The sequence below is a fragment of the Salmo trutta genome, chromosome 31 (assembly GCF_901001165.1).
Source record: "Salmo trutta chromosome 31, fSalTru1.1, whole genome shotgun sequence".
Lineage (NCBI taxonomy): Eukaryota > Metazoa > Chordata > Actinopteri > Salmoniformes > Salmonidae > Salmo > Salmo trutta.
This window is the reverse complement of record NC_042987.1, coordinates 22558998-23135713: the sequence shown is the minus strand read 5'-3', so window position 1 is coordinate 23135713 and position 576716 is coordinate 22558998. Positions and strand designations below refer to the sequence as shown.

The window sequence follows — 576716 nt, the reverse complement described above, 5'->3', positions numbered from 1 at the left end:
TCCCTTTGTAGTCTGTAATAGTTTGCAAATCCTTGCACATCCAACGAGCATCAGAGCGGTGTAGTACGATTCGATCTTAGTCCTGTTGTCACTTCCTGACCAGCAGATGGAGCTGTTGTAGTAGTTTTGGGGTCAGGACGTGGCAGTCTTGTGTGTGTGTGATTGTTCTGTGTTGGTCTTGTGACTCCTGATCAGGAACAGCTGGGGATCGTTGTTCCTGATTGGGAGTCATATATGTAGGAGTATGTTTGTCACTTGGTTTTGTGGGTAGTTGTTTTTGCACTGCGTTGGTGAGCCTAGAAAACGGTTTAGTGTTGTGGGTATCATTTATTGTTTTGTCAAGTGGATGCTTTACTCTTTTTTTTGTTAATTAAAATATGAGTATCCACAACTCCGCTGCATTTTGGTCTTCCCTGCAACACAACGAAGGATTTTGTGACACCTGTATTGAGGCTTTGCCTGTTTGATGGTTCGTCGGAGGGCATAGCGGGATTTCTTATAAGCTTCCGGGTTAAAGTCCCGCACCTTGAAAGTGGCAGCTCTACCCTTTAGCTCAGTGCGGATGTTGCGTGTAATCCATGGCTTCTGGTTGGGGCATGTACTTACAGTCACTGTGTGGACGACGTCATCGATGCAGTTATTGATGAAGCCAGTGACTGATGTGGTGTACTCCTCAATGCCATCGGAAGAATCCCAGAACATATTCCAGTCTGTGCTAGCAAAACAGTCCTGAACACCAGTCCTGAACACCAACTGTTCCCGAGTGATGACACATTCTGTCTGTTCTATACTGTGTCAAAGAATCTTCAAATCCTCACCTTCCCAACATCTTGTAATTGGTACCAATCTGACTGTCAGAAACGGGAAGCATCCAACACAATTTAGATTAAAAGTCTCTCATTTTCCAAGAGACGTGCTCAAGGTGGGCTGCAGATGACAGGATTTTCCTCTGCTTTCTCATCCTGAGACCCTGTATGGAATGTATGGAATTTAATGGGATGTTTTCTCCTTTCCTTGAAAGCGATTTGTCTTTGCAGCCTTATCTTGATATTCATTATGTTTGCCACATAACTGTCTGGGTGATGAGGTAGAGCAGCATGTCAAAGCAAAATGGTGTATGTGTGCATGCGTGCATGACATATGTGAGTGCGTGTGTGTGTGTGTGTGCACATAAGAGAGAGTGTTTAAAATATATGTATTGTAGTGTATTAATGTATTTTTGGTTCTCCAACATCATTTATGTATCCAGAGTGATTCTCTGAGTCGATTTCCTTAAACATTGATCCACTATTTTATTCCAAAGCCTAAAAGTCAACGCCATTCTCCTAACTCAAGTTGTCCTTATAAAACTGCCACCGTTAACATCCTGCATGTCTTGTGAAAACGTCCAGACGTGACCTGAGTCTCTCAGCAGCTGTGTTTGACATGGACAGAGTGCATGCTATGGCTCCAGGCACAGACCCTCTCTCTTTGATTAATCAAGCACTGTCACGACCCACAGAGGGCCACCGTACCCCCTCAGGCCTGACCATGGCCGTCCCAAATGGAATCATATTCCTCATAGTGCATGTAAGTACTGCACTAAATAGGGAATAGGGTGCCATTTGGAACATACCCACCAGAGGTCCAGCTTGTCAATGATTTGATGACGACTGACATGCCCTGCTAGTTGATCAGCAGCATAAAAAGTACATACATAGCTGAGCTTAATCACTCAAACTGCACCCAGGCCCGGACCAAACGCCCATGGCAAGCCCACCATTGTCACGTGTGTCACACTTTAAGGGCAATGTGATCTATGAATAACAGTGGGCAAACTCCATCTTTCTGATTGTATCTAATGATTATGGAAGTTGAGTGATGTTGTAGCACGTTAGAACTCACTTGGCCCTGAAAGCTTGAACTGAGTGCAGTGATGTGTCCTCTTGTTTGAGTGATGGCCATCTACTCTTACTCATTGATATACAAACAAAGTGAGGTGTGTCTTCTGATTTAGTTTTATATCTCGATCCCATTCTAAGATATGGACTACATTATGTGGGAGAGTAAAGGGTGACTTTGTGTGTATATTTCTCCCCCTCATCCGGTTGGCTCATAAAGCCATGTCTCATTTCATCAAAGCCAGCTCCCCGCTACTGGCTATTCCTCAGTTGCCTGTTGAGCTTTTAAATTGCCTGTGTATGCACACGACTCAGCAGTATGAAGGAATGGTAATTTGAATGCTTTTTAAGAGAAAAAGTGGCAAAGCTTTGCATTTAATAACGCAACTTGCTCTTCAGAGTTGTCTTTGAAGATGCCAGCAGGCCAGCAATGCCCAAAGTGCATTTGAGAGGACAGCATAATAAATAGAATGGAATGCAGTGCCAGTTTTGAGGGAAATGCAATGTGTGGATATATCAGATATATATCCCAACCTGAGTCGTGATGATAACTCACATTTGTATTGAAAAATAACGTCTATAATTTCTCTGTTTTGTAAATGCTGACAAGATTTCAAATGTTGTTTGAAACAATATGTGTTATTCAGTTATGTCAATAAATCCTAATATCCAAAGCCCACAGTAACTATAACTATGCCCTTTTCAGGGAATTCCCCATCAGAAGAGTCAGAGGAGCGTGACAAGGAGCCCCGGACCCTGACCTACCCAGCATACATCGCCAGCCTGCTGGACTCCGGTGCCAAACGCATGGCGGTGGGGGTGCGCATGGACTGCAGCAGCCAGGGCCAGTGCCCGTACTCCTGCCACCTCTGCCATATGAGCCCTGGGCCTGGGCGTCCAGCCGAGCCTGTCCTGCTCCAGATGACTAAGGCCACCCCGCTTTACGAGCTGGTCTCCAACAACGAGACCTACCAGGCACTGAAAACCTTGGTTTACTTTCTTTTTCACCGATTTTTGCAGACATAGTCAAATCTTCATGATCAGAGTGGATTCCTAAAAGCGTAAATAAACTAAAGTGATACTGCCAAGAGCAGTGTGCACATTGTTTTGTCTTTGAAGATATCATACAATGATTCCCATGCACCTGCAACAAACAACCTATGTGCTTTTCCAATTATTTTATTCAGAACATAAAAGAACATTAACCATCAATAATGTGATGTCAATTTATACATTTAATCATGCAGTGAGAGAACCCCTTGTTTTGGGAGTGTACCACAGCAAAACACATAGGCTAGTTGTTTGGCAATGGCGGTCGCAAAATGTGCTGCTCTCTGACTTGAAAATGTTGGGAAATCGTGTAGTGTATACCAGACATAAGACTACATCAGTATGTCAAACTTCAAAAAGATAAACTAGAGCAGTGGTTCTGAACTAGTTTTGCCTCGGAACCCAAACTGAACCAGGTTTTCTCAGTCGCGACCCGATAATCGCATCATGAAAACTCCTCGCCAAAATACAATCTGGAAAACTATTTTTAATGCTTTATTGATAGTAAATGTAGCAATTATATGACAATGTAAAATAGGAAATAATTATTGATTAAGAATGTTAGTAAGCTCACTGGTTTGAGACCACAACATCAACCAAATACGCTAAATAACGCTGCTAATAGCTCTATATGATATACTGTGATTGAAGAAATGTTTTTAGGACACTAAATGATTTCATCACTTTCTACCTGGTTTTAGTCATTTAAGTATTTTTTTATTAAAGAAAAACTGACACTGCAACCCATTCAAAACCTCCAATCCACCAGTTGAGAATCGCTGAACTAGAGGAAGACTGCATGACCCCCTAGAGGGGCAGATGATATTGACAGTGTTTGCTCCATCCTATCTTTTTGCAGGCACTGCAGGAGGCCATGATGAGCATGCTGTGGTGTTCTGGGAAAGGTGACGTCATCGATGACTGGTGCCGTTGCGACTCGAACGCATTCGGGACGGATGGCCTGCCAACATGTGCCCCTCTCCCCCAGCCTAGGTTAGTCACTCAAAACAATCAGTTTACACAACTTGATAAACACAAATAAGATTGTATGTATTGATATCTGAATATGAGCTTTTCTTGTCATGATTTGTGGAGTTAGGTGTCACTCTCTTTATTTCTCTACCAGGCTCAGGTTGTCCCACTCCTATGAGCCCAGTAGTTCATTGGTCATCATGGAATGGAATCACACTGAGCCACTAATTGGGGTGCGGATTGTTGATTACCTCATCAGCCAGGAGAAGGTGACAGGGAGGACAGACCACTCCAAAGTGGAGACAGGTACATCCCTTGAGGAATTATGGTGTTTATGTTAATTTCATACATTATGTCCATGTTTAAATACACAAACAGCTGTGTATGGTTACTTAATGTAGTGGCAAGGAAAGGCAACTTCAAACTACATGTTACCACAGCAAATTCTAGATGCTTTGAATGATTTAAATTTTTCCTGTTGTAGTTTTGCATGTAACCACAAGATGGTGGTCAATGGTAATAGTAGTGTGGTCTGCATTCACTTAGAGCACCTGAACATTTTTAAGCTTGAAATAGGTTGCTTTTCTGACAAACATATGATGAGAAAAATGATTGACCAATGAAACTGATGAGTCTGACATACTGAAAATTACCTATGAAGTACAAATCACTCAAAACTATAACTTTTAGTTTTTAGTGTTTTTAAATCCTTATGGAATGATTGGTGGATTGATTGATTGCTTCAAAGCACACACCTTGAATGTCAAACATGGGTGTTGGAATGGAGCTATGCAGACAGTACCGATCTGGGACCACCTAGGAGAAGGGGAAAGATATCTGGAAGGAACGTTGTCAGCAGGAGTGGTTCTGATTTAAGCATTCAGTCTCCTGTCAGATTAAACCCCCCAAAAAGAATGTGGTGAATAACCTTCAGATGAACGTACTAGAACTCCAGTGATCCTCTCTGGGCCTCTTCTCTCTGGAAATGCTCTCCATTTTATCTCACAGATCCAGGCTTGTTTTATCCAGGCATCTAATGTGATACACATACTGTTGCCTAATGCTCAAGGCCATACTGTGTACTATGGAATTGTTCATAACGTAATATGATCGAAATCTATAGCTACAATTTTAACATATGCGTTTTGTTAGGCGAAAATCATTTATGTTGTGCTATGGAATTGTTCATAATGTAATATGATCGAATCCTATAGCTACACTTCTAACATATGCATTTTGTTAGACGAAAAACCCTTGTTGTTCACTGTCTCTATAGGTTTATTTGTATAATAAAATATTGGACTTGAATATAAGTCCATAATATATTTTGGCATCAATATGGTATCATCTAGCTTGTCTTGATGCTAACAGGTTTCATTTAGTATTAATTAAAAGTGACATTGATTGCATGGAGCCACCAGCCAAAACAGAACAAATCCATCAACATGTGCAGATGGGAATGTTTTCTTTCTATCGATTGAAACATTTGTCTATGTTAGATTTTTGATGAATTATCTGATTAGTTTTGCACCTGCTGCATATCCCAAGTTATCCAGTCGATGCAACGCCACAGTGACACATTTCAACAAAAGTTATTGACGTTACACAGATCCTCTTGTTTTATTGGCTATATGGCCCTCAGGCTTTGGAATCATTCATCCATGTCCAAAGGGGATATATCCTTTCCTTTTTCCCATCTGTCCAGTTTGTTTAGAAGTTGTTTATGGCTTCCCCTCTCTCCGGGCTATACTGCCCATCCCAAACCCCAACTTCAAACATCTTGTGGCCACAAAAAAAATCAAAAGAACAATGTTATATCAAGTCCAAATGTGGGATTGTAAAAAAGTGATCGATGAGGAGGTGCTATTGTAAGGGCTAAGACTTACTGGAAGGGAAACCAGTTTTTTGTCTTTCTGTGGACTTAAGCCCTTCATCTCTGTTAGGCCTGGATTTGAATGAAACTCAAAACAGCTTCTTTGCGGTGTTTACTGGAAAGATCTGAACAGATTCCATGGAATGTAAAAAGAGATGACTACAGAATCTTACCCCTCTTTTTGTAGAGACTCATATTTTTCAATTTTTCAAAAGAGAACCCGGACAACCATTTACTTCATTTACACAAAACAATGGGGTGTTCCTCACGTTGTACTGTACAGTGGTCACTTTCACTCCCCCATAGCCTTGGATTACATTATCCTATATTATAGCTAGATACATATAATATATCATAGCTAATGACTGTAGTCTGGCCCTCTTGACAGGGGCTGGTTGTGTGCTAATCTCACACATAATGGGATTCAGGCACACAACTTGACATCATACCCCTCTCCCAGATGTTGAAGCTGACTAAATCGGAAGTCTGCTTTCAGTCATCACAACTGGGCCAGACTCCATGTGAAAACAAACAGCCGGCCCAGCCAGGCTGATGTCACTGCTTTGATCACCCAATAACGACAGGGTTTACTCAGGGGTCAGTGGGACATGACATCCAATCCGTAAACAGATTACGCGCACCCATGTGCTGCTTGGGGCAGAGTGCCAAACTTCCTCCCCAGCAGGACAAGAGAGCCCCTGAAAGGGATGCATGCCGGTGGTGGAAGACAAGGTTTCATACACAAGGAATGTTTCCATGAGCGCTTTGTCGGCCGTTGAGCTCACCTCATCTGTTGGGCAAGGTCAGGTGCTAGGGCAGGTGCATTACGGAAGCTGGCACTGGATCTAGGTGGCCTCATAGACCCACACATACCCAGAGATCAAAAGTCCAGCTGTGAGTAGCGTAGACACTGGCCCCTCACCTGGGCAGGGCCAAACTCCGACAGAGTTCATGAGAAGTCAAGGGGCTAAGGTCTTTATTGAAGTACACAGTGTTATCCCTGCCACCCAGGACCTTTATTTCAGGCGGTGTCAGAGGAAGGCCCAAAATATTGCCAAAGACTCCAGCCACCCAAGCTATAGACTGTTCACTCTGCTACTGTCCGGCAAAAGGTACCGGCTCTCAGACCAACAGGCTCCGAGACAGCATTACCCCCAAGCCATACGACTGCTAAATAATAAAATAATGGTACCCAAACTATCTGCATTGACTCTATCTTGCACTGACCCTACGCACACTCACAAAGACTACATTGACACTCCCACATAAAACACACACACACATTCACATACACTACACACACACACACACACACACACACACACACACACACACACACACACACACACACACACACACACACACACACACACACACACACACACATACACACTTTCACACTCATCATTTGCTGCTGCTACTCTGTTCTCTATTTTACTTGTATTATTATCTATCCCGATGTCTAGTCACTTTACCCTGCCTTTATGTACATATCTACCACAAATACCTTGTACCCCTGCACATTGATTTGGTACAGGGCCCCCCCCATATATAGCTACATTTTTGTATATTGTACTTTATTCCTCTTGTTACTGTTTGTCTTTTATTATTATTATTATTATTTTTAAACTGCATCATTGGGAAGGGCTCATAAGAAGCATTTCACAGTAAAGTCTACACCAGTTGTATTCGGCGAATGTGACAAATAGAATTTGATTTGATTTTACATATAGTCTATATGTTTAACTTGTGAAAATGACGTGTGTCTGCTTTTTGGTTCAATGAAACTCTTCTCTTACCGTCCACTATTGCAACCTATGTTGTGGCTCCAGAACAGATAAAGAGTAACAGCTTTGATTTAGTTTATTTGAGTTTAAGTCATGATGATCTACTTCATTGGAGATTTACAGCGAAATGACAATCTCAACATACAACTAACATTGATGAGGTGAGAGATGTCAAACATAGCAATTCCACAAAAACAACCCTTAAGCTCATAACCACTTTCAGGCCGAGCTCTGACAAGTGGCAACAACACACTCTATTCCCAGACAAATATTTACTTTACAAATGAAGTTGAAAGTCAGTGGTCCAGAAGGGATATTAGGACAGCCAAGAGACAAGGGCGTCCTCACAACAGAGCAGGGAGTTGGACCGCACCATCAAAACCTCCATGTGTTATATGCAAACAAAAGTCATGAGCAAAACACACAGATGTCAGTCCCGCCATGCTACCATGTGGTAAATGGTTCAGACTGCTTTAGACTGCTGTTGAAGCCACTCAGAAACAGAATGAATGCAAGTGTGGTGAGGCTCTATGCATGGCGGGAATTGTTTGAGCCAGAGGAAATACAATTATTTCTAACTGTTCACAGAACTCTTAAGGATCGAAAGGTTTGTCATAAACATATGTTTAATATTGAGTGGTGATAATTTGATTCTTATTCATGATCTACTGTATGACATTAGTAAAGCACTCTTTAGACAGATGAGAAGACCAATACATATTCAGTTCACAATCCGGCACCAAAAACAGATCAACCAATTTGAGTAGATTGTATAAGGTGAACGTTTGCCCCCTCTCAGTCTCCTCTCGACCATATTCACTTTTACGTAAATGAGACCATAAACCATTATGCATTAGGTTATGTTATACATTGTCATTAATCAGAAATCAACTGGGTTTCATCTAACAGTCATGTTATGCACTCCAACAGTGTCATTGCCCTTTTTAAATCTTTTTCACATCATATTTGGGGTTTGGCAGTTTCCGATTCAGCTTTGGAACACATGCAAGTTCAAATTCTATCAGCTTCAGTTCAATGTTGAAATATTTTGCCGGATTTCAAGAACAGGCAATTTATCACATCTCTAAGGCCATAATCGAAGGCAATACAGTATAAATTGTAAGCGGTAAGCGGTTCTATGACGTAAATGGCAGAGGCAGTGTTCTTATCAAAGGCTTTTTTGTGAGAAAGTCTACGCAGATTGAAATGTTCTTCCTCCCTCTATCCAAGCAACTTCACTTTTAAAAATGACACCCCCTCCCCCCTACTTCAATTAGGGCTTTATTTCCTCTGTTTCTCTGAAAAAGACAATACGTTCCATGTGGGAGATCAAGTCTGTTAATCATTTTTAGCCAGGAAGTGCCAAGAAGCAATGCTCTACAAACTGTTGTTGTCCATCTCTTGCCTTTTGTTAATCAAAGTAGACAACAAGAGCCAGATGTTATTTGTTGAGTCTTTACGGAGCTGCCAAGTCTGCTGGTACCTAGCAGTTGCTGTTTTAATAGAACTGGTAAAATTCCCAGCGTTTTGGACATGGGGGAACTTATGTGATGGATTAGGGAATTTTCAGGTTTAATTGTTTACCTGTTTATTAAACAAAAGAGTCTCTGTTTGTGTGTGTTCAGGCACTAGGTCTTTCTTTCACTCCCCGTCTTCCCCTTTAAATCACTCATTTCTTTTTCTGTCTTTTATGAAAAAATTGCGGACAGTGACACGTTCAGAATCTGCACCTTAGCAGAATCAATGTCTATGTTCATGTAGCGACGATTGAGACTTTAGTTGGAGATTAAATGTGACACTTTAGTACAGAATCCAAGTGGATTCACGTGGGAATGCTCCAGGACCAGACTACTGATATCTAATGTGCCAAAGTAAACTCTCTCTCGTGTTGCTTCTTCGTCGTCATCTAGCCTATCTGTTCATGGGATGCACCTTTTGTCACAATATTGTTTTGAACATTTGTTTTAGGACTGATGCCTGACTGAGCGTTCTACTCAATGCAAACGAATTGCCCCTTGGGGATTAATAAAGTTGTATTGTATTGTCAATTGATGCTGATGAAGATTTCATCAAAAGTGCATTACAGTGGCTTGGAAATACAATTGTATTTCTAAAGGAGGCAGATAATTAGTAGAAAAACCTTTTGTCATCATTGTGATGTCGCCAGAATGACTTTAGATGCAGTATAATGTTAGCTAGTTAGCTACGATTGAGGGGAGACCAGTGGATTTTAGCTGGCTAATGTTAGCATTGCTAGCTATTTTTGACTAACTTTGCCAGCTAATGACAACATTGCCATCTGTCTAAAGTAAATTTGAAGGCATAAAAATAATGGCAAAATTGTTTCCTACAAAATATTTTCTTACTTCAGCAATGTCATCGTATTTCCAGGCCACTAATGAAACAGACCTTAACCCTCATTCAGAATGACTGGCCATCAGTCAACTTTTGGGCACTACTATAGCAGAGAGCGACTTGAGAACGTTCATAACAATGGCATGATGCTACTGAGTGACGGAGGTGCAACCCAGGAATTCCCTTGTCAGACTCGGATTAGTCACTACTCCTCAGTAGCTCTTTCCCATTATAATGCATTGTTTGATAAATAAATAAATAAATAAATGTGTTGAATGGGTATGAAAGCAACTACACATGTATTCCCTTATGCAAAATATGGCAGGTTGGCATGGTCCTGGTCCATCTATAACTTTCTTATGCAAATGTCTCAAATCACATATGTTAGTAAAAAATATTTTTTTAGGAATACCACTCCACATGCTATCTGACTCTGTCTCTCTACAAGATATCATGGGCTTGTCAGAATCTATTGTCAAGGTAGATCTGGGCCAACGGAAGGAATGATATCAGCTTCAGCGGATGTGAGAGGGATAAATGCACTTTGGTTTCCTCTGAATTCATCGAAAATCACACAATACTTGGTGATTTGTATAGAAGCCTCGCATGTCACTAGATCAGGTTGCATGTGAACCTCTGGTTAAAGCAATTCAAAATAAAATTGCGAGAGGATTATTTCATACCGCTTAGGATTCTTACGTTTTGACCAGTTGACAAGATAATGAGGCCTTGGACAATGACAGCACAGTGGACTCATCGTTAGCTCATTATTTTGAGCATGTTCCCACACAGTTTAGCATAGACAACACAACGCTGATCATTAGCCACTCGCAATGGATTTGAACTTAGTTGAGTTATTTTAGATTATCCATACCCTCATGTATCCCTCTGCATATGTAATACACACCTGCAGTACTTTGTGCTTTATAGTATCTTTCCAACTACTAGGTTACTTTTAAAGACAGACAGAAATGTACAGAACCATGATGTTTGAGGCAGCTATTCCTTTAAAGCGGCAAAATATGTCACTTTTTGGGCGACCCGACCAAATTCACATAGAAATATGAGTTATAGATCTGTCATTGCCATTGAAAGCAGGTCTAAGAAGCAGTAGATCGGTTCTATGTGCCTATTTATATGCTTCCCGTTCTTAAGTTTAGTTTTTGCATCTTTTACTTTCAATTTTGTACACTAGCTTCAAACAGCTGAAAATACAATATTTTTTGTTATGGAAAATATATTTCACAGCGGTTTAGATGTGAAATATACACTATATTTGCTTATTTCGTCACAAAAACTGAAATTAGGCAAACTATTACATTTTTTGCAAACAGGAAATGCCGGAGCAATTTCTGCATAGTGAATCTTTAAAGACAAACGTTCAGATAATTAGTAGGAAAACCTTTTGTCATCATTGTGATGTCGCCAGATTGACTTCAGATGCATTATAACATTCAGTAGCTTGCTAAGATTGAGGGGAGACCACCAGATTTTAGCTAGCTAACGTTAGCATTGCTATTTTTGACAAACTTTTCTAAATAATGACAAATTGCCATCTGTCTAAAGTAAATTGAAGACATAAAAATGATTGTCATTCAGCTGTGGTTGTTTACATTAGCATTATCTGATTGCTCAGAGAAACCACTGTTCCAAAAAGTTTTAAGTGAATTATGGGTTGACTCAGCTTCTGAGGTTTTGCAGTCAGTTTTGCAGAATTGGTCCCTCTAGCCAATATAATTCACTCCAATACTTAATGGATCGGACAGGTGCTGAAGATGGCTGAGCGTTCTTCACATCGGGTCCCTAATTACGACTGGATTCCCCATATGGACCATCTAGACAAGAGAAGAGTGTGAGAGAAGGCATGGAAAATGATCAATCAAGCAATAACTCCCAGTATGGTGAACTTAATTAATTATGATAACTGGCAATAGAGCTCGACAGCTTAAAAAACTAAAATGAGTTACATGTGGTTCGTTCAGCCATTCCTATGGGGGAAATTAATGGGGACAGAATGGGGTTTTGGGATAAACACCAAAAATATGGTCTTGAGGTTAACACAGGCTTAGGAGAGTTAAAACATTTTGTTCCATGAGATAATATCAGTCCGTTAACATGACCTTTTATGAATTAAGCCTTTATGTGCTTGTTTTGATATAAATTCACAAAAAAGTAACGTTAGCTGACGAAGATTATATCATAGAACAAAATGTGTAAGATGTTTATCACAGACCTTATTTTCGTTGTTTATCCAAAAACCCTCCCAAAAAAACAGTAATTTCCCCATAGGCTTTGGCCAACGGAGTTAGTCCCTACAAAAATACCCCATTACTATTGCTCTCTATGGCAACAGTGATGGTTATTTCAATCACTGGATCTTGTCAATGGAGGGTAATCTGCAGGGGATGATCCTGGAGAGTGAAAAAGAAATGCAACTGCCCTGGTCCTAAAGAATGTCACGGAAATATTTTAACACCACAAGATTTTGGTTGATCCCACTATCCCAGTTCTCTTACAACGAGAAATATGATTAAGCTCTGAATCTGGACCATGATGAATAGAGGATTATGGGAGTCTTGTTGTGTAGCATTTTTTGGACAGAATGTTAGATTTATAAAGAGATGGTGCATGTAAAACACTATTTTGAAGGATAACTTTAGAAGGATCATAACTGGGCATTGCTAAGCAGTGAATAGCCTGATATGAAGTAATAGATCACTTTTGATAGCTATTACGAGCAATCCAAGTGGTATGAGAAAGTACCTGTCAGGACTAAAGCCATATCGATTTATTTTTTGCTGTCTGTCAAAAATCAGGAAGCCAATAGCGCTTTTCAATTCTGATCTCCATAAAAGGACTGCACACAATGTTGTACAGTTGCATGTTGTGTGTAGGCAGGGCTTTGTAATTCGATTAAGATAGCATGAATGTTTTAACCCTTTCCTGCAGTCAATGACCAAAAGCGTCCTCTTTGACCTCATGGGTAAAAATCCCAAAATCCGCAATATCTGAACCTTTGTGTATTTCATTTTGCTAAATGGACAATCACATTATTATTACATAGCTATGCGAATATGTAATGTAATGCTTGTAATGCCCCTTACGAAAAAAGATTGCAGTCAGAGTGTAGTATAACTGTAGTACACCACAATATAACTGCAGTTAGAGTGCAGTATAACTGCAGTATGCTGCAAATACTGCGTCCAAAATATAACTTTTTTTACTGCAGTAATTTTGCAGTGTAACTGCATTTAGAGTGCAGTATAACTGACGTGCACTGCAGTGTACTCCAAAATACCACAGTCGACTGCAGTTACTGCACTTTTACTGCTGTTTCAAAACTGCAATCTTTTTTTGTAAGGGGCCGTGTGAGACTGTTGACTGTATTAGCCGTCTACCAACTCAAAACAGTTGTCTTTTCCAACAACTCCCATTTTAAAACTGAAGGATTTAAAGTGTTTATTTCAGGTTGAATATCGAACAACCCTGGTCCTTCACACAGTTCATTGGCGGACTAGCAAACACAACAGCTGCTAGCTGCATTTCTTTCACTTTTTATTTGTTTGCTTCGTTTCTCACTGGCTGGCTAGCAAGATCACCAATTCAATATTTAAAAACATGTCTACATAACTTATACATTCCTGATAGTTTATTTGTTCATCTAAACAACTGATGGTGAGAAGCTCATTTTAGCTAGTTAGCAAGCATACACTGATACATCATCTTACTTTGTGAACATTCCCTTCTGTTGTATAGGCCTACTGCTTTCGGCAACTGTGCGTCTTTGTCAAAACATTTTATAGTTATCAAACGTATCGGTGGCACATTTGCCATCTACCCGCCAAATATGTCCGTCAGCTTTTTTGGGGGGGTGCAAGAATACAACGTTTTAGTGTGTAAAATTTTTTATTAATTAAAGTCTGCTTTAAATGCCAGAATGTCCTACTGCATTCTTCTCTTCATCTAGTGTGAATTTGCTGCACACTATACAGTAGATAGGTTAGCTGACAATGTCACGAAAATGATGCACGTAATTCAATGGGGCAGAAGTCCATGTGTTGTTGTGATTCTGGATTGCCAGATAGCTAGCAACAATGACAAGAAGCTGCCATGTGGGGAATCGTAGGTGGCTTGTTTCAGCTAGTTTTATCTTGTTCTTGATATCATGTCTTGTTTTGAGGTGTTTTGACTGATATCATGTCTCTGCTAATATGGCCAAAATTCGCTAACTAGCTAACCAACAACTGTAACAATGTATTTGAGAGACAAAAAATCAAATCAAGTACTCATAGTGCAAATGCATTTATATTTTCAATAAACATTCGAGACGAAATGTAGTTTACAGGTTGTCAACAATCTAAGCCAACCCCGTCTGTTTTGCCACATCGTTGCACATGCGTCAGTTTTGTTGCTAAACAATGAACCAATCTATCGAGGAGAAAACATTTATTTTCAGACCCACCTTTGTTAGATAAGGGGACAGGCTGTACCAAAATGAATAAATGGCAGGGAACAACCTTCTTGTCAGTTTGGATAAGCCTTGAATGTTGATATTTGTTGCTCACAGCATACATTTTTACTAAACAGTATGTTCTAAATCATATGTAGTATGGTTAGTACATTTAGTTATATGAAGTACCCTAAGCTAGAAAGATTTTTAACTAAACAAATAGATCTAGCTCACATAAAATATCTGCAGCACATTGCCAAAATATATATTTGTTCTCCATTTGACCATATCTGAAAAATGTCATGGCTACGATGTCAACAATCAGGTCTGCGCATAGTCATATTTGATTCTTTTAGTCAATTTTTGTATCTTTTTGAGAGACAACCCTTCAGAGGAAGCATCAAAAGTAGTTTTAGAGTGGTTTTATATCTCAAAGTATATGACAGATGGTTATCTACAGAATGTTGTCATGAAGTGCAAATTTAAACAAATATGAACTCTTACTGTATTCTTAATCCCATAAAAGAATAGAAACGTTTTACATTTGTTTTCTTAGAACAAAGCAGCATCCAAACCTCTAACCACAAGGCAGATAGTCTAGTGGTTAGAGGCCAGTAACCAAAGGTTGCTGGATTGAATCCCTGTCGTTCTGCCCCTGAACAAGGTAGTTAACCCACTGTTCCCCTGTAGGCCGTCATTGAAAATAAGAATTTGTTCTTAATTAACTGACTTGCCTAGTTAAATGAAGGGAAAAAATATGCGAGTACAACTTAAGCGCAACTTAATGTATTTCCACCGTTCCTTCCCAATGGGCTCTAAACAGTACTTTCTTTACGCTAGACAGATATTCCAATTCTAGCAATTAATATGCTAAGTGGTACAATCCTTCACAATGTCACTTTTCATTTCCATCTTTCTGCGTTTAAACCCACGCTCCTTTGTAGGTCTCTGTGCAAGTTAAATATTTTTCAGTGACAGCGGTCTTTTTTCTGTGATGTTTTCACTGTTACCTGACCCAATGTTTTTACCAGTTGGTGACCCATACGGGTTGAGCAGGATTCAGGGAGGTCATACAGGATGACCACCTCAGAGAGTATCTTTCCCAGTGAGCTGAAATGCATAGCCCCATAGCAAATGCCCTTTGACACATGCAACCCAGCTGGAAAAACACATTTCCTGCCACTCCGTAATGAGAACAAGCATGGTACAGTGCATTTGGAAAGTATTCACACCCCTTAACTTTTTCCACATTTTGTTAGTTACAGCCTTATTCGAAAATGTATTAAATTTGATTTTTTTTCCTCATCAATCATATTCACAAAGCAAAAACAGGCTTTTAGAAATATTTGCAAATGAACACTACTGGTCAAAAGTTTTAGAGGGTTTTTATTTATTTTCACTATTTTCTACATTGTAGAATAATAGTGAAGAGATCAAAACTATGAAATAAGACATTTGGAATCATGTAGTAACCACAAAAGTGTATTTTATATTTGAGATTCTTCAAATAGCCACCCTTTGCCTTGATGACAGCTGCACACTCTTGGCATTCTCTCAACCAGCTTCACCTGGAAAGCTTTTCCAACAGTCTTGAAGGAGTTCCCACATATGCTGAGCACTTGTTGGCTGCTTTTTCTTCACTCTGTGGTCCAACCTATCCCAAATCATCTCAATTTGGTCGGGTCATCTTATGCAGAACTCCATCACTCTCCTTCTTGGTAAAATAGCCCTTACACAGCCTGGAGGTGTGTTTTGGGTTATTGTCCTGTTGAAAAACAAATGATAGTCCCACTAAGCCCAAACCAGATGGGATGGCATATCACTGCAGAATGCTGTGGTAGCCATGCTGGTTAAGTGTGCCTTGAATTCTAAATCAATCACCAGCAAAGAACCATCACACCTCCTCCTCCATGCTTTACAGTGGGAAATCCACATGCGGAGATAATCCGTTCACCCAAGCCACGTCTCACAAAGACACAGCGGTTGGAACCAAAAATCTCCAAATCTCCATCTCCACTCCAGACCAAAGGACAAATGTCCACCGGTTTAATGTCAATTGCTCGTGTTTCTTGGCTCAAGCAAGTCTTTTCTTCTTATTGGTGTCCTTTAGTAGTGGTTTCTTTGCAGCAATTCAACCATGAAGGACTGATTCACGCAGTCTCCTCTGAACAGTGGTTGAGATGTGTTTATTACTTGAACTCTGTGAAGTATTTATTTGGGCTGCAATTTCTGAGGCTGGTAACTCTAATGAACTTATAATCTGCAGCAGAGGAAACTCTGGGTCTTCCTTTCCTGTGGCGGTCCTCATAAGAGCCAGTTTCATCTCATGAAGCTGGTTGAGAGAATGCCAAAAGTGTGCAAAGTCATCAAGGCAAAGCGTGGCTATTTGAAGAATCTCAAATATATTTTGATTTGTTTAACACTTTTTTGGTTACTACATGATTCTATATGTGTTATTTCATAGTTTTGATGTCGTCACTATAATTCTACAATGTAGAAAATTGTAAAAATAAAGAAAAACCCTTGAATGTGTAAGTGTTCTAAAACTTTTAACCGTAAGTGTATAAACAAAACTGAAATATGACATTTACTTAAGTATCCAGACCATTTACTCAGTACTTTGTTGAAGCACCTCTGGCAGCGATTATAGCCTCAAGTATTCTTGGGTATGACCCGACAATCTTGGCTCATCATTATTTGGGGACTTTCTCCCATTCGTCTCTGCAGATTCTTTTAAGCTCTGTCAGGTTTGATGGGAATGTCTCAGCACAACTATTTTCGGGTCTCTCCAGAGATGTTTGATCGGGTTCAAGTCTGGGCTCTGGCAGGGCCACTCAAGAACATTCAGAGAATTGTCCCGAAGCCACTCCTGCACTGTCTTGGCTGTGTGCTTAGGGTTGTTGTCCTGTTGGAACGTGGACCTTCACCCCAGTCTGAGGTCCTGAGCACTCTGGAGCAGGTTTCATCAAGGATCTCTCTGTACTTTGCTTCGTTCATCTTTCCCTCGAACCTAACTAGTCTCCCAGTCCCTGCCGCTGAAAAACATCCCCACAGCATGATGCTGCCACCACCATGCTTCACCGTAGGGATGGTGCCAGGTTTCCTCCAGATGTGACGCTTGGCATTCAGGCCATAAAGTTCAATCTTGGTTTCATCAGACCAGAGAATCTTGTTTCTCATGGTCTGAGTCCTTTAGTTGTCTTTTGGCAAACTCCAAACTGCTTGTCGTGTGCCTTTTACTCAGTGCTGCAAAGTTCTTAAGTAAAAATACTTTAAAGTACTACTTAAGTAGTCTTTTTGGGTATCTGTACTTTACTTTACTATTGATATTTTTGACATCTTTTACTTCATTACATTCCTGAAGAAAATAATGCACTTTTTACTCCATACATTGTCCCTGACAACCAAAAGTACTTGTTACATTTTGAATGCTTAGCAGGACAGGAAAATGAAAGCAGAACACGTGGTCATCCCTACTGCTCTGGCCTGGTGGACTCACTTAACACGAATGCATCTTTTGTAAATAATGTCTGAGTATTGGAGTGTGCTCCTGGCTATCCATACATTTTAAAAACAAGAAAATTCTGCTGTCTGCTTTGTAAAATATTTCTACTTTTACTTTTGATACATAAGTATATTTTAGCAATTACAATTACCTTTGATACATAAGTATATTTAAAACCAAATACTTGAGACTTAAAAAAAATAAAAAATACTTGAGACTTTTACTCAAGTAGTATTTTACTGGCTGACTTTCACTTTTACTTGAGTAACTTTCTATGAAGTTATCTTTACTTTTACTCAAGTATGACTTTTTCCACCACTGCTTTTACTGAGGAGTGGCTTCCGTCTGGCCACTACCATAAAGTCCTGATTGGTGGAGTGCTGCGGTGATGGTTGTCCTTCTGGAAGGTTCTCCCATCTCCAAAGGGGGACTCTGGAGCCCTTTCAGAGTGACCATCGAGTTCTTGGTTAACTCCCTGACCAAGGCCCTTCTCCCACGATTGCTCAGTTTGGCCAGGCGGCCAGCTCTACGAAGAGTCTTGGTGGTTCCAAACTTCTTCCATTTAAGAATTATGGAGGCAAATGTGTTCTTGTGGACCTTCAATGCTGATGAAATGTTTTGGTACCCTTCCCCAGATCTGTGCCTTGACATAATCCTGCTCTACGGACAATTCCTTCGACCTCATGGCTTGGTTTTTGCTCTGACATGCACTGTCAACTGTGGGACCTTATATAGACAGGTGTGTGCCTCTCCAAATCATGTCCAATCAATTGAATTTACCACAGGTGGACTCCAATCAAGTTGTAGAAACATCTTAAGGATGATCAATGGAAACAGGATGCACCTGAGGTCAATTTTGTGTCTCATAGCAAAGGGTCCTAATACTTGTTTTTTTATTATTAGATTTTTTTACACTTTTTTTCTCCCCAATTTTTCATGGTATCCAATTGGTTACAGTCTAGTTACAGTCTTGTCTATTCACTGCAACTCCCGTACGGACTCGGGAGAGGCGAAGGTCGAGAGCCGTGCGTCCTCCGAAACACAACCCAACCGCACTGCTTCTTTGACACAATGCCCACTTAACCCGGAAGCCAGCCGCACCAATGTGTCAGAGGAAACACCGTACACCTGTGCGACCGTGTCAGCGTGCACTCCGCCCGGCCACCCACAGGAATCCCTAGTGCGCGATTGGACAAGGACATACCTGCCGGCCAAACCCTCGCCATAACCTGGACGACGATGGGCCAATTGTGCGCCACCCCATGGTTCTCCCGGACGTGGCCATTTGCGACAGAGCCTGGACTCATACCCAGAATTGGATGGGGCGGCAGGGTAGCATAGTGGTTAGCGCGTTGGGCTAGTAACCGAAAGGTTGCAAGTTCAAATCCCCGAGCTGACAAGGTACAAATCTGTTGTTCTGCCCTTGAACAAGGCAGTTAACCCACTGTTCCTAGGCTGTCATTAAAAATAAGAATTTGTTCTTAACTGACTTGCCTAGTTAAATAAAGGTAAAAACAATTAAAATCTTGAGTGGCACAACTAGCACTGCAATGCAGTGTCTTAGACCACTGCACCACTCGGGAGGCCCCAGTTTTTTATTTTTACTAAATTTGCAAAACATTCTAAAAACCTGTTTGCACTTTGTCATCGTGGGGTATTGTGTAGTGTTTCTGTGGAGACGTCGTGTTGGCTGCTGACAGTACGCATACATGTTCCTAATGTGCCCCAAACTGAAAATGTAAAAGCCTTAGATATTAGCCTATGGATTTGAAGAATTACAAAGTACTATACGAAAATGTTGTCTTGTCTCCTTCAAGAACTGTTGCTATGAATTACTTGTCAACACATGATGTCACTGATTATTTGATGAATTGGATTTCCTCCCGTACAGAGACGATGTTGAGCTTTGTGGATGACATCCTGTCTGGGGCCAAGTCTCCGTGTGTGATGCTTGGGGATATCCCTGACCTCTTGACCTCCTCCGTGAGCATGATCATTCGCTGCCTGGAGCCAGACACCAATTACATGTAAGTTGCTGTAGTATTATCAATGGATGCTTATCTCTTGTGGGGTTTCTTCCCAAAACGCTATATATCAATTTTCAGAAATGTTGGTAAATTAGCTTTTTATTGTTTTACAGTTGAAACAACAACAAAGTAATCACACCGCCTCTGTTTTGATAATAAGCCTGTAAAAATGTAGCCACTCTCAGATTAATAGACAGAGATATGAATGAAAGGACTGGCCATCCATGATATTACATGTAATGTTTTAAACACGTTTTGAGGCCATACAGTATTTCTTTACATTTACAATATTTACAAACATTGGAGAATAATAAGCTTATATTGTGGGATCTCATGGGGTATATGGAAAGATAAACAAGGTGCTTGACTCCACCTTACAGTATATAAACTTAAATTGGGTGCTGGATCCTCCGTATATAATCCAAAGAACAGAAATAGGACAGCACTCTGGTAAATAATCTTAAATTGAATTATTTTTATTCATGAGGTGTGACAGTTGAACTAAGCTCATGAGGAATTTATAAGTTGTATTCAGACCCCTTGACTCTTTCCGCATTTTGTTACGTAACAGCCTTATTCTAAAATTGATAAAATATTTTGTTCAATCAATCGACACACAATACTCCATAATGACAAAGCGAAAACAGGTTTTTATGATTTTTTTTCACATATAATAAAAAAAAAGAAATATCACATTTATATATGTATTCAGATCCTTATGAGACTTGAAATTGAGCTCAGGTGCATCCTGTTTCCGTTGATCATCCTTGAGATGTTTCTACAATTTGATTGGAGTCCACCTGTGATAATTTCAATTGATTGGACATGATTTGGAAAAGCACACACCTGTTTATATAAGGTCCCACAGTTGACAGTGCATGTCAAAGAGAAAAACAAGCCATGAGGTCGAAGGAATTGTCCGTGGAGCTCCGAGACAGGATTGTGTCGAGGCACAGATCTGGGGAAGGGTTCCAAAACATTTAATCAACATTGAAGGTCCACAAGAGCCTCCATCATTCTTAAATGGTAGAAGTTTGGAACCACCAAGACTCTTCCTAGAGTTGGCCGCCCGGCCAAACTGAGCAATCGGGGGAGAAGGGCCTTGGTCAGGGAGGTGACCAAGAACTCGATGGTCACTCTGACAGAGCTCTAGAGTTCCTCTGTGTAGATGGGAGAACCTTCCAGAAGGACAACCATCTCTGCAGCACTCCACCAATCAGACCTTTATGGTAGAGTGGCCGGATGGAAGCCACTCCACAGTTAAAGGCACATGACAGCCTACTTGGAGCTCGCCAAAAGGCACCTATAGGACTCTCAGACCATGAGAAACAAGATTCTCTGGTCTAATGAAATCAAGATTCAACTCTTTGGACTGAATGCCAAGCGTCACGTCTGGACGAAACCTGGCACCATCCCTACGGTGAAAAAAACGATTTAATCCATTTTAGAATAAGGCTGTAACCTAACAAAATGTGGAAAAAGTCAGGGGGTCTGAATACTTTCCGAAGGCACTGTATATCATTAATTTATAAGTCCAAAACTGTATGAAGCAACGACAGATTGCCCGTTTAGATAACGTATGAAAGAGATTGGTGTGTTTTTTTCACTATCTAATCATGTCAGGGGTTTTTCAATGACATTCATGTATTTGTTGGAAATCTATCACTTGATTCAAGAGAGAAATAATCTTTTTTTTTTGCAAAACACTATATAGCCGCCTACCTCTCAGAGAAATAAGTAATACTGCTAGGTTTTACACAGTCAAATGTAACAAATTACTACATAAAAACAACAATCTGTACAAATGATACATTTGTGACATCAATATAAACATATATATATTTTTTATGAATCAATGCAGTAATTTGAGATCTGTATGTAAAACCTTTACATTTGACAGTTTAGTCATTTAGCAGATGTTCTTATCCAGAGCGATATTCAGTTATTGCATTCATCTTAAGATAGCTAGGTAAGACAACCACATATCACAGTCAATATAGTATATGAACATTTCATTCCAGCTTAACAATGGATATATAGATATGTTGCCAAAAAAAACAATTTTAATACCCACCTAAATATATGAATAAAAAATCTGAGAAAATGTATATTTTACACACACATGAAGGTACCCATAAGCTAACACAAATGCGAAAAATTGGGGGATTTGGAAATAAAATCTTCAAATGGAAAATACTATATCATCATTATCACCATTCAGATAAATACGTAAAACATACTTAACCAACTTGTAAACACATTGCTTGCCTCCTTAGAACTTGATTTAGCAAGCAGTGACTTGAATGTAAGATCTCCAAGAAAAAGACAACAACAAAAAAGGGAAAAGGGAAAATTATTAATTTGAGGAATTGCACAATATGAAGATTGGTTAATGGATAATATCAAACTAGCTAGCTATTCTTCTTAGGGTAAATGCAGATCCTGAGAAAGCATATCTCCTATAACTTTTACACCATATTACAACACTATTGTGTATTGCACTGAGGGAAGCCCTGCCCTGGATGTTTCCGTGGATGTGTACATACGTGTCGATGTTATCCTATGGAAACACAGTCTACATGAAGGGAACAACGTCCAGTTTGTGCAAGGTAGAGCCTGGAATCACTCCCCAGTCATGTGTATGTACTTCTTTAAGGTTCAAATTGGGGTGTTTTAAATATGGTTCAGACAGCTGGGGAAGTAGCTCATGCTTTGGAACAGCTTGAAAGTGCGTAAACGGAGCACTTAATGCTAATAGCAGAAACAAGAATCACAAGATCAACAGATTAGGTGTGCAGACAAACATGACAGAGAAAGGCCTTGTTCGTGACAAAAATGTGGACTATTTGAGATGTTATTTCAATATACATATTTTTCTTCTTTTTTTTTATCACGAAATTCAACATTTACCCTGGATTTATATTATAATGACTTCTAATGTTTATAAATGGCTAAATAATGAACCCGAAAACAAACTATTTGGGAGGTATTGTGTATTTTCCCCCCAAAAATTGAAAAAAATGATATTGTTGAATTCGATATTAGGAAGAATCAATTCACTTTCCGGGAACAGTGTGGAGTTAAGTGAGGTCATTGCCAGGTGTAATGAAAGCATCTTATGGTTATTCTGTTTCTGTGCTACTGGACATTACAGTCTGCATTGCTCCGGTGGTTGTAGTAATGCAAGATGATATTGTGGTGATGTAAACTCACCGCTGAGGCAGTCCCATGTGAGGTCAATGTTGTGCTGCCTGGTGGCCAGTGTATAATGACCGCATGGAACGCTTGACTGTGTGTTTAGGGTCAGTCAGTGTAATGAATTGGGCCATGCTCTGAGAGTTCTAAGTTCCTCCGGCACCCCTCCACCTCCCCCTCCACCTCCCCCTCCACCTCCCCCTCCCTCCTCTGGCACTCACACCCAGCTCCCTAACTCCACACATGCAGCCACTTACCTCACACACGCTCTGTAAATGGGGTAGACACACTGAAAAGATTACAAAAAGGAGGGATTGGGAGAAACCCTCAGCTTGAGCACATTGTCTCTTCAAATGGTTCTGATGTATAGGAATATCCCAACCAAAAACATATGCGCTTTATCTTTACATAATTTTGCTTCTGGTCAGTCTCCTTGTTGGCAGGCTATTCAGCACAGTTGTTACAACAGGCAAATTCTGTTATTTTCAAAATATTTCCTTTTATCATTAAATCTCTCTATACCTGTGCTGTACAGTTAGCGAAATGCTTGATTACTTCTTTAGAATATCTGTTCATGTGTATTCGCAAAATCTTTCAGTTCAGCTTTGAGAATGTAAAAATACCAGCTCTGTAGGTTCCAAGAAGGAAACCTAATTTTACACATTATTTTATTTCTCTTATTGTCTTGACACTGGACAGTGACCTCAGTGCCTTATTGGCCAGGCTGTATTGTATTGTATTCATAACCATGGATACATACAGTACATTTATTTGGGGTAGACACAATACACTATTTCACAGATACCACTGCAGGTGGTAGTTGTTAATGTTTCCTTCCACTAGATGGCGTTATGTTTCAAGTAAATGTTAACATCCACGCACTTGTTTTGTAAATTTTGCCTATTGTCAGATTTTATTAGCAGGTTTATCACATTACAACAGTAAATCAGAAAATGTAATGATTTTGTCACAATAACATTGAATGCATCTAGTTTCCACCACTTAATTCAGGGTCATTTTTATTTTTATTTTCAAAGCCTGAAGCACTAGTTAGCAGTTGCACACATTATTGCTGTAGCATGTACTCCCATTGCAATGAACTAACACTAGTCATATATGTTGGTTTTCAGGTTTAGGCTCTGGGCAGTGGACAACACAGGCCGTCGCTCCAGTCCTAGTGAGGTCACCATCAAGACCCCCTGTCCTGCTGTGGATGACGTCAAAGCACTAGGTGGGATTTCTCATGCATGGATGGACAGTTTCCGTATCTGTATCTTGGTTTTTAGACACATCTTCTAACAGTAGTTACCAATCTGAAAACTTGTAGAGACACACATGTCAAGAATTTCACTACACACGCAAAAACATCTGCTAAATATGTGTATGTGACCAATAACATTTGATTTTATGTCTTGGCTCCCCATACAGTACTGAGATCAGATCTGTGTTGTTGCAGAGATTTCAGACAAGATCTACAACTTGTTCAATGGTTACACAAGTGGCAAGGAGCAGCAGACGGCCTACAATACGCTGATGGAACTGGGCTCTCCCACCCTGCACCGTGTGCTCTACCACTACAACCAGCGTTACGAGAGCTTCGGAGAGTTCACCTGGAGATGCGAGGATGAACTGGGGCCCAGGTATGAACTGGGGCCCACCTGGAGATGCGAGGATGAACTGGGGCCCAGATCTGATCTCTCTCTCTCTCTCTCTCTCTCTCTCTCTCTCTCTCTCTCTCTCTCTCTCTCTCTGTCTCTCTGTCTCGCTGTCTCTGTCTCTGTCCAAGAATATCATGGCATATTGGTTAGTAAAGCACAAATACCTCCCGCCAGACTGTGTAGTAGCATCACAATCCGTCCCTACATGGGTGGTTGTTGAGACTCTTGACATTTTAAGTAATTTTGGATGTGTTTTTAACACAGACTGGTCTATAATAGATTCCAAATACAGGCTTTGATTGTAGACATAGTTTGTGTGAATTGGGTAAAGTGGAAATTAATTCAAAATGATTGGAGACAATTGTACCCCTGACATTCGTCTGTCAATTTATAGCAAGCAGGAAGGCCTCCGCTATCCCCTTACTGGTTACTCAGTGCAGATAAGTATTATAATGTGAAATTGTAGCTAAATGCTTTATAAACAGAGCCATGTGTCCGAAATAAAACGTGTAGGTATGGTTGCTGGTAGATGCACGGTGAAGCAGGTGAAACTGATTAAGACGTCTTCGACTGCAAACTCAGAATCAGGGCCTTAGTTTCAAATTAAAGGTTGTTTTTAATCGAGCCCATATTGGAAGCGTTGATGTAATTGGTTTGCTTCTGAAGTGTTCCATTAAAATACACTTACATTAACAGCCCCCAATTTTCAGAGGGATGATTCATGTCAAGAAAGCACCAAAGTAAGTGCATTTGAGGTGAGGGTCGGGGGACTATAAACATGGGTTTAGATTAACCTAGTAATCAATTGGACATTATCTCACTAAACACCATTATAGTGCTAAGGAGGGTGGCTGCACTGGCTGGGTCATTCCACGAAATGAGTGCCTTTTGCATGCACCAATATTGAATTTTAAAAGCCTGTTTTATTAAACGCAGTGCTCTTTAATATAGACCACATGGAGAATTCAATACATATGATTTTTTTATATGAATAAAGGCTTGCTAAAGTGCCAAACTTTCATTCAATCATTTTGGCATGTCTCTCCGTCAACCATGTGTCACTTCTAGGAAAATTTCAACCAGTGGAGGCTCTTCAGAGGAGGAAGGGGAAGACCATCCTCCTCAGTGAATTTCTGAAAAATGTAAATAGTAAAACATTAAAAAAGTTATCCTTTTTAGATAAAACTGAACTAAATATATTCACGTCACCAAATAATTGATTAAAAAACACTGTTTTGCAGTAGCCTCAACAGAACTCTGTAGGGTACCACCATGGTGTAGCTGGAGGACAGCTAGCTTCCGTACTCCCCTGGGTACATTGAATTCAATACAAAATCTAGGAAGCTCATGGTTCTCGCTCCCTTCCATCAACTTACACAGTAATTATGACAACCTCTGGAGGACGTCCTCCAACCTATCAGAGTTATTGCAGCATAAACTGACAGGTTGTCCACCAAATCAAAGGATCAGGGAAAGATTCTAGTACTGAAAGCATAAGCTACAGCTAGCTAGCACTTCAGTGCATAAAATGCGGCGAGTAGTTGACTCAAAAAGAGAGAAAGACAATAGTTGAACAGTTTTGAACAAATTAATTTTATCCAAAATTAAGGAGAAGCAAGAGAGAGATAGTATATATTTTTTCACTTACTTAGCTAGCGTGAAATACAGCTAGCTAGTTCGGCCTAATCAAAAACCTGGCTCAAACAGAGAGGGATGCTATGTTAGCTAGCTGGCTATAGCTATCCAACACTGGAACTCTTCCAAGTCAAGGTAAGTTTTTGGTTTTATTAATTTGTTGCCACCGGGGCCCGCCGGTGTAACTGCTAAACTGCTTGCTGCTGACTGTACACTGTACTGCATGATTGTAGAGGGTTTACTAACGCGTTAGTTCTAGTAGCTATGTTGACTATGACATGACAACGATGTAGGCTTTGTGTAGCGGTTAGCGGTCATGATATGAAGGTTTGGCCTGAAGTCCACAAGCGAAGAGAAAAGGTGAGAGGAGGAGAGCATGTAGATAGATATCTACCTTTTAAGTTGCTCCATACTTTAAGACTATTGTTAGCTTGTTAGCATGTTGGGCAGGATTTTCCATGTTGTTATGGTGTGTTGTGATTGTGTAAGCCTGCTGTCTCAGGAAATGTCATTGTGCTATAGGCGTTACTGAAGAGATGTATTTGTAATGTATTCTTTAGAATTAGAATAAGAATAACATGATTAGACACGGTTTGCAATGGAACTTATGGGTTGGGTGCGTTGGGCTCCTGGAGAAGACCAGGAGGTTCCTATAATTGGAGACCGCCCATCACTTGTTTACTTGTTCCATACCCCCTGCCTCTCTAGCAGTTCTGAAAGGATCAGTGTACCATTTCAATCAAAACAATGAGATTTTGGTTTCCACACACACCAATACAAAGCAGACAACATTGCCTGTAACAGGGCTTGTCTCCAGAAATGACTTTCCTTGTTATGAAATCCTCCAATTCACTGGGGTTACCCTGTCACAAACAATGTGGACCATTAAAATTTTCATTAGCTAGTCAAAATACAGATAATAGTCACCCACTCAGCCCCTGACTAAATGTAAACTTGTTTCAGCAGAGTAAACAATATGTTAAAATAAACTGGTGAAGTAATGAATCTATCTTTATAAAGCAGTGGAAATATTCCACTCCCAACTTTTGTACGTATCATATCTCACTGACGAGTTAGGTTGGCCACTGTCAGAGAATGTTCTTGTTTCTTTTTCCTGCAAAATTGTGTGATGTTCAAGCCAAACATAAACTGACAAAGTCTGTCTCCTGAGCCCGACACTTCTCTCCATGTCCCAATCTTGTCATCGCTACGTTACTACCCATCACTAAAGGCATGAGGCTGGATGTTGACTTAGAAATGTTAGATGTTGGCTTGGTAGGAGAAAATCTTATCATGAGTATTACATTCCCCCTCAGTCTCCTTGCCTTTACAGCCCGAGAACTGACAGTTATTTTTATGACACATCCTAATCAGGCAATTGCCTGCGATGCTAAGTATTGTTATGGTTGGATTTCGCTTGATGAAATGATAAGTGGAGCTCATGTTGTTGTGATTTTTCATTTTTTTGTTAAAAAGGGCCTTATTTCATCAAGGCTGTTTAGGAGTTATAGAGATTTTCCTCAGACATTTTCCTGTCTTACCAACACATATACCCCATAACTGTTTGTTGGGTATAGACACCAATGTATGTACTAGTACTGTACCATAAAAGTCCAACAGTTTACGTTCACGCAACACATGAAAATGCATGCATTCATAAAATGTATTTAAATGGACAATAAAGTTCGTATCGCATCATATAGTATATCTGTGTAACACAGAGACAGAGTCATCATAGTGGTGGTTTCCTAGCATCATGGATGCTCTTTTGGTCCAGTCCCTGGTCTCTGTGGCTGTCTGAGTCAAGAAGATTCGAAAGAGGGGCCCTGACAGAGTGAGATATCTCCAAAGTGTACCTCGGAAATGTGAGGCCATTTTCCACTTCTATACATGCTGTGTCAGAACCGTCTCTGGATTGTAGGAGGGGTGAAGTCAGGCGCAGGAGACAAAACTACGTGAAAACACACGTTTAATGAATGAGTCCAAATATGCCACAACCCAAGGCAGGGTACAAACTCAAAAGGACAAGAAAAATCCTAACTGAGTTGGGGCGCAGCCCGGCAGACCCTCATGCCTAAGTACAGCATAGCGGAGTAAAAAAGAAAATACCCACCCTACTAAGGATGACACACTAACAATCCCACACAACCCCAAACAAAAAACAGACAGATGAAATAACCCCACTAATGACTTAACCCAAAACAGGTGCTAACCGACACAGACATAACCAAACGAAACAGAGAAGGAAATCGGTGGCAGCCAGTAGGCCGGCGACGATGACCGCCGAGCGCCGCCCGAACGGGGAGAGGCGCCACCTTCTGTGGACGTTGTGACATGCTGGGATTTATGGTGACAACCGTTGCTATTTGAAGCCCAAATAGTTATTTCTAGACAAATTAAAGCATAACAAACCTGAAGGTTTTTGTTTTAAGCAAATAAATATCTAAATTCCTTAAACCACTGAAATGTGGCAAGGTATTAGAAAAAAATATATTGTAGCGACGCGCTTGGACAGTTGTGTGGTTTCACAGGGTCCAGCATGCCAGTCCCCCTACTGTCTGCCAATCAAGGGAATGTGTCAGTGCCAGACATCCTTGTGGTTTGTAGAACAGCGGGGGGCTGGGCACTACATGTCTGTTATATTGCCATGCTTGCATTGTTATCCCTCTCTTCATGACCGTGAGTCGAATACCTGTTATTGTTGAATCAGATTTATTTGGCGGAGGCTACGGCCAGACAGTTGCCTGTGTGAGTTCTGGGTTAATCAACCGTTCATTTCGAGAACTAGGGAACTGTTGTGGACATTCTCTCATTGATGATCTATCGAGGTCATTACAATACATTTAGAAGGATGATATAAATGACAGCATCCCTACTACAGACACACTGATTATTTAGTAAAGACTCAATATGTCTGTGAATTTTTACATCGTTCAAAGTACTGTTATATTATTTTCTCAAGAGTTCTCTGCAGATGATAAATTGTGGGAATTTAAGCTGATGTTCTGCCCTATTTGACTAGCATATGCAAATTGGATGTTGCTTAGTATCTCTATGTAAACATAGCATAGGCTTCAGACCAAAGGGGGCTGGTGGGAAGAGCTATAGGAGGATAGGAAAAAGGGCTGGGATGGAATCAATGTTGTTTCCATGTGTTTGATGTGTTTGGTACCATTCCATTGATTCTATTCCAGCCATTACAATGAGCCTGTCCTCCTATAGCTCCTCCCGCCACCCCCCTCTGCTACAGACACAGTAGTATCCAATATTCAAGGGAGAACTGATGAACCTGCCCCTAATTTGAAATACAATATCTTAATATGAGGATGTATAATATTACAATCACCGCTTAGCTTTCCCCTGTTGAATGCAAATACATGGAAATATGACAGTCCATTACAGTATGTCAATGAAACAGTGATATTGTCCTTTTTTGGAAAGTCTCACCCTGTGACACTTAAAGAACAATAACAAGCTGTCCTCATTCCACCCTGCGCCTGGTCTAACAACAAAACAATGAGTCAATCAGATGAGTCACAGTGAATAGCAAGTTAAGAGGTACAGTATGTCCGAAAACATTGGATTCTGTGGATATTCTTAGGAATGCTTTGAATGTAGGTTTTGGGAGAGATGACAGTATTAAGAGAGAATAATGTGCTTTTCATTAATAACAGAGTATGAGTCTACCCAAAAACGTTTTGTGGGTCGACAAAAACGTCTCACTATTTACATTTCAGTTTGGTGGTCCTGGTTTGGCCAGTGAGTGAGGTGAAGCCATGTCTGAGGAGTGAAACACTCTTTCCATCCTGTACAGTTACTGTTTCTGTCAGCCACTTATCCTGGAGACAGCTTCATCACTTCCAGTGGCTGTGTTGATACAGGCAGCCCAATTCGGATATTTTTTCCACTATTTGGTCTTTTGAACAATCACATCAGATTATTTCAAATCAGATATTTTTCAGAGCTGATCTGATTGGTCAACAGACCAATTAGTGAAAAAAATATCAGAGTTGGACCACCTGTGTAAATGCAGCCAATGTCGTCACTGATATCTGAACATGGGTAGACCTTGTACAGGTTATGAAATGGATGAATAACAGTAAAATATTGACCTTAGAAGTTAATCAATTATTTATTCCACCTCATGTCCAGTCTCTTCCTAAATGTTTAGAATCTGTCGTATTGTGATGTAGTGTCAAAATGATGGTGAAGACGCAACGTGCGATTTATGAGTGACCCGCTCTATCCAACTTTTAATTTGCATCATTTAAAGTGAGAACACCAAATACTTAGATTTTACCTCAATCCAGACAGAATTCCATAATTTGTGTATTAGGTATTTCCATCAATCTTTTGAGATAATTCTACAAGAAATCGAGTTCCACAATAGGCGAAACGGGGTTTAAAAAAAAAACTTTGTAGATCCACTGCTGTTCTATCGTTCGTGTGATGATGTGCAATGATATCAGAGGGAGAAAAAAAACAGTGTTCGTTGTTTGAAGTAACGTCTTTGTTGTAATATCACAAACTGATGTGGCAGTTTCACCCCCCCATAGATATTGGTTTCACCGCTATGGATTCTAGCTTTAAGACATTTTCTTTTGTGTTAGGGCCCTGTCTATGTACAGTTTGTCCTTGGAAATAATTAGATTTTGAGGTAAATTGTGTATATTACTAATGTGTTAACAATACGTCATAGTTATCCATGTTAAGACACCTGTGCATTTTATGCCTATACTGTATAGCACTGTGGCAGGTAATATTATAGGAACCTGATTTCAAGGTAGTGTGTGTATGCTGAGGAGTGTTGTGTTCTTTTGTAGGAAAGCTGGTCTGATTCTCTCCCAGCTGGACGACCTGAGTGGCTGGTGCAGGGGTCTTCTCCAGGAGCCCAAGATTGGCCTGCGCAGGATGTCCCTCAAGTACCTGTCCTGCCGCTACACAGACACCAAGGCCTTTGGTCTCAACTGGGTGGACCTGGGCCAGGATGTGCGAAAGGCCTGCGACGAACAGAACCTGCCAGTGATGTACAATGATTATGGGGAGCCCAAAGAACGTTGAATGTCACACAGCAAATAATGGGTCTTGAGGAGTTGTAAGTGTGTAATTGTGCTTTTGGGATTATCATCATGTCTGCTTTTTAATTATTGTGTGTTCTAACCCTTATTTATTGTTATAGGAACCTGATTTCAAGGTAGGGTGGGTTTGAGAGGTGGGGAGGGTTTATTTAAAATATTATTAGAGCAAGATATAACAATAATGCACATGTACAGTAACAAAGTGTACATGTACCTTTCTCAATGCTTAATTGTATTTAGACAGCACTTTTTGGACGTTTGGAAGTTTGGAAGTTGCACCAACAATCCTGAACCACAAAAATGTATATATTAGGATTATGAAGATTTAGTTATTTACTGTAACATGTTGAATGTAGTATTCAAGTATAAATTCATATTTAAGCTGTTGTACAGGTCTTTTGTATTTAGACAGTCAGTATATACATTAGTTGTCATTTCAGAAGGTTGGGAGGTCATGTACAGTGTGGCTCTAAATGTTTTAAGTTAAAGTTGCCAAACCCAAATGACAGTATTTGCTACATCAATGAATTCCTAATCATTCAGAAATCAACAAATGGCTATCTTTGAATCAGCATTTCTATTACAAATGAAAGATAACAGCAAATCAATGTTTTATATTGTTTATCCGTAGTATGTTTAGAAATTTAAATTTGTATGTGAATATACATGATGTGATCCTGTAAAAACACTAATACCTTTGATACCTTTGTTTTACTATAATACGTTTTCATACATTTAAAACAATAGCATTTCAAAGCAGCACACACTTGCAATTAATATAAACCAAATGCCGACTGTTTTCTTAAAAAAACAATTAGGCTCCTCACACACTTTGATAATGCAATAGTTATCCCCATAACATGGACTTGAAAACAAATGCTTGTAGATATTTTCATAGGTTCACCAATGCATCAAATAACAGCACAGTGGTTAGCTTCTGTAAATATTGGATTACAAATTATTTCTATTATAACATTGATAACAGTGGACCTCAGCTGTAAGGATATGTCTTTATGAGAAAACCATTGGTTGACATTGGTAGGTATGCTTTTTTTGTTTCAATTTGCACATGAGAGGTGTGAGCATTCATTATGTATACATGTTTTGTGTATGTTTGCATTATTTTTATTCTGAGACTGTTTCCCAAAATAATGGAGAGGTTTGTTTTATCAATACAATGAAGTGGATTACAAAAATGGACAGATTATAATGCTTAACAAATGTTATTATCCATCAGAAGTGCAACAGAATTGTTACCATACACAACATAAATCTGATGGAAACTAAAGCTGATGAAAACTAACAAAAATCAGCATGTTATACTATTATGTCTATGTGGCTAATCTAATGTTCCCTTTTCTCCTTTGATCTTTGCTATTTCACAGAATAATAAATAATATATTATGAAATGTTGGAATGTTGGATGTTCCAAAAAAAAAGTTTCCTGATCAGTCACCACGTCTAGGCCTAGTTCATTTTCAGTCAGTTAACTCAAGTCAATGTCACACTGATTGGAATGTTTCTTGGGGATTGTAGAGCCTCAAACGCGATGGTTTAAACCAAATAACAACACCAAGACATGTTAAGTCTCGGCTCAGCTTCTCACTTATACACTAAGTGCACAAAACACAAAACACCACCTTCTTAATATTGCATTGCACCCCTTTTTGCCCTCAGAAAAGCCTCAATTCGCCAGGGCATGGGACTCTACAGATGTGGGGGGTAATAGTCATTTACGGGGCAATAGTCATTTAGACAGGTTACCTTGGCGTTCTTGGGCACAAGGTATGGTGGTTTGCTTGAAACATGTAGGTATTATAGACTGAGTCAGGGAGAGGTTGAAAATGTCAGTGAAGACACCCGCCAGCTGGGCAGTACATGCTCTGAGTACGCATCCTAGTAATCTGTCTGGCCCCGCAGCCTTGTGAATGTTAACCTGTTTAATTAAAGGTCCTACTCACATAGGCTACCGAGGGCGAGATCACACAGTTATCCGGAAATGCTGGTTCTCTCATGCATGGTTCAGTGTTGCTTGCCTCGAAGTGAGCATAGAAGGAATTTAGCTTGTCAGGTAGGCTCGCGTCACTGGGTTTCCCTTTGTAATCTGTGATAGTTTGCAAGCCCTGCCACATCCGACGAGCATCAGAGTCAGCGTAGTAGGATTCGATTTTAGTCCTGTGTTGACGCATTTCCTGTTTGATGGCACATCATGACCTTTGGTTGGTGGACCATTCTTGATACTCACGGGAAACTGATGAACGTGAAAACCCCAGCAGCTTTGCAGTTCTAGTTCCTACTACCATACCCCTTTCAAAGGCACTTAAATATTTTATCTTGCCCATTCACCCTCTGAATTGCACAAATACCCAATCCATGTCTCAATTGTCTCAAGGCTTAAAATACTTATTTAACCTGTCTCCTCCCCTTCATCTACACTGATTAAAGTTGATTTAACAAGTGAAATCAATAAGGGATCATAGCTTTCACCTGGATTCACCTGGTAAGTCTATGCCATGGAAAGAGCAGGTGTTCCTAATTTTTGTACACTCAGTGTATATCCTTAGGGGCACACGATGCATGCAAGATACTAAAGAGCTAAATGCCTTCAATGCTCGCTTCGAGGCAAGCAACACTGAACCATGCATGAGAGCAGCAGCTGTTCCAGACGACTGTGTGATCTCACTCTCGGTAGCCTATGTGAGTAAGACCTTTAAACAGGTTAATATTCACAAGGCCACGGGGACAGACGGAATACCAGGATGTGTATTTAGAACATGCGCTGACTTTCATATGTGGCGCCGACAGATATGGTAGCTCTGCTTCTAGCTCCTAAGTAACTTTACAGTATTTAGATTTTTGGATGGAATGTTTACGGACATATTCAATCTCTCCCTATCCTCCCTGTTTACCCTGCTATCATCCAGAAGGCGAGGTCAGTGCAGGTGCATCAAAGCTGAGACCGAGAGACTGAAAAAAATACAGACTACACACAAAAGACAAAGTGCCACAAGTTAAAGATACAATTGAAGATTAGAAACAACTCCAGTTATCACTAACAGTGCTGTCAATCAGAGTCGTAAAAACAGGCAAAGACACTAAATCCCCTAACTTTAAAATCTTCTGAAGCATGTTCCAGGATGAAGGGGCATTATGGGAAAAATATGTTTTTCCCATCTCAGTTCTAGCCTTAGTAACAGACATGGACAGCAGCGACTGTGACCAAAGACTATATTGAGTGACTGAGCAGAAATACGAAGGGAGTTGTCCCATCAATGCTTTGTACACAAAATTGTACCAGTGCTTTAGCTTCCTGGTGGAGAGAGAGGTCCATTGCACCATAGCATACAAATCACAGTGATGGGTAAGTGATCAAGCATTTGTAATAAATCTTAAAGCAAATGTGTCCAGAGTTTTCAAGGTACTTGCTGAGGCCTGCATATTGACAATATCACCATAATCCAGCACTGATAAAAAAAGTGCTTTGAACAATATATTTTTGGACTAACATTGAAAAGCATGATTTGTTCCTGAAATAAAAACCCAATTTCAACATCATTTTCTTGGTCAAGATATCAATGTGCTGTTTAAAATTCAACTTTTCATCTAGCCAAATCCCAAAATACTTATAGGAGGGGACCCTATCAATTTTCTGGCCTGTTATAGTTCAAATCTGCAAGTGACTCCATCTGTTAACTTTCAGGGAAGAGATAACCATAAACTTTGTTTTCCTTTCATTAAGCACAAGTTTCAATTGGAAAAGCTGCCTTCGAATAACATCAAAGGCCAACTGTAAGTCCTGAAAAGCCTTCTCAATATTAGATGCTCTAGAATAAATAATTGTGTCATCAGCATATAAATGGAGATTTGCTGAGTCAACAGTCTTCCCTTTATCATTTATATACAGTGTAAAAAGGATTGGACGTAAAATTGAGCCCTGGGGAACTCCTTCTGTAAGCCTTTGAAACTCAGATTTCATACGCTCCTGAGCTGCCCACTGTGTTCTGTCAGAAAGGTAGTGTTGGAACCAATCCAATGCATCAACACTTAAACCAACCTTTTTTAGTCTATACAACAGCAGGGCATTGTCAACAATGTTGAAGGCCTTCGATAAGTCAATAAAAAGTTAAACACAGTGATTTGTCATGTCCTGAGCATCTAGAATATCACCTACAACCTTACAGCAGTAATTGTGCTATGCTTGGCTCTAAAACCCGACTGGAATTGAGATAAAACTGAGTTATTATAAAGAAAGTCTTTGAACTGTGAGTTCACCAGGTTTTCCAAAACTTTTGCCATCACTAGCCGGCTTCCACCCGGTTAACGCAACTCTGCAACTTAGAGGCTGCTACCCTATATACATAGACTTATATATATACTGTTTTCTATTATACTGCATTTTTGTCAATGCCACTCCGACATTGCTCGATCTAATATTTATATATTTACTTTTACTTTTATATTTGTGTGTATTGTTGTGAATTGTTAGGTACTACTGCATTGTTGGAGCTAGGAACACAAGCATTTCGCAATGCCCGCAATAACATCTGCTAAATATGTGTATGTGACCAATAAAATTCGATTTGATCTGATTTGACTAGCTGGCAAGTGTCTTCACTGACATTTTCAATGTATCTCTGACCTGGTCCGTAATACCAACTTGTTTCAAGCAGACCACCATAGTCCCCATGCCCAAAAACGGCAAGGTAACCTGCCTAAATGACTATCTTCCTGTAGCACTCACATCTATACCCATGAAATGCTTTGAAATTATGGTCATGGCTCATATAAACACCATCATCCCAGACACCCTGGACCCACTCCAAATCTCTATTGCACTCAATACTACCCCCACCCACATGGACAAAAGGAATACCTATGTAAGAAGGCTGTTCATTGACTACAGCTCAGCATACAACATAGTCCCCTCCATGTTCATCACCAAGCTTTGGACCTCGGGCTTGAACACCTCCCTCTGCAACTGTATCCTTCACTGCCTGACGAGCTGCCCTCAGGTGGTGAGGGTAGGGAACAACACATCCGACACGCTGATCCTCAACACAGGGGCCCCTCTGGGATGTGTGCTTAGTTCCCTCCTGTACTCCCTGTTCACCCACGACACCAACAGGTATGACCAACGATGATGAGGCAGCCTTTAGGGATGAGTGGAACACAGGAAACTGCGTGGAACACAGGAAACGGACAGGTGAGCGTGCCCCCATCCACAGTGATGGGGCTGAAGTGGAAAGGATTGAGAACTTCAAGTTCCTTGGTGTACACAATTTACATAGTCCACACACACCCACACAGTTGTGGAGAGGGCACGACAGCGCTTATTCCTCCTCAGGAGGCTGAAAAGATTTGTCATGGGCCCTCAGATCCTCAAAAAGTTTTACAGCTGCTCCACTGAGAGCATCTTGACTGGCTGCATCACCGCTTTGTACAGCAACTGCAAGGCACCCGACCGCATGGCGCTACAAATTGTGGTGAGTATGGCCAAGTAATTCACTGGGGTCGAGCTACCTGCCTGCCATCCAGGACCTCTATACCCGGCGTTGTCAAAGGAAGGCCGCAAGAATTGCCAAAGACTCCAGCCACAGACTGTTCTTTCTGCTACTGCATGGCAAGCAGTACCAATGCAAGTCTGGAACCAGGAGGACCCTGAACAGCTTCAACCCCCAAGCCATAAGACTGCTAAACAAGCCTGCAAAATAGCTAATCAAATAGCTACCCGGACTACCTACATTGACCCTCTTTTGCACTCTCTTGCACTGACTCTATGCATACACACACTGGACCCACAAACTCACACATACTTACACTGACGTCCAAACACACACACACACACACTACACATGCTTACGCACACATCATATGCGCACACATGCATACTGACGCCACACACACTTTCACACTCAGCACACACGCTCCTGCTGTCTATTATCTATCCTGATGCCTGGTTACTTTACCCCTACCTATACAGTTGAAGTCGGAAGTTGAGATACACCTTAGCCAAAAACATTTAAACTCAGTTTTTCACAATTCCTGACATTTTATCATAGTACAAATTCCCTGTCTTATGTCAATTAGGATCACCACTTTATTTTAAGAATGTGAAATGTCAGAATAATAGTAGAGAGAATTGTTTATTTCATCACATTCCCAGTGGGTCAGAAGTTTACATACACTCAATTAGTATTTGTTAGCATTGCCTTTAAATTGTTTAACTTGGGGTCAAATGTTTCAGGTAGCCTTCCACAAGCTTCCCATAATAAGTTGGGTGAATTGTGGCCCATTCCCCCTGACAGAGCTGGTGTAATTGAGTCAGGTTTGTAGGGCTCCTTGCTCGCACACACTTTTTCAGTTCTGCCCACTAATTTTCTATAGGATTGAGGTCAGGGCAGGGCTTTGTGATGGCCACTCCAGTACCTTAACTTTGTTGTCCTTAAGCCATTTTGCCACAACTTTGGAAGTACGGTTGTTGTCATTGTCCATTTGGAAGACCCATTTGCGACCAAGCTTTAACTTCCTGGCTGATGTCTTGAGATGTTGCTTCAATATATCCCATAATTTTCCTACCTCATGATGCCATCTATTTTATGAAGTGCATCAGTCCCTCCTGCAGAAAAGCACCCCTACAACATGATGCTGCCACCCCCGTGCTTCACGGTTGGGATGGTTTTCTTCGGCTTGCAAGCCTCCCCTTTTTTACTCCAAACATAACAATGGTCATTATGGCCAAACAGTTCTATTTTTGTTTCATCAGACCAGAGGACATTTCTCCAAAAAATATGATCTTTGTCCCCATGTCCATTTGCAAACCATAGTCTGGCTTTTTTACGGCGGTTTTGGAGCAGTGGCTTCTTGCTTGCTGGGCGGCTTTTCAGGTTATGTCGATAGAGGACTCATTTTACTGTGGATATAGATACTTTGGTACCTGTTTCCTCTAGCATCTTCACAAGGGCCTTTGCTTTTGTTCTGGGATTGATTTGCACCAAAGTACGTTCATCTCTAGGAGACAGAACGAGTCTCCTTCATGAGCGGTATGGCGACTATGTCGTCCAATGGTGTTTATACTTGCGTACTATTGTTTGTACAGATGAACGTGGTACCTTCAGGAATTTGTAAATTGCTCCCAAGAATGAACCAGAATTGTGGAAGTGTACAATTTTTTTCTGAGGTCTTGGCTGCTTTCTTTTGATTTTCCCATGATGTCAAGCAAAGAGGCCCTGAGTTTGAAAGTAGGCCTTGAAATACATCCACAGGCACACCTCCATTTGACTCAAATGATGTCAATTAGCCTATCAGAAGCTTCTAATGCCATGACATACTTTTCTGGAATTTTCCAAGCTGTTTAAAGGCACAGTCAACTTAGTGTATGTAAACTTCTGACCCACTGGAATTGTGACACAGGGAATTATAAGTGAAATAATCTGTCAGTAAACAATTGTTGGAAAATTACTTGTGTCATGCACAAAGTAGATGTCCTAACCGACTTGCCAAAACTATAGTTTGTTAACCTGTTGGGGATAGGGGGCAGTATTTGCACGGCCAGATAAAAAACGTACCCGATTTAATCTGGTTACTACTCCTGCCCAGTAACTAGAATATGCATATAATTGTTTGATTTGGATGGAAAACACCCTAACGTTTCTAAAACTGTTTGAATGGTGTCTGTGAGTATAACAGAACTCATTTGTCAGGCCAAAACCTGAGAAGATTCCAAACAGGAAGCGCTCTCTCTGACTATTTCTTGTCCTTCTTGATCATCTCTATCCAAAACAGGGGATCGCTGGCATAACGTGACATTTTCTAACGCTCCCGTAGGCTCTCAGAAGGCGCCAGAATGTTGAATGGTGGCTTTGCAGGCCATGGCTGAAAAACAGTAGCGCATTTGGTAAGTGGTCGATCTAAGAACAATGAGCCTGGGGCGTGTGCCAAAGCCGACAACATGTTTTTATTTTTTCGTCTTTGAACGAAAACAGGGTTTCCCGGTCGGAATATTATCGCTTTTTTACGAGAAAAATCGCATAAAAATTGATTTTAAACAGCGTTTGACATGCTTCGAAGTACGGTAATGGAATATTTTGAATTGTTTTGTCACGAAACACGTCGGATAGTGTCTTGAACGCACAAACAAAACGCTGCTATTTGGATATAACTATGGATTATTTGGAACCAAACCAACATTTGTTATTGAAGTAGAAGTCCTGGGAGTGCATTCTGACGAAGAACAGCAAAGGTAATCCAATTTTTCTAATAGTAAATCTGAATTTGGTGAGTACCACACTTGGTGGGTGTCAAAATAGCAAGCCCGTGATTGCCGGGCTATCTACTCAGAATATTGCAAAAGGTGCTTTCACCGAACAGCTATTTTAAAATCGTACACCGCGATTGCATAAAGGAGTTCTGTATCTATAATTCTTAAAATAATTGTTATGTTTTTTGTGAACGTTTATCGTGAGTAATATAGTAAATTCACCGGAAGTGTTCGGTGGGAATGCTAGTCACATGCTAGTCACATGCTAATGTAAAAAGCTGGCCCAGAGAGGTTAACAAGTTTGTGGAGTGGTTGAAAAACGAGTTTTCGTGACTCCAACCTAAGTGTATGTAAACTTCCGACTTCAACTCTACATAGCTACCTCAATTTTATAGCCATGTCATTTTTTACTCATTACTCTTATTCATTATTCTGTTATTCTTATTCATTATTCTTCTGTTAAATCTGACAATTAATCTTGATGGTTGTACAGTCGTCTCAATTAAAACTGTGAAGGACCTCGGCGTTACTCTGGACCCTGATCTCTCTTTTGAAGAACATTGTCACGACTGATTTGGACTGGCGGATAGGCGGAATCAAATGCAGGAGACAGAGGTGCTGGAGGTGAGTGTCTTTTAATACAACTGACACACACAAACGCCGAAAAGCACAGGGCGCTATACAAAGTTCACGTATTTTGAACTGCGCCCATAAAACACAAAATATAATTAGTGGGCGCAAGGAGCGCAGCCGGTAAATCACTCGACAAAACTGTCGGTAACACAATGTAGACAATAAACAATCCCGCACAAAATCCCAACTGAAAACACACATTAAATAAGTCCCCACTAATGACATACACAAAACAGGTGCGGAACAGACAGACAAAACTAAACGACACAGAAACAATGATCGGTGGCAGCTAATAGGCCGGCGACGACGACCGCCGAGCGCCGCCCGACCGAGGAGGGGCGCCACTCTCGTTGGAACCTGTGACAGTACCCCTCCCCTGACGCGCGGCCCCAGCCGCGCACCGACGCCGGCCTCGGGGACGGCCCGGAGGGCGAGGCGCCGGCCGATCCGGTCGGCGACGGTGGAAGTCCAGCAGCATAGAGGGGTCCAGAACGTCCGCCGCCGGAACCCAGCACCTCTCCTCCGGACCGTACCCCTCCCAGTCCACGAGGTACTGCAGGCCCCCTACCCGACGTCGGGAGTCCAGGATGGCTCGGACTGTGTACGCCGGGCTCCCCCCGATGTCCAGGGGGGGCGGGGGGGCCTCCAGCACCTCACTGTCCTGCAGCGGACCAGCTACCACCGGCCTGAGGAGAGACACATGAAACGAGGGGTTAATACGGTAATACGAAGGAAGTTGTAACCTGTAACACACCTCGTTTATCCTCCTCAGGACTTTGAACGGCCCTACAAACCGCGGACCCAGCTTCCGGCAGGGCAGGCGGAGAGGCAGGTTCCGGGTCGAGAGCCAGACTCTATCCCCCGGGTTAAACACGGGGGCGTCACTGCGGTGGCGGTCAGCGCTCTCCTTGTGCCGTTCGCTCGCCCTCCTTAAACATTCCTGGACCGTGTTCCAGGTCTCCTGAGAGCGCTTCACCCATGCCTCCACCGCAGGAGCCTCTGTCTGGCTCTGTTGCCATGGCACCAGGACCGGCTGATAACCCAGCACCACCTGGAAGGGTGACAGATTAGTGGAGGAGTGGCGCTGAGAGTTCTGGGCCATCTCAGCCCATGGCACGAACTGCGCCCACTCCCCTGGCCGGTCCTGGCAATACGACCGCAGGAACCTGCCCACATCCTGGTTGATGCGCTCTACCTGCCCATTACTCTCGGGGTGTTGAAACAGGCCCTGACGATTATTTTATACAACGTTTGACATGTTTGAACGAACCTAACTAACCGTAAACAGTCATTTTGCGTTAGACAGGTGCCGCGCACGGAACAACATTTGATTACAGCCTTAGGACGCGCTAACGACAGGAAGCTAATGGAACATAAAGCATGGACTTTTTCGACCGAAAATACATTTGTCATGGACCTGGGACATCGGGAAGTGTTTTCTGATGAAGACAACTAAAGGTGAGGGATTATTGGCGATATTATACAATATCAGATGTTACTTGCTCAAATGTTCAAAGATGGCGCCGAGCTAGGTTTTCGAGCTCAATTTCTGGGTATCGCATCCCATTTGATCTCAAAGTGTGATTACCCTGTAAAGTTAATTTAAAATCTGTTTTGACAGGTGTTTTCAAGAGATATTCATCTATAAATCTTAGATTGACAATATATATTAAAAAAATCGTTTTCGAATAGTAATTTATAAAATTGTAGCACTGTTTCCCGGGACGCATTATATGGGAAAATAGTTAGTCAACCTCAGGTGCCGATGTAAAATGCTGTTTTTATATAGAAATATGACCTTTATTGAACAAAAGATTGCATGCTGTGTGTAACATGATGTCCTAGGTGTGTCATCTGATGAAGTTTGTAAAAGGTTAGTGCTGCATTTAGCTGTTTTTTGGTTATATGTGATGGGTGTGCTTGCTCGGAAAATTCATATGATGCGACTTTTACAATGTACTCCTCTAACATAATCTAATATTGTGCTTTTCCTGTAAAACCTTTTTGAAATCGGACAACGAGGGTCGATTCAAGAGAGGTGTATCTATAAAACGATATGAGACAGCCCTATATTTGAAAAAAAAAAATATTGAATTTCGTTATGCTAATGTCGCTAGGAGTTTTCGCTGGAAAATGATCCCGCTAACGGGATGGTAGGCTGAAGAAGTTAACCCATACGGCATGACGAGGTACTCATAATGGAAGGGTCGCGTCGGCCTGGAGGTTTATCGCACAATCCCCTCGTCGATGGGGTGGTAATAGAGTCGCCTTCGTCTTACTGAAGGCGATAGCCAAATCGGCATACTCTGAGGGAATGTGCACGGTGGAGACTTGGTCTGGACTCTCCACCGTAGTCGCACCGATGGAAACTCCTATGCATCTACCTGAGCACTCCCTCGACCACCCCGTAAGAGCCCTCTGTCTCCACGAAATCTGGGGGTTGTGTGTGGCTAGCCAGGGGATTCCCAGTACCACTGGGAACGCTGGGGAGTCAATGATGAACAGGCTGATACGCTCCACATGACCCCCCCACGTCTGCATAACCAGTGGCACGGTGACCTCCCCTACTTGGCCTGACCCTAGCGGTCGACTATCTAGGGCGTGCACAGGGAAGGGGTGGTCCAGCTGAACCCGGGGAATCCCTAACCTCTCAGCTAACCCATGGTCCATAAAACTCCCAGCTGCACCTGAATCGACTAGCGCCTTATACTGGAAGTGAGGGGAAAAATTAGGAAAACAAACGGAGGTGTACAAGTGGTCGACAGGGGGCTCTGGGTGTGGTTGGTGCGGACTCACCTGGGGGGCCGAAGCAGTGCTCTGCCTGCCCTCCGAACTCCCGGAGGGACCTCTCCAGCACCGGTCCACAGTGTGTCCTCTGCGTCCACATCGGGTGCAGGAGAGACCCCCCCCTCCGGTCCTCCTCGGTGCAGCCCCCCCTATCTCCATGGGCTGTGGAGCGGGAGGACTGGTAGGTGGAACGAACAGGCCCCGACTGGAACGTCCCCGGGCAGCCAGCAGGTTGTCCAATCTAATGGACAAATCCACCAGTTGGTCCAGAGTGGAGGTGTTGTCCCTACATGCCAGCTCCCGGCGGACGTCCTCGCGAAGGCTGCACCTATAGTGGTCTATTAGGGCCCGCTCGTTCCACCCCGATCCAGCGGCGAGAGTCCGGAATTCCAACGCGAAATCCTGAGCGGTCCTCGTCTCCTGTCTCAAATGGAATAGTAGCTCACCCGCCGCCCTGCCCTCCGGGGGATGATCGAAAACCGCCCGGAAGCGGCGGGTGAACTCAGGGTAGTCACCCCGGGCCGAGTCTGGACCATCCCAGACCGCATTGGCCCATTCCAGGGCTCGACCCGTGAGACACGAGACGAGGACGCTCACCCTCTCTTCGTCGGAGGGAGGTGGGCGGACGGTCGCCAGGTACAGTTCCAGTTGGAGGAGGAACCCCTTGCACCCAGCGGCCGTCCCATCGAACTCCCTGGGAGGTGAAATCCGGATCCCGCTGGCACCCGCTTCAGTGGATGTAGGTAGGGGCGCAGGGTGAGGGACCGGAGCTGGTCCTGCTGGGGAGGCACTTCTCTCCCATCTCTCCAACCGGGCCAACACCTGATCCATGGCCGAGCCTAGGCGGTGGAGGAGGCCGGCATGCTGGGAGACCTGCTCAGCCATGGATGGCGCTTCTGCTCCTGCTGACTCCATCAGTTTTTTTTGTGCGGGATTCTGTCACGACTGATTTGGACTGGCGGATAGGCGGAATCAAATGCAGGAGACAGAGGTGCTGGAGGTGAGTGTCTTTTAATACAACTGACACACACAAACGCCGAAAAGCACAGGGCGCTATACAAAGTTCACGTATTTTGAACTGCGCCCATAAAACACAAAATATAATTAGTGGGCGCAAGGAGCGCAGCCGGTAAATCACTCGACAAAACTGTCGGTAACACAATGTAGACAATAAACAATCCCGCACAAAATCCCAACTGAAAACACACATTAAATAAGTCCCCACTAATGACATACACAAAACAGGTGCGGAACAGACAGACAAAACTAAACGACACAGAAACAATGATCGGTGGCAGCTAATAGGCCGGCGACGACGACCGCCGAGCGCCGCCCAACCGAGGAGGGGCGCCACTCTCGTTGGAACCTGTGACAAACATATCAAGACTGTTTCAAGGGCAGCTTTTTTCCATCTACGTAACATTGCAAAAATCAGAAACTTTCTGTCCACAAATGATGCAGAAAAATTAATCCATGCTTTTGTTACTTCTAGGTTGGACTACTGCAATGCTCTACTTTCCGGCTACCCGGATAAAGCACTAAATAAACTTCAGTTAGTGCTAAATACAGCTGCTAGAATCCTGACTAGAACCAAAAAATTTGATGATATTACTCCAGTGCTAGCCTCCCTACACTGGCTTCCTGTTAAGGCAAGGGCTGATTTCAAGGTTTTACTGCTAACCTACAAAGCATTACATGGGCTTGCTCCTACCTATCTTTCCGATTTGGTCCTGCCGTACATACCTACATGTACGCTACGGTCACAAAACGCAGGCCTCCTAATTGTCCCTAGAATTTCTAAGCAAACAGCTGGAGGCAGGGCTTTCTCCTATAGAGCTCCATTTTTATGGTATGGTCTGCCTACCCATGTGAGAGATGCAGACTCGGTCTCAACCTTTAAGTCTTTACTGAAGACTCATCTCTTCAGTGGGTCCTATGATTGAGTGTAGTCTGGCCCATGAGTGTGAAGGTGAACGGAAAGGCTCTGGAGCAACGAACTGCCCTTGCTGTCTCTGCCTGGCCGGTTCCCCTCTCTCCACTGGGATTCTCTGCCTCTAACCCTATTACAGGAGCTGAGTCACTAGCTTATTGGTGTTCTTCCATGCCATCCCTAGGAGGGGTGCGTCACTTGAGTGGGTTGAGTCACTGACGTCGTCTTCCTGTCTTGGTTGGCGCCCCCCCCCCCTTGGGTTGTGCCATGGCGGAGATCTTTGTGGGCTATACTCGGCCTTGTCTCAGGATGGTAAGTTGGTGGTTGAAGATATCCCTCTAGTGGTGTGGGGGCTGTGCTTTGGCAAAGTGGGTGGGGTTATATCTTTCCTGTTTGGCCCTGTCCGGGGGTATCGTCGGATGGGGCCACAGTGTCTCCTGACCCCTCCTGTCTCAGCCTCCAGTATTTATGCTGCAGTAGTTTATGTGTCAGGGGGCTAGGGTCAGTCTGTTATATCTGGAGTATTTCTCCTTTCTTATCCGGTGTCCTGTGTGAATTTAAGTATGCTCTCTCTAATTCTTTCTTTCTTTCTCTCTCTCTCTCGGAGGACCTGGCCCTAGGACCATGCCTCAGGACTACCTGACATGATGACTCCTTGCTGTCCCCAGTCCACCTGGCCGTGCTGCTGCTCCACTTTCAACTGTTCTGCCTGCGGCTATGGAACCCTGACCTGTTCACTAGACATGCTACCTGTCCCAGACCTGCTGTTTTCAACTCTCTAGCGACAGCAGGAGCGGTAGAGATACTCTCAATGATCGGCTATGAAAAGCCAACTGACATTTACTCTTGAGGTGCTGACTTGTTGCACTCTCGACAACTGTGATTATTATTATTTGACCATGCTGGTCATTTATGAACATTTGAATATCTTGGCCATGTTCTGTTATAATCTCCACCCAGCACAGCCAGAAGAGGACTGGCCACCCCTCATAGCCTGGTTCCTCTCTAGGTTTCTTCCTAGGTTTTGGCCTTTCTAGGGAGTTTTTCCTAGCCACTGTGCTTCTACACCTGCATTGCTTGCTGTTTGGGGTTTTAGGCTGGGTTTCTGTACAGCACTTTGAGATATCAGCTGTAAGAAGGGCTATATAAATACATTTGATTTGATTTGATTATTCACTGTGCATTCCTCGTTACAATTTATTTTTTTATCTTTACATTTATCTTGTTGGAAAAGGACCCGTGAGTACCGTAATTTCCGAACTATTGAGCGCACCTGAATATAAGCCGCACCCACTGAATTAAAAAATATATATTATTTTGAACATAAATAAGCCGCACGTCTATAAGCCGCAGGTGCCTACCGGTACATTGAAAGAAATGAACTTTACACAGGCTTTAACGAAACACGGCTTGTAACAAAAATAAATAAGCTTTAACGAAACACGGCTTGTAAAAAAAAAAAATTGAAAGCGGGAAAAATCCATATATTAGCCGCGTCATTGTTTAAGCCGCGAGGTTCAAAGCGTGGGAAAAAAGTTGCGGCTTATAGTCCGGAAATTACGATAAGCGTTTCACTGTTAGTCTACACTTGTTTACGTAGCATGTGACAAATAACATTTAATTTGAGATGCATATGGTATGTGTCCCCTTATGTTCAGAGGGGTGTGGAGATACAGAAACAGTGAGAAACTGTAATAAACACTGATTTTATTCAACATCAAGTGTAAAATACAGTATAATATCACATAGAACAAGATTACACAATATCTGCATGGAATATTTATTGAGAACTGCTACATCTAACAACAACTCTCTTAGCAGAAAGTATTAAGTCAGGTACTTATGATATGCATAAATATGTATTATGTGATATGATGTTATAATACTGTAGTCTTCCTTAACTACATCTACGAAGTTAGAGATTGCCCAAATATATTATTCTATACAAATTAGTCATCTTTACAGATTAGTTATTGTGTTGTAATCCTAAAAGCTACAATATTAAAACAGTTTTTATTTTTGTCTAAGAAGAGATTACCTTCATTGCTCCCTAATAGGAAAACAAAATGGAAATATATCATATCCAGGGGTGAAGTTCATCTGGTGTTGTTTCATTGTGAGCCAGCCTTGGCCCTGTTCACACATAACGATCCATCGTTCATAACAGTCCTGCTTCCAAGTATTTGGCTTTACTCTTGTTCTCCTCGGCATTTGGATCACGGCAAGTACATTCATCCTGATCACAGTTGGCCCCAAACGGAATGACCTGTCAATCAGTCAAGTAACCAGGGGATTAGAAACAAACAAATCACAACCAGAGGTCATTTCCCCAACTTAACTAATACATACACAATGTAATTGCATACATTTAACAATGCAATAAACTTCAAACTATGCCCATAAGAAGCCAGTTGTTTGTCCTACCTATCCAATAGTTTGCATAGTATTATATGTGTGAGCTCTACACATGTTTTATTTCTTCACAATTTTAAAGAGAAACAAATGTCTCCAGAGAGATAAAGGAAGGGAGTGATGTCAAATGGTTCACCATGGACTCAACGGTGAGAAACCTTGAGTATCGGGGGAGGGAATACACCACAGAGGTGAACGGATGAACACATGTTAAGAATCAACAACAGGGGTTGCCAGGTCTTGTCTAGGAAGCAAGCCATCACCACAGGTTGCAAAATAAACCCAGATGCCCTGCCTAGCAGTCTGTTGCAAGAAATGTAAACATGAGAGGCTAGCTAAATGCTGAGGCTAGCCTAGCATTGATTTCACTGATTTTTAATGGAGGTAATAGTTTTATTGAAGACTTAGCAACTGTTCCAGAAGGTTAAGAAGAGAAACACAGATCAGAGACTGCTCTCTCCCATTAAACGTGTGTTTGTTTGGCAACAAACTGTTTCCTAAGCCCTATGTTGGTTCATTGATGGAGGCAGTGGTGAGCCAAATGATATAGTGCACTATGTAGGGAATAGGGTGTCATTTGGGACAAAACTATACTCTGCTGCTTTTGCTTTGTTCTAACGACCTCTGGACAACAGGGGCTGGATGTTTTCCTGCTTGCGTCAAACAAAAGCCAAATCTTGGACTGTTTTGTATGTACTTCTGAGTAGTTGCTAACCAATGTTTATCATGACTTCACAAAACTGCTTTGAAAATTGAATAAAATGTGTTTTACATAACTAATTAATTGAATGAATGGATTGCACTGTACAAACATGTAGAGCACATCGAGGCTCATTACACGTCTCTCCTTCAACTGGAAGTGAGTGGACTGAATCATCTTCCTAGTCTACTATCCAAGTCTTCTGCTGCTAGCTTGGACCCAAAACCAGGCTCTACAAATCAAAGTGGCCAATCAGAGAAGTGCCTTGAAGACCAGAAGCATTTCCATAGGCTGCATAAACACCAGTGCTCCACAGTTCCGCTGGACCCACAGTGGCAGGATGCTGTCGCTTACGTTTTATTTCACTTTCTCAGAGCCTTATAGTTTAACTGGTGTTTTACAGTTGCAGAAGACCACGGACACTAAGCCTTCCCCTCATAAAATACTATTTAGCTGCTGATGTATTTATGACAGGCACTCCGTTGCTGAGCTTACTCATTCAAGGGGGAACCGGGAATAGCTGTGCTACCGCCATGAGTCATAGCTACAGACATGATAGAGACTAATGACCTCCAGTTAGCTGGCTGCAGCACTCCCAGGAATGAATAGGCACCATGATTATACAGTAAGCAAAATAGCAGGTATGTGGGAGAAAAACATTCCCACCGCAGTAGACTGACTCTCACATGGAAGTGAGAGTCCCTGCCCATCTTCCGAAAACATCTGAAACCCTACCTCTTCAAACAGTATCTTAAATAATCCTCCTCACCAAAAAAAACTTAACAAGCACTTGCACTTGACCTCCCTCCCCTTTTAGCTCTGATTCTACTGATAGCTATGATATTGAGGAAAATGATATTTTCTAGGCTGTGTGTGATATGTGGTTGTCCCACCTAGTTATCTTAAGATAAATGCACTAACTGTAAGTCACTCTGGATAAGAGCATCTGCTAAATGCCTAAAATGTAAATGTAAAATTAAGTATAGAAAAAAATTGGTTAATTTACCTTTCTGGTTGAGAGTGTGGATGGACAGCAGTCCCCTCCATCATACTCGCAGTAGGCCCGGTTGTTGATGGTGTCACACCAACCATCTCCCCCAAAGGGCTGGAAAAAAGGAAACTCTTATTAAAAGGTAGCATCCAAAAGATGGCATCAAAAACGAGGCAACTTCCTACTTGCAGGAGTCAACATCAACAGAATTCAACCAAACCCACACTGTGAAGTGCCAATAGTGGATACCATTGCCTTTTCATGTAATTAATTAACACCTAGTAAAGAGCTGATCCCTGACCACTCTGAGCTGTGATTCAGTATTTTGCATGTGAGACAGAAATAGGGTACTGCGTTTAACAATTTTTGCAGTACTTTGGGGAGTTCTGTCTAACTCGGCAATGGCACGCAATTGTCAAATTTATGTTACATAAAAATCTTAAATGCGTCATAATGAAAGCCTTTAATGTTTTTTAACTTAACCTTAAAGTTGCTGTGCCAAAAATAAGAAAATAAGAGGTGACTGCCAAAGATACTGTTGGCTTTCCCCGGGCCGATGGAGTCATTTCAAACACTCCAGGTTGTACCTGAATCCACATCACAGTAGAATGGCAGCTGCTGGGGAGATTTCTGCAGTTTCTCCCCTGCTCAAAACTAGCCCCCACTCCAAAATAATTTTCCTTGCCTTTCGAAGCTGCCAAGCCGTAAATAAATCTATTTAATTGTTTTGTTTTTTACTAAATACTTTGGCCGGTAATTAAAACAGACTCTTTGGCAAAATTTGTTGATACTCCCTTTGTAAGACAAATAGGCTTTTAAACTGGCTCATGGACCATATTGGTTTCAGGTGCATTTGTAATACAATACATTTCAACTATGGTGCCTAACATAAAGCTGTTGTTTTGCAACATTTACAGTTGAATTCGGAAGTTTACATACACCTTAGCCAAATACATTTAAACTCAATTTTTCACAATTCCTGACATTTAATCCTAGTACAAATTCCCTGTCTTAGGTCAGTTAGGATCACTCTTTATTTTAAGAATGTGAAATGTCAGGATAATAGTAGAAAGAATGATTTATTTCAGCTTTTATTTCTTTCATCACATTCCCACTGGGTCAAAAGTTTACATACACTCAATTAGTATTTGGTAGCATTGCCTTTAAATTGTTTAACTTGGGTCAAACATTTCAGGTAGCCTTCCACAAGCTTCCCATAATAAGTTGGTTGAATTTTGGCCCATTTCTCCTGACAGAGCTGGTGTAACTGAGTCAGGTTTTTAGAGCTCCTTGCTTGCACACGCTTTTTCAGTTCTGCCCACACATTTTCTATAGGATTGAGGTCAGGGCTTTGTGATGGCCACTCCAATATCTTGATTTTGTTGTCCTTAAGCCATTTTGCCACAACTTTGCAAGTATGCTTGGGGTCATTGTCCATTTGGAAGACCCATTTGCGACCAAGCTTTAACTTCCTGACGGATGTCTTGAGATGTTGCTTCAATATATCCACATAATTTTCCATCCTCATGATGCCATCTTTTTTGTGAAGTGCACCAGCCCGTCCTGCTGCAAAGCACCCCCACAACATGATGCTGCCACCCCCGTGCTTCACGGTTGGGATGGTGTTCTTCGGCTTGCAAGCCTCCCCCTTTTTCCTCCAAACATAACGATGGTCATTATGGCCAAACAGTTAAATTTTTGTTTCATCAGACCAGAGAACATTTCTCCAAAAAGTACGATCTTTGTCCCCATGTGCAGTTTTCATACAGTCAATTAGTATTTGGTAGCATTGCCTTTAAATTGTTTAACTTGGGTCAAACGTTTTGGGTAGCCTTCCATAAGCTTCCCACAATAAGTTGGGTGAATTTTGGCCCATTCCTCATGTCGATAGAGGACTCATTTTACTGTGGATATAGATACTTTTGTACCTGTTTCCTCCAGCATCTTCACAAGGTCCTTTTGCTGTTGTTCTGGGATTGATTTGCACTTTTCGCATCAAAGTGCGTTCATCTCTAGGAGACAGAACGCATCTCCTTCCTGAGCGGTATGATGGCTTCGTGGTCCCATGGTGTTTATACTTGCGTACTATTGTTTGTATAGGAGAACGTGGCACCTTCAGGCGTTTGGAAATTGCCCCCAAGGATGAAACAAACTTGTGGAGGTCTACATTTTTCTTTTGAGGTCTTGGCTGATTTATTTTGTTTTTCCCATGATGTCAAGCAAAGAGGAAATGAGTTTGAAGGTAGGCCTTGAAATACATCCACAGGTACACCTCCAATTGACTCAAATTATGTCAATTAGCCTATCAGAAGCTTCTAAAGCCATGAGATAATTTTCTGGAATTTTCCAAGCTGTTTGAAGGCACAGTCAACTTAGTGTATGTAAACTTCTGACCCACTGGAATTGTGATACAGTGAATTATAAGTGAAATAATCTATCTGTAAACAATTGTTGGAAAAATGACTTGTGTCATGCACAAAGTAGATGTCCTAATCGACTTACCAAAACTATAGTTTGTTAACAAGAAATGTGTGGAGTGGTTGAAAAACGAGTTTTAATGACTCCAACCTAAGTGTATGTAAACTTCCGACTTTAACTGTATGTTACATATTGTAACAACTTCTAAACATGAGAAAGTAGTATATTCCTTCTGGTTGTAATGTATCTTTGACATGACCCCTTAACATTGGTTAAATAAGTACAATCAGAAGTTAGACTATTTAAATCTTTAAAGTCTTTGGTCTTTAATGATCTAACATCACTACTTGACCCCTTTCAGTATAAAGCAAGACAATAAAATACTGTAACATCAACAGTATGAACACCCATGCTTTCCATAAAAAAATAATCAAAGTTGACACGCTTGACTCGTCCAAATGCCCATTTCTATCAACAATTTACCCACACCTTTCTTATCACCCAAATATTCTCAATAATAATTTTCTCAATAACAAAAGAAAGAGGCATGACTTTTCCACTTGTGAGTCATTGTGTTTTTTATTTGATAAAGGTGCCATTAATGTAATTTAAAAAGGTGATAAGGGGTCATAGACAAGACTGATGGATCAGACTTCCACGGAGTGCTCCAGGAATCTGGGAAATAAGGCAGAGAGAGACCTCCCGACTTCTAACGGCCCTGTGTAAACTGTCAGTAAATTTAATAGTACCGCCTCTTAGAACATACTTGGAACTCTGATGACTGCTGGATTACGGTGTCAGTGTAATGTACCAAGTTTAAAGGTGTTTATGATGCCGTGTCTGCACCAGTAGACTTTGGAGGGGAGGCCGACTTTTCCCCAGAACCTTGGTGTTTTCTCTTTGAAAAATCCATTGTTCTAGTACACTGTAATTCCTACAGTAGACTAGATGCCATACAGTGTGCTATCTGAGGGACAACTCATCCGTTTGATAGCTTGCTGAGCTATTTGAGTTACAACAGCGAATAAATATATCCTCTATCGGATAGACAACCTGGCTGTTTACTCATGTTCCTGGCTTCTGTCTAAGAGGGGTTCTTAGGGATTCTAGTCCATTGCATTTTTTGACTTGCGTCATCCAAATTGGTATTTAAAGAATCCAGAATTTACTTTAAATGAACCCCTTTGTTATGTATTTCATATAAACATATTTCTCAAGAAACATAAACACAACACAACTGTTTCCATTAAGACAAAAACAGTTTGAAGAAACATAAATTAACACAATTCAACTGTTTCCAGGATGACTCAGTAATTCGACAATACCAAAACAATGTGGACTAAGTTAATCATTAGCGACACCAAGGGTGGAGATTCCTCATAAACATTATCTCTTCATGCCATGAAAACAATTTAACCCTAACCCTAACCCTAAACATCCTGTTGGAGTGAAGGAAGGGGTTACGCTCGGAGAGAGCCGACTGACTTAGTTTAATGCTAAGTGAAAGATACAACAAACTAAATAAACTCCATAGCAACAACTTTTAATGTTTTGGGAAGGAAAGGGGATAACTTGTCAGTTGCACAACTAAATGCATTCAACAGAAATGTGTCTTCAGCATTTAACCCAACCCTTCTGAATCAGAGAGGTGCGGAGGGCTGCCTTAATCGACGTCCATGGCACCCGGGGAGCAGTTGTTGTTGGGGGTTAACTGCCTTGCTCAAGGGCCCACATTACCGCTTCCTGATTGGGACTTCCTCAGAGCTCACTCACTAATTATGTTCTCCTCTAAATTCCTTCGCAAATGTAAAGTCATGTTTAGCGGTTCAAAACAAACCTGAAACATTAATGTGTGTCTGGCAAATGTAAAATTTCAAAGTACAGTTACCTCTCAAGGTATTGTAAAATTTGACTATTTAAAGACATGTTCTTGAACTTTGGTGACTACTAAATATTTTTTAAACCTCCTGCTTAGGGCTGGATGTGTGAATGTGTAGTTCATACATATGTAATCTATCAGCAGAGTTACTATCTTACCTCAATTAGCCATAAAATCCCTTATTCGAATGTGACTGTTTTTCTTGAAGCTGTGCTGTGCCAATTTCAATACATTTTCCCCCATAAGGGCCAGCCCTATAGCAATTTGAGTTCTACCAGTGAGCTTCATCCCCTCGCCATGTGAATGACAGTTAGCAAGTGGCACATCATGCACCCACAGCAGAGCGAGAGAGAGCAATGACGGTGCACATATCTGCACATACTGTACAATGCCATCGGAAAGTATTCAGATCTCTTGACTTTTTCCACGTTTTGTGACATTACAGCCTTATTCTAAAATGGATCAAATGTTTTAAAAATCCTCCCCATGAAAAAATTGTTTTTTAGAGATTTTGACAGTGCACGTCAGAGCAAAAACCAAGTCATGAGGTCGAAGGAGTTGTCCGTAAAGCTCTGAGACAAGATTGTGCCGAGGCACAGATCTGGGGAAGGGTACCAAAAAACTTCTGCAGCATTGAAGGTCCCCAAGAACACAGTGGCCTCCATCATTTTAAATGTAAACAGTTTAGTACCACCAAGACTCATCACTTCCTAGAGCTGGCCGCCCAACCAAACTGAGCAATCGGGGGAGAAGGGCCTTGGTCAGGGAGGTGACCAAGAACCCGATGGTCACTCTGACAGAGCTCTAGAGTTCCTCTGTGGAGATGGGAGAACCTTCCAGAAGGACAACCATCTCTGTAGAACTCCACCAATCAGGCCTTCATGGTAAAGTGGCCAGACGGAAGCCACTTCTCAGTAAAAGGCACATGACAGCCCGCTTGGAGTTTGCCAAAAGGCACCTAAAGGACTCAGACCATGAGAAACAAAATTTTCTGGTCTGATGAAACCAAGATTCAACACTTTGACCTGAATGCCAAGCGTCACGTCTGGAGGGAACCTGGCACCATCCCTACGGGGAGGGATGGTGGTGGCAGCATCATGCTGTGGGGATGTTTTTCAGCGGCAGGGACTGGGAGACTAGTCAGAATCGAGGCAAAGATGACCAGAGAAAAGTACAGAGAGATCCTTATTGAAAACCTGCTCCAGGACCTCAGACTGGGGCGGGACATTCACCACCGCACAAGACAACGACCTTAATAAACACACAGCCAAGACAATGCAGGAGTGGCTTCGGGACAAGTCTCAATGTCCTTGAGTGGCCTAGCCAGAGCCTGGACTTGAACCCTATCTAATATCTCTGGAGAGACCTGAAAATAGCTGTGCAGCGACGCTCCCCATCCAACCTGACAGAGCTTGAGAGGATCTGCAGAGAAGAATGGGAGAAACTCCCCAAATTCAGGTGTGCCAAGATTGTAGCGTCGTACCCAAAAAGACTCAGGGCTGTAATTGCTGCCAAAGGTGCTTCAACAAACTACTGAGTAAAAACAGTACTGAGTAAAAAACTAAGTACTGAGTAAATACTTATGTAAATGTAATATTTCCGCTTTTTTATTTCTATACATTTTTTACATTTATAAAAAACAGTTTTTGCTTTGTTATTATGGGGTATTGTGTGTAGATTTCTGAGCCAAAAAAACTATTGAATACATTTTAGAATAAGGCTGTAACCTAACAAAATGTGGAAAAAGTTAAAGGGTCTGGGGTATGAATACTTTCCGAAGGCACTGTATGTGCCGTAAAAAGTATACAAAAGTATAAATATATGATGTTATTTATAACAAGTATTACTCACACTGCAAGTTCAACTTGTGAACGAGAGAACAGTTTATACTGGCTGTCTAAATGTGGAGCACATGGGGTAGGCTAAATAGTTTGTTTTTGAAGGGCTGATTGGCTAGTCTCGACACACCCTCATTACATTATTCAGTTTTTTCTCCTACTGTCCATTCAGCCTTTGCTTGTTTACTTTTTGAAAGTAAACAAGCTGTTTCAACTGTTTTGCTATTGAGATTTATGCATTTTGTGCACCACGATTAGAAGAGGAAAATGTTGGCCTAGATAATGAAGGTCTACTTGTGGTAAAGTCTATGATGCCTTAAAGGGATTCTTCGGGATTTTAGCAATGAGTCAGAAGAACTCATGGATACCATGTTTATGTCTCTGCATCCAGTATGAAGGTCGTTTTGTGAGCCAATGTCAACTAGCTGTCACGTTCGTTGGAATGATCGGACCAAGGCGCAGCGTGAGTAGCGTTCCACATCTTTTATTAGAAAGTGAAACTAAGCAAAATACAAAAACAATAAAGAATAAACGAAACGTGACGACAATGCAACTACACATAAACACAATATCCCATCACCCACAAGTGGAAAACATGCTACTTAAGTATGATCCCCAATTAGAGACAACGATTACCAGCTGCCTCTAATTGGGAATCATACACAATCACCAACATAGTAAAACAAACCTAGAACCCCACATAGAAATAATAAACTATACTAACCCCCCAGTCACGCCCTGACCTACTCTACCATAGAAAATAAAAGCTTTCTATGGTCAGGACGTGACACTAGCATTAGTGCAATGACTGGAAGTGTATTGTATCTACTGTACTAGCATGTTAGCAGTTACCATAGACGTCCAGTCATTGCGCTAAAGCTAGTTAGCAATTGCGCTAATGCTAGTTAGCAACTTTCTTCAAACTGCACGCAGAGACATAAAAATGGTTTCCACAAGCACTGAAGTATTCCTTTAACTGACCTCATCATCCCATTTTGAAAAGGAGCATCTGGATGAGATCTGTCAGGGAGCATTTGTAACACATGTGGAGTGATATAATTTACAATGTTGTCATGGAGTATCTGGTTATAAACAACTGAAGATTGAAGGAAAAAATTGTTGGCAGGTAGATTAAATATTTTAATACCATGAGACATGAACAGTTAATGTGTTCCATAGATAGTTCCAGTTTACACTAAAGTCTGGTGGAATAAAAATGTTCTGGATAATAATAGTGTACTATGACAGCTAATAAATTAATGGGAAAATATATCAAAATAAGCCTGCCTTTGAATTTGATCCCTGAAAATAGACAAAATCTAAGGAAACGATGAAAGAGAAATGGAACACCGTCAGCCTCAGAAATGACGCTTTGTCGCCAGTGATCAGTTTTTCAACAAATAAAGCCTGAACAAGGTAGAGAGAGAGAGGTTCATAGTTTGCGGTGAACCTTGCCATAGTTGGAGCACACTTGGGGCCCATTTCAATCCCCTGCAGGTGAAGGAACTGCACTAAGGTTCATTTAGAACTGCTTAATTAAGGAATGTTTTTACTTTCAATGACGGTGATATGTGCTTGTCTTACCTACCTTAGTTGAATGCATTCTGTAAGTCACTCTGGATAAGTGCCTGCTAAGTGACCAAATTGTAAATCAAAATCTAAATGTAAATCTGAAGAGTTAACCATGTTAAAACCCAGAAGCTGTTCCTCTCGTGGACAATGGATTTTGACGTAAAACAACACCTTCCCTTAGAATACAGCATAAACACTCTCAGTGAACCCACAATGTATTTTGCTTTATCTGCAATTAATTGAATGTGGGTCTTGGTGGTAATATTCTCGGTTGAGGTAGGACTATGTACAGTATGATAATATGAAGGGTCTATATATTGCCATGGTTTTATTTACTAAAACATGTAATCCCTTTTTCTGCAATAAATGTAGAGCAAGTCTGTTCAAATAATATTTTCTGAGATCAAGCTTAGGCTACTTTAAAGAAAACACCATTGTTTTGATGTTAGGGGTGATTATGATCAGGTAAGAAAATACTTTTTCAAAGCATGTATTGCTCGGGAACAGAGCAGCATAGATTGGCAAAATATATTTACATGTGCTACCTGTCCCAGACCTGCTGTTTTCAACTCTCTAGAGACAGCAGGAGCGGTAGAGATACTCTGAATAATTGGCTATGAAAAGCCAACTGACATTTACTCCTGAGGTGCTGACCTGTTGCACCCTCGACAACTACTGTAATTATTATTATTTGACCATGCTTGTAATTTATGAACATTTGAACATCTTGGCCATGTACTGTTATAATCTCCACCCGGCACAGCCAGAAGAGGATTGGCCACCTCTCATAGCTTGGTTTCTCTCTTGGTTTCTTCCTAGGTTTTGGCCTTTCTAGGGAGTTTTTCTTAGCCACCATGCTTCTACACCTGTATTGCTTGCTGTTTGGGGTTTTAGGCTGGGTTTCTGTACAGCACTTTGAGATATCAGCTGATGTAAGAAGGGCTATATAAATACATTTTCATTTGATTTGACATGTCTCATCTTTCATCATGTTGGTACAGTATAATACTGTAGCAGGCACCAGACCTGGGTTCAAATACTATTGGAAATCATTACAAATAATTGATATGTGCTTGTCTGGCATAATGGACCAATAAAGTAGTCCCAAAACTGCAAACCAAACCCATCTGGCACTCCAGGGAAGCTAGAGAAAACTCAACATTTTAGAGCGATAGTATAGTATATGAACCCTATCTGGCAGGCACTATGCTGTATAGAACACAAGGGCAAAATAGCAGACGGGAAGCCCGGGTGTATTTATGTTGTTGTTGACATTTTAAAATACATTTCCTGCAATTCTACACAGTTTGACCTGACTTATTATGCCTCTCTTCAGGGGTATTTTGTGGGGTATATGGATGGGCTTGAAAACACAGTACAAGTGGAAGGATAAGTGGAAGGCCCTCCAACCCCCCCCAAAAAAATTTATAAAAGATTTGCAGTTTTATAATACTATTCTACACATGTTTTTGGAGAGACATTTAGCCGTTTTAATGCTAATTTCTTGCTACTCTATACAATTTGTAATGAAGAAGAGAGAAAATGGTGGGGTTTTAAAGTAAGTGTCCAGTGAAAATTTTAAAAGTTAATATTCTATTAACTCATACCCAAATAATGTTGTTGACTCATCCTATACCCGTATTTGTGGCCAAAGCATAAATCGGAGAAAAAAAAAACACTTAAAAAAAAAACAAACTCAAACTTGTATCTCAAACAGACCGTTTCAAAAATGCTTGCTATTTCCTGATAACAGATAAGCGGTCTACTCGCATGAATATTTTTTATGACAGGTATACGCCCACACCATTCTATTGTTGGGGTACTCCCACACCAATCCAACACAGAAAAGCTGCTTTTTAACATACTTATTTAAAACATTTTGTAAGGAAAACAATTTCACTCATATTGTAATTAATTATAGGTCATATTTAATAGAAATCTGGAAACACTGGACAGCTACTTTACAAGTTGACTTTGGGAAAAAATAACGACTTTAAACTGTATAAGTCATCAATGCACAATAATAGTAGGTCATTTAATGCTTAAAAAAATGATAATATTGACAAGATATTTGGCTACAGAAGTGCCATTTCTTACCAATCTCTACAGCTGCCATCCAAAATGACATCAACACATACTGGAGGAGTTACTGGCTAGCTACAAGTGGCTAGCTTAGCTGATGAACTAGCTACGTCGGTCACGGCGCGCATGACCAGAAAGACACATCGATGAACCATCAAATGCATACCACATTTGAGAAAGGGGAGGAGTTGGACCGTTGTTCGTGCCCAAAGTCGATTGTTAAAGCAAATTTCCTGCAATTCTACACATTTTGCCATTGATTATGATGTGTTCATATGCTATATGCTATCTGACGTGTTTTGGCTGGGGCACCCCAACCCAAAAAAATGTATTTGTTTATTTTAAAGAAATTATTAGGGGGGGGGGGGGGGTAATCGACCTGTTCTGAATATTGGGGGGCACATGTCCCCCCATCCCTGGTGGCAATTTTGCCTATGATAGAACACTCACCTCACATGACTGGATACATTGTATGAGTTTGGGGTCAGGATGCCATCTCATCATTCCTGTGCAGACGATGTCCTGTAATGTAACATTGATTGAGACGTTGTAATTAGTCATCAGTATCAATATCAAGCTCTATAGATCTAAACCGATTTCAGTTAAACTAGGCTTACAGGAAATAGTATGTCTGTACACAGGACTTTCTTTTTGGTGATACAAAATGTCAATGACTACACTTGATAAAGATCTCTAACTTTAAATCCAGCTCCAACTTTACACTACTGCTCCCACCAAACCAAAAACATTTAGTCAACAAGCCCATATTTGGTGTTATGAAGTGATCTAGCCAAAATGGCACTGTCATCTTGAGTTCTCATAATGGTCTGTGGCATTTTATTTCTACCTTAATTGGAACGACAGCGTACTAATCATATTGATTGACTGACAAAGACTGTAGGAGTAACAGGATACTCCTTTGTGTCCCAAAAGTTGTCTGGTTAAGGGATACAGTCATAATGCCTTGGATCAAGATGACGTGCCAGTAATACAGCTCAAGTTATATAAATCAGTTCCAAACTATTTGGAAGGCAGTTAGGTCTGCTGGCTCAGTGAAGGGCCACCCAATAGAGCAGGGGTACTCAACTCTTACCCTACGAGGTCCGGAGCCTGCTGGTTTTCTGTTCTACCTGATAATTAATTGTACACACCTGGTGTCCCAGGTCTAAATCAGTCCCTGATTTAGAACAATGAAAACATGCAGCAGAACAGCTTCGAGGTCCAGAGTTGAGTTTGAGGGCAATACAGGGTCAAATGATAGGGCTGTTTACACTAGCGTTCATGTCAAAGCGATCCTTTGAGATGATATTGGGCAGGTTGCCCTTCTTAAGAAAACAACAGTATATTTCACTCTGACACATCATTCAAATTCCTAGACATTCCGCCATGATGATTGCGTGTTCCACAGATTCTTGATGAAAGGCGCCTATTTATAATAGTATAACCCCTTATGTTACATATCACTTTTTTTGGTCCATCCGATTCTTTATACCATCGTATCTTGCCATCTGTATGTCAATCTTGCAGAAATCACAATAAACATTTGATCATTACAGAGTTCACAGTAAGGCTAACAGTGCCCTAACTTAGCAGGAAAGAAGCAGGAAGCTTGCACTTGGTTCTTTATATTGAATAATATTAATACATAGAGTAAAATAAGGAAAAGCTCAATTTGCAGGAAAAGCTCAATTTGAAGTACAGACAACCACATGTTTTAGTCCATTACTTATCGAAATTAATAATTTGGGCGAGCCTCAGACCTGTTTGTGAAGCTCTAAGGATACACAAGGGGGATATCAGCCAATACTAATAACATTTAGTAAATAACAAAGCATCAAAGCGTTTGCATCAGTCAAACACCTTACCTGAACCCTGCCTGGTAGCATCCAGTGCTTGACGTTGTCTGCTGCGGTGCCATTGGCTAAAACAACTGGGTCATGCAGGGCCGCACTGCATGTTGGGTAGCAAACTGCACCTGCAGTGACACAAAGTAAGCTTTCCTTCTACCCTGATTTGCATCTGTTGAATTTATTGATGTGCAAATAAAAAAAGTTGAGACTAATCATCTGTGGTTCAACAGCTTGGCAGTTCGGCTTGCAAAGTGTTTTACCACCTGCTACCTGCTATGGCTCTGTTATATTTTCCAATGCCTTCTGGGATGCTACAGAACGCTCCACAGTTCATAATATCTAAACAATTAAGAATACTTACGTCTGGGTAAAAATATACATGTATATATATTTTTTAAGGTATAGTATTACATAATCATGAGATGTTAAAACATGTTCTGTTACATCGTAGAAGCTTCATGACCAAACAAATACCAACAGAATGGATGCAATGCATTGTCTAAAATAATACTGACAGTCTATTGATTACTACAGTACAAAACACTGCTGTACTACATTAAGGTACTACTGTAAGTGTAATGAGGAGTGTCCTCAAGCTGGAGAAGTTGAGAAGGAGACTTACCAACATTGAAACCCTCGTCACAGGCAAACTGAACCTGATTGACATCAGGCGGAGGTGGACAGGCTCCAGCTAACCTTGTACACATTGTGAACTCCTCTGTCCACCTGCCATCTTTAGTGCAGCGAATCGTGTGCTGTCAGGAGAGATAAAAACTGAATGAATAAGATAGTACTTTATTAATGGGATGGGATGATGTTCAAGCTCAGAAAGTGGACCTAGATCACATCTTTTGTTTACGTTTTCCGAGGCGTGGGGACACAGGAGGGTACAGAGGCTGTTGTAGTGCCTGCCATTGGTGCAGGTGTACATGCCCTCAAAGACAGCAAGCAGAGATGGACAGGGAACGGGTTCACAGCCCCCCTCCTCCCACTGGCCCCCCTCTACACACTCCACCTTCAGAAACCTCCTGGGAACGCAACACACACACACACACAACACACATGCAGACACACACACACAAAATTATGTTGTTTCAAATTTAATTTAAAACATCTCAAAGGTAATAATAAACAAGATCATTTAAAACCATTTTTATAGTGCTTTTAGCTTTTAACACGTTGCATTAATAAGGTGCTTAAGATTTTCACATATCTTAAAAGTGAGTTGAAAAACTCATAAAGAAGTCCAGGTGCAAAAATTATGTTCTCATATTAGTTTGTACATGCAGTTAGTCCTGTAGAACATGCTGAGCAGTCTTAGAAGGTCCAGCTAGATTCAAGAACATTGTCTTTGACAGCCAATATTGTCCAATAGTCAAGGGATAATGCTGACTCCAACAAAGGGAGGAAATAAACTCGCACCAGCGGTTTACTAATGGGAAACCATCTCATTAGAAACACGTGAATTACACCGATAATGAGGTGAAGTTACCCAATTAATTCAACTGGAAAACAATAATGAGGCAAGTAACCATTGATATGGAATTTATTGGAGGTTTATGTTGCTATGCTTAGAAACCGTACACAGGTATGCAAGGTCGATGGATCTAAAAATACATTTAAATGTACGAATTGTGCTATTTAAACTCAGGATCCGTGGGGGAAATAGGTGATGCATTCATTGTTCCTTGTTTCATAAAATAAAAGCTATTAACACGGTTCTATAACATGTTTATGGAGCAAAAGAAAAGTGATACATAACACATTACTCACTTTCTTGACTTTGTGTTTAGGCTGGCCATAACATAGTAACCTGGGTTACATTTGTAACGGCATACGGTACCCACATCATGTCCTGTACCATTACACTGGGGTACTAAGAGCTTGGCGTTAGGTACTGTAGGAGGCTCTGGGCATTCTATCTTACAGTAGGCTTCAGGGAAGGACCATAGACCATCATCTAGGCACACCAACCTATCACTGTCCCCTGCAAAACAAATAAAGGCACACAATCAATTCAAACCTCACACAGAATTGTATATCATTTAATGGCAATGATGAGTAGAGGTTCGTTAATAACTCTTAATGAATCTGACATCTGGAATCAGTCCCTTTGTTCAATTGCTAAGAGAGAAGGTGAGTTTGTGGACTATTAGTGATTTCAATATGATCAAATGTACCGTATGTGTCCATACCTGCCGGTGCGTAAAGCTCAATTATCTAAGGCCCCCACACAAGTTTATGTTGGTATGTATATGTCATCATAATACTCTAAAAGTTGTGTTCATTTTATTGGTCTATAAAATGTAATGAATCTTTGACATGGTTTAAAGTTTTATAAGGTCTTTAAGCTTTGCTCTAGTGTTGCAATCATTAACAAAATCCAATACACATGTGGGATCTTAATTTGACCTTCCTTTTGCAGGATAACTTTCCTGCAGTGTAGGAAATGTATAACTTGTAGTGTATTTGAGGTTTAAAAGGCTTCTGAATTTTGTAATTTCTACTTTGAAATTTCACACTTGATTTTCCCTTATGAAAAATGTATCAATTCCTACAAACATTTCCATTAATTATAATCCACATAATAATTCACATGTCCTGTTGCTGCAGGATTATGTCCTGCTGTAGCAAACTAGCTAAAATTCAAATCCTACACCTGTACAGCTGTATGAGGAACCGCTGAGTATTTAGTAATGCATGTCAATGGATAAATACGAACTAGGATCAACATGCATGTTGGGTCAATATTGGTAATCCATCAAACAATTCAGTAAGGGCTCACTGATTGACCACAGCTTAACAAAGTACTGTCAATTACAAGCTAGGTTGTGGTATACACTGAGTATACAAAACATTAAGAACACCTACTCTTTCCATGACAGACTGATCAGGTGAATTTAGGTGAAAGCTATGATCCCTTATTGATGTCACTTGTTAAATCCACTTCAATCAGTGTAGATGAAGGGGAGGAGACAGGCTAAAGAAGGACATGGATTATGTATGTTTGCCATTCAGAGGGTGCATGGGCAAGACAAAATATTTAAGTGCCTTTGAACGGGGTATGCCAAGCACACAGGTTTGTGTCAAGAACTCCAACGCTGCTGAGTTTTTCATGATCAGGTTTGTGTATCAAGGTGTGTATCAAGACTGGGCTACCACCCAAAGGTCATCCAGCCAACTTCACACTACTGTGGGAAGCATTGGAGCCAACATGGGCCAGCATGTTGGTAGGGGGGAGGGGTGGGGGGGGGACTCAGTATTAGGAAGGTGTTCCTAATGTTTGGTATACTAAGTGTACATCTTTTGGGAGTTGCCATCTAGAACCTAGAAGCCAGGAGTAAAACCCTGTTGTAGAACCTAGAAGCCAGAAGTAAAACCCTGTTGTAGAACCTAGAAGCCAGGAGTAAAACCCTGTTGTAGAACCTAGAAGCCAGGAGTAAAACCCTGTTGTAGAACCTAGAAGCCAGGAGTAAAACCCTGTTGTAGAACCTAGAAGCCAGGAGTAAAAACCCTGTTGTAGAACCTAGGAGCCAGAAGTAAAACCCTGTTGTAGAACCTAGAAGCCAGGAGTAAAACCCTGTTGTAGAACCTAGAAGCCAGGGGTAAACCCTGTTGTAGAACCTAGAAGACAGGGGTAAACCCTGTTGTAGAACCTAGAAGCCAGGAGTAAAACCCTGTTGTAGAACCTAGAAGCCAGGAGTAAAACCCTGTTGTAGAACCTAGAAGCCAGGAGTAAAACCCTGTTGTAGAACCTAGAAGACAGGGGTAAACCCTGTTGTAGAACCTAGAAGCCAGGAGTAAAACCCTGTTGTAGAACCTAGAAGCCAGGAGTAAAACCCTGTTGTAGAACCTAGAAGCCAGGAGTAAAACCCTGTTGTAGAACCTAGAAGCCAGGGGTAAACCCTGTAGTAGAAGCTAGAAGACAGGGGCCCTGAGGTAAATGAAATGGCAGGCGGGCACTAAGCCAGAATGTTCTTGCCAGCATGAGCCCCACTCGGCCCTGCTGGCGACTCCAGAGATAGAAACCCTCTCTTGTTTGCCTTATTTCCTATCCCCACCTGTCAGCAACCAGCTATGGCTGCATGCTACTTTCCTATTTACACAAAGCCTAGGGCCTCCGTCCACTGGATGTCGACCAAGACCAACTGCCAAGCTGTTCAGTTCAGTCCCAGGGCCGGCTGAACAGCCTTGCCTCACAACAACCTCTAATAGGTTAGAGCAGAGAAACACAGACACACTCCTACGCCATGATGCCACATGAGGTTAGACTCCAAGCCACTCTGTGTACAACATGAGGTAATACACTCGTGGAAAAAAGGGTTCCAAAAGGGTTCTCGGCTGTCCCCATAGGAGCGCCCTTTTTGGTTATAGGTAGAACCCTTTTTGGTTTCAGGTACAACCCTTTTGGGTTCCATGTAGAACCCTCTGTGGAAAGAGTGCTACAAGGAACTCAGAAGGGTTTTACCTGCAGCCAAAAAGGGTTATTGTTCTCCTATGGGGAAAGCCGAAGAACCATTTAAGGTTTAGATAGACTGAGACCCCTCAGGTATAACATAAAACAGTAATGACAGCCTCATGGTCAAGTTAATTTCTCTGAGAAAATGTTAGAATGTGCCATTCATGTTGTGTAAATGAGTGAATGAATATCAACTTCCCACTTCATGAAAATAAATGGACCTATAATCATCTGAACCTATAAACTGTTATGAAAACAAAGCACTGCATGTAAATTTGTATCATTATAATTGTACTGTTGACCATACATACCCTGAAGTATGGCAGGGGGGTTGCAGGTGAAAGAGCACTGCTTGCCAAATGTTGTTCCCCAAGGGCAGCTGAAGACAGCGAAGTAGACGTGAGACTGGTCAGGGGGCCCACAGTCAATTAGCTGACAGCTCACAACACGGTCCCATGCTCCATTTAGACACTGAAGCTCCGTTTCTTGCTTTCAATGGAAGATTAATACATTACCATTACACAGACATGATGGGATATGGCATGCTACTACAGTAATACAAATATACTGTATACTACTGCTGCTACTTGTAATAGTTCCTCTACGATCTATATTTCGACAGTCATTTGAGGCTAGTAGTATTTCATGTTACTTTCAAATGCTCTCAAATTCAATGTTGATGTGTAGGCGATAAAGTGTAGGGGTCTTATAATATACATTTTATATATGATTTCTATAATGCACAGTTTCCAGAGTGATTTCTGGAAGTTTTAGGGTTGTGTTTACCTGATGGGGTAAGACCCTAGTCTAATCCTAGAGTTGTGCTTACCTTATGGGGTAAGACCCTAGTCGAATCCTAGTGTTGTGCTTACCTGAAAGGGTGGATTACCCTTGCCACTGAGCACAGCGAGGATGAAACCTGGATGACAGTGGACAGTGCAGTGAGAGGTCTCAGTCCTCTCTGTCTCGGGGCTGCAGGTGACAGAGGCATGCTCCAGCTGAGGAGGACTGCATGTGTCCATCTGGCAGGGCCGCCGTGAACAGCTGGGCCACCACGATCACACACACACAGAGGGAGAGAAGAAACACAAAGGGAAAAGTATGAGCTGAGTAGTGTTGATTATTTGAATCCTCAACAGATATGGTATCACATAGCACACTCTTAGTGTATGTGTGTGTGTGTGTGTGTGTGTGTGTGTGTGTGTGTGTGTGTGTGTGTGTGTGTGTGTGTGTGTGTGTGTGTGTGTGTGTGTGTGTGTGTGTGTGTGTGTGTGTGTGTGTATACACAATTATGCTACTCAACCCCGCACCTTAGAGGCTGCTGGCCTATATACATATACATGAAATCACTGGTCACTTTAATAATGGAACACTAGTCACTTTAATAATGTTTACATACTGCTTTACTCATCTCATATGTACAGTATATACTGTATTCTATTCTACTATTCTTTAGTCAATGCCACTCCGACATTGCTCGTCCTAATATTTATATCATTCTTAATTCCATTCTTTTACTTTTAGATTTGTGTGTATTGTTGTGAATTGTTAGATACTACTGCACTGTTGGAGCTAGGAACACAAGCATTTCGCTACACCCGCAATAATATCTGCTAAATATGTGTATGTGACCAATAACATTTGATTTGATTTGATTTGTTGCGTGTTTTGTTGCGTGTATGTGTTTGTGTGTGGGTGCGTGTGTGTGTGCTATTATATGTGTTGGTATGCGATTGTGTATACCTGACTGAGAGTGTGTGTGTACACATATGTGTTTGTACATGTACGTATGTGCATGCATGCATGCGTGCATGTATGTGTGTGTGTGCATGTGGAAGCCCTATGAGACCCCACCCTCAGCGCACCCAGTGAGGGCAAATGCGCTGAAGTGACACGACGTGCGCAGAGCGACTCCCGTCACAGCAACGAAGGGCGAGGAGAAGTTGAGGATGACAGCGGTGGTCAGGAAGAAGGGTTGACTCAGGTTGTGTGTCACGTTCACCACTAGAGGATTCTGCTGGCACGACAGCTCAAAGGAACCTGAGGACAGACACAGTCCCTTTTTCAATGAATCTTTCCTCAATTCCTCATCTTCTTCTGAAAACATATTGAACAAGAAGGTCCAAGGGGAGGGACCTTGGACCTTATCCTCAACTACAGTTGAGAAGGAGCCAAGGAGATGGGATGCGAGGAATTGAGATAGTGCCCCAGACAGGAATAACACACGGATGCTTACTCAGTACACTTTTTAAATATCATATGGTCATCACTGTAACCAGCCATCATGACTTGAGATGTCCCTAGCCTTAAGCCTAACCCTACATACTGCATATGTGAAGACATCTTGAGGCATCTTTGAATGTTAATTCAAACAGTCAGTCAGCTCTTTTGTCTGTCAAAACGAACAGGCAAACATCCTTTGAGGGTCGGTAGTTCAAGTTCATACCCAGGGAGTGGTTTCTGCCACCAGTATCACACAGTTGGATGGTGACTGTTTTTCTGCACTGCTCTCCGGGCCAGGCTCCGTCCGAGGCCAGATAGATGATGACAGACGCGGCGACTCCAGGTTGCGTAAATCCCACCTGGGCAAACAATTAGAGTTATTATGACAACAACCAAATGAGTTCAACTGTTCAATAATCGGTTCCTGAATGTCCCCCACTTCAATGGTAATTAGATTGCATGGTAATGAAAGTATGACACCAGAAACAGGACAATACTGTGACAAACGTGGCATGACAAATTGGGAGAAAGTACAAAGATGTGCCGTGAAACATAACAAATGACCGTTGGAACGTTACTTTAGAGAGGGTTATAAATAGTTTGTCAAAAGTTTGTCAAAAGTAGTGCACTATAAAGGGAAAAAGGTGCCCCAAGTATCCTCTGTGGTGGACTGGAGTACTCAACCTTTAGCCATACTGTATCTTCCTCATCATAGTAGGTCTGAGTGTACGACTGGGCCGTGCATGGAACCCATATGTCATGTGACGGCTTCTCATTCATCTCCAGGTACTGGGGCTTGCACAGCTTTAATACAAGGGGAATCATACAGTAATTATTGAAAACCTTCGGTCACACTTTATTTGGATAGTCCCATGATATACAGATGGTTATACTATCAACAAACTATCTGTTCATAAGCAAATGCTTGCTAAGGTTACGGTTACGGTTAGGTTTAGAATAAGGGTAAAGGTTAGGGTTGGGGCTAGGGTAAGGGTTAAGTTTAAGGTTAGGATAAGGGTTAAGGTTAGGGTTTGGGTTAGGGTTAGTGGACAGTTAGTTGAAATGTTGTTGACATCAGGAGTCCCATAGGGCGGCGCACAATTGGCCCGCCATTGTCCGGGTTAGGGGAGGGTTTGGCCGGGGGGGATTTACTTGACTCATCACACTCTATCGACTCCTTGTGGTGGGTCGGGCACCTGCGAGCTGACTCGGTCGTCAGTTGAACGGTATTTCCTCCGACACAATGGTGCAGCTGGCTTCCGGGTTAGGCGAGCGGGTGTTAAGAAGGGCGACTTGGTGGGTCATGTTTCACAGGACGCATGACTCTATCTTCGCTTCCTGAGCCCATTGGGAAGTTGCAGTGATGAGACAAGATCGTAATTGGATCACAATTGGATATCACGAAATTGAGGAGAAAAATGGGGTAAAATAAAATAATATATATATATAGACAGTTATTGAACATCTACAAACCATCTACAAACCATCTACTTGGGACTATCCAAATCAAGTGTTACCAAACATTCAAAACACTCAGTACTGTCACATTTACAGAAAGATAACATCTGTATCCAGGAGGTGGGGGACAGGGCAGAGGAAAGCACTGCTACCTTGCTAAGCGAGGGCTCTCCGGTGGCTGCCAGGGCAGGGCAGCTGCTTTGGTCCTGATGGGAGGCTGCTGCGGTGGAGGCCCACTGGTCACTGTACCCATGTGGGGTGAAGTAACCACAGTCATGTATGCTGGAGCCCCTCTCAAACTCCTCACACACACCATCACCCTCAAAGACGTAGCACAGGCTGGGTTCACCTAGGGGAAACAATGGGAAAGATATGTGGTGAACAAGCTTGCGTCCCAAATGGCACCATATTCCCTTCATAGTGCACTACTTTTTAAACGGGACTCAGAGGGCTTTGGTCAAATGTAGTGCACTATATACAGAATAGGGTGCCATTTGGGACTCAGACCAAAGGAACAGTCTGCTGGGGAGATTGCATTGTATTACAATAAGTAGATGCTGTCATCAGAAAACATTCCCGGAAAGATGTAGTTCAATAAAGAGGTGTGACAATGGTTCACAGAGAATAAAAGAGCAAAGCACTATGTAATACACCAAACATTTATAATGTGTGAACTTTAACATCAGAGGCTGGATTTGGCCCTGTTAGTTACATACAGCTGCATGGGTAGGAGAGTTTAGTCACTGACAAGGTGTTGAATTGGCATAAATAATCCAAGGAACTATGTCTCAAAAATAAACAGTCTAGACAATATGGAATCAAACCACATTATCATCATAGCAGGTTGTTTGGATATTGTGCACTGACCATAATATACAGTACAAAAGACAACAACCCCTGTGACAATGATAAATGTGTTTTTACTTCAGTTGTTTGTCAAAGCAATATCACTTTCAGGATAATACGAGTTGATGTTTATGCTTCAGATACATTGACATCATGATCCAGTCTTGTATTGTAGGAGTTAACTTGTCAAGCATCAGAATACCCAAACATGGAAGCAAATATGTGCATGACTGAGTGAGAATGAGGCACTATCTTGAATGGTGCAATGATTCCATTTTATAAATTGCAATTTAGAATCTGTTTTTTTGCCAAAGTTCTTTTCCTGCTAGTCATGCCTTTTATTCCCAAAGAAAATATAACACTTTCAGTCACGGCATCTCTGAACCTTCATGGAATAGATTCATTATTTCTCCCTTGACAAAACTGGGGGGGGGGGTGTTGACGTACTAACTAAGTAATAGATTCCCAAATATGCATCCCAAATGGCACCCTATTCACTTTATAATCCACTGCTTCATTTCTGTATTTATTATTATGTATGTAATAATTTATCCTTGTCTTGTCCCCAAAATCATTGATGATGCTTGAGGTGATGAAACAATTTCCCAAGTTGGGGTTTAAAGTAATACTCTACCCTACTCTACTCTACTCTGGTCAAAATAGTGCACTATGAAGGGAATAGGCTGCCATTTGAGACGTACACAAATACAGTTTGTGAGAATAAATCATGTAAATCCATTGAATTATCTTAGTTACTCTGTAACAGTTAGGACTACTTCCTTGTGATTTATATTGTGTGTCAAATGACAATTTTTCTACTAAGAAAACACATTTCTTTAACTAAGAGCATGATGAGTAGTCCTAACTGTTAAAGGAAGTGTACAAAATAATCCCTCAGCATGGTGGATACAATTATAGGCAACACCACAACTATGAGGTTGACATTTGCTGTTACTGTGCAATGTCTACTTTTAGCATGCCAAGTCTCTGAATGAAAACCAGAGACAAGGCAGTGTCAGCTTGACAGCATTGTTTTGTTGTGGATATCAAAACAAGCTAGCTGTAGTAAACTTGCCAGGGCAGGAAAAATACCCTTCACAATTCACATCTCTGGGTGAGTGTCGCTTTAGTCTTTGAGTTCATATGATTTTGTTTTGAAATATATTAGATTCATGTATGCATAATGCATAGTTTGGATAAATTGAGATGGTTAAGCGCAGAATGACAAAAGATGACAGTATTTTGTTTATTTAATTAACCCGTTTTAAAGTGGTAGATCAGCTTTAATATTGCAGATAGATTGTTGCTTCCATCAATGTAATTGTCTGCATTATTTCCAATCCACAACATATATATCTAATTGGAGTAAACTAATGGACAACAACACTTCGGCTTCTACTTCCAGCTTATACATACCATATACTGTACATTTTACGGACACAATGTATTTTACAATAGTTATCTTTTGTTTGTTTTTAATCCCATCCTTCAGCTACCCTCAACCCCTCCCATCTACAGTGCCTTTGGAAAGTATTCAGGCCGTTGACTTTTTCCACATTTTGTTACGTTACAGTCTTATTCTAAAACGGATTAGATGAAAAAAAAAATACTCAGCAATCGACACACAATACCACAATGACAAAGCGAAAACAAGTTTTTTGATTTTAATGCAAATGTATTACAAATAAAAAACAGCTGGCCTCCCGAGTGGTGCAGTGATCTAAGACACTGCATCGCAGTGCTAGAGGCGTCACTACAGACCTGGGTTCGATCCCAGGCTGTATCACAACCGGCCGTGATCAGCAGTACCATAGGGCGGCGCATAATTTGCCCAACATCGTCTTGGTAAGGGGAGGGTTTGGCCGTGGGGTGCTTTACTTAGCTCATCGCGCTTTAGCAACTCCTTGTGGCGGGTCGGGCACCTGTAGGTGGATCTCGAGTTGTCAGTTGAACGGTGTTTCCTCCGACACATTGGTGCAGCTGGCTTCTGGGTTATGCGGGCGGGTGTTAAGAAGCGCAGTTTGGCGGGTCAGGTTTCGGAGGACACATGACACAATCTTAGCTTCCTGACCCCATTTGGGAAGTTGCAGCGATGAGACAAGATCAAAATTGGTGAAAAAAGGGGGTAAAAAACAAGAATACCTGATTTACATAAGTATTTAAACCATCTGCTATGAGACTCAAAATTGAGCTCAGGTGCATCCTGTTTCCATTGATCATCCTTGAGATGTTTCTAAAACTTGATTGGAGTCCACCTGTGGTTAATTCAATAGATTGGACATGATTTGGAAAGGGACACACCTATCTATTTAAGGTCCCACAGTTGACAGTGCATGTCAGAGCAAAAACCAAGCCATGAGGTCGAAGCATTGGTGTAAAGTTTTTACGTAAAAATACTTTAAAGTACTTAAGCTGTTTTTTGGGGGGTATCTGTACTTTACTTTACTATTCATATTTTTGAATATTCAACTTTTCCTTTTACTTCACTACATTCCTAAAGAAAATTATGTACTTTTTACTCCATACATTTTCCCTGATACCCAAAAGTACTCGTTACATTTTGAATGCTTAGCAGGACATAACATTTTTCCAATTCACACACTTATAAAGAGAACATCCCTTGTCAATCCTATGGTGCCTGATCTGGTGGATTCACTAAACACATGTTTTGTTTGTAAATGACGTCTGAGTGTTGGAGTGTGCCCCTGGCTATCTGTAAATTTAAAAAACAAGAAAATTGTGCTATCTGGTTTGCTTAAAATAAGGAATGTGAAATGATTTATACTTTTACTTTTGATACTTAAGTATATTTAAAACCAAATACTTTGACTTTTACTCAAGTAGTATTTTACTGGGTGACTTTCACTTTTACTTCAGTCATTTTCTATTAAGGTATCTTTACTTTTACTCAAGTATGAGGTTTGGGTACTTTTTCCACCACTGGGTCAAAGGAATTGTCCGTAGAGCTTTGAGACTGGATTCTGTCGAGGCACAGATCTGGGGTAGGGTACCAAAACATTTCTGCAGCATTGAAGGTCCCCAAGAACACAGTGGCCTCCATCATTCTTAAATGGAAGAAGTTTGGAACCAACAAGACTCTTCCTAGAGCTGGCTGCCCGGCCAAACTGAGCAATCGAGGGAGAAGGGCCTTGATCAGGGAGGTGACCAAGAACCCGATGGTCACTCTGACAGAGCTCTAGAGTTCCTCTGTGGGGATGGGAGAACCTTCCAGAAGGACAACTATCTCTGCAGCACTCCACCAATCAGGACGTCATGGTAGAGTGGCCAGAGGGAAGCCAATCCTCAGTAAAAGGCACATGACAGTCCGCTTGGAGTTTGCCAAAAGGCACTTAAGACTCTCCAATCATGAGAAACAAGATTCTCTGGTCTGATGAAACCAAGATGGAACTCTTTGGCCTTAATGCCAAGCGTCACATCTGGAGGAAACCTGGCACCATACATACGGTGAAGCATGGTGGTAGCAGCATCATGCTGTGTGGATGTTTTTCAGCGGCAGGTTCACCTTCCAACAAGACAATGAGCCTAAGCACACAAACAAGACAACGCAGGAGTGGCTTCGAGACAATTCTCTGAATGTCCTTGAGTGGCCCAGCCAGAGCCCGGACTTGAACCCGATCAAACATCTCTACAGAGACCTCGAAATAGCCAACCTGACAGAGCTTGAGAGGATCTGCAGAGAAGAATGGGAGAAACTCCCCAAATACAGGGGTGCCAAGCTTGTCATATCCAAGAAGACTCGCGGCTGTAATCATTGCCAAAGATGCTTCAACAAAGTGCTAATAAAGGGTGTTAATACTTATGTAAATGTGATATATATATTTTTTTATTATTTATAAATTAGCAAAAATTTCAAGAAAACTGTTTTTGCTCTGTCATTATGGGGTATTGTGTGTAGATTGATGAGGGAAAAAACTATTTAATACATTTTAGAGTAAGGCTGTAACGTAACAAAATGTGGAAAAAGTCAAGGGGTCTGAATACTTTCCGAATGCACTGTATCTCTTTTTATTTTTTATTTCACCTTTATTTAACCAGGTAGGCTAGTTGAGAACAAGTTCTCATTTGCAACTGCGACCTGGTCAAGATAAAGCAAAGCATTTCGACACATACAACAACACAGAGTTACAGATGGAATAAACAAACATACAATCAATAATACAGTACAAAAATCTATAAACAGCATGCGCAAATGAGGCAGGATAAGAGGGGTAAGGCAATAAATAGGCCGTGGTGGCAAAGTAATTACAATATAGCAATTAAACACTGGAATGGTAGGGTGTGCAGAAGATGAATGTGCAAGTAGAGATACTGGGGTGCAAAGGAGCAAGATAAATAAATAAATACAGTATGGGGATGAGGTAGATCGGATGGGCTATTTACAGATGAGCTATGTAGAGGTGCAGTGATCTGTGAGCTGCTCTGCCAGCTGGTGCTTAAATCTAGTGAGGGAGGTAAGAGTCTCCAGCTTCAGAGATTTTTGCAGTTCGTTCCGGTCACTGGCAGCAGAGATCTGGAAGGAAAGGCATCCAAAGGAAGAATTGGCTTTGGGGGTGACCAGTGAGATATACCTGCTGGAGCGCGTGCTACGTGTGGGTGCTGCTACGGTGACCAGTGAGCTGAGATAAGGCGGGGCTTTACCTAGCAGAGACTTGTAGATGACCTGGAGCCAGTGGGTTTGGCGACGAGTATTAAACGAGGGCCAGCCAACGAGAGCATACAGGTCGCAGTGGTGGGTAGTATATGGGGCTTTGGTGACAAAACGGATGGCACTGTGATAGACTGCATCCAATTTGTTGAGTAGAGTGTTGGAGGCTATTTTGTAAATGACATCGCCGAAGTCGAGGATTGGTAGGATGGTCAGGTTTACGAGGGTATGTTTGGCAGCATGAGTGAAGGATGCTTTGTTGCGAAATAGGAAGCCGATTCTAGATTTAATTTTGGATTGGAGATGCTTAATGTGAGTCTGGAAGGAGAGTTTACAGTCTAACCAGACACCTAGGTATTTGTAGTTGTCCACATATTCTAAGTCAGAACCGTCCAGAGTAGTGATGCTGGACGGGCAGGCAGGTGCGGGCAGTGAATGGTTGAAGAGCATGCATTTAGTTTTACTTGCATTTAAGAGCAGTTGGAGGCCACGGATGGAGAGTTGTATGGCATTGAAGCTCATCTGGAGGTTAGTTAACACAGTGTCCAAAGAAGGGCCAGAGGTATACAGAGAGCGACATCATTGATGTATACAGAGAAGAGAGTCGGCCCGAGAATTGAACCCTGTGGCACCCCCATAGAGACTGCCAGAGGTCCGGACAACAGGCCTCCAATTTAACATGCTGAACTCTATCGGAGAAGTTGGTGAACAAAGCGAGGCAATCATTTGAGAAACCAAGGCTGTTGAGCCTACCAATAAAAATGTTGTGATTGACAGAGTCGAAAGCCTTAGCCAAGTCAATGAATACGGCTGCACAGTAATGTCTCTTATCGATAGCGGTTATGATATCGCCTGAAGACCATCCAGTTTATATTTTTAACTGTGCTGTTTCACAAAAGTTCTGAACCTGCATACATCTTATGGACACAGTATATTTTACATTAGTTGTCTTGTTGTTTTTAGTCCCACCATTCAGCTCCACTCAACCCCTCCCATCTATCTCTGAACACCATCCAGCTTTGTTATATTTGACATATATTTTTCAACTGTGCTGTGATGTTTCACCAAAGTTCTGAACCTATTCTCATAGTTTCTACAAATTGTAAATTAAAGATACATTTTTTTTGCTAAAAGTATTAAAAGTACAAATGACAGTATTTGTGATATGAAATCAGTGCATGGAGCTAGTGCATGGAGCTAATGAAGATGTTTGTGTTTTGCTTTTCGTGTATTGATGTTAACATTGACGTATATTTTGATGTGTATAGTGTATATTGATGTGTAATGATGTGTTTGATGTTTATACAAGGCTCATCAATAAAATGTAAAACTCCCTGTCAGTATAAATGTTAAATAAAATAACAATTAATTCAAATGTGTGTGATAAGTGATTACTCTTTACTTAGTTACTTACTTAGTTTACTTAGTTTGTTTTGTTAAGTTGTGACCTGTCTCTGTTGCAAGACGTACTGTAATGAATTCACCCCTGGTCTAGGTGGGTTTCTGTTGTGGTCATTCCACAGACTGTAGACTGAGACCAGGATTAGGAGAGTGCTCTTGTCTGTTCTTCACTCACCATTGCAGTTGAAGCCTGACTCCATGTGGCACTTCTTAGAGCAGCCATCACCATCCAACAGATTGCCATCGTCACAGTCCTCTGTCCTACAGACACAGAGACAGCAAGGATCAGTCATCTCCATAGTCCATACACTTTCATTACAAACACACATATCCTTTGATTTCACTACATTCTCCACTGAGAGAGACCAATAAGTATGACCTATATGAGTATACTGTAGTTTGGCTTCACTTGCACACTTGATAATGTACTGTAGGCTCTGCCCTAATTTATATGTTCTCTGTTACCAGGAGTTGCATGGCAAGTGGTTTAGGAACACAAGGAGTGCACAAAGGACAATGCCCATCGCCCTCTGAGTGGCCAAAATGTATCTGTCTATTACAGTATTCAGAGGACTGACTATTGAATATGATAGAATAATACTATAGTATCCATGTTTGATTTCTATCTGAAAGTTGTTCACTGAGGATAACTCTGATGCTATCTATATGGATGTATTATATATGTGGTACCTTGTATCTGTACAGGGTGACCTCTGAATTACTCTATGCAAGAAGGTTTTATTGTCTTCCCAGGAATTCTGTCTTATTTACGTTGGTCTCATACCTGACACAAGCCTTTAATTTCTGTGACACCCTGTGGAGATTGGGCCTTGGTGGTCAGGTTACTCTGTAAACTTGGTATCAATTGATTGGTCAATGGTGGTTGGTTTTGGGTTGAAAGGTTACACCTCAGGTGTTATACATTTTATTACATGCCTTTGTTATCTCTCATCCTGTATCCAGGATTCCTGGGCTACTAAGCCTCTGGCTTAATAGGCATCTCTTTGTTCATGCTTTGTCTTCTAAGTTAGACTCAGAAGTATGCTTTCTAATGCTTGTTAATGCTTTGTAACTTAATCTGTATGCCTTGTATGTGAATCCATTCATTGTAAAATGTTAATTTAACATCCTCCTTTGATATAGACAATTGTATTTGTATTTGAAACTGTCCAGAGTAATGAAGGTGGACTTGTTTACCATGATTACAACATTACTGTGTATCAATTAATACTATTAATGAATGCATATACATATTATGGACATTTTCATTCTACTGTTGGTGTGGTCTACAATGGATGAGAGAAAAAAGAACATACAGTGCCTTCAGAAAGTATTCAGACCCCTTGACTTTTCCCACATTTTGCTGTGTTACAGCCTGAATTTAAAATTTATGAAATTTAGATTTTTTGTATTACTGGCCTACACACAGTACCCCGTAATGCCAAAGTGGAATTGTTTTTTGTTTTAATCTTTACAGTTTTTTAATGGAAAGCTGAAATGTCTTGAGTCAATAAGTATTCAACACCTTTGTTATGGCAAGCCTAAATAAATTCAGGAGTAAAAAGGTGCTTAACAAGTCACATAATAAGTTGCATGGACTATGTGTGCAATAATAGAGTTTAACATGATTTTTGAATGACTACCTCATCTCTGTACCCCAAACATACAATTATCTGTTTGGGGTTTCTCAGTCAAGCAGTGCATTGCAAACACAGATGTAACCACAAAGACCAGGGAGGTTTTCCAATGTCTCACAAAGAAGGGCACCTATTGGGAGATGGGTAAAAATAACAATAAAAGCAGACATTGAATATCTCTTTGAGCATGGGGAAGTTATTAATTACACTTTGAATGGTGTATCAATACACCCAGTCACTACAAAAATACAGGCTAATTCAGTTGCCAGAAAGGAAACCACTCAGGGATTTCACCATGAGGTCAATGGGGACTTTAAAACAGTTCCAGAGTTAAATGGCTGTGATAGGAGAAAACTGGGGATGGATAAAAACATTGTATTTACTCCACAATACTAACTTAATTGACAGAGTGAATGAAAGGAAGCCTGCACAGAATAAAACTATTTCAAAACATGCATCATGCATCTTGTTTGCAAAAAGGCACTAAAGTAATCCTGCAAAAAATATGGGAAAGCAATTCACTTTTGTCCTGAATACAAAGTGTTATGTTTGGGGAAAATCCAATACAACACATTACTGAACACCACTCTCCATATTTTCAAACATAGTGGTGGCTGCATCATGTTATGGGTATGCTTGTAATCGTTAAGGACTAGGGAGTTTTCAGGATAAAAAAATTAACTGAATGGAGCTAAGCACAGGCAAAATCCTAGAGGAAAACCTGGTTCAGTCTGCTTTCCACCAGACACTGGGAGATGAATTAACCTTTCAGTAGGACAATAACCTAAAACACAACGCCAAATCTACACTGGAGTTGCTTACCAAGAAGACAGTGAATATTCCTGAGTGGCCGAGATACAGTTTTGACGTAAACCTGTCTGACGTAAAACTGTCTAAATACATGTTTTCACTTTGTCATTATGGGGTATTGTGTGTCGATGGGTGAGAAAAAACCCCGATTTAATCCATTTTAAATTCCGGCTGTAACACAACAAAATGTGGAATAAGTCAAAGAGTATGAATACTTTCTCAAGGCACTTCATCTGGGATGTGAATACTGTGTAAACTGACTGACCCCTGGAGAAGTCCGTCACCGCAGTAGGCAGCTCCATGGGTGTAGAGGAGAGGTGGGGAGAGCTCACTGAGAAGACCGTCTGCTTCCACCTGAACTCTGTACTGGTACTCCATGTCCTTTTCAATATCACTGTATGAACACATCAAAATATGCAACATTCAAGTATAAACAGCTTTCTAACTGCCTTTTTATCTCATGGAATTGTATTCCTTTAGTACTAAAGACATAATTGACATTTCAGATTATTTCCAGGTGGAATTGTTGCATAGAGATACAAACTAACTAAACTATTCTTTAAGGAATACCTGGGATAGGATAAAGTAATCCTTCTAACCCCCCCCCCCCTCACCTCCAAAAAAGATATAGATGTACTATTGTAAAGTGGTTGTTCCACTGGATATCATAAGGTGAATGCACCAATTTGTAAGTCGCTCTGGATAAGAGCGTCTGATAAATGACGTAAATGTAAATGTAAAATGTCTAAGCCGATAGCTATTATTGTCAAATAACCATTTTGAACAGCAAGGTTATATGGAAACGACAGTGCACATAGATACACAATAAGAAACAGATTGTTCTTGTGTATCTGTGTCCAGAGTCACGTAGTCATCTAAGCTTGCTGTAGGAAGCAGTGACCTTAAACCTAAACAGGAGGTACGGTGGGTACACTGATATCATGCCTCCTGTCCCAGAGCTATTGACCTGTTTTAGTCAGCTCCAAACTATAAAAAGAGCCTACCTTTGATTTCCGGGCAGCCCTCCTAGATTACCATTGTCTCCGGCCAGCTGTAAAGAATGCCTACAAAAATGCACATCCTCTACTCTCTCAGACGTGTCTGATTTCCTCCCGCTACAAATTACCCTTATTAATTATGGATCAACTCTAAGAGCCCGCTCTGTCTAGCACACCACCGGAGGAGCCTGTGTGTGCTTTTTTAAGGGCTTAGACTTAGGGTAGTTTTGGGAATGATACAATCAGTTATTAATGTACAAGTCAAATGTTTATGAGCCACTAGTTAGCAGAAACTAGGCTATGAGGGTCAGGGGAAAATAATACATCCATGGACTCACAACATAACTTTATCCTACACCTATCTCACACATTCCCCCAAATTTTTTTTTTTTACTCCTAATAGACCAAAAATGAGAGTCAAATATTTAAGGATTAGGATATCAAGTGCAAAACCATCTTGTTTTGCCAGCTATACCTCTTGGTGGCAGTGTAGACTCACAGTCACAATTCTTAGCCTTTCTTTAATTTCTCTCCTGCAATGCACTCCACTTCTCTCTCTTTACCCCCTCCTCCAAATGACAGGCCTCTCACTTATCATATACTAACCATGATGAGCATACAGTACAGAGCCTTCAGCGAGAGGAAATGGCTGAGCAACAGCTCCAAAGAGCCACAGGTGTTTGCTGTTTTTGCTGGTCAAATTTGGTTTATATTCCAGAGACTGCCTTCCCCCAAACACAACCTCTCTGCCCTCCTCTTCCCGCCACATAACTTAATTCCCCTTGGTTTTTACATCTTTTTGCACTTACAGCCACTTGTGGAATTTTTAAAGATGAAACCAAATGTATTCCTCAATGTGACCTCTTAAGCACATCCACCTACTCCTGCAAGTGCTTGAAAAGCAACAATATTCCAGAAAGTGTTAGTGGAAAATTACAAAATCATTCACAAAAAAAGTTGTATGACACTGATACCAAATACAAGCTGACTAATGAATAAAAGTAAGCTGGAACAGAATTTAAAAAAAATATATAAGATGGGAACTGAGGGGACTGACTTATGTTTTGTGTAATGCAAAACTGGATGCAGATAATCAATTTAACACCTTTTCTCACTGCACGAGATTAAAATGGTTTGACGTACACCGAAATGCCGGAATCCTCTGAAAACGTTTTATTAAATAATGCCCTTGATGTTGATTTGTATCAGTAGCTAGTGCTAAAAGGAATGTTGAATACATTTGGTTCTGTGTTGTGAAAACTGTGTCACACCGAAATACTTGATAATGACACAAATCTCAGTTTCTGGGGCTACAGACGATTATCTATGGTCTTTGTAAGTGACATAAATTATACTTTGATCGTGATTTTTTTTGTGTGTGTGTGTATATTCTTAGGTCAACTTCTTGGAGCAGTGGTACATGACCTCAAAATAATACATCTGTGTCCACACAGGAGAAATTTCCAGACTAAGGTCAAAGTATTTGCCGAATTCCAGAGTGTGCGGCTACATACAGTACAGTAGTTTGGACACACCTACTCATTCAAGGTTTTTTTTCCGCTATTTTATACATTGTAGAATAATAGTGAAAACATCAAAACTATGAAATAACACATATTGAATCGTGTAGTAACCAAAAAAGTGTTAAACAAATCAAAATATATTTTATATTTGAGATTCTTCAAAGTAGCCACCCTTTGCCTTGATGAAAGCTTTGCACACTCTTGGCATTCTCTCAACCAGCTTAACCTGGAATGCTTTTCCAACAGTCTTGAAGGAGTTCCCACATATGCTGAGCACTTGTTGGCTGCTTTTCCTTCACTCTGCGGTCAAACTCATCCCAAACCATCTCAATTGGGTGATTGTGGAGGCCAGGTCATCTGATGCAGCACTCCATCACTCTCCTTCTTGGTCAAATAGCCCTTACACAGCCTGTAGGTGTGTTTGGTCATTGTCTTGTTGAAAAACAAATTATAGTCCCACCAAGAGCAAACCAGATGGGATGGCGTATCGCTGCAGAATGCTGTGGTAGCCATGCTGGTTAAGTGTGCCTTGAATACTAAATAAATCACTGACAGTGTCACCAGCAAAGCACCATCGTACCACCTCCTCCATGGGAACCACACATTCAGAGATAATCTGTTCACCTACTCTGCGTATCACAAAGACACGGTGGTTGGAACCAAAAATCTCAAATTTGTACTCATCAGACCAAAGGACAGATTTCCACCGGTCTAATGTCCATTGCTCGTATTTCTTGGCCCAAGCAAGTCTATTCTTCTTATTGGTGTCCTTTTAATAGTGGTTTCTTTGCAGCAATTCGACCATTTTTGACATGCGTTTTTCTGGATTTTGTTGTTGTTATTCTGTCTCTCACTATTCAAATAAACCTACCACTAAAATTATAGACTGATCATTTCTTTGTCTGTGGGCAAACTTACAAAATCAGCAGGGGATCAAATACTTTTTTCCCTCACTGTATATCTGTCAGTGTCAATCTTACTGTACCTGTCTGTAAATGTAAGCAGAGTTTGCTGGACCAGATCGCCTGAAAACGGCGGTTGCCGGACAACTCGGTAGATCAGAGGCTGGCAACTGGAGCAGAGAGGATTATGGGGGCCAGAAGTAAGCAGAACAGCGTCAATCTCCAGCTTCTCATCAAAGGTGCTCAGTTTGACAGCTGCCACCCTTTTTTCGGTGTGCACATGTAGGGTGAGGGGCACATCACAGAAGACGTGCTGTGGACCCATGTCTAGAGACTCGTCTGTGTCTGTTATTAGCTCGATGTTGGTAATCACCTGGTTATCTGTAGAGACAACATGGTTGATAATTATAAGCTGTATAATCAAGCCGTTTCAGAGTAGTGCACATGCTTGGCCCTTTATTTATTCATAAATACCTAGGACAAATAACTGGTATAACTTCACATTACCTGCTCAGAAGAATAGCCAAACATTATCATTCAGGTAGACACAACGTGTGGCTTGTATTGTGGAGAGTTTCAGCAATGCTAAATGTACACTGTTGGAGACCACTAGAATGAACCCGGGACCCACCGGCTGAGATGTAGGTGACCCACACAGTGAGGCTGTCAGGGACCACAGGGTGGAGGAAGCGCAGCATCAGGACGCAGCCCTCGGTTTCAGGGCAGGGAGACGTCACGTTGGCATCATACAGGCTGAGTTCTGGACTCCAGGCCTGTAGGCTGGGCTCACAGGGCTGGTATACATCTGGTGGGCCTGTAAACGCACACGCACACACACACGCACACACACACACACACACACACACACACACTGGTCTTACAATATATACACCTACTGTAAATGCGTCCCAAATGGCCCCCTATACCCTTTATATTGCACTACTTTTGACAAGGGTCCATAGGGGTCTGGTCAAAGGTAGTGTACTATATAGTGAATATGGTGCCATTTGGAATGCAACCAAAGAAAGGGAAAAGTTACAACAGATATAGCAGATAGGCCTACAACTTTTTTCTACATCCAAGCCTTCTCAACTGATGACATGCACAGTACCTGCCCACCCACACTGATAAAATGCAGAGAGCTAGAATTCATTGGTTTCAAAGGTAGGCACTCTGTTGTCTTTAATTAGTGCAGTATCTGTACTAAAGTTGTGAAATGATTTGAATCACTGAAAAACCACTACTGTACTATTATTAAAGAGGGCTAGTAGAGAGTACAAGCTATGTTCTGAGTGAGAATCATACAGTAGAGAGAGACTGGGAAAATCACATGACCTGGTTTTGGACTGGACTGGTATTTTCCTAACCACCCTCTAGAACACAACATACCCAGGTGCAACTTTACACAGGAAAGGAATCCATTTCTTAATTGGGAGAGACAGGGCTCACAAAACAATTTATAAAGCATGTTAATTTCCTCTGTGGTAAAAGAGGAACAGGAGCAGGTCGTGTGTCTCAGCAGAGCACTGAAATAAACTGCCGAATGGAGAGGGTTAGAAGGAGAGAGCCTGCAGCAGTAGCCCCAGCCAATGCCTGAGCGTCCTCAGCTTCCCCAGCTTCTGCTATCTGCACCCAACGTGGCTCCTTCACATGTGTGGATTTGTGCAGGGTAAACATCAGCACGCCAAGACAAACCATAAAACTAAATTGGTCAGATAAACAGAGAAAGGCCTCAACACAGGCCCAGATTAATCACTGTATCAGATGTGGCAAACGGCTCCCACAGGAAAGCCTAGTAGGAAAGCCTAGTGCTTCAAGATCTTAGTGTATCATCCTTCCTACTTTCAGCAACTTAACCATGTCACTACTTTTCCCCTTTCTCAAGATGAAATAGACTCCCCAGATCTGGAAATTAATGCTTGGGTTTCAGTGGAGGAACACATCAAAGGGAGGATATGTTTCTGTGAAAAGAATGACGTAGTCTAGATACAGTATTTTACCTGAAATAAATGTTCCTCTCATTTGAGTGTGCCAGAGCGCAGAATAACTGATGAATTTACGAACGCTCAACACCGGTTGAATATGGCTGGTGTCAGTAAATGTCGGCAAAAAAAGCGTAATTAAAATGTTGCCAGGAGCACAGTTACAATCACCAACACTCTGGATAACATGAAAACAGCTTAACCAGCTCTGCTAGGGCGAGTAAAATGGTCAGAGTTTGGGTGGGGGTTAAAGCTTAAGATGATTCTTATGGCATTGCACACAGTCAGTGTGAACTTTATTTTACTATTCATATTTTTGACAACTTTTACTTTTACTTCACTACATTCCTAAAGAAAATTATTACTCCATACATTTTCCTGACACCTAAAAGTGCTTGTTACATTTTGAATGCTTAGCAGGACAGAAAAAGTGTCCAATTCACACACTTATCAAGAGAACATCTCTTGTCATCACTACTGCATCTGATCTGGTGGATTCACTAAACACATGCTTCGTTCGTAAATGATGTCTGAGTGTTGGAGTGTGCCCCTGGCTATCTGTAAATAAAAAAACAAGAACATTGAGCAATCCAGTTTGCTTAATATAAGGAATGTCAAATGATTTATACTTTTACTTTTGATACTTAAGTATATTTAAAACCAAATACTTTTAGAATTTGTCAAATTTTGCCAGAAAGTTGTTTTCATTGCAAGTTAAAGCTTACTGGCTGGCTCGCTGGCTAACATTAGGTTTATGATCTGTGTGTAGTAATGTTATCTCAGAATGCCATTTCGCATTGCTAGTTATAGCCTAATGTTAGCTAGCTAACTAGCTAACATTGAACCTATTTGGTTAACTTTAGCTAGCTATGACAATCAGATTGTATTGCTAGTACTCTATGGATTGGGATTATGGTTCATTGTTTCACTAGCGAGCTTGCTAGCTACATGTCTAAACAAAATACCCCAAGTTAAAGCTTGCTGTTAGCTAGCTAGCTGACGTTAGATGGCTGGCTCGCTAGCTAACATTACGTTTATGATCTGTGTGTAGTAATGTTATCTCAGAATTTCCTTTCGCATTGCTAGTTATAGCCTAATGTTAGCTAGCTAACTAGCTAATATTGAACCTTTATCTTGGCCAGGTCGCAGTTGTAAATGAGAACTTGTTCTCAACTAGCCTACCTGGTTAAATAAAGGTGAAATAAAAAAATACAAATAAACTTTAGCTAGCTTTGACAATCGGTTTGTATTGCTAGTGCTCTATGGATTAGGATTATGGTTCATTATGGTTCATCGCCAGATGATCACATGACCCATCAAGTTAGCCAGGTGTGTCTGACGGTGATTACGGCTATCTATTGTATAATAATGCCAAAATATTTGTGTCTGGAATTTGTCTTTCAGCATCAGTAGAACACGCCTGACTGTCCTCCACCAGTCATACAAGGAGAATGGTCTAATGCCTCCCATCAAAAAAGAGAGATGGCCCAAGCAAGCACAGGTTACACCTGAAGCATGAGGACTTGCAGCGAGTGGTGAACTTCATCAACAACTACGCAGAGGATAATGCAATATTATTACCAGGACACCACCCAGGACACAAACACTTTGGTGGAAAGCTGCTGCCATCCCATGTGACAAAAGCAGCAGTGTGGCGTCTCTACAAGGAATCGATGACAACACTTGGTATGTAAAGCATAAACAACATGTTTTGATTATTTAATTGAACTACAACATGATTGGCACTCCTTTTATTGATCTTACATTATTTATGTATTTTCCAGAGGTACGTGTAGTCGGGCTGTGTGTTATCATTTTAACTTCCAATTTCCAAGATGATGTTTCTGTATGCAGTGCTGCTGCTCTGCACATTTGTAGGTAAATGAAAGTTACCTGATAATGATTTATAAAAAAATGATATGATATATGATATATCTTAATGTAATATCTTAATGTTCTTTTGTTGTTTGCAGGTGCACTATCCTTCTGACCCTATGCAGCCAGGTCCCATCTACTTTTTAACTCATCGCAAGTGTGGCTTGTTTGGTGTCTGCTGTGAAGGAATACCACAACAAGTCAACTACTTGATCGATGAAGGCATGTCATCCAGCAAAGGCAGCAGTGCAGTCATCAACTACATGCACCATTTCTTCACCAACTACAGAGTTTGGGAAGCACTTGTGGCTCTGAATTGTGATAACTGTAGTGGCCAAAACAAGAACAAGTTTGTGCTCTGGTATTGTGCCTGGCGGACCACGCTAAAGCTCCACCACAGTCTGGACCTTCACTTCCTGATCACAGGCCACACCAAGTTTTCCCCCGACTGGTGCTTTGGCCTCATCAAGCAGCGCTTCAGAAAGACCAGAGTGAACACTTTGTCTGAGATTGCTGATGTTGTGAAGGACAGCACTGTGACAGAGGTCAACATCCCAAAGCTGGTTGGACTGGAGGATGGTACGGTGCTGGTGGAAAGCTATGGCTGGTAACAACACCTAATCCATACTTCAGGCAGCTGCCACAGTTCAAGCAGTACCAGCACTTCAGGTGAATATAATCTTCATTGCATTGTATGAGGTTATTCTTCTTATCTTAAGTAAAACTAAATGCATGATCTTCAACAGATCACTGCCCGCCCGTCCAGCATCACTACTCTGGACGGTTCTGACTTAAAATATGTGGACAACTACAAATACCTAGGTGTCTGGTTAGACTGTAAACTCTCCTTCCAGACTCACATTAAGCATCTCCAATCTAAAATTAAATCTAGAATTGGCTTCCTATTTCGCAACAAAGCATCCTTCACTCATGCTGCCAAACATACCCTCGTAAAACTGACCATCCTACCGATCCTTGACTTCGGCGATGTCATTTATAAAAGAGCCTCCAACACTCTACTCAACAAATTGGATGCAGTCTATCACAGTGCCATCCGTTTTGTCACCAAAGCCCCATATACTACCCACCACTGCGACCTGTATGCTCTCGTTGCCTGGCCCTCGCTTCATACCCGTCACCAAACCCACTGTCTCCAGGTCATCTACAAGTCTCTGCTAGGTAAAGCCCCACCTTATCTCAGCTCACTGGTCACCATAGCAGCACCCACCCGTAGCACGCAATCCAGCAGGTATATCTCACTGGTCATCCCCAAAGCTAACACCTCCTTTGGCCGCCTTTCCTTCCAGTTCTCTGCTGCCAGTGACTGGAACGAATTGCAAAAATTGCTGAAGCTGGAGACTTATATTTGCCTCAATAACTTTAAACATCAGCTGTCTGAGCAGCTAATTGATCGCTGCAGCTGTACATAGTCCATCTGTAAATAGCCCACCCAATCTACCTACCTCATCCCCATATTGTTTTTATTTGATTTGCTGCTCTTTTGCACACCAGTATCACTACTTACACACCATCATCTGCTCATCATCATCTGCTCATCTATCACTCCAGTGTTAATCTGCTAAATTGTAATTACTTTGCTACTATGGACTATTTATTGCCTTACCTCCTCATGCCATTTGCACACACTGTATATAGACTTTCCTTTTTTCTATTGTGTTATTGACTGTATGCTTGTTTATTCCATGTGTAACTCTGTGTTGTTTCTGTCGCACTGCTTTGCTTTAACTTGGCCAGGTCGCAGTTGTAAATGAGAACTTGTTCTCAACTAGCTTACCTGGTTAAATAAAGGTGAAATAAAATAAAACAATATAAACAAATTAAAATCCGGACGCTTATAAGAAATCCTATGACAACCTCCGATGAGCCATCAAACAGGGAAAGCATCAATACAGGACTAAGACAGAATCCTACTACGCTGTCTCTAATGCTCATCAGATGTGGCAGGGCTTGCAAACTATCAAACATTAGAAAGAAAAACCCAGCTGCGAGCTGTCCAGTGAAGCGAGCTTACCAGACGACCTAAATGCTTTCTATGCTGACTTCGAAGCATGAAACACTGAACCATGCGTGAGAGCACCAGCAGTTCCAGATGACTGTGTGATCTCGCTTTCGGTAGCCGACGTGAATAGGACCTTTCATTAAGCAGGTTAACATTCACAAGGCTGCAGGGCAAAACTGATTACCAGGACGTGTACACAGAGCATACGCTGACCAGCTGGCGTGTGACTTCACTGACATTTTCAACCTCTCCCTAACCCAGTCCATAATACCTACAGTTGCAGTTGGAAGTTTACATACACCTTAGCCAAATACATTTAAACTCAGTTTTTCACAATTCTTGACATTTTATCATAGTAAAAATTCCCTGTTTTAGGTCAGATAGGATCACCACTTTATTTCAAGAATGTGAAAAGTCAGAATAATAGTAGAGAGAATGATTTATTTCAGTTTTTATTTCTTTTGTCACATTCCCAGTGGGTCAGAAGTTTACCTACACTCAATTAGTATTTGGTAGCATTGCCATTAAATTGTTTAACTTGGGTCAAATGTTTCGGTTAGCCTTCCACAAGCTTCCCACAATTCTGGGGTAACTGAGTCAGGTTTGTAGGCCTCCTTGCTCGCACATGCTTTTTCAGTTCTGCCCACAAATTTCTATAGGATTGAGGTCAGGGCTTTGTGATTGCCACTCCGATACCTTGACTTTGTTGTCCTTAAGCCATTTTGCCACAACTTTGGATGTATGCTTGTGGTCATTGTCCATTTGGAAGACCCATTTGTGACCAAGCTTTATCTTCATGACTGATGACTTGAGATGTTGCTTCAATATATCCACATAATTTTCATTCCTCATGATGCCATCTATTTTGTGAAGTGTACCAGTCCCTCCTGCAGCAAAGCAACCCCAGAACATGATGCTGCCACCCCAGTGCTTCACGGTTGGGATGGTGTTCTTTGGCTTGCAAGCCTCCCCCTTTATCCTCCAAACATAACGATGGTCATTATGGCCAAACAGTTATATTTTTGTTTCATCAGACCAGAGGACATTTCTACAAAAAGTATGATCTTTGTCCACATGTGCAGTTGCAAACCGTAGTCTGTCTTTTATATGGCGGTTTTGGAGCAGTGGCTTTTTCCTTGCTGAGCGGCCTTTCAGATTATGTCGATATTTTAATGTGGATATAGATACTTTTGTACCTGTTTCCTCCAGCATCTTCACAAGGTCCTTTGCTATTGTTCTGGGATTGATTTGCACTTTTCGCACCAAAGTACGTTCATCTCTAGGAGACAGAACGCGTCTCCTTCCTGAGCGGTATGACGGCTGTGTCGTCCCGTGGTGTTTATATTTGCGTACTATTGTTTGTACAGATAACGTGGTACCTTCAGGCATTTGGAAATTGCTCCCAAGGATGAACCAGACTTGTGTAGGTCTACAATTTCTTTTCTGAGGTCTTGGCTGATTTCTTTTGATTTTCCCATGATGTCAAGCAAAGAGACACTGAGTTTGAAGGTAGGCCTTGAATTACATCCACAGGGACACCTCCAATTGACTCAAAGTATATGTCAATTAGCCTGTCAGAAACTTCTAAAGCCATGACATAATTTTCTGTAATTTTCCGAGCTGTTTAAAGGCACAGTCAACTTAGTGTATGTAAACTTCTGATCCACTGGAATTGTGATACAGTGCATTATAAGTGAAATAATCTGTCTGTAAACAATTTTTGGAAAAATGACTTTTGTCACGCACAAAGTAGATGTCCTAACCGACTTGCCAAAGCTATAGTTCATTAACAAGAAATTTGTGGAGTGGTTGAAAAACAAGTTTTAATGACTCCAAACTAAGTGTATGTAAACTTCCGACTTCAACTATACATGTTTCAAGCAGACCACCATAGTTCCTGGGCACAAGAATGCCAAGGTAACCTGTCTAAATTACTTTCGCCCCGTAGCACTCACATCTGTAGCCATGAAAAGCTTTGAAAGGCTGGTCATGGCTCACATCAACACTATCATCCCAGACACCCTGGACCCACTCCAATTCGCATCCAGCCCCAACAGATCCACAGATTACACAATCTCTATTGCATTCCAACTGTCCTCTTCCACCTTGACAAGAGGAACACCTATGTGAGAATACTGTTAATTGACTACAGCTCAGCATTCAACACCATAGTGCCTTCCTAGCTCATGACTAAACTCAGGACCCTGGGACTGAACACCTCCCTCTGCAACTGGATCCTCAGTTCTTCCTGACCGGGCCATCCCCAGTTGGGGAGGGTAGGCAACAACACATCTGACACACTGACTGTAAACATGGGGGCACCTCAGGGGTGGGTGCTTAGTCCCCTCCTGTACTCCCTGTTCACCCACATTTGCGTGGCCGCGCACAACTCCAACACCATGATTAAGTTTGCTGACAACAAGACCGCATATAGAGAGGAGGTCAGTGACCTGGCAGTGTGGTGCCAGGACGACAACCTCTTCCTCAACATCAGCACGAGCAAAGGAGCTGATTGTGGGCTAAGGGAAATGGAGGGGCCATGCACGCCCCATCCACATCAACAGAGCTGTGTGGAGGGGGTCGAGAGCTTCAAGTTCCTCAGTGTCCACATCACTAACGGATTTACATAGTCCACACACACCAACACAGTTGTGAAGGCACGACAACGCCTCTTCTCTCTCAGGACGTTGAAAAGATTTAGCATGGGCCCTCAGATCCTCATAAAGTTCTACATCTGCACCATTGAGAGCATCTTGACTGGGTACATCACCGCTTGGTATGGGAACTGCATGGTATCCGACTGCAAGGCATTACAGTGGGAAGTGCGTACGGCCCAGTACATCACTGGGGCCGAGCTCCCTGCCATCCAGTACCTAAATACCAGGTGGTGACAGGAGAAGGCCCTAAAAATTATCAAAAACGCCAGCTACCCAAGTCACAGACAGTTCTCTCTGCTACCGCATGGCAAGTGTTACCGATGCACCAAGTCTGGAACCAACAGGACCCTGAACAGCTTATACCCCGAAGCCATAACACTGCTAAATAGCTAACCAAATAGATACCTGGACTATATGCATTGACTCTCTTTGCACTCATCACATATGCTGCTGCTACTGTTATCTATCGTGTTTCCAAGTCACTTTACCACTACCTACAGTATATGTACTGTACATATTTACTTCAATTACCTCGTACCCCTGCACATAGACTTGGTACTGGTACCCTCTGCATACAGCCAAGTTATCATTACTCTTTGTGTATTTATTCAATGTGTTAATATTTTCTATATTTTTCTCTCTGCATTGTTGGGAAGGGCCTGTAAGTAAACATTTCACTGTTAGTGTACACCTGTTGTTCATGAACCATGTGCTAAATAACCTTTGATTTAATTCTAACTTGATTTTGATTTCTCTATCTCTTTTCAAAGCATAAATTCCATCTGAGAATTTCCGCATATTTTCGTAGGATTTTCTAAACGTTTTATAACACGTCATGTCAAAAGACTGGGCTTCTGTACACTCAAATAATCTTGATTGGGGTAATAGGGAAGTGTTACATAAAGCATAAGGTTTCAAAGCTCTACAGGACACATCGTTTTTATGACAGTTTAATGTTCCACAGCACCCAACATTACCAAAAGTTGACCCTGCCAAGCAACGTGTTTTTCTTATGGCTAAAACAAAATAAGTTATTTAGCCTGGCAATTATCATTTAATGATTATCGTATTTTTCTCCAGACAGTCTTTATCCTTGCACGCACCTTACCCACAGAAAGGCAGAAACTAAACTGTAACTGAATGTTTTGTGTATGTTCAAAATAGACACTAAAATCATAAAGTAATTTATATCAGACAATGAATACATGCCTACTTTATTATGTGTTTTGGGTGTCAGAGACATGCCACTGAGTGTGCAAGCTCTGAGACTTATTTCCTAGACTGTTTACTAGTGGCCAATGTAATTATCATAGTATATGCCTTTTATCAGACACTTTTATCCAAATGTATTTACAGAGGTGCATGCATACATTTTGTTATGTGTGGCCTCATCAGGAATTGAACCCACAACCCTGATGTTGCAAGTGGCATGCGCCACCAATCTGAGCCACACAGGCCCATGAGTGACTAAAGAAAAATACTGACCAGTAGCCTCTTCAGGTGTCCAGTATCCGGAGGAGTCACAAACCCGTGGGGAGGTGGCCTCATAGGCATACTGATGGAACACACCATCTGCCTCACAGTCCCTGCAGTTTACACTGTCCACTGTAGGAGAACTGTCAATAGAGGTGCTCAAATTTAAGTATCAGAAAATATTTGAAATTGTCATAATCATTCATGAATATCTATTTCTGCATCCCAAATGGCACCCTATTCCCTTTATAGTGCACTATGGGCTCCCTATTGGCACTGGTTAAAAGTAGTGAACTACATAGGGAATTGAAACCATTTGGGATGCATCCTATCTCATTACTGTTGATATGAGGAAAAAATGTAGCTACACAATTATTCTACCTTTGATGAAGTGGCCCTCTTACAGGTGGAAGCCAATGAATGGAGACCGAGTCTGAGCTCTGTCCAATCACCATGGGCTTGAGAGGGATGGGGGTGGGCCTTCTCCCGCTCAGCCAGTTCCCGTAGACTAGATCCATATAACAATGCATCCGAGCCACTTGATTTGGTGTGAAATGGTTGGTGCAGTTATCATCTCAAGAGAAGAAGTGAAAGTAGAGTAGAGTCAATGTTCCCAGCGGAAATCATCTAACATTAAACAGCCAAGAGATTTTGATCACTCAAGTTTGATGTGGATGAATTATCAATACTAAGCAATCCCTAGTCCAAATGCAATACACTTGGACGTAAGCTAATACTGTATATACAGTAGACCTTTGTGGTCTTGCAGTAGGAATACAGCACCACAGCCTCATTCTAGGGATGTGTCCCAAACAGAAGCCTATTCCTTTTATAGTGTACTACTTTTGACCAGGGCCCATAGGGGCCTGGTCAGAAGTAGTGCACTATGAAGGGATGAACTGGGATACAGCCTAGCTTATGTTGACAGCATTGCAGAGAGGTTACAGTAGACCTACCTGTGTAACTCATGTAGTTGTTGTACGGTGTGTCCTGGTAGAGTGTTATCCCACAGGTGTCGTTTACATGGCCAGGGTCATGGCAGGCCTTTGACTTTGGTGTAGGAGCTGTGTCTGCACATAAGTCTCCTGTCTCCATGGAGGGAGTGGTCTCCTGACAGGGGTCATCACAGGACTCCCGCTCACTGACCCCCTTGAAGACATGATACAGTCCAAAGATATGGCCCATCTCATGGATCATTGTGTTATTGTGTCCGACAGTGCCAAAGTAGGATGGATTGAGCACCATTCCACCTGTGGATAGGATCGGATGATATCGTTGTCATGTTACTACTCTAACAAAACTCAACAGGTGGTGAGATAGCTGAAATAGTCTGCCTTTGTTGCTTCCCAAATAGTTAGGTGGTATTTCTTAGAGCCCGTAAATAACTTCTATCCCAGACGATGGATCTAGCTCCATTATCACAGTGGGACATCAATTTTTTGGGGCGAAGATGAATCAGACACAATCTCTATTTATGTCTATTTCATTCACTGTGTCAATGTTTTTTGTGTGTTTATTTACTAGCTAGTCAAGCTTGCCATCTCAAGCAAACAATCGAACACATTTTGTCTGACAAGCTTCTGAATAATAACATGTAACATTTCGTTTTATAACCAACTAATGTCATAAAAACCTTAAACGATGTGACATTTATAACCACTTAGACATGAGGCAACCCTTCAGCAGTTTTAACTCAGCATGTATGAAACAAGTATAGTGCTATCCCCAGAAATAATTTGCATAATTTCTTATGATGTAATTTATGGAATATGGAAGCAGTGGTTATTGCCCATTATTAACTTTAAGAGCTGGAATAGAATAAAAATGCTATTTGTTTTCTAATTAGAAACACTATTCAATTTGTGAGGACATCCGCTGGGCCCGTTGAGACAACTTCACTTTAATAGCACATTTATAGCCTGTAAATATTGACAGATGTATTTCAGGGTTCTGCTTCAACATTTACTTCAGTGGAGAATATTTTCTGGTACAATTGAAGTTAATTGGTAGAGGATCCTCTTGTCAGATGAAGACTTCCTGACCGTAAGTCCTGATGGGACTCATTAAAAAGGTTCTCATAGTTTGTCCTAAGACATAAATCATCAGGTCTGGGTAAACATACAGTGGGCTCGAAATGATTGACACCCTGATAAAGATGAGCAAAAGTGACTTTACAAAATAAATTATTCAAATACTGAGCTATATTATATGCAAAACAAATTGGGAAATGATTTTATTTTTATACTAATACAATTGCTCAGAGAAAGAGATGTTGTTTAACAAGTAATACTTTTTTCTCAAAAGTATTGACACCCCTGTTTTCAATGCCTTTCAATACCTCACCTTGGATTTGAAACTTTGATCTTATGGGGCTATTTTGCTTCCACTGGTCCTGGGGCCAAGGTCAACGGCATCATGAACTTTACCCAGTACCAGGACATTTAAAACCAAAAACCTGGTTGCCTCTGCCAGGAGGCTGAAACTTGGCCGTAAGTGGATCTTCCAGCAAGACAATAACCCACATCAAAATACACAAATAAATGGTAAATTGGTAAAAAAATATCTACACATTGCAATGGCCATCTCAGTCTCTGGACTTGATACCCATTGAAAACATGTGCTTTGAATTGAACAGGGCAGTCCATAAGTGCTGACAAAGGATATCCAGGATCTGGAAGGATTCTGTATGGAGGAACAGTCTAAGATCCCTCCCACTGTGTTCTCCAACTCATAAAACATTTTAGAATAAGGCTCAGTGCCCTTATTCTCACAAGGTTTTGAGGTATTGAAGGGAATTCATTTTATGATTTTGAACCCTACCTTTTTGAGAGAAAAAAGTATTACTTGTAAAAAGTATTACAAAACCTCTTTCTCTAAGCAATTGTATAAGTATAAAAGTATACAATTTCCCCAATTTTTTGAGCATACAATATAGCTCAGTATTTTTGCTCATCTTTATCAAGGGTGTCAATCATTTCGGACCCCACTATATATATTCCTGTGTCATCTGATATACAAGCTTGACAGTTTGTTACAAAATAAGACTGTGAAAAGTAACTACACAACTGACACTACAAAGTCTCTCTTCTCTCTTACAGTCGTGGCACCACTGCGTCTTTCCCCGTATCATTCATGGCTTTGAGTGAAATATCCTAAATTCTGGGAGCTGTGGGGTTCAAAGAGGGGAGGGAAACCTGCAAGACGACGGTCCATCAGGGACACATCAGAGAAAGCCCAGCCCAAAACACTGACTGGCTTGTTGGTGCAGTTCAACCCTGAGGACGAAGAAAAGGACATCTGTGCTGGAATACTCCGCACGCCATCCCCAGGGCCCATAATGAATGTGCCAGGAGGTAAGACACAACCCAGAGGGAACACAACAACAAACCTGATTGAACAGAGAATAATACTTTAAAGGGGTTTCACTCCCCGGCCAAGCACTCTTTGTGAGTGATTTAAAGCTCTTCAGTAGATGGAAGAGAATACACAGAAGAGAATAGAAGACTAAAGGATAATTTACAAGAAGCAACTTGACTGTAACATAGTACAGTCTTTTTTTATTTGGTAGGGCAATTTCTTTAGTAATACACAGCCAAAATAATACCAGCCAAACCAATTAGAAAAAGACCTTCCCACTTCAGGTAAAGTTTGGATTTATGAAAGAGCTGGATGTGAGGAGAAAACTCTTAGCTTTAATGAGTACTTAAACAGTCAAATGGGCTGGCAGCGATGTATAAATGGCAAAAAGGCATTACCCTGGCATTTCTGGTTTTTGTTTGGTTGTTGTTGGGATTGTCTTTATGCCCTAATGATTAGGAGGCAATCTGCCGGGAAATCTATGCACGCTACAAGTGTTTTCTTTTATACCCAGGATTAAGGCTCATTAATCTTGTTACGGCTAATACTGAGAACAAAGAGTGGAGGGCAAGAGATGAGGATAGTGAGGGGGAGAGTGAAGAAGGAAGAGAGTGAACGAGTGGGAGGGAGAGTGAGAATGAGAGGGGGAGAGAGAGAATCTTAACCAGATTTTGAAGACAAGGGCAATGCCTACCTGCACCTCTTCTGCTTTTTACTTTGGTGTAACTTTTACTGACCACAATCCAGTGGACGTTAATGTAATCCAGTTTGGCATGTTTTAGCATGCATATAATTTTGAAGGGATTGTGTAGCTCAATGACTTTTGTGTTTGATTCGGGTAAAGACAGAAGGAAGGGGTATAGCAGTAGCTTACCCTGATGGTTCAGGGCCTCCTTTGCCCATGGCCAGGTTGCAGCCCCTGCTAACTCTTCACGGGCTGAGTTGTTGGCAAAGAAAACATTGAGGGTGTCTGTGCTGCTCAGGTGCAACACCTCTTTCAGTTCCTTTACACTCATATAGGCTCTGCAGCAGGGAGAAGAAGTATATGGCATTAGCATTTATTTTTTCTTACATTCCCCTCTTTTAATCTGGGTCAATTTGAAAGTTTGTTTTCACAATCCTTACTCTAGAATATGTCACGTAAGTTTTCTTTTATGCTGTTATAACAGGAAATCCTTTGCACCTATCACTGGCCCATTCGTTTGAAATGCCCTTTTGAAACCTGCCAAATAGTCTAGCCCATTAATTGAACCCCCTACTGTTTCTTGGATGTGTACCACCCAAGAACTGACCAAGTGTAGCCTGCCTTACATTCAAGTTTCATTAAACAAGCAAAAGCTGTGCCAATCTGCTCCAATTTATCATTAAGTCAAATGAGCTTCATAATGCATATTCATAACATATGAAATACAGATGGATTGTTTTTAATAAATTATTGATTGTTTATGTTGAATTCTACATGTTGAAGCACTTTTTTGGTTGATATAATCCATTCAGTATAGCTTTGGACAACATTCAGTCTGTTGAGAAGTCTAATATTCATAAACAAACTTCTTACAACACTGGCACTCCAAAAAAATACATCTGGAAAGGGGGTATTACATTGCCTACTTCCTTAAAAAAGTGTTATACCGCACAAATTTTATAGAATTATGTTCAAAATCGTCTGTGTTTCTTGGATAATCTGAACTGGGACTGTAGAACCGTACTCAAAGGCCATGTATCTTTTTTCCATTCTGTTCATGCTTCATTTAAACTCTGATTCTTTCATTGTTGGAGAAAAAGTGATTTTTGAGAACCACCCAGTTTGCCTTGCAAACGGATTCAAACCACCAATTCTGGATCCCCTCAGCAGCAGGGGAATATCCCAGCATTAATGGCTAAAATGTCCTCCTCGTTTTTCCTTTCACTTTCTTGTGTTGCCAAAATCTTCATGTACCTGGCCATTCCTCATGGCTGTCTCTCTGTCTGCTTGAACAACACATTTGTGTAGTGACAGCAATTGGCTAGGGATTGAGTTCTATTGCCGAGCTGCAGATACCTGGACCATAACTCAAACAGAAAAATACCAAAAATCCCAGAGCCAAAGATAAAATTGTACACTCCACAGATGCCATCAAAATGTCATCCCTGCATTAATTATTCTAAAACTCTGGATTGCAGTCAACAGATTGCACTTTTCCAACCAGCTCAGGTCAAGAGCCTTTTAAAGACCTGCGCTGCAGATATTCCAGAGAGCCCTGTTTTATGAAGCATTTGCATCTCTGGTGGATTCGCAATTCATACAGTTTTAGTGAAGGGTAAGAGGTAGGAAAAACTTTGGCAAGTAATAAAGAGAGATTACATCATTGCAAGCTATAAATCAGAAGTCAGTTCTACGCTCATGCCTTCCTCACACTTAATTTTATATCTGTCTAGGGACCTAGCTTTTTAGCTGCTGTTGTTGCTCTTTAAAGTACAAATACCATCCCTCCCTCACTGTGCAAAACAACACACTGACTGACTGCACTCCAAATGTATTATTAGTGTCCAGGTAATCTCAGCAACAATATTGCTTCAAATGAGAATATAAAGCCCAACAATCAGTTTGGGAATGGAGCCCCAATTTAACATATACAGTTGAAGTCAGAAGTTTACATACACCTTAGCCAAATACATTTAAACTCAGTTTTTCACAATTCCTGACAATTAATCCAAGTAAAAATTCCCTGTCTTAGGTCAGTTAGGATCACCACTTTATTTTAAGAATGTGAAATGTCAGAAAAATAGTAGAGAGTGATTTATTTCAGCTTTTATTTCTTTCATCAAATTCCCAGTGGGTCAGAAGTTTACATACAATCAATTAGTATTTGGTCGCATTGCCTTTAAATTGTTTAACTTGGGTCAAACGTTTCGGGTAGCCTTCCACAAGCTTCCCTCAATAAGGTTGATGAATATTGGCCCATTCCTCCTGATAGAGCTGATGTAACTGAGTCAGGTTTGTAGGCCTCATTGATCGCACATGCTTTTTCAGTTCTGCCCACTAATTTTCTATAGGATTGAGGTCAGGGCTTTGTGATGGCCACTCCAATACCTTGACATTGTTGTCCTTAAGCCATTTTGCCACAACTTTGGAAGTATGCTTGTCCATTTGGAAGACCCATTTGCGACCAAGCTTTATCTTCCTGACTGATGTCTTGAGATGTTGCTTCAATACATCCACATCATTTTTATTCCTCATGATGCCATCTATTTTGTGAAGTGCACCAGTCCCTCCTGCAGCAAAGCTCCCCCACAACATGATGCTCCCACCCACGTGCTTCACGGTTGGGATGGTGTTCTTCGGCTTGCAAGCCTCCCCCTTTTTCCTCCAAACATAACAATGGTCATTATGGCCAAAGAGTTATATTTTTGTTTCATCAGACCAGAGGACATTTCTCCAAAAAGTACGATCTTTGTCCCCATGTGCAGTTGCAAACCGTAGTCTGGCTTTTTTATGATGGTTTTGGAGCAGTGGCCTCTACCTTGCTGACATACCTTTCAGGTTATGTCGATATAGGACTCGTTTTACTGTGGGTATAGATATACTTTTGTACCTGTTTCCTCCAGCATCTTCACAAGATTCTTTGCTGTTGTTCTGGGATTGATTTGCACTTTTCGCACCAAAGTATGTACATCTCTAGGAGACAGAACGCATCTGATTCCTGAGCGGTATGACGGCTGCGTCATCCCATGGTGTTTATACTTGCGTACTATTGTTTGTACAAATTAACCTTCAGGCGTTTGGGAATTGCTCCCAAGGATGAACCAGACTTGTGGAGGTCTACAATTTTTCTTCTGAGGTCTTGGCTGATTTATTTTGATTTTCCTATGACGTCAAGCAAAGAGGCACTGAGTTTGAAGGTAGTCCTTGAAATACATCCACAGGGACACCTCCAATGAACTCAAATGATGTCAATTAGCCTATCAGAAGCTTCTAAAGCTATGACGTCATTTTCTGGTATTTTCCAAGCTGTTTAAAGGCACAGTCAATTTAGTGTATGTAAACTTCTGACCCACTGGAATTGTGATTCAGTGAATTATAAGTGAAATAATCTGTCTGTAAACAATTGTTGGAAAAATTACTTGTGTCATGCACAAAGTAGATGTCCTAACCAACTTACCAAAACTATAGTTTGTTAACAAGACATTTGTGGAGTGGTTGAAAAATGAGTTTCAATGACTCCAAACTAAGTGTATGTAAACTGTATATAATCTACAGGAAATTGTAGCTCATTTTAAGCAGTCTATGATACTTTGCAACGCATAGGAAGCTCGGAAATGCACAGTATATCAAGATATATAATCAGTGGAGGCTATTGAGGGGTGGACGGCTCATAATAATGTCTGGAATGGAGTAAATGGAATGGAATCAAACACATGGAAACCATGTGTTTCATGTATTTGATACCATTCTACTCATTTCACTCCAGCTATTACCATAATCCCGTCCTCCCCATTTAAGGTGCAACCAACCTCCTGAGCTATACAGTACCAGTCAAAAGTTTGGACACACCCACTCATTGAAGGGTTTTTCTTTATTTATACTATTTTCTTTGTAGAAAATACTATTTTCATTGTAGAATAATAGTGAAGACATCAAAACGATGAAATAACACATATGGAATCATGTAGTAACCAGAAACGTGTTTAAATCAAAATATATTTGACATTTCAGATTCTTCAAAGTAACCACCCTTTGCCTTGATGACAGATTTGCACCAGCTTGGCATTCTCTCAACCATTTTCATGAGGTAGTCACCTGGAATGCATTTCAATTAACAGGTGTGCCTTGTTAAAAGTGAATTTGTGGAATTTCTTTCCTTCTTAATGCATTTGAGCCAATCAGTTGTGTTGTGACAAGGTAGGGGTGGTATACAGAAGATAGCCCTATTTGGTAAAAGCTCAAATAAGCAAAGCGAAATGACAGTCCTTTACTACTTTAAAACATGGAGGTCAGTCAATCCGGAAAATGTTAAGAACTTTGAACGTTTCTTCAAATGCAGTCACAAAAAAACATCAAGCGCTGTGAGGAAACTGGCTCTCATGAGAACCATGCGTTATATTGGCATCGAACATGTCACCCTCCCGAGGAGAGGGGGTGACCTTGATAATTTATTGTTAAAACGAGAGGCTGCCTGGATCTTTAATTTAAAGACACTTGCTCCCTTCGGTCTCAACATAGACTTTGATCTGAAGCCATTCTTGTGATTATTGTGATTTTGCCATTGTAATTGTTTGTTAGATACTTTTTAGACTACAAATGCTATGATCATATGTTATCCATTTGTTTGTCTTTTTGTATGTTCCTTGTATACCATTTTTTTAATATTTCAGTTAACCAATGATATTAGGCCATACTTGGCCATGATTACAAACACCTGTGTGTCTCTTGACACTATATAAATGACTCATCTCTCAGTGTTTGTGATGATACCCTGATGAAGACAGCTTAGCTGTCGAAACGTTGGTTATTAAAATTTTTGCATCTGAGCTCTTAGAGTGTGCGGCTTTCCTTTATTTTCTAGTGTTCTGCTCCGCTAGCCAGCACCTCGCCTTTATAGGTGTGCGTTTCTTTTTTCTAGATTCTCATGAGAACCGCCACAGGAAAGGATGACCCAGAGTTACCTCTGCTGCAGAGGACAAGTTATTTTGCGTTACCAGCCTCAGAATTTGCAGCACAAATACATGCTTCACAGAGTTAACAGACACATCTCAACATCAACTGTTCAGAGGAGACTGCGTGAATCAGGCCTTCGTGGTCGAATTTCTGCAAAGGAACCACTACTAAAGGACACCAATAATAAGAAGATACTTTTTTGGGTCAAGAGACTCAAGCAATGGACATTAGACCGGTGGAAATCTGTCCTTTGATCTGATGAGTCCAAATGTGACATTTTTTCTTCCAAACCCTGTGTCTTTGTGAGACGCAGAGTAGGTGAACGGATGATCTCTGCATGTGTGGTTCCCACCATGAAGCATGGAGGAGGAAGTGTGATGGTGTGGGGGTGCTTTGCTGGTGACACTGTCAGTGATTTATTTAGAATTCAAGGCACACTTAACCAGCATGGCTACCACAGCATTCTGCAGCAATACGCCAGCCCATCTGTTTTGCGCTTAGTGGGACTATCATTTGTTTTTCAACAGGACAGTGACTCAACACACCTCCAGGCTGTGTAAGGGCTATTTGACCAAGAAGGAGAGTGATGGAGTGCTGCACCAGATGACCTGGCCTCCACAGTCACATGACCTCAACCCAATTGAGATGGTTTTGGAAGAGTTGGACCGCAGAGTAAAGGAAAAGCTGCCAACATGTGCTCAGCATATGTGGGAACTCCTTCAAACTGTTGGAAAAGCATTCCAGGTGAAGCTGGTGGAGAGAATGCCAAATAGTGTGCAAAGCTGTCATCAAGGCAAAGGGTGGCTCCTTTGAAGAATCTAAAATATTAAATATATTTTGTTGTTTAACACGTTTAACACTTTTTTGGTTACTACACGATGATTCCATATATGTAGTAACCAACTACATGATTCCATATGTTTAATTTCATAGTTTTGATGTTTTCACTATTATTCTACAATGTAGAAAAAAGTACAAATATAGAAAAATCCTTGAATGAGTAGGTGTGTCCAAACTTTATATGTATATAGATGGTCTATTGATCTCTCAAATCTGTGAAATGGATCAGACAACATTCGCAAGTTTAGTATTCCTACCTACATGCTGTGCACTATTAAACAAAAAATATATTATGGCAATACATCATGTATTTTGTTTGAAACGCAAATAAGCCTGCCTGTCAAAATGAATAGAACGGAGCGGAGGAGACTTCTGCTTTCATTGTTTAGCCATAATAACTGTATACTTTGGCTTCTCTTTCCATTCCCAGTTTCACTTGCTTTCAGAAACTGTTCCAGAGTTTAAATTTGTGTGCCTTGAAGACAGACACTTAAGGCCTCTTTAGTAAATCAAGATATCGCTAATTAGGCGTTAAGCTCCCAAGGTCTCTGTAGAGCCTCAATATCATTACCGTCATTATCGTTAAAAACTCACAACATGCACAAAGTCCCATAAATACAGGGGCAGGCAGCAAAATACATTTTTGGTTGCGGTAGCTAAGGAAGGCTAAGGATGACAGAAACCAATTGTTTTCTTTGGCAGAACTAGTAAAGAACATCATTATAAACAGATTAATTTAATTTGATATTAGATAGAAGATTGCTCTGCACCCCAAAATGCATAAAGGTATTGCTTGTGACTCATTACTACTGTATATCTAAACGGGACAACTGCCCAACGCAGCAACTATTCATATTTTTTTCCTACTTACTAAAGTAATTACAGATATAAGAGCACAGGTATAAGAGTACCCAATGTAAAGTTTTACAGGAAAAACTCATAGACCAGTGATTTCCAGGAGCAGGGTTGAAGATTCCTGCCCCAAAAATTTTTTAAGAAAATATCTCACCTGTCTGGGGACTCTGGGTCGAAGCAGGTCTTCAAGACATCCGTGCCTTCTGGATCACAACAGTCTCCTTCATCGAAGTCATAGTGGATGCTGTTGCACTCTGTGTTGCAGACCCCGTCCCTCCTCTTCCAGTTGTAGCAGGGCCCCAGGCGCAGACAGTCCCCACCATCGTGGCCCGTCAGTGGGTGGTCACACTCCGCATCACAGTGCCTGTTACCAATCTTACTGATCCAGCAGTTGCTTAGGATGAAGCGCTGGCGTAGAGATGTGTTCTGGATGGTATGCGTGCTCAGCTCCAAGCTGATGTTGTGGGACCGGAAGGCTTCGACAAGTGCCTGGTGCTGCTGCTGGATCTGGGCCTGGGAGACGGTGGGATGACTTCCGTCGTCGTTACAGATGTTGACAATGCGGTAGCGGATCCTCTTCTCTGTGCGCAGCTGCCAGTGGTTATTGTAGCCGAGGATGATGTCTGTGTTGTCACAGGCTGTTAATCCACAGGGAGGGGGCACAAAGGGGGACACATGTTCCAGCTCAGGGATAGGGATAATGACTATGGACGGGTGGTAGCCATCCTTATGAGGACTCCAATGTTGCTCTACCTCAGAGAAGTCAGCCCAGAGAGCGAGGTTTGGTTCCCTCTTATCAATCTGAGAGCGCCCTTTCAGGAGGTCCTCGTGAGTGCGAGGAAGCACCCATAACACAATGCCCCCGATGTGCCCTCGGAAGTTGTGCCCAAGGACTGACTGGTCCCCACCGAGAAGAAGTGTTCGACAGGTCTCCATGAATGGGCTGTAGAGGTTACCAGACTGCAAACGGCTCTCCGCAACCTTGGCACCATCTATGTAGAGAGTCATATTGTGACCATTGTAGCTGGCCATCAGGTGAGTCCAGGAGTTAGGGTGGTAGCGCTGATGCCCATAGATAGTCGTTGCTTTGGGAGCACGGTCGGTACGAAGTGTAAAAAAGAATCTGGCATCTTTTCTCCCCCCGGGTTCTACTGTCCGAATACCTACTGACCATCCTTTCTCACTTAGGGAGTAGGAGCAGTTGTCAAAAACCCCTACACAAAAGGAAGACAAATATTATTTTGTAAAAAGGCATAAACATTGAGCATCCTCTTCCAATGTAATTAAAGCCAAATTACCCAGAGAGTTGAGGGGTTGAAGGTATTTCCCTAAACGAAGGCACTGATTCACAGCTGTTTTTCAGAAAGAGAGACTCACATCTGGCTTCCAGATGTTCTATGCCGGGACAGCTAAAGGTCAGGGAACCCCTTCACCTTCCTTCCATACACACTGTACACACAAAAACGTGGACATTTTTGGGATATTGAAAAGAAAGCTGGGAAATTGTATTAAAATATCCCTCAGGAGGGTTGGCCAATATCATGGTTAAGCATTTAATTCACTCAAAGTAGTGGTTAGAACACAGCATCTCTGCCAAGTAAAAGTTTTGATACTGTATTATTATCTGGCAACAATAGAGAGGCAGATTTATACGAGTAGAGGATAAAACTAGTCTGTAATTGATCTGTTAAAATGTTAATTTTGCCAATCAAACCCAGTTCAGGAATTAATTATTTTAATAGAAAAAATATGTGATAATATAATTGTGGAATAAACTAATTTGTGAAATGTCACATAAGGGTCACTAAAGATTGAGGCCAAAGCTTGTAGGTCATGATGAATATATGTGACATGTGACGAGGATATACAAATAAAATAAAAAGGGAAACTGAAAGGAGGTGGAAACATGAGCACTTCCCAAATGAGGAGTGCAGCTTCACTCTTAGCAAAAAAGGTGCTATCTAGCAGAACTCTTTGAAAAACCCGTTTTGGTTCCAGGGAGAACCCTCTTGATTCCAGGTAGAACCCTTTTGGAATCAATGTAGAACCCTTTCCACAGAGGGTTTTTATATTGAACCCAAAAGGGTTCTGTCTGGAACCAAAAATGGTTCTACCTGGAATAAAAAAAGGTTATCCTATGGAGACAGCCGAAGAACCCATTTGGAACCATTTTATCTAAGAGTGTATCTACAGTCCTACTAAACACAACTATTAAGTGTTGCTATTTTCAGAATTGCAATTGCATAGATAGATAGGTTGGTAAGAGGGATTCTATTTTCGATGATTCTTGAGCAGGAATTCAATCTGATCACACTTGTAGGCTATGCACTTTTTAAAGGCACTGTTCCCGCGTTCGCGGAGACCGCATTCACGGTAAACGCTGCATATGCCGGTTCAACCGGAAAATGACCTTTAAATGGCACATAGCTGACAAAGCGCGATCGGATTGAATCCTGGCCTTAATTGAGCAATTGTACCCAGCTGCTTCCTCCAGTCCTGGTTAAAAGACAAGGATGAAAACCTGCAGGCATTGTGGCTCTTGTGGACTTGTGGTTACCTAACCCCCTTCAGTAGCATGTTAGTTTAACATATGAGAGGTCCCTGGTTCAATCATTGATCCTGGCTATTTCCCACATCATTCAATAAATTACATCCCAATCCAAATAATACTGTGATTCTTTTCTTGATTTTCTACATTCATGCAGTGAAATAATGAATAATTAATTGCCTATATCATATTGCCTTCAAGCCTTAGCCTTATTCTGCTGTTGGACTAGAGTGGGTATATCGCCTGCAGGATACGAGGAGATTACACTATCAATAACAATTGTATCTATATTGAACCTCCACATAAACCTTGCAATTCAGTTTACTCCTCCTGTTTGAAGTTTTAAACTAAACTAGACATCTTTGATTTATCCCACCTCACAGACAGCAGAGGAAACGGCAAAACTTCAAGGCTTGTAAAAAGGAATTTAGTTTTGATATTAATCCAATGATTGGGACAACTTAAAATGTACTAATTGAACTTTTCATCACATGTGGCTATGGATCTATTTGCTGGCTAGCCTATGACTAAGCATTAACCCTCTCAAAACGTGACGTCAAAACAACATGCCTGCAGGTGGCGGCCACTAATGTTGTTTCAACGTCATTTGTCAACGTATTGTGACATGGAATCTACATTATGTGGAAAATACATAGGATTTGCAAAAAGTCATCAACTGTTGTTTTGAGCGGGAACTTTCAACCACAGAATTATGTCATCGTGGTAACCTATTTTCAACTTAATACAAACCTGGTATAAAATATGTTGGATTTGTACCTTTGAAACAACGTCAGAACGTCAAAGTTATATCCATTATCAGAAAAAAACTATTGGCTGGGCAGCACTTCCTATTGGAGAGTAGATTTATCTACATTTTGTTTCCCATCCAGGGTTTTTACCAAGCCCAGCCCTACTTAGATGTGATATTTGTCACTGACTGCTATCAATGTGCTATCGTGAGAATGATTATTGAGAGATCTCATAATAACTAAATAGATCCATTGTTGCTATCGAAGTCATTCCAAATGGTAGGTTTAACTGAGCAAATGAAATGTAACTATACTCTCTATAAGTCATATATAATAATAATATTTAGGCCTATATAACATTTGCAAAGTTATCAACAGCTATTGTTTTACTTCAACCCAGGGTTCAACTAAAAATAGACTATACATATAGGCCTAGAGTTTTTTAAGCTTTGGTTGATGTCAAATGTAATCTTCAAGTTAATAATGAATAGGTTAGATTCAAGCCTCCATTTCAATCAACATTTTAAGTTAAATAATAGGATTAAATCAAATCAAACTTTATTTAACGTGCCTTTAAAGTTTGATTTGATTTGATTTAGTCCTATTTTAAATTTTTGGTTGAGATAGAGATGCGATTCCAACATATCAATTATTCATTTGTAGACTGGAATTAAAGTCAGACTAAGTCAGTGGCACAAAATATACATCTCCTTCAAACGTTAATATTTGGTTGTGTTGACAACCAAACAAAATTCACATTCACTTTTTCAATACAGTAAATAGCCTATTAACTTGTCGACATGTTAACTATGAGATGTTGGATTCACATCCCCAACTAAACCAAAAATAAAAGTGAAAGAATAGGATTAAGGCAGTGGCTCTGATTAAACTATCCAAGGATTAGATACATCTGCTTTAAATCTTGATATTTGGTTGCATTGTCAACCTAACATTTCGATAAGACTTATGTAATACAGTAAATAGCCTATAGTTAAGGCTATCTTACAAACAAATTTTATTGAACCTTAAAATGAGTAACGCATCAATGGCCACATGTTGAGATAACAGTAACTAGAACAGTATTAGTATGTAATTATAGAAAGCCTGCATGTTCAAGAAAGCATGCAAAGGTTGCAGGTCTGTGGAGATCTACCACAGGTTGGTGGAACCTTAATTGAGGAGGACGGGCTCGTGGTAGTGCCTGGAGTGGAATAGGTGGAAAGGTATCAAATACATCAAACACATGGTTTCCATGTGTTTGATGCAATTCCATGTGCTCCATTCCAGCCATTAGTATGAGCTGTCCTCCTCTCTGCAGCTGTCCTCCTCTCTGCAGCTGTCCTCCTCTCTGAGAGCTACACAGTATAAATATCTGTGTAGAATCTCGAACTGCATTGATCATTTGCACTATGTACTTTTAATGTAAACTACAATCCAGGTAATTTGGTTGTGCTATTTGATGAAGAACAGTAATAACACATTAAGTTGTTGTATAAATACAAAATATCTAACATTGTATCCCATTTGAACTTGTTTGTGCTTTTAAATGGTTGAAAGTCCAGTGATAACACATTTAGATGACAACTAAACCAAAAATCAAACTTTTTTTCCATTGGAATTTGGTTGTGGTTTTAGATGGTTGAAAGCATAGTGATAACATTGGGAATTCAACAAACTTCTGTCTGTCTTATTGAGTGGTGAATAAAGGTTAACATCTCATTGATCAATGTCTCGACCAAAAATGACCCACATTTCGACGTTAAAATTACGTGGTGTGCCCAGCGGAATTTCACCCCCTAATAACCCATTTGCACCACATAACGGCTGATTTCCCAATTCCTCTCATCTTCCCAACCATGTCACGTGTGGTCTTCACATTGAATTTGATCCTTTTTAACAATTTTAACACTTTAACAATTAAGTGTAACCTTTAAATTCATATATTAATGATGAATTAAACAAACCCAGACATGTTAAGTCTGAAATGCAAGATAAATTGTGTCTGCAGTGTATTCTGAGAGAGAGAGAGAGAGAGAGAGAGAGAGAGAGAGAGAGAGAGAGAGAGAGAGAGAGAGAGAGAGAGAGAGAGAGAGAGAGTCTTTTGTGGAATATCACTCACCTGCTATGATGGCTGGATTAGTCTGCCCACCCTCTGGTTTGACCCACAGTTCAACACTGAACTTGGCCCGAGGAAGCTCAATACCAGCTGCTGGATTGACCCTCAGTTGTTCCTTCTGTCCATTAAAGTACAAAGCAGACATCCACTTAGGGTGGATATCTGGGATCTGGGCACCCCACAAGATTCTGGCGGGACCGGGGTTAGGTGGTCCCTCCTGATCCCCAGGGTAGTCCTCACTCTCAGCAGAATAGTCACTGTGCTGTCGAAACGTAGAGAATATCCCCCGGGAGTTTACTATGCTTTCAGGGAAAGCTGCCCGACTGTCTTCACCATTGGAGACTGCCGGGCTACGGCGGACCCTTCTGTGGAAGGTGGGCATGTCAGTCGGAACTCTCTGCTGCTTCTTGAGCGGCAACTGCTTGTGTGGGCCCTCAGAGCGCACACCATCAACCTCTGGTTTGTCATTGTCACTGTTTGAATCCACTGTCACCTCAGGCTGACTGGGAAGCTTTCTACTGGAGTCAAGGTGAGGAGAACTGACCATCCCCATACTCTTAACATGGCTCTCCTCCTTGTCTTTGGGTAGCACTGCCTCCGAGTTTCCCTGATTAACCTTCTTCTCACCATTGCCCCAATGAGAGGCACTATGCAGTCCTGGGTTAGAATTAGCATCAGAATTGCACCCACCTGAACAAGAGGACTTCTCGAGAGGACCTATATGATAGAGACCACTTTGCCTTGTGGTGTATCTCCTTGGGTGAGCCACTGGAGGGAGATGTAGAACTGATGCTGAGTATGTTACTTGTCTCGGCTGTCTAGTGGACCTGCACTGTTCACTTGCTAAGTGAGCCACTTCACTATCAGCTCTCTGAGCCAATGTGCATTTGTACTTTTGGATATGATCTGATTGAGCAGAGTTTAGCAACCATGTGTTGATCATTATGAGGACAACAGCCAGTAGTCTGAGACACAACATTTTAGAGTTTAGATTTGGAATTGATGTTTTGGAATGTTTTCAGTTTATTCCTTCTAAGATATAAAAGTTGAATACACTAGCAACAAGATCCGATTTGATTAAAACACATATACCATTAAATGATAACTGGGTAACTCTGTATATTTCTAAAATAATAGTATTCAAATAAATCCAAGGATTAAAACTTTTTAAACAGATAGCCTATGTTTTGCATAAGCAATTGCCTATTTTGGTTTGGGCTGGTCTATTTAGTGCACTGCATTCAATGCCCTTTATTAAACATTTACTTAGACTAACACTTTAATTCACATGTGTTTACAAGGCAGGTTTGTCGCACCTATTTTCCTCAGATGCCAGTTTTACTTCTAGACTTCAAAACGCAGCTAAATAGAATGCACTCAAAGGGGGGAACTGTAGCAGTATGTTACGTTGACAGCGCAAAATCTTCAGGCTATTGCATATTGAGGTTCAATTTATATTTGGTTTATAAACGCTTCTGGCTATTTTACCGGTCAAAGGAAAACGTCAACTTGACTCACATCTAGCATCACCTGCGCGCATCACATCAACTCGCCTTTGAAACCTGCTACACTGTGAACGGGTCATGCCTATTAAGGAAAGTGACGATCAGAGCAGCCTGCCATGATACCGCCTGATTGAACACAAATGATGAAACTATTGTATTAGGCTACTGTATTTGCAGCAACAATTTAGAATTTTGAATGAAATTTTGAAATATGTCGACGTGTTTGTCCAAATAATTCAGTGGGAATTCTATTGTCACTGGTGGGTTTTCTCTTTATCTTCTTTCAGTATAGGCCCATTCAAGTAATGCTTTCAATGTTTTCATCCATACCTGGCAAAATAAAGGTTATTTCAGGTCTTGCCACCAATCTCCCCCTTGTGCGCTGTTTTCGATAGTGCCCGTTGTTGTTAACCTAACATTCACCCAGTGAGTAGAATGCAGGGGTGGCCAAAAATAATGAACAAGCTGGCTGATGCTTTTAAGACAATATTAATAATGCAAGGGCTATACTGTAAAGTCATATACAGTTAAGGTAAGCTTTATTGAAAGATTAACCTCAGGTGAAATTAAATTAAATGCAGTCATTAGACGACACAATGGCAGAAATATAAGTAAGCTAACCATAAACTATTGTCTATTGTTCTTTTACTTGCTATTTCCTTTCTCTGCATTTAGTTGCAAAGTAACAATACAAGGTATGAGACAAGAGATGAGAGCAAGTAAATGGGAATCAGACTAAATGCTGATCCTGGTAATAGACTCTCCAAAGAAAAAGAGTTCGTTAAATCACCTTCAAGCGCGCGTAAAGTCCTCTTGTATCCCCATTTGAAATTGTTAATATATTTTCTGCGCTGATGAACCGCCAGTCTCGCCCTCTTCCACAGCCTATTCACAAGATCAAAACAACGCGCTGAAACGTTTTATCTGTTACTTTCAGACTGACATCACTAACCCTGCCCCTACACACATACAGTAAGTGAGGAAAGTAAACCTCTCTATTCAGGCAGTCACTCTACACACAGTTGACGTCGAGTTGTATGCACTGTCCGTCCTCCTTAACGGTATTCTTTGAGGCACTTTTATGAATAGGCTAGTGCACAACAGCCACTGAACAGTGATTCTGTCTGAGTCTCACACCATCTGAACACCACTCTCTCACACACGACACATCTGCTTGACACATGAGAAAAGTAGTTTACAGACACAAAGGATAAACCTATGTATTTAATTCATTGGAATTTAAACGAGCATGCCTACATAGCCTAAATTGTTATGTATGCAGGTAAAGTTGGTATTATAAAAACTAGGGGTGCTCATGCTTGGAATCAGTAGTGCTATATAATGCGATGCACCTGCAAACTGAGCAAACCAGAGTTGGGGGTCTTGAGGACGCTTGAAAACCTCTACAGCAGAAACCTGAGCTTTTTTTTACTTCCTCTTTTTTTTACAGCATTAATACATAAGATAAACAAAAACAATTTTACTCTGATCTTGAGATTTATTTGCCAAGTCAACTCTAATTGCAATGGAAAATACCACTTGCATGCAGTTGTAACTTGCCTAATATAAACCATGTCCCAAACTTGAAATGAATTAGCTTGTTGCCACTGTAATAGTGTAAGAAGGGCTTTAACTTTAATGAGGAATATATGCATAATCTTATGTGGGAGTCTCTCTAAAGGTAACTGTGTTGATGACTTTGCCTTAGTACAAAAATATGATTATAATATTTGAGATAGGACATTCAACTACAAAAATGGACTTGTACATCTTATTAAATGTGGGGCCCTTAGGTTGGCCCCTTTTTTTCCTTCATTTTTTTTACTGCCATTATGTGTGGTTGAATTTGTGGGTTTTCTTCTCATGGCCCTGTTGTCCAGGAATGAACTGTTCTTTAGAACTTTGATAAGACCAAGTAACTAACAAATGAGATGATAATGGTTTCAAAACTGTTGTAAATAGGCCTACTGTAATTGTATCTGGATATTGAAGCTGCTTTGCATTGGCCATATTGATGGGATTGTGGTCCACTCTACTGGCAATCTTTCAGGAATGACACTACGGGTCTGCTATAGGAAGTCCCTGAACCATCTCTCCATGCTCACTTCTGATCGTGACCTGATCACGATCACCTGTCGACACTTCGACCACTAATATTGCATGGGGCGGGTGACATGATTCTTTAGATTTGAACAAACTCATTTTGTTACAGTTTCTTTATTCAATTCAGCTTATTTCAATTTTTCCTGCAACTAAGCAATTGGTTAACAAACACGTAGTAGCCAGCTTGCATGCAGCCTTGCAAGTTAGTTTGAGTGAGATTCTTACTGATTAGGCTATAATGTATTTTTTCACAGTGAACAATGCCATTGTAATAATAAAATATTTCAGCTGTGCAGGTGTGTGTGCTACCAGTCCAACAGAGCTCGCAAAGTAATAGAATTTGGACCATATCACTCATGTAACTAACTTACTAGAAATCATACCTCTTTATTGATCAAAACGTAGAATTTCAGCTGTTTTACGTCTAAACGCACCCATTTTTTCACCCCCACTGTTTTTGTCAGATTCAATTTGCAAACAGCCCAGCTAGAAGCAACTGGCGGTTATGGCAGGGGCCCCTTAAGGGGTAAAAAGGTTCCTAACAGTGGGAGGCAAGAATTCCGCAACCAGCCTGAGGATCTGCCTGCAAAACATTCCTGCTTTTTATCGAAGTGCTTTGAGATCCAGCTGCAACGGTGTAAAAAAAAGTGAATGGCTGCTGCCGGGCCTCATCCCCCACTGCAAAGGACCTCTAGGAGATTATCCTTCATTTGAGCTTGCCCAACCCCAACCCCTATCTGAGTGACCAGAAAAGGAATGGGGGAAAATCCAACCTGATGTGCTGGATGGACAAATGGAGAGAGGGAGGGGGGGGGGACCCTTTCAAGAGCATTGGTAGAAAATGAAAGAGGGGGCCCACAATTGTTTGGAGGCAAATGTAACTTAAAGCCCCCATGCAGTCTTTCTATTTTTAAATCATCACTTTATGTCTAACAATTCATAGTGTGTGTTTATTTTTTTTATATAACTCAAAAATATATGTTTAATCATTTATTTCCCTAAGCCACTGAACTGCTCAGTCTGTTAGGAAAAATATTTGAATATGAAATGTGATATTTACATTCACAGCCCTGATTGGCTGATAGGATGGTCTAGAGCCCAACCCCTCAACCCTTCAAAAAAAACAACAACAAAGGCACATCGTATTCTACCTGTCAGTTGGAGCTGGACTTGGACCCTGAAAACAACGAACTTCCATAGGTGAGTTGGCTACCTTGTCATGTCATCATTACAGAAAGCATACATAATGCATCTTAATTTGCTATATCATTGTTGTACAGTTTTCAATAGGTCACCAGAAGATGCAGGGCCAGAACAGCCTGTTTGCATGGTGGACCATCCTGGCCTAAACTCATTGCATTTTGCAATGAATAGACGTCAGATTATATGGTATAATCTTCAGTATCATCACAAAGTCTATTTAATAATTTTATGAAATAGACTTTGTGATGATACTGGAGATTTTAACGTATTTAAAAAATATATGCGTAAACACTCTTCAATTACACATTTTTTATGTTTTCTGCTGTTGAAAGTTGAACAAAGAAACCAGACTGCAATGAAAGGTTGTTGTCATTCAAGATAAATTCTCTTGTCAGTTATTTACATAACATAATAAACAGTCCGTAAACAAGGTTAGAATGAAAGTTTGTAAGTATTTGTTTTACATGTGCTCAAGGTGTTTCTTTGAGAGGAAAACAGATCATGGTGAAAGTAAGAGGGTGTTAGCTAAACATAATCGAATAGGAGGTATAGAGAAGCAACAGAGTAGTCATCTATAAAATAGAATCAAGTAGTGGTTTTATTTACATTGTCATCACAAGCTTTCTCCAACACTGACATTACTATAGTCAACTATAATCACATCCTATGACAGGAAAGATGGAAGAGTTAGTGTTTCATACTTATTGCACCCACATTATTACACTTAGCTTCTTAACAAGAACATACTTGGCGGAATCTGTTGTGCTATGTGATGGTTGGAGTGAAAATCTACCGAAGAATATATCTCCAGGAGGATGGTTGGTGAACACTGCCCTTACACACTGTACAAATGTGTTTTGAAATTGTCATACAGTCAATCACAGATAGCCCTGCCCGTTGACAATTCCTACAAATTGGTTATAGGGCATGGGTCAACTATTACACTCTCTGAAAAAAGTAATATATACAGTAGAAGTTGGAAGTTTACATACACTTAGGTTGGAGTCATTAAACCTCATTTTTCAACCACTCCACAAATTTCTTGTTAACAAACTATAGTTTTGGCAAGTCGCTTAGGACATCTACTTTGTGCATGACACAGGTAATTTTCCAACAATTGTTTACAGACAGATTATTTCACTTATAATTCACTGAATCACAATTCCAGTGGGTCAGAAGTTTACATACACTAAGTTGACTGTGACTTTAAACAGCTTGGAAAATTCCAGAAAATTATGTCATGGCTTTAGAAGCTTCTGATAGGCTAATTGACATCATTTGGGCTCAATTGGAGGTGTGCCTGTGGATGTATTTCAAGGCCTCCCTTCAAAATCAGTGCCTCTTTGCTTGACATCATGGGAAAATCAAAAGAAATTAACCAAGACCTCAGAAAACAAATTGTAGACCTCCACAAGTCTGGTTCATCCTTGGGAGCAATTTCCAAATGCCTGAAGGTACCACGTTCATCTGTTCAAACAATAGTATGCAAGTATAAACACCATGGGACGACGCAGTCGTCATACCGCTCATGAAGGAGACGCTTTCTGTCTCCTAGAGATGAACGTACTTTGGTGTGAAATGTGCAAATCAATCCCAGAACAAAAGCAAAGGACCTTGTGAAGATGCTGGAGGAAACAGGTACAAAAGTATCTATATCCACAGTAAAACGAGTCCTATATCAACATAATCTGAAAGGCCGCTCAGCAAGGAGGAAGCCACTGCTCCAAAACCGCCATAAAAAAGCCAGACTACGGTTTGCAACTGCACATGGGGACAAAGATCGTACTTTTTGGAGAAATGTCCTCTGGTCTGATGAAACAAAAATAGAACTGTTTGGCCATAATGACCATCGTTATGTTTGGAGAAAAAAGGGGGAGGCTTGCAATCTGAAGAAAACCATCACAACCGCGAAGCACGGGGGTAGCAGCATCATCAGTCAGGAAGTTAAAGCTTGGTCGCAAATGGGTCTTCCAAATGGACAATGATCACAAGCATACTTCCAAAGTTGTGGCAAAATGGCTTAAGGACAACAAAGTCAAGGTATTGGAGTGGCCATCACAATGCCCTGACCTCAATCCAATAAAAAGATTTGTGGGCAGAACTGAAAAAGCGTGTGTGAGCAAGGAGACCTACAAACCCGACTCAGTTACACCAGCTCTGTTAGGAGGAATTGGCCAAAATTCACCCAACTTATTGTAGGAAGCTTGTGGAAGGCTACCCAAGTGAAACAATTTAAAGGCAATGCTACCAAATACTAATTGAGTGTATGTAACCTTCTGACCCACTGGGAATGTGATGAAAGAAAGAAAATCTGAAAGAAATAATTCTCTCTACTATTATTTTGACATTTCACATTCTTAAAATAAAGTGGTGATCCTAACTGACCTAAGACAGGGAATTTTTACCAGGATTAAATGTCAGGAATTGTGAAAAACTGAGTTTAAATATATTTGGCTAAGGTGTATGTGAACTTCTGACTTCAACTGTATACAACATTTTTCCCATAGCAGTACAATCTTGGGTCTATACAGTATATTACTCTTTTTCAGTACATGTGGTGGCTAAATCATGCCCTTTGGAAGATTTATAAGGAGTTGTCAATTGACAGGGGCTACTCATCTATCTTTGATTGGCTGTATGACCAATACAAGACATTGGTAGTCATTACAGGTATCTGACCTATAGGAGCTTTGTCAGTTGGTGCTGGGGCTATCTGGGCCGTAAGAACAGAGTGGTACTGCAGTCTGTGTAGTCCATTAGGGTCCAGCTCCGGGATGCCCAGGGAACCCATCCTGGATGGGTTGGGGAGCTTGTCTGCAGAAAGAAATGGACAGACAAACAAAATATGAGTTGCACTACATCGGAACCACTTTGATATCCATACCATAATTTGCTAGATTGAAACGGAATATTCACTGCCCTCTCCCACCTTACCTTGTGATTATAGAATGCTGTGACAGAAAAAATATTGGTAAGTGGTAACCCAATCAACAGCCAAAGGTACATTTTTTATTTGGGGATAGAGCTGGGTGATATTTTTCACAGTTTTGATGGTATGATGTTATTTGACGGTATTTTATGTTTTTTTTATAATAAAATATGCTTTATGAGCAGTGCATGACCCTAGGGTTGCAAAACATAAATTATATGTGATTTCAATGGGGATTTCTCCATTCTGATTGTTTTATACTGTTCAATCCAACTTCAAACAAAAATAATTGATAGCATTTTCATACATTTCTGAAAAAAGTTATGTATAGAACGTTTGCCCCATAGCAGAACAACCTTAGGTCTATATATCATTTTCACAATTTCAGAGTGGTATTTCGAACCTCATAGTGTAGAAATAGCATCAAGAACAAAAAAAACTGAAAAATCATGTTTTTAACTGCACTGGGCCTTTATTAATAGGTAATTTACCAAGTCAAATTATGTTGCTTTGCAAACACAGCAAAACTAGTGAAAAACCATTGAAATCAACAGTAAAGGGATAAAACATGTGTAGCAGGTGTGGGCTACTTGTTGTTGTGTGAATAATGAATGCATTCTGGCTGTTTGTTGTAATTAAGAATTCGCTACTTCAGAGAGGTATAGTGTCTCTGTTGTGTTTCAAATGCTAATTATGGTAGAAAGAAGGACACAAGAACAACAATAAGGTACTAATATTGTTTTTGTATGAGATGACAGAGAGTAGGTTCTATCTTGATGATGATTAAGTACCATAAACTTTCGTTTCTAAGCACCTTCTCACTTTATGCACTTTTGTACCTTTCACTTTTTAAGCATCATGGCCAAAAAAAAATTAAAAAAATTGCACCTCTAGCCTCTGTTTTAGGATTTTCCCCAACCTTTTAACAATAAAACATTGCTTGGCATGAATTTGCTACAGTAATATACAAAAATATCATAAATACAGATAAATGAATGCACATACAAATCAGATAGGTTGTTTTGAAAGGGAAGGAACAGGGAAGGATAAACATTTGCCATGGTGGTCCTTGAGAGAAACGAATGTATTCTACAAGATATCCAGTATTTTTCCTCTGCCTGAGTATGCCTTTTTCCATCTTAATTGAATTACACAGGGAACTGTTCATAAATCTGTTCCACAAGTGAAAACATTGGAAACATTATTTGCTGTGAATGCTGTGCAGGCCTACATGCACAATACTCCACTTTGACTGAATGAGAGTAGATATGGAAAAACAGGTCAACCAATTGCTTCTAATGTAAGAAAATAGATGAATGAATAAAGAGATTTTAGTATGAAGAGTGGATGGACAGAGATGGTTTGCTTGTCACGTGAATGAGCCTTGGTGAGGAGTGTGACAGAGGTGATCATGCCCTCTGCTGTGTGCTGTCAGAACTTCATGAGGCAGGTATGGTCACCACCACTAACTCCACAACTTGTCAAGACAACTTTACATCCAAAAAAACATATAGTGCCTTCAGAAAGTATTCATACCCCTTGACTTATTCCACATTTTATTGTGTTACAACTTGAATTCAACATTTATGAAATCGATTTTTTTCTCTCACACATCTGCACACAATACCCCATAACGATAAAGTGGAAAGAAAAAAATGTCATGCATTTTTGCAAATGCATTGAAAATGAAATACAGAAATACATTTACATAAATATTCACCTTTGGCAGCGAATACAGCTATGAGTCTTTCTGGGTAAGTCTCTCAGAACTTTGCACACCTGGATTGTACAATATTTGCAATTTTTTTTTAATTCTTCTGTCTAGTTTGTTGTTGATCATTGCTAGACAGCCATTTTCAAGTCTTGCCATAGATATTCAAGCCGAAGTCAAAACTGTAACTAGGCCACTCAGGAACATTCAATGTCATCTTGGTAAGCAACTCCAGTGTATATTTGGCCTTGAGTTTTAGGTTATTGTCTTGCTGAAAGGTACATTTGCCTCCCAGTGTTTGTTGGAAAGTATACTGAACTAGGTTTTCCTCTAGGATTTTGCCTGTGCTTAGCTCTATTCCGATTATTTTTATCATAAAAAAACTCCATAGTCCTTGCCGATGACACACATATCCATAACATGATGCAGCTACCACTATTCTTGAAAATATGAAGAGTGGTACTCCGTGATGTGTTGTGTTGGATTTGCCAAAATATACTGTATAACACTTTGTATTCAGGACAGTTCATTTCTTTGCCACATTTTTATTGTGTACAGGCTTCCTTCTTTTCACTCTATCATTAAGGTTAGTATTATGGAGTAACTACAATGTTTTTGATTCATCCTCAGTTCTCCTATCAAAGCCATTAAACTCAGTAACAGTTTTAAAGTCACCTTTGGCCTCATGGTGAAATCCCTGCACGGTTTCCTTACTCTCCGTAAACTGAGTTAGGAAAGATGCCTGTATATTTGTATTGACTGGGTGTATTGATACACCATCCAAAGTGTAATTAATAACTTCACCATGGTCAAAGGGATATACAATGTCTGCTTTTTTTACCAATCTGTGCCCTTCTTTGCGAGGCATTGGAAAACTTCTCCGGCCTTTGTGGTTGAATCTGTGTTTGAAATTCACTACTTAACTTAGGGACCTTACAGGTAATTGTATGTTTGGGGTACAGAGATGAGGTAGTCATTCAAAAATCCTTTTACATTTTAGTAATTTAGCAGACGCTCTCATCCAGAACGACTTACAATTAGGGTTAAGTGCATTATGGGGTATTTTGTATAGGCCAGTGACACAAAATCTCAATTGAATGCATTTAAAATGTAGTCTTTAACACAAAAAAAATGGGGAAAAGTAAAGGGGTGTGAATGCTTTCTCTAGGCACTGTCAAAATCTAACCTTTGCAGATATTTACAGACTGAATTTTGTGGAAAGTATATACAGTACCAGTCAGAAATTTGGACACCTACTCATTCAAGGGTTTTTCTTTATTTTTGCTCATTTCTACATTGTAGAATAATAGCGAAGTCATCAACACTATTAAATAACACATATGGAATCATGTAGTAACCAGAACATTGTTAAACAAATCAAAATATATTTTATATTTGAGATTCTTCAAAGTAGCCACCCTTTGCCTTGATGAAAGCTTTGCACACTCTTGGCATTCTCTCAACCAGCTTCATGAGTTAGTCACCTGGAATGCATTTCAATTAACAGGTGTGCCTTGTTAAAAGTTAATTTGTGGAATTTATTTTCTTCTGAATGTATTTGAGCCAATCAGTTGTGTTGTGACAAGGTAGGGGTGGTATACAGAAGATAGCTCTATTTGATAAAAGACCAAGTCCATATTATGGCAAAAACAGCTCAAATAAGCAAAGAGAAACGACAGTCCATCACTACTTTAAGACATGAAGGTCAGTCAATGCGATACATTTCAAGAACTTCGAACGTTTCTTCAAGTGCAGTCGCAAAAACCATCAAGCACTATGATGAAACTGGCTCTCATGAGGACCGCCACAGGAAAGGAAGACCCAGAGTTACCTCTGCTGCAGAGGATAAGTTCATTAGAGTTACCAGCTTCAGAAATTGCAGTCCAAATAAATGCTTCACAGGGTTTAATTAAGTAAATGCTTCACAGAGTTCAAGGCAAAGGGGTGCTACTTTGAAGAATCTAAAATCTAAAATATATTTTGATTTGTTTAACACTTTTTTGGTTACTACATTATTCCATATGTGTTTTGATGTATTCACTATTATTCTACAATGTAGAAAATAGTAAAAATAAAGATAAACCCTTGAATGAGTAGGGTGTCCAAACTTTTGACTGGTACTGTATGCATACCAAATAATAAAAAGTCAATTACATACTTCACAAAAACACAATACTATCCTAGATGTAAGTACAAAACCTGATATAAATGATTTTATACATTTGGTTGCATCTCCTATTTTATTGGTGTGGGTGCATTCATTCAATGCAGGCAGGGTTCACCTTCGTAGCTATAACGCACTACTCCTGCGTAGTAGGGGGCAGTAATGAATCTTTGCCAGGAATGTAGGTTCGTTTGGTGTCAGACATCTGGGTAACCGAGGAGATCCAGGAGATGGTTTCTAATTCCCTAAACGTAGACAGACAGCAGTGAAGATTGTATAATTCTGGCAACTTTGTTATGGTCAACTTGTTGACAAAAGCTTACAATTTCATCTAAAGAAGTTAGCTAACAGCGAGCTTGTGTGTATTCGTACATTGTTATTTTATCTTAGCTCGCTAGCACACATTAGCTGGTAAGCTAACATTAGCTAGCTAGCAAGCTAACTAAATAGCTGAGCCCGGATGCGGTGAACTACAACAAGTCTTTGGCCTTGGAAGAGTTGGGCATCAGACTTGAATTATGTCAAGCAACCGTCAACAGCAAACTGGCGGTGGAGCGGGGCCTGGGACAAGTAGCAGCAGTACCGGTGGCACAACCAATGCTAACGGTGCCGCCAGCGTAGGCGGTAACGTCAGTGCGAATGTGAACAATTCTTCAAATGTTGTGCCCTCACGGACTCTGGCTACAACTGGCGATGGATTGCTCGTACCTGCAGCGGCTGTTCAGTCTCCAATAAGCTTAGCCACACTTAGCAGACCCAGTTCATCCTCTTCTGGCACCAGCAGAAAACGTCCTCTCCACCAAGCACCTCTCTACAATGGTCTCTTGAATTCCTACGAAGATAAAAGCAACGATTTTGTGTGGTGAGTTTTCCTGCAAAATGCTAGCTACTTGGCGAACTTGTTTAGCTAATTAGCTTGCTGACTAGGTTGCTAATTATATGTCGCACGCTAGCTCAATTTGAGTGCATTCTTGTTTGCAATGTCCGTTTGGCAGCTAGCTAGCCTGGTAGCTACAAAAGCTCAGAAATGCATATCATTAAACCAGACTCATTGGTTGTTCTCACTTATTTATTCTCACTTCAATAGTTGAACACTGTCAAAGTAAGATTCATTTCCCTAATTAACCAAATTAAGTTGTATTGCATTTTCTTTTCAGCCCGATCTGTTTTGAAATGATTGAGGAGGCACACATGACAAAATGTGGACACAGTTTCTGGTAAGCAAACTTGATGACATTGGCAAGGCTACAGTACATCCATTTAATTTCTATAGCTTTTAGTACCATTCATCAATATTAACTAGAATAATCTTTCCCTATGCTGGTTTTCCCATTCTATTTCTGTGTTCAGCTACAAGTGCATTCGCCAGAGTTTGGAGGACAGCAATAGGTGCCCAAAATGTAACTACATCATTGACAACGTGGATCAGCTCTATCCAAACTTTCTTGGTAGGTTTGTCTCTTGATATAGATTAGGTTTCAAAACAATTTCCTACATATGTTGGTGGCTGTGGTGTAGCTAGCTTCCCTACAGCTTTGTCACCGGCTTTGTCCCAAATGGCAACCTATTCCATATTTGGTGCACTATTTTTGTATTGGCCCTGGTCAAAAGTAATCTTTGAACCTTTCCAATACATCACTCCTCCGCGATAGTAATTCTAACTCTTGTTTTGATTTGTTACAGTCAATGAACTTATTCTCAAACAAAAACAGAGATCAGATGAAAAACGGCTGAAGATGGACCATCCGGTAAGTGCTTCAGCTGATCAGGTCTCATACACATACACTTGCACAAGAAACCAGACCTGGGTCAAATGTTACTACAAAATGCAGACAACATTATGGGCCAGTTTCTCAGACACAGATTTAGCCTGGTCTTCAATTTAAAAGCAAGCTCAATGGAGAATCTTCATTGAAAAAGCTTCTTAGTCCAGGATTCTGCTTAGTCTGTCCAGGAAACTGCCATTAACTTTACCCTAGCAATTGTTGGTGTGTATGAGGTCTAATCGTGAAGGAACCCAACAGTTAACCCAATATCCCAAAAGTACCTACCTAATTGTATATTTGTCCTGTTTTTAGAATGGGTCAAGATGGCAAGTGTTTCAAGACGTCTTGGGCACAGACCAAGAAAACCTAGATCTTGCTAATGTCAACTTGATGCTGGAACTCCTTGTACAGAAAAAGAAACAGCTGGAAGCGGTATGCGTATTTTGTTTAAGCACTATATATTTAACCAGCAGAAAATGAATGGTGGGCGGACAGCGGGACACTCGCCCAATGTTAACTTTTTTATGCCTTTCCCTAACCTTTACCATAACCTCACTGAAACTATACCACATTAACCATAACATAACCCCTTATCGAACCCAGGTGTGCATGCTCGTGCAGCGACCAGCAGCAAGGTATTTCTTCTCATGTGCTCCTTGCTGCAAAACCAATTGCCCTCTGGGACAAATAAAGTTGAAACTTGAACCCCCCCCAAAATAACTGCAGATCAAATATACACTTTCTTTTGTTTATTCATAACATTAAATTGAATTAATCCTATTAAGTGGATATGGGCTTTGTAGTCATACCTTGATTGACCATTAACGCTGTCTGTTTATTCCCATAGGAATCACAAGCTGCTCAACGTCAGATCTTAATGGAATTCCTCAAAGAAGCAAGAAGAAATAAAAGAGAGGTGTGCCCCATATCTGTTTGGGATCTCATCTTATGTTTCAGTATTTACTTACAGTAGTAATCTATGTGAGGAAATAACCATTAGTTATTGAGTGACATTGTGTTTTACCATTCAGCAACTGGAGCAGTTGCAGAAGGAGCTAAACTTTTTGGAGGAGGATATCAAGCGTGTTGAGGTAAAATAATATACATAACTAGCTATCCTAACATTTCTGTCTTCCTGAAATGGATTACAAGTCAGAGGTCTGGTTTCCCTGACACAGATTAAGCCTAGTCCTGGACAAAAACTCTGTGTCCCAGAAAAACCGCCCCAGAATGTTCAGAAATGCAGGTAAAGGCTGTCTGTTGAGGAGTTTTAAAAATAACTAAATACATTGTGCATTTTCTAGGAAATGAGTGGACTGTACTCACCAATGAGTAACATGGATCGTAACTTGGACAGCACGGTGCCCAATTTCGAGGCTCCCTCACCTGCACCCAGGTAAAACAAAGTTCTGTCCTGTTCTTTAGTCTTGTGAAAGGACCAAAGTAATTATCTGACTCAGAATATACATTTGGGATCTTTGTATGAATATCCTTTAAACGTTGTGAAAAGGTTGAGCTTTTACAGGAGACACTGATATATATTTACGGTAACAAACAAATTCTTGCCTTTACAGTAGTCTTATCGATTCGACAGAGTATGTGAGTCAACCACCAGGTTTTGGTGGAACTTCCCAGGTAAGTCTTACCCACTTTAGGTTTCTGAGCCATAGGCTGCAACCCTGTTCTCCACTCTTCTAGTTATGGATTTAAAAGCATAGGATTGGTGTAAGCATTGGGTGGAGTGTTGTTAAATCCATGCAAGAAAGTGTGCAAGTTTACACTTTGGGAGAAGGTTGGAGAATCGAGAAGCAGCCATTGTGAATCATTGATGTTGGTGGTTCAGGTTCACATTCTGCAGATGCATGTGTTTAGTGTCTGTCTGTGTCTTTTCAATTTTACCAAAGGGTAAGAGACAAACGTGGTACAACAGTACTCTGGCTTCACGCAGAAAGAGGCTCACAGCGCACTTTGAAGATCTGGAGCAATGCTACTTCTCTAACCGGATGACCCGATTAACAGGTACCCTCTAGGTTTATGTCGACTTTTACTTAAAAGGCTTCTCTGGGTAAAGTAATATCCTTGTATTCCAAAAGAGGAAGGGTGATGGCATCTCCCACAAATGACTGTAACAACAACCCTCTAGGTTTAACTTTTAGCTGACTGAGCTGCATTATCTTGCAGAATCTATTTTAGGCTTGAGGCTCCTGCCCTCTGGCTGACTTGCACTCGCAAGACATAAGGACGAATCTGATAATAAACTAAAACATGGTTTACTTTCTAATGGTGTTCAGGGTTAGATATTTATTGTTTGTCTTGTTTTAGATGACAGCAGGAACCTAAATCAACTGGATGATTTCATGGAGTGTCTCTCAAAGTTCACACGGTACAACTCTGTGCGGCCGTTGGCGACCCTGTCTTATGCTAGTGATCTCTACAACGGCTCCAGTATTGTCTCTAGGTAATGTCAACCCTCAACTGTCAAACACAAATCCTTGATGGCTTAACCTCCAACATCGTTTTAGAGAATTTGTCGGTACAACCGCAGGCCACGTGTAACCACGCCAGCCCAGGACCTCCACATCCGGCTTCTTCACCTGAGGAGTGGGAGTGCTGAGGAGTATTTCGATCTGTAGTAAACTCCTTCTGTGGGGAAAAACTCACTCTGATTGGGTGGGCCTGGCTCCCAAATGGGAGATCCATAGATTAGGGCCTAATGAATTTATTTAAATTGACTGATTTCTTTCTATGAACTGTAACTCAGTAAAATCTTTGAAATTGTTGCATGTTGCGTTTATTATTTAGCACCATCCTAATGGTTAGTATCCAATTTGACCTACAGAGAGCGCTCTTGTATCACAATACATCTTCCATTTGCTACCAGAGGGTAGCAGAAGGCACCACTGTGTCTGTTGCTAGCTCTATCTCTTATCTACCTCTATCTCTATGGAAAAGTACTAATGCAATCTGATAGGAGACTTAGTGTGGTCCACAGTTGGCGCCTCATTCCCTATATAGTGCTGGTCAAAAGTAGTGCACTCTATAGGGAATAGGGGGCCATTTAAGATGCTACCATGCTTCTTATGAAATAATGCTTCATTGCACGCAACTAAATTCACCATTGTTACTTGTTTGATGCGACTTCTTATTGGCTATTGAGGTTGATGTTTTGCCCTCTTGTCTCTGCAGCATTGAATTTGATCGTGACTGTGATTACTTTGCCATCGCTGGCGTCACCAAGAAAATCAAGGTGTTTGAGTATGGAACGGTGATCCAGGATGCTGTGGACATTCATTACCCTGTCAATGAAATGACGTGCAACTCCAAAATCAGGTGACCTTTCAACCTGTCTTAACGTTGAGAATTACCATCTCTGTATTACAGTAGAAATGACACACTTTTAAACAATGTTCATTACCTTAGTGGGTTCCCTATTCTGGGTATTGTTTTAAATGCTGTTATAGATTTTATGGATCTCTTTACTTTATCTAGGATATTCATTAATCCTCATAGAAACATGGAAGAACAGGTCTCGGCTCTTACATCCCCATGCGTTTTGTATTTCAGCTGTATCAGCTGGAGCAGCTACCACAAGAATCTGTTGGCTAGCAGCGACTACGAGGGAACAGTCATCCTGTGGGATGGTTTCACTGGCCAAAGGTCAAAGGTCTATCAGGTATGCACCTGGCGCGCTCATTCCCTGAGGTTCCCCCCTTTCAAATACAGCTACTCTAATACAATGGAACAAACAAACCACAGCTGTGAAGATTGTTGCTGCTAAGGCCTCCTACTATACCCAGAAGCTTTTACCTTTGTTTGATTTTCTTTGGACATCAATCCATTACTAAATGGAAACAGACACTTTTGCAGATGTACTGTATGAAATACATATTTCCTCCAGTCTGTCTTCAAAGTAAACCTTTGCTAATGTACCCCAGTATTCTTGGGCTAGTGAGATTTTAGCTATGGTGGCATTTACACTGCTATAGATTGAAATCTATTCCGTTATAAAAGTCAGTTATGTTTGTTTCACACCTGTGATGTTCCTCCAGGAGCATGAGAAAAGATGTTGGAGTGTCGATTTCAACCTCATGGATCCCAAGCTTCTAGCCTCTGGTTCTGATGATGCGAAAGGTAATGTTGAAACGATGCAGTTTTTTGTTTGCACTTCTCCCAAGGTCCTAATAAACAAGATGCCTGCTGGGTTTAAAGGGAACATATTGCTAGTCTCAACATCTCTGGTGTTTTGTTATTAATCTAGGATTGCATCTGTTTTTTGTTTCTTTCAGTGAAGTTATGGTCTACCAACCTTGACAATTCAGTCGCCAGCATCGAGGCCAAAGCAAATGTGTGCTGTGTAAAGTTCAGTCCGACATCGAGGTATCACCTTGCTTTTGGATGTGCAGGTAGGTTGACCTGTGATGCTACTACTTCTTCCAAACCTCCTCCAAGGTCTTGATTTGGGTGAAGGATGAGTTGAAACATGCATTGCACTTCATAAAACATTTTTGGGGTGAAGGAGTAATTGAAACATGCATTGCACTCCGTAATTTCTGTGTTTTCTCCCAGACCACTGTGTCCACTACTACGACCTCCGCAACACTAAACAGCCCATCATGGTGTTTAAAGGCCACAGGAAAGCTGTTTCCTATGCTAAGTTTGTCAACGGAGAGGAAATTGTATCTGCGTAAGTCAACTCAATCAAATTACGTTCAGAGATGTCACACTTTATATTTGACCATATTGTAAAGGTTCCCCAAAATGTCACAGCATTTTCCTATTAGGTCTCTGATATGATAAAGACCATATTTGGTAGTCAAAGTGCATGTTCTGCTGACATAGTTCCTCTTCTGTATCACACAGCTCAACAGACAGCCAGCTAAAGCTGTGGAATGTAAACAAGCCCCACTGCTTGCGCTCATTCAAGGGCCACATCAATGAGAAGAACTTTGTTGGCCTTGCCTCCAATGGAGACTATGTTGCGTGTGGTAAGTGGGACCACATTGACAGCAGCATGCTGTGTGGTGCTGGAAAAGTCCTTCAGTGGATTGTGAAAATACTTTCTCAGATTGTGTCAATCAGATTGACATTCATATATGGCTTTAGATTTAATGTCTTTGGGGACAGTCTATTGATTGACCAATCGTGGATGTGTTCAGTTGTTTAAGAATGCATTTTGGGTGCTTTCAAATGTAGTGAGTACTTTGATATAGTGAGTACTTTGATATGATATGGTACTAAAAGATCTGATAAACTGCCAGATTTTGGAGTTCAATCATTCTTCTCTCTGCAGGAAGTGAGAACAACTCACTTTATCTCTACTACAAGGGGCTGTCCAAGACACTGCTGACATTCAAGTTTGACACTGTGAAGAGTGTGTTGGATAAAGACAAGAAAGAGGATGACACCAACGAGTTTGTCAGCGCTGTATGCTGGAGAGCTATGCCTGACGGGGTGAGCGAGAGAACTGTGTGTCAGTCAGATCAGTGGAGATTCATGTCTGATATCCTCTTTATATGTCTGCGTTACAGTTAAGCCTCTCGAAATGGCTGCAAACTAAATATTTTCTGACAACAAATGCCTCTCTTGTGACCTTAATAATGGTCCCAGTGTAGGGTCTATAAGAAACTAGGGCATTCCTCCAGGCAGAAGGACACCACTGTCCAGTGGAGCATGTTATTACTCTCTCACATAAGGACAAGTAACTGCCACACAAGAATGGCTCAAAACACAAACAGTTTGGTCTAAGATAATGTTCATAATCCCAAACGCATCAACCCACCTACAATATCCATGGTTGGTAAATAGAAAAACACAGGGTTGAATACCTGGCAACAGTCATACACCATGTCACTGCATAAATTAACCACCTTTTGAAAAACCCTGATGAAGGCTATGGGTCGAAACGCGTTGGTTTCAACAATACTGAAGCATTTTAATAACGACCTCTCCAAGAGTAGCTGAATTTCCTCTTCAGTTTGCTCCTTAATTCATGGACCTTGTTTGGCGAGTGAGGTAGCAACATCGTTCCTTTCTCTTTGCACTGAATTTCCCTGACCAGCATAGCTCAGTTTAAAAAATAAAATAAAATCCACCAAATGAGAAGTTAATTACCAGATGATATCGTTTCAATGTTGTGGATACATTTATACAGACTCTTTAAGGCCACATTTGTCATTTAGTAAAAGCATAATCAAGAAATTGAATAATAATGGTGTCAATCAACCATGAGTACTAATTTAACAGTTTCATGGTTTGTGTCCTCTCTTGTAGGAGTCCAATGTGCTGATTGCTGCAAACAGTCAAGGAACAATCAAGGTTTGTTTTGTAATTGTATTTTACTCGGCCCGGTTTCCCAATAGTGATGAACTTAAGCTTACGAGTGTTGAAGACAGCTGAAGATGTAACATGAGTTTCCCAGAACACCATGCAGAGAGAACGGTTGCTAAGTGCGTCGTTGGAGCAGGAGTTGATACTGTTGGGATCAAAAGAAAGGGAGCGCTGCTCTCAGATCAGCTTTCTCCATTCAAATCTTACCTTAACATTTATAATTATTTCACAGTACTGATGATGAATCAGCTAATGCTTACCCTATAATAGTGTACTAAATCACTGATTTGGCACATCATTGCACACGTTAGGCTACACTTCATGACATATGTTGAGACACATTTCAGACAGTAGCCTCCATGTAGCAAAATAGAACAATTGATTGAACATGAAATGTATTTCAATGTGATTGAAATAGGCCTATAGTCAAATGTTAATTCAAGATGACTGCATTAACATTTTTCATTAGAATTATCATTTTATAATACATTGTTTGTATCAATTGCAAAGACATTGGCAACATTTGTTAACTTTGTTCTGAAGTTATTGGCAGTCACAGAGAGAGAGATGGATAACAAAGAGATGTACCATCCCGGATATTTAACAATGCTCCTACTAAGATTCTTAGCCTTAAGATGCTTTTGGGAAACCGGGCCCTGGACTCTGCTTATGTATTTAGCATTGTCTTTCTCTGGTTTGGGAACTTGGGGGTTAAAGTTCTCCGTCACTGCGACAGATTTCTGTCATATGGATTCTGGAGAGGTCGTTTTTGAGATCAGTGTAGTTCCGTGATAAACATATCTGGGGGGAGGGGTGGTTTAGAGATGACATGGCCTAATACAGAAGAACAAAATATATTTCCTCTTTTGTACTCTATTGCTCCTCTTTGACATCACAACTTCCCATCAAACCAACTCATGAATGCCCTACTCGAAGTTTGTCTAAAAACACTATTTTGCTCTTTACCCTTTAGTGTGCGTACTTTACTGTATGTATACTTGGGTTATCACTTTCCAACAGGAACATTTAAAAAAAATCACTGGAGGATGTCATTAAGTTTGTCATTGGATTTTTTTGGAGTGGCTGTGTGAAGTGTATCAGGTTTTTCAGCCTAGGAAAAATGTAGGCTACATGGTTTATTCTTTCTGCTCAACTGTATTTTTCTCTCTATAGGTACTTGAGCTTGTTTAAGGTCCATCAGATCTCATCAAAGCCTCTGGAAACTACGGCTCCATTTCTTTCATGGCCAGTCCGGGGTTTGGACCGTATAGTTTCTTGGTTGAATAGAAACTTTGCAATTCTAGATCTGAGGTGCTGACCAGATTGGGAGATTGAATAAAACCAAAGTCATTTGATTTTAATGAGCAAGAATACTTTGGAAAAGACTGAGTACATCATACACTAGGATTGTGGATGTATGTAATTCAGAATGAGATTGAGGGCTTTTCTGCACAGAAGAAGATGAAGCTTTTGAAATCCTCTATTTGAATTAAGTTAATGACTAATAGAACATCTCTTAACATGATTTGAAATTTAATTGAAATGTGTTCTTTTTAATAAACTTGTAAAATGTATTTCATTAAGAAAAATGTACATCAGCAAGAAGCTAAGTTGCATTTTTGAAGGCCAAAGCACAAGTCAAAATAAAATGCAAAATGACTCATTGTATGAATGCATTTTCAACCCAATGTATACATCTGTCATCCTTTTCAATAGTCTTTGGTTTACCCCTATGTTTAGACTTTGTTTGATGTTTCAAGCAATGGCAACATCTTTTAACTGGACTTGTTTTCATTCTGCAATCAAGCTTTCAGTGGCATGGCTTATGGTCAAGAATTTTGAGTTTGAAAATGCAACAGAAGATTGACTAATGACTTCGAGACATTTCACTCATGTTACAGTATATTTCTCTTTTGTCAGTAAACATGTATTTGATAATACAAATCCTGTCTCCAAAATACTTTCATTTTGTATTAAATCATGATACATGTTGCAACCAGAACACATCCAACACATGAAATCAAGTGGATTTGCTAGAATGCCAAGATGTTCCTATTTTCTGAGAAATGACCAAGAGATGTTCTGTATTTGTATACCTAAATAAATTATTTGCAGATAACTTTTGTCTTTGCATTGAGTTATTCTTGGTTTAAAAAGGAGGAATGTAAGACTGAAATTGAGTAGTCTAATGTTCCCTGACTTTCACAGTTGCATCTTATCTTGATTACTTTGATATCTTCACAATTTGTACGAGACAGCTTCCTTGAACAATCAATTTAACATGAGTTATTTGCAGGACTGTTTTCATTGTCACCCCTTGAGTTCCTGTCTAAGTATTATATACAGAAAATCATTTCATTTTCCGTTTCATCCTACTTTGACTCTATTTCATTATTTGTACGTGTTTAGTTATACCCCTCAATTCCCATGGCTTGTAACTTAAATTATTAACTGAGTGAGCAGCTTCTTTCTTTTGCTGGTATAAGAGTCATACATTGTCAGTTATCAGAAGGTGATTAACTTATGTAACACATGACTATCCCTTTTATCAGATATTTTTCCACCATTCCACTCCAGCACAGCTCCTCTAGCTCAATTTTCTCCCCATGCAGCACCATGGTATCAGCCATCCTCCTCTCTTACTGTAACCCTATAGAGTGGACTTACTGCAATCCTTTAAAGTGGACCCTGTGCCTGAAAATGCTCCTCAGGAGTCCTTCATGTAGCACCGCCTCTCTGTGGGTGAGCTTACAGCGCCCCCCGGAGTCACAGCCTGAGAACATCATTATATTCCATTTTAGAGAGAGAAAATAGGACCCAGCTGTCAATCACACCATGGGGCATCTCTCTCTCATCTCTTTCTCTCAATTCAGCAGACTTTGTTGACATAAATGACTTACATTGTCAAAGTACACACACTATATATTCAAAAGTATGTGGACACCCCTTCAAATTAGTGGATTCAGCTATTTCAGTCACACCCGTTGCTCAGGTGTATAAAATTGAGCGCACAGTCATGCAATCTTCTTAGACAAACATTGGCAGTAGAATGGCCTTACTGAAGAGTGCGGTGATTTTCAACGTGGCACCGTCATAGGATGCCATCTTTCCAACAAGTCATTTGTTCAAATTTCTGCCCTGCTAGAGCCGCCCCGGTCAACTATAAGTGCTGTTATTGTGAAGTGGAAACGTCTAGGAGCAACAATGGCTCAGCCCTGAAGACGTAGACCACACTAGCTCACAGAATGGGACCGCCAAGTGCTGAAGCGTGTAGCGAGTAAAAATTGTCTGTCCTTGGTTGCAACACTCACTACCGAGTTCCAAACTGCCTCTGGAAGCAATGTTAGCACAATAACTGTTCGTCTGGAGCTTCATGAATTGGGCTTCCATTGCCAAGCAGCCGCACACAAGCATAAGATCACAATGCCAAGCGTTGGCTGGAGTGGTGTAAAGCTCGCTGCCATTGGACTCCGGAGCAGTGGAAACGTGTTATCTGGAGTAATTAATCACGCCTCACCATCTGCCAGTCTGACAGAGGAATCTGGGTTTGGCGGATGCCAGGAGAACACTACCTACCCGAATGCATAGTGCCAACTGTAAAGTTTGGTGGAGGAGGAATAATGGTCTGGGGCTGTTTTTCATGGTTCGGGCTAGGCCCCTTAGTTACAGTGAAGGATAATTTTAAAGCTGCAGCATACAAAGACATTCTAGACGATACTGTTGCTCCAAAATTGTGGCAAAAGTTTGGGGAAGGCCCTTTCCTGTTTCAGCATGACAATGCTGAAGGCCGAATCACCCAACATCAGTGCCCGAACTCACTAATGCTCTTGTGGCTGAATGGAAGCAAGTCCCTGCAGCAATGTTCCAACATCTAGTGGAAAGCCTTCCCAGAAGATTGGAGGCTGTTATAGCAGCAAAAGGGGGACCAACTCCATATTAATGCCCATGATTTTGGAATTACATGTTTGACAAGCAGGTGTCCACATACTTTTGGTAATGTATTGTATAACAACAATGATGGGACCAACAGCAATAAGGCATCAATAATAATAGTAGATCAATAATAATAATACATTAAAGCAATAGTAGTAGGCCAGTCTCAACATGACTAAAAAGCCACATGGCATGGTATGAAAGCCAAAGCAAAATGACAAATATTATTGACATTACATTGCACTTTTCACTAGTCGTCCCTCAGGTTGGCAGGAGGCATATTTTGGCTTTTCACCCAATAAATATTAAATTTCTTCTTAATCTTTTATAGTTGAAAAATCTTTGTACTGAATAATATTTTTGAGAAAGAAAGATTCTCTTAGGTCTGATTATAGCGTCCCAGTGTAATAGGAGATGAAGCTCTGTTTCTACTTCTCCCTGGGGGCAGAGAGCACAGCCTGCCCTCCCCCAGGCAGCCAGGTTTGCCTGTGACGACCGTTCTCTATGGCCAAGATAAAGCAAAGCAGTGCAACACAAACAACAACACAGAGTTACACATGGAATAAACAAACATACAGTCAATAACACAATAGAAAAAGTCTATATACAGTGTGTGCAAATGAGGTAAGATAAGGGAGGTAAGGCAATAAATAGGCCATAGTGGCAAAATAATCACAATTTAGCAATTAAACACTGGAGCGATAGTTGTGCATTAGATGAATGTGCAAGTAGAGATACTGGGGTGCAAAGGATTAAACATTATTTATTTTTTAAATAACAGTATGGGGATGAGGTAGTTGAATGGGCTATTTACAGATGGGCTGTGATCTGTGAGCTGCTCTGACAGCTGGTGCTTAAAGTTAGTGAGGGAGATATGAGTCTCCAGCTTCAGTGATTTTTGCAATTCGTTCCAGTCATTGGCAGCAGAGAACTGGAAGAAAAGGCGGCCAAAGAGGAATTGGCTTTGGGGGTGACCAGTGAAATATACCTGCTGGAGCGCGTGCTACGGGTGGGTGCTGCTATGGTGACCAGTGAGCTGAAATAAGGCGGGGCTTTACCTAGCAAAGACTTATAGATGACTTGGAGCCAGTGTGTTTGGCGACGAATATGAAGCGAGGGCCAGCCAACGAGAGCATACAGGTCGCAGTGGTGGGTGGTATATGGGGCGTTGGTGACAAAACGGATGGCACTGTGATAGACTGCATCCAATTTGCTGAGTAGCGTGTTGGAGGCTATTTTGTAAATTACATCGCCAAAGTCAAGGATCGGCAGGATAGTCCATTTTACGAGGGTATGTTTGGCAGCATGAGTGAAGGATGCTTTGTTGCGAAATAGGAAGCCAATTCTAGATTTAATTTTGGATTGGATATGCTTAATGTGAGTCTGGAAGAAGAGTTTACAGTCTAACCAGACACCTAGGTATTTGTAGTTGTCCACATATTCTTAGTAAGAACCGTCCTGAGTAGTGATGCTGAACGGGCGGGCAGGTGCAGACAGCGATCGGTTGAAGAGCATGCATTTAGTTTTACTTGCATTTAAGAGCAGTTGGAGGCCACAGAAGGAGAGTTGTATGGCATTGAAGCTCATCTGGAGGCTAGTTAACACAGTGTCGAAAAAAGGACCAGAAGTTTACAGAATGGTGTCGTCTGCGTGGAGGTGGATCAGAGACTCACCAGCAGCAAGAGCGACATCATTGATGTATACAGAGTGTGACGTAGAAGTCCGTCACTGGCCGCGGGCAGCATTTGGTACTTTAACGCACACACATTCATTACTTCTCCCTGCTCCATTATCAGACAAGTTAACAATGTGGGTCGACACACAAGTTAACTTCTCTATCTTAGTACATACATTTCAGTTACTTCAGTAACCGGTTATGGTATAAAGAAATAAACAGACAGGTGTTCATATTTAATATAAGCAATATTTATTATACTTAGATGTTATGGATGAGCAGTTGTTTGTTCTGTTCCTCTCTCTCTCCATCTCTGTAGCTTCCGGCTATGCTGGATAAGGACCCGAGCTAAGGGAATTGGGCTTACTTTGTAGTGCCTGTCCGGAATGGCTCATTAATGTAAATGGGCATATTGGAAGACACTGTCAGTAGTGATGTCATTTTGTAAATGTTATATTGTGATGTTTCATAAACGTGTTGCAATGTATATATTTTGGTATGTTTAGATAAATGGAATCTGTAGGTTGAATAGGTAATTGCTTAATTAATTAGTGTTAATTGTTCTGAGGGGAGGGGCTACCACTACAAAAGGAGCCTCTCTTTCAGTTCATAGGGAGGCATTTTGGATTGAGCTGTAGGTGGGGCAGCATTGTTTTTAGCTGACCCATAAGGTTTGATGGCAGTACTGTTGTTTTTGTTCCGGAATCACTATGTAAATAAACACCTTTGCACAGAAGAACTTTTGCGGCTCCGCCATATTTTTATTTTTTATGGAGGTTAGGTTTTCCAGTTTAGCCTTCTGGCCTACTCTACGTGACATATGGTGTCAGAAGTGGGATTTGAACCCACGCCTCCAATGGAGACTGTGAGACACAAGGGACATCAGAGATGGAGGTAACTCTGGGGGTTATGTGTCTGGGAGGAGGGAGGTAAGGGATCATGCAGTTCGCTCTGATGGGAGGGGTCTGACCTGTTTTTACTGCCGACAGCAGGGGCACAAGGCTTCAATGTGTCCGCTACGTAAATCCAAGCTCTCAGGTTACTGTTATGTGCCCAGAGAGGGGGATGGTGTTCAGAATAGACAGACTGGGGAAGGGTCAGTCTTGGTACCTGTAAAAGTGAATGGTAAAAGCCTTACTGCAATGATTGACACCGGCAGTTCCCTGTCGTTGATCAGAAAATGTAATGTACCTGTTAATGACATTGATTACGGTCACCAGACACTGATCCAATGTGTCCATGGTGACCAGTCACAGCAGCCCACAGCTGAACTCACAGTGGAGATTCAGGGTCAGAAATACCTCCTCAAAGTTGGGGTAATGGAGAAGCTACCTTTTGAGATGATTTTGGGGAGGGATGTGCCTGTTCTCTCTGATCTGTTGGGAAGTGTGGGGGGTCAGCTATATGAGCAGTCAGTTTGCCAGTCTGATGTTCAGGTGTCATGTTCAGTTGTCACTCGTGCCCAGGCCAAAGCTGGTTTACAACCTCTGCCTGACTTATGTGATAGTCTGTGTGAGGGGGGAACCAAAGGGCCCAGAAAGTCACGCCGCCAGCGGCGTCTTGAGAAGTATGTGGGAACCCCTGTACCTGTTGCTGATGTGTCTGGGTTAGAAGTGCAATGGGAAGTTCCACAAAATTTTGCTACACTGCAGAAGTCTGATGCAACCTTGAAAGGTTTATTTGATAAGGCCTTAGCTGGGGACAGCCAATCTTCATGTGGGAGAATATACACAGTAGACAACCACATACTCTACCTTGGGTCAGAAGCAGATAGCAGGAAGTTAGTGGTGCCATCTACATGTAGACCACTTGTTCTCAACCTTGCACATACAGTTCCATGGGCAGGCCATCTAGGGCAACATAAGACCTATCTTAGGCTAGGCTCCCGTTTCTTTTGGCCCTCCATGTATACTGATGTACAAACATACTGCAAAACATGCCCCACGTGCCAGAAAACCAGTGCTGTCCGTAGGTCTGACCGGGCTCCTCTATGTTCACTGCCAGTTATCTCTACCCCATTCAAGAGAATTGCAATGGACATTGTTGGACCCTTGGAGAAGAGTAGTGCAGGTTACCAGTACATATTGGTGATCTGTGACTATGCCACCCGGTTCCCAGAAGCCTTCCCACTCCGTTCCATAACCACTCCAAAAATAATCAGTGCTCTTGTTCAGCTCTTTTCTCGTGTAGGAATCCCAGATGAAATCCTGACGGACCAAGGCACAAACTTCACTTCACGACTGATGGTTCAACTCCACCGACAGCTGGGCATTAAGGGCTTGAGGACCACTCCCTACCATCCCCAAACGGATGGGCTCGTAGAGAGATTCAATCAAACGCTCAAGAACATGCTGAGGAAGTTTGTGGCTGACACTGGTAAAGACTGGGATAAGTGGTTACCCTTTCTGCTTTTTGCTTACAGGGAGGTGCCTCAGGCATCGACAGGTTTCTCCCCATTCGAACTCCTCTATGGATGGCCAGTGCAGGGACCACTGGACCTGCTGAAGAAGTGCTGGGAAGGTTCCCCAGTAGCTACCTCAGGACAGGGGATTGTCCAGTACGTTCTCCAGATGCGAGACAGGCTAGAGCGGTACCGAGAGGAAGCTAGGGCAAACCTTCAGCAGGCCCAGAAGCGAGGTTATGACCAGCACGCTCGCCACAGAGTTTAAGCCAGGACAGAAAGTCCTGCTCCTCCTTCCCTCGTCTACCAGCAAGCTCCTTGCGCAGTGGCAAGGGCCGTACTTAATCGGGAGGAAGATGGGTCCGGTGACCTACGAGGTGCTGCACCCGGACAAGGGTAAGGAGAAGCAAACCTACCATGTGAACCTCCTCAAGGCCTGGGAGGAGAAAGAGGAACTCTCCAAGGTAAAATCCTTTCTGGTCCGCAGAGTCGAAGAAGAGGATGAGTCAGATGGGGTCACAGAGGCATGGAAAGGACGAGCTGAGGTCATACTGGCTCACCTAGAAGAAGACAAGCAAGATGAGCTGAAGCAGCTGTTTGGCAAGTATCCGGCCCTCTTCAGTCAGAGGCCAGGAAGAACCAAAGTCCTGGAACACGTCATTCGTTTGAAGCCTGGCCAGAACCCTGTCCGCCAGCATCCTTACCGTGTGCCTGAGAGGCTGGTGGTAGCCCTCAAAGAAGAGGTCCACACCATGATAGAGATGGATGTTGTCGAGCCATCATCAAGTGAATGGAGCAGCCCTATTGTCATTGTCCCAAAGAAGGATGGCTCTTTGCGTGTCTGCATGGACTTCCGTAAGGTGAATGCCATCTCCCAGTTTGATGCCTACCCCATGCCCCGCATTGACGACTTACTGGAGAGAATCGGTAGAGCTCATTACATCACCACATTGGATCTCTGCAAAGGGTACTGGCAGGTGCCCCTGGACAAACAATCCAAGGCCTACACTGCGTTCCGGACACCGATGGGCCTGTTCCAGTTTAAGGTCATGCCGTTTGGCCTTCATGGAGCCCCTGCGACTTTCCAGAGGCTGATGGACAAGGTCCTCCAGGACTGTGATGATTACTGTGCTGCTTACTTGGATGACGTGGTGATCTACAGCCACTCCTGGGAGGAGCACATACAGCATCTTAGCAGAGTCCTGGGGAAGATCCATGATGCAGGCCTCACGCTTAACCTCCTGAAGTGTGAGTGGGCAAAACAGGAGACAAAGTACCTGGGTTACCAGCTGGGTAAGGGTGAAGTTAGACCTCAGGTGGACAAAGTGGAGTCCATCAGGAACAGCCCTCAACCCAGAACCAAGACACAGGTGAAGTCCTTCCTAGGTCTGGCAGGATGGTACCGGAGATTCATTCCGCAGTTTTCGACCATCGCTGTCCCTCTGACCAACCTCACTTCAAAGGTGGCCAGCAACCCTGTGAAGTGGACTGAGGAGTGTGAGGAAGCCTTCAGAATACTGAAAAAACGACTGTGCTCATTCCCTGTTCTCCAGACCCCTGATTTTCAGAAGAGGTTTCTCGTGCAGGTGGACGCTTCGGCTGTGGGAATTGGAGCTGTACTGGCCCAAGGGGAGCCAGGAGAAGAGCTTCCTGTACTGTACCTGAGTCGGAAGCTGTTGCCGAGGGAAACCAGGTATTCGACAATCGAGAAGGAGTGCCTGGCTATAAAGTGGGCCCTAGATAGCCTCCGTTACTACCTTCTTGGGAGGGAATTTGACCTGCACACAGACCACAGAGCACTGACCTGGATCCAGACCATGAAGGACCGGAATTCTCGTGTGACCAGGTGGTATCTGGAGCTCCAGCCCTTCAGGTTCTCTGTCCGTCACAAGGCAGGAAAAGAAAACGTCACGGCGGACTACCTATCCAGGCTCCCGAACCTGGTCGCTTCAGGAGAGGAGGAAGGTAATGTGACGTAGAAGTCCGTCACTGGCCGCGGGCAGCATTTGGTACTTTAACGCACACACATTCATTACTCCTCCCTGCTCCATTATCAGACAAGTTAACAATGTGGGTCTGTAGGAATCTGTAGGTTGAATAGGTAATTGCTTAATTAATTAGTGTTAATTGTTCTGAGGGGAGGGGCTACCCCTACAAAAGGAGCCTCTCTTTCAGTTCATAGGGAGGCATTTTGGATTGAGCTGTAGGTGGGGCAGCATTGTTTTTAGCTGACCCATAAGGTTTGATGGCAGTACTGTTGTTTTTGTTCCGCAATCACTATGTAAATAAACACCTTTGCACAGAAGAACTTTTGCAGCTCCGCCATCTTTTTGTTTTTTTATGGAGGTTAGGTTTTCCAGTTTAGCCTTCTGGCCTACTCTACGTGACACAGAGAAAAGAGTTGGCTTGAGAATTGAACCCTGTGGCACCCCCATAGAGACTGCCAGAGGTCCGGACAACAGGCCCGCCAATTTGAACTCTGTCTGAGAAGTAGTTGGTGAACCAGGCGAGGCAGTCATTTGGGAAACCAAGGCTGTTGAGTCTGCCGATAAGAATGTGATGATTGACAGAGTCGAAAGCCTTGGCCAGGTCATTGAATACAGCTGCACAGTATTTTCTATTATCGATGGCGGTTATGATATCATTTAGGACCTTGAGCGTGGCTGAGGTGCACCCATGACCAGCTCGGATACCAGATTGCATAGCGGAGAAGGTACGGTGGGATTCGAAATGGTCGGTGATCTGTTAGTTAACTTGGCTTTCAAAGACCTTAAAAAGGCAGGGTAGGATAGATATAGGTCTGTAGCAGTTTGGGTCTAGAGTGCCTCCCCCTTTGAAGAGGGGGATGACTGCGGCTGCTTTCCAATCTCTGGGAATCTCAGACGATACGAAAGAGAGGTTGAACAGGCTAGTAATAGGGGTTGCAACTATTTCGGCAAATCATTTTAGAAAGAAGAGGGTCCAGATTGTCTAGCCTGGCTGATTTGTAGGGGTCCAGATTTTGCAGCTCTCTCAGAACATCAGCTATCTGGATTTGGGTGAAGGAGAAATGGGGGAGGCTTGGGCAAGTTGCTGTGGGGGATGCAGGGCTGTTGACCGGGGTAGGGGTAGCCAGGTGGAAAGCATGGCCAGCCGTAGAAAAATGCTTATTGAAATTCTCAATTATAGTGGATTTATCGGTGGTGACAGTGTTTCCTAGCCTCAGTGCAGTGGGCAGCTGGGAGGAGGTGCACGTATTCTCCATGGACTTTACAGTGTCCCAGAACCTTTTGGAGTTTGTGCTACAGGATGCAAATTTATGTTTGAAAAAAATAGCCTTTGCTTTCCTAACTGCCTCTGTATATTGTTTTCCATATCGCGGGGACTATTCGATGCTAATGCAGTACGCCACAGGATGTTTTTGTGCTGGTCAAGGGCAGTCAGGTGTGGAGTGAACCAAGAGCTATATCTGTTCCATGGTTCTACATTTTTTGAATGGGGCATGCTTATAAGAATAACCAGGCATCCTGTACTGACAGAATGAGGTGAATATCCTTCCAGGATACCCCGGCCAGTTCGATTAGAAAGGCCTGCTCGCTGAAGTGTTTTAGGGAGCGTTTGACAGTGATGAGGGGGGGGCGTTTGACCGCAGACCCATTACGGACACAGGCAATGAGGCAGTGATTGTTGAGATCCTGGTTGAAGACAGCAGAGGTGTATTTGGAGGGCAGGTTGGTTAGGATGATATCTTTGACGGTTTCCGTATTTACGGATTTGTGGTTGTACCTGGTAGGTTCATTGAACATTTGTGTGAGATTGAGGGTATCAAGCTTAGATTGTAGGATGGCCAGGGTGTTAAGCATGTCCCAGTTTAGGTCACCTAACAGCACGAGCTCTGAAGATAGATGGGTGGGCAATCAATTCACATATGGTGTCCAGGGCACAGCTGGGGGCAGAAGGTGGTCGATAGCAAGCGGCAACAGTGATAGACTTGTGAGACTTGTCTCAACGGTGAGAGAATTGTTTGGGTACAGACCAGGATAGTAAGACAGAACTCTGCAGGCTATCTCTGCAGTAGATTGCAACTCCGCCCCCTTTGGCAGTTCTATCTTGTCGGAAAATTTTATATTTAGGGATGGAAATTTCAGGGTTTTTGGTGGCCTTCCTAAACCAGGATTCAGACACGGCTAGGACATCCGGGTTGGCAGAGTGTGCTAAAGCAGTGAATAAAACAAATTTAGAGAGGAGACTTCTAATGTTAACATGCATGAAACCAAGGCTATTACGGTTACAGAAGTCAACAAATGAGAGCGCCTGGGGAATGGGAGTGGAGCTAGGCACTGCAGGGCCTGGATTAACCTCCACATCACCAGAGAAACAGAGGAGGAGTAGGATAAGGGTACGGCTAAAGGCTATTAGAACTGGTCATCTACTACGTTCGGAACAGAGAGTAAAAGGAGCAGGTTTCTGGGCACGGTAGAAAAGATTCAAGGCATAATGTACAGACAAAGGTATGGTAGGATGTGAATATAGTGGAGGTAAACCTAGGCATTGAGTGATGATGAGAGAGGTATTGTCTCTAGAGACACCATTTAAACCAGGTGAGGTCACCGCATGTGTGGGAGGTGGAACAAAAGGGTTAGCTAAGGAATATTGAGCAGGGCTGGAGGCTCTACAGTGAAATAAGACAATAATCACTAACCAAAACAGCAATGGACAAGGCATATTGACATTAGGGAGAAGCATGTGTAGCCGAGTGATCATAGGGTCTAGTGAGTAGCTAGGCGGGCTGGAGACACGGCAATTCAGACAGCTAGCGAGCCGGGGCTAGCAGAAGGGCCTCAGAGGGACGTCGCGATGGAAGAAGGCTGTTGTAGCCCCCTCGTGTGGTTACGTCGGCAGACCAGTCGTGAAGGATCAGCAGGGCTCTGTGTAGTAAAAGGGTCAAGGCCAATTGGCAAAATAGGTATAGTAGCCCAAGAAATTGGATGATGGACCTCTTCAGCTAACAGCTCGATATGCTCTAGACAGCGAGTGGGCCGTGGCTAGCAGGCTAGCAGATGGGCATTCAGGGGACGTCGCGATGGAGGAGCCTGTTGAAAAAACCCCTTGGGCGGAATACTTAGGTAGTCCAGTCGTGATGAATCGGTGGGGCTCCGTATCGGCAGTAAAAGGGGTCCAGGCCAATTGGCAAAATAGGTATTGTAGCCCAAGGAGTGGCTGATGGACCTCTTCAGCTAGCCGGGAGATGGGCCTAACATAGGCTAGCTCCAGGCTAATTGGTGCTTGCTTCGGGACAGAGATGTTATCCAGGAGTAGCCACTTGGATAGCAGAGATGATCCAGGTGAAAAGGTTCAGAGCTTGCGGTCGGAATCTGGAGATATAGAAAAGAAGTCCGATATGCTCTGGGTTGAATTGCGCTGTGCAGACTGGCAGGAGTTGTCCGGACTAAAGGTTAGCTGATGACTGCTAGCAGTGGCTAGCTGACTACTAGCTAGTAGCTAGTTAGCTGGCTAGCTTCTGTTGGGGGTTCCGGTTCTAAAGTAAAGGAAATAGCAGATCCATACCACATTGGGTGAGGCGGGTTGCAGGAGAGTATGTTGAAGTTAAGAAAAATATGAAAAAAATATATGCGAAGAAAAAATATATAAAAAGATGTATACACGGGACAAGATGAAGACAAAGTCGCCTGACTGCTATGCCATCTTGGATTGACTGCTATGCCATCACTGAGTCTGTACCTACCTCAGTTTTCTATCCATCACAGTGGTCAGATAGTCTGCCCCCATGTACTGTCTGTTTAGAGCCAAATAGCATTGAAGTTTACTTCGATTTTTTTGTGGTGTCTTTGCAATAGGTGATATTTACTTTTTTTAATATAATTTGGTTGGGCCGGGTTTTCTGAGTGCTGTCCTGGGCTCTATGGGATCGGACTCTTTTCTTGTTTTATTTCTTGACATTGTAGATCTGTGATTAAATGTTTCGGGGTTGCTTGTTTTTAGATGGTTGTTTTCAGTTAGAATAAGGAGGGGGTATTGCCCCAATTCTGCTCTACATGCGAGTTTTTCTTTGCACTTGCAAAACTCTGCATGCAGTATTTTGATTGGATGCTTGTCCCATTTGGTAAACTCATTATTAGCCCATACTTCGCTACCATGTAGAGCAATTGGTTCAAAAACTGAATGGAACATTTTGAGCCAGATTCTAATTGTAATTTCGATTTTAATGTTCCTTTTAATGGCATAGAATGCTCTTCTTGCTTTGTCTCTCAGCTCATTCACAGCCATGCGACAGCTACCTGTGTTGCTGATATTTAGATACGTGTAGTTTTTGGTGTGTTCCGATAGAACTGTCCAAATAGAAGTTATATCTGTGATCCAGATTTCCTGACCTCTTTTGGAATATAATTATATTAGTTTCTTTAGGTTAACTGTCAGAGCCCAGGTCTGACAGAAGCTGTGCAGATGATATAGCTGCTGCTGACCAGGTGCTGCAGATTCTTCTAATGTTTTTGCCAATTCATTAATGTAGATGTTAAATAGTGTTGGACTAATTGAGCAGCCCCGTTTCACTCCACGTCCCTGAGAAAAGAAGTCTGTTAGCTTGTTGCCAATTTTAACCACACATTTGTTTTTAGTGTACATTGATTTAATAACATATTTTTTCCCTCCAATACCGCTTTATATTAGTTTATAAAAAATACCTTTTGAATTAAATGCTTTCTTGAAATGCTTTCTACAAAACATGAGTAGATTTTGCCTTGTTTTGGTTGACTTGTTTGTCCCTTAAAGTGTGGAGGGTTTAAATGTGGTCTGTTGTGGTAATTCGGTAAAAATCGGATCTGGCTTCTTCTCGGGACATTGTGTTCATTAAGGAAATTAAGTAGTCTGGTATTTATGTTACTACAGAGAATTTATCCCAAGTTACTGTTAACGCAGATTTGTCAACATTTTTAGAGATTGGTGTGATCAATCCTTGGTTCCAAATATCGGGGAAAATACCTGCAGTGAGGATAATGTTGAAGAGTTTGAGTGTAGCTGAATTTGTGATCTGTATATTTGATAATTTCATTTAAAATACCATCAGCACCACAGGCCTTTTTGTGTTGTAGAGTGCATAGTTTTTCCAATAATTCTTGTTCTGAAATTGGGGTATACACAGGGTTGTGGTAGTCTTTGAATGCTGATTCAAGGATTTATCATTTGCCTTGTATATCTTTTTGTTCTGTACTCTTTGTTATATTGCTTTATAACCATTTTGGATAGCCAATTCCTCATGATGTGGCTTGTTTAATTTATTCCAATTCTCCCAGAAGTGGTTTGATTCTATGGATTTATCAATTACATCCAGCTGATTTCTAATGTGCTGTTCTTTGTTGTTATTAGGGTGTGTTTGTATTGCTTCAGTGTTTCTCCATAATGAATGGGTCTATATTTGTTTTCTGGATTTCTGTGCTTTTTATTAGATATACTTCTCAATCACGTTGTTCGATGTGTGCAATCTTTATCAAACAATTTTACATGATTATTATTATTTTTGGTTTGTTCTTGTGTTTCTTTAGATTAGCCTAGGAGGGTAATTTGTACAAAAATTGAGTTTACATTTTTACATTTTACATTTTAGTCATTTAGCAGACGCTCTTATCCAGAGCGACTTACAGTAGTGAATGCATACATTTCATTTCATGCATTTTTATTTTTGTTATTCTAACTGAAAACAACCATCTAAAAACAAGCAACCCCGAAACATTTAATCCAGTAGTGATTGTAGTTTTTGGCTACTAATTGCTTTTTGGTAGATTTCTGTAATGTTTGCACTCCATCTATAGACCTTTTTAGTAGCATGTCATTTATTGGGCAGTGATGCTTCATGGTTGGGTTCTGCTCTTCTCAGAAAAACAGTGATTTTACTTTGGTCTGAGAGAGGTCTGGATGGGCTGACAGTGAAGGCTCTAAGAGACTCTGGGCTAATGTCATTGATAAAATAGTCTACACTACTGGTGCCAAGGGATGTTACCTACCAAAATACTATGTACAGACCCAGCGTTCGACAGAGATGCAGGAGCTGTGCTCCATTTTTGTTTTTCACTTTGTCATAGTTGTTTCTGGGGTGGTATATGGGGAGGGAAAGGTTGTTGCTTTCCGGCAGGTGTTTATCCCCATGACTGTTAATAGTGTCTGGTTCGTCTGCTTTTCTAACATTAAGGTCTCCACAGACCAGTATGTTGCCTTGGGCTTGAAAGTGACTAATCTCCTCCTCTAGAATGGAGAAACTCTCCCTCGTTGAAGTGACTCTAAGGGGGGAACGTATGTGGAACAGAGGAAGTCGTTTTTATCGGGGCGTGCAGCAGACAGCAGGCAGGGCTGGGGAGGCCTGGTTGGATGGGATGGGCTCCTCTGCTGTGTGAGTGCAGGTCACAGAGTGATGCTGTAGCCCCCTGTTCTCCTTCTCTCCTGCAGCCTGCCCCCTGTTCTCCTTCTCTCCTGCAGCCTGCCCCCTGTTCTCCTTCTCTCCTGCAGCCTGCCCTCTGTTCTCTCCTGCAGCCTGCCCTCTGTTCTCTCCTGCAGCCTGCCCTCTGTTCTCTCCTGCAGCCTGCCCTCTGTTCTCTCCTGCAGCCTGCCCTCTGTTCTCTCCTGCAGCCTGCCCTCTGTTCTCTCCTGCAGCCTGCCCTCTGTTCTCTCCTGCAGTCTGCCCTCTGTTCTCTCCTGCAGTCTGCCCTCTGTTCTCTCCTGCAGTCTGCCCTCTGTTCTCTCCTGCAGTCTGCCCTCTGTTCTCTCCTGCAGTCTGCCCTCTGTTCTCTCCTGCAGTCTGCCCTCTGTTCTCTCCTGCAGTCTGCCCTCTGTTCTCTCCTGCAGTCTGCCCTCTGTTCTCTCCTGCAGTCTGCCCTCTGTTCTCTCCTGCAGTCTGCCCTCTGTTCTCTCCTGCAGTCTGCCCTCTGTTCTCTTTCTCTCCGGCAGTCTGCCCTCTGTACTCTTTCTCTCCGGCAGTCTGCCCTCTGTATTCTTTCTCTCCGGCAGTCTGCCCTCTGTTCTCTTTCTCTCCTGCAGCTCTTCTTTTAATGTGGTCAGCTCATTATTACTGCTCTTTCTGTCTTTTTGTAGATCGATCACCTCCTTTGTTAGATCAGCCAGCTCTCTCTTGAGTCCATCTATCTCATGCTGGACCTCTTTCAGCTGTGCTGTAAGGCTGCTGTCCTGCTCTGTCCGCACCTTGGTTAGGAGTTCCTCTAAGGTGTGGGTGTCTGGTTTCTGTTTGCTCACGCTCTCGTGAGCAGGATCTCTTCCAGTTTAGTGGACTCGTCTCTCATGGTGCTCTGCACCGAGGGGGTCTCTCTCCTCTTGGGGAGTGTCCTCCACTATGGTGGGAAGAGAGGTGCTGGATGTGCCATTTTGGGTGAAGAGAGTGGGGGTGAAGGTTGTGCTGGTTGAGTCTCTCTTGTGCGAGCGATGTCACTGGTGGTGTCCTCTCTCACTGCTCTCTCTTTAATCTCCAGAAAGCCTAAGCTTGCCTGGCACCATGACAGTCCCAGTCTTGTAGAGGTTGATTTTTAACATGGTGCTGTCTGGGTTGTCTGCCACTTACGTTCAGCTTCCACCCATTCCAGATTCCCTCTTCTTTATGGATGGTAGTGAGAGCAGACTGCTGAGCGCCATGCACTTGGCTGGTCAGTGAGAAGGATGAGATTACTCACAGCCACATTTTTGTAGAGGTCTGCTTTAGTAGTTTATGTTTAAAGCCATTCCTCGTTGTGTCATTTTTGGCCTTCGGGGGGTAGAGAATGGACTCTGCATTTCCAATGGGGGGGGGGGGGGGGGGCATGGTGTCTCAAAGTGTGGGCTCTGCTGCTACAGCACTGTTGCCATGGCAACCATTTTTGTTTGTCTGCTGCTGTTTTTCTGGATTATTTTGTTGTTCTTCTCTCTCACTGTTCAAATAAATCTACCGTTAAAATTATAGACTGATCATTTCTTTGTCAGTGGACAAACTTACAAAATCAGCAGGGGATCAAATACTTTTTTCCCTCACTGTAGCTCATACAGGAATCCTGTAAGAATTCAATCTTTTGTGAAGGAATTGTGCAGGTGTCCTGCAGGAATCCTGTAGGATTGACAAAATCCTTCAGAAAATGTCCCTGATGCTCCTGCAGGAGTATGACTTGTACAGCAGAAATGTTGAAAATACTTCGCAAACATGACAATTCAATACCAAGTACATACCTGCAGGAATCATGTAGGACTGAAACCTTCAGGATTTTGATATTTGGACAGGATATGACCATTTCAAGTTAACTACAAGATTACAGTATGTTGTGACAACAGAGAAAATATAATTTTGAAATATAGTGCAATATCAGACATTTAACTCAGCAGATGAGAAATGTAAAAAAGGACAATGTCTACATGCAATAAATATAGTGTATGCTATTTTTATTTGATGGATCCTAACACAATCAATATGGTTTCAGTATGCCCACAGTTCAGTCAATGTAATAATGTAAATGTAATAGTGCATTTATATATCATGCTACCTGTTTAAGAAACACCTTCATTCATACATACTCTGATGTAAAAAACAAGGTTAAATAGTTCAACCCTTTCTCAGTCTACTTCCCATTTGTTGGGCTGTAAACAGATATAGTTCCATTGTACACCTTGAAGGTCTTTCAAGTAAACACAGGTGGTACGGATGCCTGTGCATTTGATTAATTGAACCTCATTGGAAATGCCAGGATGTGTTGGTAGATGGTGAACATTTCCACTATTTTTCCTGGTACACATTGAGGGCCATGGAAGAGTTTACCAAGTCTCCCATTACTACTTTCAAAATGAATGCACTTTGATCCCACAAAGGTCCCCAGTTTCGGACAGATGTAGGTGCATGCAAAAGTATTTGGACATTGTAGCTGACATGACATTTCCCATACAATTGTTCAAACCCAATAACAAATTCTCTAAAGAACATCTCAGCCATATCAATGTCATGAGAGGTAACCGTGTCATTCAGTAGACAATAGGTATCCTGCACCAGTAGCAGTAAATGGTGTAAGTACTGCCTGGGTGAAATCCCATTGAAACAGGGGAGGCTTTAGAACAGCAGGAAGTGTTGGAACTCTGTGGATTTGAGCTGAATTGAGCTTGGTGGTCTTGTCACATTTACAGGTGGTTTTATGGCAAGCAATCTTTTGTTTTCGCGCTCTATTTCCTTTCCAATATACCGGGACTCATGGTGATATTTGGACTCAAACCACAGTGTAGTCATTTGCCGACATATGCCAAGTAAGATGCCGTGCATGTAATCAAAAGCAAACCCTGCAATGATGTTGAAAACAGTACAGGAACATTAAAGGAGATGGGCCCTTAACACTATGTAAACTCAGTAAAAAAAAGAAACGTCTCTTTTTCAGGACCCTGTCTTTCAAAGATAATTCATAAAAATCCAAATAACTTCACAGATCTTCTACTGCTACTCTCTGTTCATCATATATGCATAGTCACTTTAACCATATCTACATGTACATACTACCTCAATCAGCCCGACTAACCGGTGTCTGTATGTAGCCTCGCTACTTTTATAGCCTTGCTACTGTATATAGGCTCGCTATACGAGTCAAGGTTTTGTCTCAGCAGGAGTGATGGTCGGATTCGCGTTTATCTTCGAAGGAATGAACATTACACCGAAGCCTGTACTCTGGAGCGGGATCGATTTGGAGGTGGAGGGTCCGTCATGGTCTGGGGCGGTGTGTCACAGCATCATCGGACTGAGCTTGTTGTCATTGCAGGCAATCTCAACGCTGTGTGTTACAGGGAAGATATCCTCCTCCCTCACCTCGTACCCTTCCTGCAGGCTCATCCTGACATGACCCTCCAGCATGACAATGCCACCAGCCATACTGCTCGTTCTGTGCGTAATTTCCTGCAAGACAGGAATGTCAGTGTTCTGCCATGGCCAGCGAAGAGCCCGGATCTCAAAACCATTCAGCACGTCTAGGACCTGTTGGATCGGAGGGTGAGGGCTAGGACAATTCCCCACAGAAATGTCCGGGAACTTGCAGGTGCCTTGGTGGAAGAGTGGGGTAACATCTCACAGCAAGAACTGGCAAATCTGGTGCAGTCCATGAGGAGGAGATGCACTGCAGTACTTAATGCAGCTGGTGGCCACACCAGATACTGACTGTTACTTTTGATTTTGACCCCCCCTTTGTTCAGGGACACATTATTACATTTCTGTTAGTCACATGTCTGTGGAACTTGTTCAGTGTATGTCTCAGTTGTTGAATCTTGTTATGGTCATACAAATATTTACACATGTTAAGTTTGCTGAAAAGAAACGCAGTTGACAGTGAGAGGACATTTCTTTTTTTGCTGAGTTTATGATGTTCCCTGACTCTACCACCAAGGCAACCTCTCGCCTGTGTTTTAGGGCGTGGCTCTGGCTCACTCCCAAGTGGATACTCTAGTGAACCCATTACCCTTTTCTACCACTTCTCCTTTGTGGTAGCACCAGTTGCACTCATGTTCACCATTAAATTGTACTTTGCAGCGAGCAAGGGAATCTCAAACATAGTAAACTGTATACACATTTGTGGGTGTCCCTCTCAACTGGCATGTCAAGCCCTCACCCTAAAGTGAAACACACTCATCCACAAAGGGCTGAAAGAAATAAGTCATTTCTGGGCTCTTTGACCCAAACCACAGCCCCACAAGAATGATGTGCTTCGCTCTTAGGTTCGGGGGAAGTTCATTAACTGACTTGTAGGGGACAGATGTGAAAGGGAGAGGACTTGAATACTGGAACGCCATCCATATTCCATGAGTGAAAGGTTTGTTAAATCAGTGTCATTAAGGGCATCTATTGACTTGCATAGTGCACCATCATAGATGTCCTCTATACTATCTGGGCTGCTCTTGGACCTAGAATACGTCTTAGAGCATAGCAGAGTATTGAGAGCAGAAACTCATCTTCAGTAATTTTTGCATTTGGATAGATTTAGCCTTTTCTCCCCCCTCCTTGCCCTCCAACTTGATTTATGATGTCCCAGCCTTGTCCATCTGTGTTGTCTCCACCTGCATTGTCTCCCTTTAAGCATAACAGATACCCAGGTCAGAAGGAGGCTTATAGCCATAGTGTTAACATGAGGGAAGACAGATCACTAAGAAACAGACAGTGGAACAGAAAGTAGACAAATGCAGGAGGTGAATAATGAAACAGAGGAGAAGACAGACAAAAAAAACAGTTGTCGGCTTGCACCTGTCAGTCATACAACCTGTACTTTGGTATTGTTCCCATATATTGGGCCTACCCTGTAGTCTTGTGGTAAGAGTTTCTGTTTTGAAGTCAGAAGGTTGATTGTTCGATCCTGGCCAAGCCATACCAAGTTTTTTTAAAATGTGACCATATGAGTCTTTGTTAGGCACTCCGAATAAAATATATTGCACAGTGGACATTTTAAACACCACCCCCAAATATCTGACCTGTTGAGGAACTACTTTCCCCATTTTACCTAAAAACCTGTCAACTTCTAGAATGACTAGGTGATCATTGCAGTTACTTTTTGCCACAAAGGTTGAGAGTTAAAGTCCCTTCTGTGACCAATTCCCTACTTTTTAATGGTCTCACAATACTACCTTCTAAGTTCATGCAATTTCAATTGCCATGTTGTTTTTCCTGAATGGACGGATGTTGGCAGTCTTGGGTCACGCAGCGATCGACGCTGCTCTTGGACGAGCTGTCCTGTGGGGAAGAGACACACATGCACATTCACGCACAGACACAGACAGACAGACAGACTGACTGACTTTCTGCTATTACATCATGTGAACTCTCCTCCCCAGTTAAGATCAAGCCTATGAACAACAGTGAGACTGACTAACACGGGCAGCAGCACTGGACAGCCATGCAGGTGAAGGTAACACACACAGTTTCAGCCTCTCATCTCTCCCTTTAAAACAAAGCCTAACACCCATGCATACTCACAGATGTTGTTGATGTACCAGCCATATTAAAACCAACTGTCACCAAGTTTACAATTGCAAACATCCGTTTCCCTTCACATCAATACACAATAGCTATTCATGTGTTGTCACCATTACTCTCACTCTTGTTGGATAAATATGGTAAAAGCATATTTTGTAATCTCTTTTATTTTATGCAGTGCTGGTAAAATGGACAATTAACATGTCAGCTGTTGCTTCATTGGATAATACAAATTCCATGCAATCTTATATTAATCAAATGTATTCAATCAAATGTATTTCTAAAGCCCTTTTTACATCAGCCGATGTCACAAAGTGCTATACAGAAACCCAGCCTAAAACCCCAAACAGCAAGCAATGCAGGTGTAGATGCACGGTGGCTAGGAAACACTCCCTAGAAAGGCAGGAACCTAGGAAGAAACCTAGAGAGGAACCAGGCTCTGGGGGGTGGCCAGTCCTCTTCTGGCTGTGCCGGGTGGAGATTATAACAGTGCATGGCCAAGATGTTCAAACGTTCATAGATGACCAGCAGGGTCAAATAATAATAATCAGTGGTTGTAGAGGGTGCAACAGGTCAGCACCTCAGGAGTAAATGTCAGTTGACTTTTCATAGCCGATCATTCAGAGTTAGAGACAGCAGGTGCGGTGGAGAGAGAGAGTCGAAAACAGCAGGTCCTGGACAAGGTAGCACGTCTGGTGAACAAGTCAGGGTTCCATAGCCGCAGGCAGAACAGTTGAAATTGGAGCAGCAGCATGACCAGGTGGACTGGGGACAGCAAGGAGTCATCAGGCCAGGTAGTCCTGAGGCATGGTCCTAGGGCTCAGGTCCTCTGAGAGAAGAGAGAGCGAAAGAGAGAGAGAATTAGAGGGAGCATACTTCAATTCACACAGTACACCGGATAAGACAGGAGAAATACTCCAGATATAACAGACTGACCCTAATCCCCAGACACAAACTATTGCAGCATAATTACTGGAGGCTGAGACAGGAGGGCCCGGGAGATGCTGTGGCCCCGTCCGACTATACACCCGGACAGGGCCAACCAGGCAGGATATAACCCCACCCACTTTGCCAAATCACAGCCCCCACACCACTAGAGGGATATCTTCAACCACCAACTTACTACCCTGAGACAAGGCCGAGTATAGCCCACAAAGATCTCCCTCATGGCACGAACCCGAGGGGAGCGCCAACCCGGACAGGAAGATCACGTCAGAGACTCAACCCACTCAAGTGATGCACCCCTCCTAGGGATGGCATGGAAGAGCACCAGTAAGCCAGTGACTCAGCCTCCGTAATAGGGTTAGAGGCAGAGAATCCCAGGGGAGAGAGGCGAACCAGCCAGGCAGAGACAGCAAGGGTGGTTTGTCGCTCCAGTGCCTTTCCGTTCACCTTCACATCCCTGGGCCAGTCTACACTCAATCATAGGACCTACTGAAGAGATGAGTCTTCAATAAAGACTTAAAGGTTGAGACTGAGTCTGCGGCTCTCACGTGGATAGGCAGACCATTCCATAAAAATGTAGCTCTATAGGAGAAATCCCTGCCTGAAGCTGCTTGCTTAGAAATTCTAGGGACAATAAGGCGGCCTGCGTCTTGTGACCATAGCGTACGTGTATGTATGTACGGAGGGACCAAATCGGAACTATAGATATGAGCAAGCCCATGTAATGCTTTGTAGGTTAGCAGTAAAACCTTGAAATCAGCCCTTGCCTTAACAGGAAGCCAGTGTAGAGAGGCTGGCACTGGAGTAATATGATCACCTTTTTTGGTTCTGGTCAAGATTCTAGCAGCCGTGTTTAGCACTAACTGAAGTTTATTAAGTGCTTTATCCGGGTAACACGAAAGTAGAGCATTGCAGTAGTCTAATCTAGAAGTGACAAAAGCATGGATTAATATCTTCTGCAATCTGCCTACATGAAATTCTCTGAAGGATGAGGAAGGAAACCAGCAGGTTGTCCTACCGGAAAACGGCCAGGAAATCTTGTGAAATTACCTGCGTGACTCTTACCTACAGGACATCCCACATGATTTTGGAGCCATTTTTGTATAGGACAATTCCTACAGGTAGTCCTTCAGGAAACAATGCTGCAGGCTCCTTCAGGAATTTTCCCACAGGAAAGTGGCCCCCAAAATCCTCTGGGATATCCTGCAGGACTTCCTATTTCTGCAAGATATGTATTCTGCAGGATTCCTGCAGGATTGTTTTCCTGAAGGACTACCTGTAATGGGTGCGTGCTGGTGGCAGGGAAGTCAGGCGTAGGAGAGTGAACTTGGTATAAACGGAGCAGTTTAATAAATGCTTAAAAAACTCTGAAAACCAATATATACAAAAATAATATAAAAGAGTAGAAAACCCGTCACACACCAGAACATGACTTGCACAAAACATACAACAAACAATCACCGACAAAGACATGAGGGGAAACGGAGGGTTAAATACACAACATGTAATTGATGGGATTGAAACCAGGTGTGAAGTAAGACAAGACAAAACCAATGGAAAATGAAAAATGGATCAGGGATGGCTAGAAGGCCGCTGATGTCGGCCGCCGAACACCGCCCAAACAAGGAGAGGGACCGACTTCGGCGGAAGTCGTGAGACTACCTGCATGATTCCTACAGGATCCTGCAGGAATTGTCCTACAGGAAAGTGGCCCCGAAAATCCTGTGCAGGATTCCTGTAGGACTTTTTGTCAGGGCTAGTTCTAGCTTAGCTCAAAAAGCACAAAAAAGAGTGAAAGAAATTCAAAAATGTATGATATATGTGTAGAGTCCATGCACCTTTTTGGTTCAATCACTCAGTTTGGTAATTTGATATAGTTGTATTACTCCCTTTGCTAGGTTAATTTGAGGCATAAAGTTAACATCAAAAAAATATGATTGAGTAGAGTTGTTGTTCATTATTTCTTGTCTTGAATTATTTTCAGATTTGATTGTTTATCTCATTTTAAAAACAAAAAAAGAGATAAATAAATCAGGAGCTCACACTGAGCATATCTGTAGCTGTCAAGGCCACCTCTCTATTTATCCCTCTCTTCTTTGTCTCTCTCTCATACAAACAGTGTATTCCAGAGTTGTTAGAGCCTGGGCATTGAAGTGTGTTTATGTGTTGTGTGTTTGATACGTTTCTGATGTACTTACTGCCTCACAGTTGTTTACTGCTATCAGCATAGCACACCCATTGAGGTGGCATCTCTTTATCAGATAACAGGCATCCAGGCTTTTAAGATGCCAATTAAAAGATGAGAACTGCTCTGTGAAAAAATGATAGATTGATACTTCAATGACTGAGATAAATTGATACTTCAAGCGCAGAGTAAATTACCAGCTTTTTCAACGATAGCTAATTCGTATGATAGAAGCCATGGTATATTTCACTCTTTCTCTGCCAGTGAAAACAATATTCAATAAGATCACAAATTGATACCTCTCTCTCTCTCTCTCTCTCTCTCTCTCTCACACACACTTTTAAATCAGTCAGACACACAACCCTACACTAGTAACATCACAAATTATTTAAGCAGCAGGGTAAGTAGTCAGCATGTATGTCATTTGACTTATAAACCTGGTGCACAGGGTCTAGTTGACACCTTGTTAATTTTGATTTGGAGATTGCTGCTTGTCTTCATACACGTAATCAAACTGTCAGTCCTGCTACCATACTCTGTTATTTTCACCCCAATCTCACTATCTATTTTTCACCTCTGTGAAGTAGATATGTTTACTGCAATTTTCCTCAGCCCAGATCTGCCATTGTTCTTTCTGAACAGCCTTTGTATTCTGCTCGTGGATGCAAAATTCCCACCACCCCTGTCTCATGCAGTCTCCTCAAAATTGCCTTGACAAAATACCTGCCCATTACTTACTTTGGTCCCCTTGTCACTGCACGCCACTCAAATTAAAACAGTTGGTGCTGTCAAGGAAGGACACACATTCTACTCTCTGTATTATGTGTACCTGAAGGTCGTTTTAAGGTCAGGAATTTAAAAAATTACTATCGCTGTTTATATTGTAGGCTGTACTGCAAATTGGATAATGGATATGAATTGGGTAACTTCATGTAAGGCCTGGTGTCTTTGTCAAAGTGCTAAGTAAGCTTCCATTGTGTAATTGAATATGCCCTCAATAACCTAGTTGGTGAAGTAAGGTTAATAAGCGAATAATGTATTGCCATGATAAGCACATTTCTGTTGGTCATTTATAATTTATTTAATGAAGCTATTTGAAACGTTGACAACTTATGGCAATGAATCTATTATGAGTCCAGGCACAATAACACATAGATGATTAATTGAGTAGTTATTAAGGAGGCTTGACATGAACATTATTATTCAACCGTTAATTGTACCACTGCAGAAGGCTACATAGGGGCCAAGATTGTCCCCTAGTGCTTTCCCTATAGTGGATACCTGCAAATCTAAACTTTCTTGAAAAAAACAATATGAAGGATTGTCTATAGGAGAGCACATCAAGACCCTGTTTGGATAATTGTTATTGACAGGCCATTATGGTCGTTAGCTAACAAATACTAGAAATACTAATCATATGATAATACAGAGGATCATCCTACTCAACATAATGAATTCAATAAAATCCTTCAAGTGCTATCATTACATTAGGACTAATTTACTTGAGACAATAAGAAAAAGTGATGAAGAAAGTGCCCTGAGTCGACTAATCCCCAAGCTATCAGAAATACACTTTGTTACATATTCATCATAATGTAGCACATTTGCTGAAGGATACACAATAACTGAGGATAATAGGAAAAATGATGGTCACTTCAATTGGAAACTACTACTATTTCACACCATACTACATGCACTTTTTCTGTCAGACACTTCCTTGTGGAGCATAGTGGCCCTAAATCCACTCCCTATTTAGTGCACTACTTTTGACCATGACCCATAAGAAGATACAGTATGTGCTTTATCATCCTCGCCAAGGTTTAGACTACTGGGGTGTTCTGACTTAGTAGATACTGTATCAGTGACACGTTGATAGTTGGCTGTGAATTACTGCAGCAGAAATGTGACAGTTAATATTGGTCCTGCTTTCGTGCTGGAGGTTTTGGCGCTCAAGGGTAGGGAAGAGTTATTTTTGAGTTAATCATGCATTTTTAAATGAGTAATAATAACACTTGTTAGAGTAATATCCCTGATGCATTGTTGCCATATGTTTTCAGAGTCAATGTTTTATAATTATTTTCTAGCATATCACAGTGATACTTTTTCATATTGACATCAAGACAACTTTTGATGGCACTTCTCTGCTTCAAAATTGGAAGGGGGTAAACTAGAATCCATGTGGGTCAAAGTTTATTGTTTGGCCATGTCTGTTTATCTCAGGTCTCCATGGCCTGTGGTTGTTTAATTTCCAGTGGCTGTGGCAGAACAGTGTTAAACAGATGAGTTGGAGCCCTGATGCACATCTGACAAAGCCTGGAGCAACAGCCAGGGGGCATCCCAAATGGCACCCTATTCCCTATATAATGCACTACTTTAACCAGAGACCTATGGGCCCTGGTCAAAGGTAGTGCACTATAAAGGGAATAGGGTGCCATTTGGCACACAAGCCCAGTCAGTCACAAACTGCTGGGCACCGTCATCAGCTGAAGGTGGCCCTGTTTATGTATCCATGCCCTCCTCCCAGTCTCTGCTGCTCTCCGAGCCAAACAAGTAATTGGATTTGACTGAAAAAATAGAGACATGCAGGCTCAATTGCCCTCCGCTGCTCAGTGCTAGTGTGCTTAGCAGATCGAGGCCTTATCTGATGAGAAATGCTAAACACCCCGAGAGCTTTTTAGCTATGGCCTCCGTTTCACATCTGCAACTTTGTCAGATACTACATTTTTATAGAGTGATGTACTGCAATCTGATGAACGAGCAGGAGGCGTTCAAGAATAGCATTGTCTGTGGTGGTGTCCCAAATAGCACACCATTCCCTATATAGTGAAATACTATTGACCAGGGCTCAGGGTTCTTTTTTACGCACCAATTGCGTTGTTAACCAAGGTCAATGTCAGATGTTTTCCCTCAGTGATGTCCTTCACCACAGGTCATAAAAACGGCATATTAACATTTGTGCCAGCCTGGCAGGAGGTGGCGGGGTGATGTCTCCCAAATTACCAATATAGTGCATAACTTTTGACCAGGGCCAATAGGGTGCCATTTGAGTCAATTGGAGGTGTACCTGTGGATGTATTTCAAGGCCTACCTTCAAACTCAGTGCCTCTTTGCTTGACATCATGGGAAAATCAAAGGAAATCAGCCAAGACCTCAGAAAAAAAGTTTTAGACCTCCACAAGTCTGGTTCATCCTTGGGAGCAATTTCCAAATGCCTGAAGGTACCATGTTCATCTGTACAAACAAAAGTATGCAAGTCTAAACACCATAGGACCACGCAGCCATCATACCTCTCAGGAAGGAGATGCGTTCTGTCTCCTAGAGATGAATGTACTTTGGTGCGAAAAGTGCTAATCAATCCCAGAACAACAACAAAGGACCTTGTGAAGATGCTGGAGGAAACAGGTACAAAAGTATCTACAGTCTACACACACCTTAGCCAAATACATTTAATCTCAGTTTTTCACAATTCCTTACATTTAATCCTAGTAAAAATTCCCTGTCTTAGGTCAGTTAGGATCACCACTTTATTTTAAGAATGTGAAATGTCAGATTAATAGTTGAGAGAATGATTTATTTGAGCTTTTATTTCTTTCATTTACATTTTAGTCATTTAGCAGACGCTCTTATCCAGAGCGACTTACAGTAGTGAATGCATACATTTCATACAATTTCATAATTTTTTTTCCTGTGCTGGCCCCCTGTGGGAATCGAACCCACAACCCTGGTGTTGCAAACACCATGCTCTACCAACTGAGCTACAGGGAAGGCTACATACACTCAATTAGTTCACATACACTCAATTAGTATTTGGTAGCATTGCCTTTAAATTGTTCAACTTGGGTCAAATGTTTCGGGTAGCCTTCCACAACCTTCCCACAATAAGTTGTGTGAATTTTGTCCCATTCCTCCTGACAGAGCTGGTGTAACTGAGTCAGGTTTGTAGGCCTTCTTGCTTACACACGCTTTTTTAGTTCTGCCCACAAATTTTCATAGGATTGTAGTCAGGGCTTTGTGATGGCCACTCCAATACCTTGACTTTGTTGTCCTTAAGCCATTTTGCCACAACTTTGAAAGTATGCTTGGGGTCATTGTCTATTTGGAAGACCCATTTGCGAGCAAGGACTATTTCGAGGCACAGATCTGGGCAGTGGCGGAAAAAGTACCCAATTGTCATACTTGAGTAAAAGTAAAGATGCCTTAATAGAAGATGACTCAAGTAAAAGTGAAAGTCATCCAGTAAAATATTACTTAGTTTTTGGTTTTAAATATACTTAAGTATCAAAAGTAAATGCAATTGCTAAAATATACTTAAATATCAAAAGTAAAATTAAAGTATAAATCCATTAAAATTCCTTACACAAAGTAAACCAGATGGAACCATTTTCTTGTTTTTTAGCAAGGGGAACACTCCAACACTCAGACATCATTTACAGATAGCCAGGGGAACACTCCAACACTCAGACATCATCTACAAACGTAGCATGTGGGTTTAGTGAGTCTGCCAGATCAGAGGCGTTAGGGATGACCAGGGATGTTCTCTTGATAAGTCTATGAATTGGACCATTTTCCTGTCCTGCTAAGCATTGAAAATGTAACAAGTACTTTTGGTTGTCAGGGACAATGTATGGAGTAAAAAGTGCATTATTTTCTTCAGGAATGTAGTGAAGTAAAATAAAAAGTAGTCCAAATTATAAATAGTAAAGCAAAGTACAGATACCCCAAAAAACGACTTCAGTAGTACTTTCAAGTATTTTTACTGAAGTACTTTACAAAAGGATGAAAGAAACCGCACACTGCTCTTGATAGTATCACTGGTATTTAATAAGCTTACGTATCGGCCCAACGGCCTTCGTCAGAGCTTTTGTGAATTTTCGAAAACAGCACCTCTATGTAGACCTAGCCCCACCCACATCCGTTCCACATATGGAAAGGAGTTGGAGGCTAAGGAAAAATAAAAAAGTGCTACCAAACATAACAATATGCATTTCACAAATATTACAAGTGTATAGACAAGACGCACCAAACACGTCCATAAACTTGCTATGTCCTCGTTGTGATTTTATGGACGTGTTTGGTGCGTCTTGTCTATACACTTGTAATATTTGTGAAATGCATATTGTTATGTTTGGTAGCACTTTTTTATTTTTCCTTAGCCTCCAACTCCTTTCCATATGTGGAACGGATGTGGGTGGGGCTAGGTCTACATAGAGGTGCTGTTTTCGAAAATTCACAAAAGCTCTGACGAAGGCCGTTGGGCCGATACGTAAGCTTATTAAATACCAGTGATACTATCAAGAGCAGTGTGCGGTTTCTTTCATCCTGTTTTAATTGCTTTAATTGTTGCCATGCACCTGCAACAAGACTGCTCAGATGTGCGAGTGCCTTTTGAATCTTACTGAAGTACTTTACACCATTGGATCTGGGGAAGGGTACTAAATCATTTCTGCAGTACTGAAGGTCCCCAAAAACACAGTGGCCTCCATCATTCTTAAATGGAAGAAGTTTGGAACCACCAAGACTCTTCCTAGAGCTGGCCGCCCGGCCAAACTAGCAATCAGTCGTGTTGTCAGGTGTCACAAAAAAGGACTCAGAACAGGGCAGCACAGCTGGCCCTTGGATCTACACAGAGAGCTAATATTAATAATATGCATGTCAATCTCGCTTGGCTGAAAGTGGAGGAGAGATTGACTTCATCACTACTTTTATTTATGAGCGGTACTGACATGTTGAATTCACTGAGCTGTCTGTCTAAACTATTGGCACACAGCTCAAACACCCATACATACCCCACAAGACCTGCCACAAGAGGTCTCTTTACAGTCCCCAAGTCCAGAACAGACTATGGGAAGCACATAGTACTACATAGAGCCATGACTACATGGAACTCTATTCCACATCAAGTAACTGACGCAAGCAGTAAAATTAGATTTAAAAAACAGATTAAAAAAAACACCTTATGGAACAGCGGGGACTGTGAAGCAACACAAACATTGACACAGACGCACGCACGCACGCACGCACGCACGCACATACACACACACAATAACTGTAACGCGGGTCGTATAAAGGGGACCAAGGCGCAGCGTGTAGAGTGCTCATACTTTACTTTAATGAAAACACCTCAACAAAAACAACAAAACAGCCAACAGTTGCGTCAGGTAACTAACAAAACGGAAAACAACTACCCACAAAACACCATAGAAAAACCACAACTTAAATATGATCTCCAATTAGAGATAACGAGGACCAGCTGCCTCCAATTGGAGATCAACCCCCCAAAAGAAACCATAGAAATAGAAAAACTAGAACTTAAACATAGAAATAGAAAACATAGAAAAACACAAAACACCCCCTGTCACGTACTGACCTACTCTACCATAGAAAATCACATCTTACTATGGTCAGGACGTGACAATAACAGACACACTATACATACACATGGATTTAGTGCTGTAGATATATGGTAGTGGTGGAGTATGGGCCTGAGGGCACACAGTGTGTTGTGAAATCTGTGAATGTATTGTAATGTTTAAAAAATTCTATAAACTGCCTTAATTTTGCTGGACCCCAGGAAGAGTAACTGCTGCTTTGGCAGCAGCTAATGGGGATCCATAATAAATACAAATACAAATAGGGGAGAAGGGCCTTGGTCAGGGAGGTGACCAAAAACCCAATGGCTACTCTGACAGAGCTCCAGAGTTCCACTGTGGAGATGGGACAACCTTCCAGAAGGACAACCATCTCTGCAGCACTCCACCAATCAGGACTTTATGATAGAGTGGCCAGACGGAAGCCACTCCTCAGTAAAAGGCACATGACAGCCTGTTTGGAGTTTGCCAAAAGACACCTAAAGGACTCTCAGTCCATGAGAAACAAGATTCTGTGGTCAGATGAAACCAAGATTGAACTCTGGCCTGAATGCCAAGCGTCACTTCTGGAGGAAACCTGGCACCATCCCTACAGTGAAGCATGGTTGTGGCAGCATCATGCTGTAGGGATGTTTTTCAGCGGCAGGGACTGGGAGACTAGTCATGATCGAGGCAAAGATGAACGGAGCAAAGTACAGAGAGATTCTTGATGAAAACCTGCTCCAATGCTCTCAGGACCTCAGACTGGGGGTGAAGGATCACCTTCCTACAGGACAACGACCCTAAGCACACAGCCAAGACAACGCAGGAGTTGCTTTGGGACAAGTCTCTGAATGTCCTTGAGTGGCCCAGCTAGAGCCCGGACTTGAACCTGATCGAACATCTGAAAATAGCTGTGCAGCGACGCTCCCCATCCAACCTGACAGAGCTTGAGAGGATCTGCAGAGAAGAATGGGAGAAACTCCCAAAATACAGGTGTGCCAAGCTTGTAGCATCATACCCAAGAAGACTCGAGGCTGTAATCACTGCCAAAGGTGCTTCAACAAAGCACTGAGTAAAGGGTCTGAATACTTATGTAAATGTGATATTTTTGTTTTTACTTTGTCATTGTGGGGTATTGTGTGTAGATTGATGAGGGAAAAAAATAGTTTATCCATCTTAGAATAAGGCTGTAACGTAACAAAATGTGGAAAAAGTGAAGGGGTCTGAATACCTTAATGTACTGTATGCTTAGTCTAATACAGTGACAACTAAAATATACCAAAAACGATTTAGTCCAATCAACATAAGCTAAATATAATGTGGTTGTCCATGGTTCTGATTTCTCTCTCACTTTCTCTCTGTGTGTGTGTGTGCAAGTAGAACAAACATGTTGACTCACCCTACCTGTAGAGAAACGCCAATGCCATCCTCCTCTCTTTCATGTTGACGAAATGGCCTATGACTTTATCATCCAGTTCACGCTTTTAATTTTTGTTGTCCTAGGCTACCTGGCTAAAATGCTTGCTCTCTAGCCTAATTTCCTTTCATGGGCAATGATGAGCCAGCTAGTTAACATTAGCCTACTACATCTAGCTACATACAGTATGCAACTTCCATCCTTTCAGGCCAGGGGCACAATGTATGAATTTAGGGTTGGATTAGAAACTCTGTTATAATCATTGAACAGTACGGAGAATTAAGTGTACCCCAAGTCCAAATCCCTATCTCCATCTATTGCTAATTTAGGAAAGGGCCAATTTTAGCTAGCTAGCTAGCCACCGGAGGATAACGAGATGCAACAATTCAAGTTTTTAATAAGATATATAAGATAAATGTTTCTAAACTAATCCAATCTGTTAGTAGTTGGATTTATTGCACCCGTTACTGAGATGGTTGTTCCAGTTTAGATGATGTAGGTACAAGTATAATCATCCCATTCAATCTGAATGTATGTTGCAACTTGCAGGTGTTTAAAATGTTCAGTTATTGGATATCCTAACTCTAGCTGGATTCCAACAGGATTCACACATCACTTTAAAAGCCACCATAACGTGACTTGCAGGCGTGATGTGGCCTGTAAACCAGGATTTTCCTAACACCACTGTTTAGGGTAAACTAGGCCCTCGAAGAAAGGCCTTATGATATATGTAATGAATTGTCATAAAGAATTACATTTTAAAGGCTAATAATGCTGCTGGAACTGCTCATAGAAGGTTTTAGGAAGAACCTTTCATAGAGGGTTCTAGGCAAAACCATATACAGAGGGTTTTTATAAGGAATCCTACATAGAGGGTTCTAGGTAGAACTCTCTGCAAAGGGTTATACCGAGCACCAAAAACAATTCCCCTATGAGGACAAACCTTAGAACCCTATATGATTCTACTAAGCACCTTTTTTTCCGAAGAGTGTAGAAGGCCCTCTGTCAATGGATTCATCAGCAAGTTCATAGAGCAGGGGTGTCAAACTCATTTCACTTTAACGAGGTCCAGAGGGCCTCACTGAAAATGTGTTATATTTCCTTGCCTTCAAAATTAGTCAAAAATAGTCCTCTATCCATCGTTTTTGGAATATTCGATGCTCCATGACTGTATAGTGATTATTAAGGAGCTGGACAGTCAAGAATCTGTATGAATGTAGGTCCATTAACTGTACACAGTGATTAATAGCTAGCTGAACAGTCAAGAATCTGAATGGTTTTAGTCATTTTAAAGTAGATTGAGTTATATTGAGTGTATCACCTCCACCTTACTCGACACCCTAGACCCACTACAATTTGCATACCGCCCCAACAGATCCATAGATGAAGAAATCACTGTTGCACTGCACACCGCCCTATCCCACCTGGACAAGAGGATTACCTATGGGAGAATGCTGTTCATTGACTACAGCTCTGCCTTCAATACTATAGTGCTCTCCAAGCCTGTCACCAAGCTCAGGACCCAGGTGGTGAGCGTAGGCAACAACACCTCTGCCATGCTGATCCTCAACATGGGGGCCCCCCAGGGGTGTGTGCTCAGCCCCCTCCTGTACTCCCTGTTCACCCATGACTGCGTGGCTACGCACGACTCCAACTCAATCATCAACATTGCTGACGGCACAACAAGTGGTATGCCTGATTACCAACAACAACTAGACAGCCTACAGGGAGGAGGTTAGAGCCCTGGCGGAGTGGTGCCATGAAAATAACCTCTCCCTCAACGTAAAAAAGGAGCTGATCGTGGACTACAGGAGACAGAAGAGGGAGCACGCCACCATCCACATTGACGGGGCCGCAGTGGAGAGGGTCAAAAGCTTTAAGTTCCTTGGCATGCACATCCCTGAGGACCTGAAATGATCCCACCACACAGACACTGTGGTGAAGAAGGCACAACAGAGCCTTTACAACATCAGGCGGCTGAAGAAATCCGGCATGGCCCCTAAGACCCTCATGAACTTCTGCAGATGCACTATTGACAGCATTCTGTCGGGCTGCATCACCACCTGGTAAGGCAACTGCACCGCCCTCAAGCAAATGGCTCTCCAGAGGGTGGTGCTGTCAGCTCAATGCATCATCAGAGGCTTGGTGTCAAAACAAGACCAAAAAAATCATCAAGGATCTTAGCCACTGTAAGGAGTGCGTACTGGCGGCAGAGAAGTCAGACGCAGGAGAACAAAAACTGTGTTTCCAAACGGCGCAGTTTAATAACAAAAAAACCTACCGGAAAACAGAACAATCAAATAATGGGTACATAACCCGACGCACACCAGGACAGCCATGCAAAGCACTTACAATAAACAATCACCAACAAGGACATGAGGGGGAACAGAGGGTTAAATACACAACATGCAATTGAATGGGATTGGAACCAGGTGTGATGGAAGACAAGACAAAACCAAAGGAAAATGAAAAGAGGATCAGCGATGGCTAGAAGGTTGGTGACTTCAACCCCCGAATGCCGCCCGAACAAGGAGAGGGACCAACTTCGGCGGAAGTCGTGACAGCCATCCGAGTCACGTTCTGTTCACTCTGCTACCATCTCGCAGACAGAGACGGTACAGGTGCATCAAAACCAGGACCAAACTACTGAAAAACAGCTTCTATCTCCAGGCCATCAGACTGTTGAACAGCCTTAGAACCACCTCCTGTAGTAAGAGACAAAGAGACTCAAAACACACACACAAGCTCACACACACACCTCATACACACGCAGACTCCTGTACTTACATATACACTCTTACACATACACACATACGTACACACACACACTCACACACACAGTCAACGCTGCTGTCCTACGAGACATTTCTTTTATACTGTTTTTCACATTGTGTAGTCATCAAATCAAATTTTATTGGTCACATACACATGGTTAGCAGATGTTAATGCGAGTGTAGCAAAATGCTTGTGCTTCCAGTTCCGACCATGCAGTAATATCTAACAAGTAATCTAGAAATTTCACAACAACAAAGGAACGAATAAGAATATGTACATATAAATATACGGATGAGCGATGGCCGAACGGCATAGGCAAGATGCAGTAGATGGTATAGAGTACAGTATATACATATGAGATGAGTAATGTAGGGTATGTTAACATTATATAAAGTTGCATTGTTTAAAGTGACTAGTGATACATTTATTACATCCAATTTTTTATTATTAAAGTGGCTAGAGATTTGAGTCTGTATGTTGGCAGCAGCCACTCAATGTTAGTGATGGCTGTTTAACAGTCTGATGGCCTTGAGATAGAAGCTGTTTTTCAGTCTCTCGGTCCCAGCTTTGATGCACCTGTACTGGCCTCGCCTTCTGGATGATAGCGGGGTGAACAGGCAGTGGCTCGGGTGGTTGTTGTCCTTGATGATCTTTTTGGCCTTCCTGTGACATCGGGTGGTGTAGGTGTCCTGGAGGGATATACTGTATTCTTCACATACCTCATTCTAATATACTGTATCTACTGCTGTACATTGCATTTTTATTACACTGTTTATAGACATCGCATAATTTATATACTGGATTCTTGACATAGCTCACTGTAAAATATCTACTGCTGCTCATATCATTCTAAGTATATATTTTGGTGTATATACGCATAGATTGTATTTGAATTACTGATACAGTGTTATTTGTGTTGTTAATGGGATTTGTTCTGACATTATGTCATTTCTTGTTTCTAGTTTTTGATTATTTGTGTACTTGTTTTACATTTTTACTGCACTGTTAGGAGCTAGTAACACAAGCATTTTGCTGCTCCTGCTATAACATCTGCTAAACTGTATACACAACCAATAAGCAAAACAGGTTTAAATGACAGAACATTATTCTTTGACTTGAGTGTATCCTGAAGGCATCTGTCAATGTTGTTTCTCTGTTCGATCGCTGCCCTGAGCTAAGGATTAGTTGTATAGTTGACTGGCTGTCAGTGAAGCAGCTCAGCTCCACATGGCACCTCTCTAGGCTAAAGGACTAAAAGTTCCTCACCCCCCATTATAACATACTACTCACCTCCAGGAAAGGGCCCCCAAGACACCTTGCCCTCTGCAAACGACTAACTTTCTGCCTGTCCGCCCTTTGGATCTATGGCGTCATTACTCAATTCCCAGCCCTCTCCCTGGCCACAAGGTGTCAATGCTTCCCTATCTCTGTCTGTCAAAGAGATGGGCAGCCCGCAGCACGTGATTGATGGGGTCCTTTTTAAATCCATGGGATGAGGGGGAGCATCGAGGACACAGTGTTGTATTTCTCTGGGGTGGATTTGACTCTATCTACCATGTGCCAGACATGACCATTATCTTAATGGCTCAAGCACTAAGGGGAGTCATGAATTGTACATCATACAGGAGAGTGGAGATGCCAGGGACGCTTATCACAGCTTCTAAAGATCCCCCTAGCGAACCTCCCCCCAAAAACTGTAATAGCACAGAGTTTCTAAACCATCTTTGGTTATAGTGTCAGACAAGAGCTCAATCCCTCTTTGGAAATGCTTGACAAGTGGTGCAGGAAATAGTCTGAACATTTACTGTATAAGTCCACAGATGTGACGGCAAAGTGAACCATATCTTCAAATACATACTATACCTAGAAATGCAATCAAATCTCTCACCATGCCTACTGACTTGATAACAGGCATGATACTTCTGAAGTTTGTTTTTGTAGCGCACCACAATTATATTTTTCATCCCTTAGCATAATGCAAAGCTTCTAAACTACATTTTTATAAAGGCCCAGTGCAGTCTGCCTGGTGACATCAGAATTCCAAACCTCTCTGCCAATAACAGCTAGTTTAAATTTTTCCCTCCCCACTCAGACCACTGCCAGACAGTCCTAGCAACATTCTTGCTGGAGAAATGGCTCATTGCTAAGAAGCAATTATATAAAAAAAAATAATACAATTTCAATTGAAGACAGTCACAGCAAGGTACTAGATATTGAGATAAAAACGGCTGTGTTGGACTTTTAAATAAAACAATTAAATTAAATAAATGTTCAATTTAAATGTGGATTCTGCGTGGTTTCTCTTTTTATACAGGTTGCTGTAGTGCATTTAAAGCTACTGTAGCTAGGTGTTAGACCAGATGTGCTGTAGTGCAACTCATTTCTATAGGCTTTACATTTTACAGGAAGTTAATTACTGTCCTATCAGCTTCACAATGGATCAATATGTGTCTAAAAGGGCTGTTTCAAAGAGCACTGCAGTCCTCATTAACTGACCTTCAGCCCCTAATCAATGATAGAGCATTGACAATGACAGAGGCATGGCCGCAGGCAGGCTGGCCTGCTGTAGCTAGCCGCGTGCACATGACTGTAATTCAATGTGCAGATGTCAAAAGACTGATCATGAATGCACCCCATCCTCCCACTAAAGTAGGACAACTGCATGTGTGTGTGTGTGTGTGCGTGTGACAACTCTGCTTGGTCGCTCAAACACAGACATAGCCACGAGGAATGCTCCCACTGTTCTGAAAATCATAACCCAATCAATTTGGATTGATCATGGTCGGAAGTAAAGTCAGCATCAGGGGGCAATATAAATGCCTGTGGAGAGTGACATGTTGTTCTTACGTTTTAGTAAAACAGTATATTGTAATCCACAACCAAGGAGAGAGAAAACGTCCTTAAAATATCCCATCTGTATCCAGTACCCACCTCATATCCTCGTCTCATTGCCATCTCATGTTTTAGAGACATTTTAGAAGTAACTGAAAAAAGTACAACGCCTTGTGTCATTCAACCATCACTGACACATGTTTTGATTTAGCAAGTCTCATATACACAATATTACCAGGCAGTTAGTTGCCTGACCTAAAGCCACACAGTTCACACTGTCTGTAAAGCGAAAAAGTGACACTGCACTTCCAGATTATGAGCCCTGACCATGACGATAATGCAAATAGCCACATCAAGGGAACTGTGCAGTAGGAGGATGAAAACATGTCAGACCTGATGCCACCCAGCTTCCCACTGTTCAGAATAATTACCAAAGGACCCATGTGAGATTAGAAATGATGGCATAGCTTGTTTGGCCCTGGTTCTGTCTGTCACCCCTTATGCCTATTTTCTAGAATGTTACTGAGTTATTTAACCTTTTACTGCAGTGGGCTAAATCAGGGTCACACAGAGTGATTCTTGGTGGTCTTAAACAAATCTACTTTAAAACAAAAGTATAAAACTGACACACATGATTATGGGTTTAAGAAAAAGAGAACACCTGTACAATGTCAGATATGTAGTTGAAATGTATTCAATTTTGAGTTTGCATCGCAATATTACACTTTATATACATCCCAGAAGACTGAAATATATGACAGCTGTTTGACATAGAAGCACCTGATTTTTGTAGTTTGTTTAAATGTTTTTATATTTTACCCCCTTCATCGATCTTGTCTCATTGCTGCAACTCCCCAACGGAATAAGGAGTGGCGAAGGTCGAGTCATGCGTCCTCCGAAACGTGACCCGCCAAACCGTTCTTCTTAACACCTGCACGCTTAACCCGGAAGCCAGCTGCACCAATGTGTTGGAGGAAACACCGTTCATCTGATGACCGAAGTCAGCCTGCAGGCGCCCGCCCCGCCACAACCACAAGGAGTCGCTAGAGCGCGATGAGCTAAGTAAAGGCCCCCCGGCCAAACCCTCCCCTAACCCGGACAACGCTGGGCCAATTATGAGTCTCTCTATGGGACTCCCGGTCAGTTACGCCTCAAGCACTGCGATGCAGTGCCTTAGACCGCTGTGCCACTCTGGAGGGCTTTTTTATTATTAATGATGGAATTATAACAAATATTAATAACATTCCACCAATGAGGCCAAAGAGGGAGCTTTTGGTAACTGACTGCAGGAAGGGGATCTATGTTACATCATGCACATCTACACCATTGATGGATTTCATTAGTAACAGAGAAAGAAAAACAAACACTAAGTACACATAGCCCAGAGGCGAGTTCAACAAGGCTTCTGTTTGCAGCGAACATGTTGCCAGAGTAACAATTTCAGTTGAACAACTTGAATGAACATTCCAAAATGTTACAGTAAAACATAAAACAGCTACTTTTTGTAAGGATTACTGTGGCTTTTTAGCGACAATATTCAAACTGAAAACAACTTAGCTATTCCTACTAAATATAGTAGAAAATCTACATGGCCACTTTTTAAGGGCAGTTTAGACCCAAAACAGACACTTATATTCACTGCACACTATGTTCTCAGACTGTGGAGAATGTTAGCTAACGATAGCCAATGTTCGTGAACTATTTCCGTTGTTGAACGCACCTCAGATATGTTTGTTTGCTTTTGAAATTTTTATTGGAGTGTTTTCATGTGCAGCTCATTAAAAAATAATAGGGCATTGCAGAGAGATCAAACCCCTGGCTCCATCTTCTTATGAGAGATTTTTGTTTTAGTTTTACAATGAAATATGTAACTGTTATCTCTCTCTTCTCTGCCCACACTCATGTCATTAAAGTCAGAAGAACCATGTTGTCCTTGGGGGCCTTTCCATAAGTCTTTCATAGCACTTCTAGGTTGCTTCACTGAGTACATTTTCTGATTGTTTTTTTATTATTTCATGGCACTTTGGCAAAAAAAATCATCCAAACGATGGTACCTTAGATTACTGTTGACTTGGCTCTTATCTTTTTACTGCCAGTAATGACAGCTAATTGTTGGTTCCGGACTTCAGAGCTAGTTATTAATTATCCCCCTAAGACATCTTCCCACTGGGCACGCCATGTAATTTCAACATGGACATTTTGGTAATATTTGGTTGAGTTGTTGATCAATGAGATTTCAACCTTTTATTCACCCACTCAAAAAGACAGACAGAAGTTTGTTGAATTCCCAATGTATTATCATTATGCTTTAAACCATCTAAAAGCACAACCAAATTCCAATGGAAAAACAATGTCTGATTTTTGGTTTAGTTGTCATCTAAATGTGTTATTAACTGTGCTTTCAACCATTTAAAGCACAACAAAGTTAAAATGGGAATACATATATTTTGTTAATTTAAACAACAACTTAATGTGTTATTAATGTGCTTCATCTCATAGCACAACAAGTGGTATAAAGTACTTAAGTAAAAATGCTTTAAGTAAAAATGCTTTACTTAAGTCGTTTTTTTGTGGTATCTGTACTTTACTTTAATATTTATATTTTTGCCTACTTTTACTTTTACTTCACTACATTCCTAAAGAAAATAATGTAATTTTCACTCCATACATTTTCCCTGACACCCAAATGTTATCGTTGCATTTTGACACACTTCTCAAGAGAACATTTAGCAATTCCATTTACTTTTGATACTTAAGTACAGTGGCGATTTTAGCATGTACATCTTTGTGGGATGCATGCCAGCAAAGCCACTACACAACATAAAACGAAACAATACATTAATTGCACTATAACGGTGACAAATGGTTCCCACAAACTGTTAGGGCCTAAATAAAGCTGTCCCAACAGCAGTCCCAAGATCTTACCACTGCTACACCTGGATATCAGCGGAGCCTTGTCTGGCAGTGAAACGGTTCATTCAGCCTCATTTACTGCCTTTAAAAAAACCATAGCTGATATGGCTGACTTGCTAACAATTGTGGTTTCTACTAACAAATTGAGATGTACAAACTAGGGCATAAGGGAAACACAAGCAGATAAGAGGCAATCCTTATATTTACATATTTTTTTCTTCACTTATCTTTTTACATTTTTTTTATTCTAAATACTCAACCTCAAAGCACTCTCCTGCAACCCGCCTCACCAATTTAAAAAAAAGAAAGTATTATTTACCTCATCTGAATTCCACAACAGAAGCTAGCCAGAGATTAGCCATTTCACTGGCTAATGTTGAAGTTCAGCTAGCCACGGTTAGCTGTCCTCAGCTATCCATTAGCTCGAAAAGCTATCGGCAGTTTTTGTACAGCGCGACTCAGACCAGAGCATATCGGACCTATTCTCTCTCCTTTCCCCGATTTCTACCGCAGGCTCTGGACATTTACACCTGGATCTTGCAGCTAACTAGCTGCTACCTGAGTGACTATTGGCAACGTCGGTCACGGAATTAACACCCATTATTACGGAGCTAGCCAGCTAGCCAGCTGAAGAGTTCCGTCAGCCACTCGTGGGCTATTCCTGAGCTAGCCAGCTGAAGTGTCTCCTGGGCTACAACTCACCTATCCTGACCCGTTTTACTGCCGATGCGGAGCCCCATCGGGTCTTCACGACTGGACCACCGACGTTATCTGCCCGAGGGAGTTATCCAACTGGCCCCTCCGTCGCGACGTAACCTGATCGCCCATCTGCGGCCGGCTAATCGTTAGCTGTCTTTTCGGCTGCGATCTGAATAGGTCTATCGGACACTTTTCTTGGGCCACTATAACTAACTATTTTGCCAATTTGGACAGGTCCCCCCTTCCACACGGAACCCCACTAACCCACAGACGGAAACGCATGAGGTGGCTAAAAACAGACCTCCCTCCCATCTTCCACCAGCTTGCTACCTATGGCCCTGCTAGCTGTCTGAATCTCACTGGATTGTCCATTGCTGTTCTGGTTAGTGTTTATTGGCTTATTTCACTGTAGAGCATCTAGCCCTGCTCATTATACCTTATCCAACCTCTCAGTTCCTCCACCCACACATGCTATGACATCTTCTGGTTTCAATGATGTTTCCAGAGACAATATCTCTCTCATAATCACTAAATGCCTAGGTTTACCTCCTCTGTACTCACATCCCACCATACTTTTGTCTGTACATTATACCTTGAAGCTATTTTATCGCCCCCAGAAACCTGCTCCTTTTTCTCTCTATTCTGGACGTCACAGACGACCAATTCTTATAGCTTTTAGCCGTACCCTCATACTTATTCTTCTCTGCTCCTCTGGGGATGTAGAGGTGAATCCAGGCCCTGCAGTGCCTGGCTCCACTCCTACTCCCCAGGCGCTCTCTTTTGATGACTTCTGTAACCGTAATAACCTTGGTTTCATGCATGTTAACATTAGAAGCCTCCTCCCTAAGTTTGTTTTATTCACTGCTTTAGCACACTCTGCCAACCCGGATGTCCTAGCTGTGTCTGAATCTTGGCTTAGGAAGTCCACCAAAAATTGTGAAATCTTCATCCCTAACTACAACGTTTTCAGACAAGATAGAACGACCAAAGGGGGCGGTGTTGCAATCTACTGCAGAGATAGCCTGCAGAGTTCTGTCCTGCTATCCAGGTCTGTACCCAAACAATTTGAACTTCTACTTTTAAAAATCCACCTCTCCAAAAACAAGTCTCTCACCGTTGCCGCCTGCTATAGACCCCCCTCGGCCCCTAGCTGTGCTCTGGACACCATATGTGAACTGATTGCCCCCCATCTATCTTCAGAGCTCGTGCTACTAGGTGACCAAAACTGGGACATGCTTAACACCCCAGCCATTCTACAATCCAAGCTTGATGCCCTCAATCTCACACAAATTATTAATGAACCCACCAGGTACAACCCCAAAGCCGCAAACACTGGCACCCTCATAGATATCATCCTAACCAACGTGCCCTCTAAATACACCTCTGCTGTTTTCAACCAAGATCTCAGCGATCACTGCCTCATTGCCTGCACCCGTAATGGGTCAGCGGTCAAACGACCTCCACTCATCACTGTCAAACGCTCCCTGAAACATTTCAACGAGCAAGCCTTTTTAATCGACCTGGCCCTGGTATCCTGGAAGGATATTGACCTCATCCCGTCAGTAGAGGATGCCTGGTTATTTTTAAAAAATGCCTTCCTCTCCATCTTAAATAAGCATGCCCCTTTCAAGAAATTTAGAACCAGGAACAGATATAGCCCTTGGTTCTCCCCAGACCTGACTGCCCTTAACCAACACAAAAATATTCTGTGGCGTTCTGCATTAGCATCGAACTGCCCCCGCGATATGCAACTTTTTAGGGAAGTTAGAAACCACTACACACAGGCAGTTAGAAACGCCTTTTTCAAACAGAATTTGCTTCGTGCAACTCCAACTCTAAAAAGTTCTGGGACATTGTAAAGTCCATGGAGAATAAGAACACCTCCTCCCAACTGCCCACTGCACTGAGGATAGGAAACTCTGTCACCACCGATAAGCCCACTATAATTGAGAATTTCAATAAGCATTTTTCTATGGCTGGCCATGCTTTCCACCTAACCACCCCTACTGCATTCAACAGCACTGCACCCCCCACAGCTACTCGCCCAAGCCTCCCCCATTTCTCCTTCTCCCAAATCCATTCAGCTGATGTTCTGAAAGAGCTGCAAAATCTGGACCCCTACAAATCAGCTGGGCTTGACAATCTGGACCCTTTCTTTCTAAAATTATCTGCCGAAATTATTGCAACCCCTATTACTAGCCTGTTCAACCTCTCTTTCGTGTCGTCTGAGATTCCCATAGATTGGAAAGCAGCTGCTGTCATCCCCCTCTTCAAAGGAGGTGACACTCTTGACCCAAATTGCTACAGACCTATATCCATCCTACCCTGCCTTTCTAAGCCAAGTCAACAAACAGATTACCAACTATTTCGAATCTCACCGCACCCTCTCCGCTATGCAATCTGGTTTCAGAGCTGGTCATGGGTGCACCTCAGCCACGCTCAAGGTCCTAAACGACATCGTAACCGCCATCGATAAGAAAGATTACTGTGCTGCCGTATTCATTGACCTGGCCAAAGCTTTTGACTCTGTTAATCACCACATCCTCATCGGCAGACTCAGTAGCCTTGGTTTCTCAAACGATTGCGTCGCCTGGTTCACCAACTACTTCTCTGACAGAGTTCAGTGTGTCAAATCGGAGGGCCTACTGTCTGGACCTCTGGCAGTCTCTATGGGGGTACCACAGGGTTCAATTCTTGGGCCAACTCTTTTCTCTGTATACATAAATGATGTCGCTCTTGCTGCTGGTGAATCTCTGATCCACCTCTACGCAGACAACACCATTCTGTATACTTCTGGCCCTTCTTTGGACACTGTGTTAACAACCCTCCAGACGAGCTTTAATGCCATTCAACTCTCCTTCCGTGGTCTCCAACTGCTCCTAAACACAAGTAAAACTAAATGCATGCTCTTCAACCGATCGCTGCCTGCACCTGCCCGCCCGTCCAGCATAACTTCTCTGGACGGTTCTAACTTAGAATTTGTGGACAACTACAAATACCTAGGTGTCTGGTTAGACTGTAAACTCTCCTTCCAGATTCACATCAATCATCTCCAATCCAAAGTGAAATCTAGAATTGGCTTCCTATTTCACAACAAAGCATCCTTCACTCATACTGCCAAACATACCCTCGTAAAACTGACCATCCTACCAATCCTCGACTTCGGCGATGTCATTTACAAAATAGCCTCCAATACCCTACTCAACAAGCTGGATGCAGTCTATCACAGTGCCATCCGTTTTGTCACCAAAGCCCCATATACTACCCACCACTGCGACCTGTACGCTCTCGTTGGCTGGCCTTCGCTTCATAATCGTCGCCAAACACATTGGCTTCAGGTCATCTACAAGACCCTGCTAGGTAAAGTCCCTCCTTATCTCTGCTCACTGGTCACCATAGCAGCACCCACCTGTAGCACACGCTCCAGCAGGTATATCTCTCTGGTCACCCCTAAAGCCAACTCCTCCTTTGGTCGTCTCTCCTTCCAGTTCTCTGCTGCCAATGACTGGAACGAACTACAAAAATCTCTGAAACTGGAAACACTTATCTCCCTCACTAGCTTTAAGCACCAGCTGTCAGAGCAGCTCACAGATCACTGCACCTGTACATAGCCCATCTATAATTTAGCCCAAACTACTACCTCTTCCCCTACTGTATTTATTTATTTTATTTATTTTGCTCCTTTGCACCATATTATTTATTTTAACTTTGAACTTTCTTCAAACTACAAATCTACCATTCCAGTGTTTTTCTTGCTATACTTTATTTACTTTGCCCACCATGGCATTTTTTGCCTTTACCTCCCTTATCTCACATCATTTGCTCACATTGTATATAGTCTTATTTTTTTCTACTGCATCATTGATTGTATGTTGTTTTATTCCATGTGTAACTCTGTGTTGTTGTATGTTGTCAAACTGCTTTGCTTTATCTTGGCCAGGTCGCAATTGTAAATGAGAACTTGTTCTCAACTTGCCTACCTGGTTAAATAAAATAAAAAATAAATAAAATAAAATCCGTAATTTCCATTAAGACTTTAATGAGCGAGCTAGGACGGACACAGTCAATGTAACTATTTGTTCAGCACTTTTGAAATGTACAGCAATCAAATTCAGAACACGGGCCTTTCTTACAGTGTTCTCCTTGTACACCAAGTCAGAACTGTAGGATAAATAAAGGGGGCATATAAGCAGACAATGAAAGCTCTTACAATATTCAATGATTACGTTTCTCAAAAACAGGTTATAGGCTACATGTGCACCACAAAGTCAGAACAGTAGGCTAAATTAAGAGGTGAAAATAGACCAAATGATTAGGGTGAGGAACATGGGCTACTAACAGCTTACTACACAACATACACTTAGTATTACTTTCTTAGCTACAGTATACATATCTCCTTGGCATATTACATAATTTATGCAGCATACAAGACATGTTTGGACTCACCTTGCTGTGCTGTGCTCACTTGAACAGGAAGGTGGCGCGGTGGTCCTTCGTGGGCAAATTTTGTCATCGAAGTCTGTCATTCTCTGGATTTATGGTGCTTTCAAGACAACTGGGAATTTGAGAGAAAAAAAAGGTTGAATCATGATGACAACAGTGATCTTCAGTTGGATGAAAGTTCAAAAACGTATTTTTCCAGCTGAACCTCGTTTTTGCCCGAGGTCCCAGTTGTCTTGAACTCACTAAAGTCAGATGTTGCAGTTCCGAGTTAACAGTTGTTTTGAGCGCAGCACAAATCATGCTTCATTTTGCCGATGACACAACAGTGGTAGGCCTGATCACTGATCACCGACAATGATGAGTTGTCTGTCGTGTGGTGCCAGGACAACAACCTCTCCCTCAATGTGATCAAGACAAAGGAGACGATTGTGGACTACAGGAAAAAGAGGACCAAGCATGGCCCCATTCTCATCGATGGGGCTGTAGTGGAACAGGTTGATAGCTTCAAGTTCCTTGGTGTCCACATCACCAACAAACTATCATGGTCCAAACACACTAAGACAGTTGGAAAGAGGGCACGAAAAAGGCTAATCCCCCTCAAGAGACTGAAAAGATTTAGTTTGGGTCCTCAGATCCTCAAAAGGTTCTATAAATGCACCATCGAGAGCATCCTGACTGGTTGCATCACTGCCTGGTATGGCAACTGCAATTGCGTACGGCCCAGTGTATCACTGGGGCCAAGCTTCCTGCCATCCAGGACCTCTATATCAGGCGATGTCAGAGGAAGGCCCTAAAAATTATCAAAGATTCCAGCCACCCTAGTCATAGACTGTTCTCTCTGCTACCACATGGCAAGTGGTACCGGAGCGCTAAGTCTAGGTCCAAAACCGCTTTTACCCCCAAGCCATAAGACTCTTGAACAGATAACTAAATGGCTACCCAGACCCCTCTTTTACGCTGCTGCTACTCTTTGTTTATAATCTTTGCATAGTCACTTTAACTCTACCTACATGTACATATTACCTCAATTACCTCAAATACCCGGTGCCCCAGCACATTGACTCTGTAACGGTACCCCCTGTATATAGCCTCGCTTGTTATTTTACTGCTGCTGTTTTAATTATTTGTTTATTTTATTTTTTATTTTCTATTTTCTATTTTTTACTTAACACTTTAAAAAATTCTTAACTTCTTAAAGCATTGTTGGTTAAGGGCTTGTAAGTAAGCATTTCACCGTAAGGTCTACACCTGTTGTATTCTGCGCATGTGACTAAAACACATTTTTTTTATTTGATTCATTGACAGCATGGCCAATGTTGAATGTTTATAATTTTAAACTTGGAAAAGAGACCCTTAATCTTAGACTTGGGACCACACAGCCACTCCACTGAATTGCAAGCTAATTATTGATTTGCTATGCTTGCAGTCAGACACTGATTCCTTCCAAACCACATGTTGTTGAATTTGTCACTTCCAACTTCTTGTGTAATGATTATGTCCAATGGCCAATGAGCACCGATACATTTTATCTATAATTTATCTTCATTATTTCTCTTCATATGACAAGGATTAAACATGGTTTGCCAGTAGATTGTTGACTTGATTCATGATGATGACTGTTAGCTAAGATTTTGAAAGTATGATGTTGACAGCAGTCCAATCAAAGCTACTATACATATAACGTGATTTGACATTTTATCTGTGGCCAATGACCTTGAGCCTTCTTGGATGGGCACTTCTAATGTAACTCTATGGCAGCACCCAAGGGGCAAGAATTTTAGAGCTCTACCCTTAGACTTGGCGGTGACGTAGTGTCACCATGAGTGACAGAACACTGAGCCAATCAACACTGAGCCAACGCTCTGTATTTTCTGCTGGGTTGCCCCACCACCACAGAAAGCACGGTGTTAGGCTGAAACACCTGCATTTTGGAGCTGCCTTAATCAAAGGAAAACAAAAAAGAGACCATGTGTGTATGCGGCTTTATTAACTCAATTATATATATATATTTTTATACATGGTTTGCAAACTGATATGTGACTGTTATGTATTAATGCCAAAATAACATGTAAAACAGGCAAGCCCGCCCCTCCCCCAAAAATAAACATATATACATATATATATATATATATATATATATATATATACAGTTGAAGTCGGAAGTCCATATACACCTTAGCCAAATACATTTAAACTCAGTTTTTCACAATTCCTGACATTTAATCCTAGTAAAAATTCCCTGTCTTAGGTCAGTTAAGATCACCACTTTATTTTAAGAATGTGAAATGTCAGAATAATAGTAGAGAGAGAGAATTATTTATTTCAGCTTTTATTTCTTTCATCACATTCCCAGTGGTCAGAAGTTTACATACACTCAATTAGTATTTGGTAGCATTGCCTTTACATTGTTTAACTTCGGTCAAACGTTTCAGGTAGCCTTCCACAAGCTTCCCACAATAAGTTGTGCTAATTTTGTCCCATTCCTCCTGACAGAGCTGGTGTAACTGAGTCAGGTTTGTAGGCCTCCTTGCTCTCACACGCTTTTTCAGTTCTGCCCACATATTTTCTATAGGACTGAGGTCAGGGCTTTATGATGGCCACTCCAATACCTTGACTTTGTTGTCCTTAAGCCATTTTGCCACAACTTTGGAAGTATGCTTGTCCATTTGGAAGACCCATTTGCAACCAAGATTTAACTTCCTGACTGATGTCTTGAGATGTTGCTTCAATATATCCACCTATTTTCCTCCCTCATGATGCCATCTATTTTGTGAAGTGCATCAGTCCTTCCTGCAGCAAAGCACCCCCACAACATGATGCTGCCACCCCCGTGCTTCACGGTTGGGATGGTGTTCTTCGACTTGCAAGCGTCCCTCTTTTTCCTCCAAACATAACGATGGTCATTATGGCCAAACAGTTCTATTTTTGTTTTATCAGACCAGAGGACATTTCTCCAAAAAGTACTATCTTTGTCCCCATGTGCAGTTGCAAACCATAGTATTTTTTATGGCTTTTTTATAGCTTTTTTATGGTGGTTTTGGAGCAGTGGCTTCTTCCTTGCTGAGTGGCCTTTCAGGTTATGTCGATATAGGACTCATTTTACTGTGGATATAGATACTTTTGTACCTGTTTCTTCCAGCATCTTCACAAGGTCCTTTACTGTTGTTCTGAGATTGAGTTGCACTTTCGCACCAAAGTACATTCATCTCTAGGAGACAGAACACGTCTCCTTCCTGAGCGGTATGATGGCTGCGTGGTCCCATGGTGTTTAGACATTCGTCCTAGTGTTTGTACAGATGAACGTGGTACCTTCAAGTGTTTGGAAATTGCTCCCAAGGATGAACCAGACTTGTGGAGGTCTACAATTTTTTTTTCTGAGATCTTGGCTGATTTCTTTTGATTTTTCCCATGATTATCAAGCAAAGAGGCACTGAGTTTGAAGGGAGGCCTTGAAATACATCCAAAGGTACACCTCCAATTGACTAAAATTATGTCAATTAGCCTATCAGAAGCTTCTGAAGCCATGACATCATTTTCTGGAATTTTCAAAGCTGTTTAAAGGCACAGTCAACATCATGTATGTAAACCTCTGACCCACTGGAATTGTGATAAAGTGAATTCTAAGTGAAATAATCTACCTATAAACAATTGTTGGAAAAATGTATTGTGTCATGCACAAAGTAGATATCCTAACCGACTTGTCAAAACTATAGTTTGTTAACAAGAAATTTGTGGAGTGGTTGAAAAACTATTTTTAATGACTCCAACCTAAGTGTATGTAAACTTCCGACTTCAACTGTAGTTACATTAACCTCACCATGTGGACATAGATGCGTTGCTTATTTTAAGGATGAAAAAATACTGTTACATTAGTTTGTAAGATAACTTTATTATTTTTGCTGTAATACAAAAGTGATATTGAGTTGTTTGGTTGTCAACGCAACCAAATATCAACAATCGAAGGTGATGTATATTTTGTGCCACTTACTTAGTCTGGCTTTAATTCAATTGTTTATACAAAATGAATAATTGATATGTTGGATTCAGGTCTCCATCTCAACCACAAATCTACGTTAAATGCACTTTAAATAAAGTTTGATTCTTTAACTTGATTTTTGGTTGAGATGGAGATGTGAATCCAACATATAATTAAATAGAATTTCTAAACGTGGTCTGTTCAATTCAACCCAGAGTTCAACTAAGAATAGACTATACATATAGGCCTAGGGTTTCACGCTTTGGTTGATTTCATATTTAATCTTCAAGTTAATAATTAATATCTTCCATTTGAAGTTTTCCACAAATTCACCCCTGCGTAAGGACCAAGCCTACAGACAATTGACAGAGTACGTTGGCTTCCGACGGACTATTCCGTTTTTTGCAAGCTAATTCCCAGCAACGCTAGTGTGAAAATACTAGCTATGCTAAAAGCAGCTACCATTTCAGGCTATCAATCAAGTTAGAGTAGCTAGCTTGTCTAACTATTTTAGGTTGCATGACTGCTGGCAAGGTTGCTCGACTTTACAAAAACAAGCAATAACTAAATGTACTGAATAAGAATTATCTCCTTTGCAGGGAATGAAATGTGTTCAAGTGGCACTAAAAGTGTTATAATCTCCTGAAAGCTGCCTCTCTCTGTTTTACAGTCTAGTTCATTAAACTCAAACTTTATTCTGTGAAATGATATGTAAATCCTATTGGACTCAGTGAGTGACGATAACTCTGAGAGAAACCCAACTGCTGATTAAAAAACATAGAACATTCTCTGAAACAACATTGTCACACTGTTGCCTCTCATTTTTACAAGAACATGCTGAGATGGTTGCCCTGATTATACCATCTGCACTGTGAATAAATTGTTATCAAGTAATGAAAACAGACTGTAAAAAGCTTCCCATTAAACAGTTGATAAATCCTAACTGGTCATATACTGTAAATGGTGCAGCCATGACAGTCCTGGCAATGATAGATTCTCCCTCCCCAATTTGAGACAACAGTGACAAAGGTCCTGAAATGAAAGGTCATGTGATGTGATATAAAACACTATAAAAAAACAGTAACATCAGCATAAAACATTATTACTTTCCACTATTTCAAGATATTGTGAGCTCTTGGAATTATTAGAAAACATAAATTATTCAAAGATTAATTTGTTATCTGTGTCCCTGCTGATTCTGTAAATTAACTCTGTAACAAGCTAAAAATGTAATTTTCAAAATGGGATAAAGTAAATAGGGATGTATTTACTGCGTATCAATGTTCATAAATACCATAAACTCTCACATGAAATATATATGGTACTGTAGGTCTTCATCAAAAAGTACTAAAGTATTTTCCTATCTAGAATCTACAGATGATGAGTTGAGGGATATTCTACTCAGGTTGTTGGAAGCCTACAGCAGAACGTTCCCTCTATGTCTTTTATACTGGCAGGCTAAATAGAAATCCCTGCAGGGGCTTAGCAGTCTTGCTGTAGCTGATACCTCCAGTGTGGCTCAGGGAACACATGATACATCTCGTATTCTTCTGACCAAACTAAAATCCAATTACTTGCTCAAAGCTTTTCCCCCCAGCACTTTTTAAGCCGCTCAAGAATTCAATTCTATTTCGATTTTCATTTTTCTGTCCCTTTTTGGGGAATTGTCCAAAGTATCCAACAGGGACGCCTGGTGTCCCACAGGTCTGTAATGAATGTAACACCTGTGTTGTTTTTTATATATTGCCTGATATTTTAGAAAATACAGTATCTCTGTGTATTGAAGCAATACTATACAGGATCAGAGAAGAGTGAACTGATTTATAAGGCTTTGAATGACTGTAAAGAGTTTCCATTTGACAGCATACCTCTATCAGTTGGTCAGTACATAATTCTGTACTTTCATGAGAACAATTCTTATTCCGTTGAGTAAAACTAATTTCCTACACATACACCAGATATGGATTCTTACAAAGCCACAGGGTGCTGGTACTCTATGTGGAAATATTATTTCTATGTTAACATAGTGCAACTGACTTACAATGAACTAATCACATGCAACTGCATCCTATTGTAAGCTACCTCAGAGCCCTCAACCATGTATCTGTAGCAGTGCTGAAACAAACAGTAATGAAACAGTTTATATTGATCCAGAGACATTAAGTTGGACAAGAATGCCTTGTATCGATCTACCCTTTTGGGGACCCCAGTTAACACATCTGTAATACATCCAGTCTGCCCACCCGGCAACAGATAAGGACAAACAGCCCACTGGGCAAAAACTGTTCATCATTGTTCGCACGTCATTTCAACAAAATAATTTAATGTGATGACGTTTAACCAATGTGAATTTTTGTTGTTGTTGTTGCAAAAAGTAATCAATGTAAGGGAATTTCATATTTTTTCCACCAAACTTTGAACTTAAATCCAATGACATGGTGACATTGTTCATTGATTTCATGTTTTTTTATTTTTATTTGACAACTCAACCAAACTTAAATCAAAACTGTATGTTGACGTGAAGTTTGTGCCCAGGGGGAGCGCTCTCCAGCTAAGAGGTTGCTGTGGGTAAGAAAACAACCAACATCCAACAACATCCAAAAAAAGGAAAAAAGAAAGATTGGAGAATGGAACAGGCCTGTATGGGAAGGAAAGTTGAAGAGGTGCCTACTAGATTCTGAATATGTTTTGCATGTTACAGTAGTTGGTGCTGGTGTTTGCTGGAGCTTACTACCGCCAAACTGATGGTTAGTATTAATGGGAGTTAGTACCATGCATCCTTGTCACCCATCCCAGTTGGAGATGCTGCAGGCTAGAAACAGGTTTCTCTTAATGACAAGTAGGTTTTTCAAGGCCCAACTCATGAAAAGCAAGACTTAAAAAGCATCCTAAAAAGTGAGAAATGCCATTGTTGTTTTTGTGTTTGAGTGACAAACAACAATGTCTGTATGGACTGCTGTATGATGAAATCATACAGCAAATGATAAAATGTTCAGAAAGTTCTTCACACTTTCTAAATGGCTCAACGCTATTACCATGTAAATAGAAAGTTAATAACATGGTAATACAATGATGTTACTGTAGCAATTACAGTGTAGCTACACAAGTATAATAGCAAAGTGTTACCTTGAGGGGATTGTAGGAAATCAAGCAGAACATCACAAACTCAAGCAATAACAGGGAGTTGATGATCAAAGTTTGAAATACAGTGCAGAATCAGATATCAACTACAGGCATCATTTACACCCAAACCAATTCTATTTCCTTCTTAGGGAAAGTACAACTCTATTATGCTAATTGCAACCAAAGATACGCACCTCAGGGCTGCCATGTCAGGTGCACAGATATTGCCTCACCCTCAGCATCAACCTTCTTAATCAGACACTCCATCTGTTAAGGGGATACACACCACATTCCTCAAGCTGCCGCTGACTCAATTGACTGTGTGTTGTTGGTTTTTCCTAGATTGCTTTTTTTTGCTGGTATTTGAGCAATGTATATTCGCTGAGGCTGTTCAATAAATGGAAGAGTTTGCCAATAAATAAGCTTTATGAAAGGCTCAATTCAATCCCAGTGTTTATGCAGTTTTGGCAGGTTGACAAAATTTTGCCCCAAACCTAAATGCCCTTTGATGCAGGATGCTGCCTTGTAGGCTGTCTGCAAGGAGCCTTACATATGAAGCAGCCTACAAGCACCATCCTGATTTATCGGCCTCTGAGTCTGCTATTGAATCTGATCAGCCTGCCAGGAATAGAGCCTACCCACTCTTGATCATTTACATAATGCACTGACTGCTAATCTGCCTGCAAGGAGCTTTACCAATGAAACAGTCTACAAGGCAGAATCCTAATTTATCAACCTCTGAGGCTGCTATTGAATCTGATCAAGCTCTGAGGCAAAAATTGAATCTGTCAGGAATGGAGCTCACCCACTCTGTAAATGTAAATATTATCCATAAAACATGAAGTGTCCCTTACAATTATCCACATATCAGTTATGCAAGCTAACAACGTGCCTAGAACAGAACGGCACATTTTGCTCTTCATTGTAATCAGAGGGCTGATATAAATACTATGCATGGCAGTCTCTCTTGGCTAAGAATTGAGGAGAGACTGACTGCATCACTTCTTCTTTTTATAAGAAACATTAATGTGTTGAAAATCCCAAATTGTTTGCATAGTCAACTTACACACAGCTCTGACACACACACTTATCCCACCAGACATGCCACCAGGGGTCTTTTCACAGTCCCCAAATCCAGAACAAATTCAAGAAAGCGTACAGTATTATATAGAGCCCTTATTGTATGGAACTTCCTTCCATCTCATATTGCTCAAATAAACAGCAAACCTGCTTTAAAAAAAACAGATAAAGCAACACCTCACTGCACAACGCCTCTCTCCTATTTGACCTAGTTGGTTGTGTGTATGTATTGATACATAGGCTATGTATGCCTTTAAAAAAGGTTTTATGTAGTTCTGTCTTTGAGCTGTTCTTGTCTATTGATGTTCTGTATTATGTCATTCTGTATTATGTTTCATGTTTTGTGTGGACCCCAGGAAGAGTAGCTGCTGCTTTGGCAACAGCTAATGAGGATCCTAATAAAATACCAAAAGTACCAAACCAGCATATATAGAGCTAGCTAGCTACCTAGCTAACAAGACTACCTATCTAACAAGCTAGCTCACAAGACTAACGAAGTTAGCTGCGTTGTTCCTTGCATGAAACTGGCTGTGGTCTTGGGGACGGCACGCATCCTGGGAGACAGTGTTGCCTGTCAGGCATCGTTCAGGGCTTAAATGCCTCACGAGCGCAATGCGATCAATGCAGCCACATGGCTCCTTGATGAGGTGGTTATGGTGCATCTGAACAAATGAATGGATGATGCGTGGTACTTTTGATTATCTTGACAAAACAACTTTTGTTATGTATGATCATGAGAAAATGTTATTGTGATCTCTATACAATTTGTCTATATCAATTTGTCAATTTGTCTACAAATTAATCATTGATATGTTGAATTCACATCTCCATCTCAACCAAAAAACTACATTAAAGAATAGGACTATATCACATCAGACCAAATGGTAGCTGGCATGCTGCCCAGGCCCAGCCTATTGTTTTTTTTTCTGATAGATCTTATGTTGTTACAAATTCAACATATTTTATACAAGGTTAGTCTATGTTGAAATTTGGTTACCATGATGATATAATCCTGTGGTTGAAATGTTACCCTGAAAACATCAGTTTACATTGATGACTTTTTCAAATCCAATGTATTTGCCACGTACACTAGATTCCACCTGCATTGACAAATTACTTTGAAACAATGTTGATTCAGCAAGGTTGTGCCTGTGGACTGTGCATGTTTTATGAAGGGTACAGTGTTAAAGGCAACATTTAAATGACTGTCCCCAGACTCAGTGTGGGACATACAGGGTATACCATAGAGAGATGAGCAAGTCTCAATTTACAGTTTGAGAGAGTATGGAATTAGAAGATTCTTTACTAATGGTTAATAGTGGTGGTTAGTATATCACAGGTGAATAGTGGGACTGGCTGACTACAAACATTGCTTGATGTGTCCTGCATTAGGCAATCCATTACAATCCTGTGCCAAACCCTCCTTGACCTTTATGAGAACAATAGCATTATCAGATCTCCAATCAGATCTAAAGATTTTCAATCGATCATTCTTTGTCTTAAGTCTTTTGTAATGGAGTGTGTTTGCGTACACTTTCATTCTTTTGTAATGGACTTGGTGTATGGATGTTTAATTAAGGATGCAATGATGTTTTTTCACTTGTAAATCCGCTTACATGAATAACAGAGCCTATTGGCATTACATCACTTTTAAAAATCATTGTCATTCTCAATCTCCATAGAGAGATTGTGTGTGCCAATCACTAATGGCACACTTGTATGCTCACTACTCTAATTCTATGACTTTACCACTACTTACTCTCCTGTCTAATTTCTCTCGAAAATGCAAATGGTTTCCTCTGGCCACAATGTATTTGTGGCAGCTGAGAATAATTGGATTATTGGCATTCTCAAGTCTGAATGGGAAACAATGAGAAAACCCTATTGATTAGCAGCGTGTGCCTTTATCTCTACGCAGTCAGCACGACACAAACTACATTTTAACTTTCCCTAGCTGAAAGTAAGCCTCAATAATGTGTGCTGCCGGGGACTTTACCTTGCTCAATTACTCTGCTGGATGCCCTTGTTCCCTTGTGCCAATTAGTAGATTAGGTGGGCTGTTCGGCAGTGATATGCATCCGAGTTGTCTCTGGTACGAGGTTTTGTTGTGGTTTCAGCAAGAAAAGAGATGTTTGAAACCCGTATTGCTTGGTTGGAAAGGAAGTAAGTATAAAATTCAATAGGCATGTCATTAATGTCTGTATTTCATGTTTGAACTGGTGTAATCATGATGCCATGTGAAATGTTGTCATTTATACAGTATTCCTAGGTCTGACTCTCATAGGACTGAATTTGTCCCTGTGCTTGTCCCTATAAAATGCTGATAGTTTAACTTAATCCATACATACATAACGGTCTAAAATCTCTTGGAGAGTCTATCATGAACTGAACCTTGACCTGTCAGACAGGGTCTCTGCCTCTAACTCAGAACCGCAGGCCCACACGAGATGCTAAGGCTGAGTGAACAAACAAGCCAGATAATCTGTTGCTTCACAGGCCCAGCCTCAGGCTCTGAGCAGTCCCGGAAATCTTCACTTCCATCATATCAAAATCAAATCAAATCAAATGTTATTGGTCACATACACATGGTTAGCAGATGTTAATGTGAGTGTAGCGAAATGCTTGTGCTTATAGTTCTGACAGTGCAGTAATATCTAACAAGTCATCTAAAAAATTCACAACGACTACCACACAAATGTAAAGGGATGAATTGAATATGTACATATAAATATATGGGTGAATGATGGCCGTATGGCACATCAAATCAAAAATCAAATTTTATTAGTCACATACGCCGAATACAACAGGTAGACCTTACAGTGAAATGCTTACTTATGAGCCCCTAACTTACAGTGCAGTTTCAAAAAATACGGATAAGTATAAGAGATAAAAGTAACAACTAATTAAAGAGCAGCAGTAAAAAATAACAATATATACAGGGGGTGCCGGTACAGAGTCAATGTGCAGGGGCACCGGTTAGTTGAGGTAATATGTACATGTAGGTAGAGTTAATTAAAGTGACTATGCATAGAAGAGAACAGAGAGTGGCAGTGGTGTGGAGAGAGGAGGGGGGGGGATGCAAATAGTCTGGGTAGAAATTTGACCAGATATTCAGGAGTCTTATGGCTTGGGGGGTAGAAGCTGTTTAGAAGCCTCTTGGACCTAGACTTGGCGCTCCGGTACCGCTTACCATGGGGTAGCAGAGAGAACAGTCTATGACTAGGGTGGCTGGAGTCATTGACAATTTGTGTTTAGGATCAGCGTAGCAGATGTGTTGTTACCTACCCTTACCACCTGGGGGCGGCCCATCAAGAAGTCCAGGATCCAGTTGCAGAGGGAGGTGTTTAGTCCCAGGGTCCTTAGCTGTAATGCTGAGCTGTAGTCAATGAATAGCATTCTCACATACAGTAGGTGTTCCTTTTGTCCAGGTAGGAAAGGGCAGTGTGGAGTGCAATAGAGACTGCAACATCTGTGGATCTGTTGGGGCGGTATGCAAATTGGAGTGGTTCTAGGGTTTCTGGGATGATGGTGTTGATGTGAGCCATTACCAGCCTTTTAAAGCACTTCATGGCTACAGACACGAGTGCTACGGGTCGGTAGTCATTTAGGCAGGTTACCTTAGTGTTCTTGGGCACAAAAACTATGGTGTCCTGTTTAAAACATGTTGGTATTACAGACTCAGACAGGAAGAGGTTGAAAATGTCAATGAAGACTTGACAGTTGGTCAGAGCATGCTCGCAGTACACGTCCTGTTAATCCATCTGGCCCTGCAGCCTTATGAATGTTGACCTGTGTAACGGGTGCTCACACAGTCTTCCGGTACAGCTGGTGCTCTCATGCATGTTTCAGTGTTATTTGCCTCGAAGCGAGCACAGAAGTAGTTTAGCTCATCTGGTAGGCTCGTGTCACTGGGCAGCTTTTGGCTGTGCTTCCCTTTGTAGTCTGTAATGGTTTGTAGGTCCTGCCACATCCGACGAGCGTCAGAGCTGGTGTAGTATGATTCGATCTTAGTCCTGTATTGATGCTTTGCCTGTTCATCGAAGGGCATAGCGAGATTTATTATAAGCTTCCGAGTTGGAGTCCCGCTCCTTGAAAGTGCCAACTCTAGCCTTTAGCTCAGTGCAGATGGCGCCTGTAATCCATGGCTTCTGGTTGGGGTTTGTACGTATGGTCACTGTGGCGATGATGTCATCGATGCACTTACTGGACAGCAGGGTACCCTGGTGGTTAGAGCATTGGGCTAGTAACTGAATGGTTGCAAGTTTGAATCCCTGAGCTGACAAGGTACAAATCTGTCGTTCTGCCCCTGAACAAGGCAGTTAACCCACTGTTCCTAGGCCGTCATTGAAAATAAGAATTTATTCTTAACTGACTTGCCTAGTTAAATAAAGTTAAATAAAAAATTGTTGAAGCCAATGACAGATGTGGTGTACTCCTCAATACCATTGGAGGAATCCCGGGAACATATTCCAGTCTGTGCTAGCAAAACAGTCCTGTAGCTTAGCATCTGCTTCATCTGACCACTTTTTCATTGATCTAGTCACTGGTGCTTCCTGCTTAAATTTTTGCTTGTAAGCAGGAATCAGGAGGATGGAATTATGGTCAGATTTACCAAATGGAGGGCGAGGGAGAGCTTTGTATGCATTGCTGTGTGTGGAGTATAGGTGGTCCAGAGTTATTTTCCCTCTGGTTGCACATTGAACATGCTGATAGAAATTTGGTCAAACTGAAACTTCCCTACATTAAAGTCCCCGGCTACTAGGTGCGCTGCCTCTGGGTGAGCGTTTTCTTGTTTGCTTATGGCGTAATACAGCTCATTCAATGAATATAGATGAAAACCCTCTCGCTTGGTAATGTGGTCTGCAACTTATCATGAGAAACTCTACCTCAGGTGAGCAATAGCTCGAGACTTACTTAGATATCATGCCCCTTGTCTTACCAGGCGTCGCTGTACTATCCTGCCGGTACATCATATAACCAGCCAGCTGTATGTTGATATTGTCGTCGTTCAGCCACGACTCCGTAAAGCATAAGATGTTACAGTTTTTAAATGTCCCGTTGGTAGTTTAATCTTCCCAATAACTTGTCAATTTAATTGTCCAAAGATCGTATGTTTGCTAGCAGAATTGAGGTGAGAAGGCAGCCTGCCCTCTGGCCTCTCTTTCTCTGCCTCCTCTTCCCACAGATCACCGGGGTCGGGGCCTGTTCCCGAGGGAGCCGTATATCCTCCGCCTCGGGCTTGTCAGAGTTGTGAAAGAAGAATAAGGATTCTGCTAGTCCGTGGTGAGTAATCGCAGTCCTGATGTCTAGAAGTTATTTTCGGTCATAAGAGATGGTAGCGACAACATTATGGACAAAAATAGTAAAAAAATAAGTTACAAACAACGCAGATCAACAAACAAAAAAACATTATCGGTTGAGGACACGTAAAACGTCTACCTTCTGCTCCAGCGCCATCTTACTCAGTAGATGGTATAGAATACAGTATATATATATGAGATGAGTAATGTAGGATATGTAGACATTAGTAAAGTGCTGTTATTTAAAGTGACTAGTGATACCTTTATTAAATCCATTTATTACATTTATTAAAGTGGCCAGAGATTTGAGTCTGTATGTTGGCAGCAGCCACTCAATGTTAGTGATGGCTGTTTAACAGTCTGATGGCCTTGAGATAGAAGCTGTTTTTCAGTCTCTCGGTCCCAGCTTTGATGTTCCTGTACTGACCTCGCCTTCTAGATGATAGTGGGGTGAACAGGCAGTGGCTCGGGTGGTTGTTGTCCTTGATGATCTTTTTGGCCTTCCTGTGACATCGGGTGGTGTAGCTGTCCTGGTGTAGCTGTCCCGGTGATGCATTGTGCAGACCGCACTACCCTCTGGAGAGCCTTGCGGTTGTGGGCGGAGCAGTTGCCGTACCAGGCGGTGATACAGCCAAACAGGATGCTCTCAATTGTGCATCTGTAAAAGTTTGTGAGGGTTTTAGGTGACAAGCCACATTTCTTCAGCCTCCTGAGGTTGAAGAGGTGCTGTTGCGCCTTCTTCACCACGCTGTCTGTCTGTGTGGGTGGACCATTTCAGTTTGTCCGTGATGTGTACTCCGAGGAACTTAAAACTTTCCGCCTTCTCCACTACTGTCCTGTCGATGTGGATGGGGGGATGATCCCTCTGCTGTTTCCTGAAGTCCACGATCATCTCCTTTGTTTTGTTGACATTGAGTGAGAGGTTATTTTCCTGACACCACACTCCGAGGGCCCTCACCTCCTCCCTGTAGGCTGTCTCGTCGTTATTGGTAATCAAGCATACCACTGTAGTGTCGTCTGCAAACTTGATGATTGATTTGGAGGTGTGCATGGCCACGAAGTCATGGGTGAACAGGGAGTACAGGAGAGGGCTGAGAACGCACCCTTATTGGGTACCAGTGTTGATGATCAGCGGGGTGGAGATGTTGTTTCCTACCCTCACCACCTGGGGGTGGTCCGTCAGAAAGTCCAGGACCCAGTTACACAGGGCGGGCTCGAGACAGTGTCTCGAGCTTAATGACGTTTGGAGGGTACTATGGTGTTAAATGCTGAGCTGTAGTCAATGAACAGCATTCTTACATAAGTATTCCTCTTGTCCAAATGGGATAGGGCAGTGTGCAGTGTGATGGTGATTGCGTCGTCTGTGGACCTATTTGGGTAAGCAAATTGGAGTGGGTCAAGGGTATCAGGGTGGAGGTGATATGATCCTTGACTAGTCTCTCAAAGCACTTCATGATGACAGAAGTGAGTGCTATGGGGCGATAGTCATTTAGTTCAGTTATCTTAGCTTTCTTAGGAACAGGAACAACGGTGGCCATCTTGAAGCATGTGGGCACTGCAGACTGGAATAGGGATTGATTGAATATGTCCGTAAACACACCAGCCAGCTGGTCTGCGCATCCTCTGAGGATGCGGCTAGGGATGCCATCTGGGCCGGCAGCCTTGCGAGGGTTAACACGTTTAAATGTTTTACTCATGTTGGCCTTGGTGAAGGAGAGCCCACAGGCTTTGGCAGCGGGCCGTGTCAGTGGCACTGTATTGTCCTCAAAGCGAGCAAAGAAGTTCTTTAATTTGTCTGGGAGCAAGATGTCAATGTCTGCGACGGGGCTGGTTTTCTTTTTGTAATCCGTGATTGACTGTAGACCCTGTAACATACGTCTTGTGTTTGAGCTGTTGAATTGCGACTCTACTTTGTCTCTATACTGACGCTTTGCTTGTTTGATTGCCTTGCTGAGGGAATAGCTACACTGTTAGCATTCGGTCATGTTTCCAGTTGCCTTGCCATGATTAAAAGCGATGGTTAGCGCTTTCAGTTTTGCGTGAATGCTGCCATCAGTCCACGGTTTCTGGTTAAGGAAGGTTTTAATAGTGACAGTGGGTACAACATCACAGATCCACTTGCAAATAAACTCGCTCACCGAGTCAGCGTGTACATCAATGTTATTGTCTGAGGCTATCCATAACATATCCCAGTCCACGTGATCAAAGCAATCTTGAAACGTGGAATCCGATTGGTCAGACCAGTTTTGGATAGACCTGAGCACGGGCGTTTCCTGTTTTAGTTTTTGTCTATAGGCTGGGAGAAACAAAATGGAGTCAGGGTCAGATTTGCCGATGGGATGGCGGGGGACGGATTTGTATGCATCGCGGAAGTTAGAGTAGCAATGGTTCAGAATGCTACCAGCTCCTGTCGCGCATTCGATATGCTGGTAGAATTTAGGAAGCCTTGTTCTCAGATTAGCTTTGTTAAAATCCCCAGCTACAATAAATGCAGTCTTAGGATATATGGTTTCCAGTTTACGTAGAGTCCAGGGAAGTTCTATCAGGTCCATTGAGGTATCTGCTTAGGGGGGATATACACAGCTGTGACTATAATCGAAGAGAATTCTCTTGGTAGATTATGCGGTCGGCATTTGATTGTAAGGAATTCTAGGTCAGGTCAACAAAAGGACTTGAGTTCCTGTATGTTGTTATGAATACACCATGAGTCGTTAATCATAAGCCATACACCCCCGCCATTCTTCTTACCAGAGAGATGTTTGTTTCTGTCGGAGTGATGCGTGAATAAACTGGATGGCTGTACCGACTCTGAGAACATATCCCGAGTGAGCCAAGGCAACTCGTTCCCTAATTTCGTCCACCTTGCTGTCTGGAGATTGGACAATGGCGAGTAATATGCTTGGAAGCGGTGGATGGTGTGCTCGCCTTCTAAGTCTGACCAGAAGGCCTCTCCGTCTGCCTCTCCTGCGGCGACCGCATTGTTTTGGGTCGGCCTCTGGGATAAGATCCCATGTCCAGGGTGGAGGTTCGAACAAAGGATCCGCTTCGGGAAAGTTGTATTCCTGGTCGTAATGTTGGTAAGTTGACATCGCTTTTATATCCAATAGTTCTTCCCGGGTGTATGTAATAACACTTGAGATTTTCTGGCCTAACAATGTAAGAAATAATGCATAAAAAAACCAAATTACTGCACAGTTTCCTAAGGACCTGAAGCGAGGCGACCATCTGTCGGCGCCATTCTCCACTGCATGAATTGCCCTTGATAATGCCTCGTGTTCACTCCCAGTGTCACGCTCGTGATAATGGACGGAACAAGGCGCAGCGTGATTTGAGTTCCACATCCTTTTATTAAGTGGAAACTTCTCAACAAAACAATAAACAAGCAACGAAACGTGACTTACATGGTGCAACAAGCACAAACACAAACAATATCCCACAAAAGCAGGTGGGAACAGGGACACCTTAAGTATAATCCCCAATTAGAGACAACGATAATCAGCTGCCTCTAATTGGGAACCATACTCAATCCCAAACATAGCAATTAATCGACTAGAACACCCCCTAGTCACGCCCTGACCTACAACACCATAGAGAACCAAGGGCTCTCCATGGTCAGGGCATGACACCCAGATGAGAGCATGTGCCAGGGATGAGATGGTAGTGTTATATTATACAGAATATATTGGATTCTTTTGTGTGTTTTATTAGAATTTTTCCCAAGTACAACATATAGGCCCGTGGTGTGTTCTGGGAACTGTTTTTCTGTGTGAAAGCCTTTGATCTCCTCATATTGATCTATTTTCTGTTTGAACAGTTTCTTTGTTAGGTTTATGTATATACAGGTGTAAATGAAACAGAAGAGATATTAATGTGAAAACTGTATATTCATCAGAATGAAAACTATGATTTCACTACTCTATACATATCTTGAGGGACTGTGTGGCTGTGATTTATTTGATCTATTCATATGCATTGTTAATTAGCCTGACATGGTGATCCTGGGAGTGGAATGTGATGCAGTAATACAGTAATAATAACCCAAGGTCTTCTCATTGTTTCAAACATTACTATCATGTTTTCTTTATATCTCAAGGATTATTGCTACAGTACTGTCACGCCCTGACCAGGTGAACTCTGCTATTTTGGTCAGGGTGTGGCATTTCTATGGTTTATTTTCTATGTTTTGTTATAGCCTTTCTTTGTGGTTTATTTCTATGTTGGGCTCGGGGGTGATTTCCAATCAGACAGCTGTCGCTAGTTATGTCTGATTGGGAATCACATTTAAGTTCCTTTTCCCCCACGATGTTGGTGGGTTGTTGTCTCTTTTTGTTTGAGCAGTAGCGATACGTTTATTCTCTGTTTTGACCGTGTTATTTCAGTCTGAAATAAATAACATGTGTTCGCTCCCAGCTGCGCCTTGGTCCACTTCTTCCTTCATGCACGACGATCGTTACAAGTACTGATACTCTATGCATCTCTTTATCTGCATCTGTAAGAGCTGTTTAGTTTCTGCACAAATATCATGCTGCTTAGGAATATAATTTTCCTCTCTGTAGGAAACACTATAGTATTTTGATAGTGTTCCAACTAAAAAGAAATGCTTATGAAATGTACAGCACTCAGTGATTTTTGTTGCTTACTATGTTTTGAAACACACTTCATTCACTGCTATTAAAATGACTGTCCTGTTGAAAGCAGGATTCAACACGATGGTTGCTCAGTTGAGTCACAACACCAGCATCAAATACTTGAAAAGTATTTAGTACTGTAGATCTGTCTTACTGAGAGATAGGCCCAGTGCAGTCAAAAATGTGATTTTCATGTGTTTTATATATATTTCCACACTATAAGGTTGGGGTAATAATGTGAAATTGTGAAAATTATGATAATGCCCAGGGATTCAAACCAAAGACCTTTCGGTTACTGGTCCAATGCTCTTAACCGTTAGGCTACCTGCCATGTTGAAATTGACGGTTTGAAGTGACCCAAATCCTATTTATTTGCATATCCGATTCCAATCTGTTCTTTTTCCTGCAGTTTGAACAGTCAAATCTTATTTATGGTGTGGTTTTTAGACAGTTATTTGGCATATCTTGTTGCTTGCTAGCTATTCTGTTAATTGTTTACAAACATTAGTGAATGTGCTAGAATGCTAAACAGCTACTTAACTAGCTAGTTGACTGCCGTGGCTAGCCAATAAGGACTCGTTTTGAAGGTTGGATCGATTGTCTTATACTTGAAGGCTTTAAAAGTGATCTTGCCCAATGATTTTGAACATTCAAAGCAACTGGGAAACGTCCTTGACAGGCATTGTTGTCACCATAGCTTGCTACATAACTTCTGAGTGATAGGAAGCACAAGCACCACCGCCAATCAGCCTACACCACTGCACACACACACGTTGTTACTAGTGTATTCTTGTCAGCAAATGACTGTCTGAACACATACAAATCTGATTTGGTAACTTGTAACTTTACTGTTTGGACAGTCAGTAGTCCAAAACGGATTTGAAAAACAAAACTGATTTGAGCATTAAGGCTTGCATTGTGAACAAGGATTAATAGGCCAAGACTCTAATCTACTCAGTAGACCAGGGGTATTCAACCTAGGGGTCTGACCTAGGGGTCCACGGAGGTACTGCAGGGGGTTTGTGAAAATATATATTTACAAATACAAATAAAAGAAAGTGGAACATTTATTTTATTTTATTATTTCAATGTATTTTGGAGTGCTGCATCAGATGACTTTGCCTCCACAATCACCCGACCTCAACCCAATTGATATGGTTTGGAATGAGTTGGACCACAGAGTGAAGGAAAAGAAGTCAACAAGTGCTCAGCATATGTGGGAACTCCTTCACGACTGTTGGAAAAGCATTCCTCATGAAGCTGGTTGAGAGAATGCCAAGAGTGTGCAAAGCTGTCATCAAGGCAAAGGTGGCTACTTTGAAGAATCTTAAATATAAAATAGATTTTGATTTGTTTAACACTGTTTTGGTTACTACATGATTCCATATGTGTTATTTCATAGTTCTGATGTCTTCACTATTATTCTACGGTGTAGAAAATATTTACAAAATAAAGAAAAACTCTTCAATGAGTAGGTGTGTTCAAACTTTTGACTGATACTGTACATTTTTGCCAACACATGGCTAACATTTGTTCAACCAGCTAAACAGCCTCTTTCAGCAAAAATTGTTTTGGAATTACATTTCTAGCTAATAGACTATGAGTTTACACTTCCTCTTCCAATTGTAATGTGGGGAGGTCAGAATCATGAATAACTATCTACCAAATCTATTATTTTTTAAATGTTGATTACTTCTCTCCATTATAATACACCTGATGATAGGGCAATACATGTTTGTTTTTTAAGTAGACTAACTTTACTGTGAGATAAATCCTAACCTTTTACTGGATTATTCTAGATGGTAAGTGGAGTTTTCCTTTAAACCTCGTCATACTCAGATACTATCAGAATTGTGTAAAACCAGTCAGGTAGAAGCATCAAAGAGTGCTTGTTCACCTTCATGTGTGTATAGTTATTTGGTTATGATTACCTGCTGAAACATAAATTCACATCTCTGTTACATACAGTATATTTTCTTGAAGGTAGGGGTCCTGCTGCCTGCTGACCGCCCAGGTTGCACCTTGTTCTTCAGAGGCATCATGCATTTGCCCAGGCACCCTCCTCTCTCCTGCCTCCTGCCTCCCTTCCCCATCTCGATGTGTACTGAGCTGGGACAATCACAGTCAGATTGCTACGAGTAGTGTCTGGAACACCCACTAGGGGCTGCACTAGTAGAGGAACAGCACAGAGAGATCAATACAGCACAACAAGAGAGAGAGCGAGAGAGAGCGAGAGAGAGCGAGAGAGAGCGAGAGAGAGCGAGAGAGAGCGAGAGAGAGCGAGAGAGAGCGAGAGAGAGCGAGAGGCAGAGAGCGAGTCAGAGAGCGAGAGGCAGAGAGCGAGTCAGAGAGGGGGAGAGAGAGAGCAAGAGCGAGAAGCACACATTGCTTCCCCACTGCAGCTGTGAGAGGCAGGGAGAGAGGAGAGCTCTCATCTGATCAGCAGTAGTAACAATACAGGGCTACATACATACTTGGCTGAAAGATCAATACAGTCGGCAAAAGATGCTAGGAGAGTGAGAGAGAAGCCTCTTGGAGATCAGTGTACAGCGAGAGAAAGGGACCGGCACCAGAGGGAAGAGAGAGATAAACCGAGGGAAATTGGGTAAGTTAGACTGCATGTTTAAAAAAAAAATGAAATTGATGGCAGGTATAGCTTTGTTCCTGGTGGGGGTTTGGTTGACGGGGGCAAGGTAACAAATATATCAATCAAAACATTATCCTGCTGAGCAGAGGGGCCACAACAATATCCAGCTAATGACTCCTCAGCAGGGACCAAACAGCAGACAACATCAGGAAACTAAACCCCTCTAATGTTGTTAGAAACAGTTTCATCAAGCGCTAGAGCAATTTCATGTTACATCAATTGATACTGATACAATTTAACAGGAAAATGAGTACTCCAAAAGTAATGCAAAAGTACTGCAGACTTTAATGGCAAGCACATTCCATATCACAAAAAAATCTGTAAACTTTTACATTTTTATTTACACCTAATATATGGTTCCGTATCTAGTTACTCTGTATTTTACTGGAAAAATTGAATAAAAACCAAAAAATAATCATCTTTATCATTACTTAACCTTTTTTAACAATAAATGACATGTTCAATTGATCACATAATGTAGCATGCATTGTATAGATGTATAGCTTTATTCCGTGTGCCGAGTATACAATATGAAACAAACTCGTAACTGACTTGTTTTAGAGGAACACTGAGCACAATATCAGTGTCCCTAATTTTTTGAGGCTTGTGAATGGATCACTTAGCAAGAAAATCTGGGGTTGTCATTAACGTCAACAACAAGAAATATCAAAGGAACTTACTGTTTCACCTGCTGTGTACGTGTGAAAAGTTGTAGCGTGTCATATAAAAAAGCTCTGTTCTTTTAAGTTCTGTTTTAACTGCAGACCCCTTAACCACCAGGTCACTGAGTCTTGATCACATTGTTGTCTGAAACTAAACCACTGCTATCACTGTATTTTAGTTGTATTTCCCCAAATCAAATCTAAGCCAAGTATTATTGCTGTTGACTAAGAAAATGACTGTGTATACAGCCAATCATTTGTTTAATGCTGTGTCAGATAAGGATGATATGGTGTGGTTTATATCTCCAGAAATAATATGTTTATCTCATGGTATTATTTTTTGGGAAACATTTAGCTATATATCTGCTGTTCCTCTAGACAGCATCACCCAATGAAGGTTATTGTCATATATCTCATGTGTCTAATTGGTCAAAGTCAGCTGAGCATAGTGTCCATGGACCAGAGTCGGAGGTTTGCTGTTCGATATTCAAATCTGGTGAGGGGGTGTCCTAGGGCATTTACAGTGTGTACAGAAATCTCACACCATTGCAAAATAACTCTGTTGGTCCTTTCTGTGTTGTGACTGTGAGATATCATTTGGTTAATTTTAGGCATCACCTTTGTGTTGTGTCTGATGTGGATGTATGCTGAAAGAGTCTGGAGGTATAGAGTAGTATTCTTCTGTTCTGAGATATCGTTTGGTTAATTTTAGGCACCACCTTCATGCTGTGTGCGATGTGGATATAGGCTGACTGGGAGTCTGGAGGTAGAAAGGAATCAGTCTTAGGATTCATCATACCTCCCAGCCTCTCAATTCCTTTCTCCCCTGTGACCCTGTGTCATTAGCATGAGCTATGCTTTCAAAGGTTCCCTAAGTCTGAAAATGTAGATAACATTCTCTCTATTTCATCTACTAAGTAGATCCATCCATCCATAAAGTGTGACTTCGGTTAGAAGCTAGCTTGCTAACCATACAGTGATCAATGAATGTGTGTAAAATGGCTGAAAATCACAAGGCATAATATGTCTGTGCTATATGTTAAGAGAATTGATAGAAAAATATCGTAACCTATTCCCTGTGGACTTTTGTTCATTAATGACGCTTAGAAATAGACTCATCCATTAGGTTAGGTTAAAAATATTGACATCATTAAGTGGTGCTCTTTCTCTTTTTTTGCCTCAGCTTGTTTCATTACTCTAGAGCTCAGGACGGTTTCTTTTTGTTCTCTATGTGAATAATTAATATTTACCAGTGTGCCAATGGGTAGCCAAACAACAAGATGATGTTAGTCTATGTGGTCATTAATCATTTACATAATATTTAAATCCTGGGGATTTAGTTCCCTGTTGCGCCCAGCGGTGATTTTGTTAGAGAAGTTTCCCCATTACTCCTCATTATTCTGCATTCAAATGGAGGAATTTCATTCATTTGCATCATCAATCAAATAATGTATTCAGACAAACAGAGCTGCCAAATCACTGTTCAGGTGTACATAATACCAATAGCCAGATCCACCTAAATCTGTACCGTTGTGTTTCTCTCGGGCCACTGTAATAAAGAAACTGACAGTGTGATGAACCGCTTCTTGCAAAATAATTGCAACTGAGGACTTCTGAACAGTCTCTGGTTTCCTCCATCATGCTATCCCATTTCAAGCTTATTTTAGGACAATATTATTACACTTACATTCAGAGGTCATTAGCTAATGACAGTGGATGCATGCAATGCACAATGATGATACAGTATAGAGATGGTGCTATGTGGTTGCTCTGGATTATTCTACCAGTCTTCCACACATCCCTTTGGGGTCACCATGGTCCGTTCTGTCATATTCTCAATCTGTTTGATGAATGCTCTGTAGACCCTGCACTGATTTGTCTGCACCACACACAGAAAAAACCACACAAGCGTTTCCATTTCCCAAAATCAGAGTATAGAAAACAGAAAAAAATGAAACACATAAACTCATGCTCATGCAAATCTTCCTACCTACGCAACCCTCTGTTTCCCTGGCGAGAGATAGAGTAAGAGCCCATTTGAAATGTACAATATTACTTATTATCATGCACCCGTGGTAGCATGGCTTTTTTCTCATCACCAGTGGGGGAGTTAAAGTGCATTGGCTAGCAGTGGTGCCAGGCTTCTATTCTGGCCTGTGTAGAAAAGCTCTGGAGACAATCCTCTGGCACAACAAAGCACTAGTGTTGAACTTAGACCATGCCTGTCTTCATTAATGTTTATGATGAATATATTAATTATGCAGATCTTATTACACTGTTTCTGTTTGGCTGCCCAAGGCAGGCTGCATACAGAAGTAGCGTTCTCTGTGTGTCCTCTATTCGAAAGTCTGCATGCTCATTGAGCACCGAAATGATACCAGACTCAGATAAATGTTAAGTGACAGTGGGCGAGCAACAAGTCAGCAGTTTGGTGGTCAGGAGTCTTATCCGGCAAGATAGATTCCGACTACCTACAGTTTGCTTTGAATTGCAGTGCTGGGCAGAGAAAATCAGCAATCGATGGAGGGCAAAAAAATCCCAGTTATATACTGCTCAGTGACAAAGAACGTTTGTCTTATCAGCTCTGTTTGATCATGCCTGAGCTAACTGGGTGATTGATTGTGCCATAAACCTCAAGGAAATGGGGAGAAAAAAAAGCATAAATCAAATATGATTTCCAATAGCTGGACAGCAGCTTTGGATTAGCTTTAATTCTCCTCGAATTCACAACAGTATATTACTGCTTGTGTCGACAAAAAACCCAGAGAACACTTAAACTGAACCGCAATAAAAAGTTAGGAAGGATGAGGATGAATGAAGACCATCCATCTTTCAGCTAATAATCATTTGAAACATAGGCCCTCTTTAATTATTTTTGCTATTTCGTTAGGACACTTCTAAGACCAGATTACTAAAAGTATAGTATGTGGACTTATTCTCTTTATATTTGTTAAGGTGTTTTGTTTTATTTGATCTTCATAACAGTCATGGCATTTGTTCATCATCAGTTTGGTATAATTTCTGCTTCTCTGATCCAGGTGTAGCAGCATACTATAGGGTGCTTCAAATAAATCATTTTGTAAGGAAGATACAGTGCAGTATCTCTTTAACAAGCATTTGCCTTACGGGTCTCTGGGGTTATTTTTATCCACAGTTTCTCCTCCCAACGTTAGGGAACGAAGAGGGCCATGCTAATGACTTCTTATTAGTGGGATGAGAGCATTGGCGTTACGCAGTTTCTCTGGTCAGAGTTCGCCCCCCCCCCCCACCTTCCCTAAAATCAAAATTAATTGAATGCGTTAGCCAGCCAGCCACTCACAAAGTATAGACTTCCGATCGCTGTCCAAATTGCGACATGACCATGCATCTGCCAATCGAATCGATGATGGACTTTCTGTGGTGCCAGGGCATGTAGCCTATAGCTTTGCTTTAGCTAATAGATCAACGTTTATTGGTAGACATATTTGGTTGTGATTTTCTCATGTTAAGCCTAACATTTCACAAAGCTATACAGTGCATTCGAAAAGTATTCAGAACTCTTAATTAACTTTAAAAAATTTAATTTAAATCTTTATAGCTTTATTCTAAAATGTATTAAATAAAAATGCTCCCTCATCAATCTACACGTAATACCCCATAATGACAAAGTGAAAAAAGGTTTTTCTAAAATGTTGCACATTTATTACAAATAAAAAACAGAAATACCTTATTTACATAAGTACACAGACCTTTTGCCATGGGACTTGAAATTGAGCTCAGGTGCATCCTGTTTCCATTGATAATCCTTGAGATGTTTCTACATCTTGATTGGAGTCCACCTGTGGTAAATTCAATTGATTGGACATTATTTTGAAAGGCTCACACCTGTTTATAGCAGGTCTCACAGTTGACAGTGCAAAAACCAAGCCATGAGGTCAAAAGAATCGTCCTTAGAGATCTGAGACAGGATTGTGTCGGGGCGCACAAATCTGGGGAAGGGTACCAAAACATTTCTGCAGCATTGAAGGTCTCCAAGGACACAGTGATCTCCATTCTTAAATGGAACAAGTTTGGAACCACCAAGACTCTTCCTAGAACTGACCACATGGCCAAACTGAGCAATCGGGATAGAAGGGCCTTGGTCATGGAGGTGACCAAGAACCCTATGGTCAACCTGACAGAGCTCCAGAGTACCTCGGTACAGATGGGAGAACCTTCCAGAAGGACAACCATCTCTGCAGCCCTCCACCAATCAGGCCTTTATGGTAGAGTGGCCAGACGGAAGCCACTCCTCAGTAAAAGGAGTTTTCCAAAAGGAACCTAAAGTACTCTCAGACCATGAGAAACAAGATTCTGTGGTCTGATGAAACCAAGATTGAACTCTTATGCCTGAATGCCACGCGTCACCTCTGGAGAAAACCAGGCACCACTCATCACCTGGCCATACCATCCCGACAATGAAGCATGGGGATGGCAGCATCATGGTGTGTGGATGTTTTTCAGCGGCAGGGACTGGGAGACTAGTCAGGATCGAAGATGAAAGGAGCAAAGTACAGAGAGATCCTTGATGAAAACCTTCTCCAGAGCACTCAGGACCTCAGACTGTGGCAACAGATCACCTTCCAACAGGACAATGACCCTAAGCACACAGCCAAGACAATGCAGGAGTGGCTTTGGAACAAGTCTCTAAATGTCCTTGAGTGGCCCAGCCAGAGCCCGGACATGAACCCGATCGAACATCTCTGGAGAGACCTGAAAATAGCTGTGCAGCAGCACTCCCCATCCAACCGGACAGAGCTTGAGAGGTGCTGCAGAGAAGAATGGGAGAAACTCCCCAAATACAGGTGTGCCAATCTTGTGGTGTCATACCCAAGAAGACTCGAGGCAGTAATGGCTGCGAAAGGTGCTTCAACAAAGTACTAATGGTCTGAATACTTACAGTTCAAGTCGGAAGTTGACATACCCTTAGGTTGGAGTCATTAAAACTCATTTTTCAACCACTCCACAAATGTCTTGTTAACAAACTATAGTTTTGGCAAGTCAGTTAGGACATCCACTTTGTGCATGACACATTACATTTTTCAACAATTGTTTACAGACAGATTATTTCACTTAGAATTCACTGTATCACAATTCCAGTGGGTCAGAAGTTTACATACACGAAGTTGACTGTGCCTTTAAACAGCTTGGAAAATTCCAGAAAATAATGTCATGGCTTTAGAAGCTTCTGTTAGGCTAATTGACATAATTTGAGTCAATTGGAGGTGTACCTGTGAATGTATTTCATGACCTACCTTCAAAATCAGTGCCTCTTTGCTTGACGTCATTGGAAAATCAAAAGAAATCAGCCAAGACCTCAGAAAAAAATTGTAGACCTCCACAAGTCTGGTTCATCCTTGGGAGCAATTTCCAAATGCCTGGAGGTACCACGTTCATCTGTACAAACAATAGTAGGCAAGTATAAACATACTTTTGCAGAGAGATCATTTTCTAAATAAATCTCATAAAGAACTACCTAAGAAGTATTAGGCTCTCGTTCTGATATGCACTTTTAAACACCTGAGTAAGGTAAACTTATTGCACTGCTGGTGTCTTAGTCTTTACCACAGCATTTGTTCACCGATATCCCCCTACTTTCAATGATTTCATTTTCAAGGCCTGAAGCACTTCGACCAGTCACATTCTTGAAGCCCAAGAAACAGGTACTTAGCTTCCTAGTAGATTTGGAAATTAAAAAGAGTTATGAATTACCTTTTGGAGGGTTACTGTCAAAATGATTTATTAAATGAAGAAAAAATATACCGATGTCAGACAAGCGCATAGGCCCCAAGAGCTTATGTGTGTCCGGTACAATTTCTTTCCACAGCATCCATGCATCCATTATGCTGTTCTATTCTGTGTATAGCTTCTGCCAAGGGTTTCCAATTCTTACACTTCTCTGAATCAAACCCATCTTTAAAAACTTGTTAGGGATAGCCTCCTTTTTTTCAATTTATCCTAAAATGACAAACCCAAATCTAACTGCCTGTAGCTCAGGCCCTGAAGCAAGGATATGCATATTCTTGGTACCATTTGAAAGGAAACACTTTGATGTTTGTGGAAATGTGAATTGAATGTATGAGGATATAACACAATAGATCTGGTAGGAGAAAATACAAAGATGGCAGCAGTGTATGTGCAAAGTTTCAGACGGATAACTTGAAGTATGAGCAAACTACATGACATTTAGTGTGAAGTCACCCAGGTACATTTGGGCAAATCGTGAAGGAGACATTTACATTTGCATTACATTTTTCTGCAAGAATATCGTCAAATCTGTATACTTGGACTTTGATTTAGCTTTTCCAGTATTAGTAGCCATATTATAAGTTGAACATTTGAAAAACACCCAGTTTTCATAACTTCATAACTTTCCATATTAATATAATTTTTGTCCAAAAGGAAAAGGCTTGCTGTCGCACAAGGTTAGCAGCTACATTTTGCAACAGAGCCGGTTTTCTGATACTCCCATAAAGCCCTGCTCATTGGCTATCTAGCTAGCTTTGTTTGACCCTGATTGGTGCTTATTTGACAAAGTTACAGTCAATCAAGTGAAGACCGCCCGCGTCATCGGCGTGCCATGAAGGCGTCGCTCTCTGACCAAATTTTGTGTCCTATAGGATTTACTACACCACTAATAATGTAGTGAAGTCTGGTTACATTCTAGGATCTCTGAGGAATAAATACAAATGTGATTTGACTGGTTGAAACAACATTTAGGGCATCATTTTTACAGATTCCTTTCTTTGCAAATTGAACGAGTGGAAATACAAAATCGATCGTGCATGCTATATGGACCTTTTTAGGATATGAAAAAGGATTTTATCTTACAAAACGACACTTCATGTTATCTCTGGGACCCTTTGGATGATAAATCAGAGCAAGATTTCAGAATCTAAGTACACATTTCACCTTCAGAGGTGAATTTATCAAACCTATCGCGGTGAAAAAAGTGTTTTGTTGTTGGGAGCTCTGCTCAAACAATAGCATTGCATTTTTTTGCAGTAATAGCTACTGTAAATTGGACAGTGCAGTTAAATTAACACGAATTTAAGCTTTCAGCCGATATAAGACACTTATATGTACCAACATTTGCTAAAATCTGCGATTGTGACACACGGCGCTGCATGATTTACAACTGTCCCGTTGACGGGACGTCTATCCCTATTAAATGCCAAGTGTGAGCAGCAACAGAAAAAGGATGTTTGCTGTAGACCTTTGGTCAATGCAGCAACTATGGGGAGGAGGCAAGCTTAAAGTTCATGCTTGGAGTCCCACAGCATGCAATGAAGTATTTTCTTAGATGCAAGAGACACCTTAGCCGAAGGGTAAATATGTTTGGGGTGTTTAGTATCTTTCTCTTCATATCTGTATTGCAGTTTCAGATGCTGCTTCCTAATAGTGTGTAGATAAAACGCCTTCATTAAGTATTCACACCCCTTAACTTTTTCCCCTTTTTCACCCCTTAACTTTTTCCACATTTTGTTTTGCTACAACCTGAATGTAAAATTGATTAAATTTAGATTTTTTGTCGTGTCGCTGCCCTATACACAACACCCTATAATATCAAAGTGGAATTATGTTTTTCGAAGTTTTTACAAATTAATAGAAAATGAAAGCTGAAAATGTTTTGAGTCAATAAGTATTCAACCCCTTTGTTATGGCAAGCCTAAATACGTTCAGGAGTAAACATTTGCTTAACAAGTCAAATAATAAGTTGCAATAATAGTGTTGACTACCTCATGAAATGACTTCCTCATCTCTGTACCCCACACATACAAGTGAAGTTACAAGTGAACTTATTAATTACTCTTTGGATGGTGTATCAATACACCCAGTCACTACAAAGATACAGGCATCCTTCCTAACTCAGTTGCCGGAGAGGAACAAAACCACTCAGGGATTTTCACCAGACACCAGGAGACTAATTTACCTTTCAGCAGGACAATAACCTAAAACACAAGGCCAAATCTACACTGGCTGCTTGCTTACTAAGAAGACAATGGCTGAGTGGCAGAGTTTTGACTTTAATCTACTTCAAAATCTATGGCAAGACCTGAAAATGGTTGTCTAGAAATGACAGCCAATTTGACAAAGATTGACACATTATTTTAAGAATAATAGGCAAATGTTGCACAATCCAGGTGTGGAAAGCTCTTAGAGACTTACCCAGAAAGACTCACAGCTGTAATCGCTGCCAAAGGTGCTTCTGCAAAGTATTGACTCAGGGGTGTGAATACTTACAGTACCAGTCAAAAATTTGGACACACCTACTAATTCAAGGTATTTCTTTATTTCTGCTATGGTAGAATAATAGTGATGACATCAAAACTATGAAATAAAACACATGGAATCATGTAGAGTGTTGAGGGAGGAATATTTAATCTTAAAACGAACTGTTATTAGCAGAAAGGTCTGGAACTCTTTGTTATTGGTATATATTATCTTATACCGCCTGGTGATGTCACCATCAAGCCACAACTCCACCCATCCAGAAGGTCCTGTGTATATTGTATTTTCAACCAGCAACTCTCAGGAAATTACATTTGGTCCACATTTCTTCACAGTTTTACAGTTTTTGTTTTATCAGCTTTTCTACAATATAATACAAAACATTGGAAAAACTGAATTTTGATCACACTGGGCCTTAAAGGCATTTTGAGTCAGTCCAATGGCCTTTCTTATTTGTGCCAAATGTGATCTATATAGTTTCTGTAAGCTAACCTTTTGTCACACCCTGATCTGTTTCACCGGTCTTTGTGATTATCTCCACCCCCCTCCAGGTGTCACCCATCTTCCCCATTATCCCCTGTGTATTTATACCTGTGTTCTCTGTTTGTCCGTTGCCAGTTCGTTTTGTTTTGTCAAACCTACCTGCATTTTTCCCTCCACTCCTGTCTCTCGATTTTTCCTGTTTCCTAGTTTTCCCGGTGTTGACCATTCTGCCTGCCCTGACCCTGAGCCTGCCTGCCATCCTGTACCTTTGCCCCACCTTTCTGGATTACTGACTTCTGCCTGCCCTTGACCTGTCTTTTGCCTGCCCCTGTTCGATTTAATAAACTGTTGTTACTTCGACGTTGTCTGCATATGGGTCTTACCTGAAACGTGTTACCTTTATTTAACCAGGTTAGTCTCTTGCGAGACCTGGACCAAGACAGCAGCATCAACACATTAGTTTCAGACTAATATAAAAAGCAGCACTGTTGTACACGACACAGGTTCGGAAAAACAAACATTGAAGTGCAATATGTCAAATCACAGGGCCATTACAGTATCAAATATGAAATAGTATCAACACAGCATCAAATAGTATCAAATATGATAAAATACTTCAACATGCTTTCTTACATAAGGCAACACCGACTAGTGACAGTGTGACAACCAGAAACAACAACATGCCTCAACATCCTGTTCTTCTATTTGTTGTTTGAACTCCTCTAGGGACACCAGGTCCTGTGGCTTTAGGTTGACTTGGAGGGAATTCCAACACCAGGGGGCTGAGTAATGAAAATACTTTTTACATGCTCTGTTCTAATGTTCGGGACTGTTAGCATACTCAGATTTGTGTTTCCAGTCAACAATGATTCAATAATTCAGTGGGTCCTAAGCCATATAATTTTACATATTTGAGCCAATCATTATAAAAATTACTTGAGTAGATGCTAAGATGCATTTTGTTTTATCTCATAATGCCATTCGGGCTGCTGTAATATTAAAGTTTGGTAACACTTTACTTGACACCCAGTGTCATAAAACATTATGAAACTGTCATAACCATGTCATAATATGTCATATGTCATATGGTTGGTATGTTTGGTGTTCCTAATATTTGGTATACTCAGTGTATATAAAACATTGGAAAAGTACATTTTTGACTGCACTAGGCCTTTAAGAAAAGGTCAAGGTCACAGTGATTCAACATGTTCAGTAGGTCCCATATACCCTTATAGTTAAGTGGGTTCTGAGAGAATATAGAGCTGAGGGAACAGATGGTTGAGGAAACATAGGGCTGAGGGATCATAGAGTTGATGGAACATAGGGCTGAAGGATCATAGAGTTGAGGGAACATAGGGCAGAGGGATCATAGAGTTGAGGGAACATAGGGCAGAGGGATCATAGGGCAGAGGGATCATAGAGTTGAGGGAACATAGGGCAGAGGGAACATAGGGCTGAGGGAAAATAGGGCTGAAGGAACATGGGTGAACATGGGGTTGAGGGAACATAGGGCTGAGGGAAAATAGGGCTGAAGGAACATGGGTGAACATGGGGTTGAGGGAACATAGGGCTGAGGGAAAATAGGGCTGAAGGAACATGGGGGAACATGGGGCTGAGGGAACATAGGGCTGAGGGAAAATAGGGCTGAAGGAACATGGGGGAACATAGGGCTGAGGGAACAGAGGGTGGACCCCATTTAAATCTATATGAGCTTTAATCCTAAATAATGTGGAAACAAATCAGGATTGCACTGCCACTGCCACTCTCAAGTTAATTGACATGTGATTAAGGACTAAAGCAATTGTTTGTTCCAGTGAAGATTCCATATGTCTGCAATTAGAGAGAATGGTATCATTAACCTATTAATGATCTTATTGCTCACAAATGGAGGCCTCATTCCCATTCTGAGTGCATGTACACACACACACACACACACACACACACACACACACACACACACACACACACATAACTATTGTAACTGCTGTTCCATTTATCACACTAGCCACAGTACAAAAGCATGCAGGACACATAAATATGCTTGCATAATTTGAGTTGTCTCAATTATTAGTCCCATAAAAGCTAAAGGTCTCAAGTTTCAAAGTTTATTCACCACGTGCACAGGATACAGCAGGTGTAAACATCTTAATCACAGAAGTATCTTAACAAATCAGATGTAGAATAATAAATAATTCGCTAAATACACCAGAGTACAGTCTTTGTTGTCTGCAGTATTCTGTTTCAAACTTATTTTGTGGCTGTTATCCACCCTTTCAAACAGCCTCTGAGCGCGGAATGCTTACATTAGTGATTCCTGTCATTGGGCTTTCATTGTCAGTGTCAAAGCCTTATTGCCAAAGGACCGAGTGAACAAATGTCCGTGTTGTTTACTGTGCCTGCATCAGAACTGACAATGAAAGCCAATGGGGAATAGAGTTTTCATTCTCCCCTGTCCAGTGTTCATGTTTTTATTATGTCCACAGCTATCTTTCTACTGTGTCTTCTGTGTTGTTTCTACCGTTTCTCCTGTATCTACAGTAGGCGACTGGACCAATTAAAAGGTGTTGTATTAATTATTTTGGGTTTCAGCATTATCAGAATGGCTTAAAATGACTTCCTGATGGCTCCTGGGCAGTGGTATTAATGACAGCTGTGGCACTGATTTAAATTCACCCAGTAATTAAACAAACATCATTGATTTCCCAATTACACTTTTCTCTTGGCTCCCTCACTCGCATTACCCTGCCCTCATGCCTGCCTGGCTCGCTGGCTTCCCAGCCCCCCTGCAGCTGTAGGCCAATCAGATAATTGTAATTTGTGAAATGAGCAACAGTCAATTCCAGTTAGACAGTGGTCAGACACATTGATATTCCGTGCGCTGTTGAAAACCTTTCCTTCCTCTTGCTAATTGACAGACGGGTCGAAACGGGCATTTTTGCTTGAAACCGAGTTTGGATTATCATAATGTCTGTGTGTCAAAGAGGAATACAACTGTTTTGAACAAAGAATACAACTCTGTTGAGCGCTTTATCAAGAGAATCTTACTATGTCGCAAAAAATGTATCTGAATCTATATTTGAACTACTCAGTTCTATTTTTCAACATGAGAATAAGTAGATGGGGTTAGGGCTTCACGATATGGGCAAAACATTTTACTGAGATTTTTCCCTAAAAATATTGCAATTGCAATTTTTCGCGCTATATAGATGAAAACAATTGGGGGAACTATTGGAATCATAGAAATATAATTATTATTTAAGCAAAGAGGAAAGCAGCATTGTTCTTGTTTGAAACAATTTATTGACTGTATTTCACCTAACAGAACAGCATGCAAGCTTATAGTGAATTTAACAATGAGGAGGCGGAACTGTGCTGCTTGAGTGACAGGGGGCGGGGCTTGGTGTGTGCGGGAAGCAGCCATAAAAGGTGAAAAATTATCAAAACGGATGTTACACGTGGCTGAGATACGTTTCAAAATATTGCATGTGATATGGATTTCTTGCGATATGACTACAGCACATGTCAATACTGCAATTTGGATGTGAATTTGATGAATTTTGCAGACATAGATGAGGTTTTCTTGTGTTGGTGGTCTTTTAGCAGTTAAGAGGATAAAAGAGGTTTGCTTGTGTTGGTGGTCTTTCAGCTGTTAGTTCTCCCCATCTGTGCAGGCAGATGGAGGACAGCTCCCACATAGCTATATCTGCTGCCAAGTCTTCTCTATCCTGCTCTGTAGTTAAAAGGAAAGGAAGACTAGGTTACTTCTCAGCATCATAGCTTCACCAGTATCCGTGTTTTGTGGTGTGGTGATTGTTCTGCTGAGGTTAGTGGAAAAAAATCTAAGTGTTATCATGTTAAGAGCCCAATCCTGGAGGTGAAAGTTATACCCCCGTGGGGAAGTTGTAGAGCTAGGGAGAGGGTGTCAGAGTCTAGGGTTGGATTCTCTTTCTTTTTTGTTGGAGCCTCCCAGTTGCCTCATTGACGCTCAAAGAAGCTTGTCACAAGGAATGCTTGGTGTTGTCATGCCAATCAGTTGTGGCCTTTTAATATACAGTTGATGTCGGAAGTTTACATACACTTAGGTTGGAGTCATTAAAATTCGTTTTTCAACCACTCCACAAATTTCTTGTTAACAAACTATAGTTTTGGTAGGTCAGTTAGAACATCTACCGTAAATTCCGGACTATAAGCCGCAACTTTTTTCCCACGCTTTGAACCTCGCGGCTTAAACAATGACGCGGCTAATAAATGGATTTTTCCCGCTTTCACATTTAAAAAAAAAAAAAAAACCACATTCTGTGACGTGCTCAGTTTTTTGGCGGCATGAAGCTTTCATTAGACCAATGAAATTGCCGAACGGGTTAAGGTCAAACAGTGACGAGAGCTACAATGAAAACGATCCAATATCGGATGAAGCAATTCTGAGGCTATTCAACTCAGACACCGAAGGAGATGACTTCAGTGGTTTCAGTGCACAGGAGGAGGAAGATAGTGACCAATGACTTTCTTGGTAGGCTACTGTTTACTGCTAATTTTTAATTTTTTGTTACAAGCCGTGTTTCGTTAAAGCCTATTTATTTTTGTTACAAGCCGTGCTTCGTTAAAGCCTGTGTACAGTTCATTTGTTTCAATGTACCGGTAGGCACCTGAGGCTTATAGACATGTGCGGCTTATTTATGTTCAAAATAATATATATTTTTAAATTCAGTGGGTGCGGCTTATATTCATGTGCGCGCAATAGTCCGGAAATTACGGTACTTTGTGCATGACACAATACATTTTTCCAACAATTGTTTACAGACAGAATATTTCACTTATAATTCACTGTATCACAATTTCAGTGGATCAGAAGTTAACATACACTAAGTTGACTGTGCCTTTAAACAGCTTGGAAAATGCCAGATAATGATGTCATGATTTTAGAAGCTTCTGATAGGCTAATTGACATCATTTGAGTCAATTGGTGGTGTACCTGTGGATGTATTTCAAGGCCTACCTTCAAACTCAGTGCCTCTTTGCTTGACATCATGGGAAAATCAAAAGAAATCAGCCAAGAACTCAGAAGAATTGTAGATCTCCATAAGTCTGGTTCATCCTTGGGAGCAATTTCCAAACACTTGAAGGTACCATGTCCATCTGTACTAACAATAGTACGCAAGTATAAACACCATGGGATCACTCAGCCGTCATACCGCCCAGGAAGGAGACACGTTCTGTCTCCTAGAGATGAACATACTTTTTTGCAAAAAGTGCAAATCAATACCAGAACCACAGCAAAGGACCTTGTGAAGATGCTGGCAGAAACAGGTACAAAAGGATCTATATCCACAGTAAAACGAGTCCTACCTTGACATAACCTGAAAGGCCGCTCAGCAAGGAAGAAGCCACTGCTCCAAAACCGCAAAAAAAAAGCCAGACTACGGTTTGCAACTGCACATGGGGACAAAGATCATGCTTTTTGGAGAAATGTCCTCTAGTGTGATGAAACAAAAATAGAAAGGTTTGGCCATAATCACCATCGCTATGTTTGGAGGAAAAAAGGGGAGGCTTGCAAGCCAAAGAACACCATCCCAATAGTGAAGCACGGGGGTGGCAGCATCATGTTGTGGGGGTGCTTTGCTGCAGGAGGGACTGGTGCACTTCACAAAATAGATGGAATCATGAGGATGGAAAATGATGTGGATATATTGAAGCAACATCTCATGACATCAGTCAGGAAGATAAAGCTTGGTCACAAATGGGTCTGAACAAATACCCCAAGCATACTTCCAAAGTTGTGGAAAAATGGCTTAAGGTCAACAAAATCAAGGTATTGGAATGGCCATCACAAAGCCCTGACCTCAATCCTATCAAAAATTTGTGGGCAGAACTGAAAAAGTGTGCGCAAGCAAGGAGGCCTACAAACCTAACTCAATTACACCAGCTCTGTCAGGAGGAATGGGCCAAAATTCACCCAATTTATTGTGGGAAGCTTGTGGAAGGCTACCCGAAACGTCTGACCCAAGTTAAATTATTTTCAAGGCAATGCTACCAAATACAAATTGATTGTATGTAAACTTCTGACCCAGTGGGAATGTGACGAAAGAAATAAAAGCTGAAAAAAATCATTCTATCTACTCTTATTCTGACATTTCACATGCTTAAAATAAAGTGGTGATCCTAACTGACCTAAGACAGGGAATTTTTACTAGCATTAAATGTCTGGAATTGTGAAACTGAGTTTAAATGTATTTGGCTAAGGTGTATGTAAACTTTCAACTTCAATTGTATCTAGATACATATGTTTGAGTGTTTGAGTGTATATGGTGGGCATTTTGGATTCCTAACATAGTTGAAGTACACAAAAATAGTATTGAGTACAGGTACACACACGTAAAAAAAATTATTGTTAAAACATGTACATGTACAGGTGTTTAAACAACCATTTGACGTGCACTCATCATAGAGGAGAGCTTCTGTGGCTGAAGCTTTCACATTGAGATTAAACAAATGTTGGTTGGTATAATATTTTAATAGATGTTATTTGTGGAGGGATGCCAACAATTGCTTAAAAACTTGAGAAATGTTACCTCAGGTATTTTTGTTCTCTTGGTGACCACAGGAGCAAAAATAGTCGGCTTTATTGCTTGAACACATTTCATGTTCCATGATATTCAATACCTCTTGCTGAAAGCAGCAGGTACTTGAATAAAACCTGCAATGGTAATCACTGAAGCATTTTAGATAACTGACCTTAGACTAGTTTGCCAAAAAGAATTGTCCACTGAACAATATGTAGGTGTTTTGTGTTTGCTGTTGCTTCCCCAACTTAAAAAGAATATCATACTGTAGTGGTTGTTATTATCTATGAAATCTAACCAATAAACCTCACATTAGTTTGTTACTGCGAATGTTAGCAAAGACACCCCCCCCCCCTTGCTCCATAACCAAAATCGTGCAGTTGTGGTTCTTTATAAAGCAGATTCAAAGCCTGGATGGCTTTAATAAATTACACCTCCCACTCTGATCATCACCATTTAGAACCAGTCACACCTCTAGTCAGTCTGTGTTCATATTTCTCATTTCATAAGCCAGTCCACCCAGAGAGATCACACAATGAGCTATTCTTCCCCTCAGCCCAGCACTCAGTCAATGCTGCAGCCAAAGGGCTTTAATAGAGGAGAGGAGGACATTGGGACTGGCATGGAGCTTTGTTCCAATTAGGCTATTTGAACAAAAATCAGACCAGCCTCAGTGAGAGAGAACATCTTTCACAGATACAGTAAGGCCAGCTTCGGTGTAGAGAGGATATAGCAGTCCACTGGTAAAATACATAGATATTGAATATATTGATTAAAGACATTCTCCAGTACTTTGGTGACCATTAAGTATTTTTTAAACCTCCTGTTTGGGGCTGGATGTGTCAATGTGTAGTTTATACATACATAATCTATGAGCAGAATTAGTGTGTTATCTCAATTAGACATGAAATCCCTACTTTGAAAGTCTGTTTACTGTAAGTGTCACGTCCTGACCATAGAAAGCTGTTATTTTCTATGGTAGAGTAGGTCAGGGCGTGACAGGGGGGTTTTTGTAGTTTAGATTTTCTATGTTGTTATGTTCTAGTTTTTGTATTTCTATGTTGGTTTTTGTTTGGGATGATGTCCAATTAGAGGCAGCTGGTCATCGTTGTCTCTAATTGGAGATCGTACTTAAGTAGGTGTTTTTCCCACCTGGATTTGTGGGAGATTGATTTTAATTTAGTGTATGTTTCACCTCTGTGTCGCGGTTTGGTGTTTTTGTTCTTTAGTTTATGTGTATGTATTGCATAGTTTCACAGTGAAAATAAAATGTGGAACGACACACACGCTGCACTTTGGTCCGCTCCTTCCTACGACAACCGTGACAGTAAGCTGTGCAGCACCATAGCAATTCGAGTTCCAGCCAATGAGGCCCAACACCTTGCCATTTGAGTGACAGCTAGCAAGATGCACATACTATACAGCAGAGTGAGAGAGCAATGATGTGATGCACATATCTGCATATGTGACGTAGTGTGCAATTTTCAGTGATCACTTTTGGCTCGTGAGTGCTACTTACAGAAGAAGTATTGGCTAAAAAGTATACTAAAGAACCAGAGTTCTTGGGAGCTAGTGAAATAAAATGGCATTTCCACTGATTTCACTTTATCTGCTTGACCTCAATGTGTATTGACTTTGTAGACAGAAGCAAGATGGAATTAGGGCACATGAAAAAGCATTGACCTTTACATTATATACTTAGACATCATGACACACACTAGGCAATTTAATTCCAAAACTTCTCAAATCCTTCCCAACGGAAAGCTCTGTGCTGTTCTCAATTAGTGTCTCTTCATGCATTGAGGTAGCACTGCTCAAAAAACATGAATTAATGAAGCAGTACTGTTGTTGAATAATTGACCAAGCAGTTCCCTCAAATTTAGACGTACTCAAATTATAATATTTTAATTCATGGGTGTTTGTTTATATTGGCCTACTTATTATTTGTGGAATAGGCTTATGGAATAAGTGAATGTTACTAACCAAACAGTGAAATCAGCTTGCTGAATGAGAGGAGCCTGTCTGTGGCGATAAGACAGTAACATTTCAGAGTAGGATGGCTGCCATTACTTCTCACTAGCTTGGGATGGCTTAAAATGCGAATCCCTTAGAAGTTTGATAATTCAAATTGGAATTGTCATAGGGAAAGCAAAAACAAAGGCATACTAAGACATAAAAAAAAATTGTATGGGGAGAACATTTTATCTTAGACAATAAGACAAGGTGGTTAATTGGCCCTTTAATTTACAATTATCAGCATGAGCAGTTCAAATAATACAACACAACGATAGCTGCTCTACACTATTTGTTTAACATTGCATATTGTATGGTTCTTCATGTGATACTCCCTGTTTGCCTACCATAGTCGCTCTAGCCAGCAATACTAACCATGTCCAACTGCGTGTCCATTGCTCTGTGAATGTTCCAGAGAGGTTGTGGAAGCAAGGAGCCATGAAGCAAATTAGATAAATGTTTCCTGGGAATATTTAAAAAGGAATGTATGAATCTTATTGAGGCAGTCTTGCTTGAAATTGGGTAAGATCACATATTCAGAGGTACATGTAAGATCCCATACACTCCTATTGTTAACTCTGGAAGACTTACCTTTGTCCTCATTCCTCTCTTGTAAGACCTGTATGAGGAAGAGTCTGGGGTTGCGTCCCAAATGACACACTATTCCATACAGTACAGTAGTGCATTACTTTTGACCAGGGCCCATAGGGCTCGGAAGAGGATGACATCTGGGATGAGACACTCCGCTGCATTCTAAAGCTATTTAAAGGTCAGCGATTTAGATTTTCCCCAACTGTCTGTAATTTTCGATATACCTGTGTTTCAGAGCAATAATAGAATATAGAAAGCTATTGGAGTGTGGAGACAATAGTATAAGGATTGAATGGGATGGGAGGGAAAAAGCTTCTGTGTTTCTATCTATTTCATCCCCTCACAGCAGAACGGCTGTGTAGTATAGCTGTGATGTAGAGGGAGTGTTCATCGCATTCATCTGACTGTTCAGTTTGTCTTGTAACTATATCACATTAAAGAGATGTCACACCTTTATATTGTATATGTACAGATTTGATGAATTAAAAAATGTCTACTGGCCATATAACTCCATCACTCTGTCCTCATAAGATTGCATTTGAAATCTTAGTAGTGAAATAATTCAATGTGACAAATTAACAGTGCCAAATGATAGTAATGCAGCATACACATGGTACAATTTAGCCTGAGGAATTGTAACAATAGAACTTGCCAGGTTGGGTCTTTGTAATGCTGGAGTAGTAGCTAAATAAAATGGTAACGCTTTACCCAGAATGTAAGTAAAACATTGTTACTACAGTAATCACACTGTTATTACACAGGTAACTAAGCAACTTCATGTAAAACATTAAAAACACAATACCTTAAAGAAAATAGGTGTAATATTTATTTGAAACTGTCCGTTTTATTAGTATTTTGTTTGTGTTGTTACGTTCCAAAAACATAACATTATTGTCTGACAGTGATCAAGTAAAAACTCTCACTTCACAAGTCTAGCTTGATGAAATAAACTTCAGACAGCTCAGCAAGGTAACGAAGCTAGCCCTCACTGAGATGTAACAGTATGATAATGGCACATTATTTCTTCACTTCATCACTACCACGACTTAATTACATTTGAATTTGCATTTGCAAACTCTTGATAGACTGCGTTTGTAGCAGCTCTCACTCATCCAAAAGGTTTAACTTCACAAGTTTAACAGAAATTCGGGTCCACTTCCAAATACTAATTCACTTATTTTGTGTGACGCGGCTGTTAGTCACAGCATGTTTGATGCCACTGCTCCTCTCGCTGACCTGCCAGACCTACAAGTGCCAAGAGTCAGTTGCTGAGGCACGCCTTAACATCCCTGGGCTGAAAACAAGCCAATCCATGTTTTTGTCCACCTTACCCGATGGCCAGATGGTCCCATTTATCGCTTTGTGTTGTTAATACTCTATCACTTTTGTATCTCATGCAGCTCTTGTCATTTTTGGCCAACTAAATAGGGTGGTTTTTGTATACTTACACTGCACTAGTTACTAGTTACCTTCTTTATTTTCAGGCCACTGACTGCTCCAGTCTAAAGTTGGCCCATGCTCAGTGGTGGAAAAAGTACCCAATTGTCATACTTGAGTAAAAGTAAAGATAACTTAATGGAAAATGACTCCAGTAAAAGTGAGTCACCCAGTAAAACACTAATTGAGTAAAAGTCCTAAAAGTATTTGGTTTTAAATGTATACTTCAGTATCGAAAGTAAATGTAATTGCTAAAATATACATAAGTATCAAAGTAAAAAAAGATGTATTAAGCAAACCAAACAGCACCATTTTTTAAAATGTATTTTTATTTTACGGATAGCCAGGGGCACGCTCCAACATTCAGACATAATTTACAAACAAAGCATGTGTGTTTTGCAAGTACGCCAGATCAGAGGCAGTAGGGATGACCAGGGATGTTCTCTTGATAAGTGAGTGAATTGGACAATTTTCCTATCCTCCTAAGCATTCAAAATATATATATTCAGACCCTTTGCTATGAGACTTGAAATTCAGCACTGGTGCATCCTGTTTCCATTGACCATCCTTTAGATGTTTCTATAACTTGATTGGAGTCCACCTGTGGTTAAATTCAATTAATTGGACATGATTTGGAAAGGCACGTACCTGTGCATGTCAGAGCAAAAACCAAGCCAAGAGGTCGAAGGAATTGTCCGTAGAGCTCCGAGACAGAATTGTGTTGAGGCACAGATCTGGGGAAGGGTACCAAAAAATGTATGCAACATTGAAGGTCCCCAAGAACACAGTGGCCTCCTTTCTTAATGGAACAAGTTTGGAACCACCACGACTCTTCCTAGAGCTGGCTGCCCAGCCAAACTGAGCAATCGGGGGAGAAGGGCCTTGGTCATGGAGGTGACCAAGAATCCGATGTACACTCTGACAGAGCGCCAGAGTTCCTCTGTGGAGATGGGAGAACCTTCCAGAAGGACAACTATCTCTGCAGCACTCCACCAATCAGGCCTTTATGGTAGTGGCCAGACGGAAGCCACTTTTCAGTAAAAGGCACATGACAGCCCACTTGGAGTTTGCAAAAAGGCACCTAAAGGACTCTCAGACCATGAGAAATAAGATTCTCTGGTCTTATTAAACCAAGATTGAACTCTCACCTGGAACTCTCACCATGTGATATTTTAGTTTTTATTACCTTTGCAAAAATGGCTAAAAACATGTTTTTGCTTTATCGTTTGGCAGTATTGTGTGTAGATTGATGAGGGGGAAAAAAACTAGTAATACATTTTAGAATAAGGCTGTAACATAACATAATGTGGAAAAAGTCAAGGGGTCTGAATATTTTTCGAATGCACCGTCTGTACTGTATGTGCCAGTGTGGGGGATGGGGGTGATACGGTAGCATCCCCATGCTAATACCAGTGTCCTACTTCTCCTCTAGCTCAAAGGGGTTTCCAAAGCATGGACTGATTTGACAGTTCCCATAGTCATCAGTCAATTCCCCAGAGGCTAATTAAGTTATGTGTTTTAGGTCAATAATACAGTCAATAGACAAGAACACATCAGAGACATTTCGAATTCAGAATAATAGTGGTTTAACTTGTAGGCACTGTAAAAGGTCAGCATTAAGGTTACATTAGTATCCCCCTGGTCTGACTCTGAGAAGATAAGTGATTGGCCCAGATGTCCCTGTTTATAGTGACACCATAGGACTCACCATTGAGGATGCTGATGTAGAGAATGAGTGGCTGCATTCCGTCGCAAATTACTATTCAATTAAGCTTCTCTGTTTCGTAACATTTTCCATGCCACATTTACAATAGTAAAATGCAAAGTCACATTCAAGAATTTGACTAGTGCCATGAACAGCTACAGTGAAAAATGAAACCATATTGACTTCATATGGCTGGCGGTATGGTGAGAAGTTAATGCATATGGTATACATTGCATCCCAATGGTTGTAAAACCTTCAGTGCATCTGTCACTGGATGGGATGCGAGATATGATTAAGTACTAACACAATCTGAGTGTCTTGGGCACTCAACACCTCCCCTGGCAGAAAGCAGGTGGCAGAGAGGATTGGTATTCAGTGCAACACAATATGCTCGTCCTTTTGGGAATAGAAATGTGCTCCTGTACTCCTGTGGACTACATTATAAGGCTCGTCAGCATGTAGCCTGTAGCTCGCCTCCCCTGTATGGGAAAAAGGATGACTTATACATCTTCTCCCAAATGTCATGCGTTGCTTCGATTGTTTTTATGAAGGGCTACAAAAACAGAACCCTGAGGCCAAGACATTTATAGTAATGAAGTACATTTTACATCAAACGTTGTACGTAGTTTAAAAGCGATGCAGTTACTAGCACACAGCAAGTGACCGAGCAATGAAAAAAGGCTCTCATGAAAAGTGTTATTTTGTTGTGTGATAACAAATGATAACTTTATTCACTAGGTTTTGCATAAAAATGAAGAATTGAGAAAACCATCAGAAATAATGATATAATAAATTATCATTTAAAATTTGCGAATTAATTGAAGAGCACTGTCTCTTAAAAATCCAATAAACCGTTGTTATAATTTCTTAATGATGTCCATCTCATTTAATCCACCATGTCAATTAAATAAAGTCCAGTTCCACGTCCTAAATCCCTTACAATGCCTCTAAGTGCCTTTCTTGCGCTGTACTGTAGCTAGCTGGCATTTAAATATTTCTGGCATGAATTAATAACATAAGGACAGAAAGGCAAGATTATGGATGTGTTGAATAACGTTTTTAGACCCTGTGGATATTGTATGGGATTTAATTAGTAATTGGTGTCACTGGACAATCAAAACACATAAGAAAATAAAATGACAATTTGCATAAACTCTCGTTTTCCATTACCCGTGACATCAAGAGTAAACAAATCTATAGATGTTATAGATGTCGAGATCTATATAACTAGTTTCCATTCTTGCATAAGATGTTAAGACTTTGTGACCACCCCATCCCCCGATGCAGTTGCCATGGGAACTGATGTCAGGCCCAGATGAAGGGCACGCGGGGTGGAGAGCCTCTGGAGTCTGCTGGACTCATCAGCTGTGACTCCAGCTCTGTAAATGAAGTGTGGTCAGCACGGTTAACACTGGTGTGTGGTGGACTCGGGTCATTGCCACAAAGCCATGGATTTGAATGTGGGGGATGCCCGGGGACTCATGCTGTCGTACCTTTGAGCAAGGCACGAAACCTCTGAACCTTTGGTTAGTGGCACCTCAGAAAGAATCCTCCATACAGTAATAAAACTCCAACCTGCATTTGAATGAGTCTGTGGTACAGTTCAGCCAAATCATACACTGCCAAGTGATCTGTCCAATTTGCTGGTTCATAGGGCCTGGGACAGCTGCACTAACTGAGTGACCAGCCTCAGCCTCTTGCTGGCTGTGGAACAGTCCAAGGGCATTATAAACGCTGTGTCCAGACCTTACCACCTGGTCTGGGGTGCTTTACCTGGGCAGGCTTCAGTGGCATTACTGGGCCCAGACCCTGCCACCTGATCTAGTACCAGGTCTGGGGTCAGTGGAGGAGTGTTACCTGGGCATTATGTAGGCTGGGCCCAGACCTTTAGCACACGGGTTAACACACACTATCCTGATTATCCCATGTGGTGCTGGGAGTTACTGCCCCAGACATTACCATCTGCTCTAGTACCAGGTATGGGGTCAGTGGCACTTTACCTTGGCTGGCTGAAGACATTTACATTTTTATGGGTAAAAATAACCAAGTGTATCATGTTATAAAGAGAAATCTTACCTTGTGGTTCAGCTGTTTCCTTGGTCATCCATTGTGAGAAATGATGACCTCACACGTACATGTGGAAAGCGGTGGGCTGGCTACATGGCCACTTTGCAGCAGTGCCCCGCCATAACGGAGGTTGATGCCAATAGAAATGAAAGATGTCCTCCATTTGGACGCCGCTGTGTCGGTTTATGACTTTTCGGTAGATGACGTCGGGGCTCGTAGAGAGAAATGGTGGCACTCAAAGTATATTCCTGCTCAACGGGTAAATCATTCCACCTGAGTTACCCCATTCTCTGGCCTGCCTGGGGATTCAATCTGGCGGCGAGGTACTACAGTTTGACAGGCTAGGGATTGATCTGATCTTAGGAAATGGCTATTGTCTAGGCAACATTTAGCTAAAGCATCTCTTAATGGCTCTAACTCTATTATACTGATGGTGTCATCTGAGAATCCCATTTACTCCTGGATGTTAGGCTAAATCATGTTGCAGTGCGGGTCTCTCACTGTTTTATGAGGTATATCTTTTTAAAATGAGTTTACCAACATAAATGGAGACTTCTTTGCTGGTAAAGTAAGCCTCGTATAATACAGACAAGTCCAAACAAACAAACAAACAAACAAGCAAAAAGACAGCCTATTTATCCGTTTTAATTATGTATGGCTTTTCCAACAACAATCTTTTCTTTTTGACTCTAGCCAGCCTTCACTGCCAAGCAGCTGAATCTTTTGCACAGTCATGGAAGTGTTGTCCATGGACAGTGTCACTGCAGAAGCAGAAGCCAACATTAGAAGCCTCTTTCAGCCGTGTCCAAAGTCATCCACCTTCCTGAATACAGCTGTTTCTAGCCTCGCTCCTGTTTCTAGCCTCGCTCAAGGCCCCTGGCCTTGGACAGAGTCCATGGAGAGATACAGAGAGAAAGGTTAGCTGTTTCTAGCCTCTCCCCCTCGCCTTGGACAGATTCTGTGGCGAGATAGCGAGAGAAAGGTTAGCTGTTTCTAGCCTCTCCCCCTCGCCTTCGAGAGCGTCTGTAGAGAAATAGAGAGAGAAAGGTAAGCTGTTTCTAGCCTCTCACCTCCAAGAGTCTGTGGAGAGATAGAGAGGGGGGACTTGGCTACAGGACAGGTGCTGGTTTTCATCTATTTTTGTTGGGTGAACACTTGGGGCATGTGTGCAGATGGGTCCGTTCTATTACTCTGCCTGCACCCCATGGCAGACAGAGTTGTAAGAGGCTCCCAGGAGAGAAAGTCCAGAGCCCCAGTCTCGCTACAGTCAATCTCCTCAGCTCTCTGGTTCTGGGGTGTCCCAAATGGTACTGTATTCCCTGTATAGTACACTACTTTTGACCAGGTCCCATAGAGCTCTGATCAAAAGTAATGCAGGGCCCATCAGGCTCCGGTCAAAAGTAGTGCACTATGTAGGGAATAGGGTGTCATTTGGGACTCAGCCTGGGTCTGGCTCTGGGTCTGTTCCTGGCAGGTACGGGATGTCGTCACAGCTCCCATGTTCCCTTTAGTATCCCATAAGAGTGTCATATGGTCTTTCTCTCTCCCAAGATACGTCAGGTAATTCACTTTGTGCTGTGGGGGGGTTTCATGGTATCATGTGATTCTATTCCTCATATTAGGGGTGCCAAGCTCTGCAATGAACTTCAATTAAGACAGTGTGTTTTTACACAGGCAGGTGGTAAAGAATCAAAAAGCATTTCAGAATTTCAATACATAGGCCACTACCACTGTGGGAGTAGGGATGTTGTTGGTGAGGTGATGTAGTGAATGACACCACACAGAGCTGTGAGTTGTGAGGGAGGGAAATCTTAGCTACACTCTTAGAAATAAAAATACTATATAGAACCTAAAAGGATTCTTCGGCTGTCCCCATGGGAGAACCCTTTGAAGAACTCTTTTTGTTTCCAGGTAGAACCCTTTTGGTTCCAGGTAGAACCCTTTTGAGTTCCCTTTACACAGAGGGTTCTACATGGAACCCAAAATAGTTCTAACTGGAACCAAAAAGTGTTCTACCTAGAACCAAATAGAGTTATCCTATGGGGACAGCCTAAGAACCCTTTTGGAACCCTTTTTTCTAAGAATGTAGAGGAGAGAGTTATAACTGAACTGAATACTGTGTACAATGTACTTCTCAAAACAATTAAGGATACCCATTAATACCCCTAACTGGCACTGAAATGAATCAAACCCCTCAGGTTTAGGAATATCATGGAACTCATTTATCACGACTGTGTTTGTGCATGCGTGTGTGTCCACAATAGCCCCTGTTGCAGCCCAATGATCATACATTTCTGCATCCTCCCAGATCACTCTATAATTCTGATTCTCCTTATTTCGTTTTAATGTGATGGGAATAAATTGTTACCGTTTTGTTGCCATAAACTTGGTTACATAAACATTATTTAAATATTATATAATTTAATTCAAAATGGGAGATTTAAACAAAAGGTTTAAAACTAACCCCATACAGATGAGTCAGAATTACTTTTGCAATGTTTAGCATATCTTATTTTAGCATTGCTATAATGAGAGAGGCAATATAGTGAGAGCTGAGATGGTGAATTAAGCAAAACACCCTCAGGATCTCGTTTAGAGTTTTATTTCATATCTTTCCGAGAAATGTTCAGTTTTCATATGCATCCCGCTGGTATACACAGTCTGCTTATTGATGACATAACACAAATGAATTAGAGAAGTAAGAAGTTCACTCTAAACCACCGTTCTATAGCCTACAGAGTAACACACACTCCTACCAAATCCTTCCCCTCCACATTCCCCACCACAAAATATTTCAGATTTTTCTCTCAACGTATTTTGAAATGCTTTGGTTAGCTGCTGGTAAGGTTCATATTTATACAGTAAGGTTTTCCTTGTTGGAACTTAGGAGAGTTAAATCCATCTTCTTCTTCAGTATCTTTCGGTGACCTTTCCCCTCCTCTCTGAGCCACTGTGATTAATTACAAGGTCTCCACCATAAACAAAAAAGAACAGTTGTTCTGATGCTTGTATATATTATTGGCCAGCTTAATTCCTACAGTAGCCTTTCATTTATCACTGGCCCGGCACGGTGCCTGCCACGTATGTAAGCCTCTCTAATTAATATAATGGACTCTGGTTTTAATGTCGGAGCCATAAAGCAGTCATTTATATGCTGATTTGCCATTTTTCATCGTTGCCGGAAGCGACCCTGAAATCTCAGGGTCACTTCACCAAGCCCGCAAAGCATATCTCATCGGGCATGTTTCATGCTGAGTCTAAACAATGCTGAGCTATTGACATTGAAGGTTGTGTTGAGTTTACGGAACACCAGTCAATCCCCTCGGCTCAGATTACTACCTTCCCCTGTATCATTAGGCCAAACCTGTAATCATATGAGGAACAGGCAGTGAGCTATAAACATCACTGGACAAAAGTGTAGACGTGTTTATGAATAAATATTGATCAGAATAATATAGATGGTATTTGTCTTGGTATGAATGACAATATCTAACCTCTGAAATTATAAGGTATGATTATGAGGAGATACATATTGAATTTGCGTTCTATCTTCTGGTCCATGGCTTGTTTTCCCTACAGTGCAGTCCATTTGACTCAGATCGCTTATTTAGAGGATTATGAAAGAGACATGTTGTACTAGGAGACATGTTCATTTGGAGCAAGGTTAGAAAAGTGACCACAGAGTGCAGCTTGTCTCTCTCTGGAAAGGAAATTACGTGCACAATCAGAGGGCTACACCCAAGCTCAACCCAATCCCACTATGAAAAGGGCCCAGGTTCCTTAATAGGGAGCTCTAACATACTCTGTTGTCTGTTTGCCATTTCAACAAGATGGGCCATTTATATGCTTGTATAGATTAAATGTCCAATACCACATCTGTCCTTTATTGCAGGAAGTACCCAGAGTCCCAGACTAATGTTTTGATGTCCTTAATTTGTAGATTTGAACATTGTATTGCTCCGGCTTATGGTAACTAACAGGAGCTAATACAGAGTTACTTCAGCACAGAATGAAACTAATAAACGAATTACCTTGTATTAAACATCTAGCTCTGATAAAGGTGCAATATGCAGAAATCACTCCGCCATTTCCTGGTTGCTAAAATTTGAATAGTTCACCTAATTTCTGTTTATGTGACAAAACAAGCAATGTAGAGAATCATTGTACCATATAAATTGCTGTGAAATATCTTTTCAATAACCAAAAACATAGCATTTTCAGTTGTTAGAAGCTGGTGTACAAAACAGAAAGCAAAAACTAAACTTAAGTTTAGAATATAATAGATGTACAGCGTCTTAGACTTGCTTTCATTGAGAATGACAAATACACAGATATAACTCTGATTTCTATGTGAATTTGGTGGGGTCGCACAAAAAGTTACATATTGCAGCTTTAACAGCATGCTTGTTGTTGCAACGGGTTCTAATGGTTTATACTGTATGGATTGCTTGCTTGCTTTCCTATCGTGTAGTATTGTGCAGGGTGAAATATTTAATCCCTAGTCTTCTTTCAGCTAAGTCTAGCCAGATACTGTAACTAACTGTCTGTCATTGGCAAAACACCGGAACCTTCTTATATTCTCTAAACCTCTCGGGACATGAGCTCTATGAAGAGTGTGTCAAGAAGCTACTCTTAGATTTTCTAAAAAGTATTGATGCTTGCTGTACTTAGGATGGAGTAGGACAATTCCATGGAAACAGAATTAAGCTGAGAATCTGATTTTCGATGGCAAACAAAAACCATTGATTCCAAAGTTGAACAAATCATACAACTCTATGCACAATGATTACTTTGAACAATTTACACAGGAAATGTAAAATAAAATAAAATAAAAAAACATTTACTGGAAAAACTGTGCAGATACAAAGTTTGGTAATAAAATTATAGTTAAATCTCCCTCAGTTTTATTCTGTTATCAAACTTTTGTAATTCTATGGTAAGGGAATTGCACCAAGACTCAGATTTTTCATTTTAAAATGGACAGTACCAGTCAAAAGTTTGGACAGACCTACTCAGTCAAGGATATGTATTTATTTGTACTGTTTTCTACATTGTAGAATAATAGTGAAGGCATCAAAACTACGAAATAAAAAATATGGAATAGTAAGCAAAAAAGTGTTAAACAAATCAAAATATATTTAATATTTTATATTCTTCAAAGTAGCCACCCTTTGCCTTGATGACATTCTTGCACACTCTTGGCATTCTCTCAACCAGCTTCATCTGGAATGCTTTTCCAACAGTCTTGAAGGAGTTCCCACATATGCTGAGTACTTGTTGGCTGCTTTTCCTTCACTCTGCGGTCCAACTCATCCCAAACCATCTCAATTGAGTTGAGATCAGGTGATCGTGGAGGCCAGGTCATCTGATGCAGCACTCCGTCACTCTCCTTCTAGGTCAAATAGCCCTTACACAGCCTGGAGGTTTGTTGGGTCATTGTCCTGTTGAAAAACAAATGATAGTCCTAATAAACGCAAACCAGATGGGATGACACATTGCTGCATAATACTGTGGTAGCCATGCTGGTTAAGTGTGCCTTGAATTCTAAATAAATCACAATGTCACCCACAAAGCACCCCCACACCATCACACCTCCTCCTCCATGCTTGGCTGGTACCAAAAATAAAAAATGTGGACTCATCAGACCAAATGACAGATTTCCACCAGTCTAATGTCCACTGCTTGTGTTTTTAGCCCAAGCAAGTCTCTTCTTCTTATTGGTGTCCTTCAGTAGTGGTTTCTTTGCAGCAATTCGACCATGAAGGCCCGATTCATGCAGTCTCCCCTGAACAGTTGATGTTGAGATGTGTCTGTTACTTGAACAATTATTTTGGCTGCAATTTCTGAGGCTGGTAACTCTAATTAACTTATCCTCTGCAGCAGAGGTAACTCTGGGTCTTCTTTTCCTGTGGCGGTCCTCATGAGAGCCAGTTTCATCATAGTGCTTGATGGTTTTTGCAACTGCACTTGAAAAAACTTTCAAAGTTCTTGAAATGTTCCGTATTGACTGACTTTCATGTCTTAAATTAATGATGGACTGTTGTTTCTCTTTGCTTATTTAATATGGACTTGTTATTTTACCAAATAGGGCTGTCTTCTGTATACCACCCCCACCATGTCACAACACAGCTGATTGGCTCAAACGCATTAAGAAGGAAATAAATTCCACAAATTAACTTTTAACAAGGCACACCTGTTAATTGAAATGTATTCCACATGAAGCTGGATGAGGGAATGGAAGAGTGTGCAAAGCTGTCATCAAGGCAAAGGGTGGCTCCTTTAAAGAATCTAAATCTAAAATGTATTTAGATTTGTTTAACACTTTTTTGGTTACTACATGATTTCATATGTGTTATTTCATAGTTTTGATGTCTTCACTATTGTTCTGAAGAAAATAGTCAAATGAAAGAAAAACCCTCGAATGAGTTGGTGTGTCCAAACTTTTGACTGGTACTGTATACCAAACAAAAGCTATTCAGCCATAGAACTCTATGTACAAGGACTATTTTTAACCATTTCAACAGAACATTTTACAAAAACACATTTACAAGAAAAACTGTGCATATACAAAATTTGGTAACAAAATTACAGTAAAATATCCCTCTGTTTTATTCTGTTACCAAACTTCTGTATCTGCAAATGGTTGTTTTTTTTAAAATAAAAAATAATATCATCACTGCAACTCCCCAACAGGCTATCCTCTGAAACATGACCGGCCAACTGTGCTTCTTAACACCTGCCCCCACCAATGTGTCAGAGGAAACACCGTTCAAATGATGTCAGCCTGAAGGTGGCCGGTCCGCCACAAGGAGTCCCTAGAGCGCTATGAGCCAAGGAAAGCCACCCGGCCAAACCCTCCCCTAACCCAGACGACGCTGGGCCAATTGTGCACTGCCCTATGGGACCCCTGGTTACAGCCGGTTGTGACACAGTCTGGGATCGAACCCGGTCCTATAGTGACGCTGCACCACTCAGGAGGCCTCATATACATTTTAAAGTGAAAAATCTGAGTCTTGGTGTAATTCTCTAACCATGAATTTGCCCAGTACCATATGGAATTACGCAACAAAAAGTGAATTTAAGTTATTTCAGTGGCTGAGACTTTGTAATAACACTCACTGTTGTTGTTGTCATTGGGATATGGAGGCCATTAATATATCATAGCCTTTGCAGTCCACCCAAACTCCACTTCTAATAAGCAAGTAGTATATCTCTCTACTATTGCATGTCAACAGAGACAGGAATCTGGGTGACTGTACATGTGAATGGTTTCATAAAATGCACTTCTAATCTACTTTATAGCCTGACTATAAATCACTAAGCCTATCTCCCTGGCAACAATACCATATCGTGTATGCTGAGGTTTGCAAACGTTGAATTGTATTCTCGAAGACTGGCTGAGAACAAATCTTACATAAAGTAGGCCTATGTAAAATATGTCATTTTTGGGCAAAACAACAAACACAGCAGGAGTTGGCTAAAGCACAGCTGATCTGCTACTAATCCAGTAAGGAGTTTTATAGGCTTTTATTAATGAATGATGCCCTATTATCTTTAATTATTTGTGTAAGATTTTCCTATAAAATTAAACATTGGTTATGGAGTCTTGCATCTATAGCAACTGAAACTAGTTTTCCATTTTTGAGAAGCTATAACACCAACAAACATTCCAAGGACCTTGAGAGCAGACAATATTCTTAAATATTTTGCATGGTGTTACACAAAATCTCTTGGCTACGGTGCTATCGCAACTCGAAAATGGTGCTTCTCTCATAAAATAGTTAATTATTTTTCATTTGGGGCTTTCAGTTCCCAAACGTGATGTTTAAAAAGGACAACATGAATAGATCAAGCTCTGGGCCTTCCATCCAAAAAAGCATTTCCACAATAACTTTTACATATAACCTTGACATTTTACAGTCCCTAAGTAGATATTCAGGGGAAACCTCGGATGCCACTAAAGCATGGATGACATGCAAATTAAGGAAACGCTTACAACAGGGTAAGACAAAGCGATAGCTAGCAACCTTGTAGAAAGCCCACCTTAGGACGAGTGTATTTGCATTATAATAACACTTGAACAGCTCATAAGCAATTCCCCTAGTGGGAATGGGGGGGGGGGGGGGGGGGGGGGGGGGGGGGGGGGGGGGGGGGGGGGGGGTATTGACCTGTTAAGAATATGAGAACATCCCAAATGACACCCTATTCCTTACATAGTGCACTACTTTTGACCAGACCCCATGGGGAATAGGGTGCCATTTGGGACACATCCCTGTTAAGAATATGGCCCCTCTCACAGTGAGGAAGTTGGATCAATGAGCAGAGAGCTCCTGGGTCCTTCCCATCAAGTTGGTAGCACAGTAGCAGTGAGTAAGATGAATGGGACACAAGCGCTCAATCAATAATTATCTGGACTACCGAACGAGGAGAGAAAGTGGGAAGGTAAACGGGGGTAAGGTAACATCTGTGTTTGTCGGAAAGAATTAATTGAAAGGCTTGTTGTAATGGCTGACATTCAGCGTCTCGCCATCTCCTCCCTCTTTACCTCAACTTTTCCATCCCAGATAATGTAGAATTAATGTTTTAAATGTCCTGGATATAATAGGACTGAAAAGTTCTTAGTCATTAAAATCCCATCATCCAAGATGACATTGTCTCAGAATATTGTGAATGTCACTTTTTATGTATTACACAAACTCCATGCACTAAGTGACCATTCACCCATGCAGCATGAACCAATGTAATTGTAGCACTTTCTGAATTTGCATGGCCAACGAAATAGCACCACTAATCACCAATGACAGACACCAAGTAGCAACTAACATAAAATGCTAAAAATATCATTTTCGTAGTTCAAAATAGTGTAAAACCTTGCTGTGTTCATTGCTGACAGATTCTGATATGGCAGCGACCTGTCTTTGCAATAGTTTTTCCAGATTTTGAGAAAGGCTAGCAGATGGAAATGTTAAACGGGATCATTTCAGAAGACAATATGTCAGTCCATTTGTTCCTAAACAGAGCGCCAAAGGTCATGTCAATAACTCTGCCTGCTTGCCAAATGGCACCCTATTCCCTACATGGTGCACTACTTTTGACCAGAGTCCATAGGGAATAGGATGCCATTTGGGACGCACTCTAACTTTCTACCGACGGCCATTAATCACTGCAGCATACGTCTGTCATCATGGGGGGCTAATGAGATATACACAGATCATTTCATCTTTTAGCCGCAGGGCACTGCTTCTCTTTAAAAACACTCCATTGAGTTCTGATTTCAAAGGTTCAGGTACAATGTCCAGACCAGAGACCATGTTTACTGTGTTAATTTCTAGTCCCTCTTTCTCTTTTCTTTCAATTGTTTTCATTTGTGTGTGTTAGAACAGTACCCCTCATTCATCAAATGTTCATGTACGTAATCGTGAGAAATATCTAGTACAGTATAAGTATATCACTCAAACTGCACTTATTTAGAGTTTTAGCAGAAATCCTGGTTCAAAGTTGAAATATATCTACCTATGCTGTCGTCACTGGAAGATCTGTACTACTCTGTGACAGGTCATTGAGATTTTTTTCCCCAAACCTTCAATCAGGAGGCTTGGGTATAACAGAATAAACAACCACATTAATCAATCATCCAGTCAGTCAATCTGTAGATCAATAGAACTCTCATCTAACATTGTCAGCAAAGCAATTCGTCAAGATATCAGACTGATTTCTCTTGGAAATAGACTTGGGGCTATACAAAATTACATATAGTAGGTAGATGGTCGCTTCTCTCAGCTGACCACTGGATGTGGTTAGATGTTTGTTGGTCAGAGGTCCCACTGACTCTTTGGGAATATGCTGAGTAAACCTTGAAACCTGATGGTAGTTTAACATTCACCTGTTTTTTTGTAAAGTTGATGTGCCAAACTAGATGCATCTACTATGATGAACCTGAATGATACCCAAAAGCAGTGGAGGCTGGTGAGGGGAGCACAGCTCCTAATAATGGCTGGAACGGAGCAAATGGAATGGCATCAAACAAATGGAAACCATGTGTTTGATGTATTTGATACCGTTCCACCGATTCCCGCTTCAGCCATTACCACGAGCCCGTCCTCCTCAATTAAGGTGCCACCAACCTCCTGTGCTCAAGAGACAACTTCAATGTTTTGTCACAAAGATGAAATGAATCTAAAATGAATATGGTAACCACCTGTCAAAAGTAAATAAAATATTTACCTTAGGAGTCGGTGATGTCCAACTGGTTATATTAACTGTTTTTGAAAATATATTGTGTCTGTCTTCATCACAGGTAATGATACTGTATAGTCAGATGATTAAATAGCAGTCATCCTGGATTGGTAGGCCAAAGTGCTATCTCAATAGGCTTTGAGATGTTGTTCTTAATGGCAGTTAATTTGTGTTGGATGCTGAAACATAGCATTGTAGCAGCACGTGGTCCTTTATAGCTCAGTTGGTCGATCATTATGCTTGTAACGTCTGGATAGTGGGTTCGATTCCCGAGACCTCCCCTACGTGAAATGTACCCATGCATGAATGTAAATGCTATCGATAAAAGTGTTTGCTAAATGCCATATTATATATACAGAAGCATGGTTTAGGCCTATTATATGTATCACAAGATAGGTTTCCATCCAATAAGCAAATATTCTAAAAACAATTAAGCATTTTCCATCAAATTAACTTGTTGCCGGATAAAACGTCTGTGCATGATGACACAGTACCATGTACCGAATAAAAAAAGACACGTTAAATTGGTTTCCATGGCGTTTTCAACTCTACTGATGGTTTTGTCAGAATAAATGTTGTGTTATATAGCGAATGTGCCCACTCTGGTCTTGGCGCGTGCGTTCTAGCCAACAGCTCGCAGATACAGTACGGGCTCACTACTTTTTTTAATTGAACCTTTATTTAACTAGGCAAGTCTGTTAAAAGCTGTTAGGGACAGACGTTCCGCTAGCGGAACGCCTCACCAATATCCAATGGTATAGAGTGGCGCGAATTACAAATACCTCAAAAATGCAAAAACTTCAATTTTTCAAACATATGACTATTTTACACCATTTTAATTAAGAACACATTCTTATTTACAATGATGCCTGACGGGGAACAGTGGTTTAACTGTTTACAGACAAATTAGCTGTTTCTATCAGGCCTGTCATGACATTTTTTTTATCCGACATGTACTTTACTTGCATAAAAAGGTTGGATGGAAACATGATTAGAACTTAGGTTTCCATCCAATTGGCGACAGATTATCATGCGAATATTCAAAAATCTGCATGAAGACAATATGGGAATTTTCCCACCGGTGGTGTTTCGACCAAAAGGACTTGTTGGGGATAAAATTAACTGCGTGAGGAGGTAGCACAAAACATTTACTTTTTTGGTTAAATTTTCATATACAGTATACAAATCTAGAATTGTATCTGTTTCCATGGCATTTTCAACTCTACCAATAGTTTTGTAACAAAAACTGTCACAAAAACTGCTTATTCTGGTCTTGGCACATGCGCTCTAGCCAATAGCTCGTAGATACAGTGCGGGTAAACTGTGCTGGTTGGGTAGTCTACATGATGAGATTATTATGGAAAGAGTAAGAATATTTTCAAAAGGAAGTCAAGCATCAATCATCATTTCACCAGAATCAGAGCCTCAATATTTATTGGAAAGGAGCATCAATGTCACAGTGTACTTTCACCACCCTGTGAAGTTCCTCGCAAGTTATTTCATCTGTAGCCTAATAAACTGCATGCTTTCCCTAGTCTTAGTGGGAGGACCACACACCATATTACCGCGTCACTTCAACTTCGATATGATGGTTATACTAATATTTGCGCATAAAGGTGTTTCCACCGCCATTTCTCGCATAATTATTTTTTCCGACACAAAAAGATCCCACCATGTCGAACGAACAAATGATCTATCGGCATTTATAAAATTGTACCGAAACTTCCTGTTTCCATCACAGCTGTCCTGATTTTATTTAAATAAGTTATGACTTTACTTGCATAAAAACTGTGGATGGAAACTTGGTTACAGACAGCGGAGGTCTTTGAAAGGACCTGATATGGAGTAGCTAGTGCATTATCCCCCATCCTTTTGTTGACTTCTGAGAATGTTCGTATAATCTTGTTTTAGACACAAACTAAAAGCAAAGACATTACAATGACGGCAATTGTACCATTACAGGACATACATGTCTGTGTTGATCTATTGCTTATCCTGTTAGAACATTGAGTTTATTTGGTCCAAAGGCTTTGGCCAACATTTTCGAGAGGTAGGGCTACTACGGCCAACTTTAAAGCCAAAGAATATTTAATTGTTTAATGAAATTGTTTGATTTTGATTTCATTTGGATCTCTTTTAGTCCTCATTCGGACTAATTTTCCTATAGTCCTGTTGTTTTGTGGAATATAATATTTTGACATATTTAAAAAATATTTCCTAAGAAACAACTGATTGTATTATTCATATCTCTTATACAATTAGGACATCAACACGGAGGCTAGGTGAAGGTCTGTTAATCAGTTTAACAGGGGGCTTGCCTGGCCACAGCTTAGTAATGGCTGCTTTCCAGGATCATTGATTATATTGCACTACGACTAGGGGGCAGTTCAAAAGGCAACCAACACAATCAAAGTTACATCAACTTGAATACATATTTTTCTAGCATATAGTTGAATAGAACTTGATTGTATAATGCTACCTTCCATCATCCGACGCTGCATTTCTCTTGCCTCCTTGTGTGTCCTCTGTAGAACAATATGCTAAATTGGGGTAGCTGTCCTGGGTGCTGAAGCAGTGTGCTGCACAGATGCTTTGAATGTGATTTGTGCTCTTTGACCCCTCTGCCGCTCTAACTGTAATCGACAGCCTATAACATATAGCTGAAGTGCGGTGTCAACAAGAGAAAGAACAGGGAATAAGGACAGACTCGTTGGAGATGGATTCTGCAGCTGGCCTGTAGCCCTGTAGCCACTCCCTAACATACAGTATGTCAGTTACGCTTAGTGGAACATCTCTCAAAGAATAAGTGCCATCAGTGAGTTGTGCATGGCAAAACAATAGTACCCTGTCTGAGATGTAGTAGATTAGTGGAAGTAGTGTAAATACTGTGAACTATCCATGAAATCAATAGGCCACTGTCTGCTCTGTCTATTCTGTCTGCCGTGGCTCTACAAAGTAGACTTGGACACATAAAGGATGTGTATTAGTCTGACAAGGATACACTGGGGCCCTCTGTCATCTTCTGATAATAGTTCTGGGTTCCACCAATGGAAGTTCTATCAGCTGGTAAAGACACACTCAGGGAGAGGAGAGGGGAGGTAGTTAGTGCATGTCCCGCGGGGCTTCCGATCTATTTCGACATCACGCCCAGTGTTCTCAATTGGTGGTCGTCTTGTTTTTCCTTTTAGCACAAATCATTTCAAAAGACACTTTCACATCTCTCAGGGTAATTGTTTTTCCAAGTACAAGTGGGGCTGGCTGATAAGTATGTTGTTGTATGACATGAATACCACACTGTGAAGTGTATAGTTTGCATGGAGTTGGAGTTAGTAAGAGATTTTTTTATGATATCTTTTAAGATGCACCTTATATTTTACCATGTGATGTGACTCTAAACTCATAATACCTCCCAGATGTATGATATAAATCAGTTTATCAATAAAGGTCAATGTGAGCCTTCAGACAATTTGCAAAGAAACGTATATGAATAATGTTGTTATTATCTATATAATGGACATGAGACCTTGCAGGAGGATATATATATATTTTGGGGGGTGGGGGCATTTTGGAAGAAAAACACCTTATTCATAGAGACATGTTGTAGTGTGTGCAGATGCATTATGTGTAAAAAAATATATATTGTGTTGCTTCACACGTTGTAACAGTGTCTCCTAGTGGGGGGGGGGGGGGGGGGGGGGGGAATCAGGAGCAGGAGAGCAAAGAAGTTCCAGTGGCAAAAACGTTTAATAAAGCGGTCCCGAACACACAGTACAAACAAGAGGGAAAAACACGCACAAAACGTAATCGCCACCCACAGGGAAACTAATCGCACACACGGAGGAGAAACCTCGACTCCAAAACAAAGTCTCGAAAAACACGGTAACACTACCGAAACAAATCGAAACCCCGTGGTGCAGGCACGCACCCCTAACATGAGAATACACAATCCCGCACAAAGCCTAGCATGCAGCGGGGTGTAGATAAACCCACCGAAATCAATTAACTAAACACAAGTGTGAAAAAACAGACAGACACAAAGGAAAAGAAATGGGATTGGTGGCAGCTAGTAGGCCGGTGACGACGACCGCCGCGCACCGCCCGAACAGGGAGAGGAGCCACCTTCGGTGGAAGTCGTGACACACGTGATTATTAATACAATCAGTATTGATATAATTTAATTCAAAATTACAATAAAATCAGTTACAACCTCTTCCTCATTCTTAACTTTACAAACCAGGTCAAGGAAATATATACTGCTCAAAAAAATAAAGGGAACACCTAAACAACACAATGTAACTCCAAGTCAATCACACTTCTGTGAAATCAAACTGTCCACTTAGGAAGCAACACTGATTGACAATACATTTCACATGCTGTTGTGCAAATGGAATAGACAACAGGTGGAAATTATAAGCAATTAGCAAGACACCCCCAATAAAGGAGTGGTTCTGCAGGTGGGGACCACAGACCACTTCTCAGTTCCTATGCTTCCTGGCTGATGTTTTGGTCACTTTTGAATGCTGGCGGTGCTTTCACTCTAGCGGTAGCATGAGACGGAGTCTACAACCCACACAAGTGGCTCAGGTAGTGCAGCTCATCCAGGATGGCACATCAATGCGAGCTGTGGCAAGAAGGTTTGCTGTGTCTGTCAGCGTAGTGTCCAGAGCATGGAGGCGCTACCAGGAGACAGGCCAGTACATCAGGAGACGTGGAGGAGGCCGTAGGAGGGCAACAACCCAGCAGCAGGACCGCTACCTCTGCCTTTGTGCAAGGAGGAGCAGGAGGAGCACTGCCAGAGCCCTGCAAAATGACCTCCAGCAGGCCACAAATGTGCATGTGTCTGCTCAAACGGTCAGAAACAGACTCCATGAGGGTGGTATGAGGGCCCGACATCCACAGGTGGGGGTTGTGCTTACAGCCCAACACCGTGCAGGACGTTTGGCATTTGCCAGAGAACACCAAGATTGGCAAATTCGCCACTGGCGCCCTGTGCTCTTTACAGATGAAAGCAGGTTCACACTGAGCACATGTGACAGACGTGACAGAGTCTGGAGACGCCGTGGAGAACGTTCTGCTGCCTGCAACATCCTCCAGCATGACCGGTTTGGCGGTGGGCCAGTCATGGTGTGGGGTGGCATTTCTTTGGGGGGCCGCACAGCCCTCCATGTGCTCGCCAGAGGTAGCCTGACTGCCATTAGGTACCGAGATGAGATCCTCAGACCCCTTGTGAGACCATATGCTGGTGCAGTTGGCCCTGGGTTCCTCCTAATGCAAGACAATGCTAGACCTCATGTGGCTGGAGTGTGTCAGTAGTTCCTGCAAGAGGAAGGCATTGATGCTATGGACTGGCCCGCCCGTTCCCCAGACCTGAATCCAATTGAGCACATCTGGGACATCATGTCTCGCTCCATCCACCAACGCCACGTTGCACCACAGACTGTCCAGGAGTTGGTGGATGCTTTAGTCCAGGTCTGGGAGGAGATCCCTCAGGAGACCATCCGCCACCTCATCAGGAGCATGCCCAGGCGTTGTAGGGAGGTCATACAGGCACGTGGAGGCCACACACACTACTGAGCCTCATTTTGACTTGTTTTAAGGACATTACATCAAAGTTGGATCAGCCTGTAGTGTGGTTTTCCACTTTAATTTTCAGTGTGACTCCAAATCCAGACCTCCATGGGTTGATCAATTGGATTTCCATTGATTATTTTTGTGTGATTTTGTTGTCAGCACATTCAACTATGTAAAGAAAAAAGTATTTAATAAGATTATTTCATTCATTCAGATCTAGGATGTGTTATTTTAGTGTTCCCTTTATTTTTTTAAGCAGTGTATATTTTTTCAGCACGTCATAAAGCCTACCTCCATATCACAAACTCAAAAAAGTTCTGGGACACTGTAAAGTCCATGGACAATAGGAACACCTCCTCCCAGCTGCCCACTGCACTGAGGACAGGAAACTCTGTCACCACCGATAAATCCACTATAATTGAGAATTTCAATAAGCATTTTTCTACGGCTGGCCATGCTTTCCACCTGGCTACCCCTACCGCGGTCAACAGCACTGCACCCCCCACAGCTACTCGCCCAAGCCTTCCCCATTTCTCCTTCTCCCAAATCCAGTCAGTTGATGTTCTGAAAGAGCTGCAAAATCTGGACCCCTACAAATCAGCCGGGCTAGACAATCTGGACCCTTTCTTTCTAAAATGATCTGCCGAAATTGTTGCAACCCCTATTACTAGCCTGTTCAACCTCTCTTTCGTGTCATCTGAAATTACCAAAGATTGGAAAGCAGCTGCGGTCATCCCCCTCTTCAAAGGGGGGGGGACACTCTTGACCCAAACTGCTACAGACCTATATCTATCCTACCCTGCCTTTCTATGGTCTTCGAAAGCCAAGTCAACAAATAGATTACCGACCATTTCGAATCCCAATTCTCTGCTATGCAATCTGGTTTCAGAGCTGGTCATGGGTGCACCTCAGCCACGCTCAAGGTCCTAAAGGATATCGTAACCGCCATTGATAAGAAACAATACTGTGCTGCCGTAGTCATTGACCTGGCCAAGGCTTTCGACTCTGTCAATCACCACATCCTCATCGGCAGACTCAATAGCCTTGGTTTCTCAAATGATTGCCTCGCCTGGTTCAGCAACTACTTCTCTGATAGAGTTCAATGTGTCAAATTGGATGGCCTGTTATCCAGGCCTCTGGCAGTCTCTATGGGGTGCCACAGGGTTCAATTCTTGGGCCAACTCTTTTCTCTGTATACATCAATAATGTCGCTCTTGCTGCCGGTGATTCTCTGATCCACCTCTACGCAGACGACACCATTCTGAATACTTCTGGCCCTTCTTTGGACACTGTGTTAACAACCCTCCAGACGAGCTTCAATGTCACACAACTCTCCTTCCGTGGCCTCCAACTGCTCTTAAATACAAGTAAAACTAAATGCATGCTCTTCAACCGATTGCTGCCTGCATCTGCCCGCCCGTCCAGCATCACTACTCTGGACGGTTCTGACTTAGAATATGTGGACAACTACAAATACCTAGGTGTCTGGTTAGACTGTAAACTCTCCTTCCAGACTCACATCAAACATCTCCAATCCAAAGTTAAATCCAGAATTGGCTTCCTATTTTGCAACAAAGCATCCTTCACTCATGCTGCCAAACATACCCTCGTAAAACTGACCATCCTACCGATCCTCGACTTTGGCTATGTCATTTACAAAATAGCCTCCAACACCCTTCTCAAACTTCCCTTCTGAATGCAGTCTATCACAGTTCCATCCGTTTTGTCACCAAAGCCCCATATAGTACCCACCACTGTGACCTGTACGCTCTCGTTGGCTGGCCCTCGCTTCATACTCGTCGCCAAACCCACTGGCTCCAGGTCATCTACAAGACCCTGCTAGGTAAAGTCCCCCCTTATCTCCGCTCACTGGTCACCATAGAAGCACCCACCTGTAGCACGCGCTCCAGCAGGTATACCTCTCTGGTCACCCCCCAAAGCCAATTCCTCCTTTGGCCGTCTCTCCTTCCAGTTCTCTGCTGCCAATGACTGGAATGAACTACTAAAATCTCTGAAACTGGAAACACTTATCTCCCTCGCTAGCTTTAAGCACCAGCTGTCAGGGCAGCTCACAGATCACTGCACCTGTACATAGCCCATCTATAATTTAGCCCAAACAACTACAGTGAGGGAAAACAGTATTTGATCCCCTGTTGATTTTGTATGTTTGCCCACTGATAAAGAAATGATCAGTCTATAATTTTAATTGTAGGTTTATTTGAACAGTGAGAGACAGAATAACAACAAAAAAATGTCAAAAATGTTACAAAATGATTTGCATTTTAATGAGAGAAATTAGTATTTGACCCCCTCTCAATCAGAAAGATTTCTGGCTCCCAGGTGTCTTTTATACAGGTAACGAGCTGAGATTAGGAGCACACTCTTAAAGGGAGTGCTCCTAATCTCAGCTTGTTACCTGTATAAAAGACACCTGTCCACAGAAGCAATCAATCAATCAGATTCCAAACTCTCCACCATGGCCAAGACCAAAGAGCTCTCCAAGGATGTCAGGGACAAGATTGTAGACCTATACACGGCTGGAATGGGCTACAAGACCATCGCCAAGCAGCTTGGTGAGAAGGTAACAACATTTGGTGCGATTATTCGCAAATGGAAGAAACACAAAAGAACTGTCATTCTCCCTCGGCCTGGGGCTCCATGCAAGATCTCACCTCGTGGAGTTGCAATGATCATGAGAACGGTGAGGAATCAGGCCAGAACTACACTTGAGGACCTTGTCAATGATCTCAAGGCAGCTGGGACCATAGTCACCAAGTAAACAATTGGTAACACACTACGCCGTGAAGGACTGAAATTCTGCAGCGCCCGCAAGGTCCCCCTGCTCAAGAAAGCACATATACATGCCCCTCTGAAGTTTGCCAATGAACATCTGAATGATTCAGAGGACAACTGGGTGAAAGTGTTTTGGTCAGATGAGACCAAAATGGAGCTCTTTGGCATCAACTCAACTCGCCGTGTTTGGAGGAGGAGGAATGCTGCCTATGACCCCAAGAACACCATCCCCACCGTCAAACATGGAGGTGGAAACATTATGTTTTGGGGGTGTTTTTCTGCTAAGCGAACAGGACAACTTCACCGCATCAAAGGGACGATGGACGTGGCCATGTACCGTCAAATCTTGGGTGAGAACCTCCTTCCCCCAGCCAGGGCATTGAAAATGGGTTGTGGATGGGTATTCCAGCATGACAATGACCCAAAACACACGGCCAAGGCAACAAAGGAGTGGCTCAAGAAGAAGCACATTAAGGTCCTGGAGTGGCCTAGTCAGTCTCCAGACCTTAATCCCATAGAAAATCTGTGGAGGGAGCTGAAGGTTCGAGTTGCCAAACGTCAGCCTCGAAACCTTAATGACTTGGAGAAAATCTGCAAAGAGGAGTGGGACAAAATCCCTCCTGAGATGTGTGCAAACCTGTTGGCCAACTACAAGAAACGTCTGACCTCTGTGATTGCCAACAAGTGTTTTGCCACCAAGTACTAAGTCATGTTTTGCAGAGGGGGTCAAATACTTATTTCCCTCATTAAAATGCAAATCAATTTATAACATTTGACATGCGTTTTTCTGTATTTTTGTTGTTGTTATTCTGTCTCTCACTGTTCAAATAACCCTACCATTAAAATTATAGACTGTTCCTCTTCCCCTACTGTATTTATTTATTTATTTTGCTCCTTTGCACCTCATTATTTCTATTTCTACTTTGCACTTTCTTCCACTACAAATCTAGCATTCCAGTGTTTTACTTGCTATATTGTATTTACTTCGCCACCATGGCCTTTTTTGCCTTTACCTCCCTTATCCTGTTGAGGCCAGGGGGCAGGATCTTATCCCGGTATTGGGATTCATTGTCATGTGACCATGGCGGGGAATTCAAAACTGCAAGAGTAATCATTTCAAATAATCAAATAATCAACTATTTTCCTCCATTTGAAAGATATATCTCCTAAATCTAACCACGCTGTCCAATTTTCAGAGGCTTTACGGAGAATGCATAAAGTTAGGTTATGTGAGGAGAGTACATTGACAATAGCTGCGTGTAATGTTTAGCCAATTCAAAGAAGGGCATCAACAGACAGAAAACTAGCTAGAATTATGCACTTACCTTTGACAATCTGCATCAGATGACACTCATAGGACATTATGTTAGACAATACATGCATTTTTAGTTCCATCAAGTTCATATTTATATCCAAAAACAGCATTTACAGTCGCGGTGAAATTCAGAATTTTTTTCGGCTCGAATGCTCCCAGTGAATCCAGCATTACAAATCACGGAATTACTATTCGAAAACATTGGTAAATTATAATATTGTCATTCAAAGAATAATATATTATCATCTCGTAATTGCTACCGAATGGCCAGATCTCAAAATAACTTTACTGGGAAATCACATTTTGCTATAAACTGGGTACTATGCTAACAACATAAGCTAAGCTATAAGCTAAGCTAAGCTAAACCGTTAGCATTAGCATCATCTAATATCGATAATAACATTCTAAATATCCCCTTACCTTTGATTATCTCCATCAGAAGGCGCTGCCAGCGATCCCAGGTCCAGAACAAATGTGGTTTCTTTTGACAAAGTTCATAATTTATGTCCAAATAGTTAGCGTTCAGTAGGCTCCCACAAAATGAGGTGGGCAGTGTAAAGTCACGCCGAAAAGCTAAAAAAAACCTAGTAAATAATCTATTTATGTTTGTTCAAACATGTCAAACGTTGTTTAGCATTAATCTTTTGGTCCATTTTTAACGTGAAACATCAGTAAACATCAGTAATATTTTCACACAACCTATCAAGTGTCTAGAATAAACGATTATGACAACGACACTCTTCTCAGATTCATGCGCAGGCGCAAAAAATGAAGTGATGACGTGTCAACTTGTAAGCTTTCTAATTCGGTCTGTATTCATGACAGATGCTTCCAACAACTTTCTAAAGATCGTTGACATCTAGTGGAAGCAGTAGGAGTTGCGAACTGAATCCTTTCTCACTGTGGTATCTTTAAAACAATGACACTAAATAGTACAGTCACAAAATTCTCATTTTTTAAAATCTATTTTTCACAGGTTTTTGCCTGCAATATGAGTTTTGTTATACTTACAGACACCATTCAAACTGTTTTAGAAAATTCAGAGTGTTTTCTATCCAAATCTGGTAATAATATGCATATCCTAGCTTCTGAGTTGGTGTAGGAGGCAGTTAAAAATGGGCACATATTTTTTTCAAAATTCTCAATACTGCCCCCGTGGCCCGTAGAGGTTATCTCACCTCATTTGCTCACATTGTATATAGACTCTTTTTCTACTGTATTATTGACTGTATGTTTGTTTTACTGCATGTGTAACTCTGTGTTGTTGTATGTGTCGAACTGCTTTGCTTTATCTTGGCCAGGTCACAATTGTAAATGAGAACTTGTTCTCAACTTGCCTACCTGGTTAAATAAAGGTGAAATAATAAATAAAAAAATCTCTGATGGTCAGCCCTTTGAATGAGCTCGCTGGAAGATTTGGGATCGTTATGTCATGGAGGACAAAAAAGTAAAGACACTATTTTAATTAAAGCTGGCAGATTTACTTGTCGGTGTGGGTTCAGAACATCAACAGTCCGGGCTGATCGAGGCCAGAATGCCGGCCATGAAAATGACTTATACCAGTCACTCCAGGAAAGGATCCCCCTGAGGGATTGGTGGTAAAATTAGTGGAGGCATTTGGAGGCTGTTCTGTAATGAGGAAAAATACCACTCAGTTCATCTTCTGACAAATGGCAGAGTTGCCAGACAATCATTTTTTTATATATATACCATGGTGACACTTAATTTCACCCAGTGAGCTGGGTATAGTATTGTAGGTGGCACATTGAGATAGAACGGAGCAGAGAATGACAAAATGAGCATTCCGCTTAGGGGGCTTTGCTAAGGCCTTCAGCTCTCCTTATCTGTGATCTAGGGCCCACTTTCACAATCTGTTTTTGTGATAACGATTCAGTGTTCCAGCATGTTTAACCAGTGAATAATGGTCATGCCCACAGTTTTAGGAACATTGACATCCAGGGCTGAATTAAAATAAAACCTTCAGTGCAGAAAATCTCATTTGACTTTTCTTGCGATGTGGATTTCCCTTCCCCTGTGCATGTTCGATTGAATTCCAGGTCCAACCTCATACAATAACACCCTTACAGGGTTTTTTTCTGGATCAGAAGGGGTTTAGGTGGTGGGCATGGCAGGGTGGTGTGACAGGGGGCTTGGCAGTGGGCGCAGTCGGCTCGTCGTTGCAGCTGAATTTTAGATAACATTTTAGAGGCCCCCATCTTGGCGGTGTAGAGAAATGTTTTCATTTTTTAAGCCAATTTCCTACAATTCTACACATTTCTCCATGGAGCTGAGAGAAGATGTTGCAGTTTAAAGCTATTTGCCTGCAATTCTATACATTTCTCAATACTTAATGCTGTTCCTTTGCTCAAACATAATAACAAAATTAATACTGCTAAATGCATTGTCTTTGGAATTGTCAATTCTCCCTGACTGTCTAGTTTTTATTATGGTGATTGTTCTCAAATATTATATTATTTATAAATATACAGGTACATTATATTTTCTACACACTCTATATCTGGTTTTAATTGTTTAAGTTTACACTGAAAGTGTTTTTCCATCCTGAACATGTATTTCTAAAAAAACGATTACACAATACTGTGTTGGATGAGTTAGTATTACCCAGGGTCATCATTAAGACATAAGTGTTACAATAAGTGCAGGGGCATGTCTTGGTTCTGTTCTGCTCTGTTCTGTACTGTTCTGTGGCCTAGATTTCATTAATACATGTGGGTGGTTTCTCAGAGTCTCTAGGTGTTGCTGTTCTGCCTTTTGCTGGTACCCAGCAGTGGCATGTCTTCTTCTTTCAATGCTGGCTGTATGATTAACGTCATGCCTCCTTCAGCCCACCCACTCCAATAAACTGAGCTTCATTAATATGCTGTTCTTCACAAGAGTGGAGCAAACGGAGTGTGATACCGAGAGGCGTGTGGCATGCCGACAAACAGGCATGGGGTTTGGAGAAGCACAGGTTTAATGTGCCATTGGCAGCCCTCAAACACACAAGTGTACTCGTGTGAAGTGCAACCCATGCAGCATCTGCTGATTGCCTCGCTGCCAGATTCCATGGCAATCATCTGACAAGGACCCTCAAAAACGGCCTGTTCTTTGTTTCACTATTGTCAAGGATAAAGATGAAATCAATGGTTTTATATGTATTGGTGTCCCTATCCTCTTGGTTCCAAAATAGTTATTTGGCTGTCCCCATAGGAGAACCCTTTTTGGTTCCAGGTAAAACCCTTTTGGGTTACATGTAGAACCCTCTGTGGAAAGGGTTTTACATGAAACCCAATAGGGTTATACCTGGAACCAAAAATGGTTCTTCAAAGGTTTATCCTATGGGGACAGCCAAAGAACCCTTTAAGGTTCTAGATAGCACCTTTATTTCGAAGAGTGTATGAAAGAGTCATAAATTGATTCCCGGGAAAATAATAATAATCGTATTATCTTCTCTCCCGCTGTCTGTGGGACAAGCTGCTGTGAGGTGTGATCATATCTCAGAATCTGCATTGTGCTTTTTCAGTGATGAAATTTGTAATTAATTACCACCGGATGCCTTCCTATGACTTATTTTGCATGAGAAGACTGTCTATTATCTATTGAATAAACAAAGTACAGGAACTTGCAGCAAACAGACTTCCTAGGCATCCTGCCATCCTGAGTGTTTCAAACAATGATGGTACTGAACGATGATAGAGTACCTTTTCATTCTGAGTTGAAAAAAAAAACAGAACCACCACTCAAATTTGACGGAAAGCCGAAGAAAATGCCTTCTGTAGAATGATGATTTTTCTTAATCTGTGTTTTGAACCATCACTCCAGCTGTCATGTGCTCTGTTGCTTTCTCATTTGAGCTCTGTTGTTTATGTTTGTAGTTTTGCGTTTGAACTCCAGAAAAGCAGTCAGAATGGATTCAAATGAGGTTTATTGATTTAAACATGTATTTGTTCCCAGGTTAGGAGGACCATTTCATATAATAGGCATATGGGAATTTGCTGATATGTATGATAGTGCCTTCAGAAAGTATTCATACCATTTGATTTATTCCACATTTTGTGGTTACAGACTGAATTCAAAATGGATTAAATAAAAAAACATTCTCACCCATATACATACAATACCCCATAATGACAAAGTGAAAACTTGTTTTTAGAAATTTTAGCAAATTTATTGAAAAGGAAATACAGAAATATCTCATTTACATAAGTATTCACATCCCTGAGTCAATACATGTTAGAATCACCTTTGGCAGCGATTACAGCTGTGAGTCTTTCTGGGTAAGTCTCTAAGAGCGTTGCACACCTGGATTGTACATTTTTGCACATTATTTTTTATTTATTTTCTTCAAGCCGATATAAGTCAAACTGCAACTAGGCCACTCAGGAATATTCAATGTCATCTTGGTAAGCAACTTCAGAGTATATTTGGCCTTGTGTTTTAGATTATTGTCCTGCTGAAAGGTGAATTTGTCTCCCAGTGTCTGTTGGAAAGCACACTGAACCAGGGTTTCTTCTAGGATTTGCCTGTGCTTAGCTCTACTCTGTTTCTTTTTATAAAAAAAACTCCCTAGTCCTTGACTATGACAAGCATACCATAACACGATGCAGCCACCCCCATGCTTGAAAATAGGAAGTGTGGTACTCAGTGATGCTCTGCAATGTTGTGGATCCACCCTCAGTTTTTTCCTATCACAGCCATAAAACTCTGTAACTGTTTTAAAGTCACCATTGGCCTCATGGTGAAATTCTTGAGTTTCCTTTCTCTCTGGCAACTGAGTAAGGAAGGATGCCTGTATCTTTTTAGTGTCTGGGTGTATTGATACACAGTCCAAAGTGTAATTAATAACTTCACCATTCTCAAAGGGTTTGTAATGAGGCAGCCTTAGACTGGCCTCTTCACCATTTGTGTGTGGTTTGGATAAAGTGCACTAGTCCATTGCCATGCATAGCTATCTACCAGTTTAGGTGTTTCTGACCTTAATTGTTTGCTAAGGAGTTGGTTGCTCAGGTTTAAGCCATATGTGGTGAATTAGATAATTAGTGTGTAGTTCACCCATGCTTTCAGTCTCCCTGAGTAGTAATTCTAATCATGTTTTCTTAGATGTAACTCTGTCTTTTAAACTAAAGTGTACATGACTAAACATTTAAATGCAATTAGTTTTCCATAGTGTTTCCTGGTCTAATTAACAAAGTAAAGTTATTCTAATTAAATGCTCATTCTCATTGGTTAATCAGTGTGGGCAAGGTTGAGGTGCAAAGGGATAAATGCTGTCCTTTTCTCTCAGCTCAGGTTGAACACCATTTAAAATGTCCTCCATAGCAGTTTGTTTGTTGTGTCCTGTATGTACAAGCAGTTGGTTTAGGCTGTTCTGGTAGACTTTCTTTAGTCCATGTAAGGGGAGAATTAGACTTGGTTTAGAGCTGGAAAAGGGGTAATCCATAGTCATGTTGTTTAGCATTTAGGCCTAGTCTTAGCTGCAGTAGAAACCAGTGGCAGTCGGTGACGTTTAAAATGAGGGAGGACAATGTTTTTTTTAATGAGCATGGCCTTAATTCCATTATAGCATATTGGATGACTGTCATTCATATTCCATTCACCCAGGTCAATGTAACATCTATAGTTTTAGGCCAATACATGGTACTCAAATGTTCCCTGTAACCATCATGAGGTTGCTACAACCTGGCCTATGAATTAAAGTATTCAAAATAGGTACACAGTTCGAGAGAAAAATTTGAGTGAAGGTGACAGTCAGTGACACGTTCATTACCACCTTGCACACTCTTGCCTGCATCCAGCTGATCTAGGATGTAATAATTAGTCCAATAGTTGCAAATGTGTTTTTCCCTGTTTAGTTCCGTTTGTTTCCATTTAAGAAACGTTTTTCAACAGATTCGGAAGAATGAAAACACCCAGTTCACTTTCACAGCAGCCACATGCAAACAGCATGCACATTTTGCTTGTTGTATAATTCCTTCTTGCATCTACGCATGCTCATCCTCTCACCTTTTCCCTTCGCTTGTGGACTTCAGTGGACAACACATCAGCTGTCTGTGACCAGGCGAAAAAAACTTTCCAAGCCAAACCTTTATATCATAACCGCTAACAACGTTATTAGCTAGCAATGCTAGTGATGTCATAGTCAACATATACAGTAGAACTAATGTGTTAGTAAACCCAATCAGCAAGCAGTTTAGCAGTTATACCAGCGGACCCTGGTGGCAAAACAACAGTCTCAACAGTGTAGAAGTGACTCCGGGATGCTGGCCTTGTTGGCAGATTTCCTCTGTCCAGTGTCAGTGTTCTCTTGCCCATCTTAATCTTTTCTTTTTATTGGCCAGTCTGAGATATGGCTTTTTATTTGTAACTCTGCCTAGAAGGCAAGCATCCCGGAGTCGCCTCTTCACTGTTGACGTTGAGACTAGTGTTTTGCGGGTACTATTTAATGAAGCTGCCAGTTGAGGACTTGTGAAGCATCTGTTTCTCAAATCTAACACCCTAATGTACTTGTCCTCTTGCTCAGTTGTGAACCGGGCCTTTCACTTCTCTTTCTATTCTGGTTAGAGCCAGTTTGCACTGTTCTGTGAAGGGAGTAGTACACAGCGTTGTACGAGATCTTCCGTTTCTTGGCAATTTATCGCATGGAATAGCCCTCATTTCTCAGAACACGAATAGACTGACGAGTTTCAGAAGAAATGTCTTTATTTCTGGCCATATTGAGCCTGTAATTGAACCCACAAATGCTGATGCTCCAGATACTCAACTAGTTTAAAGAAGGCCAGTTTTATTGCTTCTTTATTTAGAACAACAGTTTTCAGTTGTGCTAACATAATTGCAAAAGGGTTTTCTAATGATCAATTAGCCTTTTAAACTGATAAACTTGGATTAGCTAACACAACGTGCCATTGGAACACAGGAGGGATGGCCTCTGTACGCCTATGTAGATATTCCATAAAAAAGTGTCCGTTTCCAGCTACAATAGTCATTTAAAACATTAACAATGTCTACGCTGCATTTCTATTCAATTTGATGTTATTTTAATGGACAAAAAACAAGGACATTTTCTTTTTCTTTCAAAAACAAGGACATTTTTAAGTGACCCCAAACTTTTGAACGGTAGTGTACATGCTTTGACATCCTTTTCACCTTATCTCTCTTCACTCCTTCACTCCACTCTGAAAGCACTTGTTTGAATGTGTTGTGTATTGTGCTATCTGTTTTAGTATTAAATAAATATTTCATTCAAGCTGAGAACTGACCTCGTAAAAGAGCAGGGAGGGAAATATATCATCACTCAAAGAGAAATGTGATCGCAGAGCTTTGTGACTTCAAGAGCAGGTTAAAGTACTCAGGAGGATTGGCAGCACATAGATGGAGGCTCTCAGGATCTCAGCACTGACTGAGGCAAGGCTGGTCTTCTATGTTCTACAAAAACCTTGTTTTTGTCTGCTTTCCATTCCTTTCTGTTTCCCTGTTGTTCCCGTTGTCACTAATGGCTGATAATGTCTACCTCTGTTCATTGTAATTCAACTACTTACATTACATTTACATTTAAGTCATTTAGCAGACGCTCTTATCCAGAGCGACTTACAAATTGGTGCATTCACCTTAAGATATCCAGTGGAACAACCACTTTACAATAGTGCATCTAAATCTTTTGGGGGGGGGGGGAGGGGGGTAGAAGGATTACTTTATCCTATCCCAGGTATTCCTTAAAGAGGTGGGGTTTCAGGTGTCTCCGGAAGGTGGTGATTGACTCCGCTGTCCTGGCGTCGTGAGGGAGCTTGTTCCACCATTGGGGTGCCAGAGCAGCGAACAGTTTTGACTGGGCTGAGCGGGAGCTGTGCTTCCTCAGAGGTAGGGAGGCGAGCAGGCCAGAGGTGGATGAACGCAGTGCCCTTGTTTGGGTGTAGGGCCTGATCAGAGCCTGAAGGTACGGAGGTGCCGTTCCCCTCACAGCTCCGTAGGCAAGCACCATGGACTTGTAGCGGATGCGAGCTTCAACTGGAAGCCAGTGGAGAGAGCAGAGGAGCGGGGTGACGTGAGAGAACTTGGGAAGGTTGAACACCAGACGGGCTGCGGCGTTCTGGATTAGTTGTAGGGGTTTAATGGCACAGGCAGGGAGCCCAGCCAACAGCGAGTTGCAGTAATCCAGACGGGAGATGACAAGTGCCTGGACTAGGACCTGCGCCGCTTCCTGTGTGAGGCAGGGTCGTACTCTGCGAATGTTGTAGAGCATGAACCTACAGGATCGGGTCACCGCCTTGATGTTAGTGGAGAATGACAGGGTGTTGTCCAGGGTCACGCCAAGGTTCTTAGCACTCTGGGAGGAGGACACAAGGGAGTTGTCAACCGTGATGGCGAGATCATGGAACGGGCAGTCCTTCCCTGGGAGGAGGAGCAGCTCCGTCTTGCTGAGGTTCAGCTTGAGGTGGTGAGCCGTCATCCACACTGATATGTCTGCCAGACATGCAGAGATGCGATTCGCCACCTGGTTATCAGAAGGGGGAAAGGAGAAGATTAATTGTGTGTCGTCTGCGTAGCAATGATAGGAGAGACCATGTGAGGATATGACCAAGCCAAGTGACTTGGTGTATAGTGAGAATAGGAGAGGGCCTAGAACAGAGCCCTGGGGGACACCAGTGGTGAGAGCACGTGGTGCGGAGACAGATTCTCGCCACGCCACCTGGTAGGAGCGACCTGTCAGGTAGGACGCAATCCAAGAGTGGGCCGCGCCGGAGATGCCCAGCTCGGAGAGGGTGGAGATGAGGATATGATGGTTCACAGTATCAAAGGCAGCAGATAGGTCTAGAAGGATGAGAGCAGAGGAGAGAGAGTTAGCTTTAGCAGTGCGGAGAGCCTCCGTGACACAGAGAAGAGCAGTCTCAGTTGAATGCCCAGTCTTGAAACCTGACTGATTAGGATCAAGAAGGTCATTCTGAGAGAGATAGCAGGAGAGCTGGCCAAGGACGGCACGTTCAAGAGTTTTGGAGAGAAAAGAAAGAAGGGATACTGGTCTGTAGTTGTTGATATCGGAGGGATCGAGTGTAGGTTTTTTCAGAAGGGGTGCAACTCTCGCTCTCTTGAAGACGGAAGGGACGTAGCCAGCGGTCAAGGATGAGTTGATGAGCGAGGTGAGGTAGGGGAGAAGGTCTCCGGAAATGGTCTGGAGAAGAGAGGAGGGGATAGGGTCAAGTGGGCAGGTTGTTGGGCGGCCGGCCGTCACGAGACGCGAGATTTCATCTGGAGAGAGAGGGGAGAAAGAGGTCAAAGCACAGGGTAGGGCAGTGTGAGCAGGACCAGAGGTGTCGTTTGGCTTAGCAAACGAGGATCGGATGTCATCAGCCTTCTTTTCAAAATGGTTGACGAAGTCATCCGCAGAGAGAGAGGAGGGGGGGGAGGGGGAGGAGGATTCAGGAGGGAGGAGAAGGTAGCAAAGAGCTTCCTAGGGTTAGAGGCAGATGCTTGGAATTTAGAGTGGTAGAAAGTGGCTTTAGCAGCAGAGACAGAAGAGGAAAATGTAGAGAGGAGGGCGTGAAAGGATGCCAGGTCCGCAGGGAGGCAAGTTTTCCTCCATTTCCGCTCGGCTGCCCGGAGCCCTGTTCTGTGAGCTCGCAGTGAGTCGTCGAGCCACGGCGCAGGAGTGGAGGACCGAGCCGGCCTGGAGGATAGGGGACAGAGAAAATCGAAGGATGCAGAAAGGGAGGAGAGGAGGGTTGAGGAGGCAGAATCAGGAGATAGGTTGGAGAAGGTTTGAGCAGAGGGAAGAGATGATAGGATGGAAGAGGAGAGAGTAGCGGGAGAGAGAGAGCGAAGGTTGGGACGGCGCAATACCATCCGAGTAGGGGCAGAGTGAGAAGTGTTGGATGAGAGCGAGAGGGAAAAGGATACAAGGTAGTGGTCGGAGACTTGGAGGGGAGTTGCAATGAGATTAGTGGAAGAACAGCATCTAGTAAGATGAGGTCAAGCGTATTGCCTGCCTTGTGAGTAGGGGGGGAAGGTGAGAGGGTGAGGTCAAAGGAGGAGAGGAGTGGAAAGAAGGAGGCAGAGAGGAATGAGTCAAAGGTAGACGTGGGGAGGTTAAAGTCACCCAGAACTGTGAGAGGTGAGCCATCCTCAGGGAAGGAACTTATCAAGGCATCAAGCTCATTGATGAACTCTCCAAGGGAACCTGGAGGGCGATAAATGATAAGGATGTTAAGCTTGAAAGGGCTGGTAACTGTGACAGCATGGAATTCAAATGAGGAGATAGACAGATGGGTCAGGGGAGAAAGAGAGAATGTTCACTTGGGAGAGATGAGGATTCCAGTGCCACCACCCCGCTGGCTCGATGCTCTAGGGGTATGCGAGAACACGTAGGCAGACGAGGAGAGAGCAGTAGGAGTAGCAGTGTTATCTGTGGTAATCCATGTTTCCGTCAGCGCCAGGAAGTCTAGGGACTGGAGGGTAGCATAGGCTGAGATGAACTCAGCCTTGTTGGCCGCAGACCGGCAGTTCCAGAGGCTGCCGGAGACCTGGAACTCCACGTGGGTCGTGCGCGCTGGGACCACCAGGTTAGAGTGGCAGCGGCCACGCGGTGTGAAGCGTTTGTATGGCCTGTGCAGAGGGGAGAGAACAGGGATAGCCAGACACATAGTTGACAAGCTACAGAAGAGGCTACGCTAATGCAAAGGAGATTGGAATGACAAGTGGACTACACGTCTCGAATGTTCAGAAAGTTAAGCTTACGTTGCGAAAATCTTATTGACTAAAATGACGAAAATGCTAGCTAACTAAATGTAAATGTAAAATGTAAATCGTGAATGGAGAAAATAACTTGTTTGAAACTGATATTATCAGATTATTTATTGGCTCTGTCGTCATCGGCTACATTTGAGAGGAGGTAAACATGATGAACTCTCAGTGAATGCATGGATTCACTTCTGACTATATGACTTGTAACACCTATGGACCATAAACAGATATTTTGTCTCAGGCATGGCTAGCCAGCACGAAACTGACCAGTATTATTAGTTCACTCCCCCATTGTAGTGGGTACCTCATTCTCAGCGGTAACACAATGGGTGGTATTAACCTTGAAAAGACATTGGTCCTCTGTAACACATATTCATGGTTATAGTGACTCCAAGAAGGATTAGTTTGCTCTTTTATCCAATCTGTTCAAAGAATGTTGTGCAATTCGATTCAATACTGTATGGCTAGTGCACAGAACTAATTTCAAAGGAGTAAGCGCAGTAGTAGATTCTGTTCCCCATTGTGACGGAGACTGATTCTAAAACACTCTCCCAATAATAAAATTGTTAGCCCGAGGCAGGCAAGGTTTCTCACACAATGGATAGTACAGACACAGACATTACACCGAGCAGTGCCCACATAGGTATTGCCTTGCAGCCATTCCAGCTATCGCTATTACCAATGGTATGTTTGATACGGTCATCAGTATGTTGACACTAAAATCTATTATTATTCCCTGTAAGGTGCACTACTTTTGACCATAATACTGTACATGCCATTAATCAGACACTTTTATCCAAAGCGACATACAGCCATGCATGCATATATTTTGAGTACAGGTGGTCCCGGGAATAAAACCCACTGGCATTGCAAGCACCATTCTCTTCCAACTGAGCCACAGAGGAGTAGAGAGACCAGGGGGGCTAGTGTTATTGGAGAGGAGTGACTAGCCATCCAAGCTAACCATCATCAGCTCAGAGGACATGAGGCGGCACCAAGATGTACTGCGGAGGCTATGGGCCTGACTGTCTCTCTACTCTGGCCGGTTCCCTTCTCCTCTGTGAGTGTACATCCCAAATTGCACCCTGTTCTTTATATTGTGCACTACTTTTGACCAGGTACAATAGGGCTCTGGTCAAAATTAGTGCACTATGTAGGGAGTAGGGTGCCATTTGAGACTCACTCTGAGACATTGATCTGTCATGCAAGTATGTGCGTGCTTGCCTTGCACATCCAGATAGCTCGATGGCTCAGGCCATAATTGGTAAAGTACTTGTTGTCATCTGGAAAAATCACACTGATTTCCTCTAGTCCAAACAAATCCCTAGGCAAGGTTATGGTTGTGATGGCACAGCATCTGGTCCATTACCAATGACCAATTAGCCACTTTAGGATCAAACATGCAAAGTGACTGCATCAATGCATCATACTGTACATACTTGAGATATCTTTTTTTATGGCTATTATTGCATTTGTATCTTGAGCTAACAGGGCTGGCTGGAAGAATTCATCAGAGGCGAGTGCCACTCTGGCTGTTTGTGAGAGGGATAAGATCACATGTTAAAAGTGCAGAGGGTGAAGTTTCCTCAGCTCATCCCAGTATGGTCGACAGCAGGATGGTTAGTCATTGGACGAATAGAGGAATTGGCTTCCTCCGATCATTGATACACGATTGTGAATCAAGTCACTGTGACGCGCAATTGTCCTTTTCATAGAGGATTTATTCTTAAATGAATGCATTATTCTTGAACGTGTTGTTTTTTTATTTTGAAAGATTGTTCATTTTTTGGGGGTTGTGGATCCTGTGTAGGGTGTATTTTGATAATAGTAATGTATTATTATTTTCCAGGACCTGCAGTATGTGTACCTACAATAGAACACTGTATACATACATAAGTGTAGACGTGAATAATACCATAACAAAGTATTTGTTCCGACCCCTCTTTCTGGGTGGTTTTGAATAACGGAATACCTTCGATGACTGCGATTCTAATGTGACTGACTGGCAGCTCCCCATAACCTCAGGGGAGAAACCCCCTGCTGCCTAGTTGGCAATGTTCAATAGTGGGACACAGTCAGAGAGGGATAGCCCTTTGTGTTTGGGTACTTCTGAGACTCTAGCATGGGCCAGGCTACAATAGACTCCGTAACTACCCTACATACAGCACAGATATACTGTATCTTTCCTTACAGTACTGTACCTCACAGAGGCCTACACCTAGAGTGGCCAATACCATTGAGATGTCCACTGAATCCAGGTTCAGCCAGGATACATCAGATAACTACCCTATATATAGCACTTACATATTATAACTTAATATACAGTATTAAAGAGGCCTCCATCTAGAGTGGAAAATACTCTGAGAGGACACATTGAGTACCTATAATTTCCTTGTAGGATCCCCATTCCTTCCTTAGTGGAAGTGATGCAGTCCGTGGCCCTGGTGAGAGGTACTTCATCAGCTCCAATTTCACAGGAACTGTCACAGTCTTTAATTCTCCATCTCCATTTCAAAGCAGCAACTAGGGGTCTCTGCTCTGAGACAAAGAATGCATCCCAAATGGAACCCTATTCTCTATGTAGTGCACAAGTTTTGACCAGAGCCAGGTCCTTGGTCAAAAGTAGTGCACTACATAGGGAATAGGATGCCATTTGGGGCTTAGCCAAAGTAGAATGGGCCAATAGCATTTAATTGCCTGGTTTTATGAGGGCTGCTGAGGAGTAATAGCCACTCAGCACTTCTGTCTACATGATAGATGCTGTTGATGGTTGTCTGGGTTGGTGGTGTTGTAGAGGGTGTAGAGTCAGGAGCACTGGGTTGAGGAAGAGCAGGTAGTGGAGTAATAAGAAGCTGAGGTTCACACAAACCCAAAGCAGTCCCAATTGGAACACACTCAAGCTTGGGTCAAAGTACAGAACTTTCTGTGATCAGTCTCACGATGCATTCCTATCAATGCAATTGTAACAGTGCCTCTCGTAGAAGGGGGGGGACAAATCAGGAGCAGGAGAGCAGATCAATTCCACTGTAATACAACGTTTATTCAGGCGGTCCCGAAAGGGAAGGAATTGCGCACACGGAGGAGAAACCTCGACTCTGCAAACTAAAGCGCAAAATGCACACGGTAAACATATACTGTAAGAAACAAATTAAATCCCGTGGTGCAGGCACGCACCCCTTTCAAGCACAATACACAGCAATAATCCCGCACACAGCCTAGCCTGCAGCGGGGTGTAATAAACCCACCGAAATCAACTAAACTAAACACAGGTGTGAAAAACAGACAGAACTAAACGAAAAGGAAAATGGGATCGGTGGCAGCTAGTAGGCCGGTGACGACGATCGCCGAGCACCGCCCGAACAGGGAGAGGAGCCACCTTTGGTAGAAGTCGTGACACTACCCCCCCCTGATGCGCAGCTCCCGCAGCGCGCCGACGCCGGCCACGAGGACGACCCGGAGGACGAGGTGCAGGGCGATCCGGATGGAGGCGGTGAAACTCACTCTGCAGAGATGGGTCCAAGACGTCCTCCACCGTCACCTAGCATCTCTCCTCCGGACTGTACCCCTCCCAATCCACGAGGTACTGCAGGCCCCCCACCCGACGCCTGGTATCCAGTATGGATCATACTGTGTACACCGGGGCCCCCTCGATGTCCGGGGGGGCGGAGGGACCTCCTGCACCTCAGCTTTTTGAAGCGGACCAGCTACCACCGGCCTGAGAGACACATGAAACGAGGGGTTAATACGGTAATAACGGGGGAGCTGTAACCTATAACACACCTCGTTTATACTCCTCAGGACTTTAAATGGCCCCACAAACCGCGGACCCAGCTTCCGGCAGGGCTTGCGGAGGGGCAGGTTTCGGGTCGAGAGCCAGACCCGATCCCCAGGCGTGAACACTGGGGCCTCACTGCGGTGGCGGCCAGCGCTCATCTTCTGCCGGCCTGCGGCCCGTTTGAGGTGCCCCTGGACAGCCTCCCAGGTCTCCCTCGAGCGCTGTACCCAATCCTCCACCACAGGAGCCTCTGTCTGGCTCTGGTGCCATGGTACCAGGACCGGCTGATGCCCCAACACGCACTGAAATGGCGAAATGTTCGTTGAGGAGTGGCAGAGCGAGTTCTGGGCCATCTCTGCCCATGGAACATACCTCGCCCACCCCCCTGGCCGGTCCTGGCAATACGACCACAGAAACCTACCCACATCCTGGTTCACTCTCTCCACCTGCCCATTACTCTCAGGGTGAAAGCCAGAGGTCTGGCTGACCGGGACCCCCAGACGCTCCATGAACACCTTCCACACCTGAGACGTGAACTGGGGACCCCGATCAGAAACTATGTCCTCAGGCACCCTGTAGTGCCGGAAGATGTGTGTAAATAGGGCCTCCGCAGTCTGTAGGGCCGTAGGGAGACCGGGCAAAGGGAGGAGACGACAGGACTTAGAAAACCGTACCACAACGACCAGGCTCGTGGTGTTTTCCTGGGATGGAGGGAGATCGGTCAGGAAGTCTACCGATAAGTGTGACCAAGGCCGCTGTGGAACAAGGAGGGGTTGTAACTTCCCTCTGGGCAGGTGTCTAGGAGCCTTGCACTGAGCACACACTGAACAGGAGGAGGCGTAAACCCTCACGTCCTTTGCTAAAGTGGGCCACCAGTACTTCCCCCTAAGGCTTCGCACTGTCCTATCTATGCCTGGATGACCAGAGGAAGGTAACGTATGCGCCCACCGAATCAATCTATCGCGGACACCAAACGGGACATACCTCCGTCCCGCAGGACACTGAGGCGGAGTAGGCTCTGAACGAGATGCCCGCTCGATGTCCGCATCCACCTCCCACACCACCGGCACCACCAGATAAGAGGCCGGAAGTATGGGGGTGGGATCGATGGACTGTTCCTCCGTATCATACAGACGGGACAGTGTGTCTGCCTTAGTGTTCTGGGAACCTGGTCTATACGAGATTGTAAATCTAAATCTGGTGAAAAACATGGCCCACCTTGCCTGACGAGGGTTCAGTCTCCTCGCCGCCCGGATGTACTCCAGATTACGGTGGTCAGTCCAGATGAGGAAAGGGTGTTTGGCCCCCTCGAGCCAATGTCTCCACACTTTCAGAGCTTTTACGACAGCTAGCAACTCCCGGTCCCCCACGTCATAGTTTCACTCCGCCGGGCTGAGCTTCCTCGAAAAGAAAGCACAGGGGCGGAGCTTCAGTGGCGTGCCCGAGCGCTGTGAGAGCACGGCTCCTACCCCAGCCTCGGACGCGTCCTCCTCCACCATGAATGCCAAAGAGGGATCCGGATGAGCCAATACGGGAGCCTCGGTAAACAGAGACTTCAAGCGATCAAAAGCTCTGTCCGCCTTAGCCGACCACCGCAGACGCACCGGCCCTCCTTTCAGCAGTGAGGTAATGGGAGCAGCCACTTGCCCAAAACCCCGGATAAACTTCCGGTAGTAATTGGCAAACCCTAAAAACCGCTGCACCTCCTTCACCGTGGTGGGTCGGCCAATTACGCACGGCCGAAATGCGGTCACACTCCATTTCCACCCCTGATGTGGAAATGCGATACCACAGGAAGGAGACCGACTGTTTGAAGAACACGCATTTCTCAGCCTTGACGTATAAGTCATGCTCCAACAGTCGCCCAAGTACTCTGCACACCAGAGACATATGCGAGATGCGTGTAGCGGAATATATCAGAATATCATCGATATAAGCCACCACACCCTGCCCGTGCAGGTCCCTGAGAATCTACAAAGGATTGGAAGATGGCTGGAGCATTCTTCAACCCATACGGCATGACAAGGTACTCATAATGGCCGGATGTGGTACTAAATGCTGTCTTCCACTCATCTCCCGCCCGGATACGCACCAAGTTATACGAGCTCCTGAGATCCAATTTTGTGAAGAAGCGTGCTCCGTGGAATGACTCCGTCGCCGTAGCGATGAGAGGTAGCGGGTAACTGTACCCCACCGTAATCGAATTTAGACCTCTATAGTCAATGCACGGACACAACCCTCCTCCCATCTTCTTCACAAAAAAGAAACTCGAGGAGGCGGGTGACATGTAGGGCCGAATGTACCCCTGCCTCAAAGATTCAGAGACATATGTTTCCATAGCCACCGTCTCCTCCTGTGACAGGGGATACACGTGACTCTTGGGAGGTGCGGCGTCTACCTGGAGGTTTATCGCACAATCCCCTCATCAATGGGGTGGTAATTTTGTCGCCCTCTCCTTACAGAAGGCGATAGCCAAATCGGCATACTCGGGGGGAATGCGCACAGTGGGAACTTGGTCTGGACTCTCCACCGTCGTTGCACCGATGGAAACTCCCACACACCTGCCTGAGCACTCCTCTGACCTCCCCTTTAGAGCCCTCTGTTGCCACAAAATAGTACATTTGTGAAAGGCAAACCAGGGAATCCCCAGCACCACCGGAAACGCAGGAGAATCATTGACGAAAAAACGAATTCTCTCCTCATGATCCTCCCGCGTAACCATGTCCAGTGGAGCCGTGGACTCCCTGACCACCCCTGACCCTAATGGTCGACCATCTAGGGAGTGCACCTGAAAGGGTTTGTCCATCTGAACCTGGGGAATCCCTAACCTATGCACAAAACCACGGTCCATAAAATTCCCTGCTGCGCCTGAATCGACTAGCGCCTTATGCTGAGAATGCGGAAAGAACTCAGGGAAAGAAATCAACACATACATGTGACCAACAGGGGGCTCTGGGTGAGCCTGGTGCTGACTCACCTGGGGTGTCTGAACAGTGCTCGGCCTGCCATCTCGACTCCCAGACGAGCCCCTCCAACACCGGTCGGCAGTGTGCCCTCTCCGACCACATCCGATGCAGGAGGAGGCTCCTCCTCCGATCGCCCTCACTGCAGCACCTCCTAACTCCATGGGGGTTGGAGCGGAGGTGCTGGGGGGTGGAACCAACTGGACCCGATCCGGACGCCCACGGGTAGCCAGCAAGTTATCCAACCTGATAGACATGTCCACTAGCTGGTCCAGGGTGAGGGTAGAGTCTCTGCAGGCTAGCTCCCTGCGGACGTCCTCACGTAGGCTGCACCTATAGTGCTCAATCAGGGCCCTGTCGTTCCACCCCGAGCCGGCGGCCAAGGTCCGGAACTCCAGCGCGAAGTCTTGGGCGCTCCTCGTCTCCTGCCGTAGATGGAACAGACGCTCTCCACTCCAGAGCTTTGCCGGACAGGCAGGAGACGAGGGCGTTCACGCTCTCCCCTCCCGAAGGAGTCGGGTGAAAGGTTGCCAGGTACAGCTCTAGCTGGAGCAGGAAACCCTTGCACCCGGCAGCCGTCCCATCGTACTCCCTCGGGAGCACGAGCCGAATACCGCTGGGCCCGGATGGCGCCGGCGCAGGTGATGGTGTAGGTTGGTACGTGGCGGGTGCAGGGGTAGGCAGGCCACCCCTCTCCCATCTCTCCATCGTTGCCATCACCTGATCCATGGCGGTCCCGAGACGGTGGAGAACGCTGGTGTGATGTTGTACGCGCTCCTCTATGGACGTGGAGAGCGCGTCATCTCCTGCTGACTCCATTGAGGTGGTGCGGGATTCTGTAATAGTGCCTCTCGTAGGAGGGGGGTGTGTAGGAAATCAGGAGCAGGAGAGCAAGTTCCAGTGTAATACAACGTTTATTCACGCGGTCCCGAAAGCACAACACAAACACAATGGGAATAACCGCACTAACGTCGTCGCCACCCACAGGGAAGGAATTGCGCACACGGAGGAGAAACCTCGACTCCGCAAACTAAAGCGCAAAATGCACACGGTAAACTTATACCGTAAGAAACAAATGAAATCCCGTGGTGCAGGCATGCACCCCTTACAAGCACAATACACAGCAATAATCTCGCACACAGCCTAGCCTGCAGCGGGGTGTAATAAACCCACCGAAATCAACTAAACTAAACACAGGTGTGAAAAACAGACAGAACTAAACGAAAAGGAATATGGGATCGGTGGCAGCTAGTAGGCCGGCGACGACGACCGCCGAGCACCACCCGAATAGGGAGATCAGCCACCTTCGGTAGAAGTCGTGACAGCAATGAGTAGTAGTCACAACATGCATACAGGTATGTCTCCATGCTGTATTGTGAGGGGAAAGGTGTCTACACAATATGTGCCATCCATTTTAGTTGAATGAAATCACATTTTCTGATTTTCTTTTACTTTTAATCTCAATTGATATGACCTTTGCCTAACTGTTTAGACCAGCAAACAACACACAGTACAGACCATATTAGCACTTCAATTCAGTTGTTGCCACAGTCTCTCCCCCATAGTTATTAAATGGCTTGCAGAGGTCAATAGCCTGAAATAAAATTCCTCTGCCATTGAATAGACGGCAAAAGCGCGCAGTTACCACGGAATGCTTACGTTTGCCAGTAAAAATGTGAACTTGTGAAAGAGAACGGGGGATACTGCTGAACGTTAACCACTCTCAATTTAAATGGAATCCTAATCTCTTCAAATGAAGGAGGAATACTGTAGACTAGACTATCCCCACTTCTGTAGAATTAGAGAATATTGTACACATTTTCCACCGTCCTGGCACTGCATATATTTCATTTCTCATTGTGATGCCACCATAGCTTATTATAGGATATTGTGAATGCTGTGATAGTATAAAAAATTATTTATGTGAATCCAAGACGTTATCATTGAAAAAGTGAAAAATGTAATCATGTAACTAAAATGCACAGTCATGATTCTTGTTGTGGAAAGTAAAACATTTTAATACATATTTAATAATCCGTAGAAGGAAATTATGAATAGATCACATTGAATAAAGTGATTGAATGTTGACATGGTTGAATTCCAATCCAGCCATGAGACTAATTATTCTCCACGTCATTGCATTTTGTTAGTCTCCTCCTCGTGATAAAGTAAATTCAAAGTCTCAGTCCATGAAAACCAATTACCTACTTTGCTGCACGACATTGAGGAAGCTATCATTATCTAGTTAAGAACATTAATGAACGTTTTTCACATGATGGACTTTCATTGACTTATTTAATTAATGTCACACTGAACAGAGCATTTATCAGAATGTGTTTACTTCTCTTGGTTAAGTTTCACATTAAACCAACGTGATATGTTTCAGTCCATCAGCTGCAATGTACCAGTGAATTATGCGTATAATGTTTTAGACAAATAATTTTCCTGTTAATGGTATACAAGTAAACCACTTAGTTCATCTATCATATCCTATTTTCTCCTTTTCCCTCTATCCTCTCAAACATAATTTAGATTAATGTGCTGTAAAGGCACTTCAAACTAGAACACTCATTTATAAACTTCCACATGGGCATATTGTTCTCATAACAAAATGAAATGTATAATGGTGAGTTTTCTTAGACTTTCAATTATGATTGGGTTGACAGGTGTGCATAAGAGCATATGAACATTAGAGAATAGCTGACAGAGTACATAGTAGCGTAGAGACAAAAAACTATTTATATGCAAACTGAAGATACTTATCATAGGGTTAACTAGCATAGTGTGAATTATGGTCATTTATATGTATATTCTATCCAAAAAACGTACACATTTCTTGAAAGGTGTCCTAACACCCTTAAAGCAATTGATGTGACTTGTTGGGTATTTTTAATTTATGTCTTAGTGACAAACAAAACAAAATGTATTAAAGTGATCGTTCTTTGAACTGTAATAAGAAAATGAATCAAACATTTTCATAGACATAACATATTCCTCTTGATCACATATATAGGAGCACCTCAGAAGTAGTGACAATGCAGACATTACACACTAGCAGTGTCAACTAGGTCCCTGTTTTCACACTGTTACGGTCCCTGTGAGAAATGTGTTGATTTTTATGCAATGGATTATACATGTTTCTAACCCTTGTGTAGTCTTAACATTCCGTATACTCCCCTTGTCCTATGGGTAAAAAATGACCCGCCTTCACTAAACCCCTAAAATAAAGCAGCTTAATTGAATTTCAAACCGCAAATCTATTTTGCATTAAGAAACAACCTGTCATTCATCACAAACATTGTGTATATCTGGGTTTTCCCTCTTCACAATGAAGAAAGACTGCATTTAATCAGTGGACACCACTCGTTTTTATTACAACACACCTATCATAATTGTTTTCTTTACTAAAGTAGAGGTTTACTATTATTATTATTATTATTAAATACAGTATTTATTATTATTATTGCTAAATGTACTGGTACTAAAGGTACATTCTTTTTTTAGCTAGAGATAGCACTTGTATAGCCCAAGAAAGTAGCAGAAATGTGCAGAAAGTAGTTTTGAATGCATTTTATTGAAGGGAAACAATAACAGTCTTGAATGATTTTGGCAACATAGTGATACATTCTTATATACTGTACAATGAGGAATTCAACTACAAAATACTAGTCTTCTCCCATTTTCTTAACCATTACCCCCACCCACAAGGTGTATAAACAACAACAATAAATAATTAGAAGATAATAGATACAAAACCTGTCCTCACGATCACTGATCTCAGCCGTTTTGTGCAGTGTGCTCAGGAGGACCACATTCTTGTTCCTCTTTGGGAGGTAAGAAACTAGAGTGGTGGTGAGGGTGAAGGCAAACTTTGATGAGAAGGCCTTTCTCCCCCTTGTTGCGAGGAGTGCAGGGGGGAGCTCAGGCTTGTTCTTTCTAACTGTGTCAACCATGGTGATCTTCCACTTCAGAAGCTGCTGGCTGAGTTCATAAGAGGTGGAGAAATTGTCACATTGTGCCGCCTCAGTCCATCTGTCACATCAAGCACAACCCGCATCCCCTGGTTCCTCTCCGGGCCTCCACTGGTCAGCTTCCCTGTGTAGGGAAGCTGACCATATCTTGATGCCATACTTTGCTGGCTTGCTGGGAATATACTGCCGGAAAGGACAGCGACCTTTTGACAAAAGAGATTACTATCAGTAATTAGTGTCAGTGTCACAGAAAACAATCACATAAATCAATGATATTACACTAATACATAATAAAAGGAAAAGTGAAAATCACTTACATTACAGATATGAAAATAAAAATGTACCTCTGAATGGAACCAGTTGCTCCTCCACTGTTTCTTCAGGCCCAGGGTTGTAGAGGTACGGCAGACGCTCCACCCACTTCTCCCAGACCTCTCTTATGGCCGCCAGTTTCTCTCACACGTCTTGCAGGTCTTGACTCACGGTTATCAAATCGTAGCATTCTTGAGAAAGTGTGAAAGACTTTCAGTGGCATCGTGGCACAGAAAAATCGCCCTTCCACTCTCTGCATCCCAGAGACTACATGTAGCTTCGCCTCGGGACCTTTCAGTTTGGGGATTTCTTCTTCATCTGAAGATGATGCATCATGCTCTGGGTTGTATTCTACCCCATCTTCTTCTTTAGATACCTTTTCTCTTCTAAATCGTTGTTCTCTTGTTCCTCGTGGACATCTGAAAAAATCTGATCTATGACCTGTTGGGCACTGAAACGTGTACTCATGGCTTCAGCAAAGAGAGAACTGGGGGGACTGTCATCTGCAGCACCTTTGTAGCCTCTGACTGCATTCCCCATTAGTAAACAATGCTTCAAGAATTTTGTTTTGTTTTGTCTGAAATGTTGTTTATTTTTTCTGAAATTGTTTTTATTTTGTCTGTGAACTTGAGTCATGTGTGGGGTAGTGGAGGGGAGATGCTGCACATGCACAATAAAGTTTTAGTTTTGTCTGAATTCAATCAGGAGCACACAATCTACATTTCTCAGTGTGTGTGTGTGTGTGGGTGTGTGTGTGTGTGTATGTGTGTGTGTGTGTGTGTGTGTGTGTGTGTGTGTGTGTGTGTGTGTGTGTGTGTGTGTGTGTGTGTGTGTGTGTGTGTGTGTGTGTGTGTGTGTGTGTGTGTGTGTGTGTGTGTGTGTCTGTGTCTGTGTGTGTCTTTGTGGTTTTTGTGGTGTGTAAATGATTTTATAAGTGCCGGGTCAAAAATGACCCCAAGACAATTTGTACCCTGGTGGTGTACAGCTTTCATGGAAATATGAACAAAGGAGATGTTACACTTTTTCTAATGTTTGGGTCACTCTTGGAAAAGTAATAACATTTCAAGTTGAAAATATATCATTTAGGGGGTTTTCTCTGCTGTTAAACATAGTGGCGGGTCATTTTTGACCGTTAAGACAACACAAGGGTTAAGATTAGATAGTCCATTGAGTATCTCTTTTGGAAATGGAAATTATCAGGTTGAAATGGTAGATTTGTATTATATTATTACATTATTATTATTGTTATAAAATTATAGAAATTTGCCATGACTACAAAAATATAGTGTTCTGGATGAAATGGGTGCACACTAATCTAGAAAAGGCAAAATAATTTAGTCCCCAGAAGGCCATTTTGAAAGAGGGTTGATAGACACAGGACAACAGCTGAATGGATGCTTCGATGCCTTGTGTAGCTGTGGTATGGAGTTGATTGTCCAAACAAGCTTGTTTTCTCTGGTGAGCTCATGTCCAGACTTCAACATGTGAGAAGGGGATGATGGCTTTTTACCCTTTTGTTCCCTGGCTTTGTGAACTTTATTATGGTTGTAGTCTACTCCCTCTGCTGGTGACAGTTGCCCGGAGTTCTTGTCACCTCTTGAACGTTTCTGTAGCCTGGATGCCACTCTGTTTCTGCTCTCATACCAACTCCTAATGGAATTGCTATGCCATGGCAAGAGATATGGGACAAGGCTAAGTTTCTACCTGAAGTACATGTAGAACTCTCTGATTATTTGCATTCATTAAAGCAACATGCAAAGTGGCAATTAAAGCAATGATTTACAATGCAGCATGTTGGAGTAGCTAGTGCGTTAGCAGAACTTTTTTGATATATTCTCATCTCTGCTTCACATTTAGTATATCTGTTAACAAGACCATTCTAGATTATTTCCAGGCAAAGTTTGAGGGCTCAGAGTTTCCATGGTCAATCGGGTGAGTATTTCACACTGTATGGAAAACAGCCTCCAGTAAAAATGACTTTCGATCACTTTTGACCTTAGCAGTAACTGACTCCCAAATGGAATAATCCATTGATTTAAAAATCAACTGTGCCAACAAATTTGGTTGGGCGATAAAGTATTATCCTCCCCATGTAAAATCCTAATTTTCACTGTCAACGTTGCGGATGATAGTCTTGTCTACAGCAGAGCCATATGCTTACAGGGTCCATCTGTGGGATGTTTTACATACAGTACAAAGCCAGCTTCTCATTTTCACCAAAGTGACTTATTCTTATGATTTCGTTCTCTGCTATCCTATTTGAGCACTCATTCTAAGCAGTGAGTGCAGGGAGTCAAAAAATATTAAAAGGCAAATAATATATCCTCTGTAGTTGTCTTGAATTAGAAGTTTAATGAACACTGATTTTAAAAGATCATTTCATTACTGTGACTTTGCCAGCAGTTTTGAGGACAGTATCTTCCCAATACACTGGATTATTGTTGTTGGGTTTCACCATGCAAGTACTACTCCTAAAATTTTAAGAAAGCTAAATATCCAATAGAACTGCAGGTGTCCATATTTTCTTTAGTTTGTATCCAACGAAAGGTAACATCTTTTTACCAAGGTAAAAATAAACACCATGAGATACTCGATAAAAATACTTATTTCATCACATGATTCTTAATGAAACAAGCATAGTTTCAATTAGCAATTTCAGTTATATCAAGTGATGCTCTCTGAGTTGTTAGTTATATTGTATTGCTCATTCACAAGTGCACATTGATGATCCATGAAGTGGAATTCTCATCTGATAACAAATGTAAAAAAAAAAAAATCAATAAAAAATAGACAGTCTAGTTCATAGTGTTTTTTCATTAACAGAGAACGTATTACGGTACAAGGCCAGAGTACATAAAGTCAAATTTAAAGTTTCATTAGTTGTATGTATGGGATACACATGGTATACACCGTCCAACGAAATACTTACTTGCCTGTTCCTTTTCCACAATGCAAATTCCTGGTGTTCCAGTGTTCATCTCCCCCCTTTGAAGAATGAGGTTGATGTTAGGACTGATTCACCAGCAGTTCCCCTGATACACATCCGTTCTCTGCGCTACATCCACACACAAAACTGGGCCAACTGATCTCTGTTTAGAGACAGCATGTGTTCAAGGGCAGGCAACACCATCAATGCTTCCCATGCTCCCCCTCCACACAGCCCAACGGCCCAGTGAATCCCAATGCATTGATCAGATCCTAGCCAGTTCTACAAGCTAGTCCAATATGCCAATCCAGATCTGACAGCCAGGTCAGCACAGTCCACTTTTAGTATAGACACCACCAGGGGGTTGTGGTTGGCTTCGTCACCCACTTTGACATCACAGCCAATAGCCTTGTCCTGGACGCTGATTAAGTGGAATACTGCCTGTGGGGAGGCATTCAGAACATACGTCTGTAAAGCTCTATCACATCTATCTATCGCTGCCTCGTCCCAGCAGAAATTAAGATAAACCTCTTTGAGCTGCCTTGGTTTATACACTGAAATCCAAAGGTCAGATATTTGCGGGCTAACACATTGTCGGTCAGAACTCTCTCTATGAGCATACAGAAATCAATTTGGTTGTGCCCCGTACTGCCTCCGGAGAGGCAATGTCGTCTCTGAAGTGATAGGAGTGCGTGTGACAGTTGTGACAGGAGCCTTCAGAAGTCTGCCTGTGCCGTTGTCATGCCACTACCAAGCTGACTGGCTGAACAAAGGCCTGATGTGAGTGTAGCTGCATAGGTCCCAACTGGGGTAGCCTGCTCAGCAGAACATTGAGAGATTATTTTCTCAGCAAATCATCTTATTAAAAAATGTGTTTATTTAAGCGTGCAAACTTTTCAACACACTTTAAGAACATGTCATAACCAGAACTTCCTATACAGCTTCATCACAGGAAATGGTCTGTTGCATTTGCATTTCCACCCCAGATGCATAAGTTATATATAGAACGCAGAGCTTGTAATGCCAGAGTTGATTTGCTTAATTAATTGAGTGAGTCATGCAGCAAATATTCTAAAGCACAGGAAGGAATCACATTCGTCATATTGGTTGTGGATCTTGAACACTACACATTAATCCACCTTATTTCCTCTAATGTCCTCCGCATGTACTTCCTCCAACCCTCAGGTCGGTGGCTACTGATCTTTGTAACTCACTAATCTAAGAATGAGTTTGGCAAAGAATGTAATGTATGCCTGTGTTTGGTCATTTGAGACTTGACTATATGAACAAGACAGAATTCAGTAGAACTGGGAACCGAACCCATGAAGATAGTATGACAGCATCCGATCTGAAATCAATTGCTAAATATCTATGGAAGACAAAAAAGGCATTTGAAATTAATCAGAGATTTGAGGTTCCTTTGTGGGTTAAGAAAGCTGTACAAATAAAATATTAAAGGCTAAATTGATTGTGTTAGAGTTTCCAATTATCTTACCCAATCACTCATTCCTAAGGCTACTCAAGTAAAGAGCTGGCCAAGTGCTGACTCAAACAATTCTCACAATGCTATTTGACAGGACATCTTACCTGTTTACAGAGGGCAGAAATGTGTAATAACACAGATGGTACAGTATAACAGACAGGGGTCAGCAACAACAACAACAAAAAATACTTGTTTTTATATCAGAGGAAGGCATATTCATAATCCCTTCCCTACTGCGATATGGGTCAATAGCAACTGATTAAGGAGTGCAATTTCACTCTCTCACACACTCTCACCCTTTCTGTGTCAATCTGGAGGAAATCTAAGACTGGCCTCCTGTCCTCACCTCCCATCTCACACCTCTCTGCTCCCCATACGTCTCTGCTTCCCACACGTCTCTGCTCCCCACACGTCTCTGCTCCCCACACCTCTCTCCTCCCCACACCTCTCTGCTCCCCACACGTCTCTGCTCCCCACACCTCTCTGCTCCCCACACGTCTCTGCTCCCCACACCTCTCTGCTCCCCACACGTCTCTGCTCCCCACACGTCTCTGCTCCCCACACCTCTCTGCTCCCCACACGTCTCTGCTCCCCACACGTCTCTGCTCCCCATACGTCTCTGCTTCCCACACGTCTCTGCTCCCCACACGTCTCTGCTCCCCACACCTCTCTCCTCCCCACACCTCTCTGCTCCCCACACGTCTCTGCTCCCCACACCTCTCTGCTCCCCACACGTCTCTGCTCCCCACACCTCTCTGCTCCCCACACGTCTCTGCTCCCCACACCTCTCTGCTCCCCACACCTTTCTGCTCCCCACACGTCTCTGCTCCCCACACCTCTCTCCTCCCCACACCTCTCTGCTCCCACACGTCTCTGCTCCCCACACCTCTCTGCTCCCCACACGTCTCTGCTCCCCACACGTCTCTGCTCCCCACACGTCTCTGCTCCCCACACGTCTCTGCTCCCCACACGTCTCTGCTCCCCACACCTCTCTGCTCCCCACACCTCTCTCCTCCCCACACCTCTCTGCTCCCCACACGTCTCTGCTCCCCACACGTCTCTGCTCCCCACACCTCTCTGCTCCCCACACGTCTCTGCTCCCCACACCTCTCTGCTCCCCACACGTCTCTGCTCCCCACACGTCTCTGCTCCCCACACCTCTCTGCTCCCCACACCTCTCTGCTCCCCACACCTCTCTGCTGCAGTTCAAGGAGAGAGTGGGGGCTGAGGGGTCAGTGCTTTCCTATATATTAATTTCATCGTTGCTGCCTCTGCAAAAAAATATATATAATAATATACATATATTTTTAAATGTCTGCTGAGACTTGCTTTTAAGATCAGTGACAAGTTACAACAAATGACATATCTTCCTCAGATTCTTATCAGGTCATCTGAGAAACCTCCAAGGTAACTAGCTAGCTAGGTGCAGGGGACTGCCTTAATCGACGTCACTGGCGCCTGTGGAGAAGTTGTTGTTGCGGGTTAACTGCCTTGCTCAAAGGCAGAATGGCAGATTTTGACACCTTCCCGGCTTTAACCAGTGACCTTTCAGTTACTGGCCCAATGCTCTTAACTACTAGGCTAAGTAACCTTCTCACAGTCATTCAACAACAAAAAATATCCCAGGGGGCATGCCCCCAACCCTGCTCCAGGTAGACCCCACATGCCCCCCTTAATTTCCAACAATTCTAGAAACCTTTTTCTTGAGTATTGTAGATTGACGTTGCAAGCAGGGAAATATTCTCAAAACCAGAAAAATAAAATAAAATAAATTCATCTGTATACACCCACCAAACGATTCAGGTGCATCGTTTGGTGGGTGTATACAGATGTGGGATCTTAATTTGAGCCAGTTTGGGAAAATTATCCTGCAACAACATGAAATGTGAATTATTATGTGGTTTATAATTAATTTACATTTCTAGTAGTTGATTTATTTCTCGTAAGGGAAAATCAAGTCTGAAATGTCAAACCTTTTTTAAACCTCAAATACTCTACAAGTTTAAAATGTCCTGTTCTTCTGCAACAGGGTGATAAAATTAAGATCCTACATCTGTAGCATTTGGGATATTTCCAGTGAGGGAATGGGGCTTGTATGGCTCCAGAAGGCTGTTGTTGTGCTTGCCACGGGCCATAAAGCCATTAAAAACCTCTTAATCAGATGTGGCTTGCCCACAGCACATTACTTGAACTGTCAGTTCTTTTATGCTGACTTTGATGGATACATTTACTAGTTGAAAGCATGGGAAAAACACTGCTCCTAGCGCCCAGCATGGAGTGCATGGGCTTATTTTAAGGTGTTGCTAATGTGTTGCATTTTAAGAAAATAAATAGCTAACTGAATGGACTTGGCAGATCAAACGTTTACCTTTTAGGATGGGTTTAAGGGTATACATTCTTGGGTTTTTATATGTAGCCCATCGCTAGTTCGCTATCTGCTGCTTTCTGACTAATGAACTGTGCTTCATTGAACCCTGCCACTCAATGAAATGCAAGAGATAAAAGCACTTAGAAGATCCTTGAGTATGGCAGGCAGGTAAAAGGAAAAGTCTCTGCTCCTGGGGTGAAGACTCCTTTAAAAGCTGAAACATGTCTGCTTTTTGTTCACCTCTAAAGATAGAGCAAGTGTGGCATTTCATTGTGCAGATACATTTTCCATCAATGAAATCTTTTTTTTTTTTTTGGTCCCCATCACTCCGCTAGAAATTGACTTATGTTGTTGCCTCTAACTCCAGGGCTCTAATTTGAAGAGGCCTGTGCTAAGATATTGATTTATGGATTTTAATCAGTTGTCTTATTTGGCATGCAGGAATGTCAGATAGTTATAGATATGCAGAGCCATTTTTTTCCCACCCTTGGCCTGCCCTGCTGGGAACTGGCAAAGTCCAGATTAATGACTGTGGAAAGGGCCTGTGGTCTGCTGGGTTCAGGTTAATCATACCTGGTACTGCTCTGTGAGAGTTGGCATCCTGATTAACTGAGGATTCGCTTAACTAGCTTAGCTCTGTAAACACCCTTCAGCAACTATTTTGTTTCCTTCCAAAATGCTGTTTCATATCTCATGGACTGGGCTAATAGCTACATAAAATTAATTACTAAAACATGTCTAACAAGAAATACTTGGCCTGGCCTTGCATAAAACATGTATTTGTATACCTGTGGCATTTTTGAATGCAGTGATAGCTAGCGTATAGCCTGTTGCACACAACAATAAACCAAGAAAACGTCAAAGACAATTGAAAGATCAAATGACAAAATAGCAAGTTTATGTAAATAAAGCCGATATATTTAGCCTATTCTTGGACTAAAAGGATTTTCTTCTATATTTCAATAGACCTTCAACTGTGTAGTTTTTCCTCCTACTGTAATGCTTAGAATACAACACACTGCCGCTGTCTTCATTTACTGTACTGTACAGTCTCTCCTAATTCAGCAAGCATGTTGGTGAGTGTAATGGATTTTGCAACCAGTGTTGAATTAATTATTTCAGTTAGTAGTTTCTGAAATAAAAGCTTGTGTCAAAAGTCTAAGATACTCAGAGAGCTTTGAACCGCTAACAATGGCTCTTTCAGCTTGCAATTATCCCATCAACCAGCCCAAAAGATCCTTTGTTACTAGGATGAAAAATGTATCTTAAATTAAAATGCTCCATTTATCCAGTAAATGATTATGCATATAATCATTTGTGTATTGAGGCATGACGCATTTCCATTATCTAAAAAATCGTTTTTCACTAGCGTGAGAAGTTGTCACATTGAGTGGCTTTTCATTTTCATTTCGTTATGCATTCTGAGGTTGAACTTGATATGTCATAGTCAAGGTTTTAAAACTCCAGTTGTGGAACTACCGGTTTCAATATATTGTTTGAGGAAACCTTTAAAAAATACAGTTAATAACAGCTTTTATTCCCCCCCACCCCTCCCGCTACCCATTTTTTGTTGGTAGAAAACTACAAAACAGGTTTACCATGACAGGTGATAAATGGATGCTGTGGGGGAATCTATCTGCTGCATCAACAAATTGAAAATGGGATCTCCAAAAGATAACAAATTACAAGAAGCCAGCAATGATTCACACAGAGACCAGCCACAAGTAGTATTGTAGAGATCCCATTTTCCTTCTCCTTATAGTCATACTGCTGGCAAAGTGACAAATTCCCCCCAAAACAATCTGCCATGTATGATAGTTTGAAGTGTAATGCATTTGGTGAATTAATAATATGCATTTCTGTTTGCTCAAAATGACTATCATTATTATTAGCTTTGCTGACCTGCTCAATGAACACCAGGAAGCAGTATGAATTACATTTAAAATACCTTTCTCTCACAACCATATATAAAACAGAATGACCTAAAACAGGATTATCTGTGTCGTTCTCCTCCTCCAGGACTGGGACAGCAGAGAAATAGTAAACAGTGTGTGTGCCTGTGTCTGTGTGTTTGCTTTTGTGCATGTGTGCATGTGTGTGTGTGTGGGGCACAATAGTAAAAAGTGGACAGATGCCCTTGTGGCCAAGGGCCTTTCTTTTAGGAACACTGAGATAGGTATCATCAGCACCATGTCATACTTGAGATCTAACCCTGCTGCCGTCCTCAGTGTATAATAAAACTGAATAGCTGTCGGAGAGCGAAAATGAAGCAATTTTGGCATATTTGCAATTCCTTACAGCTGACAACACAAGTTGCAAAGGCTGTCGCTTCATCTCCCAGTAGGTGAGGAAAGGCCCTGAGGAAGAGACAAGATGAGGAAAGTAAATGAGGATTTCTCTTTTCATGTTGGGAGAAGGATCGTCTTCACTACTTTGTGTATTCCAACAGCAGGAGGGTGCTGGCGTAGTATGCATGTTCTTTATCCTGGCTGACAGAGAGCTCATGTGCAGGGGGATAGGCTATGTGTGTGTGTGTGTGTGTGTGTGTGTGTGTGTGTGTGTGTGTGTGTGTGTTTTGTCTGACTATAACACCTCTCCTCTCTTTGTGTGTTGACAGCTGCAGGATTAGACATTGCCACAGGAGAACCACTGCTTGAATTTAAGGTAAAACAGCATAATCCATAAAGCTTTGGTTTATCATTCAGTATTTATGGTTTGGAAGTCAGCATGTATATTGTGTTGACATGTACAGTATTGCCTTTTCAATGCATCCCTCAGTAAATGAGATGACAGTGAAAGAGCACTGGTTTGTTATATAAAAAAATGTATTTCATCTTTATTTAACCAGGTAGGCAAGTTGAGAACAAGTTCTCATTTACAACTGCGACCTGGCCAAGATAAAGCAAAGCAGTGCAACACAAACAACAACACAGAGTTACATATGGAATGAACAAGCGTACAGTCAATAACACAATAGAAAAAAGAAAGTCTGAAGAAATGGCATGAGGAGGTAAGGCAATAAATAGGCCATAGTAGCAAGTAATTACAATTTAGCAAATGAACACTGGAGTGATAGATGTGCAGATGATGATGTGCAAGTATAAATACTGGTGTGCAAAAGAGCAGAAAAGTAGATAAAATTTAAACAATATTGGGATGAGGTAGGTAGATTGGATGGGCTATTTACAGATGGGCTGCAGCGATCGGTTAGCTGCTCGGATCGCTGATGTTTAAAGTTAGTGAGGGAAATATAAGTCTCCAGCTTCAGCGATTTTTGCAATTCGTTCCAGTCATTGGCAGCGGAGAACTGGAAGGAAAGGCGGCCAAAAGAGGTGTTGGCTTTGGGGATGATCAGTGAGATATACCTGCTGGAGCGCGTGCTACGGGTGGGTGTTGTTATCGTGACCAGTGAGCTGAGATAGGGCGGAGCTTTACCTAGTTATAAAGCTATCATCCCTACTACTATACATTTGATGAAGCATTTAGAGACCAGTTTTATTTCATCTTCAATTAAACCTCTAACTTTTCTAAACTGGTTGAAAACAAGTGAGTTATCACTTGTTGCATGAGGCAAAGTATCCTGATGCTCAAGAGGCCAGAGTAACTGTCTGACTGACCTGGCCACGCTTAATTGTTACTAATGTGATCACAGCATCACAGCCAGGGCTTAGCACTGAATAAGTAATGGCGTACTGTAGAGATTCATTTATTCGTTCCACACAATAGCAGATTAGGATTTTTTATGTACGACGGGAGGTAGCCGGCTCAGAGACTCTAGATGCCTCTGGGATATGGCATCTTTAACTTCTTAATGAAATACTTAGAGGGATTGTTGTTATTGTGGCGGGGCGGCAGACATGAGATGAAAGGGAAGTAAACCACTGGAAGCCTTAGATCATGATGCATACACCAGTCACACACACACACACACACACACACACACACACACACACACACACACACACACACACACACACACACACACACACACACACACACACACACACACACACACACACACACACAGACCCTAATGCTGATGAGTTGTCCTCCCAGGGCAAGGTACACTAGACCTGGCAGTCTAACGGGTGGCTGCCTGTTAATGAATTAGACCTGGAGTCACCTCTCTGGGATATGTTGGGAACTGAACAGATCAGAATTCAATGCCCCTGGTACAGGCAGTGGTGATACATGAATAATCTAGCCAAATCTTACCCTGGCTTGATCAATAATGGATGATTGGGAATGGATTGGTTTCACTTTCTACACGTTCCGCTTCCTACACTGCATCATAAAGCTTGTTTCCAAATGAGTAGAGGTGTATCAAAATATCTTATTAATCATAACCAGTCAAATCTTACTAGGTGGAAGTCACGATGAAACAAAGCTTTATGAGTCTGCAATTGTTAGCTATGTCTATTATTTAGTTGATAACATGCTCCTGTTGAAGTGCTTTCAGTTTTTTTCTTCTTATTTTTTTCCTCCACTCCATATACAAACATACACATACGAATAACAACAGCTTACAGACGTACACAAGCAATGACTACGTCTCATTTGCCCAGGCCTGCATGCTCACACCCCTATCTCTAGTGCCTGCTTTATTGTTTGCCACTTGACCTTAAATTGTATCAATGTGTTTTTCCTCGCTCACCAAAGCTATTTCAATAATACAATTATTAGATTTTTCATTGTATTAATGATGGAGGATCTTCCAAGAGTTCTTCCAAGATGATCATCCAGGTGCTTTTTGGCAAACTTGAGTCAACGTTTTGGACGAGATGGGTCCCATTATGTCTTGTGAAAACCAAACACTGCCTTCCACAGAAATAACCTCATACCAACGGTCAAGCATGGTGGTGGCAGTGTGATGCTTTGGGGATGCTTTGCTGCCTCAGGACCTGGATGACTTGCCTTAATAATCCCAATTGAGATGTTGTGGCAGGACTTAAAACAAGCAGTTCATGCTTGAAAATCCACAAAAGTTGCTGAGTTAAAGCAGTTCTACATGCATGACTGAGCCAAAATTCCTCCACAGTGATGTGCGAGCCTGATCAACAACTACAGGAAGCATTTAGTTGTGGTCATTGCAGCAAAAGGTGGCACAGCCAGTTATTGAGTGTAAGGGGGCAATTCTTTTTTCACACAGGGGCATTGTGTGTTCAATAACTTTGTTAATTAAATAAATAAAATAATTATACAATTATTTTGTTATTTGTAAACATATTCCTTTATCTAATATTAGCTTTTGGTTGAAGATCTGATAACATTCAGTATCAAAAATAGAGACAATCAGAAATGGGGCAAATACTTTTTCACGGCACTGTGTTTGTTGTCACTTATTAAGCATCCTAAGTATTCAATATTGTTAGTGGTCCGCTTACTGTAGATTGTGATTATTTTCTTTTTCCTATTGCCATTATTTAATTCTTTCCACATAAAAGTTATATCCTGAGATTTTTGAGCATTCTGAAAATACTTTTAGCAAAGGGGGCATTGAGTTTACAATATTGGTCAGGTAGATCAGAAAGATCATCTCCAAAGTATCAGGGATCAAGGTAAGACCCAAATGCAGACTGTCAAAGTAACACTGTTTATTGTAGCGACAGGGGCAGGCAAGACAGGTCAAAGCAGGCAGGGGTCGAAGATCCAGGGTAAGGCAAAAGTACAGGATGGCAGGCAGGCTCAGGGTCAGGCAGAGAGGTCAGGCAGGCGGGTATAGAGGCAGGACATGCAAAGGTCAAGAACCAGGAGGACGAGGAAAGAGAAGCTGGGAAACGATAGGCGCTGACAGGAAAAACGTGTGCTTAGCTTGAATGAACAAGACGAACTGGCAATAAACAGACAGAGAACACAGGTATAAATACACAGGGAATGATAGGGAAGATGGGCGATACCTGGAGGGGGGTGGAGACAAGCACAAGGACAGGTGAAACAGATCAGGACGTGACATGGCATTCCACCTGGGCGAATACCTGGTTGACTGGGGTGCCGGCGGTGAAATTCGGCGATGAGGGCCGGGTCCAAGATGTCTTTAGCACCTCTCTTCTGGGCCATAACCCTCCCAGTCAACCAGGTACTGGAAACCCCTGCCCCGTGTTCGAACCCTCAGGAGGTGTTTCACCGTCTACGCTGGTTGGCCATCGATGACACAGGGGGAGAGATGGGCCTAGAAACAGAAGTTAAGAGACAGTTAGACATGGTTTTGACTCTCAACACAGAAAAGGTAAGAAAATACGGAGGGTACAGGGCAACAGTGGACGAACAGCAGAGGGGCTAATGATCTTGGAGTGGGGGGGACAGGTCTAGGCTTCTGGGGGTATAGCCACGGCCCTAAAGCAACTTGCCAGTGCCTCAGACTTGACCTTCCTGTATACCGGTCGGTGCTGCAGAAGCGAAGTGGCCCGGGCCATACTGAACCCCTCCCGGAGGTCCTGGTACTCTCCAGAGCTGGCGGAGAGGTCCGGGTCAATTTCCAAGCCCCCAGGAAGATGTCCCGGGGCAGGCAGAGCTGACTTCAGGCAATGAGTGTGGCAGGACTGGGCTCCAGCCCACGATGGCACCAGTAGCCCAGTTAATGGAGGGATTGTGTCGCTGGAGCCAAGAGAATCCCAATATCACAGGAACCTGCGGAGACTCAACCAGCAGGAATTGGATAGCCTCGCTGTGGTTCCCGGACATGCGTAGGCTGACGGGGGTGGTCTGGTGGGTGACACGGTCTATAAAGCTATATATCTAACACCCATGGGAATGGAGAGGGGTTGAGTGGGGATGCCCAGCTCGGATGCCAGGGTAACATCCATGAGACTCACATCGACCCCAGAGTCGATGAGTACCTGGAGAGATTTGGACTGGTCGCCCCACAGCAGGGTGGCATAGAGAGTGTGGCGAGTAAGGGGAGTAGAACAATTATCTTTCAGAGCCACCAGTGTACTCACTCCAACGAATGAGCTAGCTCTCTTGAAGGGACAAGTTGACACAAAATGACCGGCAGTACCGCATTACAAGCAACTCTGGGTCTCAAGTCTGCGTATGCGTTCGGCTCGAGGCAGCCTAGCCCTGCCGAGCTGCCTTGGCTCGGGAAGAGGTGAATCATTAGTTTCCGGAGGCTCTTGAAGGGACTCGGGTAAGCACGGATCCTTTCGGGGACTTCCGGAGTTTATTAGCTGCAAGGTGGGATCCCTGAGTGAGCGATTGGAACCGCAATCGAACCTCTTCTCCCTCCTACGTTCCCGTAGCCGACCATCGATCCAGATGGTTAAAGCGATGAGTGAGTCGAGATCCGTCGGTAGTTCTCGGGCTGCCAGCTCATCCTTTACCTATTCCTTGATATACAGACCAGATCTATGACAGAAAATCTAATACTTTCTGGTATTCAAGAAAGAGAACAAGAAGTTCCTGAAAGAGTAGTGAATTAATTCTTTCTTACAGTGCTTCAAATCCCAATCGATGCTGTCGATAAAATCCAACTCGAACGTGTACACCCTTTCGGACAACGAGGACAGAGTTATGAGCGCCCAATCGCTGACAAATGTACTTTCTTTAAAGATAAATAATGGTTAAAAGCCTGTGTAAAATACTTGTTGGCAAGAAAATAGGCATGTATGATCAGTTCTCGAGGGAGATTGCAGAACGGGGCAAACTTCTGTGTCCAATCTTCAAGCAGAATGGATTTAAAGGGAAGCGTGTAGCTCTCGTAGTCGATCAACTGTACATTGACAACCAAATGTTCCGAGACACAAAGACTACTCCATTGCTATTCTAAAAATGTAAAAGTTCTCATAGATGAGTCGAATAATGGAACACCAAATTCTAGCCATGGTAGGGATTGTAATAATATATATTTTTTAAATAGATAAAAAAGCAATCAAATTAAACAAATGTTAAATAAACTACAACTACACTATACCATTCAAGATAGGGAATGTTGTAAATAATTATTTAACTTTCCATTTAAAGTATTTTATAAGTGGATAAGACAGGATTAGAAGAAAGAACATCTAGCAAAATAATACATCTTCAAATATAATGAATTGGAACACAAAAGTACTCAATCAACATGGTGGAGATGTGTGGATGTATTGTGATGGAAGGTGTGGTGCGACAGTGTTTGGAAAAGCGTGGAATTAAGTGAGTGAGTAAGGAAACTGTTGCATATCCCAGAACCAATGTGTATCTGTGAGCAGGGTTTGCGAGAGAGAGCTTTCAGTTTTGTGCAGATGAGGGATATACATCTTAAAATAAATTCTACATCTAATTTATTTTTTGTCCTATCATGAAGGAACGGTCCCCAACCCTATACCCCAGACACCCATCTGAGCGAACCATACACTAAAGAGAAGTCCTTATCTGTTTTATGGGCTTACTGTAAGGTGCCTATATGCAGCCATAACAGAAAGAGGAATGTGGACAGAGATCTATTAGAGCAGCACAGGCCCCTCAAGATTCTGAGCATGCCTGGCAGGGTTGGTCCTACAAAGCCAGAGCACCCTGATGGGAGGGCATAATATACAAGTTAATTCTCAAAGCTGCTAATGAGAACCTTGACGACCTTGTACCTAGCTGGTGGGGATTCCGATGGGGTAACCCCTCCCAGGTAGTGGCAGTGCTGGCAACACTGGCTGCAGTAACCCATGGGAAAGGGGTCACAGTCGGACAATCAGAGAGGGGGCATATTATTGTGACCCTTGTGGCACAAAATAATCAAAGGTCTTACTGCACAGAAATGCTTGGGAAAGTGGTCACAACAGGGGACCAGTGTGTGTGTGTTTCAGGGGAAGGGGGTGTTTCTAATCTCTAGGATTTAGGACATAGGACTTGACATTGGTTAATAAAATCACCCCATATTTGCCAATTTTGCTCAATCTTGCATGCTTTCTCAAACAGCTGTAACTGTATATGCATTCGTAAATTAAGTCCTTTCTTGAGTTGGGCTCTGGGATGTAACAACCGTTGAGCATCTGAGCTTATGGTTCATTGTGGGGGAAATGGGTTGAGTGTGTAAGAGTATATGTGTGGGTGTGTGTGTGTCCCACATCTGTTGCTAGGGAGTAAGGATGTTAGGGACAATATAGGATGAATCACAATAATTGTTTTCTGAAATAATAATTGCTTGACAAAAACGTAATGTAATGACAATCCTGGTTATTTTTATTTTTTATTTTATTTATTTATTTATTTATTTATTTATTATTTTATAAGTAACAATCCTTTGCATGAACTGGTTATTTTTATTTTTTATTTTATTTATTTATTTATTTATTATTTTATAAGTAACAATCCTTTGCATGAACTGTCAACATTATTACGCAATAATTAATTAAGATACGCAAGATTTTTGAATATACGTCTATTTTAATAGTTATATATGAAGCAAATTGTGTTGAGAGCATTAGAAATGCTTTCAGAGGTTGATCTGCTTCTGTTCTGTGGTTGGCACTGTGTGATCTTTTTGAAGGATGGGTCCTGGCCTCTCGGGGGCCCTAGGGATCCGGGGGGACGGGGGTGGCCTGCCGGTCGATGGGATGACAACCCAACTTGGGATGGGGAGGGGCTTTAGTGGGTGGAATAGTGGAGAACAATTGGAGGGTTACTTAGTAGCAATGCAAATATCATAGTACAGCTATATATAGATACTCAATCACTATGATACTTTTTAATCATACATTTACAAATATATATTATGATACATATATTTGAAACTTGTATCTCATTATGGTAATTGTATAGCCAGTTATAATTGTAATGGCTTCGCAGATAATAAGAAAAGACTAACAATATTTATCTGACTTAAAGAGAAGGAATATAACACAATTTGGGGAGGCAGGTAGCCTAGTGGTTAGAGCGTTGGGCCAGTAACCAGAAGGTTGCTAGATCAAATCCCTGAGCTGACAAGGTAAAAAGCTGTTGTTCTGCCTCTGAACAAGGCAGTTAACCCACTGTTCTTAGGTTGTCATTGTAAATAAGAATTTGTTCTTAACTGACTTACCTAGTTAAATAAAATAATATCTATTGTTTACAGGAAACTCATTCAACAATTTTAGATGAAGTTGTGTGGAAAAAGGACTAGGGGATGAAATATACTTCTCCCATGAGCAAAGAAACTCAAAAAGGGGTGATGATATTAATTAACAGTAATTTTGATCCGGATGTGCAAATCGTCCAAACATATCTGCAAGGTAGATGGATGATTTTAAATATGTTATTGGACCATAAACAGATATGGCTCATTAACCTTTACGGACCAAATAATGATGATCCATGTTTCTTTGAAAATATATATAATACATGATCAACCCTACAAGCAGTACAAGACTATTATTATGGTGGGAGATAATGATACTGTTTTAAATACCTCAATGGACTGTAAAGGAAATCACACTACAAACTATCACCCTCATGCTCTTAAGGAAATCATGAATGTCATGGATATATTGTAACTAGTGGATATATGGAGGCTTAAATATCCTGACCTAGTGAGATATACATGGCGGAGGCTCAATCAAGCTAGTCGTCTTGACTACTTTCGTATGTCATTCATGTTGGCACCAATAGTTAAAAAAAAGTGTTGATAGGGGACAGAATTCGGTCGGACCATCAGATAAATTGGCACACACATTACACTTAATGCATTTCCACATTCGATATTGGAAATTTAATCAAAGCCTAATGGAGGATAACTTGTTTTTAACTAGAACAGAGGAATTTTTAACAGAATTTTTCCGACATAACATAGGTACAGCTGTCACGCCCTGACCTGAGAGAGAGGGTTTGTTTCTCTATGTGGTTAGGTCAGGGTGTGGGGTGGGCATTCTATGTTTTTGTATTTCTTTGTGTTGGGCCGAGTATGGTTCCTAACCAGAGGCAGCTGTCTATCGTTATCTCTGATTAGGAACCATACTTAGGCAGCCAGTTTTTGCTTTGGGTTTTGTGGGTAGTTGCTTTCTGTTTAGTTGTAAGTACCAGACAGAACTGTCGGCTGTCATTTTTGTTTCATTTGTAAAGTGTTCATTTTTGCATTAAACGACAAGATGAACATATTCCACGCTTCACCTTGGTCTACTCATTTTGACGCCTGTGACAGAACTACCCACCACAAGAAGACCAAGCAGCGTGGGCAGGATGACTGGACCTGGGAGGAGATACTGGATGGGGCAGGACCCTGGACAAGGCCTGGGGAGTATCGCCGTCCACAATGGGAGATCGAGGCAGCGAAAGCGGAACGCCGATACTGGGAGGAACAGGCAAGAAAGAAACAACGGAAGCCCGAGAGGCAGCGGAAAAAAAATCTTTGTGGGGGCACACGGGGAGATTGGCTAAGGCGGGTTTAAGACCTGAGCCAACTCCCCGTGCTTACCGTGGGGAGCGAGTGACCGAGCAAGCACCGTGTTATGCGGTGATACGCAATGTGTCACCAGTGCGTACTCACAGCCCGGTGCGCTCGGTGCAAGCTCCTCACCGTTGCCGTGCTAGAGTTGGCTGGCAGCCAGGGAGAAGTGCACCGGCTCAACGTATCTGGTCCCCAGTGCGTCTCTTCGGCCCAGGTTATCCTGCGCCTACTCTACGCACGGTACCCCTCATTCACCAGCACAGCCCAGTTCGTCCTGTACCAGCGCTCCGCCCTTGCCGGGCTAAAGTCAACATCGAGCCAGGACGGGTTGTGCCAGCCCTAAGCGCCAGACCTCCAGTAAGCCTCCACGGCCCAGTGTGCCCTGTGCCTGCCCTGCGCACCCAGTCTCTTGTGCATCTCCCCAGTCTGGTGAGACCGGTTCCAGCTCCCCATAGGAAGCCTCCAGTGATGATCAATGGTCCGAAGCCTCCAGTGATGATCAATGGTCCGAAGCCTCCAGTGATGATCCATGGCACGAAGCCTCCCGTGATGATCCATGGCCCGGAGCCTGTAGTGATAATCCATGGCACGAAGCCTCCAGTGATGATCCATGGCCCAGAGCCTGTAGGGATGATCCATGGTACAAAGCCTCCAGTGATGATCCATGGCGCGGAACCAGTAGTGATGATCCATGGTGCGGAACCAGTAGTGATGATCCATGGCACGGAGCCTCCAGTGATGATCCATGGCCCGGAGCCTGTAGGGATGATCCATGGCACGAAGCCTCCAGTGATGATCCATGGCCCAGAGCCTGTAGGGATGATCCATGGCACAAAGCCTCCAGTGATGATCCATGGCGCTGAACCAGTAGTGATGATCCATGGCACGGAGCCTGCAGCGAAGGTCCCCAGTCTGGAACCTACAGAGACGCTCTTTAGTCCGGAGCCTCCAGCGACGCTCCCCAGTCCGGAGCCTCCAGCGACGCTCTCCATTCCGGAGCCTCCAGTGACGCTCTCCAGTCCGGAGCCTCCAGCGACGCTCTCCAGTCCAAAGCCTCCAGCGACGGTCTGCAGCCCCGAGTCTTCAGCGACGGTCTGCAGCCCGAGTCTTCAGTGACGGTCTGCAGCCCCGAGTCTTCAGCGATGGTCTGCAGCCCCGAGTCTTCAGCAACGGTCGGCAGTTCAGAGCCTCCAAACGCTGATCCACGGTCGGGTTCCTCCGGCGACACAGAAGCGGAGGGATCAGCGGGTGGTGTGGGGGCTACGCCCCGAACCAGAGCCCCCGCCAAGTATAGATGCCCGCCCGGACCCTCCCCTATAGGTTCAGGTTTGCGGCCGGGAGTCCACACCTTTGGAGGGGGTACTGTCACGCCCTGACCTGAGAGAGAGGGTTTGTTTCTCTATGTGGTTAGGTCAGGGTGTGGGGTGGGCATTCTATGTTTTTGTATTTCTTTGTGTTGGGCCGAGTATGGTTCCTAACCAGAGGCAGCTGTCTATCGTTGTCTCTGATTAGGAACCATACTTAGGCAGCCTGTTTTTCCTTTGGGTTTTGTGGGTAGTTGCTTTCTGTTTAGTTGTAAGTACCTGACAGAACTGTCGGCTGTCATTTTTGTTTAATTTATAAAGTGTTCATTTTTGCATTAAACGACAAGATGAACATATTCCACGCTTCACCTTGGTCTACTCATTTTGACGCCTGTGACAACAGCAGATCCCTTATTTTATGGGACACTTTTAAATGTGCCTTTAGAGGCCATGCAATTCAGTACTCAGCTCTAAAACAAAAGCAATTTAGGTCAAAAGAGTCATATTAGCAAAGGAAATAGAAGGTCTAACAGAACAGATAGATAGCAATAAAAACTGTACCATAGAGGCTCAGAATAAGTTAGAGGAAAAACAAAAAGAAATGTAGGAACTTATTCAAGAAATATCATGTGTAATAATAAAGCAAACTGGATGGAATATGGGGAGGAATGCAACAAATTATTTTTTCATCTTCAACATAGAAATGCTACCAAATACAATTTACTGAAACGTGTCACCCATTATTCACCAAATTATATTTTGAAAGAGGAAGCAAAGTACTTCAAGCATATCTTTTCATTTCAGTCTCCTCCATCTCCTCTAACTAAGCTAATTGTCTGGATTTGTTTTCTATTAATAATGTAAAGTTAACAGCCGTACATAAAGACTCATGTGAAGGCAAAATTACATAGGAGGAGCTTCTTGATGCAATTAAAGCCTTTAAGTCCGGTAAAACTCCAGGGCTGGATGGCATGCCAGTTGAGGTATACCAAACTTTTTTTGATGTACTCAGAGTACCGTTATTAGCATGTTTTAACCACTTCTATGTAAATGGTAGATTATCGGACAGTAAACAAGAAGGTCTGATTTCACTATTACTGAAACAGGATCCAAGTGGTATATAAAAAGATCCAGTCCATTTAAAAAATTGGAGGCCCTTTACACTTCAGTGTAATGATGTCACGACTTCCGCCAAAGTCGTGACGTCATTCGGGCGGCGTTCGGCAGTCGATGTCACCGGTCTTCTAGCCATCGCTGCTCCACCTTTCATTTTCCATTTGTTTTGTCTTGGTTTTCCGCACACCTGGTTCACATTCCCTCATCTGACTAAATGTATATTACCCTCTGCTCCCCCCATGTCTGTGTGTGGAATTGTTTGTTTGTTACGTGTGGTTCGCATCAGGCTAGTTTGCGCCGGGTATGTGTTTGACCCGTGTGTTTTGTTTATTGTACCGTTTGTGTACTTTGGGCGTTATCGCTGTTTTCCTTGGGCATGAATAAAGTGTGCCTGTTATCACCCATCTCTGCTCTCCTGCACCTGACTTACCTTCAACCAGTTGCGCACATTGTGACAAATGATGCAAAAATTGTAGCAAAATGTATAGCACATAGAATTATAAAAGTATTGTCGGATATTATTCATTCTAATCAGACAGATTTTTAACATGGACGATACATTGACCGACCAGCTCAAATCGGTCATACTGTATGTAGCAAAATTTAAAAGTAGAGACTCAGAGCTAGAAAATGATATATCATATACTACAGTTAAGGAACAATGGGAAAGTAATATTGCTTTGAAAGTTGATTAACTTGAAAACTCACTTTTGAGAAAATGGCCTTTGAATGTTTTGGTACTACAACTGGAGAGCCCTTCTGTGTCTACACCCATTCAGCATTGTTCACACCCTCTTAAGCTTTAGCCCAACCCATCTCTTTAAGGATTGACCCAAGCGTTCTGTACTAACAGCAACCAAGCACCCAAGCTAACTTGCTAGCTACTTCCAGACACAAATGAGAGAACAGCTCACTGAACATTACTCACCCTAGGAGAGCTGGTTAGGCTGCTATGTTATCCAGAGTGTTGGTGACTGCAAATGTGCTGTCAGATTACCTGTTCGTAAATTCAGAGCGTTTTGCTCTCGGAGCATTCTGAGCTCACACTGGACGCTCTGGCCGATGAGTAGGGTTGATTCGAACGTTCTGACCTCACAACGGCAGTCAGGGTGGGTATAATTTGTGGAACATTCCAACAGGAATCTGTTCCAAAAACTTTGTAAAGTACAAGGATGTCAACAAACAATGCATACAAAGTAGCATGATCAATTCACCTAGCTAACTACCTTATTCTTAATGTTTGTCCATAGGCTACCAGAGTGAGGACAGCCATTTTTTGGAATAAACGTGGTGAGTGAAAACTTAATTAAATAGCCCACTCCCTACCAAGTATGTTATTCTGCTGCTATACGACTTTGTATGCATTGTTTGTTGGCAACCTTGTTATTTACGAAGTTTTTGGAACAGATTCCCAGATTCCCACCCCGGCAGTCAAGCACCCGAGCTAACTGGCTAACATTGGCTAGCAGTACACTTTAACTTGAAATGACACCATTTTCTGTCAAAATTAAATGTAGCTAGCTAGACTATCTTACCTGTATACATCATGGATGGACGTGTCTCCTGTCGGATGCCATGGTTGTGTCACGGGTGTGCGTACTGGTAGCGAAGTCAGGTGCAGGAGAGCAGAAAGTTGTGAACAGACTCACTCTTTATTTGGGCAGAAGCACAACAAATGGATGCAACAGCATCAAACCTCCAGCCAAAATGCAAAAAGAGAAATGCACAAAATACAGTCACAAAAACAAACGTAATAATCCAACCTCCTATGACTTACACAAGAATACCCAGGGGGGAAATAACCAGCTTGGCCCATCACACTGAACATGTAACAAAACAATTCCACACAAGGGCATGGGGGGAACAGAGGAATATATATATATATATACAATGTGATTAGGGAATGTAAACCAGGTGTGCGGGGAACAAGACAAAACAAATGGAACAATGAAAAATGGAGCGGCGATGGCTAGAAGGCCGGTGACGTCGCCATCCGAACGCCGCCCGAACAAGGAGATGCGCTGACTTCGGTGGACGTCGTGACAGGTTGCCCTTAGTTTGAAGATGTAATCCGGAGACAGGTGTTTTCTCCATCTCCTTAGCTATCATACTCAAATTCCACTGATTTCAAAACTCGGTCCTCCAGAAACGTTAGCTAGCTAACAGTAAACTTTAACTTGAGATTAGGCTTCTGCAGTTTTTCTACACGATACATTTAAAAAATGCTGCATTAGGCAGGATTACCTAGACATACTGACCAGCTCAAATAGACAGAAGCTGCTATATGACAGACCAATCCAAACTCATCTTTCGACATGTCAAGCCCACTCATTCTCAGCCAATCATGGCTAGCAGGAAGGTTCCTTGCTTTTTCTGTGGCTAAACCAATTTAACAATTTTATTCGGATTTACAGATGGCATACACATTTGTTATTAAGGCACATGAAAGTTCACATGTTCGAGCAGGCTTTTTTGCCCAAAAAACGCATTTTGATTTCAAAAAAGTTTACGTTCCATCGGCTCTCCTGTGACGTAGTGACCTGCGACACACGCCTAGTTTCCTGAAATGGGTCACAAATACTGGAAACAATAGAACACTATGAAAAATCTGGGAAACCAGGCCTGCTATTCATAGCTGACATTGAAAAAGCTTTTGATAAAGTACAACTGGAGTTTATATATAAATGCCTGGAATATTTCAATTTTGGAAAATCTCTTATAAAATGCGTCGAAGTCATATATTGTAACCCTAGGTGTAAAATTGTAAATAATGGCTACTTCTCAGAAAGTTTTCAACTGTCAAGAGTAGTAAAACAAGGCTGTTCACTATCGGCATATCTATTTATTATGGCCATCAAAATGTTAGCTATTAAAATCAGATCAAACAATAATATCAAGGGGTTAGAAATCCAGGGCTTAAAAACAAAGGTTGCATTGTACACTGACGATTCATGTGGATCCCTCCACAGCCCCATAAAGGATTTAGATACTTTTCTAACCTCTCTGGATTACAACCACATTATATTACGTATTGGATCACAAAAAAATACAAATGTTACATTACCGTGTAGTTTACCATTAAAATGGTCTGATGGTGATGTGGACACACTTGGTATACATATCCCAAAATAAATAAATGATCTCACTCCAATAAATTACAATGGAAAGTTAGCAAAAATAGATGCGATTTTGCTCCCATGGAACGGAAAATATCTGTCTATTTGTGGAAAAATCACCCTGATTAACTCTTTAGTCATATCCCAGTTTACCTATTTACTTATGGTCTTGCCTACACCTAGCGAACAGTTATTTAAATTATATGAGAAAAAAATATTAAATTTTATTTGGAACGGCTAGCCAGACAAAATTAAACGGGCCTATTTATATAATGAATATGAATTCGGGGGGCATAAATTATTCAATATTAAAGCATAAGACCTCTCACTAAAGGATTTATACTTAAATCCAAACTGGTTCTCTAGAAAATTAATAAGAATATCTCACCATACATTCAAGAATGGCCTTTTCCCCTTCATTCAGATTACAACCTCACCCTTTCAGTTATATGAAAAGGAAATCATCTCCCAAATATCGCTATTTTTAAAACAAGCCATATAAAGTTGGTTGCAATTTCAATGTAATCCAACAGAAAAAAAACAGAACAAATAAAACAACAAATATTGTGGTTAAACTCAAATGTACTAACAGATAAAAAAAAACGTAAATATAAACAGAGGTAAAAAAAGGTATAATCTTTGTAAGTGACATCATAAATAAGACTGGTGGAGTTACAGTATGTCACGCATGCAGTTAACAAAAATATATGGATATGTCTGCTCTACCCAAAATTACAACCAACTAATTGCAGCATTACCGCAAAAATGGAAAAGGAAAGTGGAAGGGGGGGAAAGTAGGAAACTTGTCTGTCGGCTACGCATTAAGGACCATAATTGGTTAAAGAAAACTGTGATAAATGAAAAAGTATACCAGTTTAATTTAAGGACCAAAAAATTGACAGCTGTGCCATATAGATTGCAAAATAGTTGGGAAAAGATTTTAGACGTACCGGTTCCATGGCACATGGTTTATGAATTGATACGCAATACGACACCGGATTCAAAACTATGAATTTTTCAATTTAAATTATTATACAAAGTTCTTGCAACAAATACAATGTTATATATATGGGGGATACAACCTTCCCAGTTCTGCAGATTTTGCTGCGAAGAAACAGAATCGTTAGATAATTTGTTTTGGTACTGTCCATATGTAACTTCTTTTTGGTCACATGTCAAGGAATGGCTGAAGAATTGAAACATTTACCTGGAGCTGAAATTATGAGAATAGAAAGGTTCAGATCTTTTGTGAAACATCACAGCACAGCTGAAAAATCCAATATGGATGGTGTTAAGTGATATATGGGAGCGGTTGAATGGAGCTGAAGGTTGGGAATAATAACTAATAACAACAAGATAACTAATGTAAAACATTCAGTGTCCATAAAACGTATATAGGTTCAGAACTTTTGTGAAAGAAATAGACGGGAGAGGTTGAGGTTAGAGGAAGAATGCTTTGGTAGCAATGCTGGTTAAGTGTGCCTCGAATTCGAAATAAATCACAGACAGTGTCACCAGCAAAGCACCCACACACCATCACACCTCCTCCATGCTTCACGGTGGGAACCACACATGCAGAGAGATGTTCACCTACTCTGTGTCTTACAAAGACACGGCGGTTGGAACCAAAAATTGCCAATTTGGACTCATCAGACCAAAGGATAGATTTCCACCGGTCTAATGTTCATTGCTCATGTTTCTTGGCCAAAGCAAGTCTCTTTTTGTTATTGGTGTCCTTTAGTAATGGTTTCTTTGCAGCAATTCGACCATGAAGGCCTGATTCACACAGTCTCCTCTGAACAGATGCTGTTGAGATGTGTCTGTTATTTTAACTCTGTGAAGCATTTATTTGGGCTGAAATTTCTGAGGCTGGCATCCCAAATTATATCGGGGGTCGGCATTTCTCTGTCCACCATCTCTACATTTGTATTTGTAAAGGTTTACATTTTTTCATTTACGTATTTAAATATATTTCGGGTCTCCAAATTCTGTCCCTAAGTGTATTTTCCATTGGTGTATTTGAGCATGATACCGGAGAATGATCCGTTATCACTAGATCATGAAATTTTGTATCCAGTAAATTTTTTGGTGCATTTTTGAAAACGCAGTAAAAGGAAAAGTATTTTGTTGTTGGGAATAGCAATCTCCAGGTGTCGTGTAAATTATTTGTAGAGATTACATTTTTCAGCCTCTTTGGAGGCTGCCTAAAGTTGCCTTTTTTATTACTACATCTGCCAATCTTATCGAATGTATGATTTATGTCACCTGCTAAAAACAAAAATCTGTCTGGATTTGATCTAATATAGCTTGAATTCTATCTAAAAACCCCAGATTTGTCCCTGGTGGGATATACAATGAAATCAATGTACATTTTTCACCATGCAAGGTACAATTCAACATTAGAAAACGGCCTTCTTGGTCCATGTGCTGAGATATAAGGGAAAATTGTGTATTCTTATTTATCAGGATGCCTACACCTCTACTGTTACTACAGTACGTGGCAGCATACTCTCCAACCCAGCTCCTCTTTAAATGTTCAATTTAAAAACAAATTCAATCTAACTCTTGCAAGAAAACCACATCTGCTGACAATCTCTTTAAGTGTTTATGAATCGTATGCTTCCCCCACCCCCATCATGGAGCTCGTGCACATTGCAAATTTACCTGAATAGAATTAAAGTTACCCTTATCTGTTCTTTCTAGTGTCATTGAAGCATCAAGTAAACATTTTAGCAGGCATAACATAGGAAGGAGGTGGGCATTCCATAAAATGGGAGGATCATTGTATAAATACATAGTTATTGTATACATTACATACAGTATATACAGTAGAGAGTGTGGGCATGTGGGCTGAGTAGACATTTAACAAAAAATAAAAAATAAATAAACACATAAAGCAAAATACGTGTACTTGAGATGCTATTCCTTTTTAGGGCTTTTAAGCAACGACTCCTCTCTGTTTCAGTATGATATGTTGGATCAAGGAATAAAGACAGACACCAATGTCAAGTTCAATAGCCTTGTTCAAGCATTGTACAAATCCCTACACGCAGAGTCCGGGGAACATTCCGGCTAGTCGATTACATATCAACTAGACTCCGTAACATCATCCTTTTCAATAGAAAGTGCAAACATAATGACATAAGATTAAGTTCTTAACAGTCAAGTCATAACAATTGAAAAAACATGACCTTTTCTTTTTACCTCAGTTGTCATCTTCCTCTTTTTTAATGTAAGTTTTTATTTTTTATAATCAGAGGACAAGTTAACACAGTCTCTCTTCTAAGCCTGTCCGGTGGCTTGCACAGCCGACCCACCCGTGAGTAAGTATTGGCTCTGACAGGGGTAGGATTAGGGCCACGAGCTGGAGAGCTTGGTGGGGTAGAAGCCTCACCTTCAGTTGGCTCATGTCTCAATTCTGCGCCCCTTACCGTTAGGCCTGGACTGCGATCCAACTCATCTAGGTGAGTTTATGGTGTGTTCTGGTTTGTCTGCTCTGCTACACACAGATCCATCCGATTGCGACGATAGAGGGAGCCACCAAAGTCCACCAGGTAAGAACGTGGTGCAACTTTCTGTAGGCACCCCAGCCTCCAAAGTCCTGTGTGGTCCTCCAGCTCTGGTAGGTCTCGAGCAGTCCGGTCGTAGAAGCACTTAGCGAGCTGCTTTCTGTGAGGCAGTTTGTCCGTGACGCCAACCATGACGCAGGGATCAAGTAGCTTGTTAGCTACGGGGATGGTAGTCTTCAGACGTCGGGACAGAAGGTGTTGTGCTGGGCTGCTGTCCATGTTTTCGGTGGGTGTGTTCCTCCACTGTAAGATCGCTTTCGTTGCTGTCACGCAAGGCCCTGCTTAACTGTTTTTTTGCAATCTTGACAGCTGACTCTGCCTTGCCATTTGCTTTTGGGTGTCTTGGAGAGGAGGTCACGTGGTCAAACTTACATTCTGAGGTGAAACGCTTGAACTGTGCAGTGAATTGTGAGTCATTGTCCGTGATGACCTTGTCAGACTGACCTTGCCTTGCAAACTGCGCCTTGCAGCGCTTTATGACTGTCTCTGCAGACAGGTCAGGGAGCAGTTCAATTTCCCAAAAGTCAAGTAGTGATCAACAATGAGAAGATAGTCCTTTTGTCTGTGGCTGAATAAGTCCATGCTGACGATTTTCCAGGCCCTTGTGGGCAGTTCGTGTGACATCATGGTTTCTTTTTGCTCTTCATGAGCGTACTCGTTGCATGTGGTACAGCTGCTGACAACGTCTTTAATTTCTGCTTGCATGTTTGGCCAGTATAATGTTTCACGAGCCTGGCGGAAGCATGCGTCACCTCCAACGTGACAGGAGTGTATACGGGTAAGCATCTCTGGATGTAGTGATTTGGGAATAATGACCTTCTGACCTCTGATCAAGATGGCATTTTGCACGCTGATGTCAGCTCGAAAGGTCCAGTATTCTCTCACTGTGAAATGTGTCTCCTCTTTCCGGTACGGCCAACCTGCAAGAACCATGGACTTCAGTGACTCTAGATGTTCGTCCTTGTCAGTGTGTTGCCTGATCTGGGCTAGGCGGTGATCTGTGACGTTTAAGTAGTCTATCTGATTGATCTGTTGAACATCTTGTTGTTCCTGCTGTAGCGAACAGATGGCATGCCACTGATAGGCAGTGCCTCTGCCTGTACATTGTGCTGTTGCCCTGCTCAGTGTGTCGCTGATGTACATCTCTGGTCCTGGCTTGTAGATGACCTTCAGGCTGTAGTTTAGCAGAGTCAAGAGCACGCTTTGAAGCCTCTTGGGCACGTTGAGGAGAGGTTTACTGAATATGGCAATGAGTGGTTTGTGGTCAGTTTCAGTGGTGACCAGCTCTCGACCATATAAGTAATGATGGAAGCGCTGGCAGGAGAAGACGATGCTGAGGCACTCTTTCTCAATTTGTGCATAGTTTTGCTCGGTGGGGGTGAGCGCTCTCAAGGCAACCGCAACGGGCTGGCCTTCCTGCATAAGGCAGCATCAGAATCCGCTTTGGCTGGAGTCGCTCTAGCTTGTAACAGGCTTCGTGACGTCGTAGTAGCACAACACTAGCATGGATGAAGCCAGAGATTTCATCTCCGGCACTGCGGCCTCGTGTTTGGGTAGCTAGTGCCGTGGTGTGTCTTTGTCCAGTAACCAGCACAGAGGCTCACAGATTGCTGATAGGTGTGGCATGAACTTTGCAAGATAGTTTGCAAAGCCGATGAGACGCTGTACTCCTTTTGCATCAAACGGGTTTGGTATGTCGAGGATCGCTCTGACCTTGTCTGGGTCCGGCTTCAGGCCTTTGGCCGAGAGATTGTGGCCATGGAAGTGGACGTCTTTCACCTTGAACTGCAGCATCTTCAGGCCAAGACGAAGCTTAACTGATCAGCAGTGCTCCATCAGTGCCAGGAGCTTCACATCATGGCCACGCTCTGCTTCTTCATCTGTGTCACCACAGCCTATGATCAGGACATCATCGGCGATGGGTTCAATGCCCTTGAGCCCAGCCAGTAATTCATGCGCTTGCGTTGGTATACCTCAGGCGCCACTGAGACACCAAACGGGAGCTTGACCCAGCGTTTCCGACCTCAGGGGGTCCAGAAGGTAGTCATGAAGCTGCTTTCTTCGTTCAGCTTGCATTGAAGGAATCCATCTCAGGCATGCACCAAGGTGAAAATGGCCTTGGAAAGCTTGTAGAGGACATCCTCTAGTGTCGGCATGATGGAGTGGGATAGTTTCAGCGCTTGGTTCAGATGCTTTGGGTCGATGCAGACCCTCAGCTTCTCTGTTTTTTCAGTATGACTATATTGCTGATCCAGTCAGTTGGTTAAGTTACAGATGTCATGTGGCCATTGGACTCATACTTGTCCAGCTGGGCCTTCACAGCCACTTTCATTGCAATGGGTACATTGCAAGGAACACACTGGACTGGAGCGATGCTCTCATCCAATTCAAAGTGTACCTCCCCAGGCACTGATTCAACGGGCCTGTTGAATACATCGTCATATGTGCTGAGTAGTTGTTCTTTGGACAGGGGTCCATGCTGGACATGCTCCACAATGTGCAGGTCATTTGATACGGTGAACTGCATCAGTTCCAGGCATTCGCAATGTAGAGCCTGAGAAGAGAGGATGTTGACTGGTTTTCACAATCTCAAACTTCAGCTTGTGTTTGCGTCCCCGAATAACCCATTCGGACTCAAAGATGTGCTCTGACCTCTTCAGGAGAGCTCATTAGCTCTCCTGAGTACAGCTTTAGTCTAGTATCGCTGGGCAATAGATGTGTGTCAGGTGCCAGATTGATTTTGTCTTTGTTGCTCATTATGTTGCATGTAGCACCGGAATCCAGTTAACATTGTTGTTGCTTGTTGTGTAATCGTAGTGTCACAAACCATTTCTTCCCTCTTGAGTGAACAGCCCGAATGGATTCATGCATGTAAATGTCACTTTCACTGTTCAGCTCTGAACATTGAGTGACATCAACACAGTGAATCTTGCCCTCACTCACCCTTCTTTTGCTTTTGAGACACACTTTTGCTAAGTGATTATTAGTTCCACAAGCTCTGCATGGTTTTCCGTAGGCAGGACAGTGCTCTTTGCCTCGTGTGTGTGTATTCCCACAGTATTTACATGCTATGGGGCTCTCTGTGTTTACCGTTCGTGGTGAATTACACTGCCTCGATTGGCTTTGTCTGAATGTCTGCCTGGCAACAGCGTGAACAGTATCAACGTCGGAGCGTGGGGTTTCGATTTCCATTCCATGGCAGTGACTTCAGCAGTGCGGCACATTTCCATGGCAGTTACTAATGTTAAGCCTCTCTCTCTTAGCAGATGCCGGCGCATATCCTTATTTGCAATTCCCAGTACTATTTTGTCAAGAATCAATTCATCTTTCAATCCCCTGTATTCACAAGTAGCGAATTTATCTCTCAAGCGGGTTACACAGTTGTGTACGGACAGACCCTCTTCCTGTTTGCAGCCTCGGACAATGAACCGCTCGTAAATGACGTTCCTGGCGGGTTTGACTAATTCTCCAATGCATCCAATATAGCCTTTGCATCACACTGTTGTCGTGCTGTGAGGGTGCGGTTGTGCCGGTAGATATGCCTGCATTCGCTGCCCATTAAACTACTCAGAGTTGCCGCTTGGAGCTTATTGGGTTTCTCATGTAGACCGGTCGCCAGTGCATAGTCCTCGAATTCATCCCTGAAGTTGTCCCAATTAGTATTCCAGTCCCCTGTGAGAACCATGGGATTTGGTGGTTTGCTGCCATAGCGATGGATTTCTAACGTTTTTGACATGCGTTTTTCTGGATTTTTTTGTCGTTATTCTGTCTCTCACTGTTCAAATAAACCTACCATTAAAATTATAGACTGATCATTTCTTTGTCAGTGGGCAAACGTTGTCACAACCGTCGTCAAGAATGGACCAAGGCGCAGCAGGTATGTGGATACTCATGTTTTTTAATTTAAAAAAAAGGAGTAAAGTATCCACTGGACAAAAACAATAAAGACGACAGCAACAGTCTTGCAGGCACATACAACGCAGTGCAAGGACAACTACCCACAACCCCAAAGAAAAACACACACTCCTATATAGGACTCCCAATCAAAGGCAACTCAACACACCTGCCTTCAATTGGGAGTCCAATCACCCACACAACATTTAACAAACACAAACCCCCTGCCACATCCTGACCAAGGCTAACACAATTACGCCCTCTGCTGGTCAGGACGTGACAGTACGCCCCCTCAAGGTGCAGACCCCGGAATGCACCTAAAAAAAGAAAACACAAAAAAATCCCCAATACCCCAACAAAACCAATAAACAATAACCCCTAAACAATAAGAGAGGGAAGGGAGGGTGGCTGCCGTCACCGACGGCACTGTGCTACACCCTCCCTCCCCAACCCACCTATCCTGGAGGTGGCTCAGGTGCAGGACGTGGACCTCGCTCCCCCTTCGGCGTCGCTCACTTCGGTGGCGCCGATAGCTGCGCCGGGCAGACGGGCCACTCGGGCTGACCCTGGCAGACGGACCACTCTGGCTGGGCCGGAAGACATGCAGGCCACTCTGGCTGGGCCGGAAGACATGCGGGCCACTCGGGCTGGGCCGGAGGACAGGCGGGCCACTCGGGCTGGGCCGGAGGGCAGGCGGGCCACTCGGGCTGGGCCGGAGGACAGGCGGGCCACTCGGGCTGGGCCGGAGGACAGGCGGGCCACTCGGGCTGGGCCGGAGGACAGGCGGGCCACTCGGGCTGGGCCGGGCAGTCGGGCTACTCTGGCAGCTCTGGGCAGTCGGGCCACTCTGGCAGCTCCGGCAGTCGGGCCACTCTGGCAGCTCCTGACTAGTGGGCGGCTCCGGCAGCTCCTGACTAGCGGGCGGCTCCGGCAGTTCCTGACTGGTGGGCAGCTCTGGCGACTCTTGACTGGCGCGCAGCTCTGGCGACTCTTGACTGGCGGGCAGCTCTGGCGACTCTTGACTGGCGGGCAGCTCTGGCGACTCTTGACTGGCGGGCAGCTCTGGTGACTCTTGACTGGCGGGCAGCTCAGGTGACTCTTGACTGGCGGGCAGCTCAGGTGACTCTTGACTGGCGGGCAGCTCTGGTGACTCTTGACTGGTGAGACTGGGCTGACGCACTAGACGCCTGATGCGTGGGGCTGGTACTGGACGTGCCAGCCTGGAGACACGCACCTCCATGCTAGTGCGTATAGCGGGAAACACCGGACCGTCGAGGCGCACTGGCGGTCTTGAGCGCAGGGTTGGCATCACCCCTTCCGGCTCGATGCTCACCTCACCCTGGCACATACGGGGCGCTGGTACAGGGCGGACTGGCCTGTGCGTCCGTATAGGCGAGATGGTGCGTACCTCAGCGTAACATGGCGCCCTCCACCTCATACGCACCTCCCTGTAATCACGGGTAGCTGGCTTACGGCTCTTCCTTGGCCTGGCCAAACTACCCGTGTGCCCCCCCAAATTTTTTTATTGGGGGTGCCTCTCCGGCTTCCTCGCCAGCCGTGTTCCAGCATAACGTTTATGTTGGTTCCTCTGTCCAGCTGCCTCCACTCTCCTGAGTGCCTCCACCTGTTCCCATGGGAGGCGATCCCTTCCGGCCAGGATCTCTTCCCAAGTGTAGACTCCCTTGCCGTCCAGGACGTCCTCCCATGTCCATTCATGCACCCGATGCTCCTTCCTCTTCCGCTGCTTGGTCCTTTGGTGGTGGGTAGTTCTGTCACAACCGTCGTCAAGAATGGACCAAGGCGCAGCAGGTATGTGGATACTCATGTTTTTTAATTTTAAAAAAGGAGTAAAGTATCCACTGGACAAAAACAATAAAGACGACAGCAACAGTCTTGCAGGCACATACAACGCAGTGCAAGGACAACTACCCACAACCCCAAAGAAAAACACACACTCCTATATAGGACTCCCAATCAAAGGCAACTCAACACACCTGCCTTCAATTGGGAGTCCAATCACCCACACAACATTTAACAAACACAAACCCCCTGCCACATCCTGACCAAGACTAACACAATTACGCCCTCTGCTGGTCAGGACATGACAAACGTACAAAATCAGCAGGGGATCAAATACTTTTTTCCCTCACTGTATCATTTCCTCCCATCCTTGCCCTCCTTTACCCACCCAGACCAAGCTTATCATTTCCTCCCATCGTTGCCCTCCTTTACCCACCCAGACCAAGCGTATCATTTCCTCCCATCCTTACCCTCCTTTACCCACCCAGACCAAGCGTATAATTTCCTCCCATCCTTGCCCTCCTTTACTCACCCAAACCAAGCTTATCATTTCCTCCCATCCTTGCCCTCCTTTACCCACCCAGACCAAGCTTATCATTTCCTCCCATCCTTGCCCTCCTTTACCCACCCAGACCAAGCGTATCATTTCCTCCCATCCTTGTCCTCCTTTACCCACCCAGACCAAGCTTATCATTTCCTCCCATCCTTGCCCTCCTTTACCCACCCAGACCAAGCTTATCATTTCCTCCCAGCCTTGCCCTCCTTTACCCACCCATTATCTCTCGCCCTCCTGGACATATGCATATTCACGTCGTTCACAGACACATACCCACACTTGCCAACATACACACACATCCATAGAACAATTATTGACAATTATTGACTTACATGCTATATTTCCTCTTATATTGTCTATTCAGTGACATGTATCTCATTGGCTAATTCTATCGTTACTTCCTGGAGAAGAACAGTTGCTTGGGGAATAGATTGTATTGGGGTGAGAGGGAAAGAACATTGTCTCAACTTACGATAAGCTGGGCTTGGGCATCACTGTATGTAGCCTAGTGTGCTTTTCTCTTTTTTCTGCTTCTACCTCTCCTCAGGGCATTGAGCTTTCTTTCAATTGGAAAGGTTTCCTACAGCCTGTTCAGGGCTTCATCGGCGCTTGGGAACTCCATTCTCTGTGTTCTCTTCCATACCCACAGCACTGCCGGGAATCAGAGTTGAGACTTGATTCCTTTTTCCTCTGGTGACTCCGAATCAATTGCTTGCGTTTTTTCCTCAGCTTAGCAGACAGGTCCTGGACCAATCAAATGCACTTGCCATGGATTTTGATTTCCTTTCCCCCCTGTGCCTTCAGAATGTTGACTTTGTACTGATAGTTCCACAGCTTAATTATTACCATATAAGGGTATTTACAGTTATTCTGTTTCAGATACTCAACTAGTCTAAAGATGGCCAGTTTTAGGATTAGGTTACCCTCGATCCCCAAGAGGTTAATCAGCACAACAGTTTTCAGCTGTGCTAACATAATTGCGAAAGGGTTTTCTAATGATCAATTAGCCTTTTAAAATTATAAACTTAGCTAACACAGGAGTGTGGAACACAGCAGTGATGGTTGCTGATAATGGGCCTCTGTACGCCTATGTAGATATTCCATAAAAAATCTGCCGTTTCCAACTACAGTAGTCATTTACAACATTACAATGTCTACACTGTATTTCTGATCATTTTGATGTTATTTTAATGGACAAAAAATGTGCTTTTGTTTCAAAAACAAGGACATTTCTAAGTGACCACAAACTTTTGAATGTTAGTGTACATGCCAAGCTTCTCCGATATTAGATTGATTACTTAGCTGGAAAGGTCAACTTTTTTCTCATCTTCCGGTAAAGACAATATTCTCATATTATTTTGTCTCGTTCTGTTTTCTAGCTGGTCAAGTTCATCTTCTAAAGTTTTCACATTTGTTTCCAGGAGGCCAATTTAGTTGTCTTATTTATTCACTTTTTTCTGTACATGCATATCTGACGTGATAGACTCTACTTTTCCTTCGGTCAAATCTACTTTTTTAACAATAGATTGTGACAGTTTGTTTTAGTGAGCATTGAGAGCATTGAGAGCATTTAGCTATGTTTTCATGGATATCTTTCAGCCGTTCGTTGCTCTCATTTGCATCTCCAAGTAGTTTTTTCCTCTAAGGGAATCCATGTCTTGTTGGGTTCGAGTCGCAGCGTCGCTTTACCCACAGATTGGTTCGCTGTTGTACATATATATTTTCTTAATTTAACCTTTATTTAACTAGGCAAGTCAGTTAAGAACTAATTCTTACTTACAGTGATGGCCTACCCCGGCCAAACCCGGTTGACGCTGGGCCAATTGTGCTGCACCACATGGGACTCCCAATCACGGCCAGATGTGATACAGCCTATAACTGACCACTCACTCTCTCCTGGTTGTTTGGGGATATATTGATCTATCGATTTTAAAGGCTTAATTTCAACTATGTTGTCTGGCTGTTACATACAGTTGAAGTCGGAAGTTTACATACACTTAGGTTGGAGTCATTAAAACTAGTTTTTCAACCACTCCACACATTTCTTGTTAACAAACTATAGTTGTGGCAAGTCAGTTAGGACATCTACTTTTTGCATGACACAAGTAATTTTTCAAACAATTGTTTACAGACAGATTATTTCACTTATAATTCACTGTATCACAATTCCAGTGAGTCAGAAGTTTACATACACTATGTTGACTGTGCCTTTAAACAGCTTGGGAAATTCCAGAAAATGATGTCATGGCTTTAGAAGCTTCTGATAGGCTAATTGACATAATTTGAGTCAATTGGAGGTGTACCTGTGTATGGATTGGATATCATGGGAAAATCAAAAGAAATCTGCCAAGACCTCAGGAAAAAACTGTAGACCTCCACAAGTCTGGTTCATCCTTGGGAGCAATTTCCAAATGCCTGAAGGTACCACGTTCATCTGTACAAACAATAATATGCAAGTATAAACACCATGGGACCACGCAGCCGTCATACCGCTCAGGAAGGAGACGCGTTCTGTCTCCTAGAGATGAACGTACTTTGGTGCAAAAAGTGCAAATCAATCCCAGAACAACAGCAAAGGACGTTGTGAAGATGCTGGAGGACACAGGTACAAAAGTATCTATATCCACAGTAAAACAAGTCCTATATTACGTTCCCTGAAAGGACGATCAGCAAGGAAGAAGCCACTGCTCCAAAACCGCCATAAAAAGCCAGACTATGGTTTACAACTGCACATGGAGACAAAGATCTTTCTTTTTGGAGAAATGTCCTCTGGTCTGATGAAACAAAAATAGAACTGTTTGGCCATAATGACCTTCGTTATGTTTGGAGGAAAAAGGGGGAGGCTTGCAAGCCGAAGAACACCATCCCAACCGTGAAGCACGGGGGTGGCAGCATCATGTTGTGGGGGTGCTTTGCTGCAGGAGGGACTGGTGCACTTCACAAAATAGATGGCATCATGAGGTAGGAAAATTAGATGCATATATTAAAGCAACATCTATAGACATCATCCAGGAAGGTAAATCTTGGTCGCAAATGGGTGTTCCAAATGGACAATGACCCCAAGCATACTTCCAAAGTTGTGGCAAAATGGCTTAAGGACAACAAAGTCAAGGTATTGGAGTGGCCATCACAAAGTGTCACGTCCTGACCAGTATAAGGGGTTATTTGTTATTGTAGTTTGGTCAGGACATGGCAGGGGGTGTTTGTTTAGAGTGTTTCGGGGTTTGTTGGGCTATGTTCTATGTTAGTTATTTCTATGTTTATCTAGTATGTCTAGTTCTATGTTTAGTTAATGGGGTTGACCTTCAATTGGAAGCAGCTGCTCCTAGTTGCTTCTAATTGAAGGTCCTATTTAAGAGGGGTGTTTTCCTGTGGGATTTTGTGGGTAGTTGTTCCTTGCTTAGTGTTTGTGCACCTGACAGGACTGTTTCGTTTTGTTCTTTTTTGTATACGTATTTATTTGTTTCTCCTTCTTCAAAATAAAAAGAAGATGAGTATACATATTCCCGCTGCATTTTGGTCAAATCAATGCAACAACCGTGACAGAACTACCCACCAACAAAGGACCAAACAGCGGGGTAAGGAGCACGATGAAGAAGGATGGACATGGGCAGAGATGAGGATGAGCATATCCAGGGCTATGGAGGAGTAAAGGGAGCCTGAGAGGCAGCCCCCCCCAATTTTTTTGGGGGGGCACACGGGTAGTTTGGCTGGGCCAGGGTTGAGCCCTAAGCCAACTCCTCGTGCTTACCGGATACAGCGTGGCACTGGTCAGGCCCCGTGCTATAGGGTGATGCGCACGGCGTCGAGGCCGAGCATCCACAGGCCGGTGTGCTCGGTGCCAGCGTCCTGCATTTGCCGGGGGGAAGCGGGCACCCAGCCAGTACGGGTGGTGCCAATCCTGTGCTCGAGACCGCCAGTGCGCCTCCACGGCCCAGTGTATCCTGTTCCCGCTCCCCGCACTAGCCCTGAGGTGCGTGTCTCCAGTCTGGTGCCTCCACTCCCAGCCCCACGCACCAGGCCTCCAGTGCGTCAGCCCAGTCCAGCTCGTCCTGCTCCTGCTCCTCGCACTAGCCCTGTGGTGCGTGTCCCTAGTCTGGCGCTTCCTAAGCCAGCCCCACGCATCAGGCCTTCAGTGTGCAGTCCACGTCCAGAGCTTCCGGCAACAGTGCCCTGTTCAGAGTGTCCGGCAACAGTGCCTCGTCCAGAGTGTCCGGCAACAGTGCCTCGTCCAGAGTGTCCGGCAACAGTGCCTCGTCCAGAGTGTCCGGCGACAGTGCCTCGTCCAGAGTGTCCGGCGACAGTGTCTCGTCCAGAGTGTCCGGCAACAGTGCCCCGTCCAGAGCTTCCGGCGACAGTGCCCCGTAGAGAGACGGCCCACAGTCCGGAGCCAGCAGAGACGGCCCACTGTCCGGAACCGAGAGAGACGGCCCACAGTCCGGAACCGAGAGAGACGGCCCACAATCCGGAACCGAGAGAGACGCCCTACAGTCCTTAATCGGTGCAGCCAAAGTCGCACTACAGTCCGGAATCGGCGCAGCCATAGTCGCCCTCCAGTCCGGAGCTCCCAGAGTCGCCAGTCATCCCGAGGTCTCCAGCGACGCGCATCAGCCCGAGGTCTCCAGCGAGGCACATCAGCCCGAGGTCTTCAGCGATGCGCCATAGCCCAGAGACTTCGGGAGGGGTAAAATGTAATAAGTATTTAGCGGGGGTGGACAGGTTAGGTTGGGGAGTAAGGCCGGAGCCTGAGGATTGGGGGGGGGGGGTGTAGCACGGGAGCTGTCGGTGACGGTAGCCACCCTCCCTTCCCTCCCTTTAGTTTAGGATACATTTTGGGAAGCTTGCGGAAGGCTACCTGAAACGTTTAACCCAAGTTAAACAATTTACAGGCAATGCTTCCAAATCCTAATTGAGTGTATATAAACTTCTGACCCACTGGGAATGTGATGAAAGAAATAAAAGCTGAAATAAATCATTCTCTATACTATTATTCTGACATTTCACATTCTTATAATAAAGGCGTGATCCTAACTGACCTAAGACAGGGAATCTTTACTCTGATTAAATGTCAGGAATTGTGAAAAACTGAGTTTAAATGCACTTGGCTAAGGTGTATGTAAACTTCCGACTTCAACTGTATAATCATAGCTTTGATGGTACAAAACGGAGCTACTCCCTCCCCATGCATCCTATCGGTACGCGCATGCTCCTCTGACCATTGTTGCATCCCATCAGGAAGTGTTCAATATTTATGACAGTCGACTCAATGTCCAACCTTTCTCTGAGCATATAGACAGTTTTTTTTCCCTTCTTCTTTCACTGTTATTTTTAACCCTATCTGAGTTGACACGTAACTTACTTTCAGTGGATCTTCACAAGCTGATTCTGAGTAGTTCTCACAGACAAATGTCCATTTACAAGGGTGGAAGATAAGAGGCTTAAACATTACTGAATGCAAACAGGAAGTTTGCACTTTTATTTAATCCTTGGACCTTCCCTTAGTCTCGTAAAACCTCATACAAAAACTGTTATTTAGCATTTTATTTATATCATTCCTTAAAATATCATGTTACACCTTCCAAGCAAAATCTGTATATCACTGTGATGTGTATAGAAACCTATTTTTGATGGTTGAATGAAATCCTAACCAGGTAAAATGATTTATGATTTCCTCTGGTTTGGCATCTAACTCAAACAGGCGCCATCAACAAAACACATCTATCCCGTCTTGATTCCTGTATTTATTTGATCATGTCTCTGACACCTTGTGGTATTATGTTGTTGTGTTGCGCCCTCATTTCTAACTACCTAAATCCCTGACTCTTTCTCGTGGCGCAAAGGCAGAGAGAAGACATTTCAAATATTTTCATGAAAGGAAGAACAATAACAGTCAGTTCTGGCCCACAGGAAACAACGTCTTCTGAAAGAGGGAGATGAAAGAAAACAATGACTTAGGAGAGGGGTTTATGAAGACCGGGCTGTTTGGTTGGATCAGAACAGTGATGTAGCGTTAGAGGGAGGAGGAGGATACTGCTGGTTGTCAAGCCACAGCGCTGACAGATTATTTTATGCTTTGTATAAGTGGGATTCACTGTCAGGTTTGCAAAGAAAGAGGAGTTACAAAAATATGGGTTCATTGGAATGCCATAGTGTCTGACTCATTGGCAGTCATTGGCTTTACATAAACTAAATGGGGATTCCCTTATCAAATACTTGAGAACTACACTTAGCTTGTTAAGGCCCAGCAAACTGCTGCAGGATGCAAGGGACAGAACTCGGTCTTTTAGTTAAATAACATGCATCCACTCAAAAAGACACCCTCTAGATAACACATTCATTATTTTTGCATCCATATTTCCTTGTACTGTAAATGTGTTATTTTAGACGTGGGCAAAACAAACTTACATCACAACAAAAGTAGCATAAATAGAAAACTATACATAGCCATATATTTAGACATATCCTAAATATATGGCTCTGAAACAATAGATCACAATATAAGAAGTAGTTCATCTAAAAGCCATCACCATGGTGCCCAGCCCCAGTATGCCTGCAGCCTCTGACCTGAGATAATACAGTCTTGTTCTGGTGATATAAATATGAAATTCAATTCATCCTGAATCATAGCGGCATGAACTCAGTGATTCTTCATTTAAATGCACCGTGGCTGTTTCCTACATGGCACCATGTTCCCTATAAAGTGTACTACTTTTGACCACGGAGCCCTATGGGCTCTGGTTAAAAGTAGTGCACTATATAGGGAAGAGGGTGTCAGTTGGGACACAGCCTGTGTTAGGTAACTAGGTAACATTTCTGTAGATGGCATCTTGTATAGCATTTAAGCCAAAATTCAATTTTTGAGGCTACTGAGGACTGATAAGATCCTTACTTCATTTGGAAATATAGAATTTACATTATTTGTAGACAGGAAACTTTTCCAAATATAATTTGTTAAGCTATACTTTTTTTAACAGTGTGAGTAGTATTGGTACACATACTTATGCAAAAAAAGCCTAAGGAGTGAGGAGAAGAAGGGACCTTCAACCCCTATAGGTCGCAGGTGCTGAAAATGAACAGTGGCCAATGATCCTGAAAGACAAGGCAATTTGCCAAGTGCAGCTGGAGTAATGAGAATACGCTGAGTATACCAAATATTAGGAACACCTTCCTAATATTGAGTTGCACCCTCCCTTTTGCCCTGGGAACAGCCTCAATTCATCGTGGCATGGACTCTACAAGGTGTCGAAAGTGTTCCACAAGGATGCTGGCCTATATTGACTCCAATGCTTCCCATGGTTGTGTCAAGTTGGATGGCCTTTGGGTGGTGGACCATTCTTGATACACACGTAAAACTGTTGAGTGTGAAAAACCCAGCAGATTTGCAATTCTTGTCTCAAACCGGTGTGCCTGGCACCTACTACCATACCCCGTTCAAAGGCACTTAAATATTTTGTCTTGCCTATTCACCCTCTGAATGGCACTTATACACAATCCATGTCTCAATTGTCTCAAGGCTTAAAATCCTTCTTTAACCAGTCTCTTTCCCTTCATCTGCACCGATTGAGGTGGCTTTAACAAGTGACATCAATAAGGGATCGTAGCTTTCACCTGGATTCACCTGGTCAGTCTATGTCATGGAAAGAGCAGGTGTTCTTAATCTTTTGTAAACTCAGTGTAGAATCATAATGTTGCTTGAGGGAGATTTACAAGGTAGAGAGGGGCAGAGTGCCGGTGGAGGCTGGCTATTGGTATAGTGAACATGTCGGGGTGTTTGCACATTAACCTGTGCAAATAGGGGTTACAGATTCACTTCCCAGGGCCTGGGTCTGTCTGCGGTTAGCCAGAGCCTGACAGAGCTTTGTAGCAACCCAGCTCCATTAGGGATTCAGCACCATACACGCAGACATCTCTTTATTCAGCAGTTCTGGTCTGGACAGATACTGTATACTGTGTGAAATAAAGGAGGACAGTTAGAGAGATCTCAAGAGAAAGATGGAGTTGAACAGAACCAGGGGGGAAAGGAACAGGTATAGGATCGATCTTAATTCGACCAGTATTGTCGCAGCAGATTAATTCTTTAGCAACAGGATTTGAATGTTTATTCCATAACGTTGCTTGATCAGTGGTTAGGCTATTAGCTGGCCAATATTAGGCTACATGAAAGTGCAATACTGTTAATATAACCGTGTGTTAGTGTGGGTTTTCAGTGAATTTATGTAAGTCATGAAGCTCATTTGCGTTTCCAGCGGTACAGGAACATTTTCAGCAACAAAATTAAGATCCTACATCTGTAGCCGTATTACAGAGTCGCTCTGGTGCTTTGCCCCCCACTTGTTCTATTGTGACACAGGACACTGGGTATGAAGAGATACTGACACTTCATTCCCCTAGTACAGTATGTTAAACAGGCAGTTTGACCTCCTGAAGGATCCAGGCAGCCACTAAGCCTCCAAGGCTGGCTTATTTTTGTAGATAGAAAGTCCTCAAGGGGAAAGATATACACATGTGGATTTTAAAACATCTCAATACTGGGAAAGGGGGGGTAGGCAGGAGAAGTCAAAAGGCTTTAGGCCTCTGTCCCACTCAGATAAGCTTATAAAGTGTTTTAAAGATATGCAGAGCGTCGCCTCAGTGTTACAACAAGGATGCTATTCCCTGAGGGTGCCGGGTGACACTGTGATCTAGCATGGCACCAGGGAGGGAAGGAACATCAATGTCGCTCTCATATATAATGCAGCATGTGCTGTAATAGCTTGTGTAACCCCTCTTTAAGAACCTCTCAGTGTAATGGCAGCTGAATGAGAAATGAAAACAGATCGAAATGAGAGCAAGGTGTTGTATAGACACATTTTACAAAAAGTATATTCCCATCAGATTAAAGTTTTGAAGTTTATTAGAAGTATATATAAAACAACATGAGGTAGCCTTGTAACATGATTTCTTTCTAACAATTATCCGGTCCTGGCTTTGTGTTGTATCCCAGCCTTCATATTCTTTAGAATCTGAGAAATTGATCTTTGTGCCTTTTTGTCTAATATGAAACCTTACTGCAGGTAATTCAGAATGTCACTCATTGCACACTGAAAGGTTGCAATTGCAGCATCTCTGCTATCTCTTTATTACAGTATGATTTAGGCTTCTCGGGTTTTAATGCTCTGCAAATGAATAGGATTCTGTGTTATGTTAAGGGAAAGGTTCATTTATTTCTTGACCTACACTAGTGGTAACACCATGTAGTTTTCAGCATATTACTGTACATTTTCATTTAATACTTCCCTACAGTGTTTCTCTATTGATGAGCTCATTAGACAGTAAATACACTCAGTCAGTGTCATAGGACAATTTCACAAAAAACACACCTTAGGGTTTTGATTATAATTACTGTTGATCAGATCAGACACTGATATAAGTTTTCCATTGGCATCATAAACATAAACATCATAAACAAATGTTTGCATATATTTAACAACATACAACAGTTGTACCAACCTACAACAATCTACCACTAACCTACAACAGAACAATGGTGTTACTTGTGTAATTTCACCATTACTACACAGGTATAAAAGAACTGTAACAGAATGAATTTTTATTTTTTTACATTTATATTTGTACATTTTTATTTAGACAATTGGAAACAGACAGGGAAGACAGTCAAGTTGGAAAACAGTAGGAAAGGTGGACACCGCGATTGAACCCCGTTCTGCAGTGGGGAGCAGTGTGACTGACTAGGAACGTTACGGCTAGCCCACAGGCTCAGCACAGAATTCAATTTTTCAAACATCGAGACATACTATTTATTCCACATGAGCTTTTGTCATACATGCTCCTTGTCCTGACATTTCAATCAAGCCCCAGGCGTCCTGGTACCTGTTCTCTGTGAGACTGAAAAGTGCTATTGGCCGTCAACAGACAGGAGTTATTTCATGGTCTGGCTTGATGGTAATGTTATGTTCAAGGTGAAAGCAGATGGTCGGGATATAGGGGAGGCTCAGTACATTTGTTATTGGAATGGCTGCTTAAAATGCATGACAAGATTTGTGTTTTCATTATTGCCTGTGCTGATACTCTGCTTTTGTTCCTCTGTGATATGTGATGAGGAGTGGAGCATTTGTCTCCAGTGAAAGTGAAGCACTCTACTGTAGACTCTCTCGAGTCATCCCTCTTCACTGCCTTCAATGCAACTTTATAAGAAAAGTTTTCTTTTTAAACCTCTCTCTCTACATCATTAAGACAAAACCTGATTCTTTGCATAATTGGAGTATGCATATTTCAACTCTTCTCTTGTATCATCTCCAGCCTGAGCCATAAAAAGAAAGCTTTGGATGAAAGGGATATTCAGCTTATGGCTGGTCTCTGAAAGAAAATACGTATCTGGCTAAAATCAAGGCTTTTCAACTCTTTTTAAAACACGCTTTTAAGCATGCTTTTGGGTGCACAGTGAAATTAAAATGGCTTTCTTTTGGTGAATTATCTGCCTGCTCAGGTCACTTATTGATTTTTGTGTAATGCTGTCGGTGCTTACTGAGTGTGTTGTCAGAGGGTGTACCCAAATGTGTATTATGTAAAGTACAGTTTGTATATTTAATACTGTATCTGGCAGCCAGTTTTATAGGTTTCATGATCATAAACTTTGAACAGAATTGCTTTATGCCTCAGTGTTTCTTTTTATCATTCCAGCTAGCGGGGGGTTGAACTGGGAGAACCAATTCACATTCAATTTCCAGAGAAAATTACCACTTTCAGGAAAACTGACACTATTGTTCTCTGGTCATCTACCTTAGAAGGTACTCTACTCACTTTCACACTACTAGTCATTACAGGATATAGCCTAAAATGGCAATATGCCATAGTAGTGCCAAAATAATTTCCTTACTTGTCAACGTGCTCCCAGCTCCCACAGTGCCTCCTCACTTCCACCCGTTCAGCAGTAGGCAGCCCGGAGGCCGTAGGATTGTGAGTCGCCACGCTGTCAGTTCTCATTACGGTCAAGTCAGGAGGATGACCATTAAGTGCATCCAGGGCGGAAATGCGTGATAAAACACCTTGCTCTTGAAGAGTAAATTGAGATAGTCGATGGTGTTGCCCCGAGCCGTTGATCCTCATCCTCCTCTTTGTCGCTTCTAATTGAGAGGCGTCCTAATTGAGGCCTGACAACAGGCCTTGATGAAACCCAATTGTCTCCAAACACTGTGGGCCCACTGCAAATGCAGAGACCTAAACAACTGAGGAAAACGTCCTATGACTCTGTAGTCTCTCTATACAACTTCAATACATTTAGCACATAAGATGCCTGAGCTGGAGAGCAGGGAAATGAGGGCATGAAATCAAATCAAAGTTTATTGTCGAGTACACAGATTTTCAGATGTTATCGTTGCAGCAGTGAAATGCTTATGTTTAAACAGTAAAAAAGTAAAAAGAAATTAAGAAATATCAGAACAAGCAAAATCAGAACATGCAATATATAGTATATGGTGTGTATAGAGAATATTGGCAGTATATGAATAGAAAAGGTGTGTACAGAGTAGTTATGTAGGATGAGCCATGACTAGAATACAGTATATACATATAAAGTGGGTAAAACAGTATGTTTTTTACTCACAGTATGCATATTTGTGCAAATAAACTAAGCTAAACTTGGTGTATCTCAGTTGCTGTGGCATAGAGGAGCAAGACCATTTTACAAGTCCCCGTGTGTGGCTGAGAGTGAGTCAGAGAGCCATTCGGGGCCTTTCATTGAACATGTCAATTTGACTATAGAACTGCATGTAACACTTTAATCAAATGGACCCTGCACTAGTTACTGGGTATGAAAATACTTTTGTCCATTTGATTTATTTCTCATCTTTCTGGTTCTCATTAATTTGGTGGATTCGCTGATTAAATGGCTTGGGTTTTTCACATGAGGATATTTCCTAATATCTACGGGCAGGGGGAGGGTTTAAAAATGTACCTGTCCCAAGGCCAAAGTCATATATGATGATATAGCAGCCAAACCTAATATGTTACAGTATATCACAAAGTATATTTAAGCAATAAGGCACGAGGGGGTGTGGTATATGGCCAATATACCATGGCTAAGGGCTGTTCATAAGCACGACGTAACGCGGAGTGCCTGGATACAGCCCCTAGCCGTGGTATATTGGCCATATACCACAAACACCCGAGGTGCCTTATTGCTATTATAAACTGGTTACCAATGTAATTAGAGCAGTAAAAATAAATGTTTTGTGATACCCGTGGTATATGGTCTGATATACCATGGCTGTCAGCCAATCAGCATTCAGGGCTCGAACCACCCAGTTTATAATTGAACATATCTCCCAACTCTCAAATCCCTGGAGTGACTTACACACAGTCTCGTCTTCAATTTTATAATGACTGTTTCAGTTCAGCACACATGCACCAAGTATGTTCTCACCCTCAGGGTGCAGTGCTCATAAGTAACCTTTAAAGATTAGCAGTAATGACATGAGCTGCAAACTCATGCCTGTGGTTGGTTTCAAATATGGAGTCTAGGGGAATTGCCCTGATTAGGGATAAAAAAACAAGAGAATAATATGAAAGGTTGACTTCCCTTTTCAGTTTAAAAAAATAAGCAGATTTTCAATATCAGATATATTCTTTTGAAAAAGGCTTTAAGTATTCAGACTCCACAGTCATGCTGCATGCTGTGTTTGACTTCCTAAAGATACATCTGAGAGACACAACCTTATACACAGTTCAATTTGTGTCCTCTAAAAAACAAATTGTTCCTCCATGAACAGAGAGCATGTGTCATTTAGTGTAAGTCTCACTTTTATTCTGCTGATTGAGCTTTGATAAAATACTTCATCGTTTTAGAAAAGCCCTCTGTCTAGTCTGTCTAACAGAGATGGTAAAATGTCATCGCAGATAATCACTTTCTGACCAGGGGCTTTTCTAGTTGGGAAGCAGTCCCTCAATGTGATTCATTCTGCGGTTTGTTCCTGTCCTCAGCCCAGTCGCTGGAGAGAGGATTACAGTAGAAGGAAAAATCACTAAAGCCATGGCTCTATTGAATCCCTGTATCAACATGTTCTATGTGCTCAATATTTCGACATCTCTATCCTGTGGGAAAGATCAAATATTTGGTATTGTGTGCAGAAATATATTTAGGGGTTCTAAACATCCGTAAGCATCCAGTTCTTTTCCACAGCCAATTATTCTTTCACAATAGATCAAAGACTATTTTAAATTTTTAGAACAGAGGCAAACCCCAACACCCTACTCAACCACCCACCAGAGTTTTTCACTATTATCTCCTCTCTGTAGATCCTATCAGAAGTCTGCCGGTAAGCACGGTGGTGTCAGGAGAGCCCTATCTCTAGGTACGAGGCTCTAACGCCGTGGTGGTTCACCATGGGCCCTGCACGAGGCTGGCTGCTGGGCCTGGTTCTACTCCTTCTGGGGACCCAGGCTGCTCTATCCCCGTCCGGTGAGGAGGGGAAGCTGGTCCGGACCATCAGGGTCAGAAGACAGGCACCTTCAGATGGCCCCACCAGCCAATCTAACAACCAGACCATCAAGGAGCAGCCAATGGTCTTCAACCATGTGTACAACATCAACGTGCCCCTAGAGTCTCTGTGCTCGGTGGATCTGGACTCAGCAGTGCCTCCACCTAGCCAGGCCACCAGAGGGGCTGTGTCCAGTGGGGGTGGGGAGGGCGCCACGGAGTTCACAGAGCAGACAGTGGACGCAGACAGCCAGGTCACCTTCACCCACCGCATCAACATCCCCAAACAGGCCTGCGCCTGTTCTACAGCCAACATCGTGCAGCAGCTGGCCATCCGCATCGAGATGCTGGAGAGAGAGGTGTTGCTGCTGAGAGCCCAGTGCAGCTCTGGCAGCTGTGGCTGTGGGGAGAGTTCAGCCATGGGTAAGTGCGGAATAATAGTACAGTTTGACAGTATTATTAGAGCTACTGTACCCTGGTCATAGGCTAATTTGAGGCCAATGTGGAATGTCAGGCTTTCATTTCATTCAGTTACTGAGCGTCTTAGCTTGAGTAGATAGCACCAGGATATGAAAGCCTGGCGATTTCTAGTGTTCATAGGTTTATTATAGACTGTTACTTTGTTACATTGTTTTTTTAATGTACACTGTTACAACAGATGATGTTGACATTAGTAAGCCATACAGTATCTTTAGTGATGTTGTTTTGTGTCCTCCTTTCTTCCTCTAGGTCACCTGGACTTCATTCCCCAGTGCAGTGGCCATGGCAGCTTCAAAATGGACCTGTGTGGCTGTGTGTGTGAGGACGGCTGGACGGGCAAAAACTGCTCTGAGCCGCGCTGCCCAGACGACTGCTCCGGACAGGGAGTGTGTATGGAGGGTGAGTGTGTGTGTGACCGTGACTTCGGAGGGGACAACTGCTCGGAGCCCCGCTGCCCAGCGGACTGCTCCGGTCGAGGGCTGTGCATGGATGGGGAGTGTATCTGTGAGGAGAACTTCACTGGAGAGGACTGTACACTGGGTCGCTGCCTCAATGACTGCTCTGACCAGGGGCTGTGCACCAACGGAACCTGCCAGTGTCGCCCGGGATACGTAGGAGAAGACTGTTCCTTGGCCTACTGCGCCAACAACTGCAGTCAGAAGGGCATTTGTAAAGAAGGCTTCTGTGTCTGCCAAGATGGCTTCGCTGGAGAAGACTGCTCTGCAGGTGAGAGAAAAAGGAAACCATAGGAAAACATACAGTAGCTCCTCTGAGAGAGGTATTCATTTACTTACATACTTTTTGCTATTGTAGTTTCCAAGAGTGGATATATATCTTCTCTAGGGTAGGTGGCACCAAATCGTCCCACCTACGTAACAGCCAGTGGAATCCTGTGGCGCATTATTCAAATACCTTAGAAATGCTATTACTTAAATTTCTCAAACATATGACTATTTTACAGCATTTTAAAGACAAGACTCTCGTTAATCTAACCACACTGTCCGATTTCAAAAAGGCTTTACAACGAAAGCAAAACATTAGATTATGTCAGCAGAGTACCCAGCCAGAAATAATCAGACACCCATTTTTCAAGCTAGCATATAGTGTCACAAAAACCCAGAAGACAGCTAAATGCAGCACTAACCTTTGATGATCTTCATCAGATGACACACCTAGGACATTATGTTATACAATACATGCATGTTTTGTTCAATCAAGTTCATATTTATATCAAAAACCAGCTTTTTACATTAGCATGTGACGTTCAGAACTAGCATACCCCCCGCAAACTTCCGGCGAATTTACTAACAATTTACTAAATTACTCACAATAAACGTTCACAAAAAGCACAACAATTATTTTAAGAATTATAGATACAGAACTCCTCTATGCACTCGATATGTCCGATTTTAAAATAGCTTTTTGGTGAAAGCACATTTTGCAATATTCTAAGTAGATAGCCCGGCATCACAGGGCTAGCTATTTAGACACCCAGCAAGTTTAGCCTTCACCAAACTCCGATTTACTATTAGAAAAGTTTGATTACCTTTGGTGTTCTTCGTCAGAATGCACTCCCAGGACTTCTACTTCAATAACAAATGTTGGTTTGGTCCCAAATAATCCATAGTTATATCCAAACAGCGGCGTTTTGTTCGTGCGTTCAAGACACTATCCGAAGGGTAAATAAGGGTTACGAGCACGGCGCATTTCGTGACAAAAAATTCTAAATATTCCATTACCGTACTTCGAAGCATGTCAACCGCTGTTTAAAATCAATTTTTATGCCATTTTTCTCGTAAAAAAGCGATAATATTCCGACCGGGAATCTGCGTTTAGGTAAATAGACGAAAGAAAATAAAGCACGGCATCGACTCGTGCACGCGCCTAAGCCCATTATCCTCTTATCGGCCACTTGCCAAAAGCGCAAATGTGTTTCAGTCTGGGGCTGGAATGACATCATTCAGCTTTTTCCCGGGCTCTGAGAGCCTATGGGAGCCGTAGGAAGTGTCACGTTACAGCAAAGATCCTCAGTCTTCAATAAACAGAGACAAGAAGAACAAGATCTTGTCAGATAGGGCACTTCCTTTAAGGAATCTTCTCAGGTTTTTGCCTGCCATATGAGTTCTGTTATACTCACAGACACCATTCAAACAGTTTTAAAAACTTTAGGGGGTTTTCTATCCAAAGCCAATAATTATATGCATATTCTAGTTACTGGGTAGGAGTAGTAACCAGATTAAATCGGGTACGTTTTTTATCCGGCCGTGTAAATACTGCCCCCTAGCCCTAACAGGATATGGGTGGATATTTGGTTATTTGAGACAAGCCTCATTTACATTAACCATAAGCACTCAGTTACGTTGCACCGGATGTCATTCACTTGAATGTGTCACACCCTGACCTGAGAGAAACGTTTTATTTCTCTATTTTGTTAGGTCAGGGTGTGGGGTGGGCAGTCTATGTGATATATTTCTATGTTGTCTTTTTCTTTAATTGGCCTAGAATGGTTATCAATCAGAGGCAGCTGTATATCGTTGTCTCTGATTGGGAATCATACTTAGCAGCCCTTTTTCCCTCCTTCAGTGTGGGATCTTGTTTTTGTACAGCTCAGTAACCCTGCAGAACGTGATGTTCGTTTTTCATTGTTTATTATTTTGATTTAGTGTTCTGAGTTACAATAAAGAAATATGAGCACTTGCCATGCTGCACCTTGGTCTACTCCTTTCGATGACGTATGTTACAGAAGATCCCACCACCAAGAGACCAAGCAGCGTGGTCCGGAGAAATGGACCAGGGAAGACACCCAGGAGGATATGGCATCCTGGTCTATTGAGGAGATGAGGAGGAGTATATCCAGGGCTTTGGAGGAATTAGGGGCAGAAGAAAAGCGCCTCCCATGGGAACAGGTGGAGGCAGCGAGAGCACGTCAACGAGGGAAGCACGAGAGGCAGCCCACCCCAAAAAATGTTGGGGGGGGGGGGCACACGAGGAGATTGGCAGAGTCAGGTTGGAGACCTGAGCCAACTCCTCGTGCTTACTGTGGGGAGCGAGTGACTGAGCAAGCACCATGTTATGCGGTGATGAGCACTGTGTCGCCAGTGCGCATTCACAGGCCGGTGCGCTCTGTGCCTGCCCCACATACCAGGCCTCCGGTGAGTATATCCAGCCTGGTACACTCTGTGCCTGCTCCTCGCACTTGCCCCGAGGTGCGTGTCACCAGTCTGGCGCCACCTGTGCCAGCCCCACGCATCAGGTCTCTAGTGCGCCTGCCCAGTCCAGTGTGTCCTGTTCCTGTTCCTGCTCCTCGCACTTGCCCTGAGGTACGTGTCACCAGTCTGGCGCCACTTGTGCCAGCCCCACGCATCAAGCCTCCAGTGCGCCTTCCCAGTCCAGAGCTTCTGGCGATGTCCCCCAGTCCGGAGCCTCCAGCGACGTTCCCTAGTCCGGTGAGACCTGTTCCGGCTCCACGTAAGAAGCCTCCAGTGATGATCCATGGTCCGAAGCCTCCAGTGATGATCCATGGCACGAAGCCTCCAGTGATGATCCATGGCACAAAGACTCCAGTGATAATCCATGGCCCGGAGCCTCCAGTGATAAGCCATGGCAAGAAGCCTGTAGGGATGATCCATGGCCCGGAGCCTGTAGGGATGATCCATGGCACAAAGCCTCCAGTGGTGATCCATGGTGCGGAGCCTGCAGTGACGATCCATGGCATAGAGCCTGCAGTGACGGTCCCCAGTCCGGAACCTCCTGAGACGGCCTACAGTCCGGAACCTCCTGAGACGGCCCGCAGTCCGGAACCTCCTGAGACGGCCCGCAGTCCGGAACCTCCTGAGACGGCCCGCAGTCCGGAACCTCCTGAGACGGCCCGCAGTCCGGAACCTCCTGAGACGGCCCACAGTCCGGAACCTCCTGAGACGGCCCGCAGCCCAGAGTCTTCAGCGATGGTCCGCAGCCCAGAGCCTCCAGCGGCGGTCCGCAGCCCAGAGCCTCCAGCGGCGGCCTGCAGTACGGTTCCTCCTCCGACGATCCACGGTCCGGTGGCACAAAAGCAGAGGGATCAGGGGGCAGAGCGGGGGCTATGCCCCGAACCGGAGCCGCCACCATGGGTAGATGCCCTCCCGGACCCTCCCCTATAGGTTCAGGTTTGCTGCCGGGAGTCCGCACCTTTGGGGGGGGGGGGGGGGGCTACTGTCACGCCCTAACCTGAGAGAGATGTTTTATTTCTCTATTTTGTTGGGTCAGGGTGTGGGGTGGGCAGTCTATGGGATATATTTCTATGTTGTCCTTTTTCCCTCCTTCAGTGTGGGATCTTGTTTTTGTACAGCTCAGTAAACCTGCAGAACGTGATGTTCGTTTTTCATTGTTTATTATTTTGATTTAGTGTTTTGAGTTACAATAAAGAAATATGAGCACTTACCACGCTGCACCTTGGTCTACTCCTTTCGACGACGTACGTTACGGAATGGTGACGGTCCTCAACGGAGTGGAATCGCAACGGCCCCTTGCGGTTGAAGGCTCTGTTGTGAGACGGACGCCGCATACTTCAAATTTTTTCTAACTCTGCGTCTTCTTCAGTCCGGCCAGAGTCCGTCGAAGAATAGGAAGTTAACAAACCACAGAAGAAGATGAAAATATGCCAGTTTATATTATGTAACAATGGTTTATATTATGGGATAGGATAATTAGCAACTTGTAAATAATAAAGTACTATTTTAATAATGGCTGATAAGCCAATTATACTTTATGACTGTTGCCTCCCGTTTTAGTTAATTTTAATGGTAATGAAGTTTGTTTTGAGTATAATTCTTAGGTGGAGATCACTAGCTACAATATAGCCTAGCTCAGGGTTCTCCAACCCCGTTCCTGGAGAGCTACCGTCCTGGTTTTCACTCCAACCCTCATTTAGCGAACCTGATTCTAATAATTAGCTGGTTGATAAGCGGAATCAGGTTAGTAACAACTGGGGTTGCAGTGAAAATCTACAAGACGGTAGCTATCTAGGAATTAGATGGGAGAGCCCTGTCCTAGCTTTTAGCTGCTCTGTAAGATAGTTTGACTTGCTAGAAAGTTATAGGAACAAGTTGAGGAGAAAGTAACTAAACAAAACAAAATGTTTCTTCTGTCTTGAATAAAAAGGTCATATTTTGCCATCTCCCAAAATCTCTGACGAGAGACTCTCCTCCACATTGTCTTGCATTGTGGAACCCTATGCTCTCCATCCAGTAGCGGAGATTGCAGGAAGATAAGGAATTATGTCACAATGTAAATGGGGCATAAGGTTCAGCATCCCATCATATCTAGAGAAAGTGAATTTTCACAGAGGTTAAGGTAAGCAGTCTTTTTTTAAAGAAACCTTTATTTATCTTGGCAAGTCAGTTACAAACAAATTCTTATTTACAATTACAGCCTAACCCAGGCAGCAGTGCCTTACACTGCTGCGCCACTCAGGTCCCATTGGTCCTCTGGGAATATGTAAGCTTTTATTATCTGGAAAATACTTCCAAGAACGGAATATTTCCAGATAATAGAAATGCTCTCCATGCAATAGCAACTGAATCCACAGCGCTTGACCAAAAACAGGACTCCTGGAGTCAAACACCTCTTGCAAATACCCTGTGCTTCAAACAGTAGCTATACAATTGGTGACGGCTCGCCGGTGTAACAGCATTCATTTGTCAAAAGTCACATTCACTGGAGAAGATGTGTCACATTAACCTAAGCTGAGACAATATCTGAATCAAGCTAGCTTGGGTTCACAGCTAGTTCTCAGTAAGGCTTCTGATCCCCCCCATTGCTGTAGACAGCTGTCATCTCACAAGAGAAAGGAAAAAAATAACAAATCATATTACCTATCCTCTACCTCGCTCCCTCTCATTTTCAGCAGGACCTGCCGAAGCCAAAATTGCCTATTTCTTTGCAATTAGAGTTAAAGTAGCAGAGGCACGTTTGGGGGAGGTTGCAGAATACAAAAATAGGCCATTCAATTATCAGCGCCTATTCAGGGCTCATAGGGTGGCAGGCATTGTAAGTGTTTCATATTATCAAAGTAGAAAAATCAGGATATGCTTTTGTGGCCCCGTTTTCTCCTGCTATGAGAATAATGAGACTATGGAATTGAAACAAATCAGCAGCATTCACATGATGAGTTTACCATTCAAAATGCTATTCATCATTACTCCACCACTTTTGCAAATTATCCCATTGGAAAATAATTATGCGTGACTAAAAGGTTTTCTAAATAGTTTTTATCCCCAACCCCAAAAAATAATATATATATACACCTAATGCAAATGGTTTGAAGTTTGTGCCAGAGAAATACAGGAGCTCTCACTAGTAGTCAGGTTGCATGCCTGTCCATCCTGTCACCTCTTGTTAACAGAGTTGTTCACTGACTGACAGCCACTTTCAGCCAGAGAGAACATATCAATGACCTTGACATCCAGAATATCAACAATATTGAATTAAACATATTTTTTGACAAAGCCTTGACTTCATACAGTAGCTCAGCTGCATTAAATGACAATAGATTTTTATTTTTTCTATTCAGTCTTCATGGCATCTGCATTTTGTATCACACTTTTCAATTATTGCTCAACTAAATTGAGTGATGGTGGAGAGTATGAATGTGTAATCAATAGCTCAATCCACCAGAGATAGAAGTAGCTTTGCTTAGCCTCCTCCAGAGCCATATGACTTCACTGTGTCCTCATTAATGCTTTCACTCCAAAAAGTATAGCTAACTCGACATTAGCCTCAATGTTATGGGTCATTTTTAGGATAACCACATTTTTGTTGTTTATACAACGCTGTTTATTAATAGTGTTTATTATCTTCCGTAATGTTAGCGTAATACAATGACCTATGACCTATTTATAATCCCATCTCTGATCAACAGTCCCTAAAGATTAAACTCCAATCACGCTTCTATAAGTACTCATATTATCAGTCTAAACCCAATGCAACAATATGAGATGAGTTGAGGGAGTTCACCCCTTCTACTAATTGTGTTTTGTCCTAATGTACAATATTGGAGGGCCAACCGCTGCCCCGTAAACAGAAGATCAGTCAAGCAGCGAAGGCTGTATCCTGTGAGCAATAACAAGTTAAGTAGATGGAAACAAAAAACAGTGATGTGATGTGGTCCTCAGCTGTGCTGTGGGGCCTTGGCCTCATCATGCCAGCATTCTGACCTTCATGACCCCAGTGTAACGCAGTGCAGCAGTGCAGCGGTGCAGTGGTTCACTCCCCTCCTCTCTCTGTTGATCCAGGATGGATCATCCATCCCAATGAAAGTGTGATTAATGAGAGGCAGACATAGCACTGGAGGGAGGGTCTGTCCTGGCTTAAATAATGCATCCTAAATGGCACCCTATTCCCTTTATAGTGCCATTCTTTTGACCATGGTCCATAGTAGTGCACTATTAAGAGAATAGGGTGCCTATTGGGATGTACCCAAAGCCCTTCAGCAGGACCGCTGCTCTAAGCATCTAGACACTGCTTCACGTGGGCACTCTCTCGTGGGTGTCCTTCATTCTGGTGGAAGGCTTAGTTACAGTGCTCACTCCCTATAACCCATATCAATCACTTTACCACTGGTTCACTTTTTTGTGTCTTACTTAAGACTGAATCTGGTCCATGCGATTAATCTTCCTAAGTGAATGCCGCAGGAGTTTTCCTCACTCCAGGGTCAGTCTTGAGGAGGAGGCAGGCTCGGTTCCATCTGTCGTGTTCGTGTGGAAGTAACTCAAACGCTTCCTCGAGTCCCTCAACGGCTCCCCTAGGAGGGCTTAATGCTCCACCACCACCACTACCACTGAGCCCAATCTACAGAGGAAGGCCCACACCACTAGCTGCCTTCAGGACAAGATCTGTTACTCACTCTCTCTGATTGAGCTAAAAACTTATCCACTCTTGTTTATGCAGGGCTTCATTTGCATTCTACACTCAAACCCTCTCAGGTTTATGGCCTGGCTCTGTCTCCGTTGCCCACAAGAACATCAAAGCCTTACACGAATCCACACTCATATGCAAGCTTAGTTGTGGTGGTGGCACCACTGGTGTCTTGTAAGTTAAAATGAACAGGTCTTGCACTGTTTGTTTTCTCTGCATGTTGAGTGATACTATTCCAACACGAAATTTCGAAGTCAAGTGTAAATCAGAATCTGTTGTTTTTGTAGGTGGGTCAAGTGGGACTGAACAAGAATGAATAAGATCACCTGCTGGATGTAATGTAATGCATGTTCCTGCAAGGTTGCAAGGTTTTGATTTCACACTATACAAATGACATCTCACCCACAGTGGCTCCGGTTCTGAACTTGCGCATGCGGGGAGTGACGGAGCATACCATTGACCTGGAGTGGGAGGGGTCAGTGTTGATGACGGACTACCTGGTCACCTACGTGGCCACCAGCCCAGGTGGGGTCCAGCTGGAGATCAGGATCCCTGGGAACACAACCACCTGCACTATCCCAGACCTGGAGCCTGGCATCGAGTACAACATCAACGTCTACGCTGTGCTCAACAACGTCATCAGTGCCCCTACCAACACTCAGGTGTCAACCTGTGAGTACAACAGGCAGCCATTTTCTATAATTGTATTCAGGCCATATCATGCCAAGTGGACCTCTGCCTAAAGGGGCAATCTGGTGATTTATAATTGGCATTCTTCAAGAATCAATGGGTAGGCCTGTATATAAATAATAAAACATCATCTAAATGTATGTACCAAATGCAGATTAGTCCTTTAAGTCCTCCACAATGTATTCATTTTCTGCTTAGTTTTCCTTTCAGGTGTCAACAAACTGCCACCTTCTACTTACAATACTTCTTCCTTTTCAGTAAAATGGTCTAAGAAGGTTGAGTGTACCGTCACAGACAGGGGTGAGATGCAGTGTAAAAAAAAGGGACTGCACGATGGATACTGGGAAAAATCCATGCACTTAAATTTCACCTTCAAACCAAGTAACCATATCATATATTATCCTAGGTATACATCTTGTCCTCACTTAAAAATCTTGAAAGTTTTTGACAACAACAATACAAAAACTCCCATATACGTTCACAGCCACATCTTGAGTGAAATCCTGTTGGAAGGAGGACAGACATTTTTGCCTACAGGATGTGACTAGACTCCTGCCACCTGCTGGGTATAAATGTCAGATTGGCAAATTGCTGCAGGCTCTTAGTTTCCATTCAATGCTTCTCAGACATATGCAAAACTCTCACTCCGGCCCAGAATAGAAAGCATTTTTTATAAACAGTAAACATTCAATTATCTGTCGTGGAATGATTGGGTCTTCGCTAAAAATTAAAATTCCCATCAGCAGGCAACACTCCTAGTTCTGATATGATCACACATTTTGAGTATGTTCATGCAATTCTGTTCAAGCTTTTTTCTCCATATAATACAATATATTTGTGAAGCTTTACATAGTTAGTTCTTTGCATATCTATTTTAGTCCTTCTGATTAAGACTGATCTAGTGTATTTGGAAATGTTGTTTCCGTGATGATGTGTTCATAGATCAAAGCTTACACAATGAGGAAAATGTTTACATAGGGGCTATGCTAACTACCACAGTATTCAACAGTTTGTTTAAAAGCACCTGCTGCCTGGCCTGCCCTCCACTATGAAAGAAACATGGTTTAACCACAGGGTGAAGTATTCTTCCCCCTGCCTCTATTCCCGGAGAGGAATTGTCTCTGCCTCTGTAAAGAGGGTGATTTATTGAGCATACAGAAGATGGACGCCTATAATACATCTCTCCTTGCCTCCTAGATCTCTCAAATCCAGACGGTTTACTCTTCAAATCCATCACGGAGACATCCGTGGAGGTGCAGTGGCAACCTTTCTACTACTCATTTGATGGCTGGGAAATAAGCTTCATTCCCAAGGTAAGGTTTCACAGGCAGAGAGGACAGATGTGGATGGATATTCAACTTTAGCCACATACTGTAAATAAAGCATTTGAATGAATGCAGAGTAAATAGTACAGGGTAGATATGATCTGGAATCCCCTATCATGCAAATAATCTGTCTCTGTCTAGGGATTTGGGTAAACATATTTCAGGGTTTGGAACCAGTTCAGGTAACAAAACCTGAAAAGACTAATCAAAACCAGGAACCAAAGTGATCTATATGGGAACTGGTCAATAACGTTATTTTACATTCCAAGCATTTTCCCCCCACAAAAAACGCTACAACGCGTCACTCAGAAATGTATTCCAGTGTGTGTGTGTGTGTACCCAGAGAGCAATGAGGAATCGGCCCAGAAGCGGCCTTCTTCCGGGGGGCCGGAACTGATTGAATCGGCCCGGAATCGGGTGTCGGACTCGGCCCGCAATCAAAATGAATGACTGCCCAGAATCGGCTCAAGTACATTGGGCCTTTTCTGTCTACCGGAATTCAGCCAACTTTGCCGGCATCTTACCAGAATCGCCCCAGAAGCAGCCCGATAAAAGTTTTAATAAATGTATACAAAATTACCCAATTTAGTAATTTTAAACATTACTATTATACATTTTATACCCATCCACAAAAAAACTGTCTGAGGAAACACCATACACCTGGTGACCGTGTCAGTGTGCATGCGCCTGGCCCGCCACAGGAGTTGCTACTGCATGATGGGACAAGGATATCCCAGCCGGACAAACCCTCCCCTAACTCGGACGACACTGGGTCAATTGTGCGTCGCCTCATGGGTCTCCCGGGTGCGGGTTTCAAACCAGCCTCTGTAGCAATGCAGTCTGCATTGCGATGCAGTGTCTTAGACTGCTGAGCCACTCAGGAGGCTCCATCCACAAAATGTTTAATGCTTATCAATTGCCTTGCACAAAGTATCAAAATACTAAAATACTACACAGGACTCTTAAAGAATTTCATTTTATTGTTAATTGTATTTTTTTTATCACAGAAACAATAAGAAAATATGGAAAAATAAATAATGAAATGTTTATTATATAAAGCAGCCCGTGTAATCATCTGCCAGAGAGTAGCCCCAATCAGCCCGAGCCCCAGGTAATACATTTGGGACAGATAACTCACACCGGAATCGGCACAAGCTCAATCCCTGCATCCTAGCCATAAGTAATACTGTCGAAGGCTGCCCAGACTCGGGCCACAGGACGTTGGCCGAGTCTGACTCTCAGCTGAGTGCCCCGACTCTCAGCCAGAATCGGCCCAGATCCACTGTGCTAGCTGGGTAGGCTACCTGCCCCTTCGAAGCATAGGCTACTGTAGCCTACTGACGTTACAAGCTTTATTCAGAAATAAGAGAGAGATTTTTTATTAGAGAAGAATGGATTAACTTTGCTAGTTAAGGATAATATAGTTATCATGTTTCACATTGGATTTACTAACTAGAATAATGCATATCATAACATTTTTGGTTCCAGCCCCCTAACATATTTTGAACAAAACAGAAGTTTGACATAACATGAAACAACATAATACATATTTTGACATGTACCTCGCCTACAGTTTTTATAAAAATAGAACATTATTCAGGAACAAGAAGAATACACAGTCACACACTACCGTTCAAAAGTTTGGGGTCACTTAGAAATGTCCTTGTATTTGAAAGAAAAGCACATTCTTTATCCATTAAAATAACATCAAATTGATCAGAAATACAGTGTAGACATTGTTAATGTTTTAAATGACTATTGTAGCTGGAAACGGTAGATTTTTTATGGAATATCTACATAGGCGTACAGAGGCCCATTATCAGCAACCATCACTCCTGTGTTCCAATGGCACGTACTGTTAGCTAATCCAAGTTTATCAATTTAAAAGACTAAAAGATCATTAGAAAAACCTTTTGCAATTATGTTAGCACAGCTGAAAACTGTTGTGCTGATTAGAGAAGCAATAAAACTGTCCTTCTTTAGACTAGTTGAGTATCTAGAGCATCAGCATTTGTGGGATCGATTACAGGCTCAAAATGGCCAGAAACAAAGGACTTTCTTCTGAAACTCGTCAGTCTATTCTTGTTCTGAGAAATGAAGGCTATTACATGCGAGAAATTGCTAAGAAGCTGAAAATCTCGTATAACGCTGTGTACTACTCCCTTCACAGAACAGCTCAAACTGGCTCTAACCAGAATAGAAAGAGGAATGGGAGGTCCCGGTGCACAACTGAGCAAGTGGACAAGTACAGTTGTGGCCAAAAGTTTTGAGAATGACACAAATATTCATTTTCACAAAGTCTGCTGCCTCAGTTTGTATGATGGCTATTTGCATATACCCCAGAATGTTATGAAGAGTGATCAGATGAATTGCAATTAATTGCAAAGTCCCTCTTTGCCATGCAAATGAACTGAATCCCAAAATAACATTTCCACTGCATTTCAGCCCTGCCACAAAAGGACCAGCTGACCTCATGTCACTGATTCTGTCGTTAACACAGGTGTGAGTGTTGACGAGGACAAGGCTGGAGATCACTCTGTCATGCTGATTGAGTTCGAATATAGAGACTGGAAGCTTCAAAAGGAGGGTGGTGCTTGGAATCATTGTTCTTCCTCTGTCAATCATGGTTACCTGCAAGGAAACATGTGCTGTCATCATTGCTTTGCACAAAAAGGGCTTCACAGGCAAGGATATTGCTGCCAGTAAGATTGCACCTAAATCAACCATTTATCGGATCATCAAGAACTTCAAGGAGAGCGGTTCAATTGTTGTGAAAAAGGCTTCAGGGCGCCCAAGAAAGTCCAGCAAGCTATCTCCTAAAGTTGATTCACCTGCGGGATCGGGGCACCACCAGTACAGAGCTTGCTCAGGAATGGCAGCAGGCAGGTGTGAGTGCATCTGCACACACAGTGAGGCAAAGACTTTTGGAGGATGGACTGCTGTCAAGAAGGGCAACAAAGAAGCCACTTCTCTCCATGAAAAACATCAGGGACAGACTGATATTCTGCAAAAGGTACAGGGATTGGACTGCTGAGGACTGGGGTAAAGTCATTTTCTCTGATGAATCCCCTTTCCGATTGTTTGGGGCATCCGGAAAAAAGCTTGTCCGGAGAAGACAAGGTGAGCGCTAACATCAGTCCTGTGTCATGCCAACAGTAAAGCATCCTGAGACCATTCATGTTATGGTTGCTTCTCAGCCAAGGGAGTGGGCTCACTCACAATTTTGCCTAAGAACACAGCCATGAATAAAGAATGGTACCAACAAATCCACCGAGAGCAACTTCTCCCAACCATCCAGGAACAGTTTGGTGAAAAACAATGCCTTTTCCAGCATGATGGAGCACCTTGCCATAAGGCAAAAATGATAACTAAGTGGTTCGGGGAACAAAACATTGATATTTTGGGTCCATGGCCAGGAAACACTAGTCTCAACGTCAACAGTGAAGAGGCAAATCCGGGATGCTGGCCTTCTAGGCAGAGTTCCCCTGTCCAGTGTCTGTGTTCTTTTGCCCATCTTAATCTTTTCTTTTTATTGGCCAATCTGAGATATGGCTTTTTCTTTGCAACTCTGCCTAGAAGGCCAGCATCCTGGAGTCGCCTCTTTGCTGTTGACGTTGAGACTGGTGTTTTGCTGGTACTATTTAATGAATCTGCCAGTTGAGGACTTGTGAGGCGTCTGTTTCTCCAACTAAACACTCTAATGTACTTGTCCACTTGCTCAGTTGTGCACCAGGGCCTCCCACTCCTCTTTCTATTCTGGTTAGAGCCAGTTTGCGCTGTTCTTTGAAGGGAGTAGTACACAGCGTTGTACGAGATCTTCCGTTTCTTGGCAATTTCTCGTATGCAATAGCCTTCATTTCTCAGAACAAGAATAGACTGACGAGTTTTGGAGGAAAGGTCTTTGTTTCTAGCCATTTTGAACCTGTAATCAAACCCACAAATACTGATGCTCCAGATACTCAACTAATCTAAAGAAGGCCAGTTTTATTGCTTCTTTAATCAGCACAACAGTTTTCAGCTGTACTAACCTAATTGCAAAAGGGTTTTCTAATGATCATTTAGCCTTTTAAAATGATAAACTTGGATTAGCTGACACAACGTGCCATTGGAACACAGGAGCAAAGGTTGCTGATAATGGGCCTCTGTACGCCTATGTACAGTAGATATTCCATAAACAATCTGCCGTTTCCAGCTACAATAGTCATTTACAACATTAACAATGTCTACACTGTATTTCTGATCAATTTGATGTTATTTTAATGGACAACAAATGTGCTTTTCTTTCAAGAACAAGGACATTTCTAATTGACCCCAAACTTTTGAACGGTAGTGTACATATGCAGCTTCCCCATGGAGATGAAAACATTCAGTCACTCTGGCTTCAAAACATTTAGAACATGGTTGGCGATGTTCTGGGAAGAGCAGCGTAATTCTGTACACGGCAGTATGCTGAAGAGCAACAACAAAAACAACAACAAACTGTACAATAAAACCTGTCTTTGGCAGCTCAGGTGAGTTCTATCTCAGGAGACTTTTTTTTTTTTTTAAATACCAACATTATATTGCCAAATCAAATTTAACATGCATTTTTGATATGCCCATCATTGGCTAGATTTTGACTCTCGGATTGTTGAAAAAGTGAAACATTTTGGGAGGGGGATTGATTTCTCACCGTTCAACTTAAAGACTCTGTCAAATTAGATGATGGATTGCCCAAGGCTTATTGACGGTTAGGTGGATCAGCAAGCAGGAGCCGTCTTCAAACTCATAACCATAATAGCTACAGGTTCAAAGTTAGGAGAGCTTTCCCTTTAATTCCCTCTATAAACACAAGGTACTCTAATCCTCAGTACCTCTCTCCATAATTGGCTTTCTCATTTAGGTGTTCCCGGCTAGGAAGGATAGAAGTTTGGCTGGGCTCAAAGACTTTAAGCCTGGGACTTTTAGATGAAAAGCATAAATGCCATGGACATTAACTTGGAAAGCTTTTTTGGAGGTGACAGGCTATGAATACCAAATGGCATGGGAGTAGTTGGGTCACAGTGCACTTCAATCTACATCATTTGGTGTGATTCTGTCTAAGAGACTGTCTGCTATCTATCTCCTTCCCCATAAGGGTTTGAGGGGTTCAAGCTCAACGTCAACACTTGGGAAATCATATTAGAAGTCAGAGTCTCAACCTCTGTGGGTTTAATCCAAAAGTGCCCTGAAACTTGACAATATCGTAATGGATGTGAGCAGAAAAGCAGCGACTAGTGACAAACATGAGTTCACAGTGCCAAAAGCAATGAGAGATGAGGGCTCACCCACCCTACACCAACAGCAGTTATCTGAGACAAAGTGGCCTGGCAATATTACATATTCACAGTTGTTTACGCAATATACCATACCAATGTACTTATCAGGATTGTTCACTTTTCAATCATCCAGTCAGGAAATCAGTCAGTCAGTCAGTCAATCAATCAATCAATCAATCATCAACCTGTCAATCAAATATTATGTGGATCACCCTTTTTACAATGTAATTTATCACAGAACTCTTAACAAGACCTGGAGCTTAACCGCCAAAATAACAACTAACTCGAGCTGAATTTATCATAAAGCCAGTCACAATATTATATTTATGGATGCCATAGCTTGGTGCTCGTCAGAGCAGTGAGTGTTGAGGTTTGTTCAGATCCTTCCCCTGCACTACCGTCTGTCCAGGAGTAGCCCAGGTGGAACCATAAATCACTCCTGCACGGGCAGCAGGTGGGGTTGTTTACCTGTGTATGTATATTATAGTGAAGACAGAATGTGTCCCAAATTGCACCCTGTTCCTTTTATAGCGCACTACATTTGACCAGAGCCTATGATAAGTAGTGCACTGTGTAGGGAATAGGGTTCCATTTGGAAACCATACTATGTACTGTATGACAAGAGGAGACCAAGTAAAGCCAAAGAATTATGCTTGTTTGTGTTCTCTGACAGGACAATGATGGAGGGATGACAGCTCAGCTACCCAGCACCATCACTTCGTTCCACCAGACAGGCCTGAGGCCAGGGGAGGAGTACACCGTCAACCTGGTAGCTCTGAGGGACCAAGGCCGCAGCCAGCCTGTATCCGCCACCGTCACCACATGTATGTATGGTTCTGTGATTGCTCAAATCTCACCAAACCATAATTCACAAACTTCTATCTATTAACTATGTCCATAAACATTTGGTTGTTGAAATATCCCTGCTGGTAGGTTTTTGAGGGCGTAGACCTGTGGGTGTCTTGTGTATGGCATCCATATTAGGAAGTCCCACAGTTTTCAGACTTAACTCCCTCAGTTGGTTCACAGTTTTCATATACCTACTGCAGCTTTTGTTTCTGTATTATCCCCATGTCACTGAAAATGAGTCTCTTTGCCGCTGTTGTCTCCACAGGATGTGTTCCCGTATGCCCACCCCTACCCTGTTCTTTCCATGTGATAGTCTTCAGGCTAATCAGTGGAGCTCAGAAAAAGACCACTCAAGATGTGGGGGACTCACACATACACATCTCACATACACTACATGCATCACACGGCTGAGACTAATGGGAAATGTCACCTTGACGAATGACTTGGTCTGCCAGCAATTATGCACTTAATGTAAACTTCACCCAGGAATTCCTCAGACTGACAGTTCCAGACAGTGGGATTAGATTCAATTGAACTTTTCCATAACAATTCAAATTACGTGTCCGCAGTGAAAACACCATTAATTTTCCAACCCAGGCCCACTGTCGGTTGTAATTAAGGCATTCATAATTCATGAGCGTTCATACATTTTTCACCATGTCCACCCACAGATACCTTATTGGATAAAGAAAGACACATTTTAAGTCACTCAATTATTTATAGGCGTAAAGATTTAGCCATCCTTCTTTGAGGAAAGAAAAAAAAGAGAGAAAGATACCAAACTTCTGGTGAGGGAATGAGGGAATTCATTCTTGGCCAAGAATCTTGAAACCCCTAGTGTGATCTTCGAGAAAAAACAGCAAACTGTTTTCTGTCTGGTTTATCACATTAATAGTTTAGCAGTCAATTACAGTAGGTGTTTCAGGTGTTAATCTTCGGGTCAGAAGAAATGGATGAGGTTTAGCTTAGTTACACGGCCTTTTGAAGCAGCAGATGTTCCCTGCAGACTCAGTGAAAAACTAGTAAATTACAAGGACAGCCAATTAGCACTCTCTGACAGAAACGTGACCAATCAGAGGGCACCACTTTGACATTGGTCCCTCACAGAATGACAACGCTTTAAAAGTAGTGTACTGTTCAGTCGAGCTAACTACACTGCAGCAAATGTCCCTCCACCTCCAATAACATTAGGTTGTTTATGCTTGTATAACCAACAGCATCATTTGTTTTCTCAGATGTAATCAAATTATTTAAGAATCCACACAATTGCCAAGGAAACAATTTGATTATTGGGTGTATTTTTGTAGTTATTTCAGTAATGCCCCAAGTCTGTTGTTTTGTTTTACACGGTCAGTAATTACTCAACTGCATTCCCTGCCTATCATGACACAAGGCGAGACCCAGATGCAGACACATGAGGCAGATGGTTGGAGTCTTACAATATTTAATAATCCAATAGGGTAAGGCAAGAGAATGGTCTTGGACAGGCAAAAGGGTCAAAACCAGTTCAGAGTCCAAAAGGTACCAAAGGGCAAGCAGAATCAAGGTCAGGGCAGGCAGGATGATGAGGCAGGCGGAAAAGTAGTCCATAGTCAGGCAAGGGTCAAAACCGGGTGAAAACCGGGAAGACTATCAAAAAGAGAATGGCAAAAGGAGTACGGGAAAAACACGCTGGTTGACTTGACTAACATACAAGACGAACTGGCACAGAGAGACAGGAAACACAGGGATAAATACACTGGGGAAAATAAGCGACTCCTGTAGGTGGCGGAGACAATCACAGGAACAGGTGAAACAGATCAGGGCGTGACACTGCCAACACCTCCATTTTACTTCTCTAAATGTGATTCAAATTTCAAATAGGCACTCGAACGAACATCTGATATACTGTACATATATCTTCTTGCAAGTGCATCATGGGAACAGCGATAATTTCAAAGAAAAGAGAAACCCACACACTGCTCTTGCTTGTATCACTTATTTTTTATTGAAGCTTATGTTTCTAAATGTGCAAAGCAATGGTGTTTAATTCATTCTGGTGCTACTTGGTACAACAATAGTCATGGTGGCCATGCCTCTTGCAGTATTAGTGTGAACTGTGTAGATGCTTAAATGGCACCCTATCCCTTATATAGTGCACTACTTTTGACCAGAACCCTATGTGCCTAGGGAATAGGGTGTGATTTTGGAATCACATTAGGTCATGAACCCTGTCATGTAGATTTACCTCTCCTGTCCCTTACAGTGATTGATGGGCCAACACAGATGATAGTGCGTGATGTCTCGGACTCAGTGGCCTTCGTGGAGTGGACCAATCCCAAGGCCAAGATGGACCAGATAGTGCTGCGTTATGGCCTGGTAGGAGGGGACATGCCCAAGACTACTTTCCGTCTGCAGCCCACCCTCAGCCAGTACTCTCTGCAGATGCTGAGGCCAGGCTCGCGCTATGAGGTGTCCATCAGTGGTGTTTGCAAGGGCAATGAGAGTGGAACAATCTCCACAGAATTCAGCACCGGTGAGGACCATACAACAATAAGACCATACTGTACAAGCAGCTGCTTCCGCATTATTGTGTTTGATGGAATAAGATGTTTTCATGTGAATACATACAGCACTGTAGACACAGCCATCACTGTAGATACATCCATCACTGTAGACACATCCATCACAATAGACACATCCATCACTATAGATACATCCATCACTATAGTTACATCCATCACTATAGATACATCCATCACTATAGACACATCCATCACTATAGACACATCCATCACTATAGACACATCCATCACTATAGACACATCCATCACTATAGATACATCCATCACTATAGATACATCCATCACTATAGACACATCCATCACTATAGACACATCCATCACTATAGATACATCCATCACTATAGACACATCCATCGAATATACACTACCGTTCAAAATTTTGGGGTGATTTAGAAATGTCCTCAAACTTTTGAACAGTAGTGTCCGCAAACTTTTGAACAGTAGTGTAGCACCTACTGTACACTTGGCTCTTGACATTTTCACAATGTCTTCTCTTACAAATACAGTAAAGAATGGCATAGAAATAGTAATTAGTAATTTTATTTCTATGGTCATATCATCCTTTTTTACGATCTGACTTGCTGATGAAACTGCACGTGGAAACTTTGTCCCACTTCTGATGATTGGTCTCAGTGGCCCCAACATTGTCAGTTCTGATGTTCCTCTCAGAGATCGACGCGCCCAAGAACTTGCGAGTGCTGTCCAAGTTCTCCACCGCCCTGGAGCTGGAGTGGGACAACAGCGAGGCGGAGGTAGAGGGGTACCAGGTGGTCTACAGCACCCTAGCAGGGGACCAATACGAGAAGGTCATTGTCCCACTCAACGATGGACCCACCAGCAAGACCACACTCACAAGTGGGGATAATTTGAGTTTTTGTTACACTTCTGTTTTAGGACAAAATAATGTAATGTTGCTTACTCATGATTCCCTATAGTGGCATTGTGTAGCATGATAAGGATGTCTGTCAAATGACCGAGTGAGATTCAAATGTCGTACATTTTATTAAAACATTTTAACTAAGGAGTATTGATAAGTTGCCGACATTAACCGTTTTCAGATATGTGGGAAACGTTATGGTGCCTGTCTTATGTAAAGGGCATATCAGAATAAGGGTAGGCCTTGTCTGCGCGGGATGACAGCAATCAATGCTCTCCTCTCTCCACTTCTGTAACCTGATAAGCTTACTGTTGTAATATCGATTTTAACTCTGATTAATTATGCTTTTGGAAAAGGTTAGCAGAAATTTTAAGAAAACATATTGATGAACATGGTATGTGGCAAGCCCTTCATTATTAATGCAGTTTTTAATAGGCAGTTCTGAAAGGCTCCATCTGCCTGCTCATTTTTCCTCTTTAATATCATCGTACTGTATTGTCCGCCGGGGTATTGTATGGAGAGATAAATTCCCATAACCAGCTTATGTTTATGGTTTTCTATTCACATACAAATTAAAATCAATAGTTGTTGAGGTATTGTCTATGTTTTGTCTCTGTCGTCCATCTGTCAAATTCTCATTCTCTCTCTCTCTCTCTCTCTCTCTCTCTCTCTCTCTCTCTCTCTCTCTCTCTCTCTCGCTCTCCTCTCCTCTCCTCTCCTCTCGTCTCCTCTCCTCTCCTCTCCTCCCTCCCTCTCACAGACTTGTTGCCAGGTACAGAGTATGGCATTGGCATATCGGCTATGCTTGGCACCAACCAGAGTTCTCCTGCCACAATGAACGCCAGAACTGGTAAGTGAGTTAATCGCCTGGCTCATCTGTGCAAATCAGTGATCTGACACAGAAAATCACAACTACCAGTATCAGTAAACAGAAATTCACCACCCTGTTCTCTTTTGTTTCTTACATGTTTTGTTTGTTTGAATTTCATTGAAGCATGAAAGAAAAGCATGTCAAAATACCGATTTGCAGTGCCTTCAGAAAGCATTCATACCCCTTTTTACTAATTCCACATTTTGTTGTGATACAACCTGAATTGTCTCACCCATCTACACACATTACCTCATAATGGCAAAGTGAAAACATGTTTTTAGAAATGTTAACAAATATATTGAAAATGAAATACAGCCATATCTAATTTACATGTTTTCACACCCCTGAGTCAATACATGTTAGAATCACATTTGGCAGCTATTACAGCTGTGAGTCTTTCTGGGTAAGTCTCTAAGAGCTTTGCACACCTGGATTGTACAATATTTGCACATTATTCTTAAAAGATTCTTCAATCTCTGTTATGTTGGTTGATGAGCATTGCTATACGGCCATTTTCATGTCTTACCATAGATTCTTAAGCCAATTTAAGTCAAAACTGTAATTAGGCCACTCAGGAACATTCAATGTTGTCTTGGTAAGCAACTCCAGTGTATATTGTGCCTTGTTTTAGGTTAGGTTATTGTCCTGCTGAAAGGTCAATTTGTCTCCCAGTGTCTGTTGGAAAGCAGAATTAACCAGGCTTTCCTCTAGGATTTTGCTTGTGCTTAGCTCTATTTAGTTAATTTTTACCCTAAGAAAGTCCCTAGTCCTTGCCGATGACAAACATACCCATGACATGATGCAGCCACCACCATACTTGAAAATATGAAGAGTAGTACGCAGTGATGTGTTGTGTTGGATTTGCCCCAAACATAACGCTTTGCATTCAGGATATAAAATGTATTTCTTTACCACATTTTTTGCCATTTTAATGTAGTGCCTTATTTCAAACAGGATGCATGTTTTGGAATGTTTTCTTCTTTGCAGGCTTCCTTCCTTTTACTGTTTCATTTAGGTTAGTATTGGTGGAGTAACTATAATGTTATTGATCCATCCTCAGTTTTCTCCTATCACAGCAATTAAACTCTGTAACTGTTTCAAATTCACCATTGGCCTCATGGTAAAATCCCTGAGTGTTTTTCTTCCTCACCGGCAACTGAGTTAGGAAGGATGCCTGTATCTTTTTAGTGACTGGGTGTATTGATACACCATTGAAAGTGTAATTAATAACTTCACCATGCTCAAAGGGATATTCAATGTCTGCTTTTTTTTTACCCATCTACCAATAGGTGCCCTTCTTTGCGAGGCATTGGAAAACCTCCCAGGTCTTTGTGGTTGAATCTGTGTTTGAAATTCACTGCTCGACTGAGGGACCTTACAGATAATTGTTTTTATGGGGTTCAGCAATGAGGTAGTCATTCAAAAATCATGTTAAAATCTATTATTGCACACAGAGGGAATGGGAATACCTAGTCTGTTGCACAACTGAATACATTCAACTGAAATGTGTCTTCTGCATTTAACCCAACCCCTCTGAATCAGAGAGGTGCAGGGGGCTGCCTTAATCAATGCCCACGTCATTGCCGAGCAGGTGTTGTTGGGGGTTAACTGACTTGCTCAAGGGCAGAATGGCAGAGTTTTCCACCTTGTCGGCTCAGGGTTTTGAACCAGCGACCTTTTAGTTACTCACCCAATGCTCTTAGTTCATGCAACTTATTATGTGACTTGTTAACTTTATTTTTACTCCTGAACTTATTTATGCTTGCCATAACAAAGGGGTTGAAAACTTGACTTAAGACATTTCACCTTACATTTTTTTATTCATTAGTTAAAAAAAAATAAAAAAGATAGTTCCACTTTAATGTTATGTGTAGGCCAGTGACAAGAAATCTCAATTTAATCCATTTTAGATTCAGGCTGTAACACAACAAAATGTGGAATAAGTCATGAGATGTGAATACTTTCTGAAGGCACCTGTATACTGTATGTGTATTTTTGTCTCTGTTTTAATTAGCTGCACTAAATCAAATTCTTTACAACTTTGGTTGGTATGGCAATCAAGATATGAATCTTCAATATAAATAGTTTTATTGGTATGTTCACTATATGTTGATTATACTTGAACCACTCTTTACTGTGCGTTTCAGGTCTGGATGTCCCCATGGACCTAACTGTGACAGCGTCCACAGACAACACCATCACCCTGCTGTGGGGGGTGGTCCAGGGGCCTATCGACCAATACATGGTCACCTACACCTCCTCATCTGGCCTGACCACGGAGGTGACCGTCCCTAAGGACGTGACCACCACCACGCTCAATGACCTGGAGCCAGGCACAGAATACACCATCACTGTAGCTGCCCAGAGGGGAAGGCAGCAAAGCACTGCAGCCACCATCGATGGCTTCACAGGTACTGGAACTGTACTTTACCAGGACCAAGTAACTGACACAACTGACATTACATTGTACTATTATGAATAGCAGAGGTGGAAGTAGTCTAAACATAGCAATAGCATTTACCCAGTAGTGGAAAAAGTACCCAATTGTAATACTTGAGTAGAAGTATAGATACCTTAATAGAAAGTTACTGAAGTAAAAGTGGAATTCACCCAGTGAAATCCTACTTGAGTAAAAGTCAAAAAGTATTTGGTTCTAAATATGCTTAAGTATCAAAAGTCAAACTATAAATCATTTCAAATTTCTTATATTAAGAAAAGCAGATGGCACCATCTTCTTATTTTTAAAATGTATGGATAGCCAGGGGCACACTCCAACTCTCAGACATAATTTATAAAAGATGCATTTGTGTTTAGTAAGTCCCCCAAATCAGAGGCAGTAGGGATGACCAGGGATGTTCTCTTGATAAGTGCGTGAATTGGACCATGTTCCTGTCCCGTTAAGCATTCAAAATGTAACAAGTGCTTCTGGGTGTCATGGAAAATGTAGGGAGCAAAAAGTACATTATTTTATACCCCAAAAAATGATTTAAGTAGTTCTTTAAAGTATTTTTACACCACTGCATTTACCCCATGAGTTAACCATGGTCAGAGGTTATTTTCCCCTTCTAGGGATTCTATTGGGCTCTGGTCAAAATTAGTGCCCTATGCCATTTAGGATGCAAACTGGACTGTAACTGCACCTGTACCAGTTCCATTTAGGATGCAGTCTGGACTGTAACTGCACCTGTACCAGTTACATTTAGGATGCAGTCTGGACTGTAACTGCACCTGTACCAGTTCCATTTAGGATGCAGACTGGACTGTAACTGCACCTGTACCAGTTCCATTTAGGATGCAGACTGGACTGTAACTGCACCTGTACCAGTTCCATTTAGGATGCAGTCTGGACTGTAACTGCACCTGTACCAGTTCCATTTAGGATGCAGTCTGGACTGTAACTGCACCTGTACCAGTTCCATTTAGGATGCAGTCTGGACTGTAACTGCACCTGTACCAGTTCCATTTAGGATGCAGTCTGGACTGTAACTGCACCTGTACCAGTTCCATTTAGGATGCAGTCTGGACTGTAACTGCACCTGTACCAGTTCCATTTAGGATGCAGTCTGGACTGTAACTGCACCTGTACCAGTTCCATTTAGGATGCAGACTGGACTGTAACTGCACCTGTACCAGTTCCATTTAGGATGCAGACTGGACTGTAACTGCACCTGTACCAGTTCCATTTAGGATGCAGTCTGGACTGTAACTGCACCTGTACCAGTTCCATTTAGGATGCAGTCTGGACTGTAACTGCACCTGTACCAGTTCCATTTAGGATGCAGTCTGGACTGTAACTGCACCTGTACCAGTTCCATTTAGGATGCAGTCTGGACTGTAACTGCACCTGTACCAGTTCCATTTAGGATGCAGTCTGGACTGTAACTGCACCTGTACCAGTTCCATTTAGGATGCAGTCTGGACTGTAACTGCACCTGTACGAGTCCATTTAGGATGCAGACTGGACTGTAACTGCACCTGTACCAGTTCCATTTAGGATGCAGTCTGGACTGTAACTGCACCTGTACCAGTTCCATTTAGGATGCAGTCTGGACTGTAACTGCACCTGTACCAGTTCCATTTAGGATGCAGTCTGGACTGTAACTGCACCTGTACCAGTTCCATTTAGGATGCAGTCTGGACTGTAACTGCACCTGTACCAGTTCCATTTAGGATGCAGTCTGGACTGTAACTGCACCTGTACCAGTTCCATTTAGGATGCAGTCTGGACTGTAACTGCACCTGTACCAGTTCCATTTAGGATGCAGTCTGGACTGTAACTGCACTTATATCAGCTGCAGGTAGCTTAGCCTATAACCCAAAACAGTGTTAGTTCGAATCCCTGAGCTGACAAGGTAAAATAAATATGTTGATGTGCCCTTGACCAAGGCACTAAATCAATTATATTTATCACATGCTTTGTAAAACAACAGGTGTAGACTAACAGTGAAATGCTAACGGGCCCTTCCCAACAATGCAGAGAGAAAAAACATTTCATAATACAAAAATAAAAACACAAGGAATAAATGCACAAAGAGTAACGATAACTTGGCTATATACACAGGGTACCAGTACCGAGTCAATGCAGTGGTACGAGGTAATTTAGATAGATATGTACATATAGGTATTGATAGAGTGACTAGGCAACAGGATAGATAATAAACAGTAACAGCAGCGTATGTGATGAGTCAAAAGAGCTAGTGAGTTAGTGCAAAAGGGGTAATATAGTCCACTTAGCTATTGGTTAACTATTTATGTAGCAGTCTTAAAGCTTGGGGGTTGTTTAGGGTCCTGTTGGTTCCAGACTTGGTGCATCGGTACCCTAATTGCTCCAGGGTTGCCGTTGATAATGGCTAACCCTGGCCATGACCCCACTCTCTGAGGGTGTCTCAGGGGGAGTTGGGATATGAAAAACACATTTCCAATTCACACATGCGTTTAATACACACTTGTACATGCAAAATAGGACAAATAAGCATCCACCAAATTAATCTATTAGATGAATAGATGATGTACAGTAGTCTATAAATAACGGTTTATTTTCAAATAAACGAGATAAAGGTGAGCTTTTTCAGTGAAGCTCTCACATCCCTAAATAAGCAATTATGTCGCTGAAAAGTAGAGATTATTGCTGTACTAGAGAATAGGCTTGACATTGCATGTCATGTGGAACTACTTTGGGAAGGAGACTACAAATCGAGCTATTAGGTAGTGTCAAGCTTTGATGCTACAATTTATGTTAATAATGAACAGTTAGCTATTACATGAGGTTGTTAATCACATAACCATCCTTCATCAAATTGACCCATCCAATGGAGAAAAAAATTATATCAATATTTATTTGCGTTCACTCCGTTAATCTTTCCTGTCCCTCTTTCTTTCACACCCATCTACATCAGACAGCAAACTGTCCTAGCAGTCTATATTTTCTATTGCTTTTTCTTGTTCTGACAACACACTTCAACCAGTGTCTTTTATTGATGAATCTTTCAAAAACAACCATGCCTCGTCGACAGACATGTTTTCATCCAGTCTCTGCTGTCAACTTTGACATTCGTCCTTTGCTCAGCATTCCGCCTCATTCCATTGTCACGGGCCTTCCACGCTGTGTGTATTCCATTTGCAGCTCTTCACTTCCACGCTCCCCGTCATGCTCATTACTTTACTGCCAGTCTCACTGAGAAGGAGAGAACCTCCAGAGAGATCTGCCAATTAATAGCCAGCCATGCCATCCACTGACTGACTGACTGACTGAGAACCTCAGCACCACCTGCCATATTGACAGCAGCTGTCCCTTACAGCCCTTCATGACCATGCAGCCAGTATCTTTGACCTTTGACTTTCAGGCTTCCGCCCCATCGTAGCGCTCTACTTGTCTGATGTCACGTGGGACTCGGTGACGGTGGCATGGAGCGCCCCTTCCCCACCCGCAGACCTCTACATCCTCACCTATAGCTCTGAGGACAGCACTGACACCTCCAAGGTTACCCTGGACGGATCCAAGACCCGGTCCTCTATCAAGGGACTCCTGCCCTCCACACAGTACACCGTCAGCCTTATCACCATACAGGGAGAGGTGAAGTCTGAGGCTGTCACAGCCACGCTCACCACAGGTAGGCTATTTATCTCTGCAAGGGGAAACAAGGTTGTGTTTATTAGGCACCAAATGGAAGAAAACAGACTGAAACAATGATAAACAATTGTTTTTAAAATTCCCGCTTCAAAACGTTTTGCTACGGTGTGCCCTAATGCATACGACCCAGAGCTACGCTGGAGGTTCCCATAGTTCATGGAGGGTCACACAGGAACAACAACAAGGCTAAATAACTACTGACTAATACAAAACTGCTGCAACATCTTATGCATTGATTGTCCACAGGGTGCATTGATGTCTGATTTTGGCTGATGGTTTGCTGACACAAGACAGTTGCTAACGAAGGACTACATTTTAGGATATATAAAACTTCCTGTACTTAGGATACACATCACATTATACATGCAGTACGTGCTTTGAGTTTATTGTGGTATTCAAATGGCGTTCTGTTTGTCAGCAAGTAGTCTAGCTCCAGAACAGAACAACATCTTGACACTTTTATGGCATGTCTCCTCTTGCTCATTAAGATTCTTACACACACAGCTGCACTCACTGCAGAACAACGTTCCCCTCCACCTTTCATTTCTTTATTAATGCTTGGGTGTGTAATCCTCCCTTAATTACCCCTGCCTAAACCTGGAGGTGTCAGGAATATTCAGCTGTCGCATCAGCAGGCTGTTACTCACAGTTACAGCTGCCAAGCCCAAGGGAAGATCTATTGTCTGAGGAGGACAGGACAGCTCTCTAAACACTCTGATATTAACTCTGCGGATAGCCACCTCCATACTGCTGTCTGATTACTGCTCTACATGCCAACTATCTTAGTCACTGTCTGCCAGAGTGCCAGCCATTTTCTCTTTGTCTGGTGACATACAGATTTCTGGAACGAAGGCTAGGGGTATCGTAGATTCAGACGGATGCATTTGTTGCAGCTCTTTGGCATCTGTGTGTTTTGTTATTGCGTTGCTATTTTCAGCTTGTTATCACACTATGTTATTATATGCAAATTAACCACAGGGTTGGTGGGCTTGCTGTGGCACCTGACCGTCTTTGTAGGTTGGATGTATTTATTTATGTTTAGGTGGTAGTTCTTATGGTAAATCTGAATAAAGTGATGACAGCATGTTTACTGTACCATATGTTGTAATGCCTCAGGTGAATGCAGGTTAGACTTGGGTTGCATCCCAAATGGCCCCTATTCCCCATTTAGTGCACTACTTTTGACCAGGGCCCAAAGGGCTCTGATCGAAAGTAGTGTACTTTGTACAGAATAGGTATCATTTGGGATGCACCTTGGAGCAGCAGAGCACATTGATGCAGTCTGTCAGTTTGCACAAATTATCTCATGTCACATGAATACTGAGTCTAAATTCAGAGCTATTACAGCAGCCTGCACTGCTGAATGGAAAATAATTAAAGATAGGCATACATGAATAATCACAACTTATTTACACCACTCTTTCCTACTAGCAGAATTTAAATGAGGCTGAAGCCTAACTTATGAATCGTCGTCAGTGCTGGTGAATAATATTCATTATTGTAATGGAAATTGGAGGGTGGTGGCGTTGGTTTTACAAGCATTTCTATAGCTTCATTCCACAACAATAGAGAGAACCAATCTCTCTATCCCTTCCCTCCATAATGGATTCCGACCTTATAAGTCACTTTAATTGTTTGCTCACATTGTCTCTGGTAACCTTTGCTGTTGCAGCGGTAAGAGCTCTGGGGACACATAAACAAATCATGAACTAATCCCTTATGGGCAACCACACTCGATCACAATGCAAATATCCCTCTCTGTTCTCCTGGCTCTGGCCAGAGAAGCATGCTATTTTAGTACATATTTTATGATGTACATAATATGCAGGATAAACACAGTGCTTTTTACACTATGGGAGGAAAATGTGTCCAGAAATGCATTGTTCTTATCAATAAAGAAGTATTTTTATCTACACTTTATTTAACTTCCAGTGCCTTGAGTGTCCTCCAAGAGTAGCTGAATTTCCTCTTCACTTCTGTTTGTTCCCCAATTCATGCACCTTGATTGGAGACAGAGATAGTGTCAGTGTTCCCTTCCCTTTCATATACATGGAGACATGGAGCTAGCCGTTTTTGTGAGAAGGTTATGTTAAATGTCAAGAACATCTTGTATTAGTGTATAGTGTGTGTCTCAATAGCAAGGACATCTCTTCATTCTTAACATGTACTATGATTCTCTATTGGAGGAATGGATCCACCTAAAGAGATGACTGTGTCATATGCCACTGAAGACTCCGTCATCATATCATGGTTGAGACCATTCGCTCCCTTCGACTACTACAAGATGTCCTATCAATCAGTAAGAGGTAAGCAAAAACTTCTGGCATGTTTTCATTGAAAAGTATGGGTAACACTTTATTTGGATAGACCAAGTAGATGGTTTGTAGATATTCCGTAGATGTTCAATAACTGCCAACCACATTTCAACAAACTATCCACTAACACCGTAACCCAAACCCTAACCTTAACCCTCATCCTAACCCTAAACTTAACTCTTACCATAAGCTTAACCCTTAACCTAATCATTATTTTGAACCTAACCCTAACCGTAACCTTAGTAATCAGTTGCTTATCAACCTATAGTTTGTTGATAGTATAACCGTCTGTAGATCATCTATATGGGACGATCCAAATCCAAGTGTGACCAAATCATGTTTTTCCATTGTTTAGCATTGGAGGAGAAAGTTCAACTTCTTATAAAAGAAAGACTGCATACTGTAACAGTGCGACATTAAATGAATACAATGTTCTTCAGGGACAGTGGACAGCGTGGTAATTGACAATGACGTCACTAACTACACCCTGTCCAGCCTCCACCCAGCAACAGAGTATGAGATCAACCTGAACGTTGTGCGGGGCAGCCAGGAGAGCAAGTCCATCACCACCAGTGTCTTCACAGGTCTGACCTCTGACTCCTTACGATCCTGTACTGCTTCAGCTATAATGCCACTACGGAGAGAAACTGACAATGTATATCATTATATGATCTTTGTCTCCACATCCTATACAACTTCTGCAAACATGCTGTGGTACCCCTAAACCCTTACCATCTCAGCCACCATGCCACTATAGAAAGGGACTGACAATGTACCATTCGTATAGGTCCAAACGTAAATGTACACATTATATTTATGGAATTTTCGTCTCCACATCCTGCACAACTATCAAACAACAACCAATACAATCCTGCTTTGGTAACTTTTCCAGTGAGTCAATGTTTTGTTGACTGACAAGTGAGTTAGCTTGTTTGCTAAAATGATAGCTAGAGTTATTATTATATGTGCTCTTCGGAGTATGAGGCTGGGGAACAAAATGTTCTGGAGTCAGACATAGCATCTTTCCAAGATAAATGGGACATTCTGTCTTTTCAGTGAATTTTATTCTTAGTACCCACTCCGTGGATCTCTCACATTGCCACCTGCACACTAAGAAATTATGTTCAAACACAGACAGTAGAATACCTGCCTTTCATTGCTGCTGCAGCGAGTGTAGCTGCTATTACCCCCTTGGCCTTATAATTGTTAGCCTCACCTTACTTCTGTCTCTGCTTCTCCTCTGTCAGACAGTCAGTCAGGCAGTCAGGCAGTTTGTCAGTCAGATAGACAGACCTCCGCAGCATTGAGCTGCGGAGATGTGTGAGATGTGAGATATATTTGACATCTAGTGAACTACCAGAGAGAGGTGTGTAGGCTGCAGCAGCTCCTTTTGGTGTGAAGTGAACTCCGCTAACATGGGCTTAACCAGCTCGCCACTGCATGCAAAGGGAGTGCACCGCTGCATACTGATGAGCCAGGTAGAGATGTCTTTCCAAAACCAAAAGGTTCAGGACTCCACACACACAAAGACAGAGAGAGACAGAGAGAGACAGAGAGAGACAGAGAGAGACAGAGAGAGACAGAGAGAGACAGAGAGAGACAGAGAGAGACAGAGAGAGACAGAGAGAGACAGAGAGAGACAGAGAGAGACAGAGAGAGACAGAGAGAGACAGAGAGAGACAGAGAGAGAGAGAGAGAGACAGAGAGAGATAAAGCCCTTAAATTAAAATTGAATTGAGAGAGAGAGAGAGAGAGAGAGAGAGAGAGAGACAGAGAAAGAGAATATGAGAGAGAGAATATGAGAGTATGACAGATGGACGATGACAGAGACAAAACATAAAGAATACCACGCCAACTATTGATTTTAATTTGTATGTGAATAGAAAGTGTTAGACCTCCCCCTTTAAAGCAGAAAGAAGCTCTGCATTTTGACATGCCAACTCTTCTTATAATGAAGGGCCTGTGGTGCTCCAGGGAGCACATTTGCTGCTACATAACACCACCAAATAAACAAAAAAGGAAAACAATCTTCATGTAATTCAAAACTAGAAAACACACTAACGTTTACTTTGCTATTAACTTATTTCCAGAGAAACAGATGAACACTAGCATTCTGCTAATGCTGCAGCTTTGATGAGTCTCAGGCAGTGTTTCACAAAACTATGTGAAGGAGCACTTGGCAGCGGTCATTAAAACAGGGTCATAAGCAGAACAATATCATTCCATTGTGGTGTGGTTCAGCAAGAAAGAGATAAAACCGTTATGGAAAGAGGAGCTTACTGTGCCTAAAAGTGTCTCAAAATCCAATGTGTCAGATGAGAAGCTCTGCCATGAACGGAGCTGGGCTGGTGCTCCACTTACAGGCCAGAAACAAAAACACAGAGAGCTTATTAAGATCCTTAGCGCTAAGGAAGAGTTTTTGTGCGGTCGCTGGAGAGTCCGGCCGGCCGGGTAGCTACTGTTGTCAGGCACTGAGGCACTAGCCTCACTAGCTGCCTCCAAAGGTAATGACTGTCCAGGATTCACTCGATCTGAGTCAACTGTCCAGCTAATGGCTGTGGCTGGGGCAGACAGGTACTGTGGTTCAGCAGATTCTGGTGTTTTTACTACGTTGCATTAATATTAGCTATTAAAAATATTGCCTAGTCAGACCATTACTACTGTTCCAGCTGGCTGATAGGCATTATTTCGTAGGTAGTGTAAAGCGTAGCACAGATCATTTTTGAACAACCTTTACTTGACGATACTTCCTCAATTCCTGACTTGGAAGACAACGCATGTAATTTATACTTCCATGGCTAGTTGCAGATGGTTTCGTTTGAATTTACAAAATGCTCTGTTATTAGAATAAATATTTTTTTGCTCCATGGAGTAATCCAACAAATCTTATCTCATTGATTGCGACAGGTGACTACATCACGTGAAAAGGTTATCCCCTACCTTTTCACGAGACCCAGTTAGCCTGACAAAAACCCTGCATTCTAATTGTTCTAAACTTTACTACCGGTCCTCATTGAAAGTTACATGTACAGTAGTCCATATCGAATTCATAATGATGAAAGATGACAGACAACGTTTATCATGGTAAAAACCATATGGTAACTTTATTAGTAAAGCCACAATGATATTTACATAGCAAAAGTCATGCTATAACTAACAGAATGTTGTGTTTGCTATGCTAACGCTGAAGTTTACTTAGAAAGCGACGAAAGAAAGCGTTTCCCTTCCTGGTTGTCCACTAGGTTGAAGATAACAAAGGGGCAGTACAGTGAAGAACATTCATTCCTGTTTTTTGAGGTTGAAATAACATGAAATAACATGCCGGTTTAGTGTAAGAGCTTTTTGAAAACAACGCCTGGATTTTCAGCCTGTTCAGGTGGGATGGTTTTTGGCCAACAGCATGACATCACAATCTGATTTGATTATTCTGACCAATGACCAGACATATTTTATTTGAATATGTATCCTCATACTTTGAAGGGGTAAGCAGGCTCTAGAGCCTAGACGATCCTATCTGCCAATCAGGGCTGTGGGTATGTAAATATATTACAATTTGTGTCAACACGCCCACATGACCAGATGAGAATTTCAATGGCAAAAGGAGGCTCAGTCAAAACCTACTCATTCAACGGTGTTTCTTTATTTTTACTATTTTCTACATTGTAGAATAATAGTGAAGACATCAAAACTATGAAATAACACATATGGAATCATGTAGTAACCAAAAAAAGTGTTTTATTTGAGATTCTTCAAAGTAGCCACCCTTTGCCTTGATGACAGCATTGCACTCTTGGCATTCTCTCAACCAGCTTCACCTGGAATGCTTTTCCAACAGTCTTGAAGGAGTTCCCACATACACTGAGCACTTGTTGGCTGCTTTTCCTTCACTCTGCGGTCCAATTCATCCCAAACCATCTCAATTGGGTAGAGGTTGGGTGATTGTGGAGGCCAGGTCATCAGATGCATCACTCCATCACGCTCCTTCTTGGTCAAATAGCTTTTACACAGCCTGGAGGTGTGTAAAAACAAATGATAGTCCCACTAAGCAAAAACCAGATGGGATGGCGTATAGCTGCAGAATCCTGTGGTAGCCATGCTGGTTAAGTGTGCCTTGAATTCTAAACAAATCACTGACAGTGTCACCAGAAAAGCACCTCCTCCTCCATGTTTCATGCGGGAATCACACATGCGTTGATCATCCGTTCACCTACTCTGCGTCTCACAAAGACACAGCGGTTGGAACGAAAACTCACCAATTTGGACTCTTCTTGTTGGTGTCCTTTAGAAGTGTTTTTTTTTGTTTTATCTTTATTTAACTAGGCAAGTCAGTTAAGAACAAATTCTTATTTTCAATGACGGCCAAGAAACAGTGTGTTAACTGCGTTGTTCAGGGGCAGAACGGCAGATTTATACCTTGTCAGCTCAGGAATTCGATCTTGCAACCTTTCGGTTACTGGTCCAATGCTCTAACCACTAGGCTACCAGCCGCCCCGTTTCTTTGCAGGCCTGATTCACGCAGTCGCCTCAGACTAGTTGATGTTGAGATGTGTCTGTTACTTGAATCCTGTGAAGCATTTATTTGAGTAGAATTTCTGAGGCTGGTAACTCTAATGACATTATCCTCTGCAGCAGAAGTAACTCTGGGTCTTCTTTTCCAGTGGCGGTCCTCATGAGAGCCAGTTTCATCATAGCGTTTGATGGTTTTTGCGTCTGCACTCGAAGAAATGTCTTGAAATTTTCCGGATTGACTGACCTTCATGTCTTGAATAAATGATGGACTGTCGTTTCTCTTTGCTTATTTGAGCTGTTCTTGCCTTAATATGGACTTGGTCTTTTACCAAATAGGGCTATCTTCTGTATACCAACCCTACCTTGTCACAACAACTGATTGGCTCAAACACATTAACTTTTAACAAGGCACACCTGTTAATTGAAATGTATTCCAGGAGACTACCTCAGTGTTGATGTCTTCACTATTATTCTACAATGTAGAAAATAGTAAAAATAACAAAAATCCCTGGAATGAGTAGGTGTGTCCAAACTTGTGACTTGTACTGTATATTTGGAGTTATTTTCATGAAATATACACACAAAGTGATTTATTAGACATACAGTGATGATTTAATAAATAAAATGCAAATACTCCATGGGGGCTTTAAGACAGCATTATAATTCCATACAGAAGGGTTCTGAAATAAACATATTTGGGAAAAACGAGAATGTCTGGATGTGAATTTTATCAGTACAGAAAGTTTGCCATCAAAGTGGAAAATAAATTAACACCAATAAGTACCTTACTGTGATCGTTTTCAATTAAAATGTCAAAAATAAACAAAATAGCTTCTTAGCAAAGAACAATTTCTCAAAGAAGAATTTTGCTAAGACTGTCTGGTAGTGGTCTGAGTGGGGAGGAGAAAACTGAAAACTAGCTGTTATTGGCAGAGGTTTGGAACTCTCTTTCTTACTGGCCTAATTTGGTGACAGGCCTGGTGACAGGCAGAACAAAACTCCATACCACCAAAACAGGTGGAAATTTAATGCGGTCTTTTCAAACATCTCTTACGCTAAAGGGCATTATCATCACAATTTCACAGTATTATTCCAACCTCATAGTTGGAAAAAGCACTACTTACCGGAAGAAATGGTTCAGTCCAAGCAGGGCAGGGCTCTGTGAAAGTATATAGCTGAGCGTTAAGCTCAGACTCTTGGTTGGTGAAAAGCTTGTCCTGAGACTGTGGAAACGTTTTTGAGTAAGTTTATTTGTACTTTATTCTAATTAAGCTTTCTTTTGTCATTTTCATTTTCCCGGGAATATATTTATTTATACATCTTATACATGAATTATTTATTATTTTTGTAACAATTTTTGTTAATAAATCTACCACCTCTTTTGCACCCGATTTCTGGCATTCCGCTTCCATCCTTCTCCATGCGCCATCATCTTTAAAGGTTCATCCAGTACCAACTAGTCACAAACACATCCCTACTCAGTAGGTGTGCTATTGACATCCCCACACATCATTACATGCTTTATTCAATCCAATAATTTATACATTTTTTAATTATTTATTTTGACATATATTCATTACTTTCAAATAGGACAATCAACAGTAACAGAAATATAATTTTTTTTTTTATTCAATCTAATCTAATTCAATTTTATTTCACTTCAAATTGGCAGCTTTTATTAGATTCAATTAAATATTTTTATAATTTATGTAATGAGTGTAATCAAACACCTTTCATTCACAAGCAGTGTGATTAAAGTTCCTAGATATAATCTTAGCCATTTCCCAGCCATGAGGGTATGGTGAATTAACGGTTGATTCAAGTCCTTTAAAGGCAAGCTGTTAACTTCTGTATTCTCTATACTTTTTCTGTTAATAAGCCAAAAATCCATATGAAAACATGGAGGTTAAAACACTAAGTTAAACGTGTAATTAAATTCCTACTCTCTCTTTGTTCTTCCAGTAGGTAGGGAGTCTGAAATAAAAGCTCTTCTTCTGTGTACTGTACAGAATATTTGACTGTGTAATTTGCCTTTGATTTCAGTTATACTATCAAGAATTGTGATCTCACTGGAGAAGAGTCATTATAAATTAGCATCAATCTGCAGAGTATATGGTCCACATGGTGGTCTTCAAATAGGAACATACAGTTGATTACATTTTGGAAAGTGATGGGGCCATCTTGGTACCCTCTCTGAGCCATACATTGCTTTCATCTCTTTCTTTGATATAGCGATGGACATGCCAATGGAACTAACAGCCCTCAACATTACCCCACAAGGAGCTTTACTCCGGTGGAACCCTCCTCTGTCCAGCGTTGACAACTACGTGTTCACCCTCACCTGCAACCAGGGTAGGTGGATTTATTGTCTTCTCACAGCCACATTTCTCCGCTACAGGGGTGGAGCGTGCAGAGCGCCCTGAGTCTGTAGAGTGAGACCAGCTGGACTGGACTCCTGCCAAGTCGGCTCTCAGAGGAAAGTGTCGCACAGCTACTTGGAAATCAGCTCAGACATCCGCTTGCTAGTCGATGCAGCTTTCATCAATATGGCCACAAATGATGGTTCTTCAGCAACCACTTGCCAATGTGTTCTATTGACTCTTTGGTGTGTTCATTAAGTGTCCTTTCTAATTTACTCAGCCAGGCAATGAAATCATGGCTGAACATTTTTGTTAACCTATTATTTTTCACCATCGACATGGATCCTGGTATTCCTGAGGCTACAGCAAGCCATTTATTAAACAGGCAATTTATTTAGATTGATTGTACAAAGTTTAGTCATGCAAACAAATAAGGAATCATGAATTTGAGTTAAATGGATTTAAAACCTGACCCATGTAACACCCATAGGAACCTCAATCTACCAACCCTGACCGTGAACATGCATATCCAAGGCAACCGCTATACATTTATAATTAAGACTCCAAATTGTTAAATGTAATCATAAAAGTCAGGTTTGTTTACTATCTCATGTATTCTCCTAATCTAATATGTATTTGTGTTCCTCCTACTCTTGTAGTGACAGCTAATACCTTCCTGGTGGAAGGTGTGAAACAGGAGCACCAGTTTAGTAAACTCAAGCCCAGCACCACCTACTCTGTAGCCCTCTACGCCACTAAGGGACCCTTGACCAGTGGAACCGTCATCGCCAACTTTGAAACACGTATGTTAGTTACTTTCCTTGCTTAGTTACTTACCACCCACCTGTTCAGAAGCAACCCACACAGACTAAGAGCAGCTACAGTACATATAGATTGCCTTCAGAAAATATTCATACCATTGACATTTTCCACATTTTATTGTGTTATAGCCTAAATACAACTCATAACACTCAAAATAACCCATAATGACGAAGTGAAAACATGTTTTGAGACATTTTTGCAAATGTATTTCAAATGAAAACAGAAATATTCCATTTACATACAGTTGAAGTCGGAAGTTTACATACACCTTAGCTAAATATATTTCAACTCAGTTTTTCACAATTCCTGACATTTAATCCAAGTATCACCACTTTATTTTAAGAATGTGAAATTTCAGAATAAAAGTAAAGTGATTTATTTCAGATTTTATTTCTTTCATCACATTCCCAGGGGGTCAGAAGTTCACATACAATCAATTAGTATTTGGTAACATTGCCTTTAAATTGTTTAACTTGGGTCAAATGTTTCGGGTAGCCTTCCACAAGCTTCCCACAATAAATTGGGTGAATTTTGGCCCATTCCTCCTGACAAAGCTGGTGGAACTGAGTCAGGTTTGTAGGCCTCCTTCCTCGCACATGCTTTTTCAGTTCTGCCCACAAATGTTCTATGGGATTGAGGTCAGGGCTTTATGATGGCCACTCCAATACCTTGACTTTGTTGCCCATTAGCCATTTTGCCACAACTTTGGAAGTATGCTTGGGGTCATTGTCCATTTGGAAGACCCATTTGCGACCAAGCTTTACCTTCCTGACTGATGTCTTGAGATGTTGCTTCAATATATCCACATTATTTTCCTCCCTCATGATGCCATCTATTTTGTGAAGTGCACCAGTCCCTTCTGCAGCAAAGCACCCCCACAACATGATGCTGCCACCCCCGTGCTTCATGGTTGGGATGGTATCTTCGGCTTGCAAGCCTCCCCTTTTTTCCTCGAAACATAACGATGGTCATTATGGCCAAACAGTTCTATTTTTGATTCATCAGACCAGAGGACATTTCTCCAAAAAGTACGATCTTTGTCCCCATGTGCAGTTGAAAACTGTAGTCTGTATTTTTTATGGCGGTTTTGGAGCAGTGGCTTCTTCCTTGCTGAGCAGCCTTTCAGGTTATGTCAATATAAGACTCGTTTTACTGTGGATATAGATACTTTTGTACCTGTTTCCTCCAGCATCGTCACAAGGTCCTTTGCTGTTGTTCTGGGATTGATTTGGACTTTTCACACCAAAGTACGTTCATCTCTAGGAGACAGAACGCGTCTCCTTCCTCAGCGGTATGACGGCTGCGTGGTCCCATGGTGTTTATACTCGCTTACTATTGTTGTGTACTTGTGTACAGATGAATGTGGTACCTTCAGGTGTTTGGAAATTGCTCCCAAGGTTGAACCAGACTTGTGGAGGTTTACAATTTATTTTCTGAGGTCTTGGCTGATTTCTTTTGATTTTCCCATGATGTCAAGCAAAGAGGCACTGAGTTTGAAGGTAGGCCTTGAAATCCATCCACAGGTACACCTCCAATTGACTCAAATGTTGTCAATTAGCCTATCAGAAGCTTCTAAAGCCATGACATCCTTTTCTGGAATTTTCCAAGCTGTTTAAAGGCACAGTCAACTGAATGTATGTAAACTTCTGACCCACTGGAATTGTAATACAGTGAATTATAAGTGAAATAATCTGTCTGTAAACAATTGTTGGAAAAATGTATTGTGTCATGCACAAAGTAGATGTCCTAACCGACTTGCCAAAAATATAGTTTGTTAACAAGACATTTGTGGAATGGTTGAAAAACAAGTTTTAATGACTCCAACCTAAGTGTATGTAAACTTCCGACTTCAACTGTAAGTATTCACACCTCTAAGTCAATACAATCCAAGTATCTAAGAGCTTCCACACCTGGATTGTTCAATATTTAAACATTATTATTTCTGATGTCGATCAAGCTCTGTCAAGATAGTTGTTGATCATTGCTATGCAGCCATTTTCAAGTCTTACCATAGATTTTTAAGCCGGTTTTAGTCAAAACTGTAACTAGGCCACTCAGGAACATTCAATGTAGCCTTTGTAAGCAACTCCAGTGTATATTTGGCCTTGTGTTTTAGGTTATTGTCCTGCTGAAAGGTGAATTTGTCTCCCAGTGTCTGTTGGAAAGCAGACTGAACCACATTGTCCTCTGAGATTTTGCCTGTGTTTAGCTCCATTTATTATTATATAGAAAATAAATAAATCCCCATTCCTTTCTGATGACAAGCATAGCCATAACATGATGCAGCCACAGCCATGCTTGAAAATATGAAAAGTAGTACTCAGTGATGTGTTGTGTTGGATTTGCCCCAAACATAATGCTTTGCCTTCAGGACATGAAGTTCATTTCTTTGCCACGTTTTTTGTCGTTTAACTTTAGTGACTTATTGCAAACAGGATGCATGTTTTGGAATATTATTATTATGTACAGGCTTCCTTCTTTTCACCCTGTCACTTAAGTTAGTTTTGTGGAGTCACTAGAATGTTGTTGATCCATCCTCAGTTTTCTCCTATCAAAGCCATTAAACTCTGTAACTGTTTTAAAATAACCATTGGCTGAGTTAGGAAGGACATCTTCATCTTTGTTAAGACTGCCTGTATTGATACACCATGCAAAATGTAATTAATTACTTCACCATGCTCAAAGGGATATTCAATGTCTGCTTTTATTTTACCCATCTACGAATCTGTGTTTGAAAATCACTGCTCGACTGAGAGACCTTACAAATACATTTATATGTGGGGTCTAGAGATAAGGTAGTCATTAAAAATTCACATTAAACACTATTATTCCAAACAGAGTCCATCCATGCAACTTATTACAGTGGTTCCTCCATTAAAAGTTGCGTCATACTGTAGCACACCTTGTGGGCTGCTGCAGCATTCTGTGGCATGTTATTTAATTGTCAGCCATTTTTTCTGTTAATGCAAGTTAGTGCTAGTTTGACCACCAGAGGGCATCTTTGAGAAGCATTTGATATTGGCATTACCAGAGAATTTAAAACCTTTTTTGTAATAACATAGTATATGGGATTGATTTGAAGAAATTTGGCTTCATTAATTTGATTAATATTATGGTGTTTCTTTTCTGAGATAAACGAAACCCTCAGGGAATGGAAACTATGGCGCTGTACAACGTTGACAGTCGGGAGTAGGCTACAGTGTAAGAGGATTGGAGGATTCTAAATTGTTTGCCTTCATTAGATGACTTTGTTCCAATATTTCTGTAAATCAGTAATATTTATTCCCATAGTAATTTGTTATGGATCCATAACTAAATCAACAACTGCATGTTGAAAATAGTATTTTTATCATAATTCCTTACATAAGGGAGAGCAGTGTCTGTACTAGAGAATGCGGGCACGCAGGAGACCGGGGTTCAATTCCTCGATGGGGAGGAAGGAGTACGCTGTCCTTGTAAATAAGAATTTGTTCTTAACTGATTCCATATGTGTTATTTCATAGTTGTGATGTCTTTATTCTACAATGTAGAAAATAGTAAAAATAAAGAAAGATCCTGGAATGAGAAGTTGTGTCTAAACGTTTAACTTGTACTTGCTTAATTCATTTGATTAATATTATGGTGTTTCTATTCCAAGAAAAACAAAAAACCCTCTGGGTTTCCATTAGGATGGAACGGAAAATATGGCGCTGTACAACGTGACAGTCGGCAGTTGGCTATTTAACGACAGAATCCCTGTGTCTTGCGGGCAGGGCACGCGGGAGTCTGGCGTTTAATTCCCTGATGGGGAGGAAGAAGTAGGCTGTCCTTGTAAATAAGAATTTGTTCTTAACTGACTTGCCTAGTTAAATAAAGGTTACACTAAGAGCATAACATTTCTGCACCCTAATTTTCTAATTCTAGTCTAACCAATACCCAAACGGAGGTTAAATCTTATTGATTTATCAAGACCAGTCCCCATGCTTGTCTCAGAGCAGCACAAAACGGTGCTAAAATAGTTGTAGGCTTTTGCTTCAAATCCTATTGCTTCTAACTTCAATATGCTCTTCAAATAAATAAGACCTACACCACTTTTAACAGCACATTACTCAACACTAGTGAGACTCATTTCGCCTATGGTAGGCCTACAGTATATCTAAAAATATATATTTTTCAATAACGTGTCTCTCTGCCAATAATTACATTTAGAGGATTGGAGGATTCTAAATTAATATCTAGGGGTCATTTTTTGTTAGGATCTGTGAGAATATCTGAGAATATCTAAAGGGCTTTTATATAATTCTAAATGTATTATTATTATTATAGTTATTGATCTCTTTGTTTAAATAGTAACGATATTTTAGAGATTTTCTTTTCATTTAACCTAGAGTGAGTGAGAAAAGGCCAATTCTTGAACATGGGGTGTGACTTGTTAAGCACATTCTTAATCCTGAACTTGTTTATGCTTGCCATAACAAAGGTGTTGAATACTTATTGACTCAAGAAATTTTAGCTTTTCATTTTAAATGAATTTGTAAAAACAGAATTCCACTTCAATGTGGGGTATTGTGTGTAGGCCAGAGACACAAGATCTAAATATAATGCATTTTAAATCCAGACTATAACACATCAAAATGTGGAATTTCTGAAGGCACATGTTCAAGAAGCAGCACAGACAGACTACTCAGAGAAAGGCAAGCTACCAGGAGCTACTTGAAACTTGCTCCTATTCAATTAACGGGTGCCCTTTTACACCTCCCAGATAAAGTGTGTCTAATTAGCAACAGGAATCATTGCCCCTCTTATTGAGGCCCTTGCAGTGTGATCACTGACTGACCATGTTTCTACTCCTGCTATACAGTGTCCATATTAGGACAGCCTCAGTCTCAGCAAGATTTTTTTTCAATCTCCGCAAGAGTTGCCGAGACTGAGGCTGTCCTAATATGCCACCTTACTCCTAGTTAACGACCTCCATAAGCCAATGAGATCATACCTACTCTACGGCAGGGGAGGGAGAAGAGGGGAGAAAAATGGTCTAGTTTAGTATAGTTGGGGCTCTAAACTTATTTTTGAGACAAAAATTCTCTGTCAGCAGCAGGCCATTAATATCCCCAAGGGAGCAGAGTGGCATAGTTTTACCCAGTCTGCACTGTGGTGGAGCTGCATGAACATTATCAGAACAAGTGGGCTGCTGCTCTGCCTCTGTAGAGTACACAAACTTATGTCCAGAAAAAAGAACAACCAGTACTTTTTTCTGGCTTTATTTTGTCATGTGTCTTGCAGTAAAAGTTTCCCAAGAATAAGGGGCAATTCCCCTATGTTTAATCAAACAGTGACATTTGCAAATCTTAATTTATAGACACTGTTTTTGGCTAAATTAATTTGTCTAAAGTGTCACAGGCCATTGGCTTTGCTACTCCAGTGCCAGCCTTGTTGTCTGATGTTGACACATAATCACTGGATGGGATGGCCAAATTCACCAGACTTTATTGGGCTTTTTTGCTCTTAATTTGCATCTCATTAAATGTTTTTGATATGGTTATGCATTGCTTACGCTTTGTTTCGCTGGCTGTTATGCTCTGATAAATAGTTCCAGTGTTGATGACCTCTTATGAGCATGAAGTTATTGGGTGACTCACTTTCTAAAAGACTTGACCAGTGAGAGACATGTTATTCACAGAAGTTTTTGTGTTTCTTCCAAATAACTGAAGTTTGGTATAGTATCCACTTGAACCAGTGCATTGGGATGAACTTATTCATTGTTTCTTGATGGAAACACATTTATTTTGTCTCAGTACAATGCATACAGGAGTAATAGTAATAATAATTAATTACTGCCCTTGCCATCTGTTTGTCTATTGAGACACCTCTACATTTCCATGTGGCAAAACTATAGAACATTAGAATGTTACAGAACGTCCTAATATAAAGAGTGTTAACACGCCTCCGAGTGCAGGTATACTGTAATTAAAGAGAGGGAATGAGAGAGAGAGTCGAGAAAGAATTGACAGAGATCAGAGAGCGAGAGAGTGAGCGAGAGAGAAAAGAAACAGGAGAGAAGTGTAGGCATTGTGATGGCTGAAAAAGCTTCTGAGATGTGCCCTCAGACTACATGAGAATGTTGAATCAGTGTCCATCACAATGAAAGGGGAATGAAAGGAAAAGGAAAGATAAACACTCTCTCAGGCATTGCAGTCATGTTGAGGAGACAGGAGGAGAATGACAGTCTCTCCTGGAAGAGGCAGTCAGGTCAGTGTGGACATCCACATTGTAATTTTCTCTAGTCGGCACTACTGCAGTGTTGAGATGTCATTGCATCTCATGTAGAAAATCCTTCAGTCCTGAGGCTATCAGTGGTAGAACACGCTGTTAAAAACACCTGAGGAAGGAGATATGAAAATGAGAGAGATAGGAAAAAGAGTGCATGTATGAGCTATCTAGATGTGAGAGGAGGATAGGGTCTTGGGTAAAAATCTTCTGTTTGGAATGGCTAATTCTTTTTGTAGCTGGAATTTTCAGTAGATAAAACATTTTGCAGTTATGGATGCTGGGTAAAGGACATGAGAATGCATGTGCAGAAGGGTGACTTCAACTAAGGTCCGCTAGAGGGGGGTCATCAGATTAGGAGATAGACCATAATTGGGCAATATTTCCAATTTAAGTACAGTATTTGGATTTTAAAAATTGGCCACCAGACATAATGATTTGACTGAATGGAACTGTTATGTGATAATCTGCTATTTGATTGGTCCCCTGTAGCCATGGACGCTCCTCTGAACCTAACGGCTAGCGAGGTGAACCACCGCAGTGCCCTCATCTCCTGGCAACCGCCCATCGCAGACATTGACAACTACATGCTCACATACAAATCACTGGACGGCAACAGAAAGGTAAGTAGAATACAGTAGGGCTTATCTAACTTCATCAACAAGAGTTTCCAATCACTCTCACACAGACACATACTGAACTGTTACTGTATAATCAAGCCAAAGGGGCTCACATGAGGAATTGAGATGTAGGGCTGTGACGGTCATGGAATTTTGGATGACGGTAATTGGCCAGCCAAATGACCACGGTCACCATATATATTGTTTTAAACAGTTGAACGTTTTACATTTCAGCTATGATCAATAACCACACAAATTCCCATCTGTCCCTGTTCGTTTCACCCAAAACATTTTTGACTGTTATTTTATTTTCATGAGGGTTTTCATCCTTAACTGTCAGTAATGTTTTTGATGTATTTCTTTTTTTTTACACGGTTATACTGTAATTGTGTAAAATAAGTGTTATGTGTAGTGTTTTCAAGCTGCCAAAATACTAGCCTGGTCCCGGATCTGTCTGTGCTCTTCTCTTCTCCATTGCTGTCATTGTCAAGTCAAACATTGGCATGACAATGAATTAGTGACAAGGAGTTGGCATCATAGCCCAAACATACAGGCTACCAAAATACTGCCTTATCTTGGTCTACGAATTTCCAATCTAAATCACACACTGTAGACCTCCATGCTGTATCATCAAGCCAAACGTGCTCACAGGAGATATGATTGATAATATATGAGCCGTAATGTGAGTGTTACCGGTAGCGTTTTGAAGCTACCAAAACAGTATACATCCTGTATCGCCCAGACAAATTGCCTCTTAATACAGACCCATGCAGCTCTACTCCACATTGGATGCCCAGGCAATAGAGCCGTTTAGATCTTTTAATTTGCCTCCTGGAACATTTTTCATTTTAATAAAATTCTTTGATGTAGCTGGGTAATAATAATAAAGTAGATTAACCGGTCTATTCTGATGCAATACCTCTATTAATGACTCACCAGGAACAATTCCCCTGATATTCTGCAGCAGATATCTCTCTCAACTAATTACATCATACAGACAGAGCCCAAGGATACGTCCCAAATGGTAACCTATTCCCATAGGGCTCTTGTCAAATGTAGTGCACTATAAAGGGAATAGGGTGCCATTTGGGACGAAGTCACAGAAAGAGCTCAAGACTGTACTGTCCTCACTGTCTTCGTCTTTTCTATATCTATCAACACACACACATACACACACACACACACACACACACACACACACACACACACACACACACACACACACACATACACACACATACACACACACATACACACATCTGTTAAGATGCATGTGTTTTACTATATTGACCTTTTTTGGTGCTTGTGTTTGTCCAGTGGGTGTCAGTCATGCACAGAGGATTTAGTTTTAGTCACAGACTATGTTGTTTTACTCTGTTTGAGTTCATTTCTGTCCCCATAAATTATTCCCAACCTGTTAATATAATGTTCATATTCACCACAGCAATCTGTTTTAGTTTGGTTATGAATCATATGTTGACCTTCCAGATTAGAGCAGTACTAGATTATATACAGTAATTAGGCAACCTCTATTGTAAATGATTCCTTGTACATGATCAACAATTCCAAACATGCAAATATTTTATATCAGTAACAAGTCATTCTAACAAAAAATAATAATCTTTACAAAAAAACGACAGCGAAAAAGTGTAAGGTCCATTGTGAGAGAAATCAATTAAAGAGCGGCTTTAACTGCATAATTCATCCAACATATTGCCTTAAAATGTGTGACTTTTTACAAAATGGCTGAATATTTCATCCAGTTCTTCATAGATATTTCATGTGGCTCAAAGCCCCATTAAATTCACAGTTGACTTTGCTGTCACGGCAGGCTCCTAGAGAGCTCATCAAAGAGATCTCTTTTTCATCTGCCAGAAAAAGAGATCTCTGAGAGAAACATGATGCCATCAGAAGATCCGCTTGATAAAAGTCGGTTTGTCAAAAGCAACGAAAGGAAATTGAGCCATCTTGAGATTTAGACAGAAATATAAATTCTTCTTCTTCCTGGCAGCTCCTTATAGCAGTGTCTGATAAGGTCCTTTCCTCTCCTCAATCTGTGGTTTAAGTTCTCATTCTTATCTCTAAGAAAAACACAGGACAGAGTTGTATAAGAGCCAACAACACTCAATAATGAATTCAACATGTAAATGGGCCTGACATACATTTTTCATTTCTGTAGATGTGCCTGGGTGCTTTTGTTGTTTGTTGGTACAGTAGGAGTCAGATAGTGTCCCCTATTTGGGCTACTGTCTGCTGTACAATTGTTAGGATTGGATCTAGCTAAAACAGTTTGCTGTACCGTATCCACTCATAGTTCCGGTTCCCTGATCTGTGTGTTCTCCCGTGTGTGTGTGTGTGTGTGTGTGTGTGTGTGTGTGTGTGTGTGTGTGTGTGTGTGTGTGTGTGTGTGTGTGTGTGGGTGGTACTACTACAGGAGCTGATCCTGGATGCTGAGGACACTTGGATCCGTCTGGAGGGGCTGGCAGAGACCACAGAATACACTGTGAGGTTGCAGGCTGCCAGGGGATTAGAGACCAGTGGAATCGTCTCTACGGCCTTCACAACAGGTAAACACACACACGCACGCACGCACACAGATATACACACACATTTACCATTTATCCCCATATCCACAATCTCTGCCTAAAGTCCAGTCCCATATTCAATAAGCATCTCAGAGTAGGATAGCTAATCTAGGATAAGATCCCTCCTGTCTATATCATCTTATTCACTATGATCCTGTATCAGCAGTCCAATATAAGCAGTCCTACTATGACACACTTTATGAATACGGGCCCAGTCCTGGTGATTCTCAATTGTGTTGAGCTGATCTCATGTGCTCTGTTCTCCTCTTCTCCAGGAAACCGTCTGTTTGCCACCCCCCAGAACTGTGCCCAGCATCTGCTGAACGGGGAGTCCCTCAATGGCGTCTACACCATCTACATCAACAGAGACGCCAATCAGGGAGTGCAGGTCTACTGTGATATGACCACAGACGAAGGAGGCTGGATTGTAAGTGTCTCATAGCAACATATATACCTTGCAGACAAACACCCAACAACACCCAACATTTCAGTGCAAAGGGTGCCATTTGGGACATGTACTTTATCAAAATGTAGGTAGAATAAAGTTTTGTCACCTGGTCTTATCTTTATCTGTATCTGTGTTTCAGGTGTTCCAACGTCGTCAGAACGGCCTGACAGACTTCTCCAGGAAGTGGAGTGACTACAGGGTCGGCTTTGGAAACCTAGAGGATGAATTCTGGCTCGGTAAGACTGTTTTCTAGATGACTCATCTCAGTAAAACCTTTTCGGAGAGGTACCGCCACTCCTGGGATAGAGAACGTAGTTTGAATTGTACACTACTTAAAGACATGCTCCAGTACTTTGGCGACTAAGAAAGTATTTTTAAATACTTTGGGCTGGATGTGTCAATGTGTAGTTCATGCATAAGCTATGAAAAGAATTACTGTCTCATCTCAATTTGCCACAAAATCCATAGTTTGAAAGTGACTGTTTTCCTGAAGTTGGGCGTTACCATTTTTTTTATTTCACCTTTATATAACCAGGTAGACCAGTTGATAACAAGTTCTCATTTACAACTGCGACCTGGCCAAGATAAAGCAAAGCAGTGCGACAAAAACAACAACACAGAGTTACTCATAAACAAACGTACAGTCAATAACACAAAAGAAAATAAAAATTGAAAAATCTGTGTACAGTGTGTGCAAATGTAGAAGAATAGGGAGGTAGGAAATAAATAGGCCATAGAGGTGAAAATAATTACAATTTAGCATTAACACTGGAGTGATAGATGTGCAGATAATGATGTGCAAGTAGAGATACTGGGGTGCAAAAGAGCAAGAGGGTAAGTAAAAATATGGGGATGAGGTAGTCGGGTGTGCTATTTACAGATTGGCTGTGTACAGGTACAGTGATCGGTAAGCTGCTCTGACAGCTGATACTTAAAGTTAGAGAGGAAGATTTAAGACTCCAGCTTCAGATATTTTTGCAATTTGTTCCAGTCATTGGAAGCAGAGAACTGGAAGGAAAGGCAACCAAAGGAAGTGCTGGCTTTGGGGATGACCAGTGCAGTATACCTGCTGGAGCGCGTGCTACGGGTGGGTGTTGCTATGGTGACCAGTGAGCTGAGATAAGGCGGGGCTTTTCCTAGCAAAGACTTATACAGTGAGGGAAAAAAGTATTTGATCCCCTGCTGATTTTGTACGTTTGCCCACTGAAAAAGAAATGATCAGTCTATAATTTCAATGCTAGGTTTATTTGAACAGTGAGAGACAGAATAACAACAAAGAAATCCTGAAAAACGCATGTCAAAAATGTTATAAAATGATTTGCATTTTAATGAGGGAAATAAGTATTTGACCCCTCTGCAAAACATGACTTAGTACTTGTTGGCAAAACCCTTGTTGGCAATCACAGAGGTCAGACGTTTCTTGTAGTTGGCCACCAGGTTTGCACACATCTCAGGAGGGATTTTGTCCCACTCCTCTTTGCAGATCTTCTCTAAGTCATTAAGGTTTCGAGGCTGACGTTTGGCAACTCGAACCTTCAGCTCCCTCCACAGATTTTCTATGGGATTAAGGTCTGGAGACTGGCTAGGCCACTCCAGGACCTTAATGTGCTTCTTCTTGAGCCACTCCTTTGTTGCCTTGGCCGTGTGTTTTGGGTCATTGTTGTGCTGGAATACACATTCACGACCCATTTTCAATGCCCTGGCTGAGGGATGGAAGTTCTCACCCAAGATTTGACGGTACATGGCCCCGTCCATCGTCTCTGTGATGCGGTGAAGTTGTCCTGTCCCCTTAGCAGAAAAACACCCCCAAAGCATAATGTTTCCACCACCATGTTTGACGGTGGGGATGGTGTTCTTGGGGTCATAGGCAGCATTCCTCCTCCTCCAAACACGGCGAGTTGAGTTGATGCCAAAGAGCTCCATTTTGGTCTCATCTGACCACAACACTTTCACCCAGTTGTCCTCTGAATCATTCAGATGTTCATTGGCAAACTTCAGACGGGCATGTATATGTGCTTTCTTGAGCAGGGGGACCTTGCGGGCACTGCAGGATTTCAGTCCTTCACGGCGTAGTGTGTTACCAATTGTTTACTTGGTGACTATGGTCCCAGCTGCCTTGAGATCATTGACAAGATCCTCCCGTGTAGTTCTGGGCTGATTCCTCACCGTTCTCATGATCATTGCAACTCCATGAGGTGAGATCTTGCATGGAGCCCCAGGCCGAGGGATATTGACAGTTCTTTTGTGTTTCTTCCATTTGCGAATAATCGCACCAAATGTTGTCACCTTCTCACCAAGCTGCTTGGCGATGGTCTTGTAGCCCATTCCAGCCTTGTGTAGGTCTACAATCTTGTCCTTGACATCCCTTGAGAGCTCTTTGGTCTTGGCCATGGTGGAGAGTTTGGAATCTGATTGATTGATTGCTTCTGTGGACAGGTGTCTTTTTTACAGGTAACAAGCTGCGGTTAGGAGCACTCCCTTTAAGAGTGTGCTCCTAATCTCAGCTCGTTACCTGTATAAAAGACACCTGGTAGCCAGAAATCTTTCTGATTGAGAGAGGGTCAAATACTTATTTCCCTCATTAAAATGCAAATCAATTTATAACATTTTTGACATGCGTTTTTCTGGATATTTTTGTTGTTATTCTGTCTCTCACTGTTCAAATAAACCTAGCATTAAATTTATAGACTGATCATTTCTTTGTCAGTGGGCAAACGTACAAAATCAGCAGGGGATCAAATACTTTTTCCCCCTCACTGTAGATGACCTGAAGCCATTGGGTTTGGCGGCGAATAAGAAGCGAGGGCCAGCCAACGAGAGCATACAGGTCGCAGTGGTAGGAAGTATATGGAGCTTTGGTGATAAAACGGATGGCACTGTGATAGACTACATCCAGTTTGCTGAGTAGAGTGTTGGGGGCTATTTTGTAAATGACATCAGTTTTGAGGGTATGTTTGGCGGCATGAGTGAAGGAGGCTTTGTTGCGAAATAGGAAGCCGATTCTAGATTTCATTTTGGATTGGAGATGCTTAATGTGAGTCTGGAAGGAGAGCTTACAGTTTAGCCAGACACCTAGGTATTTGTAGTTGTCCACATATTCTAAGTCACAACCGTCCAGAGTAGTGATGCTAGTCGGGCGGGAGGGTACGGGCAGCAATCAGTTGAAGAGCATGCTCTTAGTTTTACTAGCACTTAAAAGCAGTTGGAGGCCACGGAAGGAGTGTTGCATGGCGTTGAAGCTCGTTGAAGCTCGTTTGGAGGTTTGTTAGCACAGTGTCCAAAGAAGGGCCAGATGTATTCAGAATGGTGTCGTCTGCGTAGAGGTGGATCAGACAATCACCAGCAGCAAGAGCGACATCATTGATATATACAGAGAAAAGAGTCGGCCTGAGAATTGAACCCTGTGGCACCCCCATAGTGACTGCCAGAGGTCCGGACAACAGGCCCTCCGATTTGACACACTGAACTCTATCTGAGAAGTAGTTGGTGAACCAGGCGAGGCAGTCATTTGAGAAGCCAAGGCTATTGAGTCTACAGGTAAGAATGCACATTTTCCCACATTCCCCCCACATGGGCCAGCCCCCTAGCAATTTGAGTTTTAGCCAATGAGCTTCAGCACTTGGCATTTGAGTGACAGCTAGCAAGAGGTCTGCCCAGCGTTATCCAATAAGGTTGCAGAGTGGGCCCAACAGCTCAGTGGACACAGCAGAGAGAGAGATAGAGAGTAATGACGTGGTGCACGTACAGTAGTACGCAATTTTCAGGGGACCACTTTTGGCTTGTGAGTACTACTTTCAGAACTACAGGCTAAAAAGTACAAAAAGTAAAGAAGAATCTCTTTAAAATAGGAATAGGAGGCCCTTGTGTTTGCATTGCAGTCTCTGCTTCTGCTTATCTCTCCCAGAGCAGGGTTAACAGTTGACTTAATTTACACATTCGTTTGTAGTCTGTTGTTTCTAGTCTCTCTCTCTCTCTCTCTCTCTCTCTCTCTTTTCTTTATTTTATTACTTCACAAACACTAGTTCGGTGATTTATTAATGGATGTATTCTGCTCTCATTTCTCACTGCATGGTAATTGTTTTTCATAAATTCTCTGATTCTGAAACAAAACAAAAGGCTCGCTCCTTTGATGCACTGTGAAACATTTCTGCAAATCTCATTATAAAAGCCATAATTATATTCATTAGAAAAGCTGTTTCTTCATGAGCCAGTTTTCACGTTATTGTTTTGGAAATAGATAAAAGATTGTACCCATGAATACTTCATAATAGAGATCCCAACCTTGAGAAATACTTTTGGTACTTTTAATTAGAAAAATAGAATGACAATACAGTACACTTTCAGAACCAAAATCTGTCTGTTTGATAAAAGGATTGTTAATTAATTTAACCTTTAGAACGTTACAGAGTCTTGATGACCCTGCATTTACGTCAGAGCGTTCATCCATGGCTCTTTCTATATCAGCAAATGCCACTAAGCCCATACCCAGGCTGTACCACATGTACTAGTGACACACAGATCCTGGTAAACGACTATGATTTATGACTCATTCCTGATTGGTAAAAGCACTTCTCATCCAGTAGATATTCCTTATGACTTGCTTCATTTCCCCTGACTCAGTGCTGTGTTCACTCCTGCTGGCAGGCCCATGCTGCGCCCCAAATGGCTGATCAGGGGTGTATTCATTCTGCCGATTCTGTTAAAAAACGTTTCTTAAACGATAGTAAACGTAACAAAACTGGGATAAACATACCTGAATTTGTCCAGTAGAAACTCTCATTTGCAACTGTTGGACTAATGATTTACACCCTATATCAGCTAGATGCAGGCAAGAGTGTGTAAGGCGGTATTGAATGTCACTGTCTGTCCATGTGTCACTGTCTGTCGCCTCAAATTTGTCTCCCGACCTGTGTGAACCTACGTTGTAAACTTTCATTCATAGGCTAGGTTGTAGCAACCTCATGATGGGTATAGCGAACAATTTGAGTATCATGTAGTAGCCTAAACCTATCCTTGTTTCATTCATATTCCATTCACCCAGTTCAATGTGAGTCATCCAATAGCTGTAATAGAAATCAGGCCCAAAAAATCCTCTACCCTCATCTTAAATGGCATTGACCACCACTGGTATAAATAGATATGACCATGAGAGGAGAATAGTGGTGGTCCCGGAGGACAGCATAGTGGAGCTTCAGATGATGTAAGCACACAGCACCTGACCTTATCTACAACATCCTGCAGTACATACTGCTGTTGTGAGACCCGGGAGACACAATAACATTTGGTTTAACTACCCTGATATGGAAGAGCTCTGTCTACTGGGACACTTAAGATTAAGATTTGCTCACACTGAAGAAACGGGAATTAGCGGATTCTATTATCACTAGCCGTTTAAATAAAGCCCATTTTTATTACAGTTGCGGCGCTATCCATTAATCGGACTCATTGACCTGACCCTGGCAAAATATATTGTCAATTTGAGGTCGTAATATAAAGAAATTGATGCAGTTGTGCAATATGCAATTATTTTTGCTCTTTTTAATTTGCCCCCTCATTTCTGTGGAAGTGTAGGAGTAAAATGGGTAATAAAATGATAAGAGATGTTAATTTAGGAGATAAAATTAGAACAGAATACAGCCTCTGAATGCATTTTTAATCCTGCTGGCAATTTGTAATGAAAAACTAAGCTATCTATGCGATGAATAGCAGATGATCCTCCATTCTGCAATGGCAAATCTGAGTTCACTCAATGTTTAACACATCTTATTACAGCAATTGCTTTTCCCCTGTCACCACCAAGTGCCTTCTTTGCTTTCTAATGCCGACTGTATCTTTTGCTGACATATCGAAGACCAAGCCCAGTTTTTCCCTGGTTCAGCCCAATGCTTATCATCGGAAGCTTGACGTTCTTTCATATGGTTTCAAAAAACTGCCGTCTGCTATCATGAGGCATCTACAACATCATATGATTTTCAGCTTGAGGTTAAACAGGAAACATCCATGCCAAGCAGGAAGGTTTGTTATCTTGGGAAAGATAGGTAAAATCTCCCTGGTCCTTATCATCACAGCCTGGCTAGGCTCTGGGCTGGCAGCAGCAGCCCAGAGAGACTGGAAGATATGGACACTTTTCACCATCTTACCGCTTCCTGTTATCTCTACATGTCATTTGCTGTGTGCATCAGTTTTTACAATGTCAAGGTGCAGGTAGAAGTTAATTTTAGACTTGAGTAAGTGACAGCTATCATTTGAAATGAGCAATGATTTTATACAGTACCAGTCAAACGTTTGGACACACCTACTCATTCAAGGGTTTTTCTTTGTTTTTACTATTTTCTACATTGTAGAATGATAGTGAAGACATCAAAACTATGAAATAACATATATGGAATCTTGTAGTAACCAAAAAGTGTTAAACATATCAAAATATATTTTATATTAGCCACTCTTTGCCTTGATGACAGCTTTGCACACTCTTGGCATACTTTCAACCAGCTTCATGAGGTAGTCACCTGGAATGCATTTTTATGAACAGGTGTGCCTTGTTAAAAGTTAATTTGTGGAATTTCTTTCCTTCTTAATGCGTTTGAGCCAATCAGTTGTATAGTGACAAGGTAGGGGTGGTATACAGAAGATAGCCCTATTTGGTAGAAGGCCAAGTCCATATTATGAAAAGAACAGCTCAAATAAGCAAAGAGAAACGACAGGCTATCATTATTTCAAGACATAAAGGTCAGTCAATCCGGAAAATGACAAGAACTTTGAAAGTTTCTTCAAGTGCAGTCGCAAGCGCTATGATGAAACTGTCTCTCATAAAAACCGCCACAGGAAAGGAAGACCCAGAGTTACCTCTGCTGCAGAGGATAAGTTCATCAGAGTTACCAGCCTCAGAAATTGCAGCCCAAATAAGTGCTAACATCAACTGTTCAGAGGAGACTGCGTGAAACAGGTCTTCATGGCCGAATTGCTGCAAAGAAACCACTTCTAAAGGACAGCAATAAGAAGAGGAGACTTTCTTGAGCCAAGAAACACGAGCAAAGGACATTAGACAGGTAGAAAGCTGTCCTTTGGTCTGATGAGTCCAAATTTGAGATTTTTGGTTCCAACCGCCGTGTCTTTGTGAGAAGCAGAGTAGGTGAACGGATGATCTCTGCATGTGTGGTTCCTACCGTGAAGCATGGAGGAGGAGGTGTGTTGGTGTGGGGGTGCTTTGCTGGTGACACTGTGGGCAATTTATTAAGAATTCAAGGCACTCTTAACCAGCATGGCTACCACAGCATTCTGCAGTGATACGCCATCCCATCTGGTTTCCGTTTAGTGTGACTATCATTTGTTTTTCAACAGGACAATGACCCAACACACCTCCAGGCTGTGTAAGGACTATTTGACCAAGAAGGAGAGTGATGGAGTGCTGCATCAGATGATCTGTCCTCCACAACCACCCGACCTCAACCCAATTGAGGTAGTTTGGGATGAATTGGACCGCATTGGACCGCACAGTGAATGAAAAGCAGGCAAAAAAGTGCTCAGCATATGTGGGAACTCCTTCAAGACAGTTGGAAAAGCATTCCAGGTGAAGCTGGTTGAGAGAATGCCAAGAGTGTGCAACGCTGTCTTCAAGGCAAAGGGTGGCTTCTTTGAATAATTACTACATGATTCCACATGTGTTATTTCATAGTTTGATGTCTTCACTATTATTCTGCAATGTAGAAAATAGTAAAAATAAAGAAAAACCCTTGAATGAGTAGGTGTTCAAACGTTTGACTTGTACTATATATATATTGCGTTGTATAATCGGAAAGTATTAAGACCAATTTCCTTTTTACACATTTTGTTACGTTACAGCCTTATTGTAAAATGTTTGAAATTGTTTTTTCCCCTCATCAATCTACACACAATACCCCATAATGATGAAGCAAAAACCATTTTATACAATATAATATCACATTTACATAATTATTCAGACCCTTTACTCAGTACTTTGTTGAAGCACCTGCAGTGATTACAGCTTCGAGTCATCTTGGGTATGACGCTACATGCTTAACACACCTGTATTTGGGGAGTTTTTCCCTTTCTTCTCTGCATATCCTCTCAAGCTCTGTCAGGTAGGAGGGGGAGCGTCGCTGCACAGCTATTGTCAGGTCTCTCCAAAGATGTTGGATTGGGTTCAAGTCCAGGCTCTGCTGGGCTACTCAAGTCCCGAAGCTGTCTCCTGCGTTGTCTTAGCTGTGTGCTTAGGATCATTGTCCTGTTGGAAGGTGAACCTTCACCTCAGTCTGAGGTCCTGAGCGTTCTGGAGCAGGTTTTCATCAAGGATCTCTTTCTACTTTAATCCGTTCATCTATCCTTCGATCCTGATTTGTCTCCCAGTCCCTGCAGCTGAAAAACATCCCCACAGCATGATGCTGCCAACACCATGCTTCACCGTAGGGATAATAACAGGTTTCCTCCAGACGTGACGATTGGCAATAAGGCCATAGAGTTCAATCTTGGTTTCATCAGACCAGAGAATCTTGCTTCTCATGCACTGAGAGTCTTTTAGGTGCCTTTTGGCAAACTCCAAGCGGTCTGTCATGTGCCTTTTACTGAGGAGTGGCTTCCGTCTGGCCACTCTACCATGAAGGCCTGATTGGTGCAGTGCTGCAGATATGGTTGAACTTCTGGAACATTCTCCCATCTCCACAGAGGAACTCTGGAGCTCTGTCAGAGTGACTATCAGGTTTTTGGTCACCTTCCTGACCAAGGGCCTTCTCCCTGGATTTGTTCAGTTTGGCCGGGCAGCCAGCTCTAGGAAGAGTCTTGGTAGTTTCAAACTTCTTCCATTTAAGAATGATGGAGGCCACTGTGCTCTTGGGGACCTTCAATGCTGCAAAAATGTTTTGGTACCCTTCCCCAGATCTGTGCCTGGACACAATCCTGTGTCGGAGCTCTACGGACAATTCCTTCAACCTCATGGCCTGTCAACTGTGGGACTGTCACGCCCTGACCTGAGAGAGATGTTTTTCTCTGTTTTGTTAGGTCAGGGTGTGATATGGGGTGGGCATTCTATGTAATTTATTTCTATGTTTTGGCCAGGTATGGTTTCCAATCAGAGGCAGCTGTCTATCATTGTCTCTGATTGGGAACCATACCTAGGCAGCCCTTTTTCCCTCCTTGAGTTGTGGGATCTTGTTTTTGTGCAGCTGCCTTTGAGCAGCCCCAGAACGTCACGTTTCTTTCTGTTTATCCTGTTTATTGTTTTGTTCGGTTTCACTTCTAAATAAAGGATGTGGAATTACCGGCACGCTGCGCCTTGGCTTATTTATGACAGGGAGTTTGAGGACAGTGATCGTGACAGGGACCTTATATAGACAGGAAGTGTGCCTTTCCAAATCATGTCCAATCAATTGAATTTACCACAGATGGACTCAAATATAGTTTTAGAAACATCTCAAGGATGATCAATGGAAACAGGATGCACCTGAGCTCAATTTCGAGTCTCAAAGCAAAGGTTCTGAATACTTACGTAATAAAGGTATTTCAGTTTTTTTTATTTTAATACATTTTCAAACATTTCTAAAAACATATTTCCACTTTGTCATTTTGGGGTATTGTGTGTAGATTTATGAGGAAAATATTTATTCAATTAATTTTAGAATAAGGCTGAAATGTAACAAAATGTGGAAAAAGTCAAGGGGTCTGAATACTTTCCGAATGCACTATATATACTACATGACCAAAAGTATGTGGACACCTTCTTGTCAAACATCACATTCCAGAATCATGGGCATTAATAAGGAGTTGGTTCCCCCTTTGCTGATATAACAGCCTCCACTCTTCTAGGAAGGCTTTCCACTAGATGTTTGAACATTGCTGAGAGGACTTGCTTCCATTCAGCCACAAGAGCATTCGTGAGGTCGGCACCGATGTTGGCCGATTAGGCCTGGCTCGCAGTCGGCATTACAATACATCCCAAAGGTCTTCGATGGGGCTGAGGTCAGTGCTCTATGCAGGCCAGTCAAGTTCTTCCACACCAATCTCTACAAACCATTTCTGTATAGACCTTGCTTTGTGCATGGGGGCATTGTCATGCTGAAACAGGAAAGGGCCTTCCCCAAACTGTTGCCACAGAGTTGGAAGCACAGAATAGTCTAGAATGTCATTGTATGCTGTAGCGTTAAGATTTCCCTTCACTGAAACTAAAGGACTTAGCCCGAACCATGAAAAACATTCCCAGACCATTATTCCTCCTCCACCAAACTTTACAGTTGCCACTATGCATTTGGGGCAGGTAGTGAATTCCTGGCAAACCAAGATTTGTCCGTCGGACTACCAGATGGTGAAGCGTGATTCATCACTCCAGAGTCCAATGGCGGCAAGCTATACACCACTCCAGCTTGTGTGCGGCTGCTCGGCCATGGAAACCCATTTCATGAAGCTCCCGAGGAAATAGTTATTGTGCTGACGTTGCTTCCAGAAGCAGTTTGGAACTCTGTGAGCTTGTGTGGCCTACCACTTTGCGGCTGAGCTGTTCATAGACGTTTCCACTTCACAATAACAGCACTTACAGTTGACCGGGGCAGCTCTAACAGGGCAGAAATTTGACGAACTGCCTTGTTGGAATGTCCTATGACGGTGCCACGTTGAATGTCACTGAGCTCTTCAGTACTGGCCATTCTACTACCAATGTTTGTCTATGGATATTGCATGGCTGTGTGCTCGATTTTATACACCTGTCAGCAACAGTATGGCTGAAATAGCCAAATCCACTAATTTGAGGGTGTCCACATACTTTTGTATATATAGTGTGTATACACAGTACCAGTCAAATGTTTGGACACACTTCTTCATTCAAGGGTTTTTCTTTATTTTTACTATTTTCTACATTGTAGTATAATAGTGAAGACCGCACTGTGAAGGAAAAGCAGCCAACAAGTGCTCAGTGTATGTGGGAACTCCTTCAAGACTGTTGGAAAAGCATTCCAGGTGAAGCTGGTTGAGAGAATGCCAAAGATTGTGCAAATCTGTCATCAAGGCAAAGGGTTGCTACTTTGAAGAATCTCAAATATAAAATATATTTTGATTTGTTTAACACTTTTTTGCTTACTACATGATTCCATATGTGTTATTTCATAGTTTTGATGTCTTCACTATTATTCTACAATGTAGAAAATAGTAAAAATAAAGAAAAACCCTTGAATGAGTAGGTGTGTCCAAACTTTTGACTGGTACTGTATGTATGTATAGTATTTGTTTGTCTGTATGTACGTGTGTGTTTTTATTGTCACTTCTTCTTCTTTAGGTTTGGACAACATACAGAAGCTCTCAGCTCAAGGTCGCTATGAGCTCCGGATCGACATGAAGGATGGCCAGGAGTCTGTCTACGCCAGCTATGACAAGTTCGCCATTGGAGACGCCAGGAATCTATACAAACTCAGGATAGGAGAGTACAATGGAACAGCTGGTGAGCGTTTATGTACACTCTACTCTATGTGGCGCTGATTTAAGACCAATCAACTGATCTATTAAACATATATCACCTCTAACAGCCAAGACATGCATCCCACTGAACCATAAAAGCCGATTTCCTCCTTCTTTATGGTTTCTTGAGGAAATGTATTGTACTTATTTTGTCCCCCATCCCTCAACACTTGGCTCTAGTCCTGTAGTATTATACGCTTCAGACTGCCAGTGCACCCATGTCATGTGCTAGTTCCATCAGTCCAATTCATTTTCATTCCCTGTCACAGGGGACTCGCTGAGCTATCACCAAGGCCGTCCCTTCTCCACCAAGGACAGAGACAATGACATCGCCGTGACCAACTGTGCTCTGTCCTACAAAGGAGCCTGGTGGTACAAAAACTGCCATCGGGCCAACCTGAACGGGAAATACGGCGAGTCGAGACACAGTCAGGTTGGTGTCCCTGTTATCATCCGCACTGGGACGGAGCAGTGGGACTGAACAGCTGCCTCAGCTTACCACTGTGATTGACTGGCATTAAAGGCCACACTCTGTGAGATTCCCAGTAATTTCCATTAAAGACGTAAAGAAAACTTTAAATCTCTTACTGCTTTCCCAACAGTGTGATATTTGTTACAAGTAAGAGTCTTGTAAAGAGCTTTTGATGAGACTACTACAGAAGCCTTGCAACATTACACAGATCAGCAGTTTCCAATATCTTTAACCTTTTGATGACATGAAATGATCTCAGACATAAAAAGAAGAACTAGCTACAGGTAACTACCAAAATAAAGGAAGCACCAACAAAGTGTCTTAATAGGGCGTTGGGCTACAACGAGCTGCCAGAACAGCTTCAATGTGCTTTGGCATAGATTCTACAAGTGTCTGGAACTCTATTGGAGGGATGCAACACCCTTCTTGCATAAGAAATTCCATAATTTTGTGTTTTATTGATGGTGGTGGAAAACGCTGTTTCAAGGGCCACTCCAGAATCTCCCACCGGTGCTCAATTGAGATCTGGTGACTGAGAAACACACGTACTCGCTCGCACACACGCCCACACACACACACACACACACACACACACACACACACACACACACACACACACACACACACACACACACACACACACACACACACACACACACACACACACACACACACACACACCCTTTAAACCCCCTATACTACTTTGAGAATCTTCTTTCAAAGTCACTGAGATCTCCTCTTCCAGCCATGGTAGCCAAAATAATGGGCAACTGGACTTATTTATACATGACCCTAAGCATGATGGGATGTTAATTGTTTAATTAAACTCAGGAACCACACCTGTGTGGAAGCACCTGCTTTCAATATACTTTGTATCCCTAATTTATTAATCAAGTGTTTCCTTTATTTTAGCAGTTACCTGTGCATTTGACTGTAGGTAAGATAAGAATGTCTGCATTATTTTTATCCACTAATTGAATTATGGTCTACAATGACCATAGTGAGTTCAAACCACAAATAGAATTGAAAATGTCCACACATTTTTCTGAACAGCAGAATGGGCAATATTAGAAATACCACTAAGGTTGGTCTGAGTCAGCTGAGGAGACAGAAGACCGCTGAGGAGACAGGAGACAGCTGAAAAGACAGCAGACAGCTGAGGATGTCACATTTGAATTAGAAGTGAACTGAACATTGCGGACAATATCCATATTAGACATACTGTATAAGTCATATAGTACAGTTTGTGGCCATACGCACATCCTTGATAAATGAAGTGCACTGTACATATTCTAATAAAACCATGTTGTGTAATATCAGATATCTCTGTTTCTAAACATATTGTCCTCTCTTCATCCTATACAGGGTATCAACTGGTACCACTGGAAGGGCCATGAGTTCTCTGTCCCCTTTGTGGAGATGAAAATGAGGCCGTTCAACTACCGCAGCATCAGTGGCAAGCGAAGGAGGTCCACTCCTCCAGAATAAACCCCTATACCTTACCCCTCAACCCCAATCCAGCTTGTTGTTCCTACTTTTACATAAGGCTGAAAGACAAAAGGAGGAGCTATGCAATTTATACAAAATTTGAATGACAATGGTTCTGTTAGCTAGCCTGGATATCCAGACTGAATTCAGCTCTGTTTCATGTTTGTTTCACAATCCATTCAGTCTGGATTTTAAGGCTATCTATTTGCTAAAATAGGGAGGTAAACCATAAGATTTTTGTGTTTAGTTATTTGCCCTGTCCTGGAAGGTGAAGAGATGAACTCAGAGTAGCTGTCATGAACTTCTCTCTATCTATACAATATAAGTACATGAGAGCTAGGATTATTTTCCCCATTAAAAAAGTAATTTTACCAAAATTCTATATGCCCGTAAACAAGTAAGATATCTCTATTTTTATAACTGATATTGTAACAAAGTTAATTTATTACATGATATAATTTGATGCCTTGTTATTGATATTTTTATTGAAATAGCAACCCTCCATGAGTTTCATAGTCTAATGCCTGCATGGAGCAATTCATTGGACATTGACAAAACATTGGCACTCATATTGAGCCAATCAGCATTAGCAATCACCAAGCTACACACCAGCCTGTAGCAGTGGATTCAACATCAGCTATTGATTGATTTATTTATGTCCATTTGTCCAATTTGCTTTTGAATGTACAATAAAATCCCAAATCCACACCCTGGTTGGAATGGAAGAAACAGGATCATCAAACAATAGCTGCTTAACTTGAAATGTATAGGCCTAGACTCCAGTGCCCATTTAGTAAGAAAATACCAGTGAGCAAGTTATTTGCGCTGAGGTAATACATAGTATGACCATTGTCATTCAATACTTTACACTGCCCTGCATAACTCAAATATATAACATTGTTGACCAATATTCACATACGGTATTCTCCATGAGGAAATTCCAACTCCACAAACAAATATAAAGCTGTGTGAAGTTTCTGTAAAGGAATTAGCACTCTCAAATGTTTCCCCACTATGTTACTTGCATTGATGGTGCTAATAGTTCTGACATGAAACCAAAGATTTGCTGAAGAGAAAATGTGCTGTCGACAGAGCTCTCTTTCTTTGTAACCTCATCATCATCTTAGCAGATGTTTTTGTGATCCTCGGTTTTAGGCCCAGCAACAATTCTCATGGTTACTTTTTGAACATTAGTTCTTTGTCAGTATTTTAGTGAATGATTTCAAATTGATAAGCTCATTTACTGTATGTTGGTGTTCGATAGTCGTCCTGTACATTATACAATCCTCCTGTCTCACCCGTATTTAATGTTTAACTATGTTATGCCACCAGTGCAAGTAACACTTGGCCTGCTGTAGAGAACCCCTCATGTCCTCGATGTACATTTGATGGATACACTGTAATCCTACTTATCCAATACTTTTCATCAAACCGTTTCATTGTATTGTTCTCCTTAGTTGTTTTTATTGACTAATTGACTCATATTTTCATTTAGATATGGCTTAAATACCCTCACCCAATCTCTACAAACTGTAACAACCACACAGTGGTCATAATCATTCTGTACATTTTATGTCGTTCATTGTCCTTTAGACTTGATGACTTGAAACAATGGTGATTGTCCATCCTGTAGACTACTGGTACTAATATATCCATGTAAGAATTAGGAGGAGGAGACATATTTCAGTATTTACCCTTGTAGATGCAGAGTAATATAGAAGCATTAAGAAACGCTGATACTACATCCCCTATTGATCTAACCATAGTTGTTAACACAGACTTGTTTTGAAAAGGTGTGAGCCTACTGCATGCTAACAATCATGATCACCACCTTCATGGTAATAACAAACGTGTCATCAGAATCTGCATCATTGGGAAGGGCTCGTAAGCAAGCATTTCACGGTAAACTCCACACCCTTTGTATTCAGTGCATGTGACAAATAAAATGTGATTTGATTTTGATTTACTTTTGAATTTAAATGTAGAAATTCTCCTCTGAATTCTGCTTGTCAAGTGACTGTTTCAGATCTGTTAATGCAATGCATCTCCCAGAGCAAGACATAGTGTTTTCTTTTTTACTAGAATAGGATGTGTACTTATTTATTAACTACTTAGACTAACTTTGCCTCATGGCACTTTGTGCAAGGAATGAGAGTGATGAAGCTCTGTAGATAACAGATGGAATGTATGTAACATAAGAAATATCACTTTTGTCAAACGCTGGTGTGCCCGAATTGTAATCCAAATGCTTACTGACTCCTGCTCTTTTTCACAGGAACCTGAAATTAATGAATTGTCAATCAATCAATCAGAATGACACAGTCTTATTTTGCAAAGCCTCAAGCTTGGTTAAGTGAAGTGTTCTGATTATCCAGAAGATTATCCAGAAGTAGGCAGGCCTATTCCAAGCTGTAGGACAGGTATACTGTAGTTCTTATTTATGTTATGATTCCTTTCAGTAACTTAACCTTTTCCTTCACACCCCTGGTTTAGCAGGGCTGTGTGCAATGTGCACACACATTAAGCTAGTTGTCACTATTTATACCCCCAGAATCTCTGCCAAAAATTCAAGTTGAAGTCTGAGCTGGAAAAGTTATATTTCAAATGCAGTGACTAAATACCCTTACCTGTTTTGATATGGTTTCAGGGGAGCATAAAGAGAGAATATCTACAAAGAACTAGAATTTTGATCAAAAGGTATTAGAGAAGTAAGATACTGTTATCCGTGTTTGGCTTGCGATGTAAAAGCACATCTAACTATTGAAGGGAACCTCAAGTGCAAATGCATGTAATCAATGATGGCTGAGAAAATGCTGAGTGCTAAAGAATATAAACAGATTGAGGGATACTGAGGAGGAAAATAAAAGCTCACTAAAAATGTATTGTCTGTAAGAAAGGTAATAGAATCTCAATATGCTGAATATAAAGTTGTTTAATCATGCCTTTGCACTTCAGGACAACACTTTGCACATGCACTAAATTGTCAAAAGTATGTGGACACCCCTTCAAATTAGTGGATTCAGCTACTTCAGCCACACCCATTGCTGACAGGTGTATACAATCGAGCACACCACCATGCAATCTCCATAGACAAACATTGGCTGTACAATGTCTCGTAATGAAGATTTCAGTGACTTTCAACTTGGCACCAACAAGTCAGTTTGTCAAATTTCTGCCTTGCTACAGCTGCCCCGGTCAACTGTAAGTGCTGTTATTGTGAAGTGGAAATGTCTAGGAGCAATAACGGCTCAGCTGCAAAGTGGTAGGCCCCACAAGCTTACAGAACAGGATCGCCGAGTGCTGAAGCGCATAGCCCGTAAAAATTGTTCAACCTCAGTTGCAACACCCTATCAAGTTCCAAACTGCCTCTGGAAGCGACGTCAGCACAGCTTCAGCACAGGTTCATGAAATGGGTTTCCGTGGCCGAGCAGCCGCACACAAGCCTAAGATCACCATGCGCAATGCCAAGTGTTGGCTGGAGTGGTGTACAGCTCGCCACCATTGGACTCCGGAGCAGTGGAAACGCGTTCTATGGAGTGATAAATTAGGCTTCATCATCTTGACCATGTTCTGTTATAATATTCACCCGGCACAGCCAGAAGAGGACTGGCCACCCCTCATGGCCTGGTTCCTCTCTAGGTTTCTTCCTAGGTTTTTGGCCTTTCTAGGGAGTTTTTCCTAGCCACCGTGCTTCTTTCACATGCATTGCTTGCTGTTTGGGGTTTTAGGCTGGGTTTCTGGGCTATATAAATAAATTTGATTTGATTTGATCTGGTAGTCCGATGGACAATTCTGGGTTTGGCAGATGCCAGGAGAATGCTCCCTGTCCAACTGCATAGTGACAACTGTAAAGTTTGGTGGAGGAGGAATAATGATCTGGGGCTGTTTTTCATGGTTCGGGCTAGGCCCTTTAGTTCCAGTAAAGGGAAATCTTAACGCCACAGCATGCAATGACGTTCTAGACAATTCTGTGCTTCGAACTTTGTGGCAACAGTTTGGGGAAGGCCTTTTCCTGTTTCAGCATGATTTCAGGTCCATACAGAAATGGTTTGTCGAGATTGTTGTGGAAGAACTTGACTGGCTCTGCACAGAGCCCTGACCTCAACCCTTCGGGATGAATTTGAACGCCGACTGCGAACAAGGCCTAATTGACCAACATCAGTGCCTGACTTCAGTAATGCTATTGTGGCTGAATGGAAGCAAGTCCCTGCAGCAATGTTCCGACATCTAACGGAAAGCCTTCACAGAAGAATGAAGGCTGTTATAGCAGCAAAGGGGGACCAACTTCATATTAATGCCCATGATTTTGGAACGAGATGTTTGACAAGCAAGTGTCCATATACTTTTGGCCATGTAGTGTACGTGACAGGAGTATTTGTGATGCTGGTACTAATTCCATAAACTGTGGAAACCGAACCGTGTAAATAAAGTATACCTCTACCAGGAATTGTCAAACCTCTACTAGACAGCAACTGTGAAGCAGAATAATAGACAGTACCATTCAAAAGTTTGGACACACCTACTCATTTCAGGGTTTTCTTTATTTATCCTATTTTTTACATTATAGAATAATAGTGAAGACATCAAAACTAACAAAAAACACATACGGAATCATGTAGTAACCAAAAAATTATTTGAGATTCTACAAAGTAGCCACCCTTAGCATGGATGACACCTTTGCACACTCTTGGCATTCTCTCAACTATCTTCACCTTGAATTCATTTCCAACAGTCTTGAAGGAGTTTCCACATATAATGAGCACTTTTTTGCTGCTTTTCCTTCACTCTGTGGTCCAACGCATCCCAAACCATCTCAATTGGGTAGAGGTAGGGTGATTGTGGAGGCCAAGTCATCTGATGTAGCACTCCATCACTCTCCTTCTTGGTCAAATAGCCCTTACACAGCATGGAGGTGTGTTGGGTCATTGTCCTGTTGAAAAACAAATGATAGTCCCACTAAGTGCAAACCAGATGGGATGGTGTATCACTGCAGAATGCTGTGGTAGAAATGCTGGTTATGTGTGCCTTGAATTCTAAATAAATCACTGACAGTGTCACCAGCAAAGCACCCCCACACCATCACACCTCCATGCTTCATGATGGGAACCACACATGCAGAGATCATCCGTTCACCTACTCTGCGTCCCACAAAGACACAGCGGTTGGGACCAAAAATCAGACCAATGACAGATTTCCACCGGTCTAATGTCCATTGCTGGTGTTTCTTGGCCCACTCAAGTCTCTTCTTCTTTTTGGTGTCCTTTACTAGTGGTTACTTTTCAGCAATTCGACCATGAAGGCCTGATTCACACAGTCTCCTCTGAACAGTTGATGTTGAGATGTGTCTGTTGCTTGAACTCTGTGAAGCACTTATTTGGGCTGCAATTTCTGAGGCTGGTTACTCTAATTAACTTATCCCCTGCAGCAGAGGTAACTCTGGGTCTTCCTTTCCTGTGGCAGTCCTTATGAGAGCCAGTTTCATCATAGCTCTTGATGGTTTTTGCGACTGCACTTGAAGAAACTTTAAAAGTTCTTGAAATTTTCCAGATTGATTGAACTTCATGTCTTAAAGTAATGATGGACTGTTGTTTCTCTTTGCTTATTTAAGCTGTTCCTGCAATAATATTGACTTCGTCTTTTACCAATTAGGGCTATCTTCTGTATACCACCCCTTCCTTGTCACAACAGAACTGATTGACTCAAACGCATTAAGAAGGAAAGAAAATCCACAAATTAACTTTTAACAAGGCACACCTTTTAATTGAAATGCTTTCCAGGTGACTACTTTATGATACTGGTTGAGAGAATGCCAACCGTGTGTAAAGCTGTCATCAAGGCAAAGGGTGGCTACTTTGAAGAATATAAATATGAAATATATTTTGATTTGTTTAACACTTTTTTTGTTACTACATGATTCCATATGTGTTATTTCATAGTTTTGCTGTCTTCACTATTATCTTACAATGTAGAAATTAGTAAAAATAAAGAAAAACCCTTGAATGAGTAGGTGTGTCCAAACTTTTGACTGGAACTGCATATATGCTTTTATTTCATTTAACTAGGCAAGTCAGTTAAGAGCAGATTCTTACTTCCGGGTTAGGCCAAACCCTAACCCGGAGGACGCTGAGCCAATTGTGCGCCACCCTATGGGACTCTCAATCACAGCCAGTTGTGATACAGCCCAGGATTGAACCAGAGTTTGTAGTGACACCTCTAGCACTGACATGGAGCACCTTAGACCGCTGCGCCACTTGGGAAGAATGTGGTTAATTCTTACATTTTGGTGGAAAAAATTAATTTCCCCTTAGGGCCAACTCGATCTGTCCTACTATTGCTCCCATGCCATCACTTTCATCATAAAGGAGAAAGAATAGTTCTGATCATAGAAATATAATCACTAGAATGAGTCTAACACACACCATTGTGATTCCATTTCTATGGTTCTGATAATAGGACTGCACATAATCAACCTCATAGAAAATACTAATGCTTTAGTCACAGTTTATCACAGATCCTATGTAAATTAAATGACGGACAATTGCATGGCTGTATAAAACACCATGCAGATTATGGGTGAATTATCTCATCACTTTAGGATGATTATATCACAGACAGAAGAAGGCGCTAGATGTCTCACAAGACGCATAAATCTGAAGCATTGGTTTAGAATTTCCACTCACCATCAAATATAGTGATGAGAGGAAGTCCAGCGGTGGGAAGTGGGAGAAGATTGAGCTAGAAGAAACCTGGCCGACATTCTGCTAATTAACATTGCTCTCAATACAGTTTTCTTTTCCCAAAACTAGAATCTGTTACGAACAGAGCGCACTAAGTTTTATAGACTTGGCCCTTTACCAAAGTTTTAAAAAATGTGTTGTTTAGTAGGACTACAAGGGTGAATTGAGTTATTGCACACACGTACTTCACAGAGAAGGCGTTCCCTAACAGAAATATGCAAATACATGCTAAAAAGCACCAGTAGGATCTCACTAGCTCGTGCTTGGCTCTGCCCACCTCCTTGCTTGTTCTGCCACAGTGCTTAATTTGCTCTCATTGGAAACAATGCCAATTAGATACCTTGGTTTGGTTACCAGTATCTTTGATTATATTGCCCTAGAATCATTAGTGCTTAGTGCTCAGAAATATAGGTTTGACCTTTTTTGATATGCTGTAGGAATAACATTGTTGTTACTTTGTTAGTAGGCATTCTAAATGAATGTTGTTGCCCTCTCTACCCAGGAGCTGATGTAGGAGGATCAGGACAATATTCAGATTGGACCTGCATCCCAAATGGTACCCTATTCCCTGACCAGGGTCAAAAGTAGTGCACTATATACAGAATAGTGTGCCATTTGGGATGCAATCGTGGTTTTGAATGTGATAGCCTGAGGCCAAGTTAGCATCTCAACCTTAAAGGATTTATGAGCGGTGACTTGTATGAGAAGCTGTGGTCTGCCCTTCTATTTGAACAGATGAGATACTGTGAAGCGTCTTTCTCTGTTTTATCTGGAACACATACAGCAGATCTTTGTATTTATATCTGAGGGAGGTTTGAAGATTTTTCTGTGTAAGGATGGGAGGGAAATTAAGACTGCATTTTTCTAACAATGTTGAGGGCAGACTTTACTCTATTATTCATTTGCATAACAGATGGTAGCAGCTCATCTAGTGCTTCAGAATGTTCCATATTTCCCCATTACTTAACCAATCACAGCTTCACAATTTACTGGAACAACAACTTGCACTGGCTCACAACTCAAACCCACAATCTGTTCCTCTGTTGTGTGATTTAATCAGGCTTATAGTAAGTGTGTGGAATATTTTCCTGTCATATATTTATATTGTGGTATTTATGACTACTAGACACAGCTATGTTATTCATTTTTCAATTGATGCAACACTGTTGTATAGGTGAAAAGAGCCACAAGGAATGTTAAAAGGTGTACTTTACCTGTTTGGCTTAAGATCCCATGAAGAATGTTGAGGAAGGTTGAGACCGTGGAAAAGCTACTTTGATTAGTATCTGGATTGTGTTGTATAATCTTGGATATTACTGATCAGATTAGTTCTAGTTTGACTTAAAAACATGTACTGTATAGTCAATTTTTTAATACATTTTCTACATATTAATAAAATATTCCAATAGTCAATGTTGCTGTTTACAAGTGCAGTTATTTCAGATGTTATTTTCTGTTTCAAGTCCATTTACATGCTTTATAAATAAACACAACAATCTAACAATAATTTCACTCACACTAATAGTTGTTTTTTGCGTGAATATCATTCAATCTCTTGGCCTATTTTTTTAATAGAGAATGTATTCTCAGTAACTCACATGTACAGTATGTTGTGAGTTCATGAAAGTGATTGATTGAAAATGAAGTAAATGTGTGGGTGATTTTGTGTTGTGTTGGGTCATGCAATGATGGGATTCTCTGTGATGGCTGCAGCAAAGGGGCTGCCATCAAACCAGACACTAACTGACCCACAGAGGAAGAGCCTGACGGAGACATGAGGCTGTGTCCCAAATACCAACGCGACCGATCCCGGAGAAGCTGGCGGGAGCCCCGGGAAGAGTTCTCTTTTCTTTGTGAAGGGCAGGGCACCCTGGAATGGGTTCGCCCAGAGAAAGGGGCCCAAGCCCTGGAAAGCGCCGCGGTTCCGTCGGCGTCCGGTGAGCTCTCGCTGGCCCTTGAAAATCCGGGGAAGAGGGTGTAAATCTCGCGCCACCCTATTCCCTATATAGTGCACTTATTTTGATCAAGTAGTGCATTACATAGGGACACAACCTCAGAGCCTGACAGAGACTCACACAACCTGGATATCATGCTTAAGCTTTAAAAATCAAATCAAATCAAACTTTATTTGTCACATGCGCCAAATAAAACAAGTGTAGACCTTACCGTGAAGTGCTTACTTACAAGCCCTTAACCAACAGTACAGTTCAAGAAGATATTTACCAAATAACAAATAAGTAAAACATAAAAAATAATAAAAAGTAACACAATAACATGACAATAACGACGCTATATACAGGGGGTAGCGGTACCAAGTCAGTGTGCGGGGGTACAGGTTAGAGGTCATTTGTACATGTAGGTAGGGGTGAAGTGACAATGCATAAATAATAAACAGCGAGTAGCTGCAGTGTACAAAACAAATGGAGGGGGGATCAATGTAATAGTCCGGTGGCCATTTGATTAATTGTTCAGCAGTCTTATGGCTTGGTGGTAGAAGCTGTTACGGAGCATTTTGGTCATAGACTTGGCGCTCCAGTATCGCTTGCTGTGCAGTAGCAGAAAAAACAGTCTACGACTTGGGTGACTGGAGTCTCTGACAATTTTATGGGCTTTCCTCTGACACTGCCTAGTATATAGGTCCTGGATGGCAGGAAGCTTGGCCCCAGTGATGTACTGGGCCGTAAGCATTACCCTCTGTAGCGCATTACGGTCAGACGCCGAGCAGTTGCCATACCAGGCAGTGATGCAACCGGTCAGGATGCTCTCGATGGTGCAGCTGTAGAACCTTTTCAGGATCTGGGAACCCATGACAAATCTTTTCAGTCTCCTGAGGGGGAAAAGGTGTTGTCCTGCCCTCTAAACAACTGTCTTGGTGTGTTTGGACCATGATAGTTTGTTGGTGATGTGGACACTCTTGACCTGCTCCACTACAGTCCCATTGATGTTAATGGTGGCCTGTTTGGCCAGCCTTTCCCTGTAGTCCACGATCAGCTCCTTATTCTTGCTCACATTGAGGGAGAGGTTGTTGTCCTGGCACCACACTGCCAGTTCTCTGACCTCCTCCCTATAGGCTGTGTCGTTGTTGTCGGTGATCAGACCTACCACAGTTGTGTCGTCAGCAAACTTAATGAGGGTGTTAGAGTTGTGTTTGGCCACGCAGTCGTGGGTGAAAAGGGAGTACAGGAGGGGACTAAGTACACACCTCTGAGGGGCCCCAGTGTTTAGGATTAGCGTGGCAGACGTGTTGTTGCCTACCCTTACCACCTGGGGGCGGCCCATCAGGAAGTCCAGGATCCAGTTGCAGAGGGAGGTGTTTTGTTCCCAGGGTCCTTAGCCACATTCCCACCTGGGAAAAGGGCACTCCACACTGCCCATCTGTGGATCTGCGTCATCTGTGGATCTGTTGCTGCGTTATGCGAATTGGAGTGGGTATAGTGTATCCGGGAGGATGCTGTTGATGTGAGCCATGACCAGCCTTTCAAAGCACTTCATCGCTACCGACGTGAGTGCTACGGGGCGGTAATCATTTAGGCAGGTTACCTTCGCTTGCTTGAGCACAGGGACTATGGTGGTCTGCTTGAAACATGTAGGTATTACAGACTCAGTCAGGGAGAGGTAGAAAATGTCAGTGAAGACTACCGCGAGCATTATCACACAGTCATCCAGAACAGCTGGTTGTCTCATGCATGCTTTAGTGTTGCTTGCCTCGAAGCGAGCATAAAAGGCATTTAGCTCATCTGGTTTGTTTGCGTCACTGGGCAGCTCACGTCTGGGTTTCCCTTTGTAGTCCGTAAGATTTTTCAAGCCCTGCCACATCCGATGAGCATCAGAACCAGTGTAGTAGGATTCAATCTTAATCCTGTATTGACGCTTTGCTTGTTTGATGGTTCGTCTGAGGGCATTGCAGGATTTCTTATAAGCCTCCGGATTAATGTCCCGCTCCTTGAAAGCAGCAGCTCTAACTTTTAGCTCGATGTGGATGTTGCCTGTAATACATGGCTTCTGGTTGGGATATGTACGTACGGTCACTGTGGGGACGACGTCGTCGATGCACTTGTTGATTAAGCCAATGACTGAGGTGGTATACTCCTCAATGCCATTGGATGAATTCCGGAACATATTCCAGTCTGTGCTAGCAAAACAGTCCTGTAGCATAGCATCCGCGTCATCTGACCACTTCCGTATTGAGCGAGTCACTGGTACTACCTGCTTTCGTTTTTGCTTGTAAGCAGGAATCAGGAGGATAGAATTATGGTCAGATTTGCCAAATGGAGGGTGGGGGAGTGCTTTGTATGCATCTATGTGTGTGGATTAAAGTTGGTCTCTGGTTGCTCATGTGTTTAGCATACACTTAGCGCTGTTGTCCACTAACTCAGGGGATATTCAACCTGGGGTCTGCGTTATTGTATGGGGTCTATGAAAATATACAATTAAAATATTAGTTTAAAAAAAATATTTTTATGAATATTGCTAGCTAATAAAAACATGTTTAATTACATACCTACAGTATGAAAGAGGACAGTATTTATCTAATGATGTTAACTTTCTAATGATGTCATCTTTATTTTTAAACTCCCAATATTGAGAAAATTGGAGCTAATTACAATCACTGGAGAATCTGGCATAAGCTTTGAAAAAGGAACCGAAAGTGCCACTGGCTGCTGGTAAGCTTTTTTAACTTGGACATACATTTTTGCACCTTTATTTAACCAGTTTAACAGCTGCTAAACTGGTTAAATAATGGGTTGGAGTTTCCTTTCTAGCTAATAGGCTATGTTAGAGTTTACACTTCCTCTTCCAATGATAAGGTGGGGAGGTCAAAATACTTCCCAGATCTATTTAATTTTAAATATTGATTAGTTCTCCTTGCCTTCATAATTCACCTGATGATAAGACATCTTTGTAATATATGATGGGGGAAGGCAGGTGTGCGTACTGATGGTGGCTTGAGTGCATAATGCTGGGGATCCTGGCGCCCTTGATTGCCAGGGAGAGGAAGAGTGGGAGCAGGCGTGACAGTACCCTCCCCCTCTAGCGGCGCCACCCGGCGTCCCACCTGGGTGAGCCGGCTGAGACATGGGCGCTGGGCAAGCAGGCTGGGGGTAAACTCCCCACGAACCGGCAGGGCGTGGGAGCCTGGCCAGCCGGCTGAGGTATAGGAGCCTGACGGTCCGGCTGAGGCATGAACGCCTGTCGATTCCGCTGCGCGTGGAAGCCCGATGATCCGTCGGAGACGGAACAGTCTAACGAGCCGGCTGGGCGAACAAGACCTGACGATCCGGCTGAGGCCCGACATGGGATTGGTGCCCTCCAAGTTAAACCTGGGACAAGGAAACCTCTCGAGCCAGCTAGGGCGTGGAAGCCCGACGAGCTGGCTAGGCACCCCCAGTTCCATCGGCGGCGACCCAGGACCGACGTCACCACCAACCGGAATGCCAGTACTCCCCGATGCTTCGTGTGATGGCTTCGGGATTCTGTAAGGGCCAACGCCGGACAGGAGAAGCAGGTACGGGGAGTCAGAGATTTATTCGGGAACAGACAAGGAAACAAGACAGGAACAGCGTCGGAACACGGGTAACATGGACATGAGACAATTAATCCCAAAGCAGGGAACAGAGCTTGGGAACAGACAGATATAGGGAAGGTAATGACACAAGTAATTGAGTCCACATGAGTCCAATGATCGCTGATGCGTGTGACATGGGGAAGGCAGGTGTGCGTACTGATGGTGGCTTGAGTGCGTAATGCTGGGGATCCTGGCGCCCTGGAGTGCCAGGGGGAGGAAGAGCGGGAGCTGGCGTGACAATAATGGCATGTCTTAATTAGTAATTAATTAAATAAAAATGTCTAGCGAGCAGAAATGATGCACTAAATAATGAACAACACAATTACTGCCGGAAGTAGTTATGTTAAAAACAGAACAGCATACTGCGGGAAAAACTAAAGATTAGGACCAAGTCATGGCTATCAATACTCTGTCCTTATCCAAATATAACATGGACAGTGCTGCTTTTGAAAAACATAATTCTTTCTGCCTTAATTGAAAAAACATGTCACTGACTCCAGGTTGTCACGAGGTATTGCAATATACTGTGGTAAAACAATAATGAACCTATAACAAACAATAGCAATGGATAAATGTCAACCCCTGATACTTGATGTCTGTAGCCAGCTTGACCTTAACACCAGAATAGGACTCTTGGTATTCTTCACTGTGCTCGTAATAACGTATGTGTACTCCTGCTTAACTGCACAATTGTCTCACACATACTGTAGAAGGATGACAACCATTAATGGGTCCTGAGGTCCCTTTGCCCCTCTTCCAACACACCAGTCATTTCACAGATCACTGGGATGAATGTGATGAAAGGAGACACTGTAAAACCAGCCCCAAACCTCAGCCTGGTTTTGCGGCTTGCGTTGGTTTCACAACTCACTGAGCCCTGGAAGCAAATTGGGTCTGACAAGTGCTGCTCTCCGTTGGACTGTGTAATAGTGCCGTAAACACGTTGGCTTAATTGAGAATTGAGGGACCGGGAACAGATTGATGAGCAGCATTGATACTTCTGACATAGCTAACATTTAGTAAGCCAGTGGGGCTACTCAACATGAATGTTTCCAGGCCATGAAGAAGACTAGTGACAACTCCATTGGAGGCAGGAAAATAAAAGGTATGAGTTTTTGTCTACATGTTGTGCTGTCTCTCTCTTGCTTTTCCTCTTCTTGCAGGGCGCGATTTAGTCAGTGATCTAGTGTTGTGTATGTTTGTGTGCAAGGTGACGATGTCATTATCTGAACTGATCACATAGACTTTTGGCAAGGTTACCAGAATTGTGCTTTACCAGCAGATCACTGACAACTCATCAATAGTGAATAGCCATGATTACAAAGGCAAACTATGTCAGCATTGTGCAGTTATTGAAATGGGCTTGTATGTTATAATTAAGGAATCATAAGATATCAGTCTTCATGTATTGTTAAACAGTCCATGACGAGGGCTATGACAAATGAGGACTATGCAATACTTGCATGTGGCAACATGCTTACAAAGCATCATTTCTGGAGTGTAAATATTCTGTTCAGAGTTGACTCCTATCATATGCTGAAATAATACAGGAAAGAGAGCGTCTGTGTATAAGTCAACATGGCCAGAAGGTATAGAATTACTCTACAATGTGCAATCTTTTGTTGGAATTGATGCTCAAAGGCATCATCTCTGTACAAATCCCATCCTCCTTCCATCCATGGGTCTATTCAAACCATTCTCTTTTGTCCCATTTATTAATATGCCACAGCGTAGACAATCACAAAAGTGCCTCTTAAGGCTGTGGACTGGGCGAGCATTGTTAATGCTTTGCTTCTTCGTCTCCAAAATAAGTCATGTTTTGTCCTGGAGACCTTATTGCTGCCCCTCTGGAAGGAGTCCAAGTAAGCACTTCCTGGTCCATGTGAATGTGAAGTCTGAGGCCCACTTTATCGTTCTGCCTCAGGGCTCTGGGCTCTGTTCTATATCTGTCCAGCTCAGAGCTGTTATAGGCCATTCAGGGTGAAAAAGTATAGGGATGCGCCCCAAATAGCACCCTATTCCCCAAAACACTCCGGTCAAAAGTAGTGTACTATAAAGGGAATAGGGTTCCATTTGGGAAGCAAACTAGAAGTAATAGAATTTAAATCTCAGGACATGCTAGTGAAAACATTCAAGACACAGCAGAATTTCATTTTGACTGCTCTCTAGTTCTGTTTTGTGGGTTAAACCATACAGTTAGATAATGTCATGTTATACGACGGAACGCACAATGTTTGACCTCTGTTACTGTTTCTTTAATGTAATTTTATCATAATCTAAATCATGCTGTGTAGCACGTGCCTCTTCTAGACTCTAGCTTGGAGCTAGAGCTATTATTATGTTAGTATTATTTTGAGTGAGCTCATTGCTCTTGAAGAATTTTAGGCCAGGAATGAACATGAGGTCAATCCACTGCCTGGTGGGAAACTCTCTACAATGTGTCTGTTCTTTTAGAGGAGGGGTAAAATATGCCTATTTATTTAACCAGGCAAGTCAGTTAAGAACAAATTCTTATTTACAATGATGGCCTACCGTGGCCAAACCCGGATGACGCTGGGGCCAATTGTGCACCGCCCTATGGGACTCCCAATCACGACGGGATATGATAAAGCCTGGATTCAAAACAGGGACTGTAGTGATGCCTTTTGCACTAAGATGCAGTGCCTTAAACCGCTGTGCCACTCGGGAGCCCTATAATCATAAGATTCCACAACTGCCTGAAATATAAAGTTAGGAAACATCCAGTTACATATGTTGTGGCAGGTATCCTTATGGGAACTGCATAGATCCTTACCAGCAATTCAGTTTTTGATTATTTGAGTTGCATATAATGAAGGTAAAGTACCGACTTTAATACATTGATTAATGACAGTTACGTGAAAAATAGATGTCACTGGTATTCATAATGTAACGGCTGTCGTCTGAAGAAGTGGACCAAGGTGCAGCGGAGTTAGTGTTCATTATTAGAATTTAATGTAAACAACGTGAACACTATACAAAACAAGAAAATGAGCAAACCGACAGCAAACAGTCCTGTCTGGAACAAAACACTGACAGAAACAATTACCCACAAACCCAAAGGAAAAACATGCTCCTTATGTGTGACTCCCAATCAGCAGCAACGAGCTTCAGCTGTGTCTGATTGGGAGCCACACACACGGCCCAAAACAAAGAAATACAAAAACATAGAAAAAGGAACATAGAACGCCCACCCAATGTAACACCCTGGCCTAACCAAAATAAAGAACAAAAACCCCTCTCTATGGCCAGGGCGTTACAGTACCCCCCCCAAAGGTGCGGACTCCGGCCGCAAAACCTGACTCTGAAGGGGAGGGTCCGGGTGGGCCTTCTTACGGCGGCGGCTCAGGTGCGGGACGTGGCCTCTGCTCCACCCTTGACGTCGCCCTCTTCGGTGGCGCACCTGGCCGCGCCGAAGGTCTGGTGGGCGACACTGACTGCGCCCGGCTGGCGGCCGGCAATGGTTGCGCCCGGCTGGCGGGCGGCGATGGTTGCGCCCGGCTGGCGGGCGGCGATGGTTGTGCCCGGCTGGCGGGCGGCGATGGTTGCGCCTGGCTGGCGGGCGACCCTTGTTGCGCCCGGCTGGCGGGCGACCCTGGCTACGCCCGGCTGGCGGGCGGCGATGGTTGCGCCTGGCTGGCGGGCGACCCTGGCTGCTCTGACGGCACTGACCCAGGATTCACCAGGCTGGGGAGACATGACAGAGGCCTGGCCCTAGGCGTAGGCACAGGACTCACCGGGCTGGCGGGCGTCCCTGGCCACTCTGGCAGTTCGGGGCAGTCTGGCCACTCCGGCAGTTCGGCGCAGTCTGGCCACTCCGGCAGGTCAGGGCAGTCTGGCCACTCCGGCAGGTCAGGGCAGTCTGGCCACTCCGGCAGGTCAGGGCAGTCTGGCCACTCCGGCAGGTCAGGGCAGTCTGGCCACTCCGGCAGGTCAGGGCAGTCTGGCCACTCCGGCAGGTCAGGGCAGTCTGGCCACTCCGGCAGGTCAGGGCAGTCTGGCCACTCCGGCAGGTCAGGGCAGTCTGGCCACTCCGGCAGGTCAGCGCAGTCTGGCCACTCCGGCAGTTCAGCGCAGTCTGGCCACTCCGGCAGTTCAGCGCAGTCTGGCCACTCCGGCAGTTCAGCGCAGTCTGGCCACTCCGGCAGTTCAGCGCAGTCTGGCCACTCCGGCAGTTCAGCGCAGTCTGGCCACTCCGGCAGTTCAGCGCAGTCTGGCCACTCCGGCAGTTCAGCGCAGTCTGACCTCTCTGGCGACTGTTGACTGGCGGGCAGCTCTGACGACTGTTGACTGGCGGGCAGCTCTGACGACTGTTGACTGGCGGGCAGCTCTGACGACTGTTGACTGGCGGGCAGCTCTGACGACTGTTGACTGGCGGGCAGCTCTGACGACTGTTGACTGGCGGGCAGCTCTGACGACTGTTGACTGGCGGGCAGCTCTGGTGATGGTTGACTGGCTGGCAGCTCTGACGACTGTTGACTGGCGGGCAGCTCCGACGACTGTTGACTGGCGGGCAGCTCCGACGACTGTTGACTGGCGGGCAGCTCCGACGACTGTTGACTGGCGGGCAGCTCTGACGACTGCTGACTGGCAGGGCTGGGGACACGCACCTTGGGCTTGGTGCGGGGAGCAGGGACGGGCCGGACAGGACTGGGGACATGCACTGTGGACTTGGTGCGGGGAGCAGGGACGGGCCAGACAGGACTGTGAACACGCACTGGTGAACTGAAGCGTGGAGCTGGTTTTGCCACTCGTCCTGGCTGGATGCCCTTCCTAGCACGGCATGTGCTGGGCATGTCCACCGGACGCACCGGGCTGTGCGGACGCACTGGCGACACAGCGCGCAACTCCGCCTCCCATGGCTCCTCCTCCAGATCTTCCTTCAGCAGGTCCTCAATAAACCACCTCATCTGCGTCTCCTCCTCTGCCGTCATCCCCCACGAGAGCAGTGGTCTGGGCTCCTCCTCTGCCCTTCCGGACCACCCCATTAGCTCCCCCCCAAAATTTTCTTGGGGGTGTCTTCCGGGCTTCCTCGATCGACGCCAGCGACCCCGTCTGCTGGCCGGCGTCTCCTCCATTGACCGAACCTCCCTCTTCCGCTGCTTGGTCCCTTGGTGGTGGGTAATTCTGTAACGGCTGTCGTCTGAAGAAGTGGACCAAGGTGCAGCGGAGTTAGTGTTCATTATTAGAATTTAATATCAACAACATGAACACTATACAAAACAAGAAAAGATTAAACCGACAGCAAACAGTCCTGTCTGGAACAAAATACTGACAGAAACAATTACCCACCAACCCAAAGGAAAAACATGCTCCTTATGTGTGACTCCCAATCAGCAGCAACGAGCTTCAGCTGTGTCTGATTGGGAGCCACACACACGGCCCAAAACAAAGAAATACAAAAACATAGAAAAAGGAACATAGAACGCCCACCCAATGTAACACCCTGGCCTAACCAAAATAAAGAACAAAAACCCCTCTCTATGGCCAGGGCGTTACACATAATAAAAAAACTTATGCGAGATTAACCAAGCTTTTCAAATGAAAAAGTATCTCCAGAATTATTGGCACCCTTGATGAAGATAATAAAAAAAGACTGTATAAAATATATACAGTGCCTTTGGAAAGTATTCAGACCCCTTGACTTTTTCTACATTTTGTTACGTTACAAAGTTATTCTAAAATGGAGTACATGTTTTTTAAATCCTCAGCAATCTACACACAATACCCCATAATGACAAAGCAAAAACAGGTTTTTAGAAATGTTTGCTAATTTATTTTAAAAAACTGAAACAGAAATACCTTATTTACATAAATATTCAGACCCTTTGATATGAAACTTGAAATTTAGCTGAGGTGCCTCCTGTTTCCATTAATCATCCTTGAGATGTTTCTTGATTGGAGTCCACCTGTGGTAAATTCAATTGATTGAACATGATTTGGAAAGGCACACACCTGTCTATATTAGGTCCCACAGTCGACAGTGCATGCCAGAGCAAAAATCAAGCCATGAGGTTGAAGGAATTGTCCGTAGAGCTCAGAGACAGGATTGTGTCGAGGCAGAGATCTGGCGAAGGGTACAAAACAATGTCTGCAGCATTGAAGATCCCCTAGAACACAGTGGCCTCCATCATTCTTAAATGGAAGAAGTTTGTAACCACCAAGACTCTTCCTAGAGCTGGCCACATGGCCAAACTGAGCAATCAGGGGAGAAGGTCCTTCATCAGTGTCACGACTTACGCCGAAGTCGGCTCCTCTCCTTGGTCGGGCGGTGTTCGGCAGTCGACGTCACCGGTCTTCTAGCCATCGCCGCTCCACTTTTCATTGTTCCATGTGTTTTGTCTTGTTTCCCCGAACACCTGGTTTACATTCCCTAATCTCACTACATATATATTCCCTCTGTTCCCCCCAGGTCTTTGTGTGGAATTGTTTTGTTACGTGTTTTGTGTGACGCGCCAGGCTGGTTTTTCCCCAGGTACCGTGTTTAACCCGAAGTATGTTTAATTTTTAAACATTTGCATCTTTGTGACTGTTGTCGTGCTTTTCACTTTTGCCATTGGCTGGAAGTTTTTATGACGCAGTTGCGTCCATCTGTTGTTGCTTCTGCCAAATAAAGTGTGTGCCTGATCATAACTCTCTGCTCTCCTGCACCTGACTTCTATACCAGTAGCGCACAACCTGACAGTCAGGGAGGTGACCACGAACCAGATGGTCACTCTGACAGAGTTCTAGAGTTCCTCTGTGGAGATGGGAGAACCTTCCAGAAGGACAACCATCTCTGTAGCACTCCACCAATCAGGCCTTCATGGTAGAGTGGCCAGACGGGAGCCACTCCTCAGTAAAAGGCACATGACAGCCCACTTGGAGTTTGCCAAAAGGCACCTAAAGACTCTCAGACCATGATAAACAAGATTCTCTGTTCTGATGAAACCAAGATTGAACTCGTTGGCCTGAATGCCAAGCGTCACACCTGGAGGAAAGCTGACACCATCCCAGGTCTCCCGAGTATCGCAGTGGTCTAAGGCACTGCATCTCAGTGCAAGGGGCATCACTACAGTCCCTGGTTCAAATCCAGGCTCAATCACATCTGGCCATGATTGGGAGTCCCATAGGGTGGTACACAATTGGCCCAGTGTCGCCAGGGTAAGCCGTCATTGTAAATAAGAATTTGTTCTTTAATGACTTACCTAGTTAAATAAAGGATAAATAAAAATCCTTACGGTGAAACATGATGGTGGCAGCATCATGCTGTGGGGATGTTTTTCAGCGGCAGAGACTGGGAGACTAGTCAGGATTGAGAAAAAGATTAATGGAGCAAAGTAGAGAGATCCTTAAAAGGTTTATTAAAACTTTCTCCAGAGCGCTCAGGACCTAAGACTGCGGCAAATGTTCACCTTCCAACAGGACAATGACCCTAATCACACAGCCAAGACAATGCAGGAGTGGCTTCGGGGCAAGTCTCTGAATGTCCTTGAGTGGCCCAGCCAGAGACCGGATTTGAACCCGATCGAACATCTCTGGAGAGACCTGAAAATAGCTGTGCAGCTATGCAACCCATGGAACCTGACAGAGCTTGAGAGGATCTGCAGAGAACAATGGGAGAAACTCCCCAAATAAAGGTGTGCCAAGCTTGTAGCGTCATACCCAAGAAGACTCGAGGCTGTAATCACTGCCAAAGGTGCTTCAATAAAGTACTGAGTAAAGGGTCTGAATAGACCTGACGCTTTCAAGGAGCGGGACTCTAACCCGGACACTTATAACAAATCCCGCTATGCACTCCGACGAACCATCAATCGTACAACACTGGCTCCGACGCTCATCGGATGTGGCAGGTCTTGCAAACTGTTACAGACTACAAAGAGGCAAGCAACACTGAAGCATGCATGAGAGCATCAGCTGTTCCGGACGAACGTGTGATAACGCTCTCCGTAGCCGATATGAGTAAGACCTTTAAACAGGTCAACATTCACAAGGCCACAGGGCCAGATGGATTACCAGGACGTGTACTCCGAGCATGCGCTGACCAACTGGCAAGTGTCTTCACTGACATTTTCAACCTGTGCCTGACCGAGTCTGTAATACCAACATCAAGCAGACCACCATAGTCCCTGTGCCCAAGAACACCAAGGTAACCTGCTTAAATGACTACTGACCCATAGCACTCACGTCTGTAGCCATGAAATGCTTTGAAAGGCTGGTCATGGCTCACATCAACACCATCATCCCGGAAACCCTAGACCCACTTGCATACCGCCCCAATAGATCCACAGACGACGTAATCTCAATCGCACTCCAAACTGCCCTTTCCCACATGGACAAAAGGAACACCTATGTTCATCACTAAGCTAAGGACCCTGGGACTAAACACCTCCCTCTGCAACTGGATCATGGACTTCCTAATGGGCCGCACCCAGGTGGTAAGGGTAGGCAACAACACATCTTCCACTCTGATCCTCAACACTGGGGCCCCTCAGTGGTGTGTGCTTTGTCCCCTCCTGTACTCCCTTCTCACCCACGACTGCGTGGCCAAACATGACTTAAACACCATCATTAAGTTTGCTGACGACACAACAGTGGTAGGACTGATCACCTACAACAATGAGGCAGCCTATAGGGAGGAGGTCAAACCTCTCCCTCAATGTGAGCAAGACAAAGGAGCTGACCGTGGACTACAGGAAAAGGCGGGCTGACAGGCCACCATTAACATCAACGGGGCTGTAGTGGAGTGGGTCAAGAGTTTCAAGTTCCTTGGTGTCCACATCACCAACGAACTATCATGGTCCAAACACACCAAGACAGTTGTGAAGAGGGCACGTCAACACTTTTTCCCCCTCAGGAGACTGAAAAAGATTTGTCATGGGTCCCCAGATCCTCAAAAAGTTCTACAGCTGCACCATCGAGAGCATCCTTACTGGTTGCATCACTTTCTGGTATGGCAACTGCTCGGCATCTGACCGTAAGACGGTACAGAGAGTAGTGCGTACGGTCCAGTACATCACTGGGGCGAAGCTTCCTGCCAGCCAGGACCTGTGTCAGAAGAAGGCCCAAAAAGTTGTCAAAGACTCGGTACCGGAGCGCCAAGTCTAGGACCAAAAGGCTTCCTAACAGCTTCTACCCCCAAGCCATAAGACTGCTGGCCATATAAATGGCCTCCCGGACTATTTACATTGACATGTTTCAGTATGATAATGCACAACCCCATATCCCAAGACTCTATACACAATTCCTGGAAGCTGAAAATGTCCCAGTGTTTCCATGGCCTGCATACTCATTGAGCATGCAAATGGTGGTCACAATTGATACTGACTGGTTTTCTGATCCACACCGCAACTTTTTTTGAAGGTATCTGTGACTAAAAGATGCATATCTGTATTCCCAGTCATGTGAAATCCATAGATTAGGGCCTAATACATTTATTTAAATTGACTGATTTCCTTATATTAACTGTAATTCAGGAAAATCTTTACAATTGTTGCATGTTGCGTTTATATTTTTGTTCTTGTTTGAACTTGCAGGTTATTGCGAATACAATAACATAACAACCCACTAGGCTGTTATGTTGTTGTTTCCACATAATTTCAACAAAAATAAATAAATGTGATGACATTGAATCAACATGGAAAACGGATTGAATTTGCAAAAAGTAATCAACGGAAGGGAATTTAGTCAATTTTTCACCCAACTTTTATCCTAAAACCAATAACATAGTGAATTTTTTGGTTGATTTCACGTTGAATTCACATTAGTTGATAGCGTTGGGCAGTAACCGAAAGGTTGCTAGATCGAATCCCCTAGCTGACAAGGTAAAAATATGTCGTTCTGCCCCTGAACAAGGCAGTTAACCCACTGTTCCTAGGCCGTCATTGTAAATAACTATTTGTTCTACACTGACTTGCCTAGTTAAATAAAGCTAAAAATATATATATATATACTTTTTTTAAAACTCAACCAAATGTCATTCAAAACTAGACGTTGAAATGATGTCTGTGCCAAGTGGGTAAAGTTACTCCCCCCCCAAAATATGCACTTCTTTAGGAATTTCTGTGGAATTTCTTCCTTTCTGTGTACATACCACATGATGATACTGGGTAATTTACTGAGAAATGCAACAGAACAATACAGACAGAGAAACAGAAAGTAAGTTGCCAGACCACACAAGTTCATGTCTCCATCTTGCTGATTTCCTCCTGAAAATCAGACGCTTCTATTTATACTATAGATGTTGTCTGACTTACTGGATTGTATGTACCAGACAGTATACCCTAGTAGTCAACTACTGAGAATAACAAATCCAAGCATTGGTAGGGTCTCTTAATCCATGTTCAGAGAGGTTGACAAGGTGCCTTCTTTATTCAGCCTTTTAAAATACTTGAATAACGGGAAGGAAGAGATGAGTCATTTGGGAATAACCAGCCGGTTTAAACAGTGCGTCCAGTATATCATGTGGTCAAATGTACATTGAGTCAGTGGTGTAATGTCAGCTAATCCACGTCATTTTTATAAAGTTGAATCTTATTTACTGCATTTCTACACAATTTAAAACCATTCAGAGAACACATTGGCTGCTGTAGCTTCACCTCAGCTGACAAGGGATCTCTCTAAGGGACATACATTTTGACGACAACAATTCATACAGCAATTCGTTTCTATGCACTGGGATTAAATGTGTAGTTTAGTTTCATATCAAGTCAAACAGGAGTTACGTAGTCATCTACAGCCATCTTCCACCTCTGCATTCTTTAGAGCTGTTCACTGCAGCGAGGCAAACAGCCTCCCCGTCCACTCTGAGCTGCCCGTATGGTCTTAAAACCAGCCCACTAAGTTTTAAGTTTTAATGTTGCATGCAAAAGTACAGTGAAATGCCTTTCTTGCAAACCTAATTTCCTTTTAATCAGGATTAGAATGATTTTTGTAGCCTATTTTAAATTGTTGGTGTTGAGCTAGGGTATGGTGTCTGCCATACTCTGCCATAGCCAATTGACGTCCCTGCCTCAAGTTCTCAACCTTTAGCCTGGAATTGATTGGCTACTTATTGATGTGCTTTCGAAATCAACAGTCTAACATCAATCTGATATCATAGACACAGTTAAATTACTTTCATCCAGTCACATTTACACAAGCTGTATGTTGGACCAGTCAGTCAGAAAGTGGATTGGAAAGTTCCTAAACAGGCCTGTGTTTACATCAGAGCTAATAACTACTTTTTTTTACAATGCCATCACTGAAAATACAGGAGAGGTACTTCCATATATAGAATAATCTCCATCAAATCAACTTTGTGTGTTCTTCAGATCCCTCCTCCTGTTTTCATTGAACTGGGCCAAAACATTTTACAGGAGTGACTCATGGCCTGCTTTGCTTTTGGGACTGGTTAGCAACGGAATGGCCTAGCCTATTTTTGGCCTCCGCATCCTTCTGATTTACTTTTCATTAGCACACGAGCTCATAAAATGTGCAGACTAACGTTTCAAAGGCCCCCTAATGCCGCTGTGCAGGGCAATATTTAGCCTATCCCCAAAGATCCCCAAGAAGAGCCACATATTTTATGAGAATGTTTTCTGCTGAGCAGTGTTCTTGGTTTCTGCCACAGATTATGAAAATTGAGAATAGAGTTTCCAAACAGGAAATTAGGAGAGATACTGGGTTGATTTAGCAGCACAAATAGGGGAATCCTAGCCTTGAGCAATGACTGTGGTAGTGCTAGTCTTTACATCCCGATTACAGTTCCTTTACCTCTTTACACTCTTTAAAAAAAGGGTTCCAAAAGGGCTCTTTGGCTGTCCCCATAGGAGCACCCTTTTTGGATCCAAGTAGAAATAACCCTTTTCGGGTTCCTTGTAGAATCCTCTGTGGAAAGTGTTCTACATGGAACCCAAAAAGGTTATACCTGGAACCAAAAAAAGGTTATTCAAAGGGTTCTCCTATGGGGACAGACAAAGAACCCTTTTAGGTTCTAGGTAGCACCTTTTTTCTAAGAGTGTAGGATTCAGTCCTCACCCCTCAATGTGAAGTATGACAGTATATAGCCTACAGACAGGTAACTGGGTGTAGCTTATTCCAATAAACTCCACGTTAAAACAAAGCCTGGAGCAAACAGAATAAATCTCACATTCTTATTGCAAAATGAGGATTACTGTGATCATGAAACACATATACTCACATGGCCACTGCCAGCATATTCATGATTCAGTAGGAGGTTAACAAAATAATACATGTTTCCAATAGGGGACCCTTTTTGGTGTCAGTCAGGCAGTTCAAAACACCTATTTGGTTTAAAAGAACATATTTCAGTGGGTATTTTCCCTCTTTCTGTACTCATCTCTCTCTGTGAATTACAGTACAGGGGTCAAAGTGTGTATGTTGTGGGATGTGACAGTCTCTTACCAGTGAGTGCATGCTGTTTGCCACAGGCATGGATGAGGTCCATTCTCCTCACGAACAGGGTCACATGATCTCTCACAGATTTCTACAGAGCAGTCACACATCAGTGCATCTCTCGCTGCTTCACCTGTTTCTCTGCTCTGTCCACACCCTGAGCATACAGGACACACACACGCACGCACACACATGCCCACGCCCACACACACCCACGCATGCACACACACTTTCATTTCCTCTTTCCAATTAGAGTTAGTGAGGTAGCGCTGAAATGGGTGAGGTGTTTTGGTTAATTTTAGGTTTATAACACTTATAATTATGCGCATTAATGTTGTGGTAAAGCGTTCAAACTCTAAAGTCAGCAGCTCTTTAGAATATGAATTTGATGACATCAAGTTACAAACTGCAGACAAATCCAATTAATTATGAGCAGTGGGATTCTCAGGGGAGCTCTCTGTCCTCTCTCCTTTTTTCTCTCTCGCTCTCTCTCTGACATCACTGGGAACTTGTGTGTATAAAGTAACCACAAGAATGCAGCGTGTCAGGCAAGGGAACGCGAGTACAGACAGAGGGCCCTTTCTTACACAGGGTGTGCAGGGCAGGGAGAAGGGAAGCTGCACTGAGAGAGTGACACACACGGGCAGAGAGATGTAAAGAGATACAGGCACAAAGAGCATAATTCAATACATACCAGGTAGGGGGCAACATTGAGAGCTTAGAGAATATCAACAAAAAGCAGCAGCCGATATTAAAGAGGATTTACAAGGAAGAGGAGAGGGAAAAAACAGCTTTACTGGCCCGGACTTCTAAAACCTTTTGCCGGTAAGGTGTACACTTCAAAAGTCTGTTGAGAAATGATGAATGATGAGCTGATGATCTTGAATGCTGTTGATCTTATTTGGTTGTGTATCTGTGGCTAAGGAGTCAATGTATATACATATAATACTATGCGTGAACTGGAAGTCTGTTGTTTTGGAAAGTCCCCTCCATCGGTTAAACAGGTATTGTGATGTACCAGATGATATGTTGCTGTTCAGTCACTACTCAGTGCCATTCTATAGCATATCTCTTTCAGGAAATGTAAATCTTAATTATAGCATTGGGCCTTTGCACAATGCTTTACACATTGTCTATGACTAGTGACATTATGGTTTCGATGGTTGAAACCTAAGGTTCACCTAAGATCTTAAATGTTTGAGATTTGTATAATTTGATTTGAAACGTTGCCTCGTTATGCTCTCTCCTCTACTTATGCTATTTCACTCTCCCTGACTCAAAGGTTACCTTTCAGCTCGAACTGTAATGCATTGAGACAATGTCCTCTCTTATACTGTGTGGAGATATGATCATGTTCCCAACTGTTCCCATCAAAAATATGCAATTTTGAGTAAAGATATGAATTTGGTACACTAATGCATGACTTTTGCTGTCTGTAAACTTTTGACTATTCCTGCAAAAGACTGTTGACTGACTCTTATTATTAAGATAATTAGAATTGAACATTCGCTATTTCTTCTTCATAAGGGTTTTCAACAAATGGTTACCGTGGGCCATTCATTCAATATTCCTGTTTTGCCTTGTGTTGCCTGCTGTCATTCAGGCTTTTAGTTGGGCAGAACAGAGTTCCAAGTTCCATAAATAGCTGTAGCTTACTGATGCAGTCATAAGAGTTTTTCCCCATCCTGGCTTTGTGATCCACTGAAAGTATCTTCCTGTTTACAGCTGATCATAGGCCAAGACAATGCTATGTAATTTTGTTACATTGTTGTTATTTTACATTCCTTCCACAGCCTGACCAGAGTGCAAAGACCGTCTGATAGCATGACACTCTATGGAATGGGGATGTTGTGATAGAGAATAAGATCTTGATATATTTTTTAATGCATTGAGATTCCATTGTTGACAAACTGCAAGTAGGTGCAGCCTTCTTAACTCAATGCAACAAAGTAGCAGCAGCGCGCAGTTTCCTGTTTTGTTATGATAGGAAGGAAGCGAAGCTGACTATGGGTAAGCCAATTTCACACATGGGCTGTGAGACAAACAGAACCTTTTTTCTGTTCACTTGTAGTCAGATACATTTGGCTTAGAAAGTGGAGCAGGCAATATAATTATTATTTTTTTCTTTCCTCACAGGGCCGTAATCCTAGTCAACATAAACCTGTAAACTACCCTTTGACCTCCTGGATACCCATAACGGTTACCATTGATCCAAGTTACAGTGGAGTGCTACACTCAGTCAATGTTAAAGTCAAAACCATCAAAGCTAGGCCGCCATTAGCCGGCATATTTAAATGTATTTCCCTCCATGGTGCATTCAGGCAGCCAGAGCCATGACATTTTCCTCCAACTTTAATGAGAGTAAAGTTGAATAAGATACTTGAGCAGGGGAGGGAAGAGAGCAAAAAGGCAGGTTCACTCTGCTCACCTTCTCTCTAATTCTCTCCACAGAAAATGTCCTCATTCCATCACTTCTCCCAGAGGAGAATGGATTAAAATAGAGAGGAGACTCCAGAGGACGTGAGGTGGGATCCCAAATCCCAAAAGAGGAAACAAACAAACTACACAAACAGGCAGACTTCATAGACCTTCCCATCAAGGAAAGGGGAGATCGGAATCATTACAGCAACTGAAGGATTTACAAAGGAACCCCCCCCCCTCTCATAAACAATTGATCTTTGGACTTTCATAAAAAATGTGTTGGTCTTCAAACCCCCAGACAAGGCGGTTAAGGAAGGAGGGGAGGATATAGAGATTCTCCCTGCATCAAGGATTTTTCTAGTCTGTCCCATCCTCCCTTTCTTCCATCAGATATTCATTGTGACTGGGATGTCCTACTATATCAGCGAAATCTTCAATGTCATGAGTTCACCAGGAAACTGAAACCAGCGCTAGATCAGGGTCAAATCACCACAAGAACAATCCCCTGATAACAGCAACACCCTTGCTGACTACCTCAATCAGAACGTGTTCACTATTGTAATTGGTTTCTTCTTCAATAGATGACCCTCAAGAGGAGTTGTTAAGACACTGTCAGTAAACCATGAAGGAAGACATCTTGGATTTTTTCAGTGACTTGTGGAAGGTGGCCACCACTAAGCATGACCAGGGGATCTATAACACAGTCTGCCTGGTGGTGCTGCTAGCCCTGCCTATGGTGGTGCTCTTCACTTCTCTGGTGGTGTGCTGCCACTGCTGCTGCTGTCGCCGGGCCAACTGCGTTGGTTGCTGTGCAGACAGCCCCAGCTCAGCCACAGCAAAATCAGACAAAAAGAAGACGAGTCCGAAAGATGAGGACTTGTGGATCTCGGTCAAAACAGGACCTATGACACCAGACAGGGTTGCCCTGACGATGGTGTAAGGTTCAGATAAGGTTTAATCCTTTTGTATTCATATTAAGCTCTTTTTTACTGCAAGGTACATGATGCCGAGCACTGGTGTTCAATATGCTCGACAGAAACGGTTGAAAGACAGTAAAAGAGCCAATGATACGTTATTGATTGTCTGTGTGTGTGTGTGTGTGTGTGTGTGTGTGTGTGTGTGTGTGTGTGTGTGTGTGTGTGTGTGTGTGTGTGTGTGTGTGTGTGTGTGTGTGTGTGTGTGTGTGTGTGTGTGTGTGTGTGTGTGTGTGTGTGTGTGTGTGTTGGTTCTTCTATCCATGTCGGGACCTAAAATCCCCAAAAGTCCCCACAAGGATAGTAAAACAAGTCAAATTCCCATGTCCTCATGAGGACAAAGACTATTGGGTTAGGTTTAGGGTTAGAATTAGGGTTAGGTTAAGGGATTAGGTTTAGCGGTAAGGTTTAGGGTTTGGGTTAGGGTTACAGGTTAAGGTTAGGGAAAATAGGATTTTGAATGGAAATCAAATTTTAGGTCCCCACAAGGATAGAAGAACAAAACGTGTGTGTGTGCGTGTGTGCTTGCATACGTGGGTGTGTGTGAGTGCATGAGCAAATGTGTGTATGTGCATGGGAGAGTGATAGATGACACATGGCGTATGTGTTAGTGTGCACTTCCGTGTGAAATTCACTGTCTTCACATTTAGGAGACCAGAAGTTTGAGGACTATTTATATTTCCAATGCTGGAGGCCAGCAATCTAGTATTGTGATTCAGTTAGAAGACTATTTTTAATAGGTTAGACCATTTTAAGTTCAAAGCACTTGCAGTTATTGCACTTACAACAGAAATTTGTGTAACTACTTTGAAATATTTTGCTGTACTTGCTATACCCACTGAATGGAGATCTTAATTCCATTTATGAGTTAATTTACAAACGCAGAATTTAATAGAACCAAGTGAAGCACTGAGATCTTTCAATTACATTGCTCAATGTATATGTTTCTTTCCCCGTAGAATATCCTACATACAGTAGCTAGTATTGTTGATTAAAAAAATAATATAACAGTTCCGTGTTTTACGCCTTATGCTCAGAATGATGACACAGATTCATGTTTACTGTCTTGCACTGTCCCTATTGGTTCATAATATCATTATGCATGGACACCAGGCTCTCAGATTTATGGGGCGCTGAGTGGATCCTTCTTATATCCTCATCCCTCAGTACCAATGTAGCCCTCTGACTTAAAATAATAGTTATTCTAACTCAAAACTGGGATTCCTAAAAAATGTGTCCGAAGATTTGGTCAACTTCCGTCAGATGTTTAAAATCCAAAATGAATCAGGAATGAGCAGGGTCAGCTATACCATAAGGACCCATTATTCATGTCCTCATTACATGTAGTGTAGCAAGACCACTCATGGTCTGTAAAGTTCTCTACTTTTGATAGATTTAAACAAACAATATTGAAATCACAATGGTCACAACCATAAAGTGTCAAGAATTTTTTTTGTCAACTCCATTAAACTCCGTCAGATTCTTGTCTGACGTCAAGTCCATCAGAGTGCTGTAAGATCTGAGAATTGTTGTGTTTTTATTGGGGATTTTCAAATGAATCATTTTCTATATTTTACAAATGTTTGTATTTTTGAAACAGAAGTAGAGATTGTTCCGTCTTTCAAGAATCTCTGAATTGATTTCCAATTTACAAATCCGGTGACAAACCAGTTTTATTTGTTATGTATTCATGATCCTTATTTTGAGCTTAAAGACTTCTGCATTAGTTATTCATCTGTAAAAAGTCTGAGGGTGGAAAAATACTTTTCCTTTGCAAAGTTTTTCTTTTCAATTCACAGGATGGGGGGGTTGCCGCTTGTTTGAACAGTGAATCTACCATAGAAGATAGTTTCACATTCTACCACTGAAGCTGTGATCTGTCCCAATTATGCATGAGAACATACTGTATATTCTGGCTGTTTGTTATTACACAAGAAAAAGCTGAGGTAATCATTCAAGTTATGAGCTCAGGCCACAGTGGATACCGCATGCATAATTTATCCTGTCATTTGATTTTACATAACAGCTATATGGAGAAAAGGGGGACAAAAAAATAAAGTATTTTTTATGCTTTGTTAATTCTTTGTTGATTGGCTAATGTTTGGCTCAGGCTCACAATATGTGCGATTAGATTAGGGCTCTACTCAGTCTGTATCGCTGAAGCGGTACAGATTGCACAATATAAATGTGAAGGCAATTTCCGATTGTGTATCACAATCTCAACTAACGCGGGAAAATTGCATTTAAAATTCAATGACGCTGTAACGCTGAACTTCTGCGATACGAATTGAATAGAGCCCTAACAAAATATGATATATTATATAACGGAAAGTGTAGGCCTTTACCTTTAGAGCTATTTCCATTTTGTTATTAATCATGTCCTAACCTCGAAAGTAGTTTATGGACACCAACTAGTCGCTGCAATCCAATGATTATGCCCATTCACATATCAGACCCATCTTCACTTGGAGATCATCGTACGTCATTTCTGTCATCTTTGTTGTACAAGTTGACTTCATCCCTACGGGGTTTGGGCAATTTTATCATAATTTGATCTGATGTTTGGTAACCGACAAAGCATTAGCATCCACACACACTGGATGTTTGAGCTCGTTATTTCGAATTGATACATAGTGATACATAGTGATACCTAGTCTGGCTCTGGAGCAGTGACTAGCTAATGGTGTGTTAAGTGTATGGTGTGTTAAGTGTATGGTGTGGGGGTTTCCCCCTCTCTGTCACACATGCTGTGTAGCTGAGTACTACAGCGCTGACAGGCCCAACCATCCAGAGGCAGAAAAACAGCCATGCAGTGGAAAGCGTCTGCGAGCTGATGGCAGCTTGTCTGCCATGACACACCCCTCCTACTAACTACTCCACCTCTGAACAAACAAGCCTTGTTCGAATATTACACTACCACGCATGGAAAAAATACATCAACCCTACGCATTGCCGCCTCAACTGGGATTCAGTTTATGTTCATGGGTACTCAGTTGTTTGAAAGTCCTCGTCAGATGACACATGCTTTGGAATCTGTTGAAGTCCAAACTTGTGCTCATGTTAAACTTGTTCCCTGGGAGTGAGACAAAAATAGACGCATACTAAAATCAAACACTGCTGCAATTATAGACAAAAATGTACGTGTAACGTGGGATTTAACATAAAATTGTTTTCCTGTACCTGTACTACACCACCTTTTATATACCGTAAATTCCAGACTATAAGCCACAACTTTTTTCCCAGCTTTGAACCTCGCGGCTTAAACAATGACGCGGCTAATATATGGATTTTTCCCGCTTTCATTTATTTATTTTTTTTAAATACATTCTGTGACGTGCTCAGTTTTTTGGCGGCATGAAGATTTCATTAGACCAATGAAATTGTCGAACGGGTTAAGGTCAAACAACTTTTTTGTTTACTGTTTAGATTAAATCGAGCGCTCTCAAACTTCCCATCATTCTGATTATGGTAGTCATTTTGTCACCCTCATCATGGCAAAGACACGGAGAAATGCATATGATGCAGCTTTCAAGTTGAAGGCGATTGATCTGGCTGTTGGAAAAGGAAATAGAGCTGCTGCACGGGAGCTTGGTCTTAATGAGTCGATGATAAGACGTTGGAAACAGCAGCGTGAGGAATTGACTCAGTGCAAAAAGACAACTAAAGCTTACTGCTCATTTTTTATTTTTTGTTACAAGCCGTGTTTCGTTAAAGCCTATTTATTTTTCTTACAAGCCGTGTTTCGTTAAAGCCTATTTATTTTTGTTACAAGCCGTGTTTCGTTAAAGCCTGTGTAAAGTTCATTTGTTTCAATGTACCGTTAGGCACCTGCGGCTTATAGACATGTGCGGCTTATTTATGTTCAAAATAATACTTTTTTTAAAATTCAGTGGGTGCGGCTTATATTCAGGTGCGCTTAATAGTCCGGAAATTACGGTACTCGAGGTGAGGTCCTCGGCATTTATTTAAAATACACAGGTTCTTTACATCCGGGAGTGGAGCATGGGAATGATCAGGCCAGAAATATAAGTTTTATTCACAATCACAATTACTCAAGCAACTCAATGAAATCTTTTCATGGACATCTTCTGCACCTAGTTCTCTGTACAATCACTGCTGACAAGCACAACGGGGTTAAATCATCCTCAGAGTTCCATTAGCACACAGGCATTCATACATCAATGAATGTATTACATTACAATCAATATTCTTATTGTTTCTGGCCAACACAGAAAATACATATTGTATCTAGGGAGTTGTGCAATGGGAGAAGGGGAACAGGTACCAGTGGCTATGGGCAACCTTGACATGAACATGCTCACAATTCATTGTCATCACTTTGGTCTAGGCCACAGTCGCCACACCCATCCTCCCAAGGCACGCTAATCTGCACATAGTAAGGAGGTCCCCTGAATGAATGAAACAGACAAGTATTTATACCTTGGGCCACACAGTTGGCAATTACAGACTCCTGGTGCTGACAGAGGTTGCATTCAACACTTCAACAGTTTCACACTGTTAAATAGGGATGACAAAATAAGCTTAGACTTTCTATATGTTAATTGACAATAGACGTAACCAGGTACAGACTTCATAAAACATTTACAGTTGGCCTATGCAGCAGGAACAAGACTTTAAAAGAGTCATGCTCAGGGTTAAGCATTTAATTTATTTTCCTACGAACGGATTAATGTGATTTGTCTAACTGAATAAAAATGTGTGGAGAATTGTGAGGCATTTCCTTATCTTTCCATCACTATTATATACATCTCAGCACTAATAGGCCACTTGCCCCGCAGCGCTGTTATAGGAACCAATCTTATTTACCGAAATTTGACATCAGTGTGGCTCAAATGGGCTATTGCATCAACTGGCTCCCGTGAGACATTTGAAAAGCTTAACTACCATATTCTACGATGGGCCTCTTCCTCTTCTTCTTGTCATTCTTGCTTAAATCTGTGTGAATAGCAATGCAAGAAAAGATATTCACAGAGTGATATACACAAATCATTTCTCAGCAGTGGATTGCAACGACAGCTGAGAAACCAGTGGAAGTTGTGAAACCTCAAGTTCAGACAGGAAACGTCACATATTCGTTTAACCATTTATTACAAACGATTACAATACATGCAATATGTTGTCTTGGTGTTAGGGTTTGCTCCTTTGGGGTAGCTCAATACCAGAGGCTGCATCATGATAAAATAGTAATAATTACAGGCAGTGAGCAAGATAGCCTGCTACTGCCATACACATAGTTTGTTGTCTGTCAGCGGATCTGCAGTTTTGGGGATTGGTACAGCGTACCTTGCTCACTGCCTGTAATTATTATTATTTTATCATGATGCAGGCTCTGGCAGTGAGCTACCCCGAAGGAGCAGACCCTAACACCAGACTATGTATTACTCCCTTTTAACAGTAATTCAGCAATGTCATCTCTATGACACCGTGTAGCATTCTGAAACTCTGTGTAAGCTACAGTATAGCAGGCACACCTTACTGAGATATCTTCTCAGAAAATCTCAGTAGGCTTATTTCTCATATACTCACCACACGGGGTCCTCACCGAGGCAAGATGAACCTGCCATCTTGGTAAATGAAAACAATCAACCCATCTACACTGTGCCGTAATCACAACACTGAGATAGCTTCTCAGAACTATGAGTAGGCTTATTCTCATGTGACACACAGCCCAGTGCCCTCCCTGAGGCAAGATGGTACATGACAATATTCTACCTGTGACCCCTGCCAACCACCTGCATCTACAGTCAGTGTTATATAGCAGATTGTAATGCAGTAAGAGAGAAGCAGGAACTCAACTAGGCTTCCACAATCTAAGAACATTTAATCAAATGTAACGTTTGTAAGCAGCAGAGGATCATCGGCCCATGATCTTGAGGGTGAAGCTGGCAGCGCCCATGCTAGAGTGAGATGTCTATAGCTCAGAGCTAGCATGATCAAATCAAATTGTTTTAGTCACATGCGCCGAATACAACAGGTGTAGACCTTACAGTACCCGCAAAACTACCTGCCTTGAAGGCCAGCATCCCGGAGTCGCCTCTTCACTGTTGACGTTGAGACTGGTGTTTTACGGGTAATATTTAATGAAGCTGCCAGTTGAGGACTTGTGAGGCGTCTGTTTCTCAAACTAGACACTCTAATGTACTTGTCCTCTTGCTCAGTTATGCACCTGGGCCTCCCACTCCTCTTTGGTTAGGGACAGTTTGCGCTGTTCTGTGAAGGGAGTAGTACACAGCGTTGTATGAGATCTTCAGTTTCTTGGCAATTTCTCGCATGGAATACCCTTCATTTTTCAGATCAAGAATAGACTGACGAGTTTCAGAAGAAAGGTTTTTGTTTCTTGCCATTTTGAGACTGTAATCGAACCCACAAATGCTGATGCTCCAGATACTCAACAAGTCTAAAGATGGCCAGTTTTATTGCTTCTTAAATCAGCACAACAGTTACCAGTTGTGCTAACATAACACTTTTGCAATTTTCTAATGATCAATTAGCCTTTTAAATTATCAACTTGGATTTGTTAGCACAACGTGCCATTGGAACACAGGAGTGATGATTGCTGGTAATGGGCCTCTGTACACCTATGTAGATATTCCATAAAAAACCTGCCATTTCCAGCTACAATAGTCATTTACAACATTAACAATGTCTACACTGTAACGCGGGTCGTATAAAGGGGACCAAGGTGCAGCGTGTATAGTGCTCATATTTACTTTTAATAAATACACTTTAACAAAACAACAAAACGACCGATAACAGTTCCGTCAGGTGACATACACTAAACAGAAAACAACTACCCACAAAAACCCAGGAAGAAAAACCCCTACTTAAATACGATCTCCAATCAGAGGCAACGAGGATCAGCTGCCTCCAATTGGAGATCAACCCAAACAACCCCAACATAGAAATAGAAAAACTAGAACTTAAACATAGAAATAGAAAACATAGAAAACCCAAAACACCCCCTGTCACGCCCTGACCTACTCTACTATAGAAAATTACATCTTACTAGGGCAGGATGTGACAGTACCCCCCCCCCCCCAAAGGTGCAGACTCCGAATGCAACAAATCAAAACCCAACAAAACAACCACAAAACACAAAGGGAGGGTAGGGAGGGTGACAAAAGTCTATGGCGGCTCAAATGCAGTCCACATAACCTTAACCTCCAGCATAGGAGGCGACTCCGGTTCTACGCCGCTCCACCCGCTGATCCCTCTGCTTTATTACCACCTGACCGTGGATCATCGTTGAAGGAACCGGACTGTAGATCATTGCTGGAGGTTCTGGGCTGCAGGCCACCGCTGGAGGTTATGGGCTGCAGGCCACCGCTGGAGGTTCTGGGCTGCAGGCCGCCACTGGAGGTTCTGGGCTGCAGGCTGCCATTGAAGACTCTGGGCTGCAGGCCGCCGTTGAAGACTCTGGGCTGCAGGCCGCCGTTGAAGACTCTGGGCTGCAGACCGCAGTTGAAGACTCTGGGCTGCAGGCCGCCGTTGAAGACTCTGGGCTGCAGGCCGCCGTTGAAGACTCTGGGCTGCAGGCCGCCGTTGAAGACTCTGGGCTGCAGGCCGCCGTTGAAGACTCTGGGCTGGGGAGCGTCGCTGGAGGCTCCGGACTGGGGAGCGTCTCTGGAGGCTCTGGACTGGGGAGTGTCGCTGGAGGCTCCGGACTGGGGAGCGTCACTGGAGGCTCTGGACTGAAGAGCGTCGCTGGAGGCTCCGGACTGAAGAGCGTCGCTGGAGGCTCCGGACTGAAGAGCGTCGCTGGAGGCTTCGGACTGAAGAGCGTCGCTGGAGGCTCCGGACTGCAAACAGCTTACTGCTATGTTAGAATAAAGACACTTCAAGATACTGCTTTACCTAAATGTTTCATGTGCACGAAAGCAAGAATGAAGATGACCACAGTAATTAAAAGACTTAATAATGCATATCATTATCTCAGCTTATCCAAGGGCCAATCTGGGATAAAACCAACACGATTATCCCACCACTATTTGATACTAGCTGGGGAAAGGCCGGAGAAGTGACCACTGATGTAATGAACAGCTATGGATGACAGTAAAACTATGGTTGAACTACAGGGTTTGTGTGCAAACATATGCTTACAACAATCAAATAAAACACACTACAAGCAAGTGCCCAGATGTCCAACGTTTTTTAGGGCAGAAAGGCTCAGGCCAGTGCATTGATGGGGCAATAGTGGAACAACAAAACATTAGTAGCCTAAATATATCACCATGCCCTAAATGTGTGCTCTTGCCAGCGATACAAGCAACATGCTATGACAATTATGTGCATATGATGAATAAATAACATACAGTGCATTCGGAAAGTATTCAGACCGCTTGACTTTTTCCACATTTTGTTACGTGACAGCTATCAGGATAAAGGTAAGCCCCAGATGCAGACTGTGTCAAAGTAACACTGTTTATTACAGCAACAGAGGCAAAGGTACAGGATGGTAGGCAGGCTCAGGGTCAGGTCAGGCAGAGGTCAGAAATACAGAAGGGGGCAAAGGTACAGGACGACAGGCAGGCTCAGGGTCAGGCAGAGTGATCAGGCAGGCGGGTTCAGGGTCAGGACAGGCAAGGGTCAAAAACCAGGAGGGCGAGAAAAAGAGAGGCTGGGAAAAGACAGGAGCTGAAAGGACAAATGCTGGCAAGCTTGACAAACAAGACAAATTGGCAACAGACAAACAGAAAACACAAGTATAAGTACACAGGGGATAATGAGGAAGAAAGGCGACACCTGGAGGGGGGTGGAAACAATCACAAAGACAGGTGAAACAGATCAGGGCATGACAAAACCTTATTCTAAGATGTATTAAATTATACTTTTTTTCTCATCAATCTACAAACAATACCCCATAATGACAAAGCAAAAATGGTTTACTAGAAATGTTTGTAAATGTATTAAAATTAAAAACAGAAATACCTTATTTACATAAGCATTCAGACCTTTTCAGCTCAGCTGCGTCTTGTTTCTATTGATGATCCTTGAGATGTTTCTACAACTTGATTGGAGTCCATCTGCGGTAAATTCAATTGAATGGACATGATTTGGAAAGGCACACACCTGTCTACAGTATAGACGGTCACACAGTTGACAGTGCATGTCAACCAAGCCATGAGGTCAAAGAAATTATCTGTAGACCTCCAAGACAGGATTGTGTCGAGGCACAGATCTGCGGAAGGGTACCAAAACATTTCTGCAGCATTGAAGGTCCCCAAGAACACAGTGGCCTCCATTATTCTTGAATGGAAGTTTGGAACCACCAAGACTCTTCCTAGAGCTGCCCGCAATTCCAAACTGAGCAATCGGGGGAGAAAGGCCTTGGTCATGGAGGTGACCAAGAACCAGATGGTCGCTCTGACAGAGCTCCAGAGTTCCTCTGTTGAGATGGGATAACTTTCCAAAAGGACAACCATCTCTGCAGCACTCCACCAGAATGGCCAGACGGAAGCCATTACTTAGTAAAAGACACCCCGCTTGGAGTTTACCAAAAGGCACCCGAAAGACTTGCATACCATGAGAAACAAGGTTCTCTGGTCTGATGAAACCAAGATTGAACTCTTTGGCCTGAATGCCAAGCATCATGTCTGGAGGAAACCTGGTGGAAGCATCATGCTGTGGGGATGTTTTTCAGCGGCAGAGACTGGGAGACTAGTCAGGATCTAGGGAAAGATGAACAGAGCAAAGTACAGAGAGATCCTTGATGAAAACCTGCTCTAAGGACCTAAGACTGGGGCGAAGGTTCACCTTCCAACAGGACAACGATCCTAAGCACACAGCCAAGACAACACAGGAGTAGCTTCGGGCAAGTCTCTGAATGTACTTGAGTGACCCAGCCAGAGCCCGGACTTGAACCCGATCAAACATCTCTGGAGAGACCTGAAAATAGTTGTGCAGCGACGCTCCCCATCCAACATGACAGAGCTTGAGAGGATCTGCAGAGAAGAATGGGAGAAACTCCCCAAATACAGGTGTGCCAAGCTTGTAGTGTCATACTTACAGTGGCAAGAAAAAGTTTGTGAACCCTTTGGTATTATCTGGATTTCTGCGTAAATTGGTCATAAAATTCATTTTGATCGTCATCTAAGTCACATAACAGACAAACACAGTCTGTTTAAACTAACAACACACATTATTGTATTTTTCTTGTCTATATTGAATGCATCATTTAAACATTCACAGTGTAGGTTGGAAAAAGTATGTGAACCCCTAGGCTAATGACTTCTCCAAAAGCTAATTGGAGCCAGGAGTTAGCTAACCTGGAGTACAATCATTGAGACGAGATTGGAGATGTTGGTTAGAGCTGCCCTGCCCTATAAAAAACACTCACAACATTTGAGTTTGCTATTCACAAGAAGCATTGCCTGATGTGAACCATACCTCGAACAAGAGAGATCTCAGAAGACCCAAGATTAAGAATTGTTGAGTTCAGTCCACCATAAGACACATTGTCTATACTTGGAGAAAGTTCAGCACTGTTGCTACTCTCCCTAGGAGTGGCCGTCCTGCAATGATGACTGCAAGAGCACAGCGCAGAATGCTCAATGAGGTTAAGAAGAATCCTAGAGTGTCAGCTAAAGATTTACAGAAATCTCTAGAACATGGTAACATCCCTGTTGACGAGTCTATGATACGTAAAATACTACACAAGAATGGTGTTCATGGGAGGACACCACAGAAGAAGCCACTGCTGCCCAAAAAAAACATTGATGCACGTCTGAAGTTCGCAGAAGAGCATCTGGATGTTCCACAGCGCTACTGGCAAAATATTCTGTGGACAGATAAACTGAAGTTGAGTTGTTTGGAAGGAACACACAATATGTGTGGAGAAAAAGAGGCACAGCACACCAACATAAAAACCTCATCCCAACTGTAAAGTATGATGAAGGGAGCATCATGATTTGGAGTTGCTTTGCTGCCTCAGGGCCTGGACAGCTTGCCATCATCGAGTAAAAAATGAATTCCCAAGTTTATCAAGACATTTTGCATGAGAATGTAAGGCTATCTGTCCGCCAATTGAAGCTCAACAGAAGTTGGGTGATGCAACAGGACAACGACCCAAAACACAGAAGTAAATCAACAACAGAATGGCTTCAACAGAAGAAAATACGCCTTCTGGAGTGGCCCAGTCAGAGTCCTGACCTGAACCCGATTGAGATGCAGTGGCAATCCCTCTAGAGAGCAGTTAACACCAGACGTACATCCCAAGAATATTACTGAACTGAAACAGTTTCCTAACTGTGAATGGTCCAAAATTCTTCCTGACCGTTGTGCAGGTCTGATCTGCAACTACAGAAAACATTTGGTTGAGGTTATTGCTGCCAAAGGATGGTCAGCCAGTTATTAAATCCAAGGGTTCACATACTATTTCCACCCTCAATAAAGACATGAAAACATATAATTGTTTGTGTGTTATTAGTTTAAGCAGAATGTGTTTGTCTGTTGTTGTGACTTAGATGAAGATCAGATCAAATGTTATGACCAATTCATGCAGAAGTCCAGGTAATTCCGAAGGGTTCTCATACTTTTTCTAGCCACTGTATGTAAATGTGATATTTCATTTTATTTTATTTTAAGAAATTGGCCAACATTTCTAAAAGAAAAGTATTGTTTTGTCATTATGGGGTATTGTGTGTAGATCGATGAGGGGAAAAAATTATTGAATCCATTTTAGTATAAGGTTGTAACATAACAAAATGTGGAAAAAGTCAAGGGGTGTTAACACTTTCCGAATGCACTGTAAACTAATGCATGACTAGAATGAAGCAATCATACAATTAGTGTAAGTGTAAATACTGCCTCCTAGTGGAGAGAAATAGAGTGTGTTAAAACAAAAAATAATATTAAGTAAGGGAACTTCTGAGTTCAGTGTTGTTATCCGTCTGGCTGCTAGCTAAATCACTGACAAATGGCAAAATAACCCAGACATGGACCACACCCTCTGCACCGAATAGCAGGCAGGGAAGCAAAATAGTGATTGCTTTGCGACACTCGCAGTTAGCCACTGATTCTTTTCAAACCGCTCATTGTTAAATTTGCAATTTCCGACTTGTTGTGTAATGTTTATGCCCAATGACCAATGAGCACCAACACATTTTATCTCTGATTTCTCTTCATATGACAAAGATTGAATAGGATTTGCCAGTAGATTGTCGACGTGATTCATGATGATCACTGCTTATCTAGCTTGCTAGCTACGATTTTAAAGTATGATGTTGACATGATCAGTCCAATCAAATCTACGTGATTTGACATATTTAATCTGTGACCAATGACCTTGAGCCTTCTTGGACGGGCACTTCTGCTGTAAATCTATGAGAGCACCCAAGGGGGCATGAACTGCCTAGCTCTCCCATAGCTCTCCCATCTGCTGTGATGTAGTGTCCCTATGAGTGACAGAATCCTGAACCAATCATGGCGCAACCAGAGAAGATGAACAACCCCTACGCTCTGTGCTTTTGCTGGCTGCCCCTCCACCACAGAAAGCACTGCACGAGGCCGAAACAGTTGCATTTTGGAGCTGCCTTACTCAAAGAAATAGACCGAGTTTGCATGCTGCTTTATTAAGTCAAGGATCTTTTTTTTTCACATTGTTTGCTAAACGGATATGTGACACGAATGGATGCCAGAATTACAGGTATGGCTCAAAACAGGTGAGGCTCTAAATGACGAGTCACCACTGGCTACAGAGCATAAGCAAATAATTATCTAGCTAGCAGAACACAGACATACATGGTGAGTATGCATGTTACAGCATTAGCATGTCACCAAGAACACCAGCGCATACAAGAAAATGTAACCGCATGGTATCGAACGACCAACAGCAGTAGAGGCTGCGGAGAATGAATTAGTAAAATTATCAGCTTAAATAAGGATACCTAGTCAGTTGTATAACTGAATGCATTCAACTGAAATGTGTCTTCCGCATTTAACCCAACCCCTCTGAATCAGAGAGGTGCTGGGGGCTGTCTTAATCAATATCCACGTCATCGGTGCCTGGGGAACAGTGGGTTAACTGCCTTGCTCAGGGGCAGAACAACAGATTTTTACCTTGTCAGCTCGTAGAAAGTGTTTGTAGAATATGACTGGTGCGATGTCAGCTGATGCGTCATCGGAGCCAATACTCTGGTTCCCTGTCTGAACTTGCTGCGCTGAATTTGTGGTAGATGATTCACGACTCAAGTGTAGGCTACCCTAGACTGTGTCTGACAAAGAGAAAACCATAGTTGTCAAATCAAAATTGAGATAAATGGGGACCATTTTCAAATATTCTGTATGAAGATCGGGTTAACCCTGCAGTTATGTCACAACGTGACATGAATGGTAAAAAGCAAAAGGAAACTGCAAATCTAACCATTTCTGCAAGTCTAACCTTTTTTCGGGGAAAGAGAACAACTGCACATGAAAAAATACTTATGAAATCAAATATATTCCACTTTGTTTCTCTTCTTAGAATTTGAGTGAGCATGTAAGCATTCAAGTATGAATCAAATTTATTGATTAATCTCAAATGCATCTATTTGATAAACACTGCAAAGCCATGTCCCATTCAAAAAACAATCTCACTCACTGCAGGCATACTGTAGATGCTAGAGCTAAAAAGCAACTTTTTTGAAGGGACTTTATTTCTCTGAGAATGTGTGGCATGAATATAATACAACAACTACAATACACATTTGAAAATACAATCTTACAAGCACAGGGGCATATCATCCATTCTATTTCCTATGCATGACATCTGAAATGTGATATCTAGCTAACTCAGAGTAGGCTGGGTAGGCAGGGGACCAAACCTTAGACGAGAGGGTCAGGGTCTATGCTATGTTATGAATATGAACAAGAGCGGTATAACTATCCTAAAAACATGGTGTCATTGGGTCATCTAGCTCAGGGATTCTCAAAGTGGGGTCCGCGGGGGGTCCGTGGCCAGATAAAAACAAAGTCAAACAATATACATTTTTTAAATTATGTTTAACATTCCTTCCCAGGGCCTGATACTTGGTTCGTCTGGCCATGCACTGCCGAAGTCATAGTAAAACTCCTTGAATGCTATTTTTATCTCACTCGAGTTGTGTTCTGATTATGAGGGGGTCCCTGATGAATTTGCTATCACAAAAGGGACCCCTATTCATAATAAAGACAGCCATGGGATACGTTACAGAAGGTAAGTTGTACAGTAATCCTGTGATAGAGTTGAGGCTCTAGCTACTCTGCCTGGTTTGTAATGAGGTTCCCATTTAATATTTTTGTTAGTCAGAGGGACTATTTTCTGGGAGCTGTTCTGCTGCTAAGCGACCTCCTCTTCCTGGCGGCGCCCACTGGCCGGATCTTCATCTCAGTGAAATCAAGAGACATCAGGTGGCCTTTCCATGGCTCCCAGTTCACACCCTGGTAGAGGTTAGAGAGACACATGACAACACATTAGATTACACAGTAAGGCAGTTTTTCATTCTGCTTCAGTCTTTAATAGGCCTACACTCAAAGTTGTTATCTAGAACCTAAAAGGGTTCTTTGGCTGTTCCAATAGGAGAACCCTTTGAAGAACCCTTTTTGCTTCCAGGTAGAACCCTTTTGAGTTCCATGTGGAACCCTTTGTAGGCCGGGGACCAAATTGTAATTACTTCGCTACTATGGCCTATTTATTGCCTACCTCCTCACGCCATTTGCACACACTGTATATAGACTTTCTTTTTTTCTATTGTGTTATTGACTGTACGCTTGTTTATTCCATGTGTATCTCTGTGTTGTTGTTTGTGTCGCACTGCTTTGCTCTATCTTGGCCAGCTCGCAGTTGTAAATGAGAACTTGTTCTCAACTGGCCTACCTGGTTAAATAAAGGTGAAATAAAAAATACAAAATGGATGTTAATGGCATGATATAAATCCAGCCCCCGGTAAAGAGAGGCACAGCCACACATTAGATTAGCCAGTCAGGCAGTTGTTTCATGATACTGACTGACACATGCTGATGAGCATTTTGGAACTATTTTAAAATCAACATTAGGTAAACGGATGGATTTATCCACTTTGTAAACTTCTATTAACTCTGTTTGTGTTGCCTACACCAAGACAGACACAGAATTATTAAACATGTTATTAAGAGAAACATGGTATGATGTGACAGGACAAAACTATACCCTCCCATTTTCTCCCAACATTCATCTTTGCAGAGACACACAAACAGTTCTTGTGAGACTTTCTGAGAGTGAAAGTTATCTATTAGCCCCTGCTATTTATAAGGCTTTTTGAGAAGAAAAAAAATAGTTCATAGATCTAGGACATAGCCATTTCAAACTAAGATTGGAAAGCCCCTACAGGACGCTCATGTGCAACCCCATAGATTCTATATTATTCTATTACTGCCATCTGCTGGAACAATCTCCCACTACATCCAAAAAACTAAAGAGCAAATGTAACCGATGTGAAATGGCTAGTTAGTTAGCGGTGGTGCACGCTAATAGCATTTCAATCAGTGACGTCACTCGCTCTGAGACTTGAAGTAGGGTTTCCCCTTGCGTTGCAAGGGCCACGGCTTTTGTGGCGCGATGGGTAACGATGCTTCGTGGGGTGTCAGTTGTTGATGTGTGCAAGGGTCCCTGGTTCGAGCCCAGGTTGGGGCGAAGAGAGGGACTGAACCAACACTGTTACACACACTTCAAGTTGCAAGCTCTAAACCCAACAATGCAGTAACCAACCAACAACACTTCTTACCATGCTGTGTCTGTTGTCTCCGAATTTGCCGTTCAGGTTGGCAAGGTGACAGTTCTTGTACCACCAAGCACCACGATGAGTAAGGGCGCAGTTACCAAGAGCAATGTCATTGTCATTGTCAACAGTAGAGAAAGGGCGACCTTGATGGTAGTTCATGGCATCACCTGGAAAACAATCATATACCATATTCATAGAATTATTGTATGCAATCCAAGTCAGAGAAGGCCAGCGGTAAAAGGCCCCTAAATGGCAGGTAGACTTCAAACTGGCAGCTTTTTTGTATTTTTAGCAAACCGTTGTAAAAATGGAATTCAAGGTATTGTGCGATAATAGGTATGTTTGTTGGTTGGAGCATTGGGTTTGTGTAGTGTGTATGTGTAGAGTATTTACGTATGTATTCTTTAACAAATTATTAGAAAGATACAAAGAGCTGGTCCACCTGCTGTTCCTCTGTATTTGCCAATGGTCAGCTTGAACTTCTGCTTTGCTGGGGCTATCTTGAAGTTGTCATAGACAGCATAGGCCTTCTCTGAACCCACGCCCAGGTCCACTCGCAGCTCATACTGGGTAGGAGTATTGGTCAGCTCATAGATATTGTCCAGTCCTATGGGTTAGAGGAGCAGAATTGTGATGATGATTTACATCATCATCATCATCGTGGTTGTCATCATCATTATCGTTGTGGTCATCATCATCATCAGAGCAGCAGCATCATCATCATCAGCATCAGCATCATCAGCATCATCAATTTCAATTCCATGAGAGGAACTCCTTGGGACATAACAGTCGTATTTAGATACAAGAGATTAAAAGGATGCCTTTACAGTACTAACCGAGCCAGAACTCATCAGTCATGTTCCCAAAGCCGGCCATGTACTGTCTCCAGCGCTTCATGAAGTCCATCTGTCCATTGTTGCGTCTTTGTAACACCTGTGGAGTGATATACCGTAGATCTCAGTCTCTGCTCACACACAAACTTGATTGACAGTTTATATTGATGAGTGTAATGTTCAATCTATCCTGACATGTTTTTCTTTCAGCCATCAATAACATAAATCATAATGTACTTTAGCTTCACCGTACCACCCATCCACCGCCATCAGTGTCCATGTCACAGTACACTTCCATGGGCTTGGTGCGATCACTGTTGATATAAATCGTGTGGATTCCACTTGCCATGTTACCATTCGTCTTAATCTGAGTACAGTCCATGGGGAACGGGTACAACAAACCCACTGTTAAAGGTACAAGTACAATGATGTCAGTAAGCTTTCATTTTCGGGGGGGGGGGGGGGGGAGTAATTGTGTTAACTCATTTACCCTGATAAAGCAGTAAACAAATTGACCAGAAAGTTGGCTGTCAGTGATATTTCACAAGTGACCAATTAAAAGATGAGAAAGGAATGAGACATTACTAATTACACTACATTAATAGCACAAGAGCTTAGTGAAATGCAAACGTCTCCACACTGATATGTGAATAAATCAGACCAGTTCATAGAGGGCACATCCTACCTGTTTTGAACGTGGTCTCTATCACTCTGCTCCTCTTTGCTCCTCTGTAAGCGAGGAGGGTAACAATATAGTTCTTTCCCATCTCCAGGCCTGACATGGCAAACCTGCTCTCTCCTGCCCTCAGCTTCTTCTCCAAAGTCTATTCAGAACACAGAGGAATTATAATCCTTGGCTGGGACAAAGAAGAGTCACTGACACAGAATTCAAGACCATTTATGTTGATTTTACACTATTTTGCCACTAGAGGTCAGGGGTATATACACACTATTTATTTTTTTGCACAAGATGCACACCTTATATAGGATCAGGCCCAGTGTTATGGACGGACCTTAGGGGGCCTGGTCTGCCCTACAGTACCTCCTTGCCTTTAAAATATAGATCATTTATTTGCCGGAGATGCGTGCCGACAGAAAGACACATCAATCTCAGATAAAAGATCTAAACGAGTGAAACAGCGCCGCTCTGTCTCATAAAAGGCGCTGCATGGTCAATCCTAAGTCTTCATTGGCCGTGCAGCATTCATGGTGATACGGCCTCTGCAGATGTCAGGTTATTCATACTTCTTGCGCTTCACGGAGCAGCACAGAGCTGTTGTTAAGTAAATTGTCATGGAAGTGAGTTTGTGTTTATACAGGACCTCCCGCCCTCACCTACCTTCAACCAATCATGTCAATGCAGAACTCTACATGGCACACCGCATTGTTACAAAATGTGGGAGACGCACAGCAATGCGGTGCACAGCTCAATTTGGCCTCTGCATGCCTCCGGAGGCTCCTCAATTGCTTCACACCCTCCATACGGAGCCTCTAACCACATTTAATGATCAAGCATAAATTGCCTTTTATGTGTAGACCATGTATCAAAAAGAGATTGGCATGTCATATTCTATTTCTGGCCAGACAACAACAGATACATGGGCTACATATAGTAAGACAGAGGGGTGCTGTTTCGCTCGCTCGGATGCATTCTCCGGTGAGGTACACTGAGTGTATTGGTTGAAAGAAATTGATAATAAGAAGATTGTGGGAGCTGTACTGTTAGATTTCAGTGCTGCCTTTGATATTATTGACCATAACCTGTTGTTGAGAAAACATATGTTTCATGGCTTTTCAAACTCTGCCATATAGTGGATTCAAAGCTATCTATCTATTAGAACTCAGAGGGTTTTCTTTAATAGAAGCCTCTCTAATGTCAAACAGGCAGAGTGTGGTGTACCGCAGGGCCCTCTACTCTTTTCCCTTTTTACCAATGACCTGCAACTGGCATTAAACAAATCCTGTGTGTCCATGTATGCTGATGACCCAACCCATAGTGACAAAAAATACCTTATTTACATAAGTATTCAGACCCTTTGCTATGAGTCTCGAAATTGAGCTCAGGTGCATCCTGTTTCGATTGACCATCCTTGAGATATTTCTACAACTTGATTGGAGTCCACTGTGGTCAATTCAATTGATTGGACATGATTTGGAAAGGCACACAGTTGACAATGCATGTCAGCACAAAAACCAAGCCATGAGGTTGAAGGAATTGTCCGTAGAGCTCTGAGGCAGGATTGTGTCAAGGCAGAGATCTGGGGAAGGGTACCAAAACATTTCTGCGGCATTGAAGGTCCCCAACAACACAGTGGCCTCCATCGTTCTTAAATGGAAGAAGTTCCTAGAGCTGGCCGCCTGGCCAAACTGAGCAGTCGGGGGAGAAGGGCCTTGGTAAGGGAGGTGACCAAGAACCCAGTCGGAAGCCACTCCTCAGTAAAAGGCACATGACAGCTCGCTTGGAGTTTGCCAAAAGGCACCTAAAGACTTTCAGAACAGGTCTGATGAAACCTGGCACCATTCCTATGGTGAAGCATGGTGGTGGCAGCATCATGCTGTGGGGATGTTTTTCAGAGGAAGGGACTGGAAGACTAGTCAGAATCAAGAAAAAGATGAATGGAGCAAAGTGCAGAGAATTCCTTAATGAAAACCCGCTCCAGAGCACTCAGGACCTCAGACTGGGGCGAAGGTTCACCTTCCAACAGGACAACGACCCTAAGCACAAAGCCAAGACAACGCAGGAGTGGCTTCGGGACATGTCTGAATGTCCTTGAGTGACCCAACCAGAGACCGGACTTGAACCTAGTCGAACATCTCTTATGAGATGAAGAGAACCTGATAGCGCTTGAGAGGATCTGCAGAAAAGAATGGGAGAAACTCCCCAAATTAGGTGTGCCAAGCTTGTAGCATCATAACCAAGATGACTCGAGGCTGCAATCGCTGCCAAAGGTGCTTCAACAAAATGCTGAGTAAAAGATCTGAATACTTATGTAAATGTAATGTTTCAGTTGTTTCATTTTAAAAAATTGGCAAAAATGTCTAAAAACCTGTGCTTGCGTTGTCATTATGGGGTATTTCGTGTAGATTGATGAGGGAAAAAACGATTTACTCAATTTTATTGATTTATTTAACCCAACAAACAAAAAAGTCAAGGGGTCTGAATACTTTCCGAAGGCACTGTACGTGTCAGCAACCACAGCTAAGTCATTGACACCCTTAAAAAGGAGTTGCAGTCAGTTTCGGAATGGCTGGCCAGTAATAAACTGGTCCTGAACTTCTCTAAAACTAAGAGCGTTGTATTTGGTACAAATTATTCCATAAGCTCTAGACCTCAGCTGGATCTGGTAATGCATGGTGTGGCTGTTGGACAAGTTGAGGAGACTAAACTGTCATGGTCAAAACACATAGATTCAATGGTTGTACAGATGGGGAGAGGCATGTCCATTATAAAGACATGCTCTGCTTTTCTGACACCACACTCCAAAAAGCATATCCTGCCAGCTCTAGTTATGTCTTATCGTGATTATTGTCCAGCCACGTGATCAAGTGCTGCATGGAACTCCCATCTCATATTGCTCAAGTGAACAGTAAACATTGTTTTAAAAAACTGTTAAAGCAACACCTCACGGCTCAACGCCTCTCCCCTATTTGACCTAGATATTGTGTGTATTTATTGATATGTAGGTTATGTGTGCCGGTTTTTAAATGTATGTAGTTCTGTCCTTGAGCTGTTTTTGTCTATTGATGTTCTGTATTATGTCATTCTGTATTATGTTTTGTGTGGACTCCAGGAAGAGTAGCTGCTGCTTTCGCAACAGCTAATGGGGATCCTAATAAAATACCAAATACCAAAAGGAGGAAAGTTCATTGTGATCGCCAATACTAAAAGGTAAAAAATATAACTGACAATGATATTAGATTTCTATAGCTATATACAAATATCATAACATTGGATACATCACCGTTTACAACTACTAGAGGGTGAATTAGTGAGAATCAAAGTACCTTCAATGTGCCATCCTCAGCTCTGAATGTGAGGATGTAGCCATCGATTCTGGCTAAGGGAGCATTCCAGGTCAGGGTCGCAGCATCCAACTTAACATCTGATGCTTTTAGGTTCTTAGGCGAATCAATTTCTATGAAGAGAAGATCCCAAAACGTAAGCAATTCAGTCAAATGAAAATGTGAATATGTTCAGTTGTAGTCATTGGACAGTTGAATAAGATTATGTATAATTTATCATGCCTTTCATTCCTCCATCTCTATTCTCCAATAAAGGTCACTGTATATGTCTCACATAATGAGCAGATCCTTGAACTGTTAGTCAGAGTTGACCAGAATTCCAGTAAGAGTGGAGGAACCTGCAGCTCCTCAACGATTATGCCTCCACAAGATAAGCTCCTGTTCAGTAATGACTACCTGCCTCATTGGACAATGAATGCGTGGAATTATCATGAAAAGACTTGGCTGTCGACTGGAGCCCCAGGGCAAATAGATAACCTGTCTCAGCTGGTGTGGAACTCTTCCTGCTGACCCGGGAGCCCTTGACAGCCCAGATGTAGACTGTGTAGATGACTCCAGGCCTCAGCCCAGTCAGCCTGTAGGAGCTGCTGTCTGCCCCCACAGGGATCTCCCCACTGGAGCCCTCAGCAGAGCTGTAACTGATCATGTAGCCGTCGATGTCCGCTAGAGGTCTGTCCCACGACACATCGGCTGTGTCCTCTGTCACTTCTCTGGTCAAGAGGTTAGTAGGAGCATCCAGATCTGGAGAACCATTGATATAAGGGTTAATGCTATTCTGTGTCATGTCATGAAGTTTGTGACGTTTAATTGATTTACTGTATCAAGACCTGCTGTACCTGAGAGAGCTGTAAATCACACTCATTGTATAAGAGAGACTTTAAAGGGTCAGTTCACACACCAAAATCAAAGTTTGTCAGAGGTTTTCAGGCCTCATAAATGGTTTACTACTGATATAAGTCCATGTTCCTTGCCATCTTTGTTGTGTAGATCTACTGTACCCATGTGCCCTCATCCCAAATCCCAAAATAATGTATAATATAGGCACTATCTTAAATTATGAATTTAGACAGTTATTTTCTTTTCCATTCATTTGGGATTTAGGCACATAGTTGAACATGAACAAATACTACAGTTTACTATAGAATACTACATTACTTACTATAGAATTCTGTAGTATACTGTAGTATATTGTACTACACAATGTAGTATCCCTCGGTCATGAGTGGTACTTACTATATAATTCTGTAGTATATTGTAGAATAATATAGTAAATACAACAGTATATTACAGACTGCAAAACTACAGTAAATACTACAGTAATGTCAATAAAACACTACACTCCGCAAAAACACTGAAGTAATTAATATAGTATATTAAACTACTGTATTGCATTTGCAAATACCTTGCCCATTCCAATCCCCCATATCACAATTTGTGCCACCCATAAGTGACAAACCTACATGACAAGTATAGACCATATATTGTGTTCCCTACAGGTTATAAAAAGGAGCAGAAGCTCTGAACTGTCCGTTCAGACCTCAGTCCTACCTACCTACAGGTTATGGAAAACTTGAACACAGACAACTCATGAACATTTCTACAGTGTGTGGGATCTCACTCCTCACACTCAAAATGTATGAAACTTGTTAGTGACCTGTCTCAGCTGGTGTGGAGCTCTTCCTGCTGACCCGGGAGCCCTTGACAGCCCAGATGTAGACTGTGTAGATGACTCCAGGCCTCAGCCCAGTCAGCCTGTAGGAGCTGCTGTCTGCCCCCACAGGGATCTCCCCACTGGAGCCCTCAGCAGAGCTGTAACTGATCATGTAGCCGTCGATGTCCGCTAGAGGTCTGTCCCACGACACATCGGCTGTGTCCTCTGTCACTTCTCTGGTCAAGAGGTTAGTAGGAGCATCCAGATCTGGAGAACCATTGATATAAGGGTTAATGCTATTCTGTGTCATGTCATGAAGTTTGTGACGTTTAATTGATTTACTGTATCAAGACCTGCTGTACCTGAGAGAGCTGTAAATCACACTCATTGTATAAGAGAGACTTTAAAGGGTCAGTTCACACACCAAAATCAAAGTTTGTCAGAGGTTTTCAGGCCTCATAAATGGTTTACTACTGATATAAGTCCATGTTCCTTGCCATCTTTGTTGTGTAGATCTACTGTACCCATGTGCCCTCATCCCAAATCCCAAAATAATGTATAATATAGGCACTATCTTAAATTATGAATTTAGACAGTTATTTTCTTTTCCATTCATTTGGGATTTAGGCACGTAGTTGAACATGAACAAATACTACAGTTTACTATAGAATACTACATTATATACTATGGAATTCTGTAGTAAACTGTAGTATACTGTAGTATATTATACTACACAATGTAGTATACCTTGGTCATGTGTAGTACTTATAATATCATTTTGTACAATAATATAGTAAATACTACATGCCGCAAAACTACAGTAAAGACTACAGTAATGTCAATAAAACACTACAGTCCGCAAAAACACTAAAGTAATTAATATAGTATTACACGACTTTGACTTAGGCCTAACAACACCCGTGGCAATATATCCTCCAAACACCGGCTTCTCTGGCATTATAACTTAAATATTATACTACAGTATTTAATTTGCATATACCCTGCACATTCCACTCCCCCATATCACAATTTGTGCCACCCATAAGTGACAAACCGACATGACAAGTATAGATCATATATTGTGTTCTCTACAGGTTATAAAAAGGAGCAGAAGTTCTGAACTGTCTGTTTGGACCTCAGTCCTACCTACCTACAGGTTATGGAAAATTGAACAAAGACAACTCATGAACTAAAATCTCTACAGTGTGTTGAGATTTAGGCATGTAGTTGGACATGAACAAATATTACGGTTTACTATAGAAAACTACAGTACATACTATAGAATTATGTAGTATACTATACTACACAATGTGGTATCCCTCGGTTAGAATAATATAGTAAATACTACAGTATACTAGACCGCAAAACTACAGTAAATACTACAGTAATGTCAATAAAACACTACAGCCCACAAAAACACTAAAGTATAAACTATAGTATTACTCAACTTCGACTTGGGCCAACAACACCTGTTCCAATATATCCTCCAAACACTGGCTTCTCGGGCATTATAACTTAAATATTATACTACAGTATTTCATTTGCATATACCCTGCCCATTCACATATCACAATTTGTGCCACCCATAAATGAGAAACCTACATGACAAGTATAGACCATATTTTGTGTTCCCTACAGGTTATAAAAAGAAGCAGAAGCTCTGAACTGTCCGTTCAGACCTCAGTCCTACCTACCTACAGGTTATGGAAAACTTGAACACAGACAACTCATGAACATTTCTACAGTGTGTGGGATCTCACTCCTCACACTCAAAATGTATGAAACTTGTTAGTGACCTGTCTCAGCTGGTGTGGAACTCTTCCTGCTGACCCGGGAGCCCTTGACAGCCCAGATGTAGACTGTGTAGATGACTCCAGGCCTCAGCCCAGTCAGCCTGTAGGAGCTGCTGTCTGCCCCCACAGGGATCTCCCCACTGGAGCCCTCAGCAGAGCTGTAACTGATCATGTAGCCGTCGATGTCCGCTAGAGGTCTGTTCCACGACACATCGGCTGTGTCCTCTGTCACTTCTCTGGTCAAGAGGTTAGTAGGAGCATCCAGATCTGGAGAACCATTGATATAAGGGTTAATGCTATTCTGTGTCATGTCATGAAGTTTGTGACATTTAATTGATTTACTGTATCAAGACCTGCTGTACCTGAGAGAGCTGTAAATCACTCTCATTATATAAGAGAGACTTTAAAGGGACAGTCTACACACCAAAATCAAAGTTTGTCAGAGGTTTCAGGCCTCATAAATGGTTTACTACTGATATAAGTCCATGTTCCTTGCCATCTGTTGTGTAGATCTACTGTACCCATGTGCCCTCACCCCAAATCCCAAAAGAATGCAAAATACAGGCACTATCTTAAATTATGAATTTAGACAATTTTCTTTTCCATTCATTTTGGATTTAGGCACGTATTTGGACATGATCAAATACTACAGTTTACTATAGAATACTACATTACTTACTATAGAATACTACATTACATACTATGGAATTCTGTAGTAAACTGTAAAATACTGTAGTATATTATACTACACAATGTAGTATCCTCGGTCATGTGTAGTACTTACTATATAATTTCCTAGAATAATATAGTAAATAATACAGCATACTACACACCACAAAACTACAGTAAATACTACAGTAATGTCAATAAAACACTACAGTCCGCAAAAACACTAAAGTAATTAATATAGTATTACTCGACTTCGACTTTGGCCTAACAACACCCGTGGCAATATATTCTCCAAACATCGGCTTCTCTGGCATTATAACTTAAATATTATACTACAGTATTTCATTTGCATATACCCTGCACATTCCACTCCCCCATATCACAATTTGTGCCACCCATAAGTGACAAACCTACATGACAAGTATAGACCATATATTGTGTTCCCTACAGGTTATAAAAAGGAGCAGAAGCTCTGAACTGTCCGTTCAGACCTGAGTCCTACCTACCTACAGGTTATGGAAAACTTGAACACAGACAACTCATGAACATTTCTACAGTGTGTGGGATCTCACTCCTCACACTCAAAATGTATGAAACTTGTTAGTGACCTGTGTCCGCTGGTGTGGAGCTCTTCCTGCTGACCCGGGAGCCCTTGACAGCCCAGATGTAGACTGTGTAGATGACTCCAGGCCTCAGCCCAGTCAGCCTGTAGGAGCTGCTGTCTGCCCCCACAGGGATCTCCCCACTGGAGCCCTCAGCAGAGCTGTAGCTGATCATGTAGCCGTCGATGTCCGCTAGAGGTCTGTCCCACGACACATCGGCTGTGTCCTCTGTCACTTCTCTGGTCAAGAGGTTAGTAGGAGCATCCAGATCTGGAGAACCATTAGTAAATGGGTTAATATCATAGTAGTGTTCCATGCTGTTATTTTTTTCCCTCTAGGAGAAATAAAGTTATGTTGCACATTTTCACAAGAACAAAAAACAAGGACTTTTGTGACAGGCAAAATATTTCTCTAGTAATGATTTGTTAAGAAGTATCACAAGTATTTTGCATACAATTTACAGTCTTATATTGAGGAATTATTCTCCAAAATCAGATTTTGTCTTGTGTTTTCAGACATCAAAAGTGGTCTTCTGTTGAGATAAGTTCCCATCCCAGGCCATCAGTTTTGTAGTTCTAGCTATATGCCAAAACTCTAAATGACTAGGAAAGATAAGCACCATGTACTTTCCAGCTTTGCAGTGCTTATCTTTTCTATTAATTTGGGGTTAAGGAATTTAACTAGCTGGATCTACGCAACCAATGGCGTGGGATGTGGACTCATTCTTTTTATGTCTGATCTGACAAACCTACATTTTGGAGTGGAATGTCCCTTTATGTATAACATATTATATGAAAATATAATTATCTGTGATGGTCAGTTGAGGTATGACTAAGGACAAGTGAAACAAGTTTGAGTGATAATTTGTTGTGGTACACACTCCTTTTTATAGTCCCAGATCTATTACAAATGTGTCCTATTCTAAGTAACAGCCATGTCCACCACAGGAGGTTGGTGACACCTTAATTGGGGAGGACAGGCTTGTGGTAATGGCTGGAGCGGAATCACTGCAATGGTATCAAATACACCAAACATGATTTCCATGTGTTTGATGCCATTCTATTCACTCCACTCCAGACATTATTATAAGCCGTCCTCCCCTCAGCAGGCCCTTGTGACATCCACATGGTTGACCCTTTAAAGTATAAGACAAGTTAGTGACCTGTCTCAGCTGGTGTGGAACTCTTCCTGCTGACCCGGGAGCCCTTGACAGCCCAGATGTAGACTGTGTAGATGACTCCAGGCCTCAGCCCAGTCAGCCTGTAGGAGCTGCTGTCTGCCCCCACAGGGATCTCCCCACTGGAGCCCTCAGCAGAGCTGTAACTGATCACATAGCCATCGATTTCAGCCTGGACTTTTTCCCATGTTACTGTCGTTGTGTCCTCTGTCACTTCTCTGGTCAACAGGTTAGCAGGAGCATCCAGATCTGAAAAGGTATCAGTATAAGTAGGTACATTAGTTTCAGTACATACTATGTAAGTATCAGGCACTAAAGGCTATATGTGTTCAGGATTATGTTACTTTCTTTATTTTCCAAAGTAAAACCAACGCGTGTCGGCTTTTGGCCTTCGCCAATACATTTTCAAAACATTTTTAAATCAAATATCAGTGTCCATTTTAGACTCAATTTAGCCTCTTGTTTGAGAGCAGAAAGCTTCCCACAGTCCGGTATCACAGTTCATTTACGTTCACTGATCCAGAAATCCTACCCTGCCCCAACCTACCCCTAACCAGTCAGCAGAGGAAACAGGGGGAGCGCTGCCTGCCGACAGGGCCGTGCTTGTATTTCACCCCTCTTGGATGTTTGTATCCATGTGGAATCCCGTTGTTTGACTTATGGGACAGGTTAGTGTGCTATGTCTGTTTCAGTCGTTTTCTCACTGAAACAGGTGTCCATAACAAGGCAGCTATAGGCTTCCAATAACACAATGTCCCACACCAACAGTCCCTGAAGGCCAGACAACGCCACATCACCAACAACCTAATGTAGCATATTGTTCACTTTGGGTATCAATGGAATTGTGGGGGAGAAAACATACATCGATTTGGAAAGTACAGTAGCGCTGGGTGATGATATTTATGCGATGTGAGAGCCAAGAGGACATTTACTACACAGTGCTTTTCTATGGTCTGTATTTCCTGACGGCAGGCATCAGCTGGTATTGCACTTGAGAATTAAATGAGAAAAAAAAAAAACACTTGCTAGTTCCCTTTGAGTTAAATCTCCTTTGTTGTCGCCAAAACATTCTCACAAACATGTTCCACAATGCTAGGCTATGCTAAACTCATGTCAAAAGAAGTATCTACCCTAATTACTTAAAATAGCTTCCCAGTACAGGTCTGAGTGAGAGTGTCCCTCTTGGCAAAGATGTGAGGAAGAGAAATATGCACAACAGATCGGAGGGTGAAAGTCTGCCTAACAGTTTTTTTTTTTTTACCATGTTGCCATTGTGTAAAGTACATCCTTTAAAAAGTGAAAATACAGCCTGAAGAACTATCCACAATAGCCCAAAAGAAAACGATTGTCAAAGGACCTACAGAAAGCATAGGATGAGAAGATCTCTCCCATTCATCCATAAGCCATCAGGATCAAAACATAAAGACAGACGTCACTTAAGACTATTTCTAGAACGGAAACAAAAACAATGTGATCACTATTAAATAATTGTATTTTTTAATTATTATGCTATCAGAGTCAGACATGAGGTTAACAGTTTACCTGTCTCAGCTGGTGTGGAGCTCTTCCTGCTGACCCGGGAGCCCTTGACAGCCCAGATGTAGACTGTGTAGATGACTCCAGGCCTCAGCCCAGTCAGCCTGTAGGAGCTGCTGTCTGCCCCCACAGGGATCTCCCCACTGGAGCCCTCAGCAGAGCTGTAGCTGATCACGTAGCCGTCGATTTCTGCTTGTACCTTCTGCCATTCCACGGTAGCAGTGTCCTCTGTCACTTCTTTGGTCAAGAGGTTAGTAGGAGCGTCAAGATCTGTTGATTTAATGAGGATGGAGGCAGACGATATGCTGTGTGAAGCGTAATTATTTTCTACAAGGACACTCAGATGGTTTATAAAACACTATTGAAGCATTCATTTTTTTCCAAGTCGGTCAATCAAATGCGGAAAAATGTAATCTTATGGGCAGACAGAGGTCCTAGTAGCAGGCTGGAAGAGGAACACAGACAGGCTCTCTCTCTCTCTCTCTGTGAGGAAACAGGAGGAGGTCAGTGGGCTTAAGGTATGGGAGGACAGAGAAGAAATATGGTGGATGTGAGCACACTGACAGGGGGGATCCAGACCGGAGCACAGAGCAGAGCAGGATGAGTTAGGGGAATGGGGTTGCAGTTATATGGTGGTCGCTGGAGTAAGGAAAGCGTGACATCGAGAGGGAGAGAGAGAGAGAGAGAGCGAGCGAGAGAGAGAGAGAGAGAGAGAGAGGAAGTGAGAAAACATGTAAAAGAAATCATCATTGGGCTATTCCTCCGTGACTCCGCCAAGGTCAGCTCTATGTCACCGCACTATCCGCATCATGAAAACTGATTAATGATGCATCCAAAGACAAAGTTCTGGGAATGGGAGCCACGTATAGGGTTTAGCTGTTGTCTTTTTGCCACTGTATGTGGGTACATTGCTCGTCAAGCTCAAATAGATTAGTCGCAAGAAAATGCCAACAAGTTAACAAAGTAGCAGTAGACTTTGAGAAAAGCATGTGTACAGGGTATGAGTTAAGCCTTGTCTCTGTTGTCCTAAGCTGAGACCTTCATTTCCCTGCAATAGGGAGCACTTGTCAGAAACATCTTTCTTACTTATCAAACAAAAATGCAGACAGAAACACATGCCACAGCTTTATCATCCTCTCCAATGCATGGTTGCTCATGCTTGAACAGATCAGCACTTTGGTAGGTGTTTTATTTCCGTGGGAGAGGCTGAAGACAGTGTGGCGAGGCCGTGGCGTGGCGTATGACGGATTGGGTTAGCTCAAGGTTCTGCCGCCACAGTGGCTGAGTGGGAGACTACAAAACACTGGTTGTGGTTTACCATGTGGAAAACAGCTATTCCATCATAGGCCTCCTTACAGGCCTTACCGCCTGGGGAGCGAGCTGCATTTACACGCTAGCCTTACTTAAACGGGCAGTGACGGCAGAAAGTTGAGTGCTCGAGGAGCCCAAGGGAGAGCTGTGTCAGAAGGTAGGGCCGGACGATACCAGTATAGCAAATTTTTTTCCATGGCAAAAATGAAAACCCGGAGCAGATCAAACTCTTTGGTATGTAAAATATTGTGTGGTATACTGTAGCTTGGAAAATAAATACATGTGAATCTGGATGACAACATAATTATGTTTGTTTCCTACATTAGGGCTGTTTTCCTAAAGAAGTTAAATCCGCTTCGTGTTTTGTTTCCTTGCCACGATACTAACGACTATCGCGATACTTGTATCGTCCCGGCCCTATCGGAAGGGTGCCATTTTTCTAAACAGCAGTGTACGTGGTTATGTATGTATAGACCTAAAGTCCACCCACACTGAAATTACCAGCTCAAAACTATTTCTGAAGAGGTTTATTAGGAGAAGAAGAGATTAGTAACTTCAGCACCTCAGAATAACTCTGAAGAATAAGGACTAAGGGCGCCAGAGTCCGCCTCCGCCTACTGTATGTACCAACTGCAGCCCGGCTGTACTCCACAGCTCCACAGGACCTTCGAGTCCAGGGACCATATAACATGAAGGCTAAACACATTCCCTGGCTTTCACCTAGCTATGCAGCTGCTTCTGGTTATACGGCCGCTCCTGTGTAAACTTGATTGAATCTGATTAGGTAACACCAGCAGACTACTATGTTGTGTTTATGAGCCTTACAATGCTCTGGCAGGTCTCTATGACAGGTAACGATTCAATCGATTTTGGCTTGTTCAAATGCTGTAACAGTTCACTGTAATTCATGTCTCCTTACTGCGCCCTGGCAAACGTGTCAAGGTCTAGCACCGTACTCCACTGTTTCATTGTCTATGAAATAAGGATTCATGATGACCACACAGTAGAAGAGAGAGCCCTTTGTAGCCATTGAATAAAATGGCATGACAGTATTTGCATACTTAGTCTGTCCTGAAAGAGAGAGGTATTGAAAAGCCCTTTTCCTCTCTTGTTGTAAGTGGAGGACCGGCCACTTGTCTGAGAGAACATTCTGTAATGTATAACTTGCTGAGAGGAGAGGAAAATGCTCCTCTAATTGAGGCTTCCATACTGTAATGTGAGCTGTCAGGGGTGGCCCCGCAGGATACAGTTTCATACTCTGTACAGTTAGTAGGAGGCTCATACATTCACAGACAGTCACAGACATAATAGACTGTCTCTTTGTGAATGCTATTATGTTCGTTTTTTCCTATTTTTCTTTTACGTGTGTGAATTTATCGCTCTGAGGAGAACAAACTGTGCAGTAGCAGTAATAGGTGACCCGGCCCACACACTCATCTTGAACTAATTTTATGCCTATCTAAGGGAATTACAAAATCACTATAAGCCTTACGTGCAACTTCTCACGGGAAGGTTTAGGACAAGCCACTGTGAATCATGCGAAGATTAGTTCTGTAGGGGAAGCATGTGTGAGATCATGGAAGCCACCTGACAACCATCAAACAGGAGCGCTACAAGAGTTAAGTCCAAATTAAAACCATTAAATGTCGCCTGAGAGTTGAGAAAACATAGCATCGTCAGTGTAACGAGACAGAGAGCTCTTCTTTTTGAACTACTACATCACCCTAACAAAAGGAGCAGGCCAAGTTGCCATTGTAGACCAGTCAGTCAGTCAACTAGGAGGCAAGTAACAGGTTGGATATGACCTGCTGTAGAAGTGAATATCCTTAATGAATTCGTCCTCAAACAACTCAACAGAATCCTTGTGAAGTCCAAATAAGGGATTCCCATGTTAATATTTCTCAAAGGACCAGATGGCTTATGTAAATCCTGGACTATTTTCAGTTTAAGGCTCAGATCATTGGTGACAATATCGAGCTGTTACAAAATGTGTTCTAGTACCATTTTAGTCATTTAGCAAGCACACTTATACAGATTGACTTACTGTATAGAGTGCATATATTTTCCTACTTGTCCCCCATGGGTGTCAAACCCACAACCCTGGCATTGCAAGCACCATGCTCTACCAACTGAGCCACATGAGATTATTTCTTAGGTAGATCAGCTTTTTTAATATATTTTCCTTGATTATTTTCCCCTAACCCTAATTGGAGTAAAATAATAGACAACAACACTTAGGTTTCTACTTCCAGTTTATACATACTATATATATTTTACGGACACAATGTATTTTACAATAGTTATTTTTTGTTTGTTTTTAATCCCATCCTTCAGCTACCATCAACCCCTCCCATCTATCTCTGAAGACCATCCAGTGCCATATAATTTTATCTGTGCTGTTTCACAAAAGTTCTGAACCTATATACGTTTTACGGACACAGTATTTTTTACATGAGTTATCTTGTTGTTTTTAATCCCACCCTTCAGCTCCGCTCAACCCCTCCCATCTATCTCTTAACACCATCCATCTTTTATTTCAATTTGCCAAAAATGTGTCAACTGTGCTGTGATGTTTCACAAAAGTTCTGAACCTTTCTATTCTCATAGTTTCAACAGATTGTAAATTAAAGATAAACGTTTTTGCTAAAAGTATTATTATATTATTGATCGATTGACGATGACTTTTCAGATCCCCCAGTAGTGCTATCTGCAGAGTTAGCTCCAGGTAAATGTTGTAATTCTTCAGCCATTCCTGGACCTGCGACCAAAAAGCTACATATGGACAGTACCAAAACAAATGATCTAATGATTCGGTCTCTTCGCAGCAAAATCTGCAGAGCAGGGATGGTTGTATCCCCATATATATAACATTCAATTGGTTGCAAGAATTGTGTATAATATATGTATTTTTAAATTTTACGTTTTTAATCTGGCGTTGTTTTGTGTGTCAGTTCATAAACCATGTGCCATGGAGTCGGTACAAGGAAAATCTCTTCCTAACTATTTTACAATCTATATGGCACAGCTGTCAATTTTTTGGTCTAAATTAAACTGGTATACTTTTTTATTTATCACACTTTTCTTTAACCAATTTTGGTCTTTAATGCAGGGCCAACAGACAAGTTCCTTACTTTTTCCCCCTTCCACTTGCCTCTTACATTTTTGCGCTAACCACTCTTACCTCAATTATTAGAACCTGTCCAGATTATTTGACTGTAATTTCTGACCCATAGTCACTAGCCATAATTATTAGTATTCCTGACCACAGTCATTATTCTATTATCATTGTCTGTTATAGTAAGACCTAATATCAGGGTACAGCACTGTATGTCATCATTCCATGCTTTATAGCGCATTCTGTGCCTGTCCACTGTTCCCACAGTAGAGTTGGGAATGATTTAGAGTTAGACCATGGTCTAATGGGCTACAGAGGGTGGTTACAGCTGGCTGATGTTGGATATGGTATCCATGTCCCAAATGGCACCCTATTCCCTATGATGTGCACTTGTTTCTGACCAGGGCCCATAGGGCTATTCTATACATGAAACAGGGTGCCATTTGGGACACTACCATAGTGTCTCCTCACTCCCTGAAACCCCCAGATATCCTGTGTTGTCTAGAATCAGCAGCATTCACCTGTGACCCCGGTGACGAAGGAGGCTTTCCCCTCAATGGTGCCTTTGATGCCTTGCACTGTGATGAGGTACTCAGTGCCAGGTTGCAGTCCTGTATAACACACAGAGAGAAAGTAAGCTGCAAAACCTCACAGTGGTTCAAGGTTCTTAATCTACCACAATACATTTGAACACTATTCAATGATTATAGCCATTTATGTACATAGCAAACAAAATTGATTATCTGTGAATGCTCAAAGGGTTATGAGTGTCCTGCTCAAGTGAGGGGAGGTGGAGAACATTAAAACAGACAGTTACACAGGAAACAGTTTTAAAATATGACATACTATTCTATTTAACAATATTCCAGACAGTGTTCTCCTTGTTTAAATGACGTACCTACGATGGTGTTGGTGGTCCTGGCCTCTGCACTCATAGGTACGATCTGCTCCTCCTCCTGCCCGTCAGGGTTAGCATGGGTCAGTCTGAAGTGGTCCAGAGGTGCTGCAGGGTTCTGCCAGTCCACCTGGATAGAGTCCTCAGTCTGGCCCAATACCCGGATACCATCAATACCAGACACCACTGTGTAGGGTCAACATGGTCTCATTAGAATATGTCAAAATAGTGACATTTAACCATTGTATTTATACATCACCGAAGCTGACAATCATTCATGTCACAATAATGATATATTAGTTATATGGTTTGATTGGGGACAAGTTATAAGACAGGCCCAGTAGGGTACCAAAGAGTGTCATAACTGAAGTACAGAACCACAGCATGTTTCCTGTGAGGCTCTTCCTATACGTGATCTTGCATACGAGCCCATTAAAGGACAGGAAAAACTAATTAAATACCAGAAAGGGGCTGACTAATGTCCTTTAAATGTTCTTTCTCAGGGGAAAAAAAAAGATTTCAACCATTTGGAAGGGATAATGTTTTGAAGTTAAAGCGTCTTGTGTGGCTAGAGTCTTCGTCATAGCCAGATGAGCAGGCCTTTTCTCATGCCCAGAGAGGAATGTCATGCACTGAGATGTTTCCCACAGCCCAAAGCTCTGTGCTCAGTTCCTGTGTTCGCCACATCTGTAAACTAGCCTCATTTCCATAAAATGTGTCCACGGCTTAATTTCCTTGTAATTAGGCTGCCTAGTGTAATTACCTTTAACCTAATGGTAAACAAACTATCACTAAGGGAATAGTTTAGTACAAACAGACTTCAGGGTTATTTGGGTCAACTGTACATACGGTACACAGTGAATTATATGTGATGACAGAAAATTAAAATTGGCATTCAGAACCACTTACAACAAACGAAAGCAGCTCCACTTGTGAGAGAAAAGGACAAAGTACAAATCAATGCTGTGAGAAACATACTGTGGTTCACTTCACATCTTTACCTGTGGTCGCCTCTATCCTGTCCCCCTCGCTCTGGATCTCCTTGATGACCGCGTACACCTGCACTATGTAGGTGACCCCCGGCCTAAGACCGGTGATCAGGTAGGAGGTCTCTGTGTTGGGAACGGTGACCCGCTCCAGCTCTGCATCGTTGCCCTCAGGGTGCCAGGTCAAGACATAGTACTCTGCTGCTCTCACCGCCTGCCACTCTACCAGCAGCGAGACATCAGTCACCCTGACCAGATGCAGGCCGTTAGGGCCAAACACTAAGGGGGGAACAGAGGTATGGTTGGTTAAGGGACAGTTCAAAACTCTGTTACTCACTATGTTATTTTGATGAATTCGAGGGGTAACCCCAACCAGGATAAACCTGGTGGCCTGTCAGTTCAAAACGTCAGCTGTTATGCCAAGAGACCCTCTTGAAGAGATCAGAAGCTATTGTATTAAGGTCGCTATGTTATTGCTTTCTCTCTTTTTCACTCTTTTCACACTTCACTCGATGTTACTCTGACAGAAATAACATATCTGATTTAAGGAAAATATTTTTTGTTTACTTTTAGTGGTTTTTCAAAAACCTAAGATGGAAATTGGTGAAAGGATATTGCTTTTCTGTGGTTACAGTGTTATCTCTAGCCAGGATCCATCAATTAAGATGGTGGAAAATATGGTCTGGCAAATCAGAGACTATAGGGGGACTTTTCAATAACATGAAAGTGAGCCCAGGAGACGGCCAGTCAGCAGTGTACGGAGCAAACTTTCCACGCCAAGATATTCCTGCGGGTACAGGGAAATGCACAGGCGACCATAGGTGGTGAATTTGAGGAATTCATGCGCAGAAAAAGCGTAACTGTACATTGGGGGAAATATGAAATGGGTGTTCAGGAGACCACATTTACCAGGAAAGAATGCACAGCAAGTTTGGACATTGTTCCACATGATGAAGGCAGGAAGCTTTCTCTTCAGCAGGAGCCTTTTCATAAAGTGGCAGTTATTATGCCTGTTCCTGACATTTTCTACAGCCACTGCCAGTAACAATTTTGCACTTAAATAATATTTCAGTACGGCCAAAGGGACGAATAAATTAACATCTAGAGATTTGTAAAAAGCTAAAGGAAGGGAAATGTGTGTCCTGACTGATTGTTATGGGGGAAGCATACTGTGTTTTGAAGAAGAAAATTAATATCCTAACAGAAATTATGTTTGGACTTCATAAAGAAGGGAAGCATAAATCTACAGTGGCAGGTTCTGAACCAAGGAAAAATCTGTTTGGTGTTAAAAACTGTAAATAGGCTTTTCATCAAGTGGGCTGAACGTGTGCTGCCCAGTGTTCTCTGTGTCATAATTAATACGAGAAACAAGTGGGGAAGCTGTTTCCATGTTGTGCTGTGACCATACATAATTACATTGCAAATAATATTCAAGACCACCCATTTGAGAATGTAATGTGATTCTGAAATGTGAAGCAAAAATGTGAATGAACAAGACTGCTTGTAACTGCCATTTGTCTGTGTGAGTGATTCCACTTTTCAGTGATTCATATAAGGTCCTGTTTTTACTGAGTCTGCCATGGTGGAAAGAGCATTATGGGCCAACTCAGGATGTGTACATGGAAAGCAGACCAAATCCACATGCAGCATCTGTACGGCTATGATCTTTTGTTTAGAAATCCACAGAAATCCACCAAGGTCTTTTGTGGGGAGAATAAAATATTCTCTTGGTGATTTATTTGAAATGTGTGTCTGAGTTCTTTATCATTATAAAAACACCCCAAATCTCCAAAGGCTTACATTCAAATCCCAGACACAATCATAGTAGTGAGTTATGGAGGTTAGCATTGCTTTAAGTTGTTGCTGAAGGGAAATAGAATTCATGATAGTGCACCTCAAGGTCTGATCATTTTCTGTACTCTTTCTGTACGCTTCAAATGCACTCTTCCACACAAAACAGAAAATGTCTCAGTATACTATAGCTTTTGTCCCAGACTCATAATATTTGTCCTGCAAATTGTTGGAATTAAATCAACAGTTCCTATATGAAACTTGCTATAACTCTCCAAATATCTCATGCGGCGCTGCTTGAAAATCTGAATCTCAGTGATTGCAATAGCTGACCTGCTTCCCTAGGTCTGTGCACAAGGCAAACTTGGTTTTAACAAAGTGAAATCATTACACAGTTGATTGGCAGACATGGCCTGAGGCTGCAGCAATTACGTCCACTTTCATAAGTGTGGAAGCAGTAAATTAATCTGTCAGAATGTTTTGACTGCAAATGTTCTGCTTCTATGCACCTAAGTCAAATAACTGCTTTTTAATAACTAATAGTCAAATAACTGCAATACCTAACGTCATGTTTAAAGTGTTTGACACCCCAGAACCCTTAGGCCTCTACAGCTGTAGATGTTCTACATTCTCTGTAGATGTTATGCATTCTCTGTATATTTTCTGCATTCCAGTTCTCAGAATCAACAACAGGTAGAGTTTGTAATGTAGACCTAGGCCATTTCAGAGTAGGAGTGCTGATCTGGGATCAGTTTCTCTTTTAGATTATAATGATGATTATGACCTTATCCTTGATCAGCACTTCTACTCTGAGACACTTTGTGAATACGGGCCCTTACCTGCAGAGCAATCATCCCCAAAGAAGCCCTCGTCACAGATACACATTCCATTCACGCAGGTGCCGTGGACGCAGTCAGGACTGCATTTCTGTTCGCTGCAGTCTTCGCCGGTGAAGTGGCTGAAGCACACACACTTCCCGTCCATGCAGTATCCCTTATCGTTGCAGTTGCCTGGGCACATCAGCTGGCTGCAGTCACTCCCCATGTAGCCAGCAAGGCACACACACTTCCCGTCCACACAGCGGCCATGGTCGTTGCACTCATCAGGACAGGTGGAGATAGAGCAGTCTGGGCCTTCCCAGCCAGGGTTACATTGGCAGCTGCAGGTGTCATGCTGGTAGGTCCCGTGGCCACTACAGCTAGTGTCCACACCTGTGGAAATTTAGAAGAAAAAAATTGCGTTATGTGATATTTGAAGAGTCTTTACTGTAAGTGTACTGTAATGTCAGTGTCTGTAGACCAATCATTTTTCAAACAACAGTTTCCCAGTTTTGAATGATATCTAAGGTTATGTTCCTAAATAGATTCAGATATATTGTAGCTATTGAATATAGATGCGCTGTCAGATCTTATGGTGATAAACTGTACTGTACCTCCTGCTCCACCACCTTTGCCACCACAGCAGCCCTGGGAGCACTGACTCTTCAGGTGTTCCACCTCCTCCTCCAGCCCGTTGACTCTGTACAGCAAAGACTTGAAGCGCTCCGACTCATCACAGTCACACTTTGGGGTCTTGAGGTTGATTTGGTGCCTGAATACTATGTCCTTGTCCCCCTCCAGAGTAGGGCCCCCCTCCAGCTCTTGCAGACCTAATCCCTGGTCCTGCTGGTGAGGCATGGTCTGCAAGGCCAATTTACAGTCAGGGCTCTTGGCCAGGTCTATTTTATAGATGTGGCTGAAGGTGACTCCTTTCTCAGCGGGGGCTGGAGAATCTTCTGTCACATATGTGGTAGTGACAGTGCACAGTATGCCTATCAGGCAGAGGGCTCTTGAGAGCCAGTGAAGTCTAGTAGTCATGGCTAGATGGAAAAATAAGTAGAATAATTGGTGAAATTGATATTACACTTTTGACATGCACAAAGAGCCCTTGGCACCTTTTGGGTCTATTCAGGTTTTTTCCAGAGAGAACATCACTTTATTTTACAAGGTTATTAAAGACTGATGTTAAAGAAGTCACATTCATTATAGTGCAGGCAGCCTATGTTTTACAAAAGGGACATGAAGCGTGTCGTAATTTCAAGCAGAAAGCCAGCAGTCATCACTCCATCTAAGCACGTTTTTATCCCACGTTCCTAACCATGAATTGTGCTCAGCCAGCCATAAGGGCTTCAAGGAGCATGGAACTGTGTCTTCCAAATTATGTCATGTTGACAGTGATGTCATCCAGCTTTTTGACTTTCTCGGAAAGAGAAATTATAGGCTATGATATCAAAATAACGGGCCAAATATATTTTTTAAACGACTTGGTTCAAACCTTTAGGGTGAATATAAGTGACCTCTTTCTCAAGCATGTTAGATTTAACCACTGCCTCTTTGGCACACAGTCATTTGAAAATTGGTAGTGTAGAACTTATAGTCGAGGTCTGAACTTGTGTGGTCTGTGGAAACTGAAAACCAAAATGAAGTGACTGTCTGCTCTGCTCTACACAGAAAGAGAGGCCATGGTGTTTGACAACTGGAAAATCCGCACAGTAATAGCATACATGCTTAATAAATAGCTTGGGTTACTTTTAAAGGTATGGTGATTGGTCAATGGAATATGCATGAATTGCAAAAACACTAAAGGGATAGTTCATTGGGAGCACACAATGTAAAACTATCTAAGAAGTGAAATGACTCAACCATGAACAAATACTAGGCAAATTTAACCTGAGCATAGATACTGTATATAGTACATGCACTCCCCTACGTATTTATTTGACCAGTAAAGCTAAAACTTTTAATCTGGCTCTATAATTCAGCATTTTGGATTTGAGATCTGTAACGTCTGCTTCCAACTCACACTTTCAAACACATTGATCCCCTGAACGCAGCTCACTTTCCAGCCCACTTTCCAGCTCACACTCTCCGACACATAGATCCCCTGAACGCAGCTCACTCTCCAGATCCCAATCACCTGAATTCTGATCACCTGTTCACACACCTGTATGTCATTTACATACAGTATTTAGTTCAGTTCTTTGCACCCCATCATTGTGAAGTATTGTTTGTTTTGATACACATTCTATTCGGAGCGCTGTTTATTTCTGTTTTACTCCTCCAGTGTATCGTCGTTTTGGCCATCCTCCCTAACGATGCCTTTTTGCCTATTCCCTGCCTGTACTTTTGCCTGTCACATTTCCTGTCATCAACCTCTTGCCTGATCTCCCGGACTATGTTATTAGCCTTTTCCCTGCCTGTACTGTTACTTTTTTTTTGAGTCCCTGTGTATGACCTTCTGCCTGTCCCTGGACCCAGCTATCTGCCTCATCCTGTGTATGACCTTCTGCCTGTCCCTGGACCCAGCTACCTGCCTCCTCCTGTGTATGACCTTCTGCCTGTCCCTGGACCCAGCAACCTGCCTCCTCCTGTGTATGACCTTCTGCCTGTCCCTGGACCCAGCTACCTGCCTCCTCCTGTGTATGACCTTCTGCCTGTCCCTGGACCCAGCTACCTGCCTCCTCCTGTATATGACCTTCTGCCTGTCCCTGGACCCAGCTACCTGCCTCTTCCTGTGTATGACCTTCTGCCTGTCCCTGGACCCAGCTACCTGCCTCCTCCTGTGGTCCCAATAAACACCTGCTGCGCCCTGCGCTTGAAACCAGCTCTCTGTCTCCCATTGTACTCATTACAAGATCAAATGTTTCATATGAGAGGACAGTACATAATTTGAGGCTATTTTTACTTTATTTGAGGCTATTTTCATACATATCTGTCTTACTGTTTAGAAATGAAGGCACTTGATGTATCTAGTCCCTGCATTTGAAGGTGTCACAAGTATTTGAACAAATTCACTTTGTATTAAAGTAGTCAAAATATTAGTATGTGGTCCCTTATTCCTAGCACTTAATGACTACATCAAGCTTGTGACTGTACAAACTTGTTGAATGCATTTTCCGTTTGTTTTGATTGTGTTTCAGAATTTATTTTTGATGAGACACTTTTTTATGTTTAAACTGCATTTTTCAGTAGTTTCAATTGTTGATATGGAAATTTCGTTAGAACCTTACATATTATTGTGTGTTTGCATGCCCCGAGCATTAAAATAATTGTAAATCCATTGTGAAAGGTTATGGAGTTTGCGTTGCGAATTATTTGGATGAAATGTGCCCCCTATAAGTTTTAACTGTGGATGTTACATAAATCTGAGCTGAGTTGAGCAGTGTCATGTTGGATGATATGAAATATGTGGCCATTGAAGGCTATTGCTTGGCTACATTGGTATTTACATTTGGTGAAAATTGTTTGTCAATTTCGGTTAATTGCCTATGTCACACTGGTTGTTGGAGCTTTGATAATAGCCCGTGCTTTCCCAGCCACCAAATTCACCGCAGGTCACTGTGTCATTCTGTAGGGGAGACCGGGGAAGGCTGTAACACGGGATAGTTGCAACACTCTTAATATCTACAATCAGGAACAAGCTAAAATCATGTGACTCACTCTGCACATGCTCAGTTTAGTCCTCAACCCCCATGTGAAGAAGCAAGACCCTGTGATAAACTCTGCATATTTTATTGCTAAAAATCGGATTTTGAGGTAAGAAAGTAATTTTGGGGGGCAAATTTGTTTTTGTGATGGCATCACCTGCTTTGTAGTTCGATTCACCAAACTTATTTCAGGTTTAATTTGATGTAAGTTAGCAATGCTAAAGTTTTAACATGTAGCTAAAATTGGGTCAGGGTTAGTTTTAACATCTGGGTGCATGGCTGGGAATGCAAATGATGGGCCCACCAAGCCTGTACCCCAGCACTACCATACCATTGTCATAACTGTGACTCTGATTGAACATGTCCAACATTCCCACACACACACCACCGCTCTCTTTCAAATTCACTCTCACACACACACACACACACACACACACACACACACACACACACACACACACACACACACACACACACACACACACACACACACACACACACACACACACACACACACACACACACACCACAAACATTCAGTTGTTTAGTTCAGATGTTGCTAAGTTGTCAGATGTTGTTTAGTTGAGAAGGGCTAGTTAATGGAGTGTAAAAATAATTCACATTTTTAGGATTTGTATTGACTTTATTATTTCTGCAAAACAAAATGCTAAACATTGCAATGTTGTTCTCATGTTCTCAATAAATCCTTTCAATAATTTGTTGCATGTCGTGATTTAAGCATTTTTTCAAACTGTTATATTTCATCCCAAGGCCTGTTACAACTGACCCGGGAGATGGGGTAAATTGTAACATTTCACTCCTTGTCTGTTTGATTTAAAGACCTAATACTTATAACAATTTGTAGCAGACAGATGGAAGTTGTTCCTAACACATTTTGAATGTAGTAGCTCAAACAATTTCTGAGAAATGTACAAAAAATGCAAAAAGTGTTACAACAATCCCCGGTTTCCCCTACTGGGTAACTGTCCCAGGAACAATCTTCGCCCACCTCCACACCCCCAGAAAAAAAGACAAAACCAAGGAAATTACATTTTCCTCCAATGTCGCTACTAATACAATTTCACAAAATACACAGCATCAGATTAACAAAAAATAAAATAGCACATTATCCAAAAAGGTTGTCACGTGGAAGCCTTTAGCCTAGCGTATTTTCTTCACACCAAGTTGCCATAAATTCAAAGCACACGTATAATTGACACTGCCAGAATGCACACGCGACCCGAATGCAGTTAATAAACACTACAGGACACCCCTACAGCCTATAACAGACCATGTGCCTCTTTGAGCTTTCGTTGTGACTCTTCAGACATTTGATAGGCCTATGCACAATTCACTACATAGGCATCTCTGTCAGTGACATGAACTCTGTTAACAATTCAGAGGCATGAGGGAAAATTCTATCCTGTCCTAGAGCGTGGTCTATTTTCCTATCCAGTCCCAATACCAATTAAACCCCAAATCCCATATCCTGCATAAAAATTCCTAACTTTTTTCTGTAATCCATAAATTGCATTATCAAAGCACGTTTCCCGCCTATGCATGCCAAAAGACCACTATAACATTTCCCCCACTTCTCTGTGCTGTCTCATAGGGGAGACTGGGAATGGTAGTCATTTTTTTGTGATCAACAAACAGTGTGAGAGTAGATATGGATATTTATTCAACAGAGTTGGTCCCCATTAAGATAACTTGATATTTAAACTATTTCCACTCTTCATGTTTCTGTTATTCATGAGCTGACCTTGTATCTGTATAAATCAATTCAGTTTTGACGAATATAGGAGATACAGTGCCTTCGGAAAGTATTCAGACCCCTTGACTTTAAAGCCTTATTCTAAAATTGAATAAATAAAATACAAATTACATAACTATTCAGAGCCTTTGCTATAAGACTCGAAATTGAGCTCAGATGCATCCTGTTTCCATTGATCATCCTTGAGATGTTTCTACAACTTGATTGGAGTCCACCTGAGGGTAAATTCAATTGATTGGACATGATTTGGAAAGGCACACACCTGTCTATATAAGGTACCACAGTTGACAGTCCATCTCTGCAGCACTCCACAAATCAGGCCTTTATGGTAGAGTGGCCAGACGAAAGCCACTCCTCAGTAAAACGCACATGACAGTCCGCTTGGAGTTTGCCAAAAGGCACCTAAAGACTCCGACCACGAGAAACAAGATTCTCTGGTCTAATGAAACCAAGATTGAACTCTTTGGAAGGAGAAATGGAAAGGGGGATACCTAGTCAGTTGTACAACTGAATGCCTTCAACTGAAATGGGTCTTACGAATTTAACCCCTCGCCTGAATGCCAAGCATCACATCTGGAGGAAACCTGGTACCATCCCCATGGTGAAGCATGATGTGGCAGCATCGTGCTGTGGGGATGTTTTTCAGTGGCAGGGACGTGGAAACTAGTCAGGATCGAGGCAAAGATTAATGGAGCAAAGTACAGAGAGATCCTTGATGAAAACCTGCTCCAGAGGGCTCAGGACCTTTACCTTCCAACAGGACAATGACCCTAAGCACAAAGCCAAGACAACGCAGGAGTGGCTTCGGGACAAGTCTCTGAATGTCCTTGAGTGACCCAGCCAGAACCCGGACTTGAACTAGTTCAAACATATCTGGAGAGACCTGTGCAGCAATGCTCCCCATCCAACTTGACAGAGCTTGAGAGGATCTGCAGAGAAGAATACAAGTGTGCCAATTTGTGGTGGCTAATGTCTGCATTACCAAATGAGGAGAGTTACAAACTTCACACACCAGTCAGAGTTATACTTAAAACTACATCTTTAATAATTAAGATGCTTTTGCAAAAGCACTTGACTTTCAATGATGCGCTATCTCTAATGAACCATTGAAAAGTGACTACACATAAGTACAAAGAGCTTTTATACCCAAGATCCACCCCTCTCAACATACATGACGAACAACAGATCTTAGGAACTGTTCACAAAGGGACCTTATACTTGAGAAAGGAGTATCCCTTAACCAGATAACATTCGCTATAAATTATCGTTCAGTTTGGTCCCTAATGACGAGGTTCTAATCTCGTTCCTGTTACTTCATAGTACAAAAACACCATCTCATCCAATGGCATATATCAATTGTCAACTCTAGATACTCCCATCTCAAGTAAACCCCCTCTTGATCCCACTCCTGGACAAGCTCACTGAGGGGAGTGACTTGCGCACAGACATTGTGGACACATATAATTGGTTCCCCATTAATCACGCCATCTCTTCACATGGTTTAAGAATAGGTAAAGACCCATTCACATATGAAGACAATGTTCCATTTTGTCCTCCTCCCTGTCTGTTATTCTGCATAGCAACAGAGATATGTCAAAGACAAGTCTGACCTCTCCCCTCTCTGGGCCCCAAGTGACTGAGCCCCAGCTAAGGGAAAGGTGCAACTAAAAGACACCAGAGTCCAAAGGATACATTCCAATGACAAATATCTCACATAAGCATATTATGCTAATAAATCATCTTAATTATCTATGTTACCCAACTAATTCTGATTCATCCACCACAGCTTGTAGCGTCATAACCAAGATGACTCGATCTCTGCCAAAGGTGCTTAAACAAAGTACTGAATAAAGGGTCTGAATACTTATGTACATTTTTATTTTATTTATTTATTTCACCTTTATTTAACCAAGTAGGCAATTTGAGAACATGTTCTCATTTACAATTGCAACCTGGCCAAGATAAAGCAAATATGATATTTCAGATTTTTATTTCTAATAAACTAGCAAAGAATTCTAAAAACCTTTTTTTGCTTGGTCATTATGGGGTATTGTGTGTAGATTGATGAAAAAATGTAATCAATTTTAGAATAAGGCTGTAACTTTCTCTGGGACATGTGGGACACACTATTCAACAGCCAGTGACATAGCCCGGCCAAACTGGGCCAGCTCTAGGAACTTCTTCCATTTAAGAATGATGGAGGCCACTGTGTTGTTGGGGACCTTCAATGCCGCAGAAATGTTTTGGTACCCTTCCCCAGATCTCTGCCTCGACACAATCCTGTCTCAGAGCTCTACGGACAATTCCTTCAACCTCATGGCTTGGTTTTTGTGCTGACATGCATTGTCAACTGTGTGCCTTTCCAAATCATGTCCAATCAATTGAATTGACCACAGTGGACTCCAATCAAGTTGTAGAAATATCTCAAGGATGGTCAATCGAAACAGGATGCACCTGAGCTCAATTTCGAGACTCATGCAAAGGGTATGAATACTTGTGTAAATAAGGTATTTTTTTGTCACTATGGGTTGGGTCATCAGCATACATGGACACACAGGATTTGTTTAATGCCAGTTGCAGGTCATTGGTAAAAAGGGAAAAAAGAGTAGAGGGCCTAGAGAGCTGCCCTGTGGTACACCACACTCTGCCTGTTTGACATTAGAGAGGCTTCCATTAAAGAAAACCCTCTGAGTTCTAATAGATAGACAGCTTTGAATCCACTATATGGCAGAGTTTGAAAAGCCATGAAACATATGTTTTCTCAACAACAGGTTATGGTCAATAATATCAAAGGCAGCACTGAAATCTAACTGTACAGCTCCCACAATCTTCTTATTATAAAAATGTTTCAACCAATACACTCAGTGTATCTCACCGGAGAAAGCATCCGAGCGAGCGAAACAGCACCCCTCTGTCTTACTATATGTAGCCCATCTATCTGTTGAAATAGAAAATAGAATATGACTTGCCATTCTCTTTTTGATACATGGTCTACACATAAAAGGCAATTTATGCTTGATCATTAAATGTGGTCAGAGGCTCCGTATGGAGGGTGTGAAGCAATTGAGGAGCCTCCGGAGGCATGCAGAGGCTAAATTGAGCTGTGCACCACATTGCTGTGCGTCTCCCACATTTTGTAACAATGCGGTGTGCCGTGTAGAGCTCTGCATTGACATGATTGGTTGAAGGTAGGTGAGGGCGGGAGGTCCTGTATAAACACAAATTCACTTCCATGACAATTTACTTAAGGAAATGTGGAAAAAGTCAAGGGGTCTGAATACTTTCCGAAGGCACTGTATTCTGTCATTTGTTGAAGGAGGTTATCTAGCAAGCTTAGCAACTTTGGTCATTTGACTTTTGTTTGACTGGTGTTAAACAAATTTTGTATGATTCGACGATGAGTCCTGAGCACTCTGTGTTGAGATAGCCTTACTGCTGAAATGCGCTGAATTAATTGAGGAACATAATAACGCTCAGAATTTATGAATGGCCTGTTTTGCAACTCACAACAATGTCATTGGCGATCAAAGATAGTTACTCTATCATTACAAAATATCAGTTTAATTTGCTCTGAAATCTTTACATAGTGCCCTAACCAAGCCAACAAGGTGGCACTCTTATTTGGGGAAAACCCTGGCATAGTTACAATATCTTGGTTTTAAACGCTTTTAAATGTCACATTTATGCGGTATTTCCTAGGACTCTCAGGATAATATGAATTATTCCCAGTATTGAAACTTGATAGATTTTTGTGAAAATATTAATCCCTATTCAGTGCTGTCGCCTCATATGAAACATTTGATCTCAATCCAAAATTATAGCGTATAGAGACAAATTAAGAGTTTTAGCTTCATTGTCCAAATAAATACGTAGCGTAAGGAAGTGTATATGAGAGAACAACAAATGATGCAAATAGATGGTTCCTGTAACATTGTATACCAGTATAAAGAAATCTACATCAATGAATATATCAATCATACAAGACTGTAACGCCCTGGCCATAGAGAGGGTTTTTTTGTTCTTTATTTTGGTTAGGCCAGGGGGTTACATTGGGTGGGCGTTCTATGTTCCTTTTTCTATGTTTTTGTATTTCTTTGTTTTGGGCCGTGTGTGGCTCCCAATCAGGCACAGCTGAAGCTCGTTGTTGCTGATTGGGAGTCACACATAAGGAGCATGTTTTTCCTTTGGGTTTTGTGGGTAATTGTTTCTGTTAGTGTTTGCACCTGACAGGACTGTTGGCTGTCGGTTTTCTTGTTTTTGTATAGTGTTCACGTTGTTCAATTAAATATTAAATGATGAACACTAACTCCGCTGCGTTTTGGTCCACTCTCTCTTCAGACAGCCCTTACAAAGACTAACAACCTCATCTACAGGCTGAAGTAATTGCATTGGTGTCTGCTGTGACATGTGGTGCTATCTGAGGCTTGCCCATGTAGTCACCTGAGGGATCTTGAAAATAAGTTGCCTAACCAAAGAAGGCTGGTGGGAGGAGCTATAGGAGGACATGCTTGTTATAATGGCTGGAATGGAATCAATGGAACAGTATCATACACATCAAACATGGGAACCATGTTTGACTCCATTCCATTTATTCCATTCCAGTCATTACAATGAGCCCGTCCTTCTATAGCTCCTCCCACCAGCTTCTTCTGAGCCTGCGCAATGGCATAGGTGTTATGGCATCATAAGCAGCCTACAACATCAGTGACTTTGTCAAGATGTTCAGAGATTGACATAATGGCGTAGATGCTGCTGGCTGTCAGACACAGGGTGTAGAGTTGGTGTTTTTGATACTACAGGCTGCCTCAATGTTGCTGGACCTCAGGAAGAGTAGCTGCTGCCATCCTTAATAAATACAAATACAATCGGAACATTGCAACTGAAATATGTAGCAGTGTCCAATTTGAAAATACTTCCTTAGACACTGCTTTGAACATGAAAGGAGAAATTATCCAGTTTGAAACTAAAAATCTAAACATGGATCTCTAAGCATCAAAGAAGAGAAAAACAGATGTAGAATCTTACAAATGTTGAAAGAAACAGACTGAGCCTCCCACTGGACACAGAAGTAGAATTGGCTGGAACATCAAAATGTCAACAAGTGTGTTCAAAATCAACAATTCTTTGTGGTGCCATTATTCCATTATCAGACCTACAGGAAGTGGAACCTCTTTTGAGTAGCCAGCATGCTACTTTAAGTAAATGGCTAATGTTCCTTTGAATGGCTATCATTAGCCTAAATTAAAATGGTTAGCATTAGCCTAAAAGAAAATGGCTAACATTAGCCTAAATGAAAATGAATAACATTAGCCCAAAGATTATGATAACTAAACCAAGACAGGACAGCTGTGTCATTTACAATGGGAGCAAATTAAGCACAAAGCAAGGAGGTGGGCAGAACCAAGCATGAGCTAGCAAGATGTAGTTGCATGTTTCCATTAGGAAATGCCTACTCTCTGATGAGCACTCCTAAACAACACAATTGTTTTTAACTTTGGCAAGGGGTCAAGTTTACAAAATGTAACGCACTGCACTCTGTAACATATTCTTGTTTAATAATGATATTTTTGTCAAATAACCCTTAGCATTAAGCTTCCATCCAACAGTAGAGTTCACAGTGGCTCAAGATTTGTGAAAATTGAGTATGTTGGAAAAAATTATGTTGGCTGTGTTGCTAATGACTTACAGTAACTGTATAAAGAGAAATAACTCCGCCATGGCTCATTAGACAAAGCCTATGAGGAAAATTCATGTTGTTTTTGTAGGGTTTTGGGATAAATGCCGAAAATAAGATCCATGGTAAACACAGGCTTAGGAGAACATATATGTTTTGTGCCATGAGATAATCATCAGAATTTATGTAATAATAAAAAACGCATACATCGCATAAAGGCTTCATAATTCATAAGGTAATGTTAACTGACTGCTATTATCTAATAGAACAAGACGTTTAAGATCTCCTAAGCCTGTGTTAACCTCAGACCTTGTTTTCTGTGTTTATTACAAAACATTATTCTTTCCCCATTCATTTTCCCCATAGGGATGGCTGAACGAACCAGAGGTAACTTATTCCCGGGTTTTAGGACTACAAGCTGGCGAGCTCTGTTAGTGCCACTCCATATTTCCACCATGTTTGCTGGGAGTCCTGTGTCTGCTATTAAACTCAGTGGGTGAAAAAATTGAGGTCAGAGTAGCCAGACCATAGAGATTGAGACAGACTATGACTTCACAGCTATGGCCATTCAGCCCCATTGACTTTCTGGCAGTAATTACAGTAGTTGGCACTGTATCAGCAACCAGGAAATACAGTAGATCAGACCAGGGGGAAAGACCAGCGAGTCAATGACAGCCTTACAATAACCCACATCACAGGAGCATTATACAGCCCTGTGGAATGGCATCAGGCTCTGGCGCACACAGATCCTTAACAAGCTCATTTATAGCTCACTGTCAAGGTTTATTTGATGCTGGCCATTTTCAGACTTTTATTTGTCTTGGAGAAGATTCCAATGTGGCCATCTTCCAGCTCAGCAAAATGGCTGCAACGGACTTCTAAATCTCTGCAGGGCAGGAAAGCAAAAACGATACACTAGTAAGCCTGAGGATTCTCCTCAATGTCAATCCATGGTTGTGTCCCAACTGGCACCCTATTCCACCCTATAGGAAATAGGGTACCATTTGGGATGCAATCCATGTGATGCATGTCAGACATGGCAGAGCCGTGGCAGGCTCAAAAGTTTCAAGAAAACAGTATCCTCAGTTCCGCGCTCAAAGTTGGCATGGACACACAGGCGAATTACCTTCACATAACAAGGGATTCAAATAGTCAGACCCAATGTCTGTCCTCTTTTCAGCCTCCATTTTCTTTGCAGACTTGTCGACTAGCTGTGAAGTTTGATAGACTTCCAACCGGGATTGGCAGGAAAGTACCTGAACAATTCCAGCATGCATTGCAGACTAGCAAGTAGTGCTCAGAGTAAACTTCAAACAGCTATTCAAATAGACTCTCTAACGGTTAACAATCCTTCTTTAATTAACCTGTCTCCATTCAGCTACACTGATTGAAGTGGATTTAACAAGCAAGAGATCAATAAGGGATAATAGCTTTCACCTGGATTCACCTGGTCAGTCTATGTCATGGATAGAGCAGGTGTCCTTAATGTTTTGTACACTCAGTGAAGATGCTCAACAGTGTTCCACTGGTTGGTAAAATTGAGCTTCCTCTACTCTTTGTTGAACCTTAAGCCTTGAGACAATTGAGACATGGATTGTGAATGTGTACCATTCAGAGGGTGAATGGGCAAGACAAAATATTTAAGTGCCTTTGAACAGGGTATGGTAGTAGGTGCCAGGCGCACCAGTTTGTGTCAAGAACTGCAATGCTGCTGGGTTTAGGAAAGTGTCCTTAATGTTTTGTACACTCAGTGTACTTATGGCATAAGAGGAGGTAGAAAGTGTCCCCTCACTCACTAACCAGAAATGCTTCAGACTGTAAATGCATTCAATCTCAGGTCCTCACAGTGACCTAATTTCCCTCCAAAATAATTGTGCAGGGAAGACAGAAAGGAAGGGAAGCAAGCAAGGACAGATGGTGTGCAATGCCCCATCCTCTCCTGAGACACATTAACCAACAGACAGACAAAAGGCAGTCTGCTCTTTTACGTTTCAAGTGGAATTGAATTGGACCAACAAGCCTGGGATGAGCTCAGAGCTCATGGTCTTTATGAGGTTGCAAACTTGCAACGTTTGTTAAATTTCCCTTTGCTTGTAGGCAGAAAAACCTGAAAGCAATTAGAGTAAGTCTGAGCTAAAACTCATATCCCCCTGCTCTGTCTGTCGGTCCTGCCATCCAAACCACAAAAACCTTGATAAGGTTACAAGAGCCCAGAAGTCACTCCATTGGCCTTATGTAATGCTCACATATTAGGAACCACCCCATTCATGGCTAGATGCAGGCAACGCTCTACATCTGTTTGTTTTATCACTGCTTCCAAGTCAACTTTAAGCCAGTGCAGTAGCATTTCATCAAGTTGAGTGACCTGCAAGGACCGTACATAATGTCTATGAAGCCTGCAACTGTTTATTTTCCTGGAAACTAAAATAGCACCTTCAATGAAAAGTTAACCTGTGTTAAGCCCATAGTAAGGACATCTAATTGTATTCTAAAATTTCAGCTATGTCCCTACTAGATATGTCTGGCTAGCTGAGGTATAACGTGTTAGTGGTTAGTCTCATGCTTGACTGCCCGGCAGTTCAGTCTTGTACCAGAGAGGCTGGAGTTTAGTCTGTGATGAGAAGGCAGGTAAATAGAAGGTCATGAATAGGAAAATGTATAATAAACGCAGGTTATTTTCCTTAAAAACTGAAACTATTCAAGAACTTTGTCAAATAAACAAGGAAATTGACCTTTAACCGTATTGTGTTTGATGCCTTAGTCACAACTCATGTCGTTTTTGGGGGGTTGATGCAAAATATGAAAATAAATCTATCAACAGATTGCTTTTTGTTTCTTTCATTCATTTATTTTACTGTGTACCTCCTACTGCAAGAACTTAGCTTTGGAAGTTGTTATAATCATTTCATATCTTTGTTTAAAGGACTACTGTATGTTAACATCTCATTTGCTCTGATGAAAATCATGTTTCCTGATCATATGCTGTATCTTATGATGACTCCTGAAACAGGAGTAACATAGCAAATGATTTATTCCGTTGTAAGTATTACTTTTTTGTTGTAATTACTTATTTCAGCAGTAAGTGGGAATCTTGTCTATACCTGCATTTGTTAGAAGAAAATTAAACAATATAATTGTGAAATATTAAACAGGTCATCCTATGAACAAAAATGTGTCAAATCAAATGCAATCACTAATCAACGAAACTCACAATCACAACAAATTTGTATTCACATATTACAAAGCCTGTCAAAATGAATGTTGAATAATAAAACAATGGTAACAGAAAGCAGTGTTTAACTTACCGTTGCAATTCCCTGTGACTCCGTCCTCTGAAAGCCTGAGAATCTGGCGCTCTATTGCTTCTCTCTCTGACACCTGTTGACAAGCTCAGATCAGGAGTTAGAAAGGGCCCTTATAACCAATGCCTCTGTGGCTCCTGCAGCAACAGTCTTTCCTTCAAGTCGTTAAATTCCATCGCCGAAAGGCCTGTGGCCAATGGGAAGTAGTTTGGGAGTGTCTCTTCTCTTGCTCCTCAATCATGGAATGGAGAGAGATAATGAGAGTCATTCCCTCTTCCTCAGTCTGGGGCTAATCACCTACATCAACATGACCCTCACTCATGTTGCCTCTCACCCCTTCACTACCATTTTTTTTGTTTTATAAACTTTTTTATGTTACAGTAGCAGCGGTGGAAAGAAATTAATCACTTGAGCAGGAGTAATATGTGCTGCAAGGAAACCAGAGAATGTTTGGATTTAGTGTTGAGCTCATGCCAAGAAAAATCCGGAATTCATAAAAAAATAAAACAGATCTAGTCATATCTGTGAAGTGAATTAAATTTCCCATCAGATTAGCCAACCTTTATTAGTCTATTTGAAGTGTGAATTTGGATTAAGAGATTATAGACTTTAGTTACAATATGATTTTATACATCATCACATTAACTACTAAAACACTACATGTGGTCATCCTTACAAGGATTGATAGGTCTGAAATAAAACAAAAGAAAACATATTTAATCGTTTATACATACATTACATGGTTTGGCTTATGCATACAGCACCATTGTGAAATGTTCTTACCATTTGAAGAACAAGGAAAGACAGATATTTTTGTGAGAAAACAGCAGGCTAACACTTCTCCTAAGCTAGTACAAAACCACAAACACCACAATCAGAAATAGCCTTCAGACCATATTGTGCAACACTTCAAGAGACAATAGCAAATGATGGATAAAGTTAGATTTATTGTAAGTACCAAAGTGTTTGGATTATTATGAATTGATTCCCTAAGTATTTCGATGGATTACATAAGAACATTTACACAAATACAATAGAAACCAATGCAACAACGTGAATTCATGTCCACACATTGACCCACCCTTGTCTAATGGACATGCAGCATCACCAAAGGCTCTAGGTGTCAAGGTTGGTCATATTTTTCACCGGCATCTGTTTGTCTCTAAATATATAATATGGTATCACATTACTGGGACATAGCGGCTGTCTGTGAAATAGTTCAAGTGAAACTGGAGCTGGAGCTGAGACCAGGTGTGATGGTCTTTAAAGGACAAATACTTACAACTGATTGAAATCACAGGGTGGTGAAGGGTTAAGTTGCCCCTAGACACTGATCCTAGATCTGTACCTAAGGAACACTTCACCCCGGAGCTCACCGAGCTAGAGACTCACTGGTCTGCAGAAATGACTCAAATCAGATAATAGTTATAAATGTCCCTTTTGGAACCATACTGTGTGAAGATTCTAGAACAACCGGATGGCACATGATAAAAGCCAGTAGAGGCAATTAACTGTTCCTCTGAGTTGAGAAATAACCTCGGAACATTCAACTGAATGTTCATTCTTGTCAAGTTTTCATGGCCCTTGGCATTATATTGCATGGTCTAGCATTGGATCATCTCCTCTGTAAAACATCACTGAAACATTTGTGTTGGTGCATTCAGCCTTTAATGTCTGATGACCTATACCAGTTGCTACTCTTAAAGCCAACCGTTGGAGGTAGAAGAGAAGGGAATTTAGTTTGTATTCAGGAATGCACTAAAGATGTTAACATGACGTAAAATGAAATTTAGACTTACTTCATTCTTGTTAATGAGTCTGAATCTTAGTGAGGGACTCAGCATGCACAGTGAAATTACAATGTTTTGATAAGGAAAGTGATGTGGGAGGCCTGGGAACAGAGAGCCAGGAAATAGCTGAAAGACTCACAAACATTAGCTCCATTTCTGTTTGGAGTAGGGGGATATCATCTGATAAAATGACATACTACCGCCCCTCCCGAGTGGCACAGCGGTCTAAGGCATCGTAGTGCTAGAGGCGTCACTACACAACCGGGTTCGATCCCGGGCTGTATCACAACCGGCCGTGATCATGAGTCCCATAGGGCGGTGCATAAATGGCCCAGCGTTGTCCGGGTTAGGGGAGGGTTTGGCCGGGGGGGCTTTACTTGGCTCATCGTGCTCTAGCAACTCCTTGTGGCGGGCCGGGCGCCTGCAGGCTGACTTCAGGTGAGCAGTGTTTCCTCCGACACAATGGTGCGGCTAGCTTCCGGGTTAAGGGGGTGGGTGTTAAGAAGCATGGTTTGGTGGGTCATGTTTCAGAAGACGCATGACTCAACCTTCACCTCCCAAGCCCGTTAGGGAGTTGCAGCGATGAGACAAGATTGAAATTGGGGAGAAAAAGGGGGTAAAATACAAAATTCAAATTGATACTACATTTTTAGATACTATGTTCTTAAGATTGTTTTGAAAAAGCCTTTCGTATGATGAGAATCCAATCGCATTAAACTTCTGTCCCTAATCATGAGCTCATAAGCGCAGGGAGATGTATTAATTAACTCAGGTAACATAATAGCCAGAGCTGCAGCTAGCTTTGCTGTTTGAGTTTGACTGTTTAACTCTCCTGTAAGATCAACTACATACTTAAAAATGGCAGCCCACCTTTCGGATGTTTAAAGTAATGTCTTGGATTTAGGTAGTACTTTATAGCAGCTAATTTGAACCGTGTTAATGAGTCACAGATGGCATGATTCCCCCATGCATACTCCTACTGGAAGTAACCCATTTGTGACATTATTAAACTCCTTCAGTGGGTGACGAGAGCCGATAACAGGCCCACTAAGCAAAACCTCCATAACCCTGAAGAGTAACATGACGGAAAGGCATGTATTCCACAGAGAGGAACATTAACTGTCAATATGTAAATATGGTTTCAATGTACTTGGGGAAGAAGTAGAGTACACTACAAAAGGCTGCTGTGTTCAACAGTTTTCTACATTGATGAGTCCCAGTCAGTCACGTTTTGAATTTCATGAGGATATTCCCAAATTCCCTTTTTGTTATTCACAGCCTGAAAGGAATGTTCATATCAGTGGCAGAATCTTGTTTCTATTCCTTTACACTTTTTTACCTCAATTTACACATTTTCCTCTCACAAGTACTGTATTTAATTTAAGCCATGTGAAATTCATTTTATCGCTGTTATTGCTGTCACCCTTCTGCTAGCTGCTGTTCAGGTGGTTGGAATCAGCAGATAGGGTTGGCTGCTGTGTAAATACTGGGCATAATTTATGGAACACCTTTATATGCTCGCCCTAGCACTTGTAACTCATCATGTTATTTTCTCCCCAGAAACATAAATAGCAAATCTCTTGATGGCAATATATTTCTTGTTAGGACAACCATATGTGAAAAGTGGCAAGGATTGCTCAGAAAAATACAAAGACGTACTCTCAGTCTTTGCGGTTTGTCATGCAAATTATCCAGTAATAACACAGATGTACTCCCTTGTAAACCTCATAAATGTCATGAATTACAGTTGTGTGCCTCTAGTAGAGTTTTTGCACACTCAATATTGATATATGATAATCTCTTGAAGTTTCAAGCATTTTCGGGGAAGTTTAACAAGAAATCCAGGCACTGTAATTCCAAAAGGATGTAACCTTGACTGACACTCGATGGGGAGATCCTCCCTTACACACTTTTAGGGTTAGACTGGTCCTCCTTAGATTAATTATCTTGTCATTATCATAAGAGTGTGCAAAGCTGTCATCAAGGCAAAGGGTGGCTACTTTGAAGAATCTCAAATATAACATATATTTTGATTTGTTTAACACTTTTTTGGTTACTACATGATTCCATATGTGTTATTTCATAGATTGATGTAGAAAATAGTGAAAATTAAGAAAAACCCTTGAATGAGCAGGTGTGTCCAAATATTTGACTGGTACTGTACATTTGGCTGAGTAGTCAACCAAATGTCAACCTGTCATAGGATTTAGGTTAAACGTTTAGTGAAAAAAATATGAAATTCCCTTATGTTGATGACTTGGCAAATCCAATCAGTTTTCCACCTTGATTCAACGTCCTCACAGTTCATTTTTGGTTGAAATGATGTGGAAACAACGTTGATTCAACCAGTTTTTGCCCAGTGGGAAGCCACCTAAAATAACGACCCTACAACACCTGATTTTTTTGGTAGAAAGTTTGTTGCTTGAGCTTTAAGGATCTCACTTTGGTCCTGGTGGTCCCACCCTAAGTGAGTTAACAGACGCTGCTCTGAAACTATTCAGAAACGTAATGTTCCCCTTATCATTTTGTTTGGCATTTTGGATCAAATCAAATGAAAGTGGCTTTGTTCTCTGTGTTTTGATGGGATTAACAGTTACAGTGGGAAATGGAGTAGCCTGGGTTTTATTGTGATGCTTGGCTGTGAGCTTGTAGCTCACTGGTGTCTTAATATCCTCATTAATGCCAAAAACAGTCATGGTATGAGGAGGACAAAACATCCTTCGACTAATGGCTATACATGAAGTGTCAAGCAAAGGATTCAACATTATCAAACAAATTGAAAATGTGTCAATTTAACAATGAAAGCTTATTACCATTAGCCTATACAAAGCATGACTATAATGTAACCCCTCTTAGAAATTCAGGTTAATCTGAACAAAACTACACCCTTTTACTTCGCCCAACAAAAGTTCCAGATCACATATCATGATGTCTCCTATCGATCATAGTTGACAACAATTGCACTACATTATGTTTGATCGGATAGTTATCTATAAGAGATATAGCATATGGTCCATAATGACTATTAAGTTGAGGAAATGGAGAGGGGAGAGACTCCTCTTCGGAACCCCTGAGTAATGACAGAGGGAGATATAGTCTCAGGACTCCTGATTGACACAGCCTCTCCAGGGCAATGCTGCACATTCCAAAGGTTCGGAAGTCAACTGCCCCCAAGGCAGACAGCGCATGATCTTAGGAAAAATGCACATGCGGTATAAATGGCTATTGAACACCCTCATTTGAAACACCTACATTAGCTCTGCCATTAAATGGTTGGTTTGAATTTATGTCATGTTGGTCTGTCCGTGGATGTTAAAGTAGGTGGACATGTTGTTAGATTAGTTTCACAGTTTATGTATGATTGCTTTGTCAGTGATTGATTCAAACCTAAAAATAGGCCTGCACTGTTCCTTTCATTTGGCAGTCTTTCAGGGACATTTGGATGTAAATAATGGGCCTCTTGAATTTGTACAGTACAGTAGCTGTCACGTCCTGGCCAGTATATAAGGTTAATTGTTTTGTAGTTTGGTCAGGGCGTGACAGAGGGTATTTGTTTTATGTGGTTCAGGGTGGTGTGTTTGTTCAAAGGGGGTGTTTGATTTAGTATTTCCGGGGTTTTGGTTTATAGTCTATGTTTATGTATTTCTATGTCTAGTCTGGTGAGTGTGTTTCTATGTTGGTTAATTGGGGTTGGGACTCTCAGTTGAAGGCAGGTGTTGTCTATCTGCCTTTGATTGAGAGTCCCATATATAAGGGTGTGTTTGTGATTTGTGGGTGATTGTTCTGTGTTCAGCCCTAGGCTTTGCCAGACTGTTTGTTGTCGTTCGTTCGTTCGTTCGTTTCTAGTGGTTTTAAATAATCATTTAAAATGAGCATACACGTACCTGCTGCGTATTGGTCCTCCTTCACCGACGACATCCGTGACAGTAGCCAGGTCTGAAGTCTGCCTCCATCCCTGGTACAACCTTGACGACATCCTGCAGAAACTAAGATTAATTTGTTTAACTGTGGGGTAGAAATAAAGATGTGTAATTGCTACATTTTTCCATATTCAGGTACGCCTGTTACAGATTCTCTGCAATGATGATAATTATGGGATTATAATAAGCCATATGAATGAGCTGATTATAATACACTCCAGCTAAATTAATTATTACCACCACTTTGGGCACAGTATGCAGGCATTAGGCATTATTAGACTATCCAGTTGTTTTCCATTTAGCGAAATGCTTATGCTTACAAAAGCTTATTTGAATTAGAATTACAGGATGGAATAGTATGCCCATATTGTTTGGTTAGCCTAAACTGACATCCCCATCACACTGTAGATAATGCAACATGATGTATAGTGTTCAGTTTCTAGTACTCCATACACTTTTCTGTGTGTGGGGGGGGATATGCCTAAGGAACGCTGGTGTATTTATTATTAACCCTTTGACTGCTTATCACACAGCTGCACTTTTGCTCAGTGATGTCACTGCATAGCAGCACCAAAGAGGGTACAGTTCCAGTATGTAAAAACTGTGTGCTAGCAACATTCTACCTGCAGGGTGACTCTGTGTGGTCTGTACTCTGCAGCCGAATACACTTTATGTGTTGACTCAAGTCTTACAACGCCCACCCAGGCAGATGGACATTTCATTGTTTAGTCTTAACGATACATTTTCAATCGCAGGATGATAGAGTCCTATTTGATTACTGGTTTGATAGACTACTTTACTATATTCTATATTCTACTGAATCCTTATTAAGGCAAAGGTATGTAGGCTTCTGACTTCCCCACCAGCTGTCAAACTGCCCTATTGTTAGGAGGACATAGAAACCTAAACAGTGTGGTTTAAACACCACGTTCTACCCTTCGATCCTGAGATGCCCCTGAAAGTAGACCGGCAGTTGAATGTTTGCATTTTGTTTACACCTAAACCAGTCTGCTTTGTTCGATATCAGTGGAAAGAATGTCTAAACTCTTGAGGAAGGTATTTGTGTTGAACTAGAGAGCTGGCTCTGACACTGGTTAAGTCAATGTGGAATGATGTAGTAGATGGGAGTGAACTGTGCTGCATTTTACATCAGGCCTTTTAAAATACTACAACCATATGAAACAAGGGAAATACATATTGTCTGAAAGTGTGTGGGTGAGACAGGGTACTTTTGGGGGTGAAAAACATTTGGGGGACCCCCTCCCACCTTGCAGGCAAAACTTTTTAGTGGCCTCCCATTTGATGGCCGAGGGAACAAAATATGTTTTAGAGTTTGTTTCCTGCAATTCTACACATTTTGCCATGGGGCCTAGAAAATATTTCATTTTAACAGCTAAATCCCTGCTATTCTACACATTTTGCCATAGCTTATGCCATCTTAATATGATACCGTAGTGAGAGTGCCAAAGAAATTAAATGGGGGTCTGTCATGTCAAATAGTGTCCCCCTGCCAAAAAGTGTCCCGTCACTATGGGATTCGAGGAGCTATTATCGCACTTTGCTATATCAACGGTGTGATGAGCTAATGCGTTGAGATCATTACAGCCAAAATGACAATATTTACATCCTAGCTATGTAAACAAAACTCATTTCCGCGACAATTTTGCTGATTAAGATGAAAACATTACTTTGAACTACTTTTGGGTAACTAAACATTTAAACAACATTAGAAACTGTACTTAGTTTTCGAAATAGCAAAGAAAACTGTGCATTAACTTACCTTGCAGATTGCAAAGTGAGCTCCCATTAACACTTCATTCATGTGCAAATCAGTTCAATTCATACACTGGCTTCTCTGGCTGGCATATTTAGATTTTGAGCTTCCCTTCCCTTGTCTTACTAAAGTATGCTATTAGTCCTATTATGATTATTTTTCCCTACCTCCCCTCTTCCACCACATGGCATAGGCATAGCTCAGTAATACAGCAGTACACTTGTAGTTGAATATAATGCAGGACACACGAATACCAACAGGGATTTGCAACAATTAATTAAATGAACACCCTGTGTAAAAAACCAACCTGGCAATTTTCTGTGGAAGAGGTGTGTCATGAACTTGTTGATTGTATTGTATATACCTGCATGGCAGTTACAGACTGAAATACATGAGTATAGGCAAACATCAACACAAACAATAAAATACAATTTAGTTGAGAAAACAGAAGTATGAATGACAAGTAAAGTACATAGTATGAGATGGGGACAGTCTTGGGAGAAGTAGGGTCAGATTTTTTTAAATCTCAGTTCTGGCGTGTAGGATAGAGAAGAGGTGGGTGTACAGGTAGTTCTGCCAGTCACTTTCCCTCCACAGGCAGCCAGTCTCAGAAGGTGAACTTGAAGAGGGAGACTGTAAAGCCCAGGCAAAGCTGTTCTCTTTGCTCGTGGAGTGTTTGCAGTGCTAGTGTATGTAGTGCATCAGTGTATCTCACTGTGCCCAGGATGATATGTTAAGCTCAGGTCCATAGCAGATCAGATCAAACCACATGACCTTAACAGTAGCTGTAGATAATGTAATGAAAAGTGGGATCTTGGAGGATGGTTGATCATGGAGGACATCAAGTCGATCCAGGTCCGGGGAAGGGATACGGTAGGCTTCTCAGAGCATGACAGAACCCCTAGAAGACATCAGGTGGGTCCAGGTCTGGGGAAGAGATACAGTAGGCTTCTCAGAGCATGACAGAACCCCTAGAGGACATCAGGTGGGTCCAGGTCTGGGGAAGGGATACGGAAGGCTTCTCAGAGCATGACAGAACCCCTAGAGGACATCAGGTGGGTCCAGGTCTGGGGAAGGGATACGGAAGGCTTCTCAGAGCATGACAGAACCCCTAGATCCTGAAGAACAGGAGCCGAGTTAAAGGGAAAGAGAAAGAGACAGAGGCATAGAAGGATGCAGAAAGAAAACACACTAGATCCAGGCCAATTTAAATTGTCCCCATATTGCTTACACCTATCCAATCCGCTCAGGTCTACACAAGTGTATAGGGTGTAAGGGCTAGGGGTTGATTTGGGATTTAGGGATAAGCTCTTTCTCAATTTGTCTTTTTGTCTTCAATTCGTCACGTCCTCTTGCTTTGCCTCCTTTTTAAAACGGATTGGACGAGAATATCTGAGGTTCCTCGCATGTAAGGGCTAAAGGACTGTATTATTCTTAGGGTTGCTGGTTTGGTTTTGGCATGTTCGCCTCCGGGCGCCAGTTAGAACGCAATGATGGCAATGCACAGTGAACGGTTGACTTGTAGATTACTTGGAGGAATAACAGTATGTAACAGGCAAAGTATGTACAGGGTTATGCGTTGATCACTAGGAAGGCTACTGCGTGTACCACTGATCCATAACTATGGGTGTTGAAGAGTGAATGTGTGGTTTCTCTAGGAGAGAGCAGAATACAATAGAAATACAATACATACATAGAAATACAATGACATTATATGACACCACTTACAATATAAACTATAAAGGCATCACTATAACTATTTTATGACATATAAAGGGATTAAACTAAAGCACCACTAGGTGGCAGTAGTAACACATCAATGACTAGGCCATTAAAAATTACTGGATGGATGGAATATGACTAATTCCTATGAGGACCCCGGAAAGGGTGGGAGCTAATACAATTTCCAACGTAACATGCTCCGGTGCCATCTTAGGCTTCACCAACTAATAATTACTAACTCTCTTAACAGGCCAAATACACTGAAGAGGCACACTAATGTGCTATAATACTCAAAATGGTATGCATACACAAATATAATTCACAGAGTGTAAGAGCACCCTTATAACCGAAATGATCGCGACCCATCATCCATTAATAAGTAAACACCACGGACGGACCCCACGTCACACCTAGTGTGAGAACAGCTCGAGAGAGGAAACCGTTCGTACAAACCATCCGTGCAACTTATTTACCGACCTGTGTCTGTGCCGGTTTTGATATCTTTTTACCATGTCAGAGGGTATATACGTGGTCAGTGGACGGTTCTGAAAAGATATGCGTTGTTTGGATCACCGAGCAGTATCCAGGAAATAATTTAATAAAACTGTTAGATACTACCACCCCCCCTTCAAATCAAAACCAAACATGGATGTCAATGTTTGCGCGCACATGCTCCATTCTGCTTCCTGTCTGCGGCAACATGTAATTAACTCGCATGATGGGTTAGTGTTATACTGCTAGACCGAAATACAAAATCTCGGTCTAGAAGGCGGGCAAGTTCAAGATATAGCACAAATGAATTGTATGTTTAGTTAACAACTGAATCTGATTTGTTCATCGCTGTTCCGACACAGTTTATAGATAGAAAAGAAAGAAAGGATACCTGTTTTAGAAGTGTTTGTTTCTTGAGGAGGGGTACGACTGGCAGTCGAAGTTGGAGAGAAAGCAGCCAGTGGTCAGACATAGGAGGGAGGAGGGGTTGGGGTCGGGTCGGGTTGAGTGGGCAGGTTGTTGGGCAATCGGATGTCACTAGACACAGGATTTCATCTGAAGGAAGAGGAGAGAACCACTAACAGGATGAGGACAGGAAGAGGCAGAATCAGGAGACAGGTGGGAGAATTATTCAAACAGAAGGGAGAGATGATAGGTTTTACATCATCCAGATATTTTTCATTAGTGTAGATTAAGAAGACACAGGGAGAGAAAGCCATTTGGACAATTGAGATGTTTGTCACTTGTTATTTACTGACAGATAAATCTTGAGGGACAATCAAGGCGGAACGACATGGTTGTGGACGGAATTGCAGAATCTCCACATGAGACCTGGATGGAGTCTGAGGACAAAGTGAGAGAAATGATCTCTGAGAAATTGAAGATGGACCACAGAAAGATTGAGGTGGAGCGAGCCAACAGGACTGGAAAACCCACAACCGGCCCATGTGATAGGCCCAAACCGATAGTGGTCAAGTTCCTGACGTTCAAGGACAAGGTAGCTGTTCTGGAAAGAGCCAAGAACTTGAGAGGAACATATATCTTCCTCAACAAGGACTATCCTGAAGCTGTGCACCAGAAGAGGAAAGAACTGATCCCAGCCATGAAAGCTGCCAGAGCGTGTGGGGACATTGCTTACATCCGCTATGACAGGCTCATTGTCCACTCTACCTCCCAGAAGCCTGGAAGGGATGAGAGAGCCAAGCCTATGGGTTCGTAGCTTCAACCCTACAGCACACACACACCAATTGATTAATGGATAGCTGAATGTATATTTTTTTCTCTTGCTTTGTTTGCTCTTTTCAGTATTATGTCTATTTCTGATAAGCTACCCAGGAAAGGCCTGAAAATAGTCCATATTTATATTTGTAGCCTTAGAAATAAGGTTCATGAAATCAGAAACTTGCTAACACCAGATAACATTCATATATTAGCCATTTCTGAGACTCACATAGATAATTATTTTGATGATACATCAGTAGCAATACAAGGAAATAAAATCTATAGAAGGGACAGAAATGCTCATGGGGGAGGTGTATCTGTATATTTTTAGAGCCATATCCCTGTAATCCCTGTGTCGTGCTTGCAGGTTAACTTGGCACTTCTAAAGCCTTTTCTTTTGGGGTGTTGCTATAAGCCACCAAGTGCTAACAGTCAGTATCTAAATAATATGTGTGAAATGCTTGCTGGTGTATGCGATGTAAACAGAGAGGTCTACTTTCTTGGGGACTGTCACAACTTCCGCCGAAGTCAGTCCCTCTTCTTGTTCGGGCGGCTTCGGCGGTCGACATCACCGGTCTTCTAGCCATCGCCGATCCACCTTTCATTTTCCATTTGTTTTGTCTTGTTTTCCCAAACACCTGGTATTCATTCCCTCATTACATGTTGTGTATTTAACCCTCTGTTCCCCCCATGTCTGTGTGTGTAATTGTTTATTGTTGAGGTTGGCACGCTTCCGGCTGGTTTGAGCCGGGTTTCTTTTTTACCCATGCTTTGTGGCAGCCTGTACTTTGTACTTGTGTTTTTGTACTTTGTGCTGCCTCACTGGTTCATTGGGCATTTGTTTTGTGACGCAGTTGCGTTCTGTGCAAATGATTGCCTTAGAAAAGTGCTTTGTCCACTCATCTCTGCTCTCCTGCGCCTGACTTTGATGCACCAGCTACACTCACCTCTTGACAGGGACCTGAATATTGACTGGTTTCATCAAGCTGTCCACTCAAGAGGAAGCGTATTACTGTAACCAATGACTGTAATCTGGTTCAAGTTATTAATCAACCTACCAGGGTGTTTACAAAAACTACAGGAACAAGATCATCCACATGTATCGATCACATTTTTACTAATGCTGTAGACCTTTAGAACAAAGTTGTATCTGTACCCGTTGGATGCAGTGATCACAATATTGTGGGTATATCCAGGAAAGCCAAAGTTCCAGAAGCTGGGCCTAAAATAGTGTATAAGAGATCAAACAAAAGATTTTGCTGTGACTCTTATGTGGATGATTTTAAAACTATTTGTTGGTCTGATGTGATTAATGAGGAGCATCCAGACACTGCACTTGATGAATTTATGAAATTGCTTCTTTCAATTATTGATGAACATGCACCTGTTAAGAAACTGACTGTTAGAACTGTTAAGGCTCCATTGATTGATGAGGAATTGAAAAACAGTATGGTTGAAAGAGATGGGGCAAAAGGAGTGGTTAATTAGTCTGGCTGCACATCTGACTGGCTTACTTACTGCAAATTGAGAAATTATGTGACTAAACTCAACAAAAAGAAGAAGAAACTTTATTATGAAGCCAAGATCAATGATATAAAGAATGATGGAAAAAAACGGAGTAAATGAAATTATGGGCAGAAAGACAAATTCAACTCCATCTTTCATCAAAAGAAATCACGCACCAAACTTGATGGGGTCAGCAGGAGCTTCAGCGCCAACCCTGTACATGGAGGAAAGAGTTGACCAACACTCCACCCTGCTCCACGGTCTGGGGAACGCCATGGATCAGGTGTTGGCGCGCATGGAGAGCTGGGACCGAAGCGCTCTCGGCCCCCTGAACGCGGCAGGTCAACAGCCTGCGCCCCCACCAGCACCCACAGCACCCAGTACCAGTGGGGTGAAACTCGCTCCCCCCAGGGAGTACGATGGGACGGCCGCTGGGTGTAAGGGCTTCTTACTCCAGTTGGAGTTATACCTGGCGACCGTTCGTCCCTCTCCCTCGGGGGAGGAGAGCGTAAGCGTCCTCGTCTCCTGTCTCACGGGTAAGGCCCTGGAATGGGAAAACGCCGTGTGGGACAGTCCGGACTCAGCCAGGGACAACTACCCAGAGTTCACCCGCCGCTTTCGGGCAGTATTCGATCATTCCCCGGAGGGGAGAGCGGCAGGTGAGCGGCTGTTTCACCTGAGGCAGGAGACGAGGAGCGCGCAGGATTTTGCTCTCGAGTTCCGGACCCTGGCCGCGGGAGCAGGGTGGAATGAGAGGGCCCTTATAGATCACTACCGTTGTAGTTTGAGGGAGGACGTCCGCCGGGAATTAGCCTGTCGGGACACGACCATCACCCTGGACCAACTGGTGGATCTGTCCATCCGACTGGACAATCTGCTGGCCGCCCGCGGACGTCCGACCCGGGCCCTGCTCATTCCACCCTCCAGCCCTCCTGCTCCCACGCCTATGGAGATAGGGGGGGCAACAGCCAGGAAGACTGGAGGGGGAGTTCGCTCCTGCACCTCATGTGGTCGCAGAGGGCACACTGTGGACCGGTGCTGGAGAGACTCACCTGGGAGTCCAGAAGGCAGGCAGAGCACTCCTTTGACACCTCAGGTGAGTCAGCACCAGCCTCACCCAGAGCCCCCTGTCCGTCACATGTATGTGTCAGTGTCTTTTCCTTGTTTCTCCCCTCACTCCCGGTTTAAGGCGCTAGTCGATTCAGGCGCGGCGGGGAGTTTTATGGACCGTGGGGTCGCGGCTAAGTTAGGGATTCCCCTGGTCCAGTTGGACCAACCCTTCCCTGTGCACGCCCTAGACAGTCGACCACTAGGGTCAGGGCTGGTCAGGGAGGTCACTGTGCCACTGGTCATGGTAATGCGGGGGGGTCATGAGGAGCGGATTAGTCTTTTCCTCATTGATTCCCCAGCGTTTCCAGTGGTTCTAGGGATTCCCTGGCTAGCCACTCACAACCCTAAGATTTCGTGGGGACAGAGGGCTCTTAAGGGGTGGTCAAATGAGTGCTCGGGCAGGTGCATAGGAGTTTCCATCGGTGCGACTACGGTGGAGAGTCCAGACCAAGTCTCCACCGTGCACATTCCCTCAGAGTATGCCGATTTGGCTATCGCCTTCAGTAAAACGAAGGCGACCCAATTACCACCTCATCGACGAGGAGACTGTGCGATAAACCTCCAGGTGGGCGCTGCACTTCCTCGTAGTCATGTTTATCCCCTGTCTCAGGAGGAAACAGCAGCTATGGAAACATACGTCACTGAGTCTTTGAGGCAGGGATACATTCGGCCATCTAACTCACACGTCTCCTCGAGCTTCTTTTTTGTGAAGAAGAAGGAGGGAGGTCTGCGCCCGTGCATTGACTATAGAGGTCTAAATGCCATCACAGTGGGTTTCAGTTACCCACTACCTCTCATCGCCTCGGCGATAGAGTCATTTCACGGGGCGCGCTTCTTCACGAAATTGGATCTCAGGAGTGCATATAATCTGGTGCGTATCCGAGGAGGGAACGAGTGGAAAACGGCATTTAGTACCACATCTGGCCATTATGAGTACCTCGTCATGCCGTATGGGTTAAAGAATGCTCCCGCAGTCTTCCAATCCTTTGTGGACGAGATTCTCCGGGACCTGCTCGGTCAGGGTGTAGTGGTGTACATCGATGACATTCTGGTCTACTCCGCTACACGCGCCGAGCATGTGTCTCTGGTGCGTAAAGTGCTTGGGCGACTGATGGAGCATGACCTATACGTCAAGGCTGAGAAATGTGAGTTTTCCAAACCAGCCGTCTCTTTCTTGGGGTATCGCATTTCCACATCAGGGGTAGTGATGGAATGTGACCGCATATCAGCCGTGCGTAATTGGCCGACTCCCACCACGGTGAAGGAGGTGCAGCGGTTTTTGGGATTTGCCAATTACTACCGGAGGTTTATCCGGGGCTTTGGGCAGGTGGCGGCTCCCATTACCTCACTGATGAAGGGGGGCCCGGTGCGGTTGCGGTGGTCCGCGGAGGCGGACAGGGCCTTTAGTCGTCTGAAGGTTTTGTTCACCGACGCTCCGGTGCTGGCGCACCCGGACCCCTCTTTGCCCTTCATAGTGGAGGTGGATGCGTCAGAGGCTGGGGTAGGAGCCGTGCTGTCCCAGCGCTCGGGCGCCCCCCCCAAGCTCCGCCCCTGCGCCTTCTTCTCTAGGAAGTTGAGTCCGGCAGAGCGTAACTATGATGTGGGGGACAGGGAGTTGTTGGCTGTGGTCAGAGCCCTGAAGGTTTGGAGACACTGGCTTGAGGGGGCACGTCACCCTTTTCTCATCTGGACTGAACACCGCAATCTGGAGTACATCCGGGCGGCGAGGAGACTGAACCCGCGTCAAGCCAGGTGGGCGATGTTCTTTACTAGATTTCAGTTTAACATCTCGTATCTCCCAGGTTCCCGGAACACTAAGGCCGACGCACTGTCTCATCTCCATGACGCCGAGGAACGGTCCACCGATCCCACCCCCATACTTCCAGCCTCCTGCCTGGTGGCACCGGTGGTCTGGGAGGTGGACGCGGACATCGAGCGGGCGTTACGGACGGAGCCTACGCCTCCGCAGTGTCCAGTGGGTCGTAAGTACGTTCCGCTCGGTGTTCGCGATCGTCTGATTCGGTGGGCTCACACGCTTCCCTCCTCGGGTCACCCAGGGGTTGAGCGGACAGTGTGTGGTCTTAGTGGGAGATACTGGTGGCCCACCTTGGTGAGGGACGTGAGGCACTATGTCTCCTCCTGTTTGGTGTGCGCTCAGAGTAAGGCTCCCAGGCACCTGCCTAGAGGGAAATTACAGCCCCTCCCGGTTCCACAACAACCATGGTCCCACCTGGCGGTGGATTTCCTGACCGATCTCCCGCCGTCTCAGGGCAACACTACGATCCTGGTCGTTGTGGACCGGTTCTCTAAGTCCTGCCGTCTGCTTCCGTTACCCGGTCTTCCTACGGCCCTGCAGACCGCGGAAGCCTTATTCACCCACGTCTTCCGGCACTACGGGGTGCCCGAGGATATCGTCTCAGATCGAGGCCCCCAGTTCATGTCCCGAGTGTGGCGGGCATTTATGGAGCGACTGGGGATTTCGGAAGCTGGGTCCGCGGTTTGTGGGGCCATTTAAAGTCCTGAGAAGAATAAACGAGGTGTGTTACAGATTACAACTTCCTTCTTATTATCGTATTAACCCCTCGTTTCATGTGTCTCTCCTCAGGCCGGTGGTAGCTGGTCCGCTGCAGCAAAATGAGGTACGGGAGGTCCCTCCACCCCCCCTGGACATCGGGGGGCCCCCGGCGTACACAGTCCGGTCCATCTTGGACTCCAGACGCCGGGGGCGAGGGTCCTGCAGTACCTCATGGACTGGGAGGGGTACGGCCCGGAGGAGAGGTGCTGGGTACCGGTGGAGGAGATATTGGACCCAGCGCTCATCCGGGAGTTCCACAGCCTCCATCTGGATCGTCCTGCGCCTCGCCCTCCGGGGCGTCCTCGAGGCCGGCGTCGGCGCGCTGCGGGAGCCGCGCGTCAGGGGGGGAGTACTGTCACGACACCGACGGATGGTGGCGCCCCTCCTCGGCCGGGCGGAGCTCGGCGGTCGTCGTCTCCAGCCTACTAGCTGCCATCGATCCTTTTTTGTTTCACTTTCTGTTTGTTAGGTCTAGGTAGGCACGCACCTGTTTTGGGTTAGTTATTAGTAGGGGGGGGGTTATTTAGTTTAGCGTAGGATGTCTGTGTTTGTGCGTGATTATGTTTCTTGTCCGTTTTGTGTGCTTGAGGAACGTGTGCTGGTTTTCCTCTGCCTGTGGTTGGTTTCTTTGTGTTCACCACCGCAGAAGTATTTAAGGGCTGCATCCCTATTTTTTGGCGACCACATCTATTTTTTGGAATAAAGAAGTGTGGTCAAGAATTCTCTGTCTCCTGCGCCTGACTCTACCTCTCCTGCTTTCTTGAGCCAGCCCGTGACAGTGCTAGACCTCAGCTGAATCTGGAAATGTATTGTGTGGCTATTGAACAAGTTGAGGAGACTAAATTACTTGGCGTTACCTTAGATTGTAAACTGTCATGGTCAAAACATATAGATTCAATGGTTGTAAAGATAGGGAGAGGTCTAGCCGGAATAAAGAGATGCTCTGCTTTTTTGACACCTCTCTCCAAAAAGCAAGTTCTGCAGGCTCTAGTTTTGTCTAATCTTGATTTATTGTCCAGTCGTGTGGTCCAGTGCTGCAAGGAAATACCTAGTTAAACTGTAGCTGTCCCAGAACAGAGCGGCACATTTTGCTCTTAAATGTAATCAGAGGGATGATATAAATACTATGCATGCCAGTCTCTCTTGGCTAAGAGTTGAGGAGAGAATGACTGCATCACTTATTTTTATAAGAAACATTAATATGTTGAAAATCCCAAATTGTTTGCATAGTCAACTTTCACACAGCTCTGTCACACACACTTACCCCACCAGACATGCCACCAGGGGTCTTTTCACAGTCCCCAAATCCAGAACAAATTCAAGAAAGCGTACATTATTATATAGAGCCCTTATTGCATGGAACTTCCTTCCATCTCATATTGCTCAAATAATCAGCAAACCTGGTTTCAAAAAACAGATAAAGCACACCTCGCGGCACAACGCCTCTCCCCTATTTGACCTAGATAGTTTGTGTGTATGCATTGATATGTAGGCTACGTGTGCCTTTTTTAAAAATGTATGTAGTTCTGTCCTTGACCTGTTCTTGTCTGTTGATGTTCTGTATTATGTCATTCCGTATTATGTTTTGTGTGGACCCCAGGAAGAGTAGCTACTGCTTTTGCAACAGCTAATGGGGATCCTAATAAAATACCAAAGTTGCACTTGCTGCAGTGATTGTCACGCTGTTATAGAGGGATCGGGAGACAGGTGTAGGAATGCGTAATAGGGGTTTTTATTTCCAAAATTACAGCGTGCCGTGTAAAGGGGACGAATACAAGAATACAAAACACAGGGTTGAAACCCAAACAAAAGAGCGAGGAGTACCTTGAATAAATAACACAAGCGCACAATGATACCACACGGGACAAGACTCGTAATCATCTGTGCAATACACGCGGCACAAAAGCCAAAACACAGCACAGGTACTCACACGACCAACGGACTTTGTAACAATATACGAAAATGGTGAACCAAGGGCACACTTATACAATTACTAATCAATGGGAATAGGGGCCAGGTGTGCGTAATGAAAGTTCCGGAGGGATCAGTGGCAGTGATGGTAGGGATTTCAGAGGAATGGAGCTTTGAAAAAGAAGGGCAACATACTGCTTGTAATTGAGACGTTATGCTAATTTAAACAATTATATAATCAGATAATTCATTGTGCGATGTAAACATGGAAAATATCTGAATGTCTTGCCTCCAGATTTTTGAAAGCTCAGCTCGCATTTCTGTTGTTGCAGGGAGGAAGTTGTTTGACAGAAGCCCACGCCATGGCAGCCTGGTATGGAACCAAAAAAAAAAAAGGGATAAACTACCTATCATGAATGTACTAATTCAGCAAGAAATCAATTAATTTACACACATACATTGGTATTCAATAGGTACTGTTATTGCTAGTCTGAAATCAGCTTCTCTATTGGTAGACCCAGGTACAATCTGATCACTCATGATGACCAGAAGATTGATTAATGGAGTTCACCTATTTCCCATAACATTTCAAAGCTGATATAGCACTTGTCATAACACTTGTCATAGGCTACTTAGTATTTAAGATAGCTATTTAAATCAACTGAATTTCTACAAACACAAATAGTACAAAACAAAGCTTAGCTTAGCTAGCTAGCTAAATAAAGAGATTTGGAAAAGCTTACCTCACAGTTTTTTTCTTTCATTACGTAGCCCGAGCAGAATTTGGCATGTTCTAGCAACAGATGATAGTAGCTTCTCGAATCCTATTGTGATGCAGGGGGGACACTTTTGGGCAGGGAGACACTATTTGGCATGACAGGGCCCCTGGAGGTCAGGGCCCTGGGCACGGGCCCCTCGGCCCGGTAGATAATTTGACCATGATGACTATAAGTTCAGATAGCTGGCTTGGATAACTTACCAATCTTAAAAATGTGTGCTGACATTGCAAATTGAGTGACTGTCAGTGACTGACATAACAAGAGAAAAACTGCTGATGCACAACCAAACGTTGATATTGCAACTTGTGTATTCTACTATTCTAACTCTCAACAGTCAACAGACTGAGTTCCAAAAAATAAACACTAAGTGGACAAAACATTAAGAACACGTTCCTAATATTGAGTTAAACCCCTTTTGCCCTCAGAACAGCCTCAATTCGTTGGGCATGGACTCTACAAGGTGTCGAAAGCATTCCACAGGGATGCTGGCCCATGTTGACTCCAATGCTTCCCACAGTGGTGTCAACTTGGCTGGATGACCTTTGGGTGGTGGACCATTCTTGATACACACGGGAAACTGTTGAGGATGAAAAACCCAGCAGCGTGACTAGACCATACCCCATTCAAAGGCACAGTTGTGTTGTGACAAGGTAGGGGTGGTATGCAGAAGATAGCCCTATTTGGTAAAAGAGGAAGACCATATTATGGAAAAAACAGCTCAAATAAGCAAAGAGTCCATCATTACTTTAAGACATGAAGGTCAGTCAATGCGGAAAATGTCAAGTTTCTTCAAGTGCAGTTGCAAAAACCATCAAGCACTATGATAAAACTGGCTCTCATGAGGACTGCCACAGGAAAGGAATATAAACACATGAAAATAATTTTTTAACCAGGCAGGTGCGACACAAAAGTCAGAAATAACGATACAATAAATGCCTTACCTTTGAAGATCTTCTTTTTGCAATCCCAAATGTCTCAGTGACACAATGAATGGTCGTTTTGTTCGATAAATTCCTTCTTTATATCCCCAAAATGTCAATTTATTTGGCGCGTTTGATTGAGAAATACACCGGTTCCAACTCGCCCAACATGACTACAAAGTATCTAATAAGTTACCTGTAAACTTGGTCCAAACATTTCAAACAACGTTCCTAATCCAACCTCAGGTATCCTAAAATGTAAATAATCTATAAAATTTAAGGCGGGATAATCTGTTTCCAATGCCAAAGAAAAATAACACGGTGCACGCTCCGGTTCACGCGCACCAAAATACTAGAGACCTTCAGAGTGACACGTACAAACAGCACTACTTCTTCATTTCTCAAAAGAAAAACATTGACCAATTTCTAAAGACTGTTGTCATCTAGTGGAAGGCATAGGAACTGCAATCTGGGCCCTAATAAATCAGGTTTCCCATAGAAAGGCATTGGAAAACACAATGACCTCAACAACAAAAAAATCCCTGGATGGATTGTGCTCGGGGTTTCGCCTGCCAAATCAGTTCTGTTATACTCACAGACATTATTCTAACTGTTTTAGAAACTTCAGAGTGGTTTCTATCCAAATCTACTAATTATATGCATATCCTTGCTTCTGGGCCTGAGCAACAGGCAGTTTACTTTGGGCACGCTTTTCATCTGGATGTGAAAATACTGCCCCCTATCCCTAAGAAGTTTTAACAGATGATCTCCGCATGTGTTGCTCCTACCATAAAGCGAGGAGGAGGTGTGATAGTGTGGGGGTGCATTGCTGGTGACACTGTCTGTGATTTATTTAGAATTCAAGGCACACTTAACCAACATGGCTATCACAGCATTCTGCAGCAATACGCCATCCCATCTGGTTTGCGCTTAGTGGGACTATCATTTGTTTTTCAACAGGACAATGACCCTACATACCTCCAGGCTTTGTAAGGGCTATTTGACCAAGAAGGAGAGTGATGGAGTGCGGCATCAGATGACCTGGCCTCCGCAATCCCCTGACCTCAACCCAATTGAGATGGTTTGGGATGAGTTGGACCGCAGAGTGAAGAAAAAGCACCCAACAAGTGCTCAGCATATGTGGGAACACCGTCAAGACTGTTGGAAAAGGATTCCAGGTGAAGCTGGTTGAGAGAATGCCAAGAGTGTGCAAAGCTGACATCAAGGCAAAGGGTGGCTACTCTGAAGAATCTAAAATGAATTTTGATTTGTTCCACACTTTTTGGGTTACTACATGATTCCATATGTGTTATTTCATAGTTTTGATGTTTTCACTATTCTACAATGTAGAAAATAGTACAAATAAAGAAAAACCCTTGAATGAGTAGGTGTGTCCAAACTTTTGACTGGTACTGTATATATATACTTTTTTTTTTTTGTGGGCCCCGTATCGGCCAGGGGTCCTAAGCGACCTCTTATGTCGCTTATGCCTAGAGCCAGCCGAGGGAGGGTATCTCACATTATACACATAGTGTATAATGTGAATTTGATGAGTTGAACTGTATTCAAAATTCCAACTTAGCTCCATATTGTGTCTCTTTATTATGAACACATTAGCAGTTTATTATGTGTTAGTATTTATCCAGAAACGCATCTTCAAGCAGCTACATACGATGATGGTCTGGTGGAAAATTGTGAAAGAATTCACTTGTATTGTTTTATAAATGCTTAAGGACTGCCCTCTTAACCGATTTGATGTGAAACTGATTAAATCCAAACATTATTGAGACTCAGATATCAAATCACTTCATCACTGTGAACAAGTACTGCCATCCTTAGGTGAAAATGGGGTTCTGCAGGGAATCTCTCTCTTTTTCCCTTCTCGATCTAGTCATTAAAGCCTAATTTAATTGTATTTATTATTGTTATTCAAGATATTTTGTGTTTATTGCATTTGCATTGCACCTGACCTAAATGAGTTCACACAGTGTAAATGGTCATCACTAGTTACAATATCATAATTATGGCTAAACCCTGCCTATTCCTACAATTTCTCTCAAAACCTGATTTTAAATCTAACACTAACCTTAACTCTGACCTGAACCACACTGCTAACCTGATGCCTAACCCTAGCCTTAAATTAAGACCAACATTTTTTTGTTTTCATGAATTGTTGAGATATTGACAATTTTACTTCGTGGCTGTAATAGTGACAACCCAGTGAAAACTACATGCAGGCCAACTCCCGCCTTGTCGCAAGGTGGTAGTATTGTGCAAATCAACATTTCGAGCATTACAGAAGAAGACGTAATTGTCAAGATGGCGGCGGCCTGTAGGACTGCATTTGCGGGGTTAAATGTTTTTCACTCCTCCTTTTGTACACCTAAACAGGTATGACGTCGTTTGAATTATTGTTACATATTTCATCAAGGGTACATTTCAGTTGTGGACTTCATAGCCTGAAAGAGGAGCAGAAGACGGGAGTTGCTAGCTAGTATGCTAACGAAAGGCTAGCTCTGGTCCATCGCGCGACAACTAATTATTTACCTTTACCATAAAATAATTAGAATACTAGAATGGACATGAGCCTTCTTATGATGGGATAAAGGTCAGGGAGTTGGTCAACCATGGTTTGCCAGTGCTGTGATAAGATAATGTAAAATAATGAATTTATCTGCATTAGGCTAGCAAGGCAGTTTGAGGAGTGATTCCATACATTTTGCCAATATTACATTGACCCTGCAGTCAATCCACAGCCATACACTGGCTGAAGTCAGTTGATGAAAGGACTTAAGACAAGTTGATACAGGAACTGATATTGTATCATATCAGTACTCACAGCTTTCCAAAAAACAAAATTGGTGACATTTATGGTTTGTTTACATATGAGGCTATTTATACAGAAAATGTGTATAAAACCTGTATAAACTATTGATCATTTTTTGACAATGTTTTAGGTTGGCTAATTCTATTACACAATTTCTAATATCACATTTTATTTTCCTGCACAAGTAAAATCAGGGTCAACCCTCTACTGCCATTAATTCCAATTAGACTGGTTTGGATTTCTCCCTGACCAATATGGCTGCCATATTCACCCCATTTTGGAACTTTGAGTGTTTAGGACATTTCCCCTCTAGTAATTTAACAGGATCACTATGGCCTCTATGCTCTGATGCTTTCCATTTATCCTTTCATAGAAAATGTTTGTTTCCCTAACTTTGTTAAGTGACTACTGGCTTCAATCTATTTTCGTAACTTACCAAAGTAAAGATGTTGCTAGAGTGCTGGATAGCTTTTCTCTGCATGTGCGGTCATTCTTCTGTTGCCCAAAGGCCGGCAGATGGCGATATTGAGCCATTTCAGCTTACCGTCCAAAGAGACTGCATGCAGCCGGTTATACACTCGTATCAACTGTGTACCGGTTCGTACATTCTCTATTCAGGCTGCAAAGGCGTTTCCTTTGTATGGTAAGATGAAATGACTATTGCCATCTGCCGGCCTTTTGGCTAAGTCTTCTAACTACGAAGGAAAACGTTTGAGCAGCACTTTGTGTCCCACCAGACTGGCTTCTGATACACGTGCATGCGTTGGATCAACACTACGAGCTGTATGCGCATCCTACGCATGAACGTGGACCAGAGGTAGATCTCCTGTATGCTATTATCTGTGTATGGTTTCTCAACTTATTCTGTGTTCCAGACTCTGAGAAGCTGCTGGAGTGTGGTGGAGCAGGTCAGAGGGTACTATGTTGACTGGAGAATGCTACGCGACGTGAAGAGAAGGCAGATGGCCTTTGACTATGCAGATGAAAGACTACGGATCAATGCACTAAGGAAGAACACTGTTCTCCCAAAGGAGCTTCAGGTAGCCCACAATTATGCATATTGTGCTTCAACTATCTTTTCTGTGGTTGTAATGTTCAGTGTTTTGTTGAATAGTTTGTTGGGATGTCCTTGCCCCAGTATCTGTGCATTAGAGATGCCGACGATGAGTATGACGTGTCTTCTCTAACGCCTAGGAAGTTTCAATTCAGCTCCCATTAGACGGCAACAAAAATTATTTTTTTAATTACAAGCAACTGAAAAAAATCCTATTCGGCACCTCCAATCACTCATTACTGCCACGCACAGGTTGTAAGTCTACAATAGCTCCGTACATTGGAGGTGCCAAAGAGGCATTTTTTTCCAGGTGCTTGTACATTTTCGGAAGTACATACTGGCCGTAAAGGGAGTAAATGAAGATCATTGCCCAGTAAAACTCCATATTTGGTGAGTAAAGAATGTATTTTGACATTAACGTTAGCAGAGCTGTCGTTAATGAGAAAAGACACCTCATACTCAACGTCAACATCTCCAACGCACAGATCATGTTCTTCCTTTTTCCCCCCCTTATGTTGCATTTAGTGCCACATTGATATTGATTACTACGTTGTGGGGTTTAGAGCTTGCAAGAAAGGCATTTCACTGTACTTGTGTGCGTGACATCGAAACTTGAAACTACTGGGGTGGGATGTCCTATGATAACATCAATTATAATTTAATTAATGGTAACGACAACTTCTTTGAGTAGCTTATGTTTGATGAAATATTAAGCCTCCACTATTTTACATGACAAATAACTGTCCTTGCAGGATGTTGCTGATAAAGAAATCGCCGCGCTACCACGTGACAGCTGCCCAGTACGAATCCGGAATAGATGTGTGATGACCTCACGGCCGCGGGGCGTCAAGCGCAGGTGGCGTCTCAGTCGCATAGTCTTCCGTCACCTGGCGGACCACAACCAGATGTCTGGAATACAGCGGGCCATGTGGTGATTTTATTTATCTCAATGATGTAGTGGTAAAAAAAAACTAATAGGTGGTCATCGTTTGCAGTGAGTAAAGTAATGCTCCCAAAACCTGCAAAAGACGGGTAAACACTCATGCAAAATATAAAAGCATTTACATGCATTTATCCTCTACTACGCTACTGGTGATTAGGGTACTCATTGTCGGACGACCGGACCAACACAGTACACTATGCTGTGAAATCTATTTTTCTTTTCCACACCACTTTGAATTATGTTAATTGAAGGTTGCAACTGACAGCTTAAAGGTGTCAACTGTATTAAAACAAATAAAAGGATGTATGTTTGAATCCCCTCCTGATTTGTCTTTTAATGAGAATCGGTGCTTAGCTGTTCGTGTAGTAAAAAGCCTTATGTCAAGGATGCTCCTGAGATAACTTATAATTTTCTATGTTCAATTAACCATTTGGTATTGCTGAGAGCTCACAGTGCTCAAATGAGGTTGTCCATTCACTTGTTATCATTCTGACAAAGTGCTTTCACTAGCAAAGTGTCTTTTCCATTATTGAATGTAACTATTCAATGGCTGCGTTTACACAGGGAGCCCAATTCGTTCAAAAATGTTTTTCACGAACTGGTCTTTTGAACAATGACATCAGGTCTTTTCACAGATCTTTTTCACAACTAGTGTGGCTCACATTTATCCCTGAGACATTAACTACGTTTACATTCACACCAGTGTCCCGTTATTATTCGGGATACTCAAGTATTCTGTTTTGAGTTGACACATAAACATCATCCCGTTTACAATAACCTGAAAAAGCTTGTATCCCGGTTATGAGAAACCTGCATAAGATGCCTGGGATATGCTGATCTAAAACGGGATACTGTGGCATGTAAACATCTCATCCTGTTTACTGTTGTTTTTGCGGTCTGCGCAGGCTCAGTTGCACATATCATGGGTGTTGTGATGTTTTCATCTGACTGTCAAACAAATCACTTCAAAAAGTAGGCTACCTGCACAGTTTGATCCACCATAATTTAGCTACAATAAATAATTGCCTACTGGCTACTTTCACCCCTAATTTAGACATGTTTCTACTTATAATTTCTGACATTTGGCAGGCCATTTGTTTGTCAGCTATAGTTTGAACATGCAGCTTCTCTTCTGTTATAAGTTGTTGCCCCAGAAGACTAAAAGTAGTGCTCAGTAGAATGACTTACATCAACTGAATGAATGCATTAGTAATCTATTTCACACCGGTAAAGTAGTCGGTTTCATTTAAGGACCGGGGAGAAAACGCAATAACTCCAAAACAGTGGAAAGATTGGTCCTGTGCAAAAAGCCAAATGTCATCAGTTTGACCGGTTTTAAGGAAATGAAAAGCTGATAACTTAATAAGACTTCAGTTGGTCTTGGGTGCATGTGTTATGTGGTTGGAATACTGACTGCTTGCATAACAGTGGCAAGATAACACATTACACACATTTGCATTATCTCAAGAGATGCTGAAATAAATATTTCTCCACTCCTGTTCCCGAGACAAAATTAACATTTGTTGAATATTTTCACTGCAAGAAATGCTGTAGACTCCTATTTGCTAAATCCCTGGAGAACTCCCAGTTTTCAGACTGGCTCACCCCAACTAGACAGCAAATTACTGGACGGGCAAACAGCCAAACTGAACACTCCCATGACACGCACAGGCCGTTATCAGAACTCTCCCATTCCATACTTCACTAAACAGATCAATGCACACACCAAATAGCCCAGGGCCTTAAAAATGCCTTCCTAAGAACTCTAAATATGTATTTTCTAAAGCTGCCACCCCTAACCTTGTTGTCGTAGTATTGTTGTTTTGTATACACAGTGTACAAAACATTAGGAACATCTCTTTCCATGACAGACTGACCAGGTGAAGCTGACCCTTATTGATGTCACATTTTAAATCCACTTCAATCAGTGTAGATGAAGAGGAGAGACAGGGTGAATAAGGATTTTCAAGCCTTGAGACATGGCTTGTGTATGCATGCCATTCTGAGGGTGAATGGGCAAGACAAAATATTTAAGTGCCTTTGAACAGCCTATGATAGTAGGTGCCAGGCGCACTGATTTAAGTGTCTCAAGAACTGCAACGCTGTTGGGTTTTTCACACTTAACCGTTTCCCTTGTGTATCAAGAATGGTCCACCACCCAACATCCAGCCAACTTGACACAACTGTGGAGTCAACATGGGCCAGCATCCCTGTGGAACGCTTTCGACACCTTGTAGTCCATGCCCCGATGATTTGAGGCTGTCCTGAGGGCAAAAGGGGATGCAACTCAATATTAGGAAGGCATATTTTAAAAATGTATTATATTAAAGCTGCAATATGTAACTTTTTGGGCGACCTGACCAAATTCACATAGAAATGTGAGCTATAGATCTGTCATTCTCATTGAAAGAAAGTACTGAACAAAAATATTAATGCAACATGTCAAGTTGGCATGGGTCCCCAGATCCTCAAAAAGTTCTACAGCTGCACCATCGAGAGCATCCTGACTGGTTGCATCACCACATGGTATGGCAACTGCTCGGCATCTGACTGTAAGGCGCTACAGAGGGTAGTGCGTATGGCCCAGTACATCACTGGGGCCAAGCTTCCTGACATCCAGGACCTATATACTAGGCGTGTCAGAGGAAGGCCCAAAAAATGGTCAAAGACTCCAGTCACCCAAGTCATAGACTGTTCTCTCTGCTACCGCACGGCAAGCAGTACCAGAGCGCCAAGTCTAGGACCAAAAGGCTCCTTATCAGCTTCTACCCCCAAGCCATAAGACTGCTCAACAATGAATCAAATGGCCACCTGGACTATTTCCATTGACCCCCCCCCCCTTTGTTTTTACACTGCTGCTACTCGCTGTTTATTATCTACGCATAGTCACTTTACAAATGACCTTGACTAACCTGTAACCCCGCACATTGACTCGGTACCCGTACCCCGTGTATCTAGCTTCGTTATTGTTATGTAATTTTCTTGTGTTACTTTTTTGATTGAGATATATTTTCTTCACTTTAGTTTATTTTGTTAATATTTTCGTAACTCTATTTCTTGAACTGCATTGTTGGTTAAGGGCTTGTAAGAGCATGTGCATGTGACAAATACAATTTGATTTGTGTTGGTCCCATGTTTTCATGAGCTGAAATAAAATATATTGTATGTGTATGTATATTACTGTAAATATTGATCACATTCACATTCCTTGTGTATGATCATATATTTTGATACATTGAATGTTAATATTGTGTTATACATTTTTTACTTCCTGTTTCAGGAAGTGATGTCACTGAGTACTGCCCCTATATATAAGACCTTCCACCCCCACCTGGGATATGGATGCATGATGAAGACCTAAGGGTCGAAATGTTGTTATAAATAAATATCACCTGGGAGCATGAGCAGCAGTGTGTGGCATTTTCCTTTCTGTTTTCCCTGAAATAAAAGATCCCAGAATTTTTCCATATGCACAGAAAGCTTATTTCTCTCATTTTGTGCACAAGTTTGTTTACATCCCTGTTAGTGAGCATTTCTCCTTTGCCAAGATAATCCATCCACATGACAGGTGTGGCATATCAAGATGCTGATTAAACAGTATGATCTTTACACAATTACATGATCGTGCTGGGGACAATAAAAGGCCACTCTAAAATGTGCAGTTTTGTCACACAACACCTTGCCACAGATTTTGGCATGCTGGCTGCAGGAATGTCCACCAGAGCTGTTGCCAGATAATTTAATGTTAATTTTTCTGCCATAAGCAACATCGTTTTAGAGAACTTGGTATTAAGTCCAACTGGCCTCACAACCGCAGACCACGTGTAACCACACCAGCCCAGGACTGCTTTAATAAAGCCCCTTTGTGTGGAAAAACTAATTCTGATTGGCTGGGCTCCTCAGTGACATGTGGGTAGGCCTGGCTGCCAAGTCGGTGGGTCTATGCCCTCTCAGGCCCACCCATAGCTGCGCCCCTGCCCAGTCATGTGAAATCCATAGATTAGGGCCTGATTAATTTATTTTATTTGACTGATTTCCTTATATAAACTATAACTCATTCAAATCGTTGAAATTGTTGCATGTTGCCTTTATATTTTTTGTCAGTATATAAGAAGCGGTAGATCAGTTCTATGTGCACTATTTGTATGCTTTCTGTTCTTAAGTTTAGTTTTTGTGTCTTTACTTTCAGTTTTGTACACCAGCTTCAACCAGCTGAAAATACAATGTTTTTGGTTATTGACATTATATTTCACAGCGGTTTAGACTGTACGTTGATTCTCAACACTAATGAAATTAGGCGATATATTAGAATTTTATCAACCAGGAAATGGCAGAGCGATTTCGGCATATTGCACAAGTGTTTTGCTAGTTTAGGATTTTACTATTCGATAATTATATATGATTGATGTTATGATTGTAAATGTGTACAATTCAGTGTGACTGCGAGAAACCAATAAAACGTACTACTACTGCGTCTCAGAGCAAATATAGTGCTTTCGTCTAAATACACTGACGATTTCTATTCTGAGCCAAATAGTAGTTGTACTTGTTTCCGTCAACTCTGGTAATGTGAAAGAAAAGTGAAAAAAAAGATTAATAGGCAAATTGATTTTCAGGTATCCGTGGACATTGTACAGTGCACATTTTGACCGATAGCGAAAGGTGAAAATATTGACGGAACTCAAGTGAAACACCAATCGCTCTAGACGGAGCATTTTCATTGTTACAAAGGAGCACTGGAAACTTCGCTGTTCATCTATCCAAAACACACCCATACAAACCTTACAGAATAAACGACGAAATGGACCTCAGCGAACAGGTAATTAGCCATCTTGTTATGGGACTGCTGAGGATTGCATGAAAATAGCCCGGTCAAATTCTTCTCAGCTTGGTTACTTGCCAGTTTGCTACCAATGCTTATCTGGGACGTTAACGTTAGCAAGCTAGCTAACGTTAGCTGATGTTGCGCCATAGAATTGGAAATGAGCTAGAATACTTAATTCTAGTCATTTTAATATTATCTAAATTGTACACAGTTTGTACGGGCCAGTAACGTTAACAAAATATTAAGTCAACCGTGGCATGTCAAGTAGCTAGTTAACTTTAGTTAGCTATGTGTGTTAGCTTAATGTTGGCGTTTTGGTGTGGCAGCTAATTTACTTGTTAGCTAGCTAACGAGTGAGTTGCTTACTAGCTAGCTGTTGCAAATCAATGTTTGCTAACTAACGTTAACTTTATTCTCGATGGTTTTTTATATACTTAGATCAACCAGTTGGAGACAGACCTACAGGAGATCGCCAGTCTTCTGGAGAAGTCTGAGAGAACACGTGTTCAGGATGTCCTCAAATTGGAACAGAAGAAGATTGAGAAGGAGATTTCAGTGAAGCGACATCAGAAAGAGCAGCAGGCAAAAAGGGAGGCAGATCCAACCTCTGCCTCAAAAGCATACACAGTCAAAATAAACAACTATGGTACTACATTTGTAATATCCAAAAGTATTAATTGCTTTCCTAGCAGCTCAGCTAGCAAACACTAATGTAAAAAATGTAGGCAACAGCAACTGCTGCTTTTACAATGAATGCATGTTCTTTGACGCAGGGTGGGACCAATCAGAAAATTTTGTCAAAATCTACATCACCCTCAATGGCGTACACAAGATTGCACCAGAAAATGTGAAGGTCACTTTCACAGAGAGGTAGGCTATGCATTAGTCATGTCACATTGATAAATGCTTCAATCCCTTTTTTGCTCTCTCTTAGTCAACACATTTTCCTGTTTTTATTTTATTTAAACTGATATTGTTTCCCTCATACAGGTCTTTCGTTCTACTTGTGAACGATTTGGATGGGAAGAACCATCAAATGACGATCAACAATCTTCTTAATCCTGTTGATATTCAGGGCAGCTCTAAAAAGGTGTTTGATTATTTTGGATTTACATCAACATTGTAAACTGCAATACTTTATCTTGGCAAAGTGTAAATGACACATCCCTTGTCGTATCCTTATTTGTTATAGATTAAAACGGATATGGTCCTGGTAATGTGTAAGAAGAAGACTACCAAGAAGTGGGAATGCTTAACACAGGTGCAGAAACAGACCAAAGAAAAAGAGTAAGTCAAACACAATTTAGTGTGCTAAGCCAAATAATTGAATGGTTCAAGATTAAATCACTCTTAATTGATTAGACTTGTAATGGATATTGAGCTGTAACTTTGACACTTCAAGATGTTTACTGCCAAACCTTTTTAGAGAAATACAAATAACATTGTCGCTTTTGCACAGTAAGCCCAGTGTAAACCCAGATGAGAATGCTGATCCTAGCGATGGACTAATGAGCATGCTGAAAAAGATGTACTCTGATGGGGACGATGAGATGAAGCGCACCATCAACAAGGCCTGGTCTGAGTCCCAGGACAAGAAAGCCAAAGGAGATGGAGACATTAGCAACATGGGCATGTTTTGAACCTGATCCACCCCCTCTAAATCATGTGTCAAACTCATTGCACCTAGAGCCGAGTGTCTGCATGTTTTCACTCCTCCCTTGTACTTAATTCATGAATTAAGATCACAAATTATTAAATAGCTCCCCTCACCTGGTTGTCTAGATCTTAATTGTAAGCAAAAACCTGCAGACAGCGTTTCCCAAACTCTGTCCTCAGCTCATTCAAATGATCTAAACTTGGTGATTATTTGAATCAGCTGTGTAGTGCTAGGGCAAAAACCTAAACGTTCCCCCCTTGGGATCCCAGGGACTGAGTTTGGAAAACTCTGCACTAGGCCCTCCATTGAATGAGTTTGACACCACTGCTCTAAATCTACCAACCTTCCAGTCCTGCATTCGTTTTTTTATTTTTGTACATTGATTTTGCATTCCAATGCCCTCTTAGAAGTCCTTAAACTGGTTGAAAATGAAAGTTTGCAGTACTGTTAATCCTCAAATCATTCAAAAGGTGATAACTGTTAAAATCCCACTTCATTAGGAAGATCGCAAAGTATATTTGTGAAGGTAAAATTGCATTCATGTATGTATTCATTCATGCATTTCAGAATAAAATGTAAAAGTTATTCACTCTAATTAAATGTTTCTTGTTGCCTTCCATGGTCTGGTTCTGAAATGCAAGTGAAGTGATTAAGATGCAGACCCCAGAGACATTTACATAAAAAGGGATTGCCATTGTTTGAATTACGGGGGGCAATTATTAGCAGGAACCTTTATTAAAAAGAAACATTCTTTATTCGTAAAATGTATTTTATGCCTAAAACCAAGGAAGCAGCTTTCTGATTGCTGAAAATGTACTGTTTTGAACACAGCTTCTCAACATGTGAAGCTGAGAAAGGGTTGACCTACTGGGTGTGTCTAGATGATTTAACCCAGCCACTGATTATTTGCCATTATAAACCAGGTGGTTCGAGCCCTGATTGCCTGAAATCTGATATATCAGACTGAGGTATGACATAAAAATCATTTTACGATGTTAACAAGTTTATAATAGCAATAAGGCACCTTTGAGGTTGTGGTATATGACCAATATACCACGGCTAAAAGCTGTATCCAGACACCGCGTTGCGGTCCCCCCTTCCAGCATTGGGGAACATCGCTGTGCATCCCTAGACTATTTCTATGGTCACAAGCCCTGTTCATGACAAGCTGTTCACACCCCTCTTATTGGTGTAGAGAATGTTGCATGTTTAAAGCTTATTTCCTGCAATTCTACACATTTTCTCATGGCGTGCAAAGAACATTTAGCCGTTTTAAAGCTATTTTCCTTTCAAATCTATACATTTTGCCATGTCTAATGTGTATTCATGTGATATTTGAGTGACAAAAATTACAGCAATATCTATAGGCTAAAAAACTTAAAAATTAAAAAAAACGTTAGCTGGCATGGGCTAGTTGATCTGGGCATTTCTGACAAGTTATAAATAGCTCTCTAAGGTATGCAATGACTAACATGACAAAAGGAACTGATGATGCACTACGCAAGTTCGAAATTCCATTATTACAACTTTCATGAGTACATTTAAAGCCGGACCCCCGCGCGACCACTGCCGAATGTGAAACCATTCAATGTTTAGTCCACTAGGTGGCATCTGGAATCACTTTCCCATGCACTGTCAGAAGTGAAATGAGTAGACAGCCTCAATATGTTCAGCTAAGTGATGTCAATGTGATAAAATGCTGTTCGTTGATTGCTGTTTTCATTTTATTACATGTGATTTAATTCCTAAGATACTGGTTACATTATCATTTTTAAGACAAAATCATACTAACAAGAAACGTGACTAAATATATATTTAATTGTGATATAGAATATCCATGTCATGTGGATATAGAATAATACGTGTGACGTGCTCTGATAGAATAGCAGTGGTGGGAAAAGTACCCAATTGTCATACTAGAGTAAAGGTAAAGATACGTTAATAGAAAATGACTCAAGTTAAAGTGAAAGTCACCCAGTAAAATACTACTTGAGTAAAAGTCTAAAAGTATTTGGTTTTAAATATACTTAAGTATCAAAAGTAAATGTACAGCTATAAATCGTTTTACAGGTATAAATCGTTTTCAAATCAAATGTATTTATATAGTCCTTCTTACATCAACTGATATATCAAAGTTCTGTACAGAAACAGGATGGCCAGGGATGTTCTCTTGATAAGTATGTGAATTGAACCATTTTTCTGTCCTGCTACGCATTGAAAATGTAACGAGTACTTTTGGGTGTCAGGAAAAATTTATGGAGTAAAAAGTACATAATTTTCTATAGGAATGTAGTGAAGTAAAAGTTGTCAAAAATATAAATAGTAAAATAAAGTACAGATACCACAAAAAACGACTTAAGTAGTACTTTAAAGTATTTTTACTTAAGTACTTTACACAGCTGTTTGATAGTGTTGTTGCTCTGATCATGTGAAAAAAAAATATATTTTATAAGACAGGTTTAAACCGTCCATGTCTCTCAAAAAATCATATCATTCAACAGCAGTGGAATCAATACAGTCACGTGACTGGATAAATTGTTCACGAGGACATTCAGTATTTCACACAGACATAAAAATCCCATTTATCGTTTCAATCAGCTTTGATTGAGAAGTATTTCGAGCAAACAGGGTTGGTTAATTTCAGGAACGAGCCACCTATTCACCCGCCCACTTCTGTGACGTCAGGGACAGTTTATATAGCTGAGGAATTTTCTGCCTGGGCATGTCAGATGTATACGAGTTGGTTTTCAGGATACAACACCGCTAAAAGGATAAATTGTTAAATCAGAGGATCGTTGGAGAATATTTATTTTTGGATGAATGGATACTGCGTGTTTTACCACCTCTCAGCGTACTTCATGTCTCACGATGAATCCGGATCTATTCAAACCTTGTCCAGAACATGGCCAAGTTATTCTTCCTACTAAACCGAACAAGACAAAATCGGAACAAATCAAACCAGATCTCGCCCAGGTGGTGACTGATTCCAAGACAGGAAAATCTTACAGCAAAGGAAAGCTTCTGGGAAAGGTATATTATTCTATCAATGTGATCTATGTGCTGCTATGTATCGCACACATATCAATTATTTAGACACCGTTCTGGTGACAATGTGGCTTGATGGTAGTATGAAGAGATTGGCTATTGCTGCGTCAGTGTTACAACGTGGCAACTTTCATTAATTGGCATGATTTATTCCCGGTTGGTTCGCATGTTCTGCAAGCCAGGGCTACACGTTACTCAACTGTGATTGTTTCATTGCGGGATAATGACCACGTGCGGGATATGACACTCTCTACCAACTTCATTAATTCTCTGGCGAGGTATAATCTAGGCTACTAGCCCAACTATCGAGATTTTCTCTTACTTTATTTTGAGGTCATTGGTAGGCTATCTCCCAGCCGCCTTATTTTTGTTTTAAATAAGCCATCCATCATGAGGATAGTTAACGTTCTTTTGCCGGTTGTAATGATGCGATGTAACGCCGGACGTGTCACTGATAATTAATTAGTTGATAGAATGTACATATTCTAAATGCATCTTGTATCGTGATACAATGTATTAACACAGCGCCGTGTCTTACATCTTCGCCTGTCTGTGCTGCCGCATGGGGAGGATTTTTTTTGTTAAAATGCTGCAGTCACATTATCCTAATTCGAATTTCATTATAAACAAATGGTAGTGTAATTGACACAATTGCTAATGTCATTCTTATTTAACAATTTGTATTTGAAGAAGGAAAAGCATCACATTTCTGTACAAGATGTGTGGTTACAACATACGTCATTGGATAGGCAATGCCAATAGGCAGGTGCAGATTAGAATATCGTTTTGAGAAATGCATGAAAAGAAATGTCACTGTAAACAGTAATTTTTATGGATCAAATTAAGGCCAATACTGATTTGTAGTGTATTGTTTTTCTTCAAAGGGTGGCTTTGCACGATGCTATGAAATGACAGACCTTTCCAACAACAAAATGTATGCTGTGAAGGTGATACCACAGAGCAGGGTGTCAAAACCTCATCAGAGGGATAAGGTAAGAAGGACACATTTCATTGTCATATGCAGACTTACTTCTTTCCAAAAAGGATTAGTCTTTATTCCTACTGATATTTTGGGTACCTGTTTTTATTACTCTTCCGACAGATAACAAATGAAATCGAACTTCACAAAACCCTACATCACAAACATGTGGTGAAGTTCTCCCATCATTTCGAAGACCAAGACAACATCTATATTTTCCTTGAGCTCTGCAGTAGAAAGGTGAGCTGTGCGGTTGCTTTGGTCTGTGGTGGTACAGCTTGTGCAGACACTCTGAAGGGTGTTCACTGGGTACTGACAGCACTCTGACCTTGTCGTTGTAGTCCCTGGCACACATTTGGAAAGCAAGACACACACTGACAGACCCAGAAGTGCGGTACTACCTCCGGCAGATCATATCTGGGCTGAAGTACCTTCACAACAGAGGCATCCTTCACAGGGATCTCAAATTAGGTGTGTATAGTGATTTGTGGAATAAGATGTATCGTTTGGATTATTTTACCACACAACCTCATTCAGTTCAGCCATTTTGAAAATCTCAATGGCATATTTAGAATTTGTCATTATTTGGTTTGGTATCAAAGCACTTCAGACTATTCCTCATGGGAGGCCTGGGAAAACTGGCTTGACAAATGTTGCCCTTGCAGGCAATTTCTTTGTGAATGAGAACATGGAGTTGCGGTTGGGAGACTTTGGGCTTGCTGCGAAGTTGGAAACAGTCGAGCAGAGGAAGAAGTAAGTCAACTGGTGAAATGTGTCCTATTCCTTTGGAATATTCTTGTTTCCTTCAAAGCCAATCCGAGGTGAAAAACTGCTCTAATGCAAATGGTTTCTCCTCAGAACAATCTGTGGAACACCAAACTACCTTGCCCCCGAGGTGTTAAACAGGCAGGGCCATGGAACGGAGTCTGACGTCTGGTCACTAGGTTGTGTAATGTAAGTATACTTGGAATGTTTGTCTTCTGGTGTCAGTTGTATTTGACTAAGTGCCTACTTGTCACACTTTGATCTATGGTGGTACTACAGCTCCTACTTAGGCCTTGAATGTAAATGATATACACAACTGAGTATTCAAATGGTTTAAGGGTTATGAGGTAGATCATTGGTAAGGTAGTTTAATATTTTATATTCCTCAAATGGAGTGTCAACAATTTAAATCAACTGGCTGTGGAGGGACTTAATATTATTTGCTTCAACCAGGTACACACTGATGTGTGGGAACCCTCCCTTTGAAACCCTTGACCTGAAGGAGACATACAAGTGTATCAAGGAAGTAAAATACAACCTGCCCTCGACCCTGTCTCCTGCGGCTCAGAAGCTCATCTCTGGCATTTTGCAGAAGGACCCCAGTGACCGCCTCACACTGGACCAAATCCTGAACCACCAATTCTTCACCAAGGTATGTGGCCCATGCCCTGGAATTAGGTGTGACTTTACAGCACCAATTCCCAAAGCTTTTTACTCATTGGATTATATTTTGAGCCCCCTCCAATGCTTTGATTTGTACTTGTATTTTGAATGACATCTTGAGATGGAATTTTGGTACAATTGGGGGGCTGAGCCTTGGATATAAAGTGTACTTTCTAGAGAGCCACACTAGGAATAACAGACTAAAGAGTGACTTGAGAGGATGGCAGTATTAATTGCGACAAGTTGGGTCCTTGAATTGCCGACCTTGCAATTTCCCTGACCTAAACTTTTTATTTTCTTCTCAGGCTTTCACCCCGGATAAACTGCCTCCCAGCAGCTGTGTGACAGTGCCAGAGCTCAACCCACCCAGCCCTGCCAAGAGGTTTTTCACGAAGATGGCCAAGAGTCTCTTTGGCAAGAGAAAATCCAAAGGTAAGCTTTGTGGCAAGTCATGACTGACCTTCAAAAGGCTGCAGTTTAACCCCAGAGTAAGGGTGTAATTTAACACGTTTGGTTTTATAGTGGAGAAGAACCATTGTGAAGAGCGAGAGAGCATCTCCAAACTTGTGTCCGGCATCGTCAAATGCTCCATCAGTCGCCAGATGAGTTACAAAACAGTTTGCACCGATGAGGTATGTATTATTTTGAAGGATGGATTGTTTTTAGCATAAGCTAAACTTTTCTATAGTGCAGGCTAGACTTAAGGTTAATTACTTTCAAACAATGCAGCAGTGTTGCTTGTTAGCTGAGATGAAGCAAGAGACCAAGACCATCAAGGAACTGTCAGAGGGCAGTCATAGTAGTGAATGTTTTAAAAGGCTTGTGAATCTTCCCTGTGGCTCAGTTGGTAGAGCAAGGTGTTTGCAACGACAGCATGGTGTGTGCAATGCCAGGGTTGTGGGTTCAATTCCCACAGGGGGGCCAGTACAAAAAAATGCATGAAATGTAGACCCTCTAAGTGACTAAAATGTAAATCAGGCCTGTGGAACATAATGCAATTGCATATGCACTCTGTAAATCATAGTACTCCCAGCCTCCTGACGTCTGTAGCTCCTATTCAATACAACAAACTGCATTTGGATCATGTGCCATTCTATGTAAGGAAGGACAACTGCTCATGACAGCTGGTTCCTCTTTCAGGCTCCCCCTCCCACAGTAGGCCAGCAAGTCAGCTCTGGTCTGCTGGATACTCCAGCTGAGGAGGAGTCCAGGAAGTCTGCAGCATCACGCTCCTTTAAAGGCACGGTGGCCAGCAGCACAGAACGTAAGTCACTACTTGGGCTCAGTTTGCTGAACCTCAATTGCTGAACATGATGCTTTAAATGTGGCGATGTGCCAATAATGGACCACTAACAGATCATGATCTCTTCCATATGTATAGCCGAGACAGCTTTTCATCTAGATGGATTATATTTAAGTGGCATAAGTGCATGGCTTGTTTTGTAACGTCTGAGCTCATGGGCCTGATAAGGGGTTGAATCAGTTTGCCAGGCTGTCACACTGTTGGTACAACTAAACTTCACCCTTCCCTCTCTCCAGCATGTGAAGATGGCCTTACCCCTGCGTCTATAGCGGAGTCAGCCATGAAGGTCCTCAACAGCTGTTTGTCTGCCATGCCTGCAGGTGAGCTTTAAGCCTCTCCACAAGCTATTCTAGTACTAAACTTCAAATGGCATTTAAACAAGTTGATTATACTGAAATCCTCTATTACTGAGCCATTTCTAAACTGGTGTCTTCCTCTCCAGCTACAAGAAACCCGCCATGTCTTTCCAGGCCCAAATCCTTTATCTGGGTCACAAAGTGGGTTGATTATTCCAACAAATATGGCTTTGGCTACCAGCTCTCCAATCAAAACATTGGTGTGCTCTTCAATGAGGGGACACACTTGAGTCTGTGTGATCAACGCAAGTAAGTCCTTTTCAACGTGATAAATTATATTCAAGCAGTTATTAGCCTTAGTTTATTGATTTGCCAACCTGTATTCTGCTGGTTTATTGTAGCCTTTTCAATGTCTCAAACCCTTGTCTCGTTTAATGCATCTCCATTGTCTTCCCCACAGGACTGTGCACTACTGCTTGACCAACAACAAACACTTCACCTTTCAGGCCAGTGCTTTACCTGAGCAGCTCTGCAGTCAGAAGCAGATCGTGGAGCTGATGGCCAACTACATGGAACAGAACCTCATGGAGGTAAGGCATTGAAGGTTCTCTATTAACCACCTTATCAGGGTATGACTAATCAGGATGTACAGTGCCTTGCAAAAGTATTCATCCCCCTCGCTTTTTATCCTATTTTGTTGCATTACAACCTGTCTTTACAATGGATTTATTTATTTGGATTTCATTTAATGGACATATTCAAAATAGTCCAAATTGGTGAAATGAAAAAATAACTTGTTTAAAATGAAAAGAAATGGAAAAGTGGTGTGCATATGTATTCACCCCCTTTGCTATGAAGCCCCTAAATAAGATCTGGTGCAAACAATTGCCATCAGAAATCGCATAATTAGTTAGATTGCGCACAGGTGGACTTGATTTAAGGGTCACATGCTCTGTCACATGAGCTCAGTGTGTGTGTGTGTATATATGTGTATATATGTGTATATATGTGTATATATACATATATGTGTATATGTGTGTGTATGTATATATATATATATATATATATATATATTAATTACACGTGTTCTGAAAGGCCGCAGAGTCTGCACGTCACTAAGCAAGGGGCACCACAAAGCAAGCAGCACCATGAAGACCAAGGAGTGCTACAACAGGTCAGGGACAAAGTTGTGGAGAAGTACAAATCAGGGTTGGGTTATGAAAAAATATCCTTAACTTTGAATATCCCACAGAGCATGACTAAATCCATTATTTATAAAATGGAAAGAATATGGCACCACAACAAACCTGCCAAGCGGGCCGCCCACCAACTCGCGGACCAGGCAAGGAGGGCATTAATCGGAGGCAACAATGAGACTAAAGATGACCCTGAAGGAGCTGCAAAGCTCCACAGTGGAGATTGGAGTATTTGTCCATAGGACCACTTTAAGCCGTACACTCCACAGAGCTGGGCTTTACTGAAGTGTCCAGAAAAAAAAATCCATTGCTTAAAGACAAAAAAAGTGAACATGTTTTGTTCGCCAAAAGGTATGTGGGAGACTCCCCAAACATATGGAAGAAGGTACTCTGGTCAGACTAAAATTTAGCTTTTTGGTGTGTCTGGTGCAAACCCAACACCACATCACCCCAAGAACACCATCCCCACAGTGAAGCATGGCGCTAGCAGCATCATGCTGTGGGATGTTTTTCATTGGCAGGGACAAGGAAACTGGTCAGAATTGAAGGAATGATGGATTGTGCTAAATACAGGGAATTTCTTGAGGGGAAACCTGTTTCAGTCTTCCAGAGATTTGAGACTGGGATGGAGGTTCACCTTCCATCAGGACAATGACCCTAAGCATACTGTTAAAGCAACACGCAAGTAATTTTTTATTTTTTTATTTTTAAGGGGAAATATTTGTCTTGGAATGACCAAGTTAAACCACAGACCTCACTCCAATTGAGAATCTGTGGTATGACTTAAAGATGGCTGTACACCAATAGAACCCATCCAACTTTAAGGCGCTGGATCAGTTTTGCCTTGAATGTAAATATTTAGCATCTTCAAACTGGTAGGCATGTTTAAATCAAATGATACAACCCCCCCAAAATCAACTTTAATTCCAGGTTGTAAAGCAACAAAATTGGAAAAATGCCAGGGGGGGTGAGAACTTTCCCAAGTCACTAGTTTTAAGATCAACATGGGATTGTAAATGAACAAGTTTCTTGTCTCTTCCAGGGTGGCGACCTCCACTGTGAAGACCAGCCTCCCTCCCAGCCACCACTCCTTCTGCAGTGGGTGAAGACCGACCATGCTCTGGTGATGCTCTTCAACAACGGTACCCTGCAGGTAAGACCTTACAGCCACACTGTCACAACCTGTAGATATTAGGCTGCTTTTAGAGCACCATTTAGTTCTAAAACCCTCTTGTGATAGCTTAGCACTGTAATTATGCCCCTTGACTTTATTTACCTGCCTCCTCCCCAGGTGAATTTCTACACCGACCACACCAAGATCATCCTGTGCAAGTCCTCCGACTCTTACCTACTGACCTACATCAGCCGCGAACGCGTCTCCTACACATACCTCCTGAGCATGCTGTCAGAAATGGGCTGTTCTGCCGAGCTGAGGCACCGCATGCGCTACGTGGTCCAGCTGCTCCAACATCACGGAGATTCATAATGGACCCACAGCTCGAGTAAGGTGATGTTGTCCCAAGATGCTGAATTTTCCCCCACTAATGGTTAGAATTGGGGGAGGGGAAGCTGATCATGGATCTGTACCTAGGGACAACTACACCCCCAGGGCCATGACTCCTGGCACCATCCACAAGTCTCAACCAACCTGCTGCTTTCTGCTTCCACTGGGAGCAAATGACCAGGAGGCTCTGTTCATTCAGGGAGTCCTCCCCAATCTTAGGCTAGTGTCTGGCCTCTTTGGACTATGGTGCCCTTTTGTTTTGTTTTTTGAATGAACCTATAATCTGACTACAGTATCACACTACTGGCTTGATTCACTTCATGTGCACAACCTGACCCTGTTCTCTCAGCTAATGCTCAGACCTGATTCTGAAATGGCAGTGGGACCGGACCACGAGCTGCCAAGTGACCACCCCCCAATGTCAACTGAAGTTGGTCTTAGCTTTTTTTTATGCTTTGACATCGCTTGCCTTTTTTATGATAATTCAACTTCACTAATTGGTACACAACAGCATACGGAGGGCAATGGGTGTGACAACTTTCACTTTCTTTGGATTCGCAGTAATTTTACCACTTAGTTTTTAGCTATAGATACCAAAAGGTCATTCTTTTTTAACCTTAACTGGGTAATATAGATTTTAGTGTTCTGTTGAAAAAGGCTGCGCTACATTGCGTTGCTGTTTGGCAAAGGGGATAAAGTGCCTTTGAGGGATGTCTGCCTGTATTGTGCAATAACGGCCCTTTTGAATGTGGACGTGGTGGCATGAGATGGTCTACGGAGGAAAGTACTTTTTACTTGGAATTGGTTAACTTCAAATGTCTGAATAGCACTAGTGTCACTACCTGGTATAAGCTTTTGATAAAATGGTATATAACCCTGTAATATCAGTACGTAAAAAAAAAAAGTTGTGTTTATCATACTGTACCATCCTTGGTTTACATTGCCATCTCTACCCAGAGTTGGATTCTTAAACTGTGATTCCTGAGTGCAAGTATTATACAACTTCCAGGTAATGTCTTGTCTAATCCAACATTTTCAAAGCATCTGCTTTTTCAGAATCTTTATTTTTGTGCACAATAGTGTCCTGTATTTATTTTATTTATACATTTATTTATTGTAATTGTATGGTCTTGACACATGGGAAATGTTCAATATGATCACTTTTGTGCTATATTGGAGTAAAATAAAGTTTATGGAAATCACATTGACAATTTGCTTGACTTTAATCTGAAACTACAACTGAATGGTTGCTTTTCTTTTTTTTTGCCCCATGAGCAAAATGTCTGTACAAGAGTGCAACATTTGACAATGGTGTTGGTGAAAAACAAATTGATCCACAAACAAGTGTTGGCATACATTAGAACTGATGTTCTGGCCCTAGGAATTTACCAGCGTTCATCCAGGTGAACTAGATGCAACTTAAATCTAATGGATGTCACTCGGTGCCTGTCACTCACTCAAAATAAATCTATTGGACCAAGGAAAAACTGCGAAGTCATCAGGCTGTGAGTCCCACAGACTGCAACTGGCTACCCATGGGTCCTGGCTCCTGTTCTGCCCCAGGACCTGATGCACCAGCATGTACCGTGCAAGACTGAGCTTTTACTTTTCACTGTGTCTGACAAGATGTCTGTCCAGTTAACTATCCAACATGGCTTCTGGACCTTACTGGCTTTAAAAAGATGGCCCTTCTCTGGTCTTCTAGGGGTTCGCTAGCTGGATCTCCTGGACAGGCTAATGGAGAGGCAACCAAGAAGCTGGCCAGACTGCCCTGAAGCCAACCGCTAAAGAAAGTGTTTGTCAGGGCGATTGAGTCCTGGTGTAAAAGGGTAGAAGTTGCTGGGTCCTGGATGAGGACTTTTTTTCTTCCACCTTTATTTAACCAGGTAGGCTAGTTGAGAACAAGTTCTTATTTACAATTGCAACCTGGCCAAGATTAAGCGACCCAGTACGACAATTACACATGGAATAAACAAGCGTACAGTCAACACAATAGTCTATATACAGTGTGCAAGTGTTGTGAAGGCAAATGGGCCATAGTGACGTAATTACAGTTTAGCAAATTGACACGAGTGATAGATGAGCAAGTAGAAATACAGGTGTGCAAAAGAGCAGAAAAGTAAAGAATATATAGGGGGACAGGCCCCAGGGTAGCCCCTCAGGACTAGAGCGGGGGTGTTGTGGGTGGTGCTCCCGGACCCCCATGGTTCTGTGGCTTGCTGGTTAAACTGGGCCGGGTGCTGCTGGGTTATATCGAGCCAGACCTGAAAGTCAAGGGAGCTGTACTGTACCAAGATGCTGGTGCATTCATTTCATCGCATGAATTTACATCACTATTCTGTGCCAGAGGAATCAATCTGTCTTGAACTATTGATTTCACAGTGCTGCCCTAGGACTTGTCTGTGGTATTAGTAAAATCTCCCACGTGGAGATTGAAAATGGTCTTTAAAATGTAAATTAGACATGAACACCTTGTCACGAGTTCTTTCTGAATTTCCATAATCCACACCAACAAAGAATTTTGGATTACTTTAACTCTTGTAGTTTCATCCCATTGGCTAATACCCTCATGAATTCCTATCAGCATGATGTGTAAAATGCCGTCATTGAGTACAAATTCTCCTATTTACATTTTACATTTACGTCATTTAGCAGACGCTCTTATCCAGAGCGACTTACAAATTGGTGCATTCACCTTATGATATCCAGTGGAACAACCACTTTACAATAGTACATCTATATATTTTGGGGGGGGGGGGGGGTTAGAAGGATTACTTAATCCTATCCCAGGTATTCCTTAAAGAGGTGGGGTTTCAGGTGTCTCCGGAAGGTGGTGATTGACTCCGCTGTCTTGGCGTCGTGAGGGAGCTTGTTCCACCATTGGGGTGCCAGAGCAGCGAACAGTTTTGACTGGGCTGAGCGGGAACTGTGCTTCCGCAGAGGTAGGGAGGCGAGCAGGCCAGAGGTGGATGAACGCAGTGCCCTTCTTTGGGTGTAGGGACTGATCAAAGCCTGAAGGTACGGAGGTGCTGTTCCCCTCACAGCTCCGTAGGCAAGCACCATGGTCTTGTAGCAGATGCGAGCTTCAACTGGAAGCCAGTGGAGTGTGCGGAGGAGCGGGGTGACGTGAGAGAACTTGGGAAGGTTGAACACCAGACGGGCTGCGGCGTTCTGGATGAGTTGTAGGGGTTTGATGGCACAGGCAGGGAACCCCGCCAACAGCGAGTTGCAGTAATCCAGACGGGAGATGACAAGTGCCTGGATTAGGACCTGCACCGCTTCCTGTGTGAGGCAGGGTCGTACTCTGCGAATTTTGTAGAGCATGAACCTACAGGATCGGGTCACCGCCTTGATGTTAGCGGAGAACGACAGGGTGTTGTCCAGGGTCACGCCAAGGCTCTTAGCACTCTGGGAGGAGGACACAATGGAGTTGTCAACCGTGATGACGAGATCATGGAATGGGCAGTCCTTCCCCGGGAGGAAGAGCAGCTCCGTCTTGCCGAGGTTCAGCTTGAGGAGGTGATCCGTCATCCACACTGATATGTCTGCCAGACATGCAGAGATGCGATTCGCCACCTGGTTATCAGAAGGGGGAAAGGAGAAGATTAATTGTGTGTCGTCTGCGTAGCAATGATAGGAGAGACCATGTGAGGATATGACAGAGCCAAGTGACTTGGTGTATAGCGAGAATAGGAGAGGGCCTAGAACTGAGCCCTGGGGGACACCAGTGGTGAGAGCACGTGGTGCGGAGACGGATTCTCGCCACGCCACCTGGTAGGAGCGACCTGTCAGGTAGGACACAATCCAAGAGTGAGCCGCGCCGGAGATGCCCAACTCGGAGAGGGTGGAGAGGAGGATCTGATGGTTCACAGTATCAAAGGCAGCAGATAGGTCTAGAAGGATGAGAGCAGAGGAGAGAGAGTTAGCTTTAGCAGTGCGGAGAGCCTCCGTGACACAGAGAAGAGCAGTCTCAGTTGAATGACCAGTCTTGAAACCTGACTGATTTGGATCAAGAAGGTAATTCTGAGAGAGATAGCAAGAGAGCTGGCCAAGGACGGCACGCTCAAGAGTTTTGGAGAGGAAAGAAAGAAGGGATACTGGTCTGTAGTTGTTGACATCGGAGGGATCGAGTGTAGATTTTTTGAGAAGGGGTGCAACTCTCGCTCTCTTGAAGACGGAAGGGACGTAGCCAGCGGTCAAGGATGAGTTGATGAGCGAGGTGAGGTAAGGGAGAAGGTCTCCGGAAATGGTCAACAGTAGCTTTAAATAGCCTCTTTAAAGCTACGTACAGTATGTAAGCACATGCATACAATCGCAGGTGAGAATTAGCTTTTTAAACAAAACATGGCAGGGAAATTATGTTCACTTGAAAAACAAGTTATGTTGCATGTGTGTCACACTATATACAATCACATTCTGTACAGTAGCCTACTACCCTCCACTTCTCTTCAAATGAGCCAACCATGTAGCTGGTGGCATAAAGTGGATATATACCACACCCACCCTAAAAACAACGAGTGGACTTACTGTCACTAGCCCGTCACAACCAATAACAACAATAATATTAATATGACCTTACCTTTTAAATTCACCCGAGAGACTATGAGGATAAACTCTCTCGTATAAGCAACAAAACATTTCACCATGTCATTGAATCTCGGTAGAAATTTGGTGAAAAAAATACGAAATTCCCTTACCTTGATGACTTCTGCAAATCCAATCAGTTTTCCGCGTTGATTCAAAGTCATCACTTAGATACATTTTTTTAAATGACACAGAAGCAACTCGTTTTTGCCCAGTGGGTGACTTCCACGTCTGCTATTGTCATGGCAAATCGTTTTATTTAACCTAAAAGGAGTGACCTTGAATCAATGGTGTTGTCTGCGTTTGCTGTCTTTGGAATCATTCATTCATTCATTAAGAATTACATATACGAATGGATGAACATGACATTGTCAAAAACTGGAATAGTGAACAGGATCCATCATGTGGGTATTTTATTGCTGAGTTTCTATAGCATTGGTGTTGGAGACACTATTTACATTGGACTATTTAATTTTGAGATTCATGCATGATTAACAGATGACCTTCCCCATAGTACGATGGCTTTGTATTTATAAAGCACAAAAAATCTGCGTTTACACAGGCAGCCCAATTTTGATATTTTCCCACTATTTTCCCACTTTTCCCACTGTGCGCCGCCCTATGGGACTCCCAATTACGCCGGATGGAATACAGCCTGGAATCGAATCAGGGACTGTAGTGACACCTCTTGCACTGAGTGCCTTAGACCTCTGCGCCACTCGGGACACTCACAACATCCAAACAGCGGAACTGGGGCACCAGCGGGTGGTCATCAAAAGGCATCTGCCACCCATCGGGAGAGAGAGTGGGTTTACGCTTGCCTTACTCAAGCTAAATGTGCTATTCCAAATGCTTAATTGCAATGTCACTTTATCTTTTAATTTCAGGGCATTCAGAGTAATGCATTAGTACAAATGAGATTCCCTCTTAATTTTTAAGGAGGGTATTGTTTTACTTGAACCAAAAATACCCCCAAAGCATCCATGAGAGTAATTCTGACATCCGTCTGTTCAGTCTCTAGGCATTTAACATTGTAACATCAGAGGAAGAGAAGAAGGGCAGAAGCACTGATGAGCAGAGGACCATATAATTAACTTGCCTAATTAACAATGTTATCTCCTCACGGTCGCATGTACTGTACTGTACCAGGCATATACTGTACCTCCCTATTTTCAGGGCTGCAGAATAGTTCTGAGGGCTTCTGAAGGGATGACTCAGGGATTCCCAAGGTCTTGCAGTATCATCTTCAGATGGAAACTGAGGGTTTCTGCTCTCTTTCATGTCTGTTCTGTTGAAGCTGATAGGGATCAATAACTTTGATGTTGAACAACAAGGGGGAGAGGAGAGAGGTTGATGACTTCACTTCTCCTTTGAATGGAAAATATGTTTATATACTATAGCTAAGGGAACTTTTCTGTCAGACTTTGAAGACCTTGTAAGGTCGGGTTTTATTTGCTTTTGTCTAGATTAAACATTTTAATTTTTTATTTTATCTATGTGATGGAGTGGGAGGGAAAATGTATTGACTCCAACCACTTCAGGAATACCTTCTATTCATTTCTATAATTTTTATGGCCTATTGGCCAAAGGATGCTAAAACCTGACATGGCATAGAAATGCCAGCCAGCCCACAGTTTTAGTAACAATAGGTGATCATTAGACCCTTACCACTCTTCAGAGCTGAGGTTGAAGCACAACTGTAATGTCAGCCAAACCTACTTACTGTTTTTATCCATTATCAAACGTAAGGATTCTGCTGCCTTGAATTATTAATATTGAGTCAAGATGATGCATATTTCATCTAATTTAATCATGGCTTCTATGTGACCTCTAAAGTATACAATAGGCACCATTAGAATGTGTTGACAACCCACAGTGATAGGATGTTTGCATCCTGTATTTTGTAACTAAAAAGACATACATCCCTTTATCCAATGCTCTCTGTGCTTAAAACATAATCACATAACTTTGGTGATTCATGCACAGTAAGCCATGGAGAGACAAAACAGAGAGCGAGGGGCACACTTTGTTATCAGTGATTGTAAATCCTTGTCTCGGTTTTGACCTTTCTGCAGCTAGCTGAAGGATTTCTTTGGAGTGCCACTCAGTTTTGATGGAGAGTCTCTTTCTGGTAAAAAAATAAGAAACACTCAAATATTTCCCTAAGGAGAACACAGCATCTTTTTCAAAGCTGTTTGGAAGATTGATGTTCCAACTTCTTATCATTCCTTTCATACAGTACCAGTATGTGCCAATATGCTTTTGTATAATCATGGCATGCTACTTATTGTATGTTCAGGGAGGATCATTTGAATGCTAAACGCAATATTGTAAATGTGAGTTCAATGGATGTATTTGCATGTGTCCCTGTATTTATAACTTTGTAGAAGAGATGTAATCAACTGACAATGACATAGTTCAGAACTGACCAACCTGGTCAGATAAAGGTTAAATAGAAGAACATTTGGACTATGAAAGTTTATTAGAAACGATTCTCTTGTGGAAAGACTATGTAAACATAAATGGTATCAAGCATCTGACCAAATTACGTGAGATTTTAGTTCTGGGTTAAACAAAATTATAAGAGACAGGAAGAATAAGCAAAATAAACCCATAACTGTTTGTGGGTCAAGTTTGTAACCCACAAGGTGCAATGGTTCCTTGATATGTGTAGGCTGTGGGCTCCGCCCCAGTCACTCCCTAGCCACACCCATAGTCACTTTTCTTGGTTTGGCTCAGGAAGTGGGTGTGTCAGGAAAAAGGGGAGCCATTGGCCGTGTTCGGGAGGATGAAACCGCACTCTATCATGGGTAAATTGTGACTGGCTGACTGATCTACAAATAATAATGAGTTTATGATGCAATGTTCTTTGTTGCTCAGTCATTCGGCAGTCGCCTGCACTGTCAGCTGCAATGTCGAACAAGCCCATTTTCACTTGCCGGTGTGGTCAGAAATGTTTGTAAACTGGGTTGCATCCAGTATGACAGAACAGTGTGCAACATTGAACGGAACCGTTACTGTACTGAACGACCAGTTGAAAACGGTGTGATTATATTAGCCTAGAGGCTAGTTACCAAATGATGTCCTGCACGAGTTTTGCGATTTCAGATGGTCACATCCATATTGATCTTGCCACACCTACCAAACGGGAGCAAACATACCTCAAAGACTGTTGAAGTACGGTGCGAATCGTTTAGGGGAAACGTGTCGTTCAGTACAAACCGTCACATAATGTAGCGAGCGTTGAAGCAAACTGAACACACCCCAGTTGATACTTTAAAGGCCTAGTTTTCCTCATGTGATACAAGTGAGACTTCTCAAATACTGAACAGTGCAACTGAACTGGTTATATTAATCCTTAATTCATTTGTTATGATTTTTGCAAATCTTTGGGGATTTTTAACTGGATTAAACATTTACTTTCATTGGAGGGCAAATACATTGTTTCCTTATTAAAACAGAGACTTGATTTAGCATTTTTATTTGTTTCAGAGACTGAGCCTATACATTTTATTTTATTTTGGGAAATGTTGGTTGGATGGCTTCTTGTTCCTCAAGTGAGGTGGAATGTAACGCCGGCCAGTGCCTCCTCCCTGTCCGTCTGAGTTCAAGTCTAGGCCATGCCAGTTGATTTATATGTGAAAATACATAATTGTTTAGATGACATTTGTGCCCTCCCTTGCATTTATATTAGTGGTGTTTGATTTAGTGCTAATTTACCATTATAATGAAATGCTCTTGAGCAGGGATTAAATTGCGATTTTGTTGTTAATAGAACTGTTTTCACTTCACTGTCTCACATCCTAGTAATTTCCATGTTCCCCCTTATGTGAACCCTGCTCAGCTCAAGAGCCTGCAATCAATTTGTTCTAAGAGTCTGCCTGGGATTGACTGACTGATGTCATAGATGTTCCATTAACTACTCTAGCGGCCCACGAGGACCGAATCACACAGGGAGAGTAACGTCACTCTGGAAGCCCACAGCAGGATGTGCTCTGCCTTTCCTTCCTTACATCCTTCCCTCTGTTACTCATCAGAAAAGCAGAGTAAATCCTAGCACCCCCCTCCCATTTACATTTCTACTTTTTAGTCATTTATCAGACGCTACCATCCATAGTGACTTACAAGAAGTTACAGAGAGGAGTGAGGTTTGTGTTTATGTAAAGTATTAAGAGTTACCGACAACTCTACTCTCTGATTATAGTGTCTCCTCTGATCCTGGACCTGTGATTCTTTAGAATGTTCTATTTCTCCTCTGATTGGACTATTCTACTTCCGTTCCTATCACTATTCAGTCCTGTCTAGTGATTAGCATGGCTTCCTAGTATGACAGCAGCCACAGAATGGAAGGCTATGAACAATGGTGTAAAGTAACTAGGTAAAAATACTTAAAAGTACTACTTAAATCATTTTTTTGTGTGAATCTGTACTTTACAATTTATTTTTTGACAACTTTCACTTCTACTCTATTACATTCATAAAGAAAATATATACTTTTACCACCACATATTTTCCCTGACAGCCAAAAGTCATCGTTACATTTTGAATGCTTAGCAGGAGAGTAAAATGGTCCAGGGGTCCAACACGTGGTCATCCCTACTGCCTATGATATGGCGGACTCAACTAAACACAAATACTTCATTTTTAAATGATGTCTGAGTGTTGGCGTGTGCCCATGGCTATCCGTAAATAAAAAAAACAAGAAACTTGTGCTTTTAAATTATTTAAAGCATTTAGTTTAACTTTTGATACTTAAGTTTATTTAAAACCATATACTTTTAGACTTTTACTCAAATAGCATTTTACTGAGTGACTGTCACTTTTACTTGAAACATTTTCTATGACGGTATCTTTACTTTTACTCAAGAATGACATTTGGGTACTTTTTCCACCACTGACTATGAAAACCACCTCACCAGGAAGTGAAACATCTGGAAAAAGGCATTCAGAAATTCAGGTTTGTGGGTCGGAGAATGTTCTTAATTATTAACTTGTGTTTTCCCGGCCACATGGCAGCTCTGGGAGAGGCAGCCAGATCAGGGCCTATTGAGGTGTTGGCGGTGGGTGATTTCCTTATGAAGGCAGGGCTTGTGTGGGTGGCTGGGAAGTGGTCTGAGTGAACTGACTGAATGAGTGGGTGGATGGGTGATCGGGGACTGACTGACACTAGCTTCCTCTGAACAGAGGTGCTGCTGCTGTTGGGCAGGCAGAGGCCAGCCTGATAAGCAGCCATTGTGATGAAGGTCAGAGTGGAAGATTTGGAATGCCATTTTCTCCTCACAGCAGACTAATAGAGGCCATGTTTTTTTAACGACATAGTGTATTTCTTCTGGAGGCATGGAGTTCATCATGTAAGGGTGGGAAATGGGAATGAATGACCTCATTAATTTATCACACGAGTCAGCAGAGAACCTCTAGTCTATGTGTGTCCCAAATGGCATCATATTCCCTATATGGTGCACTACTTTTGACCAGGGCCTATGTTGTGAATAGGGTGCCATTTGGCACGTAACCCAATTCTGGTCTAGTGAGCTGTCTACTCTCAAAGACCTCACTCAAGATGACCACATTCACGTTATTGTCACATGTTAGACCCCTTGCTTTTTTCAATTTTTACTAACAACATGCCACTGACTTTGAGTAAAGCCGGAGTGTCTATGTATGTGGATGACTCAACGCTATACATGTCAGCTACTACAGTGACTGAAATGAGTGCAACACTCAACAAAGAGCTGCAGTTAGTTTTAGAGTGGGAGGCAAGGAATAAGTTAGCCCTAAATATTTCTAAAACTAAAAGCATTGTATTTGGAACAAAACACTCACTAAACCCTAAACCTCAACTAAAAATTTTAATAAATAATGTGGAAATTGAGCAAGTTGAGATGACTAAACTGCTTGGAGTAATCCTAGATTGTATACTGTCATATTGACGCATTAGCTGAGATGGGGAGAAGTCTGTCTATAATAAAGCGATGTTCTGCCTTCTTAACAACACTATCAACAAGGCAGGTCCTACAGGCCCTAGTTTTGTCGCACCTTGACTACTGTTCAGTTGTGTGGTCAGGTGCCACGAAAATTGCAATTGGCTCAGAACAAGGCAGCACGGCTGGCCCTTGGATCTACACAGAGAGCTAATATTAATAATATGCATGTCAATCTCTCCTGGCTGAAAGTGGAGGAGAGATTGACTTCATCACTACTTTTATTTATGAGCGGTATTGACATGTTGAATTCACTGAGCTGTCTGTCTAAACTACTGGCACACAGCTCGGACACCCACGTATACCCCACCAGAGGTCTCTTCACAGTCCCCAAGTCCAGAACAGACTATGGGAGGCACACAGTACTACATAGAGCCATGACTACATGGAACTCTATTCCACATCAAGTAACTGACGCAAGCAGTAAAATTAGATTTAAAAAACAGATGAAAAAACACCTTATGGAACAGCGGGGACTGTGAAGCAACACAAACATTGGCACAGACGCATGCATACACACACACACGCACACACACGCACACACACACTATACATACACATGGATTTAGTAATGTAGATATGTGGTAGTGGTGGAGTAGGGGCCTGAGGGCACACAGTGTGTTGTGAATCTGTGAATGTATTGTAATGTTTTTAAAATTGTATAAACTGCCTTAATTTTTCTGGACCCCAGGAAGAGTAGCTGCTGCTTTGGCAATCCCTTGCTTTGACTTACTATCTGCATTATCCGTTCTTGTCTTCATGGTGTGTAGAGCATTCAAGGCACGGTTTAAACTCTACCCCTCCATTTTTTTGTCTGTGTATTTTGATGTGTCAGCAGCAGCATTTGCCAAAGACATTAGGGGATTAGATCAGTATGTCACACAAGGTGTCTCCACATTATTCAAGGGTGTGGACACGCTGTTCCAGAAAGTTGTATTGTCTCTCTCATCAGGGAGAAAATAATTCAATGTGGTGTTCTCCCTGACAAACAAATATCCCACTGGGTACAAACTGTTTGAATTAATGCTGTTTGAACGTAATATTTTACGTATTATGAAAAATACATAGGATTTGAAAAAAGTCATTTTGAGGGTGAAATTTCAACCACTGGATTATGTCATCATGGTAATCAAATTTCAACATAGACCAACCTTGTATAAAATATGTTGAATTTGTACCTTTAAAATAACATCAGATCTTCAAAGTTATATCCTCTATCAGAAAAAATATATAGGCTGGGCAGCACCTCCTATTGGAGAATTGATCTATCTACAGATAGAACAGCACACTCCGGTAAGACAGGGGCTGCGGTCTGTGCATATTTGTAAACAACAGCTGGTGCACGAAATCGAAGGAAGTCTCTAGATTTTGCTCGCCTGAAGTAGAGTATATTGAGATAAATTGCAGGCCTCACTACTTGCCTAGAGAGTTTTCAGCTATACTTTTCGTGGATGTTTATTTACCACCACAGACAGATGCTGGCACTGAGACGGCACTCAGTCAACTGTATAAGGAAATAAGCAAACAGGAAACCACTCACCCAGAGGCAGCGCTCCTAGTGGCCAGAGACTTTAATGCAGGGAAACTTAAATCAGTTCTACCAAATTTCCATCAACATGTTAAATGTGCAACCAGAGGGAAAAGAATTCTAGATCACCTGTACTCCACACACAGAGACGCGTACAAAGCTCTCCCTCGCCCTCCATTTGGTAAATCCGACCACAACTCTATCCTCCTGAATCCTGCTTACAAGCAAAAATTCAAGCAGGAAGCACCAGTGACTCGGTCTATAAAACAGTGGTCAGATGAAGCAGATGCTGAACTACAGGATTGTTTGCTATCACAGACTGGAACATGTTCCGGGATTCTTCCGATGGCATTGAGGAGTACACCACATCAGTCATCGGCTTCATCAATAAGTGCATCGATGACGTCGTCCCCACAGTGACTATACGTACATACCCCAACCAGAAGCCATGGATTATAAGGCAACATTCGCACTGAGCTAAAGGGTAGAGCTGTTGCTTTCAAGGTGCGGGACTCTAACCCGGAAGCTTACAATAAATCCTGCTATGCCCTGCGACGAACCATCAAACAGGCAAAGAGTCAATACAGGGCTAAGATTGAATCATACTACGCCGGCTCCATCGCTCGTCTTATGTGGCAGGGCTTGCAAATTATTACAGACTACAAAGGGAAGCACAGCCGCGAGCTGCCCAGTGACACAAGCCTACCAGACGAGCTAAACTACTTCTATGCTCACTTCGAGGCAAGCAGCACTGAGGCATGCATGAGAGCATCAACTGTTCCAGGCGACTGTGTGATCACGCTCTCCGTAGCCGACGTGAGTAAGACCTTTAAACAGGTCAACATACACAAGGCTGCGGGGCCAGATGGATTACCAGGACGTGTGCTCCGGGCATGTGCTGACCAACTGGCAGGTGTCTTCACTGACATTTTCAACATGTCCCTGATTAAGTCTGTAATAGCAACATGTTTCAAGCAGACCACCATAGTCCCTGTGCCCAAGAACACAAAGGCAACCTGCTTAAATGACTACAGACCTGTAGCACTCACGTCCATAGCCATGAAGTGCTTTGAAAGGCTGGTCATGGCTCACATCAATACCATTATCCCAGAAACCCTAGACCCACTCCAATTTGCATACCGCCCAAACAGATCCACAGATGACGCAATCTCTATTGCGCTCCACACTGCCCTTTCCCACCTGGACAAAAGGAACACTTACGTGAGAATGCTATTCATTGACTACAGCTCAGCGTTCAACACCATAGTACCCTCAAAGCCCATCACTAAGCTAAGGATCCTGGGACTAAACACCGCCCTCTGCAACTAGATCCTGACGGGCCGCCCCCAGGTGGTGATGGTAGGTAGCAACACATCTGCCACGCTGATCCTTAACACTGGAGCTCCCCAGGCGTGCGTGCTCAGTCCCCTCCTGTACTCCCTGATCACCCACGACTGCATGGCCAGGCACGACTCCAACACCATCATTAAGTTTGCAGATGACACAACAGTGGTAGGCCTGATCACCGACAACAACGAGACAGCCTATAGGGAGGAAGTCAGAGACCTGGCCGGGTGGTGCCAGAATAACAACCTATCCCTCAACGTAACCAAGACTAAGGAGATTATTGTGGACTACAGGAAAAGGAGGACAGAGCACACCCCCATTCTCATCTACGGGGCTGTAGTGGAGCGGGTTGAGAGCTTCAAGTTCCTTGGTGTCCACATCAACAACAAACTAGAATGGTCCAAACACACCAAGACAGTCATGAAGAGGGCACGACAAAGCCTATTCCCCCTCAGGAAACTAAAAAGATTTGGCATGGGTCCTGAGACCCTCAAAAGGTTCTACAGCTGCAACATCGAGAGCATCCTGACTGGTTGCATCACTGCCTGGTACGGCAACTGCTCGGCCTCTGACCGCAAGGCACTACAGAGGGTAGTGCGTACGGCCCAGTACATCACTGGGGCTAAGCTGCCTGCCACCCAGGACCTCTACACGAGGCGGTGTCAGAGGAAGGCCCTAGAAATTGTCAAAGACCCCAGCCACCCCAATCATAGACTGTTCTCTCTACTACCGCATGGCAAGTGGTACCGGAGTGCCAAGTCTCGGACAAAAAGGCTTCTCAACAGTTTTTACCCCCAAGCCATAAGACTCTTGAACAGGTAATCAAATGGCTACCCGGACTATTTGCATTGTGTGCCCCACCCCCCCCCCCCCCCCCCCCCCAACCCTCTTTTTACGCTGCTGCTACTCTCTGTTTATCATATATGCATAGTCACTTTAACTATACATTCATGTACATACTACCTCAATTGGACTGACCAACCAGTGCTCCCGCACAGTGGCTAACCGGGCTATCTGCATTGTGTCCCGCCAACCCCTCTTTTACGCTACTGCTACTCTCTGTTTATCATATATGCATAGTCACTTCAACCATATCTACATGTACATACTACCTCAATCAGCCTGTCTAACCGGTGTCTGTATGTAGGCTCGCTACTTTTACAGCCTCGCTACTGTATATAGCCTGTCTTTTTACTGTTATTTTATTTCTTTATCTACCTATTGTTCACCAAATACCTTTTGTTGCACTATTGGTTAGAGCCTGTAAGTAAGCTTTTCACTGTACCTGTTGTATTCAGCGCACATAACGAATAAACTTTGATTTGATTTGAGCTACCCTTTGGTCTCCCATTCAGGGTTTTAACCAATCCCTGCTTAGCTAAATACATTCACTATTGGTATTGAAGTAATTTCAAAGGGTAGGTTTAACAGATGAAATTAAATGTGACCATACTTTATCACTCATATATCATCAATCATGCTATTTAGGCCTGCATAGCATTTGCAAAGTCATAAAAAGCCATTCTTTTAATTCAACCCAGAATTTAACTAAAAATAGAGATACAATAGATCTAGGGTTACAAGCTCTGGTTGATTTAAAATGTAATGATATTTAGTGATATTGAATTGCGTTTGTATCTTCTGCTTGGAAAGTTTCATCTGTGCCACTGACTTAGTCTGCTTTTACTTCCAGTTGATCTACAAATGAATAATTGATATGTTCAATTCAAGCCTCCATCTCAACCAAAAATCAAAGTTAAAGAATATAAATATATCAAACTTTCTTAAAAGGGCATTTTCAAGGCAAAGGGTGATTTATTCCTATTCTTTAACTTATATTGTTGGTTGAGATGAAGAGGTGAATCCAACATATCAATTATTTATTTGTAGACAAACTAGAATTAAAGCCAGACTAAGTCAGCAGAAGATAAATCTCCCTCAAATGTTGATATCAAACACAATTCAATACCACTTTTGAAATACAATAGCTAGCCTACTAACTTGTCGACAAGTTAACAAATTAAAATGTTACATTCATGTCTCCAACTCAACCACAAATAAAAGTGAAAGAATAGGACTAAAACCAGTGGCTTAGATGGAACTATCCAAGCAGTAGATACTGTACATCTCCTTTAAATGTTGATATTTGGTTGCATTGTCAATCAAACACGATTCAATATTACTTTTGTAATACAGTAAATAGCCGAAAGTTAAGGCTATCTTCCAAACTAATGTAGCATTCAACCTTAAATGAGTAACACATCCATGGCCACATATTGAGGTTACTGTATCCATATATTTCTTCTTATGTAATCATATAAAGCGGGCATGTTGATAGAATGCATAGGTTGTCGCAGGTCTGTGGAGATCTTCACCTATTGCTGTAATAATCTACGCAGAATATCGAACTGCATCGATCACTTGCACCATGTACTTTGAATGTAATCTCAACTGCAATCCAGGTAATCTGGTTGTGCTATTAGATGAAGAACAGTGATATCACATTAAACTGTTGTATAAATAAACAAAATATCTGACATTGTATTTCCCATTTGAACTTTACTGTGCTTTTAAATGGTTGAAAGCTAAGTGATAGTCATTTGGCTGACAACTAAACCAAAAATCAGACATTGTTTTTCCATTGGAACTTGGTTGTGCTTTTAGATGGTGGAAGGAAAGTGATAACACATTGGAAATTCAACTAACTTTTGGCTATCTTTTTGTGTGGGTGAATATAGGTTGTAATCTCAATGATCAACATCCTAACCAAATATTACCTAATTATCCACGTTGAAATGAGATGATGTGCCCAGTGGGAAAGGTCTAGACTCAGAGGTATAGTGTATGCTGACAAAACGACATACTGTACAGTACACTTTCAAACAGAGTTAGAGGATGATCTGACTTCATTTATGATCTGTCTGAAGATCTGTCTTCATCTATGATCTGTCTGAAGATCTGTCTTCATCTATGATCTATCTGATGATCTGTCTTCATGTATGATCTGTCTGAAGATCTGTCTTCATGTATGATCTGCCTGATGATCTGTCTTCATCTATGATCTATCTGATGATCTGTCTTCATTTATGATCTGTCTGAAGATCTGTCTTCAGCTATGATCTGTCTGAAGATCTGTCTTCAGCTATGATCTGTCTGAAGATCTGTCTTCAGCTATGATCTGTCTGAAGATCTGTCTTCATCTATGATCTATCTGATGATCTGTCTTCATTTATGATCTGTCTGAAGATCTGTCTTCAGCTATGATCTGTCTGAAGATATGTCTTCATGTATGATCTGCCTGATGATCTGTCTTCATCTATGATCTATCTGATGATCTGTCTTCATTTATGATCTGTCTGAAGATCTGTCTTCATTTATGATCTGTCTGAAGATCTGTCTTCATGTATGATCTGCCCAATGATCTGACTTCATTTATGATCTGTCTGAAGATCTGTCTTCATGTATGATCTATCTGATGATCTGTCTTCATGTATGATCTGCCTGATGATCTGACTTCATCTATGATCTGTCTGAAGATCTGTCTTAATTTATGATCTGTGACGCTTGCTCATTTTCCAACCAAAGTAGGCTACAGTAAAACAATGCATCAGGTTGAAATGATATCAACACTAAAATGGCTTTCATTTGTATATGTATTTATGAGTGTCTACATCATTCACCTTCAACTGCCAATGAAAGTAAGGTGTTGCAGAGCTGATGGAAAGCACTGCAACAGATGATGGAAAGTACTGCAGCAGGTGATGGAAAGTACTGCAGCAGGTGATGGAAAGTATTGCACCAAATGCATCCCTCAGACTCTGTTGTTGTGTTGCTTTGTTTTACGTGGGTGCTGGTCATAAGCCTTCTGTCAGTACATGACTTCCTATGCACCTGGTAAAGAGGATGTAAGCTGATAATTCATTGATCTCCACAAGCAACTGCACACCCACAATATTTATTTGATATAATATCTTATAATATACAGTACCAGTCAAAAGTTTGGATACACCTACTCATTCAAGGGTTTTTCTTAATTTTTTCTATTTTCTACATTTTAGAATAATAGTGAATACATCAAAACTATGAAATAAACAAATAAATATATTTTATATTTGTGATTCTTCAAAGTAGCCACCCTTTGCCTTGATGACAGCTTTGCACACTCTTGGCATTCTCTCAACCAGCTTCATGAGGAATGCTTTTCCAACAGTCTTGAAGGAGTTCCTACATATGCTGAGCACTTGTTGGCTGCTTTTCCTTCAATCTGCGCTCTGTATATATTTTATTGAATTATTGAATTGTTTCTTGCAGAAAGCCTGCATTATTAATGGCAATATTTACTTATCTCCGGCAGCTACAGTCTTGTGAATTGTAGAAATGTGACTGGCATTCACAATCAGATATTATGTCTCCAGAGGTCTGGTTTGCATCTCAAATGGCACCCTATTCCCTATATAGTGCACTACTTTTGACCAGGGCCATAGGGCTCTGGTCAAAAGTAGTGCTTAAGATACCATTTGGGACGCATTCCAGAACTGAGGATCCCATTTGGGATGCATTCGAGCACTGTTTCAGGTGAAGCACTGTTACTGACTATGAAAGAGGCTGTTAAGTAGATGGTCTCATGTCTGTATGCTACCCTTTGTTTATTGTTTGTATTGTGGATTTTATTGGAAATCCCTAAAGGCTGTAACGTTTATTAGGCTCTAATTCAATTCTGTCTAAAGACATAACAGCTGAAAAGCAGTCTCAAACCAAAATATTGTAAGTTCTACATCAAAATGGGCTAATGTGGTGTAATGTGGAATGTCATGATGCTAAATATGAAAGTAGGCTATGTTTCTTTCCCGAATGTATTTTTAGAATGACTGTATTTATCTGTTTTTCTTTCTCTGAAACACAAACAGTCATGTGCTGTGTGCCAGAGAAAGTTTCCAGACACTAGATAAGGGGGAATTCCGACCCTCGCTGCACTGTTGATCATTCTGACAGACTCTCTCCTCCCTCCCTTCTTCCCAGCTGAACAAAGTTCAGCCCAGATCAGAACAGTTCATGTTACAACTATGTGTCTAGCCCTATTTTGGGCTTGGGAGAAACAGGCAGATTTATTTGTCTCCAACCTTTCTTTTTTTGGAAGCTACAAAGGGATTGTCATTTGATTTACAGTACAGCCAGGGAAGTTCCTGCCATGGATGTCCCCTATACCTAAACCGTACATCAGGATTTATAGAAAGAGAAAATGTCTTGTGAATTTTGTGAGTCTTGGGATTTTTTCCTTTTTGGTCTAGAGGAAGTTTCCGGAAAGAATTAAGATAAAGGACTGATGGATGATGGATAGACTAAACACAAATAAAACTTGAGTTACAGTGTGTTATTGCATGGCATGCCAGTAAGAATACAGGTCCAGACTAAGAAGATGAAGAAGACCAAGGTCACCATATGGATGCTTTTATAATGCAGAGCGCTGAGTGAGAGTTTTAATTGATAGGAATAAATCACTTATACTTGGAATAATAATCGATGACAGAGTACGATAAGGGGCATCAAATCATCTCCAATACTGATTTTATCAACAAGATTATTGATCATATGTTGTATGTAGAGCAGGTATATAATTATTGTTCCATATTTCAAGATGTGTGCACATGCCAACAGTACGATACAGACTTGTTTCAAGCCTGTGTGCCAACTGATCTAGTAATATAGGTAACCGTATTGCACTGATCTACTTGAAGACCCACAGGCATTGAGCAGGGTACAACAACTAACTGTAAAACACATGGTTGATAACCAAAGGTACAGTCTGACACCGTAGCTGGGGATGACATAGAACATTCACTACAGGAGCGGGTTTCGGTCTAGTGACGGGGCATGTTTTTAGTCACTGAATGAACTAGGGAAATTTGAGAAGGAACATGACATATAACCTAACTATAACAAACATAGTGTACACATAAGAGAGAAGGTGAACTTGTGGGAGGTTGGGGACAACAAGGTATAATTGACGCAGCAGAAAATCCACATAGTTGCTCATCCTGTGGCTCTCCCCACAATGTCCTCCTCCTCATATGTTCCTACTGGGCCTCTGTAGTCTCTCTAGTGATGAGATAGACAGGGGTGTCAGTCCACCTACTTACCTGGGGCTGTCCCAGGTTGACCTCCCCTCCCCCAGCCAGAACTCCCCACAAGCTTTTCTTGGCAGATCAGACATACTGTGGGTTTATGCACTTACTGTAATATGTTGGGGGTAAAATGACTGTCTTCCCTGGAATCATAAGGTAATGGGCCATAAGAGAGACCTAATCGTCACCGTGATATAGAAAGCAGACTTTCTTAGGGCAATAGAAACTCATAACTTTGTCGGTTAAACAACTACCGTACTAACATAAAACACCTGTTGAGAACGATTTATGAGAGTGGAGATAAGTTTGGTATTTACTGTCTCATTTTCGGGACACTTTGGACCTTTAATTGCACCTCTGGCATGTGTAATGTATGCTAGTGTGTCTCCATGTTGGTATATATTTTGATACAAGCTGACAGTGTGAAGGAAGACGAGGTGGCACATGACTATCTATTTTTAAAATAGCTGTGACATTTAACACCTCTGTTAGTAAGATTGCTGTTCATTTGCTTATTTCTTTCTGCTATTTCTCCTGGTTTGATTGGATGGTATATTTAGAAGGCAGCAGAGCTTCAAGCCCACTCTACGTGTGTATACATTGCATTCGGAAAGTATTCAGTCCCATTGACTTTTTCCACATTTTGTCACGTTACAACCATATTCTAAAATTGATTTAAACATTTATTCCCCTCATCAATCGATACACAATATCCCATAATGACAAAGTAAAAACAGGTTTTAAGAAATGTTTGCACATTTATTAAAAATAAAAAACTTAAATAACACATTTACATAAGTATTCAGACCCTTTACTCAGTACTTTGTTGAAGAACCTTTGGCAGCGATTACAGTCTTGAGTCTTCTTGGGTATGACACTACAAGCTTGACACACCTGTATTTGGGGAGTTTCTCCTATTCTTCTCTGCAGATCCTCTCAAGTGCTCTGAGGTTGGACGGGGAGCGTCGCTGCAATTTACGTGTCTTTGCAGAGATGTTCGATCGGTTTTAAGTCCGGGCTCTGGTGGGCCACTCAAGGACATTCAGAGACTTGTCCCGAAGCCACTCCCGCATTGTCTTGGCTGTGTGCTTAGGGTCATTGTCCTGTTGGAAGGTGAACCTTCGCCCCAATCTGAGGTCCTGAGCGCTCTGGAGCAGGTTTTCATCAAGGATCTCTCTGTACTTCAAATCAAATCAAATTTTATTGGTCACATACACATGGTTAGCAGATGTTAATGCGAGTGTAGCGAAATGCTTGTAACAAAATCCTGCATAGTTTCCTAAGAACGCGAAGCGAGGCGGCCATCTCTGTCGGAGCCGGATGTATGTGCTTTGCTCCGTTCATCTTTCCCTCGATCCAAACTAGTCTCCCAGTCCCTGCCACTGAAAAACATCCCCACAGCATGATGCTGCCACCCCCATTTTTATCCGTAGAGATGGTGCCAAGTTTCCTCCAGACGTGACGCTTGGCATTCAGGCCAAAGAGAAGAATACATTATACATTCATTGTCTACTTTCCTTTTCTTTGAAATCTTTGAAAAACGAATTTATGCGCAATTTCTAGCTAGCTACTATTTGTAACTGTGATGTGTGTGTCAGCCTGTCAGTCACTGTCTGTCCTTGTACAGTTGTTATTTATACGTGCCTTAAAAAAATGTATGTCCCACAAGCGGTGGGAGTTAAATCATTACACAAAGGCGAGTATTCATTGGGCTTTTAATTTGAATAACAAATACATTTTCAAAACTTTACCATCGTAAATTCTTTATGAGATCTGAGCATGATTCCGCGGCCTGTATTGAATCAGGTCACAGGCCGCATACGGCCCCCTGGCCGGCCTTTGCCCAGACCTGGTCTATAGCATATGTTTCACACTCATTCCACGGAGGGCTGAGTGTCTGCGGGTATTCGCTCCACGCTTGTACTTGACTGTTGAATTAATGTCACTAATTATTAAGGAACTCTCCACAACTGGTTATCTAGGGATTAATTGAAATTCCAAAACCTGCAGACACTATAGGCCCTCCATGGAATGAGTTTGACAGCCCTGGTCTATAGGCTGCGTCCTAGTACTGCACAGTGCCAGCACAAGCTAGTGATTAGTCAGAGAGCTCCCTCCCCCCCAAGGTTGTTGGAAGTCATTCCTGTGGAGGGAAATCCTCATTAAGTTTCCAGTCACACACAATGACTGTGTCCCAAATAGCACCCTATTTCCTGTGTAGTACACTACTTAGGGAATAGGGTGCGATTTTGAATGCAAACTATAGACCAGGGCTCTCCAACCCTGTTCCTGGAGAGGTACCCTCCTGTTCCTGGAGAGGTACCCTCCTGTAGGTTTTCGCTCCAACCCCAGTTGTAACTAACATGAGTCAGCTTATCAACCATCTAATTACTAGAATCAGGTGCGCTTGATTAGGGTTGGGGCGAAAACCTACAGGACAGTAGCTCTCCAGGAACAGGATTGGAGACCCCTGCTATATATACGCTCACCACATTATCCTCCTACAAAGCTGTACAACTGACATCTCAGCCCTGAACGACCCACACTCCTCAGGCAGCTCTACTCAGCCCAAGCTGTTGAACATGAACCTGTGTGCTGGAATCATTCCACCACACATTCAATCACTTGGGCTTCGGGCTGAGATATCGAGTGGGAATACGGTGGTCATAGGTGAATTATATGGAAAGACTGTCACATGTTGGTTTTGTTAGATGGTGATGGTAGGCCTGCATATAAACCTTTAGCCATGGCATTAGATCAATAGATTTGGCAGATTAAATGCTTGTTGGCCTAAACTGTAAATTAGAGGATGCTACAGGTATCTTGAATGTCATTCGGAGAGATATCCATGTGGGTAAGTGAATCATATGAGAAATCTTTGAACATTCACCAGATATTTACTTTACAAACTTTACCCTAATCGAAGATAGAACCATTCCCGAATAAAACACAATAAACTACAAACCTACTCACATGTGTAGCTGGGCTGGCTGCACACATTGTGCAATTAGGAACGAGTGTCACAATCTATTCAGTCTCCCACACACATGGGTAAAGCCTCTGCATTGAACAGGATGTGTTGCTATTGGAAACATTCAGGCCCTATAATCAGGTCCGGGGCCATATGAGTCAACGTCACTGAGCATCAGTAAATCAATTTATTTACAGTAATTTTTGTTGGGGGGTTTACAGGTGCAATATCAATTTAAATTGATATATTCCGTTTATATAACATGTACCAATGGGCTGCCACTCAAATAAAAAACTAAAGTAAGAAATACATACAGAGAAATTATCCTATTAATCATTTACATTTGTACATTTTAGTAATTTAGCAATGCTCTTATCCAGAGCGACTTACAGTAGGGAGTGCATACATATTTTCTCCAAACATTTCTCCATACATATGATCAAAAAGGATTTTGTAAAAGTAAAATTAGTATTTAAAGTAAAAGAAACAAAAAGAGGTGGGCCTACACCCCTAACTCCTCATCCCATTCCCCCTAGCCCAACATGTCTCTGTCCAACTCCCCGCATCCCTCCACCTGGAAACCATGTTTTCCACCCATTCCCCCTAGCCCAACATGTCTCTGTCCAACTCCCTGCATCCCTCCACCTGGAAACCATGTTTTCCACCCATTCCCCCTAGCCCAACATGTCTCTGTCCAACTCCCCGCATCCCTCCACCTGGAAACCATGTTTTCCACCCATTCCCCCTAGCCCAACATGTCTCTGTCCAGCTCCCTGCATCCCTCCACCTGGAAACCATGTTTTCCACCCATTCCCCTAGCCCAACATGTCTCTGTCCAGCTCCCTGCATCCCTCCACCTGGAAACCATGTTTTCCACCCATTCCCACCCTGCCTAGCAACACAGGTTGGTTGTCAGTCCCCACCCCCCATATTTCCATCTGCACACCCCTCCCCACCACTTATCACTTAAGCACAGAATGCTGTGTTAGCCATGCTGGTGAAGTGTGCCTTGAAGCTGGTTGAGAGAATGCCAAGAGTGTGCAAAGCTGTCATCAAGGCAAAGGGTGGCTACTTTAAAGAATCTCAAATATAAAATATATTTTGATTTGTATAACCGTTTTTTGATGTCTTCACTATTATTATCCAATGTAGAAAATAATGAAAAATAAAGAAAAACCCTTGAATGAGTAGATGTATCCAAACTTTTGACTGGTACTGTATATATACTGAGCAAAAATATAAACGCAACACGCTACAATATTTTACTGAGTTACAGTTCATATAAGGAAATCAGTCAATTTAAATTAATTCATTAGGCCCTAATCTATGGATTTCACATGACTGGACAGGGGCGCAGCCATGAGTGGGCCTGGGAGGCCATAGGCCCACCCACTGGGGAGCCAGGCTCAGGCAATCAGAATGATTTTTTCCCCCACAAGAGGCCTTTATTACAGATGTGGAGGGCTGGCGTAGTTACACGTGGTCTGCGCTCGTGAGGTCGTTTGGACGTACTGCCAAATTCTCTAAAACGACGTTGCAGGCGGATTATGGTAGAGAAATTAACATTCAATTCTGTCACAACAGCTCTGGTGAACATTCCTGTAGTGAGCATGCCAATTGCAAACTCCCTCAAAACTTTAGATACTGTATCATTGGCATTGTGTTGTGTGACAAAACTGCACATTTTAGAGTGGCCTTTTAATGTCCCCAGCACAAGGTGCACCATAATAATGCTGTTTAATCAGCTTCTTGATATGCCACATCTGTCATGTGGATGGATTATCATGGCAAAGGAGAAATGCTCAAAAAAGGAATGAAAATAAATGTGTGCACATTTTAGAGAAATAAGAATTTTGTGCATATGGAACATTTCTGACCTCTTTTATTTCAGCTCATGAAACATGGGACCAATATTTTACATGTTGCGTTAATATTTTTGTTCCGTGTATATATACACTACCATTCAAAAGTTTGGGGTCACTTAGAAATGTCCTTGTATTCCATGAAAACATACATGAAATTAGTTACAAATAATGATTTTTGATTGAAATAATAATTGTGTCCTTCAAACTTTGCTTTCGTCAAAGAATCCTCCATTTGCAGCAATTACAACCTTGCAGACCTTTGGCATTTTTTTGTTGTCAATTTGTTGAGGTAATCTGAAGAGATTTCACCCCATGCTTCCTGAATCACCTCCCACAAGTTGGATTGGCTTGATGGGCACTTCTTACGTGCCATACGGTCAAGCTGCTCCCACAACAGCTCAATAGGGTTGAGATCCGGTGACTGTGCTGGTCACTCCATTATAGACAGAATACCAGCTGACTGCTTCTTCCATAAATAGTTCTTGCATAGTTTGGAGCTGTGCTTTGGGTCATTGTCCTGTTGTAGGAGGAAATTGGCTCCAATTAAGTGCCGCCCACAGGGTATGGCATAGCGTTGCAAAATGCAGTGATAGCCTTCCTTCTTCAAGATCCCTTTTACCCTATACAAATCTCCCACTTTACCACCACCAAAGCACCCCCAGACCATCACATTGCCTCCACCATGCTTGACAGATGGCGTCAAGCACTCCCCAGCATACTTTCATTTTATCTGCGTCTCATGAATGCTCTTCTTATGATCCGAATACCTCAAACTTAGATTTGTCTGTCCATAATACTTTTTTCCTTTGTCCAGTGTCTGTGTTCTTTTGCCAATCTTAATCTTTTAATGGCCAGTCTGAGATATGGCTTTTTCTTTGCAACTCTGCCTAGAAGACCAGCATCCCGGAGTAGCCTCTTCACTGTTGACGTTGAGACTGGTGTTTTGCAGGTACTATTTAATGAAGCTAACAGTTGAGGACTTGTGAGGCGTCTGTTTCTCAAACTACATTTTAATGTACTTGTCCTCTTGCTCAGTTGTGCACAGGGGCCTCCCACTCCTCTTTCTATTCTGGTTAGAGCCAGTTTGCGCTGATCTGTGAAGGGAATAATACACAGCGTTGTATGAGATCTTCAGTTTCTTGGCAATTTCTCGCATGGAATATCCTTCATTTCTCAGAACAAGAATCGACTGACGAGTTTCAGAAAGTTGTTTGTTTCTGGATACTCAACTAGTTTAAAGGCCCGTTTTATTGCCTCTTTAATCAGAACAACAGTTTTCAGCTATGCTAACATAATTGCAAAAGGGTTTTCTAATGATCAATTAGCCTTTTAAAATTATAAACTTGGATTAGCTAAGACAACGTGTCATTGGAACACAGGAGTGACGGTTGCTGATAATGGGCCTCTGTACGCCTATGCAGATATTCCATTAAAAATCTGCCTTTTCCAACTACAGTAGTCATTTACAACATTAACAATGTCTACACTGTATTTCTGATCAATTTGATAGTATTTTAATGGACAAAAAAATAGATTTTCTTTCAAAAACAAGGACATTTCTAAGTGACCCCAAACTTTTGAACGGTAGTGTATACATACACACACACAAACATACACACATATATATATATATACAGAACAAAAATATATACACTACCGGTCAAAAGTTTTAGAACACCTACTCATTCAAGAGTTTTTACATTGTAGAATAATAGTGAAGACATCAAAACTATGAAACATTATATATGGAATCATGTAGTAACCAAAATAGTGTTAAACAAATCAAAACGGATTTTATGCTTGAGATTCTTGAAACAGCCACCCCTTTGCCTTGATGACAGCTTTGCACACTCTTGGCATTCTCTCAACCAGCTTCATGAGGTAGTCACCTGGAATGTGTTTCAATGGGGTGACAGGTAACCAAGTGGTTACCAGTAACAAAAAGGTTGCTGGATCAAATCCTAGAGCTGACAAGGTAAAAATCTGTCATTCTGCCCCTGAACAAGGCAGTTATCCCACTGTTCCCCGGTAGGCCGTCATTGTAAATAAGAATTTGTTCTTAACTCACTTGCTTAGTTAAAAAAAGGTTTTAAAAAAATAAAATGCATTTCAGTTAACAGGTGTGCCTTGTTAATTTGTGGAATTTCTTTCCTTCTTAATGCGGATGAGCCAATCAGTTGTGTTGTGACAAGGTAGGAGTGGTATACAGATGCTAGCCCTATTTGGTAAAAGAGCATGTCCATATTATGGCAAGAACAGCTCAAATAAGCAAAGAGAAACAATAGTCCATCATTACTTTAAGACATGAAGGTCAGTCAATATGGAACATTTCAAGAACTTTGAACATTTCTTCAAGTGCAGTCGCAAAAACCATCAAGCGCTATGATGAAAGTGGCTCTCATGAGGGTCGCCACAGGAAAGGAAGACCCAGAGTTACCTCTACTGCAGAGGATAAATTCATTAGAATTAACTGCACCTCAGATTGCAGCCCAAATAAATGCTTCACAGAGTTCAAGTAACAGACACAGCTCAACATCAACTGTTCAGAGGAGACTGCGTGAAACAGGCCTTCATGGTCTAATTGCTGCAAAGAAATCACTACTAAAGTGCACCAATAAGAAGAAGAGACTTGCTTGAGCCAAGAAACTTGAGCAATAGACATTAGACAAGTGGATATCTGTCTTTTGGTCTGATGAGTCCAAATTTGTGATTTTTGGCAACAACCGCTGTGTCTTTGTGAGATGCAGAGTAGGGGAATGGATGATCTCTGCATGTGTGGTTCCCACCGTGAAGCATGGAGGAGGAGGAGGTGTGATGGTGTGGAGATGCTTTGCTGGTGATACTGTGAGTGACTTATTTAGAATTTAAGGCACACTTAACCAGCATGGCTACCTCAGCATTCTGCAGCGATACACCATCCCATCTAGTTGGTGCTTAGTGGGATTATCATTCATTTTTCAACAGGACAATGACCCAAAACACACCTCCAGGCTGTGTAAGGGCTATTTGACCAAGAAGGAGAGTGATGGAGTGCTGCATTAGATGACCTGGCCTCCACAATCACCCAACCTCAACCCAATTGAGATGGTTTGGGATGAGTTGGACCGCCGAGTGAAGGAAAAGCAGCCAACAAGTGCCCAGCACATGTGGGAACTCCTTCAAGACTGTTGGAAAAGCATTCCAGGTGACTACCTCATCAAGCTGGTTGACAGAATGCCAAGAGTGTGCAAAGCGTGGCTACTTTGAAGAATCTAAAATCTAAAATATATTTTGATTTGTTTAACACTTTTTTGGTTACTACATGATTCCAAATGTGTTATTTCATAGTTTTGATGTCTTCACTATTATTCTACAATGTCGAAAATAGTAAAAATTAAGAAAAACCCTTGAATGTGTAGTTGTGTTCAAACTTTTGACTGGTGCTGTATGTGTTGGGCTTTATAGATTGTTTATTTGTATGTGTGGGGCTTTAGCTGAGATTATTCTTTACAGAGTCAAGTATATTTGTCCAGGCCTCAGTTGTTCATTGGCTAGCACCATTCATTCTCGCTGTCAATAATTCTGATGTTTTAACTTCTAATAGTAACTGTATCCACTGGCGAATTGGGTGGGAGTGGGGTGATTGCTATCTAAGAGACAACATCTTCTTTGCGGCAGTTCTGCCTGCCAGCAGTAATCATCTCTGATTGATTGAGAGATTCAAGAAGCTATCCTTGTTTTTGTTTTTTTACCCCCTTTTCCTCCCCAACTTCGTGGTACCCAATTGGTAGTTACTGTCTTGTCTCATCGCGGCAACTCCCGTACGGACTCGGGAGAGGCGAAGGTCGAGAGCCATGCGTCCTCCGAAACACAACCCAACCAAGCCGCACTGCTTCTTGACACAATGCACATCCAACCCGGAAGCCAGCCGCACCAATGTGTCGGAGGAAACACCGTACACCTAGCAACCTGGTCAGCGTGCACTGCGCCCAGCCCGCCACAGGAGTCGCTAGTGCGCGATGAGACAAGGATATCCCTGCCAGCCAAACCCTCCCTAACCCGGACGACGCTGGGCCAATAGGGATGGCAGGGTACCCTAGTGGTTAGAGTGTTGGGCTAGTAACTGGAAGGTTGCAAGTTCAAATCACTGAGAACAAATCCCTGAGAACAAATCTGTTGTTCTGCCCCTGAACATGGCAGTTAACCCACTGTTCCTAGGCTGTCATTGAAAATAAGAATTTGTTCTTAACTGACTTGCCTAGTTAAATAATAAATGATGCATGTCGTGGCTGGCTGTGACAGAGCCTGGGCTCGAACCCAGAATCTCCAGACCACTGCGCTGCCCGAAGCTATCCTTGTTAAGTAACATAGTAGATGCAACGCATTGCATATTTACATTCATGCACTTCTAAATACATTTTTGGTAACTTTGTCCCAGAAGCATTTAACTTCATCATTTGAAGGACTCTGCCTATGTGATTTAGACACAGTTGGGTGTCGGGCCTAATTTCATCGTGAAACTTTTCCTTAGTTTTATATACAGTCTGTGAACAAACTTAAAATGTCAAATGTAAGTTGATGGTTCGGCTTACGGGATGCCAAGGTCAACATTTTCCATATTCCGCTCCAGTTAAAGGGTTGTTCAGATTCACTTAGATCTTTTTAAATAGCTAGCTCAGAGTATGAACATTCCAAAAGTTGTTTATATATTATAGAGATCAGTCCGTTCGGGAGCCCAGATGATTTATTTATAAATCCCATCATTGGATGGTTTGGTAGTTGGGTTTCCCAAGGGACTCATAGGCCAGCATAGCTGACCTAAATTGTAAATATAGAAAAAAGGAGTTGTCATAGACCCTATCTGCCTTCACCTGGCTCTGTGTGCTGTTTGCACAGTGATGTATTTGAAGTGATCAATCAGATTCCCACCCCCTGAGGTAAAAGGATAATGTCTACTGAGGAGGACAAATAGAGTCAGGCCAGGCCAAGGCTCCTGGAATCAATCTGGAGGTCTCCTGTTGAAAGGCACTTGTAATTTATGTTGTATCTACTGTTTTGAGATATATAGTTCACTGTATTGAGATATTCTAACTATTTTTTTCTCTATAACTCATTACATGTATTTGATTTGCACACACACACACCAGTATACATACTATTGTTGTATAACAGAGCTATACGGTAAGTGTTGATGATAAAGCCATCATTAAAATCAACCAAAAATAAAAATTACAAGTACAAACAAAAGGCTGAGTATGAGACATGTCCTTGTCATGTACAGAAGCACATACAAACAGAATGGTCTCCCATGCTGTTCCAGAGCAGGAGAAGGAGAAGATGGGAATGTAATCACCTAAATGTTTACCATCAGATCAGAGAGAATGTTTTCCCCAGAGACCCCCCTGAGCTACTCCATACTGGGTTTACAGGCTGGAAGTGTGAGGTGCTTAAGATTCAGGGCCACTTCCCAAGTGAAATAAGACATTCTGGGGCCCTCCCAGGCTCTCCCATGGCTGCTGACCTCTCTCACCCTGGTGTGAACATCTCACAGCTACAGTCTTAGGCAGCTACGAGCAGGTGGGGCAGTAGAGGAGCACAGAGGCTTTGTGATTTACAAGATATAGGTGGGAAAATAACTTTGTTTGAGGTATTATTATAATGGGTATTATTATTTGGTATTATTGTCAGTGTACTGTTACTGGTAAAGTGAATTTTAGTGCGGCGGTTGGAATGTTATGTAATAACCAATGTTATGATGACTCACAGCTGCCTCGACTCCACTCCTGGAAGAGCAAACACCCATACAATAGTTATCACAGGGTAAGGGGTGTTATGTCTTTCACTTTTCTTCTTTTCTGTTTTTACAAACTGTTTGTGGAATCTGGAGGCAGGTAGCCTAGCTGTTAACAGTTAAGAGCATTGGGCCTGTAATCGAAAGGTTGTTGGTTCGAATCCCAGAGCCGGCTATGTCAAAAATCTGTTGATGTGCCCTTGAGCAAGGCACTTAACCTGAATTGCTCCCGTAAGTCGCTCTGGATAAGAATGCCTGCAAATTAATCCAAAATGTGCAATGATAGGTGTTTTGCAAGTAATCAAATTAGAGGATTGAGTATTGACTGACCTTTTTTGGGAAACAAGCTACACATGTGGCCTAGTGCCCATTTGGTATTTTTTTCTTCATTTGATCATGACAACTTGCAGGGAAGAAATTCGGATGTGGTTGCCTTGACAACAGTAGCCTGGTCACCAGCTGTATGTTCCTCTAATCACACAGCAAAACAGATCTATAACCAACAGAGTCTACAAGTGACGCATATACATACTGTACGTAAGCAACTGCCAGTAAGTATAAGCAATGTACTGCAGTAATGACGTCCATATGGGGGCACATAGTCTTAGTCTGTAGAACTACTCATTTAGAACTAATGGACTTGTCCATAACCCAGCAACCACTGACTTACTAAACACTCATAAAGCAGCAAAGTGGCACACAGATTTTTCCTACCAGGTGGGATGCATGGTATCCAACGCTAGCAGAGAAAAGAAGGCTTTCATGTTAGTTCCCTTAATCTTCTCTTTCTTCAAAGCCCTGCTTTTAGCACACACAATACATTGTCTGTTCATGTGTTAAATTCATGTGTATGAATGCTCTCAGATTAGTTAATTAACCATCAATTCCTGTAATGGTTTCATATGAAGTCATAAAGCAGCCTTTCATCCTCCAATAGTAGGCTTGTTTGGATTCCTTGAAGAATTCTAAAATACACGTATCTACATTTTAGTAGATAACAGTTGAAGCAACTGAAAATGTCTGTTTCTCTACCCCTTGAATTATCTTTTAAATCAGGTTTAAAATATTTAGGGAGAGTTTACCCAGGCAAACAGTAGGGACCAGTGAGCAAAATAACCATTTGAAATAGACAGGAAGTCATATCATCCCATGCGAATTCCAAATGCTAAGACTTGCAATTGCATCACCCAATACTGACACCCTGCAGGGAATTCAAGAGTACAATGTCATAGAAATGGAATTTGGGGAATGTTTACCTAAGACAATAACTTACTAAAGTTCACAACAATTGGATGGCCTTGAAGCAGCCTCTGTCTTATTTGTTAAGAATGCGCCAGCCATCGAGCGAGAGAGAGATAGAGAGAAATAGAGAGAGGGGGAGACCCACTGTGTACCTTACAGTACTGTAAATCAAAGCCCCAAGCCTGGAGGAGGGAGGAAAGTACCTTCACCCTGAGAACAACCATCCAATCAATATGTCTCTGACAGGCGATCAATGCTGCCTCTGGACCTGCACATCATATCGCTGTTTACACTAGGGATCTACCACCCTAGCAGGACTAGAATTAGACTAGAATTCATTCAATGAACCTTTGTTCTCTAGACCCCTTTCTTACTGATCACTAACTTTAAATAATTAAATTAGACTGAGCCTATTACCAGCCCTTACTATTACCAGCCCTTTACCCAGAGGGCTGTAACTTCTATTAACATTATTTGTATATATATATATATTTGAATGGGGTAAGTGGTAAAAACAGTATAGTAACCTCTAAAATACTGCTTATGGTACAATGGGGTTAAGTGTAAATAACAGGACACAGGGGAAGCCTCACACCTCCATAGACTAGAGTACTAATGACCTCCCTAATTAGGCTTCACATGATAGCCACTAGAGTTTTCAATAGCAGAGAGCTGACTTAAAGCTCTTTGAACTGTGTCAGGGGAAGGGAAGCAGTGCAGCAGGAGGGATCATGATGAACAAATCCATATGAATGGTGACAGAAGCCTTTGTCTCTGAGTAGTATGCAAAAGTGACAGAGAGATAGAAGGAGATAGACAGAGAAAGAAAGGGAGAGACAAAGAGAGGGAGAGACAGAGATCTAAAAAAAAAAATCTAAAATATGAACATTTCAAACAGAAAACCAAAGAAAATGAACAACAATGACACATGGTTTGATGAAGAATGCAAAAATCTAAGAAAGAAATTGAGAAACCTATCCAACCAAAAACATAGAGACCCAGAACACCTGAGTCTATGCCTTCACTATGGTGAATCACTAAAACAATACAGAAATACACTACGGAAAAAGAAGGAACAGCACATCAGAAATCAGCTCAATGTAATTGAAGAATCCATAGACTCTAACTACTTCTGGGAAAATTGGAAATTACTGAACAAACAACAACACGAGAGTTATCTATCCAAAACGGAGACGTATGGGTAAACCACTTCTTCCATATTTTTGGCCCTATAACAAAGAACAAACAGCAAAAACATATACATGATCAAATACAAATCTTAGAATCAACTATTAAAGACTACCAGAACCCACTGGATTCTTGTCACGCCCTGGCCATAGAGAGGGTTTTGTTCTCTATTTTGGTTAGGCCAGGGTGTGACTAGGGTGGGCGTTCTATGTTCCTTTTTCTATGTTTTTGTATTTATTTGTTTTGGGCCGAGTATGGTTCCTAATCAGAGGCAGCTGTCTATCGTTGTCTCTGATTAGGAATCATACTTAGGCAGCCTTTTCCCACCTGTGCTTTGTGGGATCTTGTGTTTGTGTAGCTGCATGTGAGCAGCACAGAACGTCACGCTTCGTTTTCGTCTGTATTGTTTTGGTGAGTTTCATATTTATTAAACATGTGGAACTCTAAGTACGCTGCGCCTTGGTCTACTCCTTTTGACGAACGTGACAATTCTCCAATTACATTGAATGAACTACTGGACAAAATACAAACCCTCCAACCCAAAAATGCCTGTGGTGTTGATGGTATCCTCAATGAAATGAAAAAATATACAAACAACAAATTCCAATTGGCTATACTTAAACTCTTTAACATCATCCTTAGCTCTGGCATCTTCCCCAATATTTGGACCCAAGGACTGATCACCCCAATCCACAAAAGTGGAGACAAATTTGACCCCAAAAACTACCGTGGGATATGCATCAACAGCAACCTTGGGAAAATCCTCTGCATTATCATTAACAGTAGGCTTGTACATTTCCTCAGTGAAAACAATGTACTGAGCAAATGTCAAATTGGCTTCTAACCAAATTACCGAACGACAGACCATGTATTCACCCTGGCGCCCTAATTGACAAACAAACAAATCAAAACAATGGCAAAGTCTTCTCATGCTTTGTTGATTTCATAAAAGCCTTTGACTCAATTTGGCATGAGAGTCTGCTATACAAATTGATGGAAAGTGGTGTTGGGGAAAAACATACGACATTATAAAACCCATGTACACAAACAATAAGTGTGTGGTTAAAATTGGCAAAAACACACATTTCTTTCCATAGGGCCGTGGGGTGAAACAGGGATGCAGCTTAAGCCCAACCCTCTTCAACATATCAACGAATTGTCGAGGGCACTAGAACAGTCTGCAGCACCCGGCCTCACCCTACTGGAATCTGAAGTCAAATGTTTACTGTTTGCTGATGATCTGGTGCTTCTGTCCCCAACCAAGGAGGGCCTACAGCATCACCTAGATCGTCTGCACAGATTCTGTCAGACCTGTGCCCTGACAGTAAATCTCAGTAAGACAAAAATTATGGTGTTCCAAAAAGGGTCCAGTTACAGGACCACAAATACAAATTCCATCTAGACACCGTTGCCCTAGAGCACACAAAAAACTATACATACCTTGGCCTAAACATCAGCGCCACAGGTAACTTCCACAAAGCTGTGAAGGCAAGACGGGCCTTTAATGCCATCAAAAGGAACATAAAATTTGACGTACCAATTAGGATCTGGCTAAAAATACTAGAATCAGTTATAGATTCCATTGCCCTTTATGGTTGTGAGGTCTGGGGTCCACTCACCAACCAAGAATTCACAAATTGGGACAAACACCAAATTGAGACTATGCATGCAGAATTCTGCAAAAATATCCTCCGTGTACAACATAAAACACCAAATAATGCATGCAGAGCAGAATCAGGCTATCAAAATCCAGAAAAGAGCCGTTGAATTCTACAACCACCTAAAAGGAAGCCATTTCCCAAACCTTCCATAACAAAGCCACCACCTACAGAGAGATGAACCTGGAGAAGAGTCCCCTAACCAAGCTGATCCTGGGGCTCTGTTCACAAACACAAACAGACCCCACAGAGCCCCAGAACAGCAACACAATTAGACCCAACCAAATCAAGAGAAAACAAAAATATAATTGCTTGACACATTGGAAAGAATTAAGCAAAAAACTGAGCAAACTGAAATGCTATTTGGCCCTAAACAGAGAGTACACAGTGGCAGAATACCTGACCTCTGTGACTGACCCAAACTTAAGGAAAGCTTTGACTATGTACAGATTCAGTGAGCATAGCCTTGCTATTGAGGAAGGCTGCCGTAGGCAGACCAGGTTCTCAAGAGAAGACAGACTATGTGCACACTGCCCACAAAATGAGGTGAAAACTGAGATGCACTTCCTAACGTCCTGCCAAACGTAGACCATATTAGAAACACATATTTCCCTCAGATTACACAGATCCACAAAGAATTCGAAAACAAACCCAATTTTGATAAACTCCCATATCTACTGGGTGAAATACCACAGTGTGCCATCACAGCAGCAAGACTTGTGAACTGTTGCCACAAGAAAATGGCAACCAGTGAAGAACAAACACCATTGTAAATACAACCCATATTTATGTTTATTTATTTTTCGTTTTGTATTTTAACTATTTGCACATCGCTACAACACTGTATATAGACATAATATGACATTTGAAATGTCTTTATTCTTTTGGAACTTCTGTGTGTACGGTGTACTGTTAATTTTTATTGTTTATTCTCACTTTTGTTTATTATCTACTTCACTTGCTTTGGCAATGTTAACATGTGTTTCCCGTGCCAATAAAGCCCTTAAATTGAAATTGAATTGAATGAGAGAGAGAGAGAGAGAGAGAGAGAGAGGGGAGGAAGATACAGAGAAAGAGAGAGAGTGAGAAAGAGAGAGAGTGAGAAAGAGAGAAACGGGAGGAAACATCACGTGACAAGATCTCTTTCCCTCCAGTCAGCCAACTAGGCGGTTTCCCTAGGGAGAGTTTCTGTAGTGAATGTAAACTAGAGCTGTGGCTGCAGGGAACAGAACAGTTTCTCTCTTTTCCTCTCTCCATCTCTCTCCTTCCATTTCTCTCTCTCCCTCTATCTCTCTCTCTTACTCGCTCTCCCTCCGTCTTTCTCATTTGGTCTCGCTCTCTCTCAATTTAATTCAAAGGGCTTTATTGGCATGGGAAACATAGGTTTACATTGCCAAAGCAAGTGAAATAGATGATAAACAAATGTGAAATAAACAACAAAAAATGAACAGTAAACATTACACTAACAAAAATGTAAAAGAAATGGAGACATTTCAAATATAATATTATGGCTGTGTACTGTCACGACGTGGCCCTTTTGGGTGTATATCATGGCTCCACCCCTCTCCCACTCTCTCTCCCACCTCAGGTTTTACAATGGTCATAAATTGTTGGTAAAAACTCTCTTTGTTTCCGTGGAATATGGAGGGAAAGAAACCTCTGGGAGAACAAAGAGCTTATCTTGCTAAAACTCCTAATCCCCAAAATTGGAGAATTAAACCATATTTCTATGTTTGAGAATGTGGGAATTGTCCATGGGTATTTAAAGAACAATGCTGTCGAATTGGTTTTATTGTGTGACATCAGGAAAGACAGTACAACAATATATACTGTGTCTTTGGTTGTGTCCACTTCTCAATTATGGGGTTTACATCTAAATGTTGTATAAAATATATGATTGAATATGAAACTATTTGTGAGAAGATGTAATGTTGGCCTTCTAAACGAGATACTTGTACGCAGAAGGGGCCTCCTGTCACGTCCTGACCATAGAGAGCTTATATTTTTCTATGGTAGAGTAGGTCAGGGCGTGACTGGGGGGGTTATTTATTTCTATGTTTGGTTCTAGTTTCTTTTTTCTATGTTGGGGGTTTTGTCTAGTTTATTTTTTTCTATGTTTATTTCTATTCATTGTCTCTAATTGGGGATCATATTTAAGTTGATGTTTTTCCCACTAGTGTTTGTGGGAGATTGTTTTGAGTTAGTGTATGTTGCACCTCTTCATCACGGTTTGTTGTTTTGTTTATGGTTTATTGTATGTCTTGCATAGTTTCATATTAAAATGCAAATATGTGGAATGATACCCACGCTGCGCTTTGGTCCGGTGTTTCCTCCGACACACTGGTGCGGCTGGCTTCCGGGTTGGATGTGCATTGTGTCAAGAAGCAGTGCGGCATGGTTGGGTTGTGTTTTGGGGGACACATGGCTCTCGACCTTTGCCTCTCCCGAGTCCGTACGGGAGTTGCAGCGATAAGACAGTAACTACTACCAATTGGATACCACGAAATTGTGGAGAAAAAAGGGGGTTAAAACAAAAAAAGATGTACGCAGAAGATTAAACTAACAACGAACATTAAAAACTTTAATATCTTATGCTTCACGGAGATGTGGCTGAATGATGACAGCTGGCTGGTTATATGCTGCACTAGGATAGAACAGCGGCGTCTGGTAAGACAAGGGGCGGCGGACTATGTGTTTTTGTAAATAACAGCTGGTGCACGATATCTAAGGAAGTCTCGAGCTATTGCTCGCCTGAGGTAGAGTATCTCATTATAAACAGTAGACCACACTACATACCTAGAGTTTTCATCTGTATTTTTCATAGCTGTTTAAGACTTGCAATAAGACAGCATTGAATGAGCTGTATTCTGCCATAAGCAAACAAGAAAACGCTCACCCAGAGGCGGTGCTCCTAGTAGCCGGGGACTTTAATGCAGGGAAACTTAAATCCGTTTGATCAAATTTCCATCAAAAAATAAAAGCAGGAAGCACCAGTGACTAGTTCAGTAAAAAAGTGGTCAGATGAAGCAGATGCTAAGCTAGAGGACTGTTTTGCTAGCACCAAATGGAATATTTTCCGGGATTCCTCCGATGGTATTGAGGAGTACACCACATCAGTCATCGTCTTCATCAATAAGTGCATCGATGACGTCGTCCCCACAGTGACCGTACATACATACCCCAACCATAAGCCATGGACTACAGGCAACATCCGCACTAAGCTAAAGGCTAGAGATGCCGCTTTCAGGAGCGGGACTCGCACCCGGAAGCTTATAAGAAATCCCGCTATGCCCTCCAACGAACCATCAAACAGGCAAAGTGTCAATACAGGACTAAGATCGAATTGTAATACACCGGCTCTGACCTTCATCGGATGTGGCAGGGCTTGCAAACCGTTGCAGAGTACAAAGGGAAGCACAACCGAGAGCTGCCCAGTGACACGAGTCTACCTGGCAAGCTAAACTACTTCTATGCTCGCTTCGAGGCAAATAACACTGAAACATGCATGAGAGCACCAGCTGTTCCGGAAGACTGTGTGAGACTGTGTAAGACCTTTAAACAGGTCAGCATTCACAAGGCCGCAGGGCCAGACGGATTACCAGGACGTGTACTGTGAGCACGCGCTGACCAACTGGCAAGTGTCTTCACTGACATTTTCAACCTCTCCCTGTCCGAGTCTGTAATACCAACATGTTTTAAGCAAACTACCACAGTGCCTGTGCCCAAGAACACTAAGGTAACCTGCCTAAACAACTACCGACCCGTAGCACTCACGTCTGCTTCAAAAGGCTGGTTATGGCTCACATCAACACCATTACGAGACAGCATATAGGGAGGAGGTCAGAGACCTGGCAGTGTGGTGCCAGGACAACAATCTCTCCCTCAACATGATCAAGACAAAGGAGATAATTGTTGATCATTGATCATTATCATCCACGCATAGTCACTTTAATAACGTTGCCTACATGTACATCTTACCTCAACTAATCAGTGCCCCCACATATTGACTCTGTACTGGTACCCCCCCACCCCCCCCCCCCCCCCCCACCCCCGTATATAGTATCGCTATTGTTATTTTACTGCTGCTCTTTAATTACTTGTTGCTTTTATTTCTTATTCTTATCTGTATTTTGTTTGAACTGCATTGTTGGTTAGGGGCTTGTAAGTAAGCATTTCACTGTAAGGTCTACACCTGTTGTATTTGGCGCATGTGACAAATAAAATGTGATTTGATGTCAAGTTTTAACTAGTCAGTGGCCACGCCCACGTGAGCATAGACTTGGTCGGCGTCATGGAACGCCCCCTTCCTCCACAGAGTATAAAACCTACTTCCTAAAAAAATGTACATTAAGTCAGAGAACGCCGGGACAGAGTCCCCACGTTGGAATGGCTACAATTCTATAGGCCATTAGACCAGACAGTGTACAGCGGTGGCTACATGGCTGACAAATGGTTTTAAACTACAAGACCAGATAAGCATGGAGCGGTAGCTACATGTGAAATGGTTAAGAACTACAACTCTATAGGCCAAGGAGACCATACAGCGTGTAGCGTTGGTTACACGGCTAGAAATGGTTCAATTCTAAAACATTGCCACAGAAGGAGCAAATCTTAGACGAGGCCTTTTCAGTCTGCAGCTGGAAATGTACGTAGCCTAGGAATACCAACAACCGCCGAAACATCAAGGAATGCAACCAGAGACTTTTCTGTTGACTCTCTCCAGCAGATGGACCGGCGACCACAGAGAGAGACAAGACATACACTCGTATATATGTAAATTGCTATTTGTTTTCGAAATTGCTATTTGTTGTTCATATTCAAAGTACTAGCAATTTCTATGAGTGTTGTTATCAGCTATGAGTCTCCCGCTCTTGAGCGGTCCCCACCCCCTTTCCTTTGTCTACCAAGCCGTCATATCGGTTTCGTCAGCTAGGGACTTTTTCTTTGTGTCATGTAGTAACCCATGTATGAGCTAATTGTGTGTGTTTTCATGTATTTCTGTGATTTGATTTGTTAGTTAATAAATAAATAATTTAACCAATTTGTATATCGCTGATTTATGATCTAGGCTAGGGTTCGTGCAGATATCCAAGGGTTTGCAACGTTCAGTAATGAAACTGATTAGGTAAAATTAATTAATAAGCGACTGTTTTGATAAGATATGAAAATATCTGAAGAGTTATGTTCGGGAAATTGACACTCTATAAACAACATGTTCCCGTGGTGCCCCAACTTCCTAGTTAATTAAAGTTACAGTACATGATTAGTTTAATCTCATAATTAAATTACACATAGAGAATTGATTTGATAGTATACAGTCTTCACATTTAATGACAACGACACAACAGTATGGTGTTGTAATGATGTGCAAATAGTTAAACTACAAAAGGGAAATTAAATTAACATAAATATGTGTTGAACTTACAATGGTGTTTAATCTTCACTGGTTGCCATTTTCTTGTGGCAACAGGTCACACATTTTTCTGCTGTGATGGCACAATAGGGTATTTCACCTAACAGATATGGGAGTTAATCAAAATGTGTTTTGTTTTCAAATTCTTTGTGGGTCTATGTAATCTGAGGGAAATGTGTCTCTAATATGGTTATACATTTGGCAGGACGTTAGGAAGTGCAGCTCAGTTTCCACCTCATTTTGTGGGCAGTGTGCACATAGTCTGTCTTCTCTTGAGAGCCGGGTCTTCCTACGGCAGCATCTCTGAATAGTAAGGCTATGCTCACTGAGTCTGTACATAGTCAAAGCTTTTTAAAATTTTTGGTCAGTCACAGAGGTCAGGTATTCTGCCACTGTGTACTCTGTTTAGGGCCAAATAGCATTCCAGTTTGCTCAGTTTTTTGCTTAATTCTTTCCAATATGTCAAGTAATTCTATTTTTGTTTTCTCATGATTTGGTTGGGTCTAATTGTGTTGCTGTTCTGGGGCTTTGTGGGGTCTGTTTGTGAACAGGGACCCAGGACCAGCTTGCTTAGGGGACTCTTCTCCAGGTTCATCTCTCTGTAGGTGATGGCTTTGTTATGGAAGGTTTGGGAAATGGCTTCCTTTTAGGTGGTTGTATTTAACTATTATTTTCTGGATTTTGAAAACAAGCGGGTATCGTCGTAATTCTGCTCTGCGTGTGTTATTTGGTGTTTTATGTTGTACACAGAGGATTTTTTTTGCAGAATTCTGCATCCAGTCTCAATTTGGTCTCTCTCTCTCTCCCTCTCTATTTCTCTCTGCCTCTCTTTCTCTCCTTCTCTCTCTCTCTGCAGCAGCATACCGAGCAGTGTTGTGACACAGCAGAATGATGTCACCTCCTTCAGACGTGGTCTGCCTACCTAATCACAGCCCCAAAAAATGTAAGTACTACTTTCATCCACTGGGTAGAAACATGTTTGAGTTTATGTTTTTGGCACCCGAAAAAATTGACATATTTTTTTATGGATATACAGTGTATAAAAGGGATCCAACTCAATATTAGGATGGTGTTCCAAATGTTTGGTGTAATCAGTGTAAGTGAATATTTTTGTTCATGATTCATTTACATTCAGATAAATGTATTTCATCCTAGATAATTTATCAATAAACTTTCATGAGTGGATAGTAAAAGGAGATATCGTTGCCTCAATGTAGGGATTTCCAAAATTGCATTAACAAAAAGGGATTTGTGGAAGCAATGTATATGTGGCCATCGTCTATCCTGAACACAAGGAATGTATACATTGTATCTACTCATTTTCAGAGCCTTATTTTTAGATGCTTCTCAACAAATGTATTTTTTTTATCTCTGTGCTGAGAGGAGTCTCTACTGAACAGTTCAAGTACTTTTCCATGTTCTCCTGATCACTGATAGTGCATTACTCCTCTACTAAACCACTCATGGCAGAAAACACAACGAAACAACCAAGTTCCATAGGCCTTAATTTTTCATGACTAGAACACTTGCTGCTGGCTGCCGTAGAAGTAGAACTCAGAGACCATGACTGGAGGTAACTAGCACGGAGCCAAACAAGTGGCAGCTGTTTATTGTTAATATTCATATGACCTCTTTTAGACTTTGTTTGGAAATCCCTTTAAGCAGTACTTACGTCCTCGTTGACACAGACACACTGAAGAAAAGCCTCCTGGGCCTGACAGTCTCCAGGCTGCAGCGCAGGGTATTGTGACGACATGGGCCTGCTTTGTGTGGCCCCGGCAGGTGGGACCAACCCCCTCAGGCTGGACCCTCTGCAGGGCGAGAGGCGCCAAACTCCATCTGCTGCAACGACGACTGCAGCCGCCACAGCTAAACCTAAACCTACCGGCTGAGTGAGTTGGGGCCCCTCCATTCCCTCTGCTCCCCTCCGCTCCACAGCAACACAAAGACAGTCTGCTCATCTGTCAACCAGGGAATAGAAAGCGGCCCTGGGCCCCAACGACTCCTATTCACTCCATTGAATGCAATTATTCAAATCCTATCCCAGCTATGAATGTGCATGTGTAGACCTTTCTCTTGGGCCGGCCAAGGTGTCGGAGGTTAGAGGAGAGGAATGCTATTATAACAGGCTGTTCATGACCATATTTGTCCGTGTTGGCTGAGGCTGCCATAGTGAAACAAGAGCTCAGCAAAGTTTTGGAGAGAACAGGTGTAGGGAACACCTGATATCGGTGTGGTGGTAGATATCTCTATCAGTGATCTCCGAGAGGGAGGGGAGAATATTCCTGAGCCAAAGGTTTGTCTGTTCTTTTTATGTTGCTATTAAATTGGTAACAATTTACTTGACAACCAGCTTCATAACATGTTAGAATTTGCTCAAATTGAGCTGTAATTGAAGATTTCTTATACAAAAAGCATTCCTTGATTCTGTCCAAAGCAATGGTATGCAAAATCAGGTAAACTTCTAAAAGCACACTTTCCTTAACCTCAATGTCAACTTGTTTGGACATCGCATTGTTGTTTTTAGCTGTATAGATTATGTATTTTGGATGTCTTTAGTGTATTTTCATTGCTTTCAGACAATGCGATTAATCGCAATAAAAAATAAACGTTAATTTAAGTTAAAAAAAGTTAACTTGAGCTAACTGATTAACTCTGAAATAATAATAGAAAGTAATAGTAAGTAATATTACTTTCTCACCGAAAGAAAATAAATGGGTACAGCATACTCCTCCTGAACACTTCATCTCACAACAAGTGAATGTAAAATTAGCAGCGTTGGGTTTGAAATGAATATACACAGAAGGCAGTTGAATTTAGAGGAAGCTGTGTGACCTGGGCTATTTTTAGGAGGAGATAACTATCTTAGAAGTGTAGGCAACAAATGCAGTAAATATTTGACTATAGCACTTTGTTTCTTTCCAGAGCTTGAGCCCTAAACCACTTTACGATATACTTATTGTGTATGGGCTGAATCCTAACTTGAGATGTGAGTGCTTAAAGATGCACTCCAGGATCTTAAGCACAACAAATTCGTAACATATAGTATGATTTCGATACGTAACATATATAAAAAAATGATTTTACAGGACGTAACAAATCATACGAAATGGATGATGTAGTACAACATTTGATTACATAGTACACAAAAAACGTGAACCACTTTTGGCTCATGAGCAACACTTTCGAAACTACTGGCTGAAATTCTCCAAAAGTTTGAGAGTGCATCTTTATCTCTGAATTTTTCACACGCATTAATTTGTTAAAAAAAATATCTATTACTTAATTTCAGCCTCTCTCTTTGCTTTACATTTAGACAAACATATGGCTTTCTTTACATATGGGCAAAACAGAAGAAGATATCCTTTGTTGGTACAGGATCTGTGACATAACTGTATACACAGTTGTCCAAACTGGAGGGAAAACCCTAGTCCTGGCCCAGACGGAGTATCCTGATCCTGAATTACAGGCCTGACCCGTCAGCTTCAAAAGATTCACCATCCCATAGGGGACATGATTTATGTACAAAACAGCTGATGACAGCATAGTACTTCTTCCTCTCTTAGCTGTATCCTGCTGCCTCCCCCTAGCACAGGACATGCCCAGACATCCTCTTTTAGAGACTGAATTAGGGAAGGCTTTACGTTAGAAGATTGCTATATTTTCTTGGTCCTAGCACAATTCTGAGCAAAGTGCCATTTGGGAGTCAAACTAACATCTCTTTTAGATAAACAGAGCCAAATGATCTGGCTCACTGAAAAGCCTTGGAATCCCCATTACTACTTGGCTATATCCTGCTTCCCCAACATGTCCTGATGCATCCATCCTCTTTTTGGACAGAAATAGGGACTCTGATACAGCCTCAGTAGTGGTAGCAGTGGTGGTAGTAGGTGAGGGGGGTGGGGTTTGGGACAGAGGGGTCTTTCTTTCAGTTAGAGGATCTTTGACCTTGGACCTACTCCACCCCCTACCCCTGACAGCTGTCACAAGGGCCCGTCCAGAATTGGCCCCATCTGCTGCCTGCCCCCGTCAGGTAAAGCTGACGGGGGGTTGGAAGTGCTTTTCAGTTCATTAATCTTCAGGAGGGAGTTGTAGCCTCTGTATCAGAAGCACACTTCTCCAGACACGGGTTGTTTTAGTTTAGACCCATCCCCCTGGCCCTGGCAGACTTCTTTCCAGCCGCTTACAATACCAGGGATATCTGCATATTTACTACTCTGACGTTGCTATATTACTTCCATCCCAAATGGCACCTTAGCACCCTACCCTTTTGACTAGTGCACTATTTTTGACCCTAGTGCACTACCTTTGACCCTAGGGCACTACTTTTGACCCTAGTGCACTACTTTTGACCCTAGTGCACTACTTTTGACCAAGGCTTATATGGGTCTGGTCAAAAGAAATGCACTAAATAGGGAATAGGGTGTCATTGGGATGCATACCATATCTGAGTCCTCTGATATTGTTTCATTCAACACCAGTATAAATCTGTTAACTCAATATAAAGACACTACCGGGACATCAAAAGAGTCTCTCCACTAATCTTAACTCCTCTGAAGTTCATGGCTTACCTTCTCATCTCATACATTCCTGTGCTTGTCTCCAGCATCTCTTCTCCCTGATAGTCAGTTTATTTGGGAAATGTCCCCTTATGCATTCTCCGCTACATAAAAGATCTTTACAGATTATATACGTAATGTGTTCAGATTTAAGCCTAAATATGCTTTGTGCTCTTTCCAAGGTATGGAACATGGAAGTATAAACCAATAACCCGTTACCATGCAGGAACTCATTTACGACTCAAGACCAACTCCAGCCAATATATAAACATTAAATAAAGGGGTTCTCAGACAATTCTTACAATTAGCTCTAAAAATACTCTTGAATTCTCTCCATTTCCAAGAGCTGGGCTCTTTGGAAAGCTACATTCCAGTGAAGTAATATGCAGTAAATGTGTTCATTATTTGGTGGTAATTGTGACTATTATGATGTTATGTAATGAGTTTAAATGCCACGACAATCAATTGTTAGTGGTAAATCCATTCTAATGAATAATGGTTAGGCTGTCATAACAGTGCTGATAAATACTCTATTATATACATGTTAATCAAATGATATAATCCAAAGGGATTCAATTATCATATCTCCATGTATGATCCTCATATTATTCATGTCTTATTATCATCCCCTTATTTGAAAACATGGAATCTTTATAATGTCATTGTATAAAGCACATGGTGAGTGAATTCATGCTCTCCTACTACAGTAGGCTAGCTATGCACTATGACCTGTTAAGCAAGATGTGCAACATGTGTCGGCGGGTTGCGAGGCAATCATACACATCATTGGACGCAACACCACATATGTGCTGCAGTCTAGCAATCATCAAAACAGGAAACAATGCATGTCTGTCTGAGTAATACGTCTTTGAGCTCAGCAGCACACAAAAGGCACCTGGCTGTGAAACAGGAAGTGATTTATTGTGGTTTTACAATGGGTGGGAGGTGTTCAAAGATGTGAGGGAACTGGTGGTATGGAAGGATGGAGGGAGGAGAGAGTGAAGCAACTGCTGGTGATTGTGAAATGTGATGACGTCATCATGTGTCATCATGGGTTTGATCATTGGATTGCAGAAGGAAAGTGAGATAGGAAATCCCAGTACCTCCCACCTCAAAATGACAGGCAGACACATGTGAGTGGTGGTGGTGGAGAGGTAGCAATTGCCATGGAAACAAGCAGGGACTATAGTTGTCATATGCCCTTTCTCCCTCTCTATAGCTGTGCTTCCTCATTCTCGCTATTTCTCCGTATTTCTTCTCTATTCCTCTTTCTCACTCCCATACCCATATGCACAGACACTCCTTATCTCATTCCCCTTCAACTAGTGTATGTTTTGTTATGTTGTCTGGAGTGGAGGAGAAGTAAAATACTTATATTTGTCTGACTCTCATTGGTCTATTTGCTATGTTGTATATCATGTAAAATAATAATAAAATAAATTCATATTTTTTGTATGTCATGTCTGTGAAGGCATGTAAACTCTGTAAACGTTTAGCAGAAAAACAAAGGATTTGTAAATGTCTGTTAGTAACATCATTCTCTATAATACAGTCCCCGTCAGTTCCATTCATAGGAGAACTGGGATATTCTAATCACTCTAGTGTTGAGCCTATCAGCTCTGTAAAGTAACAGTCTTTACACAAAGGCTGATTCTGTCGCATGCTGTGACCTTTAACATATCCTGTCATTACAGCATACACAGCTTGTGATGCATATTATTGTTTTGTTTATAAAAAATACAAATAAATGATTAGCATTGGATCCTAAAACAGAAATAACCTTCACACAATGTGTGATATAACAGAACTGACGTCATGACAAGTCTACAGAAAGATTTCATCTCATTCTACAAAGTGTTTCAATATCTTTGTGGTGGAGCCCATCAGAAGTGACTTTCAAGCTCTAACTGCTTTTTTCAAGATAAGCCATCGGCACAGCTTGCAGGTCTGGTCAGTCTTTTAAAGGAATGCACCATTTCTTTGTTCTCCTGATTCCTGGCCTCTAAGACAAACCAACTGTGTGGTACTTTGTAGATGTTGGTTCTAACCGAATTAGAAAGTGTGCAGATGGTCAGAATGTTATGAAAAAATAAGATCATAGGTCAAAGTCAACAAGATTAGAAGGGCCACAAAATGCCTGCCTGCCGGCCACCCTCTAAGCTGGTCTGGTAGCACCTTTATCGCAGGCTGACAGATGTCAATAACCCCTCACCTCACCTATCCTCTTCCACTCGACTCCACTGTGTCTTCACAGCTGCAGTACAAGAATGGATGAATTCGCTTTTTGAATAACCAAGATTTTTTCCTCAGACTGCCTAAATGGAACAAAAACATATTGCAACATTGTCCAAAAGTATTTATCCTACAGGCTATATCTTCGCTGTAAACAAATGACGCTCTTTAGAGACTATCATGGCCAGTGCAGGGGATACATTCAGTATAGGAAATTATGGAGGAAGCATGATGCAAAAATAACACTGGTGTCGATAGCACTTTCAGAGTAAATTGTCCTGCTAGACTGGGGCTGTTTTACGGACTCCAAAAGTACCTCCATTCAACATTATTGTTATTGTGTCAAGAGATGGTATAATAGATAATATTCAACAAACTATTAACAAACTATCAGTATATTCTGAATTCATTCACTAGATTTTTTGAGTGATGGACAGTTTCACTGCAGTCTGGATAGGTAAAATAAGGGTATTTTGTGATTGACAGACATCCCTTATGGTTACATGTTGCTGTATCAGGATAGTAGCACACAGCCTAAAAGAGCTATCAGCCAAGAGTTGACTGTACTGACTGGAAACATGACAGGGCTGAGAAGACAGAGTTCTAGCAGCCAACTGTCATGCGGTGGGTGTAGCTGGTGCATGGAAGTCAGGCGCAGGAGAGCAGTGATGAGTGAACAAAGAAGCACTTTACTGAGGCAATTGTAAGAACAGAATGCAACCGCGTCACAAAAACAAATGCCCAAAGAACAAGTGAGGCAGCACAAACCAAGTGAGGCAGCACAAACCAAGTACAAAGTACCGGCTGCCACAAATCACGGGTACAAATAAAACCCGGGAGCGTGCCAACCTAGACAATAAACAATACCCCACACAGACATGGAGGGAACAGAGGGCTAAATACACATAGTAATCATGAGGAGATGTAAACCAGGTGTGCGGAAAACAAGGCAAAACAAATGGAAAATGAAAGGTGGAGCGGCGATGGCTAGAAGACCGGTGACGTTGACCGGCAAACGCCGCCCGAACAAGGAGAGGGACCAACTTCGGCGGAAGTCGTGACACCAACACAGTGAGAGACAAAAAAAATCTCCCTTTAGATCAGAAGGGGTCCTTTGACATTAGAATACCTTGTGTACATCAGTGTTAAAGAAAATCAGTGTCAATTAAATCCATTCTAATTCCAGGTTGTAACTCAAGAAAATGTGAAAAAGTGCAAGGGGCTGACTCAAAGATGGTACAGAATGAAGATCCAGGCTGTATCACATCCGGCCATGATTGGGAGTCCCATAGGACGGTGCACAATTGGCCCAGCGTCGTCCGGGTTTGGCCGGGGTAGGCCGTCATTGTAAATAAGAATTTGTTCCTAAGGGACTTGGCTAGTTAAATAAAGGTTAAATAAAATAGGCAGAAACTACTTCTCCCATAGAAATTCCCGTTCACACTTGTAGGCGATGTCATGGCGACGTTGGCTAGCCAAGCTCATGCGCAGAAACACGTCATCGGGTCTAACGGTCGTCTCACGCCAAACTGGGCATGTGCAGGCTGTCAAATCAAAGGCACTCCTTCAATATAAAGTTGTTTGTGACAAAAATGAAAACGTGTCAGTTTGTCACTTTGAATCTACATTATGCTTGAATCTACATTATGCCTTTAGATGTTGAGGAAATGAACAACTGAGGAAACATTTTTCCCTTCTCTGATTGACTTCTCAAACCACAAACGCCGGCCTGGTCTGCTTGGTCTGTTTTGCAACCGTTCCCGGAAATCTTGTGAAGTTGCACCTCTGGGTTTAGAAACTGTTGCTGAAGACTTAAAGGTGCAATATGCAGAAACCGCAATTTCTTGGATGCTAGAATTCTAATAGTTTGTCTAATTTAAGAACGGGAAGCATATAAATAGCGCACATAGAACAGATCTACTGCTTCTTAGACTTGCTTTCAACGAGAATGACAGATATATAACTCACATTTCTATGTGACTTTTGTCAGGTCATCCAAAAAGTTACATATTGCAGCTTTAAAGTCATGTTACAGAGGTTTGTATCATTTCAGCCAGTAGATTTGAAAGTAGTGCATGAGACAAAACTGGTCACCGAATTTTGTGCACAATAATGTGTACTGCGTCATCCATTTCGTATGATGTGTTAAGGCCTGCAATTCCTATGATACACTACAGTGGCTTGCGAAAGTATTCACCCCCCTTGGCATTTTTCCTATTTTGTTGCCCTACAACCTGGAATTAAAATAGAATTTTTTGGGGGGGGTTGTATCATTTGATTTACACAACATGCCTACCACTTTGAAGATGCAAAATATTTTTTCTTGTGAAACAAACAAGAAATAAGACAAAAAACTGAAAACTTGAGTGTGTATAACTATTCACCTCCCCAAAGTCAATACTTTGTAGAGCCACCTTTTGTAGCAATTACAGCTGCAAGTCTCTTGGGCTATATCTCTATAAGCTTGGCACATCTAGCCACTGGGATTTTGCCCATTCTTCAAGGCAAAACTGCTCCAGCTCCTTCAAGTTGGATGGGTTCCGCTGGTGTACAGCAATCTTTAAGTCATACCACAGATTCTCAATTGGATTGAGGTCTGGGCTTTGACTAGGCCATTCCAAGACATGTAAATGTTGCTCCTTAAACCACTTGAGTGTTGCTTTAGCAGTATGCTTAGGGTCATTGTCCTGCTGGAAGGTGAACCTGCGTCCCAGTCTTAAATCTCTGGAAGATTGAAACAGGTTTCCCTCAAGGATTTCCCTGTATTTAGCGCCATCCATCATTCCTTCAATTCTGACCAGTTTCCCAGTCCCTGCGAATGAAAAACATCTCCACAGCATGATGCTGCCACCACCATGCTTCACTGTGGGGATGGTTTTCTTGAGGTGATGAGAGATGTTGTGTTTGCGCCAGACATAGCGTTTTCCTTGATGGCCAAAAAGCTAAATTTTTGTCTCATCTGACCAGAATATGTTTGGGTAATCTCCCACATGTTTGCTTATTTTTTTCTTCAAGCAATGGCTTTTTTCTGGCCACTCTTCCGTAAAGCCCAGCTCTGTGGCGTGTACGGCTTAAAGTGGTCCTATGGACAGATACTCCAAACTCCGCTGTGGAGCTTTGCAGCGCCTTCAGGGTTATCTTTGGTCTCTTTGTTGCCTCTCTGATTAATGCCCTCCTTGCCTGGTCCGTGAGTTTTGGTGGGCGACCCTCTCTTGGCAGGTTTGTTGTGGTGCCATATTCTTTCAATTTTTTAATAATGGATTTAATCGTGCTCCGTGGGATGTTCAAAGTTTCTGATATTTTTTTATAACCCAACTCTGATCTGTACTTCTCCACAACTTTGTCCCTGACCTGTTTGGAGAGCTCCTTGGTCTTCATGGTGCTGCTTGCTTGCTGGTGCCCCTTGCTTAGTGGTGTTGCAGACTCTGGGGCCTTTCAGAACAGGTGTATATATACTGACATCATGGGACAGATCATGTGACACTTTAGATTGCACATAGATGGACTTTATTTAGCTAATTGTGTGACTTCTGAAGGTAATTGGTTTCACCAGATCTTTCTTAGGGGCTTCACAGCAAAGGGGGCGAATACATACGAACGCATCACTTTTCTGTTTTTTATTTTTTAGATTTTTTATATAAAAAAATCATTTCACTTCACCAATTTATCTGAAAAATAATTTCACTTCACCAATTTGGACTATTTTGTGTATGTCCATTACATGAAATAAAAATAAAAATCTATTTAAATTACAGGTTGTAATGCAACAAAATAGGAAAAACGCCATGGGGGATGAATACTTTGCAAGGCACCGTATATATACAAAAGTACCCCTTCAAATGAGTGGATTTGGCTATTTCAGCCAAATCGTTGCTAACAGGTGTATAAAATCGAGCACGCAGCCATGCAATCTTCATAGACAAATATCAGCAGTGGAATGCCCTAACTGAAGAGCTCAAAGACTTGCAATGTGGCACCGTCATAGGATGCCACCTTTCCAACAAGTTAGTTTGTCAAATTTCTGTCCTGCTAAGGCTGCCCTGGTCAACTGTAAGTGCTGTTATTGTGAGGTGAAAATGTCTTGGAGCAACAACAGCTCAGCCATGAACTGGTAGGCCACACAAGCTCACAGAACGGGACCACAGAGTGCTCAACTTTGTAAGGCGTAAAAATCGTCTGTCCTTGGTTGCAACACTCACTGCCAAGTTCCAAACTACCTCTGGAAGCAACATCAGCACAATAACTGTTCGTCGGGAGCATGACAATACCCCCGTGCACAAAGAAAGGTCCATACAGAAATGGTTTGTCGAGATCAGCGTGGAAGAACATGACTGGCCCTCACAGAGCCCTGACCTCAACCCCATCGAACACCTTTGGCATGAATTGGAACGCCGACTGCGAGCCAGGCCTTATCGCCCAACACCAGTGCCCAACCTCACTAATGCTCTTGTGGCTGAATGGAAGCAAGTCCCGTAGCAATGTTCCAACATCTAGTGGAAAGCCTTCCCGGAAGAGTGGAGGCTGTTATGGCAGAAAAGAGGCGACCAACTCCATATTAATACCCATCATTTTGGAATGAGATATTCAACGAGCAGGTGATCACATACTTTTGGTCATGTAGTATATGTTACGAATTCCAATTTGTACACTATGTTACACATTTGTAAGTGCTTAAGATCCCGGACTGCATCTTTAAGATACCTACTGTAGGGAGAAGACAAGGTATGCAAAGCACAAAGGTCTCTATTTCTCCTTTACTTTACAGTCTTTTAGTGTTAACGTGTCCAAGCTGGCGGATTTTAGATGTCGTAACTTGTAATTACATAAAGCAACTTCAACATTAGCCATTCTGGGCTGAGCTGGAAATATAACCTAACAAATAGAAAAGGGTGAATTGTACTGGACAGAAACTGGCTCTGTTAACCAGTGCTGTAAGTATCAAAGACATTGCATTAGGGCAGGAGGACTCTGTCTCATACATACATGTAACTCTGTTCAAGTTGCATTGAGTACTTAATGCTTTTGCAACAAGCAGCTTAACCAAAGTTTCTGCTCACAACAACTGAGTTTCTTAGAACTATAAAGCCAACCGTTGAGCTGTTGAAGTTCCAATAATCTTGCTTGGTACACTGTTTTACTGCATATTATTACATGATATGTGTGCAAGGTTAGAACGTGTCATGGCACCTATAATTTCATGTTCACCTGGATCATAATAAGCCACCTGCCTCACACTGACGTTCAGGGTTAAGTTCTCATGCAGTAGTATTTGATCTAGAGGACACACACCTACACTCACCCACCCACACACGCACACACAGACACACACCATCCCCAACTAGTCCAGTCCAGTCCTCCGGCTCTTAGCTGCCAGGCTGATAGGACAGGAGAGGAGAAGCCAGCCGGGTGTTGGAACACACCCTACTAATAGAGTGATCAATCTGCCCAGACTGCAGCTGGATTACGGCAGTGCCATCCTTAGGGAGAGACATCAAGCCACGACTGCAATCAGACAGAACCACCATGAAACCTTACACTAACCAGGCAGAAGCTCACAAGGCTATTGGACCACATTCGCGGGGAGAGGAAGACAAACAAGACTTTCTCTCTTTCAGCAGTTTCGACTGCTACCAATCAACAGCAGTGATATTTGTCTGCACTGTTGATCACCCCTAATGCATGCACGATTGCAAATGTATATATACTGTAAATCTATGCAATCTCTCCCTTTCATGGTCCAAACATACCAAGACAGTCGGGAAGAGAGCACGACAAAACCTTTTCCCCCTCAGGAGACTGAAAATATTTGTCATGGGCCCCCAGATCCTCAAAAGGTTCTACAGCTGCACCATCGAGAGCATCTTGACCGGTTGATCACTGCCTGGTATGGCAACTGCTCGGCATCTGACCGTAAGGCACTACAGAGGGTAGTGCGAACGGCCCAGTACATCACTGGGGCCAAGCTTCCTGCTAGGACCTATATAATAGACGGTGTCAGAGACTCCAGTCACCCAAGTTATAGACTGTTTTCTCTACTACCACACGGCAAACGGTATTGGAGCGCCAAGTCTAGGACCAAAAGGTTCCTCAACAGCTTCTACCCCCAAGCCATTAGACTGCTGAACAATTCATAAAAATCGCCCCCCCCCCTCTTCCCCCGTACACTGCTGCTCCTCGCTGTTTGTTTGTTACCTATGCATAATCACTTCGCCCCCACCTACATGTACAGATAACTCAACTAGCCTGTACTCCTGCACACTGACTCGGTACCGGTGCCCCCTGTACATAGCCTCGTTATTGTTATTCTTATTGTTACTTTTTATTATACATTTTTATTTTAGCCTACTTGGTAAATATTTTCTTCTTCTTGAACTGCACTGTTGGTTAAGGGCTTGTAAGTAAGCATTTCACGGTAAAGTCTACACTTGTTGTATTCAGCACATGTGGCAAATAAAGTTTGATTTGATTTGATATATGTAAACGAAGCCTAGTTAGAATTCAGAAACAGTGTCAGAAACTGCATCTTGAATGCACTGAGTATTTGTTATATAGTCTTGTTTACTTTGTAGGTCATCTGTACACTCCACTCGGTCTGCCGTCCACAATGTTGTTTTCTCCTTTATGAGTGTTATGAGAGGTCTCAGTGAGGTATGCCCCAGCTTGCTGTTGATTTCTGTGGTCAGTCAATGACACACAGGTTGTTGTTGCACATCCAGAGCATCATTAGCCCCTGCAGACAGGCACACCTGTGATTCGACCAATGTCGTTTTCCCCCCACTTTAATTTCCATCTATGTACATAGGTTATGTCTGAAGAAGAAGTACAAATTGTACAGGTCTACAGGTCTTGCAGTGAACCTTTTAGCTTTTCATGACACATTTGTGCAGGGCCGTGGACAGACCTTGAATTCATATTTTTTACTTCTCCTGTAGCCAAATTCCAACAAGTCAGTTTGTCAAATTTCTGCCCTGCTGTAGCTGCCCCTGTCAACTGTAAGTGCTGTTATTGTGAAGTGGAAACGTCTAGGAGCAACAACGGCTTAGCCGCAAAGTGGTAGGCCACTCAAGCTCACAGAATGGAACTGCCGAGTGCTGAAGCACATAACAATTGTCTGTCCTCGGTTGCAACATCAGCACAAGAACTGTTCGTCGGGAGCTTCATGAAATGGGTTTCCAAGGCCAAGCAGCTGCTGATCTCTGTGGTCAGTTAATAACACACAGTTTGTTGTTGCACATCCAGACATAACATTTGGGCCTATGTGTGGGTTTTCTCAAAAACACATCACACATTGCTAGTAGATGAATCAGCTTGTTATTCGCTGTCAAAACAAGCTAACTACCCACTGGGCACAGACGTCAGTTCAATGTCTTGTTTTGATGAACATTTGCTTGAGTTGTCAACTAACGTCAATTCAACATGAAATCAACCAAAAATGTCACAATGTCATTGGATTTAGGTTAAAAGTTGGGTGAAAAAAAGACAATCTTATAATGATTACTTTTAAAAAATCCAATCAGTTTTCCATGTTGATTGAACATCATCACATAAAATGTGGGGGTTAAAATGACATGGAAACAACATTGATTGAACCCGTTTTTGCCCAGTGGGTAGTCTTTACTTGATTTGAATTTGTTCTGCTGCTGACAAACAATCGAACTGCAACTGCCCCCTCCCCTGTCCCCGACCAAGAGATGACATGCTAGCTAGCAACTCCAAAGTACCTACCTGGTATTAATTTCAAACTCACCATCCAGCAGTGCACTGCCACTATCACTCCCGAGTTTGAGAAATGATCTAGTTTGATGGGCAATTTGTTACGTTTAAAGTTACAAGAAAGAAAAGACACTCAAAATAAAAAGTAATAGTAACATGTTTTTATTAAAAATACCAAGCGAAAAAACACTTTTTCCAAAAGAGGGCAAAATGGCAGGCGCTCCAGCACCCCTAAACCCCTGCATTCGTTTAATTGCTGGCTGCTGCACTCAGACACATTGTATTTACAACTGAGACTGTGCAAGTCCCCACCTCTTGAAGTACAAGAATAGAACAATGTTATTCCTATAAGTAGGCCATTGACGCAATATGGCAAAGACTGAGAAACGAATAGCAATAACATCCAAACAAACTGTGCTTTGTGTTATTCAGAACTAGGTACAGTAGGATGTACCCTTGGACCTTTATGCCGGGGAAAATTCAACTACACTCTCTCTACATACTTGACTGTGGCACCTCAGAATTAGAGTGGTGTGTGATGAGTATACACCCTTGTGTGTGTCAGTGTGTGCATGCGCGTACACCCTCATACTGTAACTGTACACACAACCCCCCCATCACATCTCAGAATCTGCCGAATCACATAACAGGCCGGACTGATCTCTTTGATGCCAGATCACTCGTCATCTCAAACATCATTAGTCCACAATCTCATTATGGACTGAGCCACATCAGTGCACAGCTGTCAGCTAAGTATGCCTTAAAAACCCTCCATCAATCAAACCTAAACCAATACACGTCCCCACAATGGCCTCCTTGATCTGCTCTCCACTCTCTGACAGGCCTTATTTCCCTTAGATCTTGAAACATTGTCAGATAATCTGACACTGTCATTCCCAGGAGATTAGTGGACCGGGTTGAGAGCTTCAAGTTCCTCAGTGTCCACATCACTAAGGAATTATCATGGTCACACACACACACCAACACAGTCGTGAAGAAGTCATAACAACGCCTCTTCCACTCAGGAGGTTGAAAAGATTTGGCATGGGCCCTCAGATCCTCAAAAAATTCTATAGCTGCACCATTGAGAGCATCTTGACTGGCTGCATCACCGCTTGGTATGGCAACTGCTTGACATCCGACTGCAAGGCGCTACAGGGTAGTGTGTACGGCCCAGTACATCCCTGAGACCGAGCTCCCTGCCATCCAGGACCTCTATACCAGGCAGTGTCAGAGGAAGGACCTATAAATTGTCAAAGACTCCAGCCACCCAAGACAGACTGTTCACTCTGCTATTGCACGGAAAGCGATACCGATGCAAGTCTGGAACCAACAGGACCATGAACAGCTTCTACCCCCAAGCTATAAGACTGCTAAATAGTTAGTTAAATAGTTAGTCCGGGAAGCTAGTGGTTATCTTCATTGACCCTTTAGCACTAATACTGCAGCTACTGTTTATGTTGCCTGGTCACTTTATCCCTACCTATATGTACATATCTTCCTTCAATTACCTCGTACCCCAGCACATCGACTCGGTACTGGTACCCTGTATATATAGCCAAGTTATAGTATCGTTACTCATTCCTTGTGTTATTATTTTTCTATTATTTCAATTATTTCTCTCTGCATTGTTGGGAAGGGCCCGTAAGTAACCATTTCCTGATAGTCTACACCTGATGTTTACGAAGCATGTGACAAATAAAAATGTATTTGATTAACAGCACTCTGTAGGGCAGTGTTGTGACAGGGAGTAAATATGGCCTACTAAAACTAAGTTATCAATGTTCTGGTACTGCAGGTTAACAGACATACCGGATAATCTGCTCCATTATTTTGCTATTTGAGCTCACATGTCTGCGACCCAGACGGGCCCAAAATAGAGGAGGACAGCCTGGCTCCAATATGTTGAATATTTCTCACGTGATTTTGTCTCTGTATTATTTCTGGAAATTAGCTAGATGGATAATACCTGTATGGTGCAGGATTATTGATATGCTGCTTGGGATATATATTTTTCAGGCAACTATTTATTGTCATGATGACACGTCAGATTGCTTTCTTTGTTTATGTTTTTGGCACATTTTGAACCTTTCTGTTTGGGTTTCCATTACAGTTCAATATTCCTCCATGTTGGGTACATACGGAACTGCTACACCACTCCCATGGTTCACCAAGCACCAACAATTTGCCAGGAAACCTTCTACGGTTACGTGTTTAGTTCTGAGGGATTCAGCTTTGATTCAAACTCAGAGTATCTACGCCACCATAGTGCAGAACCCACTTCCTGATTAAACAACATGGAGGAAAAAGAAGGAGAGGGAGAGAGAGAAATGCAATAGAGAGAGGGGGGATAAAGAGATATAGAGGGGGAGATAAAGAGAAACGTAGTTGGAGAGAGAGAGAGAGCGAATCTGATGTTATTTAGGGATTATGGTGCTATAACAAGCCAGAAGGTTTCTCTCATGTTAACATGGGGGAGAAATTCTGGGGGATATGGTATTTGGGGGTTTCAATGGCCACCAGGGAGTAGAAACAGGCTAGTTGGAGAACATGATAATAGCTGTCTTAATTGGTGTTAATTGGAGTACATTCATTGGCAGGCAGTCTTATACTCAGCTGGCCCCTCCCCAGATTTTGTGTTAAATGCTCTACAACTAAGCTTTCTTAGTGTCCAACAAGCTTTCTCTACCCTTAACCTTGTTCTGAACTCCTTCAAAACAAAGGTCATGTGGTTTGGTAAGAAGAATGCCCCTCTTCCCACAGGTGTTATTACTACCTCTGAGGGTTTAGAGCTTGAGGTAGTCACCTCATTCAAGTACTTGGGAGTATGGCTAGACGGTGCACTGTCCTTCTATCAGCACGTATCAAAGCTGCAGGCTAAAGTTAAATCTAGACTTGGTTTCCTCTATTGTAATCGCTCCTCTTTCACCCCAGCTGCCAAACTAACCCTGATTCAGATGCCCATCCTACCCATGCTAGATTACGGAGACATAATTTATAGATAGGCTGCTCTCGAGCAGCTAGATGTTCTTTACCATACGGCCATCAGATTTGCCACCAATGCTCCTTATAGGACACATCACTGCACTCTATACTCCTCTGTAAACTGGTCATCTCTGTATACCCGTTGCAAGACCCACTGGTTGATGCTTATTTATAAAACCCTCTTAGGCCTCACTCCCCCCTATCTGAGATATCTACTGCAGCCCTCATCTTCCACATACAACACCCATTCTGCCAGTCACATTCTGTTAAAGGTCCCCAAAGCACACACATCCCTGGGTCGCTCCTCTTTTCAGTTCACTGCAGCTAGCGACTGGAACAAACACTCAAACTGGACAGTTTTATCTCAATCTCTTCATTCAAAGACTCAATCATGGACACTCTTACTGACAGTTGTGGCTGCTTTGCGTGATGAATTGTTGTCTCAACCTTCTTGCCATTTGTGCTGTTATCTGTGCCCAATAATTTCGTACCATGTTTTATGTTGCTGCCATGTTGTGTTGCTACCATGTTGTGTTGCTACCATGTTGTTGTTATGTTGTGTTGCTACCATGCTGTGTTGTCATGTGTTGCTGCCAAGCTATGTTGTTGTCTTAGGTCTCTCTTTATGCAGTGTTGTGTTGCCTCTCTTGTTGTGATGTGTGTTTTGTCCTATATTTATATTGTATTTATTTGTTATTTTTTATCCCAGGCCCCTGTCCCTGCAGGAGGCCTTTTGCATTTTGGTAGGCCGTCATTGTAAATAAGATTAGTTCTTAACTGACTTGCCTGGTTAAATAAAGGTTAAATAAAAATAAATAAAAAATTGCATAATTGTATGATTATCATTTAGATAGAGAAACAAAGTGCAGAGACCTATCTTTATTTTTTCCCCTTCTGTCCATATCTCCCTCTCCAATAGCTAGTGCATAGAATCTTCTCTGTGTGTGAATGGCAGAAATGCAATTTTGTTGAGAATTTATTTCTGATGTTGCAAATAGCAGTCAATTACAGACACAGTAGCAGCTCAGTTGGAAAGTTCTGGACCATGTTCATATACTGTATTAGGAGAGAGAGAGATGACTCAGTGTATGAACCCTGTATGGTAGCCATCTTTGCCATAGCATTGGGAATGTGTCATATCCTTGCAGTTTTAACTTCTGATTACTTTACTTGTTACCAACAGCAACTGTAATGTGTTTCTTTGTCAAGAGTTACAGTTGAATAGATGCCTGATGAATGACACCTTGTGATTAGTGGTCATGTGCAGATGACCAACTCCATCCTAACCCCTTTTCACCAGAACAAGTCTTTTGAGGAATTAGTGATCACTGACTTTCATTGTGTCTGTTTCCTTAAAAATCACAATATTAAAGTACTGCATTTTGTGTATGATATATTAGTTCCATACTGAGGACTATCCAGTGTAATTAAGATTAGGGTGCTTGTTAATTTTCATGTTGCATTGAATGAGACATCCAGCTATGATTTAACAATAGTTCAGACTGGCTGGTAAAACTGTGTTTGTACAGAGCTGTCTTGTACTCACTCAGCTAGATGTGTTCAGAAGGAAATAGAAAATTCAGTAGAAGTGGTTAGCTAGTAGCTACTTTCACTCTGAAGAAAACAAAAATCCCTAACTTTGTTGTGGTCGGGTTTTTTTGTCTTCTTGTTCTTCCGCAATTACCTATGTGGCCTTGACTGAAGCGGGGCCTAAAAAGATGAGACCATTATACTTTGGTATGACGCTGCCCTCTGCTGGAGAATAGGAAAACCTCAACTTTTATTCTATTTCACTCTGGTAATGCTATGGTGTCATAGTACTTCATTGATAATTGTTACATTTGGTTTCTATCTAAATACAATATGATTCACTCCCAACAAAAATATGTATTGTCTTGGACTCTGACTTATTATATATATTTTCAGAATGGAGACTTATGCCGCTTTCATGTGCTAGTCGGAACTAGGAAACTTGAAACGTCCGACTTGCTAACTGGGTGTAGTTATACACGTGCCGTGTTCAACCAGTTATCATGTCGAACTTTTCCGAGTTTCCAAGTTCCGACTGGTACATGAACGCGGCAACAACAATGTATAACATCATTTTCTTAAAGTTTTTCAGCTCGAAACACAAATGAGAAATTGACCGTCCTCCCGTGACCCAAATCATCATTCAACGACCCAAATTAATCCTGGTAAAAAAAATTATAGATTTTTCTATCTTGTGATTGTTGTATTAACCTTGTAAACAAACAACTATAGCTATTGCTTGACTTGGGCAGAAGCTCACCGGAGCTGAGTTTTTTATTTTACCTTTACTTAACTATGCAAGTCAGTTAAGAACAAATTCTTATTTTCAATGACGGCCTAGGAACAGTGGGTTAACGGCCTTGTTCAGGGACAGAATGACAGATTTTTACTTGTCAGCACAGGGATTTGATCTTGCACCCTTTCAGTTACTAGTCCAACACTCTAACCCAGTGGTTCTTAACCTGGGTTCGATCGAACCCCAGGGGTTCGGTGAGTCAGTCTCAGGGGTTCGGCGGAGGTCAAGACACACACCCGACTCATATGATTCGTGATGACACGCCCCGCTTGGCCATCATTGGCTGCAGGTGATCACGCAACATCGCTTGGCCTATCTGTGCTGCAGGGAATTTGGCGCGCTCAGTAGTCGAATTGTGACTGTCGTGATGGTACGTCGTGTGATTTCTTTCTTAATATTTTAATCCCTTCATACTAACTATGTCGAGCAAAAAAAGAAAGTGGTCGGACGAATATGTACAATATGGATTCACATGTATAACGGAACGTGATGAGAGTCAGCGTCCTAACTGCATGATTTGCAATGCCAAGTTGAGCAATTCTAGTCTAGCACCGGCAAAACTAAGAGAACACTTCCTTAAGCTGCATGGAGATGGACAATACAAGAACACAACGCTCGCTGAATTCAAGGTGAAGAGAGCCATTTTTCCAATTAAGAAGGGTTCGGTGAATGCGCATATGAAACTGGTGGGGGTCAGTACCTCCAACAAGGTTAAGAACCACTGCTCTAACCACTAGGCTACCTGCCACCCCAGTCCCTGCACCTCACATTTTCGACTGTTTGAGCTCCAGTTCCTCTTATATAACATATGTTCAAACTATTGTGCAGCACCTGCAGTTGAAGTCGGAAGTTTACATACACTTAGGTTGGAGTCATTAAAACTCGTTTTTCAACCACTCCACACATTTCTTGTTAACAAATTATAGATTTGGCAAGTTGGTTAGGACATCTACTTTGTGCATGACACAAGTCATTTTTTCCAACAATTGTTTACAGACAGATTATTTCACTTATAATTCACTGTATCACAATTCCAGTGGGTCAGAAGTTTACATACACTAAGTTGACTGTGCCTTTAAACAGCTTGGAAAATTCCAGAAAATGATGTCATGGCTTTACAAGCTTCTGATAGGCTAATTGTCATTATTTGAGTCAATTGGAGGTGTACCTGTGGATGTATTTAAAGGCCTACCTTCACACTCGGTGCCTCTGCTTGACATAGGAAAATCAAAAGAAATCAGCCAAGACCTCAGACCTCTGCTACCTGATTGGGTGTATGTAAACTTGTTACCCATTGGGAATATGATGAAAGAAATAAAAGATGAAATAAATCATTCCCTCTAATATTGTTTCACATTCTTAAAATAAAGTGGTGATCCTAACTGACCTAAGGCAGGGAATTTTTACTCTGATAAAATGTGGTGGAATTGTGAAAAACTGAGTAAATGTATGTGGCTAAGGTGTATGTGAACAGTACTGGCACCTATTTCAGTCCAAGTCAAGCACTGTGTATAGCCAGCCTACGCTTTGTCAAAACATCTGATGGGGATTCCTTGAGTCACATGGACGACTTCTTCATTTTCATTATAAATAGGCTACCCTATCTAACAACAAGATGAGACAACATCACAACTCCCCTCTTCACCACTTCTCCTTCTGAATCTTATGACTTATAGTCTTGTTTTCTCGATACATTCCCTAACAATTCAGGTTTACAGCCTATTCTTCTATAGCCCTTCAAAGCATGTTAGTCAATGTGATTTCCGACAAACGACCCACTGTCGTGGGATGCTCAGCTCATCGCTCTCACTTTGTCGCTTTCCACTAGATAGCACTGCCACAAAATGAAAATGGGCTCTATCATAAATATTGATGAAAACAAACATTTGCTTTTGGGTCTTAATTTATTATTAAGGTTATAAGGTTAGCAGAGTCCGTGATGTTAAGGTTCTTGTTAAGGTTAAGTTTAAAATCACAAGAGAATTTATAGAAAAATGTGGGGTTTATGACTTTGAGGTTAGGGAACTAGTTACAACTCATTATGTCTTGCTTCAGCAGGTTAGTTCAGCAGCAGCAAAATCTGCGGGAAGCTTCAAAGTTGCAAAGGAAATGGGGAGGGAGGGGGGAGCACCCAGGGTAATGATGCACCCAGGGTAATGATGCCACATTGTTGACCAACAAAATGTATCCATACAGCCGAATAATAATTTATAGTAGATCTATAATGTATTTCCATACATATACATGAAGTATATTTCATAATATAAAAGGTTAAGTTTATAAATAATAATAATAATGGGCTATTCCACCCTGACATAGCTCCTGTGCATTGTTTCACGTGATATGATAGCAAACCTTTATTTAAATTAAGATGATTTGGAGGTACTTTCAGAGCAATGAGACGCTTTCAGAGCAAAACATTTTTTTAACAGAAAGTTAAAGTTAACGCATTTCTTTGGTAAAAAGACAGGTGCTGAGGATAATACTTCCATCGTTGTCGAAGCAGAGGACATGTAAGCCTACTGTATTTGTGTGTAGGCCATGTATCTGATACTCTCTGGCCAAAGAGTATGGCATGTCATGGGCAGCTTATAGTAAGAAATAGGGGCGCTGTTTCGCTCACTCGAATGCTTTAGATCCCTCAAACTCAACTCTGGACCTCAAAGCCAGCTCCACTGCGATTTTTCATTATTCGCTTCTAATCAGGTACTGATTTAGACATGGGACAACAGGTGGATGCAATTAATTATCAGGTTGAATACCCCTGCTTTAGATAGTTTGAGCCACTTGTGAATTGAAGGAATGTTGGCTGGTGCACAGTGCACTGTTCGGATGATGGAATTATTTTTGGATGAACGGTGCAAAGGTAACCTACTTTTTGAAGTGATTTGTTTGACAATCAGATGAAAAATTATGACTGGTTGTGTTCATGGCACATTAAAAGTTAAGACATTTTTACAGTTAAGTTACCAAAAACATTATGTGCATGCTTGCATGGCAGACTGGCCTCTGCCTGGGGCCTCCAAATCAATAAGTCCGCCCCTGATTACAGGTTGATGTAACTGGATGTCTCAGACTTCATGGTCAGACTAGAATAAATGGAAGGCATTCTACTAAGTGAGACACTGAGGATTTCCTCATTACTGAGAAATACCCTGGTCATCTGACTTGTTATGGCAACCACAGGGGGGACACCACACTAACAAACACACCAGCCACTCAGTCAGTCAGAGTCCATGTGAGGCAATGCACATGATGAAACCATACCATCTGATGGTCAGCAGGAAAGCCTTGAGGTATGCCTGTCAGCTGTCTTGAACTACAGTCGTCAATGAGCAACATATCTGACCACTGCTGATTCCATCATTTCTCTCATTGTACATTATGTGATTTCCCAGCCCTTTCTATATTCCACATTGAGGGGGGGTTGGCGGGGGGTGGAGCATCGCAAGTTTAAGACCATGTTTAGCCATTGTTCTCTCTCTTACGTCTGGTCTTAACAAGAGATGGTCATGGTCTTAACAAGAGATGGTCATGGTTGTTTTATACGGGTATCCTTGATTTATTTGGCGTGGGCTACGGCCAAACAGTAGCCTCTGTTGGGTTAAAAAAAACGGGAATTCGTAAACTCAACCCTCTGTCTGGACAATTGTTCCTTTATGATCTAGCCAGATCATTACAATATTATTCATCTTTACCTGTGTTGAAGTCTGCTTGTTGGGGCTGATATACAGAGAAACATTGACCTCTGGTGGATGAGAAGTGATACATCACCTTGGATCAAAACTACATTTTTCTATGAGCTCCTTATCGCCATCAAGGGGAGTTGAACATTCACAGCATGCCAATTGTTTGGGGAGAACTACAGGGCTGAGCACTACAGGGCTGAGCATGAGGCTCAGGCCAAAGACTAGTCAGTGGATATAGAGCACAATCCTTTACCACAAGTGGTTTCCTGCAACAAGATGAGAGTCAGCTGTATGAAGATGTATATTTGATGGGATTAGAAAGACATTTACATCAAACTTTATTTAGGGGTTACTTATTTCCCATAGTTGGAAAAAAAATGTGTGTGTGTGTGTGTTTCTGTTTATGCGCGTACTTGTGTGTTGGTACAGGTTTTTGGCATCTGTGTGTATGTGTGTGGTAACACAATCTTCACTAGTGTGTGTGTCTGGTACTGATAAATGTGTTTTGCATCCCTTTTAGCCATGGCTCCTGAGATAAAGCGTGCGTCCCTTTGTCTGTTTCCCTCCAAGTGTGCTGTGCTAGCTATCTGTGTGTTCCTGTGGGCGTGTGTGTTTTGTGTTCTCCCTCCCCCCTTCCTCTGAGCGGCTGACTGACAGTGATCCCGGCTGACTGAATAGAGCTCTTATGAGCTTGCATTCTTCCATCTTTCAATGGAATGTTTACAGAGTGGTTTACAAGCCCACCGATCACTGCTCTCTCCCCCAGTCCTAAGCCTCTTGTGCCAATGTCTTATTATACCATTTGTGGAATGTTTTAGTGGCTGCAATACACTGCAGCCAGTGGCTCAAATGGACTATTGGAGGTCTTGCTGCTTTGGAGAAGATGAGATCAGGGTGAAAACAGCAACATTGCAACCCCCAACTGGGCAAACATGGCCCCGCTTATCTCCTGCCTGTGTGGGTGGATGTCACCTAAGACACAGCCACACACAAATTCACGTACAAATATATTTCAACCAAATTAATTAAACCAAATTTTACACTTAAGTCATTTAGCAGACGCTCTTATCCAGAGCAACTTACAGTAGTGAATGCATACATTTCATGCAGTTTTTTTGTGTATGTGTACTGGCCCCCCGTGGGAATCGAACCCACAACCCTGGCGTTGCAAACACCATGCTCTACCAACTGAGCCACAGGGAACTACAAACACCATGCTCTACCAACTGAGCCACAGGGAACTACAAACACCATGCTCTACCAACTGAGCCACAGGGAACTACAAATGACATGGTTTTGTCATTGCGTTACCATTATTATGTATTGTATTTAAGAAATTGATTTGTGTTTATAGATTTAGATTTATTGATTGAAGACTGTTTTTATAGGTCAATGGAATGTTTTCTTAGGTCATTCTCTATGCCAGTTTTCCAAGCTGTCTCTCTCTCTACACTACAAATGTTATTTTAGAATGGCTTCAAAGCTGCCTTGTCAATCATTAGGGATATTAGATATTAGTTTCTTTGATGTTTCATTGACTGAAGCCCACCCTCCACAGTGCTGCTCCATTTAGCCCGAGTGCCAACCTGTTGGATTACTGCCTGCTGGCTACATTTGTCTGGGTCAGAGACGGCGTAACCGTAACCCCTACAGACTGGCACGGTGGCACCTCAGGCTAGGGATGCACCCTAAATGGCAACTTCTTCCCTGGTCATAAGCAGTGCACTATATAGGAAATAGTGTGCCATTTGAGATGCAGATGAGCACAACCCTGTCTCATTGTTGAGAGGTGTTGAGGAATCCAGACGGTATAATAAAGCATTCAAAAATAGGCAACAGAAAACAAAGTAAAGTGTGGGCTTACAACATGCGCATTTCTGACATCCAACCTCTTTCCACTATACCTCGTTATTGTACCCATCGATTCAGATATACTGAAAAAAGTATATTCAGAATATATTTTGTGTTGCATAAATAAACCTGTGACAGCCCAGTCCTTGAACTTGATTCAAATTGGATTGAGTTCCATCAATTCTATTGGGCAGTGCACATTGACACAAATACTATTAGCAAGATTGCAAGTGAATGACACAGTTCTTGCACAATCTAAATGCTTTGCTTACACCCCTCAAACGGTTTTGTGTCCCCACAAAACATTTTGCTAGGCCCGTGCAAGAGGAGCAGAGCCACCCCCCCACCCCCTCCTAACCCTCCCGACTCTTAATGTGCCCACAAATACTTTCGAGCGCCAAAACGCCCCTTTCTGTTTTGGTGGGGTTAAAGATAAGCACAGATATCAGAGACTTTCATTGGAACACACAAAAAAAACAGGATAAAACACACACACAGGGATGTGGGCACTATGAGAAGCTAAATTAAAACATCTTGAAGTCATGACATGGACACTTTTGTCTTCTATTGCAACGTTGTTGAAGAAAAAAAAATAGATGCCACCCCTTGCCAAAAACAGACCTATCAGGCATGGAGATTGATATCAGGGGGTCTGTTTTGAAAACTGGTCCCCCACCTCCCCCCTCCCACCCCCTGGGAAAACAGCGACAACAAATTAGCCTTCTTTTATGCCCAGGCCCAGGGACGACACTTGGACAGCCATGAGATTGTCCGCCCGGGTTCCCATGAACCGCACTAACCTTCCCTTTCAGCTAAGAAGGAAGCAGCCATTGTGCCAGCACCTGTTTCTGTGGAAATTGGTAAAATGATGGCTTTGTTAGGCATCACCCAGGCAACCTGGAGAAAAGGGACATAGTGGGGACTGGGGGGTGGAGACAGGGGACAGGGGTTGGACAAGGAGGGTCCAAACACGAGGGGAGATAAGGAGTGCCTTTGCTGAGAATCAGGAGATGCATTCTCTCTCCCTGATCCTGGTATGACAGAGAGAGGTTTCTAATCATTGGTCTAACCAGGGGTTTTTAGACTGCACTAGCCTGGCTGGCCACACTCAGAGTCCGACCCTACCTTCTTCCACTGATCTGTCTGGTTTGACATTGTGTTAGTGAGCTGGTTGGGCTTTGTTGAATGGCTGTAAGAGAGAGAGGGGAGGGGGGATGAGGTCATTCACATCGTGTCCATGAAATATTCCATCCCAGTCATAGACAGCGATTTAGTTTCAACAGGAGTATTTCTGCTATTTTGGGATATCTGTTGTGATTAGTGTACTGGAGGAGGAGTGTAAATGGACAAGACCACTGGCACATGTTTTCAAGTTCACACAGCAGGAGATTATTTCTGATTCATATTGACAACATTGGTCGATTTAAAAGAAGAAAAGTGTGATTTATACAAAAAAAAAAGAAATCAATTCTTAGCAGAAAAATTCTGAATTATATATTTATCTAATCAATATTTCTAAACACAACTTTTGGTCCAAGACAGAATAAAAAAAAACAGGACCTTTGTAATCCTCAGTTCCATGCTAGGTGGCCCTCCCTTGTTACCCCAGCAGATTTTCAGCATCAATCTTGTACCATGGACTGGCAATTTTCCACAGAGAGAAAGCTCTTTTACCTAGACAGACACGCTCATTAGCCTTCTTCAGATTTGGAAACGTCCCACCATTTCCTCTTGGGGGGCCAACCGTCCTGGACACGACCGTATATCAAGCACTGATTAATAGAACCTTTCCACCAATATAGGCCTTGCACCAAAACACAATCAACATTATTGTCAACTAAGATAACTTTTTTAGTGGTCTGAAAAGAAAACACATGTAGGAGAGAGTGGAAATATAGTTTTCCTTCTAACAAAGATATCTACATATATTTCAGGATGTTGTGTATCACTGGAAATAATCAGAATTAATGTAAACATTACAGTTTTGAAAACATAGCTTGTTCAAAATTGTCTCTTGACGCAACTTACTCTGGATAAATTGAGCCGCGGGACAGGGTAGGTTAAGCCGCCTACACATTTCTGTAATGAATGAAATATTACCACTAACTTTTTAAAACCATGTTTACCTTTATTTCCCAAACACAATTCAACACTATCACTTTTTTTTGTATTTAATCATTTTAAGCATCTTTTAAAAAAGGCTTAACACCTAACAAAGAATTTGTAAAAAATAATTACACTTCTAACATAGGCCAGGCCCTGTTGTTACCTCCTATCCCAGTGGTAATGACTTGCTTTACACCTGGGAAGAAAACACTTCAATTTGCTCAACTTGTCACTGGCTCATCTTACTCCATGGCCATTGGCTCAACTTAGCCCAAGGCAAACATTTTGACTATATTAGCCCACACAGCTACAAGGATGCAATCTAATGCTAGGTTTAAGACCTCAAATTGAAGCTCAACTGATATATCAAATCAAATCAAACTTTCTTTGTCACATGCACCGAATACAACAAGTGTAGACCTTACCGTGAAATGCTTACTTAAAAGCCCTTAACCAACAGTGCAGTTCAAGAAGAGTTAAGAAAATATTTACCAAATAAACTAAAGTTAAAAATATATTGAACAACCTTTAAATTATCTAATGTATTTTGATTTGTTTAACACTTGTTTGCTTACTACATGATTCCATATGTATTATTTCATAGTTTTGATGTCTTCACTATTATTCTACAATGTAGAAAATTGTACAAATAAAGAAAAACCATTGAATGAGTAGGTGTTTCCAAACGTTTGACTGGTACTGTATAAATTTTGTGTATGGTATCCTAGAAACAAGGGCGGCTCAGCTTACCGCTTTGGCTCAACTGGACTGTTCGGAAAGGCCCGGATCACATACATGTCCACGTTACATCAAGATATTATCTAAATATTTAATGGGAAGACCAGAATTTATTGTTAAATTCCCCATGTCTCCAATCTCGATCATTTCCATGTGGCCTGTGGTTTTACTAAAGTCAATTTCAGGTTTTCATCCAAAGATACACTATCGTTCATTTAGAACTTGCCATGACATTCAAATCAAGAGCATTCCAGTTGAATATATAACATCAAATATGATGACTTTATTCACTGGAAATCCTCCTTATAACTAATAACTACATACAGCATGCAGCCTTTGTTTTTGACCCGTAAAAGGGGTGAGGACAGGAAAACAGGAAAACAGGGGCTAGTTGGGCAGACGGGGAGTAAATCATTGGTCTAGTGTTGGATGTTGGCCACTGCCACCATCTCTCTTTCTCGCTCTCTCTCTCCTTGTGTGGTGGTGGTATACAGGCGGTTGGCCAAGCAGGAGGAGATGCAATGTCTCTTGGGTGTCTAATGGGGGTGGCGTGGCATGGCATCCACAGGGCCTTTCAGAGGCAGAGATGGGCACTTCAGACAGAGAGGTGGTCCTCTCTCCATTGGGGAACCCACACAGGCTTTGTGCCAGGGATGAATAGAGACTTCATTTAGCATGCGGGTGCACTCCAACCACTGCTTGGTGCCAGGTTGACCTGCCCTTTCAGGACCAACCACTTTGTCCTCTGGGTAGGCTGGTTGAGTAACAGCTCACTCTGACTCAAATCAAATTACATTTTATTTGTCACATGCTTCATAAACAACAGGTCTAGACTAACAGTAAAATGTTTACTTACGGGTCCTTTTCCAACAATGCAGAGTTAAAGATATATATATATATATATATATATATACACACTGCTCAAAAAAATAAAGGGAACACTAAAATAACACATCCTAGATATGAATTAATGAAATAATCTTATTAAATACTTTTTTCTTTACATAGTTGAATGTGCTGACAACAAAATCACACAAAAATAATCAATGGAAATCCAATTTATCAACCCATGGAGGTCTGGATTTGGAGTCACACTGAAAATTAAAGTGGAAAACCACACTACAGGCTGATCCAACTTTGATGTAATGTCCTTAAAACAAGTCAAAATGAGGCTCAGTAGTGTGTGTGGCCTCCACGTGCCTGTATGACCTCCCTACAACGCCTAGGCATGCTCCTGATGAGGTGGCGGATGGTCTCCTGAGGGATCTCCTCCCAGACCTGGACTAAAGCATCCGCCAACTCCTGGACAGTCTGTGGTGCAAAGTGGCGTTGGTGGATGGAGCGAGACATGATGTCCCAGATGTGCTCAATTGGATTCAGCTCTGGGGAACGGGCGGGCCAGTCCATAGCATCAATGCCTTCCTCTTGCAGGAACTGCTGACACACTCCAGCCACATGAGGTCTAGCATTGTCTTGCATTATGAGGAACCCAGGGCCAACCGCACCAGCATATGGTCTCACAAGGGGTCTGAGGATCTCATCTCGGTACCTAAGCCTTCCTTGTAGCTCAGTTGGTAGAGCATGGTGTTTGCAACACCAGGGTTGTGGGTTCGATTCCCACGGGGGGCCAGCACAGGAAAAAAAAAATGTATGAAATTGTATGAAATGTATGCATTCACTACTGTAAGTCGCTCTGGATAAGAGCGTCTGCTAAATGACTAAAATGTCAAATGTAATGGCAGTCAGGCTACCTCTGGCGAGCACATGGAGGGCTGTGTGGCCCCCCAAAGAAATGCCACCCCACACCATGACTGACCCACTGCCAAACCGGTCATGCTGGAGGATGTTGCAGGCAGCAGAACGTTCTACATGGCGTCTCCAGACTCTGTCACGTGCTCAGTGTGAACCTGCTTTCATCTGTGAAGAGCACAGGGCGCCAGTGGCGAATTTGCCAATCTTGGTGTTCTCTGGCAAATGCCAAACGTCCTGCACGGTGTTGGGCTGTAAGCACAACCCCCACCTGTGGACGTCGGGCCCTCATACCACCCTCATGGAGTCTGTTTCTGACCGTTTGAGCAGACACATGCACATTTGTGGCCTGCTGGAGGTCATTTTGCAGGGCTCTGGCAGTGCTCCTCCTGCTCCTCCTTGCACAAAGGAGGAGATAGCGGTCCTGCTGCTGGGTTGTTGCCCTCCTACGGCCTCCTCCACGTCTCCTGATGTACTGGCCTGTCTCCTGGTAGCGCCTCCATGCTCTGGACACTACGTTGACAGACACAGCAAACCTTCTTGCCACAGCTCGCATTGATGTGCCATCCTGGATGAGCTGCACTACCTGAGCCACTTGTGTGGGTTGTAGACACCGTCTCATGCTACCACTAGAGTGAAAGCACCACCAGCATTCAAAAGTGACAAAACATCAGCCAGGAAGCATAGGAACTGAGAAGGGGTCTGTGGTCACCACCTGCAGAACCACTCCTTTATTGGGGTTGTCTTGCTAATTGCCTATAATTTCCACCTGTTGTCTATTCCATTTGCACAACAGCATGTGACATTTATTGTCAATCAGTGTTGCTTCCGAAGTGGACAGTTTGATTTCACAGAAGTGGGATTGACTTGGAGTTACATTGTGTTGTTTAAGTGTTCCCTTTATTTTTTTTAGCAGTATATATATATATATATATATATATATATACAGTGGGGCAAAAAAGTATTTAGTCAGCCACCAATTGTGCAAGTTCTCCCACTTAAAAAGATGAGAGAGGCCTATAATTTTCATCATAGGTACACTTCAACTATGACAGACAAAATGAGAAAAGAAAATCCAGAAAATCACATTGTAGGATTTTTTATGAATTTATTTTCAAATTATGGTGGAAAATAAGTATTTGGTCACCTACAAACAAGCAAGATTTCTGGCTCTCACAGACCTGTAACTTCTTCTTTAAGAGGCTCCTCTGTCCTCCACTCGTTACCTGTATTAATGGCACCTGTTTGAACTTGTTATCAGTATAAAAGACACCTGTCCACAACCTCAAACAGTCACACTCCAAACTCCACTATGGCCAAGACCAAAGAGCTGTCAAAGGACACAAGAAACAAAATTGTAGACCTGCACCAGGCTGGGAAGACTGAATCTGCAATAGGTAAGCAGCTTGATTTGAAGAAATCAACCGTGGGAGCAATTATTAGGAAATGGAAGACATACAAGACCACTGATAATCTCCCTCAATCTGGGGCTCCACGCAAGATCTCACCCCGTTTGGTCAAAATGATCACAAGAACTGTGAGCAAAAATCCCAGAAGCACCTAGTGAATGACCTGCAGAGAGCTGGGACCAAAGTAACAAAGCCTACCATCAGTAAAACACTACGCCGCCAGGGACTCAAATCCTGCAGTGCCAGACGTGTCCCCCTGCTTAAGCCAGTACATGTCCAGGCCCGTCTGAAGTTTGCTAGAGAGCATTTGGATGATCCGGAAGAGGATTGGGAGAATGTCATATGGTCAGATGAAACCAAAATATAACTTTTTGGTAAAAACTCAACTCGTCGTGTTTGGAGGACAAAGAATGCTGAGTTGCATCCAAAGAACACCATACCTACTGTGAAGCATGGGGGTGGAAACATCATGCTTTGGGGCTGTTTTTCTGCAAAGGGACCAGGACGACTGATCCGTGTAAAGGAAAGAATGAATGGGGCCATGTATCGTGAGATTTTGAGTGAAAACCTCCTTCCATCAGCAAGGGCATTGAAGATGAAACGTGGCTGGGTCTTTCAGCATGACAATGATCCCAAACACACCACCCGGGCAACGAAGGAGTGGCTTCGTAAGAAGCATTTCAAGGTCCTGGAGTGGCCTAGCCAGTCTCCAGATCTCAACCCCATAGAAAATCTTTGGAGGGAGTTGAAAGTCCGTGTTGCCCAGCGACAGCCCCCAAACATCACTGCTATAGAGGAGATCTGCATGGAGGAATTGGCCAAAATACCAGCAACAGTGTGTGAAAACCTTGTGAAGACTTACAGAAAACGTTAGACCTGTGTCATTGCCAACAAAGGGTACATAACAAAGTATTGAGATAAACTTTTGTTATTGACCAAATACTTATTTTCCACCATAATTTGCAAATAAATTCATAAAAAATCCTACAATGTGATTTTCTGGATTTTTTTTTCTCATTTTGTCTGTCATAGTTGAAGTGTACCTATGATGAAAATTACAGGCCTCTCTCATCTTTGTAAGTGGGAGAACTTGCACAATTGGTGGCTGACTAAATACTTTTTTGCCCCACTGTATATATATATATATATATATATATATATATATATGAAATAATGACATGAGGAATAAATTCCCAGTGAATAACAAATAACAATAACGCTAAAAAATATATACGAGGTGTACCAGTACCGAGTTGATGTCGAGGGGTACGAGGTATCTATGTACATATAGGTAGGGGTAAAGAGTCTAGGCAACAGGGTAGATAATAGACAGTAGCAGAAGCGTATGTGGTGTGTGTGAAAGTGTGTGTGTGGCATCAATATGCATGTGTGCGCATGTTGTGTGTGTGTGGGCATACAAATGAAGTCGGAAGTTCACATACACCTTAGCCAAATACATTTACTCAGTTTTTCAAAATTCCTGACATTTAATACTAGGAAAAAGTCCCTGTCTTAGGTCAGTTAGGATCACTGTTTATTTTAAGATTGTGAAATGTCCGAATAATAGTAGAGAGAATTATTTATTTCAGCTTTTATTTCTTTCATCACATTCCCAGTGGGTAAGAAGTTTACATACACTCAATTAGTATTTGGTAACATTGCCTTTAAATTGTTTAACTTAGGTCAAATGTTTCAGGTAGCCTTCCACAAGCTTCCCACAATAAGTTGGGTGAATTTTGGCCCATTCCTCCTGACAGAGCTGGTATAACTGAGTCAGGTTTGTAGGCCTCCTTGCTCGCACACGCTTTTTCAGTTCTGCCCACAAATTTTCTATAGGATTGAGGTCAGGGATTTATGATGGCCACTCTTTGTTGTCCTTAAGCCATTTTGCCACAACTTGGGAAGTATGCTTGGGGTCATTGTCCATTTGGAAGACCCATTTGTGACCAAGCTTTAACTTCCTGACTGATGTCTTGAGATGTTGCTTCAACATATCCACATAATGTTCCTCCCTCATGATACCATCTATTTTGTGAAGCGCACCAGTCCCTCCTGCAGCAAAGCACCCCCACAAAATGATGCTGCCACCCCCGTGCGTCACTGTTGGGATGGTGTTCTTCGGCTTGCAAGCCTCCCCCTTTATCCTCCAAACATAACGATGGACATTATGCCAAACAGTTCTATTTTTCTTTCATCAGACCAGAGGACATTTCTCCAAAAAGTACGATCTTTGTCCCCATGCACAGTTGCAAACCGTAGTCTGGCTTTTTTATGGTGGTTTTGGAGCAGTGGCTTCTTCCTTGCTGAGCGGCCTTTCAGGTTATGTTGATATAGGACTCGTTTTACTGTGGATATAGATACTTTTGTACCTGTTTCCTCCAGCATCTTCACAGGGTCCTTTGCTGTTGTTCTGGGATTGATTTGCACTTTTTGCACCAAAGTACGTTCATCTCTAGGAGACAGAACGCATCTCCTTCCTGAGCGGTATGACGGCTGCGTGGTCCAATGGTGTTTATACTTGCGTACTATTGTTTGTACAGATCAACGTGGTACCTTCAGGCATTTGGAAATTGCTCCCAAGGATGAACCAGACTTGTGGAGGTCTACAATTTTTTCTGAGGTCTTGGCTGATTTCTTTTGATTTTCCCTTGATGTCAAGCAAAGAGGCACTGAGTTTGAAGGTAGGCCTTGAAATACATCCACAGGTACACCTCCAATTGACTCAAATGATGTCAGTTAGCATATCATAAGCTTCTAAAGCCATGACATCATTTTCTGGAATTTTCCAAGCTGTTTAAAGGCACAGTCAACTTAGTGTATGTAAACTTCTGACCCACTGGAATTGTGATACAGTGAATTATAAGTGAAATAATCTGTCTGTAAACAATTGGAAAAATTACTTGTGTCATGCACAAAGCAGATGTCCTAACCGACTTGCCAAATCTATAGTTTGTTTACAAGAAATTTGTGGAGTGGTTGAAAAACGATGACTCCATCCTAAGTGTATGTAAACTTCCGACTTCAACTGTATGTAGTGTATATGTGTGTGTTGGGGTGTCAGTGTAAGTACACTATATATACAAAGTATGTGGACACCCTTAAAATGAGTGGATTCGGCTATTTCAGCCACACCCGTTGCTGACAGGTGAATAAAATCAAGCACACGGCGATGCAATCTCCATAGACAAACATTGGCAGTAGAATGGCCTTACTGAAGAGCTCAGTGACTTTCAACGTGTCAGTTCGTCAAATTTCTGCTCTGCTAGAGCTGCCCCAGACAACTGTAAGTGCTGTTATTGTGGAGTGGAAACATCTAGGAGCAACAGCGGTTCAGCCGTGAAGTGGTAGGCGACACAAGCTCACAAAACAGAACCACCAAGTGCTGAAGCGTGTAGCGCGTTAAAATCATCTGTCCTTAGTTGCAACATTCACTACCCAGTTCCAAACTGGAAGCAACATCAGCACAATAACTGTTTGTCAGGAGCTTCATGAAATGGGTTTCCATGGCCGAGCAGCCAAACACAAGCTAAGCTCACCATGCGCAATGCCAAGCGTTGGCTAGAGTGGTGTAAAGCTCCCCGCCATTGGATTCTGTAGCAGTGGAAACGTGTTCTCTGAATCACGATGATTCAGTCTCACGCTTTACCATCTGGCAGTCCGATGGACAAATCTGGGTTTGGTGGACGCCAAGTGCCAACTGTAAAGTTTGGTGGAGGAGAAATAATGGTCTAGGGCTGTTTTTCATGGTTCGGACTAGCCCCCTTAGTTCCGGTGAAGGGAAATCTTAACGCTACACAGTATAAAATGACATTCAAGATGCTTCTGTGCTTCCAACTTTGTGGCAACAGTTTGGGGAAGGCCCTTTCCTGTTTCAGCATGACAATGCCCCCGTGCACAAAGCAAGGTCCATGCAGAAAGGGTTTGTAGAAATCGACTTGGAAGAACTTGACTGGCCTGCACAGAGCCCTGACCTCAACCCCATCGAACACCTATGGGGCGGCAGGTAGCCTAGTGGTTAGAGCGTTGGACTAGTAACCAAATGGTTGCAAGATAAAATCCCAGAGCTGACAAGGTAAAAATCTGTCATTCTGCCCCTGAACAAGGCAGTGAACCCACTGTTCCTAGGCCGTCATTGAAAATAAGAATTTGTTTTTAACTGACTTGCCTAGTTAAGTAAAGGTAAAATATAAAAAATTTAAAATTGTAACACCGACTGTGAGCCAGGCCTAATCGCCCAACATCAGTGCCCGACCTCACCGACCTCACAGTGCGAGGCCTCTTGTGGCTTAACGGAAGCAAGTCCCAGCAGCAATATTCCAACAGGTAGTGAGTGTGTGGGTAGAGTCCAGTGTGTGTGCATAGAGTCAGTGCAAGAGAGCTAGTGCAAAGAAGGATCAGTGTAGGTAGTCTAGGTAGACATTTAGCAGTCTTGTTTAGCAGTCATACCTGTTCAGGGTCTGGTTGGTTCCACACTTGGTGCACTGGTACCGCTTGCTGTGGCGTAGCACAGTGCTTCCCAAACTGTGGGGCGCGCAACTCAGTCGGGCTTTAAACTTACTCTTGAAAGTTGTGATAGTAGAATGCACAAGGTGCAATTTTGAAATTAGGTAGTGCATCATCAGTTCCTCTTGTCATTTTAGTAATTGCATGCCTTTAGAGAGCTATTTATAGCTTGTCAGAAATGTCCAAATCAACTAGTTCATGTCAGCTAACTTTAAAATTTTTTTATTTTTCAGTCAATAGATATTCTAATTTTTTTAGTCACCCAAATATCATAAGCAAGAATTTGCTTTAAAACTGCAAAATGAACAGTTTGTGTCACGAACAGTGCTTGTGCCCATAGAAATAGAAGTGGCATGTGTGTGTGCGCGCATGGGGGGGCGGGATGTTCCCCACTGCTGAAGGGGAGCACTGAGTGAAAAAGTTTGGGAACCCCTGCCGTAACAGAGAGAACAGTCTATGGCTTGGGTGGCTGGAGTCTTTGACATTTTTTTGGGCCTTCCTCTGACAGCGCCTGGTATAGAGGTCCTGTATGGCAGGGAGCTCGGCCCCCGTGATGTACTGGGCTGTGCTCACCACCCTCTGTAGAGCCTTGCGGTTGGGTGCCTTGCAGTTGCCATACCAAGCGGTGTTGCAGCCAGTTAAGATGCTCTCAATGCTGCAGCGGTAGAGCTGAGGAGCTGAGGGCCCATGCCAAATCTTTTCAACCTCCTGAGGGGAAGAGGCACTGTCGTGCCCTCTTCACAACTGCGTGGGTGTGTGTGGATCTTGATAATTCCTTAGTGATGTGGACACAGAGGAACTTGAAGCTCTCGACCCGCTCCACTACAGCCCCATCGATGGGGATGAGGGCGTGCTTGCCTCCCCATTTCCTGTAGTCCAAGATCAGCTGCTTTGTCTTGCTGACATTGAGGGAGCGGTTGTTGTCCTTGCACCACAATGCCAGGTCTCTGAACTCCTCCCTATAGGCTGCCTCATCGGTGATCAGTCCTACCACCGATGTGTCGTCAACAAACCTGTTGATGTTGTTGGAGGGAGTACAAGAAGGGACTAAGTACACACACCTGAGGGGCCCCCATGTGGATGATCAGCATGGCGAATGCGTTGTTGCCTACCCTCACCACCTGGGGTGGCCCGTTGGGAAGTGCAGGATCCAGTTGCAGAGGGAGGTGTTCAGTGCCAGGGTCCTGATTTTGGTAATGAGCTTTGAAGGGTTTGAATCCTGAGCTGTAGTCATAGTTATTCCTTTTGGAAGGTTACATTGCCGTTCTTGGGCAGCGGGACTATGGTACTCTGCTTGAAACAAGTTGGTATTACAGAACGGCTCAGGGGTAGGTTGAAAATGTCAGTGAAAATACTTGCCAGCTGGTCAGTACATGCTCTGAGTACGTGTCCTGGTATTAAGTCTGGCCCCGCGGCCTTGCGCATGTCAACCTGTTTAAAGGTCTTACTCACATCGGCTATGGAGAATGAGATCACACAGTCGTACGGAACCGCTAGTGCTCTCATGCATGGTTCAGTGTTGTTTGCCTCGAAGCGAGCACAGAAGATATTTAGCTCATCTGGTAGGGTTGTGTGCCCGACGCAGCTCGTGACTGGGTTATCCTTTGTAATCCCTTATAGTTTGCAAGCCCTGCCACATCTGTCAAGCATCAGAGTCATCATAGTAGGATTCGATCTTAGTCCTGTATTAACGCTTTGCCTGTTTGATGGCTCATCGGAGGTCGTAGTAGTATGTCTTATAAGCATCTGGATTAGTGTCCCACTCCTTGAAAATGGCAGCTCTAAAAATCCAATCACATTTTATTTGTCACATGCGCCGAATACAACAGGTATTAACAAACAATGCAGTTCAATAAATAAATAAAAAGTAACACAACAAAATAACAATAACGAGGCTATATACAGGGGGTACCGGTACCAAGTCAATGTGCGTGGGTACATGTTAGTTGAGGTGCATAGATAACAACTATGCATAGATAATAAACAGCAAGTAGCAGCAGTGTAAAAACAAAGGGGGGGGGGGTGAAATGTAAATAGACCGGGTGGCCATTTGAGTAATTGTTCAGTAGTGTTATGGCTTGGGGGTAGAAACTGTTAAGCCTTTTGGACCTTGAGTTGGCTCTCCGGTATCGCTTGCCGTCTTTGACAATTTTTTGGGGCCTTCCTCTAACCTTTATTTCAGTGCGGATATTGCCTGTTATCCATGGCTTCTGATTGGGGTATGTACATGCGGTCACTGTGGGGATGAAGTCGTTGATGCACTTATTAATGAAGCCAGTGACTGATGTGTTAAACTCCTCAATGTTATCAGATAAATCCTGGAACATATTCCAGTCTGTGTTAGCGAAACAGTCCTGTGTCTTAGCCTCCGCATCCGTCACTGATTTATTTGTTTATTTGGATCCCCTTTAGCTTTTGCAGAAGCAGCAGCTACTCTTCCTGGGGTCCACAAAAAATCTATTAATAGCATACATATCCCTCCCCATCTTCTCAACAACTTTGTCAGTATGACTTGCCGGTGATAATTGACCATCCAATTTTGTACGTAGGAGTTTAACTTCTTCAACTTGCTCAATGGGCACACCCTTAATGTTCAACTACAGTTGAGGTGTAGGTCTTAAATAATGTTTTGAACCAAATACAATGCTTTTTGTTTTAGATGTATTTAAGACCAGTTTATTATTAACTTCACTAGGGTAGGGGGCAGCATTCGGAAATTTGGATGAAAAGCGTGCCCAAATTAAACTGCCTGCTACTCAGGCCCAGAAGCTAAGATATGCATATAATTAGATCTGGATAGAAAACACTCTAAAGTTTCCAAAACTGCTAAAATAATGTCTGTGAGTATAACAGAACTGATATGGCAGGCGAAAACCTGAGGAAAATCCAACCAGGAAGTACTATTATTTTGAAAGGCTGTTTTTCCATTGAAAGCCTATCCACCATATAAAGACTTAGGACCCAGTTCACAATCTCTATGGCTTCCTCTACATGTGGCCAGTCTTTAGGCATTGTTTCAGGCTTTTACTCTGAAAAATGAGGGAGATACACCACTTTCAATGAGTGGACAGTGGACATTTCCAGACATGACTCCTGCGTGTGATCGGGAACGCGCCTTTCTTGTTTCTCCTTTTCTATTGACGAAGCTTTTGTCTTTTGGATTTCTGTTGTTTTGAATTTGGCACCCTGCAATTTCACTGGCTGTTGTCGAGCGTCCCACTGATACCAGAGAGGTTAATCACCGATTCTGATACTGACTGTAACTCCTTATTTTGAATTTCCATGAGCTCACTGGCTTTGGGTGCTGACATGTAGACTGTGGAATCATCTGCATACATAGTCAATCTAGCTTTGTGTAAGACCAGTGGCAAATCATTTGTAAAAATAGAGAAGAGTAACGGCCCAAGGCAGCTGCACTGAGGGACACCGCATTGTACGTATTTGATGTTGGAGAAGCTTCCATTGAAGAACATTCTCTGAGTTCAATTGGATAAATAACTCTCCATGGGATGGCAGGTGATGTAAAGTTTTTTACAATAACTATTTATGATCAATAACATCAAAGGCTGCACTGAAATCTAACAATACTGCTCAAACTATTGTCTTATTATCAATTTCTTTTAACCAATCATCAGTCATCTGAGTCAGTGCAGTACAAGTTGAGTGCCCTTCTCTATGCTCACGCTGAGTCAGTAGTTAACTTGTTCTCTGAAAATAGCATTGTATTTGGTTAAACCCAATCCTCTCCATCAGTTTGCTAAGAACAGGCAGCAAACTGATTGGGCTGCTGTTAGAGCCAGCAAAGGGTGTTTTACAATTTTAAGGCAGTGGAATTACTTTAGCTTCCTTCCACACCTGTGGAGACATACTCCTTTAGACTTTGGTTAAAGATAAAGCAAATAGAAGTGGCAATACAGTGTGCTACCATTCTCAATAGTTTCCCATCAAGGTTGTCTATACCTGGTGGCTTATCATTATTGATAAATAATAATATTTTTTGTACCCCTCCCACACTAACTTGAGCAAATTCAAAACAGCAATCCTTCTCTTTCATTATTATATATTTTATTGAAAAATATGATGGTTCTCTGTTCAATGTCGTCCACTTTTTCCACTTTACAAGTGAAATAGTCATCGAAATGATTGCCAATATCAAAGGTTTTTGTAATAAATTACCCATCAAATTAATTTAAGATACTCCAAAGTTTTTCCATTGTGTTTTATGTCATTTATCTGTGTTTGGTAATATAATGTCTTCTTCTTTTTGTTAAGTTTAGTCCAACATTTCTCAATTTGCATTATGTCAACCAATCAGCTGAGCAGCCTGACTTGTTTGCCCATTCTTTTGCATAATTTCTTTGAACCATACAATTGATCCATTCATCATCAATACAGGAGGGTCGAATAGTTATCACAGTTAGTTTCTTAAGAGGTGCATGCTTGTCAACAGTTGGCATTAATCATTTTTTAAATACTTCCAGTGCAGCATCTGGATTCACTTCCTCATACACATCAGACCAACATACACGTTTTACATCTTCAACAAAATAGTTGAGAAAACATGTTGTGTGATCTCTTGTAAATTACTTTAGGCCCAACCTTTGTCTTTCCTTATTGCCACAATGTTATGGTCACCACAGCCAAAGGAAAAATTATATTGCTTTGGAGCAAATCACAAATCCAAACTATTGGTATGCACTCTAGTTGGTTGAGTGATAACCTGGATCATATTACAGGCATTAGTCACAGTCCGAAGCTTTGTCTTGAGGGGACAGCTAATTGCTAACCAGTCAATGTTCAGGTCACGCTGAAAATAGACCTCTGTGTTAAATGGAAATTTAAAAATACTCAACATCATATTCAGCATCACCAGCACCTCCCCAACATCAACCTATGTGAAAATTGCGCATTTCTATGTTTTGTATTAAAAAAAGATAGAGGAAATAAGTGTTTCCAATGACATCATCTGTATGCATCATTGGAAACACTGATCTTCCTCTATTTTTTACTACAAAACATAGAAATGCGCCATTTTCACATGTTGTTGCTGGGGTGGTGCTGAAGATGATGAATCTGAAGTAGAAAATGTTAGAAATGTTCATTTAACATCACACACATTATCAGGCATTTCACACACAACATTAAATACTAACTGTTAGCACTTGGTGGCCTACATCAGCACCGCAAAAGAAGAGGCTTTTGACGAGGCAGGAAAACTTGCAACCACAACATTTGACAAGAGATCTTCTCTAAACTTAACAGGAATATGGCTCTGAACATGTACAGCAACACCTCCCCCAAAGGCATTCCTGTCTTTTCTGTAAATGTTATATCCCTGTATTGCAACTGCTGTGTCATCAAAGGAATTATCTAAATCAGTTTCAGAGATGGCCAATATATGAATGTTATCCGATGTTAGCAAGTTATTGATTTCATGAACCTTATTTCTAAGGCTACATATATTAATATGGGCTATTCTAATCCTTTCCTTTGTAGCTTATCGGGAATATACATAATATGGAGACAAAAAAATGTTTTGCTTGTAAGTAGGAAGCAGGATAGAGTTATGGTCTGATTTGCCAAAGGGACGGCGAGGGAGGGCCTTGTAGGCGTTTCTGTGTATGGAGTAAAATAAATCTAGTTTTGTTTCCTCTAGTTGCACAGGTGACATGCTGGTAAAAATGAGGTAAAACAGATTTCAGTTTCCCTGCATTAAAATCACCGGACATGAGAAACGCCGCCTCTGGATGTGCATTTTCTTATTTGCTTATGGCCCTATCTAGCTTGTTGAGTGTGGTCTTAGTGCCATCATGGTAAATAGTATGGTCTGCAGCTTATCATGAGGAATTCTAACTCAGGCTAAAATTATATAGGACTGGTTTCCTGTACACCGATTAAGCCTAGTCCTGAACTAAAACGCTATTTCAATTAAGATTCACCTTTGAGCATGCTTTTTTAGCATGCAACTTATTATGTGACTTGTTAAGCACATTTTTACTCCTGAACTTTATTAGGCTTGCCATGACAAAGGGGTTGAATACTTATTGGCAAAACATTTCAGGTTTTACATTTTTAATTAATTTGTAAAAAATTCTAAAATTATTATTCCACTTTTACGTTATGGGATATGTTGTGTAGTCCAGTGACACAACATCTCAATGTAATATATTTTAAATTCAGGCTGTAACACAACCAAATGTGGGAAAAGTCAAGGGGTGTGAATATTTTCTGAAGGCACCGTATATGCTATATGACATATACAGCATTATACAAAGCAAAACGTCAGGCCTTGGCATGTCAGCATATCCAAATAAAGTATATCACAGTTTTCTACATAGCTTTTGCTATGTCTTGTTGAAGTGTCATCATTTACTTTCATGTGTTTTCACATATCAAGTTTGATCCTTTGAATCAAAAACATAAACTACTGTCAGTTTTGTATATCAAATTGTCTGTGTGTTACAGTACTGTATATGAGCGTCGTTACCTCCAAACAACCATCTTTAAATACAGCACTGTGGGAACAATTGGGATGACCGGGGTCTTATGAAACCTACTAAAAGTGTCTTCACGTCAAATGTGTGTTATTTATCCCTGCTGTGTGTGACGTTATCTTCACTGTATGATGGGACCAGGACATCTGGACTAGGAGGTAAGACTAATGCTCTGGTCAAAAGTAGTGCACTATGTAGGGAATAGGGTGCCATTTGGGACGCAGTCACTGTCTCCATTAGGCCGACTGTCAGGCCCCTATTTAAAGTCTCCCTGTTTTCTGTGAAATAGTTTTGTGTAGGAGGGGGAGTATTGTTCTAGGGGTTTGGAGAGAAAGCTGGATCCAGCTGCACACACACGTGTGCGCACCCACACAAACACACGTATGCTAGCACATGCACAAAAATACGCACACAAACACACGCACACACACAGAGTGGAGACACGCACACACACACACACACACACACACACAAAGCTGGAGAAGCGAAACACATGGCCGGTTTTCTGGCCTGGGTGCAGTGTGGTGTGTGAGGGGGCTAGTTAAGGATGATTTACTCCCGTTCTGGGATTCACAGGATGCCTCCAGTTCAACTGATTTCCCAGAGCCAGCGGAAGCTGCTACCAGCCACAGCAGGCAGGAATTCTCATCCCCTCCTCATCATCCATGTGTCAGACAGGCAGGCAGACCCACAGGCTGGAGGGGGTAGGAGGGAGGCAGACAGAATCAGGGCAGGGTACATGGAGCTACCTGTCTGCTTCTGATCTTATGGGGTTTAAATGGTAACGTAACAGCCCTGTCTCACTGGCCGAGACGAAATATGAATCTAGCAATTCCCCAGGCTTACCACAAGGGAGAGCTGTTACAAAGAGTCAAATCTAATTCTCAAATCAGATCTAAGGAGATATACATGTATAAATAATAATAGGTGAATAATGGGTGTAAACCCAGTGTGGTTGGGTTTTGTTTACTTTTATATAGGCCTCTTAATACACACAATTGTTTCCACACATTTTATGGTGCTTGGAGTTACAGTCCTATGGGGAAATTAGCAAATGCTGAAGTATCACTTAGTAGAGAATGCATTTACAATAGTGATAGCATAATTATTTTTATGGTTTGAGACCATTTTATTTGGAGTGAAACCCTATTACCTTGTTGAAGAAACAATGTTTGACTTATTAGATTGCATGGTTATTTAAATTTTATTTTTCCACGTGTTCAATTCTTTGTTGTTTGTCCATAGAATTGTTTCGGGTAAGGTAAATGTTAAATGCGTGCTGTGATATAAAATTATCTTGTGATAATATAGATGTAGGATCTTAATTTGATCACTCTGCTTGGTGAGAATTTTCCTCTTTAAAATGTCAGACAACCCCTAAATAAAATGTCCATTAATTATAATCTACATAAATATTATTATTATTTTTCTGCTGTAGCAAACTGGCTCAAATGAAGATCCTACATCTGTAACATGATGTGTTTGAGAGTATCTTGGTGAGCCAAAAGGAGTCAGGGCTGTGACCCTAGTATAGTCTCAAGGGCCACTGTGGCTCCAGCAGGTCATGGTGTAGTGCTACATCCCAAATGGCTCCCTATGTAGTGCACTACCCTGGTTAAAAGTAGTGCACTACATAGAGAATAGGATGCCATTTGGGACACCGACCAGATCTGCAACTATACCTGTTTACATTCAAACAGCTCTGGTGTTGAAGGAACATCCAGGGTGGAGCTCTGCTTGTTTGTATCTGCTTCAGTTGTTACTCCATTTCAACAATATCACATGTGGCCTTATCTAGCCATGGGTGTTCCTGCAGGAAGCCACATCGCACACAGAGAAATGCGTGCACACACAGACAAAATGCATGCACACACACAAATGCATGCACATATGCGTCCACAAACACACACACACACACACACCTTGCCCACATTACACCACAATAGGTGCTGACAGGACCACACATACTCTCACACAAAATGTTTGGAATGCTATAAACATTTATTTAAACAGAAAAGAACATGTCTTAAAGGAAAGAGTAACTACACGTACACCATAGTAAGGGATAAAACATGACCAATAAATGTAAATATTTTGGATGTGTCGTCCAAAGTCTGGATATGTTTAAATGTAAAAACCAGGCAAAGCGACCTATTTGCTGTTAATTGTAAAGGGATTTCTGAGGAACACGTCATCTCCCCACCATTTGCAGCCATGTTTGTGTCTTGTCTTGCGTTTCACTGTAACATGTAACCGAGATATATTGATGGTTTGAGTTATTGCACTGCTTAGCATAATAATGATTTACTTAATCAACACTGAACAAAAATATAAACGAAACCTGCAACAATTTCAAAGATTTTATTGAGTTACAGTTAATACAAAGAAATCGGTCAATTGAAATAAATTCATTAGGCCCTAATCTATGGATTTCACATGACTGGGAATACAGATATGCATCTGTTGGTCACATATACTTTTGTGTATATAGTGTATGTGGACAGGTCTTCAAATTAGTCGATTCGGCTACTTCAGCCACACCCATTGCTGATAGGTGAATAAAATCGAGCACACCGCCATGCAATCTCCATAGACAAACATTGGCAGTAGAATGGCCTTACTGAAGAGCTCAGTGACTTTCAACGTGGCACCTGTCCAACGAGTCAGTTCGTCAAATTTCTGCCCTGCTGGAGCTGTCCCTGTCAACTGTAAGTCCTGTTATTGTGAAGTGGAAATGTCTAGGAGCAACAGCGGGTCAGCCGCGAAATGGTAGGCCACACAAGCTCACAGAACAGGACCGTCGAGTGCTGAAGCATGTAGCGCGTAAAAATGGTCTGATCTCGGTTGCAACACTCACTACCGAGTTCCAAACTGCTTCTGTAAGCAACTCAGCACAAGAACTGTTCACCGAGAGCTTCATGAAATGGGTTTCCATGGCCGAGCAGCCGCACACAAACCTAAGATCACCATGCGCAATGCCAAGCGCCAGCTGGAGTGGTGTAAAGCTCGCCGCCATTGGACTCTGGAGCAGTGGAAACGCGTTCTCCGGAGTGATGAATCACCCTTCACCATCTGGCAGTCTGACAGACTGGCCCCTTATCTTCAGTGAAGCATACAATGACATTCTTGATTATTCTGTGCTTCCAACTTTGTGGCAACAGTTTGTGGAAGGCCCTTTGCTGTTTCAGCATGACAATGCCCCGTGCACAAAGCGAGGTCCATACAGAAATGGTTAGTCAAGATCAGCGGGGAAGAACTTGACTGGCCTGCACAGGGCTCTGACCTCAACCCCATCAAACACCTTTGGGATGAATTCGAACTCTGACTGCGAGCCAGGCCTAGTCCCCCAACATCAGTGCCCGACCTCACAAATGCTCTTGTGGCTCAATGGAAGCAAGTCCCAGTAGCAATGTTCCAACGTCTAGTGGAAAGCCTTCCCAGAAGAGTGGATGCTGTTATATCAGCAAAGAGTGGACCAACTCCATATTAATGCCCAGGATTTTCGAATTAGATGTTCGACGAGCAGGTGTCCACATACTTTTGGTCATGTAGTTTACCTATAAAAAAGTAGGGGCATGGATCAGAAAACCTGCCGGTTTCTGGCGTGAACACCATTTGCTTCATGCAGCGTGACATCTCTTTCGCATAGGAGGCTGTTGATTATGGCCTGTGGAATGTTGTCCTACTCCTCTTCAATGGCTGTGTGAAGTTGCTGGATATTGGCGAAAACTTGAACATGCTTTCGTAAACATCGATTGAGAGTGTCCCAAACATGCTCAATGGGTGTCATATCTGGTGAGTATGCAGGCCATGGAAGAACTGGGCCATTTTCAGATTCCAGGAATTGTGGACAGATCCTTGCTATATGTGGCTGTGTGTTATCATTCTGAAACACGAGGTGATAGCAGCGGATGAATGGCACAACAATGGGCCTCAGGATCTCATCACAGTATCTCTGTGCATTCAAATTGCCATCAATAAAATGCAATTGTGATTGTTGTCCATAGCTTATGCCTGAAAATGCCATAAGCTCACCACCACCATGGGGCACTCTGTTCACAACGTTGACATCAGCAAACTGCTCACCCATACACGCCATCTGCCCGGTACAGTTGAAAACGGGATTCATCCATGAAGATCACACTTCTCCAGCGTGCCAGTGGCCATCGAAGGTGAGCATTTGCACACTGAAGTCGGTTACAACATCGAAATACAGTCAGGTCAAGACCCTGGTGCGGAAGATTAGTACACAGATGAGCTTCCCTGAGACGGTTGTGCAAACCCACAGTTTCATCATCTGGCCTGGTGGCTGGTCTCAGACGGTCCCGCAAGTGAAGAAGCCAGATGTGGAGGTCCTGGGCTGGTGTGGTACACTTGGTCTGCGGTTGTGAGGCCGGTTGGACGTACTGTCAAATTCTATAAAATGACGTTGAAGGAGGCTTATGGTAGAGAAATGAAAATTATTTTCTCTGGCAACAGCACTGGTGGTCATTCCTGCAATCAGCATGCAAATTGCTTGCTCCCTCAACTTGAGACATCTGTGGCATTGTGTTTTTTAACAAAACTACACATTTTAGAGTGGCCTTTTATTGTCCCCAGCACAAGGTGCACCTGTGTAATGATCATGCCGTTTAATCAGCTTCTTTATATGCCCCACCTGTTGGTTGGATGGATTATTTTCCCAAAGAAGAAATGCTCACCAACAGGGATGTAAACAAATTTGTGCACAACATTTGAGAGAAATAAGCTTTTTGTTTATTTCAGCTCATGAAACATGGGACCAACACTTTACATGTTGTGTTTATATTTTTGAGAGGGAGTGAGAGAGCGGGAAAGAGTGAGAGGGAGAAAGATGTATGATCCATGACTCAGCCCAGGCCCTGCTTTGTTGGCCTCCTTCCTCTGTTTAATGAAATCAGAGTGTGTGATTTGAGCATGGTTGTATATGGTGTAGTCCCACCCATGTTTGTTCTGCCAGCAGACTGCTCACCCTGTGAAGGTGGAGGAGGACCTCACACAGAGCTAAGCCAAAGCCACAGTTCTGCTTCCGACTTCACTGCAAGCCTGGCAGACACTTCAGGGAAACAGAGGATTTTTTGCAGAATTACAGTGCCTGGCCAAATTAGCCCAAAGCCTGGTGAGTAATGTTCTCACTAAAGCTGTGATTAAGACAGCTGGATATCTGTCTCGATGACAAGTCTTTCTCTTCAGGGGATGTGTGCCAGCATACCTCCCTCTTAGTCTGGGAATTATTCAGTATTTAAGTAAGGCCTAACTTAGTATAATATATGTGTTTGTGTGCCATCTTTAATTCACTCAAGTTAGAGGGCTCACAGTAACATACTACCACTCAATCTAGTAGCGCTTTCTAAATGTTTTGATGGATCTCATAATCAGCATGATTGCGAACATTACATATTTATCTTAGTAATTCTCTCCGCTGATCCTTTTCGATAAACATACCAAGGCATGACCACAACTTTAGATTAACGCAAAATAGTTATTCTACAACTATACACTCTCCGTTTGTCCAAGACATTTCAACATCATTCAAGGGAAATCACAAATCCCTCTCCTTCATGTAATCTGGGATAAATAACATGTTACTGGACTTGATTCCAGACTTTTATATCCTCCCTTTAGCCCGAGGCTGAGATGTACTGCTTCCCTTCATCTGTAATGATGATGTGACTGTTTCTGGCCAGCTCCACATGCCAGACCACAGAGCAGAGGGACCCAGGCATGCAGAAGAATGGACATGGGGCCCATCCCAAATGGCTCCCTATTCCCTATATATTGCACTTCTTTTGACCAGAGCCCAAGTAGTGTACTGATTAGGGAATAGCGAGCTACTTGGGACCTAGCCCAAAAGAGAGATGGAACATATGTTGTGTAACAGGAGGACAGTCAGTGACATGTAATGAGTGAGTCAGTGTGGATTCTGCCCCAGAATGCCTCTGGCTGGCCACTGCGTGTGTGTGCGTGAGGACACCCAGTGGAGCTGTGGCTGTCTGCAGTGTGCGGAGGCTGAGGGGATCATGGTGGTTAATGGACCTCACAGACAGACAGGCAGACAGACAGACAGAGGCCTGCTGGGCGGACACAGCCAGAGGAGAGGACACACACACAGATCAGAGGTGCTGGGTAGGGTGCTGTTTGCACTCTTGTGGCTTTGCCTTGCTGGGCACCCCCAAAAACAGGCCCCAGCAGAGTTCGGGCAGTCACCCACATGGCCTGCACCACACACAGATGTCCACATGCAAGCACGCATAAACACACACACACACATAGAAGCACAGAATCACACAATCAATCATCCCCCTATAGGATCAACTATAAAGGGTGATGATGTGCTTATGTTTTAGGTACATACTGTAGATGTTCCTGTATAAACCACAATTGCTGCCAGAGGAGGGGAATTTCTGTTGGCACGACCAAAGAACAACCTTGATGTTTTCATACAGTTATGAAACCCACAACATACACCCCCCCCCCCCCCCCCCCCTTCTCCTTCATCCCTGTTTGGGTGGGGATTTTACTGTATCCAGGCCTGCAGTAGAGGAAACTCTTATCTCTTCATCTCACTGGTCCTTTTTATACCAAGCTAGCCAAACTACAAGCTGCCCAGAGTTATGGGAATCATTAAGCAGTAGAAATATGAACAATGCCAGAAATGTGTAAAACAGTCACAGACTTGACACATGCACTCAGCACTCACACAGCAGAGCGCACAGACATGCCAGGACCTTCCGGCAGGGAGTTGCCCACCGTTTATTGCTTTGGCTCATCAAAACCATGCAGTTGAGATATTTCCTGTGTCTACCACCTGTGTCTTGACCTTTTCATGTTGAGGTCAAAGTTGCTTTGCCTACGTAAATGCGAAAAGAATGCAGACGAGAAGAATGTTTTATGAAGCAGATCATTGACATTACAGTAATTATAATTCCCAACCACTAGAAAATATGATGCACATCAGCTAAAGGATTGTGTCATCA

At 42.2% G+C, this 576716-nt stretch overlaps 9 protein-coding genes and 1 long non-coding RNA gene across 23 annotated transcripts in view; 7 read left to right on the top strand and 3 right to left on the bottom strand.

The window, feature by feature from the left end:
• Positions 1-32904, top strand: part of astn1 (astrotactin 1) — a 266863-nt gene extending 233959 nt beyond the window's left edge. For 8 of the 9 annotated variants that reach the window (XM_029725719.1, XM_029725716.1, XM_029725713.1 and 5 more), the window contains 7 exons: positions 2587-2855; positions 3790-3923; positions 4057-4208; positions 19764-19899; positions 24225-24325; positions 24551-24734; positions 31211-32904. In XM_029725719.1, coding sequence (XP_029581579.1) covers positions 2587-2855; positions 3790-3923; positions 4057-4208; positions 19764-19899; positions 24225-24325; positions 24551-24734; positions 31211-31448 — 1214 coding nt within the window. In that variant the 3' untranslated portion in view covers positions 31449-32904. The remainder of the gene's footprint in view (positions 1-2586; positions 2856-3789; positions 3924-4056; positions 4209-19763; positions 19900-24224; positions 24326-24550; positions 24735-31210) is intronic. The other variant, XM_029725714.1, reaches the window with a different exon arrangement.
• A 13858-nt stretch (positions 32905-46762) lies between these two features.
• pappa2 (pappalysin 2) lies at positions 46763-110447 on the bottom strand. 2 transcript variants are annotated; one of them, XM_029725709.1, is made up of 24 exons: positions 110143-110447; positions 107851-109682; positions 102589-103648; positions 95976-96124; positions 92701-92994; positions 92126-92318; positions 91757-91887; positions 82369-82551; positions 81821-82118; positions 78580-78708; positions 76043-76128; positions 69107-69303; positions 68181-68300; positions 67720-67855; positions 67139-67313; positions 66146-66317; positions 65585-65762; positions 62588-62801; positions 61674-61842; positions 61437-61569; positions 60830-60939; positions 59415-59486; positions 49191-49289; positions 46763-47338 (listed from the first exon to the last, which is right to left on the bottom strand). In XM_029725709.1, exons 2-24 carry the CDS (start codon positions 108824-108826, stop codon positions 47231-47233), a joined length of 5382 nt encoding a protein of 1793 aa, XP_029581569.1. In that variant the 5' UTR covers positions 108827-109682; positions 110143-110447; the 3' UTR covers positions 46763-47230. The 2 variants fall into 2 exon arrangements, with proteins under 2 accessions (XP_029581569.1, XP_029581570.1); XM_029725710.1 differs by lacking the exons at positions 46763-47338; positions 49191-49289; positions 59415-59486; ... (3 more) ...; positions 62588-62801; positions 110143-110447 and having other exon boundaries at positions 65662-65758; positions 107851-110135.
• A 9158-nt stretch (positions 110448-119605) lies between these two features.
• On the top strand, positions 119606-129674 carry cop1 (COP1 E3 ubiquitin ligase). Of its 2 annotated transcripts, none has more exons than XM_029725708.1 (20): positions 119606-120324; positions 120620-120679; positions 120813-120910; positions 121146-121210; positions 121541-121660; positions 122076-122144; positions 122260-122319; positions 122533-122624; positions 122803-122863; positions 123133-123247; positions 123551-123686; positions 124415-124558; positions 124793-124901; positions 125281-125359; positions 125515-125631; positions 125795-125912; positions 126089-126213; positions 126519-126679; positions 127499-127543; positions 128729-129674. In XM_029725708.1, the coding sequence occupies exons 1-20, from the start codon at positions 119981-119983 to the stop codon at positions 128744-128746; spliced, it is 2136 nt and encodes a 711-aa protein (XP_029581568.1). In that variant the 5' UTR covers positions 119606-119980; the 3' UTR covers positions 128747-129674. The 2 variants fall into 2 exon arrangements, with proteins under 2 accessions (XP_029581568.1, XP_029581567.1); XM_029725707.1 differs by having other exon boundaries at positions 119608-120324; positions 125278-125359.
• Positions 129675-157526: 27852 nt separating this feature from the next.
• LOC115169251 (uncharacterized) lies at positions 157527-162793 on the bottom strand. The gene is made up of 3 exons (XR_003870826.1): positions 162781-162793; positions 161027-161030; positions 157527-157684 (listed from the first exon to the last, which is right to left on the bottom strand). It is a non-coding gene; the product is annotated as an uncharacterized LOC115169251 (long non-coding RNA).
• A 31807-nt stretch (positions 162794-194600) lies between these two features.
• Positions 194601-369807, top strand: tnr (tenascin R (restrictin, janusin)). Of its 2 annotated transcripts, none has more exons than XM_029725706.1 (23): positions 194601-194789; positions 269661-269707; positions 307021-307624; positions 307931-308407; positions 315983-316246; positions 317462-317577; positions 323560-323710; positions 325981-326250; positions 326969-327154; positions 327937-328026; positions 330195-330458; positions 333891-334157; positions 336364-336483; positions 336933-337076; positions 343234-343353; positions 344021-344164; positions 350922-351052; positions 353484-353616; positions 353910-354061; positions 354222-354318; positions 365361-365522; positions 365809-365972; positions 367377-369807. In XM_029725706.1, the coding sequence occupies exons 3-23, from the start codon at positions 307108-307110 to the stop codon at positions 367497-367499; spliced, it is 4092 nt and encodes a 1363-aa protein (XP_029581566.1). In that variant the 5' UTR covers positions 194601-194789; positions 269661-269707; positions 307021-307107; the 3' UTR covers positions 367500-369807. The 2 variants fall into 2 exon arrangements, with proteins under 2 accessions (XP_029581566.1, XP_029581565.1); XM_029725705.1 differs by having other exon boundaries at positions 326951-327154.
• Positions 369808-392461: 22654 nt separating this feature from the next.
• kiaa0040 (KIAA0040 ortholog) lies at positions 392462-397669 on the top strand. Its single transcript, XM_029725703.1, has 2 exons — positions 392462-393020; positions 394647-397669. The coding sequence occupies exon 2, from the start codon at positions 395239-395241 to the stop codon at positions 395554-395556; it is 318 nt and encodes a 105-aa protein (XP_029581563.1). The 5' UTR covers positions 392462-393020; positions 394647-395238; the 3' UTR covers positions 395557-397669.
• An 11555-nt stretch (positions 397670-409224) lies between these two features.
• On the bottom strand, positions 409225-447197 carry tnn (tenascin N). Of its 3 annotated transcripts, XM_029725700.1 has the most exons (19): positions 446925-447195; positions 433139-433564; positions 432546-432917; positions 429931-430194; positions 428933-429115; positions 428556-428645; positions 423615-423878; positions 422058-422321; positions 420902-421165; positions 419628-419891; positions 417835-418098; positions 416658-416921; positions 416163-416293; positions 412843-412981; positions 412411-412562; positions 412161-412257; positions 411767-411931; positions 411328-411491; positions 409225-410005 (listed from the first exon to the last, which is right to left on the bottom strand). In XM_029725700.1, the coding sequence occupies exons 2-19, from the start codon at positions 433560-433562 to the stop codon at positions 409880-409882; spliced, it is 3891 nt and encodes a 1296-aa protein (XP_029581560.1). In that variant the 5' UTR covers positions 433563-433564; positions 446925-447195; the 3' UTR covers positions 409225-409879. The 3 variants fall into 3 exon arrangements, with proteins under 3 accessions (XP_029581560.1, XP_029581562.1, XP_029581561.1); XM_029725702.1 differs by lacking the exon at positions 416658-416921 and having other exon boundaries at positions 446925-447197; XM_029725701.1 differs by lacking the exon at positions 422058-422321.
• Positions 447198-468922: 21725 nt separating this feature from the next.
• On the top strand, positions 468923-471781 carry mrps14 (mitochondrial ribosomal protein S14). The gene is made up of 3 exons (XM_029725699.1): positions 468923-469032; positions 470344-470508; positions 471275-471781. The coding sequence occupies exons 1-3, from the start codon at positions 468961-468963 to the stop codon at positions 471455-471457; spliced, it is 420 nt and encodes a 139-aa protein (XP_029581559.1). The 5' UTR covers positions 468923-468960; the 3' UTR covers positions 471458-471781.
• Positions 471782-476133: 4352 nt separating this feature from the next.
• cacybp (calcyclin binding protein) lies at positions 476134-478542 on the top strand. The gene is made up of 6 exons (XM_029725698.1): positions 476134-476284; positions 476729-476936; positions 477064-477160; positions 477281-477380; positions 477483-477577; positions 477750-478542. Exons 1-6 carry the CDS (start codon positions 476267-476269, stop codon positions 477928-477930), a joined length of 699 nt encoding a protein of 232 aa, XP_029581558.1. The 5' UTR covers positions 476134-476266; the 3' UTR covers positions 477931-478542.
• Positions 478543-480661: 2119 nt separating this feature from the next.
• plk3 (polo-like kinase 3 (Drosophila)) lies at positions 480662-488902 on the top strand. Its single transcript, XM_029725697.1, has 15 exons — positions 480662-480977; positions 481877-481984; positions 482095-482211; positions 482313-482442; positions 482637-482724; positions 482830-482925; positions 483190-483388; positions 483705-483831; positions 483922-484031; positions 484540-484663; positions 484939-485022; positions 485145-485307; positions 485459-485588; positions 487237-487347; positions 487486-488902. Exons 1-15 carry the CDS (start codon positions 480768-480770, stop codon positions 487678-487680), a joined length of 1992 nt encoding a protein of 663 aa, XP_029581557.1. The 5' UTR covers positions 480662-480767; the 3' UTR covers positions 487681-488902.
• Positions 488903-576716: the final 87814 nt, after the last annotated feature.

Bases quoted from the DNA above. Each gene is read 5' to 3' on its own strand.
- mrps14 (XM_029725699.1), top strand. From the start codon at position 468,961: ATGGCGGCGGCCTGTAGGACTGCATTTGCGGGGTTAAATGTTTTTCAC. The intron at 469,033-470,343 runs GTATGACGTCGT...TCTGTGTTCCAG, and splicing joins CCTTTTGTACACCTAAACAG to ACTCTGAGAAGCTGCTGGAG. The intron at 470,509-471,274 runs GTAGCCCACAAT...CTGTCCTTGCAG, and splicing joins TTCTCCCAAAGGAGCTTCAG to GATGTTGCTGATAAAGAAAT.
- pappa2 (XM_029725709.1), bottom strand. From the start codon at position 108,826: ATGTTGTGTCTCAGACTACTGGCTGTTGTCCTCATAATGATCAACACA. The intron at 67,314-67,719 runs GTATGAACTTGA...GTCTGTCCTCAG, and splicing joins TGGCAGAAACCACTCCCTGG to GTTCCTTTGAGCTGTCGTGC. The intron at 49,290-59,414 runs GTGAGTGTTCTA...CCTTTTTTCCAG, and splicing joins AATGTATCCAGTCATGTGAG to CCCTTTGGGGGAGATGGTTG.
- tnn (XM_029725700.1), bottom strand. From the start codon at position 433,562: ATGACTACTAGACTTCACTGGCTCTCAAGAGCCCTCTGCCTGATAGGC. The intron at 422,322-423,614 runs GTAAACTGTTAA...ATACCTTTTCAG, and splicing joins CTCCACACCAGCTGAGACAG to ATCTGGATGCTCCTGCTAAC. The intron at 416,922-417,834 runs GTCACTAACAAG...ATGGTTCTCCAG, and splicing joins CTCCACACCAGCTGAGACAG to ATCTGGATGCTCCTACTAAC.
- cacybp (XM_029725698.1), top strand. The intron at 476,937-477,063 runs GTACTACATTTG...TCTTTGACGCAG, and splicing joins AGTCAAAATAAACAACTATG to GGTGGGACCAATCAGAAAAT. The intron at 477,381-477,482 runs GTGTTTGATTAT...TATTTGTTATAG, and splicing joins TTCAGGGCAGCTCTAAAAAG to ATTAAAACGGATATGGTCCT.
- tnr (XM_029725705.1), top strand. From the start codon at position 307,108: ATGGGCCCTGCACGAGGCTGGCTGCTGGGCCTGGTTCTACTCCTTCTG. The intron at 307,625-307,930 runs GTAAGTGCGGAA...TTCTTCCTCTAG, and splicing joins TGGGGAGAGTTCAGCCATGG to GTCACCTGGACTTCATTCCC. The intron at 334,158-336,363 runs GTAGGCTATTTA...TCTCTATTGGAG, and splicing joins CACAGCCACGCTCACCACAG to GAATGGATCCACCTAAAGAG.
- kiaa0040 (XM_029725703.1), top strand. From the start codon at position 395,239: ATGAAGGAAGACATCTTGGATTTTTTCAGTGACTTGTGGAAGGTGGCC.
- plk3 (XM_029725697.1), top strand. From the start codon at position 480,768: ATGGATACTGCGTGTTTTACCACCTCTCAGCGTACTTCATGTCTCACG. The intron at 482,443-482,636 runs GTGTGTATAGTG...TTGCCCTTGCAG, and splicing joins TCACAGGGATCTCAAATTAG to GCAATTTCTTTGTGAATGAG. The intron at 485,589-487,236 runs GTAAGGCATTGA...TGTCTCTTCCAG, and splicing joins TGGAACAGAACCTCATGGAG to GGTGGCGACCTCCACTGTGA.
- cop1 (XM_029725707.1), top strand. From the start codon at position 119,981: ATGTCAAGCAACCGTCAACAGCAAACTGGCGGTGGAGCGGGGCCTGGG. The intron at 122,320-122,532 runs GTAAAATAATAT...TGCATTTTCTAG, and splicing joins AGGATATCAAGCGTGTTGAG to GAAATGAGTGGACTGTACTC. The intron at 125,360-125,514 runs GTAATGTTGAAA...TGTTTCTTTCAG, and splicing joins TGGTTCTGATGATGCGAAAG to TGAAGTTATGGTCTACCAAC.